Source organism: Pelobates fuscus, chromosome 3, assembly GCF_036172605.1.
Source record: "Pelobates fuscus isolate aPelFus1 chromosome 3, aPelFus1.pri, whole genome shotgun sequence".
Lineage (NCBI taxonomy): Eukaryota > Metazoa > Chordata > Amphibia > Anura > Pelobatidae > Pelobates > Pelobates fuscus.
Window position 1 is genome coordinate 357633723 of NC_086319.1, and position 576716 is coordinate 358210438.

Consider the following 576716-nt stretch of genomic DNA (forward strand, 5'->3'; position numbering starts at 1 on the left):
ATTTGAAATTCACTTTATTGAATATACCTGTATGAGTTGTCAAAGGAGAAATTGGGTGTTGATACAAGGCAATGAAAATAAAACATTGGAATCTGGGCTATACATGACAACAAATGGAACATTTATAGTAGTTGGAAGAGTAAAAGTCAATATGGGGAAATGGAACACAGTTTTTCAAAATGGAACACTGAGAAGTGTCATGTGGAATAATGGAGCATGAAGTTTGCATGGCTTGTATACAAACATTGAAACATAGAGGTTAGGATACTGCAATATCAAAAATAACAAACAAAAATAGGCAAAAAATTCACTTCAGTGCAGCTGATTCCAGAACCACCGTGGCTCTCTTACGTAACAATGTAAGCAGTCGAACACAGAGCTAGACGGCAACAGACATCAGCAACACAGCGATCACGACCTCGCATGACCAAACCCCGACCTATTGCCCACCTGACCTTACCACCCACAACCCAATACTTAGGCTAGAACCTAAAGGCAGTAAGACACGACGCACACTTTCATATGACCCTCTTGTACGTGACATGCAAGGCGCAACAGAGAGATTGACTCTCCCTCCTACCAGTGGCACTCTCTTGTTCGAGGCGCTAGGCAAGCACATGCAGGCTTAGATACAATAGTGTAACCCAAGTGAACATTATGTGTTTCACCGATGACTCCACCCTTGTTCAGCACGCATGTCTGTAACCAATCTGCCTATCCTATATGTACTCTTTATTACTTGTAACCACTGTTCTAAAACCTTTCAATAAAAACGAGATTGTCTTAAAAAAATAGAAGCACTGAGGTGCACCTGATATTTTGGGATGTGTTTGTTCCGTTGTTGCAGTATTTTGGTTGCATGACTTGTGGAAAGACACAGAATGCTTAGCATTGGAAGTAATTCAAGCAGTTGGCACCGCATATGGGAAGACAGATGTGTTACATTTTAGTGGAAATAGGAGTTATATAGTGCACCGTGATGTATTTTCATCTTCTCCATCAACCATGATTTTGTAGTTTTACTTCATCTCGTTCATCTCTTCTCCATACACTTTATCTCTTTCCCAAAAACTCAGTCAATCTGTCCTACTCAGCTTCATTTTATCTATCTCTCTGCTCCCAGTCTCTCTGCATCTCTCCCCTACTTTCATGGTATCTCCGTTACTTTCAAACTACCTTGTCCTGGAGATCCAGTGGGGCCACCAGGGAGCAGTTAGCACTTTCTCCCATTGATAGCACTATAGCGTTTGATAGTGGCTGTGGCACTGGAGCAACAGAGGTCAATGTTTTTTTCCTGTCTGTGCATTGGCTAAATCCAGTTACTGAATGAGGTGTCAATGTGTGTACAGGAATCCATTCATGAGTGTACAAAAGAATGTTGAAATGATTCAAGATTATTGATGGTATCTTAGATTAGAGAAATTGTGGAAGCTGAACCGATGACTGCTCAAGAAGAAGCTGAGATAACCAGATGGATGGTCCATACAGGTCTCAAAATTCTAATTCTCCACTAACCATTGGTCAGAGAAAATTCAGCCCTGGTGAGTTTGACATGGACCCTCTAGGCTTGCAGGAGCAACATTTAAAGCCTGCCTGGTATTGTAGGACTTGACATTTTAAGCCCTGACTTGATAGATACAAAATGGTCTTGAGTAGACAAAAAGCATGTTTCTCAACGTAAAAAAAAGAGAAGAATGTGCATGGTGACACAGGGGGTTATTCATATAATGTGTTTTTTTTTTCTAAAAAGTGATACAAGATGTAAAAGGGGCACAGTCACCAATGGAATGTGCCTGCTGGTTCCACTGCTTTCCACTGTGATGGCCCACTTCTAGTACTTCAACCACATTTCAGAACATGCTACTTTTTATAGCATTGTTTCTAGTTCTGAGGAACTGGGTAAGCCTAACTGTGTCATAAGACAATGATACAGTGATAAGAGTGTATGTGAAGTAAAGACAGGCGTTGTATATGCAAGCTTAGAAATGAAGAGTTCACTAATAGCTCGATTTATTGGTTATTTTTTTTAACAAATAAGGCACTCTTAAGCGAGGAATTGGCATTTCAAGGTACAATCGTAAGAACCGCATACTTTCCTATTTTGTGCCCCAAATCCTCTGTCATGTTTTTCTACCACAATGTCCCTATTTTCTTGGTGTTCCATGTTGTAGGTGTGTTTGATTGCATAACAGAGCTCCACAGCAATAATATTCACATTAATGTGACTTCAAACTACAATAAATCTGTTTAGAAATCAGTCTGTGTAAATACGACATTGTTCTTCTTATAAATTACATTTTAGCTGCAACATTAAAGTGCTCTTCTTTGTCCGTTTGAAATGTTGGGAGGTATGCAGCACTACAATAAGATGAAGATACCTTGCTAGGTTTGATTCAGATATATAAGTGAAAAAGCAAATACTATAACCACTTTTTGACATGAATTCAATGTAATGGCAAATTGAGGTATGTTCTGGAATTCAGAAGGAGTTAGGGACTCAGCTGCAAGTGAAAATTAGTCGAGAACCCAGGTAATATTGTCTAGGTCACACAAACTTAATATGAAGAGAGAAAGGATATTCTAAACAAGTTGAAAATGGAATTTGCAAAATGTAGGCAAAAACGATTCCAGCATACCAAATACCATACACGATTTCACCATACGAGAATATTGAAGTGACTTGTAATGACTTGCTCAGACAAAAACTCAGACAAGCTGAAAGTAATCTTAAAGGTAGAACTGGATTGTGTATTAGTATGCAGCCTTCTTTGCTACCATCATTTTGTTTAATCATAAATATACAGATGTACTGCATCACTTGCACAGGTTTCTGTAGAATGCCTCTGGGTGAATACATTTAAACATCACAATGAACCCACAGTGGAGTCTAAAAAGAGACTCAATGTATTTAACTACATCTTGGATAATTTTTCAGGTGGTAATTCTAGTAGTAGATAAAACACAGAAGTCCACCTCACGATATCCTACAACCCACAAAATTAAAGTTTAAAATTAACATAATGAACAATAACTATTGAAATAAACAAAGAATGTCCTCTGACATAAGCAACCTTCAACTACTGCCTTATTCATTTTTCTTTGGCTCACCCTGTTTTTACTGTTTTTTTGACCTGTTGATTCTGAAGATATATTCCTTGTTCTCGAGTGCTTCATCAGAATTTCTTGTCTTAGAAGAAGCATATTTCATAAATTCGTTGTTAAAGATGTACATAGATACATGATTATCGTTCAGGAGTCCATAGCTGCCAATTATCCTGATGTGGTCAGGGCAGCAATGATAAAGGACTTTATGACTTTCTAGCATACTGCCCCTGTATAAGTACAGATAGGTTCCAACTGCCTCAGAAACCCATGGTATAGAAGCAACTACAGTTGGACCTCGGCTTACGAATTTAATGCATTCTCCAGGACATTTCTTATTGCGAAAAATTTGAAAACCGAAACACGGTTTCCCATAGGAATGCATTGAAAACCAATTAATCCGTTCTGGAGGTCAGAAAAAAGTCAAAATGAGCTGGTATGGAAACCCACCCACAATGCAGAACACACATCAAAAGGCATGCAAACGATGAAGCTCCCTACCTTTCCACCGCTTGAGAAATGCACCAAAAAGTCCTAAAACAACTGCAAACAATTTCCAGAATGGCTCCAAAAGTCGTGGAAAAGCCGCTCCAACACCTCCACTCTCGACGCCACGTGCTACCCACAGGCTCCAGCACGCAGGGGGCGATGCTATAAACCTCCCAGTTGCAATGCATCCCGGGGAAACTTTCTTTGAATTGCGAAACAAATTTGTAAACAGAGGCATTATTTTCAATGGATTTTCATTTGTAAACCGAAAATTATGTTAACCGAGGCGTTTGTAAACCAAGGTCCCACTGTATTCTCAATATCAGATTGACCCCTAAACTTTTTAGACCAACAGAAAGCACCAACAGGTGGCCTAATATAAATTTCTGTACCTAAAATATTTTAATATAAACAGCAATGAACTGTGCAAAAATAAAAACTGTAGCAATGACAAAATACATATAGCCATAAGGTAAGTCAAATGGTTAGAGACAAAGAAAGAAATAAGTCTGGAATATTTCAAATGAAAATGTTTGTCTCAATTGTCCTCGATGGCCCTTAGATATATTGACCAACTAGAAATTAAATGCAGGATTTCAGCGGCACAAAACAGACTCTATACAAAACGAGCATTGCACATGAATAATTTACAAGAATTAGAAATGTACCAGGTCACACCTCGCAACATAGAGAGGTATGGAATTGGGACAATGTCGAAAGAACTAAAGGGTGCAGGCCACTGAGACATTAGCACAGCCCAAATGAACAGAAACACTAGAATAAGGTCAGTAGCATTAATGGTCGAGAATGTTCTCACTAGTGCATCTGATGCCCTTACTCTACACTTTCTAGGGGCAGTTTCTTGAGTTGTTATTGCTTTGTAGACACCAGGGAACAACCCAGAAGCCTGGCATCTGGGCTACTGTGCCAAACCTAACAGTTGGGGGCATGTTAAAGTGTGAGAAAAGTTAAATATCCCCCACAATAGGGCTTTTTTCCCGGTCATAATATATACTGGTTTTCTGTCCATTTTGAGGACTTGGTAAAATGTAAGCTTTTGTGCATCCAGAATCATGATATCCTACTGAGGCAGTTAGAACTTTGGCATGCATGGTAGTCCATCAGTGATGATAAGATTCTGGTTTTGTACTATCTTGGCACACCTATTTCCTGGCTACATGCATCTAGTGTGACTCTTTCCTAGAACAATTTTCAATTGGCACCAGATCATTGCTGGCAGTGCAAGCTCAGACCTCATCTCTCTGCTCAGTCTAGCCTGTGTATCATCCAATACTCATGGCCTTGGTGAACTGCTGCAGAATAACATCATCACTTGCCGTTACATCAGTGGCATAGTGCCTGAAATCCCTTCAAATGCCATTATGCTTTTCTATTAACACTTGATATAGTGTTTGGAAGAACAAGCCTTGAACCATAATCTCATCAACAATTTGCTGTGGACTTTCTGGCGGTTTCTGGTGTATATAAGGTCTAGTGCTAATCGGTGCTATTTCCTTCCTGGAGATGTGATCAAAAGACGATTCTCTTTATTAAGCAACATCCTAAATTTCCCAGACTTCCTCAGTTCATAACCTATATGTATAGAGTCTGATTCTGCACTTCATTTGCATTATTTGAGTAAAAAATCTGTTCAAACTGTTGTTTTTCTGCATGCATGCTGGTTGAGAATCGTAAGAATTGCCCATGTGCTGCTGATGTAGGGTTAACACCAGAGGTATCAAATAAGTCTTTAAAGGTTGTTGTACTGCCAAAGTTTTAGTTGGAATCTAGCATGAACTCAAACCATTTAAAGTATGATATCATGCGGTGTCCTTCCTTAAGGACTGGAGTTCGGTTGATATCAAACTCTAACAATGCATTGCCATATAGCAAAAGAGCATTAAGATGAAAGCTGTAAATAATTTTGTTGTTTGGGCTTCAGGCATAGCATCTTTACAACCTAGGGTCATCTTTCATCTCAATATTTAGTTGATAAACATGAATGTTATACCATCTGTGATCTAGAAATTGCTACTTTTCTCTTCCACTGGGGTCTGGTTTAATTTGGTGGGTTGGTTATGAATGAGTGGAGAAATTGTCTCTGATAGGGCCAACCCTGGCAGAAGGAGGGCAATCTGATGCAAAACGGAGTGAGCATCATTATTTGTTGAATGGGCTGAATGAGGAATACATGCTTCCTATTGTCTGGAGAACACAGCTGTGGCCCCAAGAGGCCTCCATAACAGGTAAATCTCCAAAACTCACATTTTCAGTGAGCGAGGTTTTGTATGTTTTGTGGTCACACAGCACTGTATGTGTTAAATTTACCATTTCACCCCGGAAGCAATGGCATATTTTCCATTTGTTACCATATCTTGATCAGCAATAACAACTGTTATCCCATCAGCAATAAATGCTTCAGAGATTATTTCCCTGCAGCTTAAAAAGTATTATTAAGAAAATCACGTCTCCCGATACTCTCTTAATTAATCATTGGTATTTGACTTGTCTGTTCAATAAAGAGGAAACACTCAGCACGTGCCTTTCCAGAAGCAGTGTACTTTTACTAAAACACAAATCCGCCGATAAAAGCATTAAAGGTAATTATCATGGGGGGAAAAAAATGCTTTTGTGTTTTGAACTTTGAAAATGTATGTTAGTGTCATGGACTTCAAGTTTATAGCGAATTTAAGTGCCAGATTTATTTCTCATGTGCATTATATTGAGATGGAATGTCAACTGAATGGTGGGTAGACATACTTTGTCTCTGTAAGAGCCAACTCTTTTTCTCCTTCTCGTAACATATTTTTTTTAGGTGCTAACATCTTACATTCCTTGCTTAATAAAACTTGTACATATGTCATAGATGTGTTGTAGATTTACTAATATGTGAAAAGTTAGAGATGCTAAGTAATCTTTTTAAGAACCTCCTTTACATAAAAACAAAATATGTTTTTTGTGCATGCTTCACCATTCCCCAGTCCAGGAATTGTTATCTGAAGGCCAGTTATCTCGGGATAGATATGTGCTAAGGGTCTAATCTAAGCGCTAATCCATGGCAGGTGTCTGGAATGAAATAATATCAGGTGAGCTCCAAAATCAACCACACTTGAAGTTTTATACATTACAAAGTAGTATTAAGGAAATGATGATGTATGCAGACGTATGCTAATTTAAGCAAATGTCTGCATTACTGGTTAAGCATAATAAGGACCATCAACAATCAAAGATTTAGGCATTGCTTAATTAAACGCTAATGAGGATATAATTTAGTTTTATCTAATATGCTTGCTCTTGGTGCTAATGGGTTAAATATAACATAAAAAAATAGATTTAAGACCATCAAACTCAACCTTTCACATTTACCTGTTGCTGCTGCAGATCGAAATTATAAAAAAGAAAGTCATTTCCAACTGTGCTTCGAAAAAAGGAAAAAAGACCCTTATTCATTCACACATTTACCAGAATCAGCAACCTATACAACTGATATGATCAAAGAGACAGATAATCTCATCCATCCTCTGAATAATTTACTCCCCTACCACCACAACCGCCTTCGTCCATAATGTAGCCGTTGGCCACCATTTCTCTACATTCCGAGATACAACCTGAGTAGAGGGGATGTTAGAGGGAACAGATTGCTTCCAAGAATCTTTGTCAAAAGGACAAATGAACAACCCCATCTAACTCTTTCCCAGCTAAGTATCAATTCTTTTGTTCTTTAATTTCTAGATGGCCTCTTTAAACTCAGCGTAACGCTGCTTTGTAAGTCGAGACGTGAATGCTGTCATGTCATATATGTTTCTATTGGTGGACATATTACATCTGGGGTCAAGAATTAGGATGCTTTATTTTTTTATTATCCCCACAACATGCCTTTACCATGAAAAGGTAGGGTAGCAGGGCAAGCAAGAACTCTCTTTTACCTCATGTTACAGCATCATTAATACTCAGGTCCAGGGTCTGCTGATAAATCATGCAGTGGTAAGAGGTTAAGAAGATAAGAAGGGTCCTTGCTACATTACCATTTCTGACCCACCTTTTTAGTTATAGCACCTTATGTTGCACATCATCAAGGGACAAGCATTAAATACTATCAAATATTTATAATCAATTGACTAAACCCAGAGCAGGCAACCAGATGTTGTGAACTACATCTCCCATAATGCTCCATCAGCCCATAATGCTGGTAAAGCAGCAGCAATATTCCAAACATTAAAATGTATTTAGTGGCTTTATAGCATTATTTATACCATTGGAATGAAACAGGATTATTTCTTGAAGCTTTACCTAATCTGCCCTAAAATTAATATTACTTCCTGAAGATGATCATTTTCATTATCAGTGCACATACCATAACATCCAGTGATACTTATGCAGCCATTACCTCCACAGGGGTGCCAGTGTTATGTTACTAATTTGCCGTGCACCTGCACGCATGCTACTATAGAGCTAATCCATGCGCAAGATAATGCACAAGCTAACAAAAGTGACAGAAATTTGCTACCTGCTCTTAGAGAAGATGGAACTCCTCCTGTCATTCTGCAGTTTATTTTAGTAAGCTGAAATTAGGAAATAAGAGATCACACTTAATTAGAAAAACTTGCAACACGAGAAGGATTTCAACGAGCATGACTGAAGACACTAAATCCCTTTTTTTGCTGTAGAAATGCTAATGTGGCAAAGGAAAACGAAAGAGATGAAAGATTAGCTGTAACACGCATTTTATTATAATTAGGACTAACACAAACATTTTCTGTATTGTGGACACCTCATATATGGTGTAACAATGTCTCGCATTTATTTCACATTGTTAGGAAATAATAATTATAATAATAACAAAGTATTTAACCAGGAAAGGTACATTCGGAATACTCTGGTTTTCAAGTACATCCTGGGGATGTTACCTTAGCCCAACATCCAGGGGTTGTTACTAGTCCTGTTGTTCGAAGAATTCCTGTGTGATGAGGCTCATTCCGAGTAAAAGGTAGAAAATGTGGCTCCGCCAATAAGAAATTAATGTGAACAAAGATTCTCACCCCCACAGCCAACCGTTGTCCTATTATTATTTGTAGAGTATTTCAAAGGAGGTAGGGTGTGCATAATAAAAGTGTAATGATTGGTTGTGGGTCATCATGCCAGGAACAAATTTCAGAGTATGTACTGAGGAAGCTGTTTGGAGACATGGCTAAAACTGTATAAAGCTGAAAAACTCAAAAAAGAATAGAGGACAAACATGTGCATGGAGCGCCCTTTTAATTTGTGGGCATGGGCCATCTACCTCGTCTTGGGAGAGGGTCATATAATGTAATATTAGGTATAAACTACATGAAATACAGGGCATCAAAGAAAGGAAATACAAACTGACTGGGTAACAAGTCTTTTACAACTGTATATATATATATATATATATATATATATTTATTTTATCCATTCCACCCCCTACATACACTCCCACACAACACACTCCCCACATTCATTAGAAAATATAAGTCCCCAATATGTACCTGACTCATATTTTGCTTCTCCTAGTTATACACTTCACATTGCATCAATGACTCAGTTTATTGTCTATCTCCCATATTTCCACTCCCCAACTTGTGAGACTTTCCACATGTTCCATCTTCTCCCCCTTGTGTCCATCTCCTCATATTGCCCCTTACTCAACTCTCTTCCTCTTGTGCCCACATCTCCTCATGGTGTCTTTGCCCCTTTTTTGTCTATGCCCTCCTAGTGACTAGATTTCCCTGGCCCTTCATTGTGACCATGTCCTCCTCATGTCTAGGATGCCCTACTGTGTCTCTCTTTATGTCTTTGATTACATGACCATGTCCTCCATATGTCTATGTTCCCAAGTTTCCCTACTATGACTTTTTTCCCTCTTTTCTCTTTCGCCATTGTCCCCTTTGTTCTTAGGCACCCACGGCCCCCTGTGTCTATGTGTCTATGTGTCTATGTTCTGCCCTTTTGTCTATGTCCCCCCTTTTTTAATGGCTCCAAGTCCCCCCCCCCCCCCCCCCGTGTCTTTGCACCTTCGTGCCTATGTTTCCAGGTACCCCTCTTGTCCCTATACCCCTCCCTTGTGCCTATGTCTACATTGTCTTTTGTGGTGTGGTGTGGTATGGGATTTAGAGTTCTTAGACAGATCATGCTCTGTTAGGACAGTGCATTTAAGTTGTGTACAGCATATATATATATATATATATATATATATATATATATATATATATATATATATATCATAATGTTTAATTACCTTGCAAGATTACTGTCTGATCAACAACAACATGTTAAAGTGAGTAGAAGGAGGAGGGTATCCAAGGAGGAGGGTATCCAAGTTGCTCTCAAATATATAATAAAGAAATTTGATTCATTATGGTTTGGTTTGTGCCTTCTCTTACATAAAAAAAAAACAGAGAAAAGAACTGGACATTGAAAAGATAGAACAAAGGAGAATAAGACCAACAGATTCATATCCATAAGCAGGCCACCTGGCCACCCATGACTAGTGTTAGTGTTATGTTATATGTATATATGGAGCAAAAGGGTTGCATTCACCTGAAAATGCAAGATTATAAGTGCAAACTTTAAGGGTTTGTCTCTTTAACTCTGCACATAATTAAAAGGAGCCATCTGATATTAACACTGGCCCAGTTGGTACTATCCAATCAGGTCTGGTAACCAGTTAGAGATGTTCTTCCTCAAACTGACTTGAATGAAGGCGATCACCCATAATATGATGTCTTAAATTTAATTTGATGATAATTGTGTTTCATACCAATTCCAGAAAGCCAGTTATTAAAGAGATAATGTAGGGGGATTTAACCATTTAAACTCGATAGGGTTTAGTGAATTTGAATATATGAAAAGAAAAATGCATTATGTTTTTTTTCCCAAAATAAATTAAAATTTAACTATCTTTTGCAGCTATTCTTGATGATGGGACGAAAATTAGTGTGGTGATTCAGTCGTACTCAAGCTAACACTTCACAGGTTACAAAGTTTCTTCATTAAAAGGGCTTTTTCCCAATGATCTCATCATTCTGCATCTGCTGAGACCAACAATTATAAGAAATGTAATACTGTGGAAGGGGGAGCGAAGATGCAAGGTTTATATTTTAATTATTATTTCTTTCTTTTTGCATGATCATGTGCAAGAGACATTTTCAGCCTTTGCTACTCAAGTAGTAATTAAAACCTTTACATTTGTTTATTTTTAACAACCTTTAAGCGAGCAGAAAGTTAGCACTTTTAGGTATCCACAATGCATAGCAGTTTGTAATACATGGAGATATTAGATAGATAGACAGACACAGACAGATAGATAGAAAAAAGTATTTGATCCCCTGCTGATTTAGAATGTTTGCCCACTGACCAAAAAAAATGATCAGTCTATAATTGTAATGGTAGGTGTATTTTAACAGTGAGAGACAGAATGTCAAAAAAAGTTATACATTGATTTGCATGTCAATGAGTGATTTGATCCCTTCAACTTAGTATTTGGTGTCAAAACCCTTGTTGGCAATCACAGAGGTAAGACTCTGTTTGGAATGGAAATAAACTGTACAAAAAAGATGGTTTGCATCTTTCTCAAAAGGGAACAAATGTTCTCAGTGAGCAGTTCAGAGGTTTTGCTAAGATGTATTTAAACTAGGAGGGGGGGGCAAAAGGGTGATAAAACATCAATCCAATTGTCCCCCAAAACAAGGACAGAAGGTGCCTGTAGCAAGTGTGTTAAAAAATGATAAGCTTAGTCATGTCTACAAATGCTCGCAGTTTAGGGAATAAGATCCATGAACTTGTGGCAATAATGGCAACTGATAGTGTAGATTTAGTCGCTGTTACTGAGACATGGTATAATGAAAAAAATGACTGGGACATAGCAATACCAGGGTACTCTTTATATAGAAAAGACAGGGAAGGCAAGAAAGGGGGAGGGGTGGCCCTGTATGTGAAGGATAGCATAAAATCTAGCCTAATAAAGGTTAGTGAGACGAACATAGAGTCCATTTGGGTTACGTTAGAATTTGGTAATCACACAGTAGTTCGTGTAGGTGTGATTTATAGGCCCCCAGGACAAATTGAAGAGTTAGATAATCTACTAGTTGAAGAAATAGCTAAAATGACAATGAAGGGGGAAGTTATCACCATGGGTGACTTTAATCTTCCTGATGTGAATTGGAAAACAAAAATAGCTACTTGTGCCAGAAGCACACATATTCTAAACTCCCTACTGGGATTGTCTCTAAAACAAGTCGTTGAGGAGCCAACTCGTAAAGAGGCCATACTAGATTTAGTGTTAACAAATGGAGATTTGGTATCAGATATTACTGTAGGTGAAAGTTTAGGATCCAGTGATCATCAGTCAGTGTGGTTTAATATAAGAACAGTGACTGAGTCACACAACACAAAAACAAAAGTTTTAGACTTTAGAAAAACACTACTCTACTCTACTGAAGGCAACAGAAAATTGCATTAGGCTTGTCAGTAAAAGCAAAAAATTCAAGAAACCACTGTGGTACTCCGCAGATGTGGCCAAAATAGTAAAAAACAAAAAGTTAGCATTTAGTAATTATAAAAAAAACCCAGAGTGAGGAAGACAGAATGACCTATAAGATTAGGCAGAAAGAGGCTAAGCAAGTTATAAGAGGTTACAAATCACACACAGAAGAGAAAATAGCACAGTCAGTAAAAAAGGGGGACAAAACTTTTTTTAGATACATAAATGAGAAAAGAAAAGTAAAACAAGGATTAGTTAGATTAAAAACAAAAGAAGGAAGGTATGTAGATGAGGATAAAGGTCTAGCTGACTGCCTCAATTAATATTTTTGTTCGGTATTTACAGCTGAAAATGAAGGAAAGGGACCTCTGTTAAAAAAAAGGATAAATGAGTCATTTATTACACGTGAGTTTACAGAGGAAGAGGTTCTATTTCAACTGTCAAAAGTAAAGACAAATAAGTCAATGGGACCTGATGGAATACACCCAAAGCTATTAAAAGAGCTTAGTGGTGTACTAGCAAAACCATTAACAGATTTATTTAACCAATCATTGTTAACAGGAGTAGTCCCAGAAGATTGGAAGTTAGCGAATGTTGTGCCCATTCACAAGAAAGGTAATAGGGAGGAGTCGGGCAACTATAGGCCAGTAAGCCTTACTTCAGTAGTGGGGAAAGTGATGGAAACCATGTTAAAGGATAGGATTGTTGAACATCTAAAAACACATGGATTTCAAGATCAGAGAAAACATGGGTTTACTTCAGGGAGATCATGCCAAACTAATCTTATTGATTTTTTTGATTGGGTAACTAAAATTATAGATAAGGGTGGTGCAGTAGACATTGCTTACCTAGATTTCAGTAAGGCTATTGACACTGTTGCACATAGAAGGCTTATCAATAAACTGCAATCTTTGAGTTTGGATTCCAATATTGTTGAATGGGTAAGGCAGTGGCTGAGTGACAGGCAACAGAGGGTTGTAGTCAATGGAGTATATTCGAAGCTTGGGCTTGTCACCAGTGGGGTACCTCAGGGGTCTGTACTTGGACCCATTCTCTTTAATATGTTTATTAGTTATATTGCAGAAGGTCTTGATGGTAAGGTGTGTCTTTTTGCGGATGATACTAAGATATGTAACAGGGTTGATGTTCCAGGAGGGATAAGCCAAATGGCAAATGATTTAGGTAAACTAGAAAAATGGTCAGACTTGTGGCAACTGACATTTAATGTGGATAAGTGCAAGATAATGCATCTTGGACGTAAAAACCCAAGGGCAGAGTACAGAATATTTGATAGAGTCCTAACCTCAACATCTGAGGAAAGGGATTTGGGGGTGATTATTTCTGAGGACTTAAAGGTAGGCAGACAATGTAATAGAGCAGCAGGAAATGCTAGCAGAATGCTTGGTTGTATAGGGAGAGGTATTAGCAGTAGAAAGAGGGAAGTGCTCATGCCATTGTACAGAACACTGGTGAGACCTCACTTGGAGTACTGTACACAGCACTGGAGACCATATCTTCAGAAGGATATTGATACCTTAGAGAGAGTTCAAAGAAGGGCTACTAAACTTGTTCATGGATTGCAGGATAAAACTTACCAGGAAAGGTTAAAGGATCTTAACATGTATAGCTTGGAGGAAAGACGAGACAGGGGGGGATATGATAGAAACATTTAAATACATAAAGGGAATCAACACAGTAAAGGAGGAGACTATATTTAAAAGAAGAAAAACTACCACAACCAGAGGACATAGTCTAAAATTAGAAGGACAAAGGTTTAAAAATAATATCAGGAAGTATTACTTTACTGAGAGGGTAGTGGATGCATGGAATAGCCTTCCAGCTGAAGTGGTAGAGGTTAACACAGTAAAGGAGTTTAAGCATGCGTGGGATAGGCATAAGGCTATCCTAACTATAAGATAATGCCAGGGACTAATGAAAGTATTTAGAAAACTGGGCAGACTAGATGGGCCGAATGGTTCTTATCTGCCGTCACATTCTATGTTTCTATGTTTCTATGTTTCTAAGACGTTTCTTGAAATTGGCCACCAGGTTTGCACACATCTCAGGAGGGATTTTGTCCCACTCCTCTTTGCAGATCCTCTCCAGCTCATTAAGCTATTGAGGCTGATGTTTGGCAACTCAAACTTTCAGCTCTTTCCACAGATTTTCTATGGGATTAAGGTCTGGAAACTGTCAAGGTCACTCCAGGACCTTAATATGCGTCTTCTTGAGCCCCTCCTTTGTTGTCTTGGCTGTTTGTTTTGGGTCATTGTCATGCTGGAATACCCATCCATGACCCATTTTCAATGCCCTGGCTTAGGGAAGGAGGTTCTCACCCAAGATTTGACGGTACATGGCCTGTCCATCGTCCCTTTTATGTGGTGCGGTTGTCCTGTCCTCTTAGCAGAAACACACCACCAAGGCATAATGCTTCTACCTCCATGTTTGATGATGTGGAAGGTGTTCTTGGGTTCATAGGTAGCATTCCTCCTCCTCCTCCAAACACAGAGAGTTGAGTTGATGCCAAAGAGATCGATTTTGGTCTCATCTGAGCACAACACTTTCACCAAGTTCTCTTCTGAATCATTCAGATGTTCATTGGCAAACTTCAGATGGACCTGTACGTGTGCTTTCTTGAGCAGGGGGACCTTGTGGGCGCTGCAAGATTCCAGTCCTTCACGGCGTAGTGTGATACCAATTGTTTTCTTGGTGACTATGGTCCCAGCTGCCTTGAGATCATTAACACGATCCTCCCGTGTACTTCTGGGCTGATTCCTCACCTTTCTCATGATCATTGAAACTCCACGAGGTGAGATCTTGCATGGAGCACCAGACCGATGGAGACTGACCATTATTTTTTGTTTCTTCCATTTGCAAATAATCGCACCAACTGTTGTCACCTTCTCACCAAGCTGCTTGGAGATGGTCTTGTAGCCCAATCCAGCCTTGTGTAGGTCTACAATCTTGTCCCAGACATCCTTGGATAGCTCTTTGGTATTGGTCATGGTGGAAAGTTTGGAATCTGATTGATTGATTGCTTCTGTGGACAGGTGTCTTTTATAAAGATAACGAGCTGAGATTAGGAGCACTCCCTTTAATAGAGTGCTCCTAATCTCAGCTCGTTACCTGTATAAAAGACACCTGGGAGCCAGAAATCTTGCTGATTGATAGGGGATCAAATACTTATTTCACTGATTGACATGTAAATCAATCTATAACTTTTTTGAGTTTTTCTGGATTTTTGTTTTGTTATTCTGTCTCTCACTGCTAAAATACACTTACCATTAAAAGTACAGACTGATCATTTCTTTGTCAGTGGGCAAACGTTTAAAATCAGCAAGGGATCAAATATTTTTTTTTTCCCTCGCTGAGGGATCTAGATAGATAGTCATTTATTTTCTTAGAGTAATATAACTATTAACGGAAAATTATATGTGCTGTGAGTACCAACTCCCACACAGAATACAGAAAAATGAAAGTGGATTTTTGTATATTGTAACCTGCGTGTGTTTGAGTATATATGTATACCAAATGCCTATATTACTAGTGCTATGTAGCATGGACAGTTGTAAAGTACTTAATCTAATTTTCTGATTGGCTTTTGGGAGATTTTTTCTCTTGCATTGTACTTTTCAGCTGTCAGTCAGTTCGAGCTCTTTTATTTAGCATCAAAGAACTCCATGGATACTTTTTTTGTGTGAATTCCTAAGCAGAGTGAGCTTTTTTCACATTTGAGTTCGACATAATAGCAACATGCCACTCACACATACAGGCAAAAGCCGAAAATTTACTTAGGGTTCGCATTAAAAGCACAGAGGCACACTCTGATGCCCAAAGTATTATTTACAAATGGAAATCACACAAAAGGGGGAGGCTAAAGTGGTACACCACCTGCAAACATTGTCTGCCTTTTGAAAAATTAATTGAAACCACAGTCTAAGAACTGATGTGAAAAAAATAAAAATGTACAAAAGTGCTGCATTTTATAGATACATGGGAAGCTATCTTTCAATGCACTGCAGTACGGACCTCCCGCTGCTAATTATTGAAACAACTAAAGCTAAGCACACAACAATTCCAAGTGACATCAAAGAATGTAATATAAACAGTAGATCTGGATAAACAACATACAGACTTTAAAGAAATACATACTTTATATCACTGAAAATGGAGGCAGGAGTTAAATTGAAAATTAGCATGATATTTCAACTGTTTAAGCAGGATTATGAAATGGCATTGATAATACTAAACTGGGAACAATTTGAATTTATTGTCGGGAACCTTTATTCAGGCAGATGTCTTCCACGGGGACAATTGGGCAAATGATCATTGGAGAAAATGAAGAATGAATCAAAGACCAAGGAAGAACTATTACAAGGAGTTAAACATCTGGCCAGCAGAAAAAATACAGTGTAGAGACGTCTTGGTTCCATATAAGGTCAGTGGAGGACGCCCAATATCTAAAATCATATTGATAAGGTGAAATGAGCTTCCTACTTCTTTGAGTCTTATGAATGAAAAGTGTTGCAGAATGTTTTTATCGTTAGATCCATCTGCTAACGCTTGTCTTTCAGAACTAATGACGAACTTATGTAAATTTTACAGGTGGCTTAAGTTAAAATGTCATTTTGATAATGAGGATAATGATAATCCTATGTTGAATAAGCATAAAACTCACAGCCTATGTAAATCGCATTCTCCCGAATTAAAGGTAAAATGTGGTAAACATTTTTTAATCTGTTTTTACAATAGGAATTGGAAAAAAAAATATGTCTCATTTTAATCAAGAAATGTTTTCTATAATAACCTCTTCAATCAAGTGAGAATGGCGTTTAAAATATTAAAAAGGGGATTTAAAAAATAAAAGAATAAGTGGGGAGCATTAAAATTCATTCATTCATTGAAATCATTTAAATTGATTACATACTGATTGAAGGGACAGTTGGTAAATAAACATGTCTAAACATTACTGTAGAGTTAGAAACATAGAATTTAATGGCAGATAAGAACCATTTGGCCCATCTAGTCTGCCCAATATATTGAAATATTTTTTAATTAGTCCCTGGCCTTATCTTAAGTCTAGAATAGCCTTCTGTCTATCCCACGCATGCCTAAACTCCTTCACTGCGTTATCCTATACCACTTCCCCTAGAAGGCTATTGCATGCACCCACTACCCTCTCAGTAAAGTAATACTTCCTGATATTATTTTAAACCTTTGCCCCTCTAATTAACCCACCAGCCTTTTTAAAACCACGTTAGATACATTCTTGACTGGAGGAGTTCTGTAGGCATATATAAGCCCATATTAAGTTTAAATTCTCACAACAGTGTGACCTATCATCTCAGGTTTTTTTTTTTTTAACTTACCTATTGTGGTGAGCATAGGGTTCTTTAAAGTTTCACTATACTTTTCCTTACATCTCTAAGCTTTTAACCTAGAACTGCAACTGTGAATATTCTAAGGAGAAAGTTTCTAAAATACCATTGGCAGAAGTTACCTATATAAGTACAATGGAGATGAAGCTCTTGCTTAATAAAATTCTCTCTGAGAGGGTTATAATACTGCTAAATAAAATATAGTATAAAGCCATATAATCTAGGCATATTAAGATATATTTCTATGTGGTACTATGATACATATGTGAAACTTGCCAAAACAGTGAAAATGCTCCTGATGTTTCCTAAAAACTGTATTTTTCTGTGCGCTGTTACTGATTCTGCATTTTGTATAAATGTTGGTCCTTCGAGTAGCAGCACTTTTGAGAAATGCATGTTCTGGGTTTAGTTTTAATGTGTATATTTGGAATCTAAACTAGATTCCTCTTGGGTTGTGCACCCCACCCATCCACTATAGGTGCCCTTTTAGAGGTGACCACAGGAAAGCATAAATTTGAGGAGAGCCTCTGGAAGCAGTTTGAGCAGTAAGTATTGCAGATAGCACATTTATGTCTCATGTTAAAATTATTGTAGGACCCAACAATATTGGGACTATTGTGACGTAGTGGTGGGCTTAACAAGATATGGCCATATGGTGTCATGAATCCCCATATTTGTGTGCTGAGATAAGTGATTTTAAGTAGCCCTGTAAAATGTAAAACTGTCTTTTTTACGTATGCGCTGTTCCATAATCTGTATTTTGTATACATGTTGGTCCTTACAGAAACACCACTGCTGATAAATGCCTGTTTCGGGTGTGCCACCAATTTCCTTTTTTCTCTGAAGATATCATCATTCACATGATCTTAACAGACATGGTAATCAATTTTTTGGGGGGTGGGGTGGAGGGGTGGGGAAATATCACACATGTTGAGATGTGAAGAGGTGAAAATGGATTATGTGCCAAATGTCAGGACTCAAGTCTTTAAACTCAAAGGTGGGGCCCTCTACCTTTTGTATCTGTCTGCTTATAGTTTACCCAGTTGTACGGCACTGCGGAATATGTTAGTGCTTTATAAATGCAAGTAATCATTAAAAAATAAATAGGTAGAAAAACACATGTTTAAAGAATCTTGTGAGTATAATTTTCATAGTACAATTAGTACTATTAGGGAAAATGTTGGATACAGCTGTATAGAGTTTTTTTGTTAGGTGCAGGACACTCTTATTTGTAAACTAAAATGTACCATGGTTAACGATTTAGTTATTATAATTATTACTATCAATTCAATTTCAACATTCAATTTCACGCATCGATTAATCAAGGCATATTTTGTAACATTTTCATTTTCAATATTTAACTAATATTTTTTTGTCTATTAAAATAGAGCCGTTGAAGATTAGTGAAGACAATAATGACATTTAAAGAGATCTTTGCAGAATAGTTTCATTTTAAGTCACCCACAATCAGATGCTATTGGATAGACTGAATATATTTATGAAAGCCATATCAGTGTGCCCACATTCCTATTTTTATTCTGCAACATGAGAATCTGCTTTGGTCAGCTTTCCTTGCGCAGCTGAAAAAATGATATCGTATGTAGGAATTGAAAGTTATCTGAAAAAAATTGTGCTTAAACACATATAAAGCAAACCATAAAAAAAACCAAAAAAAAACAGATTAGTGTTCTAGTGTTTAAGTATGTATTATAAATGTGTGGATGCCTATCACTGATATGGTGATAAGAACACTTAGATTTGTCTTAATATACTGATAAAGTCCCCTTGAGATTTATCAGTTACCTTAAATTTCACATTGCTTCTACAATCACAGTGTAACTGAGCTTCCTGTACCCCGGTTGGGTACCTCCGCCGACGAATGCTCCTTGTGCTCACCAAGGACCATGAGCACCGCACCGGACACCATAAACACTTCAGACCCCATGAACTGCCACAGCTTGGTTGGGGTCTCGCCGTCTCCTACCCACCCTGGACCTACGACAAGGCTCCAGGTTCCAGTGGGTGAACCTCTCTTCCTTCAGAGAGCGAAGCAGGAACAGCTCTTAGAAGAGCTAGTGATTATTCAAGGTAGTATGAAGAGCATAGTCATCCTTTGTAGCAGTTTTCCACAATAAGAGACAGAACTCAGTATTAAGGGTGAAGTAGAACAGAAGGTTTATTGAACACACTAGCCTTTTATACAGTTTTCACAGCAAAGGTGACACCCGGTGGACATAGTTGGGCACCGAACACAAATCGAACACAAATCATACAGGCCAATCAGAAACAGTGTGATCATAAATAACACTCCCACATACTGTACACAATCCCTCCCCTCTGCCTGTGATATAATTACTGAAGACAATCGACTAACTCAATTAACTCTAACAGAAAAAAACATACATTTTTACAAAGTCTGAAAAATACCCCAACATAACATATCCCCATCCCCTGATAGCCCTGATCTGGGTGAACAACATACCCAAAAATCACCCAGATCAGAGTAGGGTTCAAAAGTTTCATGGAAGTCTCTTTTAACCGACCGCACGCATGATTTCATGCCCAAAACAGTTCCAGAGAATTTGGCTGTGCGGCCAGTCCATTTCCAATGGCTAAGTTCACTTCAAATGCACGAACGGGTGCCGTTCGTGCACAAAGTCCATGTTGAAGTGCAGTTCGAATTGTCGAACAGCGTTTGACTCCAGTCGAATAGTCAAAGTCCAGAGAATTTAAAGTTTCAGCGTTCGACTAAATAAAATGGCCGCCGCCACTTGTTCGAATGTTGAATGGCGGCCACTTCGACTACTTCAACACTTCGGCTGCTTGGGTTATTTTTGACAGTTGCAGGAGAGGAGTCATGTGGGAGGGTGGGGGTATGAAAACCCGCTAACAGTTTAAGTGATATGCTTTCCTGAAGAAGTGTGTTTTCAAAGACATTTTGAAGAAGTGGAGACTGGGTGAAAGTCTAACGGAGAAGGGAAGGGAGTTCCACAGAAAAGGTGCAGCCCTGGAGGCGAGCATCAGATGTGGGAGTACAGACAGAGGATAGCATTATGTAGGGACTTGTAAGCAAGCACCAGAATCCTAAATTGAGCCCTATATCTAACCTGAAGCCAATGTAGGGACTAACAGAGGGGGAGCTGTGGGAGGTGCGCATTCATTATAGTTTAAAGCGGTGCAATCTGGGTACAAGTAAGACCACTGAGAAGGAGATTGCAGTAGTCTTCTACAGAGTTTCCACTTGTTGCGTGTGAAGTTGGACTATTGAGTGTAGAACATGTTTTCCTTTAAGATTCTTGATGCTTCTTCCCAGCTACATTGCATATAGGCATAGCCTAGCTATGGGATCCTGGAATTTTATACAACTAGTGCAACATGGAAAACCACCTAAGTGGAATGCCCCTTAAAGACCAATAGAAGCAAACACCATGGTAAAGCTAAATTAGAAGGCTGGACAACTTAGATTTGTGTTTGAAGAATGTGAGCTATATTTTTGTTCTTGCCATCCAACCATTACTATATGCTATAGCTCATACTGCATAGAATTTATAAAGGCGGCTGGCCTCCATGCTCCATCTCCATAGCTCAGAATATCAAGAATATCGGAAATGTATGCGCTCTGAGCCATTGAGAATGTTTGAATTAAATGCTTCCCTATGAGAAGCATTTCATTGGACCACAGAGAGGAAGTAAGTGACATGGTGTGATGTTGGGAAAATGCTTGGAGGATCCTTGCCCAGCTCTGGATTCCAGGTAAGTTTTAACCTAATTACTAGCATTATTAGCATTTTCTAAAGTAGTATGAGGGGACCTATTAACCAGTGCCCAGTAGATCACTAAAAAATAAATATATATATATATATATATATATATATATATATATAAAGGGTTGGAGTAACCCTTTAACAAAGACATACATAATCCAGTGTTATATATTATTTGTGTCAAAAAGAGTTCAGAACAAGTATACAAAACAGGAAAATACAAAGAAAATTAAAAAAGTTGCTTAAAGAGACCATGTTGTGTCTATAATGTCACAAATCGTACCTCTAGACTGGCAGCTGAATGATAGCATATAAGTAGGTTAGCAGAGCAAATAATTGTGGAACAGAATCAGGGGATGTGGAGTAAGGCTCAGGCATTCATATCCATGTGGCTAATTTGCTGTAGACATTGTTATACAGTATTGTTATTCCCTCATCTAGCACAGTACATACATAAAATTAATAGACGTTTGAAATTGAACTAAAACTGTGCAGGGGAAATGTTCCGTAAATGGACATTTCACGCACAAAATATGTACGATAACAACAAACCAAGTGGGAGTGAGACACATTTCCAAAAGCCTCTACATAGTAATTCCTCTTTGAAGGGAATGAAAAGTACAGTAATCGTTTGTGGATTCGTAGGTGTTCATGCATGTGCAAATAGGAGCACAACAGAGCCTATGTTTTAACATATGTATATTTATATGAGTATTTTTTATGTTTTATTTTTGAGCTACAACAAATAATTGTGGGTGCCTAATGCATTCTGGACAATCTTTTCAATTGGAAAACTCGTAAAGCTGAGGCTGAACTATATCATGGGTATAAAGAAAAGCTGAATTTTGCCAAAAAGTCAATTTCTTTTTCTCAACATGTCCGGATCATCGGTGAGTCCAATCTACTTTCAAATCAAATTTTGAAGAGACAGTTGGAGACCTCTAGGTCAGTCCAAAATAACTGCATGGCAGAGAAATGATTTAAGGACCACAGAGTATTCTTCCAAGTGATAAACACCTTTAATAAAAATTATGTCTCCAACAGCAAGCAGAAAGTGTATAAAAATGAGTTTATATTTACCAGTTAAACAGTTTCAGGGGAACTGAATAATTAATGCTCAAATTCTCTCAGAATTGATATAAACCTACCTATTGTGCTTCTCTGACAGAACAAACAAAAGCTATCTATCCTGACATGAAAATAAACCATGCTGCTAACTTGATTAGAGAGAAATCAGGATCTCACCCTCGAAGACACACAAGCATAAGCACTTGAATTTATCGTGATTATCCTATTCCTTGCTATTCAGGAATAACAAAAGAGTCTTCTATTAGACTAAATATTTCCGTTGCCAGACTCTAACATTAGACATTTCTCAGAGCCTGCCCTGTCAGTGCTAGGAACTTAGGAAGATTCAAATATTCGTTCCTCGGTGTCTTAAAACAATGGTCTCCGTGGATTTGATCTATTAGCTGCCATCTAAAAGCGGTGCAGCGCTACGAAGTTAGTAGTTGATATAATAAATAAGGTGGCACACACATTCGGAAACATCTACCCACAGTGATGGTGAAGCCTAGATCCTTCTTAATAAAATAAAAGGGCTCTATAGAATTCTAAAGATTATCACAATAGACATTGAAACTATTCTCCCTGAGCTTCTGGACCTCCCAGGAAAAACAATCTGCAGTCTCAATTTACTTTCCAAACACACAGTACAGCCACTAACTCCTCTAAATACACCATAGACTCTAGCCCCCCCCCCCCCCAAACACACCCTACAGTCCCAATCTGCAACACACACAAATACCAAAGTCCCTGTACTTCACAACATACCCACACTACAACACCTACCCTCTAAACACACATACAATAGCTCCTACCCAGATACAGCCACTATTTCCATGCCCACACATGATACACCACAATCAGCCCCATCCACACACAATCCACAAGCACACAAGCCTCTGTCCTATACATGCAACCCTACAAGCATCCTTCCCCTGCACATCCACATCCACACTAGTAGTATATTCTACACACATGCACTCCTACAAGCAATCTGCACCACATAGACAACCCCACAAGCAGCATCTGCAAACATGAAACCTCAAAAGCAGCATCCCTGGAAATAAATGATAACACAAGTAGCCTACACTCACAAATGCAACACACAAAGCAGCCTCCACCACACCTCCAACCACACAAGTATCATCTCCAGAAACAAGTAACACTACAAGTAGTCTACCCTCACAAGTGCATGTGGAAAGTAGCATTGAGTAGACTGGCACTGGGGCCGCAAGGAGAGTAAGTCCAGTCCTGAGAAGCAGAAACATGAGATTTGCGCTGTGACTGGCTATCACTGCTGTTCACGAAATACTATCTCCTGCTCCAGAACTGGGAGGGATTTGATGCCACATCCAATCGGACTAGCACAAGCCCTACTCACATAGAGAGTACAGCGTCACAATGTATATTGCCTAATAGTGCTACTTCACCTATATCCAATAGTAAAATATCTTTAAATTCATTGTGGTCGGGCAGGTGCGTATGGTTAACATGATCTTGTCCAAATCTAATTACAGAAACTGTAACCTGTGATGCAAAAATAATGCTGTCAGAAATTTAACACAGCACTATGCAAAAAATAAAACATTGTCTCCTCTATAAAACTCTTTATTTTATCTTATTATACAAAATATTCTAGCACTGTGCCTGTTCTGAGATGGAACCCTGGGTCTGCCGTTTACTCAGCATGGTATATCTGATTCCATTAGATAGCCAATCGTTCTCTTTGATAAAGTTCCACAAACTTCACAACTCTGCTAATATTTCCAGGGTATACCTGGGTATTTTCTTCATGTGCTCAGATTCCCGAGGGAAATCTGTCAAGGCCAATGTGTCATTTTAATAAGCTCTCTTTCAGGCACTCTCTCAGTGCAAGTTTGGTGCATTCTTGTCACCAGGTGTGGGAGCAAAATGTCTTTAAATATTGGCAGAGAAAGAAGGAAGTAAGGAAAGCTTCAGCCTTAATATTATCACAGCACAGTCCTGCTGAGTGATATTGTATTTTAAGAGTGCATGTACAGATACTAATTTTAGAGAGATTTTCTTGAAGTAACATTAGATGGGAGCAGGAGAAGAATGGGATTAAAAGTAAAAACAAAATGCTATAAGGTAAAATCTGTGTGTTATATGGTATTATGCATATTTTCATTATAAATAATTTACACAGAAAAAAAATGTGATGACAAGCACTTTAATCTCAAATAATACACTGATCAGCCACAACATTAAAACCATTGATAGGTTAAGTGAATCATATTAAGTGATATCTTTACAATGGAATCTGTCAAGGAGTGGGATATATTAGGCAGCGAGTGAACAGTCAGTTCTTGAATTTTATGTCCTGAAAGCAGGATAATGTGCAAGCAAAAAGATATTAATAACTTTGACAAGGGCCATATAGTAATGGCTAGATGGGTCAGAGTATCTCCAACATGACAAGTCTAGTGGTGTGTTCCCGGTATGCAATGGTTAGTACACACCAAAGTAGTGCAAGGAAGGACAACCGGTGAACAGATGTCAAGGTCATAGGCTCCCAAGGCTCAATGAGGAATGAAATGGCAGAAGAAGGAATTACGGGAAGAAGGCAGGCCAGCGGAGGGAGGTAGTGTGTTCTCTGGGAAATGTTCTGATGGGAAATTTTGGGTCTTTGCATTCATGTGTATGGTACTTTGACATGTACCACTGTAACGGATCACCTGGCACCCCGACTGGGTACCTCTGTTGATGGATGCTCCTAGCGCTTCCTGAGGGCTCCAAGCACTCCAGCCAACACCATACCCACCGTAGACTCCTCCAGAGAGCAAGGCAGGAACAAGCTCTTACAAGAGCTTAGTAGTGATTTAGCAAGGGAGTATGACAAGCATAGCAATCCCTTGTAGCAGATTCCCCCAATAAGAGACGGCACTCCAAATTGAGGGTGAAGTAGAACTGAAGCTTTTAATCAAACACTCTGCTTTTATGCCCATTCTACAACCATAGTACTGCCCACAGGGTTTTGAAGTACAACCAATCAATACGTACAATACACTCAGACACTCCCACAAAAAATCCTCCCCTCTGCCTGTGATACAATTACCTTACACAATGGGTTAATGAAATTATCACAGGCAGAGAAATACAGTTTTTACACATGTACTGTAACTTTAAAAATATACATTCAATCTTCATAAAAATATATATTAAATATTGTTATTCAGCACACTTTAATTATAAAAATAGTCAACATTCAGCCAATTCCATCCAGGGGTTAAAAAGTTAGCTGGAAGTCCTTTTATGAGCGACCGCAAGCACATTTTCAAGCACATTTTCATGCCCAAAACGGTTCCAGAGAATCAGGCTGTGCGGCCAGTCTATTTCCCATGTTAAAGTCAGTTCAAACAGACGAACGACAACTATTCGAATTGTTGAATGCATTAGTTACAGGGAAGGTAAAACTTCAGCGGTGTTCATGCCATTCTGTAGCCGATTTTAGTTCCATGAGTTTGATGGCACACACCGCTGACTGCATTCAAATGAATCAAAATGGCCGCCGCCACGTGTTCGGTTTTCTAATGGCGGCCACTTCGACTACTTCGGAACTTCGGCTGCATCCGAAGTGCCATGCCAAAACTGCAGGTCCTTTCCCAAAGTACTTAAAGGGCCAGAAACAGCACAATAAAATACAAAATGCCCAAATACTGTATTTAAAGGGCCAGATCTTCCAGGGTCCATAATCACATGGCAAGGTCGGTGGCGAGTGGCGAGGTCGGTTTCGCCACAACCACCTATCTAGAGATGGTTGCAAAGCATGTACACCCATTCATGACAATGTTGTTTCCTGATGGCAGTGGAAGCATGGTGCAGTGGAAATGTGCCCTGCAAAAATTGTTCAGTGATAGTTTGAGGAGACTTACCATAAGTTCAAGGTGTTGCTTTTACCTCCAAATTCCTCACATCTCAATCCTGTTGAGCATCTGTGGCATGTGCTGGCTCAACACATCTGATCCATGGAGATGCAACCTAGAAACTTCTGAGACTTAAAGGATCTGCCACTAATGTCTTGGTGCCAGAAACCACATGAGTCGTTCATGGATCTTGTGGAGTTCATGCTTCTATGCATCAGATCTGTTTTGGCAGCATGAGGGGGACTTGCATGATATTGGCCAGGTGGTATTAATATTGTGGCTGATTAGTATATAAACTAGCATAAAGGAGATAAGTGAATGACAAAACACTAAATAAAAAAACTTTGCAATTGTTGCTACCATTATAGAGATGACTTGTAACCTAAAAGATATAAAATAACTACAGAAACCAAACAATACATAAGACAGCAATAGTCCACGCCAGAATGAAATTCAACAAATAATCCTCCACAAACGTGTAAAATATACAAACTAGGCTCGATGTAAATATCTCAGTGGTACTGGTACTTAGTGAATGATAATTAAAATATTCAGTATTTAAATAGGGAGTACCTAGCAGGATATTCACCTAGCAGGAAAAAGGTCCACAATTAGAAAGTAGATTGGTAGTAGATGTACATGTTGTGGCCAATGGAGTTCCAAGAATGTCGCTGGTAAACTTCCTGTAAGTGTGCTGGAACAAGAGAAATACAGTAAATGCTACTTTTCATTTAAAAAGAAATATCATAGAAATGTTTGATTTATTTTTAATCTCTTTTTTATATATTTTGCACCATTTAATCTCAAAGCAAGCCCTCCATTATTAACAGAGACCCCTGCAATTATTACAGACTATTTCAGCTGGCAGGAATTAAATCTCAAAAATAAAAAAAAATGCAAATTCTTTAACAAAATACACCCACAGGTTAAACAATTCAAACACCCAGTTATACTAATCCCACTAAGTATATCACATCTTTAATGGAACATACTGTTTTTTAGCTCACTGCCATATGCTGTGGATTACAACTCTCATTGTATGAGACATGCTAAGCATTAGGTGTCATTCAGTGTTATATCAAAGGACCACTAAAGTCACCCAGACCACTTAATTTCAATGAAGTGGTCTGAGTGCAGTAGTCCTGTAGTTGTTACCCTGCAATGTAAAACGGCAATGTATTTAGGGTTAAACACACCTTCCTGATGTCTTCCTGACAGCTACTAGAGGTGCTTCCTTTACAACGGCCGAGTGAAACCCATGTGGCCAAATGCAGCTCATATTTATTTATTTATTTATAAAATATTTTACCAGGAAAGATACATTGAGATTTCTCTCGTTTTCAAGTATCTCCTGGGTCCACAAAACTGGCTCCATTACATTCAATGTTCTCCTGAGACAGAGTTGGGGAACCTTTTGTTGTGGACTACATCTCCCTTGATGCTTTGCCAGCATTATGGCTGTAAGAGCATTATTGGAGATGCAGTCCAAAACATCTGGAGGGCCAAAGGCTCCCCACCCCTGTCCTATGAGAAGCATTTGGGTGCGTATGTGCATTGCTGCGCATGCGCATCTGCCCCCAATGCTCATCTCTGGATTGACCATCAGTAAGAGAGTCTGTGGAGATAAGAAACCTTTTTTGAAAGTTTTTACTGGATAGGGCGGGGGCTAAAACTAATAATGCACTAGGACAGGTTTATATTCTTAACGCTATAGTATTCCTTTAATTGTGATGGCAGGTTCAAAAAAATATCTAATGCGATAACTAATATCTATGCTCCAAATACATGGACTTAATGACAAAAAAATTTAGAAATACCATTCACCGCTATACAATATAAGTCGAGGTGACGAGGCAAATTTTAATCGTTCTTTAATTATACCTAGAGAAGATATGGGGAGGAGTAAGAAACTGTTGCCAACTGTAGTCACATTGTCACATTGTCATATAACTCGATTGTTGTAAATTGAATCCCAGATGGCAAAACCTTGCCAAGCTTAGCTGATCTTGAGAAATGCTCCATCTCAGCTTTAATTACAGATTGGCCGTTTTCGTCTGAATTTTGGGTATTTGGATATAAGTTACAGAGTTTAGTGAATATGCACCCAAAACTCACAAAGTCAAACCTCTTAGCCCGGTTGGCTTCTAATTGTGTGCATTTTTTTTTGTGAAGGCTTTTATAAAAGATTTTTTTCTATAAAACAGTTTTGAATGAGATGAAGATAATCATGTACGCATTTTGTTTTGTGTATTTTTAAGTCTTACTTATTTTCTAGCATTAACTGGTACAAGAGAAGAAGGGTTTTCAAGAAAAGATGACTCTTAATTAATAAATCACAACAGTCATAATATGTTTGACAGCAAAGATTTTATCATCTATCATAAAAGATAACCTAGAACATTGCTAAATATAGGGAATGTTTGCACTGATACTGCCAATTTTAGTGAGCAAATGTGTGGAGGCTGAAAATTACTTTACAAAAAGGCTACTTCTAACTATGCCGGAATCCCCACAAGTATCAGCTTTTGCATGTTTCTCTCAAATAAAATGTGGAAAATTGAACTGAAATTATATTAACATATAGATCGTTTTATATGCTAGTTTGATTAAAATATTTGCATTTTTTTTGTATCTAGCATAGGATGTATATAGAGTATAAGCTCTGTAAAAAAAAAAACACAAAAAAAATAAATAGACAATCTGTGAGTCATATGATCCATAAAAAATGTAGCATCCTCACACAAAATGCTTTGGGGTAAGCCAGTACCCCTCTCAGAGAATTGCAAAGACACAGGAACAACTGGTTAAATCAAAGGTGATACATGTATAGGTTTTTTTTTCTAGTAATTATTTCTCCCCCCTAATTATCATGAATTGTTCTCTATTTACTGATTATCTTTGAGTAGCCCTGTATAAAATCTAACTTTTAGTGAGTTCTAGTAAGGGTAAGTCAGTGACGTAACGCAGCAGCAATTGGCATACCTTGTCGGTCAGTCTACTACCGTAGCTCTGCAAAGCGTGCTGCTAAATCCAGCTTCCATGAGTGGAAATTTGCAGTGGCTTCATGCAGTGCAAGCATGCAGAATGACTCCAAAGAGACGTGCTTTTTAAAGATTTTTCTCTGGTGTCCTCAGAAGCTAGACGCTAATCCTGGAAAAAAGAACAAACAAACAAAAAAGAAACCAGCAGGACAGTGATTATATGGGACTCAATTCTGGAACTGTTGGGAGGTATTATCAGCCATATGGTTGATTATGAAAAATAATCAGTCAGTCATCTTGATTCCTATTACTGAAAGGCTATCAGAGGCTTATCCTATGCTGAAACAATATTTTACTGTTTTGAGAAGACCCTAAAAAGTACAGTCTTTGTGTTGAAAGGGCAGGTCAACAAAGAACATTAGAATTCTATGTGTCCTTCTGAGTGGCATCACTAGGGGGTGCAGATCACAAAGGATGAAACCAGTAGATGGCTGAGGGACACCAGTAGCGTGCTAAGCAGGGGTTTCTTTCCTTCTTTTGGATCAACAGCAAAAAAAACTGAAACTTGATGGACGCAAGTCTCTTTTCAGCTATGTAACTATGTAACTATGTACTGATAATAGGAGCTTGGATGTGACATCACCCTAAACCTTATTTGTCAAAATAAGAAAAGGGAGGCTGGGTGGGCCATGAAACCAAATACACTGTCTGTAATATTTGTTGTACAGTGTGCCATCAGCCGAAATATATATATTTTTTATAAAATATCTCTGTAGTTATAGCAACAAAACTAATTTCTTAAGCCGAGCTTACATGTATCAATATGCCTACAATATAAAACTACATGTGAAATAACTTTTTGAATCTTCTAATGTCCAGTCAGAGCTGTGTTACTACCCAACTACAATGAAACTTTGAATCACATGGTTTTGTCTGTATACGCCACAAACACATTTGCTGTTGTTGTTTTTTTGCTGGCAGTAATAGGGGTCTGTATGGTTGAGTACAGGAACAAGTCAATGGAGGTGACACCATGGTTACCACGCTGTGTAGCACCAACCTTATTGACGTCAGTGCCTGTTTTAAAGCAGGACCTTACCAGGCTGTCGAGTATTCTGTTGCAAGTCTGGCTGGACCTTGCTGCCGCTTATGTTGGTTAGGTTAGTAATGCCCTTACTAATAAATACTGCCAACATAAAAACTATTGCAATTACTATTGCAACTACTGATTACACCTAATAGTGCATTTTAATGTTTTTGGGCTTTTTAATAAGAATTAGGGATGACTTTAATAGTGTGGTGAGGTTCCCCCATATCTATAAGAAAAATAGTTTATGTAAAAAAATAAAAAAATATTACCAGGCAACTAATGCCGCTACAGCACTTAAGTTTGGCCTACAAAGTCAGATTCCACGCAAGCTTGAGATGGAAAACGATAGGATGTCACCATATTCTATTAAAGAAGTACTGTGGTTTCCGATGTCTGGGCAACCCAGGATAGCTGAGATGTTTCCTACTACTAAGATTACCATCAAAGCTTGGGATATTGTGTTTAAGGTAGTCGGCCCTTACTTTGGGTGGTCGCGAGTAATGCCGCTGTCTGTATTAGAACTAGATTTTGCTGATTTAAATTTGGATAATTGGCACACTAAATCAAGTCAAAATTCAAATGACTTTTTCTTAGGTAATTCTTTAATGTCTTTAATGAAACTTCAAGATAAATTCGGCCTAGAAGATCATATGCAATTAGAACACTAATTAATTATTAATAAAATAAACAATACATTTTCCATAAAAAAAATTGATTATACAGATCTGATCGGGAAAAAACATATTTACATAACCCTAATAAACGCAGTACTATATCTGTCAGGATCGGGACAGGGATCCAACACGCAGAATACAAAATGGAGCTAGGTACGTATACCGGACCTTAGAATGGCCGGACTAACGTAAGGAGAAAGCAAAGAATGGTCAGAGACAAGCCGAGGTCGAGGGAACGAGAGAACAGGTAAGCGAGAGACGAGCCGAGGTCAAAGGACACGAGAGTTAAGCAGGAACGAAAATACAAGCCGAGTCAGAACCAAAAAGACAAACAGTAATAAGAGCACTGAGTGACCAGACAAGCTAGAACCACGACAGGGCAATGAACCATTACACACATCCCTATTTTATACCTTGGCTCTTTAATTGATGACTCCGCCCTTGCCGAGCCCTGATTCGTTGTTCGGAACTAGATTGACAGGTCGGGACGTGATTGCCGTCCCGACGTCGGCTCCTGAGCGCCGCGTCATAAAAGGAAGCGGGGCTATCGCGGCCGGCGTGTAAACGGCTATGAGAGCTGTGAGGATTGGGTGAATCAGCCCCCCTGAGAGGACGGCCGTTTGGAAGTCTAACCTCCTCTGAGGTAGAGACTTCAGGTACCCTGACAATATCTCAATGTTACTCTTATCTAATGCCCACACCTAGATTAAAAGATGATCACATGGGAAAAAGATATGGAGCTTGTTACAACATGAAGGAATGGCTTAAATCTGTACCAGCTCTTAAAGGAGTTACACAGTGCTCCAATCATTGGGAAAACCATTTCAAAATAATTTATAGATGGTATGTATCGCCCTATAGATTGAATAAAATTAACTCCAGATATTCAGAAAAATGTTGGAGAAACTGTGGAATGATTGGCTCGCTTTCACATGTTTTTGGTATTGCCCTAAACTCACAAAATGTTGGCAGGAAATACATGAATTAATCCAAAAACTAAATTCAAATATTCCTGTACTCACTTCAGAATTGGCTTTATTTAGATTCTTTCCTGATACTATTGAAAAAATATATAAAATTATAATTGGACATATCCTTTTAGCTGCTACGACGGTCATCCCCAGATACTGGAGATCACCAACAGTCCCTACTGTTAAAGAAGTAACCCGTGGCAACGCTTTGACCCCGCGGCTCTCACGAGACTTGCAGTGGGGAGCTGACCGGACCGGAGGAGAGAGAAGGGAGCTGACAGGAGCTGCTGTAAAGGTAAGTAACAGCTCTCTGCCAGCCCCCAACAGGACCGCCGGGCTTCTAATGAGCCCGGCGGTCCTGGTCTGTATTATGGCAATGTAAGTTGCCATAATACAGACAATTGACTCAAGTATAAGTCGAGTTGGGGTTTTGCAGCACAAAAAATGTGCTGAAAAACTCAACTTATACTCGAGTATATACGGTATTTGGAAAATAGTTTGACAACCAAAAATGTCATTCTATTATGCGATTATCTGAACTAGGTATTGTTATGTCATGTTATGTATACTAGAATTAGTTCTAGTCATTAGAATTTAAGTTGAAAAAAGCGATTATGGATGGATGCATTCCCCTTCCCCTTTTTTCCTTTTTTTTTTTTTTCTTATTCCTTCCCCCCTTCCAATTTTTAATTGAATTTTTAATTTTACTTATTACCTTGCAATTTAATTGCATAGTTCATTCATACCAATATGTTAGCACAATGAAAATGGACTATAAAGTGCCTGTTCAATACTTAAGTTATGGTTATTGTAAAAATGTCTCTTTAATAAAATATATTTGAAAATAAAAATTGTTTATGTAGCAATGGAGTCATTGAAGCAAGGATACATTATCCATTAGGTGATCCGGTGGGCCTCTGTCTGAGCCTGGAGCTCTGGCTCTGAATTGGCCATTCTCAAGCCAGCACAGAGCTCAAAAGATTTTCCTGCATAGCTCTTAAAGGGACACTATAGTCACCTGAACAACTTTAGCTTAATGTAGCAGTTTTGGTATATAGAACATGCCCCTGCAGCCTCACTGCTCAATCCTCTGCCATTTAAGAGTTAAATTCATTTGTTTATGAACCTTAGTCACACCTCCCTGCATGTGACTTGCACAGCCTTCCATAAACACTTCCTGTAAAGAGAGCCCTATTTAGTCTTTCTTTATTGCAAGTTCTGTTTAAGTAAGATTTTCTTATCCCCTGCTATGTTAATAGCTTGCTAGAACCTGCAAGAGCCTCCTGTATGTGATTAAAGTTCAATTTAGAGATTGAGATACAATTATTTAAGGTATATTACATCTGTTTGAAAGTGAAACCAGTTTTGTTTTCATGCAGGCTCTGTCAATCATAGCCAGGGGAGGTGTGGCTAGGGCTGCATAAACAGAAACAAAGTGATTTAACTCCTAAATGACAGTGAATTGAGCAGAGAAATTGCAAGGGAATGATCTATACACTAAAACTGCTTTATTTAGCTAAAGTAATTTAGGTGACTATAGTGTTCCTTTAAAATAAAAAGTGTTCTTTACAGTTCCAGCACTCTGTAAGGGAGTCAGAGCGCGGTGATATGACAGCAGTCTCTGGGATTCCCACCCTGCACTCTGACTTCCTACAAAGAGCTAGATCGAAAAAGCAATTAATATTGTCTGCTCCAGCACAAATCTGTGGTTGCACCATGAGCCTACTAGACTACCAGGTAATCTACTGGACCACCAGGAAATATATTATTACTATATATATTCAACAGGTAAGCGGGAATGGGACAAACATTATATATAAAAATAAAAAGCATTTCAGTGTGAGGAGACTGTATTTAACACAGGCTCCCCACAAGTTGACACTCCCCCCACACAACGTAGTCCCCATATATTGTTACTCCATCCCTCACCCAGCCACAGTCATTCATCCCCCAACCGTGTCACACTTACCACCCCTCCACCTGTCACAATCAATCAACCTCACCCTGTTGCTTTCAATCCTTAACTTTGTCACACTTACCACCCCTCTCAACCAATAATCAGTGCAAAGAGTGCTCAGGTCGCAGGTGTCTAGCCTGAGTAATCATAGGTTAAAGTTTTACTAGGTCATGACGATCCTCCAGTCCAACTTAGAGTTTCAGATGATTTGCGGCTAAGTCCGGTTCTCTGTTAATTGATACTCTGAGCCCCTGCAAGGCCTTGGTGTCAACCTTAATCTGGCTCGGTTGGCTAGATAATATCTCAAACCATGGTCCTATCTTTTCATTAGTCATTACTGTGGGCTTTCAGTTCTAGCCGCACAAATTGAGCGAAACAACCACTGCAACAGCCGTTCACAGGAACAGTTATAGAATCAAAAGCAGAGCTTCAAAAGAACTCTCAAAGCACCATGGCCACTACAGAGCACTGTAGGTGCAAGGATCGCCTGAGCTCTTCCCAAGCAAGGATCACCTGAGCTCCTCCCATTGTAATTATTCACACAATTTTAAATTGGATTAAAACTTCTTACCTGGAGTCAACTGAGCACTGTTTCCCATATCAAAAGAGAACTGAAATCTTCCAACGTATGAGCTTCCGTTAATAAACACTTGATCATTGATCATTCTCAGTCAATAAACTAAATCCTCAGGCTTATATTGGAAAGCTTCCAGCACTTTAGCTAAGGTAGTGGAGGTTGAATGTGATGTCCTGCAGACCTCAGAAGTCAAACCATTCTAAAACAGTTTGACTCCTTACAATGGGGGAGAGGCAGGGCTCTCCTGGCTCTATAACCAATGCAGTGTGTTTTTGAATTGGAAAACAAAAATAGCTGCTTGTGCCAGGAGCACACATATTCTCAACTCCCTACTGGGATTGTCTATAAAACAAGTTGTTGAGGAGCCAACTCGTAAAGAGGCAATACTAGATTTAGTGTTAACAAATGGAGATTTGGTATCCAATATTACTGTAGGTGAAAGTTTAGGATCCAGTGATCATCAGTCAGTGTGGTTTAATATAAGAACTACTGAAGGCAACAGAAAATTGCATTAGGCTTGTCAGTAAAAGCAAAAAATTCAAGAAACCACTGTGGTACTCCGCAGATGTGGCCAAAATAGTAAAAAACAAAAAGTTAGCATTAAGTGATTATAAAAAAAAAAGAGTGAGGAAGACAGAATGATCTATAAGATTAGGCAGAAAGAGGCTAAGCAAGTTATAAGAGCTTCCAAATCACACACAGAAGAGAAAATAGCACAGTCAGTAAAAAAGGGGGACGAAACGTTTTTGAGATACATAAATGAGAAAAGAAAAGTAAAACAATGATTAGTTAGATTAAAAACAAAAGAAGGAAGGTATGTAGAGATGTCCCGAACAGTTCGCCGGGAACATATGCGATGTTCGGTCCGCCCCCTTTTCGTCATGGAGGTGGGAGGATCTGGGAGGGAGGGTCTGCTGCTGATTGGCTGGAATGTGTCTGCTGACTGTGAGGTACAGGGTCAAAGTTTACTCAATGATGACGAATAGGGGGCGGACCGAACATCGCATATGTTCACCCGCCGTGGCGACCGCGAACAAGCTATGTTCGCTGGCGAATAGTTCCCGGCGAACTGTTCGGGACATCTCTAAAGGTATGTAGAAGAGGATAAAGGTCTAGCTGACTGCCTCAATGAATATTTTTGTTCGGTATTTACAGATGAAAATGAAGGAAAGGGACCTCAGTTAAGAAAAAGGATAAATTAGTCATTTATTACACGTAAGTTTACAGAGGAAGAGGTTCTATTTCAACTGTCAAAAGTAAAGACAAATAAGTCAGTGGGACCTGATGGAATACACCCAAAGCTATTAAAAGAACTTAGTGGTGTACTAGCAAAACCCTTAACAGATTTATTTAACCAATCATTGATAACAGGAGTAGTCCCAGAAGATTGGAAGTTGGTGAATGTTGTGCCCATTCACAAGAAAGGAAATAGGGAGGAGTCGGGCAACTATAGGCCAGTAAGCCTTACTTCAGTAGTGGGGAAAGTGATGGAAACCATGTTAAAGGATAGGATTGTTGAACATCTAAAAACACATGGATTTCAAGATCAGAGACAACATGGGTTTACTTCAGGAAGATCATGGCAAACTAATCTTATTGTTTTTTTTAATTGGGTAACTAAAATTATAGATCAGGGTGGGGCAGTAGACATTGCTTACCTAGATTTCAGTAAGGCTTTTGACACTGTTGCACATAGAAGGCTTATCAATAAACTGCAATCTTTAAGTTTGGATTCCAATATTGTTGAGTGGGTAAAGCAGTGGCTGAATGACAGGCAACAGAGGGTTGTAGTCAATGGAGTATATTCAAAGCTTGGGCTTGTCACCAGTGGGGTACCTCAGGGATCTGTACTTGGACCCATTCTCTTTAATATTTTTATTAGTGATATTGCAGAAGGTCTTGATGGTAAGGTATGTCTTTTTGCTGATGATACTAAGATATGTAACAGGGTTGATGTTCCAGGAGGGATAAGCCAAATGGCTAATGATTTAGGTAAACTAGAAAAATGGTCAAAAAAAGTTGTGGCAACTGACATTTAATGTGGATAAGTGCAAGATAATGCATCTTGGACATAAAAACCCAAGGGCAGAGTACAGAATATTTGATAGAGTCCTAACCTCAACATCTGAGGAAAGGGATTTAGGGGTAATTATTTCTGATGACTTAAAGGTAGGCAGACAATGTAATAGAGCAGCAGTAAATGATAGCAGAATGCTTGGTTGTGTAGGGAGAGGTATTAGCAGTAGAAAGAGGGAAGTGCTCATGCCACTGTACAGAACACTGATGAGACCTCACTTGGAGTATTGTACGCAGTACTGGAGACCGTATCTTCAGAAGGATATTGATACCTTAGAGAGAGCTCAGAGAAGGGCTGCTAAACTGGTTCATGGATTGCAGGATAAAACTTACCAGGAAAGGTTAAAGGATCTTAACATGTATAGCTTGGAGGAAAGACGAGACAGGGGGGATATGATAGAAACATTTAAATACATAAAGGGAATCAACACAGTAAAGGAGGAGACTATATTTAAAAGAAGAAAAACTACCACAACAAGAGGACATAGTCTTAAATTAGAGGGACAAAGGTTTAAAATAATACCAGGAAGTATTACTTTACTGAGAGGGTATTGGATGCATGGAATAACCTTCCAGCTGATGTGGTAGAGGTTAACACAGTAAAGGAGTTTAAGCATGCGTGGGATAGGCATAAGGCTGTCCTAACTATAAGATAAGGCCAGGGACTAATGAAAGTATTTAGAAAATTGGGCAGACTAGATGGGCCGAATGGTTCTTATCTGCCGTAACAGTCTATTTTTCTAGTGGTAATGGTGCTTGGAGTGTTCCTTTTACTGTCTTAGTTATTTCCCTTCTGGTGATATCTCACCTCCCCACAACCCTCACAGTAGTTGTCCATTTCCAAAGCTACATGTCCTCACAGTGCTGAACTTTACAGTCTTTAATACAGTCTGCAAGGGGTGATATTCACAAACTGTGAATCAATGTTTTTTTCTTCATATTGATAAAGCAGTTAGCTATTTAAGATAGTTCTTGACACTGTAACATCTGTGGGTGGATGTTCGGAAACTCACATCTATAGCACTGTGATCTAATGCAGCTGCTTTGAATAGTGGAACGCTGACTGCAGAAACTGTCATTCTAAAAGGTACTCAGAATGCCTCTATAGGAAAATCATTTATGGTGCTAAAACCGACAACATCAAGAATGTTGCAAAACCTTTCTAGAATTCAAGGCTTGACAAATAATTCTAGAATTTTGGAGAAGAGCATACACTTTTAGAAACGTACATTTTAGCAGCCAGTGCAGAAACATAGTGGTCTGTTAAACACCCACCACTGTGTTATCAGAAAAAAACTATTTTAATTCTGTTTTAATAAACAGACAGTAAATTCTTTCAAATTAAACCATTGGCCTATTTCCCTGTTGCTAATTGCCACTAGGAAAGTAAAGGGTGTACTTTTCCATTTGAGTAATGATAGTAAGTTCCACAAGGGTACAGCCTAGGGGTAGGCAACGTCCGTCACTCCAGATAAAGTGGATGCTTGCCAGAATTATGATTTTAAGGCATTATGGGAAATGTAGTCCAAAACATCTGGAGTACCGAAGGTTTCTTACTCCTGGCCTAGGTTACAGGCTACATAAAGGAATATATGTGTAACCATCAAATCTGCTGTAAACCTATATACAAATCATGTATCCGACCTCCCAAAATGTCATATTGGCAAAGAGGGCCTCTTTAATTTTATGTGCATTCCTCTCAACTGTCCTACTTCCGGCAGGACTGTCCAGAATTTGGGGTGCTGTCCCGCCATCCCACTTTAGTTTCCTGGTGTCCCTCATCTCGGGACACCAGGGAAATGTCCCCTGACAGGTCAGTGAACGGGTATCATTAAATGCACTCGCTCTGTGCAGTGGCAAAAGGATCATGCAGGAAGTGTTTCAGCGGCGCTCCCTGCATGGTTCTGATAGCAGGGAGCTAGCTAGACTACCTGTCAGCTGATGGGCCCGCCCTTTTTCTGACTGACCTGACCACTTTTTGGATGAGACCGCCCCTTTTCTGGACGACACCGCCCATTGTAGGCATCAGTAGGGACGTGGCACTGGCAACACCCCCTCAGAACTCCACCCACCGTTCAGGAGGAAGTATGTTGGGAGGTATATATGTGTGACTGGAGGTCACATTTTAGGTTACTTACTTATAACAATTTATGCAATTAAAATGTAATTTAGAAGAAACAATGTACACAGATGTATTTCTAAACACATGTATTGCAGTTTAAAGACACGTATCTATAAGTAGTATTAATGTGGTGTTATAAACACACTAACAATATTCAGCTCTTTTAAATGAGAGACACTAGTATAGAAAAGAGAAAAATATAATTATGGACCCACAGTAGAGACTTTGCTTCCTAAATAGGGACAGTTGGGAGATATGCTATATTGAGGCTTATGAAAGGGCTCAACTCAGCCCAGTTCCAGTAAGTGTGGTCTTTTCTTCTAAAACATTAGTGGCGGCTGTATGATTATGTAAATTTTGGGTAAGAAGAGTGCCCTTCAGCTGTGTAATATCCTTTTATCTATGCACAATGGGAATTGCAGTGTTTATAATCTCTAGAGATCATAGTCTAGTGTGAATCATGGGTTCCTGTAAGGGGTGGTCAAGTGGTACCTTACAATTAGGACTAAATCTGTCATTCCTAGTCCCAAGTATCACTAATGGTAGGATTTACCCTCGCCCCCAAGATTCCTTATTGATAATGGCATTTCAGGTGAACAGAAAGAGGGGTCAAAGAAAAAAGGTGCATCTTCAGGTAGGGGATCTTCTAACAGTGACGTTACCTCTGCTGGTGAGCCCTGTCTCTTCCCACATCTGAGGAAGTGGTATATATTTAGATAGCCAAGCACAAGATATGCAATGTTGGTATGGTATAATTAACTTTCCAGGCAAAATTTACCTGTAAACATTATTTTCCTGTAGTATTAGGTGAGTCTACACACGCTCCACCCCTTCCCCCATCCACACACCTTTGGCTCCCCAGTGGTTTTCTTCTTCATTTGCAAACATTGCCTGTAGCCTGCCTGACCACATATAAGCCACAGGCCATTTGCAATGTTTATGATTCTAAATATGAAATGAGGCAAAGGGCACCAAAACCCTGGAACAAATCCTAGGGCACTGTTACTCACCATAAATTATATACAAATATAAATATTGCTTCATAAACATTGGGGAAACGAAACATCATATCACATGCATACATAAACAGCTAGCATGCATGTATGAGCAGATACAGTTTTAAACAAGCACAAAGAGTCCACACATGCACAGAGAGATACACTAGCACACATTAATACATAAATGTTAATGCAAGCACTTATCCAGACTTACAGACAGATGCACAATAGGACACACACAGAGATCGGCACAGCATCTTGCACACGTGCTCAGAGATGTGTTGCTTAGTAACTTGCTTGGAAAGGGAGGGGATCCATAGAATTTCCCAAAATTCAATTATCAGAAATAATAAGAGCAGGAACTAGACTGTTGTATGTGTGCTCTTAGCATTGTGTATGCGTGTGTGTGCGTGTGTGTGTACGTTTATTACTAATCTGTTTGTATTTCAACGTATTTGTACTTGCATCTAGGTGTATATTTGTCTATGCACTCTATATGTGATTTTTTTTAAAGGGACACTATAGTCACCTGAACAACTTTAGCTTAATGAAGCAGTTTTGGTGTATATAACATGCCCCTGCAGCCTCACTGCTCAATCCTCTGCCATTTAGGAGTTAAATCCCTTTGTTTATGAACCCTAGTCACACCTCCCTGCATGTGACTTGCACAGCCTTCCATAAACACTTCCTGTAAAGAGAGCCCTATTTAGGCTTCCTTTATTGCAAGCTCTGTTTAATTAGGATGTTCTTATCCCCTGCTATGTTAATAGCTTGCTAGACCCTGCAAGAACCTCCTGTATGTGCTTAAAGTTCAATTTAGAGATTGAGATACAATTATTTAAGGTAAATTACATCTGTTTGAAAGTGAAACCAGTTTTGTTTTTCACGCAGGCTCTGTCAATCATAGCCAGGGGAGGTGTGGCTAGGGCTGCATAAACAGAAACAAAGTGATTTAACTCCTAAATGACAGTGAATTGAGCAGTGAAATTGCAGGGGAATGATCTATACACTAAAACTGCTTTATTTAGCTAAAGTAATTTAGGTGACTATAGTGTTCCTTTAATGAGGGGTAATCTGCTTTTTAGATATGTTGCCTGCTGTTTAAATTTTCACCTCTGAACTTTATATTTCTTTTGCCAAAATAACCAAGGTGGAAAAAAATTTCTAACTCAGCTAAAGATTTTTTTTTTTTACAAACTTTGCTAATTCATCAAAGGCTTAGATTCGCAACAGTGTTATGAACTTGCAATTAATGATGAAAGTGCAAGTTCCAATATTATTCATGTGGATAGGTAGAGGTTACATGCATATATAGGCCAGGGCCGGCCTTAGGGGTGTGCGAGCTGTGCGGCCGCACAGGGCGCCATGGTGCAGGGGGCGCCCTGCGGCCGCATAGCTCACACGGCATGTCTGTTAGCCGCAATGCTAACAAGACATTTGCCTTGGGCGGCATTTTCCAGGGGGCGGCAAAAAAAGCCGCCCCCAAATGCCCAAGGCAAATGTCTTGTTAGCCTTGTGGCTAACAGACATGCCTGGCTGCTGGGCGGTCGGGCGGCGCTGGCGGGCGGCTGGCGAGGGAGCACTTCCTCTGAGCTGTATGCTCAGCTCCCTCGTGCGCTGCAGAGTGAGGCTGGGAGCCGGAATATGACGTCATATTCCGGCTTACAGCCTCACTCTGCAGCGCCCGAGGGAGCTGAGCATACAGCTCAGAGGAAGTGCTCCCTCGCCAGCCGCCCGCCAACGCCGCCCGCCCAGCCCAGCCCAGCAGCCACTGGACCACCAGGAAGGAAGAGCCCCCCCCCAGCATTCCCAAAGGTAAGGAGGCTGGGGGGGGGTCTAAATAAATGTTAAAAAATGTGTTAATGTGGGTGAGTGTGTGTGTATGTTAGTGTGTGTGTGTATGTCAGTGTGTGTCTGTGTCTGTTAGTGTGTATGTTAGTGTGTGTCTGTTAGTGTGTGTGTGTCTGTTAGTGTGTATGTGTATGTTAGTGTGTGTCTGTGTGTATGTTAGTGTGTGTCTGTTAGTGTGTGTCTGTTAGTGTGTGTGTGTATGTTAGTGTGTGTGTGTATGTTGGTGTGTGTCTGTCTGTTAGTGTGTGTGTCTGTTAGTGTGTGTGTGTGTATGTTAGTGTGTCTGTGTATGTTAGTGTGTGTCTGTGTCTGTTAGTGTGTGTCTGTGTCTGTTAGTGTGTGTCTGTGAGTGTGTTTGTCTGTTAGTGAGTGTGTGTGTCTGACTGTGTGTGTGTGTGTGAGACTGTCTGCGCGTGTGTGACTGTCTGCGTGTGTGTGTGTGTGTGACAGGGTGTGTGGGAAGGGGTAAGGAGTGGGGGAGGGGGGATGGGAAGGGGGGGCGCTGTTAAGATTTTTTGCACAGGGCGCCCAAATGCCTAAGGCCGGCCCTGATCAAGGCTGCAATATACAAGAGTAGAAAATGCATGTTTTGTCAATAAACCCCTTGGTCTTAGTGCATTAAGCAGGAATGCTAGCTAAGAGGCATGTAATCTATAATGATAAGAACTGGTGCTGTAAAGTGCCTTAATGGTAGAATGATAAGGTGGCATTCTCTAAATCTGCAGTATATAAATGTATATGCATGACGTATATTTTTAGCTTACAAGCAAAACACACATATCCAAACCTATGATGACCAGTGCACAATGTCGAGTCATGTATAGCTACGACAACCACATACCATCATTCTTTCATCCATTCTGAATAGATCCCCATAGATATATTGGAAATGGGATGACAGGAGAAATCTGTAAACCTCACAAACTTCGCCTTCTCTCTACTAATTCTCCACTCTAAAATACCTCCTCCTTGTGTACAGATACCTTTCTGTCCATCCTACTTAGGTTTCAGTGTGAAGCAACATTTTCTTGGGAAACTCTGTCAATGTTTAGGCAAGCTGTAGTTTAGTAAATAGATTTCATAAGTAAAAACCTGATAATTGAAGTACAAGTCCAAGAAACCCTTCATCTGAGGACAGAAAGCTTTTAAATGTGGTAGCCCCCCCCCCCACACACACTATAGCCCATCAAGAGGAAGTAGAGGTAGCCGACACAATGTTTGGACAGAATGGCCACACCAGAGAGACCTTTCCATGTATATATTGCATCTGGGGGTGCTCTGTAATATTATGTATGTTTTGGGGTGTTTTATGTATTATGCTCACTTTATCCGGTAAATTATTAATTTAACTGAGTGCTAACTCAATTATCTCCCAGACACAGAGACGCCTGGGTGGGTATGTGTGGTTATGAATGGAGACCCCATGCTGGTGGTCTGGGTATAAATCTATGTGCTTGACTCAATAAAAATAGTTCTTCTTCACCCTTCACTAAGTCTCAACTAGTGTTTGGGTGAGTGTCAGGACACACCAGTGGCTCAACATGCAGAATTAAGTAAAACACGTAACAAAAACCAAACAGTAACAACATATTACCGGGCCTTAGGATGGCCGGATTTAACATAATAGAATAAACAGTAATTAGTGATGTCCCGAACGGTTCGCTGGCGAATAGTTCCTGGCGAACATAGCGTGTTCACGTTCGCCACGGACGGCGAACATATGCGATGTTCGGTCCGCCCCCCCTTTTTTTTGTTTGTGGCCAAATATACTAGTACTAAGTAAAAATTACTTAGTATTAGTAAATTGTGCCCCTACTCGCAATACTGCGAGTAGGGGCATGTCAATTAAACAGTGAGCAGCCTGTGGCCTGTGGCTGCTCACTGTTAAAAAAAAAGGGTCCCCCCTCCCTGAGCGGGTGGGGGACCTAAAGTAAAAAAAGGGGGGAGGACCTATTGTCCTCCCCCCTGGCCCCCACCCCTGAGCGGTGGGTGGGGGCCCTAAATACCAATAGGGGGGACCTATTGTCCTCCCCCGGCCCCCATCCCTGAGCGGTGGGTGGGGGCCCTAAAAAAAACAATAAGGGGGACCTACTGTCCACCCACGGCCCCCACCCTTCAGCGGTGGGTGGGGGCCCTAAAAATAACAATAAGGGGGGGACCTACTGTCCCCCCCGGCCCCCACCCCTGAGCGGTGGGTGGGGGCCCTAAAGTAAAAAAAGGGGGGAGGACAATAGGTGGATGGGGGCCCTGTTAAAAAAAAAGGGTCCCCCCTCCCTGAGCGGGTGGGGGACCTAAAGTAAAAAAAGGGGGGAGGACCTATTGTCCTCCCCCCTGGCCCCCACCCCTGAGCGGTGGATGGGGGCCCTAAATACCAATAGGGAGGACCTATTGTCCTCCCCCCCGGCCCCCACCCCTGAGCGGTGGGTGGGGGCCCTAAAAATGACAATAAGGGTGGGACCTACTGTCCCCCCGGCCCCCACCCCTGATCGGTGGGTGGGGGCCCTAAAAATAACAATAAGGGGGGGACCTACTGTCCCCCCGGCCCTCTAAAAATAATAATAGGGGGGCCTACTGTCCCCCCCTGAGCGGTGGGTGGGGGCCCTAAAAATGACAATAAGTGGGGGACCTACTGTCCCCCCCGGCCCCCACCCCTGAGCGGTGGGTGGGGGCCCTAAAAATAACAATAAGGGGGGAACCTAGGTCCACCCCGGCCACCACCCCTGAGCGGTGGGTGGGGGCCCTAAAATTAACAATATGGGGGGGACCTACTGTCCCCCCCCCGGCCCCCACCCCTGAGCGGTGGTTGGGGGCCCTAAAAATAACAATAAGGGGGGACCTACCTTTAATTAAAAACCTGTAAAAAAAATTTAGATAAAAACAACTTACCATTCGATCTTTTCTTTCTTCTAAAATCTTCTTTTTTCAGCCCCCCAAAAAAGGCCAAATAAAAAACCATAAAAACCGACGCAATTGACAAAAAAAATCCATCTTCACCCATGGAGGGCTCCGCGCAGACTGAGCTCTGCAGGGTGGGGGAAGGCTTATAAAGCCTTGCCACGCCCTGCAATTAGGCTAAGAACACTCTGATTGGCTGGTTTAAGCCAATCAGAGTGCTCTTTGTCATTTTATACAGCGTGGGAAAATCCCAAAGAACTTTCCCACGCTGTGTAAAATGACACAGAGCACTGTGATTGGATGGCTTGAAATCCATCCAATCAGAGTGCTCTGTGTCATTTTACACAGCGTGGGAACATTGAACTTTCCCCCGCTGTGTAAAATGACACAGAGTACTGTGATTGGATGGATTTCAAGCCATCCAATCACAGTGCTCTGTGTCATTTTACACAGCGTGGGAAAGTTCAGTTTTCCCATGCTGTGTAAAATGACACAGAGCACTGTGATTGGATGGATTTCAAGCCATCCAATCCCAGTGCACTGTGTCATTTTACACAGCGTGGGAAAGTTCTTTGGAATTTTCCCACGCTGTGTAAAATGACAAAGAGCACTCTGATTGGCTTAAACCAGCCAATCAGAGTGTTCTTAGCCTAATTGCAGGGCCTGGCAAGGCTTTAGAAGCCTTCCCCCGCCCTGCAGAGCTCAGTCTGCGCGGACTGTCAGTAATGAGCCGAGGTCAGGAATACAGAAAGGAACAAATATGGTAAGAACAAAGTCAAAGGGTCAGGGATACCAGAAATACAGGAAGTCAAGTCAAGTCAACATAAAAAAAACAATAAACAGAATCAGGAACGTGCTCTCGGATAACCAATAGGATGGAAACCACGACAGGGAACTGAACAACTGCAGGTTTGGGTTTAAATAAGCCAGTAAATCCTGCTAATGGCTGATTTGGGTCCCATGACCCCAGAATGTGCGTGCACGGCGAAGATGTGACGCCGCACGCATGTTCACGTCACTAGTGACGTCATTGTGGGCGGCATTATTATATAGCACCGCCTTGCAGCGGCCGGCATCCTTCCTAACGCTGGACCCGGCTGCTGTATTAAGAACTGCGCGAAGGAAGAGGCTCTGGAGGTAAGGTGAGTAACCTCTTCCTCTTTTAGAGTGACCGCATCTGATCGTGCCGATCAGGCACCGTGACAGTGAGACAGCGGTACTTTTTACAGTAGGGTATAATCACATTGGAGCTATATACTCTGGGAAGGGACAACCTAGGTGGTACTAATCCATCTTCTTGAGGGTATACAACCACAACAAGGAACAGAGGTATTAATATAGTAACGTGTTATTATAAGTTCCTGTATGTTTCCCCATATAATTTGGTTATTTGTATTAAATTGAGATTGTCAGCGTAAGTTTGATGTACTTCACATATGGGCAAGTCCTGAGTAAAAATAAAACTGTGTGTGTTGGTTCCATTGGAAACTGTGTGTCCTGGTTGGTTTATTCAAGGATCCCGGTAACATAGTCTTCAAACCTGTTGGCTGGCTGCTTTGGTCATTGATTTCTGGGACAAGTTAAAAAAAGCTAGAGCAGAGATCCATAAGTGTCTTTGTAAACGCAGTAGCTTGTCACGATGTAGGAAGAGGTGAGGAAGAGTCAAAGGGGATGATACCTTTCTGGAAGCAGGGAGCAGCAGCCTGGTCTAGGGTGGAAGAAGTCCTCAGTGATACCAGTCAAGCTGCAGCAACTGGGAATCTGACTTCGCAGAGGTACTCAGTTGGAGTTTGGGAGCTCCATCACTTGTATTAAAATACAAGTATAGAAGCATACAAAGGTAGCATCTATTTAAAGAACAGTATACATCCATGAATGTTCTAAAGATTATATTCAGGAATTACGGAACATGTCTGTGGCAGAAGCAGCCACCAGAGACTCTTATTTACAATGTTATTTGTCCCTAGCTCTATATGTCAATGCATCATGTATATTGTACCTGCCTGTTAAGAAAGAAACAATGTTGCACCTATCGTTATTGGGTCCGTGGGTGGCCGCCGTTCGCCTAATCTCCACGTGGCGGCGGCCATCTTAACTGCCGAACAGCGGTGTTTGGTCGTCGAGCGTCTGGAACTAAAATCGGACGCTCGACTACCCAGACACCGCTCAGACCTCCACGATCCCCAAATCGTATGATCCAAACTGCCGAACGGCCCGGCGTTCGGTAGTTTGCATTCCCCAGTCTAGGGGATTCATCCGAACCAAAGATTGGGGTCGGATGGCTGAGCTGTTCGGCACTTTCTATGCAGTGAAGTAGACCGACTACAGGGCCAGAATCTATGGAGCTGTTTTCGGCTACTGTGTCCCTGCAGTCGGTCAAATCTTTAAATATCTGTAACTCCCGAACCCCTGGTCTGATCTGGGTGAAATTTGAATATGTTACTCACCCAGAGCAGACCTACCAGGGGACCCCTCGTTTATCATCGTACCCCCCGTATTTAGGGGACATTCAGAAACTGGGGAAAACTCGGTTCCCTCTAATTAATTTACCTGCTAATCTAAGGGGAGGAGAGGGAGGGGAGGTGATTGTGAGGTGATTGGTTGTTTTGAGTTACCTCCCTTGCATGGGAAAAAGCCATAAAAGAAATTGTGTGAATAAAGCTGTCAGTTGACCTCCAAGCTATGTGTCGTCTAGTTCTTGGAGGGAAGGGATTGTAACTACGCTACCCGTTTGATACCTGTATTGGATTGCTGTTCCTGTCTACCAGCGGAGCTACCTTGGATCAAACCTCTACTCCGCTACAACTGGTGGCAAGCGACGGGATCGTACTACACAGCAAGAGGCATTCAGCAGGAATTAAAAAGGACTGAATGGAAACAGATTATACCCTCTTGAAACGGGACACGCTAAAAGAGTTACTGGAAGCGAGAGGGAGGATAGCAAGCAACAAAACAAAGGCTATCCTAATCGCAGAACTCATGGAAGGAGACAGAGTCGCAGCTGCTGCAGCACCTCCAAGGGAGGGGGAAGAAACTGAGTTTACCAGAGAATATAGGGCCAGGATGGCTCTATTCTCACTAGCCATGGCAGCACAGAAAGCAGACCAGGTGTACAACGATGTACAGGCTCTCTTTATGCAGCGATCAGCGCAGGGAAGCGCAACATCGGCCCCCACCCCGCCAGCGAAAGCTAAAATACCGTACCAGGTATTCAAAGCATTTAATGATACCGAGGGGGACATTGATGGCTATTTACAGAACTTTGAACTTTTGTGCCAGCTGCATGCCATTAGCACCGAAGAACAAGTCCGAGTGCTAGCGGGTAACCTATCCGGCCGCGCAGCAGATGCCTACCGAGCTATGCCGGCAGAGGATATCCGAGACTATCAGAAGGTAAAACAAACCTTGCTCGCACGGTATGCCATTACACCTGAAGCATACCGAACACAGTTCCGGACATTACCCAAATCAGAAAAAGACTCACATGCAGAATTTGCACACCGCCTACAACGGGCAGCTAACGGGTGGCTTGAGGCAGCCAAAGCCGTCACGGCCCAAGAGATCCAGCAATTGATGATGCTGGAACAGTTCTACAAACGTTTGTCTCCACAGTTACAGATCTGGGTAAGAGACCGTAAGCCCCGTACTCTGCATGAGGCCGCTCAACTAGCAGATGAGCATCAGGACTCCCGGCGGGAACAGCATTTCTCCAGTAGAGTGCAATCTACGCCAGCTGTTCCCCAGCTTACCCCAGTAAATCCGCCCCGACCAGGGGGGACCTACCAGTCCCAACCCCCCCGGTACAACAACCGGGCATCTGTCCGGTGCCATGCATGTAACCAGCTGGGTCACATGCAACGAGACTGTCCCCAAAACCGGGCCAGACCGGCCTGGACCCCTCAACGACCACCAACCACCCCCCGAGCCGCGGTACACTGCTATCAGGGCAGGCCCTGGGCTCAACCTTTCACCTCTACCCAAATAGAAGAACCCTTGGGCACCCTCCATGAGGTAAACCCGGTCCAGGCGGCCTCAGACAACCGCCAGGGCCACCGGCAAGTGGTCCATGTGGAGGGCAAGCGGCTGGAGGGGTTAAGAGATTCTGGGGCCACCATCACTCTGGTACGGAACCATTTAGTGGCCCCGAACCATCTCACTGGGGAGTGCATTGCAGTTCGAGTGGCAGGGGGAGCTATCTACAAGGTACCCACTGCTAAACTACATTTGGACTGGGGAGCGGGGGCAGGACAAATTGAAGTGGGGATGATGCAGGATCTACCTGCCGATGTGATTTTGGGGAACGATTTGGGGGAGCTAACTTCCGCTTTTGTTACCCGGCCTCCTCCACAGGAAGCTTACCCGGTCGTCACCCGCCAACAGGCTCGCACCACGGCACCCCACCTTGACTCTGAGGCTCAGGTAAGCACGAAACCCCCTGATCACACTGTATTACCCTGGGCTGCCCCATTAGAATTTGGTAGCGAGGTCGCCCTGGACCCGTCCCTACAGGTTTACAAGGACAGGATAGATAAAGACCAGACTGGCAGAGAGGGGGAGAGATATGCTTGGGATAAGGGGTTATTATACCGGTATGCAGGAAAAGTAGTAGCCGGGTCAATTCCTGTACCCATTAAACAGTTAATTGTGCCTCGAAAGTATCGACAAGAGTTAATGCGGATCGCCCACGACATTCCCATGTCCGGACACCTAGGGATCAGCCGAACCAAACATCGGCTGCTACAGAACTTTTTCTGGCCAGGGATATCACAGGATATTAAGCAGTACTGTAATACCTGTGATACCTGTCAGAGAGTGGGAAAGCGGGGGGACCGATACAAGGCCAAACTACACACCCTGCCCATTATTGAAGAACCCTTTAGCCGGGTAGCGGTAGACATTATCGGACCACTGAGACAAAAAAGCCCGTCTGGTAAGAAATACATATTGACCGTGGTAGACTATGCCACTAGATACCCCGAAGCAGTAGCCCTGACGAATGTACACGCAGAGACCATAGTAGACGCCCTCATGCGTATATTTACCCGTATGGGGATCCCCCGGGAGATCATTTCAGATCAGGGTACCCAATTCACGGCCGAGGTCACGCAACAGCTTTGGAAAGTATGCGGGGTCCGAGCTATCCTTAATTCCCCATACCACCCCCAGTCCAATGGCCTCTGCGAACGGTTTAATGGGACCTTAAAACAAATGATCCGCACGTTCGTAGCCACTCAGAAGAACTGGGAGCGGTTCTTACCCCATCTCCTGTTCGCCTACCGAGAGGTGCCCCAAGAGTCCACTGGGTTCTCTCCCTTCGAACTGTTGTTCGGAAGGAGGGTAAGGGGACCCCTAGACCTAATAAGGGAACACTGGGAGGGGGGAACGACCATTGACGGCACCCCTATCGTACCCTATGTGTTGGAGTTTCGGAACCGCCTGGAGGAATTGACCCGGGCTGTGCGCAACAACCTCCAGGCGGCCCAGACACGCCAGCGCCAATGGTATGATAAGGGAGCCAGGGACCGCAGCTTTCAGGTCGGCCAGAAAGTACTAGTCCTACGCCCCGTCCCTACTGACAAGCTGCAGGCTTCCTGGCGGGGCCCATTCAAGGTGGTAGAGCAGGTCTGCGATACCACCTATATAATCGGCCCCTGCGCCGGGACCGGGGACCGACGCATGTTCCATGTGAACATGCTGAAGCCCTACCACGAGCGCACAGAGGAAGTATCCGCCATCTGCGCCTCGGCTGCAGAGGACACAGATAACCTACCCCTCCCTGACATGCTGGCCCGAGGAACGCTACAAGAGGATCTCGCAGCCGTACAGCTAGGAGACCGCTTGAATCCCCAGGAAAAAGCTCAGGCCCAAAGTTTAATTAGGGAAAAAGGAGCCACTTTTTCCAACCTCCCGGGATATACCCCGTTAGCTACCCATCGGGTAGAAACCCTAGATCCGATCCCACTCCGTCAACCGCCCTACCGCATTCCCGAAGCAGTGAGGGGGAACATGTACAAGGAACTGAAGGAAATGTTGCAGTTAGGGGTAATTGAGCATTCCGATAGCCCCTGGGCCTCCCCCGTAGTACTCGTGCCGAAGCGGGATGGAACTACCCGCTTCTGTGTAGATTACCGGAGGCTCAATGATAAAACCATATCCGATGCCTATCCCATGCCCCGGATAGACGAGCTATTAGACAAAATGGCTAGGGGGAAATACTTAACCACCATTGATCTTTGTAAAGGATATTGGCAAATTCCTCTAGCCGAGGACGCCATTTCCAAGTCGGCCTTCGTCACCCCATTTGGCCTGTACCAATTCCGGGTCATGCCATTTGGGATGAAGAACGCCCCGGCCACCTTCCAGAGGATGGTGGACCGACTATTGGACGGGTTTCAGGAGTACGCTTGCGCCTATCTAGACGACATAGCCATCTTTAGTTACTCCTGGGCCGATCATCTAGACCATATCGGAGCAGTACTAGACCGCATCAGGGAAGCCGGACTGACCCTCAAGCCCAGTAAATGCCATATAGGGATGGCCGAGGTCCAATACCTCGGACACCGAGTAGGCAGCGGCCACCAAAAACCCGAACCAGCCAAAATAGAGGCCGTAGCTAAATGGCCAACCCCCCGCACTAAAACCCAGGTACTAGCCTTTTTGGGGACGGCAGGATATTACCGAAAGTTTGTACCTAACTACAGCGCCCTAGCCAAGCCCCTTACCGACTTGACCCGCAAGAACCTTCCCAAATTAGTAGTATGGGCCCCAGAGTGTGAACAGGCCTTCCAACTCCTAAAAAATGCCCTTGTTAATGCCCCTGTGTTGGCCGCTCCCGATCCGACTAAACGCTTTCTCGTCCATACAGACGCTTCAATGTTCGGATTGGGAGCAGTACTGAGCCAGATCGGAGCCGATGGCGGTGAACACCCCGTAGCTTACCTCAGCCGAAAACTTTTACCCAGAGAAGTAAGCTACGCCGCCATCGAAAAGGAATGCCTTGCCGTGGTGTGGGCCCTCAAGAAACTACAGCCCTATTTGTATGGACAAACATTTTCCCTGCTCACAGATCACAACCCGTTGGTCTGGCTGAACCGGGTGTCAGGAGACAATGCCAGACTGCTGCGCTGGAGCTTAGCGCTTCAGCCCTTTGATTTCAATATCCAATATCGCCCGGGGAAGCTCAATGGAAATGCTGACGGGTTATCCCGACAAACGGAACTAGACAAGTGATCTGTGGGTACTCCTCCAGACATCCCCAAGCCGATCCGTTGGGATCAGACTGTGTATGCTGGCTTGGTTCTGGGGGAGCATTGTGGCAGAAGCAGCCACCAGAGACTCTTATTTACAATGTTATTTGTCCCTAGCTCTATATGTCAATGCATCATGTATATTGTACCTGCCTGTTAAGAAAGAAACAATGTTGCACCTATCGTTATTGGGTCCGTGGGTGGCCGCCGTTCGCCTAATCTCCACGTGGCGGCGGCCATCTTAACTGCCGAACAGCGGTGTTTGGTCGTCGAGCGTCTGGAACTAAAATCGGACGCTCGACTACCCAGACACCGCTCAGACCTCCAGGATCCCCAAATCGTATGATCCAAACTGCCGAACGGCCCGCCATTCGGTAGTTTGCATTCCCCAGTCTAGGGGATTCATCCGAACCAAAGATTGGGGTCGGATGGCTGAGCTGTTCGGCACTTTCTATGCAGTGAAGTAGACCGACTACAGGGCCAGAATCTATGGAGCTGTTTTCGGCTACTGTGTCCCTGCAGTCGGTCAAATCTTTAAATATCTGTAACTCCCGAACCCCTGGTCTGATCTGGGTGAAATTTGAATATGTTACTCACCCAGAGCAGACCTACCAGGGGACCCCTCGTTTATCATCGTACCCCCCGTATTTAGGGGACATTCAGAAACTGGGGAAAACTCGGTTCCCTCTAATTAATTTACCTGCTAATCTAAGGGGAGGAGAGGGAGGGGAGGTGATTGTGAGGTGATTGGTTGTTTTGAGTTACCTCCCTTGCATGGGAAAAAGCCATAAAAGAAATTGTGTGAATAAAGCTGTCAGTTGACCTCCAAGCTATGTGTCGTCTAGTTCTTGGAGGGAAGGGATTGTAACTACGCTACCCGTTTGATACCTGTATTGGATTGCTGTTCCTGTCTACCAGCGGAGCTACCTTGGATCAAACCTCTACTCCGCTACAATGTCATGCTAAGGTCTTTATCGTGCTCATACATTTTTATTTTACTTGTATTTGCTGAGGTTTTGGTATTCCAAACATGACTCAAGATTAGTGATGTCCCGAACGGTTCGCAGGCGAATAGTTCCAGGCGAACATAGCTTGTTCGTGTTCGTCACGGATGGCGAACATATGCGATGTTCGCATATATCGTGCTCATACATTTTTATTTTACTTGTATTTGCTGAGGTTTTGGTATTCCAAACATGACTCAAGATTAGTGATGTCCCGAACGGTTCGCAGGCGAATAGTTCCAGGCGAACATAGCTTGTTCGTGTTCGTCACGGATGGCGAACACGTGATCAGTCACGTGGCCCGCCTGGCACTAGGAGCACGGCTCGAGTCACGAGTTTGCTCTTAAAGGGGCAGTGGGAGCCAAAAGTTGATTCAGGCTCCCATTGGCCCACGTCATTCCAGCACCCCCACACACGAACACATTAAACTTCCCTAGCCCTATCCACTTTGTCCTATCGTGGTTTCTGTGTCAGTACCCTTTAGTGCGTTCCTTGATCTATTTTGTTTATTTTGGTATTGACCATGGCTTTGTTCTTGACTCTGAATTTATCTTTAACCCTTTCCTGTCTTGTTTGCCCGTGTGACTGATTAACATCTACCTTGTTCTCGTTTTCGTAGTCTCTCTGTTACCATGACCTCGTCTCGTTTCTGATTACGCTTTATCTCGGTCTGACGTTTAGTCTGGCCATTCTAAGTCCCGGTAATAAGTTATATCCTAGTCTTGTCCCTTGCTATCCTAAACTCTGCGTGTTGGGGTATTACACCATGACATTATGATAGGACCATGGGCCCTACAGGTTTAGGACAGCAAATGGCCTCCTATGAGTCAGGATTTTAAGAACAGGATCACCGTATGGACCAGACTGCCCAGGCCCATCAGACACTTTTGTCCAGAAATGCTTATTTGGCCCCTGAGACACTGGTATGCGTACCATCTCAACCCGTACCTCCCATTCCAGAGGCATCTATCCTGACTAGAGATGTCCCGAATAGTTCGCTGGCGAATAGTTCCTGGCGAACATAGCTTGTTCACGGTCGCCACGGATGGCGAACATATGCGATGTTCGGTCCGCCCCCTATTCGTCATCATTGAGTAAACTTTGACCCTGTACCTCACAGTCAGCAGACACATTCCAGCCAATCAGCAGCAGACCCTCCCTCCCAGACCCTCCCACCTCCTGGACAGCATCCATTTTCCAGATTCATTCGGAAGCTGCATTCTTTTTTTTTTTTTTTTTTTTAGACAGAAGTGTGTTATATTTGAGCATGCTAGGCTGAACGTGCGTATATCATGGCTAGTTGCACTATCAGTGCGTATATCATGGCTAGTTGAGGGTATGAGTATATAGCAGTACATTGTTGTGAAAGATGGCTGTCATGTTTAGGGTGTAGCTTGCATGTTATCAACTGTGTATTGATATCAGCAGCTCCACCACTAGTTATAAATCAAGTGTGAGTCGCCCCATGAGATGAGACTAGTGAATAACATAATACATGAACGGTTAAGGTAAAGGCATGTAAGGAACTACGACAATAAACTCTTTAGGAGGTGAAATAATGACATGTTTAAACGCTTGCTACTTTACGATTAGTTAATGTGCAGAGAGCAGTTCATGTGATCAAAGGCATGGTGTGGAGTATCGGCTATAGTGGGACATGCTTGGCAGGCTGCTGTTTACTGCTTATGCTCATCCAATCCCTTCTGGGCGCCAGGTGCAGACCCTGGGAGTCCCTGATACCTGGAACAACAAAGGCAAGTCTCTGGCTGAGTGCCGGGTTCGCGGCTTGAGGTGGTGGAAGCTTGTTTTGTCGGGTGGTCGGATCTGTTCCGGTGGTGCTTCATGTCCGGTGCGGTATTGTGGTGGTTTAAGGTGGAGGCGAGTGCTTGACGTGGGGCAGGCTCTGCATTTCTGTTTGTGCCTCCGGTCCCGTCTTCGACGCCTGTTGCGTTGGTGGATTTTAATGGGGACTGCTTCGCTTAGCTGTGGTGGAGCTTGTTGGGGCTGTGGTGGAGCTTGTTGGGGCTTCCTGCTTGTTATTTGCTTCCAAAATTGATTAAAGAGTCTGTCCAGCTTAGACTCAATATCCTGCCATGCTTTGCTGGTACCAGGAGGACACGCGGCTGCCGCCATATTGGGAGAGTCGCAGATGAGTATGTCAGCCTGGGCGGCTGTGCTCTGTGCGTCCATTAGCTCCAGACAGCCTCTCAGGGGGGGACCGGGATAACCCCCACCGGTCCGAGGGGGGGGGGTAACAGAGCTTCTGCCGTGAAGTAGCTGCTCCTGGGCATCCTAGGATCGGGAGATCGGCCGCCTCTCCCGCCCGGTGAGCACCAGGCCACACTTTCCACACGGAGGTAAGTAAGACTCTGTAGAGTTGCTTAAGCAATAAAGGTACCCAACCACTAAAATACAGAAAACAGCAAACCTACTAAATAGTGTGCCCTCTGAAAACACCAGAACAATAATACAACAAATAAGGTAGGTAGGAATGCAAAAAGAGAGATAGGCACTTCTAAGGTGTAGATACAAAAATAAATACAACCTTATAATAGCGTAATGGGCGATATCTACAGAAAAATGAATAAATCGCACAGTGTGATACAGAATAAAATATCAAGACACGCAGGATGACTATATAAAACTCACAAGATAACAGTGAATGTCAGGCCCATCATCCTTAGTCAGAAGAGGTCTTCAGAGTGTATGGGCCAAAATCTTCTTTCATACTTGTAAGGTAAAAGAAACCAAATGATAGTGGAAGCCTTTTGGACAAAATGCGTCGGATTACACCTTTTGGAGGACTTACTATTGATGCTGTTTATACCACCCTGTAGTGGATTACATGCTGTTTTACTTGGACCTTTTTGTAAGTGCATTGTAAAATAAATTCTTTGAAGTTTTATTTCCATCTGCACTATCATTTGGTTTCTTTTACCTTACAAGTATGAAAGAAGATTTTGTCCCATACACTCTGAAGACCTCTTCTGACTAAGGATGATGGGCCTGACATTCACTGTTATCTTGTGAGTTTTATATAGTCATCCTGCGTGTCTTGATATTTTATTCTGTATCACACTATGTGCGATTTATTTATTTTTCTGTAGATATCGCCCATTACGCTATTATAAGGTTGTATATATTTTTGTATCTACACCTTAGAAGTGCCTCTCTTTTTGCATCTGTAGAGTTGCTGACCACTATTAAGCATGTCGGGTCGGTCAGGTAGGAGCAACATTGCTGGGTCATCCCCTTCTTGGGTGAAATTCGCTTGTTGATAGCTGCTTAAAGTGAGATATTGAGGGAGCTCACACGAAGTGCGTCTTTCCTCCATGACAGCTAGGCCCCGCCCCCCGGAAGCTGCATTCTTAGTGAGAGGAGGGACAGTGTAGCTGCTGCTGATTTCATAGGGAAATTGATAGCTAAGCTAGTGTATTCAGTGTCCACTACAGTCCTGATGGACTCATCTGATCTCTGCTGTAAGGACAGCACCCCAAAAAAGCCCTTTTTAGGGCTAGAACATCAGTCTGCTTTTTTTTTTCCTGTGTAATCTAATTGCAGTTGCCTGCCTGCCAGCGTGTGTGTCAGGCTCACAGCGTATACTGTGCCCACTTGCCCAGTGCCACCACTCATATCTGGTGTCACAATAGCTTGCATTTAAAAAAAAAACAAAACTTTTTTGACTGTAATATAATAGCAGTCAGTTTCCTTCACACGTGTGCGTTTCAGGGCCTGCCAGGGCACAGTGTCACACCAGTGCAACTCATATCTGGTGTAACAGTAGTGTACATTTAAAAAAAAATACAGGGGGCTTGTTGTCACCTTTCGGGGACCCTTGGTGTTTTACGTGGCTGGGTGGAGGAAGAGACCATCAATGACATCAGTGAGGACAAGGAACGGGACATGGCTAGCTTTGTATCCAACCTTGTGCAAATGGGGAGTTTGCGGTTGTGCAAATGGACTGTTTGCGGTTGTTTGCGGTGCGTTAAACGGGGAGTTTGGTCTGTCACTGTGAAGCGGGCATAACCCTTACACTACCGGATCGATACAACATCATACCTGATGTTTTAAAGCACGTTATTCCAAACAATTTAGGAATGTTAGGTGATTTATGCCCTTTATGGATTAAATTATGCCATGGATCCCCCTACGGCATGCCACAGTCCAGGTGTTAGTCCCCTTGAAACAACTTTTCCATCACTATTGTGGCCAGAAAGAGTCCCTGTGGGTTTTAAAATTCGCCTGCCTATTGAAGTCTATGGCGGTTCGCCCGGTTCGCCCGTTCTCGAACATTTGCGAAAGTTCGCGTTCGCGAACGTAAAATTTCATGTTCGCGACATCACTACTCAAGATAAAAACATTTTGCTCCACCAAAAAAACAAAAAACAAACAGAAAACACAATTTTTACATTAAATCCAGCACTGGGCAGTCTCCGCTAGGCAGCCACTCCTACTCTTCTGAGATCATGTTGTCAATGAGAAGCATTTTGGGTCATACTTGTCTTTCTTGGCAATCACCACTCAAAGGCAACTGGATGTTTCTCATAGAGAATAAATACATTCACTGCTTCCCCATTGTACAGTGCTATGGAATTTGCTGGCACTATATAAATAATAAAATAAAAATAAACACAATGAAAAGCATTCAAGGTGTTCAATGAATCTTTAAAGAGAAGGTTCCTCTAGTGGTGGCTGTCTGCTTGACAGCCGCTAGAGGCATGTTTGGTGGCTGCCTGGTTGGCAGCCACGAGAGGACAAATCGGTTTAATTGAAAGGACAAAGTTTTATAATGCTACAAAAAAAAAAGCACATGTATTGTGCACCAAAACCACTGTATTAAGATGAAGTGATTTGGGTGTTTGGAGTGTCCCTTTAAGGATAGAAAGCTGAGAAGTTGCTTTTTCTAGGATGAGACAATAGAAAATTCTGACACATGGTGTATGTCTCTTGTCTAGTCTAGAGCCCTGCGTCTGTGTGATAAAGTAGAGCCATGAAAACGTGCCATAAACATAATTTAAAATTTACGTCTGCCTCATAAAGAATTAAATAGAAAGCAGAAATGCAAAAAAGAATAATTCATACCTGCTTAGAGATTGATTCTTCTGTCTCTGGTTCCAGCTGATCTAAGCCCTTCTATCCAACTATGTTATTCTCTCCCTCCCCAGTTTCCCGATGTTTAGAGGCAAAAGTGCAAGCCCCTCTGCTCATGGTTAATGTAAAAGCAAACCTGCTGAGAGGTTTAAGGACCATACTATATCCTATTCCTTGGTAGTAATCTATTCTTTCATATCTGTATGTCACTTAGGGTTTCAGAGTGGGTAAATGAAGTCAAACAGTGTAGAGTCCCCAGGAAGCAAATCAATGGGGCAAACATAGATGCATTAGACTGTAAGCTCATTTGAGCAGGGTATAGTAATGCTGACAGAGAATTGGTAACAAATAGAAAACAGAATTATATTAAATAAAGAATATAGAAGAGTTTTAGAACTCTTTCTTAACGCTATTTTAGTAGTTTGAACTGACTAAATAACTAACTCAGAGTGCCTAAAGGAAAATTCCTCTGCCCAAATACAAAGATGTTTTTTTTTTTTTTAAATCACTACTTAGTAGATAACGCTCAAATGAAAAGATGCATTCATTTAATTATGCTTTTTTTCCCATTGGGGGTATATTTAAAAACATCTTGCCAAAGTTGCAGATATTTTGCCTGCCGTTGTTGACCCCCACTTCTTCCCCACCCCAGACATTCTGTGACTATCCAATGTCCACAGACATTCCAACGCAGCTCAATGAAAAGTCTTTGCAATGAAAAGTCTTTGCCTCTTGAGTTTAGCTCCACTAAGCTAACCAAACCAGGAAGTAACAGCCATGGGCATGTAAGAAGGTTAATTTATAAATGTGCCAATTTCTACTTAAATCCGAACTTTTTGTAAAATGAAAACAGAGAGTACACTTTTCACACATAAAGCAGAGTGCCATTGTAGTGCTGGAGACATATATTATCATAAACCATAACGCCAGTTGGCTGAGTGGTTAATACATGCTACAGCATTATGTATAGTTTATAATGCAAGGTATTTTAAAATTAGGCATAGGGTTAGGGTTAGAGCTCCATCAAACCATGCATGTCCCATCCTGCTTGAGAATGTTGGGAGTCACTCTTCCTTGTAGCAGCTGCTATTTGTGACTGTCACTGTTAATGTGATCACTTTTCCATTATTAATATTTTTTGGTGAGACAAACACCAAAGATCCTCTCCCATCATGTCAGTAACAGCATGGAATGAGAAAATCACCCAAAACAGCAGCATCTCATGACATTTGCACAGACGTTATTCGGCATGTGCTAAAACTTTTATATAAACCTTTGTACAGACGATATTCGTCATGCACTATAACCTTAAACTAAATAAGACACGGACACAGTTAATTCTGTTGGAGTATAAAGTCCACAGCTTTTATTAATTAAATTATTAATTAAATTATCATAAATTAACATAATTAACATAATTTAGGGTCATTGTCCAACTATACATTAAATTACTATACCCCCCACACAGTAACCTTGACAATGACCCTACCAATTGAACAATATATAACAAATAACAATTCACTTGAAACACGGCCTACCAAAGAGGCCCCACATCATATTGTTAACTGTAGGGGTGTACCTCAGACACCCCTACACCCACAGGTTCGTCGCCACCGAAGAGCTAGAACCAACCAGTCCTTAATTCCATCAGGCCTACACCTCGGCCTGTCCAGTCCAAACTCTACGCCAAATTCCAATTTCTACTATGCCCTGTTCCGCCGCTGTGACTGAAACGGAACTGCTAAACCGAGGGAGGGTGGGTGGGACAATTTACAGGTAAGAAAGGCTCTGGTTAAAATGGCCCCTATTCTAAAATGGCTGCTCTTTATACTCCCTGTCTCCGCCCCCAAGCTCCATTAAAATAAGCCAACCCCCAAACACTAGCACCTGCCCACTTCCTGGCTCTGTCAAGGCCCACTCCTCCTACTGCGTTGTTCCATGGGCTTCATGACATTTGCACAGACGTTATTCGGCATGTGCTAAAACTTTTATATAAACCTTTGTACAGACGATATTCGTCATGCACTATAACCTTAAACTAAATAAGACACGGACACAGTTAATTCTGTTGGAGTATAAAGTCCACAGCTTTTATTAATTAAATTATTAATTAAATTATCATAAATTAACATAATTAACATAATTTAGGGTCATTGTCCAACTATACATTAAATTACTATACCCCCCACACAGTAACAATTGGTAGGGACAATGACCCTACCAATTGAACAATATATAACAAATAACAATTCACTTGAAACACGGCCTACCAAAGAGGCCCCACATCATATTGTTAACTGTAGGGGTGTACCTCAGACACCCCTACACCCACAGGTTCGTCGCCACCGAAGAGCTAGAACCAACCAGTCCTTAATTCCATCAGGCCTACACCTCGGCCTGTCCAGTCCAAACTCTACGCCAAATTCCAATTTCTACTATGCCCTGTTCCGCCACAGCACATGGCTTGACCTCCTTAAGCGCATGTGCGACCCCCACCACACCTAAACAGGGCCTGCTCAATACCCTCGTGGAACCCAAGGTTCAACAAATCGTTCCCCACGTCTGACAGGTGTACACCGTCCCTCCTGAAATACCCAGGTAACATGCCCTCCAACTCTCTGTGACGCACCACTACGCCCCCAGAACGCCTAATAAAAACTGACATAATCTTGTTAACCTTACCCCTCGATCGAGCTATTGCAGCCGGGTCCCTGGCGTGCCGCCACGCAAATCGCGGAACCATTTCAGACCACACCACCACCACGCCAGGAACCAGCTCCCTCAGCCGATCTACATCCCTTTTCATCCTTCTCACCAATTCCCTTTGCGGAATCCCTCCTAAGTCGTTCCCTCCTCCATGAATCAATACCACATCCGGGACCGACCCACCAACCACTTTCTGAAACAAGAAATTACACAAACTCTGCCAACTTGCGCCCCTGAAACCAAACCAACATAGAGTCACTCGTTCCAAAGGAAAGCCCAGCTGTGATCCGCTTCTGCGAACTGCGGCCCTCTTCTCCGCCCAGTATACATACGAGTGGCCCAGCAACCAAACTTTCAAACCTGAAAAGAGACAAAATTAGTGGCAGAACAAAGGCAACGTCCCCATCCCCAGATAATTGCACCCTAGCAATTACACCAACTTATCAGGCCTTACATACGAGCGGAATCGCACGGACTCCCACCTCCCAATTTGCTTGATCTTCTCGTCCCCCAAACCTAAACGCGCAGCTTCCGTCGCTGCCCCAATGCGAAAGGAGTGCGTCCCAAATTGACTCGGCTCTAAGCCCATTCTCTGCAGACCCATTCGAAAAACCCGCAGAAACTGAAATCTCGACAACGCTGAACCATCGGCGTGTAAAAAGAAACAACTCTTACCTTCTGGCCGCACCTCACAGTACCTTTTGCCACAAGCCACCGGGCAAGCCTCTGACCCTGGCAACTCATACAGTACCACCGCACGTCCCTTGCCGTACACGTCCGTTTTAGACCGTCGCAGCCATATCTGCACCTGATCATTACCTACGACCACGTCTTTGAACATCAAACCGCCGTTCCCCGACTTGTTGGCACTCACCAGCTCACTAATGCGAAAAGCCCCAAAAAACGCCCAGACAAACGCCCCGGAAAATAGTGTCACTTCGAAAGGGGAATTACACAGATCGATCAACACACTTAACAGGTTTTGCAAGACCGCAAACGACACCGGTCGCCTCGGGTCCGCGAGCCTCTTACCCTTCTTAAAGCCCTTCAAAGCCTGGCGTATTAGGAAATTCTTCGTAATGTCCTCCCACCCATTGAACTTGAACAAAAACGCCATGGCAGACATGCACCTATCTATCACGGCCGGCGACGCTTGTTTAGCAAACAAGCGACACAGTACCCATAACAGCACATCCACCCTCTGCCCTTGCGAACTGTCACCCCCTACCTGCTGTACCGCCTCGTCCCATTCTTTCCAAACCTTGACATAGCCTGACCAAGTGCTCGGCGCAAGAGAATTCTTTATACACTCCCCAAGCATGCGGTCCCGAGCTGCCACATCTCGCCAGGGCAAGCCTGCCCCTGTGCCAAAGCTTCCGGCGCCGCTTCCCGAAATCGCTCCCACTGAAAACGAGAAAGCGCATCAGCTACCACATTCAACATACCAGGGATGTGCCTAGCCCTAAACACCAAATTAAAAGACATACAAAGAAGGACAAAACGCCGCAGCAAACACAAAACAGGGGGGGACGACGCCGACAAACTATTGATCGCCTGTACTACCGCCATGTTATCCGAGTGAAATATAATATGCTTGTTGGACAACACCCGCCCCCACAAACTCACCGCTACCACCACCGGGAATAGCTCCAGAAACGCTAGATTTTTAATCAGCGAGCTTTGCCTCCAGGCCTCCGGCCATGGCTCAGCGCACCATTGACCCCCCAGGTAAGCCCCAAAGCCTACGCTACCAGAAGCGTCGGTGTACAGACCAACAACCTTCCCTGATGCCGCCGGCTCTCTAAAAATCACCGTTCCATTAAAATCCTGCAAGAACCGATCCCACACCATTAAATCCGCCTTCATATCCGCCGAAACCCTAATGTAATGTGACGGCAGACGCACCTTACTCGTAGCCTGCGCGAGGCGCCTACAGAAAACCCTCCCCATGGGTATGACCCGGCACGCGAAATTAAGACTCCCCACCAGCGATTGGAGCCCGCGCAGTGTCACTTTCTTGGCCCTCCCTACCGCGGCCACCAGCTCCCGCAGCCGTGATAATTTGTCCCCCGGTAACCTGCATTCCCATTTACAGGAGTCAATTTCTAAGCCCAAAAAACTAAGGCACGTCGTAGGCCCCACCGTCTTGTCTTCCGCCAGGGGAACCCCTACTTTATGCGCTACCCACTGAAACACGTCCAATATCTGTTTACAGCGGTCCGAATCCCGCGGGCCCACGCAAAGAAAATCATCGAGGTAATGCACCACCGCACCCTCTGCCGATTCCGTCCGCACAACCCACTCCAAGAAGGTACTAAACTTCTCGAAATAGGCGCACGAGATCGAACACCCCATGGGCAGGCACAGATCAACAAAATATTCCCCTTCAAAACAGCAACCGAGCAGATGATGGCAGTCCGGGTGTATCGGGAGCAGTCAAAATGCTGCTTCCACATCTACCTTTGCCATCAGTGCACCATGCCCCAGCCTCCGAACCAACTCGACTGCCTTGTCAAATGACGTATAAGAGACGGAGCTAAGAGCCGTGTCGATGTCATCATTCACCGAAGCCCCTTTCGGGTACGATAAATGGTGAATCAACCTGAATTTGCCTGCCTCCTTCTTGGGGACCACGCCCAACGGGGATATTCGCAAATCGGGCAATGGCGGTGCCGCGAACGGCCCCGCCATCCTCCCCAGTTGCACTTCCTTACTTAGCTTGTCCCTCACTACCTCTGGGTGTTCCCGCACTGACTTAAGATTCCCACATAACGTACCAGGTTCCCTAACTACGTAGGGAATAAAGAACCCTTCCCGAAAACCCCGCCACAAGAAAATAGCATCTTCCCTGTTAACGTATCGCCTTAGCCAAGGCAACATCACGTCTATTTTCACCGGAGACGCTCCCAACGGGAGCTGCGGTAGCTGCCGCCCCTGCGGGACCGCTTCCCCCGCCAGACTTACCCTTTTTGAAGCAACGGTTGACACCGTGGGACCCCCCGCAGCCTGAGCATTCGTGCCGGAACCTGCAATTATTTCCCCATTTGCAATGTCCTTCGTTGAACATCCAACAGAAACCTTTCTTTTGCCCAGCCGACCCGGCCCCTGAGGCCGTGCCGGCTGCCCCAGGAAAGGGCGCCGCCTTCTGGGCCATCATAAGGCGCATCCATAACGGCAGGTCCATTTGGTCCCACCGCATGCTCGCATTCGCTGCCAGCCGCTGACGAAACTGTTCGTCGTACCTCCACCAAGCCAAACCTCCGTAGGTTCGGTACGCATCACCTATCCCATCCAAATAACAAAATAGTTCTGAGCAACGCCCTGGAGCCTTCTCCCCGATTACGCTAGCTAGAATGCAGAAGGCCCTCAACCAATTCCCAAAGGTCTTAGGTATCTTGCGATACCTCCGCCTTTTCTCCTCTTCCTCCTTTTTAGCATCCTTCTTATCCTCCTCCTTCAAGTCTAAGAACTCTTCTAGGGGAAGGAGGGAAAATATCTCCACAAACTCACCTTTCCATATCTTTTCCTTCACTTCCACCTTTAAATGACATCCGAGGGGGCCCGCGAAGGACACGTGCACATTCTGCCGCGCCGCATCCGGGACATCACCTACCTCCCGCTCTTCGCCCCCTCCTTCCAACCCAGACAAATCAGCCCCCGCTCCCGACTCACCTCCGCCGTGTGCGGACAGCTGTGTAACCCCGAGCCCTGTAGCTATGTCCCGACTACTCTCTCGCGCCCACACTTTCCCGAATTGCGCAGGCGACCCCTCTGTCCCAGACCAAGAATCTAAAAATGTTCTTAAATCATTTAACAACTGTCCTGGGTGTCGTGTGCGTAGGAACTCACCACTCGAGCCTCTGGCCGTGGCTGGCTGCAGAGGCGCCGTCCTTCCGTCCACCTTTTCAGGCACCGGAGAATCCCGTTGTCGCCGACTCCCATCCGCCTGGACTCGCCTCGAGACCGTAGGGGTATTGCTCCGAGACCTGTAGGGAGAAGGAAATCTGGGTAGTCTGTCCTGAACCTTCCTCACCCGCCTTTCCTCCCTACGTTCCTCCCAATCCTCCTCAGCAACGCTGCGTCTCGCAGGGCGACTGCCCTCACGAGATGATCCCCTCCACCGATCACTAAGCCTCTCTCCCGGCGAACCCGATCTTCTCCGCTGACTCCTCCTCCTGCTATCCCTGGAATCACGCCTCCTGCAACATGAGCCTGCCAAGCTGCACCCGCTCCGCGCAGGTGATCTTTCCCTGCTCCCTGAACTCCTTGCTCTGCTCTTTGAAACGCTGCGCCTGACGCCAGAGTAGCGTCGTTCTGCTCTCCACTCACTCCCTGCGGCCTCCCTGTCATGAAGCTGACCCTGGGAGCGGCCAGATGGGCCCTCCCGCCTACCGCTGACATCCCGAACCAGCTTAACAGTTTGAGCACCCTGTCCCTCAACTGTCAGTGCCGAGCCAGGCCTCTCCTCGGCCGTCTGCCCCATGTCAGATTCATCTCCGCTATCCTGGCAGCCTGCCGTGTGCCCAGACCCACTCGCTTCTTGTGAGGTCCCCTTATCCCTGCATCTGTCTCCCTGACCTGCCTCAGCCTGAGACGTCCCTGCCCTCACACCGCTGTCCTGGCCTCCCCCCACGGCTTGAGGGGCCGTCATACATCCGCCATCACCATCACACCCCTGCCCTCCAGCATTCGCACTAGTGGCTGACTCACCGGGACGTGTCCGCTTCGTGCCGCCGCTCACATTACTCCCAGCCTGCCCGGCCTCCGTCCCGGCCGTCTTCCGAGATCCGCCCGGACCGTTCCTCCTGCCAGCCGCGGAACCGCGTGGCTTAGATCCATCCGCCACCATGCGCTGTGCGGCCGTCCTCGCCAGGCCGCTGCCGCGCCCACCGGAGCGAGCCGTGCGCCTGCCTGGCTCTGTTGACCGGGGCTCACCCGGACCGCCGGTCACCCCACTTCCCGCTGAAGGGCTTCTCCTCCGCCGCGCTGCAGGCCCAGCGCCCGGGCTCAAACGCTGAGGTGGTCTCGTCCTCCTCGCCGGTCGACGGGCCGGTACCGCAGGAGCAGGCCCGGCAGTCCCCAACTGCTGATGAAGCCAATCCAGTCCTCTGTCCTTCACCGCTGCCCGAACACCATCCAGAATCTCATCTAGCGACGCCATAATCCTGCAGAAACGACAAAGAAAAAGAACCTCGCCGACCTGACACAATTTACAGGTAAGAAAGGCTCTGGTTAAAATGGCCCCTATTCTAAAATGGCTGCTCTTTATACTCCCTGTCTCCGCCCCCAAGCTCCATTAAAATAAGCCAACCCCCAAACACTAGCACCTGCCCACTTCCTGGCTCTGTCAAGGCCCACTCCTCCTACTGCGTTGTTCCATGGGCTTCAGGAGTGGAAGTACATTTTGGGCAGACATTATGTTCCTGAGCTGCGCTAACATGAATTAGAGCTAGTCTGAATGACCTAATACAGACCGGGGCAAAACCATTCGGACTGCATCATTCAGACAAAATTCAGCAATTCTGAATTTTGCAACTCAGGCATCAAACAAGTCTGAATTAGGTCCAGATTTCGATCAACCCGAATGCTATCGGAGAACTGAAATCAGAACCCGAATGCTTCAAATCCAGTCCTGGAAAAATCCAAAGTATTTGCAGATCTGTCAGCCAGAAGATGAAAAAGAAAAAACATTTGCGATACAAGGGTTAACCTCTGGTGCTGGCTACATTTAATAAAAAAAAAACAGGGTACATATTAATGTCCCCACCTGCTCCAATCTCTGGTCAGTGGTTGAGGGCTACTTAGTAAATGGGGGGACTATGACAGGAACCTTTTTTCCCCATGTTAAGAGACGTTCATATGTTCCAAACTCTAGGGAGCAACCACCATCCAACCAATTAGGGTGCCTTTTGGACTATAACTGGAGACTGAGGAGAGCTCTTTGGGAATGTATAGAGTAGGGCAGGAACCGTACTTTTGGGGCCAGAACAGGGTAATCTGCTGCTCTGATCATCTCAACCAGACAGTTTGCTGTCTCTTGGGTGCTCGGGTCCGGCATGTTGCTGACAGAGTGAATGGATTATTGTAAGGAGCCAAGGATGACCTGGCTGTCATCATAGAAACATAGAATGTGACGGCAGATGAGAACCATTCGGCCCATCTAGTCTGCCCAGTTTTCTAAATACTTTCATTAGTCCCTGGCATTATCTTATAGTTAGGATAGCCTTATACCTATCCCACGCATGCTTAAACTCCTTTACTGTGTTAACCTCTACCACTTCAGCTGGAAGGCTATTCCATGCATCCACTACCCTCTCAGTAAAGTAATACTTCCTGATATTATTTTTAAACCTTTGTCCTTCATCAATATTGGTACAAAAGACAAAGTCAGAGAAAAAAAGATGGTCCTAAAGAATGAGTTAAGGGAATTTGAAACTAAACTGAAGAAAAGGAGGTAGTATTTTAAAAAATATTAACTGTGCCACACACTACAGTAGAAAGGTGGGAAATTAGAGAGGTTAATGCGTGGCTAAGCTCATGGTGTAGGAAGTTTTTTTGGGGGCTTTTTAGAACTCTGGGCTGATTTAGCGTTTGGGTACAATCTTTATAACCGTGATGGATTGCACCTAAATGGAAGAGGGTCTGATGTGCTGGGGGGCGTAATGGAGAACGTTGAGGGAGATTTTAAATTAGTGGTAGAGGGGAAGGGACACAGAAATGTATAAAGAGGAGATAAGACAGAAAGAAGATCGGCTTTAGGTGGGTAGGGAAGGTGGGAGGGGCAGGATCAGAATAGGCATAATGGAAACATGGTGCGATGAGACACATGACTGAGCAGTTAACATTATTTAGGAAGGATAGGAAAAAGCAGGATCGGCGGTGGGGTATGTTTGTATGTCTATGATGAGTTAAAGCCAAATAATAGCCAAACAGAATGTGATGAGGAAAATATGGAAGCCTTATGGGTAGATATCTGCTTGTCTCCTTGTCTCCAATCTGTCTCCCTAATCCCCTGCCTTCCTAGCCCTGTGTCGCTCTGTACTCCAAATCTCCTGCCCCCCCCCCCCCAGCCCTGTATCACTCCGTCCCTTAGTCCTGTGTAACTCCCCCCCCCAGCCCTGTGTCAGTTTTTCCAATAAACCAATGCTCCCCTATCTCTTGTCACTCAATCCCCTTTATCTTCTGCTGCCCTAGTCCTGTTTCAACCTTTCCCCTAATCCCCAGCCCCCCTAGCCCCATGTCACTCTGTCCCCCACTCCCCTGCCTGCCTCTCTCTTTTACCAACCCTTTGTCACTCTGTCCCTCTAGCCCCGTGTCACTGTAATGCCCTGTCCCTCTAGTACTATGTTCCCAGTGTCACTCTGCCCCCCTAATACATAGTTCCTTTAGTCCATTGTCACTCTGTCTCCCAAACAGTGCTGGCGCAGCCATAGGTTTGCACAGACCCCAGTTCTCCCTGACATGACCGTGCTGTACCAAGGATACTGTCTGCCCACCATAAAAAGTTTGAAGTTATTTTATTTAATATATTGCCAGATAGGCAATATATTAAATAAAAATATAATCATTAAATTCCTGGTGGCCCGTAGGTAGAGTGAATGGGCTGCACCTGTGTCTGGTGCAGACTATCATAATTGCTCTCTCGGAATTTGGTGCTCAGTAATAGGGTCAATGCACAGACACTGCGATTCCCAGCATGTGGTCTGACTCGTTAATACGCACCAGACTGGAAGGAGGTTCATAAGTGCAGGACGTGCGTTTCACCACCTGGCCACCAGGAATTCATTATTAACCCTGGTTGGACCACCAGGGAATTTAGCATACTCACTACAAAAAAGTAAGGAGGAGTTGGAGGTAAAACATTGGTTTATTATCTGAATTAAACACCCACTACACACCCATAGACAACACATGCACATCAAACATATCAGACACAGCCAACACACACATATCCCACAGACCAAACACAGTCACCACATATTACATCACATCACGTTATTGTGAGGTTTATTACAGTGGAGCTCTGTGATAGTGTTATTCAACATTTTTTTATAACTGTGGACCTCTGTAATAACCTACTATACACATTACTGAGAGTTTAATTGTCGGGGAGTTTTGTGATACACTCAAGGACACTGCACATTCATGTAAGCCTATGTTTTGTTGTTATTTTTTAGCTGTGGAGCTCTATAATAAACTCCTACATCCCACACAACACGGTACTGTGACTTTTAATGCCCTGGAGATTGAGATATATATGGACAGTCCAATCCAAAGCAATACAGCTAACAGTATTGTGTGGCATGAATGAGTATCAAGAGGCTCCAAAGCAATAATGGAGTTTAAAAACCTTCTTCCTTATAGTAATAGGGGTGTCATGTTGACCTCCCATAGGCTTTTCTCAACGATATTTCCAAACATTTGTAATGTGGCAGCTGGCTAGCAAGTGATGGCCAACCAACACATGGTTAAGCCTGCTCCGCCGAGGGTTATTTAACTATTTACCTACTGGCTGTTAGGGCTGCCAGATAGTAATTAGTTCTTGGCATTATCGTTCACTAGCAAAAAGTTTATGATAATTTGCGAACATCCATCCTACAGGATGCATTCGGAATGCTTTGTGGATATTTCGATTCCTATGCATTGTATAGGGCTTGGTGCAAAAAGCACCGCTTTTAATCTGGACACTTAATGCGCTTAGTTGATTCTGGCAGATTTGCTCAGACCCATTGAATTCTGACTGGATTTGGCTTTCGTAAATATGAGAATTGTCATTGATGATATTCCCCCGGATTTTAGCCATCTGGACAAAATTCGGTGTTTGGTAAAATACCATTTGTGTCGGTCACAACATGAAATAAATGTGCACTGGAATTTGGAATAGTATACAAGTAACATTTATTGTTTATTTTTTTTTATTGAGGCTGATGTGTACTATAGTCATTGCTGCTGCCCAGGAGTAGTGGGAGTTTGAGCGCAGGGCTTAATTTTGTATAAAATGTGTTTTGCCTAGTTAAAGGTTGGCAAACCTTGTTTTAATTTTTTTTTTTTAAAAAGCATTTAAAATTGCCTTTAATCTAGCACTGGGAAAGACTCCTTGAAGCGCTCCTTTGCCTCTACTGATGAACTTGGTCCAATCCAATTTTTTTTCATATTGAATCATTGGGGCCTACAGCACATGCATGGCAGTCGCTGCGCCCCACAAATCTAATCAAGAGAAGCATTGAATCCTTCAGTCATCCAGTATCATCATGCTGTGCAGTGTAAAAGTCTTTAATAAAGTTGCCACTAGGGGTGTTGCTTATCTTAAATATAAATATAAATATACATATCGGGCAATGTTTTACACTGTCAGGAAAGAGAGATTAGACCAAAACCACTTTATTAAGATGATAGGTTGTCAATTAATCTTTAATGCAGTCTCTTTTAGCTTCCCCTGGCATTAGCTTTCACAAAATGTTTTTTTTTTTTTTTTTTACATTTAGAAGGGAGGGGTGTCTAGCTAGGAATGGCCAATAGGGCATTATGAGGTTAAATAAAAAAGAAAAGATGGATGTAGATGCCTCTTGTAGTGTAAATCCCACTAATCTCAGGTATACTGAGACATGAACGTTCTGCCTGTGATTAGGGCCCTTGAATCGCAAGGAGGTGATCTGTGCATTTTTCCATGTTTATTGTGTGGAATAATTTCGTAGATGACATCACCATCAACGTACAGTGCAGGATTCTAAAACATGATACTATCCCATTAACCCCTACATCACACTGCACTACACTATCACTAAGCATTAACCCTTACATTACATTGACACTAATTATTAACCCTACGCTACCTTAATACTTACAATAACCCTAACCATTAATATAAAATAAAAGATACATAATGGCAATGTGCGTATTAGGGGGAAATAATGGCTTCTTGACGTTGAAGATATTAATAAACCGTTTGGCATTCAGTCTCATGGTTTATTAAGAAGCTTCCAGAACCCCAAGATGGCATTATTTTCCGATAATGTTCACTGTTCTGTATCTTTTTTTTCCCTCTCTTTTCATCCTCTGTCTCTCTCACTCTCTATACTGTCATCATAAAAACAGGACACATTAACGTATATTTATATTGATGCATATAATATACAGTAGACATATAGTTATATATGTGTACATTTAATGTACGTAATTCTATGCTGTTCTGTGTCTCTATATAGGCACCATGCTGTAATAATGATAGTATTGCTGCATCTGATTTTAGAAATGCTGCATTTTCCTCAGTGACTATATGTGCACATGTTTCAATAAGTCTCGTCTCTCTAGGCCTCTCCCTTCAGTTCTCCCTTTCAGGCTTTGTCTCTTTCGCATTCTCTTTCACTCTATGGGGGGGCTCAGGTGGTTGCCATGGAGAACTGTTGGGCCTACTCAGACGGATAAACTCTGCATCCTGCTCTACAGCCACCTGAGGCTGCGACTGAGACAACTAATTATCCTAAGCTATGAGTAAGAAAGAAAGAGAAAAAGAGAGAAAGAAAGCATATGTATTAAAAATAAATAAATAAATAAATAAAACACAGCATACATGTGTTTGTCCTCACTATTATAAAAGCAGCCGGCTAACATGTAAGCAGCGTGCTGTAATTTTCATATGCAGATACAAACAATACTAATACAATGTATTTCTCAAAGATGACAGCCACCCCTTTTATATGTAATTTTATGGAGATACATTATCAGGGCCTTTCAGCTGTACCAATACCAGCAGGACACTCCCTATTTTAGGGTCCTCCACCTGACTGTGCCCAAAAAGTGTGGCACAAGAACATTATTAGACATGCGAGCACTACACTCAGAGCTCTAGGATCATGCAGAGAACACAAAACAGCGCTCCCCACATGCACCACTCTCAGTGGGCTAGCCTGTGTGATTGACAAGCAGTCTGGATGCATTCACACCAGGGAGACCTGTCATTTCATTGTGAGGCCCACCACCACAATGAATGAGTCCGCCCCCCTTTGGGCTGAGCAAGTGATGTTATTCACATCACTTACCCATCTCCTTTCACCACACCCACTGATGGCCCACTTTATACAGCGTCGATGCCGCTTTGTTATGTGTATACCAGCAAGAGACACATGCTGTCACGTATTCATCCGCATAAAAATGTGGTTAATGGCATTTACTGTCCACACAGGAAAAGTTGTGCCAAGCAACAACCAAATCCACAGAAGGATTAATGCTGAGCAGCAATTATGCAAATGGAAACCTGGTAACTGCCTTTGGGGTCAAAGGCCGGTTACAGCCTATCAAATCTAGAGGAGGGGTATTTAGGCCCAGTTCTCATCCTGCTCAGTGCCCTGTCGTGGTTTCCCTTGTGGTTGTCCGAGAGCGCGTTATTGATTCTGGTAATTATGGTTATTTGACTTTGGCATTGTTTTTGACTTCCCTGTTTTCTGGCATCCCTGACTCCTGGCTTTTCCTTATCATTGTGTCTTTTTCTGTATCCCTTGACCTCGGCTATTCCTGACTATTCTTTGGTACGTTAGTCCGGCCATTCTAAGGTCTGGTATATGTTACCTATCAGTCCTCTGTGTTACACAATTCTACGTGCTGGATCATTCTGTAATCCTGACACATGCAAACCGCTTATGACTCTTAACCGTCCAGAGGTCCGCCTGGGACTCCCACATGGCCAGAAGCCACCCGTTACAACTTTCAACAACCAGCGCACCTACACCAGGACACCTAGGAAAGAACTAATTGGAGGGAAGGCAAAGGAGGTGGAGGACTAACGAAAGCTGGTGAAAGTTAAGAGGAGCCCCCTTCCACTGAGTTGGAGCGACCTCGTTATGATGACCAGCACTTCCTTAACAACAGCCTGGAACTTTATGTTGAATTGGAGGTTAGCCGATGATTACTCAAGCTATATACCTCTGATCCAATTGCTTTTTGGACAGTTTATTATTGGTAGATAGCTCTCTCCAGTGATTTTTAAATTGTAACCTGTACAAGTTGGAAAAGTTAAGTTTTATGGTTCACATTGTAAGGCGCCCTGTTGTCTGGGAGTTAATAAAATCATCTCTGAGTTAATTAAATTGTGTTCCAGACACAAAGGTGTCAGGGAGGGGGCACATTGTTCACTATGATGACTTCCTGTGAGGAATGTACCTATAAATATGCTACCCTTGTCACAATAAAGTGTGTTATTTTACTGCTTCGACTAGGGTTTGGGGAAAGGCTACAGTCACTTTGGCAGAGGTACTTAGTCAGAGTACAGAAGCTCCATCCAGGGCCGGCCTTACGCAATTAGGCGCCGTGTGCAAAAAGTCTTCACGGCGCCCCCCCCCCTCACCCCCCACCAAGTTGCCTGAATACAGTAAAACAGGCAGGGTCCTGTGTATCGCGAGGCAAACAAGGCATCTGCCTTGGGCGGCACTTTGCAGGGGGCGGCAAAAAAAACTCCAAACCCCCAGACAGATCCCTTGCTTGCCTCGCGTCCTGGGGGGCTCAAGAGCTGGCTGGCTGGCCACTTTTGAGCCCCCCCGAGGCTGGCAGCGAAGGAGCATACTCACCTGAGCTCTTCCTGCTCAGCTCCCTCTGCGCCGCTTAATGAAGCCGGGAGCAGAAATATGACGTCAGTCCGGCTCCCGGCATCACTATGCGCCGCCTACTCAGCCTGTGCACCCCCTTCCTGCCTGCCCAGAAGCCACACTGGACTGCAGGTAAGAAATCCACTCCAGCTCTCCCAGGTCGGCTGGGTGGATTTAAAATAAAATTGAGTGTTAGTGGAAATGTCTGTGAGTGTGTATGTCTAAGTGAATGTGTGTGTGTGTTTGTCTGTATGTGTGTGTAAGTGTGTGTGTCTGTAAGTGAATGTGTGTGTCTGTAAGTGTTTATGTGTGTGTGTCTGTGAGTGAATGTATGTGTCAGTCAGTGAGTGTCTATGTGTCAGTCAGTGAGTGTGTATGTGTCGGTCAGTGAGTGTGTATGTGTCGGTCAGTAAGTGTGTATGTGTCAGTCAGTGAGTGTGTATGTGTCGGTTATTGAGTGTGTATGTGTCGGTCAGTGGGGGCGTGCATCTTTCAGTGAGTGCATGCGTCTGTCAGTGAGAGTGTGCATCTGTCAGTGTGTGTCCAAATAATAGTGTGTGTGTATGTCAGTGTATATGAGAGTGTGCGTCTGTCAGTGAGTGTGCGTCTGTCAGTGAGTAAGCGTCTGTCAGTCAAAGTGCGGCCTTGACAGGAAGGGGTGGGGGAAATTTAAACTCGGTTACAGGCATGTACACACACATACATACAGGTACAGGCACACACAATGGCACAGCTACAGCGACACACACAGACAGACAGTCACACACACACACACACAGGCAGTCTCACACACACACCGACAGACACACAGACAGACAGTCACACACATAGACAGACAGTTATACATACACACACACAGACACACACACAGATAGACATTCACACACATAGGCAGGCAGTCACACACACACAGGCAGTCACACAGACAGACAGTCACACACACAAAAGAAAAACAAGTTACTGCGCTCTCTCCTTTATCCCTATGTATTTTTAAAACAAATGGAGGTCTTTTAGTTACCTCCAATGGCCATGAGAGGATGAGCCCACCTGCCAACATCAAGGCAGACCCCCCTAGGTGGGTCCTAACTCTAACCATTCACCTTGCTTCCTTGAGCCTCTGGCAAAAATCTCTAATGAGACAGAAAGGGGTATTTTTATATACACCCCTATACATTATTAACCCTTAATAGGGAACACATGGGATGGGCGGCTGCATTGTAACAAGGCTGAGTAATACAAAAAATGGATACAAATGCAGAAAGAAAAGTCCTGTGCTAACTCCCATCACTACTGGACGGCTGCAATGACTACAGTACACATCAGCCCCAATATTTAGTAAAAACAAAAGAAAAACAAGTTACCTGCGCTCTCTCCTTTATCCCTATGTATTTTTGAAACAAATGGAGGTCTTTTAGTTACCCCTAATGGCCATGAGAGGATGAGCCCACCTGCCAACATCAAGGCAGACCCCCCTAGGTGGGTCCTAACTCTAACCATTCACCTTGCTTCCTTGAGCTTCTGGCAAAAAATCTCTAATGAGACAGAAAGGGGTATTTTTTATATACACCCCTATACATTATTAACCCTTAATAGGGAACACATGGGATGGGCGGCTGCATTGTAACAAGGCTGAGTAATACAAAAAATGGATACAAATGCAGAAAGAAAAGTCCTGCGCTCACTCACATCACTACTGGGCGGCTGCAATGACTACAGTACACATCAGCCCCAATATTTAGTAAAAACAAAAGAAAAACAAGTTACCTGCGCTCTCTCCTTTATCCCTATGTATTTTTGAAACAAATGGAGGTCTTTTAGTTACCCCTAATGGCCATGAGAGGATGAGCCCACCTGCCAACATCAAGGCAGACCCCCCTAGGTGGGTCCTAACTCTAACCATTCACCTTGCTTCCTTGAGCTTCTGGCAAAAAATCTCTAATGAGACAGAAAGGGGTATTTTTTATATACACCCCTATACATTATTAACCCTTAATAGGGAACACATGGGATGGGCGGCTGCATTGTAACAAGGCTGAGTAATACAAAAAATGGATACAAATGCAGAAAGAAAAGTCCTGCGCTCACTCACATCACTACTGGGCGGCTGCAATGACTACAGTACACATCAGCCCCAATATTTAGTAAAAACAAAAGAAAAACAAGTTACCTGCGCTCTCTCCTTTATCCCTATGTATTTTTTAAAACAAATGGAGGTCTTTTAGTTACCTCCAATGGCCATGAGAGGATGAGCCCACCTGCCAACATCAAGGCAGACCCCCCTAGGTGGGTCCTAACTCTAACCATTCACCTTGCTTCCTTGAGCCTCTGGCAAAAATCTCTAATGAGACAGAAAGGGGTATTTTTTATATACACCCCTATACATTATTAACCCTTAATAGGGAACACATGGGATGGGCGGCTGCATTGTAACAAGGCTGAGTAATACAAAAAATGGATACAAATGCAGAAAGAAAAGTCCTGTGCTCACTCCCATCACTACTGGGCGGCTGCAATGACTACAGTACACATCAGCCCCAATATTTAGTTAAAACAAAAGAAAAACAAGTTACCTGCGCTCTCTCCTTTATCCCTATGTATTTTTTAAAACAAATGGAGGTCTTTTAGTTACCTCCAATGGCCATGAGAGGATGAGCCCACCTGCCAACATCAAGGCAGACCCCCCTAGGTGGGTCCTAACTCTAACCATTCACCTTGCTTCCTTGAGCCTCTGGCAAAAATCTCTAATGAGACAGAAAGGGGTATTTTTTATATACACCCCTATACATTATTAACCCTTAATAGGGTTTCTGCATTTGTAGCCATTTTTTGTATTACTCAGCCTTGTTACAATGCAGCCGCCCATCCCATGTGTTCCCTATTAAGGGTTAATAATGTATAGGGGTGTATATACAAAATACCCCTTTCTGTCTCATTAGAGATTTTTGCCAGAGGCTCAAGAAGCAAGGTGAATGGTTAGAGTTAGGACCCACCTAGGGGGGTCTGACTTGATGTTGGCAGGTGGGCTCATCCTCTCATGGCCATTGGAGGTAACTAAAAGACCTCCATTTGTTTTAAAAATACATAGGGATAAAGGAGAGAGCGCAGGTAACTTGTTTTTCTTTTGTTTTTACTAAATATTGGGGCTGATGTGTACTGTAGTCCTTGCAGCCGCCCAGTAGTGATGGGAGTGAGTCACACACACAGTCACACACACAGACAGTCACACACACAGGCAGGCAGTCACACACACAGGCAGTCACACACACACACAGGCCCGGACTGGCCATCGGGCACACCGGGCAAATTCCCGGTGGGCCGCGATGGCCGTGGGGCCGAGGCCGGCAGGGGAAGTCCCAGGATCTCCCCTGCCGGTCTATGCAGGGCCGGCACTATCCGAGCGCCGGCCCCGCTGTTTTCAATGATGGGCCGGTGGGGAGATCAAAGATCTCCCTCACCGACCCACATACAGTGTATTCTGGCCGCCAGCGGGGAGAGAGGGAGGGAGCCAGGAGAGGACCCGGCGGAGCTCTATCTTGCAGCTCCGCTGGGTTCCTCTCGCGAGATCCGGCGCGTTGCCATAGCAATGACCGGATCTCGCGAGAGTGAACTCTAGCCCGCAGTCTAGAGTTCACACACCCACTGGACCACCAGGGATGGTGTCACCGTGCCGGTCCCCCCCTCCCAGATACCACCATGCCGGTCCCCCCCTCCCAGGCTAAAAGGTAAGAAGGGAGGGGGGGACATAATGCATACTTGTTTTTATCTACCCCCCCAAACACACACACCACTCTCACACCCATCATCCACAGCACTCTCACATACAGCACTCTAACATACACATCACACACAGCACTCTCACACCCATCATCCACAGCACTCTCACACACAGCACTCTCACACACAGCACTCTAACATACACATCACACACAGCACTCTCACACCCATCATCCACAGCACTCTCACACACAGCACTCTAACATACACATCACACACAGCACTCTCACACCCATCACACACAGCACTCTCACACACAGCACTCTCACACACAGCACTCTCACACACAGCACTCTAACATACACATCACACACAGCACTCTCACACACAGCACTCTAACATACACATCACACACAGCACTCTCACACACAGCACTCTAACATACACATCACACACAGCACTCTCACACCCATCACACACAGCACTCTCACACACAGCACTCTCACACACAGCACTCTCACACACAGCACTCTCACACGCAGCACTCTCACACACAGCACTCTCACACACAGCACTCTAACATACACATCACACACATCACTCTAACATACACATCACACACAGCACTCTCACATACAGCACTCTAACATACACATCACACACAGCACTCTCACACACAGCACTCTAACATACACATCACACACAGCACTCTCACACTCATCATCCACAGCACTCTCACACACAGCACTCTAACATACACATCACACACAGCACTCTCACACCCATCATCCACAGCACTCTCACACACAGCACTCTAACATACATCACACACAGCACTCTCACACCCATCATCCACAGCACTCTAACATACACAGCACTCTCACACCCATCATCCACAGCACTCTCACACACACAGCACTCTAACATCTCTAACACATCACACACAGCACTCTCACACACACATCACACACAGCACTCCCACACACACATCACACACAGCACTCTCACACACACATCACACACACATCATACACAGCACCCACACACACAAATCACCCACAGCACCCTCACACACATCACACAGCATCCTCACACAAATCAATCACACACAGCACCCTCACACTCAGCACCCTCACACACATCACACCTCACATACACATACTGCACCCCTCACATACACACAGAACCCCCCCGACACACTGCACCACACACATACACAATACTTCCAAACGTATTTATATATATATATATATATATATATATATAAATATAAATATTCACACACACACACACACACACACACTATAGCCTGTATGCACACTCTTGCTACATCCCCTATACACACATTCTCTTCAGCCCCTAGCCACATATGCATTACACCACAAACACAACACGACTAAAACCAACCTTATAACACAATACCACACCACAATCAGCTCACTCTGCACACACACAATGGCAGGCTCCAAAAACATGCACAATACTCTTTCCTGGCATTTTTGTCTCCTGGTATCCATTTATAGAGACACCAGAGACAAGTTGCAAGGAAACACAGTGCAAGCATGTTATTAAATTTGCTTGCGCTGTGCAGAACAAATACAGGGCTTTTTTCTCATGCTAGAGCTCTTCAGCAGAGCTCTGCGCATGGTCTGCCCTGGAAGAGCATTGAACCAACATGCTCACTTTGAGAGGGGGCGTGTTTGTCATTAATGATGACAAAACACACTCTCTCTGCCCCGCCCCCTTCTTAGTGGGCCGCTGTGATAAAAAAATGCCCGGGCCGAATTTTTTTCCCAGTCCGGCCCTGCACACACAGACAGACAGTCACACACACACAGGCAAACAGTCACACACACTTACCTCTTTCCAGTGGATGCAGTTGGCTGATGGGGAAGCAGGGACTCCTTCCCTCTTCCTGTGAAGCAGGGGCTTCGGGAGATATTAGCCCCGCCTCTGCCTTGCGATAAGCCCCGCCTCCGCCGCTCGGTAAGCCCCGCCCCCTCTGCCGCAATTTTTTTTTTTTTTTAATAGACCCGGGTGGAGAATAATGAATCCTCCACCCGGGTAACTGTTTTAGCTCCCCTGCACTCTGGCCATGTGCGAGCTGTGTCGGCTCCATGGCGCCCTGTGCGGCTGCACAGCTCGCACACTCCTAAGGCTGGCCCTGGCTCCATCACAGGGATGACCTATCCCAAACTGGCATTATTGTGACTCATAGTTTCTGTCACGTCCTGAAGAACTAACACAAGCTCCTCAATTATTGTCCAATCCTCATGCCCCAATGGGGAGTCAATGCCAATGGAGTGGTGGGAAAAAAGACTATGGATTGCAACTCTGCTGTTACAAAATTATTTCCACCATGTCTCAAGTGGAGTTTCACTACGTGCTAAAATACTGCTGAAGACAGTATGTAGGAAACCATCTTTTCTCATGCTCCTGCCTCAAGAGTTGGTTAGACCTCGCACTACTGTGGAAATGCCTGGTAATCCTCCTGCAATGCTTCAGAATAATTTTGACCTTTGTGCTGGCTTCATCAATTGCACCTTTCACTATGAGATATAGGTTGTGTGCAGAACAACGTACCATGAATCCAACATTGGTGACTGCTTGATCTTTTAACCAATTTGACACCATTCATCTGATTGTCTGCAATAGGTTTGCTGTTGGTTGGACCCAGGGCCGGACTGGCCCACCGGGATACCGGGAAATTTCCCGGTGGGCCGTCGGCACCTGGGGCCGGGCAGACATGTGGGTATGCTGGCGGCCGCTGGAGGAACTTTTCTGGCGGCCGCAGGGGAAGCTGTGCTGTGTATGCTCTCCAGCGCGCTACTGAATGAGACCGGGGCCGGAATATGATATTCCGGCCCCGGTCTCATTCAGTAGCACGTGAGGGCGGGGGAGCAGACACAGCACAGCTTCCCCTGCGGCCTCCAGAAAAGTTCCTCCAGCGGCCGCCATCCCTGCACTGGCGGATCCAGAGGGGGGGCAACTGGGCAATTGCCCCCCCCCGAGAATCCGAGGTTCTCCCTCTCCCCTGCCAGCTAATGCAGGGCTGGCCTGTCCAAGCGCCAGCCCTGCAATGTGCCTTCATGGACCGGAGGGGAGATCAGAGCTCTCCCTCTCCGGTCTGCAGGCACTGTTTGCTGGCCGCCGGCAGGGGAGGGAGAGAGAGGACCTGGAGGAGCTCAGTCTGCAGCTCCTCCAGGTCCTTCTCTCGCGAGCACGGAGCGTTGCCACGGCAACGCTCCGGATCTCGCGAGAGTGAACTCTAGCCCTGGAGACCGGGGCTAGAGTTCACTCTCACCACATGGACCACCAGGGATTCCCCACCGGACCACCAGGGATCGGGAAATGTCCCCCCTCCTCCCTAAACAAAGGTAAGAAGGCAGGGGGGACATTATGTATATTTAACAAAAAAAATTTTTTTATTAAATTAAAAAACAAGCATTAAAAAAAAGCCCCACCTCCTTATCACACACATACCCTACAAACACATACATACACTGCCCCCCCCACACACACACACATTGTCCCCCAACTACATAGACTGCCCCCATACACACACATTGTCCCCCAACTACATAGACTGCCCCCATACACACACATTGCCCCCAACTACATAGACTGCCCCCCCACACACACATTGTCCACCAACTACATAGACTGCCCCCACACACACACATTGTCCCCCAACTACATAGACTGCCCCCACACACACACATTGTCCACCAACTACATAGACTGCCCCCACACACACACATTGTCCACCAACTACATAGACTGCCCCCACACACACACATTGTCCCCCAACTACATAGACTGCCCCCACACACACACATTGTCCCCCAACTACATAGACTGCCCCCATACACACACATTGTCCCCCAACTACATAGACTGCCCCATACACACACATTGCCCCCAACTACATAGACTGCCCCCACACACACACATTGTCCACCAACTACATAGACTGCCCCCACACACACACATTGTCCACCAACTACATAGACTGCCCCCACACACACACATTGTCCCCCAACTACATAGACTGCCCCCACACACACACACATTGTCCCCCAACTACATAGACTGCCCCCACACACACACACATTGTCCCCCAACTACATAGACTGCCCCCACACACACACATTGTCCACCAACTACATAGACTGCCCCTACACACACACACATTGTCCCCCAACTACATAGACTTCCCCCACACACACACATTGTCCCCCAACTACATAGACTGCCCCCACACACACATTGTCCCCCAACTACATAGACTGCCCCCACACACACACATTGTCCCCCAACTACGTAGACTGCCCACACACACACATTGTCCCCCAACTACGTAGACTGCCCACACACACACATTGTCCCCCAACTACGTAGACTGCCCACACACACACACATTGTCCCCCAACTACATACACTGCCCCCACACACACATTGCCCACCATACACATACACTACTGATCCCACACACATACACTTCCCGCATACACACACATTGCCCACAATACACACACACCCTACACACACATTGGCCCCCCACACACATACACTGCCTCATACACACAAGCTTCCCCCCATACACACATTGCCCCCCACTCACACTGCAACACACACACACACACACTGCCCCCCAACACACACTGCCGTCCTCACGTACACACTGCAACTTTCACACACACACACACACACACACTGCTCACACAGTCCTTCTTACACAAACACACACACACTGCACCCCTGCTCCTATGCCCTACTACAGCTTCATTTCCAAGCAGACCTCATGTAAGTTGTCAAACTGTTCTTAAACGGTTTGACTACTTACTCTGGGAGGGGGTACTGGCACCATAACCACTACACTGAGCTGTAGTGGGTATTGTGTCTGGATTATTTCTCTAAATAATCTGCAAGTGCCCCTCCCGAGGTCAGGCTCTGGATCCGCCACTGCATCCCTGCTCCTCCAGCGGCCATCACACCCAGCTCTCTGCCCTGCATGACCCCCCTGGCCGGTCACCCACAGGTAATATGTGTTATGCTGTCAGTGTGTGTGTGTGTCATGGTATGTGTCTGTCTGTGTCATGGTATGTGTCTGTCTGTGTCATGGTGTGTGTCTGTGGCATGGTGTGTGGGTGTCTGTGTGTCATGGCGTGTGTCTGTGTGTCATGGCGTGTGTCTGTCATGATGTGTGTTTTTGTGTCTGTGTCACGTTGTGTTTGTGTCTGTATCATGGAGTATGTGTGTCTGTCTGTGTCATGGTCTGTCTGTTGTGGTATGTGTGTGTCTGTCGTGGAGTGTGTGTGTGTCTGTGTGTGTTTTAAAAATAGTGTTTTTACTCACCTTTTTTTTTTCCCACGCTATGCTGGTCTCCCCTCGACTGGCCCTGCCTCTATGGCTGAGATCATCAAGCTTGCCATAGGATTGGCTGCAAAACGCTACACCAATCAGCATCTTCTCATAGAGATGCATTGAATCAATGTATCTCTATGGGGAACCTTCAGCGTCTCCAAAGCGTGGAGGACCTGAATGTAGGTGCTGCACACTGTGCAGCACTGACACAGGAAGCACCTCTAGTGACCGTCTGAGTGGCTGTCACTAGAGGTGTCACTTGGAAGCAATGTAAACACTGCCTTTTCTCTGAAAAGTCAGTGTTTACATTGAAAAGCCTGCAGGAACAGGCTATAGACACCAGAACCACTACATTAAGCTGTGTGTGTGTGCGCGCCTGCTAGTGAGCTTGCTTGCTTGCATGTGTGTGTGTGTCTGCTACTGAGTGAGCTTGTGATTTTATGTCAATGAGCTTATGTATATCAGTGAGATTGTTTGTCTATGAGGCTGTGTATCAATGAACTTGTGTGTGTCAGTGACATTGTCTGTGTCTGCATGTGAGTATGCTTACTGTATAATTAAACGTTTTACTATGAAAGGACCAATATTTTATATTAGAAAAAGCTATCTATATATATATATATATATATATATATTTACTCAATCATCTGGGGTGGCAAGACATAGCCTTACATATTACATGCAACAATATATGGCGCATTGACTTATGGGGCTGGCATATATTTTTTTTCCAGGGCTGCTTTGTATCCCCAGTCCGGCCCTGGTTGGACCTTAAGTGGTAGTGGCTAAGAATGCAACCACAAGGATGAATGAAGCAAGCTATCTCTCCCACTGCACTAATCCACACTAGGATTAATAAAACAAGCTATTTCTACCACTCAAAGTGTGTGTGAGTGCCAAAGTGGGAATAGCTAGGAAGGAGAAACTTTCTTCTTATTTTAATTCTTCTTCTTTTTTTTTTTTTTTTTTTACAGAACAACATACTCCGCCCGAAAAGAGTATTTTCTTTCTTCAGACAGTAAGCAAAAAACAAACCTTTTAATAACTCTAATTTGTTGATTTCAAAATGGTGCAAGTACGACCTTGCACTAACCGCAAACAAAAGTGTCACACTAAAATTAATGTGGCAAGCTATATCTACCACTAAAGGTTTGTGCAAAGTGAGTGCCGTTGTGGGAGTAGCTAGACAAAATAAACATTTTGGGGGTTTGGGGTTTTTACTAAACAACAAATTCCCCTCTGAAAAAAAGTTTTTCTTTCTAAAAACAGTTAACAAAACCTTTTTTTAAAACTGTATATCCATAACCTACAATAACATAAAATGTCAATCTCTATCTCGCACTCAAAGTTATTTCAAGTGCCCCTGACAGTTGTTAGCAAGCAAGCTAGACACAGCAGCAAGCTAAATCTAGCACACACTAGAATCAATGACCCGGACTATCTACCACACAAACACAGGAAGGGTAAAACACACAGTGTCACTGATGGTCTGCCTCCCTCTGTAGCTGCAGTCAAAGTGCCTGGAAAATTCCTGCTTGGAAGTATAGATAATAATATAATCGCGTGTAACATGAATAAGTAAAACCATATTTCTGTTGTAACGTTCATAAATTAAAAATAAATAAATCCAAGTATAAACATAAAATATCTAAAGAGAATGCCACTAATGAGATCCTTTTCCATTCAATAATCTCCATCAAATTAATTCTCAATGGCCGAGTAGAAATATATTTCCAAGATGATCCCTACCCCACTAATTGATTTAGAAGATGACAGTGATTAAGTCTGATGACATATATTTTCTGTCTTCACCCACTTGTTGCTATTCAATTTTTAGGGTTGGAAAAATATTGATAAATTTACATGTCAGGTAGCGGCCGGCAACTCAATGTTGTCATACCACCCAACTCTCCTAGATTGTGCATTTATGTCTAATTGGAGGACTTCCTGAATGACTTCGGTTTGCTTTTAACAAACATACTAAATGATCTATATAGAGGTTGCCCTTGGGGGAGCTGGCTAGAAAGGTTGCTGGGCCATGTTTGTGTCATACATGTTACTGGGAATATAGTTTGTGTCATTAACATGCCCCACAATGACCCTGCCACTTCCTGTCTAGATTACATCTTTAAATTTAGGAGGTATGCGTTTTATATATGCACCAGCAGTGTTTTTTTTTTATCCTTTAAGGTCTAGGAAAATAGGGGGAATGCAAACACCTGCTTTTAAAAATAAACCTATAAATAGCACTCCGGCTCCTGAAAAATTTGAAGCACATTGAAGCTCATGTTTATACTATAAGTAAAAGTTTAGGCCCATCCACCGGTCAAGGGGGAGCGCCAGATTCTAACCAGAAATCCATGTCTGACCATATAAATGGAGGCTGACATGCTTCTCAACCATCCTGATTTTAGTAGGACAATCCCGATATATGTGAGCTCTGTCCTGCCATCCCAACTTGTTCTCTGATGTACCACTTTTGGGAACACAAGAGAACTGTCCCCAAAAAGTGTAGCACTAGCACATCATTGGATATGCTTGCGCAACACTATTACAACTATTACAGCCATGTTTATGTAATACATGATCCTACATCAGAGACACAACAGATTTTCTCCTCATGCTATGTGGTATTTTGCAGGATGTAAATTATTTGTGCACTGTGGTTGATTGTAGCTTGTACACCTCCGTCCCTCATGGAGGCACTGTTTATATAATGTGGATATCAGTGACGCACAGTGCAACATCGTTATAGGACTCTTGGAGTTGGCTCTCAGTGAGAATTACTCCTTTATTCTCTTGGGATGCTTTATCTAACTTTTCTCAATCTAATATTTGAGAACAATATGTATTCATATAATATGTTATGTATGTACATCAATGTATTTGTTTGTATAGTTATACTGTATTTTTTTATTTATTTCATATGATACCATTCTGTGCTTTTCACTGAGTACTTCATGTGCTGTATGCAAGTGAACACAGGACTACATTGGTCTCAGTTAGTCCCTCATTTCACTTTTAGAGGAGGTCAATAAGAAATTTGAAAAGCTTGAAATAGATTTAGAGTTAGTAAAATAGCACTCAGAAGTCTGCAAAAAGGAACATTTAGGAGTAAGACTTTTAAATACTCATTATTTGATATATTACAGCAAACCAGATATACATAAAATGTATGGGTGACAAATGCTGTATATCCTACTTATCTATTTAAGCTTTACATTTTGCTAGTATATCATATTTACCCCTAAAGAGACCTGTCTATTAGAATCTATTACTGTCTGTATGATTAGACTGTATTGGCACTTCATTTCTGCCATCACATGACCCCTACATTTTATTTGCACAAAATAGATATTAGGAAGTCACCTAAAATATCTAAGAGCAGCCCCACCCCGGGCCACACCCTCACTCACACCTCTAAAACGAAGGTGTCCCTCTTTGTCCATTTCAAATGTAGGTGAGTATAGTAATATATCATTCTATTCTTATCTGACTATTCTAAGTTGCTAATTTCTGACTTAGACTCTGCAATTAATGTACAACTTTCCAAATGTGGGAAATCGCATTTATTATTATCAGTAAAGACAAATGAGATCAAGAAACATATCCTCCTGAGACCCAGCCCATTAGCGTGTGTCCTCTGTACAGGACATTTCGTTCACATGCATCTCCTTTTTATTCTTTCAAGCTACTCCATCAATCCCTGCTGTATTGTGAAGAGGACATCCCGGGCTTTCCAGTGATATGTCGTGTGATAGGCTGGGATAGTGGGGAAAAAATGAAAAGAAATTGGAAGATAATTCTTTACTCTATTCCCAGGAGGATATAGAGACAGAACTTTTGATTTAGTCATGCACAGCATGATTCATAAACTAAACCCAGTGGACTCTACGGAACTTTCATACAATACGGTTATATGTTAAGTGGAAGTGTTGTGTTCTGTTCTTCTGAGTTCCAAAGCAACCAGTTTGTGAAAAGTTCTTGCAGTTTGCCCTAGAACTGCTTTATTTTTCAATTATCCACAAACGAACCTCTGTTTGTCTTGTTTCTAAAATCAATTACATTTCATACAGTAGTTGCATTGTCTATTTAGAGCACTGATAACCTCAATGATCAGAACCCATCACATTCAGAAAGGAAAAAAAGTCTTACATTCCTTTGAAATGGTTCAGAGTCGTCCAGAGCACTGCTGAGTCATCACCATGCTTAACTGTTAGCAGAGTGTACTTTTCAGTATTGACCTTATTCTTCTTCCTCCAGATATACCGCTGATCCATTAGGCCAAAAAGTTCCAGTTTTGTTTTATCTCTCCACAGAACAGAATCCCAAACCATCTGTGTCCTTTTTAAAGGGACTCTCCAGTGCCAGCAAAACATATCTGTTTTTCTCGCACTGCAGGACCCTGCAGTGCCCCTCTCCCTCCCAGCCCCTATCTCATGTTGCTGAAGAGGTTTAAAACTTATCTGAATCCAGCGCCGATGTCCCTCCACGCTGGGTCAGGCTCCACCCACGCTCCTCCCTCGCCGACGTCGTTGGGTTGTCTGATAGACCACCACTAGAAGAGAACTAACCCTGTAAGGTAATTATTGCAGTTTATAAAAACTGCAATAATTATACTTGCAGGGTTAAGGGTGGTGGGAGTTGGCACTCAGACCCGTCCAATAGGAAGAAGTGGTCTGGGTGCCTGGAGTGTCCCTTTAAATGATTTTGAGCATATTGGAGCAGGTTTTTCTTGCACTTTTGGGTCAGTAGTGGTGTACGTCTTTGAGTTCTGGCATGGAAACCTTCTGGGTATACGCCCCTTAGTGTGCTCACTGAAACCTCAGTGCCTGTTGCCACCAAGTTTTGCTGCAGGTCTTTTTCAGTCACTCGAGTGTTTTTCACAACCTGCCTCACAGAAATCTGGTTGCAGCCATTGATAGCTTCCTTTTTCTGCACCGCCCAGGAAGTGTAACCACTGTATTTTCAACTTTAAACTTGTGAATTATGCTTCCAAGATTGTTTCTAGGAACATTCAGTACCTTTGATATCTTTTTGTATCCTGTTCCTTGTTTGTGAAGGGCAATGATCTTCTCTGTTAACTCTGTGGACCATTCTTTTGGCTTAGCCAAATTTCTAACATGCAGTCAAACATGACACTAAACAAACCCCTAGCCAGTACAGGTATTCCATGGGTCCCAGTAAAAGCACCTGTGCAACCAATGAAGCCCTTGATTAGTTGCATCAGGTGTGCTTCAGACAAGACCTGTTTTGCATATTTGAATATAATAATTTTTTTGTTTTTTTTGTAAATCTGTTTTATAGTAAGTTATTATTAGTTGTATTTTCAGTTGCATTTGGGGAAAACACTTGAAGCATTTGTTGTAATGAGCTATTTGAATTGCTTTTGTTTGATTTGTTCATTGCAAACAACTGAAAGTCTGTACATTTTGACAATAAACCTGATTTGTAATGGGGATTGAATAATTTTGATTACAACTGTATATATTTGCTTTCTTTCCCAGCTTCAGAATACTCTCACCATATCTAGAAATGATCGTATTAAGATTACTGTATATATAATTTCTTAATGTTACTATTGCTGTGTTACAGATACATTTTTTGGTTAATTTCCAACTTCATTTATGTCACTAGCGCAATTGAGCTTTCTAGCGGAAGCAAAATACTTTGTAGGAGGTATGTGTAGCATCTGTGGGAATATTTACCACTTTTACTGTAATATTCATTTTTTATGGTTTTGCCATTTAGGTTTCCCTACACCACGTTTTTTCCTCCTTGTCCACATGTAAAAAAATAGAAAGGGAGCCATTTAACAGTGCCCCATGTTGAAAAGCCAGATAACTAGTTAAGGTAAAGTTAAAACATACATCCATTTAGTGAAACAACACAGTTGGTGTATTAAAGAACTGAACAGTGAAGTAATGGTGCAATACAATAATACATAGAATGCAAAAATTGCTCTTTGTAGAATTGTAAAAAAAGTGCCTTCTTGCTTTTGATGTGGAATTATTAAAAATTATTATTGTACTTGTATTGAATTATTGTACTAACTCCATTTTAACCTTATATTGTGACAATCCTCCATTTTGTCCTCCTAACCTGACTTCTTCAAATCCTCCATTTTGTCCTCATGACTTAACTTGTTCATTTTAAAACTACATTACGTGACTGAACTTCTCAACCCAATTAATACAGTAGACAAAGACCGTGTTTCCTTCAAGGACAAGTACCAGGAGGTGCCGGCTACTCCTTAAGACTTGCTGGCTACTCCTTAAGAGCTTGTAAGATAGTACAGTTTGAAGGCCACAGAACACAGTAGTAATGAAATGTTCTATTCATAAGAGACCTTGCACCTGGACATAAAGCCTGATATCACTGACCGTGTAAAATGACGCTTAGGACCCCCTTGTCCCCCACCCGTGTCCAGAATAATCCCACCTCTGATGGGTGGGCACGGGACTAACCTCTTAATTTTACTAACCAATAGGTAAGACACTAACTCCGTCACTTAACAATTAATCCAATTGATGATGTTTATTTGCTGATATTCTAATAATCAATGATGACGCAAAATGCCTCTTAAAAGGGCCTGCGCGCCCGCTTTTACTTCACTTGCCAATAAATTTTCTCGAAGTTATTTTAACCTGAACCTCGTGTGTCAGACTTAATTACTTCAGCGTATATACGCAATTTAATTTTATTGATTTGGACAGGAACAGATAGACTTTGAACATTTTGGTTTACTTTCAAAAAGTACCATAACAACTTGGCGCCCAACGTGGGGCACCGGGCTATGTCCGGCCGGTGAGCCGTCCTAAGGAAGACAAGGGTGGACGGAGGAATCCAGGGGGAAGGAAGGGAGACTGATCACCTCCAGATACACGGTAGAGACTTCTGCAGAGCCACCGGTACGTTCCGGCCCCTTTGATTGACCCGTCCACGTGTCTGTGACTGCTTCCCGGGAGGACATCAAAGACAGGTAATATCTTGCCCGGTGTCTCGTTACTCACTTGTTTACCTGCATTTTAGTCTATCTGTTGCCTGGGTGTGTTTGAATTGTTTGCCTGTTTCCCCATTTTGAGATAAAGGGGGGGTGGACCTGCAGGGGATTTGCCTGGGGTTCTGTCTTGCTTGTTTTCCCCTTTTTGGGATAAAGGGGGGTGGACCTGAGGGGATTTGCCTGGGTCTTCAGTGTGTCTGTCTATCTGTTTGTACTTTACCCCTTTTGGGATAAAGGGGGGTGGACCTGTGGATTCGTTCCTGGGGGTCTTCTGTTGCCTGTTTTACCTCTTTTAGGAACCACGGTGCTGTGGTTGTAAGGAAAAAGGGGGGTTGACCTGTGGATGTGTTCCTGGGGGTCATCTTTTCCTGTTTAACTCTTTTAGGAGCCTCGTGGCTGGGGCTGTAGGGAAAAAGAGGTGTGTTGGATCTGTGGAGATTGTGTAGACTCATAGTTTCCTGGGGATCCTTCTTGTGCCACTTTGATAGCCTAGCTAGCTTCTCTGTGCACGTTACTCTGCTTGCAGAGTGGTGGTACCCTCCAGCTTTGAGCGCTGAGCTGGAGCCATTCCAATTTTTATTTTGTGGTGTGTGAATTCGGGCAGGCATTGCTGTCTTCATCACCACGGAGTAGTGGGACTTATAAAGTGGGTCTTTATAGGGGCACTACAAGAGTGAGGGTAGCGCAGACACTATTAGTGGGCTGCTGTGACGAGGGAGGCATATGGATTTCGGACCGGTGTTAGTTGTTATCCTTGGCCGTTGGTAGTAAGATACTACGGGATTGAGGGAGGTGACTTTGGAGTAAGCACACGAGTAAAGGAAAGGAATTATTGTTGATTTCATTTGAATTGTGATGCATGCACTGTATTTCAACTGTATTGTTGTCTTGTTTGTTTAATAGGAGTCTCATGAACTCCTGTGTCTGTCTCTAAGGATTTTCCTTGCCTTTCATCTTTTCTGTACTTCCTATATTATTATACTATCCACTCCCATTCCTCTTGAAGGAGAAGTGATTGGTCACACACTTCTCACCTCGCTCCAATCCGTGTCTACCACCCCGGGTAGGCGGATTCAGTGACTAGTCTACGTTTTGGGAAGACGCACCTGAGAAAGTTTTACGGTTCTCGGGTGGCAGTCGAGCATTGTAGACGTTCTTGTTCCGTTTTCCTTCTCTCTCCCTATATCTAGGACGCTGGTATAGGGGTAAAGGGATTATGGGGCAGGATTTAAGCAAGCCCAATAAGGGCTGGTTAGCATGTGATTTGGTAGAAAACAGAGAGGGTGAGGAGATGGTTAAAGGTGTTGTAAAGATTGCAAAAGTATGTAAAATTACTGTACCAACGGGTGGAAGATTGCAACCAGAAAGTTGGCGTAAGTTACTGGCAGAAATGAAAGGCAAGCTTACAGATAATGGTTTATTAAAGACTGCTGAAGCATGGTACAGAGTAGCGAAGGCTATTCAGCTAGAAGGTTGGGTTGAGGAAGAAATAAATCACAAGGGTGTGAAATTGTTTGTGTATCATCAGAATTGCGTTGCTGGGGTCTACCCTCAGCCAGCGCCCCAAAGTGGCGCCCAGGGGACGTCTATCCCCAAGGTTCAGTCAGCAGTAGGTGATAGCCAGCTGACTATGTTCCCCGCTCCCAATCCTCCTAACACTCATCCCGCCACCTCCCCTGTTTGCCCGGTCCTGAATTCTGATGGATCTTTCTTTTCCCCCTCCCCGTCCCTAACATTCCCATCATCCTCGTCCATCCCTACGCTACCTGCTGTACCTCCCCCTAACATTTCATCTGCCATTCCTTCCCTACGCTCCCTCTCCGTTCATGACCCCCTCCCCTCCTCATCCGCCCAACTAACCACCTCTTCCACCCTCGCCCCGACTCCTCCCCCTCCCATCTCCACCCCAGTCCAATACCCCACCTCCTTCCCCTCCCCAGCCTGGCCCTACCCCTTCCCGTATCCCATGACTCTGCCCTATCCCGGATATCCACTACCCCTTCCCCAAGCCACTCCCCAGGTCCCGGTCATGCCCAGTCCGACACAGTCTGCCCCGGATGTGCCCTCTTCCAACATGGCCGCCGCTTCTTCCCTTAACCCTAATGTAGCACCTTCTCCGGCCACCAATATGGCGGCCCCCAGTTCGGCCCTGATGCCGGTAATCCCCGGTGACTACCTATCCCCAGGTTATGACTCACTAGCCACCCCTGCATCTGGGGCTCGTTCCCAACCACCGATCCTTTCACCTCATTCGGGCCCTGCACCACGCAAAAGAGCCAATATCATAGAATTCGATGATGACGAGATGGACAGGGTGTCCCATGTCTCATCGGAGCTTGCCGCGGGAGCCCCAACTCACCGTTCTATCGATGACCCTTTTGGCCACAAGGGTCGGGGAGAACAGGCCCCTTCTAAATATGTTGCCTTTAACCCCACTCAAGCTAGCGCATTAATGAAATCGCTCCCCGACCCAGAAAAACAGCCTATGCCTTTTTACCGAGGGATAGTTCAAATTCAAAAGACTTATTCCGCCGCATGGCGTGATCTACTCAGCATTTGTGCTATTAAAGCAGGGGATGCCTATTGGCCAAGTATGGCCCGTCACCTCAGTACAGATCTGCTTTCCAGTGATGTTGATTACCCCTCCGGGGTAACCTTTTGCACCCAATTAAGAGAATGGGCTAAGGACAAACTTGCAGATCAGGCTGCTGGCCTTACTGATGTTGTCCAAGAAAAAGGAGAATCAGTGGAAAAGTTTCATGCAAGACTGTATCAAATGTTCACAGATTTGGGGTTTGATCTTACTGACAAAATTCATTCACAAATGCTGTCAGGTGCGTTTGTCCAAGGCGTTAAAGACTCTATACGCAAGGGAATTATTGCTGCACGCCCTGAATATAAGGTTGTTCCCCTGGATACCCTGCTTTTAGTCGCTAGGGGCCTAGAATCTGCCCAGACCCCCAAAAGGCCAAGCTCTGCTCCTCTTATGGTATCACGCAGTATCCCTGTTCCCAGGGGCACCAGACCAGAGGATAGCTTCTGCTTTAATTGCAAAGCTAAAGGTCATTTTAAAAGTGATTGCCCGGAACCCAAAAGAGAGATAAGAAAGCCATCCAGACCTGCCCCGGTCACTAAGACCGAAAAAGGGGTCCCAATAGTTGAGGAACCCGATGAATAGGAAACTGGCAAGCCTGTGTCTGTAACCCCTGTAATGGCAGTGTCTACAGGGGATAAGGGGGGGCCACTTGCCACAGTGACTTTGCCCATTGAAGGCCACCCCACCACATTTCTAGTTGACACAGGTGCAGCCCGTAGTGTTCTACGAGAACAAGACTTGCCAGACCCATCTTTTCTGTCAAATATTGATGTCTCTTGTGTTGGAGTGGATGGCCAACCGAGACATAGCCCTCTAACAACTCCACTACGAGTTGGTTCTAGCCTGCTCGCTCGCTTTGTAGTATCCTCCACATGCCCAATTAACCTGTTAGGTGCTGATGTTCTCTCACGCCTGCAAGCATCCATCACCTTTACCCCGGATGGGCAGGTAGAAATGTTTACACCTCTGTCTGTATCAGACACTTCAGCCCTATGCTCTTTGCCTCTGATGCTGCATTTAGAAAAGCCCCGTGAGGAGACAGCAGAATTAAGGTCCAATTTCCCAGAGGAATTAAAAACACAGGTGCCCGCAAAGTTATGGTCCTCAGGCCCAGAGGACATAGGTCACCTAAATGTTCCCCCTGTGGTGGTAAAGCTTATTTCAGGAGCTAAATTACCAAGAAAACCACAATATCCATTAAAACCAGCACAGTCTGCTGCAATTTCTGTCCACATTAAGGCACTCTTGGAGAAGGGTGCCCTTGTCAAATGTAAATCTGAATGCAACACCCCGTTATTTCCTGTGAAAAAGAAAACTCCGAAGGGCGAGCCAGAGAAGTACAGGATGGTTCAGGATCTCCGTGCTGTTAATGAAGCTACAGTCCTGGACACCCCTCTTGTACCAAATCCTCATACTCTGCTCTCTGGAGTCCCACCATCTGCAAAATTCTTCACAGTTATTGACCTAGCAAATGCTTTTTTCAGTGTCCCACTGGACCCATCCTGCCAATATCTGTTTGCTTTCACTCATGAGATGCAACAGTATACCTGGACTGTCATGCCCCAAGGGGCACAAAATTCACCAAGTCAATTTGCAAAGGCCATGGCCACCATCCTTGACCCATGGCAAGCCGAGCACCCAGAAGTTGTTCTGCTTCAGTATGTGGATGATCTGCTGCTCTGTGGAGATGACATACCCACTACCGAAGAGTGCTCAATTAGTCTGCTTTGTTATTTGGCAGAACAAGGATGCAAAGCTTCGCTCATCAAGCTACAGTTCTGCCAACCTTCAGTAATTTTCCTTGGACACTGCCTATCTCAGGGTACCAGACATCTTACTCGGGACCGAGTAAGAGCTGTGCTGGATATTCCGCCTCCAAGGACTTCTAAGTCTCTTCATGCCTTCCTAGGCCTCATTTCCTACTGCAGAGCATGGATCCCAGAAGCCTCTCTGCTCATGCAACCTCTCTATGACGCACTTAAGTCTGACCCTTTCTGTTTAACTAAAGAAGCTATGGACAATTTTAATGCTCTCAAACGAGCCATTGCTTCTGCTCCTGCCTTGGGCCTCCCTGACTACTCCAAAACTTTCAAATTGTTTGTCTCTGAAAGACAAGGCCACGCAACAGGAGTGCTCACCCAAACTAATGACTTAAGAGGCCGCCAGAGGCCTATTGGATATTTCTCATGTCAACTGGACATTGTGGCCAGAGGGACTCCTTCCTGTCTCAGGGCTGTTTTTGCTGCGAGAGAACTCATAGAGAAGACCTCAGACCTGGTCCTTGGCCACCCTCTGGTTGTTTTGGCCCCTCACGACATCTCTGCCATCATCAACCAAGTCCAGCTCAAGCACGTGTCTCCAGCCAGACACCTGCGCTTACAGTGTCATCTTCTTTTGCCTGACAACATTTCCATCCAAAGATGTCAGGTGCTTAATCCGTCCACTCTTCTTCCACTCCCTGAGGGGGGTATCTACTATGGATTTATCACGGATGAAACCTACATTCACCTGCTCTGTGGATGTATCAAGAAAGTCATGCATCCACATTTGACATTTTATGAAGGTGAAAAACCTCTCTGTGAAGGCCCAGATCACGCCTTCTGCACCACGTGGTACAAACCAAACATTACCCCTGAACCTTGCTATGAAGATGAGCTTTACCACCGGACCGATGTAAAGCTTACTGCACAAGACTTCTATTGTGACTCTGACGGCAATAGTATGGTCTTGATCCAGCTACCTCAACAACTTAACTACCTTTACCGTCATTGGGATACTGCTATCCCACATATTCCTGTTACCAAGTTGAAGACAAGGTCATGGAATGATCTTGGGCCCATGGCAAAACTATGGGCCACCATGAATGAAGAACAACTACAGGAAAATGGTATTGTCAAATACCCAACAACTGACCTTCTAGAAGCATGGCCACGCCATTTCCTGGAAAAGGAATTTCAAGATCTGGTCATAAAGAATGATTATGACCCAGAAACACCTCATGACTGTTTTGAACAGATGAAAATGGAAACAGTGCACTTACCAACTGTGCATGAGAACCCATTACCAGATCCGGATTTTACCCTGTTTGTGGACGGATCGAGATATGCCGATGAAGGAGGAACATATCATACAGGATATGCCGTAACCACAACAGATGAAGTTATTAAATCATCATCCTTACCACCAGCAATGTCTGCACAAGAAGCTGAATTACAGGCTCTGACTTCAGCCTGCAAAATTTCCGAAGGAAAACGTGCCAACATCTATACAGATTCAAGATATGCTCTAGGCGTGGCACATGACTTCGGCCTAATTTGGAAGACTAGAGGATTTCTTACCACCGCCGGTACACCAGTCAAACACAGCACTGCAATCAAGGAGCTAATGGATGCCCTCCTACTCCCCAAAGAAGTGGCCGTTTTGAAAGTAAAGGCCCATGGGAAATTGGATACAGATGAAGCAAAGGGCAACCATTTGGCTGATCAGGCTGCTAAGTTAGCGGCCAGGGATTTGCAGGAAGTGGATGAAGAAGTGTCCGGACAAAAAGAAGAAGTCCCTATTTTTGCCCTGCAAACTCTTCCTACTAATTTGCGAATTTTACAAGAACAGCAAGCTGCAGTCACTCCTGAAGAAGTCCAGAAATGGAAAAAGAAAGGAGCTGTCCAAAAGGACGGAATATACTACAACAACTTCAAATTTTGTCTTCCCAGAAATTTGTATCCAGCAGTTGTCCAATGGGCACATGGGCCTGCACACCTGTCAAAAGAATTGATGGCCGCCCTCATACAGAAGTATTATGAAGCACCTGGAATCACAACATTGATCAATAGCTTCTGCAAGGCCTGTGTCATTTGTGCAAAATGCAATCCAGGAAGACCAGTTAAAGTACCTGCGAAACACCTGGCAAAGCCCATGTACCCCTTCCAGCGGATTCAAATTGACCACATCCAAATGCCCAAGAGTGGGCCCCATGAATATGCACTAGTAATAGTGGACATGTTCTCAGGCTGGCCAGAAGCCTACCCAGTGGCCAATATCACTGCAAAAACGACCGCAAAGCGCCTACTTACAGATATTGTATGTAGATTCGGACTCCCAGAAGTTATTGAGAGTGATCAAGGCCCAGCCTTTACAGCAACTGTGACTAAAGAAATTTGGACTGCTCTAGGGGTGACTCTAGCCTTCCACACCCCTTACCACCCACAAAGTAGTGGTAAAGTGGAGCGCATGAATGGCACCCTAAAAACTAGAATGTTAAAAATGTCACAAGAAACAAAGATGCCCTGGCCAGAAAGCCTACCAATAGCTCTATTTAGTGTTAGGCACACACCTAGAGGGAAGCATTCACTGTCCCCATATGAGGTTCTATTTGGGACAGCACCCAGACTAGGTTGTTATTATCCGCAGCAGTTGCAACTCCAATCAGATATTTTAGTAGACTATGTAACTGAACTTGCAAATGTCCTAAACAAAATACATGCCCAAGTTTTCTCTTCAATTCCAGATCCCGAATTGGATACAGGTTCCCATAACCTACTTCCCGGAGATTGGGTCCTGGTCAAGAAGTTTGTGCGGAAAAATACCCTGGAACCAAGATTTGACGGTCCATTCCAAGTTCTCCTGATTACCGCAACCTCCGTCAAATTGGCCGGTAGGCCAAATTGGATCCACGCTTCCCACTGCAAGAAATCTCCTGCCCCAGAGGAAGCGAATATCGCACAAACATGTATCTCTGGTACATCTTCTCCTTAATTAGCCTTATGAAGGCCCAGCAAGTAGCCATTACCAAAGACATTAGTGGGTACACCTTCTGGTATAATTCATCATGCACCCAGGTGGCTACTTATACCTTTGACTACTGTGATATTGTAGAATGCCCATTTCCCACACCACAAATCCAGAGCATCTATAGAGATATCCCTCATTCGAAAGACCCATATGTTTGTGTAGTTGACAAACAATGGGGGCACAATTGTGATCACTGGGGGGCGGCGGGATGGAATGCCGGGCCTGCCTGGGGTTACAAACCAAAAAGTGCCGTAGCTAAAGTAGATGATCATGGTAGATCGCTTCTCCAGAGAATGACTTTGAGAAAGCCTGGGGGGAGCACACCAATGAAATTAATCCTTAACATTGAGCGCCCAAGCCCAACAGATGCAGACCAGTATGTGATGGGAATGTACTGGAAAAAGGGTTCCTACCAGAAATTAGGGCATTTCTACCTCAAAGATATGTGCAACTCTTCTGAGTGGCAAGGGGCCACCCATATGGTCCCTAACCCATTAAAACCCCATATCCAGACCTTTCAGGACATGATGGCCATTGCTAACCCCACTTTTGAAGATACCATGGCCGCTGAAACAGGTTTTAATGATGTAAATTTATGGTTAGAATGGATGAAATATAATGCTAATAAGCATAATAGAACCGCATGTTATGTGTGTGGAGGTGCCCGGCCTCACCTGGGTACCGTACCTTTAATCCTACCCGTAGATATAGAAGAATGTGTTTTAAGCCTTTTTGCCTATCACTATAATTTTAACAGGTCCATATGTATTGCATGGACAAAGGAGTATCCTCTTCTAGCCAAAGACGTCAAACCCCCTGATGGTATTACCGTATATAAAGGTAATTACACTTGCTATGCCATGTACGATGGTATTGGTAAATTTGTAGGTAACTTTTCCAAAGGCTATTGTGCTACATACAGAACTGTCCCTGTACGTTTGCTGCAACATCACACTAGGTCACTAGGAGACATTTATTGGTTGTGTGGGGATTTACAGCTAAGATCCAGAATGGACACAGAATGGTGGGGAGAGTGTACTTTGACTAAGGCCATTATGCCTATACATATTATTTCTGACACACACCTCAACACCCATGAGTTCAGCCACACTAAGGTTAAACGTGACGCCCCAGTGAAAGGAAGTTTTGATCCTCATGTATATATTGATGCCATTGGAGTGCCCAGGGGGGTGCCCAATGAGTTTAAAGCTAGGGATGAAGTTGCTGCAGGATTTGAATCAATTTTTACCATAGTTACCGCAAACAAGAATCTAAATTGGATAAATTACATTTATTATAATCAACAGCGTTTTGTCAATTACACCAGAGACGCCCTCCAGGGATTGGCCGAACAGTTACAGGCCACATCCCAAATGACTTTTCAGAATAGGATGGCCCTAGATATGATCTTAGCCGAAAAAGGAGGGGTTTGTAAGATTTTGCCCGACACTATGACATGTTGTACCTACATCCCAGAAAACACAGGCCCTAATGGTAAAGTCACACTAGCTATAGAAAAATTAAATGACCTGTCTGAAGAGTTAAAAAGGAATTCTGGGATCAAAGATCCCTGGGAAAGATGGTTTGGTTGGATGACAGGATGGCAAAAGGCTTTAATGCAGATTGGTATGGCTATACTAATTTTTCTTTTTATTTTTGCTCTTCTCTTTTGTTGTGTCCTCCCATGTCTGAGAAAATCCCTCATGAAGACTGTTGACCAAGCGGCACCCGCTTTTACCCATCTCGAAGTTGATGACCAAGAATTTCAAGACATCAACTCACCCTGTCTGCCGCTGCAACTTATCCCCTTTGTTGATAAAGTGCAGGAATTCTAGGAAGGGACTAGATTAGGGACAGCATCTGTCAGTGAATGGTAAAGGCCCCATGTGGAGAAGTGGTGGGTTAGCTGCCATGGGATACCCTTGGGTGTGAAGCGTTCGAGAGCCATACTGACGGATGGTTAGCCTATTAGGGTCAGATCTAGGGACAGCCTTGCACTTTGCATTAACATCTAGCTAGCGGCCACGGGGTTTCTGTGCCTTTGGGTTAACACGTCTTCTGATACTAATATAATAAAGTTTTATCTCTTAGAATCTAACATTTCATAGGGGGGACTGATGTGGAATTATTAAAAATTATTATTGTACTTGTATTGAATTATTGTACTAACTCCATTTTAACCTTATATTGTGACAATCCTCCATTTTGTCCTCCTAACCTGACTTCTTCAAATCCTCCATTTTGTCCTCATGACTTAACTTGTTCATTTTAAAACTACATTACGTGACTGAACTTCTCAACCCAATTAATACAGTAGACAAAGACCGTGTTTCCTTCAAGGACAAGTACCAGGAGGTGCCGGCTACTCCTTAAGACTTGCTGGCTACTCCTTAAGAGCTTGTAAGATAGTACAGTTTGAAGGCCACAGAACACAGTAGTAATGAAATGTTCTATTCATAAGAGACCTTGCACCTGGACATAAAGCCTGATATCACTGACCGTGTAAAATGACGCTTAGGACCCCCTTGTCCCCCACCCGTGTCCAGAATAATCCCACCTCTGATGGGTGGGCACGGGACTAACCTCTTAATTTTACTAACCAATAGGTAAGACACTAACTCCGTCACTTAACAATTAATCCAATTGATGATGTTTATTTGCTGATATTCTAATAATCAATGATGACGCAAAATGCCTCTTAAAAGGGCCTGCGCGCCCGCTTTTACTTCACTTGCCAATAAATTTTCTCGAAGTTATTTTAACCTGAACCTCGTGTGTCAGACTTAATTACTTCAGCGTATATACGCAATTTAATTTTATTGATTTGGACAGGAACAGATAGACTTTGAACATTTTGGTTTACTTTCAAAAAGTACCATAACACTTTCTTATGAATGCTCCGGTCACCTCTTCTGTCATGTTATAAGGATTTGCCAACCCACTACTTATCATGTTTTATCTGCCGTGTATAGACAAGGAAACCTATGGAGGGGCTGTAGACCAACTTCCGACCCAGAGATAATGGACTGTCTCACAGACTCACAGAAACTCTATCAATCGGTCCATACACTTTTACCAGACTCCTGCATGGGCATTGTGCTGCATCCATCTGTTGGTGGAAGTCTTTTTCTCACCATAATGGGCACTGGGAGAAGTCTTGATTGTATATTGTTGCAATGCATGCACATTGTTGTGATTTAATTTGTCTATGTTGCCCTGATCCCTCCTTCTTTTGATATTTACATTTTTATTGGGTTGCCTGTATTTATTCCAGTGCAACTATATATTATGGTGTGTCACCATAAGTTAAATGTAGTGTTATCAAAAAATGTATTTGGAGTATAGGTAATGCCTAGTGCAGTCAGGGATTCCAGTTGCAGAGTTCAAGGACTGGCTGTCCTATTCACTTGCAGTGGGGATCTGATACAGAGGCGACAAAGTGCTGAGCCTGTGAGCCATGACATGCGCATTGTCGTCTTTCTTGGCATATTCCTGTTATAACCCAAATAGTGACATTAAAGAATTACAGACACATGAGTTTTGGCAAAATTATCCCACGGCTTTATTAAATATATATATATATATATATATATATATATATATATATGTATATATATATATATATATATATATAATAAACAATACACAAGATCCAGCGCACTCTCCTATCTACTAAACAGCAACTTCAATGTTGACAGATTTTATTAGTTTGTAAAAGTTTTTTTTTAAAACACCTAATCTAGGCAAAAAAAATGGGGATTTAGTTACATTATATGATCATACATTGCATAAGCCTGCCACAACGTCAATGTACCCCATCTTTGGCAGGTCCTACTCTCACAGTCTAATGTCTGCTCCACAGTCTAATGTCTGCTAATGTATACCCCCATTTTTCCTATATATATATATATATATATATATATATATATATATATATATAATAAAATATTAATTTAAAAGGTCATTGTCAACAAACGATTAGAAGACATCCCCCCATTTAACATAACTATACACCAAGACAATGACCTAACCACTTTACATTAATACATCCATATAACCATATAACATAGTATAAATAACATAAACATTAACATAGCCACCCAGGGCATCCATTTCCAATTGTAGGGGCATACCAAGACACCCCTACACCATTATGACAGCCACCAAGGGCATCCCTTTCCACTGTAGGGGCATACCAAGACACCCCTACACCATTATCACCGCCACCAAGGGCATCCATTTTCAGTGTAGAGGCATACCAAGACACCCCTACACCCCCAGGTTCGGAGCTACCGACGAGCTCGAACCTACCACCAAATCCAAAGGTAAGTATTCCTCCTGACCTATCCCACCTACCAAAAACCGACCTACCCCCCAATTATCCTAATCCATCCCCTGCCACAGCACAGAGCTTGACCACCTCAAGCCACCTGGGCACCCCCACCCCGAATAAACAACGCCTGTTTCAAGCCTTCCTGGAAGCCCAAGTTGAGGAAGTCTAACCCCACTCCTGAGAGATGCAAGCCATCACACCTGAAGTAGCCTGGCAACATATCCTCCAGCTCCCTATGTCTGACTACTACCCCACCGGACCTTTTAATAAAAATTGCAACCAACTTATTAAACTTGCGTCTACATCTGGCCATAGCTGAGGGGTCCCGAGCATAACGCCAATGGATACGCGGTACCGTTTCTGACCACACAATGACCACCCTGGGAAGTAAGGACCTCAACTTATCCACATCCCTTTTTATCCAACGCACTAACTCCCTTTGTGGTACTAGACCAAAATCATTCCCACCGGCATGTAACAATATGAATTCGGGAACCTCACCCCGACCTATCCTCCGAAATAATTCTAAACATATGTCTTTCCAACCAAAACCCCGAAAACCAAACCAAAACAATCGCAAAACATCTGTTGGAAAGCCCAGCTGTGTGCCTTGTCTCCGAACCGCAGCTCTCCGTTCCGCCTAGTAGACATAGGAATGGCTACTATCCATGCTACTCCACCTGAAAAGGAAAGAAATAACATATAACCACGGGCCATAACATTGTATCCCCCGTACCACCAGGCCTGATTTACACTAAGCGATCAGGCCGGACATAAGATCGGAACCTGATTGATTCCCATCTCCCGATCTTTTTAACTAATTCATCACCCAAACCCAACCGTGCAGCCTCCGTGGCAGCCCCAATCCTAAACGAGTGGGTACCAAATTGCCTGGGATCCAGACCCAGGCGTTCCAGACTCAACTCAAAACCCTAGCAAACTGAAATTTAGACATAGCCGAACCGTCCGCATGCCGAAAAAAGGAACCTTGACCCTTTGGACGGACCTCCATATACCGCCGTGCACAGCCCACCGGGCAAACCGATACCTGAGGTAGCGAAAATAATTACTAGAAGTCGAACCACCGGAACAGAAGAAGCCGAAAGATTATTCACAGCCTCCACTATGGCCATATTGTCCATAAAGAAAATCACTCTCCTATCCCGAAAAACCTGACCCCATAAGACGAGCGCTACTACTAACGGGAATAACTCGAGGAAGGCCAAGTTCCGAATAAGTGGGCTGGCTGCCCAGTGTTCGGGCCACTTCACCGCACACCAATGCCCCGCAAAGTAAGCCCCAAAACCCACGCTTCCTGATGCGTCGGTAAAAAGTTCCAAATCAGGCGATGTAATAACCTTATCCCTAAAGAAAACCCGTCCATTGAAATCCTTCAGAAAGGTCTCCCATACACCTAAATCCTCCCTCATCGGAGTTGTGACCCTGATAAAGTGATGAAGGGACCGTACTCCCGCTGTCGCCTTAGCTAGAAACCGGTTGAATACCCTTCCCACCGGTATTATGCAACACGCAAAGTTCAGCCGCCCCACTAAGGACTGCACGGTCCGTAGTGTCACCTTTTTTGCCCTACGCACCTCCGTAATGGCATTACGGAGGGACTCCAGTTTATCCAGTGGCAACCTGCATTCCCCTGCCACCGTATCTATTTCAAGTCCCAGAAAGCTAAGGCATGTAATAGGCCCTACAGTCTTGTCGCAAGCCAGAGGGATCCCAAAAACGTGGGTCACCCATTCAAGACACCTTAACCCAATACGACAAGCCTCAGAGCCGGCCGGCCCAACACACAAAAAATCATCCAAATAATGGACCACAAACTTGGTGCCTGCTTCAACCCTAACCACCCATTCCAGGAAGGTACTAAATTTCTCAAAGTACGCACATGAAATGGAACATCCCATGGGCAAACAAAGATCTACAAAATAATTTTCATTGAAATAACAGCCTAATAAATGATGACATCCCGGGTGGATGGGCAGAAGACGAAAAGCTGATTCTATATCTGCCTTTGCCAACAGCGCTCCCTGTCCTGCCTCCTTAACCAGCTCGACCACCTGGTCAAATGATGCATAAGAAACAGAACAAAGAGCCCCGTCAATGTCATCGTTGACTGATGACCCTTTCGGGTACGACAGGTGGTGTATAAGGCAAAATGTTCCCGCCTCCTTCTTGGGCACCACCCCTAAAGGAGAAACCTGAAGATCCGGCAGCGGCGGCTCTGCATATGGTCCCGCCATCCGCCCCAAGTGAACCTCATGAAGTAGCTTCTCCCGTACTACATTATGATGTTCACCCACAGAACGTAAATTACGGAAATGAGGAACTACCAACCGTTTCCGGAATGGTATGATAAACCCCCCCATGAACCCTTCTTGCAATAATCGGGCATCATCCTGGTTACCGTACTTGCTTAGCCATGGGAGCATCGCACCTACTTTCACTGGCAAGCACCCCAGAGGAAGCGGATGGCGCTGCTGCACCACCGTCATTCCCTGCTGTAGCAGGCTTACCCCGCTTAAAACACCGGTTGAATCCATGTGCCCCTCCGCATCCGGAGCATTCGTGCTGAAAACGGCATGCGGAGCCCCACTTACACTGGCCCTTATTAAAAACCCATCAGAATCCCTTCCGCTGAGCAGCCGACGAGGTGGAAGAAGAACCAGCGCCTGCCCACCCCTGAAAGGGAGCTGCCTTCTGTGCCATCATCAGCTTCATCCATAAGGGCAGGTCCATCTGGTCCCACCACATCCCAGGATTAGCCGATAACCTTTGACGGAACTGCTCATCATACCGCCACCAGGCCAGTCCCCCATAAGTGCGATATGATTCCCATACACCATCCAAGTAACAAAAGAACTGAGAGCATTTCTCAGGCGCCTTCTCACACAGGACACTCGCCAGGATGCAAAAGGCTCGCAGCCAATTCACGAACGTTTTCGGGATTTTCCTATACCGCCGCCGTTTTTCTTCCTCTTCCTTCTTAGAATCCTTCTTAGAATTAGAATCCTTCTTAGAATTCTAGGCCGCTCCCCTTAACTGACATCTACCAATCAAACCACACCTTCTTCCATATGCCTGCCTCCTAGCTCTGCCAAGGCCCACTCCACCTAGCTTGCTGTTACATGGGCTTCAAGAGGGTCTTTGTAAAGATATTGTTGAGAGTAGGTAGAGAAATCATCTGTCTGGGAGGAGGAGCAGACAGAGGGGTCGGTGCCCGTTCAGAAGACAGAAGGTTTTATACCTGTCCATCCCATGGGACCAAAGGAGAAGGGGCAAACAGCATAGTGGAACAGTTCTGGATCTCAAGTCAGTGAATTCCGCCCATCACACATAAACAAAAAAAGAATATAAAGAAAAACAATGCATGAGGAAACAGACTAGAAACATATAAATGAAGTATTAGACTAGAAGGTTCATTAGTGTTTATCACCATCAAATCAAGGCATCAAACACTATGATACTTTTAACCATAATAGAAAAGTGAATTTATTAAAGTAATGATGTCATGGTGAGGAGAATAAAGTTATTGAAAAACAGTTCATTTATACAATAGTCCATTTCCATGTTCAAATGAATGGCTTATAATTATAACATTTCTAATGTCTGATATATCTAATGTTGTAATTGTTAAAACAGTCATAGTTGGTAAATGTTTCTCATTTGTATTTATTTTAAAGTGAACCTGTTAAAGAAAAATCAACTTACCTTAAATACATGATGACATATGCCACAATTTACATGACTCCCTATGCATTCCTAGGATTTTTAATATCATGTTTTCTTTTCCCTGTATTTAACAAATATAAATTTTTAAGGTGTGACAAATAAAATTAAATGCAGAAATTCAAACGTCTTTATCCGGGAGCTGGACGCCTTGATCTTAGCTCCCAGTCAATCATTAGTAAAACCTCTGTCCTTTGCGCCTGGCAGTCAGCATAGAGAAAGTAATATGTGGTTTTCAATGTTTTATTCAATGATCCCAGAGAACTAACAATTCCCCTTTAAGGCTGAAAGGTGTGCATGAATATTAAATGCAAACTTTACCTAATTTAACTTGCCCATCAAAATCACCCATAATTGGCTTAAAGGGACACTCCAGGCACCCAGACGACTTCTGCCCATTGGAGTGGTCTGGGTGCAAACTCCCACTACCCTTAACCCTGCAAATGTAATTTTTGCCATTTTTATAAACTGCAATAATTACCTTGCAGGGTTAACTCCTCCTCTAGTGGCTGTCTACTAGGGGATTTCCTATGGAGAGGTCTAATGCGCCTGCGTGGCATTGCCACGCATGCGCATTAGGTCTCCCCCGCTGGCGAGCGTGATCAGTCTCCCCCGCCGGCTGACGTGATGAAGGGGAGGAGCGTGAGCGGAGGAAGAAGCAGCAACGTGGGACATATCGCTACCTCTGGTAAGTCACTGAAGGGGTTTTCACCCCTTCAGCAACCGGGGATGGGAGGTGGGAGGGAGAGGGGACCTGCAGTGCCAGGAAAAGGGATTGTTTGCCTGGCACTTCAGAGTCCCTTTAAAGACACAATCAATGGCCTAAGCTCTCAATTTGATAATATTACCCTTATTGAACTCTTGTTCTGGGCTCGCTAGTGACACCCCAATGACGCTGCCAGATGGGACAACAGAGAGATTAATCTCCGCATTTACAGCATTATAGTAAAACGCTGAACATACAGACTCCAGGCACCATGACAACTTCAAATCAGTGAATTAATTAATCATTGCAATCCGTAAGCAATACCCAGGACAGAGTATGCTACCACCTGAGTAGTTGCAGTTAATCTTGCATTTTTTTTAATGCAATTTAATATTTTCAGCATTTTATTTTATACATTAAACCACCCTGCATACAAAATGAGTGATATTATTGAATCCATATTGGAGGGTTTTTTCTTAAGGCATTAAGGAAGAAGCTGGTTTTCTTTTTTTTTGTTTTTTTTTTTTTGTTCTATAATAGATTTTGCACGTTATGGAAAACAATGTAAAAAGTAAGCTGTAATTGACAAGACTTTATATAGAGGGAGGTCAGACCTGCCCTCTATAGGGAAAATATACAATGAAAAACAAAGGTGTTTATCTTGCTAATATGACAACATATCCATCAATGGACCTTTGCTCCTGGAGGCTGATGTATGGACTTGTGAATTTTTGCATTTAATGTCTGCAGAGTCCTATGGCTGCAGGCTTTTATTGTAGGAGCAGTGATAAGTCATGACTCCCATGCTGTTATCACAGGCAGAGTAAACTCTACAGGGAGGATCTTGGGTAAAGTTAACAGTGTGAATAAAAGGTAAAACGTTCCAGGAATATGTACAGCACAGAGGTTGGTTTGAGAGATGATTAGGCAGGTTGGGCACTATGGGAAAGGCATACATCATCTTCAAGACACAACAACACAAGCAAGCGTAGAGCAGTGGTGTTCCTAGATCAGTCCACATGCATGGATAATGGTTCAGATTCTTTGGACTCAAGTCACAGTGGGTTCTGTGTGGATTGTAGGTGGTGATGTTCTTGAAGGTTATGGTGTATAGCGTTTTCCTTAAGTAAGTGCATATCTACTACACCACTCAAACCTGTCCTGTCCTCTACCTTCCGGAGATCCAAAAATAGGTTTGTGAAAAAGCCGATTTTGGCCACAGTTGGACATCTCTACTTAATAAACAGAGAACCTTTGCAGCTTTGTGTTCTGCCCTCCACCCATGTCCCGCCTGCATGCCAGCTGCTTCACAGCCTGACACCGCTGCCTTTAAAAGGTGGATTGAGTCCCCGCTTACCTGCCATCTGCCACCTTTCTTAACACTGCTTTTATATCAAAAGGTTTATTCATGGGAGAAGTTCAAGAGACTAAATTGTATAACTTTAGGGGATGTAAGGGGATAACGTTAAGGACAAATTAGTACCTCGAAACACAGGTACAGACAGGATAGTTTATGTGAAGATCCCATCTTTACACTGACAAAACCTGGCTTGATTCCTCAGACAAAAAGAAGGGACGAGCCTGGTCGGGTGAAACGCGCGCCTCAAGGGCATTAACTATGTAGCTTACTTTACGAAGTTGATCCTTCCTTCTTTATGATTGCACTCTACCTCTTCTATACATCGTACTAAGGGGGGTTGGATTTAGGTGCCCTTGAAGGCACGGGGAGGCTATCCACGGATAGTGTATTTAGAGCTATCACTCTCTTTATGGTTCATTATCAATACTCTTTCCTTTTCTCCCCTTTTTAACCCTGTGAGCATCGGATTATAATGCATTTTCATATTCTTAGTGTTCTGCTAGCATTAACCTAAGTTCACATTTTTCTACCTTGGTTATAATATATCAATAAGGTCTACAATGAAATTCTATTTACTTTTTATTTGACTTTATAGGTTAATGTTACTTTATTAGTTACTATTACTGAAGGATTGTTAGTTTCTACCATCTACTGAGCCTGTTATTGTTATACTTTGCATCTAGGTATATTTTTTATTTAGGAAGCTATCTTTGCTATCTTTGTTCTCACAAGGAAGTATAACGAGGCAACTATCTTTGCTATATCTATTGTCATTACACAATATAACTTTCAGGTTTATAATTGAATTTTATTCATAAAATATATTTAACCCCTTGGGTTAAGTGACAGTTCCTATCAGCCCTATACTCACATATAGGTTCACTGCCAGCTCAATATACAGCTACTTAGGCAGCTTTTTCGCTATACTCATATACATACATACTTACTTAGGATTCATATCCTCCATACCACAGGGTACCTTATCCTCCTTCTTAGACTTTTAGTCTATATTCATTATTCATGTGAAGCACAGACGTGTGCTCTAACTGAGAATAATTAAAGTGCAACTTTAGGATTTTTTAATTTAATTTTTGGTTACCACACCATGTTTTTCATTTAATTATTTATTTCAGGTTTTTCCACTTTATTTAACTTGTGTGTTACACTTTGGGTGATTGCCAAGTTTCCAGCAATTTTTAGCATATATTTTTATCTCAGTAAATTATTTTTTGTTTTTGTTTCATCTTTAGCCTCCTATTGGTACTTTTACCTATAGCACTTTTTATGTGCTTCCAATACCCCCATACTGGTATACTACTCTTTAACCTCTCTCTTTGAAAAAAAATGAGGACACACACACTTTATACATATAAAGCATTTTAACAATCTAAAGAGCTCTAGTGATCTGGAGTGTCCGTTTAAGGCAAAGGAAGACCAAATGGCACAAGCTTCAGCACAAACAATGCAGTCCTCTGACACTAAACCTCTTACAAGACTCTTACTAAAGGAAAAGCACTTTTTTCAGCCAGGTCCCACTTTAGCCAGGTCCCTCAGGTTTTAACCCTTCAGATGCAAACATAGCAGTTTCAGAGAAACTGCTATGTTTACATTTGGGGTAAAGCCAGCCTCTAGTGGCTGTCTTCCGGACAGCCACTAGAGGCGCATCTGCGACGCTCGAGGCATATTATGCCTCCATCACGCAGAGCGTCCATAGGAAAGCAATGCTTTCGTATGGACACTTTGAATGCGCGCGCGGCACTTGCCGCGCATGCGCATTCGGCTCCGCTGACATCAGATGGGGGAGCTGACGTCGGTGGGGGAGGAGAGGTCACCAGCGCCAAGGGAGCCCAGCGCTGGAATAAGGTAAGCTGCTGAAGGGATTTTAACCCCTTCAGCGCCACAGGAGGGGGACCCTGAGGGTGGGGGCAACCTCAGGGCACTATAGTGTCAGGAAAACCACTTTGTTTTCCTGACACTATAGTGATCCTTTAACGTGAAATGAACGAATTAGAGATGAGGCATTCCCTGTGGGCTCTTATGCTGGGCTTGTCTAATTAATTTCATAGTGAAAATGTTTAAATAAATTACATAAATTGCTTGTGTACACAGACAGGATCATACCTCCCAATTACGGCATCCCGTGATACAGCATGCTTCTGGGAGGGGTAAAAGGGTGTGGGCCAATGATATGATTTGTGCCACTAACTCCACCCAAAGGGGATGGGCTCAAGCAGAAAAGTGATGGGTCTGCCCTTAAAATCGATAGGTCAGCCTTCCATTAATGCAAGCTAGGTTGCCTACCAATCAAGTAGGTCGACCCACCAATGGCAAACCAAACAGGGAGCACTGGCTCAGTTCTCTCTACAAAGTTTCAATGCCCTGAGTATAATGCGAGCACGTGTAATAATGTGTTTGCGCTATACTGTTGTGGACCAAGGTTGTGACAGTTGGGAGACCTGCAGTTAATTTTCTGAAATTTAATAAATGAAAATCCAAATTGCAAAATTGGTACTAAAACAGCCAAACTGATATTATAGATACAGTAAGGGAAAAAATGTGATCCCCCACTGATTCTGAAAGTTTGCCCACTGACAAAGAACTGATCAGTCTATAATTGTAATGGTAGGTGTATTTTAACAGTGAGAGACAGAATAACAAAACAAAAAAAATCAATCAGCAAGATTTCTGGCTCCCATGTGTCTTTTATACAGGTAACGAGCTGAGATTAGGATTTAGGAGCACTCTCTCTGATCTCAGCTTGTTACCTGTATAAAAGTCACCATTCCACATAAGCAATCAATCAATCAGATTCCAAACTCTCCACTATGGCCAAGACCAAAGAGCTCTCCAATCATGTCAGGGACAAGTTTGTAGACATACACAAGGCTGGAATGGGTTACAAGACCATTGTCAAGCAGCTTGATAAGAAGGTGACAACAGTTGGTTTGATTATTTGCAAATGGAAGAAACACAAAATAACTGTCAGTCTCCCTTGGTCTGGTGCTCCATGCAAGATTTCACCTTGTGGAGTTTCAATGATCATGAGAACAGTGAGGAATTAGCCCAGAACTACACGGGAGGATCTTGTTAATGATCCCAAGTCAGCTGGGACCATAGTCACCAAGAAAACAATTGGTAACACACTACGCCATTAAGGACTGAAATCCTGCAGCCCCCTGCTCAAGAAAGCACATGTAAAGGCCCGTCTGAAGTTTGCCAATGAACATCTGAATGATTCAGAGGAGAACTGGGTGAAAGTGTTGTTGGCAGATGAGACCAAAATCAAGCTCTTTGGCATCAACTCAACTCGCCATGTTTGGAGGAGGAGGAATGCTGCCTATGACCCCAAGAACACTATCCCCATTGTCAAACAAGGAGGTGGAAACATGCTTTGGGGGTGTTTTTCTGCTTATGGGACAGGACAACTGCATCACATGAAAGGGACGATGGATGGGGCCATGTATTGTCAAATCTTGGGTGAGAACCTCCTTCCCTCAGTCAGGGTATTGAAAATGGGTCATGGTTGGGTATTCCAGCCAAGGCAACCAAGATGACTTGGAGAGGATCTGCAAAGAGGAGTGGGACAAAATCCCTCCTGAGATGTGTGCAAACCTGGTGGCCAACTACCAAAAAAGTTTGACCTCAATGATTTTGCCACCAAGTACTAAGTCGAAGGGGTTAAATACTTATTTCACTTATAGACGTGCAAATTAATTTATAATGTTTTTGACATGCGCTTTTCTGGATTTTATTTTGTTATTCTGTAACTCACTGTTAAAATATACCTATCATTAAAATTATAGACTAATCATTTCTTTTTCAGTGGGCAAACCTTCAAAATCAGCAGGGGATCAAATACTTTTTTCCCTCACTGTAAGTTAGAGACATTTTCAAGATATGTTTTTCTAAATTCTGCAATTCTTATTTTAATTCACTACAATTCGAAGTTTAGTGAATAACCTTGACATTATACAGTATTAATGAATGTGTCAGTACTTTTCTATAAATGTGTATATGAATGTTCACACAAACTAACAGAGTAATGTAGTACCTTTTTTATTTTATTTTTGTCAGTTTTTTTAGTGAGGTGAAGATTTTCACAGAATACAAAAGCATTTGCATAAAAAATGTTCAAGGACAACAGGAAGTGCAACCTAATTTTTATGATATGAAAACAAGCTAAATAAACAGGATCCCGAGGAGGCGGCCAAAGGCTAGCTGGATAAAGGGCATGTGTGGTGGGTGTGGGAGATTGTAGTTAAAATTGGGAAGAGCGTTAGGTGAAAGGTGAGGTATAGGGGGAGGGGGCTGTGGTATAGTTACACTGGCATTTTGCCCCCTAACTTCAGCCATTTTAACCCCTTAAGGACACAACTTCTGGAATAAAAGGGAATCATGACGGAATATATCCGTCATCTGTCCTTAAGGGGTTAAAATCCTGGCTTGGTAACAGCTATTCCTTGCTGTTATCTGTGCTTAGGTCAGCCTAATAGATATTAAGGCTATACTCCCTTCACTCGGCTGAGGCCCTGATAGACGGTGGCCGGCACCTGCATGGTAGCTGCTGTGGTTGCTGCCTCCCCCTTTGGTGGTTATGGCATCCCCTGGCCTGTTTTCCTTCTAACGAGGACAGGGTTCTTGGGTGGAGCAGAAACCTGTGCTGCCCACTGCCCTCAGGCTCAGAGCCCTCTCCTGATTCACGCAGATGGGGGTTTCTTGTTCAGGTTCCAATTCATTCGGGTCTTTCGTTTGTCACTGGAGGTACTGGGCATTCCGGAGAAGGAATTTGGAGGTCATTGTTTCTGCATCGGGGCAGCAACTGAGGCACTTTGCTTAGGCTTCTCAAAGCAGGCTATCGGTAGGATTGGTAGGTGGGAATCTGGGCGGTTCAAGTCGTACGTGCAACGATCCGGGCTGATTGCGCTTCCCCCTATGTTTTCTCCGCAGGGTCCATCCAGCGGGTGTGGTTAATCAGACATTCCTATATATACTGGGCCCATCATTGGGCAGGAATTTCGTCCTGGCTGGAATCGTGTCAACCTTGCTCCGGGAGTGGCTGATGTCTGGTGGTTTGGGACTCAGGGCATGAGCTGGGTGCAGCTGCTTCCCGAGTTGGTCCAACTTTTGGGTCTCCTGGGTGTTCCGGATGTGTTGGTAATACATTTTGGGGGTAACGATTTGGGCACTCTTCCGGTTTAGGGTTTGGGGGACATAATCAAGCGGGATCTTGCGCACTTGCTAGTATTATTTCCTAAGGTCTGTCTGGTGTGGTCAGAGGTAGTGGCGCGCAACTACTGGATGTGTGCCTTGTCGGTTTCGGTGATACTTCAATTTTGATAGTTATGGCTCGCTTCAGGTATGATGTGGACCTTTACCGACAAAAGGTCACTCCGGGTCATTCTAAGCTTAGCGTGTCTTTATGCAATCTATAGCTATATACGGAGTAGACCCTTCCGTTTCCAAATTACTTATAAATACTGTTTTCCTTAACTATTCTAGATGATTATTTGATTTATCACTAAAATAATTCAGTGTCTGAAGACCCGAAAAGGCACTGTAAAAATATTGTAATAAATGAAACAATGACTCAAATAAATATAAGATAAAAGTGTATTGGATGAATGTAACAGAATGCAAAAATAGTCAGTAAATAATTAATCTTACCAAAGTATTAGTGGCTTACAGCATGTATGGTGTCCGTGTGCAAGTGAGAATGGAATAATGGTTGAATGTATGCCTGAGTGAATGAATGTTAAAGAATGACAACGTCCTATCCTTTCTCCTTCAGTTAAATAGGCATTTTGTCCTCTATAAAGCAGCCCCCACCTGTGTGATTTTCCCAAAAAGGTTTTCTAACTTGTTACATGATGTAATGTATTGCATATCTAAGTTTGGGATATTCCCTAAATGGCTCGAGCTTGTAATTAGCTTACGAAGTGTTTTTGTATACATTTAACTGACAGCACATGTGTTTTGGAATATTCTCTAGAAGGCTCTTGCCTGTAATTATCTTACAACGAGTTTTGTATACATTTGACTGACAGTACATGTGTTTGTTCTAATTTAATTTTAACCTTGTGGAAATGTCATTGAAAGTGTAACGTTTTTCAAATCTAAGCTAAGTTAAGAAGCCTATTTCAGTCAATAGTCATTCAGTCAGTATTTCATACAACCAAATGTACATTAGTATTAAATATATATATATACATATATATATATATCTATATATATATATGTATGCGCCACACCATATAATACACATATATATTGCAAACTGCACATTAAATAATGATCCATACTCCACATGCCTGAGATCAGAAGGCTATAGAGTGCTGCCAGATCAAGTTTAACAAGCGGATTTCTACGTTTGTATTGGGGATTGGAGGACTTACGGTGCCCCACCGCTTTTTTGAGCAGAATGCAGCAGTTTATTTTCGCAGTGACAGGCTGCATCTTACTGATATGGGCCTTAAATTGGTCAACCTAGCGCTGCAGGATGTTTTGGAGCAGGCCATGGCTCTGGTGGGGGGTTGCTCCCACTGATTTAGACGTAAAACAGCAGGGGAAGAAGGAAAGTCTGGGCTAATCCCTCCCCTACCCTCTGGTACATGGTTTGGATAAACAGATGTGCCCACTGAGCCAAAGGCCGGCTAGTGGTTAGTATTGTGGTATGGTAAGGCCAAGTTATATTGGCTAATATATCTAAATGGTGACTACAGCTGAGTTAAATGTCGATCTAAATTTTGGAATACTTGTTTAAATCCTTTTTTCCGGAATTAACACCACTCTAAATAAAACACTGAAAATCATCTAAAATGTATAACGATGATTGACAAGGAGTTACAGGAAAAATCCACTGCCAAAATATAAAAAAAATATTAATATTAAAGCAAAAATAATTATTTAGCAGATATACGCCCAATGAAAAGATGCATTCCTTTAATTATGCATTTTTGTTTTGGGTGTATATCTTAAATCAGCTTGCAAAAGCTGCAGATCTCTTTTCTGAAGCCTTTGCAATCTAATGTCTTCTTCTCCAACAAAATACATTCTGTGGCTATCCAATCATAGACTTCCCAATTCAGAACCATCTAACGAGAAATGTTTGCAAGGCAGGTGCAATTGTCTGCCTCTTGAGTTTAGTAAATGTACTGGTTGTCTCATTGACAGCCAGGGGATGTAAAACGAAGGTAAAATTATAAAAGTGTTAATTTCTGTTAAAATCTGCACTTTTTGTAAATTGTTTTAAAAGAAGAGGACGAACTACACACATAAAACACTCAAAGTTAAAAGTGTTTTAGGTGTTTGGAGTGTCCCTTTGAGAAGGAGGCTCTTAGTTGAAGGATAAAATGGTGTGGATTTATGCATTGAACCTAATAATCCATTCCTCACAAATTCATATTATTTAAATTGTATGGATATGTAAACTTAATATTAAAAATCCTTGGAAGTGACTGCCCCCTTTTAAATTTACCAAAAGTCATTGTTTAGTGTAGCGGTTCCCAAACTGTGCGCTGCGGCTCCCTGGGGTGCCATGACTGGCAAACAGGGGGCCCCCATGGTCAGTGGGCCCATATTCACTTAGGACCACCCCCATGGGTATTTCTGCTTTATTGAACCGCGGCCCCTTAAGAGCTTGTCCGGGCCCCTGTGGTATCAGCCGTCTGGAAGGAAGTGACAGCCTGTCAGTTCTTCCCAGTTTCCTGCAGTGAGCGTCTCATGGGAGGGGAGGAAGCAGCAGCACAGGCAGAGGCAGTATCAGGGGAAAGGAGCATGAGGAGTGAGCTGCTCCAGACCCCTCACTCCCGTCAGTCAGCAGCAGGACCAGGGCCAAGCAAGCCACCCTCCTGGACACAAAGGGTATGCTAACAGGAGGGTGGCTACAGATAAAGAATAATTATCACATGTATGTGTTTGTGTGTATCTGTGTCAAGGTCTGTGTATGTGTCAGTGTGGGCATCTGTGTGTTTGAATCTGTGTGTCAATGTGTGTCTGTGTTTGTGTTCATCAGTTTGTTAGGCTGTGCATCTGTGCATGTGTATATATGTCAGTGGGTGTATCTGCCTGTAAGGGTGTGCATCTGTTTGTATATGTCAGAGTGTGTATCTGTGTTTCAGTGTGTGTCTGAGCATACACAAATCTGTGTGTTAGGATGGGCATCTGTGTATGTGCATCTGTGTGTCAGGGTGTGCATCAGTGTTTGTGTGTACATCTGCATGTGTGTGTTTGTAAGGGTATGTATCTATGTGTTATGGTGTGTGCATGTGTCAGTGTTTGTGTGTCAGGGTTCGTATATCTGTGTGTCATGGTGTTTATTTGTGTGTGTTTATGTTGGTGCATGTGTCAGTGTGCTTGTATGTTGGTGTGTGTATCTAGGTGTGTGTGTGCGTGTTGGTGTCTATATGAATTTGTGTGTATATGTCAGTGTATTTATATGTATCTGTGTGTTTTTATGTATGTATATCTGTGTAAGTATGTATGTATATATGTGGTAGTGTAGGCATGTGTGTGCATACATCTAAGTAATCAAACACAAGCACAACATGCACACTGCTGCAATCTAGCACAAATATTACATACAGACAAACCCCCTGTATTCACTCAAACACCAATACACACAAATGTACATCTACATTTAAAGGCAAACATTACATCCAAACACACCCCTGCAAACAAACACATACATTACATTCAAACACACCCCTGTATTAAAACACTAAAATTCTATTCAAGCACCTCTTTAATCAAACACCAACACCAACACATTATACATTATACCATAGCACCAGTATATGCCGCAGCGCTGTATATAACCTAGAACTCTGTTTTGACTTGGGGCGCCTTTGAAACATATTAAGTGCGCATTGAACCTAAAAAGTTGGGAACTACTCCACTGGTTTAGTGGATAAAACCTATTGTGTATGCAATGTGATTAAAACTGTGAATTCAAAGTGTATGAATCAGAGTATAATGTGTATAAATCTGTGAATACATCTAGGTTTATCTAGGTCTATCTAAGTGAGAATTAAGTAAATTCAAAATGGATTTCAAATTTAAAGCCAGCGTAGCCAAACCGAAAACATAGCTGGCTTCGAATATTTTTCCGTTTTGGGTTATTTTGACCCTAAATTTTTAATTAATTTTAGTGAATAACTCTGTGTCGTTTGGAATGCATGTGACTTTTCCATGTATGTGTGAATAATTTGGAATGCAACGTGTATGAATCTGTGAATGCATTGCACATGTAGTGTGTGAATGTGTGACTATATTGTGTATGCAGTGTGTATGAACGTATAGATATCTATTTTAAAAGCTGTGCAGCATTGCATTCAGGTAAGCACACCATCATTACTGAGCCTTTCATAAGAGCACTATTTTTGTACCACTCTAGGATTTTAGCTGAATGGCTAACTAGCATTAGAATTTCCCAAATAAAATAAAAATAAAATCACTGTTTAGTAGATATACCGTAGAAAGAAAACTTGCTGCATTTAATTATGCATTGTTTCATTGGGGTTATATTTAAAAATAGCTTGTAAAAACTGCAGATCTTTTGTCTGCAGCCTTTGCAAGCCCTCCCCATCTAACCCCACCCACACTTTATGTGGCTGTCCAATCACATACCTCCCAATGCAACTCAATGAAAAAACCTTGCAAGGCAGATGCTCTGGGCAATTGCCGCCTCTTGAGTATAGATACACTTTGCCGAACCAGTAAGTAACAGGACCCGATGATTACTTGGCAGCCACAACAAGGTTAATTTATAAAAGTGCCAATTTCTATTTAAATCGGCACTTTTTGTAAAATGTAAGAAAGATGCAATCTAAAGTGATTTATGGGTCTGGAGTGTCCCCTTAAGGTATTTATAGCATTAGGTTTAAAGTATTACATAACATTGGTATTGATAACATTGATGGTATATTACTTAGCTACAACAAAAAAAAGTGTTTCCTCCTCCATATCGATTTATCAATTTTGTTCCTAATTGGATGAAAGTCATTGGCTGAAAACATGAGCAGACACTCTCATTAGGGCATTCTGAACATTAACCTCAATGTCCATCTTGGCATTACACTATTTTTTTGTGTGAGAATGAAATGCAGCCTGCATGAATAACTGCATTAAAGCTCTGGACTGTAACTATCACTGTTCAGCTTCAGCTATCTCAGAGTGATGGGGTTTATAGTCCACAACATCTCAATTGTTACCATTATATTAAAGGAATACTCTGGGCACCTAACAACTTCATTGGAATGAAGACTATCAGCTTATGCACTAAGCTAATCAATGGCACCCGTGTATTAGTCCAATAGAGAGCAACAGAAGGGCAGGGGCAGACCTAAATGGTACTGGATTCAAGAATTTGGGGTTAAACCATTTGTGAAGGATTTAACCCCTAGAGGACCTTCTGGCACCATAACAACTTCTTTCCAGTGAAGTTGTTATGGTGCCATGGGTTTCTGTTAATGAATTATCATACATCAAAAATGCTAAGGATTGTAACTCCCATTATTCTCTGCCAAACAACAGCTCCCAAAGATTGTTGGAAATTACATTTCACACTATTTCAATCTTCTACTCGAGTTTTCATGACTATTTAGATCATCCAGGACTGCACATGTCCTTGCAATACTGGGCAAAAATAGTCAAACTGGAAACATCTTTTAGCTATTTTCCAGCTCATTTATTTTTGCCTAAAATTGGAATTCCCTTGTTAATTCTCCAAATTCCCCACATCATAAATAACCCTATAAATATGCATGCTGTGCATGTGAATGAGTTAATATGAGTTATATGTGGTACGTATGACGGTCTGTTGACTGTCTGTACGAACATATGCACGCACAGTGTGTACAATGTATGTGTCCAGCGTATGTGAATGCGTGCAGCCTGTTCATTTACTAAATGCATTTGTGTATCACTGCGATCCTATCCCAGTGCGTTGGTGTACATATTGCTTTGTAATACTGGCCGATGGCTATAGCTTTCCTCCCTGTCTTTAATTTGTTGACATCTGATGGATGGTTTAATATTTTAAGCTTTAACCTTATGACACACCAAGGCACAAACAGATACACCAACACACGGCAGAGATTGCGAATCATACCAAAAGAAGCAAGCAGGTACACACACACACAAGCAATGCTTACATACATGCATACAGAGCAGCATCCGTCCACAAGCGTACAATGCAAATGCATGCACATAGATGAACGCTGTGCATATAAATACATATTTAAACGGGAGGTGCCTTGTGTGCCGTTATCGTTCTATAAAGGCAAATAACATAAAGATCAGCTGCTACACATGACACCCTGATGTAGGGGAGACCAGTGTGATGGCACATAATTCCTGTCTGCAGTGATCAGTTCTACTGAGGTGACATTGAGTCACAATATCCCTCTACTGTGGGAGTCACTCTGGATAGCTTTCATCTTGCTCACATCACCCTCTGCCATCTGTCACCATGCTGAGCCTGCAACCTCTAGGAATGTAGCAGGATAAAGAGCTTGGCGCCTCTTGGGCATATAACTAGGAAGCCACAGAGCATGGCATCGCCGAAATAGGGCACAGCTCAGGAAAAACAAAAAAGGGCGCCTGTGTGAAAGCCCACAAGGGTACCAACATGTCATGTGTGCACACACACATATATATATATATATACATGGCACACAATGCGTGTGTGTGTGAATATGAAATGTACAAACACGCGCACGTATGCAGTATTCTATAAAAATACCAATATAGACAGTAAACATACACAGATCCCCAGATTCTGTAAGATGGAGATTAATATCTTGCTTATATATGACCTCATCAGATGCACACAGATTGTATGTGGGTGCTTAATTCAGCTGGTCACAAATGCTTGATATAGGCAGGACTCCCAATAGATATATTCCCTGTAAAATATTGTTAGTACCATAGAAAAAGTACTGTGAGCTACTAAAATACTTAATCATTTTATAAATACAAGGAAATACAATTAATTTTTTTAAGTTATTTTTTTATATACCCACTGATACAGAGCATTGTGTCACAATGAATTATGTATGTATGCATCTATTAACCCCTTGGTTTATTAACCCCTTAATGATCAATATAATTTTTTGCCTTCATTACAATCTGTTCCCTAAAAATCCTACATACCCATGTCCTGATAATTTGCTCCAGCTGCTTTACACAGTCATAGAGGGCTAATAATGGAAATATAATATATATATATATATATATATATATATATATATATATATATAATGTATATAAATCCATGTATTAACCCTTCTATATATGTATCTGTTCTGTCTATATGCACCAGTGCTTTTCTTGTACATGATGGAGAGGCCTGAGGTGGCTATACCACTGCCCCAGGTGAGTACCGACGGCAAATGTGTAGTGTGTGTGAGAGACCTCTCTCCATAGAGATGGACTGTGAGAGAGAGAGTCCAAGGAGGGGTTAGGGAGAGACAGAGAGGACTGATTGAATGGAAGAGACAGAGCAAATGGATTTAATCTGAGAGATAATGAGAGATAGAGAGAAAAGGGGAGGGGGAGAAAGATGGAGTGAGACAGAGAAATATTTATATAGAGAGAGGAGGAGAGATGTAGGTGAAATGAGAGACAAAGATGGAGTGAGAGAGAGGAGGGAGTGGGTAAAAAAAAGGAGAAAGGGGTGGAGATAGAGCGAAAGATGGAGTGAGAAAGGGGGAAAAGGGAGAGGTAGATGGGGAGGATGTTGAGAGATGGAATGAGGTAGAAAAAGGAATGGAGGGGAGAGCAGGAGATGACTCAGAGAGAACATGCAAAGTACACGTAAAGGGAAAGAGAGATAAGAACTAGAAGAGTGAGGGGAACAGAAAGAGTGATAGAGAGGTAAAGAGAACAGGGAGAGGGTTAAAGAAAGTAAGGGGGAGGGAAGAAGGGAGGGTGAGAAGAGAGAGAGAGAGAAAGGGAGGGAGGGATGGAGAGACGGAGGAGGGGCAGAGAGAGGGAGAGCGAAACAGCCACAGAATCTCTCATTTATTTCTTTGTTATTTCTTTACGTGGGATAAAAAAATAATCTGGAAGAAGAGGATCAGCTGAAGAGCATCAGATCCTGGGAAGAAGAAAGAGAGGAAAACAGGCATCCTGGCAGAAGAATACAAGAGAGAGAGAAGGAGGGCAAGGGAGAGAGGTGAAATCCGGGAGATCAGGAGAGAAAAGGAATAGAAACAGAGATGGAAGAGGAGGTATAGAGAGAAGGAATGCAGGAGACAGACAGGAGAGGAGTAAAGCAGAAAAACAGATAGTGTGAGCTCAAGGAAAAGGTGGAAGGTGAGAAGAAAAATAGAGATTTAGAGGGATCAGAATAGAAAAGAGAAACAGGAAAGACCAAAAGACAACAGACAGGGTAATACAATGATATTCATGCATAGAGAGTGACGGACAGCTAAGGATACACAGAGAAAGAGCAGGGAGAGATTACAGACAGTCTGACGGGGGAAAGAGTGGGAGAATGGACATAGTGGAGGTGTAGACAGAGGCAGGCAAACACCAGCAGAAGCAAAACACATCAAGGTGCAGAGAGACCTTAGCTGTCAAAGCTGAAAAAAAAAATTGGCTCATTCATTAGTGACCGGCTAGTGATGCTTCCATGCCTGCCTTGTGCACGTCACAGCATCCCAGGCATGTTTAGCATGAGAGATGTCAGGGATGCATCTAACTCATTGGGAAAACAGTGGCCATTGATAAGAGAGGGGGGGCTACCAAACAGGTGCAGCAAAAAAAATTAAAGAGACATTGGGTTAGCACCTTGGAGAGTGACTGGGCCATCCAGGGATAGAAAACTACCTAAATACTCGAAGCGACCAATTACCTGCACAATTCAGGAAAAAGAGGGCTACAAGCCTGTGGCAAGGATTAGCCAAGATCTAGTATCGCTGCAGCTGTGAGAGAGAAACTGAACCTGCCTGCTATAGATCTTTAAATGGCAAAAATACCAGAAAACACTTGAATAAAGAGATGGATACCAAGTTCTAGAGGGGTCAGCAAGATTCAAATGTGGATAGTGTCTTCCATAAACTGACTAGGAAAAATTCTGCACATGTGACAGTTTAGCGTATTATTTGCTATCCTGTGATCAGGCGATATCTAGAAGAGCTTGAAAATCTTAGTATCTCAGTGCTGCTAAAAAAAAAAAAGAAATTAAATAAAAAACATCTACGAGGAGGCCAGCAAAATAGAAGCATGGCTAGCAACATAAAGGAGTGTTCACCATCCAATGACTGGCACAAATCCCAGAGTGGCTAATTTACTAATGAGACCCTAGGAGAGAGGCAATATACCTGTGGTTGGCCTAGCATAACAGAAAAACATTTGGAAGCGGTTTGCCAATCAGAATTTGGCTAATATGCTAAAAGGCATCAACATGAAGAGGCTATCGAATGGACTTGTATAATGCGATAGAGCAGCTGAAACAAGTGACTGGCATCCAGATAAAATTACATCCCAAAAAGGAGGCTCCTGCAAAGCATCTTGGAGTGGTGGGCGACCATCCGGCTCCAAAAAGGCCAACTGTGATATTTGGACAGTGGTTAACTGTGTGATATCGGGCGCAGGAGGTGGGGCCTGGGCCAAGAGGCTCTACCCCTGTTGAATCATGTCTGCTTCAAGTTGGCTAGTAAAGGAGAATCGGTGACACGCCATCCCCCTTCAGCCCCCTCAAATATAAAACACATTTCGCGAAAAACGATCTACACAATAAGGTGAGAAATCTGTTAATGATTATATGTTTCCTACACAGGTTCACTGTATGCATAGAGGCTAATGCCTGCAGGATAATGTGTGTGTGTGTGTGTGTGTGTATATATATATATTGTTGAATGTACACATAATGTTCGCATAGACTGATGAATTAATTAATAACAGACATGCACTCATATACATGTACAATTACTGTACATGCATGTGTGTGTACATGCATGTGTGTGTCCATTAAACACTCTGGTTATCTGTGTATGTCTGTGCAGACAAGGTATGTACGAATACATGGTTCATATGTAATGTGTGCCAATATAATTGTGCATATGTACACCTACAGATGGTTATCTGTTTAGATGTATTCAATGTGTTATGTTTTGCTATAAAATCCATTAAGCGTACATTGTGTGTGTGCAGATTCATCAATATATTTCTGTGCATAGACAGATTACTAAATAGTTTTATAAAATGATCTGCATATGCAGACATGCATATGTATCTAATCTATGTATCTATCTATCTATCTATCTATGTATCTATCTATCTATCTATCCCTGTCTGTCTGTCTATCTATCTATGTATCTATCATTTTAATTGATTTATTTAAATTGAATATTTACTTTCACATTCATGTTTTAAAATAAATGAGTATTTATATAGGTATATTAACATGTTGATTTGGTAATGTCTCTTGGAATGTTATATAAAATGTTGAGATAGATAGATAGATAGATAGATAGCTAGATAGATAGATAGATAGATAGATAGATAGACAGATAGATAGATAGATAGATAGATAGATAGCACACATATAAGATACAGTCGTTATCTGTTGATGGCTAGACTAACATGCTACATGGCCTATCTTTCTGGAAGACTGATTATTTCTTATGGAAATACATTTATTGTTACTCATTCAACCTTATACACCTCTTGTCTACTAAGAGATATACATATTTGTCACAAAATTGTATTACCTTTGGATTTAAAGATAATCCTATGAATTGAGAGAATGGTATACTTTATAGAAAAGCAAATGATGCCCATTTGGTTTTAGAACTCACATGAGAGCCTTGGTTCAGTGAGTGAGTAGTGCAGGTGTGGAATAGTCTTCCAGAAGAAGTGGCTGTGACAAGTATATTGGGCCATTGAAGAAGGATGTATGGATGTAGGAAATTGAATTGTGACAACAGTAAAGGTCCAATCCAGATGTTAATATTCCATCTTGATCAAGTGGTGTGCCCCTGTGCTGTATGTGCTGCATAATAATGTTAATGTTTGATGGCCGACAGAGTATAGGCCAGATCTTGCTTTTCCCCACCGTCTGCATGTAGAATGTGGTTGTCCAGCAATAAATGGAGGAAAGCACTTGAAACAGTGTTTACCTATGTCATTAAGTTGTGTCTTAATGAGGGCAGTAGAGATGTAAGAATACGAATGAGGTATTGTCTAGACTTCCATCATATGAACATGCTTGTATCTATGATGTACAATGAAAAAAAAAAAGAAAAATTACTCAAAAGTCCTGATGGTGGGGGACGACAATTTTTTTAATTTTTTGACCAGCCTTCAGATGTCAAATGGAGACCCTAATTGTAGATTACCGTCAAATGTACTAACTTGGACAAATAGAGGCATCATCATTTAATGGAAGGTAATATGGAACGTTGATGAAACCAATATTCAGTTTATTCACTCAGCAGAGAATTGTGGATAATTTACAAGGATATTACAAATTACAGTCCAAAAATACAAACAATTCTCCAACATCCCTGGTTTAAGAAACAACCCCAAAATATTTCTAACCTCCCTACCTCTAATAAATGTATGTCACAATATATTCAATGTTTTTGCCTAGTTTATTAAAATAACCTTTCTCACCTTGATTGTCCATCTTAAGGCTAAGAAATCTGAAAATGGCCTCTGTTTGAATAACCCATGCTCTTTCGACAGCTTTTTCCATTTCTATGGGTCTCTTCTCAGATTACACAAAGTGGTGGAAAAGTCACATGTAAACTCCACATGTTGAGATAGCTTGGTTTATGAAAATCAGTGACACCTATGGCTAATATCCCATACCCATCTAGAAGTATTATGTCTTTCATTAAAATACGCAAAAATAATCTCACTCACTGCCAACGATATTTACTGCTTAGTAGACAGTATTCTCAATTTGGGGGAAAAAAAGGGTTATTTGTTTAACATATTTGTATTCAGTTTAATGTATTGACTGTTAGAAAGCAGTGTCACTTATTGGGAATAAGTCCCACTTACCAGAGGTCATACTCACATACTCACTTATCAGGAAGCCTTTCACATTAACTCTCATTTAAAAACATTAGAAATCAGTTTGTCGTCTGTGAACAGATGGTGATACCAGTGTACTCATTGGAAGAAATGGCAAGTGCTACTCACTGCCAGACTGTGGCACTAGTAGCAAGTCAATGTAATTCACAGATAAGCTTAAAGGCAAAGTGATGCTTGAAGGCAAGGTATCAGTCATTAAAAAATTAAATTCACTCACTTCAACTCATTCTAAAGCAAAATGTCTTACCGGGAAAGTCTAGCTCAGTCACTGCACAGTGATATCACTTACTCATACCCTGGAAGCCAAACTAATTTACAGAAGAGCGATAGAACTTAATGCAAGATCATCTCAAACAGTGAAAGGCAATTCAATCAGTGGGGAGCTACCATGTAGAACTCAAGCTACAACATAATCCCAACACATAGTCATGTCATAGTCATGGGAGGTACTTGCTACAGTAACCAGTCAGTAAAATGTGGCATCACTAACTAAAAGATCAGTCAGATACAATGATGTGGAGTAAATTCCAAGACCAGTCATAGCAGTGTGGTATTACTCCTTGTGAGATAATTTCAAATGCTGAGACATAAAGTGTAGTTCTTGCTCACTCACCAGAGACTGGTAGCTAAAAACCATAAGAGTTTAAACTGGTAACATCAGTCTTAGTCATTGTAAATTCAACGCGTACTTATGAATTTTATCATCATTAGAAGTTTGGCGTGTTAAATACTATGTTGCTTATTGAGCAACAGTAATTGGAAGTCAACCATCTGAGGTCATTATCAGGTGTCACTCAGTTGGGTGACATGAAACAGTCTGTTACAGATCAAAGTTAATTCCACTCAAGGTTGACCAAAGGTAGTTACTCCGCTCAACAGTAAGGAGTCAATTTTCTGAGTATAGTCTTATAGTTTAGTTCAATCTATAGGTGGATAATTATGTTAATGGCTATTACTAAAGTCTTATTTACATAATCTCCCATAATATAAACAACACAGACTTCCTCATTTGTCATACCTATAAAGTTATTTTTGTTTTTGGTAGTTTCACTCACTGCAAGAAACTCTACGTTGGGGATAGGCAAGCTTTAGCTTTCCACATGCTGTGGACTACATAAACCATAATACTCTTACAGCCATAATGCTGGCAAGGCATCATGGGAGGTATATTTCAAAATATCTAAAGTGATTGATGATTACATGATGGTTAAAAAAAGGTCTATGTTATTTGGATAGAACCTCCATTGATCAGATGCATTCAGTTTTTATTGATCCCAGTATCTTCCATATTGTAACACGCAAGATACAGTCCAACACAAAATCTGGAATGGCAGAGGTTGGCTATTTCTTATAAAGATATCTGTTTATCTTCGTCTTCGTCCGCAGTCTAAATAACTGGTGATGTAGCCCACTGGAAACAGTCTAAACAAAATAAAGAAAATAACATAAAATATATCATTGTAACAATTCCCAAACATTATTGTATTGTTGTTTATTGGGATAAAAAAAAAAATTTAAAAACACATCACCAAATTCAACTAAATGTATGAAAAGTTAGAAATCAAAAAGTTATTTAATTAATTGACCATAGAATAGTTTATATTCCATCCAAAATAAAAACTGGTGACATTCCCACGGAAAATTAGCCGGATGACATTGACAAAGTAAGAGCATATTTAAAGATGCATTATTCACAAAATAAACAAAACATTACAGCAAAATGATTTTGACAATAACAACTTATTACATTCCTGCCTAATGATTCTTTTAAAATCGTTTTTTTTATTTTCCTTTAATTTTTAACAACATGAAATTGGTGAAAATCCTAAAATCTGCTTTTTTTATGACACAGAAAAGGGCAGTTTTGAATTGCCCTCCTGTGCTCAGTAAAGAACGTGCAAAACTAACACAAGGCCCCAAATGAAGCCTGACCTGATTTTGAAAAAAATAGCTGTAGTTATATAAATGCATTACACGAAGGGGTGCATATTCCGAGACACAGCATTTGGATAAAAATAATTATTTATATTTAATGTGCTAAATGACCTTAGAAGAGGAGAACTTTACACTACAGGAATAAATATGCACACAGTACAAAGAAAATTATGTTTTGCTTTTTTTTACATCCCACTGTGCGCAGCTAATCTTTTGTTGGTACGTTCTCCCCAACGTACAATAATGTTATAATAATTACATGTAGATTTCATACCAGGGTCATATTCTGCAACAAATAACAATTTTTCCATGTAACACTGATTTACACGCCTTTTACTGATAGCAATCACCTTCTTTTAAATCATTAAGGTACTGCTTTATTGCCATGGAAACTTCAACAATCTACATTATTGCTTGCTCCCAACATATTTTTGTGAGCAAGCAAAATGCATATGTATAGTTCTTTCAGGCACGCCTTTTGTGTAAGCTTCATAAATGGGTATCGGGGTACATTTCCAGGTACAAAGTGGCTGATGCCCTGTCTTGAAGTACTTATTTAAGTTACATATGTTTTGTTTTGATTTGTTTATTCATTTTTGAGTGTTTGTTGCCATTTGTTAATAAGTGTAAATAGTCTAAATGTAGTTAAATTCTTCAGCATCATACCTCCATGTTGACATGCATCTGTAGCTTTGATTGCTGTGAGTGAGTGCCAGAAAGATTACTTAATGGTAGATAGTGGAACAAATCGGAATTGAAATTTCTTGTACATTATTGTAAGTGTTGATCAAATGGCACAGTTTCTCTAGGAATTGGAAGCCAGTCTCACTCATTGCTGCGTGCTCATCCCATGGAAGCCATTGACTGAAGCTCACTCACATGCTTCTGAAGACAGTCTCAGTAGTAGGTACACACATGCATCGCAAACCATAGCACACTTGCAAGCTAATATCACTCATTGCAACACATGTACATCTTTCTCACTCACAACAGCACTTTTATATTTATTGGGTTTTAATATCATTCACTGTAGTATTCTCACATCCATGGGAAACCAGTCTAACTCAGTCTAACTGTAGCCCACTCATACAGTGGAAGAAAGTTTCACTCACTGTAGCAGGGTTGGCAGCCTTCGTCACTGCAGATATTGTAGACTTCATCTCTCATAATACTCTTACAGCCGTAATGCTGGCAAAGCATCATGGGAGATGTAGTCTACAACATCTGGAGTGCTGAAAGTTGCCTGCCCCGCCACTATAGCATACTTACATATCATCACAAACATGACATGTGCATGGTTGGTCTTTTAGGCATAGAATAAAACAAAACCCCTTCCCCCAACATACCCATAAATACACGGAAAAATATTGTCCACAGCATTATTTAAATATATAATTAGCAGTAATGAAACAAAAAGTCATTGTTAAACCTTGAACGAAAACCATCTTCCCTTTTACCTTGAAAACCAATGACAATGACCCAGATAAATAACAATAATGTAACAATACAACCTTAACTATGACTTAACACTAGACACCACCAAGGGTGCCACCATTTTAAGGAACCAACCTGTAGATGTATACCAAGACACCTCTATGTCTCCAGGTTTGGAGCCACCAACCAGCTTCAAGCTACCAAAAACAACTTTGAACATGTCCTTAATCTTAGTTAAACTTAACTATTCCAACTACCAGTCCCTTCTACTCCCAAATTGGCCTATCCAGCCCCCTGGCATTGTGACCAAACTGGAGAACAAAACATACCCATGAAAAAAGGGAGGGAGGGTGTGACAACAACAGATTTAAATGCTTAATTAGAATGATCTGTCACGAAATGGAAGATCATATATATATATATATTGATATATATAAACTAACACCCCAATACTAAGCAATTAACCAATAGGCTACCCCCTAATTATATGCCTCATTGCACCATACTCATTCTTGAAATTCAGCCTTACTGTTGTAGCAGACTCGCATTGATTGGTTAGCCAACCCACTCGTTCGGAAGCATGTCTGTGACTTAGGGAGAAGCTGTTTGAATCATGAAATAGTTGTAGAATTTGAAACCATAATATAGCCTATATTTCTTAGAAGCAAATTCAACTTATTGTAAGACCGTATTGGGCACTATTGGAAAGTATAATTTAATCACCATTTTACTTATCAAATGGGAGTCTTGACAGCAATCACTCATCAGAAGCCAATCTCAGCCAGTGGTAATTCTCATTTGCATGCAGTTTCTCTCATCATAAAGTAATGCCAATCAGTCGAATGCAGTTTTATTCACCAGAAGAAAACATTTCATCTTTTTACAGGAAATTCTGTATCTAAAAAAAAATAACATTTAAATAGCTTTATTGTTTTAAAATAGTCTAGAGCAGTATTTCTCTGTTGCAATGTGCACTACCTGTAGTTCATACAGTACAATGTAATATTGTATCACAATTTTGTTTGGAAAGTTCGTCCTGTCCTATGAAAAACAACAGTACACTTTTTTTTATTATTATTTTTTTTTATAAATGATGCTACAAAACACAATTTATTCTAATCATGCAAAACCAACCCGTTTTATCTGCAATAAAATCTACCAACAGAAGCAGATATCTAAATGTCATAAGACTTTTGACCAACCATCATATCTTGTGGTTTTGGCATTACAAATTAAATTTGATTGTATTCATTTTTGCAACAATTGTGCGTGTATTTGGTTAAATGCCAGAGATTTCTGTTGTGATGTGCTTGTTAAGGCACTTCATGTTCAGTTTTAAGGAGGTCGATTTGATGATATGTAGTCGGGTTATGTACCACTACCTGGTTTGGACTTTAACTCCCATGATTTTGAGCCATAGCTGGATGGAGTGCAACACACAAGGTTTTCTTGGCTGACAATGCATCATAGGAAATGTAGTCCTCAACAGCTAAATTGCTTTTATTCATGGTGAAAAGTAATTTCTAAGGGGCTCAGGAAAAATAAAACCTGATCAGTTGATATAACAAAGTGGGAAACTGGGAAAACCGAAGATGAAAGAGGCAAGTTTTAACATAAGGATTTGCAAACGATCAAACCTGGCAGACCATAAGGGCTTAGCCAACATTTTGATACCAATAGCTGCGTAGATAATTGTATGTATTACTCTGTGTATGCTGGCCGACTATTGTATGCGTGTCATTGGTCTTTGTTACCGAGGACAACACAGATGGGGATTATGCTCTAAACAATTAATTGTAGTGAATTAGAAACCAAATTGTAACAATGTAAGCAAAAAGAGGGCTGATTTTAAATGGTTGGTTAATTTAGCCTGAATTTCGCAATTTGAGATTCAGTTCAGTACAATTCAGTGAATAAATTACAATGTGTCAGATTTTTTTTTCTTCCTTTGTGTGTGTGTGTGTATATGTGCCTAGTTGGCCATCATGGGCCATGTAGTTTACAATAAGTGACGAAGAACTATATTTGACAATGCAATAAATGCTATTTTGCTAGATCGATATATAGGTGCTAAGGTGAGTTGTCTCTGTTTGTATCAATATGCCTGGTTTTAACGATCGCCACCCGTGGCATTAATAACAAAAATAGTGATGGGTAACCAAAGCAAAGCAGAGGCCAGATGTTTGAAAACAATCATTAGATAATATGCAAATCCAAAACATCTGGGGTGCCTACGTTAGTCCAAGCCTCTTGCTGAGCGTAGTGGGATGCGATTTAAAATCTTACAACAACTAGGGAAATAAAGCCTGCATGTGTCTAATATAGAGTATTAATACACTCACTGTTTGTATCAATGCATATCACTATAGTAGAGTTGTTTACTAAACACGGTTGGCTCTGAATTCATCAATTGCACACTTAGGCCAAAATTGTTGGCTAGGAGAATGTTTCCAGTTTGGTTATGCAACATATGTTTGTAAATTCCCAGGTCAGTTACCAATAATTCACAGCAATGTATTGGTTCATTCAGTAAACTGTGAATCATAGTAAATCAAGTACAAAAAAAATCACCAAAATAGTTAATTTATAAATAATTCTTCTAAGTAAAAGACACAATAGCTTGGTTATTTTCATCTAAATTTCTAAATTAGCTTTTTTAAATTCAGTATGATTCACTGTATAGAATGCATTTCTTCTCTCTAGTCATTGCTTTTGTATATAGTATTGTCATCTTTGTCTATTCCAAAATGAATACAATCGTGTAGTCCAGACAAGAAGGCAGGGCATTAACTAATTTATTGAGTATAGCATTTCATAGATGTAATTTCAATTATTTTGTCTAAAATTCAATCTATTATTTCATTAAGGTTGTTCATTGGGACTTAACTATTCCCCTTTTAACAATAAATGCTATGAAAAAAAAATAATTAAAATGTTTATTTGCAGTGCAATGAGATCATTTGTTAATATGTTTCTTATCCACTTTTCTGAAATCATCATTCATTGGCTGAGAGTGTCAAGTGACTGCTCTCAGCCACTGAATAAGCCTGTGTATATTAAGATTTGGACATAACTGACATTAGCCAGCCTAGAACTCTAGTTCCGGGCTAGCAGATGATGCCACATGATGCTGCCAGAAGTTGAGTAACCCCTTAGGCAGCAAAGGGGTTAAACTCAGTACGTGCAGCATTTCACTGCGAAACGCTGCACAGACAGACTTCATGCACCATAACCACTTCAAATTATGGAAATGGTCATGGTGTTTGGAGAAACCCCCTTAAATGAAACACTTTTGATTATATAGTAATTAGTGTGTGCAGCAGTCTGTGTGTGTGTATGTGTTGGAGTGCGCCAACTTTGTATCTCGTTTTACAATAGTGTACAGTAGTGTACTATATCCTGATTGTTATACTAGAATTTAAATCTCCTAAATCCAAATTTTAAAAGCCCATATAGGTACTCATGCTGTATAGCAGGCTAAGCCAGAGAGCAGACAAGTAAATGAAAAGTATTTATTTAGAGGACTTGTGAATTAGTCTCTAAGTGTACGTCTGAAGTAAGTTGATTCAAATTGCTAACTCACCTTCTCTCTTATCTCACATTACCTATTACAGGTTCCACATCCATCACCATACGACATTACAATTTCTCTCAAACTCACCAACTTTCATTGTAATTAGTACATAAAATATAAGTTTTATGGAGTCAGCTTGCTTCTATACCAAATGTTCATCTCTGAATATCTCTCTCCCAGACTGTTTCCAGACTGTACTCCCTCAATACTCTTCATCTTAAAAAAAAAAAAAAAACAACTCCTAACACGACAGCTATGGTCTACCTGTTTTGCTCTCCAGTTATGCCCTAAATCGTGTATGTACGGTAGTTGTCTATGTAACAAAATCTGCGTGTATGTCTGTATAACAGTGTGGGTTTAGAAGTGTGGGTGGGCAGTCTGTGACATTTTGTGTAACAGTGTGTGCACACACAGCAATATAACTATGTATCAATGAATGCATACCACTGTGTCTCTATAAGTGTGTATGTATATAGCAGTGCGTATTTAAGTCGCATTTTGCGTCTGTGAAACAGATTACTCAACTGAAGTCCTGAGACCCGACCCTCCCTCCCTCCCTTGTTTTTAAAGGGCCGGTGCCACGCGCTTATTAACGAATCAGACTAATTAGCACTGTGCTGTTACCCAGTAATTTCCCTGCCAGAGCTCACACTCCCCCATTAATTATCACACATAACGACGGTACTTGTTACAGGGGGAATCAGAGTGCAGTTATCTCTCACTGTGTCCATATGCCCTGGAGGTGCCAGTTTCCAGTTTTGTGTTCAGCGCTAGACATGTCTGTCCTGTAGGGCAATAAGTTGGTCCATCGTTAAAGATGCCAGGGTTAGGAGTATCTGCTGCCAGTCAAACGAACATCATGCCAGCCAAGCAGAAATGCACATCTATGCAACTACCCAGCCTTAGAGGTGGCAGGCATTAAGTCTTAGAATGACCATAGTTATCTGAGACACGTAGCTAATAACAGAAGCGCCAACCTGGCTGTGACACATTCAGCAGTATGTATTTCATAACGGTTTAACCTATTGAGTGCTGTGTGCGTGGACAATGAACAAACTGGTTGAGATACTGCTTCAGAATAATGGGAGGTTTTGTTATTATTATTTATAAAAGACCTGTATATTCCATAGAGCTGTACAGTGGTTGAATGAGACATACACGTTTCACATACAGAATCAAGGAGGTGTGTGAACCATGATCAAACCAGCATTTAGCCTAAAGATGTTGGATAATGGACAACAGTTTTCAAGTTTGACCCTACCCTGGGGTAATAATATTCTCATAGCAACTTTTCAAGATGACTTATAATTTTTTAGCTGTTCCATGGGTGTTAGTCTCAAATATGCCCAGTAGATTCAGATCTTATGCCACCATTTTACTAAGGCTGCGTATTATCATAAAGCAGCACTGTCACCCAACCCCTGAAAAATGAGGATTCCATAAAGGTAGAATCTTTATGAAATACTCCTTTTGACTCTGTTTGAATTTCACTGAAATTCCAACCCAGTCAAGAAATATAGTGAGAAAAAGTGGGGTCTTTTTTGTATATTTTCTCTGCCTGACACTTGAAGACACTGGGCAGAGCTACCACCATGTAGAAGTGTTAATTCCCCCAGCCATCACCAGTGATGGCTGCAGGAAGCTGGCACTGTCTATGGAGGATCCCACAGTCTCATGGGATCTTCCATAGACCTTTATGCTGAACTCTCATGTATAAGCAGTGATATCAGCTCCTGGAGCTGAAACACCAGTATCTGACAAGAACCAGCTGGAAGAAGATGGCCACACCCACTAGGGACAGGTTCAGGTAAGTAGAACTCACCTTTACCTGTTCCCCCAGCCACCGGACTCCCAGCATCGATGTCACCGAATACTGCAAAGTCCCTTGACGATGACAGTGCCGTTTTAATGTGGTTTGACCTTGTTGTACCTGTTGGTGGATAGGCCACCTGAATAAATTGGTCCGTGCTCTCTTAGGCCAACTTTGCACTGACTGGCTCATCCAAAGGCCTGTGTTTTGATGTATGGTCTCCAGAGATCACTCTTAAAGTAGATGGCCATATGCTTTATTTTGGGTGCTGGTATAACGGATATTACTGAGCACATTTAACCCTGGTTGCTTATTTTACAGAATATTAACAAGATGCATTAAAAAAATAAATGAAATGTGATGAGGAAAGAGATACAGTTAGGGCCTAGAGAATGAGCACTCAGTTGTCCATCGTTTAGGCAATACTGAACCACATGGGACCACTGTTAGTTCTTATTTTAAAGTTCAAAATTCTGATGTGTCTACTTGCTAGATGAGTGGACAGAGAGAAGGACTCCTGAACTTGACTTGGAGATCTTACTACACTTTTATGGTACACTCTAAGCACCATAACCAGTACAGTTTAAATAGTGGCTAGGCTGCAAGGCATGTTTGCATAATTGAATAATGGCATTGCAGAGGCATTTGAGTATAACCAGCTACTTTAGTATTTTTTAACTTCAAAAACAGATTTATGAAAAGCACAAAACTAAAGCCACTGTCTTTTGAGTTTCCCTAAATCATCAGTTGATGTTCACAACCAAAAATAGAACAAATCTTGAGCAGATATGCTGGAACATGGACGATGCAAACGGAGTGACGGAAACTTAGGGAAAAAACAATTATAGCTGGGACTAGGTTTGGTCAATTTGGTTTCATCAGAAAAAGACACAATCACAGTATAGTGAAACATTCCTGTGCTCTTTGAAATGAATATTCTTCTGCCCACCTGCCAATTGTCACACAATCACTATTGTTTAACCCCTTAAGGACCAAACTTCTGGAATAAAAGGGAATCATGACATGTCACACACGTCATGTGTCCTTAAGGGGTTAATGTAATGTACATTTCAAGCAATTCTGTCTGCTGGAGTGTTCCCCAGCTTCTTCACCCCTTTTCATGAATGCAGGGCATCCTCTACAGTTATTACATAGGTACTTGCTTACTTAGTGATCTAGTTTGAAACACGTCCATCAAGTTCAACCTGCCAAACACCTTTTTATGCTGTAGACCCCCCCAAAAAATGTAATCAGTTGTCAGCTGTGCCCCCAAAAAAGGAGACTTTCTTCCTTGCCTCTATAATGGCAATTATAATTTTCCTTGGATCAGCAAACTGTTCACACACATATTATAACATGAAATAATCTGCTCAAGAAGACTTTCCTCTGCTGTAGGCAAATTCACCTTTATTTATATCTTAATGGATGACCTATTGTCTGTTGTATGTTTCTGATAATAAACAGGTTACCAAATCTGTTTGTGCTGCCCCGTGTATGTTTGTATAGTGCTATCAAGATTCCTTATTTTTTCAAAAGAAAACAAATTGATATTTGAACTATTTTTCTTGTCTTTCTTCATAACTAAAATCTACTATTCCTCTTATTTTTTTTATTTTTTTTTTGTAGCCTGTATCTGCACTTTTGCAAATTGTTGGTGCCCAAAATCCCACTGCATATTCAAGGTTTTTTTATTTAATGCCATTTTTCACATGGTTACCTAATCAGTTGTCCTATGTCCAACTCATAGAATGTTATTCCAACTGCAACACCTTTTAATGCATAAGTGACTTGTGGTTTCCTTATAACAAACACAACTCTGCCTTTATCTATACAAGAATCACATCTGACACTTTCCCCTAATGTATCTAAAACCCTCTGTACAGAGATGTCCCGAATAGTTCGCTGGCGAATAGTTCCTGGCGAACATAGCTTGTTCGCGTTCGCCCCCTATTCGTCATCATTGAGTAAACTTTGACCCTGTATCTCACAGTCAGCAGACACATTCCAGCCAATCAGCAGCATACCCTCCCTCCCAGACCCTTCCACCTCCTGGACAGCATCCATTTTAGATTCATTCGGAAGCTGCATTCTTAGTGAGAGGAGGGACAGTGTAGCTGCTGCTGATTTAATAGGGAAATCGATAGCTAGGCTAGTGTATTCAGTGTCCACTACAGTCCTGAAGGACTCATCTGATTTCTGCTGAGGACAGCACCCCAAAAAGCCCTTTTTAGGGCTAGAACATCAGTCTGCTTTTTTTCCCCTGTGTAATCTAATTGCAGTTGCCTGCCTGCCAGCATGTGTGTCAGCCTCACAGCGTATACTGTGCCCACTTGCCCAGTGCCACCACTCATATCTGGGGTCACAATAGCTTGCATTTAAAAAAAAAAAACACTTTTTTGACTGTGAAATAATAGCAGTCAGTTTCCTTCACACGTGTGCGTTTCGGGGCCTGCCAGGGCACAGTGTCACACCAGTGCAACTCAAATCTGGTGTAACAGTAGTGTACATTTAAAAAAAAATTTTTTTTGACTGTAATAGATTGAATAGCAATCTATTGTATAGATTGAATAGCAGTTAGTTGTCTGTAAGCGTGTGTGTCAGGCCTACAGCGTCTACTCTGCCAACTTCTGCCAGTGCACAGTGCCACTCATATCTGTTGTCACAGTGGCTTGCACGCATAGTACCACTAATCGGGAAAAAAATAACAGGCAGAGGCAGGCCACCTCGCAGGGGCCGTCGTGGTCGTGGTGCTGTGATTCCCTTTGGCCCTAGAATAATGCCCAGTGTTCAGAGGCCACGTACCCTGAAATCGAAAAGTTCTGAGGACATAGTTGACTGGCTAACACAGGACACCCAATCTTCTACAGCTTCCGCTCGGAACCTTAACGCACCATCCTCCTCCAGCTTAGCTTAACACCTCTCAAGTTACCACTCATCCGCCTGCCACCACCACCAACACTAGCACCACAGCCGCTTCACTTGATCTGTCAGAGGAGTTATTTACACATCAGTTGGAAGAAATGAGTGATGCGCAACCATTATTGCCAGAGGATGTAGATAACAGGGATATGTCTCAGTCAGGCAGCATTACACACATGGACGAACGGTGTGATGATGATGATGTTGTACCCGCTGCTGCTTGCTGCTGCTTCCTTTACTGAGTTGTCAGATACAAGTGAAGCAGTTGATGATGACGATGCGTCCGTGGATGTCACGTGGGTGCCCGCTAGAAGAGAAGAAGAACAGGGGGAAAGTTCAGATGGGGAGACAGAGAGGAGGAGGAGACGAGTTGGAAGCAGGGGGAGGTCGTCGCAAGGAGCTAGTGGCACAGTCAGACAGCATTCATCGGCACCCGGGGCCAGCCAGACAGCACGCCAATCAACGCATGCTGTTGCCACCACCAGAATGCCGTCATTGCAGAGCTCAGCAGTGTGGCATTTTTTTTGTGTGTCTGCCTCTGACAACAGCGATGCTATTTGCAACCTGTGCCAAAAGAAACTGAATCGTGGGAAGTCCAACACCCACCTAGGTACAACTGTTTTGCGAAGGCACATGATCGCACATCACAAACGCCTATGGGATCAACACATGAGTACAAGCAGCACACAAACTCAAAGCCGCCATCCTCCTCCTGGTCCAGCATCTTCAGCCACGTCAACCACTGCTGTCCTCCTTGCCCCCTCTCAGTTCCTGCTCATCTGCCCACAGTCAGGTGTCTGTCAAGGACATGTTTGAGCGTAAGAAGCCAATGTCACAAAGTCACCCCCGTGCCCGGCATCTGACAGCTGGCTTGTCTGAACTCTTAGCCCGCCAGCTTTTACCATACAAGCTGGTGGAGTCTGAGACCTTCCAAACATTTGTAGCTATTGGGACACCACAGTGGAAGGTACCCGACCGAAATTTCTTTGCACAAAAGGCAATCCCCAACCTGTACTCGATTGTGCAAAAGGAAGTAATGGCATGTCTGGCACACAGTGTTGGGGCAAGGGTCCATCTGACCACTGATACCTGGTCTGCAAAGCATGGTCAGGGCAGGTATATCACCTACACTGCGCATTGGGTAAACCTTCTGACGGCTGCCAAGCATGGAATGTGTGGCTCTGCAGAGGAGTTGGTGACACCGCCACGACTTGCAGGCAGTCCTGCTGCCACCTCCTCTACTCCTCCTACTCCATCCTCTTCCATAACCTCCTCGGCTGAGTCCTCTTCTGCTGCTGCGTCTTGCTCCACATCAACGGCACCCCCCAGCTCCCCAGGTACTATTCCACATCCCGGATACGGCAGTGTCACGCCGTCTTGGGGTTGACTTGCCTGAAAGCAGAGAGTCACACCGGACCAGCACTCCTGTCCAACCTGAACGCACAGGTGGATCAGTGGCTGACTCCACACCAACTGGAGATCGGCAAAGTGGTTTGTGACAACGGAAGAAATTTGTTGGCGGCATTGCATTTGGGCAAGTTGACACATGTGCCGTGCATGGCACATGTGTGTAATCTGATCGTACAGTGCTTTGTGCATAAGTACCCAGGCTTACAGGACGTCCTGAAGCAGGCCAGGAAGGTGTGTGGCCATTTCAGGCGTTCCTACACGGCCATGGTGCACTTTTCAGATGTCCAGCGGCGAAACAACACGCTTGATTTGCGGCAGCCCGACACGTTGGAATTCAACACTCCTAAAGTTCGACTGCCTGCTCCAACAAGAAAAAGCCGTTAATGACTATTTGTATGACCGGGGTGCTAGGACAGCCTCTGTGGAGCTGGGAATTTTTTTGCCACGTTACTGGACGCTCATGCGTCCTTTTGAGGAGGTGACAAACCTAGTCAGTCGCACCGAAGGCACCATCAGCGACATCATACCATTTGTTTTCTTCCTGGAGTGTGCCCTGCGAAGAGTGCTTTATCAGGCCGTAGATGAGCGTGAAGAGGAAGAGGAAGAGTTGTGGTCACCATCACCACCAGAAACAGCCTTATCAGCATCGCTTGCTGGACCTGCGGCAACGCTGGAAGAGGATTTTGAGGAAGAGGAGTCAGAGGAGGAATGTGGCTTTGAGGAGGAGGAGGAAGACCAACCACAACAGGCATCCCAGGGTGCTCGTTGTCACCTATCTGGTACCCGTGGTGTTGTACGTGGCTGGGGGGAAGAACATACCTTCAGTGAGATCACTGAGGACGAGGAACGCGACATGAGTAGCTCGGCATCCAACCTTGTGTAAATGGGGTCTTTCATGCTGTCGTGCCTGTTGAGGGACCCTCGTATAAATAGGCTGAAGGAGAACGACCTGTACTGGGTGTCCACGGTATAAGCAGAAAAGTGCCTGAAATGTTACCGAATTACCGCAAGTCGGAAAGGATGCAGCAGTTCCAAAATCAATTAAAAAGTATGCTTTACACAGCCTATAAGGGTCATGTCACAGCACAACGGGAATCTAACAGGGGAAAAGGTGAAAGTAATCCTCCTCCTCCCACGACCACGCCGGCAAGGACAGGACGCTTTACAGACGTGTTGTTGATGCAGGACATGCGGAGCTTTTTAAGTCCTACGCATCGCCACAGCCCTTCGGGGTCCACCCTCAGAGAGCGACTCGACCGACAGGTAGCAGACCACCTCGCCTGCAGATATCGACACTCTGAGGAGCGATGAACCCCTTGACTACTGGGTGTGCAGGCTTGACCTGTGGCCTGAGCTATCGCAATTTGAGATAGAACTTCTGGCCTGCCCCGCTTCAAGTGTCCTGTCAGAAAGGACCTTCAGTGCAGCAGGAGGTATTGTCACTGAGAAGAGAAGTCGCCTAGGTCAAAAAAGTCTAGATTACCTCACCTTTATTAAGATGAATGAGGGATGGATCCCGAAGGGACTGATAGTGGGCGATACACTCGTCTAAAAAAGGCCTGATGAGGGGGACGTAACAGGGATTAAACTGATAAGAATAGTACTACTTAACACACCACTCCTATCTGGTGGCACATTAGATTACACACGCAAAGCCCCAATTTTGAAGTAGGAGGACCGACCAAGCATCTTTTTCCATCTCCCGGTTCCTAAAATCGATGCCATATACACGTCCCCTGATAGGGGACATAACAGGGATTAAACTGATAAGAATAGCACTACTTAACATACCACTCCTATCTGGTGGCACATTAGATTGCACGCGCAGTGCCCCAAATTTGAAATAGGAGGACCGACCAAGCATCTTTTTCCATCTCCCGCTTCCTAAAATCGATGCCATATACACGTCCCCTGATAGGGGACGTAACAGGGATTAAACTGATAGGATAGTACTACTTAACACACCTTATAATAATGCAGAGAGAGGCAATGCAGAGAGAGGAGTATGAAGAAGAGGAGTCAGAGGAGGAAGGTGGCTTTGAGGAGGTGGAAGACCAAACACAGCAGGCGTCCCAGGGGGCTTGTTGTCACCTTTCGGGGACCCTTGGTGTTGTATGTGGCAGGGTGGAGGAAGAGACCTTCAATGACATCAGTGAGGACAAGGAACGGGACATGGCTAGCTTGGTATCCAACCTTGTGCAAATGGGGAGTTTGCGGTTGTGCAGTTGTGTGTTAAAGCACGTTATTCCAAACAATTTAGGAATGTTAGGTGATTTATGCCCTTTATGGATTAAAACCAGACTCTGCCTTAACTATGTAATTTTCCATGGGAGTTTTGGCATGGATACCCCTCCGGCATGCCACAGTCCACGTGTTAGTCCCCTTGAAACAACTTTTCCATCACTATTGTGGCCAGAAAGAGTCCCTGTGGGTTTTAAAATTCGCCTGCCTATTGAAGTCTATGGCGGTTCGCCCGGTTCACCCGTTCGCGAACATTTGCAGAAATTCGCGTTCGCCGTTCGCGAATGGAAAATGTTATGTTCGCGACATCTCTACCTCTGTATAGAATTAATATCCCGTTCAGACTATGTCACCTTACCTCGTCGTGTGTCCTCTGCAAACAGTAATACATGACTTTCGATGTTCGAAATTAAGAAACTGTAATCCAGGTTATATCCAGGTGCACATCCTCAAAATATGTGTTGTTGGTTTTTTTTGCTCCTTCCATTTATGGCGCAGAAGTCAAACCAAATGACTGTGTTATGTTCTTTTCCCTCTTCCATGACTCACTCTAGGTGGCACTATTGCAGTTTGATTTCTATTTGGGGCAAATATTAAATACAGTCGTCATAATTACCATAGACAATTCAGGGCCAGAAGGGACAGGCAAGCATTATCTGGCTGACAAAGTATTAGGCTGACAAGTGTAAGATACAGACAGAGGTATGAGTGGGACTTGGGGGGTTTTAACCCATTATTTGGAAGCTCATGCAAATTATATTACCACACTCCCCCCAAAGACACAAAATTGTACCCCACAATCCATGTAGTTACCTTGGACTTAGTGTCATAAGGAAGACATTTTGCACCACTCTCTCATCCCTAGACTGAGGCCCTTTTTCCTACCTGTTAGTAGAATAATCCCCTAATCTCCTTTGGGTTCCCAGTGCTGATTTTTCCCATATATATGTTGTCTATATTATATGATTAGATTGTATGATTAGACATATCAGTAATTTTTCTTCAGGGCAATGACGACAACCATACTACCCTCTAAAGCATAAACATTAACCTGATTCCCAAATCGAAATCCGCATGATGTGAAGAGGGAAGATAGAACAGAAATGGTGGGTGTTAAAATTCTAGTGTTATAATTTGTGTTTTCCATTACAATCATTCTTGATTTGGAAGTTTGTATTCTCTTGCAAGTTGTTGAAAAGCCAGCCTGTATACATGGCTCTGCATTAGACACTTTCTTTATATAGGGTCTGGGTTTAAAATGTACTCTAATTAAAGCAGTACATTCTGTAGCGTTGGTGGTCCCTTTGGGAGTGCTAAATGGATTATTAAGCTTTAATTTACTAGGGACGTGAGTAGCAAAGGGGATTCATTTGCAGTGGAGCACACTGCCCCAAGTTACAAAGATGGCCACTTTGAATTCCGAGTGGCCCTGGACCACAGTCGAGTTACTCTGGAAACCAGGCAGAGCTCTGTCAGTTGCCATGGTTACCTTGGTCTCTGCCTTTCGACAACTGTTACTAAGGACCAGTTACTGCAGCAGCCATTGAGTGCATTTGGGGTCATTTTTACACATGCTACATACATGTTGAATATTAAAATAATGTATACGTGTGTGTGTGTGTGTGTGTGTGTGTGTGTCAGCGTGTTTGTTTTCTCTCTAAGCTACTAATGTACCATTTTTATCTGCAGCCATTAAACATATGCAAATAGCATGATAACATTTCTATATGTCTCAGTTTTGCCTGAGTGAATAAATGATATAGAATACATAAATACCAACATTGCAAAGTATAAAACACAGACAGGAGGGACATATATCCATGTAAGGTGTTTGTTATCAAGGAGCGCACGCACCATGATGACTTGCACTCGGTAGGTCAGGTAAATATGCAGAGCATTACTGAAGTACTTCTATGTCTGCAAAATACCCTGGATTAAATGCACTTCATGGGGACCTAAATCAGGACTTTTGAATGGGATTCAGGACCGTTGGCAAGTATTGGAAGTATATTACTAAATACACTGTATAAGAAAAACCTATTTTGGATTGTCCACAGCACACTTGGAATATTACTGCTAAGCTTTATCACCTAGAAGAATATATATATATATATATATATATATATATATATATATATATATATATATATATACACACACCCAATACATTTTTCCTTGCCTTCCCTGTTAGATTTTCTTACTTGTCACACCTATGTATGGGTTGGTGTTATTTTTAGTAATTTGGATCAGAGTTATTCTCTAAAACAGGTATTGAGGAAAACTGGCAAGGGAATTGCAAATGTTAGGTGAAAATAGCTGATGTGGAAAAAAAATATATCTTAAAATCAGCTATTTTTTAGCCCTGTGTGTGTTTCTTTCAAATCCAGAGTATAGAGAGTTCCGTAACACATGTTTGTCATGTTTATCAGTTTATCTTAAAGGAACACTATAGGGTCAGGAACACAAACATATATTCCTGAGCCTATAGTGAAAACCCACCATTTAGGTTACTTGCTCCCCCCCCCCCTCCTTCCCCTAGCCCCCTCAGAATGGGTTAAAACTGACCTTATTTTCAGCTCTCCGTGGGTCTGCCTGCGCTGGTCCCGCCTACTTGGTGACATCATCAGAATCAGCATTGGATTGGCTAAAATTGGCAAAGGGCAGGGCCACTCAGCACCTCCTCATAGAGATGCATTGAATCAATGGCAATTTTAGCCAATCAATGCATCTCTATGAGAAAAATTCAGCGTCTCCATGCAGAGCGTGGAGACGCTGAACGGCAGAGCTGCCTATTGTGCAGCACTGAGCCAGGAAGCACCTCCAGTGGCCATCTAGGGAGTGAACACTGAAAGTCAAGGTTCGCATGAAAATGCCTGAAGGGAATGATTATACTCACCAGAACAAATACATAAAGCTGTAGTTGTTCTGGTGACTATAGTGTCCCTTTAATGGCTTCCTTGTATGTTCAGTATACAGTTAATTTATAACTATGATCTTTATCTCACCTATCATATAAGCAATTTTATATCTATATATATAGTCTGTGTGACTAAGTTATCGCACTATAACGTTTATCGACTTCTCAGCAACAACTCGCTACATTGTTAGAGGAAAATAGATTTAAAGTATCAGACTTTGCATCAAATCACAACATGGTAACAACTACATTATCATATTGAAAAATACTGCTTTTCTTACTGGTACGTCAATTAGAGATAAAACCTTTGCTCAAACGCAGATGGATTGCAGATCTGCTGATGCTGAGGTTCTATAATTCTCTGAAGCACTGCATTGGCAGGCAGTTGAATATTGCCACCGTAGAGTCACTGCAAGCAATCGGATGGTTGTTTAAAACACAATGCTTTCAAGGGATCGGGGTCAGCTTGTAAAGAAAGTTCTCGGGTATGTTGTTTGTCATCTGTAATCCTCTCTGGGGCTTGGCTATACACTAACTCCCAACCCCATCTCCGTGTATGATGTCAGCTTAGCCTATGATTGATTGACAGAGCTCTAAGTTATGGTCTGTAGGACACCCATGTTGACCAGAACTGCTCGACTCAATACTGTAGAGCAGGGGTGACCAAAAAGGTAGATTCCCAGATGTTTTAAAACTACAGCTTGCATGACGCTTTGTCATTCCAAAGGCATTCTAAAGGCACGCAAAGAATCATAGGAGTTGTTGTTCTATGACATATGAGGATCTAGTTTTGGGCACCCCTGCTGTTGTGTTTAAAATGTGTTGTGTGTTAATTTTCATGACTGCCTCTATTGTATAAACACGCTACGTTATTCTTATGTAACTGTAACTCTATTCTTTATACATTTGTGTTTCTTTATCCCAAAAGTTCTGTATTGGGCTAAAATAATCTCTCTTTTAACTATATTTTATTACTTTTGTAGATTTATTGTTCCCTTTTTTAAGTCTTAACCCCACCATTCTGACTGTTTGACGGAAAGAAAAAGCACTATTTTCCACCTCTTTTATTATAAATCGAAAGTGATACGTTTGTAAACATTAAAAAAAATTTAAGATGCGCAGTACGTAATATTTTAGCACAAATAAAAAAAATAAAAAAGCTCCAGGTGCAAATTGGAAAAGCTCCAGAAAGCTAGGGAAAGAAAGTGAACACAACATTTTTTATATATACCCCCCATAGATTCACGTGGATCTGGTATATTGATAGAACTCGTAGATTGGGTTATTGGAATTCTCTCTCAAAATGGCACTTGTTCTTCATTTTGATTCATGTATTTACTTAGTTAGCAGATTTTTAATTCTGTAGAGATAAGTTTTAATCAAGAGCCAACCAAGTCCCCTTGTACAACTGCAACATAAAATCTCACGTCTCCTAAAATGTAAGCTTATGTGCACAGGACCTTCTTCTCGTGTCTGTTAAGACAATTTCTCCTGTCAATTATAATCCCGCTGTATAATTGCAAAGCGCCCAGTTATAAACAGGCTCAGAAAAATGTGAGTCTAAAAGTCTGTTATCTTATCCATATAACCCTTTGTTATTACCGTACTGCCCGAGAAAAGTGTTTTGCTTTGTATTCTTATAGTGACATTTGCCTCAATCCATTTATGTGATTTATTTATATGTGTGTAAGGGTTATTTTGCACATTTTTTTTATGGTTGAGTACACTGACATGTTATCGGGCATTTTATTGTAAATTGGGATTTTTCTGATTTTTAGATATTTTATTGAGCTGTTCATTTGATACATTTTTAGAAAATTCTAAAATAGCCATCCTATAGCTGATTGCTAAACGCAGATAGGTATCATTTTTTTGTTGTTGTTGTTGTTATTATTTTATTACGGAAGGATCTGGACTGTATTTTCTAAACTTAATGTTCTGCGTATTATTGAGTGCATTCTGATGGTGTAGAGGGAGCTCGGCGAGGTATATATTCTACATGAGAATAATTAAAGGTGAGACATTGTTGTATGGCTCTGATTATACACAGTGCCTCAGGTCCACTTCCTTCTTTTTCCAATTGCTTTGCCTCTGTTAGTGTTAATGTTTGTTTTCCTTAGAGGCTCCCAGAGCATTGAAGCTGGGCTAGCCCTGTTTATAGGCTACATACATCTATAGATAGATTGACTACATGATCTGAGTTTACATTGACAATTGCATAAGTAGGCAGTTACCTAGGGCACATCAATCTGAGGGACAACTGCCTGATAGGCACATTTTTCCTCTGCCTATATATTATTGGTAGTATTTATCTCTTTCATAAAGCTGTTGCAATTTCAGTATTGGCGTACAATATAGCAGGGTTAAAGAACAAGTTGGCGTTAAAGCAACATTATATGAAATGTGCTCATACCTATATACTGGTAGATAAAGGCTGAGGGAACGTTTACATTCTAGTTGGATGCGGGGATAACAGATGACAGAATGGTAGGGGTCTACATGGAAGGGAAGGATAAGATGTAAGGATAGATTTTTGGTGGGGTGTGAGGACCAACTGGAATAAGGGTTGAAATATTTGGTAAAATTATGGTTAGTATGTGTTGCGCTACACTGAACTTTTTTTTTTTTTTTTTTTTTAAAGGTTGCTTAAAGGGTTACTCCACCACTATGACCACTTCTGCTTTTTGAAGTGGTTATGGTGTCTGCCAGAGTAATTAGCACTTTTGTGCTAGCGCAAGTTGTGTCCCCTCCATTTCCTCCCTACAGCCCTCTCACCTCCCGAACCGATCTATTTAGTTCTTTTCTTTTACTCCATCCCTCTCCACTCCCCTTGAACATGGGCACTGAACAGGTTAAATAGTACAATCAAAGGCTTATCTGTGGGAGGGGGGACCTACATTGTTAATTATTCTTAAAAAAGGAATTAATCAAAAAAAAAATGGAGTAACCATTTAAATCAGTCAAGTGTAGGGGAAGCGAGAAAAGATTCCAGGAATGTATATATTGTTATCAAACTAACTTACCAGAAAGGGGGCATTAAAACATTTTGCTAGTATTAAACTGTGTCCTAGAGTCTCAGTATTATAATTATGCAATTTAAAGAAGTCTCTTTTTAATCAACCCTGGAAGAATAAAAAATGATGTAATGGTTTATGTCGCCAAGAATTAAATATGTGACTCTGACATGCTAACATTGGCGCACTTACCACTGAACTATCCATACGAGAGAGCCCATACAATACAATAGTGCATAATGTGTTCGGTTTGGTGGTGGCTTGTAGAGCGATGTGGAAGTATCCCGTGGCTCAGGACCAGATTTCAGAAACCTTGCCGTTTTCTCTTTGTGTCATTATTAATGTTTGCAGCAACAATGGTAACAACTTTTAATGCCCATTATTGTGAAATCCCTCGGGGAGCCAATGTCATTGTAAGTACTCTGCAGCTGTTTTAACCTTTTGTAATGTAACTAGACTTCCTTTCCTCCAAGAATACACTCTCCCCCCAGGAGCCCCATAGAACCCAATAGAATAAACTGAATAAATATTAATATTTTTCTATTTGGCTTTAGAATTTAGGATATTCATTGTATCTGGTACATATCTATTTTATTAAGAAATAAAATGTTCCTCCAGTTATTCTACTTTGCTTGCTGTAGGAAATTATATATAGACAAATACATATATATATATATATATATATATTAATATGCATTTTCCAAAGACACAGTGGATGTAATGTACTAATATATTTGGCTTTTGCACATTTGCATTTAAGGCAGCTCTGTCACTTTTCTCCATCCAACGGAAGGATGTAATTATAAAATTATTCACTAAAGTGAGAATTCAAGGTCAATTCAAAGTTAATTTCAAATTTAAGGTAAAAAAAAGCCGAATTGAAGACCGTTCTTCCAGTTAAGCTACTCTGACCTTCAGTTTGAAATACTCTTTGGATTCACCTTGAATTATCACCAATTAGTATCATGGTTATTGAATTAAATAACCATGTGTGGGTTTCTTGGGCGTATGTGGTGTCCAAAGTGAGCCATCTTAAAAAGTATCACATTTAATGAACTTAAACATTGTGTTGTCATCATAGCTCCATAGTCTGGCTAAGAATCATGGCAGATTCAGCCCATAACATCAGAAAGTCACGTATCCTTATGTCACCATGTCACCCATAACCCTAAACATAATTAAGCCTAATCTTAAATCCTCCCTAACCCTGTAAAAATTAGCCCACATCTTTAATTACTCCTAACGATACCGACCCTCTAACCTCAAACAAGTCCTAGACTTACCCTCTCCTCTCCTGTTAGCAAGGTCATTATTAACACTGCATTTGTTAATGGTTGTGTTATACGGCTGTATTCGTATAAACCAGAGACATTACTGTGTTGCTATGGCAACATTACCATTTAACACTCTTTGTTTAAATGTATATGTCAAAACTAGCTAGCATCCTGAGTTATAGTTGACATCCTTCCCATGCTACTGAGAAATCTACATCCTTTAAAGATACAGTATAATCCATTTACTATCATTACACATTATACAGTAAAATTTCCATTACTCAACCGTCCACAATCCATTTTTGTCATTATCTGCCACTTGGCAATCTGACCAACAGTAATACATAATCCACCTTCTCGGTAGATAATCCATCTCCGACAGAGCATGATGCACCTTTTTGAGAATGATTTTACAGGGAATTCAGATTATCAATCCAGAAAGGCTGAGTGTTTTACCTTTACTGTTTCATAATCCTCCTTTTTACGGATTAACTAAAAAGGCGAACTAATTATGTGTCTGCAATGCCTTCACATGATCAACATATAGCTATATATGTTGCATAGTTTTCTTGATACCACATGCTGCGTATATCTTACTCAATCAGAATGTGATGAGTTTGGGGTTGGGAATAGGGTGATTGTATGTGGATTGTATGTTATATAGTTACAGAGGCTAAAAAGAGACACGTATGTGTCAAGTTCAGCCTTTCACACATCTGTTTTTGCTGTTGATCCAAAAGAAGCCAAAAATCCCAGTGTGAAGCACTTCCAATTTTGCAACAAACTAGGAAAAAAATCCTTCTTGACCCCAGAATGGCAGTCAAATTTATCCTTGGATCAAAAGCTATTACCCCCAAAATTAAAAATGATATCCCCAAATATTATGTTTTTGCAAGTATGTATTCAGTTATTGTTTCAGTATCTATACAGACTCTGATAAAACCACTTCCATAGGAAGAGAATTCCACGTCCTTATTTTTCTTACTTTAAAAAAACCTTTTGATTGCCTTAGACGCAATCTCCTTTCTTCCATTCTAAACACGTGACCTTGTGTCCTATGTATATGTTATTTATATATTGTGCCATACATTTCCTGCGGTCGGTCATTAAAGTGCATGCTGTAGAGAATTGTTATTGGGGTTTGCAAACTTTAGGAGCATTATTCACTAAACCATGAATTCTGGGAATTGTAACAGAAAATCATAAATATTAGGCCAAAATAGCCAACCTGGATAGGTGCGTCTGAGGATTTTTGTGTTTCAGCTGTGTTGCCTAAAATATGCAGTTCCCTCTAGGCTTTTACAGCTGATTGACTACTCATCAGGACATAATGAGTTCTTCGCAGGATAATCGAGAGCAAGCACATTTCTCCAACTTTCATGCTAAATCTACTCTTAGTTTCCCTTCCAGTACTTCTATTCACGCTACATATACTACACATAAGTGCATAGGATTACTGCAAACAATAACAAAAAATTACTCCCTTTTAGTTACATACACAATATATGACCTGCATGAGCATATCCCACAAAGCATTTAGTTGACCAGGTTTAAATTATTCATCAAATGATAGGTGACCACAGATGCTTTTTGGTCTCTGAAACTGAGAGACAGAACCCAAAAGGCAATGCGTGATCAGTTCACAGTGATATGATAGGGTTTGCATGAGGGTGCCCAGTAGCCTACCATAAATTCTAGCCTTCCTGCGATTGATCTTGCATACAGTGATATTAGCTTTACTTTTTCAATGAGCACTTGCTTGGAGCTTGTGACACATATCTGGCAATGTGAGACTATTAAAGAATATTAAATAAACTGGTGTGAAATGGTAGGATGTACAATTGACATTACTATTAGATTATTACACGTTTCTAATTGGTTAAGCGTTTGATCCTCAGTAAATAACCCCATGCTGTAAATGATATTGACATTTTTGGAGCATTTGATGGTGTGCCCTTTATGTTTGTGTCTCTTCAATCGGTAGCTAACATTTACAGCAGTATTGCAAATACATTTATTCAGATGGGACAAGGTGGGACATATATATGGACAAACTATCTTTAAACACTGTATATCTGGCCAACCTTTTAAAACGCAAAGTGTATAGAGGATTTGAGAGAATTTGAATAGAGATTTAAAAGATCTGGCCAAAGAACTGGCAGATTTCAAAGATAATCAGTGATGGACTGAAAGTGAGCAGATCTGGATGTTGAAGTGGATCTGAATGAAGATTGGTAAGAACTGTTAAGAGAGTCAGATGATGTAAGCAACTGTGAGCAGAGACTGAGTAAAACTGGGCGATAGAGTGGTTGGATCTGTATGGAGAGTCATCAAATTTGGTTGGATTGCGATAAGAGCTTGGAAATAGAGTGGTTCTGTATGGAAAGTAGACTGATGAGGTCAGGAGGGGGTTAATCTGTAGAACTGTTAAATAGATAAACTGGAGAGTACGTGCATCTGAATGGAGAGTGACAGTTCAGGTCGGAGAGTGGAGTTAAACCAGCAATGATCAGAGATGGAGTGAGCAGATATGGATGATCAAGTAGGTTAATCTGGATAGAGAGTGCGTGGCTGTACTCAAGGTCTTTTCCACCTAAAAGAGAACTATCCCAAGACAGACTGACATTCACAAGTGAATTGAAGTATTCTGGCTAAACTAGGATAAACCAAATATCAAGGGTGTGTAACTTTCTTCCACCAGCTTTTGTTGGAGTAAACTTCTCAAAACTCTCTACCACGGAGTTTAAACAACAAGCAGGAATTCCAAGGCTGGACATGTCTGATAAAGAGATGATAGACTGATTAATATTGCCTCTAGGATGTGCACACTACACATTCCTATATTACCGAATTAGAAGGCTAGCTAATTTACCTTAAGGCACTATTCTCCCTGCTGTCATATTTATTTGTGTGACAATATGGTAATACTAACTTGACACAATTTTAATCAATATTTTAATCAGTATACAGTATCATAGTATGAGTGTGTAGCATGTTCTGACACGTCTCTGTGCATATTTTAAATGTGATTTTGGAAGCTCTTATTTGTCACAATTTAATTCCTGTTAAATCACACCTCGTCAATCTAAACCGATTTCACGTCTTTTATCTTATTTACCTTAGCGAGAAAAACAAAATTCAAGTCAACCAGGTGTTTTGTTTATTATTTTTACCCCCCCCCCGTCCCCCCACCTTTAAAAAAAAAGTTCAAACTCAAGGAACACAACAGGAAATATTCTTAGATGCTTAAAACTGAAGCAAAAGGTCTGAAGTTTCAGTAATAGGTTTGAAGTCTTATACATTTATTTTTCTATTTGCAAAGAACTGTTTCCTAGTATTGCAGGTTGAAGAACCTGTTAGCTTTTTAATTGCTGATCTTGCATGAGAGAGGAGAGATATTTCACCCATCACTGCTCCCTCTCAGTACGTTTGAGCTCCAGTAATAAAGTATCATATTGGTACTTTCATTCACTTTTCTTTTGAGTCACATAAGGAGAAAGTGTATAAGACTGGATCACTATAGCTTTTAATATTCCAAACAAATTCTGTCAAAGTAATTTATGAAATATTTTCAGAATACACCTTTCCACATTTCCTGATAATACTGCTTCCCCCGAGCTCTAGAATTCCATGTCTAAATTCACAAAAAAAACACAACTGTTTTAAGCTTGTTAAGAAATGGGTTATTTGTCATTCTATTGATATTTTTGTCAATATGAAAAAAAATATATATATATATATTAGACTGTAGTGAATTCATAGGTGGCATTACTTTATAAGCAGTAGGATACCACTCAGAAGATGAAAGAGACAGACCTATACACTTGTGGCATGGTTGTCAGATTACTCCCTAGAGGCGACCGTATCCTTACACAAGCACATTAATATTATGTTTATGAAACCTACCTTCATCTCATATGGTTCAAGGTTCCAGTATGTAGTATTCCTATGTACCCTTCACCGTGACGGCTGAAGCCATAATGATCCGCAATGTGATGATGCTGCACTTTAATGAATGCAGTGTCCTTACAACATCACTGTTTTAATCTCGCCTTTTCAACTGTGATATTGCAATCGTAAAGCAATTAAAAGAACACCACCTAATAGTGATAAACCGACTAGTCAATATTTTGAAGATGGCTATGTAACACAAAGATTTAGAGAGGATCCAAACTGTACTGAATGGTTGACTGGGATACACAGTGCAATGTAGGCTCACAACAAGAAACAAGATTAAACAAATAGTAAAAACATAAAGTAGAAATGAGAAAGATTCACATAGAGAAAGTATATTCGGAAGGCCAAAATGAAAAATCAGCAAATAAACAAAAAAGGCTAAATGAGAGAAAGGAAACCGCAACGGCCAAATATGAATAGCAAGTAGCTGTATGGTAGCCGTACAATGTGATAATGAGCATACATAATAGGAATATATATACAAAGTGTGTACAAGTGTCCTGAACACTGCAGTGTGTGCAGTTAGTGCTGTAATAATAAGGATTAAACAGCTCGAACAATTTAGGTAAAATTAGTATATTACATACAGACAAAAAGAAGCATTTCAATATATGTTTTACATCTTGTAGGCCAGCACTAACCGCCACGCATCACCAATTCTGTTACCGTTGCAGGAATTCCAACCGGGACTCAGGCTACAATGGGGTAGCACTATCATGCTTTGAAATGCAATCACCATCGAAACCAGTGGATCCAATAAGTATATTCCATTGGTAACTCCATCTCTATTGCATTTTTTCACCACACAACACTTTATATATATATAGCCACCACTGAGTATTAAACAGAAACTAAGAAAGGCACAAAATAACAGCAAAAAAAAAAAAAAAATTCAACTGAAAGGTGGAGAAACTTGAATAGAGCTGGCTTCATTCCTTGGTTAATAATTTCTAAGGTGTTTAGGACATGCTGTTTCCAAATGGGGAAAACAATCATCTTGTACACTGAAGCAATTGTAACATATGGTGATTGAGCAAAAGTACCGGCTACGAATACCAACAGATTGCAACAAGTACCTCAGAAGTAGTTGAAGGCGGCCATTTTGTATTTGTCTTTGGAGATTTCTCTTGTAATGTAATTTTTAATAACATGGCGGTCTGTTAAAGGAGTTATTTTAACCCCTTAATGTCATGATTCCCTTTTATTTCAGAAGTCTGGTCCTTAAGGGGTTAAAAGAAGTCACGGGATGACCTGTGACAGCTGTGATTTACTTGAACGTAGCACTTCCAAAGATATATTTGGGTGAGAGTCCAGCCAGGTGTAGAGACTTAGACCTCTGTACTTCCAGAAACTCAAAAACAGTGTGTGATCTAGAGGTGTTCATATGCTGCTACAACTCTAGCTATTTACAACTCAGCTTCTAGTCAAAGGACTAAAGGCATGGAATCTTTTGTTTTTGTGTTGTTTAGTTTTTATTTTGTTTTGTATTTTTAACATTTGTTTGAAACTTTTGTTGGTTTGTATGCATTTTTTGTTGTTGTTGGTTTGGAAGACACAGCTAATTGGAAGGAGTTTCATGTAGAACCAAGTGGCTGGGCGATCCTTTGGTCCTTGTTGGTTTGTAATGTTGCTGTCACGTCCCCCGCGCCTCCATACAGTGTGGCCGAATCCGATCGATGCGGTCACGCTGTTAAAAATAATAAAAACGTACCTAAGGCAGATCAGCTTGCCATTCAGCACCCTCGTCGATCCCCGACCGGTGCAGCGTTCTAATGAATGCTGGCCGCTGCGGTCCCAAGCAACTATGTAGCCCCGCCTCTGTCCTCAACAAAGTTGGTGCCGACATGCATGTGACATCACACAAACGATGTGCATGCACGTGTTGGGGTAACAAGGCTATGTACAACCAATCATAGCCTTAGGAGGGTTATTTAAACTCAAAAGCATTTGGTCAGTGTCCTGTTGTGGTTTCCACTAGTTGGTTAAGAGAGAGTGTGTTCCTATTCTAGTTTTTTTTTGGATTTGACTTGGGCTTGCATTTTGACTTCCCCGTATTTCTGGTTTACTTTTGATTTGTTTCCTCATTTTGTCTCTTTCTGTGTCCCTGACCTCGGCTAGTATTTTGACCATTCTTTATTTATGTTAAGTCTGGCCATTCTAAGGCCCGGTATACGTTATCCTTGTTCATTGTGTATTACATAGTTCTGCGTGTTGGGTCATATAGTAATCATGACAGTTGCCCAGTGATAAGGCCAAAGGGCTTATAGACCACTTGGCCAACTACCTTTTCTTGATTACTAGGGGTACAGTAACCCATTTGCCAGTTTTCTCTTGCCGGCCTCACTTCTGGTGGGAACTCTTAGGTTGTGGTTATTTTTTTTTTTATTACAACTTCACAATACATAACATAGAAATACATCAAACCGTCAGACACATAACATTAACCAATAAGGTTAGATAAACCTTAAAATGCACTTCGTCCTATTAATAATTACATGAAAACGAAAAGAAAAAAACCCAGAAAAGAAAACCAAAATTAATTAAAAAAATAAAAAAACAAAAAGGTTGTTCCATACGATGAGGAGGTGAGCGGTACTAGTTTCCTTTTACCCTCTATGCTGATTTAGTGTTTCACCGTTAAAGTTACGGTTTGGGAAATATTACCATCACAAACTCCACAGGAAATTATATTTATTCAAAGTGTGATCATTCAAGTAAAAACCCTTTTCCATAATAAAATAAACATGTTGTGGGTCCAAATTAACCACAACCGTACCAATATAAATGACCAAGGTTGTGGTTCATTTGGACCCACAACATGTTTATTTTACAGAATGTTTATTTATTTAAGGTAAATAATAGAAGATTATGGATACACATATTAAAGCTGTCTGAGGTCATATAGTAGAATATGATCCTTTCCATGCATTGTCTTTTAATATACAAATCCAGAGTTTGTTTGTAAAGGATTGTTTTTCTGGTATTTTACAGATTTAAAACTCTGACAGTACCTTTTTTTGATGACTGTCCAAAAGTTAGCTTGACTGCCGGGGTGCTGAATACCAACGCAATACATGTTCAGTTCATGTCACGAGAACTGCCCTTTGAGTTGTACATAGCTGCTTACGGAATTAGTCACTTTACGGTATATCTTCAAAGAACTGCAATCCTAAGAAAAAACACAAGTTAAAAAAAAAAAGCGAGATCAGATAGTGGCAAACTGAGGATACTTAGTGAAAAATCATTATTACTGCACCTTTAATTCTCAAGAGAATTCCACAGTCAGATCTGCCTACTTGACCATCATAGCGTTCATGAATAATCTATTCCCATTCAAAAGAAAGCCTTTCCAGTTAGATGGATTTTACCAATAACATGGCTGAATAGCTGGAAGAGAGATAAGGTCATGGATAAAGGGCAGTGTATAGGATGAAAGCAAGCATAGAAAAAATAAGCATGTAGGATGAGGGAGAGAGAATGAGAGGGTCTGAGGAGGAAGAAAGGATGAGCAGGTAAGAGAGGATGAGAGAAAGTAAAAAAAACAAAAACTAATATAAGCAGGTAGAAAGAGGGAGAATAAGCCGGTGAGAGATTGAAGAGAGAATGAGCAGATAAAAGAATGAAGAAGTTAAAGGAAATAGCTTAGAAGAAAGACGAGACAGGGGGGATATGATAGAAACATTTAAATACATAAAGAGAATCAACACAGTAAAGGAGGAGACTATATTTAAACGAAGAAAAACTACCACAACAAGAGGACATAGTCTTAAATTAGAGGGGCAAAGGTTTAAAAATAATATATGGAAGTATTACTTTACTGAGAGGGTAGTGGATGCACGGAATAGCCTTCCAGCTGAAGTGGTAGAGGTTAACACAGTAAAGGAGTTTAAGCATGCATGGGATAGGCATAAGGCTACCCTAACTATAAGATAAGGCCAGGGACTAATGAAAGTATTTAGAAAACTGGGCAGACTAGATGGGCCGAATGGTTCTTATCTGCCGTCACATTCTATGTTTCTAGAAAGCGCAGGTGAGAGAATGAGCAGGTAAGAGAATGGCGAGAGATTGAGCAGGTAAGAGAATGGGGAGAGAATGATAAGATGAGAGTGTGTAAGAGAAGTGGGGGGGAAACCATTCACTAAACCTAATATTTTAGCCGATTAGCTAAGTAAAACCACATTTTTAGAGATTGGATAAAAAGCTGCATGGATTTGCCAGGGAAAGTCTTGCTGTTTTAGAGAGCCTAATATTAGTAGTTGTGTATAATATCCCAGCATTTATCCTGAAACACCTGGCATTTAAATATAGCTTCTTGATTGAAGCTTTTTTTCAGTCACTTTGGCGTTTTTTTTTCTTTCTAACAGTGGAGAGGATCTGTGAAATCCTCTCTCAACAGTGATGAATCGACAAAGTTATTTGCTAAAATTAAGAATTGTCATGAAAGCAAAGTGAAATTTAAATTTAAGGCCAACGAAGCCACAATGGAAGTATAGCTGTTATAAAAGTAGATATGCCGCTACAACATTTAGACAATACGGCCTTGTAAGTATAAGGAATGTAATCACTGTCATAATCAATCATATATATGTATCCTGTATCTACTCATATATTAATTTTAGTGTTAAGATATTATAGTTACAATATTGTGCCTCGTTACTATGACCAAACTTCATATTACCTTACTTTAGAAAACACAGTAATTTTACTAAAGATGAATAACCTTCATTTTAGCAAACCTGCAGATTTAGTTACAAAGTAAATGTTTCAGAACATCGTATCTTGTTAAGTCAATAAAACATCTCTCTGACTGTTTGTTATAGATTAGCTTGACATGATATTATTGCCAATTTACGCATTTATATCTTTGGCCATATTACTTTTGCCATGTACATTTATAATTAATTAACTATTTTTTACTATATAAAGTCTGTCATTTGCACCAATAAATCAGACAGAGTGTCTGTGTTGTTATTTTAAATCTCATCTCCCAACGCGCCTTGTGGTCTTCCTGTCTGTCTCTGTCTGCGGCCTGTGTGTTTGGTCCCAGGTTCGGGATTATTAAGGGGTACTGGAAAAATTCCTCACAGCAGTTACTATAACAATTGTAGGGGCTGGTCTGGGATATTTTCCTGTGGCGTCATCATCAGATATAAATATTTTAAGGAGGTAAGGAATCGATTTTTATCTTGTGCCAGAAAAGCTGTATATTTTTCTCTCTATATATCTCCTTAGAATGGTGTTTTTATGTGAGGTGTATAGTTGACTAATATGAGTATTAGTTTGGGGGTATTGACCCGTGTAACAGGAAAAGTTCAAGTGTATTTTAAGTATAGTGTGTTTAAGGTCAATGTATGGTAATGAGCTCTGTTAAATTTTGTGTTTGCATATGTATGATTTAGTTGTTATTATAGAAGTATAAAATTAAGATAAGTGGATATTGTAGAAGTATAAGTTACGTTAAAGTTGCTATTCTTTAGAATATAAGTTAAGTTAAGGTGTTACAAGTTAATTTGTTTTTGGGAAACTGGGGTAAAGATTTTACATTTTAGACATTGTTGTAAAATTAAGTATTGCATAAAGTCATACAAGTTAAATCATAGAGTATTAGAATGTAAAGTTATGTATTGTTGTTATCCCTAGAGTTGTTAACATGGGTACTCCCCAGAGTAAGCAGACTAACCCTCAGGAGGTCCAGTCAAAGTCCATAAAGTATAGGACTTACAAGCCATAGCTTATAGGTGCTCTCTTCAAGCCTCCCCCTTTAAAGTGTGCAATTCCAAGAGAGCGTCGTACCCTTAAGCAGTTTGTGGAGGAAATAATAGGTGACTATTATGTAGACTCATTGTGTGATAATTTAGAAGGTTGGGCAGAAGGATATCAAGGAATGATTATACCATGGCTTACAGAGGGCTATTTCAGTGATGAGCATTTGGCTATGCTCAAACATATGTGCATAAGAGGGGCAGAACATCGAGCACCGGAACTACATGGGTGAGTCCATTAATGGTTGGTTACGATGTGCTCCGTTATGGAAATGTAAGTATCCTAGTGAGCTTACGGTTGATGAGTCATCTGAGAATGTGGCTGCCCCAGTGATTGAGGAATCCTCTAACTCATTAAGGAATGTTGTTGTAAACGGTGTTACAGCTACTGTTCCTCCTCAATATGTTGTCCCTGCTGCAGCAATTGAATCCAACCCTAACTTACCCAGATGTGAAGCAAGATTCTCTGGAGGATAAAACAAGATTCTTTGAAACTATGCTTGTAGCAAGACGTATATTCTTTGAAACTATGCTTGTAGCAAGATTCTTTGAAACTATGCTTGTAGCAAGACGTATAACAATAGCTGACTTTCCAGTTGGTCCGTTTTTATTTTACATTTGAAATTTACTTTGGATTCACTTTGTTATGAAATTTCTAACTTTAGTGAATTAGCACTGTCAGTGTACCATATCAAAATTTGGATTCTTGAATGGCGTAGGTTGAAAGGTGTGAATTCTTGTCTAACGTAACTTCGTGCTAGGCTTAGACAGGGCATGTTCTTGAAAGCCTCCCACGAAGTCACAACTGGAAGGCAATCATACGGACATCACAGGTCCTCTCCTTGGCCTGAAAACACAGGGATCCTTCCTCTTCCCCTCTGCAAGCATTCTGAAATCCTGCAGTCTTTTAATTATGCATTCCCTGCACCTGTTACTGGCTGCACCAAATCTCTGGACCAGAATTAGGAATGGATCTCCAGACAGTAATTGATACTGCATCAGGCCTGAACATTCGTCCACCATGCGATTACCATTTTGTTTGTTAAGTGTTAACATATTCAACAGTGCAGTATAATGAGTTAGCAAAATGTACAAGTAACTGATGACAAGCAAATAGAATATGTGTGAACAAGATATTATAGCCCAAAGGTGTATCTAACATTCATTATTCAATTATCTGCTAGCTAACAACTGTCAGAGCATTTTGGGGAATGTAGTCCACCTGCAACTAGTGAACCAAGAAAAGACCCACGGTCTGATTGAATAGGATCATATTTAAATAAAATGAGATTACAGTGTATGTAGAAAGGAAGAATCATTGCCGTCTGTATAATATGTATCTAACTATGTGAACGTCTTACAGAATCGATAGATAAAGTAGATGTAATAGAGTTAGAATAAGAAGGGAAAATATAGGATGAGGTAGGAGTTTACCGTCATAACCCAAAAGGTTGAAGTACATTCCGATATTTTTCATACTTGGAGATTTGTTTTGGACAAGATCGAACTTTGTCCAATTCTGTGTCATTTTGAATATCAGAATTTTAAAACAAACTTTAAATGAAATTCTTCAAATCCACAACATTTCAAAAAAAACATTTTAAAAAATCTGAAAAATCAATTCAGAAGAACCGAAAACATTTTGCAGTGCACAAGTCTAGTAGCCATTGCCAGTTAACATCTTTCAATCCCTAATTTACAGTTTGAGAGCTGATTTCTTTTTTTGTTGTTTGTTTGTTTGTTTGTTTGTTTTTTAAGGACACTGTGGTCACCTTTTTTCCTTCAATGTAGAGCTTCATCAGTAGTCAATCATTTTTCCTTTGATACTAAATTTTTCAAGCCAAACCAAAATCTGGAATTGAACCAAACTATTTTTGGCTGGAATTCTTCAGAACCAAAAAAGTTCTAAAATCCAAACTTTATCAGTTGGGAAAAACCAAATTTTTTGCCATACATAAGGCTCATATTTTTCAGGGTCTGCAAAGACTATTTTTAGGTAGGGCATTAAAGTCCTGCATAAGAGAGTTTAAGCTGGGATTAAGATGAGAAGAAAGTTGAAGGTGTTAGATTACCAATTAGACTGATATAGGTTGTATATGCTAACTTTATATAAGATGTACTTGGTATAGTTGTACAATATCCTACAAGAGTGATGCATGGGGAAGAAAATAATGTAAAGAGGAATGTGGGGTACATAGCAAGCGATAAAGATTGGGTTGCATTAGGTTAACTGATTTTCAATATGGAACAGGTGGGAAGCAAAAGAATTTGGATATTCAATATCAAAGAATAATTTAAATCTGAGAGAGAATAAATAATTTGTTTCAGCTAGAATTTATTTATTTATTTATACATCACTTTAAAGACAATAGAGAGCCAATTACTGCCCTAATTCCAAAGGGAAGGAATAGTGATGAGGGGTAGAATAGTGTACTTGTGTGTCATCTGTACCTGGTGGTACAGGAATCATAACAGCTTACTATTTTGCCCTATGACAAGATAATATCAAATTCCATGAACATATGACACAATTTCAACCAAAAGCCCTATCCCTAACAAAAATACCAGGAGCGTTTCCTATCATGGTAACCATTTTCACACAGTGCAAGCTATTAAATGAACACTCAAAACAACTAAAACAGTTTGTGAAGAGTGTTCATTCTTTTCCATTTAACATTTCAACCACTTTTATATATTAACCTTGTTACAACTCCCTGGCTGTCAATCAGACAACCGGTTCTGTTACTTCCTGGTTTGCTTAGCTAAGTGGAGCTAAACTCAAAAGGCAGCAATTGAACAGAACACCTGTGTAAAGTAATATCCTCTATTTAAAAAAGGCTTAATTTAATTTAATGCATGCCTGTTTTTCTCTGCGGATAAATCTACTAAACAGTGATTTGTAATTTATTTTATTTTTTATTTGTATAGTGGAGTTTTACTTTAAGCTTTTCTCCATTTTAGCTTAGATGGCCCTATTATTCATTTGTATTGCCTATTTAATCATGAAAACATGTTTGACAATCTAAAACACCGTTGATAAGTGTGAAAATTAAATTACCTATGGGTTAATTGCACAGTTCATTCACATTTGTTTTCTGGATTTTACATCCACATATATTGTTCCGTGCAGTATTTCATGTAATTGACTTTATTAGAGCCAGTATATTTGAATGGTTTTATAGACATTTTAATGTGCAATAAAGCCGACGTATGCAAGTGATGTTTGATTACATTTTTCAAGACTATGTAGGTGGTTCATGCATTAAATGTACACATACTTACATTTAACTGGTGCATACGAAGGAATTACGTGTTAGGATGGAATTTTACATTTTTTTGCTTTGGAATTTGGTTGAGCAACCAGTAAAGGATTCATAAATAATTTTGTTAAAAATATTGTTGTGTAATCAGTAAAGACATTCTACACGAAGTATGACATGCCTACATTTGTTAAATTTGCATGAGGCTTTGTGTGTGTTTTTTTTTTTTTTCATTTGATAAATATATCCTGGCCTCAGTTACCGAGCATCTGATGGTTTGTTTCAAATATATGAACACAAAATAGTTTGAAATTACATTTTGCTAATGAGAACATTTGCTAACTCAAACAATAAAATTGTAATTCATTGAGCTAAAGAATACAAGGGTCATTTAGTAAAGAGTTCAATGTAAATATATTGAGATACATCAACAATCCTATTGTCATTTGATAATCCAAATTATACAAGTTTCTTGTGAGATAACATACAAGTATTTTTATTTTTTTTTGTTATATTATATGCAGCGGAAGTGTCACTGGGGTTTGGAAACAGTGCTTAGGTACTGTTCACATTTTGTGTCTCAAACCATATAAACGTCATTCAGGCTGCCAAACAAAGAAGCAATCGTCATTTGGCGAGCCGGCCTACCCAAGCAACATTTAATGACCCAAACTAGGCCATCGTCAATTGGTGTCTCAAACAGTGCAAGCATCATTTCTTGAGCCAAACCATGCAATCATTATTTGGTGTGCCTAACGATGCAAGTGTCATTTAATGAGCTAAACAATACAAGTGACATCAAGTGTTCTGAATAGCGCAAGTGTTTTTTTTTTATGCGAGATAATGAAAGCATCCTATTATGTGCCATACATATGAGTACCATAGAGGGAAACAACATATAATGTGCATATCACCTATGCAAGTGGTATTTAATTTAATAAAAGGGCAAGAGCCTACGTGATCTTTTACTTTAACAGCTTTTTTTTTTTTAATTTTGATATAATTGTGTTTGATGGTACTTTTTAAAGTATTTTAATATGTAACTGATATTCTCCATTATTGCACGCAATATTGTTTTAATTCTTAGTTGTTGTTTTTTTTTTTTTTTTTTTTCTTAAATAAACTTTATTTCTTGTCCCACTTATCCTTATTATTATTATTTGTATTTTACCTAGACAATTTCTTCGCTCTGTACCTAGCGCTTGCTTCTTTTTTTTCATTTGGGGTAGTGCTTCATAATGTAGGGTCAAACATATGCCCCATGTACTTCAAACTATGACCATTTTTTATGACAAATGGGCCATTGAATGATAATTTTGCACAAAAAAAATAATGTTTTGATCGGCATTGTAGAACACGTTGATCTGTTTATGTGCTCACCTCCTTACTTCCTTTGACATCATGTGTTATTTATTGTTACACGTGTGGAAAATTACCATGATCTTGAACACATTTAAAGGTAAGGGAGATAGATAGATAGATAGATAGATAGATACATAGATAGGTACATAGATATTAATTTACTGTGAAGGGGCTTATAGGACCATCCCATGTTCTTAGTTATAGATCATTCTAGTAAGGTTAATTATATACCTCTTTGTATTTATGTTTTAATACATAGTGCATTCATTTTAGCAGCATTGCCAGTACTGGGTTCAGTTATATGGAGCATCACATACTGTCCTCAGTGACCTAAAAGCAGGTGCCCTACAACACACATTGCTCTATGATGATTAATTGGCAAGGGAAATACCGTACATCAGCAACAAGTGGTACATTGCCTATTGCCCCAACACAGTTTTGATAAGAAGTACACTACTTAATGAGAATCCATTGCAGTAGGACTGACCCCATACGTATCTCTTCTATGGAGAGAATACATACATGGCTGCAGTCTTGGGATTTGCAGCTACGTTAAGATAAATAGGTGTTACAAGTACGTACCTGGAAACAGTCTGTGCTCATGTATGAGGGATCGTAAGCTCAGATAAACCTTGCTTCTAATGATTTGCTTCTTTAGCTTAATTTTGCACTTACTGTGAGGAGGTACAAACTATCACTCCAAAGCTGCCTTAGCTGCTGAATAAAAGGTGTTACTGCTAGATACTGTCTGATGTTATGGTATGATACAGTACAACCCACAGCTGGTAGTAACATAAAGATAGCACAAGGCAGGTTAACAAAGATGGAAATATTATTATAATGCACTGGTTTTGTAATGTTCTGCGGTAATGTTTTGTTATGTAATATCAGAATTCAGAAAGCAGCCAAGAGGAGAACCCCAGCTTATTCCATTCAGTTCAAGTATAGTCGGTTTACTCAATCTATAGGGTTATCCTAGTAGGCCTAGTTACAGAAGGTCCAGCACGTGGGCACTATAGGTCATTTATGGTTTAAAGCGAAATGGCAACAAACACACTGTAAAGCTGTATGCTAGCTCCATAAGCACATATACTACAAAATAACCATCTGTCAGTGCAGTGATGGGTAACTTGGATCTAACTTAACGGATGGACGAGTTTCACTGGAAATGTGGTTCATATAAATATTTCTGTCATTTTGAGAAGCCAAGCATAATGATAACTAAACAAGAGATCTTACTGCCATTCTGGGGTCAAGAAGGAATTTCTTCCTAGTTTGTTGAAAAACTGGAAACGCGTCAGACTGTTTTTTTCTTTTTTTTTTTGCCTTCTTTTAGATCAATAGCAAAAACAGATGTAAGAAAGGCCGAGTTTGATGAACGCATGTCTCTTTCAGCCTATGAAACTATGTAGAGTGACCCCTCTCATCTTTCTAAGCAATAAAGTAGCAGGCATAATATCAATCATTTTAGCACAGCAGAATAGACATTTTGAATATATACAAGGCATTATTTTACTGATAGACTGCAAGGGGAATGTTTGTTTGGAAATGTAGCAACCATTCTTCTAGGCTTCTGTGGAGTGAGGGCAATGGTCCTAGTGATTTTTGTTCATAGGGTCAGTGAGATCTATGACTAATAGCCTCCAAGTATCGAAAATAGGAATGAAAGAGCATTGTCAAACTATATTGGAATGGAAACATGAGTAATTGGGGGGGGGGGGGAAATCAACGTCAACATTAAAACAAATAGATTTTTGTCAGTGCCAGGTTGTAACCTAGTTTGCTTCTGGAAACAGGAAACATTTTCATTTGCATTACAGACACTCATATGAACTCTTATAGTTGTAATTTTTTTACAATATGCTTTATAGGAGCATGGGACGGTAAACATGTTTACTGATTATCTTCAAGGGGAATGCCTCTTTGGAAACTTGGCAACTTTGCAGCCATTGCACTACACTTCCATTGAGTCAGGACAATGATCCTAGTTATTAGTCTAAAGATCTCTGGCCTCATGACTAACAGCCTCCAAGTTTTAAAAATAAGTATTAGAGGGCATTGACAGGCCATATTGGAAATATGAGAAAAACAAAATAAAACAAAAAATGTAATCGACACTATTAAAAGCACGAAGACATTTCTAGTACCAAATTGTTACCAAGAGGTTTTGGAATCAAATGAGTTTACATTTTTTGGAAAAATCACAGGCACTTAGATGAAATCTTACAGTTGACATTTATTTCTTTAAATATTCTTTATTGATGTAAACAAGTAGATAGATAGAAAGATAGATAGAACGATAGATAGATAGATAGATAGATAGATACATAGATAGGTACATAGATATTGATTTTACTGTGAAGGGGCTTATAGGACCATCCCATGTTCTTAGTTATAGATCATTCTAGTACGGTTAATTACCGTATATACTCGAGTATAAGCCGAGTTTTTCAGCACATTTTTTGTGCTGAAAAACCCCAACTCGGCTTATACTCGAGTCAATAGTCTGTATTATGGCAATTTGCATTGCCATAATACAGACTGGGGGGGAGAGGGGTGCTGGCAGAGCTGTACTTACCTTTCCTGCAGCTCCTGTCAGCTCCCTTCTCCTCTGCGCCGTCCGTTCAGCACCTCGGTCAGCTCCCAGTGTAAATCTCGCGAGAGCCGCGGCTCTCGCGAGATTTACACTGGGAGCTGACAGAAGAGCTGCACGGACGGCGCAGAGGAGGAGAAGAGAGCTGACAAGAGCTGCAGGAAAGGTAAGTACAGCTCTGACAGCCCCCTTCTCCCCCCACTGAACTGCCAATGCTGGACCACCAGGGAAGGAGCCCCCCTCCCTGCCATGAATCAAGCAGGGAGGGGGGACGAAAAAAAAAATGAATAATAATAAAATAAAAAAGTTAATTAAATTAAATAATAAGAAATAATAAATAAATAAAAAAATTAAAATATATTTTTTAAAAAAATAATAAAATTGCCCACCCCCCACCAAGGCTCTTCAACACACACACACACACACACACACACACACACACACACACTGCATTCATACACACACTGCATTCATACACACTGCATTCATACACACACTGCATTCATACACACACTGCATTCATACACACTGCACTCATACACACTGCACTCATACACACTGCATTCATACACACACTGCATTCATACACACTGCACTCATACACACTGCACTCATACACACTGCATTCATACACACTGCACTCATACACACACTGCATTCATACACACTGCACTCATACACACTGCATTCATACACACTGCACTCATACACACTGCATTCATACACACTGCACTCATACACACTGCACTCATACACACTGCACTCATACACACACTGCACTCATACACACACTGCACTCATACACACACTGCATTCATACACACACTGCACTCATACACACACTGCATTCATACACACACTGCACTCATACACACTGCACTCATACACACTGCATTCATACACACTGCACTCATACACACTGCACTCATACACACTGCACTCATACACACACTGCACTCATACACACACTGCACTCATACACACTGCACTCATACACACTGCATTCATACACACTGCACTCATACACACACTGCATTCATACACACACTGCATTCATACACACTGCATTCATACACACTGCATTCATACACACTGCACTCATACACACTGCACTCATACACACTGCATTCATACACACTGCATTCATACACACACTGCACTACTACACACACTGCACTACTACACACACTGCACTACTACACACACTGCACTCATACACACACGCTGCACTCATATACACACACTGTAAATAAATATTCAATTAATATATTTTTTTAGGATCTAATTTTATTTAGAAATTTACCAGTAGCCGCTGCATTTCCCACCCTAGTCTTATACTCGAGTCAATAAGTTTTCCCAGTTTTTTGGGGTAAAATTAGGGGCCTCGGCTTATATTCGGGTCGGCTTATACTCGAGTATATACGGTATATACCCCTTTGTATTTATGTTTTAATACATAGTGCATTCATTTTAGCAGCATTGCCAGTACTGGGTTCAGTTAAATGGAGCATCACATACTGTCCTCAGTGACCTAAAAGCAGGTGCCACGCAACAAACATTGCTCTATGATGATTAATTGGCAAGGAAAATACATCAGCAGCAAGTGGTACATTGCCTATTGCCCCAACACAGTTTTGATAAGAAGTACACTACTTAATGAGAATCCATTGCAGTAGGACTGACCCCATACGTATCTCTTCTATGGAGAGAATACATACATGGCTGCAGTCTTGGGATTTGCAGCTACGTTAAGATAAATAGGTGTTACAAGTACGTACCTGGAAACAGTCTGTGCACATGTATAAGGGATCATACGCTCAGATAAACCTCGCTTCTAATGATTTGCTTCTTTAGCTTCATTTTGCACTTACTGTGAGGAGGTACGCACTATCACTCCAAAGCTGCCTTAACGGCGGAATAAAAGGTGTTACTGCTAGATACTGTCTGATGTTATGGTATGATACAGTACAACTCACAGCTGGTAGTAAAATAAAGAGAGCACAAGGCAGGTTAACAAAGATGGAAATATTATTATAATGCACTGGTTTTGTAATGTTCTGCTGTAATGTTTTGTTATGTAATCTCAGAATTCAGAAAGCAGCCAAGAGGAGAACCCCAGCTCATTCCATTCAGTTCAAGTATAGTCGGTTTACTCAATCTATAGGGTTATCCTAGTAGGCCTGGTTACAGAAGGTCCAGCACGTGGGCACTATAGGTCATTTATGGTTTAAAGGGAAATGGCAACTACACACTGTAAAGCTGTATGCTAGCTCCATAAGCACATATACTACAAAATAACCATCTGTCAGTGTAGTGAAGGGTAACTTGGATCTAACTTAACGGATGGACGAGTTTCACTGGAAATGTGGTTCAGATAAATATTTCCGACGTTTTGAGAAGCCAAGAATAATGATTACTAAACAAGAGATCTTACTGCCATTCTGGGGTCGAGAAGGAATTTCTTCCTAGTTTGATGAAAAACTGGAAACGCTTCAAACTGTTTTTTTTTCTTTCTTTTTTTTTGCCTTCTTTTGGATCAATAGCAAAAACAGATGTGAGAAAGGCCGAGCTTGATGAACGCATGTCTCTTTTCAGCCTATGTAACTATGTAGAGTGACCCCTCTCCAGGGGCGGACTGAGAACCCTCAGGGCCCCCGGGCAAAATAAATCAAGGGCCCCCTTACAGGCCCCACCCATACACCGCAGCAAGCGCCACCCATGTCCCGCCTCCATGCACCGCCTCCAGCCACACCCTACACAATCTTTAGACACAAGGAACAAAAGTGCAATAATCCCTTCGAGGCCCCAGTAGAGACTACAATTGAGGGCTAATGGGCCATGGAGGGGGGTCTTTCTAGCAGAGGCTATCTCAGTGTCCTTTAGAGAGTGTGTTAGAAAGAATCCAGTCTCCAAGTCTCCAAGTATTAAAAATAAGGATTAGAGGGCATTGACAGGCCATATTGGAAATCTGAGGACAACAAAATAAAACAAAAAATGTAATCGACACTATTAAAAGCACAAAGACATTTTTAGCACCAACTTGTTACCAAGAGGTTTTGGACATCTAGAATCAAATTAGTTTACATTTGTTGGAAAAATCACCGGCACTTAGATGAAATCTTACAGTTGACATTTTTGTCTTTAAATATTATTTATTGAAGTAAACAAGTGACAAAAAAATTATTTCATATTTCATTATTGGGGGACCCTTCTAACAATTTAATAAAATTATAGAACGGTCTGTCTTGCTCGCCAAAACAGCCTCTGTCAACTCAACGTTAGGTCTGGTGCTCTGGATAATTTTACTTTGACCCTGGGCAAGGAATGAATGAGACACTTTCACAAGATAATATCCTCTCTCATCATTCTTTAGACTTGTGATAATTATGCATCACCCCTTAGCTAAGGGATATTTTTAATTTAACATGCTCCACACTGCTGATCAAAAGGTAACACGATTATGCTAATTATATTTCCAGTACAGATCATATAGCAAACATATTGGTTTATGCATAATTGTGGTATGGATGGGATTTCTATATGGGTCAGAGGGTTTTAACCTCTGTGTGAATACAAATAAAGGGAAAACTGCACAAACATAGGAATCATACAGTGTGCATGAAAATATATACACTAATACACTAATTTCGATAATCAAAAACATGATTAAAAATAAAGTGCATCATTTATAGGAGACTATTTCCAATACAAAGGAGTATAAAGACAGTAATAAATGCATGCCATGTTTTACAAATTGCAGACACTCAAGATATATATAAAGATGTGTTTGCTCATTTTTTTTTAAAGAATATTCACACTCACATCATCTATTATTCTTGCCTTAGGACAGACTGATATCCTTGAAAGCTACGGCCATTGACCACACTCACAGGCAGTGTGTTCCGTGTACTAATAGTAGCCAGTGTTTTTTTACACACGTATAATAATGTGGTTCCAGAAAGCAAGAATTCAAAAGTCCACCCAGCAATCTATTAGGCCAAATACACTAATTAATTATTAACTTAGCATTACAATAGCGCATTAGGTCCTCTGATACCATGAAAAGCTATGCACAGTATAATGATCTAAATATTGAGCACTTTGCTGATTTGGCTGATGTACCAAGTGTAGAACCTATTCCTATATCAGGATAGCAGATAGGCCAGCTAAGCCCTTTGTTCTTCTGGGGTCCAAAACAAAAGAAAATATCAATATATCCTTCGCTTAAACCACTTTTCTGGATTATACCGTACAGTAGCAGTGTAAGTGTTATAGATGATAAATCTGTTATCCCATTTTTTTTTATTTCTGATGGTGATGTGACGAAAGCAGATATGTTACATAGTATGCCGTGATGTGGGCTAGATCAGCGATGGGAGGGACAATTAAAAAAATAGCTTATATTGCATGCAAATGACAAACTGTGCAGAGCCACATATATTAAATGAAATAGAAACATGAACGGAAGAATCAATGATATGTCAAAGTGATATGAATGAATGGATAATGTGTAAATTAATTAATAATATGGTAAAGTGACCTTAATGAATGAATAGCTGAATTATATAATGACATCATTTGGCAAATTGATTTTCCTTAAAGTCAACTTGATCATTTGCTTTGATCAATAAGAGCAAAACTGCAGCCTGGATACTCCAGCATCAATTTCATATTTTTGGATAAACTTTTATAATTTTTTTTCACAATATTAAAATGTTAAAAAAAAGTATATTATATATATATTATATATTATATATAAAAACCAATATCAAAATATTAAAATATTTTTACAAAGTATTAAATAATTTTAAAAGTTTCTTCAAACGTACTAAATAATTTTAAAAGCTTATCAAAAAATATAAAATCAAGACTTAGACCCAAACCACTCCCCAAAAATACAGGCAAATAACATTTTAATTCTTACATATATAAATATATATATATTTTTTAAATAGCTACAATTGCTTATGTTACTACTGAAACAACGGGTCCCTGATAGACATGACATCGCCAGACAATAAGTACATTTGGGCACTGCTTTTTTTTTCCCCTTATTCTCCTTTCTTAGGTGGGACTCAGTCTGGCTAATAATTTGCCTGTTTAGTAATGCTCTTTTTCTCTATTATATGAGTCTTCGTAGCCTAAAAGGCAATTTTGGTTAGTTCTTGGTACCCTAACAGCACAGGCCAGGATATCTGAGAGTTAAGTTGAACCTGTCTTATTATAGAAAGTACAGAAGTATGTAATGGTTTGATGAGACATGCGTCATAATCCCATTGTATTACCTAACAAATGTCACCACTTCCAGTTACTACATTACCCACGATGAGTGAATAATCATAGTGCCCACCAACATTCTATACATATTAGAAATTAGTTTGGCTAACCATACTGTCTATTATCTGTGAATCAGCGTTCTCCACCATGGAAATCACTCTGACAACTGAACTGATATCTGTGCATCAGCCTCCAGGGAAAAAAAACAACCAAGTGGTCACAATTGCTTGTGTGTAAGTATTAAAACACTTGCAAACTCACAATTCAGAGTGTATTGAGTATTATATGATAAACATGTGCACAGTGGAAAAATGTAGTTCAGTCGAATCAATTTATCTGAAAAAAAATATTTTTCAGTTGACTAAATTGTATACAGTAAAGGGAAAAAAAGTATTTGATTCCCTGCTGACTTTGAACATTTGCTCACTGACAAAGAAATGACCAGTCCATGCAAATCAATGCATAACTTTTTTGACATGCGTTTTTCTTAATTTTTTGTTGTCGTTGTTGTTGTTCTGTCTTTCACTGTTAAAATACACCTACCAATAATATTATAGACTGAGCATTGCTTTGTCACAGTGTAAATACATATATAAACAGAAATAAAGAGATGCACTCCAAGGACTTGGTAGATGAAAAAAGGGGTGAGTGCCAAGTTTCTTGGCACTCACCCCTTTTATATATATTCTTAGATCCTGCAGCTAATTCTGGTCAAAATTTGGTATTTTATCATTAAAAATTGGTTAACACTAATCCAACATTCATTCATTTGAGCGTTCAGTTAATTTTGGCCATTCAGTTGCTAATTTTACACAATTAGTCTGACTGATCTCTGATTAATTAATTTATTTCTATTTAATTTATTGGCTGCCACCAAGCATCACTCTTTTTTTTTTGGACGCCATGGGCAATCACGGATAAACCAAACTGGCTTGTCCATTGTACAGTTCGATTGCTTCATTATTCAGTCCTACGGTGCTTCAGAGATACGGAATTCAGACAATCCACCGAATGGCCAAAATTTAGACAAATTGCAATTAGTTTGAAACCGGATGCACGAGTATATTATGTGGTTGTGTATAGACAGTGAGACAGTTGCATGCTGAACTATGCGAGTCAGATACTAAGTATGCTATCAATTAGCTGTGAATCATGGTAATTAAACTGTATGACCAAATAAGTTTAAAAAGCCATATTTGCCAGAATATTGGAGTCCAGCTATGTTTTGTAATCTGACTGTCGGCAAACCACAGTATGCTGTTTAGTGAATAAAACCTCTAATTATATCTGCAAAGCTTAGCTCCATTATTTATCTTGTTGGAAAAGTTCTGAAGATTCTGATTTAGGTAGTGATGTTATACTTGCAAATGTATAATAATGCAGAGTATCTCTGTACTGGTTGATAATGATCATGCTGTGCTGTATAACGATGCTGAACATAGACTGATAATGAACATGCTGCACTGTGTAATGAACTATAAAACACAAGTGTATAGGAGTAATCCTGCAGCAAAGAAACTAACAAAAAAATAGACAATAGAACAGAGGCTACACACTCAGCTAGTGAATTCTTTGAGGTTTTGGTGTTCCCTCAAGAGACTTCTCAAATCCCAGGTTATTGACAATCTGGAAATCAAGGTTTTTTTGTTTGTTTTTTTAAAACCCAGCCACCTGCCACACAATTGGAGATTTCACAGAATTGCATAGTTATACTATTTGTTTTTTTATTTATTGTACAATTATGCCAAGTATCTTTATACATGTCTCCATAAACATTTTTTATTAACTAGGCATGGCATTTCAAATGTCAAGCACAACTACAATTTCCTCTCTTTTGTTAAGACGTCTCGTGTCATAGATATTATTATTGTCTGAGCAATGACACTATCTCTTTGTAGGATCAGTCCCTGACACCTATTTTTCAAATTTGTAGTTATTGGTCTGTACTCCTGCTTTTGGTAGAAATAATTTGTAGGGATCATTGCTCAGCACCAGCTTTTCCTAGGGATCACTCACTTTCACCCTCCCAGACAGATGGGCACAATGCCCTAGTAAACTATTTCAAAATGACCCAAGATTTCACAGAGGTAATTAAACAACCCTAACAGCAGGACATTTAGCCAGCATTGTGAGCAGGGCCGGCCTTAGGCCTCTAGGCGCCCTGTGCAAGAAATCTTCACAGAGCCCCCCCCCCCCCCGTAATCCATGTATGATGTAATGTGTGTGTTGTCTGTGTATGTGATATGTATGCTATGTGTTGGCTGTGTGTGATATTTGTAATGGGTGTATTAGCAGTATGTAATATGCGTTTATTGAGTATATGATGATTATTTCATTCAGATAAATACATGCATTTAGGCCTGTGTGTGAATGCAGGTGTATACTTTTGCAGAGTTATGTGCACATAGTCCCACAGTCAGATGCACACAGTTATACATATACACTGTCAAATCCACCGCATACACATAGTCGCAGGCAGATAGTCACATACACAGGATCAGGCAGAAACACAGTTACAGGCAGTAACACACATACACAGTTACAGGTAGATAAACACACTCACACACAATTACAAGCAGACAGCCACACACAAACACACACACACACAGGCAGGCAGCCACACACACACAGTCACACATACAGTTTTACACACACACATACACACACACACACACACACAGCCACACATACATTCTTGCACACACATATTTACATGCAGACAGTCTCACACACACAGGCAGACAGCCACACACACACAGGCAGCCACACACATACACACACAGGCAGACAGCAACACACACACACAGGCAGACAGCCACACACACACACACACACACATACAGAGGCAGGTGGCCATACACACACAGGAAGACATCCACACACACACAGGCAGGCAGTCACACGCACACAGGCAGTCAGCCACACACACACAGGCAGACAGCCACACTTACACATACAGGCAGACAGCCACACAAACACATACAGGCAGACAGCCACACAAACACACACAGGCAGTCAGTCACACACACCGGCAGACAGTCATACACACACAGGCAGACAGTCACACACACACACACAGGCAGACAGTCACACACATACACACACACACACAGGCAGACAGTCATACACACACACAGACACACACAGGCAGACAGTCATACACACACACACACACACAGGCAGACAGTCATACATACACAGACAGTCACACTCACACTGACAATCACACATAGTTACCTCTGTTCATTGTGGAGGTAGTGCAGCTCCTTCCTGCTTCCCCTGCAGCAGTTATCCGGCACTTTTAGCTCTGCCCCCGCTGCACTGTACGCTCCGCCCCGCCACAATTTTTTTTTTTTTTTTTTTAAATCCCGGCCAGCCCTGATTGTGAGCACAAATACACAGTGACATTTTACACACCTTAGTGCTTTTCATAATCCTGTTCTGTGTGCAACAGATAAACATCAAAGGAAAACTAACTACAACATTTAATGGAAGTGGACAGTTTCAACCGTCAGGGACCAACCATCTCCAACAAACATCACAAAACATACATATGTTTCCTCTGCAAAATAAAATAATTAACTAGCCTTTTTCATAACCAGACCATTGGGTTTGGCAAATAGCCTCTTTCACTTACTCCACCTTGTGCGCATGGTAGAAGAGCCATTAGCCCTTCCTTAAACCTTCCTAATTAGGTTGGGCCTACATGGTGGCCCTTCCCCAATAAATAAACAGTTGGGTGTTAGAGATTGACAAATAGCCCCTGCATTTACTCCACCCAGTGCACTGGGGCAAAGAGTAATAAGACCTTCTAACAAGACCTTCTTTATACCCATCTGATCAAAGAGAGGCAAGGGTAACAGAGAGATACCATGGACAATATTCAACCTCCAAAAAAACATTTTTCCTTCTTACCTATCTACCTCTGAGCCCTTCTGTTACATATTTCTTGGTACTTAATTAAATGAGATAGGATGTCTGGAGAGCCCCTACTCTATAATATCTATCTAATTGTCACTCATTCCATGGCATAATGGATGAGAAGAATGGGCACGGGGATCTAAGAGGTGAAACAGAGAATGATTTCTTATAGAGCTCTCTTGGTTAAGGGTCTTTCTTTTTTTTTTTGATTAGATCATCATATTAGTTCATGCTTAGTGAGAAAATAAGGCATATCAATTAAACTATTAACAACTTTCCATCCGCACACGTCACTAACCCAACTGTGTCATCCCAAAAAATTTAGTTGCTTCCATTTCACCAAATATATCTTACCCTTACCTCCTGTGTCATGCAAGCTCATTTGAACAAAACCCTCAGCACTTTCTGTTCCTGTACACCCAACTTGTATTGTTGCAACTACTTATTTTTTTGTCAACCTATTGTACAGCACTGCAGAATCTGGTACTTTAGATATAATAATTAGTGATGTCCCGAACGGTTCGCTGGCAAATAGTTCCTGGCGAACATAGCGTGTTCGCGTTCGCCACGGACAGCGAACATATGCGATGTTTGGTCCGCCCCCTATTCGTCATCGTTGAGTAAACTTTGACCCTGTACCTCACAGTCAGCAGACACATTCCAGCCAATCAGCAGCAGACCCTCCCTCCCTCCCAGACCCTCCCACCTCCTAGACAGCATACAATTTAGATTAATTCTGAAGCTGCATTCATTTATTATTTTTTTTGTATTATTTTATTTTTTATTTTTTTGTGTTTGTGTTTATTATACATTATCCTCCATAGCCAGTAACCTGTGTTTATTATACATTATCCCCCCATAGCCAGTAACCTGTGTATATTATACATTATCTTCCCCATAGCCAGTAACCTGTGTTTATTATACATTATCCTCCCATAGCCAGTAACCTGTGTTTATTATACATTATCCTCCCATAGCCAGTAACCTGTGTTTATTATACATTATCCCCCCATAGCCAGTAACCTGTGTTTATTATACATTATCGCTCCCATAGCCAGTAACCTGTGTTTATTATACATTATCCCCCATAGCCAGTAACCTGTGTTTATTATACATTATCCCTCCCATAGCCAGTAACCTGTGTTTATTATACATTATCCTCCCATGCCAGTAACCTGTGTTTATTATACATTATCCCTCCATAGCCAGTAACCTGTGTTTATTATACATTATCTTCCCCATAGCCAGTAACCTGTGTTTATTATACATTATCCTCCCATAGCCAGTAACCTGTGTTTATTATACATTATCCTCCCATAGCCAGTAACCTGTGTTTATTATACATTATCCCCCCATAGCCAGTAACCTGTGTTTATTATACATTATCCCTCCCATAGCCAGTAACCTGTGTTTAATATACATTATCCCCCATAGCCAGTAACCTGTGTTTATTATACAGTATCCCTCCCATAGCCAGTAACCTGTGTTTATTATACATTATCCCCCCATAGCCAGTAACCTGTGTTTATTATACATTATCCTCCCCATAGCCAGTAACCTGTGTTTATTATACATTATCCCCCCATAGCCAGTAACCTGTGTTTATTATACACTAACCTCCCATAGCCAGTAACCTGTGTTTATTATACAGTACCCCCCCCCATAGCCAGTAACCTGTGTTTATTATACATTATCCCCCCATAGCCAGTAACCTGTGTTTATTATACATTATCCCTCCCATAGCCAGTCACCTGTGTTTATTATATATTATCGCCCATAGCCAGTAACTTGTGTTTATTATACATTATCCTCCCCATAGCCAGTAACCTGTGTTTATTATACATTGTGACGAGAGCAATCTCGCCACATTGTATTGGAGAAGCCTGGTTGCCCGCCTGCTGCCTTTGGACTATGGGCCAGACTTTAAAAGACTTTAGTTTCCCTGCAGAAAGGCTTATTCGTGCCTTTCTGCCGGGGTGTTCGGTAGATTTTATCTACCGAACAAACTGCCGAAGGAGCGACCACCTGGGAGCTGGAGAGTGCCGCCAATTTACCTCCCTGAAGCTGCGGTTAACCGCAGCTTAATTGACGAATACAGGGTGGTCTTTGTTCGTTTACCGAACACGTGGCGGCGGCCATTTTAAAAGTCGCGTACGGCCAGCGGTGTTCGGCACTTAAACTATGGAACTAAAAACGGACACTTATTTGCACGAACACCGCTGAGCCGTCCGCCGCCTGGTTCCTGTTCGTACAGTTTAACAAATACATATCTGTTCGGTATGCTATTTTATGTGAATGTGTTAACCCAGATAGCTATGCCATGGAGCACATTTGTGTAGTTAAAGACTTTGGCTCCATGGCAATTGAACTGTGTGAATAGGATCTGAGCGCTATTCGGTAGTTTTGTGCGCTCAGATCCCAGCTATCTGGGGATATGTGAAATGTCTGTGTTTTATGTAGACAAGGTGACTTTATGTATTTTAAAGTGTTTTACTGTCTTTGTGTCCCCACGTGTATAATGGAGTCTTGCCTCTGTCCTGGGAGATAATTGAATTACTTCTTAATTATTTCTGGGATAGAAGGAAGGAATTAGGATGCATTGTGGGGATGTTTTACTGCTGTGTATCTGTAATTGGTGTATGTCTGTCCCTTGTCACAGTCTTCCATCTGGTCCCCTAGAGGAGTGTCCACCAGGTGGGAGACTTGCATAAATACTGGGCGGGTAGCCCATAATAAACCAGACCACTGCTTGACCCTCAACACGGAGCTCTGTCTCGCCTTTGGGGGGATTCACTGTATGCTGTTAGAGACTGATTGCCAGGAGTGTAAGCCGCTTGGGAGCTTTTCCTGTTCATCTGCTAGCAGCTATTCGTGAGGTTCCGGTTCGGGAGTTTGAAGTGCTACCTTATTCCCTTGTATGCAGTTCGGGAGTTTGGTGCATTCACTTGTATTCAATTCGGGAGTTTGGTGTTCTACAATAGCTGCCTTTATATCTGAAAGGGGAAGATCGCCTAAACGGATTTTAACCCCTTGTCTGCTGAAACAGTCTGTTACATACATTATCCCCCCATAGCCAGTAACCTGTGTTTATTATACATTATCCTCCCATAGCCAGTAACCTGTGTTAATTATACATTATCCCTCCATAGCCAGTAACCTGTGTTTATTATACATTATCCTCCCATAGCCAGTAACCTGTGTTTATTATACATTATCCTCCCATAGCCAGTAACCTGTGTTTATTATACATTATCCCCCCACAACCAGTAACCTGTGTTTATTATACATTATCCCCCCACAACCAGTAACCTGTGCTTATTATACATCCCCCCCATAGCCAGTAACCTGTGTTTATTATACATTATCCTCCCATAGCCAGTAACCTGTGTTTATTATACATTATTCCCCCACAACCAGTAACCTGTGCTTATTATACATTACCCCCCCCCCATAGCCAGTAACCTGTGTTTATTATACATATCCTTCCATAGCCAGTAACCTGTGTTTATTATACATTATCCTCCAATAGCCAGTAACCTGTGTTTATTATACATTATCCTCCCCATAGCCATTAACCTGTGTTTATTATACATTAACCTGTGTTTATGATACATTATAACATTTATTAAGTTATTATACACTTATTGCATCAAATTTACAAAGCCAAACTTTTAAAAGCTTTCCTCATTTCTTTCTCGGGATGAGGAGTATATTGGTTGTAGACTGAGGATTTCCATCTGCCCAATCTTTTAATAATATGCACTGGAGTGTCAGTATTGAAGGAGACCGAAGCTGCCCCTATTCGAAATGAAAGACATGAGACAAGGATACAACCCAATCTTAGGAGTAGTGTTCTGATGTAGAAGATGAATTTAGCCGTAGTCAGAGGGATTCAGTGAGAGTAGTGGTGAAATGTGTGTGGCATGACTGAGTGTGGGTAAGTAAGAGTCAAGTATTTTAACTGGGCACTAGTTCTAGGTGGGATAAAGTGGTATAGCGGATGGATGAGTAGTTTGGTTCGTTTTAGAGGTTTGTAGAGAAAGTATATAGTGATCATGATTTTTAGCGATATCCAATATTTTTAAGGTGGTCCCAGTGCCACCACTCATATCTGGTGTCACAATAGCTTGCATTTTAAAAAACAAAAAACTTTTTTGACTGTAATATAATAGCAGTCAGTTTCCTTCACACGTGTGCGTTTCAGGGCCTGCCAGGGCACAGGGTTTTAAAATTCACCTGCCTATTGAAGTCTATGGCGGTTCGCCAGGTTCGCCCGTTTGCGAACATTTGCGGAAGTTCGCATTCGCCATTCGCGAACAGAAAATTTCATGTTCGCGACATCACTAATAATAATAGATAAAGAATATTAAGGGATTTACAGCAGTTTAGTGGATTTTTTTTTTTTTTTTTTAACAAGCCACATAGTATCTCAACATTTTTCACACAATGAAAGCATCACATTCTTTAATACACCTTTCTACATACAGTGGTAGATATATCTTGAGAGAAACACAAACTAATATAAATTATCACCTTGAATGTGGCCTAATATCATTCTTTTTTTTTAGTGGTTCGAGTTTATTAAATTTCTTGAATGAATGAAAAATCACTCAACTGGTATCACTTAAAATGATAAATGTGCCACATTTAATCACACCCAAACCTTAAGGTACTCATTTACTTTGATCTCTCTTTGACACATATTGAATGATGATGATGGGTTGCAAACATTGACAATTAGTTGTTGTTTTTTTTTTGCTAGGTAATAAATATGTGTATAGAACAGATGGAGAGTGTGAGATAGACCTTAAATATATCTACCTGCAGTAGGTGTGCAAATAAAACAATGTCCTAAATCAAAACAGGAGATAAAATATAAGATCACAAAAGTGTGTCCATATTTATAAAAATCAATATGTTGTTGTTTGACATAGACTCTCAGTCACATTTAGCATACAATGTCTTATGTTGTTACATAGAAGCACGTTGAATTCTGGGACAATGTTTCAGGAATCAGGCACTAGGTGGTGGATGGAAAATAAGGCCTGGGAAGCGGTAATGGAGTGTAGAGGATAAAATGTACTTTTGGTGGATTATGCTTGTATGGGCAGTGGTGATTGGTGAAGTTTAAAGATGGTGGGGATCACCTTCCCCCGCCCTTCCTATCCTCCCTCCCCACCCCGTGACTTGTTGGGCTCTACCACTTAACCCCATGAGATGATATGCCCTGTTCAAAACTAGTGACTTCTCCGATCTTCATTAAAAGGGATAATAGAAACTGTAGATGTATCATGTAAGAGTAAACTTATAAGCTTCTAACACACTTATAAGTAGCCGTTACAATACAATAAATGTTATTTTTTAATGTATGTTTTGCAACAAAAACTGGGACTGGGGGAGAAAGGAGGTGGAATATCCCCCCCCTCCCCCCGACCCTGTGCACCAGCCACCAGTGTATATAGGGAGTAAATAGGGGAGACAACAGGCATAGGTTGTGGGCTAAGGTTACAAATCTTAAGTGAGTAATATAGTACTAGATTGCAAATGTTCTGAGAATATGAACTTTGCCTCTTTAAAGATTTAGCAAAATGTGTGTTTTTTCATAGTGTGTAGTGTAAGTGTGTTATGTTTGTATTTAGTGTGTTTTATTATGTGCCTGTATTTAATGTACATAGAGAATGAGTGCTATACAGTGTATTTGTATTATATGTAGAGCTGTTCAAACACATCGTATTGTGGATCGCCTTGTTAGTTATATTTTTATTTTTTATTGTTATTCAATAAGTATTAGTATAATAATAGTGTAGTGCAGGCATATGCAACCTTCGGCACTCCAGATGTTTTGGACTACACCTCCCATGATGCTTTGCTAGCATTATGGGTGTAAGAGCATTATGGGGGATGTAGTCCATAACATCTGGGAGTGACGAAGGTTGCCAATCCCTGGTGTAGTGTATGTATCTGATGTACTTCTGTTCAATGTGTTTGTACTGTAATATGTGTAGCTTGTTTGTATATATATATATTTATTTTCAAATCCTTCTACAAATTTTTCATGCAAAGCTCCATACTGCCAACAGATGCCTATATAAATGCACTTTAATGAGTCTTATCCTAAGGTTATCGTGAGTTAGATGTTTAGCTCTCGGTGAAATATTATAACTCCTATGATCCTTAGCCAGCTTTGTAGTTCAGGCACGGCTGGAGAGCTGCTTGAAGGCTACTTCTGGCCTAGAAGATGACATATTGACTGTTCTTTATGGTTGCCATAGTAACATCAAAGCTGGGGGTGGCTGACTTTCTTCTTATCGAATGGCGCAATATTTCCCAATGTTTTTTTAATCAGCCATTTCAATCAATAAACATCATCATTGCTCTCAGCACCATCGCTCAGCGCCCGACCTGCTTCTCAGATTAAAATAACTTTAGCACTTCATGAAAACATCAGACCGTATTTTTACAAATTGCTTTCCAAACCAAAACCAATAGGTTAAATGTCTTTTGGTGTTGCAGACATGTCACAAACCATTTTCGCATGCAGACTCCGACCAGTGACATGGCATATACTGAATGTCACGATGCCATCTCATGTATCATATGGTAGAATGTTAGTCAAACATTCTTTGCTCTGTGTTTTCCAGATATAGAATGTACGGTGCTGTATAACGATATTGAGTATCTCAATACCCTGATAATAATAAACATTGCTGTATAATAATACCAGGTATCTCTGTATGCACAGTATTGGATAATGACACAGACAATCTTTATATATTGATGTGCAGAACACTATATAATGATACAGACAGAGTATATAGGTAGATATATATATATATATATATATATATATATATACTGATAATAAACACAAAGCTCTATATACTGTTACAGAATATCTATATAAGAAAGTAAACACACACCCTTGTATAATGGTAGAGTATCTCTATACACTAATAAATAGTGATGTCGCGAACATAAAATTTTCGGTTCGCGAACGGCGAACGCGAACTTCCGCAAACGTTCGCGAACGGGCGAACCCGGCGAACCGCAATAGACTTCAATGGGGAGGCGAATTTTAAAACCCACAGGGACTCTTTCTGGCCAGAATAGTGATGGAAAAGTTGTTTCCAGGGGACTAACACCTGGACTGTGGCATGCCGGAGGGGGATCCATGGCAAAACTCCCATGGAAAATTACATAGTTGATGCAGAGTCTGGTTTTAATCCATAAAGGGCATAAATCACCTAACATTCCTAAATTGTTTGGAATAACGTGCGTTAAAACATCAGGTATGATGTTGTATCGATCAGGTAGTGTAAGGGTTACACCCGCTTCACAGTGACAGACCCAACTCCCCGTTTAACGCACCTCAAACAACCTCAAACAGTCCATTTGCACAACCGCAAACTCCCCATTTGCACAAGGTTGGATACCAAGCTAGCCATGTCCCGTTCCTTGTCCTCACTGATGTCATTGAAGGTCTCTTCATCCACCCAGCCATGTACAACACCAAGGGTCCCCGAAAGGTGACAACAAGCCCCCTGGGACGCCAGCTGTGTTTGGTCTTCCACCTCCTCAAAGCCACCTTCCTCCTCTGACTCCTCTTCGTCAGACTCCTCTCTCTGCGTTGCCTCTCTCTGCATTATTATAAGGTGTGCTAAGTAGTAATATTCCTATCAGTTTAATCCCTGTTACGTCCCCTATCAGGGGACGTGCATATAAGGCATCGATTTTAGGAAGTGGGAGATGGAAAAAGATGCTTGGTCGGTCCTCCTACTTCAAATTTGGGGCACTGCGCGTGCAATCTAATGTGCCACCAGATAGGAGTGGTGTGTTAAGTAGTACTATTCTTATCAGTTTAATCCCTGTTATGTCCCCTATCAGGGGACGTGTATATAAGGCATCGATTTTAGGAAGCGGGAGATGGAAAAAGATGCTTGGTCGGTCCTCCGACTTCAAATTTGGGGCACTGCGCGTGCAATCTAATGGGCCACCAGATAGGACTGGTATGTTAAGTAGTACTATTCTTATCAGTTTAATCCCTGTTACGTCCCCTATCAGGGGACGTGTATATAAGGCATCGATTTTAGGAAGCGGGAGATGGAAAAACATGCTTGGTCGGTCCTCCTACTTCAAATTTGGGGCACTGCGCGTGCAATCTAATGTGCCACCAGATAGGAGTGGTGTGTTAAGTAGTCCCCCTCATCAGGCCTTTTTTAGTCTAATGTATCGCCCACTGTCAGTCCCTTCGGGATCCATCCCTCATTCATCTTAATAAAGGTGAGGTAATCTAGACTTTTTTGACCTAGGCGACTTCTCTTCTCAGTGACAATACCTCCTGCTGCACTGAAGGTCCTTTCTGACAGGACACTTGAAGCGGGGCAGGCCAGAAGTTCTATCGCAAATTGGGATAGCTCAGGCCACAGGTCAAGCCTGCACACCCAGTAGTCAAGGGGTTCATCGCTCCTCAGAGTGTCGATATCTGCAGTTAAGGCGAGGTCTGCTACCTGTCGGTTGAGTCGTTCTCTGAGGGTGGACCCCGAAGGGCTGTGGCGATGCGTAGGACTTAAAAAGCTCTGCATGTCCTCCATCAACAACACGTCTGTAAAGCGTCCTGTCCTTGTCGGCGTGGTCGTGGGAGGAGGAGGATTACTTTCACCTCTTCCCCTGTTAGATTCCCGTTGTGCTGTGACATCACCCTTATACGCTGTGTAAAGCATACTTTTTAATTGATTTTGGAACTGCTGCATCCTTTTCGACTTGCCGTAATTCGGTAACATTTCAGGCACTTTCTGCTTATACCGGGGGTCTAGTAGCGTGGACACCCAGTACAGGTCGTTCTCCTTAGCCTTTTTATACGAGGGTCCCTCAACAGGCACGACAGCATGAAAGACCCCATTTGCACAAGGTTGGATGCCGAGCTACTGTTTCTCGTCCTCAGTGATCTCTCTGAAGGTATGTTCTTCCCCCCAGCCATGTACAACACCACGGGTACCAGATAGGTGACAACGAGCACCCTGGGATGCCTGTTGTGGTTGGTCTTCCTCCTCCAACTCAAAGCCACATTCCTCCTCTGACTCCTCTTCCTCACAATCCTCTTCCAGCATTGCCGCAGGTCCAGCAAGCGATGCTGATAAGGCTGTTTCTGGTGGTGATGGTGACCACAACTCTTCCTCTTCACGCTCATCTACGGCCTGATCCAGCACTCTTCGCAGGACACACTTCAGGAAGAAAACAAATGGTATGATGTCGCTGATGGTGCCTTCGGTGCGACTGACTAGGTTTGTCACCTCCTCAAAAGGACGCATGAGCCTACAGGCATTGCGCATGAGCGTCCAGTAACATGGCAAAAAAATTCCCAGCTCCGCAGAGGCTGTCCTAGCACCCCGGTCATACAAATACTCGTTAACGGCTTTTTCTTGTTGGAGCAGGCGGTCGAACATTAGGAGTGTTGAATTCCAACGTGTTGGGCTGTCGCAAATCAAGCGCCTCACTGGCATGTTGTGTAGGAACGCCGTGTAGGAACGCCTGAAATGGCCACACACCTTCCTGGCCTGCTTAAGGACATCCTGTAAGCCTGGGTACTTATGCACAAAGCGTTGTACGATCAGATTACACACATGTGCCATGCACGGCACATGTGTCAACTTGCCCAAATGCAATGCCGCCAACAAATTTCTTCCGTCGTCACAAACCACTTTGCCGATCTCCAGTTGGTGCGGAGTCAGCCACTGATCCACCTGTGCGTTCAGGGCGGACAGAAGTGCTGGTCCGGTGTGACTCTCTTCTTTCAGGCAAGTCAACCCCAAGACGGCGTGACACTGCCGTATCCGGGATGTGGAACAGTACCTGGGGAGCTGGGGGGGGTGCCGTTGATGTGGAGCAAGACGCAGCAGCAGAAGAGGACTCAGCCAAGGAGGTTATGGAAGAGGATGGAGTAGGAGGAGTAGAGGAGGTGGCAGCAGGCCTGCCTGCAAGTCGTGGCGGTGTAACCAACTCCTCTGCAGAGCCACGCATTCCATGCTTGGCAGCCGTCAGCAGGTTTACCCAATGCGCAGTGTAGGTGATATACCTGCCCTGACCATGCTTTGCAGACCAGGTATCAGTGGTCAGATGGACCCTTGCCCCAACACTGTGTGCCAGACATGCCATTTCTTCCTTTTGCACAATCGAGTACAGGTTGGGGATTGCCTTTTGTGCAAAGAAATTTCGGCCGGGTACCTTCCACTGCAGTGTCCCAATAGCTACAAATGTTTTGAACGCCTCAGACTCCACCAGCTTGTATGGTAAAAGCTGGCGGGCTAAGAGTTCAGTCAAGCCAGCTGTCAGACGCCGGTCAAGGGGGTGACTTTGTGACATTGGCTTCTTACGCTCAAACATGTCCTTGACAGACACCTGACTGTGGGCAGATGAGCAGGAACTGCTCAAGGCGAGAGACGGAGGGGCGGATGGTTGAGAGGGGGCAAGGAGGACAGCGGTGGTTAACATGGCTGAAGATGCTGGACCAGGAGGAGGATGGCGTCTTTGAGTTTGTGTGCTGCTTGTACTCATGTGTTGATCCCATAGGCGTTTGTGATGTGCGATCATCAGCCTTCGCAAAGCAGGTGTACCTAGGTGGGTGTTGGACTTCCCACGACTCAGTTTCTTTTGGCACAGGTTGCAAATGGCATCACTGTTGTCAGAGGCAGACACACACAAAAAATGCCACACTGCTGAGCTCTGCAATGACGGCATTCTGGTGGTGGCAACAGCATGCGTTTATTGGCGTGCTGTCTGGCTGACCCCGGTTGCCGATGAATGCTGTCTGACTGTGCCACTAGCTCCTTGCGACGACCTCCCACTGCTTCCAACTCGTCTCCTCCTCCTCCTCTCTGTCTCCCAATCTGAACTTTCCTCCTGTTCTTCTTCTCTTCTAGCGGGCACCCACGTGACATCCACAGACGCATCGTCATCATCAACCGTTTCACTTGTATCTGATAACTCAGCAAAGGAAGCAGCAGTGGGTACAACATCATCATCATCACACCGTACGTGTGTAATGCTGCCTGACTGAGACATATCCCTGTTATCTACATCCTCTGGCAATAATGGTTGCGCATTACTCATTTCTTCCAACTGATGTGTAAATAACTCCTCTGACATACCAAGTGAAGCGGCTGTGGTGCTAGTATTGGTGGTGGCGGCAGGCGGGCGAGTGGTAACTTGAGAGGTGCCCGAAGCTAAGCTGGAGGAGGATGGTGCGTCGAGGTTCCGAGCGGAAGCTGTAGAAGATTGGGTGTCCTGTGTTAGCCAGGGCATTATTCTAGGGCCAAAGGGAATCACAGAACCACGACCACGACGGCCCCTGCGGGGTGGCCTGCCTCTGCCTGTCATTTTTTTTTCGATTAGTGGTACTATGCGTGCAAGCTACTGTGACAACAGATATGAGTGGCACTGGTGTGACGCTGTGCCCTGGCTGGCCCTCGCACACTCGTGAAGGAAACTGACTGCTATTATATTACAGTCCAAAAAGTTTATTTTGTATTAAATGCAAGCTATTGGGACACCAGATATGAGTGAGTGGTGGCACTGGGCAGGCCCTGAAACGCACACTAGTGAAGGAAACTGACTGCTATTATACTCCATTAAAAAAAGTGTTTTTTTTTTGTTTAAATGCAAGCTATTGTGACACCAGTGAGTGAGTGGTGGCACTGGGCAAGTGGGCACAGTATATGCTGTGAGCCTGACACACAGGCTGGCTGGCAGGCAGGCAACTGCAATTACATTACACAGAAAAAAAAAAGCAGACTGATGTTCTAGCCCTTAAAAGGGCTTTTTGGGGTGCTGTCCTTACAGCAGAGATCAGATGAGTCCTTCAGGACTATAGTGGACACTGAATACACTAGCCTAGCTATCAATTTCCCTATCAAATCAGCAGCAGCTACACTGTCCCTACTCTCAATAAGAATGCAGCTTCACAATGAATCTAAAATGGATGCTGTCCAGGAGATGGGAGGGTCTGGGAGGGAGGGTCTGCTGCTGAATGGCTGGAATGTGTCTGCTGACTGTGAGGTACAGGCCAGGGACAGAGTTTACTCAATGATGATGAATAGGGGGCGGACCAAACAGCGCATGTGTTCGCCATCCGTGGCGAACGCGAACAAGCGATGTTCGCTGTGAACTATTCGCCAGCGAACAGTTCGGGACATCACTACTAATAAAACCTTTGCACTGTATTATGATGCAGAGTATCTATAAAACTCTGTATCTATTGATACAGAGTTTCTCTATACACTGATAATTAACACACGGCATTGTATACTAATACAGAGTATCTATATAATAATGAACACACAATGCTGTATAATGATACTGAGCATCTCTTTACACTGACAATTAACACACATTGTTGTATAATGACACAACGTGTCTCTATACACACAGCACTCTATAATGATTCAGAGTATCTCTATACACCGATAAAAAACACATCGCTAAGCAGTGTGTTGGGGATAAAATCAGCCCGGGCCCTTTGTGGATGATGGATATTTGCCAACTCATTCAGAGCTCTGGAAATTGGAAATGAATAGCAGAGACGTGTTCAATAACCAATTCAAATTTTATTAAACGTCAGTTGCATTTATACCCCATTTTCATGTCGGTGGGGGCCGTGAGCATTAATGACATAAATTGTTTTTCACAAGTTATAAACAGCTGTTTCTAGTTATAATCTTTCGTTATATAATGCATTACATATTTGATTAAAAACAGATATTTACAAATACCGATATCTTGGACAATTAACAAGAACATTTCGAAATTAGTACTTTTCCCGTAACTAGGATTTTAGATAAATCCTATTTCCGAGAATCAGAGATAAAATGCCAAATTTATTCTTGGTTCAAATTAACCCTTATATGAACAGCTAGGATAGATAGCAAAATGGATATTCGTATCCTACACAGTGTTCTCCGTTACAATAAGAGATTTCTTTCTAATGCATTCTTGTTTCTAAGGAGTGTTGATGCCAAAACTATATTTTAATTTCACGTTCCCCCAACAGAAAGCTTCCATCACCACCCTCTCCTAACCAGTTCCCCCCGATGCAGTCTCTTGAAATGTATTTCCCGTGCCTGCTACAGTCTGACAGTATATATTCCACTGGCCTCAGTCTTCCTCCAATTCTGTGATTGTCCCTGCAATCATATGATTGTGGTGATCATTCAATGTCACTCTCCCAGTAAGGATAAAATGAATGTTTTTAAACCAACTTGTGCCTACATTAGCTCAGTCCCCGCATCACACTGTGTATAATGTTGATTATCTGTCTGCATCTAGCATAAACATTCTGTCCTGTAAGGCAATGATATACAATGCTAATGTACTTATTCAATGCATAACAATATTGGGGATCTATACTGCATTATGTGGCTAGCCACATATTCAGGAGTCATTTTGGAGTTTCTCCGTATAACGGAAAGCATATGGCATGTTTTTTTTTTGTTTTTGTTTTTTTTTTTAACTGTTGTCGCTGTTATTATTATTATTATTCAATTATAAATGCCAACATACTCCAGGAGTTAGACTTATAGGAAACAAACAGAACACAGTTTGATTCGAAATGTATTGATTGCCCTTCTTGTGAGAGATAACATAGATTACATTTTTATATAAAAAGTTAAGGTAGTTTGTCATGCTGACTACACAACAAATGTAGTATTTGTACAGTCTGACGGGCTTATAAGATAAAGATCTTTCATCTTTTTTAAGCTTCTTTAAAGGGCAGAGGCACCTAAGGATGTAAAAAGTTAAAACACATTCAGAATTACAGAGACAAATTATTCGTAGAACGTAACCACTTCCAATGACACAACATCACTCATACCAGAGATGCAAAGCATGGCCATATTATTGTAGAACGTATCCAAAAGGTGGCCTTCGTCCTATATGCCCTTGGTAAGTTTTCTCTATGTGAGAGACACAGCAACCCAGACATACAATTTGGCCTCGCCAGTGAGGTATATCTACTATGAATGAAGATAGGGTGACCGAGGGTTCTCTGCCTCGATTTACTTCAAATTGTTTATGCAGAGTGGAACTCATGGCAGACACCAGCTGGGGATCTCCACCAGCAATTCCCAAAGGCGCAGATGATAAATCCAAAGCCTTCAATTAATGCTTTAAGAAGCCTATATTACAGCTACCAGAAATGATCTGGCAATGCTTCCAACACCTCGGCGGCTTTTCAAGCCTTCCTTTTACTCTTTTTAAGAACATTCAAGACTATCAGCAGAAACAAGACTTGTGTAAGAGACAATAGACTTTAATATCATGCAGTGTCTGCAGAGCTTATTTCTTAAGAGCAGAAGTACTAGAATCTGATGGAGATGCCTATTCACAAAGTGACTTGGCAAGCAGGCTGTATGTATAATAAATGGGTAAAACAATCTTATACCCCATCTGGCGTGAAGTCCTGCAGTGCTGGCAATGAGTCTTCCACTCACGAACAGCAGAAAGAAAAATGTTCCCAATCAGTACTTTTGCCAAAGCACTGGCAGAGATTAGTGTCCAGATAATTATTTTACACTTTATTGTGCAAATTCACAGCTGACAAGCAATACAAATAAAAGGAAGAGGGTGATAATATTCAGTATTTTACTCTGCAATATAGAAAATAGATACAAGACAGCAAAGTAGAAAGACCTAGCCTTCCCATCACAAAATATAAAAAAGCCTATTTATTCCTGAGGACACCCCAATGAATATTCCAATCATGTGTCACATCCTTTGTTGGGTCATGTTGAGTGTCCCAGATTTTTTCCTTCTTTAACTGGTTTTGTACTTTGTGCTCTGTGGTCATTCAAATGCTATTGCAAGTACTTTTTCCAAAGTGGTAAATATGGGGGAATTGCTTCAAGGTTGAGCCCCAAAGTGGTATTTGTTGGCATGTAACCCACAGGTTTCACCGCAAAGTAATAATTGTGATGATTGTTGAGATGTCACTTTTAATTTATTCCAACGAAATAACAGCGTGGGATGTTAAAATGGGCTTACTTTCAATATGATGATTATTGACATATTACTCATTACTTAAAGGGAAACTCCAGTGCCAGGAAAACAATCCGTTTTCCTGGGACTGCAGGTCCCCTCTCCCTCCCACCTCCCAATCCCCAGTTGCTGAAGGGGTGAAAACCCCTTCAGTCACTTACCAGAGGCAGCGACATGTCCCACGTCCTCCTCTGCATTACGTTGGCCAGTGGGCGAGACTGATCCCGTCCGCCAGCAGGGGGGAAACCTAATGCGCATGCGCGGCAATGCCGCGCATGCGCATTAGAGCTCCCCATAGGAAAGCATTGAAAATGCTTTTCAATGCTTTCCCATGGGGAATTGAGCGACACTGGAGGTCCTCACATAGCGTAAGGACGTCCAGCGACGCTCTAGCACAGAAAACCTGTGCTATAGACATGGAAGTGCCCTCTAGTGGCTGTCTAGTAGACAGCCACTAGAAGTGGAGTTAACCCTGCAAGGTAATTATTGCAATTTATGAAAAACTGCAATAATTACACTTGCAGGGTTAAGAGTAGTGGGAGTTGCCACCCAGACCACCCAACAGGCAGAAGTGGTCTGGGTGCCTGGAGTGTCCCTTTTAGATGGGGTGGGCCCTGTGGTTAAACTCTGCCACAATCCTAAATAGATTGGGCCTAATCACATGTCTACAAACATGTCAGTAAAATAGTTGTTTAATTTTACCGTCAATGTGTTCCTACATACTTCTAATACAAATCCGTCCTTTAAATATCATCTTTATTATCTTAAGCAGCTACAACTGTCAGTTCGTTGAAAATTTAGCGTCCTCATTTATGGACCATGGAATTGTCCTTGAAGAAGTTTCATGTCAACCTATTAAAAATGCTAATCTCTAGTGTCTGCTTTGGGAATAATATATACAGAGCAATTCTGGGCAATTCTAAAAAAAGATCTAATAGACATATTTGCCAAACATGGTGCATCGAACAGTAATTGAAAGGGCAATTTTATGGTAAGATTTAGGGCACTAAATTATTTTTTAGACCGTGGTTGGAACAACATCACATCATATGAATTTTTTAAAGAACAGAAACATATCACATAATTTTGTCAGTACTGTGATTTAATTTTCTTAGATTAAACGTTATGCACAGTAAGTGCAACAAGCATCACACGCGTATAAATCCACTATATGTACCTTGGGTCAAGTAATAGTTAATTCACGCAATGTCATCATTGGTGTTCTTGGCATACTCTTCCCCTCTTGATCAAAAAGGCTTCACTTTTGCGTAGCATTTAGTTTCTGATTATTGGTTACTGTTACACAGACTTCAATTTTGGTTTTCAAGAAACAAATGTGGGTTATGTTAAAAGTTTTGTTTTCCCTCTCCTTGTAGCAATGTAAAGTCCCTGAGGAGTATTAAAAATGCAGAGACATTGGTGTTAGAAACAGTTCCTAATAACGAAGACCATTTAGATCCATCACGGTACATTGCAATCAGTGTAAAGCAGAAGGGTCCTTCTCAATTTGATCATTGACCAATGCAAGGTTACATCTAGGCAGAGTCTACTAGAAGGTTACTATGTCCAGTTCTTATTCACCTAAAATATTTTTCTGCTCCAGAGATCACCTATATATTTTTATTGTCGTTAAAATTAGCCTAGTATTTTTCTCATGGTGATCAATGTATAAACAATAGTTTTATCTTTATAAAATGTCAAATCTATTTTAGTTTTTACTCAATGGTTTACCATTAGCTCTTTGCGTTCAATATTTTTTGTCTTCCTCAGTCTTAAAAAAAAAATTAAAGAAGAAAATGTTTTTTGTCCCACCTAGATTCCATCTAGACCTTGCAGACTTCAGTACTGAACGAACGAAATAAAATCATATACTGCAATTAATCTAATACATTAACCCCACTACAGCTCAAGATGCTGGTGTGAAGTGGGATTAATGCTCCCCGATACTAATATTGTTAGCAAAAACCATGGTACAAATCTTCAATCATAAAATATAAACTGCTTGTTGAAGGTTAAACCAGGATCACCAGGATCAATTCTTTATATTATTATTATCATTACATGGCACAAACATATTCCCCAGCGCTTAAATGTATATAAAAGGGATATTAGAGGTAAACAAGGCCCATCAGGCCCTGCTCAAACAAGCTTACAATCCATGAGGATTTGAGGTAGGTGGATATATATATATTCCATTCTCATGGTTCTTACAGATCGGCTTCCTATTGGCTCACCTTATCTGGTCCTTTATGACCGAATTATTCTTTGTGTTTGTGTTCTCTGTAATGTGAATTTGGTTTAAGTATTTTGTTGGGTAACCTATCTCCAAGAAGGATCATTGATTGATTCAATACTCCAAATTATTGTGCGATGTCTTGTAAATAAACAATAGTTATTTTAACAAATATTTAACAATTATATGTCCTGCGGTCAGGGAGAGCAAAAGTATCATTGCGAAAAAATTACAATAATTCATTCGAGGTACATTCTATGATAGATTTATGGCCTTTTTTTATGCACTGTATAGATAAACTTATTACAAATGCACAAATCCCTGATATCTGATCTTCAACCTCAGCTGAAGGCAGGAACTAGCGGCGATCTTGCAGCCAATCTCTGATATTCATTGCTTGCAATAGTAAAAATAGTCAGCATGTTCAGGTGTACGATGTCACAGACATGAATACTAATTTCTAGCAGAAATGGATGACCAACCACTTATGCCTGAATAATAAAGTCATAATTCTAAATAACACAGTGGAAACTAATTTAATATTTCTAAATATGTTATTAAGCCAAGCGATACAACCAAGCAGAGCTTTCTTCATTCTAACTGAACTAATGATGGCATTTAACCAGTGATCTGCACCTATTTATTTAAACATGAAACACTGTTTTAGGTATAACTCACGAAATGTTTGCAATGTAATTAAGGCAAACTCTCCCCACCTGTGTCAACACTTTTTTATACTTCTTAATTAGTTTCCATCACAAGGATCCATGTTTGTTCAATCAGTGTCCATCACAAGTGTCCACGTTTGTTCAATCAGTGTCCATCACAAGTGTCCACGTTTGTTCAATCAGTGTCCATCACAAAAAGTGTAGCTCTGTTAAATCTCTTCTCAGCACAAGGATACATCATTTCCCTGCAAAAATAACGTACAGTTATGTTCAATAAATGTTCATTACGATTACATGTCTGCTCAGGCAGTGAACAACACATGGGTATGAATCTGCTCATTCTGTGTCCATCACAAGCATTCATTTTTTAGTCAATCACTGTCCAACACACAAGTATATCTCTACCACTGCCAAACATATATGCATCCTTAGCAATCTCTGCTTAATCAGTATCCATCACTAGCACATATATTGTCTGCACGTTCATTATCTATTACAAGACCACATTGTTACACAATCAGTGCTTAAAGGGACACAGAAGTCACAAATTCAACTTTAACTTAATGAAGCAGCTTTGGTGTATAGCTCATGCTCCTGCAGTTTTACTGCTCAATTCTCTGTGATTTAGGAGTTAAATCAATCTGTTTATACTTCCCTAGTTACACCTCACTGCATGTGATTTGCACAGCCTTCCTAAACACTTCCTGTAAAGAATCATCTAATGTTTACTCTTTCTTTACTTCAAATTCTGTTTAATCTAGAATTTCTTATCTCCTGCTCTATTAATAGCTTGCTAGATCCTGCGGGAGCCTTCTGTATGTATTTAAAGTTCACTTTACAGAGCAGGAGATAAAAGCTACATCTAATTGATTTTTTTTTTCATGCAGGCTATGTTAGCCACAGCCAGGGGAGGTGTGGCTATGGCTACATAACAGAAAGAAGCAGGATTTAACTCTTAAATGGCAGAGCATTGAGCAGTGAGACGTCAAGGACATGATCTATACACCAAAACGTTCATTCAGCAAAAGTTGTTTTGGTGACAATAGTGTCTGATTCCCACAAGTGAACATTAGTACTCAGTTAGTGCCCATAACAAGGGTTCCCATTTTCTATCAGCATGCCCCATCAGCAGGGTATATGTCCAGTTTTTATTCACCCTAAAATATTTTTCTGCTCTAGAGATCACCTATATATTTTTATTGTCCTTTAAATTAGCCTAGCATTTTTCTCATGGTGATCAATGTATAAACAATAGTTTTATTTTTATTAAATGTCTAAACTATTTTAGTTTTCACTCAATGGTTTACCACTAGCTCTTTGCGTTCAATATATATTCTCTTCTTCAGTCTAAAAAAAAAAAAAAGAAAGAAGAAAATGCTTTTGTCCCACCTAGATTCCAACTAGGCATTGTAGGCTTCAGTACTGAACAAATTAAAATAAATAAATAATACATTAACCCCTTTACAGCTCAAGATGCTGGTGTGAAGTGGAATTAAAGCTTCCTGATACTAATATTGTTGGCAAAAAACATGGTACAAATCTTCAATCATAAAATATAAACCGCTTGTTGAAGGTAAAGCCAGACAAGCAATAAACAGAAACAACAGAAACAAATCCAAACATCAAAACAGATTGTGCTTTTACTACTAAGAAGTAATAAAATCCTTATTAGAGGTCGATGTGGTCAGGCAAGCTGTCAGGCTGGTCATATGCTCAACATACATCGTGATTACGGGAGCTATCATGTAAGTTCCTCCCAAAAGCAGCAACATGTTTTTTAAAACTAAATAAGGATCTTCTATTAAAAGCATCAGGGCTCGAGTCCTGCAGGAACGCATGGGAACGGCGTTCCTGCACTTTTTCCAAAGCAGGAATGCTGTTCCCGCTAGTGATCCTGCAGGACCTGCCCTGCTACCTGCACACAGGGGCCATCACACACTGTGTTCCCTCTCCGGCTCTAACTATCGCGAGACCCGCGGCTGTTAGAGCGTTGCCACGGGTTACCATGGCAACGCTCCGCACAGGCAAGTCTCGCGAGAGTTAGAGACGGAGAGGGAACATAGCGTGTGATGGCCCCTGTGTGCAGCGGCTGCCTCCCTCCACCGGACCACCAGGCGATCTCCCCCCTCCCTGACAAGGTAAGAAGCAGGGAGGGGGGAATAAAACAAAAATATATAAACACATAAAGTAAAAAAAAAATGCTTCTCCCACCCATCATCCAATACACACATACACACACACATCATCCAGCACACACACACACATCATCCAGCACACACACACATCATCCAGCACACACACACACATCATCCAACACACACACATATCATCCAGCACACACACACACATCATCCAACACACACACATCATCCAGCACACACACACACACACACCATCCAACACACACACACACCATCCAACACACACACACACATCATCCAACACACACACACCATCCAGCACACATCATCCAACACACACACACATAATCCAACACACACATACATAATCCAACACACACACACATAATCCAACACACACACACACACACCATCCAGCACACACACATCATCCAGCACACACACACCATCCAACACACACAAACACATCATCCAGCACACACACACATGATCCAACACACACACACCATCCAGCACACATCATCCAACACACACACACATAATCCAACACACACACACATAATCCAACACACACACACACACCATCCAGCACACACACACCATCCAGCACACACACACACACACACACACACATCATCCAGCACACACACACACTTCATCCAGCACACACTGCATTCATTATACACAATCTGCACTTACTACAAACACACTACATTCATTATACACACTATGCACTCATTACAAACACACTACATTCACTATACACACTCTGCATTCATTATACACACTCTGCACTCACTACAAACACACTACATTCACTATACACACTCTGCACTTACGACAAACACACTACATTCATTATACACACTCTGCACTCACTACAAACACACTACATTCACTATACACACTGCACTCACTACACACACTGCATTCACTATACACACTCTGCATTCATTATACACACTCTGCACTCACTATACACACTCTGCACTCACTACAAACACACTCACACTACATACACTGCATTCATTATACACACTCTGCACTCACTACAAACTACATTCATTATACACACTCTGCACTCACTACAAACACACTACATTCATTATACACACACTGCACTCACTACAAACACATTACATTCACTATACACACCCTGCACTCACTACACACACACTGCATTCATTATACACACTCTGCACTCACTAAAAACACACTACATTCACTACACACACTCTGCACTTACGACAAACACACTACATTCATTATACACACTCTGCACTCACTACAAACACTGCATTCACTATACACACTCTGCACTCACTACAGTCACACTACATTCACTATACACACTCTGCACTCACTACAAACATACTACATTCATTATACACACTACACTCACTACACACTCTGCACTCACTACAAACACACTACATTCATTATACACACTCTGCACTTACTACAAACACACTACATTCATTATACACACTCTGCACGTCCTACAAACACACTACATTCATTATACACACACTGCACTCACTACAAACACACTACATTCATTATACACACTCTGCACTCACTACAAACACTGCATTCACTATACACACTCTGCACTCACTACAGTCACACTACATTCACTATACACGCTCTGCACTCACTACAAACATACTACATTCATTATACACACTACACTCACTACACACTCTGCACTCACTACAAACACACTACATTCATTATACACACTCTGCACTTACTACAAACACACTACATTCATTATACACACTCTGCACGTCCTACAAACACACTACATTCATTATACACACACTGCACTCACTACAAACACACTACATTCATTATACACACTGCACTCACTACAAACACACTGCATTCATTATACACACTCTGCACTCACTACAAACACACTACATTCATTATACACTCTGCACTCACTACAAACACACTACATTCATTATACACACTGCACTCGCTACAAACACACTACATTCATTATACACACTCTGCACTCACTACAAACACATTACATTCACTATACACACTCTGCACTCACTACAAACACACTACATTCACTATACACACTTTGCACTAACATTACATTCATTATACACACTGCACTCACTACACACACTACATTCATACACATTCTGCACTCACTAAAAACACACTACATTTATTATACACACTGCACTCACTACAAATAGACTACATTCATTATACACACTCTGCACTCACTACAAACACACTACATTCATTATACACAATCTACACTCACTACAAACACACTGCATTCATTATACATACTCTGCACTCACTACAAACACACTACATTTATTATACACACTGCACTCATTACAAACACACTACATTTATTATACACACTGCACTCACTACAAACACACTACATTTATTATTCATACTCTGTTTTCACTACAAACACACTACATCCCTGCACTGCACTATATGCATAGGAGAGTAATTTTTTTTATTTTTTATGGGGGGCAAGAGGGGTAGGGGGGAATCTTGGGTGAGTTCCCACACGTTTTTCCCCAGGACTTGACCCCTGAAAAGCATGATCTATTTTCATTTTGGAAACTATTTATTTTCTCTTCCTTTATATAGATTTATCTAGAAATGTAAGCAAACAAAAATTTGAAACAGGCAATCGAAAAGAACACACTCCAGAATATAAAAAATTAAGATGAGTATCTGAGATAAATACTATATTAGTCACTCTGTTGTTATAGAAAAAGGCTCCTATGTATCGGTAGCGGATGTGGAATAAGAACTGCTCAGCAATAATGTACCACAGGGGGCATTCATTATCAGATCTGTGTGTTTGTCCTAATAAACAGAGATGGCGACTCGTGGATAGTCCTCCGTTGAATGGGTCTTTTCCTCCAATAATTCCAGTCTCTGGACTATTGTTGTTCCTCTCTTTCAGCTACCATGGTAACACAGTTACCAAGACAACAGGTACCCTAGTTCCCATGAAAAAATACATTGGTTTCCTGGGCCATATATTATGGCCATTTTGACTCCACTGTTTACCGATTATATTTAAGATAAAATGAATTCTGTGTAGTAAAGCTCTGTGAATTTGGCTTACTGATTTACAAATAATAAATTGAGCAAAATGAGTTAGACATGCTTGTAAAAAACAGAGTTAAACCCTGTTCAGAAGAACGTACGATAGAGAAGAAGCAGAAGAGGTACAATTCAAGAGTATGACAATCAGTGTCCATCAGTGTCCAAGAGAACATGTCTGCTCAATCAATGCCTATCAAAAGGGTACATTAATCAGTGTCCATCTCAAGATTACATGTCTGGTCATTCAGTGGCCATCATAAGACTACATCAATCAGTGCCCATCGTAAGATTACATATCTGCTCAATCTGTGTCCATAATAAGGGTATATTAATCAAAATGGTGCAGTCAATGCTTTGACACTTTCTCTTATGTCGTAGTGACTAGCACTTTGTTTATAGTTAAAATCAAAGTATCAGTCGCTCGTTCATGCACAGTGAAGCCCTAACTCCTCATAGAGGGGTGGAAAACACATCAATATGATGTGAAGATGAGTTCAGGATGGTGGTAACAGTCAAACAGTGCTTTCTTCTCACTAGCAGACTTTTGTGATAGGATGTAGATCAGTGACCTATAGTTTATTTTAATATGCCATTTGGTTTGGACAGAATTGAAATGAAAATAAAAAATATTAGCGATGATCAATATAATGAAAGAAAATCAAATAATTTGTCTTTTGATTTGCTTAATAAATTCCCCAGTTCACATACATTCTAAATAAAACAAATATTTGTATTTTATTGTTTGCGACAGCAGAATTTATAGAGTCCAATCCTATATGTTTTGCTGCAACACGTCACGTAACAGAAGGCAAAGAAGGCTGGATGCACAAAACATATCCATCAGAAATGGACTGCGGATACTGGAAGTGTATTAACTCTTTCACTACCGAGTTCTTGCGTAATGTTTATCTGAGACATATAATTTCTAAACAAAACAGTAATTTTATGTATACAAGTCACTTGTTCTGACATTGAAACATTTACAATCACATGCACACCGAGATTTGTTTGTATTTATTTTATTCAGCCTTTCAATATTTAAAATATTCACCTATAGAAATATTGGGAGAGGTATATAAAGTATTGGAATTTATAAGGATTACCTTGTCTTCATATAGTTTTAATATAAAATGTACAGAGGAGCAAATATCAGCATCAGCATGTCCCCTATGTATGGCAATAGAAATACACTATTTAGTCGTGTGTCATCTGCAAACACTGAAACATGACTTTCAATGCCTCTTTCAAGATCATTAAATATGTTAAATAGAAGCGCTCCCAGAACAGAATCTTGAGGGACACCACTTACCACTTTTGTCCAACTTGAAAATTTACCATTAATGACAACTCTCTGTACTCTATCTTTAAGCCAATGTTCAACAAGAATTTTCATCTAGACCAATTTCTTTCAGTTTGAGCACTAACCTTTTATGTGGAATTGTATCAAACGCCTTTGCAAAATCCAAGTCGATCACATCCACTGCATCACTCTGATCTTATACTTCCTAATCTGCAGTCTGCAATTAAATTAGTTTGCAATGACCTATGTTTCATAAAACCCTGCAGATTTTTGCTAATAACATTGTTCTTCCCAATGAATTTGTAAATATTATCTCTTTATAATCCTTCAAGTACTTTCCCAGTCATAATTTCCAGGCAAATATTTTGAACCATTTTTTGAATATAGGAACTACATTTGCCTTCCTCCAATCCCCGGGTACAATTCCTGAAAGAAAAAAGAAAATAATCCTGAAAGAATAAAAACAGAGGTTAAAATATTTCCACACTTAGCTCATTGAGGACTCGTGGGTGAATACCGTCAGGCCTCAGAGCTTTGTTTACATTAAGTTTCTTTAGTTGCTTGTCTTGATTCATCCAATCACAATTGCGCAAGTTTTTGCAGCAATCATTTGCATATCTCTTGCCACAGGTTTCTCCTTAATATATACTGAGGAAAAATAGTTATTTAAAATGTCTGCCTTTTCCTGATCTTCACTAACTAACACATTTTTTTTTTTAGAATTTAAGTACTTATGTGTACCTTTCTCATATTTGTTTGAAGATATTACATTTATTCTCAGTGAATTTGTTTTCACTAATTAGTTTATGCTAGTTGATATGTTGTAATCATGGGTCTCTTATACTTTAGGTGAATTTTTATTACTATTACATACCTCCACTGTTCTGATCATGCTCATCCCCCATCACCTCCCCTGAAAAGCTAAAGCCCATTTCCTTTCTGCCCTATCTCCATTTTGTAGAAGTATGTCTCCCTCCCAACCTATCACTAGTTTAGGGACAGCTTCCTCCAGTACAGCCACTCCTAAACTGATGCTCCCAACATCTTCACTCAAACGGGCAAATCTGTTACCTTACTTGATACTGTTACCCAGTTACGTGCCTGTTCCTAAGCTTTGCTGTCTTATCTCCCCCCACTCCACCCTGCTCAGTTAACAGTAAACCCATTTTAAGATAATCAACCTGTCTCAATGTTGCAATTCGCTTCTCCAGATCACCAATTCACTTCTCCAGATCTCCAAGAAGGCGTTCGGTCACACCTGTCACAGAGGTATGGACTTTGGACAAATTCAGCCAGGCATGCATACATGTAGCAAGATGTATACTAAGTCAAACCATCAATCTTGTTAACACCCATTTTCCCAGTTACAAAAACCAATAAGTACAGGAAGTAAAACAATAATGACCTTGTTGGTTTAAACTCCTGGTTTGGAACTGTGAGTATGTTTTGATCTTCGTGGCTAGACTGTTCCTAGCTGCTTCCACTTCACAATGGTAGTACTTACAGGTAGTTGTAAATGGCAGGAATTACTAATCTCTTACAACCCATGGTCCTGCCCATGTTTGTCTATGGAGATTTCATGACTCAGTACTAGATTGTATACACCTGTTTGCAATGAGTGAGGCTGAAAGACCTGAACTCAATAATTAGTATGCATGTCCACATACTTTTGGCTATGTAGAGTGATCAGCAACTCTGCTCATGGATATTCTGAAGGTATCTGAAGTTATATTTGTAATTCTGGTTCCCAAATCCAGTAGAATGTAAAACTTTAGTTTGGTGATGTCATATACAGAGTAAACTCATTCAAGCAAGTATTTTAAAGGGAATTGCAGACTACTGTGAAAGTCTGTGTAGGTTTCACTAAGAAGGGAAGTCTAAGAACCATAATCACTATAGGACACTACTGTGGTTATAGTACCAGGCAGAGTCCCACAGTATGCTGTAAAAACTGTTTTGAACAGTTGGATACTTACCCAGGGTCCCTTGGATGTCCAAGGTCTGTTAAGTCTCCTGTGATATCTGTAAAGTAGAAGATCCAATTCAGTTTAAGCAATATCAATTGTTTCCATATTTCGGAGGTCATTTATGTTGCTCAGTGTGTCAGATGATGCTTGCAATCAGTAGATGATGTTGAAGTTAGATAAAATTGATATTCCCAAAATGGAAACTGAAATTCACCTGTAGCCATGTCACAGAAGACCAGAAGGACCTCAGGCATCTGATGAACCAAGGTAAGTGAGCCAGAATGGTTTTACTCCTTATTTGGCATGGCGCCAGGTAGGGGACATTTTTAAGATTAACCCAACCTTCGGAGGTGATTGTTTTTTTTGGAAAGCATACCAAGACTTGCTGGATGCTGAATAGTGCAAACACCGATCACAGGTTCTGGAGGCAGCAATGTTGGAGAAATTAAATTCTCTTTAGGGCAGGGGTGATGATAGAAAGTAATTAATATAACGTATCCAATGTTTTGTATGGTTTACAAAGTTTTTCATTATGTAAATAATTAGCACAGGAAATGTAAAAATATGTAATGCCAAAAATAAGACACCTTGGCAATAATTTAAATAATGCTAGTAGTATTTTAATTTTTTTTTCTAACTTAATTATGATTGTGTAAATGTTATCTTTTAACATGTATTTGCTTACATAGTTTATTATGTAACTTCCCCCTCCAATTCTCTAATTTGGGGTGTCAGAGTTATTTACTAAACCAGTCAATAACACGGCGGAATTCAAATTGCAGGCCAAAAGAGCAAGATTTCCATATCAGCTATTTTTTAGCTTAGCTATATCGATCCAAATTTTAAAATTCCCTGCTCAATGTCCAGGTTAGTGAGTAGCCTTGTGTGAATAGTTTAACCCCTCCATGACGTTCAAGAGGTTATGCAAACCACACATTTAGTGACTGCCCTGATGTGTTTATGTCATAAACGATTCATAATAAGAAAATAGATAAGTTAATCAGTTATAGTGCTTTCATGTATGTAAACGTAACAGTTGAAACCATATCCCGGACTTGTAGCAAGATCCCAAATGAGAACACATGGAAACAAATCACATTCAGCCAACCACGTCCTTAATCCTTTATTCACACCCTTCTGCTTTTTCTCCTCCTCCTTTTCTTTATCCCCTCTACAATATCAATCTTTCTCATTTCCATCCACCCTCCTATTCTGGCTTTCTTTTTAAAGCTTTCCTTCACCCATGGCTACCCTACACTGCACTTATTGGCTCTCCACCCTTATTGCTTTGTAAAGAATTCATGAAGACGACGAGGGGTGAGGGAGGAGAGGCACAGAATGCCAGGAAGGAGAGAATAAAAGCACAGAGTGGTACGAGGAGTAAAGCAGTGAGCGATAGGAGTTGCAGAATGATGTAACTGTGTGATAGGAATGATTGTGTTAATATACATAATAAAAATGAGAGAATGGATGCGAAGAATTCTAAAGCTCATTGTATGAAGGCACAGAGTGGGAATGAAAGCACAGATTGAGGCAATGAAGGCACAAAGTAATAAAAGAGAATGAATGAAATCATAGTGAGATAGGAGAGAGATAATGGAGAACAATAATGCAAGGAATGAAGATAGAGAGTGAAGTGAAGAAGGAGAAGGGGAATGATGGCACAGAGTAGTGGGTGTGAAAGAATACAGACTAATGAGCAAATTAATGCTCTATTTGATTGGAATGATAAAAGATGAATGAATTTAATAGAATGGTAGGAAGTAAAGGAATGTGACACAGGGTAATAGGGGTGACTGAACAAAAGCACAGGTTCGTGGGACAAAGTGAAGACAGATAGTACGAGTGAATGAGTGAAAGCCCAGCTAAAAAGGAGAAAGAGAATTGAAGCAGAGAAAGATACAAGCAAAAGAGTGAGGGAATGATAGCAATGAGGAGGAGGTAGAGAGTGATGGGAGTGAGGAATGAGTAAACAGTGACACAGAGAAATGGGAGCAAAATACAGAGTGATAGGAATGAGGCAATTAAGGAACGATTAATGTGAGGGAATGAAGAGTGGTAGGAATGTGAAAAAAGAGTATGAATGCATTTAAAGTGTTAATCCAAGTACTAAGAACAATTCCGTGATGTATAATTGGTCATGGTGGCTGGAGTGTGTATGTACAGCATTCAGTATGCAAAGCTGCACATGTGGAGTTTATTCCCTTTGTAACTCCACCTCCGGCAGAGCCATTGGGGCGTCATCGGGAAAAAAAAGAGATCCGGGTTGGCTAATATCAGTTTTGTGTGCATTTCCATGCACCGTGTGCATTTAATTGGCTAAGATTGGTCACCTGACGCTCTTAGTCAATACATAGCGAGTGGATCAGCTCTGCAGAAGCTAAAAGAGGATCACTGTCACAGAAAAGGAGCCTCCGAGGTCCCAAGCAAGAAGGCAAACCATTGCTAAACGGTTTACCCCATTAATGGAGAACTGAGCCATGGCGCTCCTGGCATCATAACCAACACAGCTGGCTGCAATGGTTATGATGCTTCCATTTACCCTTTAATTACAATCTGCATTATGTCTGCGTTGGTATCAGTCATTTGAATACCACAGAGTAATGAATATTAACGAGAAATCGATTCTGGCTTAATGCATGGATTAGACATGAAGAGAAAGCACATAGAGCAGATGAGAGCGCTACCATAAAATGAATGTAAACCGTATCCATCCTATAGAGCAGTGCCGGCTCAATGCACACCGTGCCGAAGTAGAGTTTCTGTGATGTATAGTTCCTACGAAAAGCTGATTATCTTGCCCACCACTGCAAGGTAACCTGATCCTTAATTATTAATTCCCTCTCATGCCGTGTCCACGGGCCAAACATCTTCTGTATTATTCTTTATCTTAATCATTAGTATTATTTATTTATAAGGCACAAACAGAATCCATAATACCGTATAGTAGGTACAAGCACAAATACATGCGCTGAAGAAAAAAAAAAACACATTAGACAAAGAGGCTGCGGCCCCAACCTAATATTTAACCTCTACACTGCCACGTCTTTTACAGTTACGCTCCTGCCAAATCAATTGTTTGCTGTTTATTTTGTTTTCGTTTTTAAACTACCGGATATTTGGTTTGGGATAGAGGAATAAAGCATCGCGACTGGTAGGAGAAAAGGTGAAATATCATCTCATGTCATGGGAAAAAAATACATTTTTGCAGCAATTTATGCTTTCATTGCCAATCGCCTAAACAGTATGTTATGCACTAGCTGGTAAAATGGTTAATTATTATCTTCATAATAATTTTGGTATTTTAGTATAATAATTGATGGTGGATTGGAATGTTCAAACTTTAATCTTTGGTTAGATTCTCCCAGTCCACTGCAGAGTGTAAGGATTGGAAAAAAAACATGTTAACCTAGAAATCTTTGGAATTACAGTCAATCTCAAAAATAAAAATAAACTTCAAATTCAATTTCTGTTTCGTTAGAAGCAAAAATTACAATACTGCTACGGCCTAAGCAGTGAAAAAAAACAGCATGTATTGTTAGACCCAGATCCATGCCTGCTGTTTAACATTCACCACCAGCTGATCAATGTGTGGGGTGAGAGCAGCCTGTGTCCACCACTTCCCGGGCCATTTGGAGATTAAAAAATCACCACGGGTCAGTCAAGTTCTCTCACTACTATTGCACTGAGGAAAGCTGCATCGTACCGTGAAGTCAGTGCAGGGGATCTCATTAGGGTGCACTGTATTATTTACATATAGAAAAAGTCACTCTCTGCATGCAGCAATGATTGACTGCAAGGAGGCTGTCATACAGAGGATTAAATTACACGCATATTGCAATACATAACATATCCTGCATTACATTTATGTCTCTATTAACCCTCTCATTACGTAGACTGGGGTTCAAACTGTTAAAGTCCTGAGACTTAATGCAAAATTCAATTTAGAGGAGAAAAAAAAAGTTATCTGTATCTCTTCTGTGATGAAGGTCTTTATTGAATAAAGAAAACAATTTCTTCGCCTGAACTCTGTCGATTCACCCAGAAGTTAGCAGTGGGACTTTAAAAGTGTGCCTTCACTCCCACTTTTACCTTACTCAAATCAGCAAGGTTCAATGTACGTTAGCTACATTCTGGTACAGGAGCAAACTGGAAAAATGCCCGGTGGGCCGCGGTGGCCATCAAAGGGTCTCCTTTGTCAGCCCATGCAGAACCAGCCTTGCTGCCTGCCTTGTGCCGGTGGGGAGATCGAATCTCTCCTTCACCGGCCTGCTAGTACTTCGCTGAGGGCAGGCTGAATTGACCTCTCTCGAGCGCAGAGCAAATACCACACTAGTAAACACACTGTGCTGTAAAAAATTTTTTACAACTTTTACGGAGCTGTGTGATTCACAGCAATGGAGGTATGGCTAGGGCTGCATGAACCAACTGATTTAACTCCTAAATAGCAGATAATTGAGCAGGAACATTGAGGCATGAGTTGGAGATAATGTTTTTCCAATGCTAACATTTTGGTGTAAAAATTACAATTCATCAGCTTTCAACAATTCCAACGTTATTGAATAAATCCCATGTGTAATTTTCCTTAGGTATCTTCTGAGGAAGATTAATGCATTCTGTTTTCCTTGTTGAATGACAGAAAATCCAATGCAGAGGTAGAAAAATCTCTTTCTTCACACTGGGTTACCAAAATAGATTGATTTATTTGATGTAGTAATGAAGTATTAAAGGAACACTATAGCGTTAGGAATACATATGTGTATTCCTAACAATACAGTGCCCTAGTCACCGTTTAGGGTTAAAAAATGTATTACTTACCTATCCCTCTTCGTGCTGCTCAGTCCACAGCTGATAATCTCAGCCAATCAAATACTAACCCGTAGGAAAGTATTGTAAGGCTTGCGCACAAGCTGCACCAATCAGATGGTCTCTATGAATCCATCAGATAGACATAGCCACGTTTACTTGGTTATTTCTGAGCAAGCACCTCTAGTGGCTGTCAAGATGACAGGCACGAGAGGCATTTAAAACCTACACTGCAAACATTGTCGTTCTTACAGAATGTCAATGTTTGGCACTGCAGGGTTAAAACTACACGGGCAAGGCACCCAGACAACTTTATTGAGAAGATGTGGTCTGGGGGCCTATAGTGTTCATTTAAGATAATTGCACTCACTGAAAATTCGGATTTTCGTGTATTTTCTGGAAACCATGTTCAATACCACGCTATGCCCAAAACTGCACCAAATGCTGATAAAAATGTAATGCAAGCTGATTGTCCATATATGCCCCACTCTCTCAGGATTATTCACTAAACTTGTGCTATGACTATAGCTGACTTGGAAAATTATTCCTGATCAGCAGTTTTTGCCTAAATGCTGCCATTCGGATTTCAATTCCCTGCAATTCAGAGTTGGAAGAATAAGTCCCTTTGTCTGTCTGTTTCTCTGTCTGTACCCCTGATAACACTAAAGCCATGCTTTTAGAGTGTTTCCTGCTGAACTCAGGACCAATGAGAATTGATGATGTCTGCGGTTTAACATTTCGATGGAGCAGAGATCTCATCAATGACAGTTTTTTAGGGAGTTTAAGTTAGAAGTCAGAAGGCTCAGTATGATTTAGAAATTTAGAGTAAGCTGACCAGATTGCTGGCATTAATCAGGATAATGTTTTAGAGACAGATGGGGGCATAAAAACAGTATTATGAGTATGTTTTACGCAATCATATGAGATGGCTTACATAAGACCTACTAAGAATGGTCTTTCACAAAAGCAATCAAATTGGTGGAGATATTTTATTTAGAATGACTCAGACTGCGACCTATACATTTTTATTGTATTTAAAGCAACATGCTAACTAAATGACGTTCTGTGTGTTCCGTTTAAATTTCACAAGTGTCAGAGGACAACTCTAGAACCCTTATTCACTAAACACCGAGTTAGCATAAATTACAGACCAGCAACAGGAAATTTTAAAACAATGTCCAATCTAGTTATATTTGGCTCTTTTAGGCAATTTTGTGCAGTTAGATTTTAAAAGCACAGCAAGTCACAGTTTGGCGAATAGACCCCAAATCGTAGCAGGTTTAGAGGATCTGTCCCCAGATTGGCATCAAAGGCTGATTGCAAATTGGACAGTGTGTGATGGCATATGGATTGCAAAATGGAGTGCAGTATCTACAGACGCAGTACAGTTTGGTTGAGGGACCTGCATTTTTATGAATTAGAGGCAGCTGGTGTAGTGTATTCCAGTACGAAGGAGAAGCTGTGACATGACAAATGAGCGGTTCTGAAGCTTTGTAGCATTTTGTGTCAGGAAATAATGTGCTTCAGAGATGTTTCATAGCTACAGGCAGCAGGACTTATTGAGAAACCGAATGTCAGGAATAAGACACTCAAAGATGACCCCAATTCTCTGAGCTTGGGATATTGATGCTTGTGGCTGTGCGGATGGTGAATACAGCACAGGAACAGCAGAGGACGATGGTGACATCGACTAGAAGGAACTCAACTCCAAAACAGGCTTGAAAGATGTCAATATATTGAAAATGCATGCCTTGTGCCAGAAATACTATTATTGCTATTGAAAGCAAACCGCCATATGTAACATTATATTGCCTAGATTCCTATTACATGATCCTAACTCTAAGCCCGTAACTACTATTCTATTTTTGTTTATAGGGAACCCAAACAAAATGCACATTACTAATCTGATGATAGACATTTAAATGTATACTAACATGAGGATGTCTTTGTTTAAGTCCTCCTTTAATTGACAGGTGGTTCTGTTGAAGCTTTACAGTAGATCAATCTGCAGTCTTTATTAGGGGGGCAGGAAACCAAATACACAGACGACACTGTAGAAAAGAACATAATATGAAAACAACACACAACACAATCAGGGCGGCCATCGGGGTGCACAGGCCATGCTCCTGTTTGGGGCCGGGTGCCCTCTTAGTCCTGCAATGTAAAACATTAAAAATATTTACATCGCAGCACTAAGCCAGCCTCTAGTGTCTGCTACCAGACAGCCACCAAAGGCACTTCCGGGATTTTATCGGACTTTAGGTCTCCTAACTAATGTTGGACATCCTCACGCTCTGCATGAGGGCATCTAGAGTCTGTTAAATCCCCATAGGAAAGCATTGAGTCAAAACTTTACTATGGGCACTTGCTCCGCACGCCCTGCATGCGCATTAGGTCCCCCTGTCAGAGGACGCCATAGGAGGCAGAGCGCTGGAATCGGATAAGTAAAAGCATATCAACTTTTAACATTTTAGAATTTGACATAGTCTAACAACTAAAATATACTGAAATTTTACATGCAATGTACTCTATAAATAATGTCAAATAAGTACATTTATTTTGACACACATAACCTTAGCTGCCATAATTATGTACACATTATTATAGGCAAACTTGTCAAAAAGTTCTTCTATTTTTGTATTTAATCAGGAGATGTTTAGATTGTTTCAGGTAAACTCCCAAACAGTGGTTTCTATTTACAGCTTGCAGCATTAATTAAGCTGCTTTCCTTTTACTGATATGCTGGGAGTTCAGCTAGGGAGACAGAAAGAAACAGTGTGTCTGATTGCCCAGTAATTTCGCAAGGGCTGAATAAAAAAAAAACTTTGATGGCAATAGTAGCTTCTAGTTTCATTTTCATCAATCTCAGCCAGGCCAGAATGTATATGTCCCAGTGCTGTCATGACATTAAATGAATCCTAGCCTGGCCAAATGCTAGTCCTAACCCTAACTCTAGTCCTAGCCCTAATAATAATTGTAAAAGAAATGTGTAGAAAATATATAAAGTAAATATAGAATGTGGTGAAGTGGTATGGGTGCCTACAGTATACCTTTAAGTGCTTAGAACGTGAGACAAGCAATTTTAAAGGAATAGTAAACTCTACCAAAAAAAAAAAGGCATTTTAAAACTACCATTATGCAAAAAAATGCTAAAACATCTAACTCAAATTTAACAATTAGGCTTAATGATTATTTGCTATCTTTCAAACTTTACAATTACAATCACTCATCTGAGCTATTTAAGCTGTCCACGACGATCAAGTTTATTGAGGTGTATTTCTATACCTTGTAGATTGAGTATTTCTTGTGCTAAATTGAAGGCAGCAACCAGTTTCCTTTGTTGAAAATGTAATCCTGACCCAGGCCAGGTGTCATTTTGCTAGAATAGCTCTAGATATTGTGTTATTCAAATGCTGGCAAATTGTTGAGATGGAAAATAGGATTCTACCAATAAGCTGTCTACTTAGCAGTTGGCTAGGAGAGTGATGGTTAACTTTGGTGCTCCAGATATTTGTGAACTACTGATCATGCTTGCTAAGCATCATGGGAAATGTTCACAGTCAACAAGTATGCTAAGGTTAATCGGCATTTTAAAATCACAGGCTTTCTTTTATCAAATACTGACATTGTGAAAGTAAGAATTTAAAACAAATTGAAAGGGAATTTCTCATTTAAGACCAAAGTAGACAAATGAAAGCATAGCCAAGTTAAAGAATATTTCCACTTTGACCATTCTGACCTTAAATATAAAATTCACTTTGACTTCTCACTTTAGTGAATAACCCTGTGATTTATTTAATCCTTCGTGGACCAGGCAGGTGAGCCACAGATGTATACATCTGAGAGCTGCGCCCTCCAGTAGATGTAGTTAAGACAACTTCGGAACTCCTACGTGACGGGGATGCCCCGGAGACTGTATGTGTTCTCTAAACATTGATTGACTGTTTCCTAACTCTTTCCAAAAGATCCATGGCTAGCAAAAAATATCTAACATGAATAACAGGGAACATATGCTTCTTCCATTAATCTCTTCAGCAGCCAAGCAAACAATTGCCAAGTTTCTGCTATATTAATTCTTAAAGTAAATCTATCATCGAAATGTACTATGATCATACTTATGTTAAAACACAAGACAGAAACGATAAACACATGGATATTTATCCTCTCGTGATATCTGACTGCAAGCCATATTATTATAAGCATTGGGATCTGTATCCAAGTGCCTTTCTCACGAAGGAACCTAGGCCAATACTACGGTCGGCACAGATATCTATACTATCCTCCATCTGTCTGAAATCTAATGAGGCAGGGCACCGAAATATCCCAATGTTATGCTTTATTAAACCTTGTGAAGACTGTGAAAGTATACAGTAAAGAGAGAGGTTTGTGTCAACCCAACCACAGACCTCTCACCGAGGGAGGCCAACCAGCAGTCCATCGGGAACGATAAGAGACGGGAGTTCACTAATTACTGTATTTTTGTAGTAATAGTAGACATTGTTAATAAAATAAAGTAGGACAGGTAAACGATGAAGGAGAGGTTTTGATAAGACTGGGTAAAATTGTTAGGAGGTTTGGTTAGGAAAATAATATATAGATTTTGACTTACCACCTGCAGTATGCACGTGAAAAGGTCCTTGTGTGTAGTGTTCCAACTGCTACAAAACAGAACATTTACAAAGGTGGAGGTATAGAACATCCGACGTCGGTTCCGTATCCATTTGTAAAAGATGCGTATTAGCAGTTGTGGACAAGGTAAATCATGGAAAGCAAACATGAACAGACGGAGATGGGGTATCAGCAAATAAAGTAACTTTTCTGACAATCATGTTACATGTAAAACAATTATCTATAGTAGATATATGTAATAGTTATTCATAAAATAGTAAAGTTACATAAAACAAAAAAAGGTATATGCCTTTCATCCATTAACTATAATCATCTCTTTATCATTATTTGTGAAAATGTAAAAACACTTAAAGAAATAAGTACGACCGCTGAGAACATGTAAAATCAACCTTCTAAGAGAATGTCTATCAATGATACGTTTGATTTTGATTAAATCTGGATGTTACTGAAATGTGCATACTATTTCCATTTCAACTAATGAAGTCACATTCAGCTACCCCAACGTATACAATGCCAATTTATAATCGATGAATAAATCAGTCGTAGAATTTACAGTCGTCTTGTATGCATTATATTGCCAAAATAGACGCCTTTTGATAATGCGCATTCAAAATCCGTGAAGATTTCTTGACATTTTGTAGGCAAAATACTTTTTTTTTTCCTTTGGAAATACTAGGGTTTATTTCAAAACAATAATATGATTTCAATGTTATTAATCTACAGTCATCGGTAAGGTTTACAAATAAGAATAAATTTACCACTTAGAACAACAGACTAAAATGGATTTAAACAAAACAATCAATTCAACAATAATTTGAATCGTTCAATCAGTAGTAGCTCTAGAGTGAGACAGCAATCAGGGGAGTAGAGATATCCTCTCCTAGAGTGTTTTTATTTTAATATGCTAATTTAGTATACAGGTTGTAATGGATGAACAGATATTTAGAGGTACTATATTTCCCCCCTCTTCCACTCATGCCAAATTTAAGTTCTTTGTCTACATGTCCAGACCAAGCTCTCTTCGCAGTCTGTTTTGGATTAGGAATGACAGTAGTGGAGGTATAAACATATATACATCGGTGTTGCTAATCTAAAAATTTTAAATAGGAGAAAGTATTATTTCCAAATAGCATTCAACTTAGTTTTATTAGCCATTGGTCCTGCACAATGAATATATTAATAATGATCAGAGTAAAACAGTATTTCAAGACATTTTCAGGATAGTTTCAGAACATATCTAGGTACCCTATTACCCAACTGGCTTTTTGGATTCTGCCAAAAACAAATATTTGATTGGTTGATGGATTGATTGACTTAAAGGAGAACTATCGTGCTAGGAAATCAAGTTGTTTTCCTAGCAATATAGCTCCCTATAGTGCCTTCCCAACTGCGTGACCCCCCCTTCCCCCACACTTACTTTATTCCAGCGCCAATGTCCCTCTGTGCTAATGCGCATGTGCAAAGTGCTCGTATTGGGACTTATCCCATAGGAAAACAATTTTTAATGCTTTCCTATGGGGTTTTGGTAATGCTGGATGTTCACATGCAAAGTGTGAGGACGTCCAACGTCAGTTAACATGCCTAAAAGTTGCCTAACCACCTGGAACTCACTCTAGTAGCTGTCTGGTAGACAACCACTAGAGATGTAGTTCGCCCTTTAATGCAATTATTGCAGTTTATCAAAAACTGCAATAATTACAATTGCAGGGTTAAGGGTCCTGGGACACTGCACCAAGACCACTTCAATAAGCTGAAGTGGTCTGAGTGCCTATAGTGTGCCTTTAATTAATAATAAATAAAAAAACAGCTCTATAAAAATAAACTAATAATAATTTGACTACTTGGCAGGGGAAAAATTATATATATATATATATATATATTTATTTTCTGTATGGGACCCTGCATTGCAAAGTCTTTATCAGTGCCTATCAGTGACCTTCGGACAATGGCTCCCATCCTCGTTTGGACCAAGGCACAATTCTATGAGAGAAAACTTCAAAGGCACACATACTTTGTTTGACCCTTTTTCCTAATGATCTTGTAAATATCACATTTATGTGAAGTCTTACAAGAGAAATGTGCATACTTAAGCCAAACTGACTTATTAGTCTTAATAAAGGGACAGATGGGAATCCAATTTTTTTGCTGACCCAAAATGTTTTTGCTGCTTAATATATGAAAAGCAGAAAAACTAGTATAGACATACACAGTCAAATATACAAAAACATATTTGCCCCTGTTCTGTTCCTTTACAATCTGCATTTCTTAAACCACATTTTCATGCACTTTTTAAAGCTATTTTTGGTTTGCATCTCTAAACATTATATTGTCAGGCCCACACCGTCCCTCTTCGTTAAACATAAAAACATAGAATGTGAGAGCAGATAAGAACCATTAGGCCAATCTAGTCTGCCCAATTTTCTAAATACTTTCATAGTCCCTGGCCTTATCTTATAGTAAGGATAGCCTTATGCCTTTCCCACGCATGCTTAAACTCCTTTACTGTGTTAACCTCTAACACTTCAGCTGGAAGGCTATTCCATGCATCCACTACCCTCTCAGTAAAGTAATACTTCCGGATATTATTTTTATTTGTCAATCTTTCTTTTATTGAGGCATTTGTTAAATGGGGTACAGAATAAAGAGGGGGTGTACGGTTTTCATACAGCTTAGGGTCACGTCAATACAGTACATCATCTCTCATGAGGAACTGCCTCATTTTATATTTTTTAAAGCATTCGATAAGATTACTAACAAGAGTAAAGCATTTATAATAAAGTAGAGAGCCTTAAGCAGTTTACTAAAGCCTCTCTATAAGGTCAAAATAAAGGACATAAACGCAACTTGGATGGGTCATGTAAAATATGCTAAACATTGTTAAAAATAAGGTTGCTTAGGTGATAGTTAAGATTAGATTACATGCTGGACAGGGTTCAACTGCGATTACTTGTGTTGCGTCTGTTTGGGTACATGCTAGGTATCATGCAGTCGGCCCTGTGGAAATGATAGTCGATTACATAGAAGGTACACATGTTTATAGTATTGGCCCCGGGAGTCAGGTCTGTAGTTACATATTCTGCACTGTTTATGTTGGCATGCATACATGTCTAGAGTAGAACTCGATTTTGTCAGTGAATTCTAGAACAATAGCTGGTAGAGCTTTAAGTACTGGAACTGACATCTTAGTGCTTATAAGTGGTGTAAAACACGCTAGGACAATTTGCGTGGTGTAAGACTAGTAAGTCAAGGGAAGGGGAGCAAAAGATAAAAAACTAAACATAACCAAAGAGCAAAGAAGAGGGAGACAGAGACTGTGCCCGCATGGGTGAGACAGTTAAACACAGGTTTCTAGTCTGAACTATATAACTCATATCATTGTGAGCATAAAGCAGTTATAGAGAGAGCCTGTTTTGCCTAAGCATGTTAGTTATAGCATCTGGATCAATCAGTGCATACCGACATTTGAGTGCCAAGAGTGTCCAGCGCAGAGAGGAGGACCAAATATATGACTAACTGCAGGGTTACTCTTCAGAAAAAAGACTCTAAACTTAGATGGAAATATGCAGTGTGTCACAAGAGTGGACAGCTTAATGGGTGATATAGGTAAAAAAGAGAGGATGGTAGAATAGGAGCCACCCCACTTCTAATACCGTCTATAGATAGGGCATAGTCCCATATAGCAAGCTGTGGCCCATATAGCAAGCTTTCCGGTCCCCGACCCAGCAGATCCTCCATCCGCTCTGTCTTCTGGCTTTGTGTGAGTTGCATTCACCGAGTGTGTTCTGTGCTGCTGTGTCTTCCCATGATGCAGCTTTAAGTGGAGCCTCCGGGGACTCCAAGGTCGGCGAGGGGAAGGAATAGTGCCAGCTGTTTGCCGAGGCCTCCCCTTCAGTAGTGGTCCCCTCTCCGGCGCCATACACCCTGCTGGGACCGGCAGCTGAGGTAAGGCAAGCGCCAGCAGTGCCGATGTTATGCTTTGCGTCTTTGTAGGGAGATTGTGGCAGTATCTTGATGGCGTCAGAGCTCGGAGACAGACTTTATGTATAGGTTGAGTAATTGGCCGCCATCTTGGGTATGCCTCGAGGGCCGGTGTCTTGTTGTAGTGTTCAAGATTTGGAGCTTGTGCCGGGTAGCTTGCTCACAGCTCCCCTGCTTGTCTTGTCATCAGACCCGCTGTGAGGGTCCCCGCCGGGGTCAGTGGCGGCCCTGAGCTCTAATGGACTCCGTGGTGCAGGAGCAGTAGGTGAGGTGCCTTGGGTCACCGCCATTTTGCACAGTAGGCCTTGGGTGTTAGGCTCCTCGTAGCTCGAATTCTCCCCAGTGGGGACCGGGATGACCCCCCCGGTCCAAAGGGGGGGGTGAACGGGACCGGCTGGCGACTCAGGAAGTCAGCGTGTGGCAGTTGGAGAGGGAGGCATGGTGGCGGCCGTCCACCTCGCTCCTCTCTTGAGTAGGCCGCAGCCCCCAAAGCTTCGTGCCCCCTCCAGGGGGTCTGAAACTCCCGATCTCAGGGTCTGCTACCCCTGCCGTGGCTGCGTGGGTATCTCGTGGGTTTGTTTTGGGTCAGTATCTTCTGAGTGCAGCCTAAGAGGCCAGATTTCTCCGGAGCCTCTCCTGCATGCGACCGGTCAGCATGGCGGTCCGGCCCCGCCCCCCCCGGATATTATTTTTAAACCTTTGTCTCTCTAATTTAAGACTATGTCCTCTTGTTGTGGTAGTTTTTCTTTTTTTAAATATAGTCTCCTCTTCCTTACATCGCTCTCACTTGCCGCGTCTTTCCCTGTCATCAAATAGATTACCCTGGTCTCTTTTCTCAGCTTGTTTGCCCCCACGGACTACCAGTGGATCTCTTTTTGTCCATCTGAAGTGGTGTCGTGTCCCATCAGTGGCCCATGAATCAGATGAGAGAGACACTTTTTCTTCAGCGTGGCGGATGGGTGGAGACTCAGGGAGGACCAGCCTCCTTAGGCATAAGCATACTGGAGCGGTGCCCTCTTAAAGGGAGAGGAGGTGATCCAGATCAAGTGGTGTGTGTGGGAGGTGGCAGTGATGTGGGGGGTCATGCCTCTTATCCCTTATTTAATAGCATTCCTACTGTCCCTCCTCGCTCAGTTGTACTGTGCTCATAGTGGTCTTAACTTCCTTTCCTGTTGTGCATCTGATTTCCGGTATTTCCCACTCGCCTCTATAACAGTATAAAAACCTGTGCCGTCTGACCCGACCTTCTGAATTCCTGACCACACTTTTGTCTGACCCTCACCTGTGCTGCAATGTCAGTATTATTCTAAACTGCTATATTGTGAACTCCGTCTACGAGACCTGAGATATACTGATGTTACTGCGTTTTTGAGCTGGAGTTCTTCATAAACCTGCAATGTGTCCGGTGTGATTTACTTCCAGAAGACATGCGCACAATCAATTTAGAAAGGAGTAGATAGACAATTAACCAAAGTTTTCTTTGATCTAAATCAGCACAACTACACCAGGTAACTACACCATGTCTAGACCGTGTCTCTAAGCCCCACGGCTGTGGATTCAAGCCATGGTTTACACAAACATCATCTATAGAGTAAATGAGTCTGCTAAGGCACCCTAAGGTTTGTTCCCATTGAACTACGTGCTCCTGATCCATTCCAGAAGCCATTTTTGCTCACTCTTTGTGGAGTAGGTGCCTATGAAAACTAATTTGGGTCCTCACCAACGCTGTAAAAATCTTTTGACCCTATTACTGAGTACCCTAAGAGGACAATGCAGTTACATTAATGAACCTACACACTCACAACAGGTAATAAAACACTACAAACCTTTCTCATCTAATCACTCTGGTCAGAATACATAAATGTGTTCTAATAAGTCAGTGTGTCTGATAAATGATGATTCTATCTGTGAAATATGTCCTGACGGAGAATTGAATCATCGATCCAAAACATTATTCTAATGTTCAAGTTTAGAGTGCCCTGGTTTCAACTTTATCCATGTGACTATTAGTCAAACGTTACTTACAAGCTTCCTCCATAGAAACATAGAAACATAGAATGTGACGGCAGATAAGAACCATTCGGCCCATCTAGTCTGCCCAGTTTGCTAAATACTTTCACTAGTCCCTGGCATTATCTTATAGTTAGGATAGCCTTATGCCTATCCCACGCATGCTTAAACTCCTTTACTGTGTTAACCTCTACCACTTCAGCTGGAAGGCTATTCCATGCATCCACTACCCTCTCAGTAAAGTAATACTTCCTGATATTATTTTTAAACCTTTGTCCTTCTAATTTTAGACTATGTCCTCTGGTTGTGGTAGTTTTTCTTCTTTTAAATATAGTCTCCTCCTTTACTGTGTTGATTCCCTTTATGTATTTAAATGTTTCTATCATATCCCCCCTGTCTCGTCTTTTCCATAACAAAGGAAGAACGAGTTCTGATTTCCTGCAAGTTCATGGAAAGAGTAAAACCAGATGGAGCTTTCACCTTTTAAACGTGATCATAGATATTATTGGAAGTACACAAACAATAAACATGTATGATATCTTTAAGACGTTTATTTATAAAGGGAACTAGTCCGGTATCACTTTTTTTTTTTTTTTTTTTATATAATATCTGTTGATAGGTTGTTTCAAAAGTAAATATGAACATGCTACAGGTATAAGTTCTAATGCAATTTATAACAAATAAATTCATGCAGTATCAAGTAGAGCAGGATTACACCTGATTTTATTTTTTAATTATTTTGTAAGTTATCGGACTACGCAGATTGGTCTTTCCTTTTTATGTCCAATTTTTTTAGGAGGGTTACTATAAATTTATCTTTAAGTTTGATTTGTATGATATGCAAGGCTTTTCAGAGACTGGTCACTGATATCCCATAATGCATTACTCTTGTTGCATGAGGAGGCCACAGGGCATCATGGGGAAAGGTTGGCACCATTACCAAGAAGTGCTTTTCATGTAAATATGTTTAAACCTACCTCTGCTGCATAGCTCACCCTAGTAATTGCTTCAACAGCACTTACCGGGATGACTGAAAACAGAACTGTCACCACCTCAAAGCTCAAAGGCATCTTTAAAATGCAAATTTATTCAGATTTATTTTTAACGCAACCTATATTTGGTTTTTAATTATCTATATAATGCAGCAAGAGAGGACCAGAATAGGCTAGTTTTCATTTACCTTCAACTTATTGATGCTGATAGAACAAAGGTTGCTAAGTTTTGTCAGTGCGGCCATTACAGACTACATATCAGCTGCAGTCCCAGCCCAGAGACTATGGGGCAGGTTGATCAAAGCTCTCTCTTTTAAAAAGTGATGAAAAGTACTAAAAGTGAGACAAGAAAAAAAAGGGAAAACGGGGGCACACCCGGTACATGCATTTCTCAGTAGTGGTGCTGCTGTTAAGTACAATATTTATAAAAAAAAAAATACAGATTAAGGAACAGCACAAACAAAAAATACAGTTTTACATTTTACAGGGCTACTTAAAATCACTTATCTTAGCAAACAAACATTGGTATTCAGTTCCACCATATGGCCATATTGTGTTAAGCCCACCACTACGTCACACTACCCCAGTATCAGTGGGCCCTACAATAATTTTAACATGGGAGAGCAACATGCTAACTGCAATACATATTGCCCAATCTGCTACAGAGACTCCCCTCAATTTTTGCTCTCCCTTTGTCACCATCAAAAGTGGGACAATCAACATGAAAACAAGCAAAACATGCTAGCATTCCATTGGTGACTCTTCCCAATTTAGATTTTTAAGCCACCTTTGACAGAACACTTTGATAAATCTCCCTGAAACTGAGTAAGACAGTTCTAACAAGGATAATGTTACTTTTTTTTTTAAACATTTAAATTTATATGCTATGAAAAATGTGTTTTACCTTTTCCATATTTTGTGCAATGGAAATAGATTACTCCCCCACCGCAATTTTACTAAGTATTTTTGATGTGACTGATCATTTTTACCCACAAGAAATACAGTGTATGGTGTAATGATGCTGAACATCTATACACAGATAATGAGCCCACCGCAGTCTATAATTATGCTGAGTATCTGTATACTCCGATAATGAACACATCGTGCTTTACAAAGCTGCTGAGTATATATCCACTGATAATGAACACATTGAACTGTATAATGATGCTAGGTAGTTCTATCAACTGATAATCAAGATGCTGTGCTGTATAAAAATCCCGTGTAACTGTATAATATCATAATTAGCACACCATGGTGTATACAGATGCAATTTGCACTTTACAGTAGTACAGAGTATTGTAAGCTGTAATAAAATGGAGTTTAAGAGATCGTATTAGAATCCAGCCAAAGATTAGAGTGCATTTGAATAAAGTGTAAAAGTACCTAACACTTGCAATACCTATTTAAGACATTGCGACATTTTTTACATATCCACATCAATAAATATCTTCGAGAAAGCATGATCTATGAATTGAATTAATGTATTCATTCCATGATCCTAGGCTGCAATGAAATATCTGGTTGCCACATTAAGGGGAATAGGATGGATAACTGCAGTAAATTCTTGAAAGTACAGAAAACATACGCGTTGACACAATCTCACTGTACCAGGGGATCCTGGGAAAAGAAAGCTGATTTGCATGAGATATGCTGTCTGCAGCCTTTCAGAAACCATTCGTGATATCGCATTGTGTCTTTAAGCTTTATTAATTAATGTATCTGCCTTTCTGTATATTTCTCTGTCTGTGTATCTTTCTGCTTTCTGCTTCCTGGATGTGTCAAGACAAATGGTAGCAGAGCTAAGGTGTAGAGTATTTGTTTTTGTTTTGTTTGTATATTTTTAGTTTGTTTGTTCGTTTCATTATTTTTTTTAAATCATGCATCTGTTAAGAATTTATATAATTACATACATAATTATTATTATTTCTTTTCATGAGGATAGGGCACAATCTCAGGTTCTTGGAGTGTCTATTATAAGTGTTCTGTTTTGCTTGAAATACACATGAAGTCATTGCAGTGGGTTTGTGCACATTAGTGAGGCCTTGCAATGGCAGGGTGTGCCTTTATGTTTGCTTGCACATTGGCTAACACTATATGTAGAACATTTTTGCCCGTTGCCATGCTACTTATACATTACAGGTGCAATTTAATTAAATGTAATTAGCAGTGGAATGGGTATATTGTAATTAATTCCATTAAAGGAACACTGTAGTGTTAGCAATAAAAAAAACTGTATTCCTAACACCATAGGGCCCTCTGCCCCCCCCCCCCCCCCCACCCCCTCTTTCCTCACAGCCCATCTCCTCCCCTCCAGGCAATAGTTTTAAAAACTCTTTTTACAATAACCTGACTCCAGCGCTGATATACCTGGGCACTGGGTTGGGCTCCTCCGACTCCGACGTCAGTCGATGGGGGAAAGCGCACATTAGGTCTTCCCCATTGGAAAGCACTGAATCAATGCATTCCTAGAGGGATTTTGAAGACACTGGATGTCCTCATGCAAAGCGTGAGGATGTCTAGTGTTGTTAAACGGAGTCAAACTACTTGAAAGGCCAGGAAGCACCTCTAGTGGCTTTATGGTAGACAGCCACTAGGGGCAGGCTTAACCCTAAAATGTAAACATTGAAGTTTCTCTGACACTGACGTCCCTTTAAGTCTTATGCTATAGTTACCAAATAAGACTTGATAAAGGCTCAGAGCTGAAATGTTGTCTCTACTTTTTTGTTCCAAAAAAATGACTGCCTTTTAGAAGAAACCCCAGATGTGCCTGGATATTTATCTTTTCTTTCATAGTTACCAAATAATACCATCTAAACTGTGGAGAATTTTGGTTAATATGGCTAAATTGGAATCATTATTATACTCAGCGTTTTGGTTTTTTTTTCTTCAAATTTGGCTATTCTGGCTAATAATGTAATAATTTAGTAACTGAACTCAACGCAGCTGTATAATGATGCAGTGTATGTTTTTTTTTTCTTCTTCAAATTTGGCTATTCTGGCTAATAATGTAATAATTTAGTAACTGAACTCAACGCAGCTGTATAATGATGCAGTGTATCTCTACACACTGATATTAAACTCGAATCCCTATATTAAAAGTGCAAAGCATCCTTATATGCTCATTGATAAACAGAACACACTATATAACAATGCAGAGTATCTCTATAAATTGATACTGAGCCTGTTAGCTTGTATAATGAAAATGAATATTTCTAGCTCTATATTACCTGTGTAACTCAGTACAGTGATACATGGTATCTGTGTACATGCTTAGCACCCCCCTAGGAAGTGACACCTCTCCCTCCATGCACACAGTGAGGGGCTTATTGATACTGTGGGGGGCTAGATCAGAGCGGCAGCAATTATGAGCTGTGTTAATCATTATTCACTCTGTTCAGATTAGAGAGAAATAGATATGTCAGCAGCCAATCACAGATCAACGTGTTTCTATTTATTTTATACAAGTGTGTATACCACCAGAGTATATAAGGCCCAGAGGAGGCGGGCTGAAGGCTAGCCGGATAGGAGGCATGTGTGGGTGTGGTGGGTGTAGGTGTCACAAGTTGGGGGTGTAGCTTAGGCTGGGGGTTAGGGTGGGGTCATATAAAGAGCAGGCATTTTGTTCCCTTACCTCAGCCATCTTAAAAATTAACGGCTGGTAACATCTTCTCCTTGCTGCCTGTTACCACTGCTTATCCCACGGCCAGGGTTATGGATATTGAGTCCATTCTGTCTGCCCTCCGGGCTGAGGCCCTTCAAGATGGTGGCCGGCACCTGCAGTCCCAGCTGGCGCGGCTGCAGGGTGCTGCTGGTGTGGCTGCTCCCTCTCACACCAACCACAGCGCCCAGCGACGTCGTGCACGCCCCCCTACCCGGTATAGCCCCTCGCGGGAGGGTCGGGTGAGGGGCAGGAGCAGGAGCCCTGTGGCCGGTCCGCGCGGCAGGTCCCATGCGGCCGCGGCCGGCGAAGTTTCCCGTGCTCCTAGCACCTCCTCCCCGAGCGGGGCTCAGGGAGGCCGGCAGGCGGCCACGCGGCGGACGGATGCGGGCCACGCTGCTTCCAGCATCTCTTCCCCTCCGGTCTCGCGGGCTCTGGGGAGCCCTGTTGCCGGTCCGCATGTCAGGTCCCATGCGGCCGGTGAAGTTCCCTGTGCGCCTAGCACCTCTTCCTCGAGCGGTGCTCGGGGAGGCCGGCAGGTGGCCACGCGGCGGACGGATGCGGGCCACGCTGCCTCCGACTCTCCATCCCCTCCGGTCTCGCGGGCTTTGAGGAGGGCGGCCACAAGACCATTTGCCAGAAGGGCACCAACTACCCGATCGGCGCGGGCAGGAGCTCAGGCGGTCCGTGGGTTGCTAACCCCCTCTTCTGGTACGGTGAGTAGGCCGCAGGTCGGCAGGGTTGTTTCTAGGGGGGTGGGGGGTTCTGGGGGCCGTGGTAGGGAGTCGAGATCGCCTAACCCCCATATCAGCCCCCCCCCTGCTCTCCCTTCCCTCTCTGCCTCCCCTGGGCCTGTACCTGTCACTGTTTCAGCTGCCCCTCCACCTGCAGTTGGGCCCTTAGGGGATGGCGCCCACCCCCTTTCCACGGTGCCTGTCCCTACCCTCCCCCCCCCCTCCTCCTCACCTGGCTCCCTCGTGGCTGGGCCCCTTTCTGGTCCTACTGGACCTGCCCCCAGCCCCCTGTCTGCCCCATCAGCTGGCCCTCTCATGGTTGGGGCCCACCCTGGCTTCCCTGCCCCCCATCATCCCAGGCTGTCACTTACCTCTCCAGGCACTCTCGCTGATGGGTCCCATTCTGCCCCTTCTGGCCCTACGTCTGCTGGTTTCCCATCCGCTTCTCCAGGCGCTTTCACGGCGGGGGCGGGCGGGCTGGGTTCCTTTTCACCTATACTCTCTTCACAGATCGACCCTGGTCGCCTCACGGTGCGGTTTTCGGATGCTGTCACTGGTGCAGTCCCTCCTGCGGTTACAGCTCCTGTGGGGCCGTTGCAGCCTAGTGGCCAGGTCATGGGGCCGCAGCTGCCTTCACATCCCATTTCGGCTGGTGAGTATGCTGGTTTACCTGGGTATGTTTTAGGGGGTCTTGGCACAGGGGTCTCACCTGAATGGTCTTCTTTATTGCAAACCATGAAACAATTTTTACAGTCTATGGAGAAGGGCCCTCGCCCGGGGGTTCAGCCCCCGTTGGCCCTAGATGATCAACTGCGGTCGGGTTGGGCAGCTAGTGGGGGGTCAAATCATTTGGGGGTCGTGTCATCCCCCTCGCCTGCCCCTGCAGGGCCCAATGGCCCCGTGGAATCAGTTCCTTCTGTAGCGGAACTTGAGCACCCCAAAGGATCTCCAGATACCGCTACTGCGATCTCTGGGGCTGGGGTTGCGCCCGCTGCGCATGGGGCAGCATACATGTGCTGGTCAGGCCCGCTGGGCCTCCATTTAACTCCCGAATTGCGAACCAAGGTAGAGAAAGGGGAATTTGTCGAAATTTTTTCCTTACTCCCTATGGAGGATCTGCCTCGGGTCGATCCGGATGCAAAAGAATCGGAGAAGGACAAGGAGAAGTTTAGGTATCGGAAGATACCAAAAACTTTCGGTAATTGGATCAGGGCTTTTTCTATCCTGGCTAGTGTAATAGGTGAGAAGTCCCCTGATAAGTGCTCTTCCCTTTTTTGCTACCAGGATACGATATGGAATGCGTGCCGGACTTATGGCGGGTTAGGCTGGTGGCGTTATGATGAACAGTTCCGCCAACGCATAGCTGTTCGCCCGTCACTGAGTTGGGATCAGATGGACATTGGCTTGTGGCTGGCCATCATGACCCGCCCGGCGTCGCATCAAGGGGGCCTCTCGTCCTTTCTTGGGGGGGCCGGCGCGGGGTCCTCGACCGCAGCGTCGGCCAATCAGCGACGAACGGGCTGCTGTTGGCAGTATAACGACGGACAATGTAAATTCGGGGCCAGTTGTCGTTTCAAGCACGAGTGCTCTGGGTGTGGGGGATCACACCCCGCTTCGAAATGCTTTAAGCGGGGCAGGCCTGGCGACAAAGGCGAGACCATGGGCGCTAAGGGCGAGGACGCCAGTGGACGTCGTTGCGATGCAACCGTGGCTAAAACTTTATAGAAATAAAAAGGCGGCCGCCTTACTACTGGAGGGTTTCAAGTTTGTTTTTTGGATTCCCCACCAGGTTCGACCGGCATACAATGCATGCCGGAACTTGCGCTCGGTCAATGACCACCCGGGGGTGGTCAGGGAAAAGTTGGCCAGGGAAGTGGCTATGGGCCGTATGGCGGGCCCTTTCCGCGAATCGCCTCTCCCTGATCTCCGGGTGTCACCATTGGGAGTCGTACCCAAGAAAGAGCCGGGAAAATTTAGGCTCATTCATCATTTATCGCACCCCCACGGGAGTTCAGTGAATGATGACATAGCAGCGGAACTTTGCCGGGTTTCGTACGCCTCATTCGATGCCGCGGTTTGTATGGTTAGGGCTGCGGGACCTGGGGCACTTATGGCAAAAACCGACATCGAGTCGGCTTTTCGCCTCTTGCCGGTTCACCCGGAGTGTCATCATCTCTTAGGTTGTTCTTTTGAGGGGCACTACTATGTGGATATGTGCCTCCCGATGGGCTGCGCGATATCTTGTTTCTATTTCGAATGTTTTAGCTCTTTTCTTGAGTGGGTGGTGAAAACGGAGTCTGGTCACTACTCCATCCTTCACTACCTAGACGACTTCCTGTGTGTTGGTCCCGCACATTCCCCGATATGCGGATACATTTTGCAATCGGTGGCGGATGTGGCCTGTGGGTTTGGTGTGCCACTGGCACCCGACAAAACAGTTGGCCCTTCCCTGTGCCTGTCCTTTCTGGGGATCGAAATTGATTCAGTTATTGGGGAATGTCGGCTTCCGGTGGACAAATTGGTAGATTTACGGAGGGCGGTACGGGAGGTGGGCTCCTTGCGAAAGATCACCTTAAGACGGCTTCAATCCCTCCTAGGCAAGCTGAACTTTGCCTGTCGGATCATGCCTATGGGCAGAGTGTTCAACCGGCGCCTGGCCGCCGCCACGGCCGGAATCTCAAAACCCTCTCATTTCATCCGCTTGACTAAGGCGCTTAGAGAGGATCTGGCAGTCTGGGCTGTTTTTCTAGATGGGTTCAATGGAAGATCCTACTGGCAACAGCCAGAGGTTTCAAATGCAGCGCTTCACTTGTTTACAGACGCTGCGGGTTCCTCGGGTTTTGGGGCTATTCTGGGGTCACAATGGTGCGCGGAACCTTGGCCTGTGGCCTGGGTCGACTCAGGTCTTACCAAGAACATGGCGTTCTTGGAGCTCTTTCCCATCTTGGTGGCGGTTCACCTATGGGGGTTGGAACTCAAAGACAGGCGTGTCGTTTTTCACTGCGATAACCTGGGCGTGGTTCAGGCCATCAATAATTTAACGGCCTCCTCCCCTCCGGTGGTCAGGCTTTTGCGGCGACTTGTTTTGCGATGCTTGTCTCTGAACATGACTTGCCGCGCTGTGCATATTCCTGGTGTCATGAATACCACGGCTGACGCTCTTTCTCGTTTTCAATGGCAGGTGTTTCGGACAGCCTCTCCGGGAGCAGACTTGGAAGGCCTCTCCTGTCCCAGAGAACTGTGGTCCCTTGGCCTGAGCGAATAAGGGAATGGATACGGTCCTCGGTGTCGGAGGCGACATGGGTCCGGTATGGTAAGGCTTGGGGGGATTGGGTCGCTCTGGAACAGGAGTGCGGGGGATACGCTTCCTCTGCTGAACGGGTCCAGGGTTTATTGTGTTTGCTTTGGTTCTGGGAGGCTTGTGGGTGTTCCCCAACTACTGTGTCGGGGAAGCTATCCGGTCTTAGTTTTTGGTTTAACCTAACCCGGGTGCCAGATGTTACTAAAGATTGCTTGGTTAGGCTTGCGATGCGCGGTTGGCGTAAGGGCCCTCGGGTGCGGGATTCTCGTAGGCCGGTTTCAGGGGCACTGCTGCTGGGGATCACCTCGGTGCTTCCGCAGGTATGTTATTCCGCTCATGAAGCCTGCCTATTTCTGTTAGCCTTCACTTTTGCCTTTTTTGGGGCCCTTCGGATCGGGGAACTAGTCAGCCCAAGCAGGGGGACCCCGGGAGGTCTGTTGTTTCACGATGTGTTCTTCGTGAATGGTGCGGTGCGTTTCTTGTTACGACGGTCCAAAACTGACGTTTTTGGAAAGGGTTGCTGGGTTACCCTTCGCACCATCCCTAATTCGTCTGTTTGCCCAGTCGTCGCGTGTCAGTCCTACTGCTCTGTACGCCTGACCGTGGCGGGCCCGCTGTTAATTCACGAGGATGGTACCTACCTGTCTCGTTTTCAATTCCTCAGGGTATTCCGGTTGGCGCTCAACGGGTTGGGAATCCCGAGTGAGGAATTTGGGGGTCATTCTTTCAAGATTGGGGCAGCTACTGAAGCATCTCGGATTGGTTTCTCTGATCAAGCGATTCAGAGGATTGGGAGGTGGGAATCTGGGAGGTTTCGTTCTTATATAAGGCCTACGCGTCTGATAGGTACCCCCCTTGTGTTTTCTCCGCAGGGTCCGGCCGACGGATCTGGCTGATTGGGCATTCCTTCATCTACTGGGCCCACCTGCGGGCAGGGGTACGCCCGGGCGGGACGCGTCTTGGAATCCCCCGGGAGCTGGCTGAGGTCCGGTGGTTTGGTTTTCGGGGCATGCGCTGGGGCCAGCTCTTGCCGGAGGTGGTGCAGTTGGCCACTTTCTTGGGGGCCCCTGATATATTAGTGATTCATTTGGGGGGCAATGATCTTGGGGCGCTGCCCGCGTGGGGGCTTGGGGAGCTGATTAGACGGGATTTAGCGCGCTTGCGAGTACTGTTCCCGCAGCTATGCTTAGTTTGGTCAGGGATAGTGTTTAGGAACTACTGGCGCCGCGCACGGGATCAGGGGGCGATTGAGCGCTGCAGGGTTAAAATTAACAAGAGGGTCTCCAAATTTGTTCTCGGGGTCGGGGGTGTCTCGGTGCGACACCGTATATTCGAGCGGGAAGCAGCGATCTATTTTCGACCGGACGGGGTGCATTTAACAGACGTGGGTTTATATTTGTTTAATCTAGCGCTGCAGGATGCGTTAGAGCAGGCCATGGCGTTAGTTGGGGGTCGCGCCCGCTGATTTAGGCTTAAATGCAGCAGGTGCTAGTGGCGGGTATGGTCCTTGCCGAACCAGTTGGGAAACGGAGTACACCGGAAGAAGGAATGCTGGGTCTGGTCCCTCCCCTAACCTCGGAAAGGTTTTGGTAATTGGGCGTGCCCCCCGTGCCAGTAAAAGGCGGCCAGGGGTTGGCATGGGGATTTGGAAGGCCAAGGTGAAGGCCAGTTATCTTGGACGAGGGGGGGAGGGCAGGTACCCCGGAAGGTGGTACTCTACAGTTGTTATGGTCCGGTTGGCAAGGACCAGTTTGAATTAAAATATTGGTTTATATATTTATACTTATTATATATTGATACTTGTTATTTATAAATAAAGCTGTGGCCTGTTTTTTATACCACACTTATGTCTCTTGGTTTTAATTGGGGGGAGGACGGGGAAATGGGTTTATGATTGTAATGGAATCGCACCACACAATAACCACTACCTGCACACAAGGCCCAGAGGAGGCGGGCTGAAGGCTAGCCGGATAGGAGGCATGTGTGGGTGTGGTGGGTGTAGGTGTCACAAGTTGGGGGTGTAGCTTAGGCTGGGGGTTAGGGTGGGGTCATATAAAGAGCAGGCATTTTGTTCCCTTACCTCAGCCATCTTAAAAATTAACGGCTGGTAACATCTTCCCTCCCTCCCGCCCTTGGTAGTTGATTGTTGTCTTATTGTATATCTCTAACTTTCTTTCTTGTCACAGCTGGCGGGTATGGTCCTTGCCGAACCAGTTGGGAAACGGAGTACACCGGAAGAAGGAATGCTGGGTCTGGTCCCTCCCCTAACCTCGGAAAGGTTTTGGTAATTGGGCGTGCCCCCCGTGCCAGTAAAAGGCGGCCAGGGGTTGGCATGGGGATTTGGAAGGCCAAGGTGAAGGCCAGTTATCTTGGACGAGGGGGGGAGGGCAGGTACCCCGGAAGGTGGTACTCTACAGTTGTTATGGTCCGGTTGGCAAGGACCAGTTTGAATTAAAATATTGGTTTATATATTTATACTTATTATATATTGATACTTGTTATTTATAAATAAAGCTGTGGCCTGTTTTTTATACCACACTTATGTCTCTTGGTTTTAATTGGGGGGAGGACGGGGAAACGGGTTTATGATTGTAATGGAATCGCACCACACAATAACCACTACCTGCACACATGTATATAACCATATAAGACTTGTTAGTTGTGAGTAACAGCATAATGGTTCCCCTTAAACTCAGATGTGTCAGACTGAAAATGATTGTCTTTTAACCATGTGAGTACTGGAGGGCTGCAGGTAAGCAAGGCATTGTAGACAGATGTGTTTCTCGCCCTCTGGCACACAAGCAGTGCAGCGCTCTCTACGTAGTTTTATTTCAACAGATGCGTGTACCGTCCTTGCCATCTATGATTGATGCGTCTTTAGTAGCTTTATATTGAGGTATTGATATTTACTGGACACATTTTGAAGAGGGTGGGATGTAATGTGAAAAGTCAAAGGGTTAAAAAGTATTTTAAAAAATAAAAAAGTCTTGTTTGAGTTTTTCATTCATTTACAAAATAAAAATGCAGTCTGCACGGGAATTTCAATAAAATGACAGTGCAACAAGAACATGTGCATGAGATAAGTTAAGGAATACCTTGTGGCATGCATGCGGCCAGTTGTTGGTAAAATCTGGTAAATGGCGGAAGCTAGAACAGTTTCCATCACTACATCTTGCCATTTCTTGCGATGACATGATATGATTTGTGATACTTGCAAAGGCTGATGGGAACAGATATCTAACTATGGTATCTCGTTGCACATCTGTCATCTATGGAAGATAATGCGGTCTCATGGGATCTTCCATAGAACACCTGTTTGGTAAATCTTACACATGAATGTGAATACATCAGTGACAGGATATGAAAACAGAACAGAAGAACATAGCAACACTACAGACAGAGAGATGTAGGCAAGTAGATCTACCCCACACCCACCCACCTGGATGCCAGCATGGAAGTGCACATGTGAGGAAGGCTGAACTTGATGGACGCAAGTCTCTTTTCTGCTATGTAACTATGTCCCTCTTGTCAGGATCGGGACAGGGATCCAACACGCAGAGTACAAAGAGTGGAAAGGTACGTATACCGGGCCTTAGAATGGCCGGACTAACGTACCGAGAGTAAAGAATAGTCAGAGGCAAGCCGAGGTCGAGGAAACGAGAAGACAGATAAGCGAGAGACAAGCCGGGTCAAGGGATAACAGAGAAACAGGGTAGAACAACGAGCCGAGTCAAAACCAATGAAGCAAACTAGAATACCAGAGCACTGAGTGACTAGACAAGCTAGAACCACGACAGGGCAATGAGCTGAAGTAAGGAGTAAGCTTAAATACCCTGGCTCTGGATGGAAATCACGCCTCTGACAAGTACCGATTGGATATCGGACACTTGAGTGACAGATTGCTCGTGCTAGCGTCATGACGTCACGTATTGAGCGTCCTGCTAGAAAAGGACGTGGATTCCTCGCGGCCGGTGTTTAAGTGACTGGATGAACCGCGAGGAACGGAGGAAACAGCTCGCCTGGACGGATACACCACCAAGTCTCTACCTCCCTTAGAGGTAGAGGCCTCAGGTACCCTGACAGTACCCCCCCTCTCAGATACGCCCACCGGGCGGAATGAACCGGGGCGAGATGGGAAGCGAAGGTGAAATGCTCTGCGAAGGCGAGAAGCATGGACGTCCTCCTGAGGTACCCAACTCCTCTCCTCAGGACCATATCCCTTCCAGTTGACCAGATATTGCAATTTTCCCCTTGAAATTCTGGAGTCAATGATGGAGTTGACCTCGTACTCCTCCCGACCCTCCACCTGAACAGGACGAGGCGAGGAGACCTTAGAGGAGAATTTGTTGCAAATGAGGGGTTTCAACAAGGAGACATGAAAAGAGTTAGGAATGCGTAAGGCAGGTGGCAGAGCAAGGCGATACGCAACCGGATTGATACGAGTGAGAACCCTGTAAGGGCCTATGTAACGAGGAGCAAATTTCATGGACGGAACTTTTAGGCGAATATTCTTAGTACTCAACCATACCCTATCCCCAGGAACAAAAACAGGAGCCGCTCTTCTATGTTTGTCAGCGTGTTTCTTGAACAGCGAGGAACTATGTAATAGAATTTGTCGAGTCTGGTCCCATAATTTCTTCAGGTTGGCGACATGATCATCAACCGACGGTATCCCCTGAGAAGAGGAAACCGAAGGAAAAATCGAAGGATGAAAGCCATAGTTCATGAAGAAAGGGCTAGAGCGAGTTGAATCGCAAACAAGGTTATTATGTGCGAACTCCGCCCAAGGAATCAGACCGACCCAATCGTCCTGGTGTTCGGAAACAAAGCAACGCAGATACTGTTCGATCTTTTGATTAGTACGTTCAGCAGCTCCGTTAGACTGAGGGTGATAGGCAGAGGAAAAGTTCAATTTGATGCCCATTTGAGAACAAAAGGATCTCCAGAAACGTGAGACAAATTGAGAACCTCTATCAGAAACAATCTCTGAAGGGATCCCATGTAGACGAAAAACTTCTCTCGCAAAAATCTCCGCCAATTCAGGAGAAGTCGGAAGTTTGGGTAGTGGCACGAAATGGGCCATCTTGGTAAATCTATCCACCACCGTGAGGATAACAGTCTGTCTTTTGGAAGCAGGCAAATCAACGATAAAGTCAATGGACAAACAGGACCAAGGTTTCTCAGGAATGTCCAAGGGGTGTAACAGGCCACATGGGGATGCATGAGATAGTTTAGTCTTGGCACAAGTCTCACAAGCTGCAACGAACTCCTCAATATCCTTACGAAGTGAAGGCCACCAGAAATCCTTGGATATCAGAGAGTACGTCTTGCGAATACCAGGATGACCAGCTATTTTACTTTCATGAAAACATTGTAAGAGCTCCAGTTGAAGTTCAGGGGGAACAAAGTTTCTTCCCTCAGGAGTGTTTCCGGGAGCTAGATGTTGTGATTTCAAGATCTGGTCAAGTAGCGGGGAATGAATTTTGAGACTGGTATTAGCAATAATATTGCATTTGGGTACAATGGAAGACAAAAGTGGTTCAACTGAAGCAGAGGGTTCATATTGGCGAGATAGCGCATCGGCTTTAGAATTCTTTGACCCAGGTCTGTAAGTCAGAACGTAATTGAAATGGGTAAGAAACAACGACCAACGAGCCTGCCTGGAGGACAGACGCTTGGCCTCTCCGATATAGGACAAGTTTTTGTGGTCTGTCAGGATGGTAACAGGATGTAATGTACCTTCCAATAAATGTCTCCATTCTTTCAAAGCCTTGATAACCGCTAGTAATTCTCTGTCACCAATGTCATACCTGCTTTCAGTACCGGTCAATTTTTTAGAGAAAAATCCACATGGATGTAATGGTTTATCAACACCCAACCTTTGAGATAGAACAGCACCTAAACCAGTCTCTGATGCGTCTACCTCGAGCAAAAATGGCAGAGAAGTGTCAGGGTGAACTAAAATTGGAGCGGAAGCGAAAAGCTCCTTGAGAGTCTTGAACGCAAGGAGAGCTTCAGTAGTCCAATTCTTAGTGTCAGCCCCCTGTTTGGTCATGTTAGTGATGGGTGCAATAATGGAAGAATAGCCCTTAATAAAGCGCCTATAATAATTGGAAAAACCAATAAATCTCTGTATGGCTTTAAGACCTGTGGGTAAAGGCCACTCTAGAATGGATTGGAGCTTATCCGGATCCATCTTAAATCCCTCCCCAGAGATCACATAGCCGAGAAAGGTTACCTGGGTTTGATCAAAGCTACATTTCTCCAACTTGCAGTACAAGCCATGCTGGAGAAGCTTGTGCAAAACCCTCCTGACTTGTTTGTGATGAATCTCAATGTCACTAGAATGAATGAGTATATCATCTAGGTATACAATGACGCACTCTTGCTGAAATTCCCTAAGAACCTCATTAATCAGATCTTGGAATACTGCTGGCGCATTGCATAACCCAAAAGGCATGACAGTATATTCATAGTGGCCATATCGAGTATTGAATGCCGTCATCCACTCATGTCCCTGCTGGATTCTCACCAAGTTATATGCCCCTCTGAGGTCTAACTTGGTGAAAATTGTAGAGCCCTTCAAACGATCGAAGAGTTCGGTGATCAAGGGAATCGGGTAGGCATTTTTAATGGTTATCTTATTCAAGCCTCGATAATCAATACAAGGTCTCAAAGAACCATCTTTCTTTTTAACAAAAAAAAATCCAGCCCCGGCAGGGGAGGAGGACCTCCTGATGAATCCCTTGTCTAAATTTTCGTGAATATATTCCTCTAGGACTGAGTTCTCCTTTATAGATAATGGGTATACATGACCTCTGGGAGGCATGGTACCAGGGAGTAGGTTAATTTTGCAATCAAAGGACCTGTGTGGGGGTAAGGTATCGGCTTTCTTTTTGTCAAATACTGCCTTTAAATCTAGATACTGAGACGGAATTTGTGTCTCTGTAGGATTGTCAGAGGTATTCGATGTATTAGTTAATCCAAGAGGTAAGACCTTCCGCAAGCATTTTTCTTGACAATTCTCTCCCCACGAAACTATCTCCCCTGATTCCCAATTAATAATAGGGTTGTGTCTCCTCAGCCAGGAGTACCCCAGAACTATGGGAATAGACGGAGAAGAAATGAGCATCAAGGATATATCCTCTTTATGCAGGATGCCAACAGTCAAGTTAATCGGTATGGTTTCATGAAAAATAACAGGCTCAAGTAACGGTCTACCATCGATGGCCTCAACAGCCAGAGGTGTCTCTTTTAACTGGGATGGAATAGCATGCTTGGCAGCAAAACCCTGATCTATAAAGCTCTCAGCAGCTCCAGAATCGATTAGTGCCATAGTCTTAACTACTCCCTTCTCCCATTTTAAAGAAACGGGTAACACAAGCCTGAGCTCCTTGTAGTTGTGAATAGAGGACAAAGTAGAAACACCCAAGGCCTGTCCTCTAGAGGAACTTAGGTGCGAGCGTTTCCCGAACGATTGGGACAATTTAGGCGTAAATGACCCCTGACTCCACAATACATACATAAACCCTCCCTTCTCCTGTACTGTTTCTCCCTTTCAGTGAGATGAGTACTGCCTATCTGCATAGGTTCAGGAATACGTAAGTCTTCGAACTCAGAGATTTGAAAGGTAGGCGCTAGTTTAAAGGAGGGTCTACGGGTCCTATCTCGAGTGTTCTGCCTCTCTCTTAAGCGTTCATCAATACGAGATATAAAAGAAATTAAATCCTCCAAATTTTCAGGGAGTTCTCTAGTAGCGACCTCGTCAAGAATTACATCTGATAACCCATTCAGAAACACATCTATATAAGCCTGTTCGTTCCACTTAACTTCTGCCGCCAAGGATCTGAACTCTAGTGCATAATCCACAAGTGTTCGATTGTCCTGTTTAAGGCGCAACATTAATCTAGCTGCATTGACCTTTCTGCCAGGAGGGTCAAAAGTTCTTCTAAACGCAGCTACAAAGGCATTATAATTATAGACGAGTGGATTATCATTCTCCCATAAAGGATTGGCCCATCTCAAAGCTTTTTCAATGAGCAGAGTAATAATAAATCCAACCTTTGCTCTATCTGTAGGATAAGAGCGGGGTTGTAGTTCGAAATGGATGCTAATCTGGTTTAGAAAGCCACGACACTTCTCCGGTGACCCGCCATAACGTACTGGTGGGGTAATACGGGAAGAAGCACCTACAGTGGCTACCTCTAGACCTGAGACTGCAGGAGAGATAGAAGGAGTACGTGTCTCCTCAGGTGGATTACTAGCACGAGACAAAAGTGCCTGTAGTGCCAAAGCCATCTGATCCATCCTATGTTCCATGGCGTCAAACCTGGGATCCGAAGAACCAAGCTGACTGTTTGTACCTGCAGGATCCATTGGCCCTGTCGTAATGTCAGGATCGGGACAGGGATCCAACACGCAGAGTACAAAGAGTGGAAAGGTACGTATACCGGGCCTTAGAATGGCCGGACTAACGTACCGAGAGTAAAGAATAGTCAGAGGCAAGCCGAGGTCGAGGAAACGAGAAGACAGATAAGCGAGAGACAAGCCGGGTCAAGGGATAACAGAGAAACAGGGTAGAACAACGAGCCGAGTCAAAACCAATGAAGCAAACTAGAATACCAGAGCACTGAGTGACTAGACAAGCTAGAACCACGACAGGGCAATGAGCTGAAGTAAGGAGTAAGCTTAAATACCCTGGCTCTGGATGGAAATCACGCCTCTGACAAGTACCGATTGGATATCGGACACTTGAGTGACAGATTGCTCGTGCTAGCGTCATGACGTCACGTATTGAGCGTCCTGCTAGAAAAGGACGTGGATTCCTCGCGGCCGGTGTTTAAGTGACTGGATGAACCGCGAGGAACGGAGGAAACAGCTCGCCTGGACGGATACACCACCAAGTCTCTACCTCCCTGAGAGGTAGAGGCCTCAGGTACCCTGACACCTCTGAGAGGGATCTTACACAAAATGCAAAGAACCAACAAGTGACAGCCCCACTTTCATTTGGAAATAAAACTAGTGACCAGCAATTACAAATGTGGACCTCAATTTAATACGGTTAGATGAGCTTTTCAAATTATTTCATATTTTTTGGATAAAGTTTTTAAATTATTTAATGTAATGAAAAACATTTTAATTTTGTAATATTTCGATTTTTATATATATATATATATATATATATATATATATATATATATATATATATATATATATATATATATATATATATATATATATAGATATAGTGATATCATATATTTTGGGGATATTTTAATAGTTTGAAAAAAATATTTTAAAAGTTTATTTAAAAATATATCAAAATATTAAAATATTTTTTATATTAGAAAATCATTTTAGAAGTCTAACCAAAATATTAAATAACTTGAAAATGGTATTTAAACACTCACAAGTTAACAGTGCTTGTTCAAGTCTCTACAAGCCTTTCCTATATGGTACACATCTTAAATTAAGAAATTAACACTTAACACTTAAAGGGACACTATACAATAAATACCTTGCAGGGTTAATTTCACCTCAAGCGGCTTTCTACCAGACAGGGTCCTTACTTTTGGTCTGCCAGCTGACACTGGATGTCCTCATGCTTTGCATGAGGACATCCAGCATCAGTTAGAACCCCATAAGCATTGATTCAGTACTATCCTATGGGGAAGTCCTAACATGACAGTCACATCGCATGCTCATAAGGCTCTCCCTGCCGGTTGACATCGGCGGAGCAGGAGCCTGACACAGCATCAATGGACATCGATGCTGGAATCAGGTAGGTGACATAAGGGATTTTAACCTTTTCAGTGGACAAGGGTGGTGCGAGGTAGGGGGCAGAGGGTACTACGGTGCTAGGAATAAAACCTTGTATTCATACCACTATAGTTTCCCTTTAACCTTGCAATGTAAACCATTGCACTTTTGCAGGACCTGCAATTCTTACATTGCAGAATTAAACACACCCCTAATGGCTGTCTTCCTGACTGTCACTAGAGGTGCTTCCTCTACATTAACAAGATGTAGCAACTAACCAAATACAGTCATAGGAGAGAATGGAATTCAATGCTTTCTTATGAGCAGTATTTGACATGCATGCATGTTATGTCCCCAATGCTCCTGTATGAGGAATATTTGATTAGACCATCGTCAAGAGAGTGACGTCTGCCAGATGATGTCGCAGAAGGCGGAGGCGACAGCGACATCGAGGGAGTCTCAACGCTGAAAAAAAGTAAGTAAAACTTTTTTTAAATTATTATTTTTAATTCGCATGGGGGGCCCTCTGGTCTAAATATGGACTAGGGAACTAAAGCGTTAAGAATACATCTTTGTTCCTTTAAGATCAGATTTAAATTCCGTTATGAATTTGAAGCATTGTGGAGTTCAAAATCACAATGTTTTAGATGTGACAGCATTCATCATGTCATCATCATGAGGGGATATGCTATTAAATGTATCTCTTTCTAATCCCACAGGCCTAAAATAAATAGAGAATCTCAGTGCTGAAAAGAAAATGACATTTTTAAAAACATAAAAAACAACAAACAAAGAAAAAAAAAACTCAGCAGCTATGTGATTTACAGTGTTTGTTTTTTAACAATAAATTCTGTATGCTATGAAAATGGGTGGGTGGACTGCCATTTGATAAACAGCCTAATTAATTGGTGTTGGTATTATTATGTAATCCACAACTCACAAAATAATTTGTGTTTTTCTTTTTCACTCTATCGTTTCCATTTTTGTTTTGTCTTAATGATGTCTTGGAAAAATAAATAAGTACAGGCTTATGTAAATGTATTGATCATATCCATTTTTAAATACTGAAATATATGCATTATTTTGATATTACTTGAATTGGTAGCTATCTGTCACGATAAGAGACATCCTTTGGGGTATATAAATTGGGTCAACTTCCAAGGCACTATAGCTAAGGAACGTCATTGCTAGATCACAAGAGGGGCACTAGTGAGTGGCTGGAAGTCAGAGGATGCCATTTTGTGTCTCAGTGTCCTTTACTGGATAGGCATTTTGTTGCACCAGTAGTGGAGGCTGAAGTCATCAGGGATAGATATATATAATCAAAATTATTGAACCCCTATTGAAAGTCAGGTTTATTGTCAAAATTTAAAGACTTTCAGCTGTGTGCAATTAGCAAATCAAACAAAAGCAGTTGAAATAGCAGAACACAACAAATGCTTCAAGTGGTCTCCCCAAATTCAACCGAAAATGCAACTTATAATGATTTCGCCAGTCTCAAAAAAATATTTCCACCTGCTGCAAATGAGATATATAGCCAGACACCAGAGTTCCTGAGGAATCTTAGCCTATTGCTCATGAGCAATGGCCTCCAGTTCAGTAATATTTTTGGCTTTGCGTGTTGCAACCACCTGTCTCTAAAAATATGTGCCTGTGTCCCAATTAACTGTTGTTGTTTTACCATTCACCAAGTGTCGTCTGTTTTTTGGGGAAAAGGCTATAGTTACTTCAGCTCTGTCTTTGCAGGCGAGAGTGAACTGTGATAGAGGTACTGGAGCCCCGCCAAACTTTGCTTTCAGAAAATTAACCCATATTGTCAAGAAAACCTTGGTTATGGCCAATGGCTTCAACCCTGGAGGCAAAGCACAGAACTAAACCCAGCGGATACCTCGAGCGTAAGAGAGCAAAACAGAATGTGGCTGATCTCTGGTGTATAGAACATTTCTCACAGAAGTGCCATATAGAACAGTGAACATAATGGGAAAATACTACAGCAATTCATTTTTCCATTATGAAAGCGTTCTCGGATTGACTGTTAATTTAATAGAAGATTCCTCATGATAAATGAATTGTGCAGGCTGGGTTGAATTGAGCACCTATTGATCCTACACAAACTGCGGAATTATGTTATAATGTGTCCAGCGTTAACCCTTCCTGTACTTGGTTGTCACACTAGGAGGTACCACATACATGATCCCCTCTCTACCTGTGTCACTGTGTGGGTAGGTCTCTTTCTCCTTCCAGCGGATGTTTATGAGAATGTTTCCTAAGCTATATTTATCTGCAATGATTGTGAGCTCTCCAGAGACAAGAGGGGCTGAAGAGATACAAAGAAAGGAGGGGGTGGTTATGGAATAAAAATTAAAGGGAGGAAAATAAAAAAAACATGAAATAGCATGAGTGTGTCAGGGTTAGAAAGAGAGAGGGGTAGAGAGAAAGTCTTTTTTTATTGTAATATGTAATTTGATGCTGCTATACACTGTGGATGTAGGCGTGCATTATACGTGTTCTTATACATGAATGCAGATGAATAATATATATGTGAGTGGGGAGCTGCATTATAATCTGATGTCAATGGTTTAGGGGGAAAATCCTTCACCTACAGGGCATGTGCAGTGCTCCCCACTCCCATATTGTGTCTCAGAAGCTGCAAACACTGTCTCTGGTGCTGAAACATTTACTGGAAATGGAAAGGAGGAAGCAAGGGAGATGGGGAGAGAGAGTAACGGAGTGAGGGGGATGGAGATACAGGCAGCGAGGGGGGCAGATAGAAAGACAGTATAACATGTGGAGGGTGGAGAGAGAATAAGGAATGGGGGGGAGAATAAGGCAAGCAGTGGGTTAGGAGAAATAGATAATGAAGCAAGAAGTAATGAGAGAGGGGGGATTCGGTTCAGCTAAAGCTTCCTCCATGAATTCGAGAGGAGGATGTTGCATGTGTGTTTTGCAAATGGTCAATGGTGGAATTAAAGAGGCATTAAAGGTCAGGTAGTGAAGTAGTGTCCATTGCTGGTAAGATGAAGCAGGAATTAGGCCAGTGTCACATGTTGCAGAGCTGGGTACAGAAGACGATGCACAGAACCCCACCATATGCCGTATGATACAGGAGGATAAGGTGCAAAATATCCCAAGAAGGGCTTCTTCTATTGAGTTATTTGTGTGAGGAGCAGGAGATGTAGCATAATAGATACTGAGTTTAGTGTATCGAAGGAGTACTGAGTCTACAAATTGAGTGTGTGTGTTAGAAGGACATAGACAGAGAACTGGGTGTTTATAAACGGCTTAATGCATAAGGTTACCATACCCACCATGCGTTCAGGGACACATATCATGTATATATATGTATGGGCAGTACATGAGAAAGGTTGCCCTTTAGTATGTAGAATTCAAAAGAAGGTGTATAAGGTTAAGAAATTAAGCAATGAAGAATCCTGCAGAATATGCATTATACATACTGCAGGGCAACCATTTTCATGTGTTTTAAATGTGACCAAAATGTTATGTGTCCTGAAACATGGTGGATCTGTTAACCCTAATAATACAGGAATAGCAGAGGTTGTATAATAAATGAGCACTGTGTGTTTATAAACAGCAGCAACAGCAGAGTTAGTGACAGGTTGTGTGTTTGCAAGTTGCATAGAGTAGATATCTGCAATACCTACTCCAGTGAATAGAGGGCAGCACGGAGATGGGGTGTGAGTGCTGGGAGATTTTCAAACCAGGGCAGCAGAGATTTAGAATGGGCATGAGAATTGGTCAAGGAGTTGGAATACATTCTAATTCACACATGCAGAACTGTATTTGAGAGACAGGCATACATAGATCATGCCGTAAGAGCAGCAATTATCTCAGTGGAAGAAATGGATTGCTGGGACTAAGGACTAAGGATAGGAGTGAGTTCCACAAAAACAACAGGCGCTACTCATTCCTTTATGAAAGGCCTCGGAGGAACCGATGTGAATAGTACCAGTGTTTTCTTGAGATAATTATTAATGGCCAGCAGCACATCACACAGTGTTCTGTAACGCATTCCACGAGAGACCCAAATTACATGCATGGCGTTGGCACGACATGCCATTAGCAAATTTTAATACCAGCTCAGTGGCTCATTCTTCAGTTATAATATAATATAAAATAAAATCTGTAAAACAACTTCATTAGTTACTCCCTAGTGCTATAGTGGTCTCCAGGAGAAGGCAGTCCCACTGCCGTGAGAAATACACTGTCTGCAGGTGCCTGAAGTCTAACTAGCCTAATGTGCTTGTTTTAAACAATGGAGGAAAACTGTGACATAGCATGGGGAGTAAGAAACCACTTTTGGGTCTCAACGCAGGCATTAAAAACAAATGAACTAAAACCATGTTTAATAAACCTGAAATAGCAGAGTGTGCAACAGTGTGATGAACCTAGCAAGCAAAGCACTTGTTGCCAAAGCGCCTGGTGCAGAAAGGTTTAAATGGTGCATCGTAATTATCTCATATTATATATATATGAAAGGAGGGGTGTGATAAAGCTGCAAGCGTGGGAGGAGTGGGAGCATTGGAGGAATAGTAGAGAGACCTGCAGCAAAGATGAGAAGATATGGTTGACATTGCCGACGTGTTAAAAGTGCAGAGTATTCCCTATAGCAGATGTAGAGACTGACAGTACTGGGTAAGCAGAGATGGAATAGGAATCAGGAAAGAGGTTCAGCGCTGATAAGAAACAGGGAATATGACAAAAAGGCAGCACACCTTGAAAAAGGGGGAATCCCCTCTGAACCCCTTGAAATACAATGGAGAGAAAAGAAGGAATAAGGGTGCGCCTAAAACAAGTGGAAATAACAAATAATAATATAAGAATAGGAATATAAAAATAAGAGTAGCAGCAGTGACAAATCGCAAAGGACAACTTCCGGGCATGACACTCTGGGGCGGAGTGAACGAAAATGGTAAGAGAAGATATCCTGAAAGGCTGTATGGTGCCGGTGGCTGCGCCGGCAGCGCAACCGCTCAAGACCATACACTTCACGAGTGTATGCATCCCCTAGCAGTGGTGTATCTTGGTTTTGTGCTGCCCTAGGCAGGACAAAACTCAGACACCCCCCCACCCCGCGCGCGCGCCACCCCCACCCGACCCTTCCCCCCTGCCCCGCCTTCTAAATACACACACATTCACTGACAGATACGCATACACTAGCTAACAGACACACACAGTCAGACACACAGTCGGACACACACACACACTAACAGACACACACAGTCGGACACACACACTAACAAACACACACAGTCGGACACACACACACTAACAGACACACACAGTGAGACACACACACTAACAAACACACACAGTCGGACACACACACTAACAAACACACACAGTCGGACACACACACACTAACAAACACACACAGTCAGACACACACACTAAAAAACACACACAGTCGGACACACACTAACAGACACACACAGTGAGACACACACAGTCTGACACACACAGTCGGACACACACACACTAACAAACACACACAGTCAGACACACACAGTGAGACACACACAGTCTGACACACACACTAACAAACACACACAGTCGGACACACACACTAACAGACACACACAGTGAGACACACACACTAACAAACACACACAGTCGGACACACACACTAACAGACAAACACAGTCGGACACACAGACACACACAGTCAGACACACACAGTCAGACACACACACACACACTAACACACACAGTCACAGACACACACTAACAGACACACACACACTAACACACACACACACACTAACAGACACACACACACACTAACACACACACACACACACTCACATTAACACATTTTTTTTTTTAATTTACTCCCCCCCCCATACCTTTGGGAATGCTGGGGGTGGGGGAGGTTCTCCCATTCCCTGGTGGTCCAGTGGCTGCAGGACGGCACTGGCGGGCAGGCTGGGCGGCTGGCGAGGGAGCTCTTCCCCTGAGCTCTCTGCTCAGCTCCCTCGCGCGCCGCCCGCAGAGTGAGGCTGGGAGGCGGAGCCGGAATATGACGTCATATTCCGGCTCCCAGTCTCACTCTGCGGGCGGCGCGCGAGGGAGCTGAGCAGAGAGCTCAGGGGAAGAGCTCCCTCGCCGGCCGCCCAGCAACCAGCCCAGCATGTCTGTTAGCCGCAAGGCTAACAAGACATTTGCCTTGGGCATTTGGGGGCGGCGTTTTTTGCCGCCCCCTGGAAAATGCCGCCCAAGGCAAATGCCTTGTTTGCCTCGCGGCTAATACGCCCCTGTCCCCTAGTGGAACGCACACGCAGTCCAGCAAAGGACAACTTCCGGGCATGACACTCTGGGGCGGAGTGAACGATAATGGTAAGAGAAGATATCCTGAGAGGCTGTATGGTGCCGGTGGCTGCTCAAGACCATACACTTCAAAAGTTCAAAACCCGACAAGGGTTGCTAGACATACTATAACAACAAAATGAAACATAAATATGAATAATATATGCATATAAAAGGTAAGTATAGCAGAATAGAATGTACTTGGAGAGTAATAAGAGAATAATTTTAAAATAATAATAAAAATAAATAATAAAATATAAAAAAAATGGTAATAAAAATATATGTTATATTTACAAAAAATTAAAAAGATTAAATTCTATATTAAGACCTAGTGGGATGAGGGTCTTCAAATTATAAACCCATTCCATTTCTTTACTTCCTAGAGTCTTTTTGATATTTCCTCCTCTCCATGAAATTTCACATGTATCAATACCTATACATTTGAGTAATGTAGGATTTTTATTGTGTATCAGAAAGTGCTTTGATAATGAGTGATTTTCATAACCTTTAGAAATATTACGGTAATGTTCTGCTAGCCTTGTTTTGAGATTTCTAGTTGTCATGCCAACATACTGGAGTCCATTTTGGGATGGGAGGTATTTAAAAATTTGAACTCATGTTTAGTTAAAATATTCTGTTCTCGGCCGTTTTTTAAAAATGAATTTAAAATTACTGGTGGGGTCTTTGTCTAATTTTTCATAGACATTAGGGTCATTTAATTGTCTAATCGCCTCTTTAATGTGCAAATCTTTTGGTAATATAACCACGCCACCTCCTTTATCGGCCGATTTGATAACAATGTTCTCATCATTTTGTAATTCTAAGAGTGCATTCTTTTCTGCTTTAGTAAGATTATTTTGCCTGTAATATATATTAAATATGGAGTGTGACCTGTATGGGCTGGAACAGCAGACAGTGCAAATGTTCTGTGAATATAAAGTATGTATAGCAGAGTGTGCTTGAGGATGGAAAGTGTTGCCTGCACGTTGGATGTGAATTCATGTAGAAGTGTTCTATACTAGAGGATGGGGTAGTGTATGTACTGTAAGTGAGTGTCTTGTAGCAGATTGGACTTACGGAATTTTGGGTCAGTGTCTGCATAACAGAGTCTGCAAAGATGATGGGGTAGCCCTTACACTGTGTTGAAGGTCATGATGGAGAGTAAGGTGGTGCGGTCTGTGCTGTGTTTAGTGCTGGTCAGGGCTGGTGCAAGGATTTTTGAGTACATAGACAAAGATGCATTTTTCCACCCCCCAAAAATAACATCTTCACCTGTGTGCCTCTTAACCTCCCTTGTGTGTTTCTTATCCCCTCTTTTAAATGTATTTAGAGTATCTTATCTCCCCCCTCTTTGTATCATTTTGTGTGTCTTACTCCTCCCAGCCCCTTTGTGTGACTCCTTCTCTCCCAGCCCCCTTGTGTCTTTTACACCTCCCAGCTCCTTTGTGTGTCTCTTTTTCACCTTCTCAGGCTCTGCTGTGTGTTTCTTTCACATCCAACCCATCTCCCCTCCCCATCCATTAGTGGTCCCCTCCTTTCCCTAGCCTAAGTGTTTCTCCCCCTTCTGCTCCATGTGCATTCCCCACCCCCTTAGTGGTCCCCTCGCCTTCCTAGTGTGTCTCCTACCTCTCTCGTAGCGGATCTCCATACAGGAGCTTCAGTTTTCTGTACCCAGCTGGACTGACAGGAAGTGCTCTCTCAGTGAGCATCTCCTATCAGTCCGGCTGGGTACAGGAAACAGAAGCTACTGTACCGTGCTCTGCTCTGCCATGCTACACTCAGTGGTGTATACACACTGACAGTCACGCACACTCAATGACAAAACACACAGACGTCACTCATTTGACACACACTGGCAGATATGCACTGACAGTCACACACTCACACTCAATGACAAACACACAGACGTCAGTGACAGGCACACACTCACTGATCTGACACACACTCATTAATTGACAGACACACACACTGACAAACACTCATTGACAGACACACTGATAGTCACACACAGACTCAATGACAAACATACTCTCACTGATTTGACAGACACTCACAAACACACACTGACAGACACACAGACACACTAACAGACACACTCATACACACATACACACATACACTTACATGCACACATACACTCACATGTTCACACATACACTAACAGCACATACATACACTCACATACACACACATGCACTCACATACAATCACATGCACACATACACACACACTCACCCACATACATACACATACACTCACTCACAGACACACACACATACATTCATTAATTATAATTTTTATAATTAAAAAAATTTCACCCAGCTTCCCTACCTGGAGAGCTGGCATGGATCTATCCCTGGGGTCTAGTGGGGCTGCTGGGAGGCGTGTGGCTGTGGTAGAATCAGAGGCGGCGAGGGAGCTGTGATTTCCCTGCTACGCTCCCTTGCGCCTCGCGGGCTGTCTACTGATGCTGGGAGATGGAAAATTACATCATATTCCAGCTCCCGCACCATCAGCAAACGGCACGCGAGGTAGCAGAGCAGGGAGATCAGAGCTCCCTCGCCGCCTCTGATTCTACCACAGCCGCACACCGAGGACCTGGTAGAAGGGAGCGCTTCCCTCCTGCCGGTGACTAGAATCTTGCTCTGGGGTATGAGGTAGGATGGTGTGGTGTTGATGTGTTGCTGTCAAGGCCAGATTGGGGGAAAAAAGGAGCCTGGGGAAAAAAAACATAAAATTGAAAATTGTTTCTGTAACATGAAGGACTGTACTTACAGGACTTTAAAGGTTAGAGCTGCTACCCTCTGCCTTCCTGGTCTGCAAGTCTGGATTTATTTGCTTGTCCTCAGGGTGGGCAGACTTAAAGGGAAACTATAGTGACAGAGCTTCCCTCTCTGTCAAGATTCCCTCCCCCCTGCTCCCGGTGATGCAGAAGGAGTTAATAATCCCTTCAGTCACTTACCTGGGTCCAGCGCTGATGTCCCTCGGCGCTGGCTCAGCTCCACCCATGCTCCTTTCACATCAACTTCAGCCAGTGGGGGACACCTAATGTCGTCGTTAGAAAAGGACATGGATTCAGAGTGCCCAGCATCATTCTCAGAATGGCACGTGTATGAACAGGGGGTGGTTCATGTAATAATTGATGCCAGAATGACACTTGTATCAGGAGGTGTGATCTGCATCTATAACACTGCCAGAAGGTATGGCTTAAATCCTGGAGGCAAAATACCCAACTAAACCCAGAGTTAGTACCTCTGACATCCACAGGTAACCTTACAAAAAGTTACTTGTCACTGCGTTTCAGGAGGGTCCAGGGCTCACTCAGCAGGGGTGAATTTCTGTTGACCAGGGCTACATTTTTCAGCCTGTGTAAGGGTATGCTGCTAGATGTAGACATTACTGTACTGTGGATGAAGGCCTATGTAGCTGACCATGCTTTATAATGTGATGAACCTGGAGGTAAGTGCCTGTACAGCAGAGCATGGTGGGGATGGGGAAGTTACCGTAGTGGAAGGTGCGTTGTATGATGGAGATGTTAGCGTACTGTGAGTGAGTGTCTGTGTAGCCGAGTGTGAGAAAGGATGGGGTAAAATTGTTATTCTATGACTGACAATAAGGACTGTCTAATAGAACAATCGTTGGTCAAATATAAACCTTTCATTCAACAAGTGCCCAAAAATTAATATTTCCTACTGTAAGTATTATCATATTTAAAGGACTCACTGAATAGTCCAGAAGAACCCCAGGGGTATATGTGGCGTTGCTTTAGGAATGTGTGTTCTAGACTAGAGGATATCCTTGGTGGTGGCTGCAGGAACAGTGGTGATTTTAGCCCAGCGAAGGAGAGAGGTGGAGAAAGGTGTGTGAGAGAAAGGCTGCGTGCCAGGATTAATAAAGAAGGGGGAAGGGAGCCTGAAATCAGGAAATGTAGAGCATGGCAGGGATATTAAAAGACAAGAGGGAGATGGAAAAAAAGAGAGTATGGATGGAGAGCGACTTAATATAAAGAAAAGCCAAAGAAAAACGACCCTGCTGATATGATATGCAGCTGGACATCTATTACGGTTTATCTAAATGTAAATAAGGGCAAACAGACAGACACACACAGAATGACAGAAAAAAAAATCATATAGATTCATTTGGAGAGTTGGGAAAATATCAATATACACACACGAACAGAATGACAAACAGACAGAATAACGAACAGACACCAGTCAGATACATAGATGGGTGTTAGAGAAAGACAGACAGACATAGAGGCAGACAGACAGACAGAGATAGATACATAGATATATAGATAGAGATATGTGTTTGCTGGGAAACTAACCTGGTAATAAAGTAAAAGGGAAGAGTGGGTTAGGAAGGAAGACATGATGGCAGAGGGGGAAATGGATGGGAAACACAGGAGATGAGGGAGAGCTGCATCTGGGAAGCCACGCACTAATACCATAGGGGGAGGGTAGAGCGATGGAGGAGGTACAGGGTGAGAGAAACTGCTTTACATCAGCCTGCAATCTCACACATATATAATAAATGTAGTCTGTCACCACCTTTACTGTGAATGGACATGAAGGACTGCCCTTACTTGTCACACAGTCTGTGCCTTCCAACATGGCAGATGCTGAGTCTCTTTAACCCTTTCCATAACTAAACCTTCTGATAAATCTCTGGTTGGCATACACACACAAATGCACACAACACACACACACACACACACTTGCAAACATACATAAAAAACAAATACATATAGGTTTCGTGTTTGGATGACGATAACACAACATCCAATATGCATCTAAATTTGTTTTCTTGTTTGTAACACTTCTTTTAAAACAAACATTTTGTAATATGCGTTTTATTATAAGAGGGAGTAAAAACATTGGAAACAGAACCGTCTATATACCCATTTGGAGGAATGAGCAGAACCAAATGTTACAAATGTATTTATTTTTCCTCTTCTTGCGTGTGTTTTCACATAATGGTTCAAGAAGGTAGTTCCATCCCCTATACTTCGTGGCATTTTCTTGGGGGTGCAGATATATAATGTATTAAGAATTTCATTAAAGTGTTAATACATTTATCTGGATGCTTTCCTTGTCTTACAGACCTCCTTTGCCGGCGCGGTGATGTTACAGAGGAGTACTCATTGATTGGGTTGTGCAGAGCGGTATGGCGGGGGCCTGGCTGGTTCTGTGGGGTCTCTGTTCAGCCGCCATATTATTGACTTCTTCCACTCAAGGTAAGAAACCTCTTTTTTTTTTAGCATTTTTCCTTCTCCTAAATTTCCAAATTTTTTCGCATTATCTGGACTCTGGACTTGTATTTATTTAAACGGTTCTTATACACTGCTCCTATCCAGAGTGCTTTACAAATTATGCTAAAATAACATTGGTAATTGTAATAAAAGGAGAAGAAAACTCTGCCTGTTAGCTTTAAATCTAGAGGGGAATTATATATTTAGACACAAGGTTGTGGGGAATAAAATAAAATTGTGAAGTAACAGAATGCATACACGATTGTGCTACTCAGTCTGTAAGGAATTCACTGTGATTAGCGGACTGACTTTTCTCTGGTTATGCCCCGGAGGCTCCTGGTTTGAATGCTGATTGTTGAGCCTTCTGGTTTCTATGGTGAATTCACATCCACGACCCACCTCATGGAATCTGAAAGTCCTCATCCAGTGATTGATCTTAGACAGGGTTCTGGATCACTGATTCTTCAATGCGTCCTGCTTTGGTAAATGATCACTGCAATGAGGAAACTCTGATCAATTCATTTTAATGTATAGAATCTATCAGTGACGTAATTCATTTTTATTGTGCTAGGCCCAGCCAAGCCTATTAAAGCAAATATATGGATTATTACCCCTCACATGCATCGCACAGATATGCAACTATATAACATGTATATTTGATGTCCTATGTCTTGCCTTATGCCCTTACCATTCATGTCGGCCTCTCCCTGTCATTTCAGCTCTCCCCTTTTGTCTCTCTTATGTCTGTCAGTCTCTCCTAACACGTCTCTGTGTCTGTATCAAACTTGGTTTTGCTTTGTTTATATAAAACTCTCTGCTGCTCCCAATCCCCTATTGGGGAATCTCATACATCTATAGAACCTTTACATCTAAGGCATTTTACATTCCCACCTGCTAATCTCATTAGCAAGATTTTTATTTCTAAATTATATTGCATCCCCCCACCCTCTCCCCCCTTTCCACTTGCCTACATTTCCTTGCAGGAAGGGGGCTTATTTCTGTCGGTCTACTAAAGGAAACACACTTTTGCCCTCTTGGTTTTCACTGTCTCTACTCACACACTGTGCGGGACCTTTAACATAGACAGCACTGGGACGTGGCATCAGTCATATCCCTGCCTCATCATCCGGAGGCCATGCACAAGAGAACTGAGGCAACAAATGTTTTGCTTCCTTGGTCCTCTGAAAAGCACTGAGAACCCGTCTGTTAAAATTAACATATGAGGCTGGATTCTCTTCGTAGAGTAAGGATTTACCCATTTCTATATTGAAGTCTATGAAAAAATTTCTAATCGGTAAGAGAAGCCACGCCATAGCCTGCTGTACTTTCCATCTTGGTGCCCTAGGCCCAAACAAAGTTGATCTAGTAAATGAGTCATTGGTGCTCATATCGTCCTAACGCATGAATGCACGTAAAAATATTGGATTCCCGTTTGTAATAATGGTTTCAATCCACATACAATCTATTTCTATATCAGGGTTATTCCGAAGAGAAGTGATTTGTCAGGAAATCAAAGTGAATTACAAATTTCAGTATAGAATAACTGCTCTTTTGGGCTAAAATGTAAAAATGTGAATGCCCAACAATTCACGCTTCAGCGAAAATCCCTTTTTACATTCATCGTCAAGCTACCACCATTTCTCACTAGTCCTGTCTTACTCTGTCTATTCTTTCCCCAAAACGTTATTAGTTATTGTGATGGTTCTATAAACAAAAATGTCACTTCAAATGATACATTAGAATTATAAAATGCATAGTAAATCTTATGTTCGTGAAACAATACTTAATTATATTTTTAAAAAAAAATTAAAAAAAGATTAGCTAACCTTATCTATGAAACCCTTAAATAAGCTCTGATGATGCAAACTGTCTTCTATGGCCACATAACAGTTAATCAGAGGTCACAAACAGTTATGTGATTTAAAATAAACATATTTGTTCATGGAAAGTACAAGAGTTTCTAAGAAAGCATATTTAGACAAACAACATCATTAATACCAAGAGACTATCAAAAAAAAGCCTGATAAATTTCTGGAGTTGCACAACCCGGGTTGAGTTATAAATACATATATTTAAAATTTGGAATATCCCTTTGAGCACAGTCAAATTCATTATTAAAAATTATAAGAATATGTTACAACTGTTATTCTGCCGAGAGAAGATCGTCCACCAGTACTCAGTTACCAAGTAAGGAGGGCATTGGGTCACAAGGCAACCACGAGGTCAATAGAAGCTCAGAAGATGCAGATATCTGCAGCTCAAATTGGAAAAATATTGTTGGGATAAATATTACTTTGATGTTGCATGAAGCTGGTCTTCATGGACATATGGCGAGAACTAAACATCTCTATCAAATGCCATTAGAAGTTTGCCAAACGTTCAAAACAATACATTTCAGTAATCCATTTCATTTTCGGGTGCTAGAAAACTTAATTAAGAGTAGAGAGGAATTAAGAGTAGATAAATTGAGCCAAATACTGGAAGTAAACTTACTGCATTACACCAAAGCTGGGATGGAGGTGGTCATCTTCCAGCAGAATAATGACCATAAACACACTTTTAAAGTTACACTAGAGTTTTCAAAGAGTTGTCAAGGATTTGAAGGTCATAGCATGGGCAGTTCAAAGCCCAGGCCTCAAACTAATTGAGATCTGTGCAGAAGTTTAAAAACTGCTGTATTTCAAAGTTCAAAACAAGTCAAAAATGTTGCCAATAAAAATGATGAACAATTGTAACCCAAAAGACTCACAGTTGTAGTTGCGCCAAAGTGGTTCTAATAGGTATTGATCTGAAGTGCAGGGGTGGGGGTGAAAATGTATATATATTCAAAACTTCAAAATGTTTGGGATGCTTACGAGAAAAACAAATGGTACAAATTCCAATAAAATCCATTTTAAATTTGGAGACTGAAAACATCCGTGGGAATGCAAATTACACCAACAGCCAGTTCAGAAAAGCTTTTTGTTCATGTTTGTTATACATGTTATGGGTGTAGGGGGTACTCTTGTAGATTTTATGCCTTGGGACATTCTGAACAGAAGAAAACATCCCTGACATAAAACTAGCCATTGTGTTTCTGACAAAAAATGTGATATAAAACCTTAATAGACTAATTTGCCATTCTTAAATTACACTAGAGAATTAAACACAAGTAAACAAAGCATCAAGTTCACTGCAGCCATTAACATTTAGGAGACGTATTATGTTATAGAGACTTATAGTGTTGTATACAGTTTTGTGCCTTTTCTGGTGGTTTTGGTAGTTTTTAGTGAAATTTACTAAAACATATAAAAAAAAAGTGTATGTTGTCTCTTTTGGGCCGCCTTCTTTTGAATACACTCATTGTTTTGATGACATATCAACTTGATTTATTTCTTTTTCCACTACAAAACCATTCTATTTCACTTTTTTTGGTAGCTTTTTCTAAAATGGATATTACTTTACATAATTGTTAAAATAATAATAATAATACGGTAATAATAATGTAAATACGGACAGATTAAAGCAAAGACACTTTTTTGAACACTGTTACATTTCTCCCATGGTTTTTCAAACTGTTTTAAACTTCACATATGTGGTGCTTGATAAAAAACATTACAGCACCCATTGCCAGTCTCTTGGAGAAGCTGAATTCATTAAAGGTAATAGAAACTAGATCTGCATTTCTACATTAAGTCTGTTATCCAGAAGCCATTTGTCTTTATTCTTCCATCGGTAGCTAAATCCATCATCTGCAGGTTTCACTGGCCTGACAAAGGGGACCACGACTCCACAAAACAGAGCTTAGGTGACTTTTGACAAGGTGATAGCAAAGTTTAGGTCAAAATAGCTGAATTGGATAAAAAAAAAGTTCAGCCGTCTTTTTTTGTTCTCAGCTAGACTATTTCGGCCTAAATGTGTATCTCCATTATCACTTCTCAGCAGTTATCAGTGTAACGAATAAATCTCTCTCTGTATTAATACTGGATACTATCTCACTTCTGAAGCTCTATCCACTCCCCCATCTTTCTTTCTCGGTTTCCATCCATCCTCCACAATATTGTATCTCTCCATCTTTTCGTGTTCTCTCCTTGATTTACTCTCCGATCCCTCTTTCCCACCATCCACTGAATTTAATCATCCCACAGAAAGCTAATTAACACCTAATTAATTCAGGGATCTCTCTAACCTGGGAGTCACGAATGCTTAACATTCACTGGCAGATAAATAAATTGGGATTTTCCTGCCAAATTGTTTTCTACATATTTCAGCCAAAAAAAATAAACATCTAAACTTTCCATCTTACAACTAGATGTATCTAAAGCTATTATGTATTATTATCATTTCATAATACAAATTATTCAGCTTGGTATAATATTGGTATGCAGGACAGCAGTTTATTTATTAAGATATACAGACGCATCAGAAAGTGATAATGAACTTATAGTCTAGAAGATAAAGATAGGTTGAGACTAGACTTGAAGATTTGTTTTGGTCCGAACTGCAATTCATTAGAATTTGTGTCGATAGGGTGATCAAGCAAATTACCAAACTCTTAGCCAAAATGTACGAGAATCACGAACCAACAGTTATGCCCAAGAGCTTACTCTTTTCGTTTTGGTTCATGATTCTGGATTCCTATATATATATATGGTGGAACTAAATTCCCATATTTATTCTCTTAGATAGGCGTTGTATAGTAGCCTTCTTAGTTATGAATTTTTACAAGTCTGAGTGTGCCGTAACTCGTTTTTTCTGTATGAATTTTGGTCACTGCGGCAGCACCTTTCTTACATAATGCAGCTTTCGGGTGTGCCCCCAATCTCTTCTCTGTGCAAGTATATTTGGAATCCAGACCAGATTCCTTTGGGGTTAAATGATCTACAAAAAGTAGATATATACAAATATCAGTAATATTCAAAGGAGGAAAATGATCTGTTATGGTTAAACATAGATCACATATAAGTGACATTAAATGGAGGAATATGACCTATTCAAGTTTGATACAAAAACATGATTGTATAATATAGTTATGAAACATCTGTTTTAGCAACCCCCAGTCAGTCTCTAAAAACATTATCCCAGATTTAGGTACAACAATCTGGTCAACAGTTTTACCAGATTGGAGCCATATTGCATACAGATTAACTCTTTGCAACCGCATATTCTCACAGTTTTATATTTTTTATATAACTATTGAACTATTGAATTGAGTTGTTCTATAGAGAAAAATAATTGTACGCTTTAAAAAAAATTCTAATTAGCTTGAGAGTATGGGAAATTGTTCACTAGGTTGAGAATGCAGAATGAAACACTTATGTATGGTCCTTTTTGTGTTACAACATTTAGAGTTCTTTAATTTACAAATACAATCAAATAGTACTTAACGGTGATGTTTCAACAATCTTGCTGAAACAAGCCTTTTCTATGATGACAAAAGAAGAGAAGATGTAGCGAAAGGCTGAAAAGATTGGAGAAATTACATTGTGTTAAAAACATTTTCTATAAATCTTCATTTCGAGTTAATGAATAATGTACAGAGAATTACATAGAAACGTTCAATAAATGGGGTTTGTTTCCTAAACAGTGAAGTTAGCAAATGCAAAATGTTGGGGGAAAAAAATAGTTGGAAAAAAAAACATAATTTTATCAGCTTTGACGGGACTTATTTACTAAATTTGATAAACTTTAACAACGTATGCTATTTTTCTGACTCTGACCTCAACTTCATAATTTTTTTATAAGATTTTTAAATAATTTAATATTTTTTGATAAACGTTTTAAATGATTTTTATTTTTAATAATTTTTAAAATATATATATATATCGATATATCAAATTAAATTATTTCACATACTTATCCAAAAATATTCAATCATTGAAAGAAAAAAAAAAGTTTATCCAAAAATATTAAATTGAGATCTATTACTATTACATTAATTTGTTATTTTTTTTAAAAAAAATAGTCCAATTTCCCTGTCTCTTCTTTATAATACCCAGCTCAATTAATATTACAGCTGGGTTAATTTTCCAGTTTTAGTAAATAAACACCATCACAGGTCACTGTGTATTAAATAAAACCTAAAATGAAATGTCAGTAAAGCGTTCTGAACACTGAAAGCTAGCATTCTTTAACACCAAAGCACTTGGAAAAAAAAAAGGAATAAAAAAAAAACCGGAATACTGACATTTATATTTGCTAAAAGGAGGGTTACATGACACAACCAGATACATTGTTTGCCCCATGCTATTCTGGAGGCCAAAGGGCCACGGCTACATCAGAAATAGTATAACCCTGCCTACTTACAGACAAGTGAATCACTGTCAGGCATATTCCAAGTACAAGCAGCGTGTCAGTACATCTTGGTCTGGAAGGAGTCCCTAGAGATTGGTTTGTGTTGAATTGCTATGCATTTGAAGCGGGTGATTATGCATTAGTTCATTTGTTAGTTTATTTATTCCATTTTTTATCTGTTCGTTTTTTTTGTTTTGTTTTTTTAATGCTTGTTAGCTAAATTGGATTTTTATTTTAATTTTTCTATTCTGAATGAATTTTTTTTTTTTTTTTTTTTTAGCACTCATTTGTAAATCTGAGCTTGACTGGCAACAAACCTATTTCTCCCACCGATGAGCTAAAATAATAGATTATTCACCCAGCTATCTGTTCTCTGCTAATCAGTAGTTTAGATGCAGAGGAGAATTCTGGGTTGTGGCCGACCACAAGCAGTGTGTCGTTTTCAGCATACTTTGCATTTTAAACACTGACCTTGCAAGGCTGGCATCATGCTATGATTAACTCCTATAACAAGATGTTACCTATTTTGCTGCTTTTGTTTAGGCACAGTGTGACATTGAATGTACCCTGCATTAAAAAGGGTTTATAATTTCCCTGATATACCTCTTTATTAAACCACAATTTCACTGCTGCTTTATCCTTCCTCGTTAACATAGATATATACGCCAAAGGTTATAAATGTTCTTTATTTGTATGCCACATCCCAGAATCCCTTGCTGCATATGATGCTCCCTATAAAGTGTTTTCATTCCCTTGGTTTAGTTTCAGGGTTTGTTTGTTTTTAGTTTGTTTTATTGTGCGTTGTGCTGTAAATGAATCTGGAGCCATTTCTCTGGATGGCTGACAAATAAGACCGTTCTCGATTAGGGCCGTGACGCAATTCTCTGATGGCTGAGAAATGTGGGAGTTTTGCTGATTTGCTGTGACATAATTACTATATATATTGTGTTGCCTTAAATTACCCCACAGTTTGCCACGTTCAATATGTCCACTGGATTGAATAAAAGGAATTTATTTACCATATATTTGTTTTGCCCTATATTGTTTCTATGTAGATGTATAGTGTATGTATTTTGTCCTTGGACTGGTTTAGATTTGTTATCTCTATTAACGTGCCCACTATTACACCACTACTATAGTTATTCTACCACCCCAGATTGGCTCTGTGTGATGTGCTATATTCATTCTTTCACCCAGAATAGGTCAATATTATTCACTTTCCCACCTCTAGCTTACTGTATGCATTCTGAATCCTGAATTGGCTGAGGCTTGTTTACTTGATTGAACCTGGATTGGCTCAGAGTGGAGTACTATATTAATTCTGCCCTCTGATTGGCTTAGAGTTATTTATCATATTCATTCTTCCTCCTGGACTGGTTTCAGAATAGATTACTCTATTCATTCTACTTTTTGAATTATCTCGGAGCTGTTTGCTGTGCTCATTCTGCCCCTTGGATTGCCTCAGAGTAGAATACCGCACTCATTCATCATGTGGATGACAAGTTTACATCCATCTAGGTATATGTTCAATCTCAGCACTGTGAGTGCATAGATTAAAATATATTCTTATATGAAGCTTGCTTCTTCCAAATAGAGCAGGTACTCTTGGATGAGATCGAGGAGATACGTGCAACATACCCACCCCTTCTTCTGAAAAGTTTAAAGGAAGCAAACACGCACCACCATCACTTCAATTGTAAAGCCATTGAGCCCAAGTCAACGGATAGCTGAATAACTTTAAATTTGCAATCAATTTGGCTAGTACAACAAATACTTTTCTTTAAAGCAATGCTATGCCATGACAAGGGCATAACAAATGATTAAAAAAAAAGAAGTTTTAAAAAAGGTCAGAAGTAGGAGGCAACCCAGGAAATAAACAAAAAGAAGATAAAATTATTATAGATGGGAATAATTATGAAAAGTAAAAATGAGAAACAATATTATTCTTGAACTTCAAGGACTGATAAATAACCGGATCAGTACAAATCTTCAGAAACAGCCGAGGGTAGGAGTTCAACCCACTGTAGACATATGTCCATGTACTTATCTATTCTCCTACGCAAGGAACGTGTGAGAGGTTCTAGAATCTCACTATAGATCCATAACTGAAACGTAGAAGATCTGTCTCTAAAGTAGGAGAAATTTAGAGCAAAGGTGTGTACAGAGAGAAGTCTGCACTCTGCCAACTGGAAAAGTCATCTGAAATACACTGCTGAGATATTCGAACCTCTACAAGCTGCTGTGAAATGTAAAGGCTCTAGGCTGCATAAACTGGTAACCTTGTGTCATGGTGGGTTCTAAACTACTACCAGTATGAAAAGGAGGCTAAAACTCTGGTCATTGTTTAGAGTTGGTGCAAAATAATGGTGGTGGGCAGATTATAGGTGAGTTTGTACGACAAGTGGTGGGTATATAAACCACCACCAATCACATGCAGATCACCACATACATCTAGCCGTGTCACATACCCTTTGTAAGTTATTTACACTTACCTCCTGTCTCCTACTCACCAGTTACCACCATTAATAACACTACCAAGCACTCATTCACCCCACCTCTAGCTCTATCGGGAATAAATACATTCTCCTACAATGGTCTGACAATACTGGCAATATTTTTCATAGTAGGAGCAGTGTATGATGACAACACTTATTTGCAGACAGTGTACCTTAATCCCCATTTGGTATAAAGCAGCCATCATGAATGACAAGTCTGAGTGTTCTAAAGCCTTGTAAGCATCTGTGTTGAAGAGAAGGGGTCTATATGGGTATATAGGCATGGTATTCAGCATTCTGATATCTCTCCAACTCCATGACTAGGAAAAAAGCTACCTTGTGTAATGAACAATGAAAATGATACATTTCGGAAAATATATTTGAAATGAAGTGCAAGATGTAACAGGACGAGAGAAATAACTAAAAGAAAAATTAGGATTCTTATCATCTTGTCAGAGAATAGAGATGGAGGAGATTAAGAACTCCTGAAGAAAGAATATCCCATCCAACTGCAAAGATCGCTACAGTTCTATGACCTTCACCTTCTCTGTGATATCACAGGGGGCCAGTATAGATCACAGGATCCTGTGATCCATATGTGCATTCTGTACAAGTTCCAAATAACTGCTTCCAAGTATCTTCATCTTACTATTACTAAACCACCATTAGCATCCTTCTTCAAGAAAGGACCTACTTGACAAGCTCATAGACCCCAAAGTCTGATTTCAATTAACTTGTTGAGTAGTTGTCATTTCTTGTAACTTATAAACAACATTTACTATAAACAATCTACTCTTGCAGTCTCACATAGGATAATTACCATATATAATGCCTGCATTGCAAGATATGCAACACACATCCTCTTGGATGAAGGTTCTCCTGATTCTTAAGCTTGCAGAATTCACACAATAGACTACAATACTGACATCATAGCAATGTATGCTGAGAACTGATGGGCATATGTGGTTGAGGTGTCGAACTTTTAGCTTTATTTTCTTTAAAATGTATATATTTGCTGCAAATTCTGCTAGCATAAAACAGAGTGACATTTAAAGGTCTTCCATTCAAGAACAACGTCTTGTACCCATGACAGGTAGAGTGAGTGGGTCAGCTGACATACCAATAAAGGGTGTGAAAATATGGATGAAGTTGATATTGTTGACTGCATGGCTGCAGGTGCTTCAGGGTCCCCTGGTTTTAGCCAAACTGAACCGGAGACAGTGCATGCAGCTTTCTGACCCCATTACCACTACATCCGAATGTTGGGGTTATGGTGCCCAGTAACTACTTTAAATTTATTTTAACCAAAAAAAATACATTTAAAGTAGTGGGGGAGTCAATTCCAGCCTGTGCTGCCCATTTAATCTTTCAGACAGCAGCCTTTGACACCAGTTAAGTGCTAGATCCCTTCTAAGGAATTTTACCATAATTTTTTAGTGGCACTGTCATTCCGAACTTACCTTTCTTTAATCGATTCCTCTTCTCTCCCTCTGTCATGATCTCTTCTTCATTTCTTCCTGTTTGCTCTAGTTTTCTTTAAAACATAAGACAAAGTAGGGACTATTTTGTCTTATGAAGGTTTCCTACGCCTGACCATCTCTGACCAGCGGAGGAACACAGTGTGCTCCGTTTCCCATGGTCAGAGAAATTTCCCCACAATTCTTACCTTTCCTCCGTGATCTCGCGATGCTTCCTGTCAGTATTCCCGAACGACCTGATATTTAAACAGAACGCTGGCGAAACTACCGAATTTTGTCCAAACAGAATGAGAACAGTTTGTGACTTTTTTTGGATGGGAATTTCATTCGAATTAATGAAACTCCGATCCTATTCGTGCTGTGGCTGCATCTTGCAGCCGCTTTGTAGATAGCTCCCTAATTCCCACGGTATCAGGGAACTATCTACCAAAAGGCTGATAGACCTAAATTGGTCTTTCAGCCACATTTACTAATACTATGTAAAGGTTACTTAGTATTAGTAAATGCTGCCCCTACTCACTATATTGTGAGTAGGGGCATGTCTAGTAAACAGTGAGCAGCCTGTGGCCTGTGGCTGCTCACTGTTGTAAAAAAGATATATACAAAAAGAAGACTTCTAATGGTAAGTATGAAATTTCGATACGAACAAAGTCCCGAATTGCGTCCTAACACAAACTGTTCTCATTCTGTTAGTATGAAATTCTGTAGTTTCGCCGGCGTCCTGTCTAAATGACAGGACATTTGGGAATACTGACAGAAAGCATTGTGAGATCACGAAGGAAAGGTAAGAATTGTGGGAAAATTTCTAGGACCACCGGAAATGAAGCACACTTTGCTCCTCCGCTGGTCAGAGATGGTCAGGCGTAGAAAATTTCCATGAGACAAAATAGTCCCTACTTTATCTTATGTTTTAAAGAAAACTAGAGCAGGCAGGAAGAAATGAAGAGAGTCTGACAGAACGAGAGAAGAGGACTCGATTGGGGAAGGTAAGTTCGGCATGACAGTGCTGCTTTAAAGGCATATATAAGAAGAACATCTGCTTGTATGGAGTCATATTATATTGCGAGAAAACATATCCTATTTTCCATAGCATACCCGGCATCACAAAGGTTGTAGCACTCTAATTATTAATATTTATATAGCGCTAACAAATTTCGTAGAGCTGTACAATGGGTGGACTAACAAACACATAATTGTAACTAGATGAGTTTGACGCACAGAGGGGTTGAGGGACCAGCTCAATGAGCTTACATGCTAGAGGGATTGGGGTAAAGTGACACAAAAGGTAAGGGTAGGGTAGAAAAGTAGATTGGTTAAACAGTATTTACTGAAGACGTAGTGTGTTTTTTAATGACAGTTGCACAAGAGGAAGTAATGTTTGTGTCTACCTATTAAATTATCTTTGTGGACACAGAGTTCTTTGTGCTAAAGTTACTGTTTATATTGGAGTAATAGTGGGTGATTTGTGGATCCCATTTCTCCTTTCACCATCAGAATCAGGAAATTAAGTGCTGGTTCGTGTGATTTATTAACTACAACATCTTCTGCTGAATTTGGCCATTCCTGCCCTCAACATATTATCAGGGGTTCTTCAACAATCACCACTAGGTTTACAGCCAACACATTCTCAGGTTACACTTCCCCTTTAATTCTTGACTTTAAAGAGGCATAAAAAGTTGCTCCTACTCAAGAAAAGTCAAGATCTGGATTACAAAAAAAAAAAAAGAATTGGCACTGCCTGCAAATCAGGGTTTCTAAAAGTTATCACCTTTTGAATAATCAGGGGCGTAACAGATGTGAGTAGGTTGTAGAAGTGCGATTCATGCAGAGTTCTTTACAAGTAGAAACTGACTGCTAATAAAGAACAATTCACCATCTAGTCTGCACATGTTCAGCTTCTGAACCATATGCCTGACCTAGGAATTTGTGGAAGCTTCAGCAGCCGGAGCCCCAGCGTTAGCCTGTTCATGGCATGTTAAATTGGAGAAAAACAAAAATAATAAAATGATTTTGCACATTCATAGTGTTTGGTAGGCTGTGAAAATGAAATGGTACAAATTACAATAACAGAAAATTTTCATTTCAGGTTCTAACACTAATGAAAAACAGGCTAATGTCAGATATGCAAGGCACTGCGTCAGGGCATGAGCAGACTGGGATATTAAAAGTCTATACATGGAAACCAGACATGCAAACTGTGTAAACATCATGTTTTATGAATCTATAGTTTGTATAGGTTCCCCGTTAACTTTTAATATATTATCCTAGTTGGACTTGAGTGAGCTTTGCTCAGTGTTAGAACGTGATTGGCTGGATCTCCAGCCTATCACTATGCTGTAGAAGGATTTAGGAATATAAAAGTACTCTATGCTTCCAGTGTAGGCTAATTTTTACTTCCGTCATTGGGCTATAGGACACACATCTATTATTTTGCATAATGTTTTTTAAATGTATTTCAATAATACCCCTTCGGTCACTTACCTGGGTCCAGCACCGATGTCCCTCTGTGTTGGCTCGTGTCTGCCTTCTCTCCTCTCCTGCTGATGTCGGCCAGGGGTGGAGACTTAATGCGCATGAGCTGCAATGGCCGCACTCGCATTAGGATTTCAATGCTTTCCTATGGAGTTATACATGACACTGGACATTCCCATGCATAGCGTGAGGACATCCAGCGTCAATTAGGCTACCAAAAGTCACCTAATGTCCCAGAATTGCCTCTAGTGGCTGTCTGGTAGACAGCCACTAGAGGTGGAGTTAACCCTAGTAGGTAATTATTGCAGTTTCTTAAAAACTGCAATAATAACCTGCTCAGGACAAAGAAACATGGGACAGTGTACCCAATCCACTTCATTGAGCTCAAGTGGTCCGGGTGCCTATAGCATACCTTTAAGAGGTTTTTGTTTTTCTATTTTTTTTACTTTTGCTTCTGTAGCAAAACATAACTCATCCTGACCAGTGTAAAAGCAGGGGATTTCTTTGAAGATGCACACAGCTTCATATTGGCAACAGCACACATGTCCTGCCCCCAGTGTTCTCAACCTTTCACTGTCATCCAAAGTTGAATATCTTATGTGGAGGTTTATTAAAACATTAGCCAAGATAACAGAGGGCAGTGGCAGAACTAATTACATTTTGGGCTCCCCCTATAGAGCAGGGGTGGCCAAAATGCATATCCGCAACTGCTGTCCATTCCCCACTTTGTGAGCTGTGGATTTACTATTTGGCAGTAGAAGAAACGCCAAGCACACTAGAATGGATTTGCACATAAAACTTTTTTTTTTTTTTTTTTTTTATACAATGGATAAGCATAGATTATACAAAAAAAAGTGCAGATGACAGTACAGGTATGTAAACAACAAATAGCATACCAATAGCCACTATATATGCAATATAAAGTGCTCAAGAAAGAAACCCATAAATGCATATAAAAGCAGGCATACTGACCCAAGAGCAAGAGACAACAGGACCCCAAAGTTTCGACAACACAGCCTTCCTCAGGGGGAATGTCTAACTCAGTGGTCTCTGTTCCTACTAATATACGCTGGAAATTACCCATGGGTTAATTGCCCTTATTGAGAACATGTGTGGAGAACGAAGGAATAATGTCAGATTATCAATGAAGTCCGAATCGAATACCTTCCGGGTTCATACGATATCACGTTCGCGTGACATCAGACTCATTCCAGCGCATGAGATCAACATGTAACATGAAGCTGAGTAACTTCCGGATTCATCCGATGTCCGACGCCATCACGTTCCCGTGACCTCAGACGCAATTCAGAGTACGAGATTGTTGTGTAAACTTAAGAGTATTTTGTTTTTCTATTTTTTTTACTTTTGCTTCTGTAGCAAAACATAACTCATCCTGGCCAGTGTAAAAGCAGGGGATTTCTTTGAAGATGTACACAGCTTCATATTGGCAACAGTACACATGTCCTGCCCCCAGTTTTCTCAACCTTTCACTGTCATCCAAAGTTGAATATCTTATGTGGAGGTTTATTAAAACATTAGCCAAGATAACAGAGGGCAGTGGCAGAACTAATTACATTTTGGGGTCCCTCTATAGAGCAGGGGTGGCCAAAATGCATATCCACAACTGCTGTCCATTCCCCACTTTGTGAGCTGTGGATTTACTATTTGGCAGTAGAAGAAACCCCAAGCACACCAGAATGGATTTGCACATAAAACATTTTTTTTTTTTATACAATGGATAACGTTTCGACAACACAGCCTTCCTCAGGGGGAATGTCTAACTCAGTGGTCTCTGTTCCTACTAATATACGCTGGAAATTACCCATGGGTTAATTGCCCTTATTGAGAACATGTGTGGAGAACGAAGGAATAATGTCAGATTATCAATGAAGTCCGAATCGAATACCTTCCGGGTTCATACGATGTCATCACGTTCGCGTGACGTCAGACTCATTCCAGCGCATGAGATCAACATGTCATACGATGTCCGACGCCATCACGTTCACGTGACCTCAGACGCAATTAAGAGTACGAGATTGTTGTGTAAACTCTATGGTGGCGCTGTGAGGCCAAAATACCTAATACATAATACCTTATATCGGAACAAAACACGGCAGCATATGAAATAAACCATCTATTTACATTGAGATATAGTACTAAATCCTGATAGCCTCAGAGTAAAAACCTCATACATAATAAACTGAACAATAAGATAACCTGCCCCTTTATACAAAGAAAAGAGGTATCTTGTTGATTTATTATTTGGCCACAGATTCAAAAACACTGACAAACATGCACAGATACAGAAACATGGACACATGCACAGATACACACAAAGATACACAAACACTGACACACATACACAGATACATAAACACTGACACACATGCACAGATACAGAAACATGGACACATGCACAGATACACACAAAGATACACAAACACTGACACACATACACAGATACATAAACACTGACACACATGCACAGATACACACAGATACACAAACACTGACACACATGCACAAATACATATACTGGCACACATATGAATACCCTTAAGCTCACTGCTAGTCAAACTCTACCTACTGCTGTGTTCACCTTAAATGTCTGCCCTGATTTCCTGTGGGCCTCTCTGCACCCTTGCCTCCTTCTGTTTCATGACATGAAGCAATGGCAATGCTAATCCAGCCAGGAAGGGCTCCTTGACATCTGCAAGGGCGAATGGCGTCAGCGGACCCCTAAACAGCTGGGTCCTCCCTGGTACGGGTGCTGGTAGTTTTACTCCTGCTCAAGGGAATAAAAAAATGTATTATAGATATACTGATTTAAAATAAAATATGCAAAAACTATACATTGAAAATATATATATAAAAAAAAAAGATTATTTGAAACATTATCTGAAACCTCAAGCAGTACATGTTTTCTATAAACTGCTTTCCTGTACAAGGGTTCTGGGACCCGTATTTCAGTTGGTCAATAGTTCAACAGCTGAATTACAAAAGTGCCTAATGTACCAAGGGTGCCTTCTTAGAGTGCAACTGTAAAGTTAAACATGCTTTGGTATTATGCTATAGGAATAAGACCAATATAACATTACCAAATATCCTGGCCAAATTGTCAGAAAAATATAGAATAAAATGTTTTTTCACTATTTGTTTTTGTTTAGCTTTTTTTTTTTTTTGCTTTACTTACAAATACTACTAATGGCTACATACCATATATCCTACTAATTGTGGGATGCCACGCATGTCACCTGGGAGCAAGATGGCTAGCTCACAAACCAATGTCAATTTATTATGCAGTGTAACGTTATATAATTTCCCTTTACAAATGCTCCACAATTGTGTTTGCACATTGGTCAATATGTGAGCATGGAGACACTGTATTAGTGCAACCATTTCCTTGACTCTATTGATTGAGTAACAAGCAATGTGTCATTCGATGACTCCCTTGGAGCAAGACTCGAACGCATACACAACAAGCTGCAAAATATAGGCGGTGATTAATGCCAAGGCGTAGAAGTTAGGTTGTGTGAGGAGGGTTAAACCCTAAAATCGACCTGGCAAAAAGGTATTTTATTTTTATTTAAGTTAAAGATGTAAGATGTTTATATTAGGTATTTAGAATTTGGGAGAGTGTGTGATGAGTATATAGAAAGAGTGATTAATATGCAAGAAACTTGGGATGTGCAGAACAATTCTATTTAGCATATAATGCAAGAAAGTTGTGCAAAATATTTAGGAATTAAGCAGATTAAGAGTGTTTAATATGTAGGAGAGATGTTTATATAAGATAGTATATAGTCTGGGACAGATGGAGAGTGTGTATGGTCTTCTGGGGCAGATGAAGAGGGTATATCGTCTCCCTGGTCAATTGAAGAGTGTATATAGTCTTCTGAGGCAGATGAAGAGGGTATAAAGTTTTCTGGGGAAGATGCAGAATGTTTTTAGTGTGGGACAGATGAAGAGTGTGTATAATCTTCTGGGGCAGATGAAGAGTGTGCATTGTCTTCTTAGGCAGATCAAGAGTGTGTATGGTCTTCTTGGGCAGATGAAGAGTGTGTATGGTCTTCTGGGTCAATTGAAGAGTGTATAAAGTCTTCTGAAGCAGATTTAGTATTTAATGTTTAATGAGTTGGGGAGACTAATTTTTATTCTAACCACATCAGAAAGGGTTGAGGAAGCAACCTTCAGGTAAGTATATCTTTGATGGTACCCAAAGATTCGTCTTTGGTGCTACCCACCCTATAAACTGTGCTTAGAACCATGTAATGAAGAACTAGTGAATAATCCAATAGAAAATGAAAAACTATGTGTATTTTAATTTACTTGGATGACTGTACTGACATGGTAATACACAGGGTTTTTCATAGACAAAATACACACAGGTATACAGTATATTGACAGAATGGTCTGGCATTCCATTCCTGGTCTGGGGGCAAGCTCAGTATAATTGTGGAGGCCAGGAGTCAACAGTGGCTCCAAGGATTCTGGGATGTAAAGCTTTCTGCCATCAGTATCTGTCAGGTTGACATTAAAAGGATTACACACCCGTAAGTTTTTTTTCTGCCAGCGAAAACTGGGATCATACGACATCCTAATGAGCCATCAATGCCAAGACTTGTTGTGTTTGCAGCCAATCAAGTTGACTTTCTGCTGAGTTTTAATTTTCTGTGTGTATGTGCCACTGAGATAAACCCTGTCATTAACAAAATACAGAAATTACAGCCAATCAGAGCCCAGAGTTCTTCTCAACAACCCTTTTCACATACTTGCTTTCAAGACTTGATGTGGAATAACATTAATTAGATAAAGATACACTCTGTTGCAATGTCATGACACCGTACCGGAGTCAAACAAGTGAATATCAGTCAATAATATAGAAATGCATAGTTTATTGGAAAATTACTGACAATTCAATACCTTATGGCAAAAAGTTCAACAATACACTGATTATATGAAAAAAATGCCATAAGTATCACAGATTTATTTTTTATCCAGGTCTAATTCAGGTGTTTTTAGTAATGATGCTTTTTAACAGTTTCAGGATTTAAGTAAACAAGCAAACAAAAAACTAAATATACTTCATTTTTTTAGGGAAAGGAGAGGAAGTGAATAAAGCCCCAACTGGTGTTCTGAAAAGCCCCATGTCTGATTTTATCACCCTTTCATTGTTAGTCCAGAGCCCCCTGTACTATTGAGTGAGAAATTATACCTCCACTTATATCATTTGTGACAGTAATACTTTAATTCCATATATGGAGTTAGTTATACAGCGCAGCGTGGGGGATTGCAGAATGCAGTGGGTGTAGGTTTAATGCTGCTAGATTAGAGTTGATGCTGCTTGACGTGGGAATAATGCAGCAGATCTGGGGTTAATACAGCAGGTGTGAAGTTTATAAATATAGGTTTGTATAATTCTCTAGATTGTGTTAATGACTTAAAGGGACACTCCAGTGCCAGGAAAACAATCCGTTTTCCTGGCACTACAGGTCCCCTCTCCCTCCCACCCTCCATCCCATGTTGCTGAAGGGGTTAGAACCCCTTCAGTGACTTACCTGAGACCAGCGCCAATGTCCCTCGGCGCTGATTTAGGATCCGCCCACGCTCCTCCCCGCCAACGTCATCCGGGGGAGACCTAATGCACATGCGCGGCCGCCGGCAGGGGAAACCTAAAGCACATGCGCGACAATGCATTAGACCTCTCCATAGGAAAGAATGAAAAATGCATTTCAATGCTTTCCTATGGGGATTTTAGCGACGCTGGAGGTCCTTCCTGTGCAATAAACCAGGAAGTGCCCTCTAGTGGCTGTCTACTGGGATTATATGACATCCTAATGAGCCATCAATGCCAAAACTTGTTGTGTTTGCAGCCAGTCAAGTTGACTTTCTGCTGAGTTTTAATTTTCTGTGTGTATGTGCCACTGAGATAAACCCTGTGATTAACAAATTACAGAAATTACAGCCAATCAGAGACAGCCACTAGAGGAGGAGTTAACCCTGCAAGGTAATTATTGCAGTTTATGAAACCTGCAATATTTACAGTTGTAGGGTTAAGGGTAGTGGGAGTTGGCACCCAGACCACTCCAATGGGCAGAAGTGGTCTGGGTGCCTGGAGTGTCCCTTTAATATCATAATGTGATTCTGAGAACATGTTAAGGTTTAAGGTTGGACATAGGATGTTATATGGGGTAGAGTTAAGGGAGGGCTTTTAAAATTTATCAGTGGACTGAAACCGCTGGTCATTTTGTCATCTACCAACACAAAAACCTGCAAATGGCTTGTACGTAATCACTGCTGTACCTCAATTCTTCTAGTCTTTTGCTGTTCCTTTGAAGTCAAAATCAACATTTTCTTGAACGCTGTAGTAAAACAGGGACCCATCGTTTGATGAAGAGAACATGTGTGATGAACAATGATCTAGACAAGTGTTACCCCAAACAATCCAAAGTGAACCATTAATGGTCCATCATATATGGAAAGTCCAAGTCTGTTTTTTTTTTTATTATTCTTTATTTTGTTTGTGCAGCAAATTTGACAGCAACTGAGTCAACATTTTCATACAGTAGTTACAAGATTTCGATTCACAGATGATTGAGATAGCGGAAAAATTACAATCTTGGTTATACATTCGATACATCTTACAAGGTGCATCAAGCAGAGTTATTGTTTTGTACATTTTTTTTGGTGTCTGGTTGGGGTTAACTGGGTAACTGGGGTGTGGAGTCATACCACTGCAGTACTTGAGAGGGGGGGTATAAGAGAGCTTGTGCTTATGGTTGTTCTTCTTAGGTTCGCATGTGTTTGTCGTGTGGGTCGGGTATTGTGTTGTTCGTCCCTGTGCGTGGGTTTGTCTTCTGTCCGGTGCGTGTTTTCGGGGAGCGACCTATTTGTTGCTGGCATAGTCCACGGACTACCTTCCGTGCTGTGTCTGGTGGGGTGTTCGAAGTTAGGGCGCAGTAGTGGCATTGGGATTTCGTCTGAGCCCTGGCTGTCTTGGGGTTGTGTCCATGCTGTCGGATGCGTCTGTTGTAGTGCGTGGGTTGTCTTGGGCTTGAAGGTTGTGGGCAGTTTTGCTTTGTCCTGTGTAGGACTAGCTTCTTGTTGGTGTGGTATCGTGTCCACTAGTGCTGTGTTTTGTTCTTTGCGTGTTGTTATTTGGCTGTTGGGCGTGTGTGCGTGGGGTGCCCTGAGTGTTCCCGGGTCATGGGTTCCTAAGTTTTATGGTTTGCTATGGTGTAATTGAGATGAATTGGTGAATGCCGGGCTGTGGCGGAGTCTTGTGGCTTCCGCTATTGGGGTCGTTCATGCTGGTAATGTTGCGTATGTCCGTGGACATGGGGTGTGGATCTCTTATGGTGAAGTTGGTTTTTGGAGGTCTGTTCGCGCGTGTTTGTGGGGGTCGTGGTATGAGTCCATGGTTTGGGATGGGTGTTGAGAGTGGGGAGGAGACTGGGGTGGAGTATGGGATGGCGTAGAGTGGTCGAGGTGTCCAAGTCTGTTTTAATGTTAATATTGATGGAAGCTGGACTTGAGGGATAGGTGAGGTATGAGCTGGCATCATTGAGCTACAACAATGCTTCTGAAGGCCCGCTGATTGTATAGATATTCACTTTAATCAATCCCTAGACTAACCCTAGATCATTTCTTTACCATGGGGACTGTATTAAAAGCAACTAGTCTAAACTATAGCAGGGTTAGCCAACAAGCAGAATTGCAGCGGAAATCACTAGTTATTTGACACAAACACTAGACCAGGGCTGTTTAAGAAGTAACATTCCAGATACGCTTCCCATTATCTTTATATATTGTGAAAGCTGTATTGCAACAACAGATGGACGTCTACCTCTTGGCTAGCCCCCATCTAGAGTTTTTGCAAAACAACTACTGAGTCCACTTGCATATAATGTGGTTTCTGTGGTATCTGCAGGGACTGAGGTTTGAGTAACTCGGAAACCCATGTCAGTTTATTATGTATGGTAACATTATAGGATAAATTTCCTTTTACAAATGCTCCACAATTGTGTGTGCACATGGGTCAATATGTGAGCATGGAGACAGCGTATTAGTGCATCAATTTACTTGACTGTATTGATTGAGTAACGAGCAGTGTGTCATTCAATGACTCACTCAGTGCGGCAAGACTGAAATGCAAGGAAAACAAGAGGGGATATAAAGGTGGTGATTAATGTGAAGAGGTACATGTAAAGGGATTTTTATGAGCTGGGGCACAGGTAATGGGTTTATAATATAGGGTGAAAGACATTTAGAATGTGTGAAGGCAAGTGGAGGGACTGTTTAATGTGCAAGAGAAGACTTGGAAAAAAAATGTAATGTGCATAGGCAAACATAAGGTGAATTTAATGTGTAGGTTTGAAATGGAAGGAGTATTTAACATGCAGGACAACATAGAGAGAATATTAATCTGCTGGGGTAAATGTTGAGAGTGTTTAATATGTAGAGGTGTAGATGGAAGATTCATTAATGGACGGTGCTTGAAAGAAAGTTAATGCCACAGCACTTAATATGAAAAGTGGAGGGAATATAAGATGTCCGGATGCAGGTGTAAGAAGTATTTATGCACAGGGTAGATGGAGGTTATGTTTAATGCAGTGGTTCTTAACCTTTTTTGGAAAGGGACCCAAAATTGCACGTGTGGGTTATGCTTAGTGACTTTTCTTTTCATTTTAAAATACATTAAATACATTGGAGATGGCAATTACATAGTAACATAGCAATTTAGGTTGAAAAAAGACTCAAGTCCATCAAGTTCAACTTTTTAAGATAAAATATTTATTGAGGGCAGTTGTCTTGGACATGATGAAATCCACTGAAACAGCATAGGGACTCAATTTTTGATTCCCAACCTGGGGTTTAAAAAAACACTTGTTTGATACGTGGGTTAAATAGAGGGAATTGATGGAGTAATGGAGAATGTATTTAATATGCAGGGACAGATGGAGTGTGTTATAAATATGTAGTGTGTCGAGATGTGTCGAGAGTTTTATTTTTTCTGGGATAAATGATTATTATTATTATTATGATATTTATAGAGCGCCGTCAAATTCCGCAGCGCTTTACAATGGGTGGACGAACAGACATGTAATTGTAACCAGACAAGTTGGACACACAGGAACAGAGGGGTTGAGGGCCCTGCTCAATAAGCTTACATGCTAGAGGGAGTGGGGTAAAGTGACACAAAAGGTAAGGATAGTTTTAGACTAGTGACAGTTGCAGAAGAGGAATCAGTTGGGAGCTATTAACAGTTTAATTGACACGCTTTTATGAAGAAGTGGGTTTTTAACGATTTTTTGAAGGAGTGGAGACTGGGTGAGCATCTAACGGAGGAGGGAAGCGAGTTCCACAGGAACGGTGCAGCCCTCGAGAAATCTTGAAGGCGAGCATCAGAGGTGGGAGAACGGAGAGAAGATAGACGTAAGTCTTCAGCAGATTGTAAGGGCCTAGGTGGGACATACTTGTATAAATGATAGCAGTGTTCAATTTGGAGGGAGTGTGTCCTATGTAGAGCAAATAGAGGCAATATTTCAGATTCTGGAGCTGGTAGGGGCATAAATTCTCGGGATGAAAATATAATTTTGCCTCTTTATAAAACGCTGGTAGGACCACACCTTGAATATGCTGTGCAATTTTGGGCCCCTGTTCTAAAGAAGGAAGAAAGAAGATTTAATCTAAGGCAAAGGAAAGGTTATTTTACAGTTAGAACAATAAGGATATGGAGTTCTCTGCCTGAAGAGGTGGTTTTATCAGAGTCCATACAGATGTTTAAACAGCAATTAGATAAATTCTTCCAAAAACATAACATACAGGGATATATTTTCTAATTAGTGGGGTAATAGCTGCTTGATCCAAGGAGATATCTGACTGTTATTTTGGGGTCAAGAAGGAATTTTTTCCTCGTTTGTTGCAAAATTGGAAGCGCTTCGAACTGGGTTTTATGCCTTCTTTTTGATCAACAGCAAAAACATGTGTGAGGAAGGCTGAACTTGGTGGACACAAGTCCCTTTTCAGCTATGTAACTATGTAACTTTGTAGGCAGAATGCTTAATGTTTGGGAGCAAACACAGCTGATATTTAGTGTGTAGAATTTTAGAAAGGAATGTTTAATATTGAAGATAAAGCCTGCATATGAATCAAACAGTTCCGGAATGAGGTTTAAGCCCCGACCCAGAGGATTCAATAAATATTATTAAAATTAATTAAAATATTAAGATTAAGGTGCAGTATCTGTAATAGAGACTCAGAAAAGTCCAGTTAAACCTGTGGCATCAAATACTCCACATACATAGGTATTAATATGTACAACATGAGTATACAAAACAACTGATACAGCCCCAACAAGCCCCAAGTAATCTACACTAAAATGGTAATAAGACAAACATATTCTATGAAATACTTTTTAAATTCTAAAACCTATGGAATTAATTTATTAACAAACATACAGCCACAGCCAGGAAGGAAAGCAGACTATGCATCAGGCTTGACCCAGAATTATCAATGGCACGTGCACACGATCAGATCAAGGTTTATAGTTTTCAGAGGGACCCCTTTTTTTATATGCAGCTATTCACAAAAATATACTTAATATCATTCCAGCCTGTTCAACTCTATTTTACCTCTATCGCCCTAGTTCTCTTGTCAAATGCCTGTTAAAAGCATAGCCAGATTAACCATGAGGCAATCTATAGAAGTCAACTAGGATCCAGGCTTTAGACATCGGCCCAGCCATAATACTCACTCAATTTACCTCGCTATTGACTAACTCACAGCATGTGGTAAACAAAAGGCTGAATAGGAGAGTATGTGTCACTAATGAATTGATTGGAGGGGGGCCAATCTTGTCGGCTGCTTTGGGCTCTGTGGGATCTTAATTCGACTTTGCTTAAAATAACTTTTATAAACAATACTTAATTTGTTAGGGACTGCTGAATAGAAGTACGCAGTGTATCACCAACAGGTATATTCGCTTAAGTGTGAATTGTTTGGAAGTCAAACCCCATAATAACTATGTTCCTGAAATTCAACTATGCCTAAAAAAATGTATTTGCTTTGAATTACTATATGTACGTTCTTCTGCTCCTACAGATATTAAACGGAACAGATAGAGTAGAACTGATTGGCTTGTCACCTTACACATTATTTATTACATCATAAAACTGCTCCCAAAAAAAAGCATCTCGTGAATTAAATGCACAAGGTACATTCATAGGTTATATACATAGGGGCTTGTTCACTAAACACCAAATAGTAGTAGATCGAAAACCTAATTGCAAAATTACTCAACTGTAACGGATTAGCAAAACGTTCTCAAATTCTTCTATACTTGCAGCTTAGCCATTCTAGCCTAATTTTAGCAATTCGTTTTTTGTTTTTTTTTACTAATTACAATTTGGTGTATATAATAAATAATTTAAAGAAACATATACTAGTATATACACCTCCCCAATGTGATCACAGCAAAAATGGGTAATATTACCAATATAAAACTTGATTGTAATACAAACAGAGTAGAGCTTGATGTGGTATAGACTAAAACAAGAAAAAAATAAAAAACAGCATAGTGCAAACTGTATAATGACTGATGAATAATAAATGAGTATATGATTCTCACTCACATTCTCCAGAGCCGTACCAGGCTCTGTAAAACAGGCTCAAGGGTGCCAAGTGCTGGCTAGCGATCCAGGTGATTCAGGTAGATGAGACTCCAAGTATAAGTGCAAAATATATTTATTGTTTAAAAATCTAAAAATGTATGCACTACCCGGCATTATGGGGTGGAACCCAAGACAGACAATAATACAAAATATGACAAAATTGGAATTCCACTTACCCCTATTTGGAGGTGTATATACTGGTATATGTTTCTTACCGGTTACACCACTTATTGTATATTTTCACTATATACGAAACTGTCATAATTTCAGTGAAGTGCCTACGCACTATTTTTTCTTTTTCATATATGATAAATAAGCCGCTTAGTTTCACCGGCGTGGCCTCTCACTGACTGTAAAGTATATTGGGTCAGGAAAAGATACAGAAAAATGACTTTTTTTTACAGACAAATAAGATATCTAATGAAAATTATACTATCTTAAGTGTCACTGCCAGATATATATATATAGAAAGTACTGGAACTCATATCATGCAACTAGACCAAATGACAATATTATTTTGACATTAAAATAAAATTACTAAACCAATTAAAAAAACAAAAAAACTAACATTTGTAAGAAAAATTTAAGTTTTATAGTGTATATGTATCAGCCATTTCACTATGGTCAGTTATGTGAACTAGCAAAAACAAGGCCAGTAATATTCAAAGGACAGTTGTCAAAGCTTGCATACCTGTAGCTCTTAACCCCTTAAGGACCAAACTTCTGGAATAAAAGGGAATCATGACATGTCACACATGGCATGTGTCCTTAAACGATGTACATGTGCCAAATTCAGTAGGAATCCCCTAATGTTTCCCTAAATAAATTCAGATATTCACTAAACTCAGTTTTGGAGTACATTTAAGGAATTGCTCAAAAGCAGATTACATTTCTATATTTATCAAAAAATATTTGTGTACCAATTTCCCTTCAATATGGCACATTTGGAGGCACCTTTAGAACGTCATGTTCACCAGCCTTTTGAAGATGGAACTGCAGAAATCTGTAATATTTGACTACAGGCTGCATAAGAAGAACAATGTGATTGGTTGTAACAATCTTCAGAACAAGCTATCGCGTGGATATAAATCAATATAATTCTGAACTAGCCTTTGAGCTGAAAGGTTTTATATTTTTTTGTGTGTTCATCATGATTTGTTTACTTTATATGAGGTTTTTTTTTGTTTTGTTTTTTATTGTTTATTTTTCCTTTTTATTATTTAACCCTTTAAGTCCGGAGGACGTACTATTACGCCACGCAGAAACCGGCTCTAAACGCCGGCGGGCGTAATAGTACGTCCTCGCTTTTATTGCCGCCCACGTGGCCGGCGGTATTCTCCCGCTGCAGATCGCGGTCGGGGGGGATGCCTGGCCCCCCGGGCAACCCCCCCTGTGGCCGGTGACCGCGATCTGCAGTCTCTGATCGCAGTGACAGGCTGTCACTGCGACCAGTATTCAGCATGTGTCAGCCGATTTCAAATCGGCTGACACATGCGGCCGGCGGCTTTCCCCTTCTGCAGATCGCGGTCGGGGGACTTACCTGGCCCCCCAGGCAGTCCCCCTGGGGTCAGTGACCGCGATCTGCTAGGTCTGAGATCGCAGTGACAGGCTGTCACTGTGATCTCAGAGCTCTCTGATCGCAGTGACAGCCTGTCACTGCGATCAGTGTTACATGTGTCAGCCTATTGGCTGACACATGTAACTGGCACAGTGATCCCCCTGCAGATTGGAAGGGGGGAGTGCTTGTACCACCCAGGCACTCCCCCCTGTGGTCAATTACCCAATCTGCAGGAGGTGATCACAGTGACAGGCAGTCACTGTGATCACTGATCCTGTGTGTCAGCCAGTGATGTGACATCACTGGCTGACACTGTCTCTGCCCCCTGTCCTGTAAAAAAAATAAAATATTAGTTCAAAAAATAAATTAAAAAAATTACAGTTACAAATAAAATATACTTAGATCATATATATTATATATATATGATCTAAGTATATATATATATATATATATATATATATATATATATATATATATACACATACACACATTTACACATACACGACGTGTATTTAAATATTAATATATATATATATATATATATATTAATATCAAATTACACGTAGACTGATACTGATTAAATATATATATAATTATTGTTATATATATATTTATATATAATATAAAAAAAATATATATGTAAATACGTAAAAAAATAAAATTAAAAAAATATTTAAAAATAAATAATTAAAAAATATATAGATGTGTGTTATTTCTTTCTAACTGTATTGTGATAATAATATATATATATTTATATCAAAATACACGTAGAACAAAATAATATATATCATAATATATATATCTATATACATAAATATATACGTATATATCACTATATATACCTATATATAAATAAAAATATAAAAAATAAATTATATATATATATACGTATATATACACATATGTATATATATACATATATTAATTCTACACATATATTTATGTATTAATTTTACATAATTAGGTATCCTAATTAATTACAATTAGCGGGACCTGCCTGACAACCCATGCCGAAAGTATAGGGAATTTAATTTGCTAGCACTATATTTAACCCTATAACTTTCCAAGACACCATAAAACCTGTACATGGGGGGTACTGTTTTACTCGGGAGACTTTGCTGAACACAAATATTAGTGTTTCAAAACAGTAAAATGTATTACAACGATGATATCGCCAGTAAAAGTGACGTTTTCTGCATTTTTCACGCACAAACAGCACTTACACGGACGATATTATTGCTGCAATACTTTTTACTGTTTTGAAATACAAATATTTGTGTTGAGCGAAGTCTCCCGAGTACAACAGTACCCCACATGTACAGGTTTTATGGTGTTTTCAAAAGTTACAGCGTCAAATATAAGGCTTGTGTTTCAGTTTTTTCACATTAAAATTCGCCAGATTGCTTACGTTGCCTTTGTGACCCTATGGTAGCCCAAGAATGAAAATTACCCCTATGATGGCATACCATTTGCAATAGTAGACAACCCAAGGTATTGCAAATGGGGTTTGTCCAGACTTTTTTAGTAGCCACTTAGTCACAAACACTGGCCAAAATTGGCGTTTTTTGCATTTTTCACACACAAACAAATACTAACGCTAACTTTGGCCAGTGTTTGTGACCAAATGGCTACTAAAAAAGACTGGACATACCCCATTTGCAATACCTTGGGTTGTCTACTATTGTAAATGGTATGCCATTATGGGTGTAAATTTAATTCCTGGGCTACTATACAGTCTCAAAGGCAACGTAACCAATCTGGCGAATTTCAATTTCAAATGTAACACGCTATATTTGACCCTGTAACTTCCCAAAACACCATAAAACCTGTATATAGGGGGTACTGTTTTACACGTGAGACATCGCTGAATACAAATATGTGTATTGCATTGCAGTAAAAGCAAACAGTATTTTGACATCCACAGTTAAAATGTCACATATAACTAAAAAAAAATAAAAAAATATTTTTTTCTCCCATTTTTTTATATATTTTTTATATTAAATTATGTTCAATACCTAAATATTTAATGTTAAATGAAAGCCCTGTTTCCCCTGAATAAAATGATATATAATAAGGGGGGATGCATTTCATATGAAAGAGGTGAATTACGGTTGGACAGACATATAGCGCAAATGCCAGGTTTTGTTTACGTTTTGTTCTGTTCACAACTTGTACATTTGGCTGCGGTGTTAAGGGGTTAAGAGGATTTAAATTTCCAAAGGCAGACAAAGAGAATATGGATACCATGAGTATCAGTTTTTCGTATACTTTATGGGATATTTCTATTTCTCTTAACATCCCTGACAATAAACAAACAAACAATCTATGCAGATTATTACAAACACAAACAATCTAATCAATGTTAACCTTTTCATAGTTCAAATGTCTAGTGTTTGTAAACTCTTATCCGCCATTTGAGATAATCTAACATGGAAGCCATTACTTAAAATAAGTTAACAAAAGTATCAAAACGTCTTTTTGTACAAGGATATATTGAGCACACACAGATTAGTGCCGTGTTCCCATCTGTCTATGCTCCATGCAGTGCTTCCTTAAGAATACCTAGTGACGTCAAGTGGATAAACCCACGGTATTCAAGAAACATATTGAGGAGACTCTTAAAAATAGAATGGAGCTGGAATTCATTGCCAAATAAACACTGCACAATGCTAGCTCTTCTGTGGTCTGATCAGAAGAACCGCTCAGCAATAGCTTACATGGTCCCTATGTTAATTAATTAAATTGTTAAAAAAATAAATACTAAATTAAATGTGGATGTCCGTCTTTCCATGAATGAACATCCTTGAGACCAGTGAACTCTAAATCCCAAAAACTTAAACAATTGTAGAACTAAGATTGACTGAAAAGAACCTCAACTACTTAATGTTGTCTACAGATGCTGAATATTTTTAGTAAATAATGGCAGTTCAGATGTGAGCATTTTTGCTGTTTTTATATGATATATACTGTTTTTTGGCCCCAAAAACACACCAAGGCTTATTTTCGGGGATGTCTTAGTTTTCGTGGAAAACGGTAGCAAGCAGGTGCAAGACAGCAGGTCTACATTCATGGGAATTCCCCGGGAACATAGACCAGTTCACTAGGGCATGACATCCCGTAAATCTATGTTCAGGGGAAACTTCCCTGAACATAGATTAGCTTACTAACGCACGGAATCCCGTGAATCTATGCTTTGGGAAAATTCCCTGAACATCAATTAGCTTACTTGCGCATAGAATCCCGCAAATCTATGTTCAGGGAAAATTCCGCAAACATAGATTTGCGAACTAGCGACTAGGGCTTATTTTTTTGGGGTAGGGCTTATATTACGAGCATCCCTTGACAATAAGTTAGGGCTTATTTTCAGGGCACAAGAGTATTAGTTTACAAATTTAAAGAAAGCAGTCACACTCCGGCTAGTGAAAGTGTTTACTAGGGCAAGACATACAGTGAACATTCTAAAACTGAAAGTATGAAAGCAATGAGACGTTAAAGGTAACAGCAACACTGCCAGTTCTATCTGAATAACGACAATAAAAGTTATGTAAACTGTCTTCACTTTACTAAGGGTAATTATTAAACTAAATGTTCTGTATTGATAAGCTGAGATAATCAGTGTAGACCGTTTTAATTAATGAAGATATCGACCAAAAAAATAGATAAGAATTTGAGTGGAAATGTGATCACATTAGGCAGTATATCCAATTAAATGAAGAATATGCATGAAAGCCTTCTTATGTTAGTGTGGGATGCGGAGTGTGTAAAAATGGTGAGATAATGAAAGATAATGAGATTGATTGGGCCCACAATCGTTATATAGAAGTTGGCGAGCACAGGTGCCGCTTCCATTTTTCCTCCACGTTCGATGCAGAGGGTTTGGAAATCTCTGACCTTGTTGATTCTTTTTACCCACATGCATTTCCCATGAACACTCGCTGGACGGGTTCAACTATAGGGTAAAATTTCATGTGTTATTAATAAATATTTGAAAATTAGCAACAAAGAATAATGAAGGAATGTGTTCATCCTCCAGCTATTCTTTGCTTGTTTATTTTCATCTACGCGCATAAACAAGCAAGGGACATTTATTTATTATTTATTATTGCCATTTATATAGCGCCAACAGATTCCGTAGCTCTTTACAATATCATGAGAGGGGATTTAACTATAAATAGGACAATTACAAATAAACTTACGGGAACAATAGGTTGAAGAGGACCCTGCTCAATCGAGCTTACATTCTATAGGACATCTTGATGTACAGGTTACATGTACCATCTTAGTGAGAGCACATATCATTTGCCAATTCAGGGGTACTTAGCTTTTATAGGACTAACTGTGGGTACATAGTCATGAGTGCCAGAAACGAGAAGATTGGGGAGAAAATACACCCCAGAAAATAATGTTGTTTTTACTATTTTTAAGAAAATTAATTAAACCATATATATTTTAAAGGAATTGGTTATCCTCTCCACAAAGCTTTTTAAAATAATTACATTTCGATACGTACATTCAAAATTATCAGTGGAAAGACCTTAATTAAAGATAAATATATATATATATATATTAAATGGTGAGGTCTGGTTGCTGAAGTAGGCCTCACCAGTGTATTATTTTGCCTACAGAAAAATTGCACGGTTTAAAGCAGTTCTGTCACCAAAATAAACTTTCTTTAATTTGATTCAATATAGTTTCCTGGGCTTGGTTTTGTTTTATTTAGATTTTTTTTTTTTGTCCAGAGCACTCTAGTTTTCATAAAATACTTTAAGAAAAGCAGGGACTATTTTTTCTTATGAATAGTAGATAATGGGCAGAGATTATAGCAAGGCACAGTTTTAGTTGCCAATCAAATTTCAGAATGAAACCCTCAGAAGGGCAAAGCGATGACATCATGGGCAGAGTAGAAGAAAATGGCTTCCCCCACATTTTAAGATTTGGCACAAGGAAGGAAAAATAAATATGCATAAAAGCAAGTGGCAAACAGGGGTGTAATTATTTAAATGCAAAAGGGGGCATGAGGAAAGTAAACATTTTTTTTCAAAGTAGATTCTATGTGACTGTCTAATCGTGGTACATTCCGTCTAGTTGAGACTGATAAGTAATGGGGCACAGTGCTGTTATGTAACTGACTAACTGTTGAGCATAGAACCTCTAATCTGACTGTCTAATGAGTGAGCCTCTATGTGGTTGTCTAATAATGGACACATATATGTAATTGTCTAATCATTGAGCACATAGCTTCTACGTGGCTGTCTAATAATTGGATGTATAGCCTCTATATGACTGTCTAATCATTGGGCACGTAGTCTCTATGTGACTGTTGAATCACTGGACATATAGCCTCTACAAGACTGTCTAATCAATGGATGTATAGCCTCTATATGACTGTCTAATCATTGGATGTATAGCCTCTATATGACTGTCTAACTATTGGGCACGTAGTCTCTATGTGACTGTCGAATCACTGGACAAATAGCCTCTACAAGACTGTCTAATCATTTTGTATAGCCTCTATATGACTGTCTAACTATTGGGCACGTAGTCTCTATGTGACTGTCGAATCACTGGACATATGTCCAGCCTCTACAAGACTGTCTAATAATTTTGTATAGCCTCTACATGACTGTCTAACTATTGGGCACATGGTCTCTATCTGACTGTCTAATCACTAATCATGTAGTCTCTATGTGCAGTGGCGTACACATGACCCATGGGGCCCCGGTGCGAAAATTGATCCGTGGGCCCCCCCCAACCCCCCGCGCTTACTCTGGCGGACCGGGGCCGCAACACATTGCGGCGGGCACCTGGTCGCAGGGGTTGCAGGGCTGCGAACCCTGCGACCGCGGTATGTACGCCAGTGCATACAGATGCACACACTTAAAGGACCACTACAGACACCCAGATCACATCAGCTCAATGAAGTGGTCTGGGTGTCAGGTCCCTCTGGTTTTAACCCTGCAGCTGAAAACATAGCAGTTTCAGAGAAACTGCTATGTTTCACTGAGGGTTAATCCAGCCTCTAGTGGCTGTCTCACTGACAGCCGCTAGAGGCGCTTCCGCGATTCCAAGACACTGAACGTCCATAGAAAAGCATTGAGTAATGCTTTCCTATGGGCGGTTTGAATGCGTGCGCGGCTCTTGCCGCGCATGCGCATTCGGAGCCGAGAGGCGGAGGGTTCCCCTGCGCCAAGGGAGTCCGGCGCTGGAGAAAGGTAAGTGCTGAAGACACACACACACTCTCACGAACAGACGCATACACACTAGCTAACAGACACACACATTTACTGACAGAGACACACTCAGCGACAGACATACATACACACACTTACAAAACATACACTCTCACTGACAAACACACACTCACTAACAGACATCAAACAGACTCACTAACACACACACAAACACACTCAGTAACAGACACACACAGTAACACAATCACTGACACTCACTAGCAGACACACACTCACTCACTGACACTAGCAGACACACACACTCTAACACACACAGTAACAGACACACACATTAACACACTCACTGACACTCACTAGCAGACACAAACACTAACACTAACACACACACACTAACACTCACACTCACACTAACACACACTAACACTCACACTTACACACACTAACACTTACACACACTAACGTTTTTTTGTATTTAATCCCCCCAGCCTCCTTACCTTTTGGAGTGCTGAGGGGATTCCCTGGGGTCCAGTGGTGCTGCTGGGCTCCTGGGGGTCCGGTCACCCGGCGGGCAGTCAGGCTGGCGGGCGCGCGAGGGAGCACTCTCCCCTGAGTGCTTCCTCTTCAGCTCCCTCGCGCGCCGCGTACTGATACCGGCGCCGGAAGATGACGTCATCTTCCGGCGCCGGCATCCCTACGCGGTGCGCGAGGGAGCTGAAGAGGAAGCACTCAGGGGAGAGTGCTCCCTCGCGCGCCCGCAGGACCGGCCAGCCGGGTGGCAGCAGGGCCAGCCTCGGGGGAGCCCGGAGGTGGCCGGCTCTAGGGCCCCCCAGGAGAAGAGGCTGGCCCAGTGGCTACATACCGGGTCGCAGGGGCGGCCGGGCCCCCTGGTGGGCCGGGCCCGGTCGCAGCCGCGACCCCTGCGACCCTGGTATGTAGCCACTGTCTATGTGACTGTGTATTGTTAGAACGTGACCCTAGCTCTGTACAACTTAAAACATAAAAGCCATAAAGGCTTCTGAAAAATTATAGATTTAACAGGAACCATAAATAGTAACCATTATCTTGGCCACTAAACGATATCATTAAGTGTGAATAACGTATTTTACTACAGAGAAAATCCAAAAGAGAACACTTTCAGGGTTAATCACTAAACATCAAATTACATCAAATTAAAGACAAAATGGCAAAATGTTGGCTAAAATAACCAACCTGTGAGACTTGCAGAAACATTTCTCTGAATCAGCTATTTATATTTTAACATTTTCTAGTTCTGACATTTCCATAAGGTTTTTTTAAATCTAGCAAAAAAAAATAAAAAAAAATTGTATTTACATTTATGTAGAGTGAAGGCTTTATTTGAGATCATAAATATTCTAGTTCTCATCTATACCTTAAGGAGAACAGGTTATTGCACTCTGATATTTGGTACTGGTGATTTTAAATGAGATGCCAGTGGTTGTTGATATTACATGTCCCCAGAAAAATGGCCTTCTTGAAATATTAAACTGTGTGCATCATGTACTCCTATCTCTATAATACTATCCTCTACCGATCCACTTGGCCTGGTCTAACCTCCATGTACTTGGTCTATATTTGTGCTGACCGGAATATTGATGTTCTCTTTTCACCTATTAACATGTATTCTTTGTTTGGTTACATTACTTGTGCAATTTGTCGACTCCTCAAAAACACTTCAAGCATTACTTTTGCATAGACCTGGCGGCAGTCTGAAGATGATCTGGTCTGTGGCGTAGAAACTTTCTCCTGTCCAGCGTACAGACTTTCTCTGGAGCCTCATTCCACTCCGTTCACTAGAAAGGGGCAGGAAGGATTTAAATCAACTATCTGGCTTTTAAAAAACATTGTTGTGCACTAAGAAAATCTTTCCTGGAGTTGTAGCCCACTGACAATACAGCTGTAAGTGCTGGAAATCATAAATCTTTCGTGTTACTGTTCACATTTGGAAGTAATAAGTACTGGGCAAATTAAGTTTGAAGAAGACTACCTTTAAACCTCATTGTAACCACAATATCTTCAATCTTTTTTATACCAATCATTACCCAGATGGTTGTATGTTCATGTGATTGCTGACATTAGTGAAGAAGCCAAATTAATGATTGCTTTACTATTTAGTATTTTAGTGTCTGGGTCACAGGTCATTTGAAACTCCCATGGGTGTCATCTAGTTCCAGACTCCCAGTGGTACAAATTTGTTCTTGACCAGTAGCTGTGGCTTTCTCAGGTGGTGGCCTGTTGCTGATGCTTATCTTAGTTCTCAGCAAATCTTTCTTCTTGTGTACACAAAGGCCATAGGACACAGACCTTGGTAAGCAAGTCAGGTTCAGAGTCCACATGGTGTCTTCTTCTACCATATCGTTTTGGCAGCTCAACAGTCAACATTTCATCTTCGTGTTTGTGGCTGCGGCATAAACCCAAGGTCCCTTTGTCATAAATATTATGCATAATAAAGAAAATAATAACAACGTGCTGTTGAACAAATAAGCAAACAATGCCGCAACATCTGGCCAGATCTGTTTCTCTCATATCATTGTCTTCTTCTCTCTTTTCTCTTCTGTTTCTGTAAAATTCGAAACAAATATAATTTCCCCTGAAATTAACAGTCAAAAGATAAGAGAATGCTAGCCAGCTGTTTGCCAGATCCTTCGTAAACAACCCTTCTCAATTCGTAGTACTGCATGAACAAAAAGAAGCCTTGTTTTGTTTTCTTCAGCAGAATGGCTCGCTAATTGTCACTGGTAGGACAGGAGGACTTGCTTCATACGTGATGACCCATTTAACCACAAACCAAACACATTAAATTCATGGAACGGCTAGTCGTATGGTGCACAGTCTGCATAATTATAGATGGAGAGAGAGAGGCGGAAAGCCCTAAATATATATAGCTTAGAGCGGAGAAGGGGTAGGGGGTGACATGATAGAAAATGACAAATATCTTAAGGGATTGAACAAAGTACAAGAGGGTGACATTTTCTGTAAAAAGAGGACATGGGTCTCCATGTTCTTGGAAGTGAAGTGAGATAAAACAGCCGATATGATTAATTATTATCAACCTCTCTGCTACTGCCAGCACAAATCTGTCCTAACACATGACCGAAAAAAAGTTACCGCATTAAAAAAATAAACCTTCCATAGCAACACATGCAATCTTCGCAAGTCTGTTTGCCTGTGACATGCACTAATTAAAAGAAAAATGTTCTGATGACTGCATATAATATAAAGGATGTCTTGAGCGCTTTATACTGGGGAAGGCAATATTACAGGTGGAAAAAAACAACTTTATTAACCTTTCGTGAGCCATGCAACCGACTGCGGCAAACCGCCACTCTAGTGTGTAGCACTGACAGGGCTGCTTTTAAATAAATTAGTAAATAATTGTATTAGAGATTCGCACAAACCCTCATGATAAGATGACCTGAACATTGATTCAGTGATTTGGTTTTTAGACTGGCTAGGATTCCACCTATAGAATATACAAGTTTACAATCACAAGCCTAAACTAAGCACATATTTTACTCCATATATTTGCACATTTTAAAATTATGACAGGTCCACTTAAGGCTATTAAATGTAAATCCAACATAACAGGATATCTCTCAACATTAGGAGGTATGGGACAATGTGGAGCATCGTCAGTGACAAAAATTGCATCAAAGGTGACACCCATGGGTGGACCACCCAGAAATCAAGCAGGTCAGCCCACTGAAGGGTATAGGACCAACAGCCTTCCTGCCGGTCCTATAACCTTCAGCTCGCTGACACTCTCTCGGGAAAATGTGTTTAATGATGTGCTTGCATTGGGATGCCTGGGCACACCTAATAGGAAACACTAGAATACAAACGGGGGTAATGGGACTGGACCCTAAAATAGGGACTGTCCTGCCAAAATCAGCACATTTCGGAAGCTTGTGACTAAAAATTAAACTGATAAAAGTAATCTAATAATCAGAGCCAATGAAAGCTCTGGGAGCAGGTTAGCCCAGTGAGTTAGCCCACTTCTCTCAGTCTCTCAATGCCATCCAAGGTTGGATATCCTTGTACAAAGCAAAGTGGCAGGCAAGGGGTGGGTCTTTGGGTACCAAGGAAAACCGTGCTTTTATCAAACCATCCAAAATAGTTTGACATAAAATTAGGGAACTTCCCTTTAAAAATTCATATTGAAATAACAACTACAACCAGCTGTAGTGTTTATTATTAGAGTGCCTCTTGGATCATGAAATGCCACTACACATTTTACAAAGATAATTTTCTTTACCTTATTTTATTGAGAAGAACATTTTTTTATTCAAGGACCTTATTGAAATTATGAAGAACCAGCAAATATTTTTTTTTCTGTATAAAGCTCAAATAAACACTTGTGAAATAACACTTTTTGGACCAGTGCCCAATCAATACGAAAACAAATATTTAGCCCCAAAAAATTGGAATCCATTAAAAATCCATTTCAATCTATCATGTACTTCCAAATAAAATACTAGCCCTAGAATAATTAGCTTTATTAAATGCTTGTGCCAACCAATCTCAAGTGCAACAGATAAATGTTATTGATGACAGCATTAAGTGCTTCTGAAAAAAGAGAGAAAGTATATTTGAATGGTTGAAAAGAAAACTGTAAGGACTTATATCTTGCGTTTTGCAAAATACCTCAAGTATTAAGCCAGGCCACTGCCAGGGCTTGGAAATTTGAAACTCAACAAAGTTCCAAACACCAAATGGAACATAGTATTCACTGCTAGGATAATCCATGATGTACAGTGTACTGGTATGGGCAGGACAGGGTGAGTGGTTGAAGTGGAAACCCTAGCTTCTGTATCGTCATGATATACACCAAGACGTATTTTTCATATTTTTCAGATCTTATTATTTATGAATGTCACGTAATAAAGGACATGTTGTGTTGGATAACACATAATGCCACAAAATACCGTACATTCGCGTCTGACCTGACTACCTTAATGTTCCTTCACTCACTGTGAGACTCACAAAGCTGTGGCAGATGAAAATCACGAATTCTCCTCCAAAATGGCAAAACTCCAAGTACATTTTTGCTTTCAGTCTGTTTGTATTTGTTGAAAAGAGATTGTTTGCTTTAGACGTGTCTATATGTCTGAAAATAAAATGCAGGCTCTGCTATGTAGGCGAAACATTTTCCTTCAGTGAAATTCACGTGACCTCATGGTGAGACACAAGAGAGACGGCAACCCCAGTTTAACGCAACGTCCATTGTCGCAGCCATTAATCCATACAGAATATAGCTAAAGAAATGTAAAAGCATGGCTACCGTGACTATAAGCACCTTGCAGAGTACGAATCAAATCTCAAATGATAAGTAGCTTATTTCTGATCAGTCTTTCATTTTCTTAAAGCAGTAATGTTGCTTTTTTATGCTGATCCTGGTTTATAGAGCAGAGTGTTTCGAATACTGCATTATAAAGCAATCTATTTGACTCTAATCCATGCTCTTTAAGTGCATTATCCTAAAAGTGACAGTGTTCTTGAAAGTAATCTTGACTGACTGAAAGCAAAGGACAGCGTTGAAACCCATCATCGATCACAGCTACAGAGGGGCAGTTTCTTACCTTTTCCCTCCTTAGAGAACCTGCAATATACATTCCGTTTCTGACATTACTAATCCAAGAATGCTATTATTAATCTAGTTATGACATCTCTACTCAGTGCACATTATAAATCTATTTCTGGTATCACCATTCTCTGAATCATAGTCTAGAGGTGACATCATGCTAATCGCTATTCATAAATTTTGTTTAAAAAATTACAGGCAAATTATGCACTGATAAACACTATACATCCTTTTTAACAGAACACATCCAGCACTTGAATAGGTATATGTAGCTTGTCTCTAAAAAAAAAAAAAAGGTCCACTAAACATATTATCCCTCACTATTTTATTGATTCATAGGTAGACAGACATACAGAGAAGACATACAGACAGACATAGATAGATAGATAGATAGATAGATAGATGCAACCTTTGGCACTCCAGGTGTTTTTTACTACATCTCCCACGATGCTTTGCCACTATTATGAGTGTAAAGCATTAAGGGACATGTAGTCCACATTTACAGGAATTTTGGACAAAATGCTGCAAACTAATTTTTGGAAAGTCTAGCCACATACTAGATCCCATTCATCATTTCATTATGCAATTTGGACACTATGACATGTACTGACAAAATATCAACTCGCATTTAGAACAACTCACACCTTAGTCTGGCATATATACCATATGCATGAAAACTCCCATGTATGATAGAATATTAATAAATAGAGAGAGAGGTAGACAGACAGGTAGTTATGGATATATTTTACACTATATATATATATATATACACACACACACACACACACACATATATATATATATACCATAGTAATGATGATGTTTTATCATATATAGATATATATATATACACACACACCATATATACCATATATACACAAAGCAAGCATTGACGATCCCTTTAACTGTCCCAGTGTGTCTCTGTTAAACAGGGCCCTTTAATACACAATGCTTCTATTAACATTTAGCAGTGGGAAATGATATTCCATGTAATATGTACAGAATGATTGTATTTTTTTGGATGAGGGACAAGACATGTGGAGAGCAACATGGCTACTTCCCTATATTCTGATTAGCTGATAAACTATAAAATGAGATAATTAATGCAGCTACCTGAAATCTGCTATTTTGGGGAAATATGCAGAAATAAAACAAAGCCGGTTATTTTAGGATGTCTTGCAGGCAAACTAAAAACTCCTACTACAATATTTATCTGACCTTCCAAAGAACAGTAAGCAGAAACCTTCAGAAAATCCCTCATTAAGTCTTGCTGACTCTGAGTACTATACAAACCATGGCCGGTAAAGCATACTGACCTTCATATGCACGTGATGATCATCTTCACCAAACACATTGTGTGTCTTTCCGTCATGGTTAAAAGGACACTCTAAGTACCATAACCACTACAACACACTGTAGTGGTTATGGTGCCAGGATCCTCCAGGCACCATTTGACAGTAATTTATTAAACCGTATCTGTGCTGTGTTGGCCACCTGCGTTCCTTATGGTCTGAGTTACTATGACTGAGAGTTTCAATGAAGACAGTCTAAATTTGGTATGATAATGCAGAAATATGATTTTTTTGCTTTTCCATACCATCCCAGAATGGAAGAACCGCGAGCACCCAACACAGCAAGGTAAGTATCAAACCATTTATAAACAGACTGTCAGATTTCTTTTGTTGCACGAGGGGACTCCGGGAACTAGAACCACTACAAAGTGCTGTGCTGTTATTCTAGGTAATATTATTGGGAATAAAAACCTAGCCATAGAAAATGGAAGGCGGTAGTATGTAATATGTCTTTTTTTTGGTGTGGTACATTTTCAGATAGGTTAAATAAAATTTGTATTATTTTGTCTTAATGTGTCTTAATGTATGTGTGTATCTATCTATCTATCTATATATTTTATATATATATACATACAATGTTATATATTATAAAATATATAACAATGTACATTATAAAAGCAAAATTATAAAATATATATACAGTACTGTTTAAAATTCTACAGACCACAAATGTAGCAAGCAGATGTCCATTCTGACAGGCATCACTATCGTAGACAACAGGGCAAAAATAATCGTCTTGTTTGACTGCAGCCTCATTAAATAGCTTCATTGAATCGTTCTGTATGATTCCTAAAATAACCTCTCAATAACTACACATAACTATTCCCAGATGATGGTAAACAATCTGCACTGGTCACATTCCCTTCAAGTGGAAAAATACAGCATTGATTTCAAAGATCAAAAAAGCCTACAAGAGACGGTGTATATCCAATAGCCCTCAGGGGGAAACTCTTATTTGGCATTCCCCTTTTATTTCCAAACATCTATCATTTTTTGGTGCCGTAGAGAAGTATTGGGGTTAAACATGTTTTCTTCATATCCTAAGTGGGAGCACAAGTGATATATTTGAGCCTTCCAATCCCTGCTCTCTCCATGGGCCGACATGTTCAAATAAGGTTCTTGAACATCGGCAAGACCAACATTTATATACCCCTAGCTGGGCCTCAGGTGGTTCAATCAGTGGATTTTGACTGACAAAATGTGATGCGGGAAGACACTTCAATCCTGTCGGATTGGAAGCCCTTGATACAAATGCTGAGAAATCCGGCTACAGACAATGATTGCCTTATAGAATTGGAAATGTGTAATACATTGCTCCCTCTAAGGTGTAATTGGATTGCACTCCAGCACTGAAAGAGTTACAAAGCTAAAAAACAAAAAAAAAAAACACAACAGCATTCTAAAGGCAATGTAAGGGGCTCGACTGCAGCACTGCAAACTGTTTGTTACTGAAGAAACCCTCAATGACATGGTTCAGTTCAGGGGTGAAACATGGCTGCTTTAGGGGTTTATTAAACTGAATTTTTTTCACACCCACAGCTTTTCCCTGCTATTTAATCATTTTATAAATGTAGATTTTAAAATGTTGACCACAAAAAAAAGTGAAAAAGCAGTATATTTCTGTATACATTGGATCATAGCATATTAGTGATATGTACCCCAATTTGTAAATGTATTCACTTAGACTTAGAGCATACACCTTTATACCTCATAACCCTATACACTAGAGATATTTTGGACTGTAACTCCCATCTGTAACAGCCAGGTGAAGTATCGTGAGTGTAGACCTGCCTAACCCTTAGTATTACCTAATTCTAATTATCCCCCTAATCGAGAGGCAACATTCAATGCTAGGCACAGGTGGAGGCCTTTTCAGTCTGTAGGCTTGGAAACACAGTTAAATTTAGTCTAAAGTAGCCAAATTGTAAACATAACCAAGTCTTGCTATTCCTGATGCTATTTTACGGTTATCTTTACTATTCTCTACTAATAATTATACTCAGATTACTAAATAAACTGTAGTTAGACTAAGAAATTTTTTTTTTCAAAATCTGCTATGTTGGCCTAATATTTGCTATTAATTTTTTAATTTATTACAATTTATTACAATTTTCTACTTAGTGTATGAGCCGTTTAGTGTCTGTGAGTCTCTAAAGACTTTAAAATGTGGGATATTTTTCCAGCACACTCACATGCCTGATTGCCCATGGATTGGAGCTTTATACGGAGCTCTGTGCATGCATAGTGCATTTTAAGCATTTTGTGATTGGCTGCCAACATTAATTCCATGTTGACTCACCCGCTTTCAGAAACTGACCCGCACACACTGTCACACTTTCTCCATCAGTTCTGAACTGTTGGTGTGCCTCAATGGGTTAGGCACTAGCAAAGAACTCTCTCTTTTCCCTCAGTCAACAATGTACATTATAAATGCTAAACTTGGGCATTTGTTTTCAGACAAACATATTTTTGTCAAAATGTTGGCTATTTGTCCAGTCATCCAAAAGATGAATGAACGTATACAAATTACAATGAATGAAACAAAGAACAAATTGTTGGACAAAATCTGTTCTTTCGTTCGTTTATGTTAGAAGGTGGGAGCGAACCGTATTGTGGCTTCCTCCTTGTAATATTTTAAATTAGAAGTAGTGGGGACCCCCATATTAGCAAGGGAGGTTAAATCCTCCTTCCTGCCCCTACCCGCTGTTCTGCGAGAAGGGGTATGTCTACTTAACACTGAGTGGCTGCTGGTTGTCATAAGAATAGACTAGTGACTGGTCAGCTAATGCTGCCCAGTCGCTAATCCAATAAAGAGGGATCTGGCACAGGTCCCCCATACCACCATTGCTGTATTGCTGTTTTTTTTTATAAGAGCACTGGTTGGTCACTGTTTAGTATACAAACCATTACTCACGGCACAGTAGGTAAAGAAATCAGGGTAGAGAATATAGACAATGTTTTTATTTCCTTACTTTCATTTGCACTGTTTGCCCCGACACTGCCTTGTCTGAACTGGATTATGATGTCACTTTCTAAATCTTTAATATAAATCAACCAAAAATAGAGCATCTCGTGAAAGAAAAAAAAAAAGGTTAACGCAAGTTACACGTAATTTTCAATGTTTAATTCAATTATATAAATTCCAGAGAAGATATTTTTTTTTCCTTTAAATAACAGATTAATTCAACCTACGGGGAAGATATCCACCTGTCTGGGCTAATAATATGAGTAGGCAAGCCACTGATGAATAATACATTGGCTTAAAGATAGATAAATCCGCACCCAAGCCTAGTAGAGTGAGGGGGGAGGGCAGAGAGAAAAACAAAGGTGCAGTTGCATATTGGAAGCAACATAGGAAGATATCTTCAAGAAAATCAGCAGAATGTTTGTAAATGTCATACTGCATCCAATCCACACATCTGTACGGTGTTGTCTACCTATTAACAATACACTGGGTAAAACCATCTCATGGCATTCGGACTCTATATGACATAGGAGTTTTGCTTTTTTTGCAGCAAGTAGTGCACCCTTTAAAAGAGGTCACTATTCATTTTTATTTATTTATTACTGGTGTTTATAAAGTGGCAACATATTTCCTCAGTGCTGTACTATCCCTATATTTTTGTGTCTTTAACATACTCATGTTTACCTGTATTTTGGCATCATTCTATAATGAATTGTATATTTACATGAACTCATCCCACCTCAAACTGGGCAGATGTACAAACAAATAGGTTAATGTAAGGACGTATAATCTACGCTACATTACCAGACCTCCCAACAGTCCGAATTTGGGGTCTTGTCCCACCGTCCGGATTCTGTTTCCTGGTGTCCAGTATCCGGCGATCCCTGGGAACTGTACTTGGGCTGCACAGCCCGAATGCATCACTAGGCAAACTCGCACTGTAACTTCATCAGCACTCTCTGCATGGACCTGCATGTCAGTGGCCAGCCACACAGGCTCCATGACGTGATGATGGCATGACCCATTTAGTGTGAAGGCTATTTATTACAGGTGTCACCAGTGATGCTAGTCACGCCTCAGGGCCCGCCTGCCCTGTCTTGACCTCATAACTCCCAGTGTTGGGAGGTGTGTACTAGTACCCGTGATACCAGTAATTGTTCTGGTATTATATAGAGCAGCAGAATTTCTACATCCAGGTCAGTAGCAGCAAGTATTTTCACAGGGTCCTTGACCCCTTAAGGACACATGGCATGTCTGACATGTCATGATTCCCTTTTATTCCAGAAGTTTGGTCCTTAAGGGGTTAAACCTTAAGCAGGATTAGATTATGAGTCCAGGAGAGTGCAGTTAATTTATTATAATCAAAAGTGACAAGTAATATGTATGTCCCAAGCAGTGGTTACAAAACCATTACTCATGACCCAGCAAAGGTATAGGCTCATCTCTCACTGAGCTGTAGAGGAGGTGTGGATTGATGCTCAGCAACCCCGGGTAAGGTATTAAAATGGGGCACCAGGGCACTCTTGGTACCATAACTACTACCACTTGGGAAGTTCCTTTAATGTTTAAAACCTGCTAAGCTTTAGATAAGGGTGAAATAGACAAGAAGAGGTACCAGAGACCGCAGCATTTTGTGCAGAATCTGCTATTAACCCCTTAAGGACCAAACTTCTGGAATAAAAGGGAATCATGACATGTCACACATGTCATGTGTCCTTAAGGGGTTGAAGAGCCAGGATGTAGACTGTATAAAATACTGGTAAAATAAAAAGTGCGATTGCATAAAAAGTAGATTTGCTTAAAGTTTTTATCAATGTATTTAACGAGACACATCTAGCTAAATTTAAAAGAGTTTATCAGTTCTGGGCTATATTAACTTCCCCATAACCATGGTAAATGCTATCTGTTTGACGCCGGGGTCCTAAAAACATGTTCGTATTAAACAACTCTTTTTATTTGAATGTATATAGATAACCATGCACGACTAATTGACCACTGTGCTTTTATCTGAGTTTATAATGAGCATGTGAAAAGTGACACATAAAAAATAGATGAAATGGAAGTTTTTTGCTCAGTCCTAGTTGAAAAGATAATGATATACAGTTGATCCAGAGATAATATAGGCACAGCTTGATATATTCTCTAATGTAAAGGGGGATAGGGCACAGGTGAGAGATGCAATCGATCGGAGATCAATGCGCTTGTCTTTGTCAATGTTTCTTAGTGTTTGCTAGAGGGTAGCAGCGAGTCCTCTATAAATAGGTGAGTCCTTAAGGAGAATTTGATGCTCCAAACATTGGTAAAGGGTCTAACAAATAGAATTATAAAAAAGGGAGTAGAATATCTTTCTTCGTAGCCATAAATGGCTGCCTGCAGGTCAAATTGGAGAACAAGATGACGAGTGATTGCTCTAAATACGTATATTTTTACAAACAATAAAATGAAATATATCTCTAACATTTGTGTCTTTTTTTTTGGTGATATTGTGCATTTTAAGCGTGAAAGGTTAGGGTTGAGCATCGATTACTTGAAGTAGAGATTTTCAAGCATTTAGCAGCAGGGGAGAGTAAGAAAAGTCATAGGTCATCAGTACAAAGAGGAAGCATGTTGTAATCCAATTTTGGAAATTTCTCGTAATCTTCTAGTCTTGGATTTGGGAAGATATTTTCTAGCTCAGGTCAAATCAATTACCATACATATAACATTTGATGGACCGGTGAATGGCTCCCCTAATGCTTTCTCTTTATCCTCGGGCGTTAATCGTTTTCTAACCATGAACATGCCCATGAAAGGCCCAAGATGTCAGGTCACGGGATAGCAACAAATGCTAAGACTAAGATGGAAATTTGTCTTTTACTCTAAAAGATGTGAGAAGGGTGTTAGAAATGAAAGACCGTGTAGAGTCAGAGGTGACATTTTGTAGAATGCTACAGCTGTCAAGAAGATGTTGTTTTTTGGGCGCTTTAAAATTCATGAAAAATAGATGATTAAGGGAAGGGTGAAAGATTACAATTGGTGTTTTAAATAAAGCACAGCGATAGCAGGTACTTGACCCCCTTAAATTCAGTGGGGCAAAAAGAGTAGCCCTATTGTATTGTTAGAGATAACCAAACTCTTTGTTAAATCCTTTTGGTTTTGTTGTTCACCATCTCTGGATTAAACATTCTTATGGAAGCCAGCAATGTTAGTCTTTTTTTCTCTAAACCCCATAATGTAGCTGTCGAGTCAGATAGCTAATACTCAAGGAGTTCGGCCACCACTCAACTCAAACTGTCAACATACGAACATGTTAATGAAGAGCATACCATGGTAAACCTGAGGAACTCCTAATACCAACTCGCCTCCTTGTTAGGTTGAACGCAGCAAATATTTATCATCCAAACAGCAGCAGCTTGTTCCTCACAGGGTTCCATTGACATATGAATAAACTGCCGAGTCCAGGAGTTATTTTTATGTGACGTGTTAACTCTTTAATGTGTAAACCCTTCTGAGTTTTAGTTAATGAGTTAATCCAACCCTTTTTCATTATACGTTTAGTTTTTTTTTTTTATTTAGAATGCCCTATTGGGTGCTAGTCACTTACCACTCTCCTTATTTTTCCTGAGAAACCTGTAAACTAATCATTAACTTACCTGGAATCGAGCGCCAGGCGAAGCTCCCCATCAATCGCTCATTGTTCCCTCTTCCTCTTCGAGGTTTCATCAAATGCTTCTAATAGAGAATGGTAGGGAGTGTAAAAAAATAAATAATTCAGAATGTAGGGAGACGAGGAGGGTTGTGAAGGAGCACTCATGCAAAGGCAGGGAGGCAGGGGACATACATGCTTCTCCTTACAAACGCGCACGCAGTGACTTTTGCACAGAATTAACATTAGGCAACAGGAAACAGAGTTCTAGGCTGCCTAATTCATGTGTCCCGGGGGAATTTTAGACAAAAGTGCAACTAGACTAGACAAAAACAGAGACGCTGCACATACAGATTTCTTGCTCCACGACCACTTCTACAAGCAGAACCCTCTGAGGGTAAAAGGTCCAAGGAAAGATATCAGAGATGCCAGTATTTTTAAAAATATTATCTCATAAAGAGTAGAGATATGTAGACTATTTGAAAAACAATACTTGGCTAAAAGCTTTACGGAATCTTAAAATAAGTGGAATAAGAATTTGTATCCTGGAAAGAAATCAGTTAAAGAGTAATTAGATATTATGTGGAACAGAAGAATACCCCCCGGGCCGAGCAGTATGGAAAGCAGTTAACAAAATAAAATAAAATAAAAATAGTATGACCACCAGCACTGAAAACATTCTGTGCAGAGAGATCCTCTGGGATAGATAGCGGGGAGGTGGAAAGAGAATTCACACAGACAAAAAAAATTCTTCATACAACACAATTTATTAAATGTAGCTGTGCATTGTTCGATGTTTCTCTATCAGAATTCACCACATCATTCCCAAACCCACAAATACACTCGAAAACAGAATCAATTCAAAGGCAATTATTCAGACTCTCCACCGAGTATAATACGATAGAGTGTCCATCACATGTTCCACCAACACAGAAAGCAGCAATACATTGAGGTATACAAAAAAGGCCTGGGGCTTAAGATGTGATTAGGAGAAATGGAAAGAGGAGGGGGAGTGATCAGAAAATTCGACAGGGAAGATATAATATCTTCTTGTTATAAGGAATAAAAATGTAAAAAAAAAACAGTGTTGTAATAATATCTAAGATGATTTGTATGTCTTCTGGGATCTATAAAGTGAGGCTGCAACAAGGCTGTAAAATATTCATTAATTAATATTCTAGCAGAGTTTTTGGCATTAAAATGAAGTGATGAAAAAAACAAGTCAGGGAAATCATGGAGGGTATTCCGAATGGATTTCCCACAATCCTACTGGTTTCCCTGCTTCTGCCTTTCACTTACGGGAACAGACCCCCAATATCTCCTCTGGGTTGGTTTAATGCAGATTTTCTGTTTGTATCGGGAAATGCTAAGTGCTACTGACCCGAAAGGCTCTTCAAAATATTAACCCTTTAGCATCTTATCAGGAGGAGTCTGTGCTGTACCTTGCCTGTTGTGTTCACCAATTTATAAGAATCAAACGGTTTCTACTGAAATAACTAACATGCATTCCAACAGAGATGTGCACAAGAGTAAGAAAATAACGAATTCTTGTGCAATCCTCTGACCACCATACAAGTAAATTATTTAACCATTTTTATATTTTAGGGTGATAATGTCCCTTAGAAACTATCGCTAAAGCTTAATATGGTCTTTTCATAAAAATATGAATTTAATTATTAGGAATTATTGATGTCAGCAGTGTCCCTGCTGACTCCTAATGTTTTCGTCCTAGTGCAGTCTAATCATTAAGGCTCCAGCTGTCGCGATTATTATTATTTTAAAACCTGATTTACGGCTGAGCATTGTACGAATCATAATCAACAAACAGGTGGAGAGCAAAAGGTCAACAGAACTTTAGAATGTGACGGCAGATCAGAATCATTCGGGCCAGCTACTCTGCCCAAGTCTCAAAATACTTTCATTAGTCCCTGGACTAATCTTATGTCTAGGATAGCCTTATGCCTATCTTACGCATGCTTAAACTCCTTCACTGTGTTAACCTCTACCACTTCAGTTGGAAGGCTATCCCGTTCCATTACTACCACTTTATTAGTCATTCTATAGTTAGAATAGAATCCTTCTTCTTGTTATTTTTGAGAAATTTAAACCTGTGTGCATGTTTTTATTTTTAATCTCAACAGGTCTAAGTCGGGCTGCCCTTCCATTTGGGCTGATGCGGCGTGAACTGGCTTGTGAAGGGTACCCCATAGAGCTGCGGTGCCCAGGCAGCGACGTTATCATGGTAGAGAACGCTAATTACGGACGGACGGATGATAAAATTTGTGATGCAGACCCTTTCCAGATGGAGAATGTGCAGTGTTTTCAGGCTGACGCCTTCAAGATCATGTCGCAGAGGTAAGTGTCGTTGTGTGTGTCCATTCCATATCTTTGGAAAATATATCTATGAACAGCGAGCTGCGGTGAGTTGACAAAAGACTTTAAAAATGTATACCAGAATAAATAACATGGGTAAAAAATATCAGTAGGTGAGATTTTTTTTTCCCCCAACCCATCTATCTATTTTCACCAAAATTCACCTGGCTTATCAGAAATAATTAGCATGCAGCCTCCTCCTGGAAAGCCTAGCCTAGCCAACTGTAGGGCACTCTTTGATAGTGAAAGGTAGTCAAATGCCCAAATGCCATTGAATAAAGTGGACATGGTAGGAGAAGTGGTGTGCAGGCCTTTCATAAGTCCTGATTTTCGAGAGACAGCTCTGATTGATTACAGACTCCTGTCATGCCATTGCCAACACAATTTGGTTCCCTGGTGTCCTGCATCCCATGGACACCACGGAACAGTCCTCAGCAAGCATAGAGGAAGCAAATCATTAGACGCGCTTTGCTAGGACTTAAGCGGTGATCTACGCACAGTCTAGCAGGAGTGGAACGCGTCAGAAGGTTGTCATTCAACCTGGCATGCATTTATGCATGCCAAGCTGATATGTTCCATCTTTATTTTGGAACACACAAGTGAAGTCACTGGCATGCCCCTTCAGGTCTACCCACATCCCAATTGCATACCTCCAAATGTTAGGGGGTATGGGTGTGAAGTTGTGCTAGAAGCTAAATACATGAGGGAAGGGTTTTAGTGTGATGTTAAAATGCTTTCTAAGAGATAAAGAATTGTTTGAGTTTCGCTAAGAGAAAGAAGTGATGCAATGATCTTCGGATCTTTGTCAGGGAAATAATCAATGGACCAAAGTCACGTGCAATGAGGTGTAGCTAGGTCTGCATAAAAGTAATGTAACTCCTAAATGGGAGAGAATTGAGCAGTGAGACTGCAGGGGTATGATCTATAAACCATAACTGCTTCAATAAGCTAAAGTTGCTTTGGTGACTGTAGTGCCCCTTTAAGAGTTGGAATTTCAGAGTATTTTTTAATCCTATATTTTTAAACTCAACTCACTTTCTTTATTAAACCCACACATTACTGTATTAACCCTACACCATGTTGTATGAACCCTGTAACCACAGCATTAACCTCAGACATAGAATTAAATCTGAGCCCACACCAATACTCCCACACTGTGCTGTGCAATTAGCTCTAAATATGGTGCATTACCGTGTTGCTTCCACAAATTATGCAATTTGAGTTTTTTATTTCTTCCTCAATATTACAGAGGACTCAGGGCTAACAAGAAGATGGTGCATAGCAGAGTTATTAACTAAAGTGAATATTCAAATCGGATTTTTTAAATTTAAGGTCAAAGTAACCAAAATGGAAGCATAGCTGATTCTGTTATTTTGACCTTAAATTTGAAATTCATCTTAAATTCACGGCAAATTCTCCGTTAGTGAATAACCCTGTAAATGGTCTGAAAGTCTGAGCACCATTATGGACCCCTGCACAGGTTGCCCCCCCCCCCAGACATGCACCTGAATGACTGTTTAGAGTTATGGATTAGCGATAGTTGTTATGATAGAGATTATGATTAGACATTGGGTTAGGGTAGCAGATTTTACATAGTGTGATAGACAACATTTTGTTAAGAGCTAGGGTTCAAATTTGCTACCGCTGAAAGTTTCTCAATGTTATAATCCTTTTCACATTTTAGAAGATGTGTGTTTAATGTTAAATTCTCTTTAGGTTTCTGCAAGCAAAGCTGTTAATGTTATAATGTTCTTTACAGTATTAAAGAAAACTGACAAGGAAAAAGTTAATAGTATGTTGTAGCTTGCAGGTAGAGAAGGGGTCAGTTTTACAAAACTGTAGAATTATAATTATTATTATTTTATTATTCATATAGTGCCATCAGATTTCGTAGCGCTTAACCATGGGGTACAATAATAAAGGGGTTTCATAGACCTGTATTATACAGAGAGCAGCACTATATAGGAGGCACTGACTGTCCCAGGATATTATACACACATAGACCTGTATTATACAGTCAGTGCTCCCTGTATACTGCTGTTTTCTGTATCATACAGGTCATTGTGTGTATAATATCCTGGGACAGCCAGTGCTCCCTGTATAGTGCTGCTCTCTGTATAATACAGGACTGTGTGTATAATATCCTGGGACAGTCAGTGCTCCCTGTATAGTGCTGCTCTCGGTATAATACAGGTTTGTGTCTGTATAATATCCTGGGACAGTCAGTGCTCCATGTATAGTGCTGCTCTCTGTATAATGCAGGTCTGTGTGTATAATATCCCGGGACAGTCAGTGCTCCCTGTATAGTGCTGCTCTCTGTATAATACAGGTCTGTGTGTATAATATCCTGGGACAGTCAGTGCTCCCTATATAGTGCTGCTCTCTGTATAATACAGGTTTGTGTCTGTATAATATCCTGGGACAGTTAGTGCTCCCTGTATAGTGCTGCTCTCTGTATAATGCAGGTCTGTGTGTATAATATCCTGGGACAGTCAGTGCTCCCTGTATAGTGCTGCTCTCGGTATAATACAGGACAGTGTGTATAATATCCTGGGACAGCCAGTGCTCCCTGTATAGTGCTGCTCTCTGTATAATACAGGACTGTGTGTATAATATCCTGGGACAGTCAGTGCTCCCTGTATAGTGCTGCTCTCGGTATAATACAGGACTGTGTGTATAATATCCTGGGACAGTCAGTGCTCCCTGTATAGTGCTGCTCTCGGTATAATACAGGTTTGTGTCTGTATAATATCCTGGGACAGTCAGTGCTCCATGTATAGTGCTGCTCTCTGTATAATACAGGACTGTGTGTATAATATCCTGGGACAGTCAGTGCTCCCTATATAGTGCTGCTCTCTGTATAATACAGGTTTGTGTCTGTATAATATCCTGGGACAGTTAGTGCTCCCTGTATAGTGCTGCTCTCTGTATAATACAGGTTTGTGTCTGTATAATATCCTGGGACAGTCAGTGCTCCCTGTATAGTGCTGCTCTCTGTATAATACAGATCTGTGTGTATAATATCCCGGGACAGTCAGTGTTCCCTGTATAGTGCTGCTCTCTGTATAATACAGGTCTGTGTGTATAATATCCTGGGACAGTCAGTGCTCCCTGTATAGTGCTGCTCTCTGTATAATACTCCTGGAACAAGAAGAATCAGAAGCAGTGGAGTGATGACTGAAGCCTCAATCTGAGACATTTAACATGTTGAATTGGTGTCATGAAAGGGGCTAATGGAATATGTTCATATGTTTTCCTTTTGCTCCCATCTCTCTCTTTAATTCCATTCTGTAAATTCTCCTTCTATAGCTCTCATTTTCTATATTCAGCTCTTTATTTTACTATATTTACTCCCCAATATAATTATCTTAGTAAACTAAAGTATGTTATATGGTATAGACACAGCTCTCTGAAGCACATCAGCAAGGTCTTTCTATATTTGTACAGACAGTGTCCCCACTGATACCCAACTCACCTAAAAGGGATAAAATGTACCTGCCTGATATAGATACTGGGCTGTGAATGTATCTATCGCACACCAAGGATGCATGCTACTGTTGGTGGGAACGTGGTGTTATAAAGGTCTACTCAATAAAGACAGAATTGCAGGGAATTGAGATGGGAATTTCAAACTTTAGCTTGAAATAGTGCAGTTGAATGGGATAATTTTTCCAACTCGGCTACTTTGGCCTTAAGTTTGAAGAAGAAGAAGTCCCTGCTGCACTTTACTGTAGTATTCTGGCAAGGAAGAGGTTAATGCAGCATGACCCTAGCTTTCTGACCAGGGATAGAGTTAATACTGCGATTTCTAGCAAGGAAAGGGTTCATGTGACTGTGCTCTGTAGAATTGTGCTATCAAAATGATTATTAAAATGCTCCCTAGCTTTCTGTAAAGAGTTAATTTCCATACGTATTGTTTGGGGCAAGGAAGTTGTTCCTACAAAGGGTTAACTTCCCTTGTATGAAACAAAGGAGTTAAACATGCAATAAGCTGCTCTTGGTTGGAGTGCAATGCTCTGCAGATCAGGGAGGGGGTTTGTAGAGTGATGTTCTGTGATTGTTTATTAGTAAAGAGGTTGCAGTGAGGTGTCCTGCTGTTGATTATTAGGAAAGGTGGGGGATTGTAGTGAGATGCTTTGTGCTTAGTTATCAGTGGGAAGCTGGTTTGCAGTGCACTGCGCTTGTTTATCACGGAGGGGTCCATTGCAATGCCCTGTGCTTGCATATCATGGAGAGTGGTTGCAGTGAGATGCTAATGCATGTTTTGTATGAGAGGAGATTCGCAGTGCAATGCTCTGCGGTTGTATATCATTGAGGGGGTTGCAGAGCAATGCTCTGCGGTTGTATATCATTGAGGGGATTGCAGAGCAATGCTCTGCGGTTGTATATCATTGAGGGGATTGCAGAGCAATGCTCTGCGGTTGTATATCATTGAGGGGATTGCAGAGCAATGCTCTGCGGTTGTATATCATTGAGGGGATTGCAGAGCAATGCTCTGCGGTTGCATATCATTGAGGGGATTGCAGAGTAATGGTCTGTGGTTGTTTAACCTGAAACGCATTGCAGTGGGATGCTCTGAGCTTGTTTATCATAGAGGGGATCACAGTGAGATGCTCTGAGCTTATTTATCATGGAGGGGATAGTTGTGCGATGCTCTGAGCTTGTTTTTCATGGAGGGGATAGTTGTGCGATGCTCTGAGCTTGTTTTTCATGGAGGGGATAGTTGTGCGATGCTCTGAGCTTGTTTTTCATGGACGGGATAGCTGTGCGATGCTCTGAGCTTGTTTTTCATGGAGGGGATAGCTGTACAATGCTCTGCAGTTGTTTATCATGGAGGGGATAGCTGTGCAATGCTCTGAGCTTGTTTTTCATGGAGAGGATAACTGTGCGATGCTCTGCAGTTGTTTATCATGGAGGGGATTGCTGTGTGATGCTCTGAGCTTGTTTATCAGGAAGGGGGTTTGTAGTGTGATGTCTGTAGATTAGTTCTATTCTCCAGACACAGCTATTTAATGACACCTGATCTCGGCTGATGCAACTGGCAGCCCCCTGACACTCACACACTGTACACATACTAATATGCACATAGTGATACACGCACAGCACACACTGCACATACAGGAGTACACAAATAGTGTGCACGTTGTGATACAAAAACTGTACATACATATTGGGATAGCTGCATAGCACACACATTTTACACATTTGACAGAGATAAATTGCACAAAAGCTCTTTGATATACACACTGTAGTTATAGACACATTACATATAGCAGTGTTTCTCAACCTGCAGGTCTAAAATATTTCCTAAGTACCCCTGCCTCGAGAAAGTAATTTCTATTGATTTAAATTCCAAATGAAAAATCTAGATACGGATATTTAAGTTAATATTGGAGTACAGGCCTAATTAAAGGTAATAAAAAATATTGTTAAAATAAATGACATGATGTGAACATTGTGTAAGTAAGGAGGAGTGTATGAACTATTAATCTCAAGCATAAAAGTCACAAAACAAAAATATAATACACGTATAATAGCTACACAATGACACTGGCTACACACGGACACACAACGGACACTGGCATACACATTTACACACAGAGGACACCGACACATACTTCCACTGATTTAACACACACTGACAGACACGCACATTTACTGACAGACACACACTGTTCAACAAGAGGGCACTTACAGTGGATACTGACGCACACAGTTACACAGAGAAAACTGACACATAATCACTGACACAGAGTCTCACTGAATTGACACACACTGACAAACACACTTGCAGACACCCACATTAATTTGCACATAGAGGACACTGATACACACACATTTGCTCACAGAGGACATTGACACACATATTTACACACAGAGGAAACTGACACACACACTCTGATTTGCCACACACTTGCTGACACACACTGACAGACACACACTCATTGACAGTTGATTGCAAAAAAAACAAGAGTGGGATGCACACACTAAAAAGGAGGGAATACTTCCTCCACGGTGCTTCAAAAAAGTAGGGCCCATCCCTGAACACATCAAATGAAAGAAAAATAAATATCCAGGCACACCTGAGGTTTCTTCTAAAAGACAGTCTATTTTATTTGAACCAAGGAGACAACGTTTCAGCTCCTCTCTGAGCCTTTATCAAGTCTATTTTTCTTCCAGTTAAAACAAGGAAAATTGCCTCTCTCACACACACTCACGAATGTTTTTTTTCTATTATTTTTATTTCTGTCTACCCAACCTCCCTAACTTTTGGAGCGCTAGAGTGGATCCTTGCCCTCGGGTCCAGGGTAGGGCTGTGATGCCATCTTCATGTTCTTCATGTTCTTCCAGCACTGCTCCCTCGCTGTAGTGATGCTGGTACCAGAGTGACATCAGAACTCATCTTCCTGTATCTCCTCAGGGCGTGCAGGGGAGAAGTGTTGGGGGATCATGAACATTACAGCTCCCTTACTGCCTCCATTCTCTCTCAGCTGGCCTCCTTGTGGGGGTCGCTAAGCTGGACAGCCTCCCAGCTCTTGGCGTTCCCCCTGCCTGTGGTGCGTGTTTCCCGTTCCACAGGTTGAGCATTTAGGACCTATAGTAATAAATGTACAGCAAACAAGTTGTAATACACAGATAATACACAAAAATAGAAGCACACGTTGTATACATATTGATGCAAACACAGCACACACTTTGTTATACACGCACTGTACATCTAGTTATACACACCTACACAGTTATGAACGCATTTTAAATCCATAATACACATATTGGAGCAAAGGGGGTGATTCGCTAAAAACGGAAGTGAATTCAAAACCGTTTTGTAAAATGTGGGCAAAAATATCTGGTTCGAACAAATTGTCCAGCAGAGCTATAATGACAGCTTGACTATTTTATCCTTAATTTTGCAACTCAAAATGTAACTTGCCATCATTGTGGTACACACAATATACATATAGTAGTGATACACACACTGTGATAGACTCAATGTACATATAGCAATACACACACTGTGATACATAAAATGTACATATAGCAATACACACACAACATACACACCCACTGTGATACATGCAATCTTTTCTGACACTGCTACCCCTGACCCTTTAGTGGCCTTCAATTTACCCACAACCCAAGACACTCTGAAAATAAAAGTTGTGGTGTAGGGTTTTTGTTCTCACCTCGCTGCTCCTTCATACCTCAACCCACACTCCCCCCCCCCCTACTAATAATCCTACCTTCACCACTGCCCTGGAATCTGCAGCCCCGATTCAAACATACACCTCAAGGAGGACATGCTTCCAACCATGGCACACTAAGTGAACTCGCTACATGCAGAGATGCTCCTGTTTTGCTGAACACTGCTGGAGGAAGTCTTGCACCCTATCATCTTGCGTTCATACAGAGCAGACCTTGCCCTTGCTAAACAGTCATACTTTTATTCTCTCATTAGTTCATGCTCACACAATCCCAGGCATCTCTCTTTTTTGTCTTGCTGTAGCCACCCCCCAAACTGATTCTCCCCACCTTGCCACTCTCTCTCTCAACCTCACCTAGATCATGCCTTCATATCCTTCAGACTTTCTCCCCAGCTACTAAGAGGTAGCTGTGCTTCTCCTTTCCTCTTGCTCCATCACTTTATTCTGCCCTGTCTCACCTTATCAGATCTCTCTCCCTTTGTCTTGTCCCTTCCTTAACACATATATTCAACTGTTCTTTCTTCTGCTGCCCTAAACATGCTACTGTAGTATCCATCTTAAAAAAGCCATCTCTTGACTCGTCCTACCCTTCTTACGACCGTCCTATATCCCTGCTCCCTTTTGCCTCAAAGCTTCTGGAAAGACTTGTCTTTACCCATCTGGTGTGTTTCCTCAATACACTCTCTTCTTGACCCTCTTTAGTCTGGCTTCTGCCCCCTCAAGTATACTGAGGCTGCTCTTATTAAAGTTACTGACTACCTAATTGCAGCTAAATTTAATAGCCACTACTCCATACTAATTCTTCTTGACCTCTCTACCACCTTTAATACTGTTGATCATGTTCTCCTCCTCCAAACTCTTAAGTCACTTGGACTCTGTGACACTGTCCTCTCATGGTTTTCCTCTAATCTCTCCCAAAGCTTATTCATTGTCTTCTTTTCTAATGATACCTCCTGTCCTGTCTCGGTTGGAGTCCCCCTCTTTATACTGACTCTCTTGACAAACGTATTACCTCGCTTGGATTCCGTTATCACCTGTACGCCGTTGACACCCAGATATATCTCTCCTCCCTAGATGTCTCCCCTGCCACCCTGCTACGTTGCTTTTCTTCCATCATCTTCAATCTCTCAAAAACTGAGTTTCTTGCCTTTCCTCCTCATAATACTGATCCTCCTCTTTCGCTGATGATAGTACCCACATCAGCTCATCCTTCCATGCGCGCTTTCTTATATTTGATTTTGGCCTCACCTTTTAGCCTCACGTTCAGTGTTACCAAATCCTGTCGATTCCATCTTAAAAATGTTGCCCACGTCCGCCCCTTTCTTACGTAAGATGCTGCTAAGGAGCTTGTTCATGCTCTAGTAATCTCTTGCATTGACTATTGTAATTCTCTCCTAATTGGCCTTCCCAGAAGCCGCACTGCCCTGCTACAGTCAGTAATGAATGCTGTCGTCCTACTGATTTTCGTCTCCAGTTGCTCTTCTCACACCTCACCTCTCTGTCAGTCCTTACATTGGTTTCCTGTATCCTATAGGAGTCAATTCAAAATACTTATCTTACTTATAAAGCACTGAACAACTCTAGCCCCTGTTATATCTCTTCACTGATTCACAGGTATGTCCCTTCTTGGTCTCTTCGCTCTGCCCGTGACCTTCTCGTGTCCGCTGCTTGCACCCATACTGCTAACTCGCACTTACAGGACTTCTCAGGGCGGCTCCTTTACTTTGGAACAGTCTGCCTACCACCATCAGACTATCCCCTAGTCTTCAATCGTTTAAGAGGCGTCTCAAAACCCATATTTTTAAGAGAACTTATGGACTCCCAGAGTAACCTCTACCTCATGTACCTGTCCCTTGCTCTCTCCTAAAGGGCAGCACTCTACTCTCTCCTCCAGTTCTGCTTTACTCTCATCTTGTTTGATTGCTTTCCCCTGTCCTTTTGTGTTTTATACCCCACCTCCTATAGACTGTAAACTCATTTGAACAGGGTCCTCCTCAACCTACTCTTATTATAATATTGTAAAGTGATGCGGAATATGTTGGCACGATATAAATGCCAAAAATAATAATACTAATAATAGTGTACATATATAATGATACACACGCTGTGATGCATGTACTTTATGTACAGAATGACACACATACTAAAATATAGAGTGATGAATAAGTTAATCTTTATTCAAAATCCTTAATTTTTATTCAGTCAGGGGAAAGCTGCCTATATCGAGCACATTTTGCTGCCATTATACAGTCCAGCTCTTCTCTAATGTTCCCCCAGAGACTAATTCCCTTCTTCAAGTGCAATACGTTCTACATAACCCTAGTTTTGGGGATTTGAAACTGGATCGTCACACAGTCATTACTGCAATGTGATTGTCTTTGGTGTATAGTATAATGGTAGGAATCCTCTCTGTGCTTCAACGTAATGAGAAATCATACATGTTTTTTTCTTCTAGAGACTGTTATAAGAAAGTAAACGTCTAATAGTCTTCATTCACCTACACAGGATTAACGGCTGGTGCTTTGTAGTAAACATTCACATCCTGCCATCGCACTGGATCTAACAGATCCATCAAAGTGATAGGTGTAATAAGCAATAAAGCATCAATAGCAGGATTTCCTTTTCTTTTTGCATGTGGGCTATGTGTATGTGTGCCAATGTCTGTCTTATTTACCCCTTCCCTAGCACCAGTCTGTCTCTTTTGCCCCTTCCCCAGACCCTCTTCTTTTTTTTAGAGAGAGAGCGTGTATATGTGTGTATATATATATATATGCAGCAGACACATATTTCAAGGAATCCATGTATAAATTGGAATTATGAGGCAAAAATGTGGTTCTTTGTTGAGCTCATTTGCATACGCCTACCCAGAATCCCTTGCAGTATTGAGAGCACTGTTAGTGAGATTTCTGTGGTAAAAGAATGTATGTATGGCTTGCCTGGTGTGTATATTTGTGTTTAACATTGCATTAAATATCCACTTATTTCAGGTGGAAGGGGTTTTCATCCTCATTTTTTTTCCCCCACCACAACTTATTTGGTATAATATATATATATTATACCAAATAAGTTGTGGTGGGGGAAAAAAGTGAGAATGAAAACCCCTTCCACCTGAAATAAACCCCTTCCACCTGATAGGCGTATGCAAATGAGCTCAACAAAGAACCACATTTTTGCCTCATAATTCCAATTTATACAAGGATTCCTTGGAGTATGTGTCTGCTGCATACAACAGCTTTGAAACACAACTCAGGAAAAGGAGCAAAGCCAGTGAACCACTCATGGACAGCTGTTTCGTTGTTATTTCAACTCATCAGCATGAGGTTTTTTACTGGCTTGCTATGGATTGCTGTGGTTCTTTGTTGAGCTCATTTGCTCAGGTGAAGGGGAATCTGCACCTATTGCAACCATTATTATTATTATTATTATTATTATTTATTATTATTACCACTGATATAGCGTCAACAGATTCCGTAGCACTTTACAATATTATGAGAGGGATGATTTAGCTATAAATAGGACAGTTACAAGAAAACTTACAGGAATTATAGGTTGAAGAGGACCCTGCTCAAATGAGCTTACCGTTTGTAGGAGGTTGGGTGTAAAACACAATAGGACAAGAAATAGCAATCAAATAAGGTGGGAGTGAAGCAGAGCTGGAGGAGAGAGTAAAGTGCTGCCCTTAGGGGCAAGAGACAGGTATGTGAGGTAGAGGTTACTCTGGGAGGCCATAAGCTTTCCTAAAGATATAGGTTTTAAAGCACTTCTTAAACGATTGAAGACTAAGGGAGAGTCTGATGGTGGTAGGCAGGCTATTCCATAGGAAGGGAGCCACCTGCAAGAAGTCCTGCAAGCGTGAGTTGGCTGTACGGGTGCGAGTAGTGGACAGTAGAAGGTCACGCGGGCAGAGCGAAGAGACCAAGAAGGGGCATACCTATGGATCTGTGAAGAGATATAAATAGAATTGGTCAATGGGTTAGCATTTTAATTGACTCCTTTAGGATACAGGAAGCCAATGTAAAGACTGACAGAGGGGTGAGGTGTGAGAGGACCGACTAGAGAGGAAAATCAGTCTGGCAGCAACATTTATTATAGACTGTAGCGGGGCAATTTTGGGAAGACCAATTAGGAGAGAATTACAATAATCCATGCGGGAAATTACTAGAGCATGGACAAGCTCTTTGGTACCATCTTGCATAGGAAAGGGGCGGATGTGGGCTATGTTTTTAAGATGGAATCTACAGGATTTGGTAACATGCTGCATGTGAGGCTCAAAAGTGAGGCCAGAATCAAGTATGACGCCAAGACAGTGCGCTTGCAAGGATGGACTTATGTGGATACCACTGACTTGAACTGAGAGGGAAAGAAGAGGATCAGTATTAGGAGGAGGAAAGACAAGGAGTTCAGTTTTAAAGAGATTGAGTTTCAGAAACCGGGAGGACATCCAGTCAGGGATGGAGGAAAGGCAAGCAGTGACACGTTGCAGGAAGGCAGGGGAGAGGTTCGGGGAGCAAATATATAGCTGGGTGTCATCAGTGTACAGGTGGTAGTGGAATCCAAATGAGGCAATAAGTTTGCCAAGAGAAACAGTATAAAGAGAAAACAAAAGGGGAACAAGGACAAAGCCTTGGGGGACTCCAACAGAGACAGGATGAATGGAGGAGGTATCATTAGAAAAGGAAACACTGAATGAGCGTTGGGAGAGATAGGAGAAAAAAACAAGAGAGGACAGTGTCACAAAGACCGAGTGATTGAAGAGTTTGAAGAAGTAGAGCATGATCAACGGTGTCAAAGGCAGCAGATAGGTCAGGAAGTATTAGTATGGAGTAGTGGCCTTTGGATTTTGCTGCGATTAGGTCATTAGTAACTTTGATAAGAGCAGTCTCAGTAGAGTGGAGGGCACGGAAGCCAGATTGAAGAGGGTCAAGGAGAGAGTTGGAGTTAAAGAAGTGAGACATACGGGTAAAGACAAGTCTTTCCAGAAGCTTTGAGGAAAAAGGGAGCAGGGATATGGGACGATAGTAAGAGGGGGTGGACGGGTTGAGGGATGGTTTTTTTCAGGATAAGTAATACAGTAGCATGTTTAAGGTCAGCAGGGACAATGCCAGAAGAGAGAGAGCAGTTGAAGATGTGTGTTAAGGAAGGCACAAGACAAGTGGAGAGAGATCTGATAACGTGAGATGGGACAGGATCAAGCGGGCAGGTGGTGGGGTGAGAGGAAAGGAGAAGCACAGCCACCTCTTGTTCAGTAGCCAGGGAGAAAGTCTGAAGGGTAGGAAAGGCATGATCTACATGTGGTTGAGAAAGAGAAAGGCAGGGTGGGGAGAATTATTCCCTTAGCTGTTTAAGCTTGTCGGTAAAGTAGCATGCTAGGGAGTTGTTAAGAGGAAAAGAAATAGGGATTATGGCCAATGAAATGGCAGGACTAAATTGAACATTTACCTTTTATATTTTTTTTATTTTTTTTACTGCAAACTAACTTTACACCTGTCATAGAAAGATAATGAATATAAGACAAAGGAAGGGCAAAGAGAGGACAACAAAATGGTATAATGAGACATTTACATAATTTGAAAATAGCATTTGCAAAAGAGGCATTCATGTATAGCTAACTTAGCTAATTTATAGACCTTTTTAACTGTAAAAATGAATTTGTAAAAAGGCTGCTTTACCCAAAATCATATTTAGAAATGCAATTAGGAAATTCTAGGGGTGTCCTAAAAGTCTTCTATGGTTTCTCAAAGATTTTTTCAAAACGCATTTTCTGGAGATTAGAGAGTGGTCACGGACTGGACCAGGGCAAAAGACATCTAGTTGAAGAATAATTGTACTAGGAAACTTCTTCTTATGTTTCTTTCTATTGGATCAATATCTACCGTATTTTTCGCTCCATAAGACGCACTTTTTTCCCCCTCAAAAGTGAGGGGAAATGTCTGTGCCTCTTATGGAGTGAATGTGAAGCTTTACTTACCTGTCTTGTAGCATGGCCCGGCAGCACAGCGCGCACCGCGGTACAGGAACTTCAAGTTCAGGTTCCGGTTTCCAGCGGGACTGAAAGGAAGTGCGCACTCAGTGTGCACACTTCCTTTCAGTCCCGCCGGAAACCGGAACCTGAAATTGAAGTTCTAGTACCGCTGTGCGCACTGTAAGGCCAGCCCACGCTACAAGACAGGTAAGTAATTATGGGACGAGGGGAGGGGGACAGTATGGGAGAGGAGAGAACACTATGGGAGGGGGGGAGAAGAATATGGGAGAGAGGAGAAGACTATGGGAGGGGGTGGAGAAGACGATGGGAGGGGGTGGAGAAGACTATGGGAGGGGGTGGAGAAGACTATGGGAGGGGTGGAGAAGACTATGGGAGGGGTGGAGAAGACTATGGGAGGGGTGGAGAAGACTATGGGAGGGGGGGGAGAAGACTATGGGAGGGGGGGGAGAAGACTATGGGAGGGGGGAGAGAAGACTATGGGAGGGGGGAGAGAAGACTATGGGAGGGGGGAGAGAAGACTATGGGAGGGGGGAGAGAAGACTATGGGAGGGGGGAGAGAAGACTATGGGAGGGGGGAGAGAAGACTATGGGAGGGGGGAGAGAAGACTATGGGAGGGGGGAGAGAAGACTATGGGAGGGGGGGGGAAGACTATGGGAGGGGGGAGAGAAGACTATGGGAGGGGGGAGAGAAGACTATGGGAGGGGGGAGAGAAGACTATGGGAGGGGGAGAGAAGACTATAGGAGGGGGGGAGAAGACTATGGGAGGGGGGGAGAAGACTATGGGAGGGGGGAGAAGACTATGGGAGGGGGGGAGAAGACTATGGGAGGGGGGAGAAGACTATATGGGAGGGGGGAGAGAAGACTATGGGAGGGGGGAGAGAAGACTATGGGAGGGGGGAGAGAAGACTATGGGAGGGGGGAGAGAAGACTATGGGAGGGGGGAGAGAAGACTATGGGGGGGGGAGAAGACTATGGGAGGGGGGAGAAGACTATGGGAGGGGGGAGAAGACTATGGGAGGGGGGGAGAAGACTATGGGAGGGGGGAGAAGACTATGGGAGGGGGGGGAGAAGACTATGGGGGGGGAAACTATGGGAGGGGGGAGAAGACTATGGGAGGGAGGGAGAACACTATGGGACAGGGGAGAAAAAAATATATTCTGAACAAACTGTCCCATAGTAAGCAACACTATGGGACTGTTTGTTTAGATTTTTTTTCTGGGTTTCTTCCTCTAAAAACTAGGTGCGTCTTATGGTGTGGTGCGTCTTATGGAGCGAAAAATACGGTATATATTTACAGCTTGTAGTTGTGATTTTTTTCCAATCCCAGCCCTAGCTGACCTAACTCTGATAGGGAGAGAAGAAGAGGGGCCTTGTGGTACTGAAGCCCCTTGGTCTCTAGTGATGGGAGTTTTCCATCCTGCTCCAATTTAGCACATTGCTACGTGTTAGACAGGCATCAGGTGCCATGATATGACATCAAATCCCAGCATCCACTGCCTAAAGATCCCCCCAAAAAAAACACATTGAAGTCAGCCATGTACTCTGTCCAATCCAAAAGCGGCAATGTTTTTGTTAGTGTTAGTTTTTGCACTTAAAGCTTTGTTAATTTATGATGATCCCTATTTATGACTTTCACCTATCTGATCTCTGCCATTCCCTCACATCCTTAAAGGACCACTATAGGCACCCAGACCACTTCAGCTTAATGAATTGGTCTGGGTGCCTGGTCCATCTAGGATTAACCCTTTTTTTTTATAAACATAGCAGTTTCAGAGAAACTGCTATGTTTACACTGAGGGTTAATCCAGCCTCTAGAGCATGGGTCGTCAACCTGGTCCCTACCGCCCACTAGTGAGCGTTTCAGGATTCCAGGCACGGCAGTCTTTAAAGCGGGGCAAATGGGGCAGCTGCCCCGGGCCCACTTACTCCTGGGGGGCTCAAATCAGCTACCCCATGGGCCCCGCTGTCCGCCAAAATCTTTTTGTCATTTGCCCCCTGGGCCCGGCGGTGCTGCGGCTGCACCGGGAGCCCACGCACTAAGAGGGCCCGGTCGTGCGCTGTGGCCCTTTAACAGCGCGACCGGGCCCCCTTGTTTTACTGCAGCAGGCTGGGAGGAAGTGACTGCCGTGAGTCACTTCCTCCCAGATAGAATGAAGCCGCGTGGGAGGAAGGAGGAGGAGGCCGTCAGGAGGGAGCTGGAGTGCAGGAGCCTCACACTCCCAACGACCTCAGCCTGCCACTGGACCCCAGGGAACCCATAAGGTAGGCTGGAGGGTGACTTTATAAATGTAAACTTTGCATGTGTGTGTGTGTGTGTGAGTCAGTATGTCTGTGTGTGTCTTACTATGTGTGTATGTGTGTGAGTATGTCTGTCAGGGTTTCTGTGTGTGTGTGTCACCATTTCTGTGTGTGTGCCAGAATGTCTGTCAGGGTGTCTGTGTGTGTCAGTTTGTCTGTCAGTATGTCAGTATGTCTGCCAGGGTGTCTGTGTGTGTCAGTATGTCTGTCAGTGTGTCAGTATGTCTGTCAGTGTGTCAGTATGTCTGTCAGGGTGTCTGTGTGTGTCAGTATGGCTGTGTGTCTTAGTATGTGTGTGAGTATGTCTGTCAGGGTGTCCGTGTGTGTGTGTCACCATTTCTGTGTGTTTGTCAGGTGGTGTGTGTATGTCTTAGTATGTCTGTCTGTGTGTGTCAGTATATCTGTGTTTGTCTTAGTATGTGTAGAGTATGTCTGTCAGGGTGTCTGTGTGTGTCAGTATGTGTGTCTTAGTATGTCTGTGTGTGTCAGTATGTCTGTCAGGGTGTCTGTGTGTGTGTCACTATGTATGTGTGTCAGTATGTCTCTGTGTGTGTGTCAGTATGTCTGTGTGTGTGTCAGTATGTCTGTCAGGGCCTTTGTGTGTTAGTATGTCTGTTTGTGCGTGTCAGTATGTCTGTCTGTGCATGTCAGTTTGTCCATCAGTGTGCATGTCAGTTTGTCTGTCAGTATCTCAGTGTGTCAGTATGTCTGTCAGTGTGTAAAAATGTAAATTTTGCATGTGTGTCAGTATGTATGAGTGTGTCAGTATTTGTGTGTGTCAGTATGTCTGTGTGTCTTAGTATGTCTGTGTATGTGTGTGAGTATGTCTGTCAGGGTGTCTGTGTGTGTGTGTGTCACTATTTCTGTGTGTGTGTGCGTTTGTGTGTGTATCAGTATGTCTGTCAGTGTGTATCTCTGTTGTCAGTATGTATATCTGTGTATCTGTATTTAGTATATCTATGTTTCTCTATGTGGTCTGTGTGTATCTGCATATAGGTCAGGTTGTGTATCTGTGTGTCTGTATGTGTGTCAGTGTGTGTATCTGTATGTTATCATTGTATGTATTTGTATGTTGTCAGTGTGTGTACCTGCGTGTGTATATCTGTGTCTGCATCTGTATATAGTCAGTGTTTTTATCTGTGTATGCATGTGTGTCAGTAAATGCATCAGTGTGTCTGAGTATCCATATGTGTCAGTGTTTGTATATATGTCTATGTATGTGTGTGTATGTATGTGTTAGTGTGTGTATCTGTGTCAGTCTGTATCTGCATGTGTGTTAGTGTGAGTGTCAGTGTTTATGTCTGTGTATCTGCATGTGTTTCAGTGTGTGTGTGTGTGTTTGTGTATCACAGTGTGTGTGTGTGGCAGTCTATGTGTACATGTGCATACATCTCATCATTCAAATCGCCAACACTACACACAAGTACATCCATGCATTCAACCTTCAACACTACATACAAACACAGTCCTGCATTGAAACGTCAACAATACATAAACACCAAAAATATATATAAACACACCCCAGCATTTAAAAAAACAAGCAAAAAAACTACACATAGATGCATGCTTGCATTCAAACACCAACACCACATACAAACACACCCCTACATTTACACAAACATACTCCATACACAAACATGCTTCCATTCAAACACACAAACACAACTCAGTGCTAAATACGACTCTGCAAGCATGGGAAAATTTTTCCCCTACTGCGTTGGGAAGTGGAGAGCGTGATTGCATGTCAGGGAGTGGAGGTCAGGGGGCCCCATCAAATTCTTGCCCAGGGCCAAATCAATTTTAAAGACAGCCCTGATTCCAGGTGGTCGGTAGGGATTTCCAGGTTGATCGGGCGGGTGCGAGCCGGCGGTACCCGTGCGACTGGGTACCGCTGTGACCATTTGCGGCTCCGGCCCGCGCGGTAAACCGCCGGGGCCGCCTTCCAAAGTGTAAATGCTTTCCTATGAGACTGGCTGAATGCGCGCGCGGCTCCTGCCGCGCATGCGCATTCAGCCGATGTCGTTGCCAGGAAGGAGGAGAGGAGGACGAAAGCTCCCCGCCCGGCGCTGGAGAAAGGTAAGCTTTTAACCCCTTCCTCTCTCCAGAGCCCGGTGGGAGGGGGGCCCTGAGGGTGGGGGCACCCTCAGGGCACTATAGTGCCAGGAAAATGAGTATGTTTTCCTGGCACTATAGTGGTCCTTTACATTTAAATTCTTCCTCATCTGCTTTTTCCTTGATTTGTTTGTACCACCTCAATGCTTCCCCACCCACAATTTATCTTATCTAACCCTAGATTCTCTCTTATAGCGTGGACCCCATACATAATTTCAAAGGCTACTCCCAGGACTCACAGTACCAAACCCTGCAGGAACAGCCTTAAAGGACCAGGAAAATAAACTTGTTTTATTGGCACTATAGGGTTATTAGGCACCACCCTCCCGCTGGGCTGAAAGGGTTAAAACCCCTTCAGCCACTTACCTTAACCCCTTAAGGACACACGACGTGTGTGACACGTCATGATTCCCTTTTATTCCAGAAGTTTGGTCCTTAAGGGGTTAATCAAGCCCGGCACTGGTGATCTCTTCTCCTCCTGCCGACGTCAGCCCCGAATGTACATCCGTGGCTAAAGCCACGCGCGCATTCAAACCGCCCGTAGGAACGCATTACTCAATGCTTTCCTATGGACGTTATCGTGTCCGCAATGCGATTTTTGCATTGAGGATTGCGGAAGCTGCCTCTAGTGGCTGTCAGGGAGACAGTCACTAGAGGCTGGATTAACCCTCAATGTAAACATAGCAGTTTCACTGAAACTGCAATGTTTACAGCTGCAGGGTTAAAACTAGGGGGGCCTGGCACCCAGACCACTTCATTGAGCTGAAGTGGTCTGGGTGCCTATAGTGGTCCTTTAAGCAGAGCCTGGGCATTTCAAAACCTACCCCCAGGACTCACCGCACCAAACCCTGCAGGAACAGCCTTAAGCAGAGCCTGGGCCCCATACAGCATTTCAAAACCTACCCCCAGGACTCACAGTACCAAACCCTGCAGGAACAGCCTTAAGCAGAGGTAGCATTTCTGGATAATCATTTCCCAGCTACCCTACCCAGGGCCGGCGCGTCCATAAGGTCCATAAGGCCGCCTTAGGGCGCAACACGAGGGGGGGCGCAAAAATCCGAATCCTGGGCCCTTTGCCTGTGACTCGCATATTAAAAATATTTCCTGCTCCTGATTTGCTGCCCGGTTCCCAGTGCTGCTCTGATATGTCAGAGTAGTCTGATGGGCGGGGCACTTCCTCCTCCCTGCATTCCAACTCCCCGGCGGTCTCAGTTGAACTGAGCTCAGGCTCAGTGTGCAGCTTCCCTGCATTGAGTCACTGCTGTACCTGGACAGGACACACACCGAGCTATTGATGGGCCCGGCAGCATCACCAGTGAGCAGGTAAGGAGAGCGGCATGTCAGATGATTAAATTAACCCCCTCATTACCCCATCCCTCTAGCTGTGTGTCACTTTGTTCTTAGCCCTGTTTCACTCTGTCCCAATAATCCCATCACCCCTAGCCCTGTGTCACTGTACCCCTAATCTACTCCCCCTAGCCCTGTCTCACTGTACCCCTAATCCCATTAGCACTGTGTCACAGCCCCACTAATCCCCTGCCCTGTGTCACTCTGCCCCCCCCCCCCCAGTCCTGTGTCACTATGCCCCCCTGCCCCCTAGGCCTGTATCACTGCCCCCCTAGCCCTGATTTACTATGTCCCCCTGCCCCCTAGGCACTGCCCCACTAATCCCCGTCCCCCTAGGCCTGTGCCACTGTCCCCCTAGGCCTGTGTCACTGTCCCCCTAGGCCTGTGTCACTGTCCCCCTAGGCCTGTGTCACTGTCCCCCTAGGCCTGTGTCACTGTCCCCCTAGGCCTGTATCACTGTCCCCCTAGGCCTGTATCACTCTGTCCCCCTAGCCCTGTGTCACTATGTCCCCCTGCCCCCTAGGCACTGCCCCACTAATCCCCTGCCCCCTAGGCCTGTGTCACTGTCCCCCTAGGCCTGTGTCACTTCCCACTAATCCCCTGCCCCCTAGGCCTGTGTCACTGTCCCTCCCCCTAGCCCTGTGTCACTATGTTCCCTTACCCCCTAGGCCTGTGTCACTATGTCCCCTTACCCCCTAGGCCTGTGTCACTGGCCCACTAATCCCCTGCCCCCTAGGCCTGTGTCACTGGCCCACTAATCCCCTGCCACCTAGGCCTGCCACTCTGTCCCCCTAGCCCTGTATCACTCTGTCCCCCTAGGCCTGTGTCACTATGTCCCCCTGCCCCCTAGGCCTGTGTCACAGCCTCACTAATCTCCTGCCCTGTGTCACTCTGCCCCCCCCAGTCATGTGTCACTATGCCCCCTAGGTCTGTGTCACTGTCCCCCTAGGCCTGTGTCACTGACCTTTGTCACTGCCCCCCTAGGCCTGTGTCACTGCCCTGTACCACTATGCCCCCCTGCCCCCTAGGCCTGTGTAACTATGTCCCCCTCCCCCCTAGCCCTGTGTCACTATGTCCTCTTGCCCCCTAGGTCTGTGTAACTGCCCCACTAAACCTCTGCACTCTAGCCCTTTGTCACTATATCCCCCAGCCCCCTAGACCTGTATCACTGGCCCACTAATCCCCTAACCCTGTGTCACTATGTCCCCCTAATCCCTGCCTCCAATTACTATGTCACTCTGTCCCCTAATCCCTGCCCCCTATTACTATGTCACTCTGCCCCCATAATCCCATGCCCCCCGTAGCCCTGTGTCACTCTGTAACCCTAGCCCTGTGTCATTGTAGCTCTAATTCCCTGCCCCCCTAGCCCTGTGTCACTGTCTCCCTGCCCCCTAGTGTTTGTAAGTGGCACCTCTGTATACATCAAGGGAGTGATGGGGCGGCAAAATGCATCTCCGCCTGTGTACCTAAAAATTCTTGCACCGGCCCTGACCCTACCCCACATCCCACCCTCCCCAGGGTACTCATTACATCTATAGATCGCTCAAATTCCTAAGAAAGTGGGTTAATCTTGTAAAAGCAGGCATTAGGTTGCTAGGTTATGACCTGCCAAGAATGGGGTACATTGACGTTGTGGCAGGATTATGCAATGTATGATCATATAATGTAACTAAACCCCCATTATTTTTGCCTGAGTAAGGTGTTTTTAGAAAAAAAAAAAATATTAATTCAGTGAGTGTGAAATTGCTGTTTAGTGAATGAGTGAGTGCACTGGATCTTGTATTTATTTATGTATGTATGTATGTATGTATGTATATGCACATTTTCATAATGAATTTGCCCATAAAGGACAACTCCAGTTGGGATTGTCCCTTTTAATTATGTAATATACATAATTTATAACATGGAAATGTATTTTTCATGCTGAAAGAACCATGGATCTTATTACTATGAGAGAAAGACAACCATTACAAATATAAACATTGTAGCCCAAAGTGAATTTTAGAAATGTGGTAGTGGCAGACGACTACAATGGATACAACTTGTCAAACAGTCTAAAAAAAGCTACAAGTACAACCCATAGAATTGAAACAGGTTTTTCACTACAGTGCAATTTGTCAAAAAGTCAATGTGAATTTCGGCTTATAGGCCAAACAAGTCATGGCATCTTGTTCTTTTGGAGAGACTGCAGCGTAAACGAGAGCGCACGGAAAGGGGGGATATATGAATCAAAACTAAATATTACAAATATATATATATTTTAAAAAACAGTTGTGAAAACGTACCTCAAAACATTTCAAATAGACAAAGTGGAATGGTTTAATTTTAGGGGTGTGAACTGGGCAGGCCTGTTCTGAGATATTTTAGGTGTACTGTGAATTACTAATAACAATTTATGCAGCTAAAAGGTCATTTAGAACAAAGAACATGTATCTTATTTACACAGATTTGTAAACTGATTTGTAAACACGTTTATTGTAGTTAAAGACACATTACTGTGGGTATTATTGCTATGGAGCTCTGGCATAAACAGGAATTCAGAGCTCCTACAAAAGACATTAAGATACAAAATAGGGACTGTTCTTCCTACATAGGGACACTTGGGAGGGATGTGAAAAGAACATCCACAATAACAAACTAACCTAGCCTAAAGATTACACCAAACATTTTTGTTTGCCTGGAGTGTCTCTTCAAGCAGTTTAATTAGAACATCGCTTGGCCAGTTCTGGCATTGAAACACCCTTATCTCTCCCATATAATTTAATAATAACGTAATTTTTACTATTAAATGTTAATATTATTTGAAATGGTTGGATTAAGTCATCTGAGATATCAATATGACCCCAAATTCCTATTAAATTCCAGCAAGCATGGGCAATGGGTGATTTTTTTTTTTTTAAAAGAGGTTTTTAACTTCAAGCTTATTGAATACAATCATTTTAAAAGATTTATCTTTTAATTGTGCTTTTTAATGGGCACTCACCTCAAGGTCTGGTCAAATCAAGGTCCATGCATGTCTGTTTACAATTAATTTGCCCCTACTTTCATGGTATTTGGAGCCCACTAGTGTCTGAAATGCATGCAAAAAATTCAGACAGCTGTCCAGAAATGTAAATTGAATTTCACTGAATGGGAAGATTCTAAAACTTGCTAACTAAATTCCTAGAGAATGCACGACTAAATCTGTATTTTTATCTTATGTCTTCCGCTTATGTGTGTATTAGCAACCCAACCAAAGTAAACATCTGGCAGTAAGGGGGTTGCTTGCTTATTGGCAATACACCATGTGTGATAACACACACTGCATGATTGCATACTAGGTATGTGCACAGAACCAATTCGCTAGCAGAACACAAAGTGTCAGACAAGAATATCATTTTAATTATTCAAGCGTTAGCTGTTTGGGTACCTTATTGTATAAATGGAATGTCATTGCAAACCTGAAACTGACCTTATCAAACACTGAATTGTGCATCATGTCTGCTAAAGTGCCTCATGCTCATTCAAGAAAAGGCAGTAAATATTTCCTCCACCAGGAGGCGACATTCAGCATCACTGATGTTTTGAGACATAACCGGAAAACAGTGCTCAAAGTCATTTTGTTATGTATTTATAGGGTCCGTATTTATTTAATAAAATTCAGTTGTGTACATTTTCTGTAAACATATTGAGAGATATAAGTAAGGAATAAGTCTTGTTAGCTGCCACTATACACATTAGATGAACATGCAGGGGCCTGTTACCAACCACCACCACCCAGAATGCATCTTGCTTTGGATCGCTGCACTCTGCTGTAGATGAAAAAGACACTATGGGCAAGAGGCAAACACAGTTAAATCGATAATCCATAAAGAGATGTAACAGATGCTAGAGATATGAGCACGGAATGCACTCTAGAACTTGTAACAGGTTCCAGGCTTGAACGAATGACAGGTCACATTTTTGACATCGTAAAGGATGAACACGTAGGGTTTTACAAAATTTGGAAAGACTCGAGAAGTGAGAAGCATTGAGGTAACCAAATGTCAGAGACTTGAGCAAAAGATGGATCAGAATTATGTAACCTGCTCGGGAGTGAAGTGTTAATAATGAGTAGGAACAAAGACTATAAGACACAAAACTAAACAAAAAATGGAACAGATGAAAAAAAAAAATTAACGTAAAAGGAAACCAACATGGAGCAACAATGCGAGGTATAATTATTCCCGTTGCATCTTCCTCATGGGATTTACATAACTGGGAGAAGAAGGATAAAATACTTTAGGGTATTTGGTCAGTATAGACATATGTTTTTCCTATTGGCTGGACTGCTCCAAGAAGAGCTGGAAATCTCAAATATTCTTGTTACAGTAGCTTTTCATAAATAGTCCAGAAGGCATTGCTTACAGGGGAGAAAGAGTGACACGGGGTGTTGTAGATACCAGTAACATGGCTTCCTTTAAATCCTGCGTGTGGAATGATTAATACCAAGGTATCACCTCCCTGGAGGGTTTGGCAGCAATATGCCAGGCAGTGCTGAGCCGATGCACCCTGCATGCAAATCCTATGAGAGCACCATCTGGACGATGTCCTTAGGGTTCCATCTCCAACCTGCCAAGAACATTAAAAAAGGATGTAACGATACTCAGAACTCCTATAACCCTCTTGGTGTCATAGCAGAACCAATGTTTTGCTTGTTTCTTGCCACTTAGGAAATTAAATGCGAGCAATTTGCAATTTGTGTAGCGTTTATTTGAAATAGAATGATACTTGCTGACACAAGAACTTTTTTTTTTTTTGCAGTAAAATGATCATATGCACTATATGATGGAACACATGATTTAAGAAATCATGGTAAAATTACTCCAAATTTCCATTTACTGATGGTATGTCTTGGCCACGAAGCCAGGGAATAAAGTTTTAAGCTAGAGTAAACGTGCTTCAAAGAAAGCTATAGAATCTAAGACAGTATTAAATATTTACTAGGTGGTGTTTGGACTGTCCAGAAAGTGTGCAGCTATGTAATGTGAAATATTGCGACATTTATTGAAAAAGATACAAGAAACAAACATTGTACATAGGACAGTGACCCCTCAGTCTCCTTCAAAGTAGGAACCTTGTGACCTCACACAGTTCTCCCAGCATCTCTTCCATTGTGCAAACACTGTGTTGGAATCTCCTCATCGTATTTACCTGAATTTCACTGATGGTCTGAAATCTCTTCCCTTTTAAAGGTGATTTTAACCAAAAGTCGCAGGGTGCCAAATCTTTAAACAGGTTCTCGACCATCTTTGAAGCGTTTGTGCCAAACTTTTATTTGCACTGCACCCATTGCATCATCCCCGAAAGCCTACCGAATTATCCGAATAGTTTCCGCGGAGGAATGTTCAGCCTTAACGCAAATTTTGATGCCGGTTCTTTGCTCTACTCGCTGAGTCCTTTTGAATGTGATGACCACGCAGTACACATGCTCACTCAACGGCATCTCCCACTGACTAGTACAGTGAAGGTGTCATTGTTCACGCATGCGCGTTCCAGTCCACTCTCCTTGGCAGGCAGGTTACATTGATGTTGTGCAAACCATCCTCATTATATTAACAATGAGTAGACTTTTATTTCAGAGATGATATATATATTTCTGCAGATCAGGCTTATTTGGAGGAAAAAAAAAAATATTTGTAAGTACGACTCCCAAATAAAGGAAAACTTCTTAGAAAAAGAAATTGAATACCAATGACAATTTTCCTTTAATTATAGATAAAATAAGAAAAGGGCTGTGAGCTATGAGTTTGCTGGTTTCCACAAAGCAGATTAAAATAAAACTGTCGTTAAAAAAGATATTTTAGGCAATAATAATCTTCAGCAACAGACAACATTGATACTATTAGTTTTTTCTAGAAAGGTAGCAGCCCTACGTGAAGCCGAAAGACATAAGATAGCGCAGTCTTTTCACTATTTGTACTTGACACCACCTGCAGCTTCCCCATCACAGGGAAAAAAAAATCGAAAAGACGTAGCTGACCGGTTTTTAACTCTTCAATATCTAGTATACAATTTATAAACAATAATAATAATTATAATTGAATAATAACAAAACAAAATGTTTGGATGTAAGCTTGAGTTTGGGGGGCAACTAAGAATTAAAACGGATTTTGTTTGGCAGATATCGGACGTTTTATTTTTCAATTTATCTGTTTCAGAAATATTGTCAGAATGTAATATATTAAACTTAATTTTAGCAATATAAGATGGTAAATTGCCAGAGCTCCTGTAAAGTAAATGGCTTTTGGCACATCTTGGAAAATGGTTATTTTATCATGGTTATGTAGATATTAAGTCTATTAGTAGATAAGAAAATAAAGAATGCAAATTCTACAGCAGTGTGCATCATAGACTAGAAGAGGGGCAAGCTAAGTCAAGCTTTTAACTTGATTTTGTTGCTTTTTGGAATTTTATTTGGTAATATCAAACTTAGCAATCGCCACTAGCCATTGGCAAGTGAAATCTTAGCCCTGGCGAGTAGAAATTTACCCCTAATGAGTATGCAACGGACTACTCAGACTTGCAGTAGCAGTCCTGGCTAGTAGGACCTGAAATGAAATATATTTTTCAAACTATTACCGTTTATACTCGAGAATAAGTTTGTGCTGAAAAACCCCAACTCGGATTATACTCGAGTCAATTGTCTGTATTATGGCAATTTACATTGCCATAATACAGACTGGGGGCTGGCAGCGAGCGCTTACCTCTCTTGCAGCTCCTGTCAGCTCCCTTCTCCTCCATGCCGGTCCGTTCAGCACCTCTGTCAGCTCACACTGTAAGTCTCGCGAGAGCCGCGGGGTCATAGTGCGGCTCTTGCGAGACTTACAGTGTAAGCTGACAGGGGAGCTGACCGGACCGGCGCGGAGGAGAAGGGAGCTTACAGGAGCTGCAGGAGAGGTAAGCGCTCTCTGCCAGCCCCCCTCCACTGAACTGCCAATGCCACTGGACCACCAGGGAGTGAGAGCCCTCCTCCCTGCCATGTATCAAGCAGGGAGGGGGGACAAAAAAAAAATAATAATAATAATAATAAAATAAAATATTAAAAATAATAATAAAATGATAATATTTAAAAAAAAATAATAATAATAAAAAAATTAATATAACAAAAAAATTACAATTATAATAATTTAAAAAATAATAATAAAAATGCCCACCCCCCACCAAGGCTCTGCATCACACTCTGCATCACACACACACACTGCACTCATACACACACACTGCACTCATACACACACACACTGCAATCATACACACACACACACTGCACTCATACACACACACTGCACTCATACACACACACTGCATTCATTATATACACACACTGTAAATAAATATTCAATTAACATAATTTTTTTAGGATCTAATTTTATTTAGAAATTTACCAGTAGCTGCTGCATTTCCCACCCTAGTCTTATACTCGAGTCAATACGTTTTCCCAGTTTTTTGGGGTAAAATTAGGGGCCTCGGCTTATATTCGGGTCGGCTTATACTCGAGTATATACGGTAAATCGTTTTAAAAGTTTATCCAAAATATTGAATCATTTGAAAAGATTCCCTGAATATATTAAATTGGGGCCCATGTTAGCAGGATATGAATTTCCACTATGGTGGAAGCTTAGATCTGAACAGTAATGAGTTTAATGGTATTTATATAGATATATACTTTTTATTTTTTTTAAACGGTATATATATATTTATATATATATATATTTTTATTTTTTATTTTTTATTTATTAAAGTCACTAGTCTTTGTTAATGGATATAACGTGGAAGGTAGAACACACCATATAGAGAGCCAGAGACTCACACATTCCACAAGAGAGACAGCACCCAGTGACACGTGAGTGAAAAAAGATAAAAGATGAAATATGCTAAAGAGCAGGAGTTAAGCTAAACAGTATATATAATCATACAATGGTCCAATCAGTCTGCCATACAAATATCACATTGTTGTAACCACAGCTGCATTGACAAGTGAGCTCTTGGGAAATATTGTGCTGGCTGGAGCTGTTCGAGTTTATGATTAGATGTAGAGTGCAGAATCCCTGGGGATTATATATTATTAAATGCATACTTAATATATTATAATAAATACATATTTGATACGCAACGCTATATCTGGCTATGGGATTGTGGGGTTCTGACGGGTTTTCACTTGGACTATATGTATCTTTTATATTATGATATTTATAGGTTCGGGTCAGTGTTGGTTTACTGTTAAAGGGACACTATAGTCACCAGAACAACTACAGTGAGTATAATCATTCCCTTACGGCTTTTTGCAGTAAACACTGTCTTTTCAGAGAAAAGGCAGTGTTTACATTACAGCCTATAGATACCTCCGTTGGCCACTCCTCAGATGGCTACTAGATGTGCTTCCTGGGTCAGTGTTGCACACTGTGCAGTACTGCCATTCAGTGTCTCCACCCTCTGCATGCAGACACTGAACTTTCCTCAAAGAAATGCATTGATTTAATACATCTTTATGACGAGTTGCTGATTGGCCAGGGCTGTGTTTGGCTCTGCCCCTAATCTGCCTCCTTGACAGTTTCAGCCAATCCTATGGGAAGGCATTGTGATTGGCTCAAAACACCACTTCTAATGATATCACCCAAGCGGGCAGATCAGGGGCAGAGCCAGCAGCTGCAGACTTGAGCAAAAGTAAGATTTTACTATATTTAAGGGGGTAAGGAGGGGCCAGGGGGGCTTGCTGGGGATTTTACCACTATACGGTTAGGCATACATGTTTGTGTTCCTGATCCTATAGTGTTCCTTTAAGTATTGTAGGGGTTAACAGTTAGCGTCAGGGCCGCCATCAGGGGGTGACAACCATGATGGTTGTCACAGGCCTGGAGGCCCAGACTCCACGTATAGCGGCGGAACTGCCGTCTCTTGCAGCTGCACCAGGGCTCGCATGCTGATAGGGCCACCCGATGGGCCCTATATCTGCAGGGCCCCGGTCAGCGCTGCGACCGTGCAATAGTGCGACCGGGCTCCTTTAAAGAAATTGCACCCTCTGCGCGGGAGGAGAGAGAGACAGGCCGCAAGGACGGAAGAGCCATGCCGACTCCCATTAGCCCCAGCCACCCTCCTGCAAAAAAAAGGTAAGAAAAATTAGCTGTGTTAGTATGTATGTACATCTGGATATGCATGTATGTCAGTATGTGTATGTATGTATGTCAGTATGTCTGTGTGTATGTCAGTATGTATGTATGTATGCATGTGTGTGTATGTCAGTATCTATGTATGTATGTATGCATGTGTATATATTTCAGTATGTATGTATGTATGTGTATGTATATCAGTATGTGTCTGTGTGTCTGTGTGTGTGTGTGTGTGTGTATGTATGTATGTGTGTATGTATGTGTATGTATTTCAGTATGTTCAGTATCTCACAAAAGTGAGTACACCCCTCCTCACATTTTTGTAAATATTTTATTATATCTTTTCATGTGACAACACTGAATAAATGACGCTCTGCTACAAGGTAAAGTAGTAAGTGTACAGCCTGTATAACAGTGTACATTTTGCTGTCCCCTCAAAATAACTCAACACGTAGCCATTAATGTCTAAACTGTTGGTAACAAAAGTGAGTACATCCCTAAGTGGAAATGTCCAAATTGGGCCCAATTAGCCATTTTCCCTACCTGGTGTCATGTGACTCGTTAGTGTTACAAGGTCCCAGGTGTGAATGGGGAGCAGGTGTGTTAAATTTGGTGTTATCGCTCTCACACTCTCTCATACTGGTCACTGGAAGTTCAACATGACACCTCATGGCAAAGAACTCTCTGAGGATCTGGAAAAAAAAATAATTTTTGTTCTACATAAAGATGGCCTAGGCTATAAGAAGATTGCCAAGACCTTGAAACTGAGCTGCAGCACGGTGGGCAAGACCATACAGCGGTTTCACAGGACAGGCTCCACTCAGAGCATGCCTTGGTCGACCAAAGAAGTTGAGTGCATGTGCTCAGGGTCATATCCAGAGGTTGTCTTTGGGAAATAGACGTATTAATGCTGCCAGCATTGCTGCAGAGATTGAAGGTATGGGGGGGTTAGCCTATCAGTTCTCAGACCATACGCCGTACACTGCATCAAATTGATCTGCATTGCTGTCATCCCAGAAGGAAGCCTCTTCTAAAGATAAAGGACAAGAGAGCCCGCAAACAGTTTGCTGAAGACAAGCAGACTAAGGACATGGACTACTGGAACCATGTCCTGTGGTCCGATGAGATCAAGATAAACTTATTTAGTTCAGATGGTGTCAAGCATGTGTGGCGGCAACCAGGTGAGGAGTACAAAGACAAGTGTGTTTGCCTACAGTCAAGCATGGTGGTGGGAGTGTCATGGTCTGAGCCTGCATGAGTGCTACTGGCACTGGGGAGCTACAGTTCATTGAGGGAACCATTAATGCCAACATGTACTGTGACATACTGAAGCAGAGCATGAGAACGGGGGAAAGATATCACTGAGGGAGGGGGGTGGGGGAGACACCACCATGGGAGGGTGACCGGGGGTTGGAGGAGAGACCTCTATGGGAGGAGGGGGTGAGGAAAGACAACTGAGGGAGAGGAGTGGTGAGGAGAGGAGAGACCACTAAGGGAGGCAGGGGAGGGGTGAGGAGAGACCACTAAGTGTGGGGGGTGAGGAGAGACCACTAAGGGGGGGTGTGAAGAGAGACCACTAAGGGAGGGGGGAAAAGAGACCACAAAGGGTGGGGGGTAGCAGAGAAAATGAGGGGGGAGAGGAGAGACCACTAGGGGAGGAGGGGGGGAGGATAGACCACTAATGGAAAGGGGGGAGGGGAGAGAGGCCACTAATGGAAAGGGGGGAGAGGAGAGACAACTAATGGAAAGGACGAGGAGAGACCACTGGGGGGGAGGCAGAGGAGAGCAGAGACCACTAAGGGAGAGGGGGGAGAGGAGATATCACTAATAGAAATGGGGGGAGAAGAGGGGAGTACACTAAGGGAGGCGGGGAGGAGAGTAGAGACCACTGAGGGGGGTGGGAGAGGAGAGACCACTAAGGGACAGGGGAGGAGAAGAGAGACCATTAAGAGGCGGGGCGGGGGTACGAGAGAGCACAAAGGGATGGGTAGCACCAAGAGATGGGTGGAGGGTAAGAGAGAGCACTAGGAGACAGGAGGGGAGAGCATGACGGGAAAGGCAGCGGGGAGATCACCAAGGGACAGGGGAGATCACTAAGGGACAGGGGACAGCACGAAGGGACAGGAGGGGAGAGCTCTAAGGGAGAGGAGGGGAGAGCAGTAAGGGACAAGAGAGGAGAGAGGCTGAGAAAGGGGTGAAAGAGAAGTACAGGGGGGCTGGTAGGACTCAGCCCCTATCCTATTTTAAAATGCTGAAAGGTGCCACGCAGCAGTGTAAGTCTCACTAATCTCAGACACACCAAGACTTGTATTTTCCAGTCCTGGCTGAGATCAGGGCTCCAGACAATATGGAGACAACCTGAACATTATTCCCCATTCATCACAGAGAATAACTAAACGGACCACACCATTATCTGTGCAGTATGGAATTCTAAAACATATTCTGCCTGTAGAAGTAATGGGCATATCATGTAATAAGTGTATATATACCTATCATCAATGGGAAATGCACACCTTGCAGCTACGTTGCACTCTACTTTTTAAAATACCATTAAAAGCATTACTGTTCAGATCTAAGCTCCCACCGTAGTGGAAATTCATATCCTCCTAACATGGGCCCCAATTTAATATTTTGGAGAAACTTTTAAAATGATTTAATAGTTTAAAAATATATATTTCACTATATTTATATTTTTTATATATTTCTTATATATGAGGTGTTTTGATATTTTAATATTTTATTTTAAAAATAATTGTAAAAATATTGAATCTTTTGAAGAGCTTATCCAAAAATATAAAAACCGAGTTGGTTACATGTTACAAAATGATGCACTGCGCTGTGGAACATGTTGACACTTTATACAGAATATATTTATAATACCTTCCGAGTCCGTTTACGTCCACCAAGATTATTGCTATGATATTCCTACTTGTGTTTTAAAAACAGAAACATTTCGCTAATCCTACAGGGGCTTTGGTTCCTGACAGAGTTATAAGATTTCTTTAATTAATAATTTATTAATTAATCAGGGCTTTGTGCTGTAAACAGACAAGTTAGATGATTAACTGAATGTTAATTAAAGAAATCCTGAGCACTGGGAAATTCTCCTAGGACCTACTGGACAGCTGTTTTCTGATGCGTGCATGTCTTAAGCATTAGGCAAAATGGGGTAATTCGTACTTTTCCAGTTGTAAGGGGGACTGCAACTCTCATTATTGACAGCCAGCCTCTTGGTGAGTAATGCGAGTTAGAATCCCACAAGAGAAGGTTTACTGATGTTAGCATGATGTCACAGGCTACGATAAGTACTAAAATAAAGAAAGTTGACAGCAGGTGTGTCCTTGGAGGCCGGAGACATATTGGGTTTTCAAGACATATTGCACAGTCATATATGCATGTCTCAGATTTTTAACCTCTGGCAGAATTAGGTCCTTGCAAGACTAAATGTGGCACATTAGGGTGTGACAAGTATTTTTTTAATGTTTTTTGATTTAGGAGCCGATGGACCGGCTTTGGGAATAGTTACATCATTAGAATACTGTATACTCCCAAACATTAGGAGTCAGCAATGACACTTTTAGGACACATAGTTCTTTGGGTATAAATGGTAATTTAAAAACAAAACAACTCTTTATTCTTACACTAAAACAGAGAATATTAGAGAAGTTTATTTTCCACTCCTGTTAAAGGAAAACAGTTACTTTTTTTTATCAAAACTGAAAAAAGTTTAAATGTATATTGGCACTTTGTGTGTTATTTTGTAATGCATGCATGTAAATTAATATCTGGCAAACAGGACTACTTCGCTCTGTGGGGGTGGGTATCTTTATGCACAGCTTATCCAACCACATCTTCTGTCTTACCTTGCTCTGTGGGGGTGGGTATCTTTATGCACAGCTTATCCAATCATATCTCCTGTCTTACTTTGCTCTGTGGGGGTGGGTATCTTTATGCACAGCTTATCCAATCATATCTCCTGTCTTACCTTGCTCTGTGGGGGTGGGTATCTTTATGCACAGCTTATCCAACCAAAGACCACGCACAATGTCATTGTTTGGGAGCATCTCAGAATGTGTTTTTGAGATGCTAGGGATCTGAAGCCAGAATTCGCTAAATCACTCTGGTTTTTGATTGCTTGCATGGTCCTTGGCTAGATAAGTCATGCTTCCAAAATTATACACACTGTTTATATAATAGGTCAATTTTAATTAAGGTTTAATTAACTAAAATTACGTCTGTTTTAGTTTAACCCCTTAAGGACACATGACATGTGTGACACGTCATGATCCCCTTTTATTCCAGAAGTTTGGTCCTTAAGGGGTTAAGCTCAAAACTGGCCTCTAAAAAAGAAAAGTCCAAGGATCCAGTTCTAGCAAATTATTAAATTACCTGGAACTTTTCAAACCAGTTGAATTTTCAACATCCCATTATTAAGACTGTATGTAATGACTTACAAAATGTGTTTTGAGTAATTTTAATATTGTACCTCATGAAAACTCTAACTTATTAGAACATAAAGATCTCTGCAAATAGCAGTACACTCCGGCTTAACTTGCTCTCTGTTGGTGGGCATTCGTTAAGTTTAGAAAGTTAAGTTCTCGTTGGTTCGTATAGACAGAGTAGCCAACCAAAGACTATGTGCAATAGGATTGCCTGAGACCATCTCAAAATGTGAGTTTGTTTTTATGAGGTGCCAGTCACTTGAAGGCAGGATTCATGAATGAGCAGTAGCTTCTTGATTGCTTCCATGGTGAGGTTATAAAACATGTATTATTTTATCAATAAAAATGATGATTGTTTTCTTTTAAGCTCATAACCAGCCTCAATAGAAGCCCAAGGTTCCAGCTCTATCAGTTTATTAAATGACCCGGAATGTTTTCAAATGAGCTGATTCTTCAACATCCCATCATTAGGACTATATGTAATGACTTGTGAAATGTGATTGGAGTGATTTTAATGCTGAACCTCATGGAAACTCTAACTTATTAGAACATATCATATAATATACGCTCCGCTACCCTTGTGCCACCCTAATTCCATGGATCTCACCATGTCCCATTCCCTGATATTTATCCCTATTCACCTTCACTAATGTCTCTTCCTGCATCTCTTCTATTCACACAAAGTCGTCCTTCTTCCTTAGGGGTAATTATTTCAGATGACTTAAAGGTAGGCAGACAATGTAATAGCATCAGGAAATGCTAGCAGAATGCTTGATTGTATAGGGAGAGGTATTGGCAGTAGAAAGATGGAAGTGCTCATGCCATTGTACAGAACACTGGTGAGACCTCACTTGGAGTATTGTACGCAGTACTGGAGACCGTATCTCCAAAATGACATTGATACTTTAGAGAGAGTTCAGAGAAGTGTTACTAAACTGGTTCATGGATTGCAGGATAAAACTTACAAGGAAAGGCTAAAGGAACTTAACATGTATAGCTTTTAGCAAAGATGAGACAGGGGGAATATGATCAAAACTTTTAAATACATAAAGGGAATCAACACAATAAAGGAGGAGACTATATTTAAAAGAGAGAGGGTAGTGGATGCATGGGATGGCCTTCCAGCTGAAGTGGTAGAGGTTAACACAGTAAAGTAGTTTAAGCATGCATGGGATAGGCATAAGGCTATCCTAACTATAAGATAAGGCCAGGGACTAATGAAAGTATTTAGAAAACTGGGCAGACTAGATGTGCCAAATGGTTCTTATCTGTGTTCTTATCTATGTTTCTATGTTTCTCTGCACTCTGTTCCCATGCCCATTTCCTGTTGTCTCACCCCAGCACTCTTCTCTCCACAAGCCCCTTTCCTTATTGTCTCCATTTAAAGCCTTTCCATCTATGTCTTTTCCATACTCCTTTCTTAGAATCTCTATCTGTGTCCTTTTCTTTACACATTCCATTTCCCTTGTGTCTGTCTCCATGGTCCTACTCTCACAAGTCTCTATATATTCCCCTTCTATGCTTGCTTCCTATTCTCTCACCTCTTACTTATTACCGTAATGTGACGTTGCGGTTTTCGTAGAGCCATAATTCTGGCTTCTTAAAGTCATGTCTTTCCACTGTGCTGTTCCAGTGTTGTACTGTGTCTGAGTGATGGAGAGGCTGGCATAATATGTCCTACTTTGACCATCCATTGCACAAGATGCTAAACCAGTATATTGGAGGGATAACTGGAAGACGTCAATCCCTTCCTGTACTGTAACTCTGATACACAACAATCTGGACTCAGGGAGGCAGTGGCAGTATGTATAGATCACAAGAAGCCAATTAATAACACAAGTGGTACTTGCAATTATAACAAGTTAAGGTCTCAACTGGCATGTAGCAGGTATTAAAAGTAAACATAAAGTTGCCAGACCTGGGGGCAATATTGGTGACAGGTGGAACCCACAGTTCTAGTATAATGTCACTACCTGCACAATTAGTGTTTCGACCAACAGCTTTGTGAAACGACTGGGCTTACAATATTTTGTATTTTTTTACCTAGAATTTAAATAAAATCTTTTTCACCAATCTGCATTTCCAGTAAGCACTTTAGGAATTCAGCGTGAGATATTTACTATATTTTTTTTATCAGATGATGTTAGTGCTTCATTAATTTAGACAAGATAGAGACTGAGGGATCATACATAGAATTGTTTGCCCAATACATGATGGCTGTTTGGAAATGACAAAATTTGATAGCTAGATATGTTCATTTCTTTGTGAAGTTTTGGCAAACTTGGAGTTGGCTATAACACCATGTATTCTCTACTTTGTCTTAAGATTTCTATTGATAGTGTTGGAGTTTTAATTAACGTTCCAACGCAGGAACGTTCTGAAAGGATAGTTTAAAACTCACCCGTATATACCTAATCATACGCACATACATCCTTATTTCATGATATTCCATACATCTCCTTTTAGTTACTGCTGATCAATTCTGATGGGTTTCAATATTGTTTTATTTGATATTTTGACACTTGGAATAGAGATATAAATGCATATGTGTGTTTTGTATTTTTTTATATTTTTTTATAAAGCAAATAGGAAGTTTGTGTTAACCAGATGTTGCCCTCCTATACCCTCAAATTGCTGCTTAAAGAAGAACTGTTTCTTCCAGAGAAGTGGCATTTACTTGTTCCTTCACCCCAGTAATGCTATTGCTGCATTTACTGGCATGAATAATGCAGTGGAGGTAAGTAAAAAAACGTACTTACCTACCCAGCACATCTGCACTGTGGGCAGCTTTGCTAACCCGTAAATGCCTCGGGCTCATGCATATGTGTGCATGCATGTGTGTTAGATCTAATGGAAAAAAGTGGTACATGTGTATGTGTGTTCTGAATTTTCTCCAGCAGTGCCTAGGTCCCATGTATACAGCAGTGCAAGACTTAACAGCAAAAACATATGTGAGGAAGGCTGAACTTGATGGACGCAAGTCTCTTTTCAGCTATGTAACTATGAAACTAGTTATCATATTTTGCCCTACAACCAGGCAAATTAAAATAAAACACACTACAAAGATTTTTTTTTGCTAAAAAGTGAGCAAATTCAAGAGTGCTTAAACCGAGGAACTGACTGCTACATTTAAGTATGCTTAATCTCACTAGTAACATTTTTCACATATGATTAGTTATACCAAACATGATAAAGGTAAATCTGTGTACACTAATGACACTGTGCCATGTATAGTGCATTGTAGTGATTTGGTTTACTATCAATGCATTTTTGGAATTTTTGCTCAGATTATTTTAGGAAGCGGTATATTCTCTAAGCGTTTGTGGTAGATGCTACCAGTTAAAAATGAACACAAAATAAATGTTATCAGTGTCGCATTTCACTTACGGTAGGTTGCTTTCAGTCTTTGAGAAGATCAGTTGTTCAAGATTACCCAGACAAGTATTTTATAATAACTTTGTTCATCTACGTATGTGAACGTACTTATATACTTTATCCATACTTTCTGGAGGGATGGGGGGGGGATGGGGGGAAGGGTTCTCGTTCATAGTGGCTCTGTCACTTTCAGGGCCTTTGTGTATTTTGATGTGCTACAGCTAAGTAAAGATAGACTTAGCTTCTCAAAGACCCTACAGTAGGTAGTATTTTTGAGCCTGTCTTCACAGCACAAGAGACTGAGGGATCATACATAGAATTGTTTGCGCAATATGTGATGGTTGTTTGGAAATGACACATTTTGGTAGCTAGATATGTTCATTTTATTGTGAAGTTTTGGCAAGCTTGGAGTTGGCTATAACACCATGTATTCTCTACTTTGTCTTAAGATTTCTATTGATAGTTTTTGAGTTTTAATTAACGTTCCAACACAGACCAAAGAAGCATTTCATAAAGATTATATTTTTATACAATACTAAATGTAACAAAGCCGCCCTACCCCTTAACCCCTTAAGGACCAAACTTCTGGAATAAAAGGGAATCATGACATGTCACACATGTCATGTGTCCACACATGTCATGTGTCCTTAAGGGATTAAGAACACATGACGTGTGACATGTCATGATTCCCTTTTATTCCAGAAGTTTGGTCCTTAAGGAGTTAAACAACATTCTTAGTGCTAAATGTAAGGTTTCGGGAACTGATGAATAGACACTTTTATCACTATTCTTTATTACATATATTTTTATTTTTAATGTGTTTGCTATGTTTCAGATTATTTTAACTAAATAATAAAAATGATCTGTTAATATTGGCATAAGGAATTCATCTGAGTAGTGATGTCTCTTTGTTGTGATTTAAATACTTGAAGTATAAAAAATAGATTTATTATGCATTACAAAAACATAATCAAGTTATGTGATTTAGAATCAATCATGAGACAAAAAAAATTTGAAATTGAAAACGAATTAGCTCTATTTTAAAATATTATTCCACTTTTGAAAAAATATATAAATACATTTATGAAGAGAAATATAGGGGATTACATTTTAACAATTTCATTTAGGGGATGTAATAAAATTAGTTATGAATATGACATTCATTATAATGAGATTTGGGTGTTTTTTTTGCTAAATGTAATTATGCTAAAAAATTGTAAAATTAATTTAAGAAGTAGACTTTGCTGAATTTAACGGATACTTGCTAAATAAGGGATACCGATTCATCCTTACTTTTAAAGTTTAATATTTAAAAATAATGATCTGATTTGAATTGTAATATCTTTAAACACATTCTTTACTGTCATTTTTTTTTGTATCTCCAGAAGATTACCAGAAAAAAATATATATTTATAAATTAAAAATGTATAAACTGGTACAAAAATATGTTGCATCTAAATAGAATCAAATCTGTATTTTTGTGTTTTGTGTATTAAAAATAATCATATTTTTTGTACGTTAAGAATGTAACATGTTTCCAAAGGTCCATTTTGTTTTGTTTTAGAAAATGTTGTTTTCAGGTTAAACCATATTTAACAAATGTTTATATTTAAAAAAAATATCATATATTATGGTTATGTAATACTGTGTGTAATTGTGCGTCTCTCCTTGCAGGTGTAACAATAACACCCAGTGTGTTGTTATTGCGGGTTCAGACTCCTTTCCTGATCCATGTCCTGGTACTTACAAATATTTGGAGGTCCAATATGACTGCGTACCATACAGTGAGTATATATAATGACACAAAAATGCAACACAACACAACAGCTATTTTATGTACACACACACACAAACCCACACATATTTCTCAGATATCAATAAACAGTCAAATAAAAGGAAAGAGAATATGCTAAACACATACATACGTTTAGATGAAAACTAATAACAAATCAGCTTTTGAGTTAAAAAGAGAAAACAATAGAAACACGTAAAATTTATTTTAAATCTCCTTGAGTGCACTAGGTCTGCATACCGTGAATGTGATTGGGTACACTGTCCCAGTTTACATATTACAGAGTTATGCAGTCTTTTATTTATTTAGTATCTTCTTCTGAAACAAGAGTTTATTCCGTAGTATTTAGAAGATTTATTAGTGGCACACAAAAAGAATTTAATACAAATAGAACATTATATATTGATTAATGCATAAAGCAGAATGACAATTAGCAAAGTGTTTCTTAACCCCTCGGTCATGACACGAAATTAGGTCATCATATTCCCTAAACACCAGGTAACTAAGGAACTGGCAGGGAAATAGAGACCCCTGACACTGGGAAGTCTAAGGAGATATGTTTTTCAGATTCTAAATGAATGTATATTGCAACTGAAAAAAAGCTCAGTGAGCTAATTCTACGACTGAATTTGGGGCTTTTAAGCTAATGCCATGCACATTGATGGGGCCTGTGTCAAGAAAGGTGAAGAAAGACATATCCAAAAATAATAAGATAGTATATCGTAATATAGACCATGGAATCCAGGATCCAAGACAAGGGTCCTACTACAAGCATGAAATCTGGAACACAGCACAACATTCAGAGCCCCCAATACATGGCACGGACCCAGCAACCAAGAAACAGTTCCTTATACAGTGTATGATATTTAGAACTTAGTATAATAAAGCAGCACATCATAGAGACCCCCAATACATGGCATAGATACAGCAACCAGGGAAAAGTTCCTAATACAGTACAATAAATCTGAACCAAGCATGAGAGAGCAGCACATCATACAGAACCCCAATACATGGCATGGATCCAGCAACCAGGGAAAAGTTCTAAGACAGTGCAATATATCTGAACCAAGCATGAGAGAGCAGCACATCATACAGAACCCCAATACATGGCATGGATCCAGCAACCAGGGAAAAGTTCTAAGACAGTGCAATATATCTGAACCAAGCATGAGAGAGCAGCACATCATACAGAATCCCAATACATGGCATGGATCCAGCAACCAGGGAAAAGTTCTAAGACAGTGCAATATATCTGAACCAAGCATGAGAGAGCAGCACATCATACAGAACCCCAATACATGGCATGGATCCAGCAACCAAGAAACAGTTCCTTATACAGTGTACGACATTTAGAACGTAGTATATTAAGGTATCACATAAAACAGAGCTCCAATATATGGCATGGATCCAGTAACCAGGAAACAGTTCCTTTTACATTGTACAACATCTAGAATGTAGTATAATAAGAGCTCTAATATATGGCATGGATCCAGTGACCAGGACACAGTTCCTTATACAGTGTACGACATCTAGAACGTAGTATAATAAAGTATCACATAATACAGAGCTCCAATATATGGCATGGATCCAGTAACCAGGAAACAGTTCCTTATACAGTGTATGACATCTAGAACGTAGTATAATAAAGTATCACATAGTACAGAGCTCCAATATATGGCATGGATCCAGTAACCAGGAAACAGTTCCTTATACAGTGTATGACATCTAGAACGTAGTATAATAAAGTATCACATAATACAGAGCTCCAATATATGGCATGGATCCAGTAACCAGGAAACAGTTCCTTATACAGTGTATAACATCTAGAACGTAGTATAATAAAGTATCACATAATACAGAGCTCCAATATATGTCATGGATCCAGTGACCAGGACACAGTTCCTTATACAGTGTACGACATCTAGAACGTAGTATAATAAAGTATCACATAATACAGAGCTCCAATATGTGGCATGGATCCAGTAACCAGGAAACAGTTCCTTATACAGTGTATAACATCTAGAACGTAGTATAATAAAGTATCACATAATACAGAGCTCCAATATATGGCATGGATCCAGTAACCAGGAAACAGTTCCTTATACAGTGTATAACATCTAGAACGTAGTATAATAAAGTATCACATAATACAGAGCTCCAATATATGGCATGGATCCAGTAACCAGGAAAACAGTTCCTTATACAGTGTACGACATCTAGAACGTAGTATAATAAAGTATCACATAATACAGAGCTCCAATATATGGCATGGATCCAGTAACCAGGAAACAGTTCCTTATACAGTGTACGACATCTAGAACGTAGTATAATAAAGTATCACATAATACAGAGCTCCAATATATGGCATGGATCCAGTAACCAGGAAACAGTTCCTTATACAGTGTATGACATCTAGAACGTAGTATAATAAAGTATCACATAATACAGAGCTCCAATATATGGTATGGATCCAGTAACCAGGAAACAGTTCCTTATACAGTGTATAACATCTAGAACGTAATATAATAAAGTATCACATAATACAGAGCTCCAATATATGGCATGGATCCAGTAACCAGGAAACAGTTCCTTATACAGTGTCCGACATCTAGAACGTAGTATAATATCCAGCAACCAGGAAATACATTATAATGCATAGCATAACATGTAGAACCCAGCATAATAAAGCCTCTCATCATACAGAGCCCCAATACATGGCATGGAACCAGAAACCCGGAAATAGTTGTTAATATACAGCATGCATCTAGAACTTAGCACAGGGGAGCAGAGAAGGATTCCGATCTTGTAGCGCCATAGACAGGTTACCAGTTTCATTCTTCATATAGGTATGGTGAATAGGAAAAAGCTAATTCCTGGATCCCAGACCCCTGTATTACCCCAGGTCCTAGACAACCACCTAAGCTCACCTTACTGTTAATCCTGCTCTGCGACAGAACAATATATCACACAAAGTGCTAATATGCAACATGAAACTTATTACCCAAAGTGATAAATGCATAGTGTGACTTCTAATGCAAAATACAACATCTTTACAAACCGTAGGAATCTCTATTGTTGCATACTACCTTGCCCAGGCATTTATAACAGCACCTATAGCCCTAGCACATATGTTTAATACTGTTCTAAACATGATTATGCATATTATAGAATTTAACTCTTGATACATTGCAATAATATGCACAGAATCGAACACATTTAAGGAGCACCCAGCACAGCTTTTTAATTCGTAGATAAAGTGCTCAGCAGAGTATATTGTATTGTGCCGGGTTGTATATATTATAAGTGTAAAAGAAACAGAGGCTTATAATAAAGTTAATTGGCCTAGGTTTAAAGACCAGCTAAGCAGTCAGAACGCAAGCAGGGAACTCGTAGCTAAGGCTGGACTCCTTGCAGAACTCACGAACTTGCACAGGTAAAATATTTGCAGCTTTATATTAGTGTAAAAACAGACACAGAATATCCACCTGCGTAGAGGAACGTGAGGTGAAAACAGGAGACGTGATGTATAGGACATGCATACAAGGCTGGACACAGGGATCAGTAATTATGTACAGTATATTAGAAAGGGCAGTAATACAAAGACTGCTGGGAGAGGTATTAGCGCTGAAATTGCAAATCACTGGCGGCCACTGTCCCTTCCCAAGCCACTGAAACAAAGTGAAAGACTAACCAGTCTCACGTGCAAAGGTCGCCAGCACTAGCCACCTATTGTGGCAGAAACTAAACTAATCAGACAAAACATCAGAGGAAACATTAAATGAGATACAGAATTTGGACAAGGACATGGGAGAAGAAATTAATTAGTAGAAACTCCACAGCTTGGGTTACCATCAGAGCTTATTGTTCCATTTAGTGATGCGCCTTTCTTAGTTATTTTCTCTACTTTTATCTTTATACACTGTTTAAATATATCAGTATAAGATAATAACTAAGAAAACCTTATTTATAATTAAGGACCCAATTTATAAGGAATATAGGTATATTCTCTCAGTGGTGAACCCATCCCCTTTTTCCCTATTGTCCTCAATTGTTTAGTTTTTGGCTGATTAATAGCAGTATGTGCTGAAATGTGTGTAGTAGTATCTGTGTGAGTGTGGACAGTGTGGGTAGCAGTATGTGTGTGTGTAGCAATGTGAGTAGCAGTGTATAACAGTGTGTGTTGTCCATTCTGCCCCCAGTTCTGGCCCTTCTCCTAGCTAGTCCCTAGAGATTGTTTTGTTCAGTCTTCGGGGACGGGGACACACACGATCAGGTTTCTTGCAGCAGACACAAGTCAGGAAGTAGGAAGAAAGTTTATAGAAGACTGAGTAGGCTCCCCATCAGGCATGCATCTGTCTCACTTACCTACTCTGCCTAATGGGGAATTCGGACCGGAGGGTAGTAAAGGAAACAAAAAGGCAAGTGGTAATCCTATGATTTCAATACAAGGCCCACATTTGATCTAGGGAAAAAAACAGTAATGAGACAATCAACCTGAAAATGTCTGGGTTTTAGCGATAACTCTTACTCCACATTTACTCTGTAAAGATCTAGCAAGGTGGTGCTCCCTAAACTTCTGATGGAAGATAATAAGCCTCACTCTTTCCTGAGACTAAATTACTGGGGTCCTGGCTAACAGGTTACTATTCATATAAGTTAAAGTAGATGAACCAGTTCTGTAAAATACCACAATAGGGAGGTCCTGCAACGGACTCTGATCTAGGGGGCATACACATCAATAGTAGCTCTAGGAATTACAGGGTAACTGCATGAGAAACGCGCAGGGATTACACATAACTACATTGCGCATGTTTTTTTTTCCTCTTAGAAATGTAGTCACTAGGTTACAAAAGCAAGCATTGAGATTTACCGTAATATGTAAAATGTCTAATAAACATTCTAAGATGCACAGCATAGGATACAGTCCTACATCCAAATGCCCAGTATACATTTTGATAAGTATATAATCAAGGGCTTGTGTGTGTTCTTTTTCATCCTATAGTTATATACCTCCCATATTTCATTCAAATTTAATTTTCAGGTAGATCTTTCCCACACTCTTCTCACCCCACTGTGTTTAACATATAACATATAGTTAGCATCTAACGCAGACATTGGTTTACACCTATAAATAAACCATAATGCAATGTGACATGGACTGCTTTCTTCATAAATACCCTGAATTCTAAGCATTTCTCATTTCACACAAAGACAGACTGCACAATGTTCCACCCACTGGCTGGTGTTAATGCGATAGTCAGTCTGCCATTAGCAGAGCCTTAAGCTCCAACAAAGAGGCAATCATGCTGTGCCCTGTGTGTAGGAATGCAACAGCACTTTTCATACCTGTGCTGTAGGTATATATATATATATATATATATATATATATATATATATATATATATATATATATATATATATATATATATATATATATATATAAAATGTTACTTAGGCATCCTCTACCGACAGAGGTTAATAGTCAATGGTTTGCCAATAGTACAAGTGTATAGTTATTATTATTTAGTATATATCTATATCTAATAAATGGTCAAAAAATAAGAATATCTCTTGCTTAGCATGTGCAAATTTATTTACAAGTACATATACACATAACCATGCATCACCTTACCCAATGCCTAAACATGAATTATGTAAATGTTCATATGCACTTCTTACGCACCTGCCCATGAAAAATCACAAACACAACATCAGAGACAGGGTATTTTACAAGTTATATTCGTACACTCACAGATATACATATGCACAGTATTTTCTGCACATTATTAGGTTGCTGACCAGGCCGTCACACATTGTCCTGCAATTCTCTGTAAGCCATTCTTTGGGCACAGAGTTGTAGCTCCACCCCTGCGGAGCCCTGTGGGGAGGTGAGGTGCATTGTAACATGTTTAACCCTTTGCTTTCCTTTCCAGGCTTTGGTCATTAATATAACACTTCTATCCTCAGGGCGCTCTGCAGAGGCTGTCTCTCTTTCTTTCTTTCTTTCTCTGTTGCTCTATATCTGCTTTTTCATCTTGGCTTTGTGACTCTGTTACTATCAGTCTCTAGTTCTCTATGCATTTTCTTTCTGTCTCTGTCTAACCTGCTGCGGGCTATCACTCCCTTCTGCGCTGTCTTTTTCTTCACGATCTCTCTCTCTAGATATGAACGTGTTTGCTTTGCTTTCATGGGGTTTTCTCACCGTATATATCTGCAACTCCCTCTCTATATATCTGTCTGGCCTACGGTTAACAGAGGGTGGTAAGGTTTAACGCACCATCGTTTCGATTTGTTGTTCCTACATTTCGCGCTGGCTGTTTGCAGATATCACTATTAACTTTTACATTGCAGATTCCTTGAGTGTTTCTTCCCAATCACCCTACCCAAACATTTATCACCCCCAACCACTCTCGGTGTCCTCTCTGCATTTCCATATACCTATTTTTATTTACAGGGCCTTGAGATCCATGCACACATTTCTTCACGTTAATTGATACATTCTTCCATAACAAACTGCAGTCTCTGTCGATATTGCCTTTAATTTTGTTTTCTCAAATCACCTTGGTCTTTTCATTCTTCCATTCTGCGTATTTCTCCATTTCCATAACATTTCCTCTTCTTTTATGCTCTTCCGTTTCTCTTAATCTTTTAGTAACGTATCCATTGCTACTCCTAATTCTTGACAGTCACGCTATAAGTCCTCAATCTCACTCCTTTGCAACGTATTTCTATCTTTTGTCCTCCAGACCAACTCAGAACAGATTTCTCTTTACATGCACCTTGACCATAACATTGTCCATGTTACCTTCCTACACACCCATTGATTCTTACACACCCATTGATTCTTACACTCATGCTACTCTAGCTTAGTTGTCTCCCTCTGAACCTTCTTATATATTGTAACATTTTATGTGATCCCTCACTTCTTTTGGCCTTATGCTCTTTGATTCTATGTACACCGCATCTTGTCTAGCAATCTTACGTTTTTGCTGTTTCTGCTTCCTTTTAAGACCTGCCCTTTTGCCTTTCTCAGCCTGATCAACAAATCTACTGCTACACTACATGGCCAAATATAAGTAGGCAACACAAATTTGTGAATTCCAAACTACCCATTGACAATGAGTGTAGAAAATCAAGAATACTGCCATGGAATCTCAGTAGTAAAACATTAGTAATAGAATGTCCCAACTTTAGATTTCAGTCACTTTCAACATTTCATGATCATTCGATGACATCAACTTTCTTCCCTGCTGGAGTGGCCAATTGTGTTTTTTGAAAAGAGAATGTTCTAGGTGTGACAACAGCTTTGAAGCGGTAGGCCACACAAGCTCACTAATGGAACTGCTGATTGCTGAAGCACATACCATTTAGATAAACATCATATGTGGCTGACCACAAGATTTGCTGCTAAGTTCAGAGCTGCCACTAGAAGCATCACCTGTCAAATATTAGAAGCACCATGTATTGGGTCTTCATGGTCGGGCAGTTGCATACAAATCTACAATCACCAAGTAGTGTGTGGACCTGTGTAAAGCTCTTCGTCTTTGGACTCACAAGTGGTGGAAACATGTTCTCTGGAGTGATAAATCACGAATCACAATGTGGCACTACAACAGACAAGTTTGGTGGTGGAAGAATAATGGTCTTAGTTTTTTTTTTTCCATAGTTCAGGCTGTACCCCTAAATTTCAGTGATGACATTTTTCTTGTCAGTGCATTCAAATGTTTACTAGATTATTCTAAGGTATTTTCTTAATGGCAACAGTTTGTGAAAGCTTCTTTCCTGTTTCAGCATGACAGTGCATTGGGGACACAAAGTAAGGTTCATAGAGGATAAGTTTGCCAGTGTGAAGGTCTGCATATAGACCTAGATTTATCACATTAAAAACTGGAAATACCAACTATGAGACAGGCCTAAATGCTTAATATCAGCACCTGATTTCACTAATGCTGAATGGAAGCCAAACGAAAAGCCTTCTCAGAATGGAGTGGAAAAGTGAAAGCCAACTTTACATAAATGGCTGTGATTCTGGAATGGAATGTTCAACATGCAGGTTTCCATCTACTTTTGGCTGTCTTCGTTTGATGCCTCGACTATTTAACTAACATACACATTTGTTGTCTCTGATTTTTTTTTTTACTCACTTATCCAAAATGTTATGTACTGTCATCTCAACCAACCCTTATCAAATCTTGCTTCATTGGCCCTTTCCCATTCTGTCTTCTTCTCATTCACTAATTTTTCAAACACTGTCCTATTGCTCATTTGTCTTTCTTACTATGTTCTTTCACTAAAGTTCTGTATTTAAGTATTTAGTCATTGCTTTTTCCATATCATGCTCTACTGTCTTTTTCATGTTGTATTTTTGTTTTCATCTCACTTCCATCTTCTCTGTCTCCTGCTCGATACTTGATTCTGTTACATTGCCCCTACTATCGACTTTACTCTCTGTTCATTGTCCTCTGATTTCCTGATATCCTTATACTTTTTTTTTTTTGCTTTATCCTTGAATTTTCTCCAGTATTACAGTCCATTTAATCTTCCCTTGTACTCCATAGGTATTTATTTCTTTTTTTGTTTGTTTTTTACGTCACAAACTTTCTTATGCTGTTAGTTCACCACAACCATGTTTTAATTATCTTCCATTTCCATGACACCCCTTCTCCACATGATATCATGTCTTAGAAACCACACTTTGCACCCCTATTTTTTATTTTTACCTGTAACAGATTTTCTTATCAAACAGTGGTCCCCTCTGACCCATCATTATTTCAAATTCTTCAATCTCTAATCTTAATCACTCATCGCTAAGCTATTACCTCTCTCCTTTTATTGACCCAGTCCTCTTTATACTCTTGTTTATTTTTTTCTAAACTGAACTCTTTGCTCTGTACTCTTTAACCCTGTTATTCCATTCATTGTCTGTCCTGGGTCATTATTTGTCCATGAGTTAGTTCTCTTAGTTAATCCTTTGAACCTGTTAACACCTCAAAGTCACAGGTTCTAGCCCCAACAGGGTCAACTCAGCCTTTCATCCTCCACGAATGATAAAATGAGTACTATGTGCTGTAATTGTAACTTCTGTTTATCAGTTTCTGATTTGATTAAGACAAAATGTGTATGTCAAACTCATTTCTTCCCTGTTGGGGAAAAAGCTATAAATAAGTAGTATATTAGTATATTATTATGCATCAGATCCCATCCTTATATCCACTGATTTCACATTCCATATCTGTCATTTCATTTATGTTCCTCTTGACTCCCTATTTATCTGCTATCTCGTTCCTTTACTTCCCTGGGCTCATTTATGTTTCCAACCCTCTGTAATCCTTGCTTTCTCATTAGTTTTCTGTCTAGAACTGTCACCCTCCCCCATGCCATACCCTGTCTTATTTTCCCATTTATGACATTCCTTTTTTGCTTCATTTCTTCCACTTCTCACTAACACCGTCATTATGCCATGCAAGCCTTTCTTTTTTGCAGGACCACTAAATTCAAAAGCCCATATAACCATCTCCTCCCATTATATGGATTACATTCCTCTTGTCACTTTTTCAACTCTTCTTCCCTTCCATTTTTATCTCCCACCACTTTCATTTCATATTTGCTGTTTTTTATTTAATTGAATCACCTTTTATGCCCCACTGCTTGGTCCCATGCTCCTACCACCCTCTCTATACACCTCTCTCTTTACAGGGCCCTCTACAGGGATCGCAGGAGTTCCTCCCTGTCAACTCGTCCCCTTTCCCAAACATCACACAATGGGTTTATAGAAATGGATATTTTGCAGGGGTCTGGGACTGAGGGGTTGGTGGTGCTAAATACTTTGAATGGGATGGTGGGGTGGAAAATGACACTCATGAATATCTTCTCTCCTTTTTTTCTATCCTCTTTTTCATTTGATATTTTTCTCTCTCTTTCTTTTCTGACGCGTGAATAGAAGTGGAGCAAAAAGGTAATTGTCATTGGTCCCTTCCTGTTACCCTCACGGTGACTCGTTAATTCCGCCCATAATTAATGTCGGAATCCTAACTTCTCCTCTTCTCTCCACCTCCTCCCTCTCCCTTCTCTGTACTCCTCGCTGACCCTGTTACCCTCTAATCCCTTTTCGCTTTTTAAGGATTACAAGGGATCAAGTATATTTTAACCTATATAAAATCCCTGAACACACCAAAACACAGTAAGGGGAGGCATTTTGAGACAGCAAAGAGCGAAAGTTTAATTTTCAAGCTTAGGGAGTGATTACAGTGATGATCAGGAGAGAGAATGTTGTGTGGGAGAGAGGAGGTTTATTTATCTACTTTTTAGAGGGTGTCAAAGGTTGATGCTGTATAACATTCAGTGAAAATCAAGTTTGTTTTGTTAGCTAAGCGATGCTTTACAGGTCAATGACAGCTAGAAGCAAAGGTTAATTGGCCAACTCTTACACTGCTTGTGGAAAGCAAAGATTAATAGGGCAGCCATTTTAAGGATTGTGCAAGTAATCAGGGCGAAAGAGCAGCTTTCTTAATAGTTTCTGAAATGTTAAAGTTTTATGATGTAACTTTCCTAATGTTCCTGAAAAGGGAAAAACAAACTGGCCCACATTTCTTATTTTTAGTGAGAAGATAGCTTATAAGGCCAGTTTTCATAAGTTCTGTGGCAAAGGTTAATTTTGCGAGGAATTGTGGCTAGCATGAGAGGCAATGGATGTAAAAAAATAAATAAAAAAAAATTATTGGCTCATACAGGGTTAATGGCACAGTGTTCCGCAACATCCAATCCCCCCTGTCATCATTCACTCCTCTCCCCTTATCCCTTCATGTTTCCATAGCAACCTCCTGAATCCTGGCCTCCCTCAGTTACAGCCCTCTCTCCTACTCTCACAATTGTCCCCTCCTCTCTTTACCTCTCTATGTCACACTCTCTCTCTTACCCTCTTCCTAATTTACTTATATTTATATAAATATATGTATATATATTCCCCTTTTTGATTTTTTTTTTTTTGATTACTGCCACACCTCACCATTTACTTTTTTTTTTTTTTTTTTTTTTAAGGAAGGGAACCATTTCTCTGACCAGCATGTGGCAGTGAACGATATAAATGTGGCTTTGCAGCTAAACCCATGTAAAACATGCCATGTGTATTTGTGTGTTGTGTACGTATTTATATGCATATTGTAGTATTGAAAGAGATACAATGCTATGTGTGTACAATGGTATAGTCTAAGCTCCTGGATTATATATAAAATGTATTAAAACACACACACACACATATAGCACTGTTTTGAGATGGGATGGCTCATTGTTACTCCTTTTTCAGTTGGGTGAAGAGTTTGGTGGGAAGGTGTGTGGTGTGTGCCAAACAAATACAGCACCCCAGTGGGATGATTAACCAGTTATCTGTCTCCTCCGTACTATTCTCTAACTACTAACACCACTAATTGGTCTCTTCCTTAGTCTGTACGTCATTCTTTATATATGTTATCAACGGACAGCAGAGAACTTTTCAATGACTGCATGTTGAAGGATATGGAACATCTCTTTTTAGGAAGTCCTGCTGTTAATCCATATAATATCTCCCTATAACGCCTCCTATTATTCTATATTTAACCTCTCCCAATATCTCCTCCTATTACTTCATATAATCTATTGCTATACCTCATCGTATTACTCCATATAACCTCTCCCTATAACACCTTCTATTATTCAATATATCATATCCCTATAACTGCTCCTATTACTCCATATAGCATCTCTCTATAACTCCTTCTATTACACCATATAACCTTTACCTTTAACTCCTCCTATAACTCAATATAACCTCTCCGTATAATGCCTTCTATGACTCAATATAACCTCCCACTAAAACTCCTCCTATTACTTCATATAACCTCTCCCTATAACTCCTCCTATTACTCCATATAACCTCTCTATAACTCCTCCTATTACTAAATATAACCTCTCTATAACTCCTCCTATTACTAAATATAACCTATCTTTATAACTCCTCCTATTACTCCATATAACCTCTCTCTATAACTCCTCCTATTACTCCATATAACCTCTCACTATAACTCCTCCTATTACACCATATAACCCTTCCTATAATTTCTCCTATTTCTTTATATAACCTCTCCATATAATGCCTCCTATTTCTCCATATAACCTATCCTTATAATACCTCCTATTACTCCATATAACGTCTCCATATAACCCCTCCTATTACTCCATATAAACTCTCCCTATAAGCCCTCTTATTACTTTATATAAACTTTTTCTTCTCTTATTACGCCATTTTACCTTTTTCTTATATTTCCTCATGTTATGCCATATAATGTCCATTTACATTCTCCTTTAACAAAAAACAACTCTCTTTACAATTTCAACTTTTATACCATAAAATCTCTGTCTTTAACTCCACTCCAGTCCCCTCTGTAACTATTCTCCATCTTCCTATAAGCCATCCTTTTTTCATATAACCAATCTCTAGAACCCCTCCTATTTCTTTAAAAAAATTAACTAAAATATTTTCAATAATTTTTTTTATTATTATTATTATTATTATTATCACAGGCACATTCAGGATTAACAATAATATCTGCAGGTTATATTTTGTCAAAAGTCAAACATGTCTTGAATTTTATTTCAACATACGTGCAGATCATGGTAAAAATCAAGAGGACTTACAAAAACCCTTAGTAACCAGGGAACATCTAGATTGCTCCTCCGTTTACCAGAGTCGATGTAAGGCACCTAACCCTGCCCTGCATTGTTGATGGATGGGTAATAATTAACAATACCTTGCCAAACAATAATAATACTCATACAAAAGTGTGGGTCTCCTCCATAGTTTTAAATAAGAAAGTATGAAAAGTAAAATAGAATAATACTTAATACTACTACTGCACTGCCACAGTATTAGTCATGGATATTCAGTAGTCAGGAATATTCAGTAGTCACGAATATTCCTATATGTTCCATGAAATAGGGCACATACATTCTTTAAATTTAAAGCAAATTAAAAAAAAAAAAATAGATGTTAGTAGACAATAAAATAATTCTCCAAAGAAAACGGTGAGAAAAATCTGATACCTTACTGGAAGCGTAGGGGCATGTATTTGCCCTGCATAATGCAGTTGACATTTCCATGGAATGCGATTGGCTAAGTGTACATGCAGCCAATCACAGTGGAGTATTTAGCAAATCTCATAGGTACTATCATAATAGTTGTGAGGTTCCCAATACATTTTAGTAACTCATCCAATAAACCACCCAGGAGTCCCCAAAGATATTTGTGAAGTGCTTCGTCATGACTGGCTACATGTATATGGGTTTAGTATAGAAGAGCCACTCGCTGGTGTATTATTAGAAGATCTCTCTCAGTTCCCGTCATACTGGGAATTGATAGGTTCCTGCTGTGCAAAACATACACTACAAGATGGCTCTGGAAGTGAATGTCCCAGGCTACCCTCAATGTCCTTTTATGTGCAAATAACAAATAACAGAGCTACAACACTGGAATAAAGAACTGGGAAGAACTTTATTTTAACAATGACCAATGTGGACCTGGCAACATTTTAATTACAAATGGGATCACAACTAGTTAGTTTCTCCTCTGGACCCCCAATGTCTTATATTTGTGTAGTAGGGGATTTTAATTGAGTCCTCTTCATGTTGCCTCTTTATGCTGGGTAAGGTTGCAGCAGTGATATGACTATTTCCTTAAGTTCGATGAAGTTCATCATGTCTGTAACATCTGTTGTTGTTAACGGGGGTGTATCTGATGTATGTCATACAGAATAGCGATAACGATTTTCAATATATGTGCTGAGTTCTATTAAGGTTTTCTTTTATTTTTTTTCTTTAAGCTATTTCTCTCTCTCACATGTTTCAGATCTGAGTGTGGATAAGTGGATAAGATATCTCTTACCACTGGTATAAGTTCACATAGTCATTACTGGGAACTTAGTTTTACCCCAAAGGCTCCGAAATTGGGTGCAATTTCCAGCCTCATGGCAATACCCTTTTCTCCAACCTAGCATTAAGCGTAATTCCATACGCTTTCTACCATATTATACCATAACTTTTCCTTCTACAGTCTGCCCACCATCATAGATGATGAAGTAATCATTGACTTCTACCCCCCTTTAGATTTATATAATAAAACGATCACTTGTTTTCTTTAAAACTGCATCACAAAAGCAATGCAGTCGGGGACCCTGCTTCCTAAAGTTGAAGTAGTAATCAGTTACTCCACGTCCTATTTTAAAAGGGACACTCAAGACCCCTAAAACACATTACCTTTGCGGAAGTGCTTTATGTGTGAAGTGCATCCTTATTTTTCAAGTTTCTGATTGGACAGCCACACAAAGTCTGGACGGGATCATTAGGGGGGGGGGGGGTTGCAAAGGCTGCAGACAAGAGATGTTTTGCAAGCTATTTTTAGATATACCCACAATGAAAAATGCATAATTAAATGCATGCATCTGCTGAGTCTTCCCACCTTGCCCATGTAATTATTAGGGCATAGGAGCCAATCTTAACGTGGATTGCAGGGTCCCACTCCTCAACGTAGTGTAATAATAAGGGCTCAACCCCATACAGTTGATAATAATCACCAATAATATTAGGCAAGATATGAGTTATTCATACATCATAGCACATGTCCTTAAAATATGATGCATGCCAACCTAACATTTTATATTTACATACGTAGCATAACCTAACCCTAAATTTATCATGTCCAAAAATTTACTGAAATTATGCAACAGATACAGTTCAAAAATTGCCCTTTTGTTGATTCAGCACAAATGATTTGCAGAAATTAGTCTCTAGAAGGAGATGTGTATTGCTACCTGCTGGTGAAAAGTGGTACTGTAGCACCCCTGCTCTACTTGCTATGTAACCCAGAGTATGTTATTTATTGAGGATGGGGGGTAGATCTAGATAGAAATAAAATGTGCTGCCTCCAAAGAGAAACACCAGCTTCACCTTGTTTAGTTTAAACATTGGTTCATATACTCTCATATACTTTTGTATGTACAACAGCTTAATTTATTGATCTATGTAATATTCTCAATTGATCCATATAAACCCTTGCTAACCTCTCCCTATAAGCCCCCTGTTGTTCCACATAACCTCTCTATATCCTCTCTTATTACTTGATATTTAATTTCTCTTATTACTTCATGTACACCATATAAGCCTTTTATAACCCCTCGGATTACTCCATATACTCCATATAATGAGTTCTACCTATATTCAATCCCTCTAATTATTTTACTGCAACAAAAACCTCTATTGCTGAAATCGTCCAATATTACTGATAATTAAAATTAAAGGCTGTGACTAATTTTTACAAATAAAAAAATACAATAAATTGCTTTCCAATCTCTTGACCAATTTATGGATACTCGTGATCCTTGTTGTACCAACAAAACGAAAATCTTACTACACAGACCAGGTTCCTTCATAGCAATTTCTACTGGTTGATTAAATTAGACATTGTGCGACCAAACGTTCCGTAACCTGGTTACTCCTGGTTTGTTTAGGAGTAGGTTGAATTGGAACAAATTAATTTTGATCCAACTGCAACTCTGTACAACCAACATACACAATGAATCACTGCCTGCTCTTGATAGTTGTTCCTTCGGGCCAAAGCCTCCTTGTAGTCACCCATTCCATGTCTCCTTGCCCACATTGCTGGTTAGTGAAACTCATTATTCCTCCCCTCTCATGTTGCTCCTCATTCTTGCTCCCTATAGTTCCACATATTAACATCTCTCTGTATGTCTATCTGTGTCACACTTTGGAGGGGTGGAGGAGGGCTATTTTGCCCAGATGTAAAATCTGATAAGCTGGCAACAAAGTTGTATTTACAATATAGGTTTTTGGTATTCCTAACAGCTTCCAAGCAGACGGATCCTAACTCTTCAACCATCAATTCCATCTGGTGCTTACTCACTCTTCTCTCTGCAGGTCTTTGAATATAACTAATGTTTTGTATCACTTTTGTAAGATGTCTTTGTGGACTAAAATCTGTTACAAGAACACCCTCCTTAGGAAAAAATTTTGTAGCCCAGATCTCCAAACCTATAAAGGATGTCCTGCCATACAGACAAATTCCGCAATTAGTGTTGAAAACATTCCATTAACATTGTACAGTTGAATCATCAAAATTATCTTCTTTTAACCTTTCAAATATCATTGGGTTGTTCAGCAAGCTTCAAAGTAATAGCTTGCTCATTTTCATGCACAGATCCGTTTTATTGTTCAGGGTACCTAAATATCCGACTCCAAAAAATCTCCCGTAGCAGGTGTTCCTTTATAGAAATGGAACAATCTGGGCAATATGTTTTATTTTACATATATATTTATCACATAATGGCAATTAATATGTAGCTATTTGCAGCCATTATACAGTATCCAAAACACACTGTGATAAACAGATGGAAACCGATAAATAGGAGGAAGTGGAGCCCATGCCCCAAATTTTCCACTAAATATCCTGTAGCTCCTAGACTACCTAGGTTTCCATAACTTTTTTTAACGGGGCTTTCTAATTGAAGGCACATTTTTTTTACAAAGAGGATGTTCCTATAACACACATTGCTTTACATTTGTGTTGTTTGGTCCTTTTATTTTGGCAAGTGACAATCAAGACACTTCATGATCTTCCTAGAAGTGTTTTTTTCTCATATAAGGTTTTTTTTTCTAGGATTAAGTGTGATTACTAAATTTTCAGTAAAATAAATATTTTTACTAGAATTTTCCTCTGTTTAGTCAAGTGACCCATGTACAGGCCACAACTAAACCTCTCTTAAATGTTCTTGAGAGTTCAAGGATAAAAGTTGGTAGCAGTCTAAAGTTTTTAAGGAGCAGTAATGTTTGGTCACAATGGTCGTGATTTTATGTCTAAGAGGGACATGTTTTTTTTTCCTGAAAGAGATGGCATTTCAAAAGTATAGAACCTTCTCTGTCAGATAATGAATTAGTCTGCAGGGTAAGCCCCGCTGGTAGCTGTAATCCATATAATAACATGTATGTGTATGTATTTGGCTATGAGTGTATATTTTAAGCACAATAATTCTAGGATAAAAGGTTTTCTTCTTAACCAAAAAAGGAATAACATTCCAATGGTTTTCAAAGTAATTTTTCACTTTTCAAACTTTTAGATTTACAATTAATATTTCTGTGGAAAGTATGTGTGCACTTAATAAAGAATAATAATATGTAACCCCTGTGGTGTGGTCTGTTAAAAGATGAACTATGGGGACTTTTTAGTGATAAAATATTATTAGATTTTGAATAACAGAGCGGAATAGTATCCATGATATCACCCCATTGGGGTCCAGAGTGTTCCATTAATTTGAAACATCAATCCACAACTCCACTTGAATATTCTTAGGTTATGGAACACATGGTAGGTACCATATTACATTGGAGAAAGAATAAATATGTTAAATAGACACAAAGTTAGTGAAACCAAAGGACTGCACAAGTGAGAATGTAACCTGATAAGAACTTGAGAAGCATGGCGATGTTTTACAGAACCTCCTTATTAATAGTGATATTATGTATATAGAAAATTATCAAGGCAGTTTTGCATACTCACCAGTACAGAATGGTCCCAAGGGTCACCAAGTCTAAGTTCTCTGTGGGACCCTATCCTGTCCTGTTACATTTCAACTTTATCTATGGAACTCTGGGATTTTTTTCTGACATTTGGAGAGAACTCATGGTATGCTGGTGTGGTCTCTAGCAGTGTTTTTCAGCTGAGGTCATAAATGTTCCATCCATCTCGAAACGTTTAATGTTTCAAATTACCTTAAAAAATTCTTTGTTACTATCAGAATGAGTGACTAGCGTGTAAAGATCATGACAAGATGAGTGGCTTGGAAACACTGGACGTTGGTACTACATGACAGAAAGTTCTGATAACGTCAGTGATCTAAGTTCTCTCATATGTTTGTAGAAGCTGTTGTTTACCCTGTACTGGTTAATTGGGAGAAATGCCACAAACAGCTAATTAAAGCACTGAACAACAGCTTCCTTCAGTAAAAAGTGTAAAAGGACACTAGTCACCAAAACACCTTTAGCTTAATGAATCAGTATTTGGGTATAGATCATGCCTCTGAAGTTTCACTACTCAATTCTCTGCCATTTATGAGTTAAATCACATTGGTGTCTGTCCATGCAGCCCTAGCCACACCTCCCCTGGCTGCGACTGACACAGCCTGCATGAAAACAAAATGGTTTAATTTTTAATCTGATGTAACTTAATTTAAAAGTTTTTATCTTTTGCTTTGTAAATTGAACTTTAATTACATACAGGAGGCTCATGTGAGGTCTAGCAAGCTATAAACAGAGCAGGCGATAAATTCTTTATTAAACAGAACTTGCAATAAAGAGTACATAAACATTAAATAACTTTTTACAGGAAATGTTTAGGACGACTGTGTAAGTCACATACAGGGAGGTGTGACTAGGGCTGCATAAACAAAGTAATTTAACTCCTAAATGGCAGGGTACTGAGCAAAGAGACTGCAGGGGTATGATCTATACACCAAAACTGCTTCATTAAGCAAAAGTTGTTTTGGTGACTATAGTGTCCCTTTAACTCTACTGTGCAAAGTATATGCAACTTCTCCTCTCCAAAAGGAATATTCCACAACTTTCATTCCCTCTGGACTTTCATTCGCTTTGTGCTCATAGATCTAGCTGGTGTTTAAATCTACAACTAGACACATCCTCTAGTCTAGACATATACTGTCCAGATGACCAGCAAGCAGTTCTATTCTAAGCAAGTAGGTTACATACTTCTTACTATGGAGTAAGGCAATTTCCCAGTACCCAATTAATAACTTCACTCCACTGAAGACTGGAAAAATAGTTCTTCCCCTGTATGGCTAAAGACAAACTCTATATTTTAATGTTAGATTGTTACCTGTTTTATTCAGATGCAGGACCCACCCTTTTTCAAGTACAAAAAAAAACCCTGTAAAATAAATAAATATTTAAGCATACCTTCCTTTCAGTGCTGAGACAGTCTCTTCACTGCAGAACTGATGATCTCTGTCCTCCCATAGACAAGCACTAGGGATATAGTGCAAATGTGCTGCAATTGCTGCTCTCTGCCAATGTAATATTTCTCATAGAGAAACATTGAATCTCATGTTTCTTAATGAGAAGAATTTGCCTTGTACAGCATCATCATGCTGTGTGTGATGCCAAACCCGAAGACCTCTGAAAATGGAAGATCTTCATGAGGAAGTGCCTTTAGTGGCTGGCTACAGAAACAGTTTACAGAAACTTTGACCAAATAAAGAGACAGCATCTATTTACCAAAACCACTACATTGAGATGTACTGGTAGTGCTCAGAGTGTCCCTTCAGGAGCTCAAGTACAGCTTTAAGCTTTTGCAAGTAGAGCTCTGGTATTGGGAGTGTTGTCACATTTACAGCTCCACTGGGTCTTCCACCAGTAACAGTTGTGTCGGGTCTGTCAACCAGAAGGACACTGGTGACTTGTGATGTGACCATCATATCAAATAGTACTGATATAAGAATCTGTCACATTAATGCAGTGCCGTTGTAAATGAGGGTGGCTAATATTAAACTTCTTCTAGGAAAACATAAAGCTAAGCTTTGCAAATAGATTTTGTCATCCCTTTTATTCAATTGTCTGCGAGATACTTTGGAGTTAAATACAGTGAAAATTTAAAGTTAGTTGGTAGAAGCAAAAGCATAATTGAATCGGGCATTTTCTTACAATGTGAGTGAAAATGCATGTTAAAGTGCTAAGAAGATGCACATAAAAGGGGTGTTCTTTTAACAGGTTCATTAGTAGGACAAGATATTTTTGCACTGTGGGATGTTCTTGTACATGAGACATTTTTACTACGTGGATTTCTGTTACTTAATCAATATTTTTGCCCACCAGGATAGAGGATGCCAAGCTCATTTACTCGCTCAGCAAGTTTCTTTTTATTTTGCTTCTCACACCTTCTGGCTCTCCAGTCAGCTCCTATCTAACCAAATTAGCTTACAGGATCCTGATAAGAGAAACAGCAGAGATCCTCAGGGGCGGGCCCAACCAATCCTTCTCCATGATTGACTGAAAGATTAATATGTGACCTCCATGGTTTTTTTTCCTCCCACCAAACAGCTTTGTCATTACAATAATATGTTATATGTTACTTTGCAAAATATGGTTGGCATAACAACATAAATGAAGAAGAGGACGAGGGAGAGAGACTGGAATGGGATAGAAATAGGAAGCAGTATAGAGTGCAGGTGAAACAGCTTTCAAAAACCCTTAATGACAGTGAGTAAATTTTGGAGAAAGACATTAAGGTCTGAGGGAGAGTGATAGCCTTTGAAGTGATAGGCAACTCTTTATGACACACAGAAAGTTGAGAGAGTTTCCTACCTTATGAACGAGGATACCAGCCATAGGTAGTTGGCATTTATGAAAGAAGCATCTCATGAATAGTTTTGTATAGTAGTTCAGTCAAATCAGCCAAGTAAGAGGGTAAGGAAGACTTGGAGGCAATTCCATAATTGTCAAAAAATTCAGATTTGGAAAGGAAGAGATGGGCATTTTGTAGAGGGTGGTTGGATTATCAGATGGGAATGTTCTCCTCTGATTCTCTCTTAATCTTCTTCCCCATCATACCCCTCTCACTCCCCCAGACTCATTCTCCTATGATCATAGGGTAATTGAAGGGGATACCGAGAGTCCATAATGCTCACCACAATATTCTCTTTCTCTCCCCTCTTGCCCCTGTCTTTACCCCTCCCCTCCTCTTTATGACTTTATATTATTTTGTCAATTTGTGTTATAATTTTCTCATTCCAACTCTCTAACCCCACATTCTTTTTGTTTCTTCTCTTCCAAACCATTTCTCTTCCCATTTTTTCAATTTTTCCCATAAAATGATCTTTCTCCCAAATATTTTTTATGTTTTTAACCCTCTCTTTATTTTATTTTATTTTTGGGGACACAACTTAAAATGCATTTTCTTCTTTTTATTTACCTATTCATGTCATATTGTCTTCCTTGCCACGTCCACTCCTAATCATTCCCAACATTCTTACCTTATTCCCCTTATTTTCCATTGCTCCTCCTTTTCCCCTTTTCCTAATCTTTCCCCATTTCCAGTTTTCGTCTGCCCGGGCACCCTACAAGAAATATTGGAACCCACTTCTACCCATGAGTCAGACCATCAGTCAGGTGCCTGGTGCCGAGATCCCCTTCAGGCTGGTGAACGTCTATATGTCATGCCGTGGATACCATACCGTACAGATACCTTAACAGAATATGCCACATGGGAGGACTATGCTGCTGCCCGCCACACCACCACATACCGTTTGCCAAGTCGTGTTGATGGCACAGGATTTGTGGTTTATGATGGGGCAGCTTTTTATAATAAAGAGCGCACACGCAATATTGTAAAGTATGACCTTAGGACACGGATCAAAAGTGGAGAGGCAATTATACCCAACGCAAACTATCATGATACTTCTCCATACCGATGGGGTGGCAAGACTGACATTGACTTGGCTGTGGATGAAAATGGTTTGTGGGTTATCTACGCAACAGAGGGCAACAGTGGACGTCTGGTGGTGAGCCAACTAAATCCTTACACGCTGAGGTTTGAGGGGACATGGGAAACCACTTACGACAAGCGATCAGCATCAAATGCTTTCATGGCCTGTGGAGTCCTCTATGTTTTGAGGTCAGTGTATGTAGATGATGACAGCGAGTCTGCAGGCAACAGGCTTGAGTATGCCTTCAACACACATCGCAACAGAGAAGAACCACTGGGGAATGCAGGTGCCATAGGCCTGGATTTCCCCAACCCTTATCAATATGTGTCATCTGTGGACTACAATCCAAGAGACGGGCAGCTATATGTATGGAACAACTTCTTTTTGGTGCGATATGCACTGAAGTTTGGACCACCAGACCCAGCAGAGGGTGAGTTATGTGGTTGTAGAAAAGATTGAAGAAGTGAGGGAGAGTAAGAATTGAAAATACACAATATAGGCATTGATCTAATACTTTTGGATGTTTTTCAAATGATTTAATATTTTTGGGTAAACTTTTTTTTAAATTAAAATTCTAAAATAAACAAAAAGTATATAAAATATATATCAATATATTTTAAAAAAAAATATCAAATTATTAGAATGGTTTTCAAAATATTATGACATTTTAAAAGTTTATCTAAAAGTACTAGATCAAGAATACAATCAGAAAAATATATATTGAATGTCTGCAAATTTGGCTATTTTCTGAATTGTTTTTTAAATCAATGTTTTATTAACTTATATATTTTTAAAAAGTAGTCTCCATGCAATTGATTGTGTTCCAAAAGAATGTTCAGGGCACATTAGCACTCAAATATTTAAAGTGAAATCCCAATAAAGAAATATGCAATATATAAAAAAAAATATAGCATATATAGTATATGAAGGACTTAATGTAGACTCTGGCTTTCTCATATATACGGTATATATAGAACTTATATGGTTCTTTTTCAATATTCTCGTTCACCTTTATTTGATCAATTTATATACATACATGTATGCAGGCTATATACTTGCATGTTGTTTTTTTAACTAGCTTATTGACTCTCCTCTGTTTATTTACTTTTGGCTATTCTCAGCCAACCTGAACCTTTCACTTTCAGGCACATCTTCTGCTATTTATGACACCTCACTCGACCACCCCCCTTCTCTAACATCAGTTGTTTTAAGTGTTAAACTCCATCAGATTGATCAGTATTGCTTCAGACCTGAGGAAGAGAGGAAAACTCTCGAAAGCTTGTCTTTGAAATATTATGTTAGTCTAATAAAAAAAGGTATCATTGCATACTGCAGTACTCTGGTATTTTGCCATCTTATATATATAAGTATATATATAAATCTCCAATAAATGCATCCTGGGGAAACTTGCTTTGTATTGCGAAAAAAAATTGTAAGCCAAGGCATTATTTTCAATGGATTTTCATTTGTAAACCGAAAATTATGTTAACCGAGGCGTTTGTAAACCGAGGTTCCCCTGTATTTATATATATATATATAAAATCATAAACTGTTAAGAGCTCCCCTCCCCACATCCTGATTCGTCTCCTGCAATTGTCATTTAAAAAAAAAAATAAAATAACACTAAGTCTTCAGTGAATACTATTCTACCAACCTACTTTTCTTCATAAATGAGAAAAGAAAAGTAAAACAAGGATTAGTTAGATTAAAAACAAAAGAAGGAAGGTATGTAGATGAGGATAAAGGTCTAGCTGACTGCCTCAATGAATATTTTTGTTCGGTATTTACAGATGAAAATGAAGGAAAGGGACCTCAGTTAAGAAAAAGGATAAATGAGTCATTTATTACACGTGAGTTTACAGAGGAAGAGGTTCTATTTCAACTGTCAAAAGTAAAGACAAATAAGTCAATGGGACCTGATGGAATACACCCAAAGCTATTAAAAGAGCTTAGTGGTGTACTAGCAAAGCCATTAACAGATTTATTTAACCAATCACTGATAACAGGAGTAGTCCCAGAAGATTGGAAGTTAGCGAATGTTGTGCCCATTCACAAGAAAGGTAGTAGGGAGGAGTCAGGCAACTATAGGCCAGTAAGCCTTACTTCAGTAGTGGGGAAAGTGATAGAAACCATGTTAAAGGATAGGATTGTTGAACATCTAAAAACACATGGATTTCAAGATCAGAGACAACATGGGTTTACTTCAGGGAGATCATGCCAAACTAATCTTATTGATTTTTTTGATTGGGTAACTAAAATTATAGATCAGGGTGGTGCAGTAGACATTGCTTACCTAGATTTCAGTAAGGCTTTTGACACTGTTGCACATAGAAGGCTTATCAATAAACTACAATCTTTGAGTTTGGATTCCAATATTGTTGAATGGGTAAGGCAGTGGCTGAGTGACAGGCAACAGAGGGTTGTAGTCAATGGAGTATATTCAAAGCTTGGGCTTGTCACCAGTGGGGTACCTCAGGGATCTGTACTTGGACCCATTCTCTTTAATATTTTTATTAGTGATATTGCAGAAGGTCTTGATGGTCCTAACCTCCTAACCTCAACATCTGAGGAAAGGGATTTAGGGGTGATTATTTCTGATGACTTAAAGGTAGGCAGACAATGTAATAGAGCAGCAGGAAATGCTAGCAGAATGCTGGGTTGTATAGGGAGAGGTATTAGCAGTAGAAAGAGGGAAGTGCTCATGCCATTGTACAGAACACTGGTGAGACCTCACTTGGAGTACTGTACACAGTACTGGAGACCCTATCTTCAGAAGGATATTGATACCTTAGAGAGAGTTCAAAGAAGGGCTACTAAACTGGTTCATGGATTGCAGGATAAAACTTACCAGGAAAGGTTAAAGGATCTTAACATGTATAGCTTGGAGGAAAGACGAGACAGGGGGGATATGATAGAAACATTTAAGTACATAAAGGGAATCAACACAGTAAAGGAGGAGACTATATTTAAACGAAGAAAAACTACCACAACAAGAGGACATAGTCTTAAATTAGAGGGACAAAGGTTTAAAAATAATATCAGGAAGTATTACTTTACTGAGAGGGTAGTGGATGCATGGAATAGCCTTCCAGCTGAAGTGGTAGAGGTTAACACAGTAAAGGAGTTTAAGCATGCGTGGGATAGGCATAAGGCTATCCTAACTATAAGATAAGGCCAGGGACTAATGAAAGTATTTAGAAAACTGGGCAGACTAGATGGGCCGAATGGTTCTTATCTGCCGTCACATTCTATGTTTCTATGTTTCTATGTTTCTATATTACTTTTTATATAAACTGAACCTAAGTTACTTTTTTTGAGGGTAGCTTATATGGATGCAAGTAGATGTTAAGAATAAGGTTGATACACAGTGATACAATGCACATTCCATAATCAGATGGACAAGTAAAAACAAGAACCGTAAAGGAGAATACTCCAATCATAACAATGTATGCTCCTTGAATACGTTATGGGGTACGCCAGTGTCCCAGCACATATAACTATAGCAATTTCTGCAATTATAGGAACATTCTGCTTACTGTAGGAAACTGAAAATATGGCAATTTGCTGCATACCCGTTCATTTTTACATACAGATATTTTCATTTCTTTTTTTACTTTTTTTAGTTTATATGATATAGTGTATATTTTTAATTGCATTATCAATATAATGCATTGGGGGGGAGGGGGGGGAACATCAACCTAGAAAACCTATTTATGTGAAAACACTGTCCTCTTTGATGTTCAGGATATCTGTGAGATTTAATCATGTATAGTTTTTCGTTCATGCATTACCCAGCTCTATTCACCTACAAGGATGTATTCACTAAAAAGTGAAATGGAGTGAGTTGAAAACCAAATTGCAAATTAAGGGCAAAAACAGCCAAATATGAGCCCAAATGGGCTTTAGATTTGCTAATACTTTGCCACTCCCACTCGCGTAGGGAAAAAATGTAATTGAGTTACTTAGCAGACATGTTTGTTGTGTAACAATATATTTAATTTTAAAAATATCCGTTTCTCTTCCGTCCTTTGTCCTGTACTCTCACAGGTCCAGTCACCCCTACACCTTCTGTGGTCACTGTTACTGTACCTCCTCCCCCTGTGACAATTACTACTCCCCCATCTGCTACCACCACTGTACGCCGGCCTCCCCTCACAACCCATCCTGTTGGGGCAATAAACCAGGTTGGACATGACCTGCCTACACCCGGGACCCGACGTCCTCCCCCTTCTAACCAGCATTCTCACCCAGAAATCGTCTGTGCTTCTCGGGAAGAGCGGAGGATCCTGTGGCCCCAAACACAGCAAGGCGTGTTAGTAGAGAGGCCGTGTCCTAAGGGAACTCGAGGTAAGTGACTAATGTATTTACATATGCTAAATCATAGATGCCAGCAGTTTATAATTCATTCGCACCCACTAAGACTTTCTATTTATTCATATGTTTCAAGTTTAAACACTTTCAATTTAATTACAGCTATTCTCTGCTAATTAACTCACTCTCATTAATTCACTATATAATTTATGATGTGTTTCCTAATTTATATATGTACTAATTATATCCATCTTTCTTATTCATTCCTGCTTACTTTTCCATATATTAATTCACATACAATTATACACATGCGTGCAATGGATAGAAACTAACACAATATTTTAACATGATTTAATTTATTTTTTTCAAATGCAATATCTCACTGACACTTTTCTAACTACAAAATGCTAATTAATTCCCATTGCTTTAATACTGTATATACAATAATTCCCAAACTCCATAATTACCCTGCACTAGCTACCAAGTACATCATGCATTTATTGTTCTGAAACACGCTCACTAAATAATGTAAACTCCATAACATGCTTTAAAATTACATTATAAACTCACAGGTTCTGGCTGTTGTTTCTTTATATTTTATTTATTCATTTGCTGTTTATAATAATTCCAAGTACTTTCATAATAATAATTCATGCATATAAGCTAATTCATGCACTGATGCAATTGCTTGATTTATAATAGTAGACACTTTATTTTTTATCCTAGAACTTTTAATGATATTGACTAATGAAGATGAAATTTAATATTCCAGATCATTACTGTATATTTAGTCCTTTTAAACGTACACTTGCTCATTAGCATGCACTTGCTGATTTCACCATTCTTTATGACTTCACACCAAATAATTCACAAACTCATAATTCATACTAATTGTCTCATTCATTCCAATTTCTAGATTAACATTTAGATTCCAAAGCACTGGGAAAAAATATGAACATAATTAAATAATCACATGGTACCTTTGACTCAAACCGCCATTATATTATACAAAGATGCTGATTCGTACACAACTCTCAATTTCAAATTTATCTAATTCACACTTACTCTGTTTATTTCCCATACAGACATTAATCCATAATCATCTGTGGTACGCTAATATGCCTCTACAAATGTAATTTTTTTTATATATGACCCGTAATATACCAAGCACTTTACAAATGATATTACGATATTGAATATAGAAAACAAAATATGTTAATGCAATTATGAAAAGTAGAAAATGAAGGTCAGTGATTCATAGGGGTTACATTCATTAGAGCTTTTCTGTTTCTTTGCAGGCATTGCCTCTTTCCTCTGTCTACCATCACTGGGTGTGTGGAATCCCCGCGGACCAGATCTCAGCAACTGTACTTCTCCGTGGGTCAACCAGGTGGCACAGAAGGTAAGGAATAGGGTTAGATTCATCGAAGGTGCATGTGGAGAATGGTGGTTGATGATGAACAGATTAAGAGTGGTACTTGAGCTTTTCTATAAATCGTAAACATAACAACGTGTCACCTTTAAAAATATTCCACCACGTGGCAGATAAACCGGAGATGAGTTCAGGAAAGAAACTCATAGAACAGTAACTATGTATTCTCGTTACATTCTCGTTACATGGTTAATGGTGGTAAAAGCTCCATGTCATTGCCACCATCTATTCAATTCATTATATATGAACAAAACATGTGTAGTGGCATTGTTTGATGTTTTTTGTTTTTGTTTGTTTTTTTGCTGATGGTGGAACAGTTTGTCTTTCTTGACATAGGCTGTACCCTTTCTTTTCATATGATAATGTTGTTGCTATTATTGTGGGTGATGGCACAGGATTTGCCATCTTTCTGCTACCACCATGTGGTATCGATGATAATAAAACGGATGATGGAACTGTTTGCTATTGTTTGTTTTGGCTCCCTTTGCTATTGTCATTGATGGCACCATATGCTTATCCTGTTTATAGATATGTAATTTGCTATTGGTGATGATGACGATGTTTAGTTTTATTGTTTATTGTGGCACTGTTGCACAGTTTGATATTTTGTTTTGTTGTTTCTAACGGAGCTACTTTTTTGTAATACATGCATGTTGTAGTTTTAGCTATCAATGCTGTATGATGTATAGCAGTGCTGCCTCGTGCACTGTAATGTTATTTTTTTGTATCTTTTTTGTTATTTAATTATTTAGTTTTGTTTTAGATAACAGGAACTTCACTGTGAATTTCTGAAATGTGTGTGGCTGTAATTTCTACATGCATTTTGACTGGGACAGAATTTAGACTGGTTGTGTGCTTGGCACTGGTTCTACCACTCCGGGTGACTGCGCTTTGGCACTTGTGTTACTTATGTTAACAAAAGAATGTCAAAGTTCTGAAGACCCTCGTCCACTGTTTATCCCAACATGATCTGTTAAATCTCTTTTTCTATTTACATTCTTTCATGACCCATTTGTTGTCTGTCGACACACATGTACATCTAATTGTCTTTACAACTCTCAGATCAAGAGTGGGGAGAACGCAGCTAACATAGCAGGGGAGCTGGCTCGCCACACTCGTGGACAGATTTACGCTGGAGATGTCACCTCATCTGTCCGTCTCTTGGACCAACTCTTGGATATTCTGGATTCTCAACTTCAAGCACTTAGACCAATGGAGAGAGAAAGTGCTGGCAAGAATTACAACAGGGTAATGCTTTTACTCAGGGTCTAAACAGGAGCTCTAGTTGTGCTTTAGAAATGCATCCAATATCATACAGTGCCACCCGTTGCTATTCAATTTAAACATCCTACAGCCCTATTTCTCCATTTCTCTTCTAGCCACTCTAGTCCTTCATTTTGTCTACACAGTGAATCTCTCATCCTCTGAAGTCACAATTTATGTTTATATTACAGATGCACAAGAGGGAGAGGACCTGCAAGGACTACATTAAGGTGACCGCAGATGAACTAGTGTGAATGTGTGTACAGCATAACAGTAGCAGAATGTATGTGTGCATCCACTTTCGTTGATGTAGACACAAGCACTTGGGGTTTCTTGTGGTCAATTTTATATCATAGGTTCTGCTCAGTACATTCCTGCATCTCAAGATATCTCCTAGTAGTAACACAAAGTGTGTTATTGGTGTTTGGTAACACCCAGAGTGCTATCTTACATACCATTATCAGTATTATACTCTCTTTATCACAGGTAATTCTACAGATAGTATTATCCTCTCTTTATCACAGGTGATTGTACAGACAGTATTATCCATGGTGTACACAGTGTTATCAATTTTTTTTCACTATCATAGGCTATAATGCAGACAGAAACATTCTGTATTTACAACACATTAAATGTTGCAAGCAGCAATATTCTTTTTGTGTCTTTATGTTACAGATGATGACACTAGAGTGTTTTGCTTTGTGTCTCTTATGCCATGGGTAGTGGAATTGATAGTACTGTTAATGTTTTGTGTATCTTATACTTCAGGCGGTGGTGGAAACTGTAGATAACCTTTTGCGTCCAGATGCACTTCCTTCATGGAGGGACATGAATGTAACAGAGCAGGAACATGCAGCCACCATGCTACTAGACATTTTGGAAGAAGGTGCCTTCTTGCTGGCTGACAACATCAAGGAACCAGCTCGTTTCCAGACAGCACGGACAAATGTTGGTGTGTGAAATAATAGTAGTCTACCCACTTCCAAACCAATAGAACTACCAGGTTTAGAGAGGATGAGTAGGAACCTCACCTAAGACATCTAGATCTAAGAGGTGGTAGAGTTTTAAGACAATAGATATTTAGGTGAATGTTAGAAGGATAGTAAATGATTTGGATATCTGACTGAAGTGAATGAGTATTCACTGTGGCACCTGGTATATATGTCTCAGCTTTCAATTTAGTGAAAGGGAGTGAAAGAAAAACGTATACTTAAATATTTAAAGAGGTTCTGTCATTGTATTGGCATGCCCAAATCCCTCCTCCTTTTTGTTTTTGTTTGTTTTTTTAACAAGAAATTTTTTTGTCAAACATAAGGAAAAGTAGGGATTATTTTTCCTTATGCATAACCTGCAGGTTGACAAAAGTTGACAAAGGTTGGTGCTTTAGTCTAGCTCCACATCCTTTGTCAACTTTTGTCATTGAAGGTCAAGTTATGACTCACTTCAGCCCAACGACACGTCTCTTTTGGCAGCGTTGCATCATTGACTGTCCGTGTGGACTCTCAATGTACTGGGCATGCATGTGACGTAACAAGAATAGCCTGGGGGCTTGAGGGAGATTTGATGGTAGAGCAATTTTAATGTCCAGATTGCTGAAAATCTACAATCAACCTCCATACCTCAGCAGGTCAATTTTGCACCTGCTTACTATGAAAAAGCTGATGGCTCACCAACATGACGCCACAGAACTCTTTTCCAAAATCTGGAATCCATGAAAATGTTCCTTAAACCCAGCATTAATTTTATAATCACAGTAAGGAGAAGTTATTGCATCGAAAACTAATAGAGCCAATGTCTGACATGGTCCTTGCCTCGTGATTAGACCAGAACTATACATATTATTCACTGTAGCAATAGTAAAACTGCATTGTTACAGAATACCTGAACACTCAGTGCTTCTGTCTTCTAATCATGTCTAACGCAAGTATGTTGTCATGACTTCAAGGATTGTCATCTATCCTTAAGGGGTTTAAATAAATAATGCTGTTTGTTAAAGTCTCATTGCCAACTGTCTTCCAATGTGCCCTCACGTCCGATATACACTATGTTCATCTTCTCACTCTCTGTCTTCTGCACTAAATAACACTTTATCTTCTTCTTCTTTCAATATATCACCTGACAGTCACGATGCAATCTCAAACTATGTTCCTCGTTGTTATTTCTGCCCTCTTACTCATCCCTTAAGCGTTGTCTCTTTTAGTGCTTGAAGTCTCGGTGGTGAACACAGAAGGTGTGGTCACAGAGCTGATCTTTCCTCAAGACAATCTAAGTCTGAGCTCTATCCAGCTTTCAGCTAATTCCATCAAACAGAACAGTCGAAATGGTGAGGAAAAGTCCATATATATTTTATATGTTTGGTATTTCTGGATCCAGCTCTGAGCCATTTCTCCAGCGTCTTTTGAATAACATTCTTGTATGACCCAGAGTTATATATGAAAAGCTTTTTGAGGATCACCAAGCATTTGTCAACGTCAGCTATGACCTGTATATAAGCAGTTCCTTTGGTGTGCTTTGGCATCATTTTAAATCACTAGATATGTCTCAGCTTGCACTGTGGAGTGTTTTAGAGTGTGCACATTCTGTATTCTTTCAAATATCCTTACTATCTCTGGTGTTATTTCATATTTAAGGGTTAGTGTTTGTATTTGTCAAATTATGCAATATGTTTAACATTGGTTTAGTTGTATTTTTATTGTAGGGTAATCACATTTTTGTGTGGTTTTGTTAGACCTAGACATCACCTAGTTTAATTCTGTATTTTTGAAAGAACTGTATTCTCTGTATAGGTTCTGTATTGATGAAAGAATATCCATATTTATTGGTTTAGTTCTTTTTCTCGATCCTTGGAATAAAGTCTTTATTTTCTGTGGTTCATTTCTAGATTCTTGGTAGAACTTCTTCGTTGTGCTTTCCATTGTTTTTTGGTGGAGCTTAAACATACCATTTCCCTTCCTTTTTATATTCTTTTCTATATTCGGTATGGTGTCTGCATTCTTTGTAGTGTAATATCAATAAAGTGTTCTCATTCTGTAAGGGATGTAAGGGCATTCAATATTTTGGGTAGCATGCATATTTTCACTAGTGGCATTCTAATATTTTGGTATAGTGTCTCTTTTCTCTGTAGTGACATTCTATGTTTATGGTAGAGTGTATCGAGTGTGTCTTTTCTCTTTAGCGCCATTTAATATTTTTGGTATAATGTCTCTTTTCTCTACAGAGATATTATATAGTTTTGGTATAATGTGTCTTTTCTCTGTTGAAGCTTTATGCACATTGGTTAGAATATTTGTATACAATCACAAAATATATTCTTGAAAATTACCCTTTTATGAATTACTGTCCTCAAAAATCATATGTATAAGTTACAATGATGTATCATTAAAATGTGATTTGAGGTTATTTAGATGTTTTTAGTAACCAGCTTCATCCTATCTAATTAAAAATTCCATATGCTACATTCTGTTTTCAGCGTCTGTTAGTTACTAAGATTTAAGAGGATGTCAAGCACACAACAAGTAAGAGTGGGCCATGTACATGCTAGGCTGTATATCAGCATGCATTTCATGGAATTACAGTCCAAGTTTGTTGTTAAAAACATCCCTTAGCCACGTTACTTCTTATAATTTTTTGCTAGTTTAGTGATTTTTATGAAAGGTACCCATACATATTTTAACATACAGAAATTCTCTGGGCACCATAACAACTTCATTGAAAGGAAGGTTCCTGGCAGCTGGCTTACCTCAAAGGGCTAAACCATAAACTAATCTGGCACCCATTAGACAACATCCACTACAATCTGAGACTTGAATCTTAGTGCTCCCCACCCACAAAATGGAGTAAAAAACACATGCATTTTCTCCCTCCGTTTTGTTAATTGGTAGCTACTGAGAGGCTGAGAGCATCAGCTCACACTCCAACCTATCAGCAGCACCCATGCCTAAGGCTTCCTGAATCAAGCCATGGACTACAGTGGATGTTCGTGGGAAGAGCTAATAGGGGCCAGATTCAAGACTTTGGGTTAGACCACTCATTAATGGCATAATCCCTTGAGGAAAGCCAAGTGCTGGGGACCTCCTCCCCCTATTTCAATAATCTGATGAAGTTCTTATGGTGTCCGCAGTGTAGTTTTTATATCTCCAGTTTTCCAAACAATCAGACATTAAAATAATATGCCTATGTTTACAAATTCTCAAACACCCTACCTCTGTACCTCTGCCCCCACACCTCACACCCCCAAAAAACAAATAGTACTGCATTGCTTGCTTAACCGTTCGGATTAACGTAAAGAGAATCAGTAAACACACCTCTCCATAAATAAATTTAAATATTTTTTTTTTTGTATTTCTAGGGTAAAGGTAGTCACCTCTATTTAGGAAGTAGTGACACAACCCAGAATACTCTCTCCTTAATAAAAAAAAACTTAAAAAAAAAACTGAGAAGACATATCTCAGATTAATGAACATTTAAAGTTGACTTAATTTATATAAATGACAATAAGCGCAAGGAATTGGTAAGAGATTAAAAAAACTGGTGCTACTATCACCTATGTGGGTCACTCACATAGGTCACATAAAAAGTACGACACAAATATAAATATAAATTGGTGACTGGTGAGAGCACACAATATTGATACAAATATTACCACAGATTGTACACAGACTGTAAACCTAAAACAATACAAATAGAAAAAAGACCACAGGGTAATATAGTTTATACAAGTAAAACACAGTACAGAATTGGTCTCACTCACATGCTGCTGAGCCACTCAAAAAAGCTGTCTCAAGACTAAAAAGCTGTAATTGAAATGTGGGATAGATGTTCTTAGCTACTTTAGCTTTGCTGTAGACTTATTTCGATAATACAATTCAGGATGCAGGGCACAGGAAATGTACATTCATTGCACATATATAAAATGAAAACATTGAATAAAGCAAAAAACAAATTTCAATAAATGAAAACAGTAAAGACCACCTTACGTAATGACTTAATTTATGCCTCATGAGAAAACAAAGTTGACCAAACGATTGCATTAGTTACTGTGAATCATTTGCTGCTGATGTCCAGCAAAGTTTATATTAAGGAAACTGTACTTACAATAATTAATTATCTTCGACCATATTACATAACCATTTTTAGCCAGACGTATGACAGTCTCATTTTTCCTTAAAAGACTAAATATTCTTCAGTATTGATAGAATTTAATCTAGTATAGATTTTCTTTTCATTAATCTTCTTCTCCCCATGTCTCTTTGACTTTGTACATGACCCTTTTCTTTCAATATATTATTTCAATTTGGCAGTTCGTCAGTAGGACGATGTACGTAAAAGCTTTTCCTATGTTAAGAGCAGGGCTGGACAGTTACCAGAATCTTGGGTTCCTTTCACTCATATGATGTACTGATAGCCCTTCTCTTTTGTTGTGTTATTTTATTTAATCTCTTGGATTCCTTGATGTCTCTTAAAACATAAAAAGTGACATGAAATGTTGTCTGTCTACTATAAACCTCTACATCAGTTCATCAAACTCAGGTGAATAGTCATCAGTAGATGATCATCAAAGAGGAACCGGCCTTTAACAATTTTTACATTTATTGGATATACACCCTTCCTTGACAGGGGACATTATCCTAAAATAATGTTCAATTATTTATTAAAAGAACACTGTACTATCTTTTTATCAATTTATTATATTTCATATGTATTTTATATATAGTAATATACTGTATATCACCAAACACCATTCCAATTATTTATCTATTAGTAATATTAACATTTAAAATAAGTATTTACCTTGTTTTCTTACAGTTGTTTAGTTAACCTCGTGGCATTACCCTTGGGCTGACAACCAACCATCATAAGGATGCAGAGGTTACAGAGCCAAAGCCAATGGCAGACACTGGCCCTGGAGAGGGAAATCCTCAGTCATATAGGGGACTGTACTTGAGAAAGATCCGCAGGATCTCCAATAGGCCCTAAACACTTACGAGACTGTAACTCCCATTAGAGTCACACGTATAACACCTTCTCCAAGTGTTACTTCTAGGTACTTTCTATGCTAGTAGAGAAATCCACAATGTTTTACTAATCTCCTGTCCCATACCGCTGAGTACTGCGACACCAGTGACACCACACACTATGTTTTTACCTTTTTTATAGTGCACTAAATGGCGTTCCTTGTTTGCATTTACCTACCCATAACAAGAATATTGTTTATCTTGCTTATACCAATCTCAATTGAATGATACATTGTATACCTTGTGTACGAAACCAAATAAAATATAAATTGAAAAAAAGAGCTACGTCACGATTATCTTTGCTCGGAGCTTGTTCACACGGTTCTACTTAAAGCAATGATGTAGCGTTAGGGATGTATTCCTAGTTCTATAGTCATCTTCTCTCTATTTAGATTTTGCACACCCTAAAGGCATTTTACTTACCCTTTTTCCAGTGCCAAGACTCATCCTGAGCAGCTCCACCTTCCGTGATGTCTTTTTGGAGGCTGTTTCGTCTTCATCTTTTTATCCATTCCAATGCTTCTCATAGAGAAGCCTTAGGGACTAAAAAGCACATTTGCGCCAAACACCACCCTCATCTAATCAAATGCTTCTCATAGTGAAGCATTTAATCTAATTCTTTCCTATGATTAACATAGAGGACGTTCAACATGCTCATAAATGCATGAAAATGGTGAATGTCACGTAACCGAGTCTACCTTGGTTATAGCAGAGTTAGCACTCTGTAATGGAGAGAGGTGTGTTCATCCCTGCAATGTAAACACTGCTGTATCTACAAGGTGGTAATGTTTTATCATTAAAGGACCAAAATGAAAGGGCTAGTACACCCAGATCATTCAATTGAGAGGCCCTTTAATGGGTCGTATGTTATATGTCGCCGCTGAACAAATTTGCTTATAACTGCAACAATTTTAAAAAAAATCGCTGCAGCTGTAATCCCAGACGATCACTGACAAACTTTACAGGAGGAAATTATGCTTTCTTCTCTGTCTGTCCAAATATTTGTAAAGGAGGACGAGCCAAGCTTGCACAATCATGCCTGACAATTTTATCTAAAAAGCTGCTAATAGTCGCTGTGCTTTTCTAATGGGATTGCTGCCAAGATTTTCACTACGTATCCCATAAAACTGTCCTGGCCAGAGGTTTATGGGAAAAATAAAGGCATTGACCAGGTCAGGATAAATGAATGTAGTTCCATTTGTGGTAGGCATTGCTCGCTGAATTTGGTTTTCAAAAAAGGACACCCCATAACTGTAGCAAAGAGCTTTCTTATTTTGTTGTACTACTCCCTTCCTTCTGTTAATTAAAGCTGCAGAGAATTGCAATAATTACTACAGCTTCACGTCCACCCTCTGCCCAGTGACCGTGCAGAAGGAGGTTAATTTTTGCCCAGGCTAAGCAAGATTGTGTGTGTTATGTGCGCACTGTAAGACTTACATGAGCTCTAATGTATTATTATGAGAGAAACAGTACTGCAACTTTGGCAAAAAACGTACTAAAGCTGTACAGTAATCTGATTGATGCCAAACGTTAGCTTATAGTAGTTTTCTGAGTAATTCATTGATGCCTTCTTATGAACTAATAACCCTTGGAACTGCTAAAAACGCATATCTCATAAACTCCTGCTGGCTCTGGGTAAGGGCAGCCGCATTGGAAACAAAAACAATGATAAATACAGGAATGGTTAAGAAATGCACTTCTTGGGCCCTGAGAATGAGGTAAATTCAGACGTGGGTATCTTTACAGGTGTTTTGCATTTTTCATTCTAATTCTTTACTTTCAAAACATATTTAAAAAGGTATGTGGAGCAGGGTGAAATGCAGCCTTTTGAAACAATAAAATATTGCAAAGTATTGTATAATGAGACATTTGTTGGTGTCACTTACATTACTGTACAGTGAAACTTCGATGAAATCAATGTTGTAATATACATAAATGAATGCTTTGTTTCTAATGTGAGATATTAACTATCACGTTCCTTTAACTGTGACAGAAACTTAAAAGATCTATTCTTTAAGCCCTGATGTTTGACTTAAAAATTGTTAGATGACAATCTGGCAATTATTTTCCAGCACAATAAATGCAAAAATTGCATTGCCTGCTTCTCTTCTAAACCCAGCAGTTAGACTCGGATGGTAAATTATTAATCAATCATGTTCTGCATCTTTACTAACTCATTTGCCCCAGTTCCTTTCCTGTTTCTGGTTTAGCAGGGTATGTATTTTTTTAACGATTATTATTATTATTATTATTATTATTATTATTGCCATTTATATAGCGCCAACAGATTCCGCAGCGCTTTACAATATTATGAGAGGGGGATTTAACTATAAATAGGACAATTACAAGAAAACTTACAGGAACGATAGGTTTAAGAGGGCCCTGCTCAAACGAGCTTACAGTCTATCGGAGGTGGGGTATAAAACACATCAGGACAGGGAATAGCAATCAAATAAGGTGGGAGTGAAGCAGAGCTGGAGGCCATAAGGGCAAGAGACAGGTATGTGAGGTAGAGGTTACTCTGGGAGGCCATAAGCTTTCCTAAAGATATAGGTTTTAAACACTTCTTAAATGATTGAAGACAATGGGAGAGTCTGATGGCGGTAGGCAGGCTGTTCCATAGGAAGGGAGCCGCCCGTGAGAAGTCCTGCAAGCGTAAGTTGGCCGTACGGGTGTGAGCAGCAGACAGGAGAAGGTCACAGGCAGAGCGGAGAGACCGAGAAGGGGCATACCTATAATCTGTGAAGAGATATAAATGCGTGAAATTACTAGAGCATGGACAAGCTCTTTAGTAGCCTCTTGCGTACGAAAGTTTTTAAGATGGAATCTACAGGATTTGGTAACATGCTGGATGTGAGGCTCAAAGCTGTGGCCAGAGTCAAATATGATACCAAGACAGCCCGTTTGCAAGGATATACTGACTTCAAGGGAGAGCGGAAGAGGAGGATCAGTATTAGGAGGAGGAAAGACAAAGAGCTCAATTTTAGAGAGATTTAGTTTTAGAAAGCAGGAGGACATCCATTCAGAGATGGAGGAAAGGCAAGCGGCAACACATTGCAGGATGGCAGGGGAGAGGTCCGGGGAGGAGAGATATAACTGGGTGTCACCAGCGCACAGGTGGTAGTGGAATCCAAATGAGGCAATAAGTTTGCCAAGAGAGGCAGTATGAAGAGAAAACAGAAGGGGACCAAGGACGGAGCCTTGGGGGACTCGAACTGAGACATGACGAAGGAATGAGGTATCATTAGAAAAGGAGACACTGAATGAGCGTTGGGAGAGATAAGAGAAAAACCATGAGAGGACAGTGTCACGGAGACCGAGTGATTGAAGAGTTTGAAGAAGGAGAGCATGATCAATGGTGTCAAAGGCAGCAGAGAGGTAAAGAGAAATTAGTATGGAATAGTGGCTTTTGGATGTAGCTATGATTAGGTCATTAGTAACTTTAATAAGAGCAGTCTCAGTAGAATGGAGGGGGCGGAAGCCAGATTGAAGAGGGTCAAAGAGAGAGTTGGAACTGAGGAAGTGAGACATATGGGTAAAGACAAGACTTTCCAGAAGCTTTGAGGAAAAAGGGAGCAGGGATATGGGATGATAGAATGGATGGACAGGTCGAGGGATGTTTTTTTCAGGATATGTATTACAGTAGCATGTGTAAGGTCAGCAGGACAATGTCAGAGAGAGAGCAGTTGAAGATGTGTGTTAAGGAAGGCACAAGAGAGAGATCTGATAACGTGAGACAGGACAGGATCCAGCGGGCAAGTGGTGGGGCGAGAGGAAGGAAGTTTAAACAATAAAGGAAGTTTAAACATTAGAGCTCTCTTTACAGGAAATGTGTAGGGAGACTGTGTACGTCGCAGCTAGGAACTGTATGACTAGGGCTGCATTAACAAAGTGACTTAACTCTGAAAGGATAGCGAATTAAACATGACTTAACTCTGAAAGAATAGCGAATTAAACAGCAAGACTCAGGGCCGGACTGGGACAAAAATTCAGCCTGGGCAATTAAAGGCAGAGCAGCCCACTATTAGGGGCGGGGTCAGAAAGGGGGCATGTCATGTCACCACCACCAAATGAGTATGTTAATGTCATGCTTCTCCAGAGCATCCAGTGTTTTTAGATGGAAGTTAATGCCATGTTGTTTCTTTTGGGGCACAAGCATGCGCTGTGTTTGCTTGCGATTTGTCTCTGGTGTCCTCAATAGTGGGATACCAGAGATCAAAACAGGAACAGGGCTGTTAAAGTGTTGTGCATGTGTGGGGATGTTCCCTGTGGTGTTGTATATGTTTGGAGGTTGCATGTGTGTAGAACAGACTTTTTGTGTTGTATTGTGTGTAAAGGGGTCTGTTTGTGGCGTACTGCATGTGGCTAGGGACTGCAGTCTGTGTTTCTGGGTTGTAAAGTATGTGTGTGTGTATTTATATAGGGCCTGTGGAGTGTGTGGGCCTAGTGGATGTAGTGTGTGCATGTAAAGAGCTGTACTGTGTGTTTGTGAGTGTATCTAGGGGCTCTAGTGTGTGTATGCATATAGGAGCTGTACAGCACATGTGTGTAGGTGCAGTGATGTATGCATAGGTGGTGTAGTGTGTACAGGGGGTGCGGAATATGTATTTATAGGGGATATAAATTACTGTGTTTGCATGCAGGAGGTGTAATGTGTGTGTTTAAAGGGTCATAACGCATAAAAGTGCAGGGAGTGTAATGTATGTTTAGGGGGTATAGAGTGTGTATGTGAGTGCCGGGGGTATAGTGTGTATATAAGGGGTATAGAGAGTGTGTGAAGTGTGTGAAGTGTTAAGTGCAGGAGGTGTAGTGTGGATATAGGGCTATAGAGTGTGTGCTGTGTGTTAATGCAGGGGCTGTAGTGTGTATATAGGGGGATAGAGTGTGTTTAGTGTGTCTGTGTGTTAGTGCAGGGGGTGCTGTGTGTTTGTGTGTTAGTGCAGTTGAGCAGTATGTTTGTGTGAGTGCAGGGGGTACAGTGTGTGTAGTGTGTGTGTTAGTGCAGGGGGCAGTATGTTTGTGTGTTAGTGCAGGGGGTGCGGTGTGTGTAGTGTGTTCGTGTAGGGGAGCAGTATGTTTGTGTGTTAGTGCAGTGTGTGTATTGTGTTTGTGTGTTAGTGCAGGGGGTGCAGTGTGTTTGTGTGTTAGTGCAGTTGAGCAGTATGTTTGTGTGAGTGCAGGGGGTACAGTGTGTGTAGTGTGTGTGTTAGTGCAGGGGGCAGTATGTTTGTGTGTTAGTGCAGGGGGTGCGGTGTGTGTAGTGTGTTCGTGTAGGGGAGCAGTATGTTTGTGTGTTAGTGCAGTGTGTGTATTGTGTTTGTGTGTTAGTGCAGGGGGTGCAGTGTGTTTGCGTGTTAGTGCAGTGTGTAGTGTGTTTGTGTGTTAGTGCAGTGTGTAGTGTGTTTGTGTGTTAGTGCAGGGGCTGCAGTGTGTTTGTTAGTGCAGGGGGTGCAGTGTGTTTGTTAGTGCAGGGGGTTCAGTGTGTTTGTGTAGTGTGTAGTGTGTTTGTGTGTTAGTGCAGGGAGTGCAGTGTGTTTGTGCAGTGTGTGTAGTGTGTTAGTGCAGTTTGTGTAGTGTGTTTGTGTGTTAGTGCAGGTGGCTGCAGTGTGTTTGTTAGTGCAGGGGGTGCAGTGTGTTTGTGCAGTGTGTGTAGTGTGTTAGTGCAGTGTGTTAGTGCAGTTTGTGTAATGTGTTTGTGTGTTAGTGCAGGTGGCTGCAGTGTGTTTGTTAGTGCAGGGGGTGCAGTGTGTTTGTGCAGTGTGTGTAGTGTGTTAGTGCAGTGTGTTAGTGCAGTTTGTGTAGTGTGTTTGTGTGTTAGTGCAGGTGGCTGCAGTGTGTTTGTTAGTGCAGGGGGTGCAGTGAGTTTGTGCAGTGTGTGTAGTGTGTTAGTGCAGTTTGTGTAGTGTGTTTGTGTGTTAGTGCAGGGGGTGCAGTGTATTTGTGTGTTAGTGTAGTGTGTTTGTGTGTTAGTGCAGGGGGTGCAGTGTGTGTAGTGTGTGTGTGTGTAGTGTGTGTATGTGAGGGGGGGTGTATATAGTGGATGATATGGCCATACATTATTAATTTAAGAATGAAACAAAAAAAGTAATAAATAAAAAATGATAATACCATTTACTCCCCTCTTTTAACTTGGCAGGGGAGAGAGGAAGCATTCACATACCTGGTGGTCCAGTGAGGGGGGGGGGGGGGGGCACGCCACGCACGGATCCCAGGTGGTCCAGCGGCATGTAATTCAGTCTGTACCCCGCAGGGTACAGACCATGTTTCTTTCCCTCTCGCGAGCGCTGGGTTTTCAGAGCGTTGCCACGGGTTACCATGGCAACGCTCTGATAATCTCGGAGCTCGCGAGAGGAAGAGAAGGAAGCTGCTCGGCGTTCTCCCCTCCGGCCCATGATGGGAGACAGGACTTCACCTTGGGGCCGGCAGGAGAGATCTCTTGATCTTTCCTGCCGGCCTCGGCCCATGGCCATCGCGGCCCACCGGGCATTTGCCCGGTTTGCTCGATGGCCAGTCCGGGCCTGGCAAGACTGCAGTGGCATGATCTATACACCAAAACCACTAAATTAAGCTTAAGTTGTTTTGGTGCTTATAGTGTCCCTTAAATCTAGCTTTTGCTCGATGTCTATTAATGGGCAATGGAGATAATAGCAACCTTGATTTTACTTTAGCAACATTCAGAATGGTTTCTTATGAAGAATAATATTATTATCAGAATGCATTAAGAACCAGTGTATTATACAGTGCGGCACGGTAGGGAGGCAAATAAATTGAACAACACATAACATTACATGAAATAAAACTTAATGAACAGGGTCTGCTCGTGAAAGTATGCAGGCTGGAGCATGGTATGTCTTTTGGTCTTGTGTTTATTTTCTTTGTCACTACACTATTTAATTAATACTGCTTATAATATTCTGCTTTGTCTATTAATTCCAAATTAAAGCAGCATAGCTAAGATACATACTTTAAAATGTATTATAGCAAAATATTAGCACAGGCTGTTCTAAAACTTACAAGGCCAGATTTTTATGAATCGATGTGAAGTCAGTTTTTCACTGTTTATACCTGTCATTTGGTTTCAAGCATTGGTTTAGGAAGTGGGGAGAAATAAAAATATCCAGGGATAATCTAGTAGGGAGGATGAGAGAGGTAAGATCCTCCTTGTCATGATCATGTAACGTTTAAAATAATATATTTTTTTGAGAAATTAATTTATATGTATTAATAGATGCGGTCAGGTACTAATAGGCTTCCAGTTGATAGTGTATCACTACTTGCTTTAACATATGCTCCCTGAAGGGTACAAATTTGTTATGAAAGGCTGTCCCCCAAATTTGTTTGGCTCCTACACAGATGGTCCAACAAGTCCTGATGAAGACTTGTAGATGCCTTGAAACGTTGATTATGAAGATCATTTATCTATGTTATAGATCATGGTTGCTGTGGATTTTTGCTGTTGGATATTTGCTGTGATCTAAAAATTAGTTTTTATTGTAACACTGTCCGTATTAAAACTTATATAGAGAAAAAGAATGATTCTGCAATAAGTGTATAACCTTTTAAGGTCTGTTTCTGATCATCCCTTTGTCTTTCCACAGGTGTTGTAAAAGTGGTATTTGTCTTATATAATAATCTAGGCCTGTTCTTGTCCACCGAGAACTCAACTGTGCGTATCGGGGGAGAAAGTGGCTCAACTGGTCACTCACTTGTGGTGAATTCACAGATCATTGCTGCCTCAATTAACAAGGAGTCCAGTAGAGTTTTTCTTATGGACCCAGTTATATTCACACTGCCACATCTCCAGGTAAGATGTCACAGAGAAAAAGGATATTAAGAAAAAAGAATAACACAATAAGTCACAGAGAGTCAATTGAGTAATGAGCAAGAATTTTCTAGCTTAAATTTTTTGAGATGCAAAAAAAAAGTGATTTTGATCGGTTAACATGACTCTGCCACTTAAATATAAAGCAGGTTCATCTTCTAAATACCATTTATTCTAGTATTCTAGTTGGTCATCCTTAAATTTGTTTTTTAATAAATTACAAATGAAAAAAACAACAATTCAGTAATGCATTTGCTATCCCATAAATGCCTTTTAAATGTTTGTCTTACCATTTTATATGTTTTTGTTTATTGTTGCATCAGTGATAAATTTCCTTGTTCTCATAGACCAAGAACCACTTTAATGCCAATTGCACTTTTTGGAATTACTCGGAGCGCTCCATGTTAGGATATTGGTCCTCCCAAGGCTGCCGTTTGTTACACACCAACAAGACACACACGACCTGTGCGTGCAGTCACCTCACTAACTTTGCGGTGTTGATGGCACACAGGGACATGGTGAGATGAACCAGCATGTGACTGTATTATATAGTGTTGGTATTTACCATGTTTGTAGAAGACGATGTGTCATGTCGTATGTGCCAATGATGGCTACCAATTGTTACTTTTGTTCAGCTCATTTCTTTGTGGGCAAATAAACGTGTCCTAACACCAATCTGCCTGTTTTCTTTCTCAGTACCAAGGACGTATCAATGAGTTGCTGCTTTCGGTCATCTCTTGGGTGGGAATTGTGATCTCTCTGGTCTGTCTCGGAATCTGTATATCCACTTTCTGCTTCCTCCGAGGTCTTCAGACAGACAGAAACACCATCCACAAGAACCTATGTGTCAGCCTATTCCTTGCAGAGCTACTCTTCCTTACTGGAATTGACAAAACACAGTACCAAGTAGGAATCACCTTCCTTCCTTTTAAGCTATATTGTACTGCCTCCTCCAAACATTACTATATTAATGTTTTAAAAGAAACTTTTTTACTTTCTTAATATTTTTATTTCTAAACGAGGAGCTTAGATAATTATTCTTAGAAATATACATAAAGTTCAGAAATCATGCTTTGAGCTGAGTATAGCCTCCTGCCTGTCCTATGTACCAAATACTTGTTTTAGCAAGGTATTTTTGCTCCTGGTGGTCACAAATATCTCCTGATATGATAAATATCAGACAAAGGTATGTGCTAGACTGGCCAGGTAAACTACATTTTTTTACCTGATCCATCATTATAGTTCACGTAGTGGAGAGAACCTACTTTTTTAAAAGAAAACAAAATTCAAAATAAAATGTAAGATTTTTAAGCTTGTATTTAAAGACAACTTCTTTAAATTCAACTTCTCTTATACTTCAAGTTTTGTACCACCGTCTTCTGCCTCTACATTCTACCTCTGGTACCTTCATTCATTCTTTTCTGTCTTACGTGTTAAATGTATATTTTTTGACCAACTCTTTTTTTCTACCTGCCATGTATATACTTCTTGCTGGTCCTTTAAATTACATTCTTGCTTCATTTCAGGTGGTGTGTCCTATCCTAGCTGGACTCTTGCATTTCTTCAGTCTGTCAGCATTTTCCTGGTTGTGCCTGGAGGGAGTGCAGCTCTACCTCATGCTAGTGGAGGTGTTTGAAACCGAGCACTCTCGCCGCAAGTACTACTACCTCTGCGGATACGTTTTTCCTGCACTTGTTGTGGGGATATCGGCAGCTGTTGATTACAGGAGCTATGGCACGGACAAAGCGTAAGTAATGGCCAGGGTAGTACAGAATAGAACAGGCAAAAACATAAAACACTAAAATGCTGTGCTAAAAGAGTAATGCCGAAATTTCCACAAAGGGCGTGCAGTCAAGTGTTTCTGATATAAACATTCACAAATAAGGAAAGATGTAGAGCAGAGGTAGTCAACTTTTTAATACCTAACGCCCACTTTTGTATCTTTGTTGATGGTAAAATTTCCTTACCGCCTACCAGTGCCGCAGTATCTTATTTTATAGTGCAAGTGCAATGCTCTGACCAGCCTGCTCGTTGGAGGAACACAGAGCCTCCCAGGCCCTTCCCTCCCTCTGCATGGAACTAAGTGCCAGCAGGCTGGTAAAGGAAATATTTGATCTCCTCAACAGCCTGAGAGGGCTTACAGCAAGACTGGTTCTGCATGGGCCAGCAGGGGAGATGAAAGGATCTCCCAAGCCAGCCTTTGTCCACGGTCATCAAGGCTTACGGGGCATTTTCTGCATAACCCACCACCGCCCACCTAAAATCCCAAACTGCCCCTAGTGGGTGGTAGGGACCAGGTTGACTACACCTGATATAGAGTATCAAAGATGAAGAACATCTAGAATTACTAATACTTTTAGCCTTTCATTGGTGTTGGCGACTAACTTTAATTGCTTTGTCTTTTTCTTCCTGTGTTTTCCCGTCTTCACTAGTTTTTGTGTTTCTATTCCAATTTCATTATATGTTTTCAATTACTATGTACCTCATTTTTTAAGTCACTGTGTCTTTTCTCTCTTTGTCCTGTTCATTCTCTTTTTTTTTTTTTACTTATTCACTCTGTAGTCCTATATTCTCTCTAAATACCTATGTACTCATTACCTCACTTTAATTTCCTGTCTTCTCCCTCACTGTCCGACTTATTTCTCCTCTCTTATTTATTATCCTTTTATTCAACCACTAATAACACACTACAAATGTATTCCCCTCAGGGGTGTAGCTACGCAGTGAAGAGGGAGAGTGAGTTTGCCCAAAGTGATGTATTTTTGATGGAGGGTAAATATCAGTCCAAGCATCAGACATGGGTATTTATCCCTGGTTGCAAAACTGACTCATTAAACAATACTGAATAGGAAATGGGGTGAGGAACTGATTTGAAACAGCTCTAAAACATGTAAAAATATTAAATAGGAAATCGAGCAAAGGGCTGATTTGAATATAGAATGTGGATATCATTTTCTACTGGAAGATGGAGTGGAAAGGATAAAGAAGATGGGCATAGAAATGTGATAAAAGAGAGTGATTGAGTGAAAAACATTATTACAAAAAACTTGGGGAGATTTGGGGGTGAGATAGTAAAAAAAAAAAACTGTAGATCAAGAAAAATAAAAAAATAAAAACTTCTATAGAGAGCAACAGTAAGATGTTTGAGAAGAATATGGGAAGCTGAGCTTGAAGAAAATGAAAATGCAAACCGAAGACCAGAGTGTGCAAGTGATAAAGAAAATGGAGATTTTTTTTCTACTGTGAAGTGTGGAATCAGGTGTTATACCTACTGGTATTAGATAAAGTATACAGATTACTTAAAAGGGGGGTAAACTGTCTCTCCGCCTAAGGTCCCTTGAAGTCTTAATCTGACAGTTATTTTCACACTATCCTATCTAGTCTTTGGCATTGAGACATCAGCACATCAGCTCTGTTTATATTTAGAGTGCTTTCATAGCTCTTTATATCCATTATGGGTCCAACCTGGCTTCACGTCTGACTTGATTAATTTTTTCAGAATTTTCTTTCATTCTCTTGTCAGTCCAGCTTACTATTTTTGTTCTGGTCCCTGAATTTTCCTATTTTGTGATCCATTTCTGTTCATCTCTCTCGTTTTCTCTCAGTCATTCCGACTTACTAATTTCTTCCTCTGTGTCCCTCACAGTTGCTGGCTGCGAGTTGATAATTATTTTATCTGGAGTTTTATCGGTCCCGTGTCCCTTGTTATTGTGGTGAGTACTGAGACATACTTGTCCCACTTTGTCCTACGCCTTACTCTAGATCTCAAGCACACACACAGTTTCTTCTATTATCTCCCTACTTTATCAGACTTTTCATCTTCTCCTGTAATCTCCTTTCAGGTATATTGATCAAAGGTGAAAATCTCAGCTAATTGCTTTACTTTGATAAAAAATGTCTGATTATTCTTTTTTTTTTTTTTACCAAACTAATGAACAGACATCAGATAACAATTTGATATTTTTTGGATAATCCGTTCAAATGATTTTTCATATTTTTGGATAAACTTTTTAATTATTTTTTCCAAAATACCAAAATATAATAAATATAGCATTATATACATTAAAAAAATACATTTGAAATATTTAATAATTTTTAACTGTTTACCCAAAACTTTAATTTATTTGACAAGCTTATCCAAAAATATTAGATATGGGTCATAATAATTGAAATTGATCATTTCTGCAGAAAATGTCATTCATTGTGACTTATACACAGTTTAGCATAAATACATGATACCTACACTATTTTGTGCACCAGTGTTAGTAAATAGGGGAATTCATTGAGAAAATAAATTCTCTAAAATTATACAAAAAAGGTTAATCAAATTGTTTTACTTCCTGCTGTGCCTATGTTAGAACCTTGGACTGTGTTTAATCCCTGATATTCCAAATTATATTTTCGATGTGATCAGTCTTGTATATTTAAAAATTAGAAGAATTTTTCTAGTTGCTACATTTATGTCTGAAGGTAAATGAACAAGAAATATTTCCTGCTTCAAGACATCAGTTTGATAAATGATATATATCTGAATAAATGCTGCTGAGAATTTAAGCTCATCCTCTGATTAATAGTGTATTAACAATCAAATGATGTTAAATTATTTTGGCTCTTTTAGATCTCCCATACTAACAAAAAAGACCCAAAGACTGAGCACCTCTAATCTCCAAAAACCTTATAGAGAACATTTTTTTTTTTTTAAAAATGTACCTCTTTAACCAGAGGTGGTCTTAGACAATTGCCCATCTACCCTCACAGTTAGGTCCAGAACACAGTGAAACATTTAGTATGCTGAGTGAGTTCATTGCACGCATCTATTCTGTCTTCTAGTGAGGCCCTGGCAAAGTTGGGTGAAATACAATGATGGTCTGAGAGAATCCAAGTACTTGGGCAAATCAATGTGCCCCATTATAATAATGTGGTCATTGACTTAACTAGAATAAAGGGGCTCCATGCATTAAATGCATTAAATGCCACTATTTACAAGAAGGTTAGTGGCTATGGGGGTCCAGTCTTTAGACAGTCAAGCAATGAGACTCCGTCTTATGAAACATGGATGACAGGCATCAAAGTCATAGTTCTCCTGCCTACTCCCCAAGCATTTAATAAATAAACATGGAGCACAGATTTCTTGGGTCCCTTTGCCAGTACACTAACCCTTCAAGTAACACAACTACAGCCAATCCATTTGGTGGCCCTGGGGCAATAAATGGCATTAGGTCGTACAGACTCCTGTGAGTTATGAAAGAAATGGGCTCATTATATTATATAACGCACACTGCAGTTTGTTTCTGTAGTCTTTTTATGAGATGCTATTAACTGGCTTTCTTTTTAATAATGATTTACAACTAAAAGAAAGTATTCAATACCAATAAATATTTAAAAAGAAAACACAACACCGACAGTTTATCGCTGGCCTGCACGTAATGGCTTAGATCTAAAAATAGCGGCTCATTCTCATTTAAAGAGTCATATGGAGCGTGGCGCCCAGATTATACATAGAATGGGGTTGTCAAAAAGAAGCAATTATCCCCATCAATTATCCCACAGCATCACAGCAGATTATTTTTCTAGGAGAACAGTTCAATATCACTCATGCCTTCTACCAGATAAAAGACAATGGCTTATTGATTAAATGGGACTTCTCAATTGCACGATTCACACAAGCAGTTAAAGATTAAAGGGAAATTCTACCCCAAAATAAGGGCTAAGTGATTACCTTTAAATATGATTTAGTCTTTTGTGCCATGATTTCACGTGATTTATAAAGCCGTCACTATTCTCTCATGCATCCTTCTTCTCCGCATCCAAATCTAGACGGAGGGTGAGAAAACCATGAATAAAATCAAGACAAAAAGCTAAATAAGACAAATGATATGCAAATTTGACATAATATGATGTATTTTGTGTGTTTGCATGTTGTTTGTTGCATTTAAACTATCTAAAGCTTCTTTTTTTGGATACGTACGCAGTAATTTTTTTTTCCGTGCTATTGTTTTGCTTTTTTTTATTCGTATTTCACATATATAAAGGGATCCATGTAATTCTGTTTTATTTTTAAAAATGTATTTTATTTTCATCCCAGATATAAACAGGGACTTGTGTTAGTATAGCAGCTGGGCCCTATTGAAATAAGGTTCTGGAATGGTGAGGCTTAAAACATTATTTTTCAAATATTGAATATGGAATGGCGACGCATTATTTAAGCACTGTTCCATTTCTGGGCTTATGCTGGTATTTTAGTTCAAGATCCATTCTTAACAAATTCGCCTGAAACACTTTCTACAAGAGCTATATCAACAGGAAAGATTTGAAACGTACAGTGTGATTAGATCAGAAAAATCACGACACTCAAATAATGACCCCTTGAATACAGATGAACAAGTTCTTATATTAAAGTCCTAGCAAGTTAGGAGATCCATCAGTCAAACCCCAAACTGGTGGGTTCCAACACAGAATGTTCGTGATGAGGTTGAGAACCGTGTATTCTGCAGTATCTCTGCATTACCAAGTCTGGCTATGCACATTTGTAAATTATCACACTGTTTCTGCTGATTTTGTATTGTTCATCAGTGCCCTATGAATATTATGTGCTGCTGTGCCCGAGCCTGAGTTTATTTCCTGTTGCTCTACCAGGTGCCCTCCTGTTTACTGAGCTCACTCTCCGAATCCTGACTGATAGAGTCCTGTTTCCTGCCCTGACCTTGCTTATTGTATTTCCAGATTTACGGTTACCTGATCCTGGCCTGTATTTTTACGCCTCTGTAACCCTGACCTCAGCAGGCCTCTTTTTGCCAGACACCTCTACATAGATAATTATTTATTGTATCACCCTTTCTGATCATTTAATTTCAAGTTAAACGGACACTCTGAATATCAGAATATGTGATTTTATTAGTCTTTACGTTCTGTTTTAGATCTGTTTTTATCTCTGTTAGTTCTATTTTATTTTTAATTATCTTGTTTTATTCTTTTATAGAGTTGCTTCTTTATGCTTAGTTCCTTGCATATTCCATGCGTTTAACCCCTTACGGTGCTGTAGTGCTGTCTGCCAGTAGCACCTGCTGGCAGTTCTTTCGGTAGGGCATTCATTTCCAAGATCTTTAGCCCCTTAAGGACCAAAGGTTACACTTGCCATTACCACAATCTGTTCCCTAAAGACCTTATGCCAGCATGGAATGTGCTGCGTATTTGACTTTGGCAGTTTTCGCCATCCCCGCAGTCATTAATTGTCTGGGTCAATGCATTTTGGAATTAGATATTTTTATGAACAGATTGGTATTATGGCATGATTATTATTATACTTATTCTCTTTTATAAAGCACCAACATATCCCACAGTACTTTACGATTTTGGTAATATAAAACAGCAAATAAAGACAAACACATTTTATGTGAATAGAAAAATGAGAATAGTCCAACTAAAATGTTTTTTTTAATCTAGGGGTAGACCATTATTTGTCTTTGTGGGGTTAGAACGGAACAAAAATGTAATTTGGAAGATAAGAGTAATGTCAGTAAATATTTATTTACCAGTGGTGGAAATACCAGGATCGAGAACTTCGCTATTGCGACTGGGGCCTGGAGTACCACCTGTTAAGGAGGTCCAGGCCAGGGAGAGGCTTCCCCATGCAAACCCATTATTTAGTATAGTGCCAATTTGGGAATATTCTAAATAAATTACTCTAGGGAACACTTTAAGTACTCCCTTGTTGTTGCAATGCTCAGTGAATGCGACAGAGGTCTGACTTACCGTGGAAATGCTGTGGCTTATTGCGTGAGCACCAGACGCTCCATAGGCTTCTCTTCTGTACATACAGTAGGTCACTATGCGAGAAGTCCTCAGTCCTGATCTCTGCCCATTAGAAAGCTGGCGTGGGAGTTTTCGTGTTGCATTAATGCTAACCTTCCTTAAACCAACAGCCTACAATTCCTTTTCCCTGCCTCTTTTTCAATTGTGTGTCCCTTTTTCAGTAATTTAATGATAATGCAATAAGAAATTACTTATTATTATGTTGTCCTATTTATCAATTTCAAGTCAGCTGGGGCAAAAGAATAATGCAACAAAAGAATAGCATAAAAAACTTTAATAGAAAATGAAGTGTCACTTTTGCCCCCAGGATGTGTAGCCTATCAATGCAACTGTCACATCGGCTACTGATGGGTTATTGCATGCACTGTATAAAGTGTCTAAATGAGTAGTTGAGGTGCAGACCACATGCTCCCCCACTGGATACCAGGGATGTGGTCAGCAACACAGGGACCTCAAGGGATTAAACCACCCCTGGATTATATCTCTCTCTGCAGAAAGATAAGCAAGGGGGTAAAACATTTTTAACGATAACATTACACACAAAACAACTGCACACAATTTAACTCAGCCAATTCCTCGCTCAACCACACTTAAACAACTCCAGACACAATCACACTCAGATTGTCTCACAATCACACTCTGCCAACTCCACACATAAATATCACACTCAGCCAACCACCACAATCACATTCAACTGCCACATACAGCCCATTCAGGTGTATTGCTTAGGAGGGAGTGACAAAGGCCCTGTGGTGGCTAGATACACCTCTGTTATTTAAAAAAAAAATAGATGCCTGAAATAGTCTACCAGCAAAGGTGAAAGTAAATTATTCAGTGGGTCGCTTTAGGAAATCATATTGCTCTCCTGAGAATGAACCAAAGTTAAGAATAAGTCTGAGGTGTTTAGGGAAGGAATGTTCACATTAGATGGGCCAATTTATTTTTTCTGCAATAAAAATTGTAGGCTTCAAAACAGATCAGTGAAGATTCGTCCATAAGGGCACTTGTGGCAAGTGCCCCACCATTGTTTATGTGTGGAAAAATGTATTTGCAGTTGTTTAGAAACACTATGATTCTTTTTCTGAAGGGGAGGGTTGAGATCTGAGACACTCATGCTGTGGCTAATTACAAAGTTGTGAAGTTTCAAACTGCAGGACTTGGACTGTGACTCTGAGGACTGATTCTGATTTCAATCTGTTTTAATTAATCTGTTAACCACTGCAGATTGATTGTATAGCCAGCTGCAAAAGCAATGAGTCTATCAATATCCTGTTGCTTTAACCCTGTGTACACAGTTTCTGAGAGCTAATAGTGAGTCAGGAGTACCTGGAATTGTTTTTGGAGTCTATCAGTATCTTGATGCTTTTACCATGTGCACACTGTGTTCTGAGAGCTAAGACGTAGCTGACATATTTCATAAAAGCAGCAGTATTTAATTGGAAAGTTGAGGTTATCAAGGCAGGAGCACTACTGAAGATGAGGTCATGAGAGGGAGAGCTAAGAGAGGGCTAGTAAGAGAGAGGTAGAGCATTATACAGAGAGTGTACTGTGTGGATTTCTCTGTATTGCAGCTCTATGTAACCCATCACAGTGATCCTGGTTGTTATAGAAGGAAAAGTCAAAATAAATTTTAGGAAATTGTAATATGGATAAATATAACAAACTGCAAAGCGACATGATGCTGTTGTTCTAAGTTAGTGGAGCATTGAGAATGATGCGTCCCAAATAAAGCTAGTGATTTTGTTCTATTTTTTTTTTATATTCAGCATTTTTCATGAATACAGCTTTAACTGGAGATATTTATAGATCTGCCCAGATGCTCAGGGTTATACAGGTCAATGTTGGTCCTCCAGGGCTGTTATACACATTCTGTAATCCTCCCACTCACAGAGTAGAGGAAGTCTTTTACTTTTACTTATAGGCTGGGACCTCCCCATATTCCCAAGCACCATGCCCTTCCTGTCTCGGGGGTCACTGAATTGCCAATGTTTCTAAATATGCACACCAATGGATAACAATTACTGCAAGAGGCATAGATTAAATATGAAATAAAACTAATCAAGTAAATAAAATTAGCTCACTGCATGTTGCCAAGGAAACAGCATGAATTATTATGTTAGAATATTGGACCTATTGGCAGATTATAAGGTCATAACATCAGCATTGATTCTTAATGAGATAGTCGTGGGTGTAAGTAAACCATTAGCCATTAAATACACATTTAAATGTGTGAGTATATATTATAAAACGTAAAACATGTAACTCCTTTTCTCACTTTCATATTATTCATAGTTTCTCACTTTTCAACTATATTTAGAATTTTCTCAAGCACATGATGCTGTAGGCAGACAGAGTTCTTTAACAGTCCTCATAGGCTGCTTGACGTATGTTTGTGAACTACCAACACTAGGGCAACCTTATAGCTTTCAAAAGGCTAATTCAGATCTGATGTTTACTTTCATATGCAATAAAATTATTTTATTATATATTATAATATGTTGTGTTTTCGGGGAGGGGGATTGTTTTTTTATGTGTTATGTTTAAAATTCATTGGGTAGCTGTAGCAATTTAAGCTACAGGTAATTTTTTTGGAAGGTACTGAAAATCCCCTCTAAAATATTAAAGTAGCACTGTCACCATTGAGATGTTTATAAAGATATAATCTATAGGGGGGGGGAGCCTGACTTCCAAGCAGAGTGGACGTATAAAGACCGAGCTCCTGTATTCTGAGCTGATTTTCGGGTGGTGAGCCCTGCCAATTTGCACCAACGCTCACCATCGAGTACCATCAGAGCCCGGGGGTCCTGGAGAAATGATCAGAGGCTTCACATGAGCCTACAGCCTGCTGGTTACCCGAAACTCTGCTGTGGCCTGCTTGGGACAGAGAGTGGGAGAAGCGGCCGATCTCCTTGCCTTTTAGTTGCCAGTCCGGCTACACTGTTCTCCTAACGCCGGTATAGGCTTCCTCGGTTGGCAGTTCCTCAGACAGCCTTAAGATCTGCGTGCACATGATGGAAGCCATATTATATTTACTGCAGGAAAACGACCTATGATTCATCCTATTGCTGTTACCTATATAAATGTGTTTTATCTTGGTTTTTCCTAAGCACTTACTATGTTAATGTTGGGTGGTGCGGTGTGGTGCCATTGCATACCGTCTTAGTGGATATTTCTCATGTTAGTCAGGGCAGAACAACTTCAGCTTGCTTTTTACTTTAGAGATTCATAAGTATACTCAGTGTGTCTCCAGTAATACTACGTCAGGGTACTACTCTCCTTTAACACTGCCATTCGCATAATCCACGTGTAGACGTAGTTATCCACATGTTTGTGTTTAACATATTGAGTATGCATGTGTAGCTTGTACCTACTATATTGCCTGCTCACTTTATTATCCTGTTCTACCTGCCTAATGATGTTAGCCTGTTATTCTCATGCCAAAAAAAATTAAAAAATGTGCGGTTATTCTTACAGCCATGCCTCTATTATATATGTTATGTGTTTTAATGAGCTTGCTATTGCTGACATGGCATCGCAAGCAATGTTGTTATCACATGCACAGACTAATAAAGATTGAAAAGAAAAAAAAAGATATAATCTATATGACAAGAACTTTAAAAGCTACGTCAAAATTATACTAACATTTTGAAGGAATCAGAAATTATTCTTAAGCAAAGTGGGGATTTTTTTCTATAGAACAGACATTATCTTGAACAATATATGCCATGCGCAGGGTCTTTCACAGATCCAAATGTTGTACTCTGGAACATTCTAGAGTGGGTAGCGTTAGGAAGCATATCTACTTTCTCACCCTTCTATAACCATGCAAATGGATATATCACCTTGGAGGCTGAAAATGTCAAAATTTCCCAAATGTGACAGTACCACTGTAATTAGCTTTCAGCGTTTAAACCTCATATTTTTATACACAACTTCACTATATGTAAATTAGCCAGAGCCATCAATCAAGCCAGAACAGAAAATTGATATTTAGATATTGCAAGCATGAGGCAAGTCTCGTTATTTTAAACAGTCACTACACTTACAGCATAGTTTAAACAAACAATAATTTAAAACTAGGGCACACAAAACAGCATATAGACACTTCTCAAAGAAGATTTTTAGCATGGAATAAATCAAAATGTAACACATTTATTTTTACGTTTGCTATGAGCTTTTAAGTCCTGGATTTTTAGAAAATACAAATATAGAGAAATTAAACTGGAATTATTACTGCTATGAAAAGGCTATTCTTTAGAAAGGTGAATTTAATTAAAACATAACAATCTGCTTTATATTATTTTTTTGACCCATTGAGTCTGAAGGTTCATTCATGACGCAAACAGCAACTAGCATTGGAAATTATTAGACTAATTAGGTGATTCAAAGCTCACTACTGTTTCATACGGCGAGGATTTGTTAGATATCTTCAGAGAGAAATTTGAGAAACAAGGAATGAAAGAATGTATAGCAAGGTCCTTACTCCCAGGAAAACATTAAAGGAACACTGAACTTAAATGAGTACCAAGTGACATTCCATACAGGTTGATGCGTTTTCATCTCATCAAAGTATAGCACATTTATGGATAGAGGTTAGCAGGTAATCATCATGTAATGGCAGCAGCCAGTCAAAATATTTTGCTAAGATTAGTTCCCAACATCCCACAGTAAGAATGTTTTGTTTTGCTATTTTCTTTAACTGCCCAAAGATTCTAAATGCTTAAGGCACCCATAGGAAGACCAATGTATTTTAGTATTTGAGCACTTCAATTACAAATAACCACTATAGCCTGCTTTAGTGGTTATGGTGGCAGGAGTGCCTGGCACCCTCCCACAGTAAGTAGTCAAGCTGTTTAAGAATCATTCGACAAGTTACCTGAGGACCACCAAACTCCCGCCTCTGCTTCCAGAAGCTCTGATGCCCAACTGTGTAGTGTGGGGCTCATTGTCTGAAGAATGTATAGCAAGGTCCTTACTCCCAGGAAAACATTAAAGGAACACTGAACTTAAATGAGTACCAAGTGACATTCCATACAGGTTGATGCGTTTTCAGCTCATCAAAGTATAGCACATTTATGAATAGAGGTTAGCAGGTAATCATGTAATGGCAGCAGCCAGTCAAAAATATTTTGCTAAGATTAGTTCCCAACATCCCACAGTAAGAATGTTTTGTTTTGCTATTTTCTTTAACTGCCCAAAGATTCTAAATGCTTAAGGCACCCATAGGAAGACCAATGTATTTTAGTATTTGAGCACTTCAATTACAAATAACCACTATAGCCTGCTTTAGTGGTTATGGTGGCAGGAGTGCCTGGCACCCTCCCACAGTAAGTAGTCAAGCTGTTTAAGAATCATTCGACAAGTTACCTGAGGACCACCAAACTCCCGCCTCTGCTTCCAGAAGCTCTGATGCCCAACTGTGTAGTGTGGGGCTCATTGTCTGAGAGCACTCAAGTGACACTCTCAGACAATGAACCGGCCCTGTACCGCAGTGCTTGCTTAGCTGAGTGGAGCACCATAAAGGAGCTTCCAATTCTAGGGTAGGTGGAAAGTTGGCACCCAAAGGACCCCTGATAAGTCTACGAATGGAGCTCAAGGGCACTCAAGGGCACATTGTAGTTGTTTTGGTGCTTGAAGTGTTTCTTTAAAAATAAATCCTGCTAAACAGATTTTAAACATATGAAGACAAATCCATTTTTCGGTGCTATTTGGTGGTTCACGGATGACAGAGTTATTTTATTAATATGAATCACTGTGTCTCACATGACCTACAAGAAATAGGGGTGCGTGGAAAAAGAATCTATCTGTATTAATTTCACTATGGCTCTCACAACATCACAGGCAGTCAAAGCAGTAGCATTAACAGATGAAATGTATCTGTTCCCCTTTTGTGCACATTCTAAAATACAACAAAATGCATCTTTGAGAGACTTACGGAGCCAGACATGTTGTCCTTCCCGTGCTAGGGTAATATGATAAATGACGTTTTCCAGCCATTATGGCTTATTGTTTACTATTTTTTTCCTCGGTTGTTTAATATTGCTTCACTAAATTCCATTGGTAAATGCAGTTTTATAATTGTCCATGGAGCGATAAAATTCATTGTTTCTCGCTTTCATTTTATTTTTCTTGACATCAGAACAAATTCACAGCATGTTTTTGTCCTCCAGAAAACCTGTTTAGGTAATCAGAATATAGCTTTAAGTGAACGAAAACTATTTCTAATTCAGAGTCTGTATAAGGAAATAAGGAGGATTATTTACATTTAGAGCGTGGGGTAAAATAGTGCATGGCATAGGGAATAGAGGGAGAGAACGGTATACAATTAGAACATTTGGAAAAGAGGCAGAACTATTTCCTATAAGAATGCAGAGTAAAGAGGTATTAAAGTAGTGCATATGGTAATATATATTTGCAATTAAAGAGTGGATTAAGTGAGATGCACAGATTGAATAGCGGAAAGCCTAATTAGCTCTTAGAGATGCCCTAACCTTTTCTCGTCTCCCACACGTGTACACATCAAGTGAGAAGTAAAAATGATGCTCTCCTGTGGATAATTGGGGAACTATGACACCCCACCATGTTTATTATAGTGTTTGTAATTTACTGCTCCCACTGTGTCCATATAAAGTGTAAGTGTAGTGAGAATTGCCAAGAAGGTTTGATAGCTATGACTGGCAATATCAATGGCAGGTGTGAGGGTACCTACACCCACTTTGTACCCACATAGATTTTATCCTAAAGAAGAATGTTTCAGATGTTATAGTGAGTACTGGTACTGGTCCCTGTGTTTTGTTTTAGTCTAAGAAGCTATGATTGCAATGTAGTTACACAGCTATTAGTGGACAATTAGGCATGGAAAGCAACACAGACAGTTTTTATTGATATATTTCTATTATTGATTTACCTATTTTATAGCAGCTGCTTCATAAATCAAATGAATTACTTTTACTCAATCTTGTCCCCTTCTGCTATCATGCACTCTCCTCCAATCATCATGCTCACCTGGTCCCTTCCTCTCAAACTATTCTTCCCCCATCTCATATCACAAAGGGCTTCCTTGCATATCCCACACATTCCTTTCCCTCCTGCTTTCACACAGTGCTGGACTCGTCAACGTTCTCACAGTCCCTTCCTCTCCCTACTTTCACATAGTCCCTTCCTCTCACTACTTTTACACAGTCCCTTCATCTCACTACTTTCACACAGCCCCTTCCTCTCACTACTTTCACACAGTCCCTTCCTCTCCCTACTTTCACACAGTCCCTTCCTCTCACTACTTTCACATAGCCTTTCCTCTCACTACTTTCACACAGTCCCTTCCTCTGACTAGTTCACACAGCCCCTTCCTCTCACTACTTTCACACAGTCCCTTCCTCTCACTACTTTCACACAGTCCCTTCCTCTCATTACTTTCACACAGTCCTTCCTCTCACTACTTTCACACAGTCCCTTCCTCTCACTACTTTCACACAGTCCTTCCTCTCACTACTTTCACACAGTCCCTTCCTCTCACTACTTTCACACAGTCCCTTCCTGTCACTACTTTCAAACAGTCCTTCCTGTCACTACTTTCACATAGTCCTTCCTGTCACTACTTTCACATAGTCCCTTCCTCTCACTACTTTCACACAGCCCCTTCCTCTCACTACTTTCATATAGTGACTTCCTCTCACTACTTTCACACAGTCCCTTCCTCTCCCTACATTCAAACAGTCCCTTCATCTCACTACTTTCACACAGTCCCTTCCTCTCCCTACTTTCACACAGTCCCTTCCTCTCACTATTTTCACACAGTCCCTTCCTCTCACTACTTTCACACAGTCCCTTCCTCTCACTACTTTCACACAGTCCCTTCCTCTCCCTACATTCACACAGTCCTTCCTCTCACTACTTTCACATAGTCCTTCCTCTCACTACTTTCACAAAGTCCCTTCCTCTCACTACTTTCACATAGTCCCTTCCTCTCACTACTTTCACACAGTCCCTTCCTCTCACTACTTTCAAACAGTCCCTTCCTCTCACTACTTTCAAACAGTCCCTTCCTCTCACTACTTTCAAACAGTCCCTTCCTCTCACTACTTTCACACAGTCCCTTCCTTTCCCTACATTCACACAGTCCCTTCCTCTCCCTACATTCACACAGTCCCTTCCTCTCCCTACATTCACACAGTCCCTTCCTCTCACTACTTTCACACAGGCCGTTCCCCTCCTGCTCTCACACAGGCCGTTCCCCTCCTGCTCTCACACAAGCCATTCCCCTTTCTGCTCTCACACAGGACATCCCCCTCCTGCTCTCACACAGGACATACCCCTCCTGCCCTCACACTGTCTGTTCCCCTCCTGCCCTCACACTGTCTGTTCCCCTCCTGCCCTCACACTGTCTGTTCTCCTCCTGCTCTCACACAGGCCATTCCCCTCCTGACCTCACACTGCCTGTTCCCCTCTTGACCTCACACTGCCTGTTCCCCTCCTGCTCTCGAACAGGCTGTTCCCCTCTTGACCTCACACAGGTCGTTCCCCTCCTGCTTTCACACAGGTTGTTCCCCTCCTGCTTTCAAACTGCCTGTTCCCCTCCTGTCCTCACATTGCCTGTTCCCCTCCTGCCCTCACACTGCCTGTTCTCACACTGCCTGCTCCCCTCCTGACCTCACACTGCCTGTTCCCCTCCTGCTCTCACACAGGCCATTCCCCTCCTGCCCTCACACTGCCTGTTCCCCTCCTGCCCTCACACTGCCTGTTTCCCTCCTGACTTCACACTGCCTGTTCCCCTCCTGCTCTCACACAGGCCATTCCCCTCCTGCCCTCACACTGCCTGTTCCCCTCCAGCCCTCACACTGCCTGTTCCCCTCCTGCTCTCACGCAGGCAGTTCCCATCCTGCTCTCACACAGGCTGTTCCCCTCCTGCCCTAAAAAAGGCCGTTCCCCTACTGCTCTCACAGTCCCATTCCCCTCCGTCTCTCACACATGATTTTCTTTATGTTTCTAGGTAAACCTCCTTATCCTCATGGTAACTCTCCATAAGATGCTTCGATCCTCCTCTGTTTTAAAGCCAGACTCAAGCCGCCTGGAAAACATCAAGTGAGGACTCACTTGCACCTTTGCCCTTTGTTGCTTTATTTATATATTCTTAATACATGTATCCATCTTCCTCACTCTTTTTCAATCTCCTCCTATTCTCATAGGTCCTGGGCCCTTGGTGCAGTTACCCTGCTCTTCCTTCTTGGCCTTACATGGGCTTTTGGACTCCTGTTTTTTAATAAGGAGTCCCTTGTACTGGCATATCTCTTCACCACCTTCAATGCTCTGCAAGGCCTTTTCATCTTTATCTTCCACTGTGCTCTGCAGAAGAAGGTGAGTATATAGAATGTATAACCAATGATCACTGCTCCCAACAGAGATTTGTACCCCTAAATCTATTGTCTACCACAGACAGTTCAGATTATATTGTTTAGCCCCTCAAATGACATCTTACCAAGCAAAACGTAATGTTCTATCATGCCTCCTAGCAAAGAATTTAATTTTGAGTATGACTCCCAGCAGAGTGTTGTGGCCCATAACACTTCATCACTTAGCACCGTAGGATGTTGCTTAGGTTATAACAAGCAAAATAAAGCATTTTCCGTTTCAATACTGATCACTACACAACAGAACGCCACAATCTGACAGCCTTATAAAAGGTGTCATAACTCAAACATGTCAAGATATTACATGAGGGGCATTGCACTTACCTGAGAATAATGTCACTCACTTACATGCCAGTTGCGTTAAACATTACTTCTGTATCAGCCAATGCAATGCTAAAGTTTCATGTTCTTGCTTGACTAAAATTCTCATCACTCCCAGCCTTATGATCCCAGTTTAAATGGACACTCTAGACCAGGAGTAGGCAACCTTCGGCACTCTAGATGTTGTGGACTGCATTCCCCCTGACCTTTTGCCAGCATCATGGCTGTTAGAGCATTATGTGAAATGTTGTCCACAACATCTGGAGTGCAGAGATTGCCTACCAATGCTGTATTCACTATAACCATTTTATCGAGTTAAACTGGTTATAGTGCCTGGATGTTAGACCATTTTCAAGCCGTTTTAACTTTGAATGAGGGTCTATGGCCATCCCTCAGGCCCCAATGGAGGTATGGCTAAGATTACACACTTCATTCTAGTGTCACAGTTTGTGATTGTCTCAGGAGGCAGGAGGGTGGAAAAGGGAGCACTATCTTGTTTAATCCAAAAGACGAGGTCAGACAGGCAAACGGTTGGTCCAGGCAGCACAGATTCCCAGCTTTCAAAGCCAGTATGACTACATTATTGGAGAATGACTACTTCCTTTCTACATATAGTGCCTCCTCTCTGAGCATCCCTGTCCAGCTTACCTTCTAGAACACCCCCTGCACTTCCCATGCCGTCCTGGAGTTTCTGCTGATTCCCAGGGCAGCTGAGCATGTAGGACAGGACAGATGCATGGACAGCACAGTATAGACCACTCGGAGGGAGACAGGCAGGAGGGAAAGCCAACAATCCAATAAGCGGTGCACTGTGACATCTATCCATAAAAATTAATACAGAAATAGTGACTAGGATAGTGTGAAAGTTGTCAATGGTTTAAAGGAAGACTACTTCATCTCATTGAAATTGTCTAAGTGCCATGTCCCTGTCGTTTTAACCCTGAAAGTAAAAACATTGCCAGTCTGCAGGTTTAAATGCCTCTAGTGGCTGTCACTCTGGCATTGTGTTTGTATGAGGGCAGTGTGTGTGCATGGGGGAGCAGTGTGTGTGTATGGGGAGCAGTATGTGTGTATTAGGGGCAGTGTGTGTATGGGGGGAGTTATTGTGTCTGTGGGGGAAGGAGGGCAAATTCATAAACATATAATTTTTTGGTTTTAATTAAAAATAATTATTTTAATATCCCCCCTTCCTGCTTACCTTTGCTTGGGGAGGGGGACATTTCCTGCAATCCCTGGTGGTTCGGTGGGGAAGCCCTGGCGGTTCCAGTGGTGACAGTGAACTCTAGCAGCCTCAGGAGCTAACTCTTGCGAGATCGGAGCATTGCCACAGTAACTGCGGCAAAGCGTCTTTGGAAACCGCTGCCTTAACGTTTAATTAAAATATTTGTTTTTAATGTTAGAGATTTTCATATCAGCACTATTTTTAGAGAATGAGCCCAACGCATTTCAATTATTATTATTATTTTTATTTATTTTTTTAAACAAAATATATATATATATTTTTTTACAAATGGTAACCCATACAGGTGCACAAGGAATACAGCAAGTGTCTTCGGCACTCATACTGCTGCGTAAGAGGGCCAGGTGCAGAGCATGGCACCCTGAAATCAACCGTTAACAGCCGATACTACACACAAAGCCGGATTCGCAGAATGTGGAATGACACTGTGAGGAAGCAGACGGAGTCTTCATTCATCGCTGGGGACCTCAATAGCACTCCAACATTGAATAGAGGTTCGTAAACGTTTCTTTGACAAATTTTCCAAGTTGGTTGTGGACTAATGCACATAGTCCTCTAGCTTGAGAAAAGCATACTGACTATTTTCTCTCCCTGTTCCCTAAAGGTACTATGGGTAATCATTTGCTGACCAATCCTGTGCTGCAGAGTCGTGTGGGCACCAGTCCATACAACACTCTAATAACAGAATCTGTTGGTTTCAGTCCTTCCTCTCCAGGATATAACGCAACAGGTAATGCAGCTTTCGAATGTAGGTTGAGTGTGTGACTGGGATGAATGTCACAAGAGTATAAGTATCATTCTTGGGTATCCTATGAGCAAACCATCATGGAATCTAATTAAAAAGACCCAGGTTGATTTATATGGCCCTTACAGATAATTCTAACGTTAATTTGTTTATTAGTATCTTTTTTTTTTTTTTTTTTTTTTTTAATGACCATAACAATCACGCAGCTTTTCTGCTTCACCTATTCCTATCAGTTCTCCATGACACTGGAGAGAGAACAGGCTAACTAGAGAGGGGACAGGCATGTAAAGTGGGCCTGACCTCAGTCTTTGCTTGCTGGTGTGCACCTTAATGGGTCATACTAATTACTGAAATCAAAACGTATTCTCTAATTATCCTGTCCTTCTGTGTTAGTTTAGCAACTCTACAGCATCATACTGAAATGTGAGCTGTGGAAGGGTAGCTAAAGCATGTCGGGAGCTTTTTATGACATTTTAAGGAAAAATATTTTAAAAATAAAATTAATTTTATCAGATGTTTTTAATAAATACTTTTATAATCTATAAGCTTTAAAAAAAATTAAAAGCAACAACAAATGATGTGTTCATCTAGCCAAGTGTCTGCAACTTGCCAACACCATCAAATATTTTGAAGAAAATGGCACTTAGAAAGACCAAAAAAGGCCTGGGTTAATTTATTACAAGTCTGGAAACCCACCAAATAACTGCTCCTAAAATATGAACTCAGGTACATGTTTTTTTTTGTTTGTTTTTTTTTGGAGTCCTAGCAAGTAAAGTAGATGTTATCACCCTTTCTGGGCCTAAATACAGTACAGTTACATTGTAATACTACAATGTTTACTCAGATTTTCTTTAGGTCTTTGAATGTCCACTTGTATCTGTACATTCATTCTGACTAGTCATAGTTACATAGCTGAAAAGAGACTTGCGTACATCAAGTTCAGCCTTCCTCACATTTGTTTTTTGCTCTTGATCCAAAAGAAGGCAGTTTGAAGCACTTCCAATTTTGCAACAAACTAGGAAAAAAATTCCTTCTTGACCCCAGAATGGCAGTCAGATTTATCCTTGGATCAAGCAGCTATTACTGTCACGATTCCAGGAACCAAACACGCTAACACACACACAGAAAAGGTGCAGTACCGGACCTTAGAGTGGCCGGGCTAAGCACACAAAGAATAGTCAGGAGACAAGCCGAGTAAGGGGAACCAGAAGACAGAATAACGAGAAAAAGCCGAGGTCAAAGGGTAGGAGAAAGTCACAAAGTCAGATAAACAAGCCAGAGAGTACGTAACCAGAAACACAAATTCAGTAGCAATACTAGCAAGCAAAGACCACAACAGGGCAGAGAGGAACAGGAAAGGTAAGTATATAAATCATTAGGTTAATTCTGATTGGATAATTTCCAATCAGAATTAACAATCACACGTGGGAGATATCTAGACCTCCCATTGTGATTGAGGCACTGTGCCTTTAACGCCGGGTCAGGTGGCTGACCCCGGCGTTTAGTAAAATGGGTGGTCTCCCAGCGTGCAGCGTCATGCAAGCTGACGCTGGGGGACGTAGAGGAAGACGCTGGCGGGGAGCGCACGCCAGGGAGGGGACCGAGGACGGCTGGAGGGTGAGTGCCGCGAGCGGACTGCAGCCTCCCCTCGCAGCCGCCCGTGGGATCCTGACAATTACCCTACATTGAAAAATTATATATTGATTATTCTGTTTTTGCAAGTATGCATCTAGTTGCTGTTTGAACATCTATGGACTCTGGACTCTGATAAAACCACTTCTTCAGGCAGAGAATTCCACATCCTTATTGTTCTTACAGTAGAAAAACCTTTCCTTTGCCTTAGACGAAATCTTCTTTCTTCCAGTCTAAACTCATGACCTCGTGTCCTATGTAAAGTCCGGTTTGTGAATAGATTTCCACACAATGGTTTGTATTGGCCCCGAATATATTTGTATAATGTTATCATATCCCCTCTCAGGCGACGTTTTTCTAAACTAAAGAGGTTTAAATTTGTTAACCTTTCTTCATAGCTGATATGTTCGTTCCTTTTATTCATTTTGTAGCCCGCCTCTGCACTTTTTCTAGTGCCATAATTGACAGTTTAGTAGACTTATGATTCTAATTAATTTATTCTTTTATTCTTTAGCCAACCTTGACCTGCCTGACCTAGTTAGCTCCTTGTGAGTGCCAATTTCTTCAAATCATTTGATATTCTTAGTCATAGAAGTTAAAGACTCTTGATTAATTAGGTATAGTACTGTTATGTCTAATACAGAGTACTTCTAATAAGAACACTTACGTACCTGGAATGTTTGCGTTGCTTATTTTAAGCAATGTACTGCACCCATATCTAGTGTATATGTGTGTATGTATTTATACACTAATTTATTTTTCAGGATTGCACTAAACACCCGATTTTTGTCCACATGGACAGAATCTGGTGATATTGACCAAGTTCCAACTGCAATGGCAACTATTTATTAAAGCCAAATACGGTCTACAACAACCGGCTGGATGATTTTGGTGTCCAGATTAAAACCAGTGCTTTCACATCCGAATCCTATACAAAGTATAGGATTCAGATTCTTCTCAACGCACCGGCTTCAATCAAATTCGGAACCGAGTGCATCTGGTACTCCCTTACATTTTTGCAAGTTTATTGATCATTTGAATTACTATTTTCCCACTGAGAGCGCTAGCAGCCAGTGGGTAAATTGTTAAAAACCATCGGTGGCACAAGGGTTAATTATGTGGCAGCTGGTCGCATTGGCAGTGGGTGGAGACTTTGGTTATAATATTCATGACAGAAATCCTAGTTTCCTCCCCTCGTCCTTCCCCCATTGGCAGCAAATGGGAGCAATATTTATACAATTTGGGGGACCTGATGTCCTCTCTTCTTCCTCCAGCCATGGGTGCTGGGTGGGCTCTAAATAATTATACAATGGGGTGGACATGCTGTTATCCCCCCCACCCCCCAGTCAGTGGCATGGCTACCCCAACTTAATCACCTTAGATGGTTGGGGGTCACAAATCTCACACATTAACATAATTTAGCTAAAATTAATTAAGCCTTGAGAGAAGTGAGACTTGCTTACAAGTTAACCAATCAAAGCGCTATAACTGATATTGCATAGCATGGCTGCCCAGTTGCTAGTTTTAATTATCTACACCTTACTTGTAGTAATAGGGGAACCCTATTGACCCCCATAGGCTTTTTTTATTTATTACATTTTTTTTTTACTTTTTTAATGTGGTGGCTAGCTTGCCAGCTGCCACGTAATTTAACCCTCATACCGCCGAGGGTTATCTAATCGTTTGTTGTCTGGCTTCTAGCGCTTGCAGAGGGCAAATAGTTGGGATTTTTTTCTAAATCTACGCCTAGATTTAATCAGTTTTGCCCAGTTGAAATCCGGAACAAATTGAGGCCCAATCAGTGCCTGAATTGCAAAATCTGGACAAATAGCGTAATCAATGTTCAGATTTTGAAGTTTGAATTCCCCTTCCCCTGTATGGAGTCGGATTGTTTTGTCCCCTTTGAAACTGAGCCATTTGGAGTTTATTGAATAGCTCTGTTACTTTGATTTATGGGGGAGAGTGTGTATTTGTGTGTAAAATATATTTGATGTATCTCATTTACAGCATCCATATAGAATCCAAATAGCATCCATGCATAAACACATATACGTGCTTCATTATTTACCACAAATGGTCCTCACTCCTGCGTCATATGCATTTCAGTATTCAGTATTATCAAATACTTTGAGTCAGTCTAGGTAACAATTTCTTGCTAGACTGGATATATGGAATTGCTGAATGCATGTCTTCTTCTCTTTCTCTCATTCTGTGTCTCTTCATCCCTTTTCCCTTTCATGTCTTCTCCTCCCATTCCCTGTTTCCTGACCATGCCTTTCCATACCCTCCTGCCAACTTGATCACAAATATCTCTCTGTTTTTCTCCCTCTCTGCCTTGCTGCTGCTCAAATCAGGGAGTTTCAGAGATCCTAGTAAGTATATTTTAGGAACTTAAAGAGACAGCTGAGTTATCAACACATTTTATTTACATAGATAAGAAAAAAAATCTAATTTATAGTAATGCCTTACCATAAAACTTCATGTCATGTTATACACACACGGACGCTCCCTTTAACCCATACCCTAACACTAACCCTATCAACTCTAACTCTAACTTCACCCCTAATGTTAACATTAAAGCTAACACACTAACTAGCCTTAAAATTGTACAAAGTATAAAAAATACATAACGAAGTGTGTATTAGGGGGAAATAATGTAATTTGGGGGTTCTTGAGACTTTTATAAACTACTTAACCTTGGTCTCGTGGTTTATTATGATGTCCCGAGAATATAAATAAATATACAACACACAAACACAGGATGTATGCAGAGAAATGCAATGGATACAGTCACTGTTTAGTCCTATTCATGGATTCATCTCAAGACAGTCAAAGCAACCAGCAAGTTTTAATAGTAAAACAAAACTAAATGTTAAATGCCACTGATGGCACCAACAGCAAGTAAACATAAACACTGATAAGGGGATTCACACTTAAAAAGGAAATCTCAACAATCTATTCAAAGTAAAAAAATTTTTTTTTAAATATTTACTGTAAAAGACTTGAAAAAACAGTATCAATGATGAAAAGAGCTGTAAACAGACTTGACACTTATGCCTGTGACCTGATGATGCCACTAATTGGCGTTGTAAATTGTGTTGCAAGGAATGTAGTAAGTGGGTATTGGAGTACTGACAAACACTGGGCTATGGGTTGGACACCAGGGCCTTGCACTGCATAGTTAAACGCACCTACAACCATGACTCATTTAATCTATTATTTATCTACCCAGAATGTGAAATACCTAAAGCTTCTACAGTTAAGTAGTATACATACCTTTGTATCATCTGCTAGAAAGGAATAGTTATTGTGTGGTTATTTCATCTTATAGCATGTCATCTGCTAACCACCTCTTTCTAAAATTGCTTGCAGAGCATACCTTAAGTCGAGACCCTTGTGGCAAGGATCCTCTGCCTCCTCTCCCTCTGAATGGTAATTTTAATAACAGTTACTCCCTCCGTGCTGGAGACTTTCCCCCTGATCCTTCTAAGCTGACGGACGGCACTGGAGGAGGACGACGAAATCTGAGTGATGCGGCAGCCTTTGAAAAGATGATAATTTCAGAGTTGGTGCACAGCAATCTGCGGGGGAAATCACACGTGGGACCAACAGAATCAGCAGATGAAGAGGTGACCACAGGCGCCGTGGCAGAAGGAGGAGAGGTGCCTACATTGGAGATGGAACGCATGTACAAGGCTCTTGAGGAACCTCTCCTCCTGCAAAGAGCGCAGTCCATCCTCTACCAGAGTGATCTGGAGGAGTCTGAGGCAGAAGCAGCCCCACGTGACTCTCCAAATCGCGACTCTCTCTATACAAGCATGACCAACCTCAGAGACTCTCCATATCCGGACAGCAGCCCTGAAACGGGCCTACCATCAGCTGGGGAGATGTTGCCGTGCCACCAGGGTGTGCCCCCACCTACGGGAGCAGATGCCATGTACTTCCCCAGCCGACTGGGGTCTGTGCCCCGGGGGCAATTACAGGCCTTCTACCAGATGCCCCAGGGGTTTCTGGGTCTAGAGGGGGCAGTGCCCGAGGGAGACGGGCAGATGCAGCTCATCACCAGCCTCTGAACTTACTCAACCACACATGACACCAACCCCATTAACTCCTTATAAAATTCTGCCCTGTCTCCATTACAGAAGAAAAATAGCAAGGTCAGACGGAGGGAAGGGGGCATATATTTACGGGCTACTTTGTTTGGGTGTAAGAGTGAGAGCAAGATGCTGTCTTTACCTATAGAATGTTGATTTGGAAACACAAGTAGTATATGAACCATGACTTCTTGGATTTCCTCTTTTTTGCCCCTGTAGGTTTGGGAAGGGGATAAGTTGTGGGGGGAGTGAAGAAACAAGTAGGGGCTATTGGTGCCAAAAATATGCCCCAGTGAATTTCTACAGAAACAAACCTTGAGTTTGGTGCTGAAACATACAGTATTGTTGTCCAGCCAATCAGAATACAGAATAAGAAGAGACATAAGAGAAGGTAGGCCATGAAACAGGATGATTACTTTGCCAAGGGAAGATAGGGATACCAGAAAAATAATGGCAAACACTCCAAGTTAAAGGATTCTAAAAGCAAGAAGAAAGCTTTAGAATGCAATAAGTGGTGCCAAATAACCAACGGAGCTGCAAGATACTGCATAGCTAGAAAAACAATGATTATTCGGTCTACAATTTGGAAATACATGTGTGCACTTATAAGAGATATCCAATTACATGTACCTTTTTTCAAAAGGGAAAAGAATTGCAATTGAAAAAAAAAGAATGCGAGGTAGTGTTTTAGGGCTTCTTATCCAAAACAGGGAGATACCCTTTATTCAATACTGAACTTTTTCCTTGCATTTTTTTTAATATACAGAGTTCCCCCCACCACCTTTTATCCCCACCCAAACACCTTCCCTCCTTATGAAAATACTTTTTTTTCCGTTATGGATAGTATGGATTATGTTTCAATGTGGGTAGAAGAACCAAATGCCTGACCACCATTTTTCCATTACTAGGGTAATGGGTTATAGATTTAAAACAATGATGGTTGGATTACAAATCCGGACTACAACTGCCCTGCATATTCTTTATTTAAGCACAAAATGCCCCCTTTCCCTCCTCTCATCCAGGGAGGAACAAAGGAACTTTAAAACAGGGGGAAGCGAGTGTCTTTTCCGACTGCTGTAAATATCGAACTTCTAAGGCGGGAAGGGAGAGAAGAGGGGAGATACCGACAACCTCCCCCAATTATCCAAGGTGCGGATTTGACCAGTAGTGGGGCATTTGTTTATTTTATTTATATAGATTTGCCTTCTGCAATGAGTTCAAAATGGCCGTCCTGCCATATTCTGTTTCCCAAAGAATCAACCCTTACCCCATGTTTATAACTTTGATTTCCCCTGTATCTATGTTTGTCTGTATTAATTTATTTTGCATGTTGACCTAGCACTTATTGATTTTTTTTCCTGAATTAAGGCCGTTAGAGGCCATGATTAAAATTGAGATATATATAATTGGGTAAATCTCACACAAAAAAAAAAAAAAAAAAACCACCATATGTGGTTTTAACTGAGGCAGACACAGATTATTGTTATTTATTTTTTAACAAACAGTTGTAAGCCTTTAAGCACAAGGATATATCACTTTGATTTATTTTTGGTAAAATATAGCCACCCATGGCACCTTGCCTTGACCACAGTTATCCCAGAAGGGTTTATTTACCCAGCTCTCTGCTGCTAACCTGAGGCCATGCGTTAGAGGGATCAGTGCAATACAGTACTAATTTCAGGGTCATATCAAAGGTATCACTTTGGATCCTCTTGTGCCTCATTCTGCAGCTATCTACAGATTTAAGCTCTGTCTGCCTCTCCAACAGCTGTGGATCACAACCCCCATTATAGTTGTAGCTTAGATAGGCTTGTAGACAACCAGTCAACCAGTTGCCTATCACAGTAACTAAGGGTGTATTCACTAAAGATACTAAATAGTGAGTTATGAATAGTAAAGAACCAAGTTGCAAAACTTAGGTCACAAAAAGTTATCTATATCGACTGAGTTGGAAAGGTTTTGCTACTTGGCTATGAATTCATTGTTTAGTGCATAAACCCCTAAATGTAACTTTAACAACACTATACGTACTGCTAAGTATTTGCTCACATATTTGTTTTGGCTGCACAAGTTAATGCCCAAAGCTATATAATATATCTTCTTTATGTTAAAACTGTTAAAAGTTATATACAACTCTAAATAAATATAAAGATTATATATATATATATATATATATATATTTTAAAAGGACATAACACATATTGGAGAGTTTAAATATAGGATCGCAGGCTGAAAATAATTAATTGGTTTTAGGCTGCCATCTTGTAGGAGTTCTAGATTTTCACTAATTACTAGGTCTATGTTATTTCCTCAATATCATGTCTATTTACTGAATGTTAGTAGATGTGTTGTTGGCTCTCGCATCCATGTAGGCATAGGTCATAAGATTCACCCATGATCTGCGAAGTTGGAACAAACAGTGACAACAACAAAACAATTTTGTAAACGGATTTAGCATCGACACACTTTATTAACATTATCTGTGTTATCATAAGTTAAAAACATAATTGCTCCTCAAACATGCATTGTGTTGAGCAACATGTCCCTAATTGTTGACTGCTTTTGAACAGGAGCTATCAGTGAGTTTCATGTGACATTGTAGGAAATTAGTGACTTCCGAAGTGATGATGTTCTACAGATGGACTTTCTCGTAGTAAGCTTAATGCAAAAACCAAAGTACATAGTCCACAGTTACAGTGTATGTACCACGTCAAACAAGTCACCTCAAGGACCACAGCTGTTGCACGCAGCACACTATACATGACTGAGCTGGTGGATTGTTTGTTTGCGAATCAGTAGGATGGATAACAAACATTTTGCAAAACTAAAAAATTTAATTTAGAAAGCAAGTAAGCATAAGCTAACAACAAAATAGTACTCACTTGTAAAGAGTAAATTGTGGGCAAAGTTCATCATGGAAACCAATAAACCGGTCCTTTGAATTCTCCATTGCAGAATTGCTCTCTATGCATATCTTCTATAAAGTTCTATTTATGAAGTCCGTAAGGTGGAATATACACCTTGAAACCCACTACAATGTTCATGCAGGTGACTCCATATTGAACACTTTGCCCTGAAATTTATCTTTATGTACAACCCTTGTTGTTTCCGCATTGGTTTACAAATTCCATGATAAATAGTGTAAACAAAAATCTGCTCCCAAGTACTCCCTGAGTACTGCTTAACAGCAATGATTTAGATGGAGGGATATTCCACCACCCTAGGGATTTTTTCAAAACATTACCTGATATATGGCCTTTGACAGCATTGGCATTGCTAATCACATCAAGATGCGTTACTTTGTTTGCTATTGTAAATGTGAAAGAATGTTCTATGTTCAAAAATACATAGAGGGAGATGTATAAACCAATGCATGTGGATGTTTTCAATACAGGGTGTCTGAACAGTGTTTGCATACGTGAACAAAAACATCCGTGAACAAATAGGAGGCACAATTGAGGTTTTTTATTTTATTCTCACATGTTTTTTAGCATTGAGGTCATTGGAGGATCCTGTGAGATTAGCTGAATATCTCTGCAGGTATTATATCATATTATAGATATATAATTTTTAATATACTTTTTTTAGACATGGAAAAAGTCTATTTAAAGTGACTCCGCCATTTGTATTTTATTTTTATTTACTTATGCCCCTTGCCCCTAATGATTAGACTCCCCTATATGGCACTTGCCTTATCATACAAGACCATATAAAAAGGTGAAAAGGCACACACAATTATTATGATTGTCTCCTGTAGTTTAAAAATCTATGTGACATAAAAAAGAAATATCATAGTGCAGTATGTATGTACAAAAATAGATTGGGGCATACATAATAATTATGTTTTCTTGCTTGCACCAGACCATATACCTGGCCTCCTGCGTTTTGTTTTCTTCAGTCCACGATGTCTGCAGTTTGACCTCAGGTGGGATTCTTGACCGATGGGTTATGGATAAATTTGCTTAGCAACTGAAATGAAACTTTGCTTAAACTCCGCCAATTGCTAAAGATTGTGCTTTGCAAGAGAAAATGTAGTCCCTATTTTATTTCATGTATAACTAAAACAACTACAGTGTATTTAAAATTTTAAAACCAGAAATAGAGGGATAGGAATGATTAATTGATAAGGAAACCTGCAAAATGGCACAGCTAGTTCAAGACATTAAAACGTTTAAAAAGGTATATCATTTTACATACTTAAAGTCACGATACAAGCAAAATTGCTATTACTGGATATTTAGTTACTGCATAGTCATAATAGCCATCAGTATGCCTCTATAGGATAGAGCATGTCTCGTTCCATTTTGATGCTGATGTCACAATAGCGCTTTATTTGTACCTGTAAATATTCATATGTGTTTTCCAATTTCATTACTTTTTTTAAGAGACATTTTTATACATATCCTTCTATGTATTTTTACTAATTTTAATAGAACACTGACACTTTCAGATGTGAAATGTTGTATTTCGGTGTTGCCGGGCTCTGCCTTTTGAGTTCTGTTCACTATATGCCAAGGTGAGGTCAGTCATCACACCACTAATAAAAAAAATTACTAGTTCAATTTTTCCAGACCAATGAAATCCACAAGCTGTGTATCTCCCCCAAGGAACACACTACAAAATGTATTTTTCATTATTATTTTTTTTCCATGTGATACTTACGTAAGTACAATAATTCCATCAAATACAGATAATAATAGTAAAGTATTTTTTACGAGGAAGGATACATTTAGAGTTCTCTAGTTTTCAAATATATTTTGGGGTGTATATCACAGACCATTTGAATTTAAATGACGTCTTTCAATATGAGATGTACAAAGGGTTACACTGCAAAGCAGTTAGCATAAAATCTCACTCTATACACATATCCGTACCCCAGAAATGAATCACGCTCTAAAGCAGGGTTGTCTAATCTGTGGTTGGACTATGACACCTGTAATTATCTACCAGCTAGTAGGAAATGTCGAAAAACCAAAGATGGACAACCCTGTGATTACTCCTTTGTGTGCCAAAGCTTTGCACTCATCTGGCACTCAATGGTCACATCATCAGAGAGAGGCGATGACGGCCCTATCAACGTCCTGAGTAAATAAGTAATTGCACAAATTGAGATTTTGTATATATGTATGTCATTGTGATTTATTTTTTTTTGTTGTTGTTGCTATTAAGTGTTCTGCTAGTGATTTTACTAAGGTTGGCCAAACATAGCCCCAGATGCTGATGTGGGCAAAGGGTTAAATACCTCTCCGCCCCCCTCCCCTCCTCTCTCTCTCTCCTCCTCTTTCGTTTTCTTTTTCATATGCCAAAACCAGAAATGGGTCGAACGCCATTCAACGAGCGAACAAAAATAAAATTTAAAAAAAAACTATCGTACAAAAGACTGAACTGATATCTGTACGAAGAAAATTCTAAAAAAAAAAAAAAAGACAATGAAAATAATTAAAATGAATATCGCAACTTGTGGAGTGAAAGAAACACACCAATAAAATCCTTTTGATTTCTGGCTGTTTGTCTGTAATATCTGTAATATAGACTTGAGTATTGTTATAGGTCTGGAAATGTTTTAGACTGAATCTAGATTTTAGTCATGTCAGTTGAGGATTGGGATAAACTGTTCATAAGGGAAATGGCCTTGTTTTTAAGTGAGAGTGCCACCTAATGGTGAATTGTGAAGTAGTTGTTTCTTTCTGCATTGCAACCTGGTTCTCTCTCTGACTATGACTGGAGTTTTTCGTACAAGGTAAGATGAAATTGACATGTGTGCGCATGTAAACTAGCCTATTACGATCCTTCATTATTTTTAGTTTTTTGCACTATATTGTTTTTCAGTGTATTACAACTGCCACACTCAGGGCTGCCATCAGAAATTTTGGGGCCCCTGACACAGCTCAAGGTCTGGGCCCCCCGGCGAATGCACCCGAGTTCCCCCCCCCCCCCCCCCCGAGTCCGCCCACAGGGATGCAGTGTCTGCAGGGCCGGTGCAAGGATTTTTGCCGCCCTAGGCAAAAGTAAAGTTTGCCGCCCCCCCATGTGACATCACAGTGCCCCACCCATATGATCTGCCATGTTAACTAACACAGTGCTGCAGTGCCGCCGTGTTTACAATAAAAGGCCTGCAGGGACAGGCTATAGACACCAGAACCACTACATTAAGCTGCAGTGGTTCTGGGGACTATAGTGTCCCTTTAATGTGAGGTAAATTAAAGTGCCACGAATAATATACTAGATTGCCTACTTACAACCAGATGAGGATGATGATGGGCTTCAGCTGCCGTCTGGCTCCACTGGTCTGGTGTAGAACAGGCTCTCTGGAGGCGGTTTGTAACTGTGGTCACAAAAATCAATGTTCTGGGAGAACGAGAAGCAGCTCCATTTTTTGAGGGCCCTTTACACAGCTCAAGGTCTGGGTCCCAGGGTCCACCTTCATGTTCCACCAATGAGTTTGTTCACAGGGGTGTGTGTGTGTGTGGGGGGGAGGGATGTCCTGATGTGTGTAAGGAATGCATTGTGTGAATCTGTGTTTGTATGTGTAAGGGCTGCAAGGTGAGTTTGTGTATGTATGCAGTGTGTGTGTCTGTAAGGGATGCAATGAGTGTGTGGAAGGGGTGCATTGTGTGTTGCTGTGTGTAAGGGATGCATTGCTTGTGTCTGTGTGTCTGTGTGTAATGCATGTGTTTTTCTGTGTGCAAGGGGTGCACGTGCATTGTGTGTGTGTGTGATGGATGTCAATCTCTCCCCCTACCCCCATCAATTCCCTTCTTCTCCCCCCCCTCCAATTTCCTTCTTCTCCCCCTCCCTCTCATTGCCTTCTCCCCCCTCCAATTTCCTTCCTTCTCCCCCCTCCAATTTCCTTCCTTCTCCCCCCTCCAATTTCCTTCCTTCTCCCCCCTCCAATTTCCTTCCTTCTCCCCCCCTCCAATTTCCTTCCTCTCCCCCCTCCAATTTCCTTCCTCTCCCCCCTCCAATTTCCTTCCTCCCTCCCCCCTCAAATTTCCTTCCTCCCTCCCCCCTCAAATTTCCTTCCTCTCCCCCTCCCTCAAATTTCCTTCCTCTCCCCCTCCCTCAAATTTCCTTCCTCCCCCCCTCAAATTTCCTCCCTTCCTCTCCCCCCCTCAAATGTCCTCCCTTCCTTTCCCCCACTCAAATGTCCTCCCTTCCTCTCCCCCCTCCCTCAAATTTCCTCCCTTCCTCTCCCCCCTCCCTCAAATTTCCTCCCTTCCTCTCCCCCCTCCCTCAAATTTCCTCCCTTCCTCTCCCCCCTCAAATTCCTACCTCTCCCTCCCCTCCCTCAAATTTCCTTCCTCTCCCCCCCAAATTTCCTTCCTCTCCCCCCATCAAATTTCCTCCCTTCCTCTCCCCCCCAAATTTCCTCCCTTCCCTCCCTCTCCCCCCACTCCCTCAAATTTCCTCCCTTCCCTCCCTCTCCCCCCCACTCATTCATATTTCCTCCCTCCCCCCCTCCCTCAAATTTCCTGCCTTCCCTCTCCCCCCCACTCATTCAAAATGTAGGCCTGTGTGACGGAGCTCCTGTAATCCGACCGAGTACCTCCGCCCAGTCCTCTTCCTAGCCGCTTGGCTGGGGTTTCTCCGGAGCTCTGCCCCCCCCCCCCCCCCCGACCTGGATGCAGCTCACCTCTTATTACTCTGCAGCTTTCCTTTCCAGGCAGGGATCATCCCCTCTGGAGCTCTGCTTATAGTGCTTGCTATTGCCCTTACAAAGGCACTTGCAGCTCTCAGGCCTAGCTGTCTTGACTTATCCCAGGGCTTGAGGGATCCTTTGGCCAGCAAACAGCTCCAGAAACTCTGTCACTGGGATCCCTAAAAATCCCCACAGAACATAAGTTCAAAAGGAACTAATGATAAAACTATATTTTACTTGGGACTAGCCCACATGATCGTTACATAAACATTGCTGTGACAAATATAATAGAATTCAAATAACCAAAACATGTCACAAAATATACAGGAAATTATAATAGAATAATAACATATTCATAAAGAGACAGGGAAGACAATAATTAACAGAAAATAACTCTCCTGCCTGCAAAATTTGCAATATACAAATCTACCCAAATATGCAAATTAGCAAGCCATGCTATTCAGGTAATGCATATCGCTGTTGCTAGATCCTTGCAATCAACAGGTGGCACTGTACAGGATCCTAATCTAAATCCACATTGTTGACTGAAAGCACTAACATTTAACCCCAAACTACAACATTACACACACACCGTGCACCCACAATGGACACAGGGTGACTTAAACATAGCAATAGTCCAGGTTCCTACATAGAATATTCAAGTGAAACCCCAGGTGATGGTGACTACCATCACAGCCTGTAAAAAGAGGGCCCATCAAAATTAAATGGCTTGATAAAGGGAGCGATGGGTAGGCTGAACCACGAAGTATCGGCCCAGAGGCAGGGGAGGTCTGTGTATTTATAGGACAGTTAATCCTTCCCACAACTGCAGTCTCTGCCTACAGTCTCAACCTTACACTCCACTTTTGCCATACGATACCAGCTACAGGTGGCTGTGATAGGATGAGAGTGGTCAGCTGATGCTCTAAGCCAATAACCACTGCCCATGGCTGCTCATGCAAATACACAAGAATGAGCCTGAGAAGCAAAGAGGGTCTGGATTGAGCTGTAAGCCACCAGGGATCCTTATCCAGTTTTAAACCAATCTGATACAATGATCCTCGCTGTCGAGCATTGGGAAGTTGATACACATGCGCAGCAAACTCCACGCGAGCATCCGAGCTTTCCCGTACGAAAACATTGTATTCAATATTTTCCTGTGTGCTTCCATTTGATGTTATTGAGTTTTACTCGGCCAGGACAGGGGAGGCTCCTCTAGAAGTGGATTAAACTTGCAATGTAAACACTGCAGTTTCTAAAAAAAAAAAGGGATAAAGGACGGTGTGTTGCCACTGCACGCAGACCAAACTGAGGGATGTTAAGGAAGACAAGTGTTCCACCTAGATTTCCTAGGTTGTGAAATGCCTTGTAATCCGTGGGTTTAGGAGTTCTGAGTTTACAGCCGAGTATATGGCTGCATCATTAAGGTTATTGCCAGGTATATGCCTCAAATCAGAGGACTTGTCAAGCTACAATAAGAACTCACGAACATTCAGAGTGCTTGCCACATCCAACAGGTAAGCATGGACCAAGACATTTGTATCCAGCTAAAAATCAAGATTTGAGGTATTTTCTGATAGCTGGATCTCCCTGGTGCCATTATAAATATCCGCTGACACTAAAATTAAATGACATGAGAGTGGGCAATAAGCCATTAAAGCCCTATAATTTATGATATCCTGGCCTATCATGTTGTAGTTAAAGAGTTAAAGGGACACTACACTGCCCAAATACAAGATTAATACAAATCACTGTTTAGTTGATACACCCACTATGAAAATATGCATGCATTTACTTATGCATTTTTTCATTGGGGATATTTATATCTATAAACCGCTTGTAAAAGCTGCAGATCTCTTAAATGCAGCCTTCGCAAGCCCTCCCCTTCTAACCTCACCTAGACTTTCTGTGGCTGTCCAATCACAGGCTTCCCAATGCAGCTCAATGAGAATTTGTTGCAAGGCAGGTGCTCTGGGCTATTGTTGCCTCTTTAGTTTCCCTCTACTGAGCTAACCAAACCAGGAAGTAACATGACCTGTTCTCTGCTTGAAAGCCATTTCTATGGAAATGTGCAATTTTTTGAAAATTAAAAAAAGAGCACACCCTTTTCACACATGAAGCTTTTCAATAAGCGTAAGTGCTTTAGGAATCTGGAATGTCCCTTATTTATTCGTAGGATAATATCAATGTTAACCTTAAAAAGGGGGTTTTGGAATACACATCTGTAAGAACCAGCTCTTCGCAACATCCAGAGATAATTTACGTAATCAGAAAAGCCTCCATGTCCTGTACTGATTATATAAGCTATGTAACTTTAGGTTTTTATGTGACTATACTAAATGGCAAATTAAGAACACCCTCTTTGAATAAAAATGTGTTAATATATCAAATGTGTTCCATTATCATGTATATCTTTACTGTATGCAAAATGCACTGCAATTTACATCAGCCTCAATGAAGATGATGTGGGCAAACTTCCAGTTACTGGCTGGTTTCTATGTATCTGCCTACAGATCAGGTAATGAGCACTGTGATGGTAATCTGAGAGGATTGATACAACACATCTTAAAGGGACACTATAATAATCAAAACAACTTTAGCTTAACAGTTTATTTATCATGCCCCTGCAGTCTCACTGGTCCATTTTTTTGCCATTTAGGAGTTAAATCCCTTCACTGCATGTAGTATGCACAGCCTAATGTTTAAACGTCCTTTTTTGGAAATTCTGTTTAATTTATAATTTCGTATCTCATTCTCTGTTAATAGCCATTTAGACCCTGCAAGAGCCTCCTGTGTGTGATTAAAGTTTAATTTATAGAGCAGGAGATAACGAGAGAAAAACAACTTCTAAAGCAAGTTAACATCTGAATAGAAATGAAACAAATAATTTTTTCATGCAGGCTGTGTGAGTCAGAGCCAGGGGAGGTTTGGCAAGGGCTGCATTAACAGAAACAAACTGATTACATATCTAAATGGCAGAGAATTGAGCAGTGAGACTGTGTAGGGCATGATCTATACACAAAAACCGCTTCATTAAGCTAAACTTGTTTTGGTGATTATACTGTCCCTTTAACTCAAGAGACAGCCAAAGTACCATAATCCCCTTTACTTAATACTGTGAATTTGGGACATAGATGCTGCCCCTGTATATGAAAGCATTTTCATTTCTAAAAAACTGCAATTTTTCCATTTTGCAATTACTAGTAGCGTCAGTCATCTAGAATATCAGTCAATGAGGTCAATATGAACCTTATAGAACTATCACGAGGATACCCAGACATTGTTTAATGGAGTTAACACTGATGGTATTTAGAGTTTAGTGATCAGCCTTGCTAGTGTTATAAGATAGGATAATTAAAAATTGATCTATTCCTTCCCAATAACATCATTCAATTTATCACAGCATGATGTAATGGATTAAGTTAACCACTAGGGGCATTGTAAAAGAGTGCTTGGCTGCACAGGAAATCCAAAATGGCCAACAGCAGAACTATGCTTTAAAAAAAAAGGATGTTTCTGTTAAGGGCAAGCAGTTCTCTCTGAATGTGCCCCTTCGTGTACATGTATCTGAATGGGGGAGGAAACGTTTAGATTTCAGTTAAGGGCTAAGATATACATTGAATAAATCAGATTTATCATTGCCCTTGTAGCTGTGCAGGGTAAAGAGGGGTTATCTAGGGAATAAGGCACATGATTGTGTATTGTTCATGGTGCACAAACTGTGAGTAATCTACTGTAACACGGTACACTTTTTTTTTTGTATTTCATTTCTCTAATTGCTATTATTATTGGCATTTATATAGCGCCAACTTATTGCGCAGCGCTTTACAATATTAATAGAGGGGAATTTTAACAATTAATGAGACAATTACAAAATGTTACAGGAACAATATTTTGACGAGGATCCTGCTGAAACGAGCTTACAATCTATAACAACACTTTTAGGAATATTGTTCCAACGTAAGAGGTGGTAATTAATACAGTATTCTATTCTATGTACAATTGTCTCTGTATTGACAGTGCACAGATTTGACCACTATAGCATAAAACATACAGGTTTGCTGTAACTTAACGGATCACAATGTTTGCATGTTAATAGTTAGCACCAATTACAACTGATTAAAAGCTACAATATCTCTATAATTGTCCTTTAAGGACAGACAGGGAAATTCAGTTAAATGGATTTTAAAGGAATCTTACTAACCATGTTAGATCTTGGGGTTGGGGGGATGTTCACGAAAGTCTCCACAGAAGCCGTGTCACCATTTTAGTGGAGGCCTGTGCTGAGGTTCGTGTTGTAAAGGATGGTGTGTCCGATGTATTTGGCATCATAATAAGTTGCAAGGCACTGTCACACAAGTCCCTCAGCTTCTCTTAGAATTTAATTATATTTGATATCTCTGTAAATGGGTCATCCCTCTAGGTACCCACCAAATAGTAAATGTCAGTCTGTTGTTTGTAGACACAGTGTTGGTAACCACTTGGTTCCTTCACATGTTCCTGTTGGAACCAAAGGAATAATAATCAGCTACCTGTATAGAGGATCAGGGAGGTGTCTATCATCTTGGAGAACTTAGAATGCAAGGCACATGGTTCATAGGGTGTATAGTAAGCAGTGTTTCCGACAACCCAGTAATTAGTTCATTTTGAAGGTGCTATGCAGATTTATTCATATTTGTATTTATTAAGCATGTTATGAAATGAAGAAGCATTAGTATTGTCCTTCACTGGAAATGAAACTCATAATAATATACAAATAAACAACTTGAACCTTAGCAGGACTACAAGCAGTCTATGTTCCCAAATTGCAAAAAAAGATTTAAAAAAAAGAAAGAAAAGAGAAAAGAAAACAATGGAAAAATGGAAGTGGAGTTTAGTGTCCTTCATTAAAGGGACACTATAGTCACCAGAACAACTAAAGCTTATTGAATTTGTTCTGGTGAGTCCAATCATTACCCTCAGGCTTTTTGCTGTAAACACTGTCTTTTCAGAGAAAATGCAGTGTTTACATTACAGCCTAGTGATAACTTTACTGGCCACTCCTCAGATGGCTGTTAGAGATCCTTCCTGGGTCATGGCTGCCTAAAATGCATCCACACATTCATTATCTCCTCCCTCTGCATGCAGACACTGAACTTTCCTCATAGAGATTCATTGATTCAATTCATCTCTATGAGGAGATGCTGATTGGCCAGGGCTGTGTTTGAATCATGCTGGCTCTGCCCCTGATCTGCCTCTTTGTCAGTCTCAGCCAATCCTATGGAGAAGCACTGTGATTGGATCAGGCTACCACTTCTGATGATGTCAGCAGACTGCTTGTTTTTCTGAGGCAAACAGCATGTAGAGTTACAGCTTCAGGCTTGAATACAGTAAGATTTTGCTATATTTATGGAGGCATGAGGAGCCCAGGGGGGCTAGATGGTGGTTTTAACACTATAGGGTCAGGAATACATGTTTGTGTTCCTAACCCTATAGTGATCCTTTAAGGCGACTTGGCAATATTTAAAACTCTGAGAGGGTGACTGGATAACAAAAATTTCTCAGAGGGCAAAATGTTGCCGGGTCAGTCTACTAGCTTAATAAACAATTCTTCCAGGACAATTTGGAGTGAGGATTTTTAATTTGTTGTTCTTGGCTATCACTCCTTGATATTTCAAGGGACCACAATGGGCCTTTTATCTGTGTGCAAAATTGGAAGCGACCTTACCCCTTGACTTAAAGCCTACGACAGATAATCTGAGGGAAAAGTTGTAGTCCACTGAAAATGGTACCCTATATATAACTGCAGTGCAACATAAGCTTTATGAATTCTAGCCAATCAGATTATCAGATTTTTGCCATGAAAATCCAGTAAAAACCACCCTATACCTGCCTCTACCTAAACTACCCCACTTGACCCCACTGTTCACTAATGTCCAGCAATGGACAGTTACAGCCCTAGGTATAATGCTAGTGCCAGCGTTAATTTTGGCGGCAAATTTCAACTTAGTTTTAGTCATAGTCTTTTGACTAAAAATCCATTTTAGTTTTAGTCGTATTTTACTAATCTGAATTGTTTTAGTTTTAGTCGACTAAATCTCCTATAGATTTTAGTTGACTAAATCTCCAATAGATTAAAGTCGACTACATCTCCAGTAGATTATAGTCGACTAAATCTACTGGAGATTTTAATACTGTGGCGGACACCCCGATGGGAAGAGGGGTTTCGCCGCCAGCGATGTTCTTTACACCCAATCTGAGTAGAGCTGCAATAATCCTGGAAGCCATAAGACGAGGCTCTTTGTTGAGGGTAAAACTGGAACTGCTTTAATGGGAGCCACAACTGGCCTTTTATGCAAGTCCCCATGCAAGGTGTTTCTGGTGACACATTCCAGGGGCATTTCCCACTGGACCTGAGAGGGGACAGCAACATAAGCACACACATAATTACATTACCTCTCAGGTCCAGGACAAGCATAATACAAAAATACAGCAAAATACATATTTAACAGTGCGATATCCCTTTAAGTACTACATCCCCGGATAGCCTAGGTCTGCGTGCCCATCCCGAAAGCGCTCAGATTCCACAAACGCAGCCGAAACACCACTGGGGTATAGTTTAGACCGACCGCACACGAGGCGCCTGCCCAAAATAGTTCCATGAAATCAGGCTATGCAGTCGGTCTCTCGGGAATAATGAATACATAATATTGATAAACAAATAACCGTTCGTGCATATGTTCACAGAGTATCTCTGGTTTGAGAGATGTTTCCACCAAATGCCGCTTTGTTCGTATGAATAATATCGAACCGATTGGAATATGGAAGTCTCAGCGGTGTTCGCGCCGTCAAGTGTCCGATTTTAGTTCCATACACTCGACGACCAAACACCACTGTCTGTGTTCGTGTTCCAAGATGGACGCTGTCATGTGTTCGCACATACGAACGACGACGACCCAGCCAACCGCTTAGAATGTTGAGGTGCTTGCGGTTACAGAGGGGTTAGCAAAGGTTAAGAGGGTCAACAAGCAGCACACTCCGCATATGGGTGGTATTCGGTATTCGGTATTCGAACTGGGCAAAGTGAACATATGTGTTGGATGTATTTTACCGAACAAACAGGCAAAGGGAACAAAGAGCTGTAAAATCTAGTAGGCTTAAATAAAGCCTATATCTGTCTCCTTTGCCCCTTCCCAGCCCCTCTGTGTCTTTCTGTGTCCTCACAGAGTCTCTAGGTGTCTCTCTCCCAAGCCCTGGTCTGTCTCTTTTGCACCTTCCACAGCCCTTCTTTGCAGTGTTAATTTTGACAGACTATGACTAAAACTAAATTTCAATTTAGTTTTAGTCATAGTCTTTTGACTAAAAAGCCATTTTAGTTTTAGTCGTATTTAGTCATCTGAATTGTTTTAGTTTTAGTCTAGCTTTAGTCGAATAAATCCCAAAAATGTTAGTCGACTAAAATCTGACTAAAATTGTTAGTCGACAAAATTAACACTGGCCTGCGCTTTGCAATCACTGTCATCTAACTTTTCATCAAGCTTCTGTAAGCCCTCCCCTTCTAACCCCATCCAGACTTTCTGTGGCTGTCCAATCACAGACTTCCCAATGCAGCTCAGTTAGATGTCTTTGTAATATGTTATGCAGGTACTCTGGGCAATTGTAGCATGATCTGTTAATTTCTAAAAGGGCCACTTTTATTGAAATTTGTTCTTTTTGTAAAATGAATAAAGAGGACACATTCTTCACACAGAAAGCACTTCAGCAAGCTAAAGTGATTTTGGGCTCTGGAATGCCCCTTTAACCCCTTAAGGACCAAACTTCTGGAATAAAAGGGAATCATTACATGTCACAAATGTCATGTGTCCTTAAGGGGTTAAAGGTAAATAACATTAACTTAATGGTGCAATTTTAGCGCATACATCATGCCCCTGCATACTCACTGATCAATGCCCTGCGATTTAGAAGTTAAATCACTTTTATTTCAGTTTATGCAGCCCCTGGTTGTGACTCATACAGCCTGAATACAATTTTTTGTTTAAAATGTTCAATCAGATGTTAACTTACTTTAGATGTGTTTATCTGCTGCTCTCTAAATTGAACTTTAACCATAAACAAGAGGCACTAGCAGGCTAATTTTTAGTTTGTTTAGCAGGATATTAACAGAGCATAAGAAATTCTAAATTAAACAGACTGTGCAAGAAAGTTTAAACATCAGATCTACCGGAATTTTTAAGAAGGCTGTGTAAGTCACGTACAGGGAGGTGTGACCAAGGCTGCATAAACAAAGTGATTTGACTACTAAATGGCAGATAATTGAATAGTGAGACTGCAGGAGGCTGATCGATACACCAAAACTATGTCATTAAAAAAGTTGTTTGGTGAATATAGTATTGTTGTTATAGTGTTGTGCTGTATAAAACATGTCATGGTATTATCAAAGACTTGTTTATTCTCCTCCTGAGTTATCAGACACCTATGTCCTATATTCCACAGGCAAGTTCAGCAAGACTCTTTAACTTTATGTGAGCCTTATTTCAATGGGAAAGCTTTCTTCGGCATGCTTGAGGAGGAAAAGCTGCGGTTACAAAGCTAATCTGTAACATACGTGATACAAAGCCCCTATTTTTCATAATTCCTGGGATGGCATCATTTCCTGATAATATTTATAATAACATCCATGAGCTCTTGATAGAGCTTTATCAGTGGACCTCTGAGCAAGCGTTATCTATCATCTTGTATTCATTGTATGAACATGGTCTGTCTGTCCCCCATATGATAATTTATACAATGGTTCCTCGAGTGGTGGGAAATGAGCATTGCAGGAAAAATAATCTAAAGGAAAAAAAGCTAAATTAGGTGTCGTATCAATTCTGAAGAATCACCCACACATGGTGATCATGACATTTGCACAGACGTTATTCGGCATGTGCTTAAACTTTTATATAAACCTTTGTACAGACGATATTCGTCATGCACTATAACCTTAAACTGAATAAGACACGGACACAGTTAACTCTGTTGGAGTATAAAGTCCACAGCTTTTATTAATTAAATTATTAATTAAATTATCATAAATTAACATAATTTAGGGTCATTGTCCAACTATACATTAAATTACTATACCCCCCACACAGTACCCCTGACAATGACCCTACCAATTGAACAATATATAACAAATAACAATTCACTTGAAACACGGCCTACCAAAGAGGCCCCACATCATATTGTTAACTGTAGGGGTGTACCTCAGACACCCCTACACCCACAGGTTCGTCGCCACCGAAGAGCTAGAACCAACCAGTCCTTAATTCCATCAGGCCTACACCTCGGCCTGTCCAGTCCAAACTCTACGCCAAATTCCAATTTCTACTATGCCCTGTTCCGCCGCTGTGACTGAAACGGAACTGCTAAACCTAGGGAGGGTGGGTGGGACAATTTACAGGTAAGAAAGGCTCTGGTTAAAATGGCCCCTATTCTAAAATGGCTGCTCTTTATACTCCCTGTCTCCGCCCCCAAGCTCCATTAAACTAATCCAACCCCCAAACACTAGCACCTGCCCACTTCCTGGCTCTGTCAAGGCCCACTCCTCCTACTGCGTTGTTCCATGGGCTTCATGACATTTGCACAGACGTTATTCGGCATGTGCTTAAACTTTTATATAAACCTTTGTACAGACGATATTCGTCATGCACTATAACCTTAAACTGAATAAGACACGGACACAGTTAACTCTGTTGGAGTATAAAGTCCACAGCTTTTATTAATTAAATTATTAATTAAATTATCATAAATTAACATAATTTAGGGTCATTGTCCAACTATACATTAAATTACTATACCCCCCACACAGTACCCCTGACAATGACCCTACCAATTGAACAATATATAACAAATAACAATTCACTTGAAACACGGCCTACCAAAGAGGCCCCACATCATATTGTTAACTGTAGGGGTGTACCTCAGACACCCCTACACCCACAGGTTCGTCGCCACCGAAGAGCTAGAACCAACCAGTCCTTAATTCCATCAGGCCTACACCTCGGCCTGTCCAGTCCAAACTCTACGCCAAATTCCAATTTCTACTATGCCCTGTTCCGCCACAGCACATGGCTTGACCTCCTTAAGCGCATGTGCGACCCCCACCACACCTAAACAGGGCCTGCTCAATACCTTCGTGGAACCCAAGGTTCAACAAGTCGTTCCCCACATCTGACAGGTGTACACCGTCCCTCCTGAAATACCCAGGTAACATGCCCTCCAACTCTCTGTGACGCACCACTACGCCCCCAGAACGTCTAATGAAAACTGACATCATCGTATTCACCTTACCCCTCGATCGAGCTATTGCAGCCGGGTCCCTGGCGTGCCGCCACGCAAAACGCGGAACCATTTCAGACCACACCACCACCACGCCAGGAACCAGCTCCCTCAGCCGATCTACATCCCTTTTCATCCTTCTCACCAATTCCCTTTGTGGAATCCCACCTAGGTCGTTCCCTCCTCCATGAATCAATACCACATCCGGGACCAACCCTCCAACCACTTTCTGAAACAAGAAATTACACAAACTCTGCCAACTTGCTCCCCTGAAACCAAACCAACATAGAGTCACTCGTTCCAAAGGAAAGCCCAGCTGTGATCCGCTTCTGCGAACTGCGGCCCTCTTCTCCGCCCAGTACACATACGAGTGGCCCAGCAACCAAACTTTCAAACCTGAAAAGAGACAAAGTTAGTGGCAGAAAAAGGCAACGTCCCCATCCCCAGATACTTGCACCCTAGCAATTACACCAACATATCAGGCCTTACATACGAGCGGAATCGCACGGACTCCCACCTCCCAATTTGCTTGATCTTCTCGTCCCCCAGACCTAAACGCGCAGCCTCCGTCGCTGCCCCAATGCGAAAGGAGTGCGTCCCAAATTGACTCGGCTCCAAACCCATTCTCTGCAGACCCATTCGAAACATCCGTAGAAACTGAAATCTCGACAACGCTGAACCATCGGCGTGTAAAAAGAAACAACTCTTACCTTCTGGCCGCACCTCACAGTACCTTTTGCCACAAGCCACCGGGCAAGCCTCTGATCCTGGCAACTCATACAGTACCACCGCACGGCCCTTGCCGTACACGTCCGTTTTAGACCGGCGCAGCCATATCTGCACCTGATCAATACCCACGACCACGTCCTTGAACATCAAACCGCCGTTCCCCAACTTGTTGGCACTCACCAGCTCACTAATGCGAAAAGCCCCAAAAAACGCCCAGACAAACGCCCCGGAAAATAGTGTCACTTCGAAAGGGGAATTACACAGATCAATCAACACACTTAACAGGTTTTGCAAAACCGAAAACGACACCGGTCGCCTCGGGTCCGCGAGCTTCTTACCCTTCTTAAAGCCCTTCAAAGCCTGGCGTATTAGAAAATTCTTCGTAATGTCCTCCCACCCGTTGAACTTGAACAAAAACGCCATGGCGGACATGCACCTATCCATCACGGCCGGCGACGCTTGTTTAGCAAACAAGCGACACAGTACCCACAACAGCACGTCCACCCTCTGCCCTTGCGAACTGTCACCCCCTACCTGCTGTACCGCCTCGTCCCATTCTTTCCACACCTTGACATAGCCAGACCACGTGCTCGGCGCAAGAGAATTCTTTATACACTCCCCAAGCATGCGGTCCCGAGCTGCCACATCTCGCCAGGGCAAGCCTGCCCCTGTGCCAAAGCTTCCGGCGCCGCTTCCCGAAATCGTTCCCACTGAAAACGAGAAAGCGCATCAGCTACCACATTCAACATACCAGGGATGTGCCTAGCCCTAAACACCAAATTAGAAGACATACAAAGAAGGACAAAACGCCGCAGCAAACACAAAACAGGGGGGGACGACGCCGACAAACTATTGATCGCCTGTACGACCGCCATGTTATCTGAGTGAAATATAATATGCTTGTTGGATAACACCCGTCCCCACAAACTCACCGCTACCACTACTGGGAATAGCTCCAGAAACGCCAGATTTTTAATCAGCGAGCTTTGCCTCCAGGCCTCCGGCCATGGCTCAGCGCACCAGTGACCCCCCAGGTAAGCCCCAAAGCCTACGCTACCAGAAGCGTCGGTGTATAAACTAACAACCTCCCCTGATGCCGCCGGCTCTCGAAAAATCACCGTTCCATTAAAATCCCGCAAGAACCGGTCCCACACCATTAAATCTGCCTTCATATCCGCCGAAACCCTAATGTAATGCGACGGCAGCCGCACCTTACTCGTAGCTTGCGCGAGGCGCCTACAGAAAACCCTCCCCATGGGTATGACCCGGCACGCGAAATTAAGGCTCCCCACCAGCGATTGGAGCCCTCGCAGTGTCACTTTCTTGGCCCTCCCTACCGTGGCCACCAGCTCCCGCAGCCGTGACAATTTGTCCCCCGGTAACCTGCATTCCCATTTACAGGAGTCAATTTCTAAGCCCAAAAAACTAAGGCACGTCGTAGGCCCCACCGTCTTGTCCTCCGCCAAGGGAACCCCTACTTTATGCGCCACCCACTGAAACACGTCCAATATCTGTTTACAGCGGTCCGAATCCCTCGGGCCCACGCAAAGAAAATCATCTAGGTAATGCACCACCGCACCCTCTGCCGATTCCGTCCGCACAACCCACTCCAAGAAGGTACTAAACTTCTCGAAATAGGCGCACGAGATCGAACACCCCATAGGCAGGCACAGATCAACAAAATATTCCCCTTCAAAACAACACCCGAGCAGATGATGGCAGTCCGGGTGTATCGGGAGCAGTCGAAATGCCGCTTCCACATCCACCTTTGCCATCAGAGCACCATGCCCCAGCCTCCGAACCAACTCGACTGCCTTGTCAAATGACGTATAAGAGACGGAGCTAAGAGCCGTGTCGATGTCATCATTCACCGAAGCCCCTTTTGGGTACGATAAATGGTGAATCAACCTGAATTTGCCTGCCTCCTTCTTGGGGACCACGCCCAACGGGGATATTCGCAAATCGGGCAATGGCGGTGCCGAGAACGGCCCTGCCATCCTCCCCAGTTGCACTTCCTTACTTAGCTTGTCCCTCACCACCTCTGGGTGTTCCCGCACTGACTTAAGATTCCCACATAACGTACCAGGTCCCCTAACTACGTAGGGAATAAAGAACCCTTCCCGAAAACCCCGCCACAAGAAAATAGCATCTTCCCTGTTAACGTATTGCCTTAGCCAAGGCAACATCGCGTCTATTTTCACCGGAGACGCTCCCAACGGGAGCTGCGGTGGCTGCCGCCCCTGCGGGCCCGCTTCCCCCGCCAGACTTACCCTTTTTGAAACAACGGTTGACACCGTGGGACCCCCCGCAGCCTGAGCATTCGTGCCGGAACCTGCAGTTATTTCCCCATTTGCAATGTCCTTCGTTGAACATCCAACAGAAACCTTTCTTTTGCCCAGCCGACCCGGCCCCTGAGGCCGTGCCGGCTGCCCCAGGAAAGGGCGCCGCCTTCTGGGCCATCATAAGGCGCATCCATAACGGCAGGTCCATTTGGTCCCACCGCATGCTCGCATTCGCTGCCAGCCGCTGACGAAATTGTTCGTCGTACCTCCACCAAGCCAAACCTCCGTAGGTCCGGTACGCGTCACCTATCCCGTCCAAATAACAAAATAGTTCTGAGCAACGCCCCGGCGCCTTCTCCCCGATTACGCTAGCTAGAATGCAGAAGGCCCTCAACCAATTCCCAAAGGTCTTAGGTATCTTGCGATACCTCCGCCTTTTCTCCTCTTCCTCCTTTTTAGCATCCTTCTTATCCTCCTCCTTCAAGTCTAAAAACTCCTCTAGGGGAAGGAGGGAAAATATCTCCACAAACTCACCTTTCCATATCTTCTCCTTCACTTCTATTTTTAAATGACATCCGAGGGGGCCCGCGAAGGACACGTGCACATTCTGTCGCGCCGCATCCGGGACATCACCTACCTCCCGCTCTTCGCCCCCTCCTTCCAACCCAGACAAATCAGCCCCGGCTCCGGACTCACCTCCGCCATGCACGGACAGCTGTGTAACCCCGAGCCCTGTAGCTATGTCCCGGCTACTCTCTCGTGCCCACACCTTCCCGAACTGCGCAGGCGACCCCTCTTTCCCAGACCAAGAATCTAAAAATGTTCTTAAATCATTCAACAACTGTCCTGGGTGTCGTGTGTGTGAGAACTCACCACTCGAACCTCTGGCCGTAACTGGCTGCAGAGGCGCTGTCCTTCCGTCCACCTTTTCAGGCACCGGAGAATCCCGTTGTCGCCGACTCCCATCCGCCTGGACTCGCCTCGAGACCGTAGGGGTATTGCTCCGAGACCTGTAGGGAGAAGGAAATCTGGGTAGTCTGTCCTGAACCTTCCTCACCCGCCTTTCCTCCCTACGTTCCTCCCAATCCTCCTCCGCAACGCTGCGTCTCGCAGGGCGACTGCCCTCACGAGATGATCCCCTCCACCGATCACTGAGCCTCTCTCCCGGCGAACCCGATCTTCTCCGCTGACTCCTCCTCATGCTATCCCTGGAATCACGCCTCCTGCAACATGAGCCTGCTAAGCTGCACCCGCTCCGCGCAGGTGATCCTTCCCTGCTCCCTGAACTCCTTGCTCTGCTCTTCGAAATGCTGCGCCTGACGCCAGAGAAGCGTCGTTCTGCTCTCCACTCACTCCCCGAGGCCTCCCTGTCATGAAGCTGACCCTGGGAGTGGCCAGATGGGCCCTCCCGCCTACCGCTGACATCCCTAACCAGCTTAGCAGTTTGAGCACCCTGTCCCTCAACTGTCAGTGCCGAGCCTGGCCTCTCCTCGGCCGTCTGCCCCATGTCCGATTCATCTCCGCTATCCTGGCAGCCTGCCGTGTGCCCAGACCTACTCGCTTCTTGTGAGGTCCCCTTGTCCCTGCATCTGTCTCCCTGACCTGCCTCAGCCTGAGACGTCCCTGCCCTCACACTGCTGTCCTGGCCTCCCCCCACAGCTTGAGGGGCCGTCATACATCCGCCATCACCATCACACCCCTGCCCTCCAGCATTCGCACTAGTGGCTGACTCACCGGGACGTGTCCGCTTCGTGCCGCCGCTCACATGACTCCCAGCCGGCCTGGCCTCCGTCCCGGCCGTCTTCCGAGATCCGCCAGGACCGTTCCTCCTGCCAGCCGCGGAACCGCGTGGCTTAGATCCATCCGCCACCATGCGCTGTGCGGCCGTCCTCGCCAGGCCGCTGCCGCGCCCACCGGAGCGAGCCGTGCGCCTGCCTGGCTCTGTTGACCGGGCCTCACCCGGACCGTCGGTCACACCACATCCCGCCGAAGGGCTCCTCCTCCGCCGCGCTGCAGGCCCAGCGCCCGGGCTCAAACACTGAGGTGGTCTCGTCCTCCTCGCCGGTCGACGGGCCGGTACCGCAGGAGCAGGCCCGGCAGTCCCCAACTGCTGATGAAGCCAATCCAGTCCTCTGTCCTTCACAGCTGCCCGAACACCATCCAGGATCTCATCTAGCGACGCCATAATCCTGCAGAAACGACAAAGAAAAGAACCTCGCCGACCTGACACAATTTACAGGTAAGAAAGGCTCTGGTTAAAATGGCCCCTATTCTAAAATGGCTGCTCTTTATACTCCCTGTCTCCGCCCCCAAGCTCCATTAAACTAATCCAACCCCCAAACACTAGCACCTGCCCACTTCCTGGCTCTGTCAAGGCCCACTCCTCCTACTGCGTTGTTCCATGGGCTTCATTACACAATCTAAAGGCAGCTACATAGAAAGCAAACAGCAATTCCAAATTTTGTGCAGAGTGTGCAGTTTGCCCCACAACATCTGTGTAGAAGCGGATGTAAATTATAGTCTAATTTTGCATTCTGTAAATACATATGAGATAATGAAACGTATTCAGTATCTGATTTTGATGCAAGTAAGGTGCTCTTAATTTGTGATTCACATACTCAAAGCCAGTCAGTTTACAAGCAAAATAAATGATGTGATGATTTATGAGACCATGCTGAAAAATCCTGGCTGTTGGTGAATTGAGATAAATCCAAACACGTGTGCTGAACTCTCTACCATTCGTGTTGCATATTATCTGACATATCTGAAATAATGTACAACTGTGCATGCAACAAAGTAAACTGATTCACCTTGATACCGGAGAAACTGACGGAAGCCAAGCACAGAGAGATGGACACAGGTTTCTTCAGGAAGGAAGAGATTCTTTATTGGATCACCGATCGGGACTCAGAGGGACTAGCGTCACCAAAATACAGCAAAGTCTGAGTACTGAATACATAGAGTACATTCCTTATATAGCACTGTAGCTCCTCCCACAATTAACTACACCCACACATACCCTTAACCTATTTAATAAATAGAGTCTAAACTCATCCATCCGGTCTAACCACGTGGCTCATCTGATACAAAGGAGAGGGACGCGTAATTCCAGTTCTTACATTCCTGCACCTGGTCAGTACAGTGATAACAGTATCTTAGCTACGTGTTATTAACTAACTGATACTACAAACACATATACATACATATGCCTTGTGGCAATCTTAGCCTGCTAAACTTGTATTTTACTGGAATTACATCACATTCCCCCCTTTGATGCCTCTGATATTTCACAATTACTTGAGGCATCACTTAACCTTGGTTTGCATATACCTCAGGTTACCATGAACCAGACCAGACTTATCTTATGATGTGAATCTTTTAACACTCATCTTCCTGCATTGGTTCTCCTTGATCTAGAGCCTTATACTTATATATCGCCATTATCTGTGCAGCAGCCTTCCTCTCTGCTATACTTCCTATCAGGCTTTGCACAGACCTAACTACTAAGGGTATAAGACACGGTAGGAGTAGACACAACAGTAAAATCAGTAGGACTCCACCTACCACTGCCTTAAGCCCTCCAAACCACTCATACCAGCTACCAAACCAACTACTTGGATTGTACCCTTTCCATACCTGAGTAGGCACATGCACTAGTTTAACCATATGGCTAGTAAGCTCAGCTATTGCTTGCCCTTCGTCATCTATTTGAAGACAGCAATTGCTCAGGTTAAACTTCCCACATACACCTCCCTCTACTGCCAAAAGGTAATCCAAGGCTAATCTATTTTGGTACACTGCTGTCCTCATCCTGGTATTATGCTTCGCTAGAAGATTGAGTGCTTGTGAGGTCTCATTAGTAATAATCTCAACCACCGCCTGTAATCTTATAATACGGTTGAGCATATAAATTGGGGTTCTATAACCAAAGGTACCATCTTCTGCCCACGTGGCTGGCCCATAATAATCTATGATACGCTGGGGAGGCCATTCATTATCTTCCCAGGTGCCTATCTCTAAGGGTCCCCTTTTCTTCCTATGATTCACATCATACACTTTAACACCTAAAGTCTCACCTGTTTCAATCGGTAACAAGAAGAAGGATGGTTTGAGCATACCCAACACACATGCCCCTTCCCAGTCCTGTGGCAACTCCGAATAGGCTTTCTTACCACAGATCCAGTACAAATTTGCTGGGGCTCTCCAGGTAGATGTGATGGATAAATCAAACCACACATCCTTTAAACTGGCATATCTAGCAAACGGGTTAGATGGTTCTGAGACATTTGAAGCCGACCACCAAGTTGTATTTTTAGTATCATCATCATAAGCTTTTTGCCCTAGACAAGTTAATTCTCCTACAGAAGTATTATACATTATTCCTTTCCTTGCTATGCAAACATAACCTATGATGGAGGTCTTTAATCTCCACTCAGATTTACCTCTAACACTCAAATGATAATCGGCTTGTGTAGATATTAGTTGGTCAACTGCCTCAGAACCGGACATTACCTCCTTTGCTTCCCAAGGCCATTGGTCTCCCATGTTAGTACCTCCACACACATAGCAGTTGGTAACATTAAGACTACCGGCAATACTTTCAGCTAGGTCAATGAACAGGTTTTTAGCGTTATGGGGGATCTTATTATCTATACTCATCTCTTCATAAAAGGAATGGTATACTTGATGAGTCTGGGAGGATACCGTATCAGTCTCTATTCCTATAAACAATAATGTCCCAGGATCTAAACCCGTCCCGTATATCTGAAACCCAAATAAATTTCCATACTTATCTAGGAACTTGTCGGGGTTATTAATAAGTATATGGACTGGGTTGCATTCCATAGACTTACAAAAAGGGCGAGTCGGCAACTTAGTCACTATCATGTCTTTATCTACTGTCTGTCCCCAAGTCGCCCACCCCACACAAGACCAATATGGACAAAAGTTATAGTCTTTATTTGGGCATCTAGGACTCACATATTTATTTTTACTACTGGGACAAATATATTTATCATTAGACCCATACGTCCTCTCCCATCTAAGATCCCCACATACATTCCACGGTTTTCTACCACTTGATATCGCCTTACATGCATCAAATAGCAGAACACCCGAAGAATGTACGGATTCTAACACCGTCTTATTAATTAGGGTCCCCTGAGGATCTCCATTCCTGAGAGTCAACCAAATTGTACGAGGTTGATACTCTGGACTGAAGCACTTAGGTTCTCCTACTCCTAAATGGCACACACTATAGTCTATATTTAGGTATCTACATCTTGATACCTCTCCTTTACATTCGTATTGTGAATGCCAAATTAGGGTTTGGGAAATATGGTTACCTGTTCTCGTAGTCTTAATGCATACCTCACAGCTAGGAGTGTCGGTACCTCTACCTTCCTGAATATAAAAACACATATAAATAAACACAATCAAAAGCACATCTTTCGCCGTCATCCTCAGTCTTCGTCCGTGCGATGGAACCTCAGCTTCCAGGATGTGAGGGCTGCAGGGAATGGAGTTCTGCTCGTCTTCACAGGTGTCCCTTCGAGACTTTCCTGGCTTATACACTATGTGTTGGTAAGCGGACAGGCTTTATTATGGCCTTCTCACTCACACCTGTAACAATAAAATTTGTAATCCACAATAATTCCTCGTTACTCCGACTGAGTAGTGCGTTTCAACCGGATCTTGCAGGGATTCTCTGGATCTGCTGTAATTTGCCAAGAATCGACTGCTGCTGGTTTAACCCTGGAGTGATGTATCCACGGAGTTACTTCGGCTACTTTTATCGCTGTAGGGGTAGACAAAAGAACAACATAAGGACCTCTCCACTTGGGCCCTAACGGTACATTATTCCACTCTTTAATCCACACTTGGTCTCCTGGATGATAACTATGAACAGGGGGATAAATATTCACAGGTAATCTATCTTGTACCCATTTCTGTACCTCCTCCATAGTCTTACCCAACTCTACAACCTGCTGCCGGGTAATTCCTTCTCCCAACTGACTCAAGTCCCCCCTTAAGTTACCAAGTACGGGAGGTGGTCGCCCATACATGATTTCAAAAGGAGAGAGGCCCATCCTTCTGGTAGGGGTACTGCGGATTCGCAATAAAGCTATGGGTAAGAGAACGTTCCACTTAAGTTGGGTTTCCTGACACATTTTAGCCAACTGGTTCTTTATAGTTCTATTCATTCTCTCTACCTTACCAGAACTCTGGGGTCTATATGCAGTATGAAGCCTCCACTTTATACCAAGCATATGAGTCAGTTGTTGTAGGCACTGATGAACAAAAGCTGGACCATTGTCCGATCCTATAGAACAGGGTAGTCCATATCGGGGTATTATTTCTCGTAGCAGGAATCTTACAACTTCTCCTGCTTTCTCTGTACGAGTAGGACATGCTTCTACCCAGCCTGAATAGGTGCACACAATTACCAACAGGTAACGATGTCCACCCGATTTAGGCATTACTGTAAAGTCTATTTGTAGATCGGACATGGGGAGTCCCCCCATAAACTGGACTCCTGGTGGCTTTACTGGTCCTTGTCTTGCATTATTCTTAGCACACGTTACACATCTGCGTACAATGGCCTGAGTCAAGTTGGACAATCTTGGTATGTAGAAATGTTTCCTGAGAGATTCTTCAGTACTGTCTCTCCCAGAATGTGTCCCGTTGTGATAATTTTGGACAATTTCTACCGCTAGTGATGCTGGTATGACTATTCTTCCATCTTCTAGCTGATACCACTTGTTCTCCAAATACTTTCCCGGTTCAGTCTTTAACCACTCCTCTTCTTGAGCTGTATAAACTGGAGTCCATTGGGACAGTGGAGTTGGTATAAGAGCAGCTATATGCCCCACATACTCCTGTCTTCCTGATTCAGCAGCACGCTTAGCTGCACTATCTGCCATCCGATTTCCCTTGGTTACATCACCATCTCCTCTCAGATGCGCTCGACAATGTATGATACCGACTTCTTTCGGCTCCCACACTGCTTCCAATAGTTGTAGGATTTCAGCTGCGTACTTGATTTCTTTGCCTTCTGAATTCAGTAGTCCTCTTTCTTTATACAAAGCTCCGTGGGCATGAGTGGTTAAAAACGCATACTTAGAGTCCGTATAGATATTTACTCTTAAACCTTCAGCCAATTGTAACGCTCGTGTTAGTGCTATTAATTCTGCCTTTTGTGCTGATGTTCCTTTCGCCAGTGGCCGAGCTTCTATCACCTTGTCTATTGTTGTCACTGCATATCCTGCATAGCGGATCCCTTCTTTCACATAACTACTGCCGTCGGTGTAATATTGAACATCGGGGTTCTGGATGGGAAAATCACGAAGATCTGGTCTACTTGAAAATACTTCATCCATTACTTCCAAACAATCATGTTGACTTTCAGTAGGTTGCGGCAAAAGGGTAGCTGGATTTAAGGTGTTTACAGTCTCTAAATGCACTCTTGGGTTTTCACACAACATTGCTTGATACTTGGTCATACGGCTGTTACTAAACCAATGATTTCCTTTGTAATCCAACAACGTCTGTACTGCATGTGGGACTCGTACATAAAGTTCTTGACCCAGAGTGAGTTTATCGGCTTCAGCTACTAGCAGGGCGGCTGCAGCTACGGCTCTTAGACAAGGTGGAAGTCCGCTGGCCACTGCATCCAGTTGCTTAGACATGTAGGCAACAGGTCTTTGCCATGATCCCAAGTACTGTGTCAATACTCCCACAGCCATTCTTCTTTGCTCGTGTACATATAAGTAGAATGGTCGTGTGTGATCAGGTAGACCTAATGCTGGGGCACTCATCAAAGCCTTCTTCACATCTTCAAATGCCGTTTGCTGTTCTTGGGTCCATAAGAAGGGGTCGTGCTCTGTACCTTTGATGGCTGCGTACAGAGGTTTTGCCAGTATCGCATAGCTGGGAATCCATATCCTACAGAAGCCTGCTGCCCCCAAGAATTCTCGCACTTGTCTTCTATTCTTGGGTATTGGTATTTGGCAGACAGCTTCTTTTCTCTCTGGCCCCATAATCCTTTGACCTTCAGAGATATGGAATCCCAGATACTTGACAGTTGGCAAACACAACTGAGCCTTCTTCCTGGACACCTTGTATCCTGCCTTCCAGAGAATATGTAGTAGATCGTGCGTTGCTTGCTGACATTTTTCTTTTGTAACTGCTGCTATCAACAAGTCATCTACATATTGTAACAATACACATTCTCCTGGGATAGACTCGAAATCCAGTAGATCTTGACTTAGAGCTGAACCAAATAGGGTAGGTGAATTTTTAAACCCTTGGGGAAGTCTTGTCCAAGTCATTTGGCGTTTTGAGCCCGTTACAGCGTTCTCCCATTGGAAAGCGAAAATACATTGGCTTTCTGCGGCAATTCGGAGGCAAAAGAAGGCATCTTTGAGATCTAAGACTGTGAAGTAAGTAGCCCCGCCCGGAATTAAAGCAAGCAGGTTATATGGATTGGGTACAACTGGATGTATGCTAACAACCGCATCATTGACTGCTCTTAAGTCCTGTACAGGTCGATACTCATCTGTACCGGGCTTTTGAACAGGCAGCAATGGGGTGTTCCAGGGGGAAGTACAGAATTTTAGGATACCATACCGTATGAACTTATCCAGATAGGATTGGATGTTCTTCTTAGCCTTCTGCGGAATGTGATATTGTCTTAGGCTCACTGGATAAACCCCATGTTTCAGTTCAATTTTTATTGGTGGAATATTGCGGGCCAGTCCTGGTGGGTTGTTCTCTGCCCAAACTCCTGGTATGTTAAACAATGTCTCATCACTCCTAGGGTTTTGGCTAGTCAACACTGTATAAAGTCGCCACTCTTCTTCCTTTGGTACGGATAAAGTCATAATACCTGAAGGTCCATTAAACTTTAAGGATGTTGTTCCATTTGGTAGGAACGTAATCTGCGCTTGTAATTTTGATAGCATATCACGTCCCAGCAATTGGACTGGACATTCAGGCATATAAAGGAATTGGTGTTTTACTACGTGGCCTCCCAATGTACAGAGTCGACTTTTAAGAACCGGTTTTTCAGCACTTCTTCCAGTTGCTCCTATCACAGTAATAGTCCTTCCAGATGGAGGAGCAACTAGATTAGTCACCACTGAATGTTCAGCACCAGTGTCGATCATGAACGCACTCCTTTTCCCCCCTATTGATACATCGACCATAGGCTCCGCTCGACCAAGGGGGATGGAGCCCGGTCGGTATCAATAGTCCTCCATGACAGTGTCAGCCAATCCTACAAAGTCCCTACCTTCTCTATCGCGGGACCTTTGCGCTGCTGGAATATACCTGTCTTCCCTAACACTTCCTCTGTTCCCATTACTCCCTCTATAACCATTACTCCCTCCGGGGCCTCCTCTACCTCTCGCTCTACCTCTAAAGTTTCCGTAGCCTGCCCTGGGTTGGTCTCTCTCGTACTGCTCTCTTTGCGGACATTCGTTCCTCCAATGCCCTTCTTCCTTGCAATACGCGCATTGATCCCTACTCAAAGGCTCCCTACTCCATCTATTATTGCCTCTATCTGGGCCCCGTTTATCTACGCCTGCGATCGCTACCGCTAGCATATCAGCCTTTTTACGCATCTTGCGCTCTTCCTCTTTCTTACTTTCTGTATCCCTGTTCATATAGACCTTATTTGCTACCTCCATTAGTTGGGTGATGGACATACCTGCAAACCCTTCTAACTTTTGTAGCTTGCGCTTAATATCTCCGTATGCTTGGCTGACAAAGGCGGAGTTAACCATTCGGGAATTGTCTGCGTCTTCCGGATTAAAGGGGGTATACAAGCGGTATGCCTCCAATAATCGGTCATAAAAGACACTGGGCGCTTCATCGCTTTTCTGGATCACCTCAACTGTCTTCGACATGTTAATGGCTTTCTTTCCTCCGGCTTTCATGCCAGCAATTATAGCGTCTCTATAGGCTCTGAGTTGAACCATATCAGCACCATTTACGTTCCAATCGGGATCGGTGTTGGGATAGTGTGTCGCGGCCCATGCTGCTGGATTGGCTTGGTTCAAAGCACGGGCTCTATCCTCTAATGCTTTAATGGCTGCTTGATTTATTCTTGTCCTTTCCTCATTGTTAAATAAAGTCATTAGTAACTGCTGGCAATCAGCCCATGTCGGATTATGCGTCTGTACTATTGAGGTGAACAGATCAGTCATAGCTTGTGGTTTCTCAGTATACGAGGAATTATGGGTCTTCCAGTTTAAAAGATCGGTTGTGGTAAATGGGACATATACGAAGACTGGGTCAGCGTGTGCCATTTGACCTGCGGCATCGATATAAGCTGACCCGGGATTCAGACGAAGAGGCATCTGATAGTGCTTTAATTGTTGGGCACCAGTCAACTGTCGGGTTTGGATGGGGCTACGTAGAGAGGCGTCAGTCATGGGTTCCGGTCGGGGAGAGATAGGGTATGGGGATGTGGGAGGTCGGTTTTGGGAAAAGGTCGTAAATAAAACACTTCGAGCCGAGCTAGATGAAGCTTGACCGGAAGTCTGAAGTGGCGCCAAATCAGGATATTCGTTTCTAATGGGGGTGGATTCTGGTTCCGGAAGGGGAGATTTAGTACGAGGGGGGGTGGATCCTGTACTGGAGGAGGAAGCGGAAGTGGATGAGGGTAATGAGGGGAGGGGTGCAGGACTTCCTGCGTTTGCGTCACTTCTTCTTAACGGAAAGTAAGGGGGCGGCAAAGGGATCTCGGACTCAGGGGGCGTGTCCAAAATGGGCCTAACACCAGTCCTAGTGGACGAGCAAGTCCTAGCTACCATGAGGCGACACTGCTCCTCGTGGCATGTCTGGAGCCATTTTGGCGAGTCATTTACGGCCTGTCTCCAACAGTCAATATAAGGAAACTGGCCGTAAAGTTCAGGCCTACCCGATACAGCCACGTGTAAGCGCTGTACCAGAGTTGGATCCAAACTGCCACGTGGCGGCCATGCCGCAACCAAAGTAGGCCACTCCCTAGTACACAAAGTGACCAAACGTACAGGAGACATCTTTACCCCAAAATCACAAACTTTGAATCCCTTTTTAAAATTCTTAACCATACATCCTAAGGGATCCGGAATCGTTGACTGCGACGCACCCATACTTAACAATGGAACGTCGTCGACAACGAATACTATACACGCGTACTATTCAACAGTCACACCCGTTTCCTCTGGCAACAGCACCACGTGGTACGGTTACCAAGTGAAACGTACACAATAACAATAAACACTCAGGGAATTCCCGTACACACACAGCTGTTACACCAGTCACTATATAATCAATATTATGCCCTTTGGCGTAACTATACAGTCACCCACGCTATAATTCTCTATATACGAATTACCCGTCTATAACACACCCCAGTAACATCGTCTTTTACAAATAGCGGTTACAGTACGGTTAGCATAGGTCAAAGCACAAGTTAAGGTCACAATACAATTATTAGTGGTTATGGTGTTAAACATGCAATGGACGACAATGATTAGTACTTATTATATAATGTCAGTAAATATACAGGGTTATGGTACCGTGCACTATAATACAGCAACACACTATTAACACTCTCGCTAGACGGCTGAGCTCGCGCTATCTAACAAGATATACACTTTACTAAAACAATCGTTAACACATTTACAATTCCCAACTAAACTATTGGCCAGTACCTTGAATGGACTACCTAAAACTATATACACCCGTTTTGGTTAGCCACACTGCCCAATCACCACATATATAGCGAGCTAGAGAACCGAATTTACACAGGCGCCTCTTAGTCGCACTATCAAAAGTCTAGTGGGTTCCAAATTTACACGCCTTCCCACTTAGCCCAGATAGGATGAGAACTAGCGAACCGAATTTACACAGGCGCCGCTTAGTCTCCCGGTCCCTCCGACCTAGCGAACGTAATATACACCCTAGAACGCTAGTCTAGACAAGACACCGGTGTCCGGCTAGGGCTATTTACACCAGGACCCCGCCTGACTAACCAAATCAAACGGTCTGACTAAAGAGCGTTCGATCGAGCGGTGCGCCTTCGCTCCTTCCCTCCGACAGAGGGGGCAGATACACAGATTCAAAACCCCTTTGGGCCTACCGCACAATCGGTATACCCCTAGTGGGTCCTGCCGTCTAAAACAGCAGTTGTCTTACCTCCTCGTTCCTGAACCTGAGTTCACACTCATCGACAGGGACACCCCAGCACTTCTCACGTAGAGGCCGATGATCTCCTGGACAACAGACCAGTGGCGCCGAGACGAAGGGAGGTCCACGCAGAAGTTCAGGGGTGCAGCCGTAGAGAACGTGGGCAAAGATAGACCGTCTCACGCCTCTGCCTCTCAGCTACCGTTGAACGATGAGCTTCCCGGCCAATGCACCAAATGATACCGGAGAAACTGACGGAAGCCAAGCACAGAGAGATGGACACAGGTTTCTTCAGGAAGGAAGAGATTCTTTATTGGATCACCGATCGGGACTCAGAGGGACTAGCGTCACCAAAATACAGCAAAGTCTGAGTACTGAATACATAGAGTACATTCCTTATATAGCACTGTAGCTCCTCCCACAATTAACTACACCCACACATACCCTTAACCTATTTAATAAATAGAGTCTAAACTCATCCATCCGGTCTAACCACGTGGCTCATCTGATACAAAGGAGAGGGACGCGTAATTCCAGTTCTTACATTCCTGCACCTGGTCAGTACAGTGATAACAGTATCTTAGCTACGTGTTATTAACTAACTGATACTACAAACACATATACATACATATGCCTTGTGGCAATCTTAGCCTGCTAAACTTGTATTTTACTGGAATTACATCACAACCTAATGAACTAAACTTTTAAAGCTAACCAATTAAAGAACGGAAAATATGCTCCACTTTAAATATCTCTCCTATGCTTCAAATCATCTTATAATTTCCAGGATATGACTGAGATGTCTCACCCAAAGCGCTTATTACTTTCAGAGTTAGCATTCAGAATACTTTCCAAGAGTTTGAGAGTTTTAAGTAGTTTCATTCATGAAAATATACAAATGAAACTGCTCAGCAAGCTATTGAGTCTCCTGAGTGTAGTCTAGACTTTTCCAAAATTCTATTCAAGTCCTGCGACATTCGGCAATGTTGCATCTCGGTTTGGTCAGAATTTGGTAGTGAAACCGAAATTTAGCTGGACCGGTCACCTCAGTGTCACAAGGGTTAATCATGATGTGGCGGCTGGCCAGTGATTGCTAACCTGCTGCCGCATTGAAAAAGTTATTACAAATTTGAACAAGCCTATTGGGGTCAATATGACCCCCACATTAGTATAATGAAGGTTTTGTATCCCCCCCATTCCTAAGAATTCCTAAGAAACTGTTAAATATAAAAAAGATCCGATTCACAAAAAAAGTGACAAAAATATAAAAATCGCAATGCATAAAAAAATAACTCTTCTTTATCAACAGACGATATTACAGGGCCTCAGCTGTGATTTTACCGTGCCCCTACTCGGCAGTACCCATCGAGTGGCCCTAAGTGCATGGGCCACCTGATGAGCCCCTCTAGCATGCGGGCTGTGGTGTAATGCACCGGTTGCCCTGGCAGTAGTTCCACCACTATGTGTGTGGTTTTTTTTTCCATTTGAAATTATTTTTTATTTCTTTTTTGCATAAAGGTAGGGATTGGGGTACAGAAACAGAAAAAAGGGGGGGGGGGAAGGGGGTCATTGATGGAACAATGCATTGTGAATATGTTCGGGTACAGTTAAGTACAATTGGGTACAATTGGTCACAAGTAAGTACAATTGAGTGGTATAACATTATTCGTAGAGGCAGAGATTATAGTGGATTGCTACCGTTTGGTACGTTGGCCGTTTACCATCCCTATGGTTCCCAGACAACAAAGGAACAGGGCATGGGTGACCCACCTTCGGTACCCAGCCAGTGGGGTCAGAGGTTGGCTTACACCATTAACTTGAAATACATTAAAATTACAGTGTTCACAAGGTGCCCGATCTCCATGTGCTCCAGAGTTCCCAAGCTTTTTCATATCGATAGAGTGATGTAAAGGCTGTCTCGTAGATCCATTGTTTAGGCAGATCTGCAAGTAGGGCCTCTGTTTTGGGAGGACTAGGGGACTTCAATTTTCTGGCTATTAATTGTTGTGCCGTCAGAATGATATGTATAATAATTTTTTGTTTGCATAGGGGTATTTCTGTGAGTTTGTCTAACAGTAAGTATGTTTTCGGATGGAAGGGAAGAACACTTTTCGTTTTGCGTTGAACTAGGTTATGGACTTCTGTCCAGTAGTGACACTTCAACCACATATGGTACATTGTGCCCTCGATTCTACTGCATCTCCAACAATCTGGGGAGGAAGATGGGAATATTTTGTGCAGTCTGGTTGGTACTAGGTACCATCTGTAGAGTATTTTCCGGTGCTGCTCTAGGTGGGAGAAAGACCGGAGTAGATTAAGTGGGTTGGATATTAGGGTATCCCATTTTTTGGGTGTCATCGTACATTGAAAATCTGTTTCCCATTGTTTTGCATATTTAGAAGTGGAGAAGTTGGCATGATTGGTTATTAGGGTGAGGCACATGGAGATTGGTTTACATTAAGGTACAAGTTTCCCGTTTATACACATTTGTTCCCTAACCGTGAGGGATGTGTCAAGGGTTGGGTTTTATTTCTGTGTTTTGGCTAAGAAGAATTTCAGTTGCAGGTAGGAGTAGAGTGAGGACCATGGGAGGGAATATTTATCAGTGAGGTCTGGGTAGTCTGACAGTCTGTCAAATTCAAACAAGTGATAGAGGTGTGTAGCACCATTTGAATGCCATGGGATGTGGTAAAATGTGGGAAGCATGTTAGGAATGTCATGCCCTCGCATTAAGACCCTTTGAAGCAAAATCCATTGTGGCTTGGTCGTTGAAAGGATATAGGGTATGGCGGTAGCTAATATAGCCGCTTGGTAGTAGGCCTGTATGTCGGGGAGAGCAAGTCCTCCCAGTTTTTTGGGAGCCTGTAGCAATTTAAGAGGTACTCGTGCTTTACCTCCTGCCCACACAAACCTTCCAATATCCTTCTGGATCACCTTAAAATAGGTAGGGGGTAGACGGAGCGGGAGGGTGAGGAACAGGTATAGCAGTCTGGGGAGTATGGACATCTTAAATGATACTATGTGGTCAATCCAAGTTAAGTCCATCGGAACCCATCCTTTCATTAACTGGTTACATTTGTTCCAAACTGTAATATAGTTTGCTGCTATGAGATTCGTGGGTGATTTTGTAATTGTCAACCCTAGCTATTTTATGGAATCTGTACTCCAATCAAATCGGTATGTAGAAGTAGGCGTGTTGAGGAGGGGGGCGGAATGCCTATTGGCATGGCCTGGGTTTTGGCAGCATTAACCGAGTAGTATGATACTCTTCAATATGTTTGAATCAATTGCTACAGAGCGGGGAGGCAATCTTTCGGGTTTGTGATATATAGTAATACATCATCCACAAACGCGCTGATTTTGATCTGCTTGTCACCCATCTGTACTCCTGTAATGTTCGGGTCATGCCTAATAAGGTGTAGTAAAAGTTTCAGTACGAGTACGTAGAGGAGTGGGGACAGGGGGCGCCCCTGCCTAATTCCGTTAGTAATTCGGAATGCAGGAGACAGGAATCCTGACTGAATCACTTGCGCTGAGGGTTAAGAGTACCGCGCATATATTTGTTGAATGACTAGGGACTGTGTCCCTAGTGTCTCCATGTTCCAATGTCTCAGTGTCTCCCAATGTCTTAATGTTTCCTAGTGTCTCCCAATGTCTTAATGTTTCCTAGTGTCTCCATGTCTACCTGCTGCCTTTCCCCCCATCCTTCACTTACCTGAGCTGTAGTCTGTCTCTGCAGGCTGGGAGCTGCTGACTGGACTCTCTGTGCTGTGTAGCTGCTCCCCCGCGGATCAGTGAGTAGAAAGAGGCAGGGATATGCTGTAACTTCCTATCCTTGTCTCTCTCCACACACAGTGACCCCTACTGGCCGGTGCTGGTATTTCAGAGTAATCGTTTATACTGAGAATAATATCTGCATTTGTATTGCCGGTATTACTGCAATACCAGCACGGCCAGGCAGCCTCAAATACCATCTGTGCCGGTAAAATGCCAGTCAGGTGGAAAACCTAAGAGTAGTGTGTAAATCCGGCGCTGGTAACTGGCCCTGGTGTCGGCAGATAAGAACCATTCGGTCCATCTAGTCTGCCCAAAACAGATGGGCCAAAACATGAATCATTTCATTTCATTTATTTTGTTTCTACCATGCAATATAGTAAGGCCTCATGATTTGCTTTGCAAATTCTTCATGCAAATGCTCATATGCTTTTACCTTCATGTTCATTTTTTTTAATTTCAAATTGATAATATGTCTTTTATAAATTAACCACACAGTAGCTCAAATTTAAAATTGATCATAACTCCCTTTTACAACTTTTTTTTTTTAAAGCTCTGTAGGTATCATTATACATACAGGGTGTTATATTGAAAAAAATACTCTTTCTATCCTTTAACATACTTAACTACATCGATTTAATGATGAGATCCTTCTGCTGCTTAAAGTGGCCCTGTTAAATTTTTTCTATCACTTTTCCTTTCCTAATGCCCCTTGTATATTTCTGATTAAATTCCCCTTGCCACTTGCCTTTATTTTAAATTATTATGTTTTTTTCTGTGCGCCGGGTCTCAATATCGGGGCACAGCCTTTTTTGTTCTCCTCTGTCCATGATGTCTGCAGTTTGCCCTTCTGCGTGATTGATTTACTGATGTACTGTGGGTAAATGTAATTTTATGTCAAGACAGGAGGCTTCATATTTGCTTATCTTTCTTTACTGTAACTCCCAGCAGCAAAGAAACAGTTAACAGTAAGTAAAAATTTAACCAATCAGAGTGCACAACAGAGTATGTCCAGCTATCAGGCTCCTCCCAGCTCCTCTTTCTTTGCTGCTAGCCTCCCAGGTGAGTCTATTCCAATAACAGCATGTAATCAATTTCTAAATATATATATATTAACAATGGTCTAATTTATTTCCATTTAAAATTATATTGCTTTATAGCTCATTCCGTGTAAGTAGTCAATAGTACTTTACATGTAATGCCAAAACTGTCACTTTAATTACACTATCGCCGTCTGCAGCTCCTGTCACATCCGAAACACATCGGATTACTGACAGGAGCCACGTCGGTAACCTGATCGCAGCTTCTGGCTGGCTGCCATATTCGGGCGGTAACACCGCCGGTATTGCCGCATTTGTTTCCCTTACCGTCACCATAGCGACGGGTCCGTCCTTCCGCGGCCATCTCCTTCCCTCTGCATTGCGCGGGCTTTTTCCCGCGCTTCCTCTCCGACCATCACGTCAGTTGCAACAGGGTGATGTTCAAACGGCTCTCCGGCGCCGCCTTCTGGTTGTCAGGTAAGTTGCATTTCAAACAAACTTACATGTTATGTATACACCGAATTAAACAGCACTTAGCTGTTACATTTCTTTTTATTAAAGTGCCTTCACTTTGTTTTATTTTCAGATTGCCATTGAAATCTAAAATCCTTGCATAAGAGGGTGACCCCCTCTATTCTAAATAATATTGTCTCAAGAGGGTGACCCCCTCTATACTATATTTGTCTGCCTCATTATAGAGGGTGACCCCCTCTGAAAAGAATATTAATATTGCCTCAAACTTACTGAGGGTGACCCCCTCTACTTCATAAACCATTTTTTGCCTCCAAAAGGGTGACCCCCTTATTAATCTATACCGCATGTTATTTGTGGGTGACTCCACGCTCAATTGGTGACTGACACCACTCTTGATACAACGCTTTGCGTTACTTTACCGAAAACAAGTCCACCGCCTATTGAATTATTTATTATATTAAAAAAAAAAAAAAAAAAAAAAAAATACATTTCTTAGTGGTGACCCCACTTTACCAACTATGTCCGATCTACCTGAACCCGCAGTCCCTGCGGAGCTCAAAGCTTGGCTATATAACGCCATTGCGGACTCTATTCCAAAAGCCTTAGCAGCTATCCACGATCAGTCAAAATCTACCTCTAGAGCTCCTTTTGTGCATTTGTCAGACTCTGAAGAGTCAAAAAGCTCAGACCATGAGGAAAACCCCCGCAAACGCCCCTGGAAGGGCGATAGTGCTACCGCCGGTAAAGGCAAAGCACCGGCTAAGACGCCTAAATTATCCATTCCAGAAAATAACCCCAACTATAACCGGGATCCATTAGAGGGTTCCACCTCCAACCTGCAACTTCAAGTCATTGACGAATACTGTGCAGGGTATTCAGACGAGGATTTTCCCTCTCACGAACTAAATGAACCCCCCTCTGACTCTAACCCCATTTCGGAGGAGGTCTTACTAGATACCCTTGGCCGTCCCCTGTTCGACCCTAGGTACATCAAACACCCACGGTCGACTGAGTGGACCCCCCCAGACCACATCGCTAAATTCTGCAGGATGTGGCTACGGAAACCTTTGGAAAAGGAAGTGAGAGCTAAGCTAAAAGCAGAATGCCCACGACCTTTTATCCCAGACAAGGTAGCTGTTACCCCAGAATTTGACCCCTTGCTGGTCACCTTTCTATACAAATCCGGGAAAGATCCCCGTAAGGGTTTGGAACAAGGCCTGAAGGCAACTCAGGACAAGATATTGGATATAGCGGGACCGCTTATCCAAATATTCAGCATTGCGGATGAGGCTTTGGCAGGTGGCACTTTAGATGCGCACATGGTGCGTGAATGGGCACAAAGGGCATTATGCCTACTTGGCAATGCCAACGTAGCAATGTCAACCGAAAGGCGGAAAGCCGCCCTATACAAAATTGACTCAAAGCTCGCCGAACTCGGCACTAAAGAGCTTGGCCCTGAGGCAAAAGGCATGCTTTTTGGAGACAAATTTATTAAGGAGTTGAGCAAACACGTTGCGGTGTTTACAACGCTTACCAAAGCGCAATCCTCCTTACGCAAGGTGTTTAGGACCCAACGTTTTTCTGGGAGAGCCAGCCATTACAGAGGCCGGTCGGCTGGCAGAGCTGCCTTCACGGGCTACAGGCCTCGACCTTCCGAACACTGGAACTCGGGCAATACCCGTTTCCATCACAGATCCTTCTTCCCATCTCGTGGCTCTATTAGAGGACGTGGATCCGCTTCCCTCCGCGGTCGCACTCCTACAGGTAATGGACTCTCATTTTTCTCATATACCTATAGCAGGTCGATTAACCCATTTTTCCCAACAGTGGTCTCGACTCACACAAGACCCGTGGATCCTACAGACCGTGTCTGGCTTCCACCTAGAGTTCACAGAGAACCCAGTTCAAGTTGCTTTACCTACCCCCCTCAAAATGTCTCAAATAGACGACATGTCCCTTCAGGTCGAGCTCGACGACCTTATCACCAAGGGTGCCATCGAACAAGCACCCAGCCCACGATGTTTCGTGAGCAACATGTTTCTGGTCAAGAAAAAGTCGGGCGAGTTCCGACCAGTCATCAATTTAAGAGAACTGAACAAATTCATCAAATACAGACATTTCAAGATGGAGGGCATCCATCTACTACGGGACCTCCTCTGCGAGGGAGACTGGTTCTCCCGCTTCGACCTCAAGGATGCATACCTCACAGTACCAATCACACCAGAACACCGCACCTTCCTCCAATTCCATTGGCGCAAAACACTATGGCAGTTCACCTGTCTCCCCTTCGGACTGTGCTCCGCACCTTGGTGTTTCACCAAACTAATGAAACCGGTGATGGCACTACTCCGTTCACAAGGGATTCGGTCCATCATATACTTGGACGATATCCTCCTTATGGCTCAAGACGAGGAGACTCTACGTCTCCATACAGATATGACTTCGGCTCTCCTCCAGAATTTGGGTTTTGTCATCAACCTTCAAAAATCTTCTCTAACGCCGTCTCAGACAGTCCAGTTTCTGGCATTTCAGATAGATTCGATTCAGGCAGTCCTCCAACTTCCTACCACAAAAATCAAAACCATAAAAAAGGACATCCGGAGACTTCTGGTTTCACCATATCTCCGACTCAGGGATTTAGCCCGCACAATAGGACTACTCTCCGCTTCAATCCAGGCAATATTTCCAGCCCCACTTCACTATCGGGCAATGCAACGTTTGAAAACACACTACTTACGTCGTTCAACATCTTACGAACAACAGATTTTTCTCACAGACGAAGTACAATTGGAACTCCACTGGTGGCTTCAACATATGGAAGCCTGGAATGGAAGGGCTATCTTCGGCCGACAACCGGATTTCATTCTGGAGTCAGACGCCAGCCTCCTCGGATGGGGTGCCACTTGCTCGGAACATTCTACCGGAGGCCTCTGGTCCCCATCAGAACAGGCACTACACATCAATTGCCTCGAGCTAATTGCTGGTTCTTTCGCAATCCGCAGTTTCGCCAAGGAAGCTTACAACTGCAGCCTTGTCCTGAGGATGGACAATGTCTCAGCAGTACGATACGTGAACCGCCTAGGTGGCTCCCGATCAAAGATGCTATCGGATTTGACAAAGGAATTGTACCAATTCTGCCTCAACAGGAACATCTCCCTTCGTGCAGAATACCTCCCAGGCTCCGACAATCTTGTGGCAGACTGGTTCTCCCGCCACTGGAGGGATTCCAGCGACTGGCAACTAGATCCACAAATTTTCCTTCAACTACAAGCTCTGAGAGGACCACTCAACCTGGACCTGTTTGCATCTCGCCTGAACCGTCAGACGGACGCATTCTTCAGCTGGCTTCCAGACCCAGCGTGCCTGGCAGTGGATGCCTTCCTCCAACCGTGGCCAAAATCCGGGGCATATGCCTTTCCCCCGTTCTCCATGATCCCACGCACGGTACAATACCTCAGAACACAGGGCGTCATGATAACACTGGTGACCCCACTGTGGCGAACCCAACCATGGTTCCCCTACCTACTGGAGATGTCAGTGGACTACCCCCTACTCCTACCCGTCTCCTACAACCTCCTCAGGGACCCTTCAGGCAACTTCCATCCACTAGCACTACAAGGCCACCTCCAGTTGGTGGCCAGGACCATTTCAGGGGATCCTGGAACGTCTCTGGCCTTTCGACTGCTGCTCGAGGACTTCTCTGGGACTCTTGGGCCCCAGGAACAAGACGCTCTTATCTCTCAGCGTGGCAACGTTGGAATAGCTGGTGTTTGGAGAGGGACGTCGATCCCTTTTCAGCCTCTTTGATTAACATCATGAACTTTCTGGCATCACTCTTCGAACAGGGTAAGTCTTATCGGTCAATTAATGTTTTCCGTTCCGCCATTTCGGCAGCTCATACTCCTGTTGACAACTCCACGGTTGGCAAACACCCCTCCATATGTAGACTCTTGCGGGGCATCCGACTGGCGAGACCCCCGGCTCCCAAATACAATCAATTTTGGGATGTTGCTATTGTGCTCTCCTTCTTAGAGACTTGGCCCTCTAATGAAGAGCTCTCTCTCCGACAACTGTCGGCCAAATTGGCACTGCTGCTCTGTCTGGTGTCTTTTAGAAGAGTTTCAGACATCAGAGCATTTGACGTCCATGCCGTTGATTTTACCCCTGAGGGAGTACACTTCTCCATTACCCGGCGCACCAAAACGAACTCATCTACGGTAAATTACCCCTACTTCCACGACAAACCCACGCTCTGCGTAGCTAGCTGCGTCCGACACTACATCCTTCGCACTACTGACCTTAGACCACAAACAGGCCCCCTACTGGTGTCCTATGTTCGACCTCACAAACCAGTGTCATGCCCCACGATTGCTCGTTGGATCAAGTGGCTACTGTCCCTAGCAGGCATCGACCCATGTTTCGGTGCTCACTCAGTGAGAGGCGCGGCTGCCTCTTCTGCATTTACGTCCGGAGGCTCCCTAACGGAGATCCTCACATCCGCAGATTGGTCCAGAGAATCCACTTTCAGAACATTCTATTTCAGACAATGCCCTCATGTATCCAATTCCATCTTATCATCGCTTTAAAACAGCAAATATGAAGCCTCCTGTCTTGACATAAAATTCGGGATTATTCTAGCTTTAGTGACCGAATAATCTAAATTTTATTAAAGACAGGAGGCGAATATTTTCCCGCCCACTGGAATACGCGCCCAACCCATCTAGGTAGGTATTACACAACACCTTTACTTCACACACCAATTATTTTACGTAATCAAGGTGCCAGACTACTCTTTACAACTACACTTACAGATCATACCCACAGTCACTAAACATAACTGAAGACTTGTCAGAATATTTGGTGTACTCTTTGGTTGGAAACATGTCATTTAAAGTAATTAAGTAATTTTCTCTTACCCAAGAAACCATACTTTCACGACCTCTCTCTCTTTTTTCCTAGTGTGAAAACCCTTCACTATCCTCCCAAGGAATTACCTACATTCTTCAAAATCGTTTACATGGTTGACTTCACTTTGAACTGTTCATCGTTCTCCTGTTATATTTACATGGTTGATTCTACGGCTGCATCAAGAAAGAGGAGCTGGGAGGAGCCTGATAGCTGGACATACTCTGTTGTGCACTCTGATTGGTTAAATTTTTACTTACTGTTAACTGTTTCTTTGCTGCTGGGAGTTACAGTAAAGAAAGATAAGCAAATATTCGCCTCCTGTCTTTAATAAAATTTAGATTATTCGGTCACTAAAGCTAGAATAATCCCGAATTTTACCTCAGACAGGAGGCTCATATTATGCATGATATTTCTTTACTAAACTCTAGCAGCAAAGAAAATCCAATAATGTTTGAATGAAATAACAGAGAAAAAAATGTTTGTATACAATCTATATTTTTTGATGCCTTGCTTTAAGCTTTGCCTATCATTCTACCATTCCTACTCACCCACACCTCTATCATTCCTACTCCCAACACCTCTATCAGTCTACTATTCCTACTCACCCACACCTCTATCATTCCTACTCCCCACACCTCTATCAGTCTACCATTCCTACTCACCCACACCTCTATCACTCTACCATCCCTTCTCCCCACACCTCTATTAGTCTACCATTCCTACTCCCCAAACCTCTATCATTCTATCATTCCTACTCGCCACACCTCTATCAGTCTACCATTCCAACTCCCCACACCTCTATCAGTCTACCATTCCTATTCCCCACATCTCTATCATTCTACTATTCCTGCTCTCCACACTCTATCATTCTACCATTCCTGCTCCCAACATCTCTATCATTCTATCATTCCTACTCCCCACACCTCTATCAGTCTACCATTCCTACTCCCCACACCTCTATCATTCTACCATTCCTACTCCCCACACCTCTATCAGTCTACCATTCCTACTCCCCACACCTCTATCAGTCTACCATTCCAACTCCCCACACCTCTATCAGTCTACCATTCCTATTCCCCACATCTCTATCATTCTACCATTCCTGCTCCCACACCTCTATCATTCTACCATTCCTACTCACCCACACCTCTATCAGTCTACCATTACTACTCCCCACAACTCTATCAGTCTACTATTCCTATTCCCCACACCTCTATCATTCTACCATTCCTGCTCCCCAAACCTCTACCACTCTACCATTCCTACTCACCCACACCTCTATCAGTCTACCATTCCTACTCCCCACACCTCTATCATTCTACCATTCCTGCTCCCACACCTCTATCGTACTACCATTCCTACTCCCCACACCTCTATCAGTCTACCATTCCTGCTCTCCACACCTCTATCATTCTACCATTCCTGCTCCCCACACCTCTATCATTCTACCATTCCTGCTCCCCACACCTCTATCATTCTGCCATTCCTACACACCCACACCCCTATCAGTCTACCATTCCTACTCCCCACACCTCTATCATTCTACCATTCCTGCTCCCACACCTCTATCGTACTACCATTCCTACTCCCCACACCTCTATCATTCTACCATTCCTGCTCCCACACCTCTATCGTACTACCATTCCTACTCCCCACACCTCTATCAGTCTACCATTCCTATTCCCCACACCTCTATCATTCTACCATTGCTACTCACCCACCATTCCTACTCACCCACATCTTTATCACTCTACCATTCCTACTCCCCACACCACTATCAGTCTACCATTCCTGCTCCCCACACCCCTATCATTCTACTATTCCTATTCCCCACAACTCTATCAGTCTACCATTCCTCTTCCCTACACCTCTATCATTCTACCATTCCTGCTCCCCACACCTCTATCATTCTGCCAGTCCTACTCACCCACACCTCTATCATTCTACCATTCCTACTCCCCACACTTCTATCATTCTACCATTCCTATTCCCCACACCTCTATCATTCTACCATTCCCACTACCCACACCTCTATCATTCTACTATTCCTACTCACCCATACCTTTATTATTCTACCATTCCTATTCCCCACACCTCTATCATTCTACCATTCCTGCTCCCCACACCTCTATCAGTCTACCATTCCTCTTCCCTACACCTCTATCATTCTTCCATTCCCGCTCCCCACACCTCTGTCATTCTGCCATTCCTACTCACCCACACCTCTATCAGTCTACCATTCCTATTCCCCCCCACCTCTATCATTCTAGCATTCCTACTCGCTAACACCTATCATTCTACAATTCCTACTTACCCACAACTCTACTTTTCCTACTCCCCACTCCTCTACCATTCTACCATTCCTACTCAACCACACCCCTATCAGTCTTACATTCCTATTCCCCACACCTCTATTATTCTACCATTCCTGCTCCCCACACCTCTATCATTCTATCATTCCTTCTCGCCAACACCTCCATCATTCTATCATCCTACCATTCCAACTTCCCACACCTCTATTATTCTAGCATTCCTACTTGCCAACATCTCTATCATTCTACCATTCCTACTCCCCACACCGCTATCAGTCTACCATTTCTGCTCCCCACACCTCTATCATTCTACCATTCCTATTCCCCACACCTCTATCATTCTACCATTCCTGCTCCCCACACCTCTATCAGTCTACAATTCCTCTTCCCTACACCTCTATCATTCTACCATTCCTATTCCCCACACCTCTATCATTCTACCATTCCTGCTCCCCACACCTCTATCAGTCTACAATTCCTCTTCCCTACACCTCTATCATTCTTCCATTTCTGCTCCCCACACCTCTATCATTCTGCCATTCCTACTCACCCACACCTCTATCATTCTACCATTCCTGCTCCCACACCTCTATCATTTTACCATTCCTGCTCCCACACCTCTATCGTATTACCATTCCTACTCCCCACACCTCTATCAGTCTACCATTCCGATTCCCCACACCTCTATCATTCTACCATTCCCGCTACCCACACCTCTATTTTTCTACCATTCCTACTCACCCACACCTTTATCAGTCTACCATTCCCGCTACCCACACTCTATCATTCTACCATTCCTGCTCACAACATCTCTATCATTCTATCATTCCTACTCCCCACACCTCTATCATTCTACCATTCCTGCTCCCCACATCTCTATTAGTCTACCATTCCTCTTCCCTACACCTCTATGATTCTTCTATTCCTGCTCCCCACACCTCCATCATTCTAGCATTCCTACTCACTAACACCTCTATCATTCTACAATTCCTACTTACCCACAACTCTACTATTCCTACTCCCCACTCCTCTACCATTCTACAATTCCTACTTACCCACAACTCTACTATTCCTACTCCCCACTCCTCTACCATTCTTACTCACCCACACCTCTATCTTTCTACCATTCCTACTCACCCACACCCCTATCAGTCTTACATTCCTATTCCCCACACCTCTATTATTCTACCATTCCTGCTCCCCACACCCCTATCAGTCTTACATTCCTATTCCCCACACCTCTATTATTCTATCATTCCTACTCGCCAACACCTCCATCATTCTATCATCCTACCATTCCAACTCCCCACACCTCTATCATTCTACCATTCCTACTCGCCAACACCTCTATCATTCTACCATTCCTACTCACCCACACCTTTATCATTCTAGCATTCCTACTCGCCAACACCTCTATCATTCTACAACTCCTACTCCCCACACCTTTATCATTCTACAATTTCTACTCCCCCACACCTCTATCATTCTACCATTCCTGACTGCTATACATAAGAAAAAGTAGTACTATTTCTACTCACCCACACCTCTATCATTCTACCATTCCTATTCCCCACACCTCTATCATTCTACCATTCCTGCTCCCCACACCTCTATCAGTCTACAATTCCTCTTCCCTACACCTCTATCATTCTTCCATTTCTGCTCCCCACACCTCTATCATTCTGCCATTCCTACTCACCCACACCTCTATCAGTCTACCATTCCTACTCCCCACACCTCTATCATTCTACCATTCCTGCTCCCACACCTCTATCATTTTACCATTCCTGCTCCCACACCTCTATCGTATTACCATTCCTACTCCCCACACCTCTATCAGTCTACCATTCCGATTCCCCACACCTCTATCATTCTACCATTCCCGCTACCCACACCTCTATTTTTCTACCATTCCTACTCACCCACACCTTTATCAGTCTACCATTCCCGCTACCCACACTCTATCATTCTACCATTCCTGCTCACAACATCTCTATCATTCTATCATTCCTACTCCCCACACCTCTATCATTCTACCATTCCTGCTCCCCACATCTCTATTAGTCTACCATTCCTCTTCCCTACACCTCTATCATTCTTCTATTCCTGCTCCCCACACCTCCATCATTCTAGCATTCCTACTCACTAACACCTCTATCATTCTACAATTCCTACTTACCCACAACTCTACTATTCCTACTCCCCACTCCTCTACCATTCTACAATTCCTACTTACCCACAACTCTACTATTCCTACTCCCCACTCCTCTACCATTCCTACTCACCCACACCCCTATCAGTCTTACATTCCTATTCCCCACACCTCTATTATTCTACCATTCCTGCCCCCCACACCCCTATCAGTCTTACATTCCTATTCCCCACACCTCTATTATTCTATCATTCCTACTCGCCAACACCTCCATCATTCTATCATCCTACCATTCCAACTCCCCACACCTCTATCATTCTACCATTCCTACTCGCCAACACCTCTATCATTCTACCATTCCTACTCACCCACACCTTTATCATTCTAGCATTCCTACTCGCCAACACCTCTATCATTCTACAACTCCTACTCCCCACACCTTTATCATTCTACAATTTCTACTCCCCCACACCTCTATCATTCTACCATTCCTGACTGCTATACATAAGAAAAAGTAGTACTATTTCTACTCACCCACACCTCTATCATTCTACCATTCCTACTCCCCCACACCTCTATCATTCTACCATTCCTATTCCCCACACCTCTATCATTCTACAATTCCTACTCACCCACACCTCTAGCATTCTAGCATTCCTACTCGCAACACCTCTATCATTCTACAACTCCTACTCCCCACACCTTTATCATTCTACAATTTCTACTCATCCACAACTCTATTATTCTACTATTTCTACTCACTCACAACTCTATCATTTTTCCATTCCTACTCCCCACATCTTTGTCATTCTACCATTCCTACTTGTCAATACCTCTATCATTCTACAATTTCTACTCACCCACAAATCTATTGTTCCTACTCACCCATACCTTTATTATTCTACCATTCCTATTCCCCACACCTCTATCAGTCTACCATTCCTCTTCCCTACACCTCTATCATTCTTCCATTCCCGCTCCCCACACCTCTGTCATTCTGCCATTTCTACTCACCCACACCTCTATCAGTCTACCATTCCTATTCCCCACACCTCTATCATTCTAGCATTCCTACTCACTAACACCTCTATCATTCTACAATTCCTACTTACCCACAACTCTACTTTTCCTACTCCCCACACTTTTATCATTCTAACATTCCTACTCCCCCAAACCTCTATCATTCTAACATTCCTACTCCCCCACACCTCTATCATTCTACCATTCCTGACTGCTATACATAAGAAAAAGTAGTCCCTGGTTTTCTTTATGTATTTTATGAATGCGAGATCGGTCAGGAGAAAAATAAGAAGAGATTCAGAAAACTATGAAGAAGCAGATTAAATAACGTTTATTTTTGGAGACAGAGTCACTGGACTAATAGCATTAGAAAAGTGAAACAAATTTGACTGTTTAACCACAGGATATCACATTGCATAATTTGGTATTAACCTTTACAAAATTCAAACAAATTAACATGAATACATGTGTTTGATATATGAAATATATATGTTTAAATGGATCTTCCTTTACTCCACATTGTAACCTTCAATCTCTTCTTAAACTATCAACATGTCCAGTAATCCACTATCTCTCATGATATTACAATTTCATTATCATGAATTAAATAAAATATTTTAAATAACCACCAACAAACAACAATACATACTTTGGTTTTCATTCTGTAAAATGATTAGATCAAAGTTATGTTTGCTTATACCCAATATAACATACACGCTCCTAGCAACTGCAACATATAAGTGCATAACATCGTGCCATATCAGTAGTTACAATATATTTATATTTTATTAGACTTGTGAATGGCTAATACAACACAACATGAAGGCAGTGCATGCTAAAAATAAAATGAAACGCCAAAAGCAAACAAATAAAAATAGTAAATTTTAGCTCCGGTTCTTTCCAGTCCTGTTATTTACTCAGGAATCAGTCTGTGCACACATGTATTTGCACATATACTCACACTCACATCTTGAGACACTAGTGATGCAAAAATGTTTCCCACTTGTCTAATTATGTATGTAAATGTTTTATAGGAATTGTTATTCAACGTGATTTCCACTCTTTTCTTAGTATTCTAAATAAATCTATATAATTTACGATTAACTCTTGCTTTAATACCACAAATAAAATACCAACATTCTTAGTTCTTAATATATTTTTTGATGCTATGATGTATTGTATGATTTTTCACTCTTTCTCTACAAATTGACAGAAAGTCATCTGTTAAACAGGGAATAAAAGGACGGGGCTTGTGCCTGTTAATCTTACATGTAGACTTTTTACTCCCTAGGTTATCTTCTGAACTGATGTAAAAAAATACCAACTTTATCCAGTGTTGCTTTTTCATGTGTTATGGTACTTTTTAGCAGTAAACCAAAATGTTTAAATGTCTATCTGTTCCTGTCCAAATCAATAAAATCAAATTGCGTATATACGCTGAAGTAATTAAGTCTGACACACAAGGTTCAGGTTAAAATAACTTCGAGAAAATTTATTGGCAAGTGATTAAAAAGCGGACGCGCAGGCCCTTTTAAGAGACATTTTACGTCCTCATTGATTATTAGAATATCAGCAAATAAACATCATTAATTGGATTAATTGTTAAGTGTCGGGATTAGTGTCCACTTATCAATATTATTAATTGGCTCAAAAACTAAGTGGTTAGTTCCGTGTCCACCCACCAAGAGGTGGGATTGTTCTGGACACGGGTGGGGACAAAGGGGTCTTGAGCGTCATTTTACACAGTCAGTGATCTCAGGCCTCGTGGCCAGGTGCAAGGTCTCTTATGAATAGAACATTTCATTACTACTGTGTTCTCATGGCCTTCAAATTATACTATGTTGCAAGTTTAAGGAAAAGTCAGCAATTCCTGTGTTAATCATGTCTTTATAGAAAATACAGTCTTTGTCTATTGTATTAGATGTGCTGGGAAATTCTGTCATGTAAGGTAGTTTTTAAAATGAACAAGTTAGGTTATGAGGGCAAAATGGAGGATTGAAGAAGTCAGGTTAGGAGGACAAAATGGAGGATTGTCACAGTATAAAGTTAAAATGGAGTTAGTGCAATAATTCAATACAAGTACAACAAGGATTTTTAATAATCCCACATCACATGCACAACTGTAGTTGGGTCTAGATATTCAAATTTCTTAACACACAAATCATTGATTTTGGAGTTTTGTTAACAGGAACATTCATTATAAATATCATAATAATAATTACCAACCGGTATCCATTTTGAAATTTTGAAAATGAAAACCATCCTTACTAATGTTTGTTTTTAATTTATCCAAAACGTCAAGGTCTAATTAATCGTTGCCTATAGTCAATCATTAACTGAATCCCCCTGCCTCTTCTAGTCCCATGAATACGTTCTCTATTATTTTCTTTTGGACAACTAACAGGAGATGTTAACTTTTTTAGAAATATGAGTTAGTAATCATATTTTTAAAAAGTCTATGTTTCTGTTCATCATTTGTGTGTTGCTACACTAGATTCAAACAATTCAGCATTTGTAAACGCATAAAATGACAAGTTATAGGGTAGGGTATTGTTAGTAACGTTCATTATTTGTTCCTGAATCTTTAATTTAAGTTTGGTTGCATATCTAAAAAGTCCTTAAGGTTAAGTTAGAGGAGATATTCACATTATCTACTAGTTGTGGAAATACAGGGTTTCTCCAAGCCCCATAGGCCACCTTTGTGATTTGAAGTGGTTATGGTGCCTTGCGTCTACATGTCCAGCATTTTGCTGTGAAATACTGCACATGTTGGGTTTATCCCCTGTCTAGTTGGAGGAGTAACACCCCCTCTGGCATCATTATTGGGGTGCCATTAGCCAGCCTGGAACAAGAGTTCTCGGCTGGCTAATGTGAATTCTGTGCATATTTCCTCTGCCAATTGTGAATGGTGCTGGGCTTTGCCAGCTGACCAGCATAGATCCCAGTGTGATTAGCAGGTACAGCATGCCAGAGCCACAGCTCCATCTAATGCTGCAATCACCCAGTACGGAATGTTCTCTATTAACAGACTGTAAGCTTGTTTGAGCAGGGTCATCTTTTGTTCCTGTAAGTTTTTTGTAATTGTCCTATTTATAGTTACATCCCCCCTCTCATCATATTGTAAAGCGCTACGGAATCTGTTGGTGTTAAATAAATGGCGATAATAATAATAATAACAGGAAATGACTTATGGCGGCAGGGGAGTTAGGGTTCAGTAAAATTTACTGTTGGATTAGGTTTAATGTTACATTATTTATTTTACTATTTATTAAATTTCAACAAAGTTACATGACAGATGGACATACGCGTAAGGGGGGCCCCGGTAGTTGCTTTACTGCTCGTTTGGCCGCCCTTCTATCAAGCTGTATTAAAGGGACACTATAGTCACCCAGACTTCAGCTCAATGAAGTGGTCTGGGTGCCAGGTCCTTCAGGTTTTAACCCTGCAGATGCAAACATAGCAGTTTCAGAGAAACTGCTATGTTTACATTGCAGGGTTAAGCCAGCCTCTAGGGTGTGTGTTTGTCTGTATGGGTCAGTGTGTGTGTGTGTGTGTGTGTGTGTGTGTGTGTGTGTATTGCTTAAAATGTGTGTCTGCATGGGTCAGTTTGTGTCCTGCCTGTGTGTGTGTGTGTGTGTGTTTTGGTATGGGTCAGCAGCGTGTGTGAATCTGTCTGCATGGGTCAGTGCATGCGTCAGTCTGCATGGGTGTGTGTGAGTCAGTCTTCTTAGGTCAGCGTTTGTTAGTCTGTATGAGTGGATGGAGCGAATAGGGCGGCAATAATCCTTGAACCGTCTCTGGTCTTTCACCCCAGTTATAGTGTAATGAATATCAAAATCATTGTACACTGACACAATACACGAAATGTAAAAAAAAAAAAGGTAATAATTGTAGTGCTTATTAATAACCCCAATGGTGGGCATGTGTATAACCAAAACAAATACACTCTGTATGCAATTGATTCCTCAAATTGAGCACTTGTGGAAAAAAAGCTATTAATGTAAAACTTAATATACTATGTAGGGGCGGGTGGGTGAAAACCTACTAACACAAAATAGAACTTACAGATTAGCTCCGAGACGCTTGGCTTTCTGATTATTAGATGCTATGTCTTTTCAGAATCTCTTTAATGGATCCTGCAGAGAATTCTTACCACTTCCGATGTGGACATGGAAGTAGTATACACACAAAAAGGCACTATGTAGTGAAGATAAACCTCTTACAGCATCAGGTTACATATTATAGGAAATGCACTCACTTGTAAAAGGAGCATAAAAAGCTGCCCCAAACAAACTGGTATTGTGTCTAAATATAGGTACATATGAATGTGCTACTCCACACCGATAATTGTAATTTCCTTTAGAGCAACATATAAATATATAAAATAATCTATACAGGTGGCTGAATCACTAGCAGCTTACTTTCTTTGATGGTGAGAAAAACAGCATATGCTGAATCTCACAATAAAGCATAAATCAAAAGTCATGCATCTGCTAAGTAAGCGTGTCCTGCTCAAAGCACTCTGGTAGTGCTCCACGTGTTCTTCCACGTACCGGTTTCTGCCTGTATATAAGATAGCACTACTGCTTCTGGGCATTGCTTATGGCTTGCTGTTATTCTTATTCAAACAAACCATAATAAATTATTAGCAATGTAGAGTGTGTAAAACTGGGTCAGGATTCATGGCATCCTGAACACATCTGAAGGGTTAAAACCTGGGGACCTGGCCCCCAGACCAATTCATCGAGCTGAAGTGGTCTGGGTGACTATAGTGTCCCTTTAATGTAAACACTGCCTTTTCATATAGCTGTGCAGGGCTGGAAAATTAGGTAAGTTTGTTTACCCTTTTAAAGAGTGCCAAGGGTGGCCAAAAACCTAAACTGCGTTATCAACACTGTAGTGACAGGAATACACATTTGTATTCCTGTCACTATAGTGTTTCTTTAATGGGACACTTTAGGCACCCAGACCACTTCAGCTCATTGAAGTGGTCTGCGTGCAAACTCCCATCACCCTTAATCCTGCATTGGTAATTATTGCAGTTTTTATAAAGGAATATTGTGACACTCCAATTTTAGGAAACTATTAGTAAGTTTCTCTAGTATATTTATCACTTAATACATTTGTGAATTTGCACACTTACTTAAATTATTGATTTTGATATTTTGTTATAGCCGGGTCTTCTCTCATTTGATAACTGAGGTTCTCTTCTCCATATAGCGAAATCCAAAAAGATGGAAGGAATATCCCATTGCCTGTCTTACTGCTTAAAGGGAAACTATACTCACCAGAACTACAGCTTATTGTATTTGTTCTGGTGTGTATAATCAGTCCCTGCAGGCTTATTGTGCAGTAAACACTGTTTTTTTTCAGAGAAAATGCAGTGTTTACATTACAGCCTTCAGTGGCCACTCAGATGACTACTAGAAGTGCTTCCTGAGACAGTGCTGCCATTTAGTGTCTCCTGTCCACCTTCACAAGCTCAGCCAATAAAATGTTTTCCTATGGGAAAGCATTGTAATTGGCTCAGATCACCCCTTCTGATAATGTCAGCCAAGTAGGTAGATCAGGGGCAGAGCATGCTTGAATAAAGGTAAGATTTTACAATATTTAGGGAGGTTAGGGGGGACTAGTTGGTGTTTTTAAAGCTATAGGGTCAGGAATACATGTTTGTGTTCCTGACCCTAGAGTGTTCCTTTAACCCCTTAAGACAGCAGGGTATTCTATGCCGTTCCTATTTTGATGGTTCTAAATGCCGCAGGGCGGCATAGAATGCCCTGCGATCTTATGTACTTACCCGGTCGCCGGCAATCCCATGCCGGCGATCGCATTATGGGGACTTACATGGGAGCCCAGGGAGTCCCCTTCCGTCCTCTTCGGCCCCCCTGGGCCATGTGATCGCGAGGTCCTTGCGAGGACCTCGCAATTACATGGACGTCATAGCCGTCCAAGGCATTGCCAGCAGGGGGAGTGCCTGTAATGACAGGTACTCCCCCTGCTGTCTGAAAATAAAATTAAAAGATGTTAAAACAGTGTAAAAATAAATATATACTTAGATAATATATATAATTATTATATATATGATCTAAGTATATATACACACATATAAAAACATACACATATATACACACACTGTCTAAGTGTTCTTGCATAGCAAGACCACTTAATATTATCTCACATATATATTTAAGTGTTCTTGCATAGCAAGACCACTTAATGTTATCTCACATATATATTATTATTATTATTCTTATTATTCTTATTATAGCCAAATTTGCCACCCTAACTCCTCCCACAGTTTTTACACTACATAGACAAAAATATACCAAAACGTGCAGATTGTTCCCGATCGGATTGCTATTACTTTGTGGAACGTTTCGCCGAATGGTTAACGGAATATCGTCGTTCTTGTGGCGAAATTTGTCCCATAGGAATGAATGGCAAAGCTAGAGTGGGAGCTGGCAAAAGCTGAAAAATCAGGACATGATTTCTAAACTGCCACCACTCCCTCATTTTCAGGCCCACCTACACAAATCTTATATCAAAACGTTCAGCTATCCCTGCTGCCACTAGAAATGTCCACGGCTAAGCCATAGTCCTGATAGTTTTCACAATATGACCATTTGTTTGCAACTCACGCCTTCCATTGACATTCATTGAAACTCCACTCTGCAAAGCTCACATTTGAAGGGCAATTTCTAAACTGCGACTGTGCCTTCATTGTTAATATTCCAGAGACATACTATACATCAAAATGTAGGTCTGGGTCTTGTGATTCTCACAATATAAAGCTCTTCACTGTAGGATTTATAGTTTTTTAAATACGACCGTTTGAAGATGGCAACCGCCAAAATACTCTGACCTGTGCAAGGCTGCAGCAGCAAGTGATGTCATAGACAAAGCCTTTTACACCTGCTAATTTTTTATAACTGTATGTTTTAATGTAACTGTGAAGCACTTTGGGCAACAACATTGCAATTAAATGTGCTATATAAATAAATACTAACAGTTACTCCGCCCACTTAGTTGTAGACTACTGATGGAGGCAAGAACACTTCACACAATTTCCCCAGAAATTGTAGCTTTTCTAGTATTAAGTGTTCTTGCATAGCAAGACCACTTACTGTTATCTCACATATATATTATTATTATTATTATAGCCAAATTTGCCACCCTAACTCCTCCCACAGTTTTTACACTACATAGACAAAAATATACCAAAACGTGCAGATTGTTCCCGATCGGATTGCTATTACTTTGTGGAACGTTTCGGCGAATGGTTCTCGGAATATCGTCGTTCTTGTGGCGAAATTTGTCCCATAGGAATGAATGGCAAAGCTAGAGTGGGAGCTGGCAAAAGCTGAAAAATCAGGACATGATTTCTAAACTGCCACCACTCCCTCATTTTCAGGCCCACCTACACAAATATTATATCAAAACGTTCAGCTACCCCTGCTGTCACTAAAAATGTCCACGGCTAAGCCATAGTCCGAATAGTTTTCACAATATGACCATTTGTTTGCAACTCACGCCATCCATTGACATTCATTGAAACTCCACTCTGCAAAGCTCACATTTGAAGGGCAATTTCTAAACTGCAACTGTGCCTTCATTGTTAATATCTCAGATACATACTATACATCAAAATGTAGGTCTGGGTCTTGTGATTCTCACAATATAAAGCTCTTCACTGTAGGATTTATAGTTTTTAAAATACGACCGTTTGAAGATGGCAGCTGCAAAAATACTCTGACCTGTGCAAGGCTGCAGCAGCAAGTGATGTCATAGACAGGGCCTTTTGCACCTGCTAATGGTTTGTATAACTGTATGTTTTAATGTAACTGTGAAGCACTTTGGGCAACAACGTTGCAATTAAATGTGCTATATAAATGATAACAGTTACTCCGCCCACTCCAGTTGTAGACTACTGGTGTAGGCAAGAACACTTCACACAATTTCCCCAGAAATTGTAGCTTTTATAGTTATTATTCTTATTATAGCCAAATTTGCCACCCTAACTCCTCCCACAGTTTTTACACTACATAGACAGAAATATACCAAAACGTGCGGATTGTTCCCGATCGGATTGCTATTACTTTGTGGAACGTTTCGCCGAATGGTTCTCGAAATATCGTCGTTCTTGTGGCGAAATTGGTCCCATAGGAATGAATGGCAAAGCTAGAGTGGGAGCTGGCAAAAGCTGACAAATCAGGACATGATTTCTAAACTGCCATCACTCCCTCATTTTCAAGCCCACCTACACAAATCTTATATCAAAACGTTCAGCTATCCCTGCTGCCACTAAAAATGGCCACGGCTAAGCCATAGTCCTGATAGTTTTCGCAATATGACCATTTGATTGCAACTCACGCCGTCCATTGACATTCATTGAAACTCCACTCTGCAAAGCTCTCATTTGAAGGGCAATTTCTAAACTGCGACTGTGCCTTCATTGTTAATATTGCAGAGACATACTATGCATCAAAATGTAGGTCTGGGTCTTGTGATTCTCACAATATAAAGCTCTTCGCTGTAGGACTTATAGTTTTTAAAATACGACTGTTTGAATATGGCAACCGCCAAAATACTCTGACCTGTGCCAGGCTGCAGCAGCAAGTGATGTCATAGACAAAGCCTTTTGCACCTGCTAATGTTTTTATAACTGTATGTTTTAATGTAACTGTGAAGCACTTTGGGCAACAACGTTGCAATTAAATGTGCTATATAAATAAATAATAAGTTACTCGGCCCACTCCAGTTGTAGACTACTGGTGGAGGCAAGAACACTGCACACAATTTCCCCAGAAATTGTAGCTTTTCTAGTTATTATTATTCTTATTATAGCCAAATTTGCCACCCTAACTCCTCCCACAGTTTTTACACTACATAGACGAAAATTTACCAAAACGTGCAGATTGTTCCCGATCGGATTGCTATTACTTTGTGGAACGTTTCGCCAAATGGTTCACGGAATATCGTCGTTCTTGTGGCGCAATTTGTCCCATAGGAATGAATGGCAAAGCTAGAGTGGGAGCTGGCAAAAGCTGAAAAATCAGGACATGATTTCTAAACTGCCACCACTCCCTCATTTTCAGGCCCACCTACACAAATCTTATATCAAAACGTTCAGCTATCCCTGCTGCCACTAAAAATGTCCACAGCTAAGCCATAGTCCTTATAGTTTTCACAATATGACCATTTGTTTGCAACTCACGCAGTCCATTGACATTCATTGAAACTCCACTCTGCAAAGCTCACATTTGAAGGGCAATTTCTAAACTGCGACTGTGCCCTCATTGTTAATATCTCAGAGACATAAAAATGTAGGTCTGGGTCTTGTGATTCTCACAATATAAAGCTCTTCGCTGTAGGATTTATAGTTTTACAAATATGACCGTTTGAAAATGGCAACCGCAAAAATACTCTGACCTGTGCCAAGCTGCAGCAGCAAGTGATGTCATAGACAAAGCCTTTTACACCTGCTAATGTTTTTATAACTGTATGTTTTTTTTGTTTTTTTTAATTCTTTATTTTTGCGTGCACAAGACTTATACATGGTGCAACATATGCATCGTTTGAGAGGGTAACAGGCTTTAACATTGGGTAAATAATGCATTTGATAAGTTTTAGCACAATTTTTTTTTGTTTAGTATAACATGCGTAAGATCCTAGGTAGAGGTTGGGGTCGTATAGGGGTTTAGTCGTGCAATTCGTCTGCGGGTGCGGTACCTAGGTCATGGGTCAGTGTCGGAGGCGTGACCCTATAAGTGTTAGAAAGTAGTTGCGTGGAGGTGCGTAGTGGTGCTAGGGCCCGTGTGGGTGCACTGGGTGTCGTTTTGTCGGTCAGGTAGTCTGGTGAGTGGTACAGGTGCTCATTTCTACTTTCTGAAGTGGCCTGGTCGTCTAGTTCCACTGGAGACCACTCGTGAGAGGTGGTGGCCCTAACCTAGGGGCTGTCGGGGGGGGGGGGTAGGTTTTGGCTTAGGCTATGGCTTGTGGTCTGGTAATGAGGCATCGCGCCAGCGTCACCGGCTATCTCCTCTAACTTGCGGTAAACGGGTGGTAACGTAAACTTCAGCATTGTATTGCGGGGAAGGTGGGGAGAATACAGGTTGTGTTAGGCAAGGCATATGGGTATTGCCGTTGAGCGGGCATGGGTAAGAGACCTCTCTCCCCCTGTCCGTCAGGTGGCTTGCGTGTCCATTCTCTGCCCTCTTGGCACAAACGTTTCCGAGATATCTGGATTCCAGACGTGGGGAGTGCCCGGGTTGGGCAAGTTTTGTAGGCCCAATTTTGCAAGCAGTGTAGGGGCCTCAATCCCTGAGGTGAGTTTATGGGTGGTCCCCTGGTGGGTGATGAGCAAGGAGCGAGGGCTTCCCCATCTATATGGTATCCCCGCTGTGCGTAGGTGGCCGGTTAGTTCTGTCAGCGACTTTCTCCACTGGAGGGTGGCCTTGGATAAGTCCTGATAAAAAGTCAGTTGGGCTTCCTCGAAGTCAAGCGGGGTCTTACCCCTGATTGCGCTCATGATGTGCCCCTTGTCTTGGGGTAGGATGCAACGGACGATGACGTCTCCGGCTAGCGTTGCTGCGGCTCTGGGAGGCGTGGGTAGGCGGTAAATCCCTGCAAAGGCGAGTTTCTTTGTTACTGCAGTAGGGAGTAATGATTGTGTGAGTCGCCTCACGTAATGCGGTAGATCCTCTTTGCTCACTGATGCCGGGATGCCTCTAATTTTGATGTGGTTGCGCCGGTTTTTATCCTCCTGCGCCGCCACTTGTATTGCTAAGTGTTGCTGGTCGTGTTGTAGTTGGTGGAGCGAGTCTTGTAGCGTAGAGATTTCTCCCTGTATTGTTTTGACTTGGTTTTCAGTGGTTGTCACTTTTTCTGTGATCTGTTGCATGCTAATTTTGAGCGCAGGTAGGTCTGCTGCCAGCAGGCGTTGTATATCCTGCAGCATAGTTTGCATCTGCTGCAGGTCCTGCTTGGTGGCTGGGTCTGCTGTTCCCTGTGGGGGTATGGGTTTAGTGGTTGTGATCTGTATGGGCTGTGGGGTTCTCTGAGTGTCCCCCTGAGTGGTTTGTGCAGGTGAGGTGTCTGCCTGTGGGGGGTCTGAGCCCTGGTCGGGCGCCATTTTGGCTGGGGTTTGTTTCTGTAGCAGTGCCCCTATATCAGGCTGTGCTGTGGCAGTACCTTGGTGTGGTCTTTGTGATCTGCGCCCACTCTCCTCATGGGATTGGTCAGGGTCCTGTGGATGATCGTTGCTTGGGTCTCCCAGGCTCTCTCCGCCCCACAAGTACTCCAGGCCGCGGTAGTTTGGCGTGTAGTAGGCCCGGATTTTCGTTTTGGGCTTTGCCTGCCTCGGATTGTACTTAAATGGCATCGGGCGATGCAGAATGATCTCCCCCGGGCAATGCAAGTATTTATTTGCGTGGATGGCATGTAGTTTCGGTGATGTTTGACGGATTCAGTTTGAGTCGCCCAGAGCTGCTAGAAATGGCGTCCGTCTCGCTCCGCCGGTAAGCCCCGCCCCCATAACTGTATGTTTTAATGTAACTGTGAAGCACTTTGGGCAACAACATTGCAATTAAATGTGCTATATAAATAAATAATAACAGTTACTCCGCCCACTCCAGTTGTAGACTACTGGTGGAGGCAAGAACACTTCACAATTTCCCCAGAAATTGTAGCTTTTCTAGGTGTATTTTAATATTAATATATACATAATTTTATATATATATATATATATATATATATATTAATATCAAAATCACGTACAATGATATTGATTATATATATAATTTTCATTATATATATATTTAAATATAATAAAAAATAAATATGTAAATACGTTAAAAAATAAAATTAAAAAAAATAATAAATAAATAATATATATACATGTGTGATTTCGTTCTAACTGTATTTTTAAATTATATATATTGATATCAAAATACATGTAGAATGAAATAATATATATCTATATACATATATACCTATATATAAATAAAAATAATTTTAAAAAATGATATACATACATATACATTTTTCACACACAAATGGCACTTACACTGACGATATAATTGTTGTGATTAGTGATGTCGCGAACATAAAATTTTCGGTTCGCGAACGGCGAACGCGAACTTCCACAAACGTTCGCGAACCAGCGAACCGCCATTGACTTCAATGGGCAGGCGAATTTTAAAACCCACAGTTGATGCAGAGTCTGGTTTTAATCCATAAAGGGCATAAATCACCTAACATTCCTAAATCACAATGGATATGGATTGACACCTGACATATTGACACCTTGACATATGGATTGACACCTGTCCTCAGAGACCCTGATACACACTGACACAGAGCAGAATAGGGACTGTTCCCCCTACATAGGGTCACTTGGCAGATATGGATTGACACCTGTCCTCAGGGACCCTGATACACACTGACACAGAGCAGAATAGGGACTGTTCCCCCTACAAAGGGTCACTTGGCAGATATGTATTGACACCTGTCCTCAGGGACCCTGATACACACTGACACAGAGCAGAATAGGGACTGTTCCCCCTACATAGGGTCACTTGGCAGATATGGATTGACACTTGTCCTCAGGGACCCTGATACACACTGACACAGAGCAGAATAGGGACTGTTCCCCCTACAAAGGGTCACTTGGCAGATATGTATTGACACCTGTCCTCAGGGACCCTGATACACACTGACACAGAGCAGAATAGGGACTGTTCCCCCTACATAGGGTCACTTGGCAGATATGGATTGACACCTGTCCTCAGAGACCCTGATACAGAGCAGAATAAGGACTGTTCCCCCTACATAGGGTCACTTGGCAGATATGTATTGACACCTGTCCTCAGGGACCCTGATACACACTGACACCGAGCAGAATAGGGACTGTTCCCCCTACATAGGGTCACTTGGCAGATATGGATTGACACCTGTCCTCAGGGACCCTGATACACACAGACACAGAGCAGAATATGGACTGTTCACCCTACATAGGGTTACTTGGCAGATATGGATTGACACCTGTCCTCAGAGACCTAATAGTGTAATAATGGAAATACTATTACCTATTATATAATATTGGCAGGTGCAAGGAAATTCCTGTTCCTCCTACATAAAGTCACCATTTTTAGCCCAAGGCAGCTCATCTCATCAGGCCTTTTTTAGTCGAATGTATCGCCCACTGTCAGTCCCTTCAGGATCCATCCCTCATTCATCTTAATAAAGGTGAGGTAATCTAGACTTTTTTGACCAAGGCGACTTCACTTCTCAGTGACAATACCTCCTGCTGCACTGAAGGTCCTTTCTGACAGGACACTTGAAGCGGGGCAGGCCAGAAGTTCTATCGCAAATTGGGATAGCTCAGGCCACAGGTCAAGCCTGCACACCCAGTAGTCAAGGGGTTCATCGCTCCTCAGAGTGTCGATATCTGCATTTAAGGCGAGGTATTCTGCTACCTGTCAGTCGAGTCGTTCTCTGAGGGTGGATCCCGAAGGGCTGTGGCGATGCGTAGGACTTAAAAAGCTCCGCATGTCCTCCATCAACAACACGTCTTTAAAGCATCCCGTCCTTGCCGGCGTGGTCGTGGGAGGAGGAGGATGACTTCCACCTCTCCCCCTGTTAGATTCCCGTTGTGCTGTGACATCACCCTTATACGCTGTGTAAAGCATACTTTTTAATTTATTTTGCAAATGCTGCATCCTTTCCGACTTGTTGTAATTTGGTAACATTTCAGCCACTTTCTGCTTATACTGGGGGTCTAGTAGTGTGGACACCCAGTACAGGTCGTTCTCCTTCAGCCTCTTTATACGAGGGTCCCTCAACAGGCACGACAGCATGAAAGACCCCATTTGCACAAGGTTGGATGCCGAGCTACTCATTTCCCGTTCCTCCTCCTCACTGATGTCAATGAAGGTATGTTCTTCCACCCAGCCATGTACAACACCACGGGTGCCAGATAGGTGACAACGAGCACCCTGGGATGCCTGTTGTGGTTGGTCTTCCTCCTCCTCCTCAAAGCCACATTCCTCCTCTGACTCCTCTTCCTTACAATCCTCTTCCATCGTTGCCGCAGGTCCAGCAAGCGATGCTGGTAAGGCTGTTTCAGGTGGTGATGGTGACCACAACTCTTCCTCTTCACGCTCATCTACGGCCTGATCCAGCACTCTTCGCAGGGCACGCTCCAGGAAGAAAACAAATGGTATGATGTCGCTGATGGTGCCTTCGGTGCGACTGACTAGGTTTGTCACCTCCTCAAAAGGACGCATGAGCCTACAGGCATTGCGCATGAGCGTCCAGTAACGTGCCAACAAAATTCCCAGCTCCCCAGAGGCTGTCCTAGCACCCCGGTCATACAAATATTCATTAACGGCTTTTTCTTCTTGGAGCAGGCAGTCGAACATTAGGAGTGTTGAATTCCAACGTGTCGGGCTATCGCAAATTAAGTGCCTCACTGGCATGTTGTTTCGCCGCTGGATATCTGCAAAGTGTGCCATGGCCGTGTAGGAACGGCTGAAATGGCCACACACCTTCCTGGCCTGCTTCAGGATGTCCTGTAAGCCTGTGTACTTATGCACAAAGCGTTGTACGATCAGATTACACACATGTGCCATGCACGGCACATGTGTCAACTTGCCCAACTTCAATGCCGCCAACAAATTTGTTCCATTGTCACAAACCACTTTGCCGATATCCAGTTGCTGCGGAGTCAGACACTTTTCCACCTGTGCATTCAGGGCGGACAGGAGTGCTTGTCCGGTGTGACTCTCTGCTTTCAAGCAAGTCAAACCCAAGACAGCGTGACACTGCCGTATCCGGGATGTGGAATAGTACCTGCGGAGCTGGTGGGGTGCCGTTGATATGGAGCAAGACGCAGCAGCAGAAGAGGACTCAGCTGAGGAGGTTATGGAAGAGGATGGAGTAGGAGGAGTAGAGCAGGTGGCAGCAGGCCTGCCTGCAAGTCGTGGCAGTGTCACCAACTCCTCTGCAGAGCCACGCATTCCATGCTTGGCAGCCGTCAGCAGGTTTACCCAATGCGCAGTGTAGGTGATATACCTGCCCTGACCATGCTTTGCAGACCAGGTATCAGTGGTCAGATGGACCCTTGCCCCAACACTGTGTGCCAGACATGCCATTACTTCCTTTTGCACAATCGAGTACAGGTTGGGGATTGCCTTTTGTGCAAAGAAATTCCGGCCGGGTACCTTCCACTGCGGTATCCCAATAGCCACAAATTTTTTGAACGCCTCAGACTCCACCAGCTTGTATGGTAAAAGCTGGCGGGCTAATAGTTCAGACAAGCCAGCTGTCAGACGCTGGGCAAGGGGGTGACTTTCTGACATTGGCTTCTTACGCTCAAACATGTCCTTGACAGACACCCGGGAACTGCTCAAGGTGAGAGACGGAGTGGCGGATGGTTGAGAGGGGGCAAAGAGGACAGCAGTGGTTGACGTGGCTGAAGATGCTGGACCAGGAGGAGGATGGCGGCTTTGAGTTTGTGTGCTGCTTGTACTCATGTGTTGATCCCATAGGCGTTTGTGATGTGCGATCATGTGCCTACGCAACGCAGTTGTACCTAGGTGGCTGTTGGACTTCCCACGACTCAGTTTCTTTTGGCACAGGTTGCAAATGGCATCGCTGTTGTCAGAGGCAGACACACAAAATAAATGCCACACTGCTGAGCTCTGCAATGATGGCATTCTGGTGGTGGACACAGCATGCGTTGATTGGCGTGCTGTCGGGCTTACCCCGGGTGCCGACGCATGCTGTCTGACTGTGCCACTAGCTCCTTGCGACGACCTCCCCCTGCTTCCAACTCATCTCCTCCTCCTCCTCTCTGTCTCCCCATCTGAACTTTCGTCCTGTTGTTCTTCTTGCCGAGCGGGCACCCACGTGACATCCATGGACGCATCGTCATCATCAACCGCTTCACTTGTATCTGACAACTCAGCAAAGGAAGCAGCAGCAGGTACAACATCATAATCATCACACCGTACGTCCATGTGTGTAATGCTGCCTGCCTGAGACGTATCCCTGTTATCTACATCCTCTGGCAATAATGGTTGCGCATCACTCATTTCTTCAAACGGATGTGTAAATAACTCCTCTGACATACCAAGTGAAGCGGCTGTGGTGCTAGTGTTGGTGGTGGCGGCAGGCGGGTGAGTGGTATCTTGAGAGGTGCCTGAAGCTAAGCTGGAGGAGGATGGTACGTCAAGGTTCTGAGCGGAAGCTGTAGAAGATTGGGTGTCCTGTGTTAGCCAGTCAACTATGTCCTCAGAACTTTTCAAGTTCAGGGTACGTGGCCTCTGAAAACTGGGCATTATTCTAGGGCCAAAGGGAATCACAGCACCACGACCATGATGGCCCCTGCTGGGTGGCCTGCCTCTGCCTGTCATTTTTTTTTGGATTAGTGGTACTATGCGTGCAAGCTACTGTGAGACCAGATATGAGTGGCACTGTGCAGTGGCAGAGGTTGGCAGAGTACACGCTGTAGGCCTGACACACCCGCTTGAAGACAACTAACTGCTATTCAATCTATAACAGTGAAAAAAAGTTTTTGGGTTTTAAATGCACGCTATTGTGACACCAGATATTAGTGGCAATGTGCACTGGCAGAGGTTGGCAGAGTACACGCTGTAGGCCTGACACACCCGCTTGAAGACAAGTAACTGCTATTCAATCTATAACAGTGAAAAAAGTTTTTTGGTTTTAAATGCACGCTATTGTGACACCAGCTATGAGTGGCAATGTGCACTGGCAGAGGTTGGCAGAGTACACGCTGTTGGCCTGACACACTCGCTTGAAGACAAGTAACTGCTATTCAATCTAGAACAGTGAAAAAAGTTTTTTGTTTTTAAATGCACGCTATTGTGACAACAGATATAAGTGGCACTGTGCACTGGCAGAGTACACGCTGTTGGCCTGACACACAGACGCTTGCAGACAACTAACTGCTAATTAACCCCTTCAGGACCGCTGACGGTTCAGGACCGTCAGCGGTAAAACTTGCGTTTGGACCGCTGACGGTCCTGAACCGTCATAACGGTCTGGGGCTACTTACCTGATCGCCGTTGGTCCCACGGCGGCGATCAGCTCTCCTCCCGGTCCAGGGGGGTTGCCTGTCTGCCTCGGCAGATTAGGACCCCACGGCCATGTGATCACTCGATCACATGACCGCAATAGGGGTCCATGTGTCTGCCTGCAGGGGGACTGTCTGTGCTGACAGGCAGTCTCCCTGCAAGTGAAAAATCAAAAATAAAGTTACAAAAAAAAACAATCCGTGTAAAAAAAAATATAATATGTATATATATACACACACATGTATTATATCTATATATACCTATATATAATATATGTATATATATCATATATATAATGTCATACTAAGTGTATGTTTATATTTATATATACGTATATTAATATAAAAATACACTTATATTTAAATTACACACAAATATATACAATATATATAATAACTATATATATGGTATATATATATTATTATAAAATACAAATAATATGTTAATAAAAAAAAATAAAAATAATTTTTAATAATTAAAAAAAATTATATATATATGCAATTTTATTCTAACAGTATTTTGATATGTATATGTATAAATAAATAAATAAATAAATAAATAAAAATAATACGAAATATACATATGTCCACATACATAATTACATAAATAATTTCATAAATATACACGTAGACGTCAAATATATAAATATGTATATATATTAAAATGATACGTGCGTATTTATGTAATATTTTTACCTAATTAAGTAATTTTAATGATTGCAATTTGAGGGACCTGCATGCCAACCCAGGCCGAAAGTCCAGATAATTTAATTTGCTAGCACTGTGTTTAACCCTGTACATGGGGGTACTGTTTTACTCGGGAGACTTCGCTGAACACAAATATTAGTGTTTCAAAACAGTAAAACATATCACAGCGATGATATTGTCAGTGAAAGAGATGTTTTTTGCATTTTTCACACACAAACAGCTCTTTCACTGAGGATATTATTGCTGTGATATATTTTACTGTTCTGATTTGTGTTCAGCGAAGTCTCCTGAGTATAACAGTACCCCACATGTAGAGGTTTTATAATGTTTGTGAAAGTTACAGGGTCAAATATAAGGCTTGATTTTACTTTTTTTTTTTATATTGAAATTTGTCAGATTGGTTAGGTTGCCTTTGAGAGCGTATGGTAGCCAAGGAATGAGAATTAGCCCCATGATGGCATACCATTTGCAAAAGAAGACAACCCAAGGTATTGCAAATGGGGTATGTTCAGCCTTTTTTAGTAGCCACCTAGTCACAAACACTGGCCAAAGTTGGCGTTTTTTGCATTTTTAACACACAAACAAATATAAATGCTAACTTCGGCCAGTGTTTGTGACTAGGTGGCTACTAAAAAAGACTGGACATACCCCATTTTGAATACCCTGGGTTGTCTACTTTAAAAAAATATGTACATGTTAGGTGTGTTTCGGGGATTTATGACAGATAACGGTGTTACAATGTCACTATTGATCCATTTAAAATATATATATATTGAAACAGCAATTTCCTACTTGTATTTATAGGCCTATAACTTGCAAAAAAAAAGCAATAAAGCATGTTTTAAACTCGGGACAAAATTTTGAATCTATTTAGCAGTTTTTTTTCATTAGCTTTTGTAGATAAGTAAAAGATTTTTCAAGTAAAAGTCCAAAAATATGTTTTTTTTTAAAATTTTCACCATATTTTTTTATTTCTTTGTAAATACAATATATGACATAATACAAATACTGGTATGTAAAGAAAGCCCTTCTCGTCGTGAAAAAAACAATATATAACTTGTATGGGAACAGTAAATGAGAGAGCGGAAAATTACAGCTAAACACAAACACCACAAAAGTGTTAAAACTGCTCTAGTCCTTAACGTACAAACATCGCAAAAACAGGCCGGTCCTTAAGGGGTTAATCTATTACAGTGAAAAATTTTTTTGGGTTTTTAAATGCAAGCTATTGTGACACCAGATATGAGTGGTGGCACTGGGCAAGTGGGCACAGTATCCACTGTGAGCCTGACACACAGACGCTTGCAGAGAACTAACTGCTATTTAATCTATTACAGTGAAAAAAAAGTTTGTGGGTTTTTAAATGCACGCTATTGTGCCACCAGATATGAGTGGCACTGTGCACACTGGCAGAGTACATGCTGTTGGCCTGACACACAGACGCTTGCAGACAACTAACTGCTAATTAATCTATTACAGTGAAAAAAGTTTTTTGTTTTTAATTGCTTGCTATTATGACACCAGATATGAGTGGTGGCACTGGGCAAGTGGGCACAGTATCCACTGTGAGCCTGACACACAGACGCTTGCAGAGAACTAACTGCTATTCAATCTATTACAGTGAAAAAAAAGTTTGTGGGTTTTTGAATGCATGCTATTGTGACACCAGATATGAGTGGCACTGTGCACACTGGCAGAGTACACGCTGTTGGCCTGACACACAGACGCTTGCTGACAACTTACTGCTAATTAATCTATTACAGTGTAAAAAGTGTTTTTGTTTTTAAATGCACGCTATAGTGACACCAGATATGAGTGGTGGCACTGTGCACACTGGCAGAGTACATGCTGTTGGCCTGACACACAGACGCTTGCAGACAACTAACTGCTATTCAATCTATTACAGTGAAAAAAAGTTTGGGGTTTTTTAAATGCACGCTATTGTGCCACCAGATATGAGTGGCACTGTGCACACTGGCAGAGTACACGCTGTTGGCCTGACACACAGACGCTTGCAGACAACTAACTGCTAATTAATCTATTACAGTGAAAAAAGTTTTTTGTTTTTAATTGCTTGCTATTATGACACCAGATATGAGTGGTGGCACTGGGCAAGTGGGCACAGTATCCACTGTGAGCCTGACACACAGACGCTTGCAGAGAACTAACTGCTATTCAATCTATTACAGTGAAAAAAAAGTTTGTGGGTTTTTGAATGCATGCTATTGTGACACCAGATATGAGTGGCACTGTGCACACTGGCAGAGTACACGCTGTTGGCCTGACACACAGACGCTTGCAGACAACTAACTGCTAATTAATCTATTACAGTGAAAAAAGTGTTTTTGTTTTTAAATGCACGCTATAGTGACACCAGATATGAGTGGTGGCACTGTGCACACTGGCAGAGTACATGCTGTTGGCCTGACACACAGACGCTTGCACACAACTAACTGCTATTCAATCTATTACAGTGAAAAAAAGTTTGGGGTTTTTTAAATGCACGCTATTGTGCCACCAGATATGAGTGGCACTGTGCACACTGGCAGAGTACACGCTGTTGGCCTGACACACAGACGCTTGCAGACAACTAACTGCTAATTAATCTATTACAGTGAAAAACATTTTTTGTTTTTAAATGCACGCTATTGTGACACCAGATATGAGTGGTGGCACTGGGCAAGTGGGCACAGTATCCACTGTGAGCCTGACACACAGACGCTTGCAGACAACTAACTGCTAATTAATCTATAACAGTGAAAAAAAATGTTTTTAAATGCAAGCTATTGTGACACCAGATATGAGTATTGGCACTGGGCAAGTGGGCACAGTATCCACTGTGAGCCTGACACAGAAGCTGGCAGGCAGGCAGGCAACTGCAATTAGATTACACAAAAAAAAAATGATGTTCTAGCCCTAAAAAGGGCTTTTTGGGGTGCTGTCCTTACAGCAGAGATCAGACGAGTCCTTCAGGACTGTAGTGGACACTGAATACACTAGCCTAGCTATACATTTCCCTATCAAATGAGCAGCAGCTACACTTTCCCTCCTCTATCTAAATATATACAAACAAAATATGTGAACACAACCCCAGTGAAAACAGTGATAATATACAAAAAATTGAGCTTCCCTGTATAAGGTGAAGTTTCCTGGAAAAGATCCCCAAAGACTTCCTCTTGTCTTCAGCATACATACAAAATAGAGTAGGGGATTATCTGCTAAACACAGATAAAATGGAAAAACATAGCGTTTAACTGTGTGGGAGTAAATAAGGATGTATAATAAGCAATTGGCCACTCACAAATTTTCAGATGTAAAAAAGCCTTGAGTGTAATCTTTTTCCTCCAGATTTTCTGTGTTCATCCTCACACTCCCATCAGTAGTTTAGAGATATTTGCTCCAAGAGAGAAAATATATATAGAAAAATAAGGTGCAATTCCAGAGTGTAGTAAAAAAGATTTAATAACTTACATGTATGTTTAAAACAATCAGCATATCACCACTGGGCGTCCTACGCGTTTCGTCCTAAAATAGGACTTCCTCAGGGACTTGGTGCATCAATGACAGCAAAAAGACAAATATAAAACATTCCCCCCCCCCCCCCCCCCCCGAGTTCTTATATATCCCCTCCGGACATTCATCATTCAATTATTCTCGGCCGGTGTTCTTTCGCTATTCAGGCGGCACTTCCGGTTTTCACGGGATGTTGTCATCACGCACGTCTTATCCGTTCCAGGCGTGCGTTCCACATACCCGGAAGTGGGTGGCGATCGGCAATTATGCAGTATTTTCTCGGAGGCATGGAAGCAAATAAGAGCACATGAGGGGGAAAGGCATTAAAAAAAACTCTGGATCGCTCTACAATGTATTACTCTTATTTCTCTTACTCTAAACCACTCAAAAGTGAATGTATCGATTATAATTGAGTATATATATACTATATGAACCATGAGCCATACATAAATCATATACATAAATCATATACGTACATGTATGATCCCAAAGTAAAATTAAATACAATACAACAGGTATGTACAATAAAACAGATACATTCCAGATGGGGAAGGAGATCTATATTAAAGAACATGATACTTCATGTATATCAATTGTTTCGTTCCCCATCCTAAGAATGTGTACAGAACATATAAATCCGACTGACAACTTTTGTTGCCTTACTTTCCTTACAATATATAAGTGATTTAGGTGAGGTGGAAACCCTTATGTACCAAGTACTTCTCCCCTTTCATCTCACCCTCCACAATATTTCAATTTCTTCCATCAATAAAATTCTCTTTTCAGAAGTTCCCTTTGATTTATTTTTAGACTTTTTAGTACGTATATAAGCCCCCAATTTTTGATGGTAATATCGGTATTGATTTCTGTTTTGATGGAAGGGGTTGTATTATATAAGAGTTTTCTGATGGCCTTTCCCAATTGGTACCCCCATCCAAAATATGAAAAAATGCATATAAAATATATATACATGGAAAAAAATATAATATAAAGTGGAAGGATGAAATAGAAAAGGAGAAGTGCAACTTTAATGAAAATATTTCATGTGTAATCTCAGTTAATCCTCAAAAAAACTCCACAAATCAATATCTAGATTGAGACCCCAAGGTTGGAGTGTTTTTAATTTATTTATCCAGAATGTTTCTCTTTGCGAGAGTTTCTTGGTCAGGTCTCCTCCCCTCCAATAGGGATCTACACGCTCAATGCCCATAAAGGAAACATTTTGCTCACCAGATTGGTTACAAGAATTACAATGCAGAGGTACTATATGTTTAATTGATTTTTTTTCTTACATTGTTTTGATGTTCTAATATTCTTTCTTTGAGTTTTCTGCAAGTTCTTCCCACATATTGTTTCCCGCATGGGCATTGAAGCATGTACACTACGTTTTTAGTATTGCAGTTTATGTTAGATTTTACTTTCAATTTTTCTCCTGTTGTGAAGCTAGTGAATTCTCTCTTTTGTATGAATTTTTGATTTTTGCATGCTTTACAGGTATTGCAAGGATTAAAACCATTGATGTGCGATGGTCTACCTTTTCGTTCCATTTTTAATGCATAACTGGGTGCCAATATGTTTTTTAGATTTCTTGTTCGCCTAAAGATCATTGGTGTTTTCTTTGGTAATATTTTGCCTAATATGGGATCCCTACATAAAATGTTCCAATGTTTATTGAAAATCTTTTTTATTTTCCAATGTTGCGTGTTATATTGTGTGATGAAGGAGAAATTATAATCTTTTTTGGGAATTTTTTTAGGTTTAGGTATCATTAGATCTTTCCTATTCTTTTTTTCTATTTCCTCAATTTCTTTGTCTAACAAGGTGGATTCGTATTTCTTAGCTATAAATTTATTTTTTAGGTGCCTGGCTTGCTCCCTATAGTCTGACTTCCTTGTACAATTCCTCCTCACTCGTATTAGTTGACTCTTTGGGATTGTTTCTAGCCATCTCTCCTGGTGGCAACTCTTTCTATGTATATAGCTGTTACCCTCAGTTTTTTAAAAAAAACATTTTGATTCAATTTTGTTGTTCTCCACGAAAAAAGATATATCCAAAAAGTTAATAGTGGTCACATCCATCTCGTGTCCTCCTCTATCTAAGAATGCAGCTTCAGAATGAATCTAAAATGGATGCTGTACAGGAGGTGGGAGGGTCTGGAAGGGAGGGTCTGCTGCTGATTGGCTGGAATGTGTCTGCTGACTGTGAGGCACAGGGTCAAAGTTTAGTCAATGACGACGAATAGGGGGCGGATCGAACCGCCCATGTGTTCGCCCGCCGTGGCGAACGCGAACACGCTATGTTCGCCGGGAACTATTCCCAGGCGAACAGTTCGGTGCATCACTAGTTGTGATACGTTTTACTGTTTTGAAACACTAATATTTGTGTTTAGCGAAGTCTCCCAAGTATAACAGTACCCCTCATGTACAGGTTTTATGGTGTTTTCAAAAGTTACAGAGTCAAATATAAGGCTTGCGTTTCAGTTTTTTCACATTAAAATTCGCCAGGTTGGTTATGTTGCCTTTGAGACCGTACGGTAGCCCAGGAATGAAATGCCCCATGTTGGCATACCATTTGCAATAGTAGAGAACCCAGGGTATTGCAAATGGGGTGTGTTCAGTCTTTTTTAGTAGCCACTTAGTCACAAACACTGGCCAAAATTGGCATTCAAATTAGTTTTTTGCATTTTCAAATATTAACACTAACTTTGGCCAGTGTTTGCGACCAAGTGGCTACTAAAAAAGACTGGACATACCCCATTTGCAATACCGTGGGTTATCTACTTTTGCAAATGGTATGCCATCTTCGGGGTAATTCTTTTTTTTTATTATTCTTTATTTATGGCGTCAACAGAAGCAAAAACATTGCAGTTTCACTTTCCGGTACAACGCATATCTGTTTACATAGAGGTGATTAACATGGGCAGTGTCGTGATTGTGATATGCACAAACTGTAGCTGAAGTACATTGTTACATTACTCCATGCCCTCCGTCCGGTACAATACAAGCATTGTTTGTGGTAATTGGTTATGCCCTGTCAGCCATTTTTCGTAATTTTTCAAAAAGAGAAAGGAACATCTCTATTTACCTTAAAACTTATAACATCCTATCTTATCCCCCTGTAGAGTATTAGGGGATATGTGCTCCTTGAGTAAGAAAAGAAAGACAGTAAGAAAGAAAGAAAAGGAAAAGTAGTAACATAAGATTGGGGTCCAGGTAGGATCTGAAGGGGGGATGAGGGAATCTAGGGGCAGCTAGCCTCTTTTCCGGTTTAGCCCTATGCTGAGGTCCTGGGCCAAGCCCAGCCGTCAGGACCCACCATCCGGCATAGTGTGATCCAGTATTGTGCGCTGTTTAATCATCTCTGCCGGAGCCCACTGCGCCCTTGTTGAGCCCTAAATATTACCTCTGCTTGTTTACGTAGGGTTACTGAAAACTATCCACCCAGGGGGCTGTCCTCCCAAGGAGCCCACACCTTCTGGAAGTTATTTTGGGTACCTCGAATCCTGGCTGTAAGGTCGTCCATTACGTGTACATCCCTAATTCTATTTACGACCCCCACCATGGGTGGGGTGCTTGGTTAACCCCTTAACGCCGCTACGACGTGCTATGCCGTCACGGATTAAGTGGGCTTTAAAGCCGTTGTGACGGCATAGAACGCCGTAACGGCTGAAGCCCCTGGAGCGCCCGGTATACTCACCTTCCCGGCGCTCCGCTTCGGGAGGACTGCCTCACAGCCTAGGCAGCCCTCCCACGGCAAATTAGGCCCCCAGGAGCCATGTGATTGCTCTCAAAGAGCGATCACATGGCCCCCTATAGCTGGCTGTGGATCTGCCAGCAGGGGGACTGTCTAAAATATTAGACAGTCCCCCTGCTGGTAGGAGGTGTAAAAAAAAAAAATATTAGACAGGTTATAAAATAAATTAAATGCATTTTTATATATATAATATATGTATATATATGATATATATAATATATATGTATATTATATATATTTAACGTCATACATAGTATATTTTAATACTAATATTAGTATATATATTAGTATTAAAATACACTTAGAATGACGTTACATATATAATATACATATATTATATATATAATAGATATATACACATATATTATATATATAAATACGTATAATTACAATAATAAATAAATAAAATAATAAAATTAATAAATAAAATATTGAAACAAAATTTAATATAAATTATATATATACATATGTAATTTCATTCTAACTGTATTTTGTTAATATATATATATTGGTATTTTATTTATTGCTGCATATATTGGTAACAAAATACACTTAGAATGACATTCTATATATATATATCTATCTATATATAAAATGCAAATAACCGCAAATATATATATATAGATAAATACATATAATTACATAAAAGATTCCATTAGTATACACGTAGAATTTAAATACCTATAAATGCATATATATTAAAATTCTACGTGTATATTTAAGTAATCTTTTAACATAATTAGGTGATTTGATTAATTAAAATTTGATTGACATACCTGACAACACAGGGAGAAAGTGCTGAGAATTTAATTTGCAAGCACTATATTTGACCCTGTAACTCTCCAAGACAACATAAAACCTGTACATGTGGGTATTGTTTTACTCAGGAGACTTCGCTGAACTCAAATATTAGTGTTTCAAATTGGTAAATTGTATTACAACGATGATATTTTAAGTAAAAGTGACTTTTTTTGCATTTTTTACAAACGAACGGCATTTTTATGGACTATATTATTGTTGTAATATGTTTTACTGTTTTAAAACACTAATATTTGTGTTTAGCGAAGTCTCCCGAGAATAACAGTACCCCCCATGCACAGGTTTCATGGTGTTTTGGAAAGTTAGAGAGTCACATATAAGGCTTGCATTTCATTTTTTTGACATTGAAATTTGCCAGATTGGTTATGTTGCCTTTGAGAGCGTATGGTCGCCCAGGAATGAGAATTACCCCCATGATGGCATACCATTTGCAAAAGTAGACAACCCAAGGTATTGCAAGTGGGGTATGTCCTGTCTTTCTTAGTAGCCACTTAGTCACAAACACTGGCCAAATATTCGTTTTTTGCTTTTTTAACACAAAAACAAATATGAACGCTAACTTTGGCCAGTGTTTGTGACTAAGTGGCTACTAAAAAAGACTAAACATACCCCACTTTCAATACCTTTGGTTGTCTACTTTTTCAAATGGTATGCCATTATGGGGGTAATTCTCTTTGCTGGGCTACCACACCGTCTCAAAGGTAACATTACCAATCTGGCAAATTTCTATTTGAAAATGGAACGTTCTATATTTGACCCTGTAACTTTCCAAAACAACATAAAACCTGTTAATGGGGGGTACTGTTGTACTCGGGAGACATCGCTGATTACAAATATGTGCATTTTTGTGCAGTAAAACCTAAACAGTATTATGACATTCACAGCTAAAATGTCAGACGGAAATACAAATTTTAAAAAAAATCTTATATTCACATTTTTTTTAAATTTTATTCATAATGAATTATGTTCCATATATGAATAGTTAATGATAAATTAAAGCCCTGTTTCTCCTGAACAAAATTATATATAATAAGTGTGGGTGCATATAATATGAAAGAGGGGAACTACGGGTGAACAGACATATAGCGCAAATTCTAGTTTTTGTTTACGTTTTGTTTTGATCAGAACGTGCACTATTGACTCCGTCCTGAAGGGGTTAAAGCCAGTCTGAGGCCACTGCTCTCCTAGCCACAAGGGTAATTTTATGTATGAGTTTCTGTTCGTGTCTGGTCCACCCATCAATTGTTCTGCTCAGTAGGTATAACCATGGGTCCATCGGGGGGGCCCTCGAGAAAACTTGGACTATCAGGTCTTTTATCTGCTGCCTGTTTCCCCTGAATAAAATGATATATAAGTGTGGGTGCATTTAATATGAAAGAGGTGAATTACGGTTGGACAGACATACAGCGCAAATGCCAGGTTTTGTTTACGTTTTGATCACAATTTGTACATTTGGCTGCGGTCCTAAGGGGTTATGTAAACTGAAATAGAGCCAGTTACACATTGTATTGAATCATCTAATGACTGCTGGAGTGTGTTTCTCACACTATTTTTGTTTGTCCATTTATTATATATTTGTCTATCACATGTTTTATTGTTTTATCGTGTTCACACATATACTTCTTTAGATAATTTATATATATCATTTATTACGTAAATACATTTATATATATTTATGTAATAAAGGATAATTTTCAGTTTGTGCTGTGGTTGATTTATATTGTGCTTCATTTATGTGACCACTAGAGGGAGTGGTTATCAACTAAGTTGCCCCACTTTTCTGTTATTTATATAGCACCAGAAATTTCCCTAGCGCTATACAACGGGTTAAAGTCTTGTTCTTTGTCTTGTGTGCACCCTCTGCAAATAGATTGATCAGTTTCCCTTTCAGGTGTCCACTGGGCAAGTCATTTCAAGAGAATAAAAGACTTGGCGACAGGCGAGCTAAGAGTTTGGGTTTTCTTGTGTACAAATTTGGAAAGGATGTTTTGGCATACTATGCCAGTATTGAGAATTCGCAGTTCCAACTAGAGAATGTGCATAAGGCCATTAACTATTCCATGCACTTGTTGTGTACTTTAATGGTAAACCAATCACTAGAGCAGTGGTTCCCAAACTTTTTAGGTTGAAGGCTTAATATTTCAATGTTTTTCCAAGCTGCCCCAAGTCAAACAAATGTCTAGGTTGTATATATGTACAGCTCTGTGTCATATAGTGGGCCCCTGTTCTCTAGTAATGTTTCCTGGTCAGGGACGGATCCAGAACCTAATCTCTGGAGGGGCACTGGTAGATTCTGGTAGATTATTTAAAGAAACAATCCAGTTTGACAACTTACCTAGTGTCTGCCAGGATAAGGGCTGTAATAGGAGATGGGGGCAGTGGTGTGTGTGTGAGAGGTGCAATGTGTGGGTTGAAGTCTGTGTATGTGAGGGGTGCAGTCCGCGTACAGGGTTGCATTGTGTTTGTGAAGGATGTAGTGTATGTGTGAAGGGAGCAGTGTGTGTCTGGGGTGCAGTATGTGTGAATGGAGGGGCAATATGTGCGTATGGGGGGCAGTGTATGTATATGGGGCAGTGTGTGAGAGGGCAATGTATGTATATGGGGCAGTATGTGTTTATAAATGGCAGTGTGTGTGTATGGAGGGGCAATATGTATATGGGGGAAGTATGTGTCTATGGTGGGCAGTGTGTGTGTGTATGGAAGGCAATGTATGTGTATGTATACATACATACATAGGCAATATGTGTATGGGGAGAGGGCAGGTTAATAATTAATATATACCTTTATTAAAAAAAAAATATATATATATATTTTTTTTTCATATCCCCCCCCTCCCTTCTTACCTTTGCCTGGGAGTGGGGACAGGACAAGGCAATGCTGGTCCCAGTGTTGAGTGAACTCTAGCAGCTCCTAAGGCTAGAGTTCACTCTCGCGAGATTCAGGGTGTTGCCATGGTAACCACAACGCCGAGTTGCAGATTAAAGCTAACCTTGGTCCTCTCTCCCTCTCCTGCCGGCCGCAGCATTTCAGTGCTAGCGGGACGGTGAGGGAGATCTCTGATCTCCTCTCTGATTCTGCAGAGGAGAGTGAAGCATAGACTGTTCCCGGTGCGATTAAATATTTTGTTGCATCCCTGAGTGCCCATCGCAGTGCCCAGGCACACAGTTTGGGAACACTGCATTAGAGGAGAATGACTATATATTAGACCTACATTTTTGCCGGAATTGCCCTGTGTTTGGGAACACTGCATTAGAGGAGAATGACTATATATTAGACCTACATTTTTGCCGGAATTGCCCTGTGTTTGGGAACACTGCATTAGAGGAGAATGACTATATATTAGACCTACATTTTTGCCGGAATTTCCCTGACTTAATAGCCCCGAGGGACTACAAGTGTAGTCTGGATCTTATAGCCCTAACAGTTAAGATCATAAATTAGGAATGTGTGTAGATTAAGAGAGAAATTCAGGACAATTGCTGCATCTCAAGGTCCGCTGCATTGAGCTAAGGAAACCAGGAAGTAACATTACCTGTTGTCTGCTTGAAAGCCAAGGGGGTGTAACATGGATTCATTCATAAAACTGTCAAACTCTATTGAAATCTGCACTTTTTTTGCAAAATGCAAAATGACACGCTCTCCACACATAAAGCTTTTCTGAAAGTTTTTTAGGGGTCTGGAGTGACCCTTTAACGTTAATTACTTTAGTGAACTTTTGCAACAACTTTCAGATGTTTCTACATGGTGTAAAATACCCCGGTACATTCTATAAGAGAAGACTGGAGCTATTGCTTTTAAGTCACACAATGGGCCGATTAACAAATAGATTACAACGTGTCTTCTAACAGGTTTCTTTACATTCATGGTGATTTTAAAGTCAAAATAGCTAAACTGGGAAGATTCTCTAAGCCAGCCGTGCTTCCATTCAGCCTTTCTGTCGGTGAAATTCTCCTAGAATTCTCAGTTTAGTGAATACACTGGGTGAAGATTTTCCCATTTCACTCAGTTTTGATGTTCTCAATGAACACAGCTCCTTCCTCACACTGTGTTTGTAATTCCCCACAGTCTCTCTAACACTGTTAGCTGTGTACCCGGTCATGTCAGCCAACATTCGGTCAAACCTAACTCTCAGACGTAAACCACACAATAAAAAAGACCCCACTGTCACCGAGCGCGGGAGAAAAACCAAACATTGTGCAAACTAGCAGCGAGTACACCATGTTTGATGTGGGCAAACTAGCACCGAATGCGCCATGTTTGATGTGGGCAACCGTTACCAAACTCGGCAACACGGGGGGGGGGGGGGGGGGGGGGAATATCTCTAGAGCTCCGTCTATTGACCTCCTGACACCAAGTGACTAACAAAAATGAAAAAAAATAAAATAACTGTCAGCTGCCAACAAATGTCACCCCCTCTATGCGCCTTTCCCGCGGTCGCCTCGCCTGTCGCCGTACGCGCCAAAATGACGTTTGCGTTCCAGCGTGGCTGCACAATGAAGACCCTGCCCCGCCCCCTTTTTTGTTTTTTCCAGTCCTGTGATTGGTCAACAGGGAATTAGAGGGGGGCCGGGCGAGTGTCAAGGAAGTGGGCGTGGCTTGGTTTGCCCGAGTTAGGACTGTAAGAGGGGGGAGAGAAAAAAAAAAAAGGAGGAGGAGGAGGTGGGGGGGAGAGATTGTTTGAGCGCGAGGCGCCGGCGCGCGGGAGACAAACGGAGAGCGGGAAAGGGAGAGGAGACAGAGCGAGGCACGGCCGAACCGCACAGCCCACCTTCATCAGCACGGTAACCGCTAACGGCAGGCCCCCAGGGTGTCTGGACCGAACTGACACTGTGTTAGTATGGCAGCATGCTATGGGTGTAGCTATCTGCCAGCCTGACACTGTGTGACACCTTATTATTATATACAATATACATACAATATACCATACTATATACCATACCATACTATACAATATATATATATAATCATGGACCAGGAATCACAGCAAGCCCCAGCACTCATTGTCTGTGTTATTAAGGGGGGGGCAGGTTATGGTGCTATCTACATTATATATAGAGGTAATGTGTTAAAGTGCTGTTCACCTTTAGGGGGTCTTTGTATTATTTTTTTTTTTACTAAAACTCCCAGAGATGCCCTCACTTTCTTGGTGTGTGCCAGCCAGAGATTAGACAAGGTGAGCTCATCCCTTGCACATGTGCCACCGCTTTACTAATACAGGTCCGGGCACTCGATGATGCTTTATAACTATAGGAATACAAACGTGTATTACTAAATCCATATAGTAACTGACCAATCTGCAATATTGGACCCTGCTATCAGCCAGTCCTTGGCTTCCCCATTGGCATGATTGCCCCCACCGACCTGCGGCCGGTCTAATGCTTCCCCCATTGGCATGATAGGTACCCCTCTCCCTGCCGCCAGTATAATGCTTCCCTATTGGCATGATTCGAACCTCTCCCCCCCCCCCCCCCCCCATTGGCATGATTAAATGGGCCGAATGGTTCTTATCTGCCGTCACATTATATGTTTCTATGATTGGAACCCTCCCCCCCCCCGTGACCCCCCGTCTAATGCTTCCCCATTGGCATGATTGGAACCCCCTGCGGCCAGTCTAATGCTTTCCCAATGGCATGATTGAACCCCCCTGCGGCCAGTCTAATGCTTCCCCAATGGCATGATTGGACCCCCTCCTCCCCAGGCAGTGTAATGCTTCTCCATTGGATAGCAAGTGCGCATGTAAGGCAAATCGTTGTCCTGCACAAATCCAATCAAAACCTCATGGAGATGCATTGAGTCAATCGATCCTCATGGGGAGTGTTCAGTTTTTCAGTGCTGAACATGAAGATGCTGAAACTCATTTTGGCAATCTTTGCGGGAATGAACTTAGGAAGTTCCTTTAAGGGCAGGGCTATGGCAAATCAGGTACTCTCGTTTAGTGTTAAAGGGACTCTATAGCCACCAAGACCCCCTTAGTCCTGTTTTAGAGAAACCGCAATGATTACCTTTCAGTGCTAAGACTGCCTCTAGTGGCAGACAGCTACTAGAGGCACTTCCTGGATCTTAACAGAATTTTGGTCGCCTGACACTGGGCATCCTTACATTCTGCTTGAGGACATCCTGCGTCAGAGAAATCCCCATCGGAACGCATTGAGCATTGCTTTTCTATGGGTAGAGCCTAATGTGCTCGCTGCCTATGTGCATTCGGTTTCCACCATCGGAGCAAGAATAGTGGGAGATCGCTGCTAAAATCGAGTGAGTGTGGTTTTTGTTTTTGGTACCAGAGGGTACTATAGTGTGAGGCATACAACTTTGTATTCCTTACACTAAAGAATCCCTTTAACCCCTTAAGGACACATGACATGTGTGACATGTCATGATTCCCTTTTATTCCAGAAGTTTGGTCCTTTAGGGGTTAAGCTGCTAAAAAATGGATTAGCCAAATGGAGGGCCAATTCAATACGATGAAATGGTTGTAGTGCCTATAGTATTGCCTTTAAGGCAGGGCTTGACAAATAAGATAAAACAGAATATATCTAGACCTATAAAGAAATAAAAGAAAGCGCTCATAGGGGATTAACGTTAAACCATAGGTGTCCCCTTGAGTTTATATCGCACTTACAGAATATCTGTAGTTTTCAAGCTCATCAAATTGATGGATATCCCCAGATTCCTCGAAATTAGGATGGTAGATTAAGCCTATGAAGAGGAGACCAGGTCCTGACTCTGCAGTCAAATGTTTGCTTGGCTGTCCCAGGTCGCCAAGGAGACCAGGAAACTTGTCCTGCCGCCTGGAATTTGTGAGCTTGTTCAGCCCGTGAGGTGATGAGCTAGCAGAGGCAGGCAGTCTGCTCATGGAGAGCTAGCAGAGGCAGGCGGCCGGGTAATGGAGAGCACAGGGAGGCGGGTTGCTTATGGAGAGATGACGTAGGGGAGTTGGCAGGTAATGGAGAGCTCAGGGAGGCGGATGACTTAGTGCGACACGTGAGAGAGCTGTAATCTCCCTGCTCTGCACGCCTTCCAGAGAGGGAGCGGAGTAGGAAGATGACAGCAGCCCCACTGGACCCCAGGGAAAGTCTATCTACTCCAGCTGTCCAAATGTATGGAGGCTGGGTGGATTTAAATTAAAATAAAAAAGCAATTATTTGTGATTGAGTCTGTCAACAAGTGTGTGTTCCCTCCAATCACATGGGAAAAGTGTTTTTACTCCCCTTTTTTCCCCACACCATGCTGGTGACGCTGTGGTTTGTCCCACATCCATGGCTGAAATCCTCAATCTTGACGATCTTAGTCAATCCAATGCTTCCCCATAGGAAAGTATTGGGAGACTATTGCGCATTTACAGCAAAATGCCACTGCGCCAATTTAACTTCTCATCGAGATGCATTGAAGCAATGCATCACTATAGGGAACGTTAACATAGGTGCTTCACAGTGTGAAGCATTGACCAAGGAAGCACCTCTAAATGGCGTCTGAGTGACGGTTTCACCAGGCAGCAATATAAATACTGACAAAAGAAATTAGCTTACTATATGATACACTAGAAAGACACACCCCCAAAAAGTGTACCTCACACACACTATATAAAATATGCACAAAAGCGTGTATAAAACCCCAAGGGTGATATACACAGGTAGAGGGTGGTACAAAACAATACAACCTGTTTATGGCTGATCGTGAACGTGGAATAAAAGAGAGATGGTAATCACGCCTGTCACCCTGTCAGGACAATACCCCTGACAGGGTGACAGGCGTGATTACCATCTCTCTTTTATTCCACGTTCACGATCAGCCATAAACAGGTTGTATTGTTTTGTACCACCCTCTACCTGTGTATATCACCCTTGGGGTTTTATACACGCTTTTCAGCAATATAAATACTGCCTTTTGTCTGAAAATCGTTCAGAGACAGGATATAGACTTCAGCACTACATTAAAGGATCACTATAGGGTCAGGAACATAAACATGTATTCCTGACCTTATAGTGCTGAACCCACCATTTAGGTGGCTTGCCCCCTTATAATGGGTTAACTTACCTACCTTATTTTCAGCTCTCCCCATGTGCGCAGGTCCCCCGTCCCGTCCTCCCATGAGGAAAGCATTGGATTGGCTAAAATCGTCAAGGGACGGGGCCAAACGCTTTTTTGGCCAGTCAGCACCTCCTCATAGAGATGCGTTTAATCAATGCATCTCTATGAGGAAAATTCAGCGTCTCCATGCAGTGTGTGGGGATGCTGAATGGCAGGGCTGACTAGTGTGCAGCACTGAGCCAGAAAGCACCTCTAGTGGCCATCTGAGGAGTGGTCACTTGGAAGGGTCCCTACGGGCAATGTTAACACTGCCTTTTCTCTGAAAAGACAGTGTTTTACATGAAAATTCCTGAAGGGAGCTATTATACTCACCGGAACAACTACATTAAGCTGTAGTTGTTCTGGTGACTGTAGTGGTTCTGGTTAGGGATCGACAAACGCTCCGCGCGGCACTAAGCGCCACGAGATTTCCACAGGGGAGCTGGAGAAGCTGCAAGAAAGGTAAGGAACAGCTTCCTGCCGGCCCCCCGTACTTAACAAGCCACCGGACCACCAGGGAATACTATATCCCCCCTCCCTGGTAAGAAGCAGGGAGGGGGGACTAAACAAACAAAAACATTTAAATATTAAAAAAAAAAATGCCCCCCCATTTTACACAAATTACATCATTACACAAACACCCACACACTGCATTACAAACACACACTGCATTACCTACACACTGCATTACAAACATACACTGCATTACATACATACATACACACACATACACTGCATTACATACATACATACACACACACACACTGCATTACATACATACATACACACACACACTGCATTACTTACATGCACCACACAAACACACACTGCATTACATACACACACTGCAATATATATACACACACTGCATTATATATATATATATACACAAACACACACTGCATTACATATACACACTACACAAACACACTGCATTACATATACACTACACACACCACACTATTACATACACACACCACACTATTACATACACACACCACACTATTACATACACACACCACACTATTACATACACACACCACACTATTACATACACACACCACACTATTACATACACACACCACACTATTACATACACACACCACACTATTACATACACACACCACACTATTACATACACACACCACACTATTACATACACACACCACACTATTACATACACACACCACACTATTACATACACACACACACTATTACATACACACACACACTATTACTTACACACACACACTATTACTTACACACACACACTATTACATACACACACACACTATTACTTACACACACACACTATTACTTACACACACACACTATTACTTACACACACACACTATTACTTACACACACACACTATTACTTACACACACACACTATTACATACACACACACACTATTACATACACACACACACTATTACATACACACACACACTATTACATACACACACACACTATTACTTACACACACTATTACATACACACACACACTATTACATACACACACACTATTACATACACACACACACTATTACATACACACACACACACACACTATTACATACACACACACACACACACTATTACATACACACACACTATTACATACACACACACTATTACATACACACACACACACACACACTATTACATACACACACACACACACACTATTACATACACACACACACACTATTACATACACACACACACACACACACTATTACATACACACACACACACACTATTACATACACACACACACACACACACTATTACATACACACACACACACACACACTATTACATACACACACACACACACTATTACATACACACACACACACACTATTACATACACACACACACACACTATTACATACATACACACACACTATTACATACACACACACACACTATTACATACATACATACACACACACTATTACATACACACACACACACTATTACATACATACACACACACACACTATTACATACATACACACACACACACTATTACATACATACACACACACACACTATTACATACACACACTGCATTATATACACACACCACACACTGCATTATATACACACACAATGCATTTACTTTACCCACACTGCATTCACTATACAAACTACACAAACACTCTGCATTCACTATATACACACTACACAAACACACACTCTGCATTCACTATACACACTGCACTACACACACACTCTGCATTCACTATACACACGCACTACACACACACTCTGCATTCACTATACACACGCACTACACACACACTCTGCATTCACTATACACACGCACTACACACACACTCTGCATTCACTATACACACGCACTACACACACACTCTGCATTCACTATACACACGCACTACACACACACTCTGCATTCACTATACACACGCACTACACACACACACACACTCTGCATTCACTATACACACGCACTACACACACACACACACTCTGCATTCACTATACACACGCACTACACACACTCTCTGCATTCACTATACACACGCACTACACACACTACACACGCACTACACACACTCTCTGCATTCACTATACACACTACACACGCACTACACACACTCTCTGCATTCACTATACACACTACACACGCACTACACACACTCTCTGCATTCACTATACACACTACACACGCACTACACACACTCTCTGCATTCACTATACACACTACACACACACTACACACACTCTCTGCATTCACTATACACACTACACACACACTACACACACTCTCTGCATTCACTATACACACGCACTACACACACTCTCTGCATTCACTATGCATTCACTATATACACGCACTACACACACTCTGCATTCACTATACACACTACACACACACTCTGCATTCACTATACACACGCACTACACAAACGCACTCTCTGCATTCACTATACACATCCACTACACACACACACTTCATCCACTACACGTGGCATGTATATTTTATGCATTTACCTTTACAATTAGTTTATTTTTTTCAAAATGGTAACTTTGGCAAGTTATCAGCCTGAACGTTCACAGATTACTTTTTGTACTTGTTCAAGGGACTACAGTGATGGTTATCGTCATGACAGGATTTTTCTTCCAAAAAAAGCAATTAAAATGTAATTTGTGTCTCTCCTCTGTCATCCCCCATAGTGCCTGTGTGGTGTTTTTTTGACTGGGTGTGGGGAGTGCTGGCGGTATGTAGTGTGTTTGGGGTGTGTGCTGACTGTAGGGGGTGGGTGTAGGTTGTGTGTATGTGTAACTGTATGGTGTGTGTACTTGCTCCTTGTGGTTCCAGCACTCCCTGAGTCAGTTTATGTTGGAAGTCTGCAATGTGCTCTAATGAGAACCGGAACCGCAGATTCAGCGTTTATTCACTTGCTGCCCAAACAGACTGCCTGTCTGGTGACTAGAACTGCATGTCCCAGGTGTCGGGCAATAGAAATTCCACATCCATGAATGGAAAACATTGTTGTTTACAGAAACTGCAATGTTTACATTGCTGGGTTAAGACATCAAGAGGCTGTCAAACTGACCAGTCACTAAAGTTGCTTTCTGCTGTTTCACGGACTTTAACTCCATGAAACGATTATGGTAGTCCTCTCCTCACACTTTGCATAAGGATGTCCAGCATCTTCTAAATCCGAGGTACAGGAAAATTTGTTGCTTTCTTCTGTACAAAGCTTAATATGCGGCCCTTGTCCCACATGCCCATTAGCTTTCTCAACGCATTGACGTCGGAGGAGGCAGGAATGGAGCCAGCAAGTAGTTTTTGTTTGTTTTTTTATCTTTGAAAACAGCTAGGGGGCAGAGCAGCACTCTAGTGTTAGGAATACAATTTTATATTCTTAACACTTTAGTGGTCCTTTGACGTATTAATGTGCACTTCCATCTGCCAGCACCATAAATATTACAACTTACATTTTTACAAAACTGTTCTGCAAACTAAAGGTGAATTAGCAGGGGCAGCTTCCTAGCAAGAAACCAACTATCCTAAACTGTAGTAATTGTGGTGTTTGAAGTGTACTTTTATACTTGTTAAGTCAACAACCACCGAGCGAGGGCACTAAAATACTTGTGTAAAAGTATAGTTATGACTGTTTATGCATGTTATTGGAGTTATCTATTTAGTGCAGATAGAGTAATTTGTGTGAATAAACACCTCCCTATATACTACAGGGGTGTGGAATTTAAAGGGACACTAGTCACAAGAAAACCTACAGCTCATTGTATTTGTTCTGGTGAGTAGAATCATTACCTTCAGGCTTTTTGCAGTAAACACTGTCTTTTCAGAGAAAATACAGTGTTTACATTACAGCCTAGGGATACCTCCACTGGCCACCCCTCAAATGGCTGCTTGAGGTGCTTTGTGGAAAAGTGCTGCACATGTGACTGCCATTCAGTGTCTCCGACCTCTTCATAGAGATACATTGATTCAATGTAAAGTAGTAGTCCAATCAGCTTGTTCATCATGATAATTTATTTGTCCTGACACAAAATAATTTTGAGTACAAAGATTTGGACTCCAGCCAAAGCTCTGTACTTTGACAGGGTTAGTTGCAAAATTCAGATTTTTTTACAGATTAAATGTAAATAGAACGTGTAGGCATAAATAGATAATCTGGAAACATTCTATAGCTCCATTTTATTTACAACATGGCTATTTTTCTGTCTCAGATTTGCATTGGGAGTTATTTTTTCAAACAATGCTCTTTTGTGAATTACCCGGAGTGTGTCTCCCTTTGTATATAACTCACTAGAGAGGGCCAGACCACAAGTGAATGATTCACCTGGCAATGGTGAAGACCTTACACTACCTGCGCCCAGCACCTTTCCCCCAAGGGAAGAACTGCAAATTGCCCGCGGCAGGGCTAAAAATAAAAACCTATCAGGTGATAGAATTTCTAAATCCCTGATATTAAAGAATTACACAATAATAGTTTCAGTGTAAATGATCTTCCATGTCTCTTGTTTTCTGATACAGACTTGGTATTCTATTACTAATAGTGTTTTGTTTTGGGGGTTTTTTCAGTGTGTTTGACCATTTTCTATCATGGCGAAGGTACAGATCCTCAACATGGTGGTCTTGGATAACCCTTGCCACTTCCACAACCCTTTTCAATTTGAAATCACCTTTGAGTGCATAGAAGACCTGCCAGATGGTGAGTATCTATTGCTGGTGGAAATTATAAAGGGATGCTCCAATGGTAGCTTTTATTGTTAACAATTAAGTAAATATACCACCTATAAAAACATGCATAATTAAATGCATGTTTTTATTGGGGGTATATCTACTCTTGAATTTAGCTCCACTGAACTCAACAACCAGGAAGTAACCAGACCAGTTGTCTTATTGACAGCCAGAATGTATAACAGTTAATTTACAAAAGTGCCAATTTATGTTAAAATTGCTAGAGCTTTAAGTGTGTGGAGAACTTATAAAAAAAAATACCAATGCCTACAATATCCCCTTGCTAACCTCTGCCTATGTCTCAATCAATCATATTCTCCCAATTCCATTTACATCCCTTTCCTAAGTCCTAATTACACTAGGCACAATAACCATCTCACTGAATATTACCTAGCACTGTCTTCCCACATGTTGTATAGTTTTCAAGCAAATTAATTATAAAGATCAAAACCTAGCCCCTACTGGAGGTATAGTTAAGGCAGACATTACACACTTCCTTGTAGTCATGCTAAGTCATACCAGAAATGGGCGCTTTGATAGGCTGAAACTTGTCAGCTGACAATCTTAGCCAATCACAGATGTCCAGGTTAATGCTTCCTCTTTAGCTCAAGCAAAATCAAACAACCGGTGTTGTTACTTCCTTGTTATGTAGCACAATGGAGCTAAAATTGGGAGACAGGCAAATGCCCAGAGCACCTGCCTAGCAAAAAAATCTTGAGCTGCATTGAGAATTCTTTGATTGGACAGATACAGAAAGTTTGGGCTGGGTTACAAGGGGAGCGCTTGCAAAATAAGCCATCTCAGCTTTTGCAGACTGTTTAGCTATACGCCAATATAAAAAAAGCATAATTAAATGCGTGCATGTTTTTATGGGGGTATATCTCCTAAACAGTGATTTTTGTGTTTAGGTAGTGGGGGTTTCCTTTAACCCCTTAAGGACACATAACATGTGTGACATGTCATGATTCCCTTTTATTCCAGAAGTTTGGTCCTTAAGGGGTTAACTAAAGAGGCAGTAGCACATTTTAGTATAGTGATTGGTGTACTTTAATTTTCTAACCTGCATAATTAGATACTGTTCAGTTATAGTGCAAGAAATTAACATTCAATTCTAGTAGAGACTTTTTACCTATACTAAGTAATATTTTAGAAAACTTTTTTTTTTTTTTTTTTCTTCACACTTGTTTGTTTTTCCATGAATGTTACAGTTCCAACTTGCTTTGCTATTATGTTCATGTAGCATTTTCCTTCTTGTTCTTGAGCAGATTTGGAGTGGAAAATAATCTATGTGGGGTCAGCAGAAAGTGAGGAGTATGACCAAGTGCTGGATTCTGTGCTTGTTGGGCCTGTGCCTGCTGGACGCCACATGTTTGTGTTCCAGGTGAGTAGGTGGTCTGAAAGCAACACATCAACTTTAAAGCTGAAAATTAGTGCAATTTAAAAGCCTACATATTCAAATTCTTTGTTCTTGGGCTAAAAAAAGATGGTAAATTTTGTAATTACTGCAAGTCTCTATTATTTTTATATATATATATATATATATATATATATTTCTATATTTTTTTTTTTTTTTTTTACTTTTTTTTTTTAAGTAATAGTATTATACTTGGATTTGCATGATACACATTCATAATGTTCAGAGATTTATCAGTTGTTCATATATTATATACAGAACTGGTTAACAAGCATAATAATTTACATAAATGTCACATATGGTACTTATCAATATATTTCACATGGTTGAGAATCATCTCCAAGTTTAGATACATTTAATAGGTATTAGTCACCCAATGTTAATGTTTCTTTCCCATCGTGACTTACTCCGCAAAGGAGATTTTAGCAACTTTCTCAACATTTCTGCTGCTGTCTTTTTGTAATATATTTGCTCTGCCTCTGTGGCTTGATGCAGTTTTCAAAGTCTGATGTAGCTTAAAGCGGAAATCTCTTGTGAGTTTTTGCATAACCTAGTGTCAAACTAAAACTTATGTATGGGTTGTTTTTTTGTGTTTGTGTTTTGTTTTCCCCCCAATCAATATCCTGGCACACACAGTCTACCATGTAACTTCATAGGGGAACACTCCCTTCTCTGGAATTTAGGAAATTCAAAGGGACACCCTGAGCAACAAAACTTAGTGAAGCAATTTTAATATATAGCACATGCAATCTTGTTTCTCCATTCTCTTCCATTTAGGAGTTCATTCACTTAAGCTACTGTTTATGCAGTATTTTCTTTTTTATGAGATGCTAATTTTTCCCTTCAGATCAGAGGCAGTACTTATACCACAGGGATATCCAATCTGGAGGGAAAAAACAGGCAGGCAAATCTCCAAACATTTAAACCCTCCCCTAATTACCTCCTTTCCCATAAGTAGCAGCTCCTCCTGATCATACCCAGTTCTTTGCCTGCCTCCGGCAGGGGAGGTTAGACAGGAGGTTCTCCAGGAAGCAGGTGAGAAGGGCTGAGGCTCTGGGGGCACTGCTTCCTTCATGTCCGGGTAAGTAGCCTTTAACACGCCGGACGGCGTGGTCCCTCAAGTTTTATGTTGCCGTCTAATGCCGTGCCAGGTGCCGGTCTGACGAAGGACGCAGGCGTGCGTCGGCTGGGAAGTCCTGCGGTGGAACGCACACACAGGTTGCGTTGCGTTCCACTAGGGAGTCGCGGAGCGCTATGCGCAATGCGAACCTTGATTCAGGCGCCAAATTTGAACTGGGCGTTCTCTTTGGTTTCAGGACTTATATGAGCATTTACCAGCAGCAACCTCTGTTTGCCAGGAGCTCTCAGATCGGTTGTAAAGAGTGTTATCTCACCTGCCCTCCAACACACTCTCAGGCCATTTAAGGTAAGACTGATTAAGTTTTTAATTAAATGGGTCCTAGCCTGAATCGATAAGGAGAAAAATTTGATTGTTTTCCCTTTTTTGTTTTCTCTTTTCAGTATGTCTAATCCGGAAAATTTGGATAAAGTTGCTGAAAAGGGGAAATGTTCATCTAAAGCCAAGCATTTAATCTGCTCTGTGTGTAGCCAACATATGCCAGATGGTTATAAAAAGAAACTTTGCTCAGTGTGTTCTAAAGAAGCTTCAGAGGAAGCAAAAAGAACAGAAATGTCTACTTTCCTCAGCTGGTTGCAACATAGTATGCAGCAAACATTTGTGGATATGCAGTCGGCTGCATTACAGTCAGTCCAGGCCTCGGTTGCCCAAGATTCGCAAGTTGTAAAACATGCTAAGAAAAGACTGAGATCTTGGGAAGCTTCTGATACTAGTTCAGTAACTAGTGGTTCTGAGTATGAGGAAATTTCAGGTGGTGATTCTTCAGATGAGGAGTTTGCCTTCCCAGATGAAGCAATTGGGAAATTGATTAAAGAAGTGCAGTGCATTTTTGGAATTGAGGAAACAGGGAAAAAGTCCAAAGTGTTTCCTTTTCTCCCACAGATTAAGGAATTGATTTTAAAAGAGTGGAAATTCCCTAGTCACAAGCCGTTTCTGTCTAGACATTTTAAAACTCTTTTTTCCTTAGCATCGGAACAAGACTGTAAGCTGGATACGGTCCCTGTAGTGGACGTTCCTATTGCTCAAATCTCTAAGAAAACTACTTTACCGATTGGAGACACAAGCGGGCTCAAGGATGTCATGGACAAACGCATTGACTCCTCCTTAAAAAAGTTGTTCATATCTTCTGCAGCCCAAGCTAAAGCTTTGATTACGGGGTCATCTGTTGCCAAGGCCCAAAGACTTTGGTTGGAAGAACTAGAAAAAGTTTATACGGGAGAAACTAAGGAAGACCCGGTAAAGCTATTAAAGAATATCAGGATGGCATCTGATTTTTTTGGTAGATGCGTCTGCAGAAAGCCTAAAAATTTCGGCCAAGAGTATAGGTACTTCAACAGTCGCCAGAAGAGCGCTTTGGCTCAAAAATTGGTCAGCAGATACAGCATCTAAGAATTCACTGTGTGACCTATCCTTTGAACCAGGAAGACTTTTTGGTTCAAAACTGGATGAATTGTTAAAACAGATGAAGGAAGGAAGGAAAGCTTTACCAGAATCATTTAAGAAGCAGTTTAGAAGACGTAAAGCGGAGTCGCTTCCCTCATTTAGAAGTTCCTTTCGTAGAAACTATTTCAGGGGTCAGCATAAAAAAGCCTTTGATTATAGGAAGAAGAAAAGATTTTCTGACAGAAGAAATAAAAAGTTATGACGCCAGGCCTGTGGGTGGAAGGCTGAGTCACTTCCTAGAGCACTGGAAAGGAACAACATCAGATCGCTGGGTTCTCACAGTGATAAAACACGGATACGCTCTAGAATTATCACAAGCCCCAATGGAAATGTTTCTATGTTCCGAGGTTCATTCTCTAGAGATGGAACTCTCTCTGATGCGAGAAGTATCGACTCTATTACTGAAAAGAGTGGTGGAAGAAGTTCCTCTCAAGGAAAGTTTTCGGGGCACCTATTCAAGACTTTTCTTGGTTCCAAAGCCAGATGGTTCGTTCAGACCCATTTTAGATCTAAAAGCCGTAAACAGGTGGATTGTCAAAAAGAAGTTCCTCATGGAAACAATAAAGTCCGCTACTCTGCTTATTCATCCAAAAAGTTGGTTTGCGTCCCTGGATTTAAAAGATGCCTATCTTCATGTGCCCATAGCAGAATCCAGCAAAAGTCTTCTAAGGTTCGCTGTGTGCTGCCGATCAGTAATCAAACATTACCAGTTCAGAGCATTACCTTTCGGCCTGTCATCAGCACCCAGGGTCTTCACAAAGCTGCTAGTAGTCGTTTCAGCTTTTCTAAGAGGTATGGGCATCTCTGTCATTCCGTATTTGGACGACTGGCTGTTGATTGCAGAGTCCCAAGGTCAACTACAGCTAGACCTGGGGACAGCGATAGAATCGCTAGAAAAGCATGGCTGGCTAATAAATTTCAACAAATCGGAACTAGTGCCAGTTCAAAGGATCCAGTTCCTGGGTCTGATTTTGGATTCTATCGCAATGAAGATATTCCTGCCAGAAGAGAAGAAACTAAAAATCAAGCGATTAATTCGGAATCTCAGAAGAAAAATTGTGTTTTCAATCAGAGAAGCCATGGGCTTACTGGGTCTGTTTACAGCCTCAATCCCGGCAGTCGGTTGGGCAAAATCCAGAATGAGACCTCTACAAAGAAACATTCTGCAAGTCTGGAATCGACAGGAACTCGGCCTGGATGGGCTTATGAGGTTCAACAAGCTAACTTTGAGAAGTCTGCAGTGGTGGACATCTTCTCGATTCCTGCACGAGGGTCTGTCATTCCGGATGAAGTCCTTCACTATAATTACGACAGACGCCTCTGCCCTGGGCTGGGGGGCCCATCTGGGAGACATCAAGAAGCAGGGGTCCTGGCAAGAGAAGGATATGAAAAATTCCTCGAACTTCAGGGAATTAAAGGCCGTGTGGATGGCACTCTTGGCATTTCAGATGCTTATCAAAGATCGACATATTCAAATCCGCTCAGACAATCGAACGACAGTGGCATATTTGAACAGACAGGGAGGTACGAGATCAACAAAGTTAGAAAGCCTTTGTTCAATGATCATGCTGTGGTCAGAAGTGCACCTGATGTCAATTTCAGCAGTTCACATTTCAGGGAAATTCAATGTGGTGGCAGATGCCCTGAGCAGGCATCATTTGAAACAAGCAGATTGGTCCCTGTCATGCAGAACTTTCAAGTTCATCACAGACCGCTTCGGTGTTCCGGAGATAGATCTGATGGCTTCCAGAATGAACAGGAAGACAGGACGTTTTGCATCCCTAAATCCAACAGACAGGCCGGATATCATAGATGCCCTGTCAGTTCCATGGAAGTTCAACCTGGCTTATGCCTTTCCGCCAGTAGTGCTTATTCCCAGAATACTTCAAAAAGTAAGACTGGAAAGTGTACGTATTATCCTTATCCTTCCATGGTGGCCAAGAAGTTGGTTCTCGGTTCTCCTGAATTTTCCAGGGGCCACATTTTGGAAGCTCCCACTTTCAAGAGAAATACTAGAGGACGCCATGGTGCCTCTGCCGACCCTTCGAAGATTCCATTTGACGGCCTGGTTTCTGAACGCCAGATTCTAGAGAGCAACGGTCTGGATACTGAAGTGATAAAGATCCTGTTGGCAACTAACAAGGAATCTACTTCAAAGATCTACGCTAGAATTTGGAAGATATTCTGTCAGTGGTGTTGTAGATTTAAAGTCAACCCTGTTTCCGCATCCATCCAGAAGATTCTAAGTTTCCTTCAGATGGGATTTGCTAAAGGTCTTAAACCTGCTTCATTGAAATTGCAGGTTTCTGCTATCAGTTTCTTCTCCCTCAGATGCTTGGCCTCTAATATTCTGATTTCGAGGTTCTTCAGAGCTCTAACTCGTTTGGTGCCCTATGTTAGGGAAACCTATCCTCCCTGGGATCTTAACTTGGTTCTTTCAGCGCTTTGTGAGCCGCCCTTTGAACCATTGGAGGAAGCTTCCCTGAAGATTATTTCGTTAAAAACTGTCTTTTTGGTGGCTATTACATCAGCTAAAAGAATTTGTGAGATTCAAGCTCTTCGGGCGAATTTTCCTTTTTTAGTTTTCCATCAGGACAAGGTGGTTCTAAAGCTCGATCCTTCTTTTATACCTAAAGTTTTTTCGGTTTCGAACGTCAACCAGGAAGTGGTCTTACCGACTTTTTGTCAGAATCCATCTAATGCCTTGGAAAGCAAATTTCACTGCCTAGACGTAAAGAGATGTCTTTTTACAATACCTAAAATCTACGGAATCCTTCAGGAAGGATAATAGTCTTTTTGTCCTATTCAGAGGCACTAGGAAAGGCATGAAGGTTTCGAAGAGTTCTCTGGCTAGATGGCTGAAGGATTGTATTCTGTTGGCTTATTCCAAGAATGGCATGTAACATCCAGGCCCTATAAAGGCCCACTCTACTAGAGCGGTTTCGACGTCTTGGGCTCTCCGAGCAGCTGCATCTCCCTCTCAGATTTGTTCGGCTGCTACTTGGTCCTCTCTCCATACTTTCTCAAGACACTACAAGTTGGACATACTGGCCTCGGAGGATGCTGCTTTTGGGCGCAAGGTGCTTCAAGCTGTAGTGAAATGAACCCGCCCTCAGGATCTGCTTTATTTTTTTTTTTTTTTTTAAATTCTTTATTTTTCTTGTGCATGTAAATACGGATAACATTTTTCTTGCGATGCCACAATAGCATTGGCAATTTGAGTAGGAACATTGGGTTTGACATGGCATGCGATTGACAGCACATTTTTAAATAATAATAATAACAGGCTAGGTCTACAAAGGTTATGTCAGAATATAAGTTTTAACTAGAGGTTCTGATATTGCCAACATTGTCATGCTTAATGGTTATTGTTTTCAGAGGCAGCAATATCTGTTAACCTTGCTTTAAATCTCTAATTTATGAGAGCTTAAACATCAGAGTGAACATGAAGATGCAGTAAACAAGTAAATACAGGTAATGCTTAACACTGCAGTGTTTGCTATGCTAGGTGGCTAGATTCAAATCATTGGTCGTAGCAGGTTCATAAAAGTAAAAAGGACACATCAAATGAAAAACCACAGGAAGACAATAAAAACTATAGCATTTGCAAATAGGAACCATATGAGGCATCAGTAGCTTGCTGCGGACAGTCTTTCGGTCATGGACCCAGGTATGCAGTGCTCTTTAGGTTCCTCAGCCGATGCCTCGTTGGGGCTGCGCTGGTCCCTGCCACGGTTGCCCATGTTGTCGCAGTTCAATGCGGGGGGTCAGTGGACGTGATGGATGTCGCTTGTGTGAGTCAGTAGTCTGGGGTAGAGTTGCTCGTACGGTAGAGGGAGCCTGGTGTGTGCCCCTACTGCGTCTTGGTTGTTTTCGCAGTTTCGCCGCCCTGTGTGGGTAAGCTGTTTGTTTGTCTCTCAGATGTTTTCTCGCTGGTTTGGGCCTCCCCTGGGGTGCCATTTTATGCTGCGGGTCAGGCGGCGGGCGGTTTGGCGGGTGTCTGGAGGTGGGCGTTAGCAAGGCCCCCTGCCTTAATCTGTGCTCAAGCTTAAGCCAGAAGTTTGTAAATATTAGTTCCAGGCTGGACATAGGGGCTTGTTGTACCTCATGTTTGCTCGTGAACCGCGTGGTCGCCGCCATCTTGGGTGGGTCTCCCCGACCTCTAGTTTGTTCCATGCTTGTTTCTGCCAAAGCTGGTAGTACTCCCAGTGGTGGACCGGGATCACCCCCACCGGTCCGGGGGGGGGGGGCTACGGGGTACCCATTTGTAGCAATCGGCTCGCGGGTCGCTCCAGACTGAGAGCTCGGCCGCCGCTCCCATCTCGTGCTCACCCGGCCGCATGCCTCCACGAGTATAGCCAGCCATCTGTCGTCCACTCCCGGGCCGCATTACCGGTTTACCGTATGGACTAAGGGTCAGTGCGTTGCTTGGGGTCATTTTGAGACGTTTTTCGTGGGTCAGGAGTGACCATTTAGTTGATGTAGCTTAGATCAGGAGGGAGCCTCAAGCAGGCACGTCTTCCCTCCATGGCAGTCAGGCCCCGCCCCAGGATCTGCTTTATTATATCCCTGTGGTATAAGCACTGCCTCTAATCTGAAGGGAAAAACATAAATTTTACTTACCGTAAATTTCTTTTTCCTGAAGATTAGAGGCAGTGCTACATTCCCGCCCCTTTTTTCTAATAAACTCAGTAATTTTGCAGCTATTTGGCTTATGTATTTTCTGGGTATGATCAGGAGGAGCTGCTACTTATGGGAAAGGAGGTAATTAGGGGAGGGTTTAAATGTTTGGAGATTTGCCTGCCTGTTTTTTCCCTCCAGATTGGATATCCCTGTGGTATAAGCACTGCCTCTAATCTTCAGGAAAAAGAAATTTACGGTAAGTAAAATTTATGTTTTTTTTAAGTTTGTTAAAAGATTTGGCAAATTGCATCATAATCCCTTTCATACAAGGCAAATCCGGGGCATGTTTTGCAAATCAGGAGGAAAAAAATAGAACCATTGTTAATTTCTCCCAGTAATTTGGCAAACTGCTCGCATTTCACTTAAATACATTTTTGTTAAACATAGGAAAAAAGTAGATAAAATATAAAATCTGGGAAGTTACTGTTCCTCTTTTACCTTTGTTGTGGTATATATGCACACAGCACAATGGAAGAAACACATAAGCGAGCACACATGCTCATACATTTTTCTGTTAGGTACCTGAATGCACCGGGAATATCTTGAGTTGATGATGTTGCTCATAACACTGAAATTCTACTGTCGTGGGTTGTGATGATGCATTGCAGCTTTTTTGGGGAGGGGAAAAGGGTTAATATTTATCCCTCTTCAGTTTCAAGCATATTGTCAGTTGTTCATAAGTGATTGAGTAGCCTTATCAATTGTAACAAACACAAATCTTGGCTGGTATTCGATTTAATTATGCCTCAGTGCAAACCCATGTTAACGTTTTTTATATATATATATATATATATATATATATATATATATATGTATATATATATATGTATATATGTATATATATATAAAATTTATTTTTATTTTTTTCAGTGAAAGGGAGCACTCACAGGTCTTCATTCCAAAGTGATATTTATTCTTTAGTGCAAAGTTACATATAGTTGTAGATCGACGTTTCGACCCTTAATGGTCTCTTCGGACCTTGAAAGACATGAAGGGGTTGAAACGTTGATCTACATGAAGACATGCAAGTTCTCCCTTTTATTGTGGGGGAACAAAGAGTGTGTGTGTTTTACTGACCAGCACACTCCGAGGCGGTGAGACAGTCTTCTGTTACTCACCGTGGAAGAAGTGGCGCAGCCTAGCACAGATGCCAGACGGGAGAGACTGCTGTTCTCTCGGCCCGCGGAGGTCAAGGTGCTCACTGAGTCTCACTGCTGCCCGTTTCCCCCTCCCCTCCTGGGCCGAGGGGGGTTATCCTGGTCCCCGCCGGTTCGCATTCCATTGTCCAGTGTGGAGTGGACACCTATTCTGTGGTAATCTAGGAAGGGGCAAAGGCTGGAACGCAAGATGGCGGATACCAGAGTCCTAAAGGACGAGGCCTCGCAGCACACCAAGCTGACCTCACGATTCCCTATCCCAGCATCATGGATAGCATTGATGCATCTTTTAGCAGATTCTGGGCAGCCTTGGAGGAACGGAGGACCCGAGCACGACGGAAACCGCTCTGCAAACAGGGGAAAGGAGACCTCAAGGAGGGAGACCTAGGGGGTGCCTTGCAGGTAATTCTAATGTCATGCTGTTGCTAGACAAGCTACACATAAGCCTATAGTCACAGGGACCAACCCCACTTCTCCAACCATACAAGCAGAAGCGCCCAAGCCAAATCCGACGACTGTTCAAACCTGAAGTGGACTTCTGCAAATTCCCAATTGGGGAGAACTTGGCCTCACAGAGTAACAGAATTCATATCACAGGCGCGCTGGCTCTACAACAGGCTTGGGGCATGGAGGGAGTCCTAATACTTCTCAACGCCATGGACTGTGCTTAGACGGCAGACGTCTGCCTAGTCACTGCATCGGCTGACAGTCACTTATGGCGGGCTGCTCTCCCAACGTATTCCTGGACGTAGACCTTCTTGCTAACCTTCACTATGGCACTGGTTGCCCCGGCGGATCACAAGCCTTGTTTTACAATATTGCTTTATAATTAATTTTATTTAACTTGGTCTAGACCGTTTATCCTTCCGTAAGAATATGCTATATTGTCAATCTAGACTCTACCTAGCCTGTGATATACACTAAAACAAAAGAGAAGTATTTCTCATTTAGAGTAATACATGACTAACCCTGTATGTTGATCTTGCTGACATACTCTGAATTACTATTTTTTATCTTTTGACCTAAAAAGGCTGTTTAAAACCAGAAGTCCTGGGTTTAATTAAAACAAAAATGTATGTGTTGCTCCGTGATAAAATTGCAGGCAAGTTAGTTTGAGCAGCAGTTAGTCAGATAACCATAGAATCTTACTGAGCATGGCAGTACCTTCAGATTTAAAAATAAAACAAATATTGTACATCTGCATGGTGCATTTGGACACCAGGCTGGTTGGTAGCGGCACAGGATAGCTCCACTCGGTTTGCAAATCAAATTCTGTGACACTTGGAGCATTAGATAACAAACTTTCAAGTACAGTACGGGGTCCCCAAATTTAGGACTGTCCTGCTGAGTTTAGTATAGAATATAGATAATCCTCTCATCAAAATGTGGTGCTTTGACGTCTTCCATGTAGTCTTAAAAGAGCCTTTTAGTGTTTGTAGAGATCTGCCTACTTACATGCTCCTTTAAAACTTAGACTGATACTTGATTAGGCAGGAGGAGCTGTAAGAATTATTCTGAAACTTCTCTGCCTGGGGTCAGCTTATATATGCAAAAATAAATGTATGTATGTGTTAGAAACAATTATGTGCTAGTAAACTAGGACAATGGTCCACCATGCACCATAATTACATGTTTACGTTATTTTGTCATGCATTTGTTTTATATATGTAACCAGTCTGTTCTCTCATTCACTAGGCGGATGCCCCCAACTCCACTTTAATACCGGAGTCCGATGCTGTAGGGGTTACTGTGGTACTAATTACCTGCACATATCGAGGTCAAGAGTTTATCAGAGTTGGTTATTATGTAAACAATGAGTATTCAGATCCAGAACTGAGAGAAAATCCACCTCTTAAGCCAGATTTTACCCAGGTATGACACCTTTTTCAACCAACAAGATTGTGTGTTAAGACACTGCCACACACTCTATAAATGGTATAAAAATACACTGCAACACACTCTATAAATGGTATAAAAATACACCGCCACACGCTCTATAAATTACAGAATTTTGATTTTGACAAGTTGTCTACCAGTGTCTACGGTTTGACCAGTAAACGAAGTCAAAGCACAACCGGTTTTAAGCACAATTAGTAATTTATTCCTGCAAAGCAGCTGTGTTGCTTCAATTGACACAGTTCATGTACATTAGCACTTATTGTGTTATGTAGTCTGTCCTGTGTAAACTCTCACTGCCATGTAGTCCGAGGGGAAATGGTAATTTACTTATTAAGGTCTCCTTTCTGTTATCCTAGCTCCAGAGAAACATCCTGGCATCAAACCCTCGTGTGACACGCTTCCACATCAATTGGGAGTCTGTTGGCGAATCAAAAATGGAAGATATTGAAAATGTAGACCCGGCACCTAATTCTATGCTGCCTCCTACTTGTGCTCCCACCAAGGGCCTTTCAGGTGCACTTAACACCATTCCAGAGAACTCTATGGACTGTATATGATTACATTGACAGCTGGAGCATGTGAGCCATGCACAGGAGTCTACTTGCAGCCCCCTACTCACTGAGATCAAAGCAAAACACAGACTTGCAATGAGAGACTACTGCAATAGTTGCTCATCTCATTGCTGAACATTATTGGTGTTCAGTCACCTACTCATCTTGAAGACAACTCACTTTTCTGATTCAAATTGTTTAGTCTAAATTTTGCCTTTTATTTAGTGTATTGTTTGGGGTTGCTGCCTAGCTATTTGTATTTTTTTTTCTATATATATGTATCTAAGAGACAAGATGAAAGGCTTGTGACTGTCGTCTATCAAGTGCCACTGCCATCTTTTACCCCATCTCCAGTTTACAGGGAAACTACTAGTATCTTGGCACCAGCATCCTTCTTTTAGCAGGCAGCTTACTCAAACGTCATTCAATGCATTTCTTCCTGTTTTTTCAAGCAACCCCTGTGTGGATAAGACACCGCATAACTACTGATCTGTGACAGCAGTAGCCTGAGTGTAGTCCTTTAATGATGTATTATATAACTTTGACCGCTATGTTACATTGTTACTCATGCTCCATGCTACTGCACACAGTTAGGTAGTCCACTTCAGTGTACATACTGTTCGCTACCATACTTGACTTAATAATTTTGATACAGGCACTTGACTTGCACAGGTACCAATATGCAGTTTCTATGAAGACTTACATTATAATGCTCACTTAATACTTAAGTAGTAAAGCTACAGTGTTTCATGCCAAGATCAATGATTCCAGAGCATCCCATCCACATGCTGTTTTTTTGTTTTTGCATCAGAGAATTCAGCTTTGACAGTTTCTTTTGAATACTTTTCTAATTCTACCTGTTAACGTCTTATTCTCCACTAAACCCATGCAAAATCTGTGGCAATAAGGCTCTCACCAACAAATGCTTTGTAAATGTAATCCGTTGAAACCATTACCCCATCAGCTAACATTTTATTTATGTTTGTGGATCTCCACACTGCCATGAATTTCATGGAGAGAGCATTGTTTTGAGCTCCCTTCTCAAGGTTTGTCTGACTTTGTACTTTGTGTATGGCTCGTTTCTAAACGGCCAACGCAAACTTTTTTTCCTTGTGTTAATTTTTTTTATTATATATATTTGTATATATATATTGTGAGTAGTAATATGTTGAAATAAAAGCACTTAGACATATTACTTACCAATGCAGTTGTCACTTTTAAATCCTATACCAGAATTCAAATATATTGATACTAATCATGTCTCAGGCTTTTTTTGTTGAAGCAGCTGCGTTAAAAGGGAACCTGATCGTGGCAAGTTCACTTTAGTATCAATCACCCACAAATTATTTGAATACATCATATTACATAATTACGCGTTGTATTAAATGTACAATTTATAGATATAAACTCTTCTCCAAGCCAGCACACCTTCATAGGTGTTACACCCTACAATGGACCACTGGCACTCTCCTGCCTCCATCTTTGTTTTCCCCTGCTGGGATGCTCCACCAATCATGACAAATGTCTGCTGTGACACAGACACTTTGGCTTTATTGTCCTCATGCTGACATCTGGACGAAGAGCAGTGTCTCTGTTCCTATATTCTGTAGCCCGCACTATCAGAATCGGCATGGCAGTAACTATAGCAACCAGAGCTCATTGCCTGTGGTTGCTATTCTTATAGAGCAGAAGGGACTGTCTTCAGGGGACTCCTGTGCTCTCCCTGTCTATTATTTGGCACAGTCTAGATAGACATGTTTTAAATGGGTTCTCCCAATTTATAATTTGCTGGCATATCTTGTAGCACAATGTATAAATAAAACTGTTTTAAAACCGTAAAAAGCTTGTAGGTACCATGTTGGGTGTCCTTTAACAGAGGGTTTATTACATAAATTGACATTGTACAATAAATCTTGTCATTTATCTGATAATTATGCAAAACCTTTGGTTTTCCCTTCCCTGCTTGCAAGGCACTTTTACTCCCTTACCCCAGCCAACTCTAGTCTCTCACTCCAATATTATTAGATATGTTCTAACTCCCAAATTATTTTATGGCTGTTTTTCCTTTTTGGGTGAATTAATTATCAAGACCTAAGACTAAGAAATTTTTTTTTGTTTTTCAATCCCTTACTGATAACAAAACATTAAAACTGCCTGAGATTCCAGACCTCTTTTTTTTTTTTTAAAAAGACATGGCTATTGCTGAAGGATTCCAGCAATAGCTGTCAGAAATTGCTCCATATTATTTAAAAAAAAATTCTGCTCACTGGGGCACCGTTCCACAGTTGTCTGGCCATTATAATAGAGAAAGTTTGAAGGTTTCCAGGAGTTTCTGTACGTGCCAATTGTGTCAGGTGGTCCAGAGTCCAGCGCCAGCTGTTGAAGGGACCTGGTCAATCTCCTTCACAAGAGAGCTTTCATCACATGCTGTGCTGTTTCCCTATGGTACATAATAAAAACTATCCTATGGCCCAGCTAGCTCCCACGGGACAAAGTACTAGGGAGGTACCCAGAAACGTCATGAAGGATGCTGCGATTCGGTTAAACTTCAAATGGGTATCGCTCAGTCCCAGGACCTGCAAACTGAGCACTTTTTGAACAGCTTGCAATTCTAAACCAGAGCTTTCTGGGGACATGTATCTTGTGGGAAATGCAGTTTTGGGGATATTATTGTAAGGCTCCCTGCCAGTTAACTCAATCAAAGAATAATTTATGTCTCTAGACACCAGGGCACTGAGGGTGGGATTTTGTTTAGTTTGATGACCCTTATTGGAAATGTATAAATATGTGCAAGTTTCTGAATAAAAATTGTATGGTTTACCCTCATCAAGCATGGCCTGATGCTATAAGCATAAGCTATATTCAATCTAGCTGGTCTGTTCCAGAGGGAAAGAAATACTTTGAGATACTCACTCACAGTATATAGATATTCACATCTAGAGGCATCAGCAAATGCCCTTCTCTCTCAAAGACTTAGGGAGACAAGCCCCTAGAAGCTGCGAAAATAGCCAGATAGCAGTGAATGGAGATATCCTGCCAGTTGCTAAAGGACATGTTGGGGGCCAGGCGGTCAGCGCCCCTCCAGAGATAATTTGATCTGTGATGACCCAAGTGAGTGCCATCTTACAGGTGGAAAAAAAAAAAAACACCACCACATTTGACTGACTGAACTCTCTATGGGGACCTGCCGCAGCTCCTCTGGCTGAGAAAAAATACCATTTGATACATTTAAACCACTTTAACCATTTGGATGCAGATAAAGATATTGACTGGTATTTGCAAGATTTTGAAAGACCATGCACATTTCATAATTTAGACCTGGCATACTGAGTCTTAACAATTATTTCTTAAATTATTATTGGCATTTATATAGCGGCAACAAATTCCATATTGCTTTACAATATTATAGGAGGGGGAGATTTAACCATAAATGAGACCATTACAAAAACTAACAGGAATAATATACTGAAGAGCATTGAGCAACCACTGTGGAGTAAACGGTTGAGTTGATATATTTGGAACAATTCTATAATCTGGTCAGTGTGGAAACCAGGGAATGGGTCTAGGACAGTTGACCCCTTACCAAGGGGACGCAGTTGGCAGATGAATGTCAGGATACCCTGGCTTACCATCTCCACCCCTGCATATAATTTGCATCAACTCACGCCGATGCCTGGCCAGCTTCCAGGACTCGATCTTGCTGCTTTTGAGAACCAACAGATTTTACATTTCCAGAGCAATTACCCATTTGAGTGACCCCATATCCCTTGGACTCACTCTTCTCCTGCCGTACCTTGGGTGGCTGTGCATTGTATTCATGCAGTCCCGGCCCCAACACGCGTATGCCTGTGGAGGACGAGATTCCTTCCACCTGGAGGAGTTCTGGGGAAAACTACATGAGGCTGCTGTGAACAACTGACATCACCATAGGCTTCTGGTGCTGTTTAATGGAAAATCATAACAAGGTTTACGAGGCACCAGGGCAACACTAACTCTGGTTCAGAGAAATCTAGTGTGACGTCCTGTAATGGCCCTAATTTCAGGTGGTTGAAATTATATGGACAAAATGGAGCTGAGCATTTTTTTTTTGGTGGGTCTGAGGTTTGTATTCAGCAAGAAAAAACAAGGAATTGTGGGAAAAAGATGTGATGGGGAAATGTATTTGTTCCTAATTACCCATTGTAAGCAAATGACCCTCTGTGTGTAAATGTGTAAACCTTTGTACAGCTGCAATTAAGAGATCTTGTCCCCAGCACCATGCTGTCTAGTGTCTGTGGGGAGCTATACATTGAAGTGCGATTTTTCTCCTGGAATAAGAAAACTACAATGGAGGTACTCCACCTGAGTACTGTGCTCTGCTACATCTAGCACAGGATGCGGAGAAAATGGGCGCTCGGTGGCTGTTCAAGTAGCTGGAGGTGCTGCTTTTTTGGTTTTTCTGGCCTGAAGTTTCTTGAAATGTCCTTCAGCAGGGATAGGCAACTTTAGGCACTCTCCATGTTTTGGACTACATCCTCCATAGGGCTGGCAAAGCATCATGGGAGGTGTAGTCCTAAACATCTGGAGTGCCGAAGGTTGCCTATTTCTGTCCTACAGTATTGCCAGACTTGCAATATCTGTTGACGGTAGGGAAGCAGGGAGACTGTCCCAGGGCTCTGTTACAATTGATGCCGATTGTAGAGGAGCACTTTAGCCTGGTGACAGCAAACTTTAGGGAAACTTTGGTTAAGTCTAGTCGCTCTAGTTGTGGACTAACAGGTACCCAGTGGCAGTAGCGCTGACTAATAGGCTGAAATGGTGGCAGATGCCCTAATGGTGCCATCAGACCTACCCAAAGCTCCCCCTATCATCCCCAAGCCAATGGCCTGTGCAAGCAGTTTAATGAGATCATGATACAAATGCTTTGGATGTTCTCCACTGCTTACAAGGACAGGGCACAGTTCCTGCTGCACATACTTTACTCCTACTGTGAGCTACTGCAGGAATCACCGGGTTCTTCCTGTTCAAGCTATTTATGGGAGGCGAGTCAAGAGACTTCTAGACCTCATTTGGGAAGGGGTGGCAGAGGGGGACGCCTATCATACCGTATTTGCTGGACCTCCTGGAACTTTTGATGACTGTAGGAAAAACCACTAGGCCACCTAAAGTAGACTGCATCTCTGGCATGATAGGGGTGCTAGAAATCACTGTTCCAAATTGGCACAGCTGTCCTGGTGTTATATCTGGTACAAAAGTATAAACTGCAGGCTACCTGAGTTGGTCTTATATGAGGGTGAGATGCAACTTTCATATCAAAAGGCATACAAGGAGTGGCAGGAATCGATGGTCGCTGTGTGTGCAACTTCCGAGGACCTTGAATATTTTCACCTACCAACCATCTTAGAAAAAGGGGACCAGGCAGGGTTTATAGAAAAAGTCCAACTAGAGGAGGAATTGGGGCTATGGGTAAAAACAGGTACAACAGCTGTTGGAGGCAAAAATACATATTTTTCATTGAGCCCGGATACCACTTTAGCTACCCATAGAGTAGAAACCCTGGGACAGACCCCTTACTGCATCCTGAGGTGGCCTCTTTTCAGGAGTCCAGACTGTCACCGTTAAGAACTCTCTTTCACACTTAGTGATTAACTCCAAAGTAAATATAGCACATCCCTAGTCATTAGCTGAGGCTTAATGTAAGGGTAAAAAAAATAATAACAACATTTTATACCTAGGTCCCATACAATGGGCTCGCCAGGAGAACAATGGCATTGTGCAATAGCTGGCAGCTAGGTGTCTGTATTTGGAGTTCCAAGACGTTTGCAGGTTGCACCCGATCTCATGCATGCTGTGTTCACACAGTATTAATGGACATACAGTAGATATACAGTAAATGGTAATATAACATGATGTATATTTTATTTTCACACAGTATAGACGCACAGGCAGTATAGATAGTAATTTAACATGGTGCATATTTTATTTCATATGTTGAAGTATTGAAGGTCGGGCTGTGTAAATAGTAATATAACATGGTGTATATTCCATATTCACACAGTATTAATAGACAGGCTGTATAGATCCCTAATATAACATGATGGTGTATATTTTATTTTAGATGTTACAATATTCAAGGACAGGATGGTTATAAATAATAATATAACATTCACCCAGTATAGAAGCACAGGCTGTATAGATAGTAATATAACATGGTGCATATTTTTTTTTTTATATGTTATAAGTATTGAAGGTCAGACTGTATATAGACAGTAATATACAATGGTGTATATGTCACACTCACACACAATATTATTGGTCAGACTGTATATAGACAGTAATGTAACACAGTGTATATTTCATATTTACACAGTACAGAAGCACACGCGGTATAGATAGTATTATAACATGGTGTATTTTTTATGTTGTATGTTGAAGTAGTGAAGGTCGGGCTGTGTAAATAGTAATATAACATGGTGTATATTCCATATTCACACAGTATTAATGGACACGCTGTATAGATATTAATATAACATGATGATGTATATTTTATATTATATGTTGCAGTATTGAAGGTCAGTCTATGTAAATAGTATTATAACATGGTGTATATTTCATATTCACACACAGTAGTAATAGACAGTCTGGAGATAGACAGTAATACACCATATTGTATTGTGTATGTTGAAGTATTGAAGGACAGGCTGTGTAAATAGTAACATAACATTGTGTATGTTTTTTGTTTTGTTGTATGTTGCAGTATTGACGGACAAACTGTACATATAATAATATAACATGATGTATATTTTATATGTTACAGTATCGAAGGTCAGCCTGTATATAGACGGTAATGTACCATGATGTATATTTTATTGTATATGTTGAAGTATTGAAGGCCAGGCAGTGTAACTAGTAATAACATTGTGTATATTATATGCTCACACACTATTGAAGGCAGGCTGTACATATAATTGTATAACATGATGTATATTTTATTTTCTATGTTGCCGTATTGAAGGGCAGGCTGTATAGCCAGTAATATAACATGGTGCATATTTTATATGTTGAAACATTGAATGACAAGCTGTACATATAATAATATAACATGGTGTCTATTTTATTATGTTTTATTGTATATATTCACACAGTATTGATGGCCAGGCTGTATAGATAGTAATATAACATGGTGTATATTTTATTATAATTTATTGTATATATTCACACAATATTGAATGACTCGCTGTACATATAATAATACAACATGGTGTATATTTTATTATGTTTTATTGTATATGGTCACACAGTACTGAAGGCCAGGCTGTAGATAGTATTATAACATGGTGTCTATTTTATTATGATTTGTTGTCTTTGTTGCAGTATTGAAGGACAGCCAGTGATCACTGTATGAAGCTGCAGGTGAAGGGAGTGACCGAGATCCGGCCATTAAACGGTTAACGCTCTCCCTGTCAGGAATGGGCGGGAACCAGGCAGTTGCTATAAATAGCACGATTGCGTCAGCGCTGGAATTAAGCCAATCGGTGACAGATCCCGAAGTCCCCTCCTTCTTGCAGTCAATCAATGAGCAGAGAGCCAATGGTTCTGAGGGGCGGGCGGGGCTCTTGGTTTCCCACGCCCTCCCATTGGCTTTTCGCCGGTATGACGTCACGCTCCTCGTCTCCTGGGTGACAGAGAGGAGGAGGCGGCCCAGAGCGACCGATCTGCCGGAAAGGCTTGTCGTGCGAGCGGTTTCTCTGGAGCCTCCTGATTGGCTGCCGGGTCGGGGAATGGGGCGGGACGGGGGCGCTGATTTGCCGACGCCAAGTGAGGCGTGGCCAGCAGGTGAGCGGGGGTCCTAGAGGTATCGCAGAGGAGGAGGGAAGTGACTCCGCGGCCTGCGGGTCCTAGAGGTGACGGGGACGGCGACTAACGGGTCCTAGAGGTGTCGAGGGTCCGGAGGAGGCGGCCCGCGCGGTAAGTCGGTGTGAGTGCGGGGATGTGGGGGTCGGTCAGAGGGAAGGCCCGAGCCGCCATGTCCGGACTGTGCTGTGTCTGGCTGTGCTGGTAGCGCCGTGCAGACTGGAGGCCGGTCCGAGCTGCCTCTAGCGGCGGTATGCATAGTCCTAGCGGTACTGCATAGCGGGGACAGCACTGGGATGGAGGCTGCAATGGGAGATGGGGGAGGGAGCCTGGGACCAGGCCTAGCTGGATGCCGTACTGCTGGGGACATGTTGTGCTCACCCTGCTGATGGCGTTTGAACAAGGAAGGGAGCTCTGTGTCACCCAGTGAGTGCTGGCCATGGAGCTCTGTGTCACCCGGTTGAGTGCTGGCCATGGAGCTCTGTGTCACCCGGTTGAGTGCTGGCCATGGAGCTCTGTGTCACCCGGTTGAGTGCTGGCCATGGAGCTCTGTGTCACCCGGTTGAGTGCTGGCCATGGAGCTCTGTGTCACCCGCTTGAGTGCTGGCCATGGAGCTCTGTGTCACCCGCTTGAGTGCTGGCCATGGAGCTCTGTGTCACCCGCTTGAGTGCTGGCCATGGAGCTCTGTGTCACCCGCTTGAGTGCTGGCCATGGAGCTCTGTGTCACCCGCTTGAGTGCTGGCCATGGAGCTCTGTGTCACCCGCTTGAGTGCTGGCCATGGAGCTCTGTGTCACCCGCTTGAGTGCTGGCCATGGAGCTCTGTCAGTTAGTGTTAGAAAGGTGTCAATTGGTAAGAAATGGAGCTCTGTGACACATAGTGAGAGGTAGCCATGGAGTGTTGTATCAGACAGTGAAAGGTAGCAATGGAGCTCTGCGACACAAAGTGAGAGGTAGCCATGGATCAGTCAGTATGAAATGGAACATTGTATCAGATAGTGAGAGGTAGCTATAGTATGGTTTAGAGTCCTGGATCAGTCAGTAAAGAAGGAAGCTCTTGGTAGATAGTCATGGATTAGTCAGCAAGTAAGGGAGCCATGGACCTGTTTGTGAGAACTATTGTCAGTAAGAAAGGGAGCCCTAAAACAGAAAATTATAGCTACTTATTGATCAGGCAGCAATGAGGGAATCACTGGATAACTAATGATGAATGGCCATAGATCAGTCATGAAAAGGAGTATTGGACCAGAGAGTGTAAGAGACATTCTTAAACTATTGCCAAGGATAGATGGGATTTGGTGGTATGAGATCTGAGGTAGTGCAAGCCCCATACAGACCGTACACTATGAAGGTAATTGTCATAGTGTAATTTCACATTCAATTCGCACAGGAAATAAGATACGTTTGCAAAATAGTGCCAACATATTCCGCATCGCTGTAGTATAGGTAAAAAAAGCAAACAAACAAACATTTAATTCCAACAGATCTATTTTAAAAAAAATCAGAATCATTGGTGAAGAGGGCATTGTCCAAAGAAGCTTACAATATATACACACTGCTCAAAAAAATAAAGGGAACACAAAAATAACACATCCTAGATCTGAATTAATTAAATATTCTTCTGAAATACTTTTGTTCTTTACATAGTTGAATGTGCTGACAACAAAATCACACAAATTAAAACAAAAATGGAAATCACATTTTTCAACCCATGGAGGTCTGGATTTGGAGTCACACTCAAAATTAAAGTGGGAAAAACACACTACAGGCTGATCCAACTTTGATGTAATGTCCTTAAAACCAGTCAAAATGAGGCTCAGTAGTGTGTGTGGCCTCCACGTGCCTGTATGACCTTCCTACAACGCCTGTGCATGCTCCTGATGAGGTGGTTGATGGTCTCCTGAGGGATCTCCTCCTCACTAAAGCATCTGCCAACTCCTGGACAGTCTGTGGTGCAACGTGACGTTGGTGGATGGAGCGAGACATGATGTCCTAGATGTGCTCAATTGGATTCAGGTCTGGGGAACGGGCGGGCCAGTCCATAGCATCAATGCCTTTGTCATGCAGGAACTGCTGACACACTCCAGCCACATGAGGTCTAGCATGGTCTTGCATTAGGAGGAACCCAGGGCCAACCGCACCAGCATATGGTCTCACAAGGGGTCTGAGGATCTCCTCTCGTTACCTAATGGCAGTCAGGCTACCTCTGGCGAGCACATGGAGGGCTGTGCGGCCCCCCAAAGAAATGCCACCCCACACCATTACTGACCCACTGCCAAACTGGTCATGTTGGAGGATGTTGCAGGCAGCAGAACGTTCTCCACGGCGTCTCCAGACTCTGTCACGTCTGTCATGTGTGCTCAGTGTGAACCTGCTTTCATCTGTGAAGAGCACAGGGCGCCAGTGGCGAATTTGCCAATCTTGGTGTTCTCTGGCAAATGCCAAATGTCCTGCACGGTGTTGGGCTGTAAGCACAACCCCCACCTGTGGACTTCGGGCCCTCATAAAGTCTGTTTCTGACTGTTTGAGCAGACGCACATTTGTGGCCTGCTAGAGGTCATTTTGCAGGGCTCTGGCAGTGCTCCTCCTGTTCCTCCTTGCACAAAGGCAGAGGTAGCGGTCCTGCTGCTGGGTTGTTACCCTCTTAAGGCCTCCTCCACGTCTCCTGATGTACTGGCCTTTCTCCTGGTAGCGCCTCCATGCTTTGGACACTACGCTGGCAGACACTGCAAACCTTCTTGAGACAGCTCGCATCTATGTGCCATCCTAGATGAGCTGCACTATCTGAGCCACGTGTGTGTTGTAGACTCCGTCTCATGCTACCAGTAGAGTGAAAGCACCGCCAGCATTCAAGTGACCAAAACATCAGCCAGGAAGTATAGGAACTGAGAAGTGGTCTGTGGTCACCACCTGCAGAACCACTCCTTTATTGGGGGTGTCTTGCTAATTGCCTATAATTTCCACCTGTTGTCTATCCCATTTGTACAACAGCATGTGAAATTGATTGTCACTCAGTGTTGCTTCCTAAGTGGACAGTTTGTTTTTACAGAAATGTGATTGACTTGGAGTTACATTGTGTTGTTTAAGTGTTCCCTTAATTTTTTTGAGGTGTGTGTGTGTGTGTGTGTGTGTGTATATATACATATATACTATTATTATTATTAATAATAATATTATTATTATTATTATTATTTATATAATTATTATTATTCTTTTAACTAAAACGGTTTTCTCAAACAATGCAAGTTTCTGTTTAAACTCTGTGTAGTACTTTGTTTTTGTATGTGGTTTGTTTGTGTGTGTATATATGTAATGTGCCGAGTCAATTTTTTTTTTTTTGTTAAAGGGACACTATAGTCACCTGAACAACTTTAGCTTAATGAAGCAGTTTTGGTGTATAGAACATGCCCCTGCAGCCTCACTGCTCAATCCTCTGCCATTTAGGAGTTAAATCCCTTTGTTTATGAACCCTAGTCACACCTCCCTGCATGTGACTGTCACAGCCTTCCATAAACACTTCCTGTAAAGAGAGCCCTATTTAGGCTTTCTTTTTTGCAAGTTCTGTTTAATTTATATTTTCTTATCCCCTGCTATGTTAATAGCTTGCTAGACCCTGTAAGAGCCTCCTGTATGTGATTAAAGTTCAATTTAGAGATTGAGATACAATTATTTAAGGTAAATTACATCTGTTTGAAAGTGAAACCAGTGTGTTTTTTTTCATGCAGGTTCTCTCAATCATAGCCAAGAGAGGTGTGGCTAGGGCTGCATAAACAGAAGCAAAGTGATTTAACTCCTAAATGACAGTGAATTGAGCAGTGAAATTGCAGGGGAATGATCTATACACAAAAACTGCTTTATTTAGCTAAAGTAATTTAGGTGTCTATAGTGTTCCTTTAAGTTACACCACTGCATGCTATAGCATGAATGTCCAGTTGACCGGGATAAATATTCTGTAGCCAATTGCAAGTGGAAATTTTAAGCATGAAATAATTTGAAAATGACTGGCTTGTATGCTATTTTAGGTTTTTGGTGCATCGGTGGGGGGCGTCTGTCCTGATCCAAGAGGTCCCGCCCGCCCCCCACCATGGGCAACGCAGCCACAGCAAAAAAGGGTGGTGAAATTGAGAGTGGTAAGTACTGTCAAGAGGGAGTGGGGGAATCAATCCAAGACTGTTTCTCTTCAATTGAGTTTTAGCTTGTTTTGGGTTTTCAACACAGCTCCATCAGCTGAATCTTTGTTAAATTCTGTTTTCATTATTGTAGGGAATGAAAGATAAAATGCTATTGTTGACGACTAATCCTTTAAGCTCTCAGATCTGTAACTTCTAGGCAGAGATATTGATCCAATTGTTAACATGGGCACAATAATTTTAGCTTTTCCAGTATTTGTGGTACAAATCTTGAACAAATGAAAACAGTTTGGATATTACCCAAAGTAGCTCACTAAGTACTCGGGGTGAATGCCATTTGGCCATAGGGCTTTTACTTGGTTTATAGGCAGTTCTGGTGATTTAAAAAGCAAGTCAAAAGTCATGTGTGATGCCATTAGACGCTAGTCTATAGTGATAAGCATTCCAATGGGATGGTATGCTATGGATAATAGATGTAAATTGTTTGTTTTACTGACATTTCTAAGGGGAATGTTTATGTTCAACAGAGATCCCGTGTTTTTATAGAATTGGTAAGAGGTGACATTTATCTGTAAGTTTTTCCATGATCTTGGCCTCTTTTTTTTTTTTTTTTTTTGAGTTTAACCTTAATCAGAGGTGGAGTGTGTTAACGATTAATCTTTCAGGACAAACTGCTGTAATGCATATCTGATGTTCCCTACACGCAGCCTTGATTTCACTTGGGTAGCTTCCCGTTCTAATCCCATTTTATAGAATGATAAATTACCTGGATTATTCTATTGCTTCCCCTTTTTAACATGTCTATCAGCAATGTGTTTGTGTTTATATACTTTACTGTTCTTATCAGTCAAAGTTTGCACATACTCATTTGTAAACCAGCCTTTCCTTTTTTTTTTATTCATAACTGGTCTATAAGTAGAATTTATTTTTTTATGGATAAGGTGTACTTTTATAAACTGTCATTAGAGAATTGTATACAAAAAATAATTGTACCTGAATGTAACAGAATAAGCAGTCTGAAGCACATATCTGTTAAAATGCTCTGTCACTCTCCCCCACCCCCCCCAATCCAAATGGAATATTTTTATTGAAATTCCAATCCAGTCAAAAGTAGGCACTACTTAGTGTTTTGACAAAAGGCAGAGCTGTTGTCAATCCCTCAGTCATCATTAGTTGCGGCTGAGGTGAAAAAGACTGTCTATGGAGGATCCTGCGTCATCCTTCATGGACCTTAGTGTTGCACTCTCGCACATGCAAAACCGTACTGTGCTTACATTGCAGCCGATCCCTCAGATGTAGGAGGAGGAAGGCTCTTTCTATGGCGATTATCGACGGATTCTCCGTAGACCTCGTTGTTGTACTCTTGCACAACGCTTGACAGCTCCTTGCTTCCAAAGCTGGAAAAAGATGGCAGCAGCCAAGAGGGACATTTAAGTATAACTCGCCTTTTCCTGCACCCCTCGGCCACTGCCCTGTCAGGGGAGCAGTCACTGTTGAAGGGGGGCTTGCAAATTATACAAAGACCCTCAGACGGTGACAGGGCCTCTTTAAATGTTTGAAATGTGTATATATTAGAACGCCGGCTTACTTTTCCTTTTTTTTTTTTTTTTTTTCCTTCACTTTGTTTTATTTTTTTCAGTGAAGATTAACACACATCTCACAAAGTGTCTGTAATGACTGTTGTCAAGATGTTCACAAATGTATAATTGGCTGTATTATAAAGAGCCAACTTAGTCCACAACACTTAACAATGTTATACGGTGGGGGGGATTTAACAACAAATGAGGCAAGGTATTACATGTTTTGACAGGAATGCTAAATTGATGAGGGCCCTGCTTGAAAAAGTTTATTGAGCTGGGTCTGCACTGCAGGGATTAGCACAAGAGAGCTAAAGGAAGCTCCTAAGCAGGAGCTTCTAGATGTGTTGTAAATTGAATAAATATATTCTGATTCTTATGTCCATTTTGAGCTGTTTAACAGTGTTTTGTCATTGTTTTTAATCTTGGACACATCAGCTAAAGACCTTGGTCTAATGCCATATACATATAGTGCTAGTTAATCAACATCAAGTAAGTCCCTGTTTTGTGTTCCAGCTAAATACCCGTTTGATTTTTGCCATTTCATTCTTATTTAATTTAAAAAATAAATAAATCACTTTTTGTTGTGTTTTGCGAAGTTCATTGTCACTTATTGTTCATGGCATTACCTATAATAAGGTATATAGTTTATTTTATTTCTTTTTTTCCAGTCAAAGGCACACAGTAATGGAAAACTTATTTATTTTTGCCTACTTGTGTTTGGTTTATATGTTTGTCATATGACATATTATGTATACAGTATATGTTGTAGGCATGCTCAGTATCCCTGGAGGTTCTCATTAGGGCAAGGTTAATCTTTTGAATTGGTAGCTAGGACATAGATGGGACCTAGATTCCCAGCCATTTTAATGTCTCTTACACTTTTTCAGTTGGTGCCAGTCACCATCTGCCAATTGGAATTGATTGGGCTTTTTTCCCATTAATCACTTTATTGCCTCTTTGACCTGTTTTATTGAATAAGCTCATCTTTCAATGAGTTATCGGTAGTTGTAAACCAAACTAAGTTGGATCTGTATGGGATAGTCCATCAGTAGATGTATAGAGATTCCTAAGTTGAAGGCACTCAAGAAAACTTGCTATTGACACCTTGCTTTTCTTAGCAGTAAACAAAAATCAAGACTAGAGTGTGAGCTTTTTTGTTGGGAAATGGTAGTTCCCAGTGGACTTAAGCTGACAAGTCAAAACATTCTAAAATTGTGTAACTCATTACATGGCTGGGGGTAGTGCACATTTAATGGAAGTTGTATTTTAAGGCAATTTATCTCTGGTTTACATTACAGTTCTTTCAGACTAGGCAAAGTCAGAGCTAGCATTGCAGATGAGAAGTAGAGATAGAAATATATTGATTTCTTCTTTTCTTTGCACCTAGCAGTCATCATAGAGAATGCATACATAGAACGTATAACAAATTAAGCTAAGTTGGAAGCACCTAGTTGCAAGATAGAAACATAGAATGTGACGGCAGATAAGAACCATTCGGCCCATCTATTCTGCCCAATTTTCTATACTAATGAAATACTTTCATTAGTCCCTGGCCTTATCTTATAGTAAGGATAGCCTTATGCCTATCCCACGCATGCTTAAACTCCTTCACTGTGTTAACCTCTACCACTTCAGCTGGAAGGCTATTCCATGCATGCACTACCCTCTCGGTAAAGTAATAATTCCTGATATTATTTTTAAACCTTTGTCCCTCTAATTTAAGACTGTGTCCTCTTGTTGTGGTAGTTTTTCTTCTTTTAAATATAGTCTCCTCCTTTACTGTGTTGATTCCCTTTATGTATTTAAATGATAGAAAAGGGGTGGTGAAGCATTATGATTGGCTCAGACCACTACTTCTGACGTTGTCAGCAGGCAGACAGGAGCAGAGCCAGCAGCTGCAGACTTGAATACAAGTACAATTTTACTATATTTAGGGAGGCAAGGGGGCTAGAAGGTGGTTTTAATATAACAGGGTCAGGAATACATGTTTCTGTTCCTTTTAATTTCTCCACAGATTGGTGAATAATCTGCAGTATTAGCTCTGTTTTTATGTGGTATTTAAAAAAATAAATATCAACCCTGTACATGCTTGTGCAGCATACAAGAAGTCTGAATTATCTCAATGGAGGAAGAGACAGAATGGCTGCAATTTGTATAACTAGTAAATACAAAATACAGCAAACAGACATACATGCCAAAATGGGTGCGTGTGTGTGTGTCAGTGTCAAAAAGCATGCCGTCAATATTCTTGTCTGACAGCTAGATTGGACAGATAAAAGAAGCAGCTCACGACCGTTGTTATAGTGTGACTAGTCTTGGGGTGCCATTTCCTTGGTTTGTGCTTTGATATAAACTGGAGCTTGAATAAAGAATTTCAATATGGTGTAACAAATATATAGCGATGGGATTCAACCAAATGCATGGAATTTCAGAAAATGCTGTCATGAGGTTAAATAGTTGGACAGAAACTGGATGATGGTGTACGTAGACCCTTTGCACCATAACAAGGACACTGAGCTGTAGTGGTATGTTGCTTAGAGTGCAATTTGAAATAAAAAATACTTCTCTTCAATCCCAATGTGTGTTTGTATTCTCTAGTGAAGTGGTTTTCAACTTGGAAATACGCCATCCATTGCTAGGGTGTACTTCGCTATCTCTACCAGAAAATGATTTCTACTGTCCGTTATTTACTAAACCATGCATGGTGACAAATTCACCAGATAATTCCAAGGTTTGGGATCTTCAGCCTGAACTATCCTTTTAAACTTGCTGTTCTCTGGTGAATTCCTGACTGTTCAGTTTAGTAAATAACACTGTCTGCGTAACCGTTAATGACCTCCCCCCCCCCCCTCCCTGTGCTATCCCTTTAACTGGAACCTACAGCTCTGTGGCTGCCCAAATCCAGTCCTTGAGACAAACCAGATTGTCAAGGCTGTGCTTAATATGTTGCTTAGTGATACAGTCACTTGGTTAATTACATGTTAATTAGAGAAATTCTAAATCTCTGGTAGGATTATGGTCCTGAAAGGACTGGTTTTTAACATCTTCTGGTTAACCTATCATTCTCCAGTGCAGTAAAGTGGTCCAGCCATGCCTCTGTATTAATAAAAGGGCACGATCACTTATCTGAAAATGTAAATAAAACACCTATAACATGTGTTAATCTTTTTCATTATGTTCTCAAAATGTTTTCTTTGAAATTTAGCGGGCATATGGATTTCATATCCTGACAACAGGGACGTGTAGTTCAAGACAGGAAGGTTTTTTTAAATGTATTTTTAAAAAAATATATCTTTAGCTCTGCTGCGGTCAAGCGCCTGGACTGTCTGGGGAGAACAGGGCTGGAGCAGTGCAAGGATTGCACCTCTGGAGGGTGCACACCTCAGAAATGGCTCCCTTACAGTCTGCCGCTCTGAGTCAGAGCGCATTTACTGGGATTCCGGACTGCAAGCAATTACTGAGTTGTGCATCTGCTAGAGGTGCACACCTCGTACTTCTTTACCGGACCACTTGAAATCCAGGACACCGTCACTTGACTACCACACTAAATCCCATAGAGTAGGGGGTCACAGCTACATCTGACATTGCAGTACACTCCATACAGGCTGTACCCACCAAGTAGACCAATAGAATGTCAATATGAACAAATTGATTGGGCTACTACTCTAGTTGCTTGGACAAGTACTTTTTTTTTTTTTTTTTTTTTTTTCAAACAGTTTATATTAAGATTTAGTAAATTACAGCACAATAATTATTTAAGATAGAAGTAAAAGTTGTAAAAATTCTGGGAAGTGATAGTTCCTTTTCAAATCTCCACCTATTTCACAAAACTGCAGGTAGACTGATGCTGATCCCAGCAGTCATTTGTTAGCTGAGAGCACCAGCTGATTGCTCTCAGCCAATGAATGACCCTCTGTGCATTGAATATGGACAGAATTGATATTAACCAGCCCACAACTCTCAAATGCTACCCATACATACTTCAAGCACCATTGTGCTTAGGGGTACCCTTTTAACCTTGGAATCACTGATTTGTTGTTCCTGAGCAATTTGGCGAATTTGTTAAAATATAAACATCACAGGTTTGCTCCTTCACTACCATGCTAGATGGTCGCAGCAAGTATGAACTCCTTGGCATGCCAATTTAACCTATCGCCTTTAGACTACTTGCACCTAAGTTTGGTGTCCACTGGGCGATCTTATTGTGAGCTCAAGATATTTTCAACGCTCCTGCTGAGGAGCAGCATTCCTGTATTACTTATCTGTTTATGTCAATATTACTGTTTGTCTGTTTAGATATGTGCCTCAATAAAAAAAAAAGTTAAACTCACAGGCCATAACTTTTGCTTCTAGTCTTTACCATGGCCATTCGGCTTTTTTATCAATGATAGTGATTTTATATTGTATCTGTGCACATACAGTGGGTGTGCGAGAAACCATTATTTGTTGTATTAGTATACACTATATATGTCCATTTTGTTAGCTTTGCCTCACACAACCAGTTAAAAGGTTTCAATATAAAGTGTTTTCGATGGTTGTTGCACACTGGTGAGGAGTTGATGTACCTAGTACTGTATGGGTTCTGCATGACGCACAGCCCCATGCTGGGGATCTAGCAGGTTAACAGGTTGATATGAGTGAATGCAGTACTTTGTGTAGGGAAAGGTTAAAATGTGTGAGATGCGGTTTTGGTCTCTGGCTGGAAAGAGGTTAATATCGCAGCACTGCAGGTCACTTCTAATGAGCTTTTATCCCAGGTTAATCCCCTTTTAGCAGTTATTAATAGCCAGTCCGGCCCCTTCATAACCGGGTCAGATGTGGGCAATTGCGTCTCTTCCTGCCCCCCTCCCTCTTCACAGCCCCCGTCCATTGCTATGCAGAGTATTACACCCGCTAGCAGTGGGTGCCCCATCTCTGCAGCCGATGCTGTCCACATCAGGCATCTTCCGGCGCTGGAAACTGGCAACGTCTCATCTTGGACCCTCTCCAGCTGTAGACCATGAGGGGCTGGAGCGCTTCGGTAAAGAATACATTGCTTGGGGTTGGGACCATCCTATGGAAAACTCAAGTGTTTTAACGTTCAGAGATTTGTGGTTAGATCCTGTGCCACTCTCTAGCTGATAGACCAAGGTGATAGGTGTGCAGGGGGTTTTCATTCACTATGCTGTAGATAATTGGCTGCCATTGATGATACTTATTTTATTTATGTGACCCTAAATGATCAATTTCGTTTACAAAATAAGGCTTGTTTTACTTTTAAATATAAAAGCATCGTGTTTCCAGATTATCCTTTTGTAGTTTGTTCTCTTCATGTTTCCATATAAGATGGATATTTGTTTCTGATGCTGGCTATGTGGAGTTACTGGTTAGCAGTTGTCTATAGTCCTGTTAATTTGTGCCATCTCCTCTTTAGAGTTTACACATTAGAAAATAGCAGAAAGAGATTCTCTACTGGTGCTTGATTTAACAAAATGCAATTTTCATAGTGCTATTCATGGTTCTCTCAATAGGGGGCACACAGTGTGCTTCAAATCTCTCTCTCTCTGAAATGGTGTGCAAGTGTTTTTTATTTTTTTTTGTGTGTGTGTGTTTTGTGGTGTCTTGTGTTTTTATTACACAATAAATGCATTCGCTTAGCTCCATAAAGGCATTTTATTTGTCAGCAGCTGGTAGCGCTACCCAATTTCAATGTTAAAAGGGTATCCAGCCCTTGCAAGGCTAGTTCAGAATTGGTAATCCTTCTTTTCAAAGTCTGCAGTGTGGGTGATGTGCCAAGCGAATATAACAGAAGAACATACAGAAACTAAACATGGACCATCAAATCATAATGACATATGTTTGGAAATGAACAGTTATACCAGGGCTTAGTATTTAAATTCTTACCATATCAGGCAAGTGTAAGACTTGCTCTCCTCTCATGTCACCATTCTCCTTCTACCCATTGCCAATAGTAGAACATATTCCTCACTCCCTTGCTGAGGACTAGCCAATAAGGCCTCCTTTTACCTTGCTGATCTGGATTCTATTACCATGAGTGTTGCTGCACAGTGGATATTTGTGTATCACAATGTCCTGCATAATTCCACATGGAACTGCACTGTGTGGCTAGCTACTTGGAGCACTCTTTCTTTATTCTCTCTTCATTCAATGGCTCTAGTTCTTTCCCACCTGCATTTGGCTGTGGGCACAGTAATTTAGAGCACCAATAATATACCCAACAGTACACCAGAGCTCGATTTCCACTTTCAAAATGTGAATGGGCAAGTGTAAGTTGAGACCTGGGTTTACCATACCTGTCTGGCAGTAAAGTTACGTGCTTTTAATCACTCAGGGTCCGTAGCTCTAAACATAGTTTAGGAACAGCCTGTGCTCTGTGATTACATGATTAGGTTGCTGGCTGGGCTCTGTGCGGGGTGCTAGTTGTGCACACCAGATTTTTGGTGATGAGGTGACATTTCATGCAGTGTATGCGCTCTGGTGATTGGGGGACAAGCTTTTCTCTTTAGGAGCACTGGCTGCTGTGAAAATCTGTCCCCTTCTGGGCTGTGGCTGAGCAAGCAACCTCTCATTTGTTTATATGTAGACACAACCTGACCTCAGTGATCTTGGGTGCGGTTCATTTACAATTGATGCGGAGGATAAATCAGTGCTCCCCCTCTGACAGCTCGCAAAGAACAAATGTGCACACAGATATACCCTGAGTTGCACACAACACAGCTCCCCTGCCTGGAATTTCCACCAGCCCTGTGGTTGGTTATTGGTAAAAAGTGACTGAGGTGTGTGTGTGTGTGTGTGTATACACTTGTATCTTCAGCTGTCCTGGTTTATGATATACTTCTACCTTCTCATATACAAATATATATAGGGATGTTGTGTGTTTTTTTATTTATTTTTTTGTACACACTGTGCCCTCCTTAATACATTGTAAACAACACAAACAAACTTGATTGCATGACAGTCAGTATAAAGCAATACGTTCTGCAGATTTTGCAATGTTTTGAAACAAAGTCTTCTACTTGAGGGCTGGGTTATAAATGTCAATTGATATATAAATTTTCCATAATAATAGGTTCCTAATTAATGGTAAATATCTACTTAAATTACATTAGCTACCTAATGTTATTATTTAATAAATGCAGACATTCTCTGTGAAACTTTCTTGAATTTTAAGAACCAAGTTCTGTTGCATCATACTATTTTATGATTTACCCACAAATATTGGACAATTACTTTTTTTTTTTTTTCTTCTTCTTCTTCACTCCTCCAGCAATGCTAGGGGATCATTATTTCTCCTGGATAGTTAATGAGTTCATTTTGAAGATCTAAAGTGATCCTGAACAGTCTCAGCTGCTGCAACAGCTACCAGATATATAACTCTATAGCCATTTGGCCTAAAATTGTAGATTATGCTAACGTAGTGTACCTATAATATTAATTTTAATAATGACAGGAGGCAAGTATTTTGCATAACTTTCTTTACTCATGCCTCCAGCAGCACAAGTCAATCATTAAACTTTTTAACCAATCATAACAAGCCACATATTCATATATAATGCCCTGATCGTCACATGACTTCCTCTTTCTTTGAGAGATTAGTCCAAATAATGCCAAGGAATAAACCCAAAGTTCGTAAAAAATATAACAGTCCAAACTTGCTCCATGGGAGTCCCAACTTCTATTTAATCCAACTTCAAACTTATAACGCATATCGGAAATGAAACTTTATCCGTGAGGTCCAATATCCGGTGTGTCCCATCCGGAGCCAATAACTGCCATCACACTGCAAGAAACAGAAACGAGTGTAAGAGGATGGAAATAGACTTATGTCTACATGATATCATTGTTACTGTATCTATCCATATTTTATACAATTAACCCCTTAACACCGCAGCCAATTGTACAAGTTGTGAACGAAACAAAATATAAACAAAACCTGGCATTTGCGCTATATGTCTGTCCAACCGTCATTCACCTCTTTCATATTAAATGCACCCCCCCTTATTATATATCATTTTATTCAGGGGAAACAGGGCTTTCATTTAATATCAAATATTTAGCTATGAAACATAATTTAATATGAAAAACATGGGAGAAAATAAGATTTTTTTTTCATTTTTTTAGTTCTACATGACATTTTAACTGTCAATGTCATAATACTGTTTGCTTTTACTGCAATAAAATACACATTTGTATTCAGCAAAGTCTCACGTGTAAAACAGTACCCCCTATGTACAGGTTTTATGGTGTTTTGGGAAGTTACAGGGTCATATAGCGCGGTACATTTGAAATTGAAATTCGCCAGATTGGTTACGTTGCCTTTGAGACTGTATAGTAGCCCAGGAAATAAATTTACATCCATAATGGCATACCATTTGCAATAGTAAACGACCCAAGGTATTGCAAATGGGGTATGTCCCGTCTTTTTTAGTAGCCATTTGGTCACAAACACTGGCCAAAGTTAGCGTTGGTATTTGTTTGTGTGTGAAAAATGCAAAAGACGCCAATTTTGTCCAGTGTTTGTGACTAAGTGGCTACTAAAAAAGACTGGACATACCCCATTTGCAATACCTTGGGTTGTCTACTATTGCAAATAGTATGCCATCATAGGGGTAATTTTCATTCTTGGGCTACCATAGGGTCATAAAGGCAACGTAAGCAATCTGGCGAATTTTAAAGTGAAAAAACACTAATATTTGTGTTCAGCGAAGTCTCCCGAGTAAAACAGTACCCCCCATGTACAGGTGTTATGGTGTCTTGGAAAGTTATAGGGTTAAATATAGTGCTAGCAAATTAAATTCCCTTTACTTTCGGCATGGGTTGTCAGGCAGGTCCCGCTAATTGTAATTAATTAGGATACCTAATCATGTAAAATTATTACATAAATATATGTGTAGAATTAATATATGTATATATACATATGTGTGTGTGTGTATGTGTATATATATATATATATATATATATATATAATATTATTTCGTTATAAGTGTATTTTGATATAAATATATATATATATATATTATCACAATACAGTTAGAACGAAATAAAACACATCTATATATTTTTTTATATTTTATTTTTAATTATTTCTTTACGTATTTACATTTTTTTTAATATTATTTATAAAAATATATATATAACAATAATTATATATATATTTAATCAGTATCAGTCTTAATTGATATTAATATATATATATAAATATTAAAATACACCTAGACAGTGTATGTGTGTGTATGTATATGTGTGTGTGTGTGTGTGTGTGTGTGTGTGTATATATATATATATATATATATATATATATATATATATATATATATATATATATATATATATATAATCTAAGTATATCATTATTTTTATTTATTTTTTTACACTGTTTTAACTTATTTTAATTTGATTTTCAGCCAGCAGGGGGACCAACTGTCATTTCAGTTAGTCCCCCTGCTGGCAATGCAGCAGGCAGCTAACCCGGCCATGTGATTGTGAGGTCCTCGCAAGGACCTCACTCTCACATGGCCGGGAGGGCTCCTGGAGGGCGGACGTGCCGCGGGGGGCTCCCTGGGAGTCCCCCCAACCGCGATCGCCGGCGTGGGATCGCCGGCGACCGGGTAAGTTACAAAAAACCGGAGGGCGTACTATTACGCCCTGCGGCGTTTAGAGCCGCTTTTAAAAGGACGTAATAGTACGCCCTCCGGTCATAAGGGGTTAATAGTAACCTATATTTATATACTAGCATTAAACCATAATATCAATAAGTACTTGTCTATTACCTCAAACCTCCTATTCCTATCCTCAAGTTATAACTGAGTCATAGAAACGGGAGTGGAGGGAGGGAAAATACTCGCCTCCTGTCATGATTATAGGTACACTACGTTAGCATAATCTACAATTTTATTACATGACAGGAGGCTTCCTATTTTGCATTTTTAAAGCTGAGGTAATAACGAAAAAGATGCGTGTGTGTGTTCTGACGAAAATAAAATAACCGGAAGGTATCTTCCCGTGTCCAGTCTGCGGAACGTAGGATATCCGCTAGGGACGCTCCCGCCGAGAACGCTCACCAAGCGGCCGTGCCCCGAACCGAGTGAGCCCCGAAGCACGTCTCCACTCCTGCCAAGTATAGGATCCACGCACCCTTCCATCCAGTGTAGTGGTGGCAACCGGTTTGTAGGGTTTGGTGTACGACACCAACAGTTGCCCTCTACTAAAAGCTCAAACGTTTGCAGTAACCTCTACATATCAAGTAAGTGTGGAAACTACACATAAACGGGGGACCATAGGGAAGAAAGGGTAAGATATAGATGTTGAATTCGTTTTAGTTCTACGAGACACCGTGAAGGTAACCCCTTCTGGTGAGATTGAGAAACCGTCCACGTCGAACGCTCGTACGTCCGAAACTCGTCGAAAAGATACCAAACATAGAAGCAAAGTGAGTTTGGCCGACAACTGACGTAGCGATAAATCTGCGTTGTCTGGCCAATTCCTAAGGAAACTGATGACCACCTCTACATCCCACATATGATTATACTTGGGTTCCGGTGGTCTGGACCGTTTGATGCCTCGCAGCAGGCGACATACCAAAGGGTCCTGACCAACCGGAGAGCCTTGCATTGGCACGTGTGCCGCTGAAATCGTGGAGCGTGCCACGTTGATGGAACGATAGGATTTTCCCTCCGTGAAGAGGTGTGACAAAAAATTTACCACCATGGTGTTAGGTGCTGTAAGGGATCACAATCCCTTCCCACACACCAGCGGGTCCATGAATTCCATGTTGATATGTAACTCCATCAGGTACCCATGAATCCCATAAAAGGTATTTTTTGCTGGTTGCGATAGTCCCTCAATGGAACAGGTTTCCCTGAAAGACTCCAGGCTAACAGTTCCAGATTCTCCTGTATCAATAGTGGATGTGGTTCCCCTTGTGGGTCTGTCAGTAGGAAAGGGAACGATGGAAGAAGTAGGGGGTGTTCTTGTGTTAGAGCCAATAATTCCGGAAACCACGCCTGACTTTTCCATAACGGTGTGACGAGAATCAACGAGATCTTGGTCATTCTGATGCGATGGATCACTCTCGCTATCATCGAAAATGGTGGGAATGCATACGCTCCCTTCCGGGGCCACTGTTGTAGAAAGGCGTCTACCGCCTCGCATTGGGGGTCCGGAAGCCAGCTGTAATATCTTGGTAACTGTGTGTATTCGTCTGAGACGCAAACAGGTCCACGACCAATGGGCCCCTGAGGTCCTTCACCGCTGAAAATACTGACGTGTCCAGTCGCTGCCGTCTCGCCAGTGTCGAGAAAACCAATCCGCTGTGAGGTTGTTGATTCCCGGTAAATATTCCCCCTTGATCGTTATGTTGAGGGGGATACAGAATTGGTAGATGTCCTTCGTCGCCTCTGTCAGGCTTCTTGATCGGGCTCCCCCCCCCCAGGCGATTTATATATTGGACCGCAGAGATGTAGTCCATGCGCAGTAGGATGCAGCAGTTCGCCATGTCCTTGGCTAGACTGCGAATCGCAAATGATCCCGCAATCAGTTCCAGGCAGTTGATGTGAAGACCCTGTTCCTCTTGGGACCATGGACCTCCCATGGACGCGTGGGCGCAGTCAGCTCCCCAGCCCCAAAGGCTCGCGTCCGGCTCCAATACAAAGTCTGGGTTCGTCCCGAAAATGGCTTTGCCGTTCCAGGCTTCCATGTGAAGTAGCCACCATCGAAGTTCCGTCCGAGCTTCTGCGGAGACAGGAATCCAGTGATCGTATGTGTGTCCTGCTCTTGGGTATTGAGCTTTCAGTCTCTGCATGGCCCGGTAGTGGAGCGGGCCTGTGAAAATCGCTTGTATTGATGAGGAGAGTAGGCCTACTATCCTCGCTAGTAGTCGGAGAGGTATGGTGGCTCTCCTGAGTATCCGTCGAATTTCCTTCCGAATGGCTGCTATCTTGGATGCGGGGAGGCGTAGTACGCCAGAGTTGGAATCTATGTCGAACCCGAGGAACTGAACTACCCGGGATGGAGTCAACGCTGATTTTTCTCTGTTCACTACAAACCCCAGCGATTCCAGAAAGTGAATGGTAAATCTCATCTGAAATCATATTCTGGATTTGGATTCGCAGAAGATCAACAAGTCGTCCAGGTACATGAGACAGCGTATTCCCCTTCCTCTCAGATGGGCCATGACTGGTTTGAGGAGTTTCGTAAAACACCATGGGGCCGAGCTGAGTCCGAATGGTAGACATGTGAATTGGCAGGGGCGGCCCTTCCAGGTGAAACGGAGGAAGAGTCGGCTCTCTCTTGCCATGGGGACCGACAGGTATGCGTCTTTTAAGTCTAGACGTGTGAACCAATCGTTTTCGTTCAGTAAGTCCCTCAGAAGGTGAATACCTTCCATTATGAAATGGCGATAAGCCACAAATCCATTGAGTTCTCGTAAATTGATGACTGGGCGGTAGTCTCCCGTCTTTTTCCTGACGACAAACATGTTGCTGAAGTAACCCTGGTCGTCTGTGGCGAATTCCACCGCTCCCTTTGCGAACAGGGTTCGTATCTCCGTGTCTATGAGGTGTATCTGGTTCTCTGACACCCGGATAGGCGATGGTCGCCTGGTCTAAACTGGCGTATGGGTAAACTCTATCACGTACCCTTGCACAGTCTGTAGGATCCATGCATCTGTTGAGATGCGTTCCCACTCCAGTGGAAAAAGGGACAGTCTGCCAGCAGTTATACTTGAATCACATAACGGAAGACAGTTTATGCTCACCTGAGTTGAATCGTCCCCGTCCTCTGCTCAGAGTGCCTCTGGTACGGAATGATCCCCTTGTGAAGGTGGCTCTTGCAGATGGAAAGAACTGTTGTGTAGCATATGGACGACTGGGGCCAGATGGCCTTAAGCGGCTGGTGGCCCGACCCCTCTGCCGACCATCCCTGCCAAAAACACCTCGATTTGTTTGTGGGGTCCGAAAGATTTGTCTGATGGAAGATTGGGCCTTATTCAGTGTAGTGAATAGGCCAACGTGTTTCTTCAGTTCCGCCAGGAATGGTTCTCCAAAGAGCAGCCCGTCCGCCCGGGGACCTAGCTCCTTCTTTCCCAGGTCCAACAGTTTGGAGTCTATCTTCAATAGAGCCGCTTTACGTCGTTCTGCGCACATGGCAGCGTTAGTTACCTAGAAGGCAGATCGCCCGCTGTGCCCATTCTCTAATGTCGTGTGCCTCGAGGGTCGTCCCCTGCGTAAGTGCCCAATCTGCGAAGTATAGGATCTTCGCCAGTGGGCCTATCATGTCCAGCATTTTGTCCTGAACCGATTTCATGCCCTTCTCGACACCTTTCCGCGGGTCTCTGCCCGAGCGGGACATAAACACCCCCCCACTGTGATGTCAAACTCCGGGGTGATGGTGATCTTGTCAGGAAGCACGGGACGTGGGCACTCTGCTTTGAGCTTGGCCCGGATCTCCTTGTCCATCGGCTTCCTCAGCCAAAAATGTATAAACTGAGTCAGATGGTCCGGCAAGTTCCATTCTGACAATCTGGGGTGTCTTATCTGGCGCGGATTGAACATGGGGTTGCCCGTCCCGTCCAGGAACACCCCGTCCTCGAATACGTCCGCATTCGATTTACGTGTGCTTTTGCTGCTTTTGAGTGGCCTGCCCATTCATGGCCTTGGCTGAATTCTCCGACCTCCTGAGGTATGTCTTGCTAGTCCTCCTCCGAAGGAGAGTCCTCTGCCCTCCATTCGTCCATGATTTCCAGTGAAGGCGGAGATAATGGTTCCTCATCCCCTGATGAGGGGTTTTGTGGAGGGGAGCGGTCCAGGCGCCTTGACTGGCGACTCCGCTTCCTCAGTATCTTCCCCTCACATCTTGGATCATGTTGGATCCCTTCCATTGGCGTTTGGACGCCCCCGCCTCCGGCCTAGGTTCGGTAGGATCCTTATCCTCTTTTCTCGACGGAGGCGTGGTGTCCGCCATCTCCGGCGGTGTCGGTCATCATTTTGGCCAAAGCCTTTTCCACCAAAGCCGACACCGCGGCATTGATCATGGCCTGGAAATCCACAGCTGATGATGGAGTGTCTGACATAATGGCAGCTTATTCTTTCCTGTCTGTGGGGAAACAGAGTATACGTCAGTGCGTATGTAGCTACACAGTGGCTTCCACGTACAACTGGGGGGTCACCCAGGTACCATGTAATCAGTACCACTAGGAGTTTGACTAGTGGTCTGTAGAGGGGGTCACCCTCCTATCGACCGGGGTGAACGGTCATTAATGTTGGGACGGAGCCCGGTAATGGTCGGGACGTAAGCCCGGTAATGGGAGGTATCAAAGACCTCCGTACGCTTTTGTAAGGGGGTCACCCTTGTGTATGAAATTTTGTGGAAGTTTCGCCACTGTGAATTGCGTGGATCACCCCAGTTGTACCATGGAGGTGCCGCATACAATAAAGCGTACTTCGTTATAAGCTTCTGATTGGGCGTAGTGGTCACCCTTTTGTAAAAAGTGTACAATAAAAAGCTGGCATTTGTCCATTTTTTTTTTTTTTTTTTTGTGGGTAGGTCTTCAGTGCTTCCACCCCTGTGGGCCAATCACCATTGCCCTCTGTGAGCATTCACCCAATTGGGTAGTGCAGCCTGAGCCTGATGAGAGTTGTGGTTTGATTCAATACAGCCCCAATGTTTAAGCTTCCTGCAGTGTCTCCCTAGCACAGGGCTGCAGGGGTTAACTGCACTGTGAAATGTTAGCCTTACAAATCCTTATTACTTTGGAAAAAAAAAATAATCTGTAAAATCTTTAAAATCTTGTGCCAGTTTGTGTGAATCACGAACTGGCGAAATTAAGATGGCCGCCAAGGATCTCGCGATCGCGGCCCGACGGTACTGGTCAGCACAGCACCCCCCCCACACACACACACACACGCACAGCACCCCCCCAACATATCTATATTCAGCGGACTGTGTGCGTGTGTATTCAGCGGACTGTGTGCGTGTATTGCATTTGTTGGAGATACTAATAAATATAAGCTTAATTTTATCTATTTAAATCATTATTTAAAATTTGTATCATTGAACTCTGTGTTCTTTTAAAACAAGTTATTAGTTCGGACAACAGTACGAGTTTTTTTTTTTTCTAAACTTAAACCTCAGTATTTGGGTTTAATTGCCGTGTTGGCACTTTAAGGAAAAAAAAGTTGGCATGTATTGCAGTTTGGGCACTCTGGCTCAAAAAGGTTCGCCATCACTGGTATAGATCAGGGGTAGGCAACCTATGGCACTAGTGCCATGCACGGCACTCAAGGTGTCTTTGCACGGCACTCAAGGCTGCTAGAGCCAAACAGGCTCTGGCCTATCAGGAGTCCCAGTGAAACTTCAGATCTCTGCTAATACGAAAAGGTGTTGAAGGACAATCCTCAATTTATGCATTGCAGCACGTAGAGGAAGTGATCTCAGATAACTATCTCATATAACTTCCTCCCAGCACTTGTAAATGGGAATCCACACTGTAGTAGAGCAGCCTGCAGCTGCTGTTGCAGCTCCTGTCCTTGACCTGTACCTGGCCAGCCTGGCCCCCACTGGAACCCAGGGAAGCCACCCACACTGCTAGATATACACAGAAATGCACAATAACCCTCCCCTCATACAAATAATACGAACAGCCCACAAACAAACATACAAACTATCCACACAAGCGTAACCCGCTAACAATCCACATACATGCACACAACCACACATGCAGCCTCTCACATGCAATACCCCAAACAGCCCCCACACATACGCACACAATGTGACTTATCCATCCACACACACAACTCCACAAGCAGCCCCCGTACACAGCCCACATTCATATGTATCATACACGATACCAGGGCCGGACTGGGAAAAAAATTAGGCCCGGGCATTTTTCAATCAGAGCAGCCCCCTAAGAAGGGGCCGGGGCCAGAGAGGGTGTGTTTTGTCATCACTAATGACAAGCACGCCCCCTCAAAGTGAGCATGTTGGTTCAATACGCAGAGCCCCACTGAAGAGCTCTGGCATTAGAAAAAGGCCCTGAATTTGTTCTGCGCAGCGCAAGCAAATTTAATAACATGTTTGCGCTGTGGTTGCTTTTAAATTGTGTCTGGTGTCTCCACAAGTGGGATACCAGAGGACAAAAGGGCCAGGAAAGTGCATGTGTTTGGAGCCTGCTTGTGGGATTGCGTGTGTGTAGAGTGTGGTGTGGTATTGTGTAAATAGGTCAATTTCATTTGTGTTTGTGGTGTAATATGTGTGGCTAGGGGCTGTAGAGAGTGTGTGTGTATAGGGGGCATAGTGTTATAGGGGATGTAGCGTGTGTGTGTGCATATGGGCTCTAGTGTGTGTGTGTGTGTGTGCATAGGTGACGTAGTGTGTAGGGGTTATAGAGAGGGTGTGTTTTAGAGAATGTTGTATGTGTTTGCTGACAAGGAATGTAGTGTGTGTGTGTGTGTGTGTGTGTGTGTGTGTAGGAGATCTAGTGTGTAAAGGACCCAGAGTGTGTATAGGGGAGAGTGTGTGTGTGTGTGTGTGTGTGTGTGTGTGTGTGTGTCTGGGAGTGCTGTGTGTGTGAGGGGGCTGTTAGTGAGTGTATTTTGTATGTCTGGGGGTGCTGTGTGTGTGTGGGGGGGGGGTGGTGTGTGTTGGGGGGGGGGGGGGGGGTGGTGTGTGTTGGGGGGGGGGGGGGGGGGTGGTGTGTGTTGGGGGGGGGGGGGTGGTGTGTGTTGGGGGGGGGGGGGGTGGTGTGTGTTGGGGGGGGGTGGTGTGTGTTGGGGGGGGGGTGGTGTGTGTTGGGGGGGTGGTGTGTGTTGGGGGGGGGGGGTGGTGTGTGTTGGGGGGGGGGTGGTGTGTGTTGGGGGGGGGGGGGTGTGTGTTGGGGGGGGGTGGTGTGTGTTGGGGGGGGGGGGGGGGGTGGTGTGTGTTGGGGGGGGTGGTGTGTGTTGGGGGGGGGGGTGGTGTGTGTTGGGGGGGGGGGTGTGTGTTGGGGGGGGTGGTGTGTGTTGGGGGGGGGGGGTGGTGTGTGTTGGGGGGGGGGGTGGTGTGTGTTGGGGGGGGGGGGTGGTGTGTGTGGGGGGGGGGGGTGGTGTGTGTTGGGGGGGGGGTGGTGTGTGTTGGGGGGGGGGGTGGTGTGTGTTGGGGGGGGGGGTGGTGTGTGTTGGGGGGGGGGGGTGGTGTGTGTTGGGGGGGGGGGTGGTGTGTGTTGGGGGGGGGGGTGGTGTGTGTTGGGGGGGGGTGGTGTGTGTTGGGGGGGGGGTGTTGTGTGTTGGGGGGGGGGTGGGGTGGTGTGTGTTGGGGGGGGGGGGTGTTGTGTGTTGGGGGGGGGGGTGGTGTGTGTTGGGGGGGGGGGGGTGGTGTGTGTTGGGGGGGGGGGGTGGTGTGTGTTGGGGGGGGGGGGGGTGTTGGGGGGGGTGGTGTGTGGTGTGTGTTGGGGGGGGTGGTGTGTGTTGGGGGGGGGGTGTGTGTTGGGGGGGGGGGTGTGTGTCTGGGGGTGTGCTGTGTGCGTCTGGGGGTGTGCTGTGTGCGTGTGTCGGGGGCAATTACAGTATAAATAGAAAACGGCAGCATAGAGACCTCAATTTAAAAAAAATAGGACTGGTGTGAAGAAAATAGACTTTTGTTTAATATTTTCTTCTTTGTTCTTTTTCCTACAAGTATTGCATGTATATTGAATCTATTGGTTCGGTAGTTTGAAACTACCGAACACCGACCACCCTCCTGGCTCATTAACTTAAAAAGAACCGTCTATTAAGTGCTCCCTGGGCGGCCACTGTTCGTATAGCCAAACGCCAAGTGGAATAGAAAACGGCGGCCATCTTGTTCGCACGGGGGAGTCAGCGGGACTTGGTCGTCGAGTGTCTGGAACTTAAATCGGACACTCGACCTCACGAATCACCGCTGAAACTACCGAAAGCCTGCTTCCTTTAGTTGCCGAACAGCAAGGAGAGCGCCATTCGGTAGTTTTGTTCATACGGACAAGGGGAGCAATCGCTCCTATGAGCCAGGAGAATCCATTCGGTACTTTGTTCGTTTTTTACCTTTTTCTGAATTGACCGACCGCACACGCTGAATTTGTGGAACTGTTTTGGGCAGGAGCCTCGTGTGTGGTCGGTGAAATGTGCCTTCCATACTTTTTAAGAACCCCTGAACCGATCTGGGTGAAATTTGGATATGTTTAGCCCCCAAATCGGGGCTATCAGGTGATATGTAATTTGTGGGGATACCTTGTGGGTAAAGGGGTGTTCCAACTTTTGGGAAAATTGTGTGCCCTCTGCCTGGAGATAATTGGTTTATTCCTTAACTTATCTCAATATCTCCCAGGCAGAGAGAAGGCGGGTATTACTGTAAAACTGTATGGTGATTGGTTATTGTCTTTGTTTGCTGTGGGAGGTCCTCTTGCAGGAGGATTTCTCATAAAAGCCAGTGTGTTTTCAATAAACTTCATTCCTGTTACACCCTTCTTGAAGTCTAGGCTCATGTTTGGGGGATATTCTATTTGCTGGGGAGAATCGTCTTGGAAGCTACATTCATCTACACCATGGGTCGTCAACCTGGTCCCTACCGCCCACTAGTGGGCGTTTCAGGATTCCAGGTGGGCGGTAGGGATTTTCAATTTTTTTTTTATAAATTGGGCAGGCGGGCGGGCGCGAGCCGGCGGTACCACTGTGACTGGGTACCGCCATCACCACTTGCGGCCCCGGCGGCAAACCGCCGGGGCCGCATATGGAGGGGTCCATCGGGTGGCCCATGCTGTCAGGGCCACCCGATGGATGTGGATTGTGAGGGGGCCCGGTCAGCGCTGGGCGCTTTAACAGCGCGACCGGGCCCCCTGTGATGACATCAAATCTGCTGGAAGGAAGTGATTCCCCGGTCACTCCTCCCAGCATACAGAGAGCCGCGCGGGAGGAAGGAGGAGGAGGGAGTCAGAGTGGGAACTCTGACTCCCATGCACCTGAGCCACCACTGGACCCCAGGGAAAGTCACCCTCCTGCACCTTAAAGGTAGGAAACAGGAGGGTGACTTAAATATAATGTGTTTGTTTGTGTATGTGTCTGTATGTATGTCTTGTGTGTGTCTGTATGTATGTCTTGTGTGTGTGTCTGTATGTATGTCTTGTGTGTGTGTCTGTATGTATGTCTTGTGTGTGTGTGTCTGTATGTATGTCTTGTGTGTGTGTCTGTATGTATGTCTTGTGTGTGTGTCTGTATGTATGTCTTGTGTGTGTGTCTGTATGTATGTCTTGTGTGTGTGTCTGTATGTATGTCTTGTGTGTGTCTTATGTAAGTGTCTTGTGTGTGTATGTCTGTATACATGTGTCTTGTCTTTGTATGTATGTCTTGTGTGTCTTATGTGTGTGTCTTGTGTGTATGTCTGTATACATGTGTCTTGTGTTTGTATGTATGTCTTGTGTGTGTGTGTGTCTGTATGTGTGTCTTATGTATGTGTCTTGTGTGTATGTCTGTATACATGTGTCTTGTGTTTGTATGTATGTCTTGTGTGTGTGTGTCTTATGTATGTGTCTTGCGTATGTGTCTTGTGTGTGTGTGTCTGTATACATGTGTCTTGTCTTTGTATGTATGTCTTGTTTGTGTCTGTGTGTATGTCTGTATATATGTGTGTCTTGTCTTTGTATGTATGTCGTGTGTGTGTGTCTTTGTATGCATGTTTTGTGTGTGTTTGTATGCATGTTTTGTGTGTGTGTGTGTCTTTGTATGTATGTTTTGTGTGTGTGTGTGTCTTTGTATGTATGTCTTTGTGTGTGTGTCTTTGTATGTATGTCTGTGTGTGTGTGTGTCTTTGTATGTATGTCTGTATGTGTCGTGTGTCTTTGTGTGTCTGTCTGTATGTGTCGTGTGTGTGTGTGTCTGTATATATGTGTGTGTATGTATGTGTGTCTGTTTCTTGTGTCTGTCTGTATGTGTATGTGTCTTTGTATGTATGTCTTTGTGTGTGTGTGTGTGTGTGCCTGTATGTCTGTATGTATGTGTGCCAGTCTGTTATAGTGGGATACCTAGCTCAGCCTTCCTACTGGGCATTGCTATAAGGAAGGTTAAAAAAAGGGGGGGAAAAAGGTGGGGAGGGGAATTGAGGAGGGAGAAGAGGGGAGCTGAGAAATCATATTATGCGCAAACAGAGAAGTCGTCTGAATATCACCGAAAGAGGAGACCTTCGTTTGTTCCTTACAACCTCAAGGATCTCATTAATCACTAGTAAAGGTAATTTCAATTTACTTTATTGTTTTCTCATTAAACTTTTTATAAAGTTAAAAACATTATAAACATGCATTAATTGCAAATAAAAAGATAAATGTACGTACATTTATTTTTTTTAAAACACCCTCCTTTCGAAAAAAATATTCCGCACTTGCGCGAAAACTGGTGGGCGGTAAGGAAATTTTTTCAACCAAAAAGATGCATTAGTGGGCGGTAGTTAGAAAAAGGTTGACTACCACTGATCTACACTATTCCTCTACTCCCTGCTGTAGCTGTAATCACTTATGCTCAGCTATTGGGAAAGGAATAGAACGCAGTACCATAACCACTCAGGTCATAACAACCGGACATCACAATCCTATATCGGCACAGTGCTGCTAAAAGGTTGCCTACCCCTGGTATAGATCATTCCCCTGCAATTTCACTGCTCAATTCACTGTCATTTAGGAGTTAAATCACTTTGTTTCTGTTTATGCAATCCTAGCCACACCTCCCCTGGCTATAATTGACAGAGCCTGCATGAAAAAAAAAACTGGTTTCACTTTCATACAGATGTAATTTACCTTAAATAATTGTATCTCAATCTCTAAATTGAACTTTAATCACATACAGGAGGCTCTTGCAGGGTCTAGCAAGCTATTAACATAGCAGGGGATAAGAAAATCTTAATTAAACAGAGCTTGCAATAAAGAAAGTCTAAATAGGGCTCTCTTTACAGGAAGTGTTTATGGAAGGCCGTGCAAGTCACATGCAGGGAGGTGTGACTAGGGTTCATAAACAAAGGGATTTAACTCCTAAATGGCAGAGGATTGAGCAGTGAGGCTGCAGGGGCATGTTCTATACACCAAAACTGCTTCATTAAGCTAAAGTTGTTCAGGTGACTAGTGACCCTTTAACCCCTTAAGGACACATGACGTGTGTGACACGTCATGATTCCCTTTTATTCCAGAAGTTTGGTCCTTAAGGGGTTAAGATGGTGACTATAGTGTTCCTTTAAGATATGTCTGCCAAACAAGTTTTTGTTTTGTAGTAATTCTTTATTCATTCTTTGAATGAATGAAATTGTTGCCTCTTAAAGATGAGCTAACATTTTTATTTGTTTAAGAAAATGTACATTGTACATTCTAATAACTAAATGTCTATTATTTACGTGTATCCCTTAAAGCGACCCTGTCATGCCGAACTTACCTTTCCCCAATTTCTTCTAATCTCTCAGCATCTGTTCATTTCTTCCTGTCTACTCTAGGTTTCTTTAAAACAAAAGACAAAGTAGGGACTATTTGGTCTTGTGTATTTTTCCTATGCTTGACCAGCTTTGACCCAGGGGAGGAGCAAAGTGTGCTCCATTTCTTGTGGTCAAAGGAATTTTCTCACAATTCTCACCTTCCTCCTGCTGCTTCATTCAGCGTTCGAACGCCGGCGAAACTACCGAATTTCGTCTTAACAGAATGAGAGCAGTTTGTCCATTTGTGTTAGGATGCAATTCAGGACTTTTATTTGGATCGGAATTTCATTCGAATGAATGAAACACCAATGTATTTGTGCCGCGGCTGCGTCTTGCAGCTGCTTAGTAAATAGCGCCCTAATTCCCACGGTATTCGGGAGCTATTTGCTAGGAGGCTGAAAGACTTAAAGAATTAAGGAGGGGGGAGGGACCTAGTGTGGACCTTTCTCACTTTTGAGAGAGGTTCACACACAAGCCAAATATTTGCAGTTACCTGGCTGTTTTTGTATGCTGGATAATTGTCCGACACCCAGACTGCGGAGCACTGGACCCTGCTATACAAATAAAAATAAGTGTCGTCTCCATTTTATCATAATTTGTGTTCTCTTTTTGTTTTGTTCTCCATAAAGAGAGAGTCTACATTACAATATGCATACTGTTTCTTAATGTACTTGAACAAGGCAGTTGAAATAAATATGCATTTATTAGTTTTTCTAAATGTTACTGTTATTAATATCCCATCACTTCTGCAGACTTTGCACCTGAATGGGCCCAGCCATGACTTATTTGATCATGCTGGGCAGTGTCCATTCAAATGCTTAGTGGAGCATGTATAACATTATTAAATATTAGATCTTTTACAAACCATATGAGTAAAATACTCACTCTAATTGTAGTGTTTTGAATTCTTTCTTCCTGTGAAGTTGTGATTTTCTTCTTTCATTGTATGATTTTTATCTGTCACATAGAAGGCTGCTTTGCACTAGCAGGCAATTAGCAGAGCAAGAGATAAGATCTATATTGGGGACACTCCAAGTACGATAACCACTACAGACCACTGGACGAGACCCAGATGAGTTGTTAAACCATAGAAAAAATGTTTGGCTACTTTCCATGGGGTAGCACCGAAGCACTAGTGACAGCATAACTATAACCGCAGTTATGGTGTTTAGAGTGTTCTTTTAAAGTAAACCTACTCTGCCAAAATAGGTTACATTTGAACACCTTTTTTCAGGAAGTGTGTAGGGAGGCTGTATGAGTGACAGGTAGGGTAAATGTGGCTAGGGCTGCAAAAATAAAGCCGTTTAACACCAGAGAATTGAGCAGTGAGAATAACCATTTAATTAACTATAGATGTTTTGGTGCTTAGACTGATCCTTTAATAATAACAACTTAAATCAGGGTTTCCAATTCATTTTTCCCTTGGAACCCTTTGACATGGTATAGCAAAACTTTGGAACCCCAACAAAAATGTGCGCCTTAGAGTAGCGCAGTGCAAACCTTTCAATGAGCAGAGTGTAACGTTCTCTTTTACTGGCAATTTTTTTTTTTTTTTATATCTGGTTTAATTGACAATTGTATTTGCATGTCTGCAGTTGCGTCAAGTCGATTTCGATACTTTGTTTTTGTTGCAGAGTAAAGCGAGAATCCAGTTTCACATATATACGTGCTGGCGAATGGCAACAGAACTTTGATTGGCCGCTTGGACAATTCTGGGTATTCTTCGCGTAAATTACCCCAAAAAGCAATACGAAAAACTTCTTTAAATGTTTGGCTTAGTTGACTGTCAGAGGTTATATCGATCAGATTCTTAAAATCTACATCAGAAAAATTGGCTGGCTTGTCTTTTATGAATGGATTTCGAACCCACTCATTATTGTTTTCATTCAAGAATGGTAAATACTGATTTAATAGATGTGATTAAATGGCGACGATGATCTACAATTTCATAGCGAATTTCATCTTCAAGTTCAATTTCTGATTCTTCAAGAAAATCCTTAAGTGTTGGCAAAGAGTTAAAATATTTTGCTCAACAGATGAGTTCCAAAACTGCAGGTTACGAGACAGTGAAAATATTTTATCTCTTGTTTTAAAAATCTTAGTGTTTTTTCCTTGAAGTGATTACTATACATCATTTAATTTTGTGAATATGTCTTCAAGATATGCTACTTTGGATTACCACAGAGTGTTTGTTAATCGATCAGATAATCCAAATTTATGATCCTGGAAATATGCAAACAACTCTTGACGCAATTCAAACATTCTAACAAGGACTTTACCTTGTGATAGCCAACAGACTTCTGAATGCAAGAGCAGAGCAGAGTGGTGACTACCCATATCTTCACATATTATTTTAAATAGTAGTGACTGTAATGGTCTAATTTTTATAAAATTAATAATCTGGACCGATTCATCTAGCACAGTTCTAAATGAGATTGAATTATTTTTAGCTACCAGTGCATGTCTGTGAAGAACACAGTGAGAACTGGTGCGTTTTTTTTTTTTTGCTACTTTTCTTATTCGTGTCACAGCACCTGCCACTTTGGCACCATCACTGCATACATCTACACATTTGTCCCAATTTATACTGTGTGTGTGTGTGTGTGTGTGTGTGTGTGTGTGTGTGTGTGTTCATGAACTTCTGGATACAGTTAAAGATGTTCTCACTAGTGGTATGAGTATTCAAAGTTTTTCACACAGAAGCAAGTCTTCTTCAATCTGCTTGTCAAAATATCTAACAAAAACCAACAAAACTTAGTCCTACAATATCTGTGGACTCTTCTAATTGCAGTGAGTACCCATCACATTGATGCAGTCGAGAAATTAGTTCAGTATGGATGTCATAAGCAAGATCATAAATACGGCGCAAAACTGTGTTGTTGGAAAGTGGCACAGCTTAAATTGTTTTTTTGGTTTGTTTTTTTTTTTACTCAACTTGTCACTTAAAATACATGACACTATTTCTGTGGCACAGGGTTTTTAGTGATTCCCCAATTGTGTGTGCTTCTCATTCAAGTGCTATGCGGTAACTCACTCTGTAAGAAGCCTCTGTGGCTTTTTGATTAGCATTTTTGAATTTTTTGCTCATACCGTATATACTCGAGTATAAGCCGAGTTTTTCAGCCCATTTTTGGGGCTGAAAAACCCCAACTCGGCTTATACTCGAGTCAAGGTCTGTATTATGGCAATTTGCATTGCCATAATACAGACCGGGGGAGAGGGGGGCTGGCAGAGCTGTAACTTACCTTTCCTGCAGCTCCTGTCAGCTCTCTCCTCCTCTGCGCCGTCCGGTCAGCACCTCGGTCAGCTCCCAGTGTAAATCTCGCGAGAGCCGCGGCTCTCGCGAGACTTACAGTGTAAGCTGACAGAAGAGCTGACTGGACGGCGCAGAGAAGGAGAGAGCTGACAGGAGCTGCAGGAAAGGTAAGTAACGCTCTCTGCAGCCCCCCTCTCCCCCCCCACTGAACTGCCACTGGACCACCAGGGAAGGAGAGCCCCCCTCCCTGCCATATATCAAGCAGGGAGGGGGGACGAAAAATAAATAAATAAATAAAATAAGAAATAATAATAAAAAATAATAAATAATAAAAAAAAAATTAATAACAAAAAAAAGGGGTATAAGGACCACTATGGGAGGGATGGGGTGGGTTAAGGACCACTATGGGAGGGAGGGGGGTATAAGGACCACTATGGGAGGGAGGGGGGGGGATAAGGACCACTATGGGAGGGAGGGGGGGGATAAGGACCACTATGGGAGGGAGGGGGGTATAAGGACCACTATTGGAGGGAGGGGGGTATAAGGACCACTATTGGAGGGAGGGGGGTATAAGGACCACTATGGGAGGGAGGGGGGGATAAGGACCACTATGGGAGGGAGGGGGGGATAAGGACCACTATGGGAGGGAGGGGGGTATAAGGACCACTATGGGAGGGAGGGGGGGATAAGGACCACTATTGGAGGGAGGGGGGTATAAGGACCACTATGGGAGGGAGGGGGGGATAAGGACCACTATTGGAGGGAGGGGGGTATAAGGACCACTATGGGAGGGAGGGGGGGATAAGGACCACTATGGGAGGGAGGGGGGGATAAGGACCACTATTGGAGGGAGGGGGGTATAAGGACCACTATGGGAGGGAGGGGGGGATAAGGACCACTATGGGAGGGAGGGGGGGGGATAAGGACCACTATTGGAGGGAGGGGGGTATAAGGACCACTATGGGAGGGAGGGGGGGGGGATAAGGACCACTATGGGAGGGAGGGGGGTATAAGGACCACTATGGGAGGGAGGGGGGGGGGGATGAGGACCACTATTGGAGGGAGGGGGGTATAAGGACCACTATGGGAGGGAGGGGGGATAAGGACCACTATGGGAGGGAGGGGGGGATAAGGACCACTATGGGAGGGAGGGGGGGGGATAAGGACCACTATTGGAGGGAGGGGGGTATAAGGACCACTATGGGAGGGAGGGGGGGATAAGGACCACTATGGGAGGGAGGGGGGTATAAGGACCACTATGGGAGGGAGGGGGGTATAAGGACCACTATGGGAGGGAGGGGGGGATAAGGACCACTATGGGAGGGAGGGGGGGATAAGGACCACTATTGGAGGGAGGGGGGTATAAGGACCACTATGGGAGGGAGGGGGGGATAAGGACCACTATGGGAGGGAGGGGGGGGGATAAGGACCACTATTGGAGGGAGGGGGGTATAAGGACCAATATGGGAGGGAGGGGGGGTATAAGGACCACTATGGGAGGGGGTGGGATAAGGACCACTATGGGAGGGATGGGGGGTATAAGGACCACTATGGGAGGGATGGGGGGGATAAGGAACACTATGGGAGGGAGAAGGGGGATAAGGACCACTTTGAGAGGGAGGGGGTGGGATAAGGACCACTATGGGAGGGGAGGGGGAAGTAAGGACCACTAGGGGAGGGAAGGGTAAGGACCACTAGGGGAGGGGTGAGTCAGGACCATTGGGGGGGGGGTGAAGGAACACGGGGGTGGGGAGGTAAGGACCACTGAGGGAGGAGGAGGGGAAGTCAGGACATATGGGGGGGGGGAGGGGGCGGCAAAATTTTTTTTGCCTACGGCGGCAAATATCCTTGTACCGGCCCTGCACACACTGCATTCACACACTGCATTCATACACACACACACTGCATTCATGCACACACACACTGCACTCATACACACACGCTGCACTCATACACACACGCTGCACTCATACACACACACATACGCACACACTGCATTCATTATACAAACACTGTAAATAAATATTCAATTAATATATTTTTTTTAGGATCTAATTTTATTTAGAAATTTACCAGTAGCTGCTGCATTTCCCACCCTAGTCTTATACTCGAGTCAATAAGTTTTCCCAGTTTTTTGGGATAAAATTAGGGGCCTCGGCTTATATTCGGGTCGGCTTATACTCGAGTATATACGGTAATTTGTTTACTCTTCTGATACTGCTTTAGCTTTTACAAAAAAAAAAAAAAAAAAGTCCATGTGTTTATCTTTGTACTCTGCGAGGAGTTCCCTGCTTTAACAAGCTTTCCAAATTAATGGTTGTTTATTAGTCAAAACAAAAACACTTGGAAAAATACAGATCTCACAACCTGACTGAAAAGGATGCTGATTTTGATAATGCTCTTAAAAAGAACTGAACTTATGCAGGATTTTTGAGTTAGACTTGGAGCAAAAAGATTTGAACACTTTGAAAAATACAGTTAATAGTTTTTTTTTTGCCCCTGACAGAGATTTCTATGTCCCTACCTAACAGAGCTTTAACTATCAGCTCCACTCTCCATCACTCCTCTGCCACGAGTGATAGAAAATGGCTGACGGCTGGATGGGCTCACTCACGGAGCGAGCTAAGTGTTAGTGGCTGGTGGGTGGCAGGGCGGGCTTAAGATCACGTTCCCGCGATTTCTGCTGTTTCTGACCTTCCGGAAACAGCAGGTAGCGGCGGCCATGTTGGATGTGGCAAAATGCGGCGGAACCCCAATTGGGAAACGCTGACTTGAATGATATGGACAATAAAAATGTTTGTTTTTTTTCACCTTTGTTACTTTCCTAATTTTTATGTGATCTTACATACCTTAAGTTAGTACTTTATCTATTGTTTGTGTATTCTAAATAAAGAATGTAATATTTGGCAGCTTACACCTGGCTCACATTTCCAGAATAACTGCTCATTATGTAAGGTAAACCAGTCATCTAATTGAGGATATCCATCTTATCTCAATTTGCCTTTTCTTTTATTATATCCATTTTGCCTTCCCCTGTGGTTGCAGATATTACTGTAGTGAAATTAAAGGAAGGGAGTGAATATTTTCTTTTGTTAGTGCTTGAACTTTATGTAGGCAAATAACCACACATAATTAAAAATTGCCTTTTAAAGCTACTAAACAAATCTAGAAATATATGGACTTTAAACGGTTTCTGAATATAAAGACAATGAGACAGATTACATTGTCAGATATTCTTTATATGGACACTTCAAGCTGTTGCCAATAATGGTAAAAGTGCAATAAATCTATAAGTAAAAAATAAAGTTGTAAATGTTGAGGGGGTTTCCTGCCTTTTGCATATATGGAGCTTTTCCAGTGACCAGAAAGTAGCTGGAATTTCTCAGCCAGTCCTGACCCTCCTAGTTTTTGGAACTGCTCACCAGTATGAATGTAGACAGCAGGCACATGGGATGCGTAGATAAAAGAACACTCCAGTGAAAAAGAAAATGCTATATATTTTTAACCATTTAGTAGATATGCCGCCTGTGAAAACATGCATGTTTTCATTGCGGCTATATCTAAAAAGATCTCTTGTTTGCAGCCTTTGCAAACCCTCCCTTCTAGCCCAGCCCATATTTGATGTGACTGTCCAATTAGACTTCCCAGTGCTGCTCAATTAAAAAAGTCTATTGCCTGCCTCTTCAGTTTAGCGCCACTGAGCTATCAGGAAGTAACAGGACCTGTTGTCTGACAGCCAAATGGGTGTAACAAGGTTAATTTATAAAAGTGCCAATTTCTGTTGAAGTCTGCACCTTTTTTGTAAAATGAAAAAAGAGCAGAGTTTCATCAAGCTAAAGTGTTCTTTTCAGTTTTATGTCAAATATATTTTTACCAATAGATTAGTTGCAGTGCAACACTAGGGATATCGCCTTCTCTAGCGGCAAAATACTGCATATGCAAGACTACGTGAAAATAAAACTTAAAAAGTCCCTCCTCTTCCTTCCCACCTTTGCCATAAAAGATCCCCCAAATGCTCCAGTTGTCTGCCTGTTTTTGGCAGGATAGGTAGTCAGTACTCACTCTTTCAGTCAGCATAGTGAGGTGGCTGCGGCCAGGGATCATTACGCCGGGTTGGAGAGCAGCTTTGGTTGTGGGTTGACTCTTTTTACTCTTGAGCGTTGGACCGCACGCTGGGTGCCTGTGTTTCACACTCTTATTAGTTCCATCGATTGAATGCCGGACGTAGTGTGCAGCTGGGAGGATCTTTAGGTGGAACGCATGTACCAAGAGATTGTGGTGCTCTACACATGCACATTGTGATGTTGATGCCAAATTTAAAACAGGAAGGCCTTGGATACTTTATATACCCATCCACAACTACCTGACAGACAGTTGCTGTTTAGGTATGTTGAAGGTGTGCTCTCCCTAGTCCTCTAGCACAACCTGAGGCTTAACAAGGTAAGAGGGTTTTTTTTTGTTTGTTTGTTTTTTTTTAAACTTTTTGTTTTAGGCTTTTTGTCCCCTGGTCAGTTAGGTGTGTTTCTTTTCTTTTATAGTATGTTTAAACCTGAAACCTGTAGAGAAAGCAAAGTGTCTGTCCAAGTCCAGACACCTTATCTGTGCATCCTGCAGTCAGCCTATGCCTGATTGGTATGAAAATAAAATGTGTGATATTTCTTTGAAAGCGGCAGCAGAAGAATCTAAGAAAGCTAAGGTTTCCTCCTTCCTGTCTTGGTACCAGTCCAGTCTCCAACAACCTTTTGGTAAGATAAGGGAAGCAGCTGTTCAAGCGGCTCAGTTATCTGTAACCCCTGAATGGGACTAAGACCCTCTCTTAGAAATAAGAAGCTAACACAGGAAAAGTCTTTAGACAAGTGTCGAATCCTCAGGTAGCTCTTATGAAAATTTGGATGCTTTTTCTGATAAGGCATTTGCATACCTGATGAATTCTTGTGTAAGCTTATTAAAGAGGTTTCATTGTATATGGAAGATGCTCCAGATCCTAGCAAACCTAGGCAAATGAAATCCTTCTTGTTCAACCCTAACCTTAAAGATCTTATGCTGAGAGTGGAGAGATCATTTCAATAAGGCTTTTATTACCAACACTTTCTGCCTATTGGAGATCCAAACTGGTTGCATTATGCCACGCATAAGAAAGCGGAAACTACTTTAAGAAAACATTTTCTAACCAATTCTGCACAAAATAAGGCCTTTATTTTGGAATCTTCAGTAGCGAGGGCACAATGTGCCTGCTTGGACTCAATGGAAAAATTATATGGGAGAATCTAAAGAGGGTCGTGGCTTAAGATGTTTTGGAAGACTTCAGTAGCAAGAAGGGCAGTCTGGCTGAGTTGTGAACTCTGCATCTAAACACTCATTATGTGATGTGCCAGTCAAACAGGAGAGACTGTTTGGTTACCAACTAGATGATCTTCTAAAACAGATCACTGGAACAACAGATTCTTCAACAACAGATCATCTAACAGATTCCTTTCGCAGGACCAGTTCACGCATCTATTAAAGACAGACTTTATAGCACAGATAAAGGCAAGTTTGTGGGAAAGCAAAAGGGGCACAAATTCTGACTCTGAGACAGTAGGGGGAAGACTACTGGAGTTTTTGGAAAATTGGCACAATATTGTAACAGACTAATGGGTCCTCTGTTATAAAAAGGTTATTACATAGAATTCAACAGTCTTCCTCAAAGTGTGTTCCGCAGTTCAACATCCCATCATGTCAATAAATATCCATCTGGTCTCAGAGTCATCAAAGAACCACAGATTACTGCTCTATTGGACCACAATTGGTCGGTGTATCATCACGTCTTTCAGAAAATATTCCGCATTGGGAGCCGGCTGGGGGTAGCAGTAGTAATTAGTGATGCCGGGAGCCGGTATCACTATAGGGAGCAGGGAGGAACTGCAGGTAGATAAGTGAGCAGCCCCACTGGACCACGGGGAAATATCCACTCAGCTCTCCCAAAGGTAGGGAGGCTGGGTGGACATAAATAAAAATGTTAATTCTTTAGTTAATGTAAAAGTGTTTGTGTGTCATTGTGAATGTGTATCTGTTTAAGTACCTGCCCCCCTCCAATCGCACGGGAAAGGTGTTTTTACTCTCCTTTTTTCTCATGCCGTGTCTGTTTCGCTGTGGCTGGTCCGCATCTATGGCTGAGATCATCAATATTTGTAAAGGTTTAGGAGGAAATTGCACATACGCAGCAACAGGCTGTACTGCCCCAATCGGCATCTTTTCCTAGAGATGCATTGAATCAATGCATCTCTATGGGGAACATTCAGCACCTCAATGCAGAGCATGGAGATGCTGAACCAATGTCTGAGTGACTGCCACTAGAGGTGTCCCAAGGCAGCAATGTAAACACTGTCTTTTCACTGTGTTTTCATTCAAAAGCCTGCAGTGACATGCTACAGACACCAGAACAACTACATTAAGCTGCCGTGGTTCTGATGACTATAGTGTCCCTTTAAGAATTGAATTTTTTCTCATTCAAAATTAAACTTTGTTAGTTTAAAAAAGACTGGCTCCTATCTTTTTTAGCTGACTCCTAGATTCCAAACAAACCATTGAATCAATGCATCTCTATGAGCCATGTTCAGTGTCTCCATGTAGAGCATGGAAGCACTGAATGTCACCCAGGAAGCACCACCAGTCGCCATCAGAGTGACTGATGGTGTCCCCAAAAAAGTCTTTGAAAACTATAGTGTCCCTTTAACTCATTCTAAGAATACTACTTATTGAAATTCCTGTCTTATAGGCCAATTTTATGTGTTGTTTTGCGGGTAACAGTTAAGGAGTACTTTAATGTATTTTTATCTTGCATATGTTCCTTTCTTGATCTAGATTACACCAAAACAGATTAAAGGGACACTCCAGGCACCCAGACCACTTCTGCCCATTGGAGTGGTCTGGGTGCCAACTACCATCACCCTTAATCCTGCCAGTGTAATTATTGCAGTTTTTATAAACTGCAAGAATTACCTTGCAGGGTTAAGTCCTCCCCTAGTGGCTGTCTGTGTTCTTAGAACACACTCTGCATGAGGACCTCCAGCGTCGCCGAAATCGCCATAGGAAAGCACTAAATAATGCTTTCCTATGGGGAGGTCTCATGCGCACCCGGATGTTGCTGCGCATGCACGGCTGGTCTCCCTCGTCGGCAGATTCAGGTAAGTCACTGAAGGGTTTTTTACCCCTTGAGCGACGTAGGATGAGGGAGGGAGAGGGGTACTGCAGGGTCCTGCAGTGCCAGGAAAACTGAATTGTTTTCCTGGCACTGGAGTCTCTCTTTAAACCGAAAACAAAAGTTGCTGAAAGCAACTAAATATACCGCCAATCTATTGCCAAGAAAATGTCCTCACTTGAGCCCAATCCATCCATAGATAGACCATCAATCCTGATTATCCATGATCCTATCCTGTGATTCTCTCAGAGAAGCCTTCTAGACTTGCAGCACATGGGCACTCCAGTCTCTGTGATCCACCAATCCACTGTTTATCCAAGAGAAGCTGCGGCCACGCTCTGCCTTGTGCATAGACGTAAAATGAAGTTTGAAAGCAGAAACACATCTAGTGGCAGTCTAAAATAAACACCGCTGGACCCACCAGTGAAGTCTTCAAAAGGAATAAACGCAGGCAACACTCCAATGGTAAAGATGGTATATTTATTGATAGGTGAACCACCCCATAGAAAGTGCGACGTTTTGGCTCAACGGAGCCTTAATCAAGGAAATGTAATGCATGTCATTTAGATACATGTGTTTTTACATACATGCATATGTTATAGATGTCATTTAGATACATGTCTTTTCAATTTTATTGATGAATTAATTGGTTGTGGGGTTATATATGCACATTTGCACTTTGTTATCCATGTACATGATTAAGGCTCCGTTGAGCCGAAACGTTGCACTTTCTATCGGGTGGTTCACCTATCAATAAATAGACCATCCTTACTATTGGAGTGTTGCCTGCATTTATTCCTTTCGAAATCTAGTGGCAGTCTGTCAGCCAGCCAGTTTTTCATCTAAATGTAAACATTCTCATTACTGAGAAAATAGCTGTGATATCAATGATCAATTGTCAGTTTATTTATGAAACAAGGGAAGGCTTGTTTTCCAATACTAGTGGAGATTTAATAGTCATTTAGGGACAATACTGTTTAAGTTGGATTACATTTCCCATAATTTTCTGCTGGAGGAGTGTTAAAACCCTTGTTCCAGGTACATAATTACACCTTGCAGCCAATTAAAATACAGATCTATCGCGATGTAGCATATAAAGCACCTAATTCAACAGGGGGAGTAAAATTAAGGTCCAATTTAATTCTTCTTTAATTATGTGCCATGTTTATTTTAAAGTTCTCCTTTTTAATGCAACACTTTATGCAAACACTGCCTGGTCACAAGGGTAGATTTTTTTTTTTTGGCAGAGTATGTATGCTTTGTAAACAGAGGGTTCTGCTCTGTTTGAGGTTTTCAGAGGGTTAAATCTAGGTAAAGGGCAGTGGTTAAACCCAAACAAGGCATGTGTCCTGTCTACAAGGACAATCTGTACAAGCCACAAATTCACATGAACCTTCATCTAGTTAATGTTTGGCTATAGAATCGAAAGACAACCATCTCTGCTTATCTTTCACCTGTTCACAAACTTTTTATTTTTATTTTTTTATATTCTTTATTTTTGGAGTGCAGCGGAAACAAACATTGTGTGACAATGACATATAGTTAAGTTACATTATAAGTGATTACAGGCTTCAAGTGTAAACACAGTATGTCAAAAGAAACTGCACATATTTTTTGGTTGAAAATGTAAAACATGAATTAGTTGCTGCTCCAGCGTTTACATACATGCGTATTATACCATGTCGAGATGGCCAAGCGTTGTACATCACTTTGGTAAGGTCTGAGACATGGCTTGCTAAGGACTTGCATTATTACAGGCTATAATAACAGGCTAACGAAGGCGTAATTAAGTACAAGCTGTTATTACCACTGGGAGACCAGGCCCTGCTGCAGAAATGATTGGGGCACTTTCACTAAATAAAATAAGGTAAAACAATTTAAAGTGAAAACAATGTAAAGTGATGTGGCTGGCAGAGGCTTAGCAGAGGCCCACTGGCTGAGCTGGGTTAAACTGAGGGCACAACATTTGGTAGGTGTCTAACATTTTACATCTGTATCATTTTATTATAATAAAGACATCAGGCCACAGATCTATGCTGTCAGGTGGCTGGCAAGAGTAAAAGGTTCAAGGACAGAACTGCAGCTTTGCAGTGGGAGATAAGATGGTCACCTCGAGGGCCCTTGCGGCCGGATTCTAGTTCGGTTGGTGAGGTCAGTTTATCAGTGGTGCTGGATCTCGCCTGTGTAGTCCCCAAACTGTGCAGGTTTAGTTCCGCGGGCCACATAGGCAAAACATCCATGTGAGTCTCTGCTCCGCCAGTTTCCTCTGTGTGCTTCCCAATCTACTGCTGCATGCCGGCTGTCAGGTGTGCATCGCGGCTTTTCCGGCAGGGGTGTGCGGCTCTTTACGTTCGAGACCAGTTCTCTTCTCGGCTGAAAGGTAGGGTTTTGCTGGCTTGTTGTGCCCTCTTCGCTTCGCCGGGTTCTGGCCTGCTGAGGTGCTGCAATGCTGTCAGGCTTGTGCGTGGGTGAAGAATATCCCTTTTCTCTGCCATTAGCGCACATGGCGTCCACCATTTTGGATGAGGTGCAGAGGTCGCCGATCTGGGTGGTCTCGTTACTGGGCCTTAATTGTGTTGTAGCGGTCTGTGTCCCAGGGCAAGGACCGGGATCACCCCCCTGGTCCAGAGGGGGGAGGGGACAGGGCCGGTTCCACTCTGCTCTGGGCCTTCAGGTCAGGCATTGTCCTCCAGGGGACTGTAGCTCAAGGAGCCAGCCTCTCCCTGGATCCAGTGCCTCCTTTGGGCCGCTGGTCTTTGCTGTGAGTCAGCTTTTAAGAAATTCGTTGTTTTAGGGGCTTAAAGTTTAGAAAATTGCAGGAGCTGTTCATTCTTGTGACCGTCCAGCTCGGCTGTCTGGCCCTGTCCCCCGTTCACAAACTTTTATATTCAATTTGAACATTTGCTAGAAATATATCATCCAGAACCTTACTATTCAAGATCACTTTCCTCATTAAACACCTGAATCTTGGTGGTGGTAGTAGTAGTATACAGAAAAGATGGAGTTAGAATGCTCTGCTAGACACTGTAGAGAATTGAAGAGGGAATTGCAAGTCTTTGCCCAAAATAGACATAGGAATGTTTAAAAAAAAAAAAAAAGAAAAAAAAAGTCAGAAAATTCCCTTTTCAATTCTTCAGAATTCAGCGTTTGTTGAATAACCATGAAAGTGTATGTAAGGAAGAGACCTCACCCACCCATCTCTTGTGCTTCTTGATAAATCGTGCAGAGAGGGGGCTGGGGATGTTTGCCTTTCTCTAGTTTAGATCAACAAAGTAATCTGTCCAAAGTTAAACTCTGCATATGTTATGTTTATAGAGTCAGTTAATGCCTGCGTTCCTCCAGCGGTGTTATATATTTTATTGTACCCGTAGTATTGTTTGCTAGAGGTATGTGCTGCAGGTAGAAAAGTGGCTAATTTAAGTGTGGTGAATAAGTAAAGGTTTGCAAGTATGTGAAGGTCTGAAAATGTAACTTTTACATATCAGTCCTAGTTGTATGTGCGGAACGTGTAATGTAACTCTCCGTGCCAGGCAGTGATGTTAGATAAGAGTCCAGCCACCTGGCAGGCAGACAGTGAGCTCCGTCTGGAGGGCTTTACAAGAGCATTGCACCTTGTGTGCTGCACCAACTATCGCCAATTGGCACTCTCTCCATCACTACCTCATTGCCCTTCCTTTGTTTCTCTGTATTACTTTCCTCTCTACTTTCAATAGTTCACAACTGAACTACCACTCATGTTGTGGTGATCTTTCACTTGTACGTGCTTCCCCTAAATGCATGCACCTGCTATTGCACGAACAACCTCTCTCACATGTTCCCTCTCCCCCCTCACTCCCAGGTCCCTCTTGTATCCATACTCCTCCCCTTTGTTTTTATCTGGACTCCCCTCTTCCCTCCCCCTGTCAACAGTAGAGACCTGCAGCCTGCTGATAAGAAAGCAAGCCTTCCCTGCTTCTTTCTCCAGCAGTCAGTCTCAGTCTCTCTCTCTCTCTCTCTCTCTCCCTCTCTCGCCCAGTATCTCTCCTCCCACCTGTCTCTTGCACACTCGGTGCTCACTTGCTGCCACATGCTCTCTGCCCTCCAGCTTCTTCATTGAAGAGTTTACCTTCTCTCCTCCTTTGTCCTTATTTCTGATTGTTAAGATGAACTTTTTCTCACTCTATCATCTCTCTCTAACTTGCTCTGTATCCTCCCTTTTCCATCCTGTTTAAACTCACATCAAACCATCTTTAACCCAAGAAGTCCCTCTTCCTGAGTTATTCCCTCACTCGACTCTCTTTGCTTCTCTTATACCTTTAGCTCTGCCTCCCCTGCTCCATCTTAATGTGGGGTGCTTGAATTTAGTTCACCTTGAATTGTGGGCTCTGTGGCCTGAGGATGTCGGCCCTGCAGAAGTTGGAGAGCTTTGCCTCACGGGTGTTCAGTCGTGGACCCCGCAGCCCAGCCCCGGGGAGAGAGGCAGGGCTCCCCACCAGCCCTCAGACACCCACCCTGCCAAACAGCGTGCTGTGCTGGGACCGGGAGAGTGAGTGTGCGCCAAGCTTTGTGCGGCAGGGAGCTGTGAGTGCTTTTGCGCGAAGCGCTGCGTTATATTTGAGAAAAACAATCACAGACGATCTTTTGAGGGTTGAGTGATCATGGGATTTAACTTGTGGGGTACAGTTTAGTTTGTGGTTGTTGAAGAGTGTCAGATTAGATCCATGGGAGGGAATGCTCCAAATGAATGTGTCGGATGGGTGAAGTGCTGTGAAGTTCTTTAAAGCTCTGTGCTTGGGAACTGGTTTAAATGGTTGTGATGCTCTGCAATGGTGTATTATATTGGTTACACTGTAGAAATATGTTCTGCTTTGGAGATGCTCTGCATTGTTCCTGAGGAAGCACAGTCAGGCGATAAGCTGTATTGCTTTGGCGAGCACAATTACATGATGCTCTGCATGCCTCCCTTATCACACCCTCTTAAGGCAAAGCTGAGAGGCTCTCTAAATAACTCTGAGCAATGTTCTGCAATACTGGAGGAGGGGGCCTAGGGCCTTGTAACCAAGGGATGATAACTGCTCTGTAACTAATCTGTCATTTTAACTTCCTGCTCTTTTCTGGCTAGCTTTATCGCACAGCTTCACTGCTCCGCGTGACATCTGTCACAATGTCACCCTGTGTTTCTTACAGGACCATGTCTTTTTAACATGCAGGTTAAGGGGCACAAAGCATATTAAGCTCCTTTACAAAGTAAGCTGACAATCTGAATTGCCTCTGGGCATAGGATGGGCACAGCTGGCATAACCGGTTTGACTCTCTTGTCAAAAGGTGTGGCTTACATCCTCAGGGGGCAGGGCTTGTGTAAACACATTTCTTAACCATGTTGTGGCCTGACAGTTCTGCTATCTCTTGATATTCATCTGTGTATGTAAAAAGACAGATGTCTATCATTGCTTTGTGCTTCTTGACACTCCACTCAGAGAGATTATAACTTTCACATTCACCATGCTTTATTTGAATAATCCTTTGTACATGCTGATGTACAGGCGATGAATGCTGCCCTGCAGTGTGTATATTTGTATATTGCATATGTTCCAGGAATATAATACGTTTATGCTAAAGGGGGTGCTTTGATTAGTTAATTGATCCCCAGTGACCACAACAGTATATGAATCCTGTATACTGTAAGGAAGCACTTCTCATATATGGCCCATCTACATGAAGCAGTAACATGTTTACAAAAACTTGTCTAGTAATGGAATGACCGGCATTTGGCTCTTGTTTGACAGGAGTCGTTTTTTATTTTATTTTCTATTGTCCGTCCTTGTCACTAAATCTCTAAAGTAGCCTTGGGGCCTGTCAGGTTCCAGTGAAACATATATTTAAGTATTATGCTCATGAAGTGTTTAAAATTCAATTCTTGTGTTCAGTGGGGTTCAAAATATGCCAGTTTGTCACTCATGGCATGAACGCAGAGGGAAAGCTTGTCTTTAGGTCCATCACTATGTCACTGTGTGGAATTTGAATGATCTCTGTATTACACAGGCATAAGTGTAATGCATGGCTTGATTAGAATATCCATCAGGTTATATATGTTAATTGTTTGTGTATTACATTATAGGAGATGGAGGTCTAATCTTAATATTACATTACAGGAGACGGCATCAAAGGAGACATAAGGTGCGCCTCTGTATGTCATTGCAGGTGCCATGTAACCAGCCTCTGCATTACACTCCAGGAGATGTAGGACCTGCATTACATGGCAGGAGACGTCGTCCAGATTATATTACTTGGACGTTATATTTGACCTTTGTATTGTGTAGCAGGACTAGTAGAGTCTGCCTCTGTATTGTGCTGCAGAATTGCGAGTTGATTTCTAAGAGTGGTATGGATATAGTAGGGGAGAAAACCTCTGTACTGTTTGGTCAGGTGTCTCTAGCATTTGTGCACAGTATCTACAACCTCTTGTCATCTCTTTGTGTTGCATTATTTATATGATTATCCTGGGTTATATCCATTAGTTAAGTGTTCTACGCCAGTAAGAAGAGGCCTTTTTGAGATAACAGTCTGTATAGAACACCAAGAGAATTAGAAACTGCCACGTTATTGAAGAAACCAGTTACCTGTGAACAAGCAGGATATGATTTTTTTTTTATTTTTTATTTTTTATTTTTTTTAACCTGTGTGAATCAGTAGTTGACAGAAGTAATCCGTTCTTCTCTTTTGTTAATGGTTTCTGGGTTACTTGATTGACGTTCTGTAATCTGTGCTAGAACTTTCGAGTTCATATGAGACCCTTTGTGTTAATGGTGCTGAGAGCTGACTAGTCTACCCACCTGAATATTTCCTAATGTAGAGAGGAGGGTACTGTTTTCACGAAATATCCGCCATGTGAGGGGAGGGAACTCAGTAAGGGGTCATTCTAGCTCATATTTTTCTCTACGAGGGCAAAGTCCTGATTACCATGAACTGGTACCTCTAATACAGAACATTTAAAGTCTATGGATGAACGAACTGCATATTGTAGAATTGGTTATGAGCTGGGTATATGGATTTTGTACTATTAACCGATGGGGCTGAATGGCCGTGGACTATGTGTGTGGCAGGTACTACATTCTTTAGTGTGTCTGACATTGCAGACTTTTTCCCCTCTCTTGTTCTGCTCTTGTACGCTTATTTTCTTCCTCTCTCCCTGAAATATTCAGTCTTTTGATATCTCCTCTTTGCCATGGCCTTAATATAATTGTCTTCCTCCCCACAGTGAAAGAATTCCTGGCAAAAGCGAAGGAAGACTTTCTGAAAAAATGGGAAAACCCAGCACAGGTAAGCTTGAACAACTGATATATCAAGTAATAATTGGCGTGTGTTTATGTGTAAGTATTAATTTGTAGTAATTGGCCTCTATTGCGTTGCATGGGTGGGTATGCATAGTGGCCTCTGTTATGTATTTTGTTGCATGAGTACACCTATGTTATGTTGAGGTTTGGTCAGGTATCTGACATTTGGGTGTAGTATCTACATCTCGCTATGTGTCTGTATTGCATACTTTGTAATAATGACAGTGTGTGTGTGTTTAGCTTCAGACCTGAGGAAGAAAGGAAAACTCTCAAACTTTTCTTTGAAATATTATGTTGGTCCATTAAAAAGGTATCATTGCATACTCAACAACTGTCAACTACTGATTCACACAGGTTAATATATATATTAATTAGAGGAGAGGGGAAAAGTTAGTAGTGGTGTGCCAAAACTAACGTACGGGTAGGCCTGTAATAAAGAGGGCCCACCAGAGGTAATGTAATAGAATAAGATATTAGAGGGAGTGGTAGGTGGGGTCGCTGGAATCTGAAACCGGCAAAGGCAACTGGGGGGGGGGGGAGGTTTATATAGGGAAAACTCCTCCCACAAATTCAGGCCCATGGCCTTTTACTGGTGATCAGAACGTAAATCGTATATACAATAGAGGAGAGGGGGAAAGTTGGTAGTGGTGTGCCGAAACCAACGTACGGGTAGGCCTGTAATAAAGAGGGCAAAATATATAGAAGAAAAAACACTTTATTGCATACTCCAAATGATAAATATTAAAATGCTTTCCTGAGTTCTTTCTCAGGTTGTGGGTATAAGTGCTGTAAACTGAGGATTTTCATCTGCCCAGTCTTTTAATGATATGGACTGGAGTACTGCGGAGGCCGCCCTGATCCTGAAGGAGTGTCCAGAAAACGAAGAGGGGTTATGTCCTAGTCTTAGCAGCAGTTCTCGAATGTAAAATATAAACTTAGAAGTGGTAAGTGGGTGTACGTGAAGAAGTAGTAAGGGAGAGCTAGCTGGGTGACTGAGGAATTAGTAGAGTATCTTCATGGGGCACCAGAGGTTTCTGTTAAAAAGAGAGGGATTGGTTGGTCTTAGACAAACGTAGTGGTAGTTCTATTTGACCAGATCAGATAGTTTTAAACTTGTGCTGACATCGGATTGACTGACCACAGTGAACTCTCTGGGTCTGAGGGAGCCGTAGAAGGCGATGTAAATAGCTACCTTTAGGATAGAGTAAGCCTGGACATTAAAGGGATTTGTGTCCACAATGTCAGATAAGTTCCTGAATATGGGTCCATCTATGGTTAGTAGGAGGTCAATCTGTCATGTTAATACCTTTTTATGAATCATTTTGAAAGGTGGTGAGGACGTGGTCTTGTATTCCAGTGACGTATAACTTGATGGTGTTATGTGCTAACTTAAGGTGTAGGTGGCAAAAAGAGGCAAAAGCCACCATGGTATCGATAGAGAAATTATCTACGGTACTAGAAATTCCCAACCAAATTTGCGGAATATTATCAAAGCCCTATCGTATGCTGTCTTTGTGTTGGCTGACAGTGCGTTCCGTAAGAGTGTTTGTGCATGGTCCATTAATCCCGTTAGTCCATGATTAGTTCCGGGAATGACGGATTCTGCATGGTAGGTAGTCGGCGAAGGGGTGCTCCATGTGAAGGCGTTACATAGCTACACAGCTTCCTCACATTTGTTTTTTGCTGTTCATCCAAAAGAAAGCAAAAAAAAAACAGTTTGAAGCACTTCCAATTTTGCAACAAACTAGGAAAAAATTCCTTCTTTATCCCAGAATGGCAGTCAGATTTATCCTTGGCTCAAGCAGCTATTACCCTACATTGAAAAAAATATATCCTTGAATATTGTTTGTGCAAGTATGCATCTAATTGCTGTTTGAACATTTGTATGGTCTCATAAAACCGCTTCTTCAGGCAGAGAATTCCACATCCTTATTGTTCTTACAGTAAAAAAAACTTTTCTTAGATGAAACTTTGCCTTAGATGAAATCTTCTTTCTTCCAGTCCTCTGTAAGGTCCGGTTTGTGAATAGATTTCCACACAATGGTTTGTATTGGCCCCGAATATATTTGTATTATGTTATCATATCCCAAATCTCTCTCAGGCAACGTTTTTTTAAACTAAAGAGGTTTAAATTTGTTAACCTTTCTTCATAGCGAATATGTTCCATTCCTTTCCTTTTATTAATTTTGTAGCCCACCTCTGCACTTTTTCTAGTGACATTATATCCTTCTTTAGAACAGGTGCCCAAAATTGCACAGCATATAAAATATGTGGTTTTATGATTTATAAAGAGGCAAAATGATATTCTCGTCCCGAGAATGAATGCCCTTTTTCATACATGACAATACCTTACTGGCCTTAGCCACTGCTGATTGACATTGCACATTGTTGCATAGTTTATCGTCTATAACAATTCCCAAATCCTTCTCGTGTGTTATCCCTAATTTGCATCCATTAAGGGTATACGTTGCTTGTGCATAACTTTGCATTTTTTCAACATGAAATTTCATTTCCCATTTGAGTGCCCAGTCACCCAGTCAGTTTTGTGTCATATGCAAACACTGAAAAATAACTTTTAATGCTTTTTTCAAGATAATTTATAAACATGTTAAATAGAAAGGGTCCCAGAACAGAACCCTGAGGGACACCACTTGCCACCTCTGTCCAGCTTGAAAAGTTACCATTAATGACAACTCTTTGTACTCTATTTTTAAGGTAATGTTTTACCCAAGAACAAGCATTTTCATCTAGGCCGATTTCTTTAATTTTGAACACTAATCGATTGTGTGGAACTGTATCAAATAGTGGAGTAGTGGAGAGAAAATTGTTCAGCCAAAATCAGTGAATTTAAACTAGGATTGTGAGAAGAATGAGGCGCGGACAAATCGATGATTAGAGGTTGTTTATTAGAGGTGCTAACGGTAACAACTCCAATAGGGTTTGTCTGCCAAGTGGAAAAAGGAGGGTGTGGAAAGGGACCAATAATAAAACCTGACGTGGTCTCCTTCTGTAGCAATTCATCAACTGCAGTTGGGTCGTTTGTGGCTGAAAGTAAATTGGTGTATTCTAGAGTGCCTGTGGGAAGTACTATGAGCCCTGTATGAAAACCGTTTGAGAAATCAGGAATTGCACCAAGTGGGGAGAGGGGTGGGTGCGCAAGTGAAAAGCCAGATTGTCGATGTTAATCTCAGTCAGTCCGTCACTTTTTAGGGAAAAGCTTAGAGGGGCACATGGCATTTGTATGTGCCCTAAAGCAGATGGAGCAAATGTGCGTTGTAGCTGCAAGTTCCTCAGTTGAAATTGTTGCACACTTGCGCCCTGCCCAGGAATGACTGGTCTGCCTAGCTTATCTCTTTGGCCCCTGTCCTGACTGTCAGAGGGGGTAGTGGAGGGATCTGCTTCGCAGGGACGCAAGGTGGAGGAACATACCGCACAAGATGGGGGTCTCAGGTCGGCAAAGGATAGATGACATGTCTTTAACTTGACCATAACTGCCTCCCTGGGGCTCCTAAGAACTTGTGCCAGGCCTGGGTTCGTTGGACTGGGCTGCTAGCTGTTTGAAAAGTTCCGCTTTCCTAGCTCTGGCTGGGAGGGATGCTTCCTTACAGAAAAGCCTGCACGAATGGGGAGGACTACAGTGCATACTGAACGAACAGTTAATTTATGTAACGGACCGTTTTGCTCACCAGAGGTTAAAAACCGTTTTGGCGATATTCCCCTTTCCAGATGCACAGGCAGCAACTGTAAGCACCAATCTCCCGAACTGCAAACTCTATGAATCCTGGAAACAGCCGAACAGGAAAACCATACAAAAGGGTTACACTCCTGGCAGTCAGCATACAATCCAATTCCCCCAATAACGAGACGTCACTTAGTTTTGAGGGTTAAGCAGGAACTCAGGTTTAATGACACACACTCTGCTTTTATGCGATTCTCCCCTGCGAGGGAGACGCCCACATACAATTATACATTACCCAATCACACAATGGTTACATCCCACAGATTCCCTCCCCTTAGCCTCCCCTTACAGTTTAAACATACTTTTTACCCAATAACTCTAAAACCATACATCCAATGTTAATAACATTTACATATTATTAATCAGCACATTCCAAATACAAACATACCCAAAAATCATTCGAATCCATCCAGCCGTTCTGGAGTTAAGTATAAGTCACTTTTGACCTACCGCAAGCACATTTTCATGCCCAAAACAGTTCCATGGATTTGGGCTGTGCGGTCGGTCTATTTTACACAGAGAAAATGACTAAGTCCCATTCGAACGCGCGTTCGAATCTTCGAACGGGACTTAGTCTCCAGCCGCAGTGTCGAAGAAGGTACGGGTCAGGGATTTGGCTGCACACACCACTGACCGCGTTTGAATAAGTTAAAATGGCCGCCGCCACGTGTTCGTTTGTCGAATGGCGACGACTTTGGCACTTCGACTGCATTCGAAGTGCCAGTTTAAAAGTTGTAACACTGCTCCCAAGTATTTAAAGGGCCAGGAACAGCATACAAAAATCCATTGTGCCCAAATACACTTCTTAAAGAGTTAATACACCCCAGGGCAGGAGGCTAGCAACCAGGCTTCTCCAGTTCACAGTGGCGAGGTTGGTTCCGCCACAGTTTATAACAAAGCTTATGGTACAAGACCCATGCAAACGGTGAACATTATAAAAACAGGCTAATCCCAAATGGCTGTGTGAAAGTGGCTAGGAAGGCTACGTTTTAACCGAATGGATGCAGTAATCTAAACACGTACGAATGGGACAAAGACGGTGAACGTAAGAATTTTAAAACCGAAGAACGTACAGAAAAACGAATAAGCATGCTATATGGTACTATGAAACATGTGAACGCTAGTAAGTACGGGGGGTTACAAAGTAAAACAAACAAACTGCCCTCTTGTTTGAAAATACAAAGGGAGCCCACCCCCGCGATTGGTAGGCCCGAACGTGGGGACGCTGCAAATGAGTTCCCACGTGTACATACGTAAGTAGGCTGCGTCTTGTGGCCGGAGAGGCTGAACGCCAGGTCCATGGGCTGCTTGCTGTAAAATTAGCGGGGAGGAAAACTAATCGTAAGTGATGGATGTTGTGATGTCACTCAAATCTGTAACCGGAAAAGGTAAGTAGGGGGGTAGGGTTTATATAGGGAAAACTCCTCCCACAAATTCAGGCCTATGGGGTGTGTGTGTGTGTGTGTGTGTATATGTGTGTATGTATGTATGTATATATATACTATTTATTTAAGGCAGGTCGCGATAGTATTTGCAATGTGGGCCTTCTTCCAGTGAATAGAGTTGTTTATATAATTCACACGCAATATTCATGCTCCTTCTCTATCATAGTCTGGAATTGATAAGAAATGGTAACAATGGGGATTTATATACTCAACTGATAACTGTAATAAGTTGAAATGTTGAGGCCAAGATAGCTGGACTTTTTTCTAGTTTGGCTTTTTTCGCTTTTTTAATCTGTGCAATCTCCTTATCAGTACTGTAAAAGAACAGGTTCATTGAATAACCTCTATCTCTCTTCAATTCACCTTTTGTCTTGTTTCTCTCAGAACACTGCTCACTTAGACCAGTTTGAACGCATTAAGACTCTGGGCACAGGTTCATTTGGTCGAGTGATGCTCGTCAGACACAAAGAAAATGGCCATCATTATGCCATGAAGATCCTGGACAAGCAGAAGGTAAAGGCCACAACGATACGTGTTTTGTTGTCACTAGAACTGTGACTGGTTACCTGGATGCTTAAGGGAGTACACTAGAACTAAATATATAGTTGAATTGATCATTTAGATTTTGGAATCCCCCTTTTCCCACCAGTGTCCTAAAATAAGGGTTACTTACCTCTAGGCCAGCGGTAAACTGTTCTGCTACCAATAAATTCTCACTAGCGAGGGATCTCCCAGGCCAATTTAATACTTTTCAGAAAATTCAGGCAATTGCCGAACAGTGTTGTTAATGGTGCTTCTCATTGGTTTTATGAGAAGCATTACCTTGTGCATTGTGAGCAAGTAAAAGCACTATCCATTGCAGTGCCAGAATGTACATTTATCACTAACCTCCGCAGCTCACTAAATATGAGTAAGTGGCCCGGTACTGAATGATGGCAAGAAGGCAGCCGTTAAATCTCCAGCATTCTAGCTATGGCAAAACTTGTAAATTCATAAATAAAGGTTAGGAGTTAATGGGTGGAGGGCTTGAGAAGTCCATAAACCACTGTTCCTTGACTCTTGAAACCTCTAGATGGCACTATTTCTCCATAACCACACTGCTCTGCTAACTGTAAAGAAATTCGAAATAATTTAATTGAGCTTAAAAGTCCATAATGCATGTGAATGAGATTTTCTTGTGCAATGATGGAAATTGAATAAGCCACTGTCTACTTCCAGGTGGTTAAATTGAAGCAGATTGAGCATACGTTGAATGAAAAGCGCATCTTGCAGGCTGTAAATTTCCCATTCCTTGTCCTCCTGGAGTATTCATTCAAGGTAAGTGGCATTATGATCTAAACAATATCTATCAATGGCATAGTCGCCATATGCACCTAAAACCCATTGACCCTCACATTGTAAAGAGCGCCATCAGTTCTCACCCTGTATGCTGTTTGGCTGTGGTCTCCCTTTTAACACATTGAATTAACCACCCCACCCATCTCCAAATGTGCTGCATTCATTTTGTTCTTTATTCTGTCACTTCTACTTCATATATTTTTCTCAATCAGGATAACACTAACCTATACATGGTCATGGAGTATGTAGCCGGTGGCGAGATGTTCTCTCACTTGCGTAGAATCGGACGCTTCAGGTAAATACCGTCGGATGCAGTAAAACCTGTGCTAGATTAAATATTCTATTGTAAATGTGTGTGGCCGATAGCTGTGATTTTACCTTTTAACCACAATTCTTCCTGCACAGAGTGTTAGTCAATAGTCTCTTTACAGAATAGAATGTTATGGTAACAAGTGCAGCAGACTGTGTAACATCCATCATTGTTCTCATTCCCTGGTGCAACAGTTAAAATTCACCTGGCAAAGTTTAATTATACTGTATGAGAAGGGATCTCAATGTTATTGGCCAGGCTTAAACATTACTTGCCACTGCAAGTGTCCGTGGCACACTCACCAGGGGTGAATTTCTACATGCCAGTACCTAGTGGAGAGTGGAAATTTTGCGCCATGGCGGTAACCTCATTCTCCCTGAGTAATAAGACAGGTGATACTCACCTTGCTGAGTTTAGTATTACAGGTATATCTTTTGTTCCCTAACGTAATGCAGCAGCGAAGATTCACTATGTAGAGTTTGGGTTATATTGTTTTCCCCTTATATTGGAATAGTTGGATGTGTGAAAGCATAGATTAAATGTTCAGAGCTTTGTAGTATAGTGTTCTCCTGTACTATAGGCAATTTAAGTGCTGAGATTCACTTTGTTCCTCTCCTTGTGCATTTGACAGCTTGGCCACTCTCTGTTTAACAGTAAACACCTGGTAACAGGTGACTTAATTCTGTGCTCCAAACAGGGACACGATAAGTGGCTCCCCCCCCCCTTTTCATATTATTATTGCTCTCTCTACCTGTGGTGAAGACACAGCAATAGCTAGGCAGCTTTGTTTGTCCATATGTTAAGCAGGTGACTGGAAACCTCCATCCACCGGGAGGCTAAAGTGCAAGTCAATGTGACTGATTGTAACCAATTAGATCTCTATTTCCACATACCCTGCCCATGAAATGTTAATGCTTTTCTTTGCTTCTCTATAGAAATTGTGTAGAAAAGTAACTGCTGTATTTTTATCCAAGTGTTTATGTAAACTGTTCAAACAGGCCCAGCATGCTAAAAAATAATAAAGTGCTTTTTCTTTTTCCCATCCCAGATACATCCCTTCAAAATGCCATAAACGTTATTAAATTGTCAAATTCTGCTGGTACTTAAAGGAACATTATAGGTTAAGGAATACAAATGGTGTATTCCAAACAATATTATGGCCTAGTCACCATTTAGGTGACAGTCCCCCACCCCCTCAAGGGTTAATGAGGTAGTTTACTTCATTTTAATCCTGATCTCAGCCAATGTAATGTTTTCCTATAGGATAGCATGGGGAGGCTAGTGCGGGTGCCTGGTAAAATGCCTCGCTGCGCTAATCAGTTGGTCTCTAGTGGCATTTCAACCGGTCCGTGCAATGTAAGTATTGCCTTTCCTCCAGAATGGTTACAGGTTTTAAAAGTACAGGGACATGGCACCCAGGCCACTTCATCTCAGTGAAGTGGTCTGGGAGCTTATGGTGTCCCTATAAAGACACCGAAGGGCAAGTTGAGCCCCCCCCCCCCCCATTATTAACATACCCTTAATTTGTTTTATGTTCCTGTCCCTGCAAGCTTATTTTATAATTGTCTATTTCAAAACAAAACTGCACTTCTTTTATAAAACGCCCTTTCATTTTTTATTTATTTATAAAAGATAAAGACTTGAATCTTCTCATATTGCAATGTACTTCTTTGACCCACTCACCCAGCTGCTGTGAGATCCCATGTAACCAGGAAGTGGTTTAGCCAGTTTGGGAGTATAGTTCTTTTCAGTGGAGTCTTGGCATATCCTATAAACTCATACCAGGCAGGGATTTATGGGGAATTTTTATAATGTCAAGCAATCTTATGATTGATGCCAATGCTATGTAAAAACTGCGAAATTGATCCTGCATAATGAATGGTTCCTCAGCTACGGAGTTTTGTGTGAACAGAGCAGTACATTATAAATGTCAGGCCCCCTTTAAGTTGCATAATCCTACTGGACAGGGAAGAGAAAATGGTTGTTTGACCTACCTTGCTGATACATGTGTCGTAAGGATGTCCAAGTGAAAATAATTTCTCTCAATTTTAACTAGAATAACTACTGAACAGATTTTACAAAAATTAAATGCAACAAGATGTCTTGTAGCACTATATCAGACCCCCAAGAAATGTTCTGCTACATTAACTATCCTCAGTCAGGGATTATATAGTATTTTAGTTCTGCTTGTTTTCTCTACTCAACAGGAAGATTTACATAGTGTCTGAGTCAGCACAGATTGGGAAGGGGGTTCTTTGTGCTTCATTCTACAGCTGGGCTTTTCTTTCTCACCGGGAAGGATCATGTTGTATTTCATTCACAGCTAGCGTTCTTGCACACTGGGAAAGATTACATTGCGTTTGCCACAATTGTTCTTCTGTAGCATGCCAGGGAAGGGTTATTATAGTATTTTATATATCACAGTTTGCAGTCTCACACAGCAGTTTCAACTTGGTTTCTCATGTGCATCCATTAGGAAAATTAGGGATGTGGTCTCACACACTCATTTGGGCAATAGGTGTAAAATGAATGGTCTGGGCACACCTGGTGGTTTCTTTAGTAGACAGTCTTTATTTGGAGTGCAGATATAATTTTTTTTAATTTTCTGCACTCCACATAAAGACTGCCAACTAAAGAAACCACCAGGTGTGCCCAGACCATTCCTTTCACGGCTATTGCTACGTGGGACATTGGTCCCACCCGGGTTGGCGCATCCTGCTGGAAGTATTCCCGGAGTATTTGATGTGTCCATATTCTCTCAAAACTCAGAACACATGCATTGGGGCAGTCAGGAATGTGGTTTTGTGAAGCTGGTGGGGTAATCAGGGCTGAGTTATATACTTATTATGGGGTACAGGTGGGACTGGGGGGGAGGGGGGGAGGCACACTCTGCCCCCTTCGGGCTGGAGTTTCACATACTTTAGAGAATGGTGAACCACTGTTATTTTATTTCACATGAAAGTAATAGGCTCTATTTCACTCACAACCCTGTTTCTCTCCCAATACACTGGCAAGGACTGTACGGCATTTTGATTAGTTGACCTGCTGTACACATTAGGGTTAGTTACTTTCATTTCAGTGGCATCTGTGCTTCCTCTTACTTCATGAGTGGACCCGTTTCTTGTGATATTCTGTTTATGTATTTTATTCAGTCTTTGATCTGTATGATGCAGGCCTATCATGCTAATTATACAATTCTTCTGTCATGTCATGACTGTGCTTTTTGTCGCTTTGTCCTCACAGTGAACCTCATGCACGTTTCTATGCATCTCAGATTGTATTAACCTTTGAATATCTGCACTCCTTGGATCTTATATACCGAGACCTAAAGCCAGAAAATCTGCTCATAGACCAGCAGGGATACATACAGGTAACCTGGACTTGGGACGAGGGCAGGGACGTAATTATAGATCTTTTCATGATGCATGCAATTTCAAAACTGAAATGTGGACTTATGAGTTATACATTATCCACACTTCCATGTGTAACATACATGAACAGTAAATCATGTAATGGATATCTGTGTCATTTTAGAAATGTACTCAAGCAGAGCCATCATTTTGGTAAAAGTAATAGACAGCTGTAATGTTGATGTTGGTAATCTTTGTGCATGTTGAATTCAAACTGGTCACATAATTTGTACCACAGCTAGCCCTACACATTACTTTTCCCTGTTCTGAAAACTTTTCTAAGCTCTCTTTTTAAAGTGGTAGACACACATTTAAAAAGCTTTTCTAGTGGATACCTATGTAAAGGGGTGTGAACCATGTGAAAGGATTTTTTCCTCAAGCTGTGGTTGCAGTGTTTATACATTTTTAGAGTGTATAACTAGCCCATCTTGCCTGAGCACTTAATTGCTATTTACATCATTTATTTGGGTGGTATAGTATACTTGGATCATACTATATGAATTGTGCTCAGTGGTGTACAGCTACCACAAACCTGCATATATTGAAAGGTTGTATTCTTTGACTAGCGAGTAGAGACTTTCACATATGTACTGGAGTGGGGGAGGTGGGGAGTGTATTTAGCATGAGTTGAAATACCTGGATATTGGTGTGAGTGCCGGATAGAATGTGTACTCTGCTTTCATAATGGCCTTCTCCTGTATAAAGTCACCTGTTCATTTTTCTTAATAGGTGACAGATTTTGGCTTTGCCAAGAGAGTGAAAGGAAGGACCTGGACTCTTTGCGGGACTCCAGAGTATCTGGCACCTGAAATTATTCTTAGCAAGGTAATAATAGCTGTTCTGGAGTTCAAATATGTAACACATGCAGATGGTTGGTTGTTTTGAACAAAACAAGGCACTGCTGTTTGTCTCCTTCAGTGAACTTGGATACTGTGAACATAATCTGATAATTAAAGGATCACTATACGGCCAGGAACACAAACATGTATTCCTGACCCTATAGTGATAAAATCACTATCTGGCCCCACTTTGCCCACTTAAGTATAGTAAAATCTTACATTTCTTCCAGTCTGCTGTTGCTTGCTCTGCCCCTGATCTGCCTCCTTGACTGACATAATCAGAGTGCTGGGGACAAAGAGGGAAGGTCTTGCTAAGGCTTTTGCAAGCAGACATCTGCAGCTTTTGCAAGCTATTAATAAATATGTAAAAATCCAGTGGAGTCTATAGTCCCTTTACTGCTATCAATAGGACTGTTTTTGCACTGCATGAGAGATTAACAGGACATAAAATTTACTTTTTCCCGTGGCATTCTAACTTGTCTTTCTGACAAAGTATGTGAGCAAATGTCTGAACTTTTTTCTCCCTGTGACAGGGGTACAATAAAGCTGTGGATTGGTGGGCCCTTGGGGTGCTGATATATGAAATGGCTGCTGGGTATCCTCCATTTTTTGCCGATCAGCCCATTCAGATCTATGAAAAGATAGTATCTGGGAAGGTAAGTCACTGCCTCTCACCTCCACTTTCTCTTTATTCAGATCTTAATTCTAGACCAAATTTTACCTTTTCCGTTGTGAACACTCCCAGCATTCAAGTGGCTAAACCCAGATTTAGTCTTTCTTTAAATTTCTTTGTGAAAACATTTTCATTTTTTTTTTTTTGTTTTTTTTTTTTATTTGAATTTTTTTCTTATTCATGCACTTCATCAGTAACACACATGCATTGCATATTTAAAGGATTGCCTCTCTGTTAATCTTACCTGGGTTTCCCTGTTTCCATTTCTCCAGTCATACTCTTTTTTTCCCCACTTACTATGTCCCTTTCTGATTTAAACTCCTGCTCCCCATCCTTTTTATTGTGTCCGCTCAATCTCATCCATAGCTCATTTTCAAAGTTTTTTTACTCCATTTATTTTTCTCGTTTTGACACTTTTCTAGGTTCGATTTCCCTCTCACTTCAGCTCTGATTTGAAGGATCTCCTAAGAAACCTTTTGCAAGTCGATCTTACCAAGCGATTTGGAAACCTGAAAAACGGGGTCACAGACATAAAGGGCCACAAATGGTTCAGTACCACGGACTGGATTGCAGTCTACCAAAAGAAGGTGCCAGTTAGGGGTTTGAAGGGCAAGAATAAATAAACTCCCTCCTTGTAGCAGATTAAAGTGTATCAGAATAGGGTAGATAGCATGAATTGTGTTAACTTTGTCTTGTAATTGGAGCCCTTAAAAGGATGTCCTCTTGCCCAAGAAAAAAATGTAAATCTATATTTTCCCTTCAGATTAGAGGCAGTGCTTTACGACTGGGATTTCATCTGGAGGGATAAAACAGGCAGGCAATCTCCAAAACTTTTCAAGGACCTCCCCAATTAACCGTTGGCCTTATAAATTGCTTCCTATCCAAGACATCCCCAGTTCTTTGCCTGCCTCCGGCAGAGGAGGGTGTCAGGTCAGGTTTTCTCCCTAGAAGTATGGTGAGAGGGCTGAGGCTCTGGAGGCTCTACTTCTTTTAAATACATTTTTCAGAGATCAGCCAGGGTTAACACTCCAGACGGCTGTAGCTCCCCGGGTTGTATTAATTCCGTCTATACCGAGCCAGGTGCCGGGAAGACGATGGTGCGCTTTTGGGCACTAGCTGGGAAGTCCTGGCGGTGGAACACTCGTACAGGTTATGTTTATTTCCACCGTGGAATCGCGAAATGCAGGACATGCGTAATGTGATTTTAAAATTCAGGCGCCAATATCTGTTTTTTTCTCTCCGGGGTCAAGATATTGGTTTCCAGGACTTAGAGAGGCTGTTTACCCAGCAGCAACTAACTGTTGCCAGGTGCACTCAGAATCTGTTGCAAGTGTGTTCTCACCAACCTCCAACACACTCTGAGGACATTTAAGGTAAGCCTTTTTGCTTTATCTTAAATGACTCTGGCCTGAATACTTTAATTATCAGTGCTGCAAGGTAGATAATGTTTCCAAGTAGGAGAGTTTTTAACTTCTCTTCATTTAACCCCTTAAGGTCCAAACTTCTGGAATAAAAGGGGAATCATGACATGTCATACATGTCATGTGTCCTTAAGGGGTTAAGGATTATTACTAAAGTCTTCAATCATATAGCGCTTTGCAGGGGTAAGCACTTAGTAGATTGGGTCCAAAATAGATTATCCTTTGAGTAAAACTTTTCTAAGCTCTCTTTTTAAAGTGGTAGACACACATTTAAAAAGCTTTTCTAGTGGATACCTATGTAAAGGGGTGTGAACCATGTGAAAGGATTTTTTCCTCATGCTGTGGTTGCAGTGTTTATACATTTTTAGAGTGTATAACTAGCCCATCTTGCCTGAGCACTTAATTGCTATTTACTTAACTAAACAGATTGGTTGATGAATTGAGATGATCTAGGTTACCATTAGATATACTAAAGATTATAAAGGGTATTGGCATATACTTTTACATAATTCTATTGGGAAACTTTAAGTTTCCTTTCTGGCTCAAATTAGCTGCTGCTCGGTGATTAGTTAATATGGGTTTCAATAATCACTAATTGCTGCAACAGGGTCAGCAATTAAAGTGAAGTGGTATATATTCACAAGAGCATGACCCGTATGACTATTGGAGGATTATCCTCGCTAGGTTATGCTTAGGAGGCTGATATTTAAAATCTGGTTTTGGTTAAGTTAATATACTGTTGTAGCAGATGGATTCTTTAAATGCCTGGATTCTAGCTGCAGTGTTTATTTGCTTAACCCCTTAAGGACCAAACTTCTGGAATAAAAGGGAATCCTGACATGTCACACATGTCATGTGTCCTTAAGGGGTTAAACATGCAGTAGGCTTTTAGCAATTGTTGTAGACAAAGCTCTGTTGCAATTAGCATTCTCACCACCTCAACTAGTTTCACCTGATATCAGTTTCTAAAAAGGCAGTCTGTTTTTCAGCTGAGGCAGAACTTTTCCTGTGCTTCACTCCATGGTTGCACATTTTATGTTTTATCTTAAATTCCAAGTCAGATAGGTTTCAGCTGACTGTTGGAATGGAAAATTCAAGAAAATGCTTCCTAATTTTGGTTACTGCAGGGTTTGCATCAAACAGGTTTTAAATGCAGTTGCAGCTATTCTGTCTGCTCTAGCCTCTGCTTCCCAAATACAGCTAAGGAAAGCCTCTATCAGGTAAGGCTGTTGGTTGGAATTGCAATTTTAAGAATTACTTCTGCTATTGATTCCAGCGAAGTCTGCATCAAACAGGTTTTGAAATGCAGTTGCAGATATTCTGTCTGCTCTAGCCTCTGCTTCCCAAATACAGCTAATGAAAGCCTATAGCAGGTAAGGCTGTTGGTTGGAATTGCAATTTTAAAGAATTACTTCTGCTATTGATTCCTGCAGAGTCTGCATCAAACAGGTTTTGAAGTACAGTTTGCAGATATTCTTTCTGCTCTAGCCTCTGCTTCCCAATTACGGCTAAGGAAAGCCTGGATCATGGGTATTGTCTTATTCTGACTGTATATCTATGTAATCAGTCTCGCTTCCGCCAATAAAGATGGTAACCTGTATGAACTAGTCTTCATGGAAAATTATTTCTTCCTCCTGTTACTGGGCTTAAAGCAAATTCTAGAACAGCTGCAAACCTATGGATCATGGTGTAGTTCCACCAGGTTCAATTTGTTCCCTGCAAATAGATACGATATGACTGAGATGGTTTTCTGCCTAGGTTTGTCTGCAGTTTTCTTTTAAGAAAATGCTTATGCCAATTGCCGCTTGAGATTCTCTCACTATGCAAAATATTGCCATCCATAAATTTGTTGAATCTCTACAATTCTGCTTCCTCAGGGGCATCTAATTAAATTTTGTACTCCAGCCCCTAAAGGTTAGGGTGTTTCTACCGCATACAGGTGGATGCTAATCAATCTTCTGATAAATAATTCCCTTTTCAGGAAGTGTGCAGTTCTGATGTTTGTCAAGGAACAGTTCAGGTGTAAATATTTTTTTTTTTTTTTTTTTTTTTAATTCTTTATTTTTCGTTGTGCAAGTAATAACAATACATCTTACACTGCCACGACAGCATATGTAAGCATAGTTTTGACACGGTTGTACATTTGTATGACAGTTTGGTCTCTGCACAATTTTTTAATTTAGAAAGATATGCAAGCTGCTATCACACGTTTGCTGCAGGTCTCGACATATTTTAGCATTCAACTTTTCACATAGAAGAAAGATAATAGACGTGACCTGCATAAAATAATGATTAGAACTCTACTTAACACGTTGAGGTTATAAGGGATTAAGTCCTAGGCTGTAGGCCTCTATGCGTTCTGCCAGTACGGTAATATATTGGCTAGAGCATAATAGGCATAGGTGGAGCATATATGTTGGGAAGGCTGTATTTTTTTGGGAATTCGCACTATTTTATGTTTTTCACACATGCTTAACTAAACAGATTGGTTGGTTGATGAATTGAGATGATCTAGGTTACCATTAGATATACTAAAGATTAGTTGTCAATACTATTCTGCTGTGCTGTTATAGTCATATTATATAGGCACAAATTGCGTACTAGCAGTGTCTGGCAGAGTGTATATCAAAGTTGAACTATGTTTTAACAAGCTGGGAGACATTATATAGCATACACCTTTATTAAGACTTTCCTATGTTGTATAGACATATTTCTATTCCCTCTAGGCCTAGCTTGCCCTGCTGTGTCTTGAGTTAACTGAGTATTGGGTTGCTAGAAGCAAGGTTCAACAGGAATAACGTTATACTAGCAGGTTAGTGCTGGCATGGGAGTATAGTCTAAGGCAAATAAGATTAATACAGTAAATAAGTGAGCAGAACTTACATAGATAGCTATATATCAACACAAATAACATGTTTACCGAATTGTTTGCGGGCTGGGTTTCTCATATGTAAGGTGTCGTGTGAGTGCCTGTCTCTCTGGGACTGTGGTGAGTGACTCGGGGGGGTTGTCTAATGGCTTCACAGGGCAAGCATTTGGCATATATGGCTTGTTGGGGTGGGTGCTGGTGTTTACTGAGGCTTTGGGTTAATGTGTAAGGAGGTCAGTTACATGACTCCGGGGTGTATATGGCGTGTGGTGGGGCTTGAAGTGGCCTGCGCTCAGGTGTCACTGCCAGCAGGGAGGTCGTCCTCTACGGAGCCATCTCGTGTTTCGTCTAGGGTTCACCCTTGTTATCGTGTTGCAGTAAGTGTTTGGCTGTGGGTGTTTGGGAAGCTGGTATGTGCCGCTGGCAGGGTTATTGTCTGACACTTGGTTATCCCTGGTTGGTGACCTTATTTATGCGCTAGTAAAAGTGTAAGGGAAGGGGGGTAGCTCAAGGAAGGCTAGCCTGTGCTGTGTTAAGTCTGGCCCTGGCTAGGGAGGGTGCACAACTTGGTAGAGTGTCCAGTGCCTCAACAAGGCTTAGTAATGACAGTCTCTGTGGTTCAGTCCTCTGAGTCTGCAACGGATGCGTGGGGACCTCTTCGTGGTTCAAACGGGGTGATGTTGTCCACATCCCATTGCTGTCTCCGAGGGCTGCCTCTCCCTGGTTCCACCTGTGTAGCGATACCCTGTTGGGTTAGGAACCTTTGGCCCTCTGCTGGCGAGTGTAGCTTGTGGACTGTTCCCTCTAAGGTGACTTGTAGGGAGCGTGGTGTGCCCCAGCGGTACGGGATCTTCTTCTGTCGTAGGACGCTGGTGACCTGGCGCATCGTTTGTCTCCATAGCATGGTAGTCCTGGAGAGATCGTTATAGAATGTCAGAGTATGTTGTTCGAAGGACAGGGATGGTGTTTCTCTGACCGCTGACATGATTGCCGTTTTATCCAGTTGTGTAACGAGTTGTACTATGACATCGCTGTGTGTTTGCTGGGGCAGTCTGTCCTGCCTGCTGGTTCTGTATATGTTGTCCACCAGGATGCTTCTAGCTTGCTTGTGGGGAAGTATATGCTGCAGTAAGCGTCTTATGAATTGTGGCAGTTCTGTTCTCTCCACCGTGTTAGGGATGCCTCTGATCTTAATATGTCTGCTGCGACTGCGATCTTCACATTCAGCCAGTTTTTGTGTCATGGTGGCTTGGGAGTCTGTTAGTTTGTTCTGTTTTGCGGCAAGTGAGGCCTGCTCAGCCTTAAAGGACCACTCTAGTGCCAGGAAAACATACTCGTTTTCCTGGCACTAGAGTGCCCTGAGGGTGCCCCCACCCTCAGGGACCCCTTCCCGCCCGGCTCTGGAAAGGGGAAAGGGGTTAAATCTTACCTTTTTCCAGCGCTGGGCGGAGAGATCTCCTCCTGCTCTCCTCCTCCGATCCGCCTCTTCTCCTCCCCGTCGGCTGAATGCGCACGCGCGGCAAGAGCTGCGCGCGCATTCAGCCGGTCACATAGAAAAGCATTCTCAATGCTTTCCTATGGACGCTGGCGTGCTCTCACTGTGAAAATCACAGTGAGAAGCACGCAAGCGCCTCTAGCGGCTGTCAATGAGACAGCCACTAGAGGACATAGGGGGAAGGCTTAACCCATTCACAAACATAGCAGTTTCTCTGAAACTGCTATGTTTATGAAAAAATGGGTTAACCCTAGAAGGACCTGGCACCCAGACCACCTCATTAAGCTGAAGTGGTCTGGGTGCCTAGAGTGGTCCTTTAAGGTGTGTGGATGTCTCCTCTGTGGCTTTAATACGCCCAGTGAGCGTGAGCATGCCTTCGCACAGTATCGCTAAATCTGCCTGGAATATCTTGCGGATGTCCCGGAGCAGTGTTTTTATATCACCTTTTGTAGCTGGGATGTTGATCTCATCGGAGCTTCGTTGTGTAGGCCCCCGGCTGGGGTGATCTCATCTAGTGCGTCCAGAGAGGGCTCCTCATCAGACGAGATCCCTGTTTGCTGGTCCGCCATCTTTGGCGCCATACGCTGGAGGCCTCCCTGCATATAATCGCCGATATTTCGGGAACCTGAAGCCAGGGCTGTTTTGTTCTTCTTGGCCCGTTTCCCCATTGTGTTGTGGGGGTGTATAGTCGGTAAACCGTTGGTGTAACACCCGGTTCGCTGTGGTTGGGCTTAGTAGCACGGAGCTTCAGCTCTGCACGTCTGCTTGGTTTGCTAGTCGGCTCTGCCCCCCAGGTGTAAATATTTTGACAAGGGTTTTTGACTCTCAGAGAATGGTAATTCCCTGAAGAAAACAATTGTGGTTCTCTCTGTCATTATCACCTGAAATTTCTCTGCTACTTCAGTAGACAGATACTTGGGAAATATTGGTTCCCGTCTTGTAAGAACCTACTTGGTCTCTTCAGCTTCTTTAGGTATAGCACAGGTATAGCACAGGTCCTTCAGTGGCCAGATACAGTTGCTAATACGATTTTGCTGTAAAATCCTATACTTAGGTCATTCCTTTCTGAACCAGGCAGGAATAAAGGATGCCAGACGGTTCTTACTCTTTGTTCTAGTTCTCAAATCGATCGTTCAGAATTTTACGACTGATGCTTCAGGTCTCAGCTAGGTTCTCATAGGGATGATGGGAAATTAGCGGAGATAATTTGTAAACACTTATCCGACTACATAGGACCGAAGGCTATCTGGATAGCTCTTTGCCTTTCAGATAAAGACCATGTATTATCGTATCCAGATCTGGTCAGATAGTTCTACATCGGTAGCAATTATGTACAAACATCTTGTTCCAGGATTTGCTTGGGTTAGTTTTTCTTAGATCTTTTCACTTATGCATATAACTTAATATTCCTCTGTTTAGCTGTAGCATTGAGTAGTCAACATTTAATACAAAGCAGATCGGTTCATACTCCTTGATCTTCACTCAAACGATAGTAAGAATTTGATTTTCCAGTTATGGAACTGGGACTTCTAGATCAAACAGCATGAAGTGTTTCATTGTACAAGCTTGGACAGAGCCGTAAGCTTTGGTTTCCTTTTCTTTCTTGGGAATTCCAGTCTAACCTATAGTTTCCTCCTGGTTCCCTATTCCCAAGATCCTATAGGATGGGAAAGGTGAGAATGATAGTCTTCCTCCCTTGGTGGCAAGTAGCTGTTTCACCATTCATCAAAAATGTTCCGCTGGAATCTTTGGGGACCTTAACTGTAAATAGGCATCCTGGAATTCTCAAGGGTACCGCTTCTCAAAATTGTTGTAATTCAAGCTGACGACCTGGTTTATGTATACCAGATACTGAAGGATAAGGTTTTGTCTCAGGAAATTATTGACAATTTCTTTTACTATAAATGGATCTTGTTCCAAGATTTATTCCAAGTATGGAAGGTGTTGTTTTTTAAGATATTGTTTCTTAGAAAAACAGGCATCCGCTTCAAAGTTTTAACCTCCTTTTTTTTTTTCCCCCCCTTTCTTCGGATGGGCTTTGCGGATGGTTTAAAGCCAGAGCTCCTCAAGGTCAAATTTCGGTTATCATTTGATTTTCAGAGGTTGGTCTCCAATTCACCAGTATCTGCTAGGCTCTTTTGTGGTTAGTTCCTATCTTCAGGGAATTTTTTCCGCAGAGGACCTTCTTTTTGGGGTTCTTTACTTTGCTGATTTGAGTCTTCAGTCTAGGTCTTTGGGGGTAGTCGCCCAAAATATTTTTGGAAAGGATTTCAAGTTTCTGTTTTCAGCAGGAGAAAGTGGAGTTACGTTGGATTCTTTAATTCTTCTCAATCTTCCATCTAACACTATTTTTCTAACTTTTCCCAACAGCATTCTAGGGTCTTGGAATTCTAATTCCACTGCCTGGGCGTTTATTTTTCGTCTACGTTACCTTAAAGGTCTGCATTCGTTAGTTTTCTCATCTAACACCTATCTCCATTGAAGATCCTTCGATCAGTTATGTTCAGATCGGTTGCCTGAGGGCTTCTGCTATACATTCTTTCGATTTTATAACAGCCACGAGGTGATCTCTTCACTCACTTTGGTCTGTTGATCTTGGAAGATACAACTTTGGTTGCAGATTTTTTGCAGTGAGACTTGAGTCCCACCCTAAGGGATTGCTTTTGGATATCCCAGTCGTAAAGCACTGCCTCTAATCTGAAGGGAAAAACAAACATTTTTACTTACCGTAAATTTATTTTTCCAGAAGATTAGAGGCAGTGCTTACTTTCCCCCCCCAAAATTTGTTCATAGTCTGAGTGGTACGGTTATTCGGCTTTTGTAATTTCTGGGGATGTCTTGGATAGGAAGCAATTTATAAGGCCAAAGGTTAATTGGGGGAGGTCCTTGAAAAGTTTTGGAGATTGCCTGCCTGTTTTATCCCTCCAGATGAAATCCCAGTCCTAAAGCACTGCCTCTAATCTTCTGGAAAAAGAAATTTACGGTAAGTAAATTTTTTTGTTTTTGTAGATATAGGTGTGTGTGTGTGTGTGTGTGTATATGTATGTATGTATATGTGTGTATATATATATATATATATATATATATATATATATATATTGGGCACTCACCCTTAAGTGACTGGAACAATTCTTGCCTTTGGTGCTACCGGCGTCCAAGGTATATATACAAACGAAAAAATCAGAGCACTCAAAAAGGACTTCTTATTCAGTGTTTACTGTGATAAAGGTTACATCAAATCATATCAAATCGACGTTTCGACCCCTTAGGGTCTTTTTCAAGATCGTAACCTTTATCACAGTAAACACTGAATAAGAAGTCCTTTTTGAGTGCTCTGATTTTTTCGTATGTATGTATGTATGTATGTATATATATATATATATATATATATATATATATATATATATATATATATATATATATATATATATATATATATATATATATATATCTATCTATCTCTCTCACGCTTATAATTATAAATTTGTTTAATTGGGGGTATATATCTCCCCTTCATCCCCAGCAAAGACTTGCCAAGGCAGGTGCTCTGAGCAATTGCTGCCTCTTAGGTTTATCCCAACTGAGTTAAACAATCAGGTAGTAACAGGATCTGTTGTCTGATTTGACTGGTGGGGGTGTAACAAGTTTAAATTATAAAAGTGTCAATTTCTATTGTAATTTGCACATTTTCTGATATGGGGGGGGGGGGGGGGGGAGTGGAAAAACTCTTCACACATAAAGCACTTCAGCAAGCTAAGTGCTCTAGGTTCTGGACTATCCTCTTAGGCCCAAAGTCGAAAGAAGAAGTCTGGTGAAACTGCAAGACTTATGAAAGGGAGATTATGATGCATGGTTCACGGTAGATAGGAGGATCTGTGGGCTCTTGTTTTTATTGAAATTGTGTTTTTGGTTTTTGTGTTTTTATTTTATTTTTTTGCACAGTGCAAATAATTTTGAACCTTTTCTTGAATATTTCTTTAGAGATCTCTCTCTCTCTCTCTCTCTCTCTCTCTCTCTCTCTCTCTGATACATTTTATATTGTGGGTTTCATGTGGGCAAATAGTATTACAAGGTATATAAGATTTTATTGGCATATTACTGAGTGAATTAATTTTAGGCTAAAGCGTAACTCTTAAATTACAGATGTAATCCGTATACCTCCCAACACATTTTTAAATTGAGGCTAAGGAGAAAAACTATAGAACTTTCCAAATGGCATATTATTCTTTCTAACTATTTTGGATATCATTTTGCCATACACATACTTCAATTCTTGTCACTCTCTCCAACATCTAGGTGGAAGCTCCTTTCATCCCCAAATGTAAGGGCCCTGGTGACACCAGTAATTTTGATGACTATGAGGAGGAAGAAATCAGAGTCTCCATCACAGATAAGTGCGCCAAAGAGTTCTCGGAGTTCTAATGAATGCATTTGGAGGAGCCATCACAGAAGACTCCTCTCATTCACAAGAGATCGATGAAGAGCGCGCCGCTGACAGGCACACAAACTTCTCCCTTCTTTCACACTCCCCCCACCTCTCTACCTTGTATTAGTGGTGCAGATTTGAATTGGCGGCCATCTTATTTTATCCTGGATCTGGTGGTGCTGGTTTTGATTGGTCCTGGAGATCTCCCCCAGTCTCTCTCATCCCCTGCTTCCCCATGCTTTACTTTTTCTCCTTGACAGACAAGAGGGGCCAAGAGAGTTATTTAAATGTGACTGGTTCTTCAGGGGTTGAGTTAGAACTTTAGGGGCAGGGCATCATCTCTCAGTGATGGAGCCGTTATTTATGTTTTTTTTTTTTTTTTTTTTAAAAACCATTTTCATGTCAAGAGCCTTGCTTACAGGTTTTTAATTATTAATTTACATAGTATATACATATTGAACTGTTTTAACCTCCATTCTCACTTTAGCCCCATCACGTGCCCCGCATCTGTGTCATGGGGGACTTTTAAACTTAAAGTGCCAGTTTTTATTACCCCCGCTCCCCCCCACACACACACACACAATCACACCTCACTTTTTTTTCCACACACATACATTTTGCCTCTGATAGCCCTCTTCTTTCATCATTGACACCATAACCACCTTCTGACAGGTCCTCTCAGCTGAGAACCATTCATCTGTTTGACCCATTAAAGAGAGGTGTTGTAGATATATTGTGAAAGTTATTCAACGTATGTGTCAGATTTTTGTTAATATTCTTTAGGGCATTATTGGAGTGTAACAAACTTTCTGGAATGTCCTACTGCCTGTTATAAATTGGGATGCCCTGTGTGATCATGGCCTCTTAATATTATTTAACTTGTAGACCATATTCTCAGTAGTGCATTGTTTTTTTTCCATCCCTTTTTTTATATATTTATATATATATTTGGTTGTTTTTTGTTTTGGGCTTTTTTTTTTATATTTTCCCTGTTCTACTTTGGGGAAAACACTCAGTTAATGGTTCTCTACAACTGCTTTTAGAAGTGATAATTTGTATAATAAATACTCTCCGTAATGCCCTATGGCTGTTTATTACAAAAGCACAGTCTAACTTAATCCCCACTAGGCAATAAGGCACTAGTTTTTTTGGTACCCTGATGAAATTTTGGGAATCTTTGACGTCTAGTTTTATGTTTTGTGCTATGCCAGCTCTGGGGTGCCTTAGTGTGCAATTTAAAGTCCTACCTCTTTGGAATGAAATTGGGAGAGGGGGGAATGGGTGGAGTTACAATAAGGCACTCCAGGCGTTATAGGGTTGAGGATCTTCATGAAATTCAGGGTCGTAGTTACCAAACTATGTGCCTTTTTGTTCCAAAACCTCTTTAGAGGCAAATAGATGAGAAAATAATATTTTTTTCCACCTCTGTAGCTTTCCTGGGGCGTAAAGGGAAGATCCGTAATGTCCTGCACAGCTTAACCATGTCAGAAAGCTGATGTGAATATCACTAGAGCAGAAAGTTGAGCTTGAATGAAAAAGGAATTGTCAGAGCTCCATCCCATACTATATAAATAGTTGTATTGTAACCCTGTAGTCAACTTATCAAAGTTGTACCTATCATTTTAAGTGGTATGTTTAGGTATAAAGGGGAACATCTCAAAATTACAAAGCCTGATCAAGGGTTCCCTCCAGTCTATCATGTGTTAGCGGTACTGTCTGTTTGATAGGATAGAACCTTAGAATTTTTGTTTTTTGTTTTTTCTTCGCTATGATTGATTTTATATATATCTTGTCTAGGTAGAATGGAGGCGATTACTGGTTGTGGGTCACATTCCCACTATAGAGAATTAAGCATATTGAAAGATTTTAGGATTGTTGGCTCTCACCCCAAACTATACATTTATTTAATCTAAACATTTGTAGCACACTCTTAACCATTATTATGCTTTAAATTACAAGTCAGACAAGCAATATTATGTAGACCAATCAACAGTTCTTTGGCGATGTTGACAAGATTAAACTTCATATTTCAGAAACATTGCATGTCTGGGTTGAGTGGTTAGAGCTACAGGTAACTTTCTCAGCTTACTGTGGTTCATACAGAAGTTTATCTGTGTGCTCAAGAAGCTACTGATACAAATTAAACACTTAAAACAGTCTTCTGAATGAGCCCTGCCTATACTTTTTTTGGATCTTTAAAATTAGACCCTAAAGACAATAATAGAATCTGTGGTGGGATTACTTTTTTATATATATATTCCCCCTCCCCTTCCCCCCCTCCACATTTTTAGGTCACCTCTCTTATTTATTAGAATGTTCTGTGTAAATGGCACAATTCTTGTGAAAGCGCGTAAAGGTTGTTATATTGCATGTTCCCCCAGAGTCTGTTAAAGACATCAAGGGCCACTTGCTGGCTGTTTTTGGAGCAATTGTTAAATTTATTGCATAGTGATCTATAATGCAATGTTATTTGTGCTAATAGGTTCCTAGATATATGGCATGTCACTGACTTACAAAATCTGAGTACATCGTGTTTCATAGGGCCACTCAAATCTTTGTGTGCCAAAGGGTTGAAAACGTTGTGGATTTCATCATCCCTGTGGCACTTAAGGTATTTGGGGAGTCTACTATGACTGCAGGTTGGACTTGTAAATTAGATCACTGTGCTCCAAACTCTTAAAGTAAAAACTTCTGCTTTAAAGGGGATGAGCTTCTTACAGCCATAGATGGTGGGAGAAGTGGGATCATTGTGGGGCAGATCTGTGAATTTCAGTTACGTTTTCACTTTAAAATAAATTCTATATATATATAAATATATATACACACACACACACACTTCTTACATGTGTTATACTGTAAAACATTTGAGACAAATTACCAATAAAGTTTTGTTTAAAAAAAAAAATCCAAAATAAATCCAAAGTGTGTGCTTTTATGTATTCTTACGTTCTTTCTCTACCTTGTACTTGGGATGCTCATTGATACTGAAAGTGCATCTGTTAACTTTATTTACATCTCTCCCAGTTGTACTTTCTTTCTGAAATTGTTTCTTGTTGGATTGAGACTTCATTGATGCTGTTTTGTTCACTGCAATATTTTTTCCAGCACCTGAGTAATATCCACAATGCATATTAAGCAAAGGTAAGTTGTGTATTTTTTTTTTATTTTTTTTTTAAATGTGCTTTAAAGAAGAACTGTAGGACTTCTAGACCTGTGATAGTCCTGGTTTCCTCACCCCAGTACATTCCACGGGTTACTATGGAGTCAATAATGCAGCAGATTTAAGTAACAAAAAAAAATGACCACTTTACAATCCCATGAGGCCTTGGGCATCTAATGGAGAAATGCGTTGTGTGCGCATACATGCTTGACATGTTCTACAGCAATGCTGTGTGCATGCATGCATTGCCTGTACAGCATTGCAAGTTTTAACTAGTTTAAATACTTTCCCTGGAAAGGCATGTAAATAAAAATAAAAGCCGTAAAGATTATTTAAAAACTTTTTTTTTTTTTTTTTTTACAATCTTTATTTATTTTTTTTTTTTTTTCCTTGTTTGTATGGGATTACTGTAAGAGAAAGGAAGTACATAACATATCCGGTGTTAAGCCGTACAGAGTCTTGAGCAAACATTGCCAGGAATAGGTTATTATTATTATTATTATTATTTTATTATTCATATAGCGCCAACAAATTCCGTAGCGCTGTACAATGGGTGGACTAACACACATAATTGAGATCAGACCACTGGACGTACAGGAACAGAGGGGGTTGAGAGCCCTGCTCAATGAGCTTACATGCTAGAGGGAGTGGGGTATAGTGACACAAAGGGTTAAAGTAGGGGGATTAAATAGTTTGTTAGAGAAGGGTTTATTGAGTGCTTGGTAGGTCATTTTTGACAGTTGCAGGAAGGAAGTCATGGGGTGGGGGATGAGAAGCCTGCTGACAGTTTAATTGATACGCTTTAATGAAGAAGTGAGTTTTCACTTCTGAGCACTGTTCAGGTTTGTTAGAAGTGGTCTTTTAAAACTCAGACTGTGGAAGACAGAGATGATAGGGTCAAAACAGGACTGCAATAAAAGCTATGGAATGGAGATGCACAGAAGAGGTGAGGATTGGTCAAGCAAGACATTTGGGTGGGCATCAATAAAATAAGGGGGGGGGGGGGAGGGAAGCAAAAGCAA

The 576716-nt window shown here is 41.6% G+C and overlaps 3 protein-coding genes across 10 annotated transcripts; all 3 read left to right on the forward strand.

Annotated features, from left to right (window-relative positions):
- Positions 1 to 119591: 119591 nt before the first annotated feature.
- On the forward strand, positions 119592 to 402983 carry ADGRL1 (adhesion G protein-coupled receptor L1). Of its 5 annotated transcripts, none has more exons than XM_063449237.1 (22): positions 119592 to 121352; positions 244049 to 244182; positions 292019 to 292232; positions 329810 to 329919; positions 351072 to 351890; positions 355508 to 355807; positions 357070 to 357173; positions 358266 to 358451; positions 358658 to 358696; positions 359235 to 359418; positions 360667 to 360789; positions 372079 to 372284; positions 372650 to 372820; positions 372999 to 373208; positions 373829 to 374049; positions 375949 to 376015; positions 389104 to 389195; positions 389300 to 389468; positions 391369 to 391576; positions 391687 to 391812; positions 395814 to 395831; positions 396832 to 402983. In XM_063449237.1, the coding sequence occupies exons 2-22, from the start codon at positions 244113 to 244115 to the stop codon at positions 397530 to 397532; spliced, it is 4338 nt and encodes a 1445-aa protein (XP_063305307.1). In that variant the 5' UTR covers positions 119592 to 121352; positions 244049 to 244112; the 3' UTR covers positions 397533 to 402983. The 5 variants fall into 5 exon arrangements, with proteins under 5 accessions (XP_063305307.1, XP_063305311.1, XP_063305312.1 ...); XM_063449238.1 differs by lacking the exon at positions 119592 to 121352 and adding an exon at positions 142339 to 142379; XM_063449239.1 differs by lacking the exon at positions 119592 to 121352 and adding an exon at positions 155245 to 155305.
- Positions 402984 to 476904: 73921 nt separating this feature from the next.
- Positions 476905 to 499048, forward strand: LOC134603359 (histone chaperone asf1b). Its single transcript, XM_063449232.1, has 5 exons — positions 476905 to 477031; positions 485406 to 485535; positions 486830 to 486945; positions 497095 to 497271; positions 497655 to 499048. The coding sequence occupies exons 2-5, from the start codon at positions 485427 to 485429 to the stop codon at positions 497853 to 497855; spliced, it is 603 nt and encodes a 200-aa protein (XP_063305302.1). The 5' UTR covers positions 476905 to 477031; positions 485406 to 485426; the 3' UTR covers positions 497856 to 499048.
- A 6600-nt stretch (positions 499049 to 505648) lies between these two features.
- LOC134603363 (cAMP-dependent protein kinase catalytic subunit alpha) lies at positions 505649 to 573611 on the forward strand. Of its 4 annotated transcripts, XM_063449248.1 has the most exons (11): positions 505649 to 505796; positions 509704 to 509811; positions 550494 to 550555; positions 556138 to 556266; positions 556972 to 557070; positions 557304 to 557386; positions 560645 to 560771; positions 561541 to 561636; positions 562184 to 562306; positions 562746 to 562910; positions 572405 to 573611. In XM_063449248.1, exons 2-11 carry the CDS (start codon positions 509766 to 509768, stop codon positions 572528 to 572530), a joined length of 1056 nt encoding a protein of 351 aa, XP_063305318.1. In that variant the 5' UTR covers positions 505649 to 505796; positions 509704 to 509765; the 3' UTR covers positions 572531 to 573611. The 4 variants fall into 4 exon arrangements, with proteins under 4 accessions (XP_063305318.1, XP_063305316.1, XP_063305315.1 ...); XM_063449246.1 differs by lacking the exons at positions 505649 to 505796; positions 509704 to 509811 and adding an exon at positions 516269 to 516411; XM_063449245.1 differs by lacking the exons at positions 505649 to 505796; positions 509704 to 509811 and adding an exon at positions 547242 to 547781.
- The last annotated feature ends 3105 nt before the right edge of the window (positions 573612 to 576716 follow it).

Excerpts from the sequence above, each read along its gene's own strand:
- ADGRL1 (XM_063449237.1), top strand. The coding sequence starts at position 244,113 with ATGGCGGGGGCCTGGCTGGTTCTGTGGGGTCTCTGTTCAGCCGCCATA. Across the intron at positions 359,419-360,666 it reads GACAGCACGGACAAATGTTG|TGCTTGAAGTCTCGGTGGTG; the intron begins GTGTGTGAAATA and ends TGTCTCTTTTAG. Across the intron at positions 372,285-372,649 it reads TCACACTGCCACATCTCCAG|ACCAAGAACCACTTTAATGC; the intron begins GTAAGATGTCAC and ends TTGTTCTCATAG.
- LOC134603359 (XM_063449232.1), top strand. The coding sequence starts at position 485,427 with ATGGCGAAGGTACAGATCCTCAACATGGTGGTCTTGGATAACCCTTGC. Across the intron at positions 485,536-486,829 it reads CATAGAAGACCTGCCAGATG|ATTTGGAGTGGAAAATAATC; the intron begins GTGAGTATCTAT and ends GTTCTTGAGCAG. Across the intron at positions 497,272-497,654 it reads TTAAGCCAGATTTTACCCAG|CTCCAGAGAAACATCCTGGC; the intron begins GTATGACACCTT and ends CTGTTATCCTAG.
- LOC134603363 (XM_063449245.1), top strand. The coding sequence starts at position 547,634 with ATGTCGGCCCTGCAGAAGTTGGAGAGCTTTGCCTCACGGGTGTTCAGT. Across the intron at positions 560,772-561,540 it reads ACCAGCAGGGATACATACAG|GTGACAGATTTTGGCTTTGC; the intron begins GTAACCTGGACT and ends TTTTCTTAATAG. Across the intron at positions 562,307-562,745 it reads AAAAGATAGTATCTGGGAAG|GTTCGATTTCCCTCTCACTT; the intron begins GTAAGTCACTGC and ends ACACTTTTCTAG.